This window comes from Saimiri boliviensis, chromosome 5, assembly GCF_048565385.1.
Source record: "Saimiri boliviensis isolate mSaiBol1 chromosome 5, mSaiBol1.pri, whole genome shotgun sequence".
Taxonomy (NCBI): Eukaryota; Metazoa; Chordata; class Mammalia; order Primates; family Cebidae; genus Saimiri; species Saimiri boliviensis.
Window position 1 is genome coordinate 134,343,174 of NC_133453.1, and position 491,579 is coordinate 134,834,752.

At 51.0% G+C, this 491,579-nt stretch overlaps 15 protein-coding genes, 2 non-coding genes and 7 pseudogenes across 57 annotated transcripts; 15 read left to right on the forward strand and 9 right to left on the reverse strand.

The window, feature by feature from the left end:
* Nucleotides 1–6,464: 6,464 nt before the first annotated feature.
* ZNF710 (zinc finger protein 710) lies at nt 6,465–94,565 on the forward strand. Of its 4 annotated transcripts, none has more exons than XM_039480022.2 (5): nt 6,467–7,138; nt 76,070–77,554; nt 83,850–84,041; nt 85,322–85,496; nt 91,102–94,565. In XM_039480022.2, the coding sequence occupies exons 2-5, from the start codon at nt 76,097–76,099 to the stop codon at nt 91,269–91,271; spliced, it is 1,995 nt and encodes a 664-aa protein (XP_039335956.1). In that variant the 5' UTR covers nt 6,467–7,138; nt 76,070–76,096; the 3' UTR covers nt 91,272–94,565. The 4 variants fall into 4 exon arrangements, with proteins under 4 accessions (XP_074256117.1, XP_039335956.1, XP_074256115.1 ...); XM_074400014.1 differs by lacking the exon at nt 6,467–7,138 and adding an exon at nt 7,888–28,673; XM_074400015.1 differs by lacking the exon at nt 6,467–7,138 and adding an exon at nt 7,888–10,449.
* A 772-nt stretch (nt 94,566–95,337) lies between these two features.
* Nucleotides 95,338–111,813, reverse strand: IDH2 (isocitrate dehydrogenase (NADP(+)) 2). The gene is made up of 11 exons (XM_039480086.2): nt 111,613–111,813; nt 102,074–102,165; nt 100,943–101,108; nt 99,381–99,541; nt 99,152–99,295; nt 98,196–98,332; nt 97,873–98,024; nt 96,577–96,689; nt 96,302–96,399; nt 96,117–96,209; nt 95,338–95,704 (listed from the first exon to the last, which is right to left on the reverse strand). The coding sequence occupies exons 1-11, from the start codon at nt 111,725–111,727 to the stop codon at nt 95,617–95,619; spliced, it is 1,359 nt and encodes a 452-aa protein (XP_039336020.1). The 5' UTR covers nt 111,728–111,813; the 3' UTR covers nt 95,338–95,616.
* A 5,651-nt stretch (nt 111,814–117,464) lies between these two features.
* LOC104653037 (UPF0561 protein C2orf68 pseudogene) lies at nt 117,465–118,411 on the reverse strand (annotated as a pseudogene).
* Nucleotides 118,412–143,266: 24,855 nt separating this feature from the next.
* On the forward strand, nt 143,267–236,974 carry SEMA4B (semaphorin 4B). 3 transcript variants are annotated; one of them, XM_074400013.1, is made up of 16 exons: nt 143,267–144,349; nt 166,813–166,940; nt 207,312–207,568; nt 224,212–224,375; nt 224,542–224,604; nt 226,812–226,910; nt 227,656–227,767; nt 228,040–228,153; nt 228,288–228,439; nt 230,362–230,543; nt 230,635–230,785; nt 231,718–231,928; nt 232,032–232,147; nt 232,416–232,582; nt 235,596–235,681; nt 235,920–236,974. In XM_074400013.1, exons 3-16 carry the CDS (start codon nt 207,433–207,435, stop codon nt 236,657–236,659), a joined length of 2,493 nt encoding a protein of 830 aa, XP_074256114.1. In that variant the 5' UTR covers nt 143,267–144,349; nt 166,813–166,940; nt 207,312–207,432; the 3' UTR covers nt 236,660–236,974. The 3 variants fall into 3 exon arrangements, with proteins under 3 accessions (XP_074256114.1, XP_039336019.2, XP_039336018.2); XM_039480085.2 differs by lacking the exons at nt 143,267–144,349; nt 166,813–166,940 and adding an exon at nt 178,352–183,850; XM_039480084.2 differs by lacking the exons at nt 143,267–144,349; nt 166,813–166,940 and adding an exon at nt 184,493–184,640.
* On the forward strand, nt 148,585–148,701 carry LOC120368265 (U5 spliceosomal RNA). Its single transcript, XR_005582451.1, has one exon. It is a non-coding gene; the product is annotated as a U5 spliceosomal RNA (small nuclear RNA).
* On the forward strand, nt 206,067–206,174 carry LOC120368292 (U6 spliceosomal RNA). Its single transcript, XR_005582476.1, has one exon. It is a non-coding gene; the product is annotated as a U6 spliceosomal RNA (small nuclear RNA).
* LOC120368052 (small ribosomal subunit protein eS12-like) lies at nt 207,820–217,785 on the forward strand (annotated as a pseudogene).
* A 59-nt stretch (nt 236,975–237,033) lies between the features above and the next one.
* On the forward strand, nt 237,034–237,756 carry LOC104653035 (uncharacterized; annotated as a pseudogene).
* An 825-nt stretch (nt 237,757–238,581) lies between these two features.
* Nucleotides 238,582–242,368, reverse strand: CIB1 (calcium and integrin binding 1). The gene is made up of 7 exons (XM_003921609.3): nt 242,116–242,368; nt 241,953–241,987; nt 240,521–240,629; nt 239,673–239,823; nt 239,411–239,529; nt 239,253–239,341; nt 238,582–238,825 (listed from the first exon to the last, which is right to left on the reverse strand). Exons 1-7 carry the CDS (start codon nt 242,164–242,166, stop codon nt 238,804–238,806), a joined length of 576 nt encoding a protein of 191 aa, XP_003921658.1. The 5' UTR covers nt 242,167–242,368; the 3' UTR covers nt 238,582–238,803.
* A 140-nt stretch (nt 242,369–242,508) lies between these two features.
* TTLL13 (tubulin tyrosine ligase like 13) lies at nt 242,509–273,458 on the forward strand. 9 transcript variants are annotated; one of them, XM_074400018.1, is made up of 17 exons: nt 242,509–242,850; nt 246,380–247,361; nt 256,079–256,346; nt 256,673–256,713; nt 258,829–258,947; nt 260,759–260,889; nt 261,151–261,307; nt 262,018–262,161; nt 262,867–262,952; nt 263,264–263,495; nt 263,969–264,153; nt 269,175–269,360; nt 269,656–269,833; nt 270,635–270,814; nt 271,609–271,720; nt 272,396–272,639; nt 273,244–273,458. In XM_074400018.1, exons 2-17 carry the CDS (start codon nt 246,389–246,391, stop codon nt 273,437–273,439), a joined length of 3,432 nt encoding a protein of 1,143 aa, XP_074256119.1. In that variant the 5' UTR covers nt 242,509–242,850; nt 246,380–246,388; the 3' UTR covers nt 273,440–273,458. The 9 variants fall into 9 exon arrangements, with proteins under 9 accessions (XP_074256119.1, XP_074256122.1, XP_074256120.1 ...); XM_074400021.1 differs by lacking the exon at nt 272,396–272,639; XM_074400019.1 differs by lacking the exon at nt 262,018–262,161.
* A 175-nt stretch (nt 273,459–273,633) lies between these two features.
* On the forward strand, nt 273,634–279,779 carry NGRN (neugrin, neurite outgrowth associated). The gene is made up of 3 exons (XM_003921611.4): nt 273,634–273,856; nt 274,265–274,375; nt 278,758–279,779. Exons 1-3 carry the CDS (start codon nt 273,693–273,695, stop codon nt 279,356–279,358), a joined length of 876 nt encoding a protein of 291 aa, XP_003921660.2. The 5' UTR covers nt 273,634–273,692; the 3' UTR covers nt 279,359–279,779.
* A 3,168-nt stretch (nt 279,780–282,947) lies between these two features.
* LOC120368071 (p53 apoptosis effector related to PMP-22 pseudogene) lies at nt 282,948–284,466 on the forward strand (annotated as a pseudogene).
* Nucleotides 284,467–287,240: 2,774 nt separating this feature from the next.
* On the forward strand, nt 287,241–289,924 carry LOC101050696 (putative golgin subfamily A member 8D; annotated as a pseudogene).
* A 2,217-nt stretch (nt 289,925–292,141) lies between these two features.
* VPS33B (VPS33B late endosome and lysosome associated) lies at nt 292,142–320,255 on the forward strand. Its single transcript, XM_039479847.2, has 23 exons — nt 292,142–292,643; nt 298,317–298,397; nt 299,536–299,597; nt 303,932–303,981; nt 304,174–304,241; nt 307,504–307,549; nt 310,177–310,271; nt 310,771–310,875; nt 311,276–311,372; nt 311,576–311,653; nt 311,861–311,934; nt 312,213–312,299; nt 312,487–312,577; nt 312,817–312,891; nt 313,149–313,213; nt 313,391–313,445; nt 315,224–315,270; nt 316,441–316,573; nt 317,146–317,219; nt 317,999–318,100; nt 318,601–318,676; nt 318,782–318,898; nt 319,900–320,255. The coding sequence occupies exons 1-23, from the start codon at nt 292,548–292,550 to the stop codon at nt 319,977–319,979; spliced, it is 1,854 nt and encodes a 617-aa protein (XP_039335781.1). The 5' UTR covers nt 292,142–292,547; the 3' UTR covers nt 319,980–320,255.
* Nucleotides 320,256–325,834: 5,579 nt separating this feature from the next.
* Nucleotides 325,835–350,945, forward strand: PRC1 (protein regulator of cytokinesis 1). 9 transcript variants are annotated; one of them, XM_039480014.2, is made up of 15 exons: nt 325,836–326,066; nt 333,195–333,327; nt 333,817–333,939; nt 336,316–336,549; nt 336,624–336,794; nt 337,569–337,718; nt 338,507–338,654; nt 340,221–340,357; nt 341,091–341,186; nt 342,700–342,846; nt 343,041–343,151; nt 346,236–346,346; nt 347,390–347,566; nt 347,899–347,937; nt 349,795–350,945. In XM_039480014.2, exons 1-15 carry the CDS (start codon nt 326,056–326,058, stop codon nt 349,864–349,866), a joined length of 1,860 nt encoding a protein of 619 aa, XP_039335948.1. In that variant the 5' UTR covers nt 325,836–326,055; the 3' UTR covers nt 349,867–350,945. The 9 variants fall into 9 exon arrangements, with proteins under 9 accessions (XP_074256140.1, XP_039335948.1, XP_039335945.1 ...); XM_074400039.1 differs by having other exon boundaries at nt 325,835–326,066; nt 347,899–350,945; XM_039480011.2 differs by lacking the exon at nt 347,899–347,937 and having other exon boundaries at nt 325,839–326,066.
* RCCD1 (RCC1 domain containing 1) lies at nt 327,661–363,586 on the reverse strand. 4 transcript variants are annotated; one of them, XM_074400043.1, is made up of 9 exons: nt 361,971–363,586; nt 360,979–361,244; nt 360,409–360,799; nt 360,189–360,310; nt 357,511–357,609; nt 357,022–357,192; nt 356,496–356,525; nt 355,820–355,976; nt 327,661–332,560 (listed from the first exon to the last, which is right to left on the reverse strand). In XM_074400043.1, exons 2-8 carry the CDS (start codon nt 361,142–361,144, stop codon nt 355,825–355,827), a joined length of 1,131 nt encoding a protein of 376 aa, XP_074256144.1. In that variant the 5' UTR covers nt 361,145–361,244; nt 361,971–363,586; the 3' UTR covers nt 327,661–332,560; nt 355,820–355,824. The 4 variants fall into 4 exon arrangements, with proteins under 4 accessions (XP_074256144.1, XP_074256143.1, XP_039335952.2 ...); XM_074400042.1 differs by having other exon boundaries at nt 327,661–334,047; XM_039480018.2 differs by having other exon boundaries at nt 355,814–355,976.
* Nucleotides 363,587–363,678: 92 nt separating this feature from the next.
* UNC45A (unc-45 myosin chaperone A) lies at nt 363,679–382,145 on the reverse strand. Of its 2 annotated transcripts, none has more exons than XM_039479886.2 (20): nt 382,048–382,145; nt 381,667–381,834; nt 381,343–381,379; nt 380,877–381,052; nt 377,233–377,325; nt 376,582–376,749; nt 374,699–374,867; nt 374,230–374,400; nt 371,867–372,038; nt 369,724–370,024; nt 368,742–368,836; nt 368,347–368,488; nt 367,840–367,980; nt 367,498–367,625; nt 367,255–367,321; nt 366,726–366,839; nt 366,381–366,496; nt 364,739–364,856; nt 364,475–364,630; nt 363,679–364,327 (listed from the first exon to the last, which is right to left on the reverse strand). In XM_039479886.2, the coding sequence occupies exons 1-20, from the start codon at nt 382,051–382,053 to the stop codon at nt 364,067–364,069; spliced, it is 2,799 nt and encodes a 932-aa protein (XP_039335820.1). In that variant the 5' UTR covers nt 382,054–382,145; the 3' UTR covers nt 363,679–364,066. The 2 variants fall into 2 exon arrangements, with proteins under 2 accessions (XP_039335820.1, XP_039335819.1); XM_039479885.2 differs by having other exon boundaries at nt 382,003–382,130.
* Nucleotides 382,146–382,556: 411 nt separating this feature from the next.
* On the forward strand, nt 382,557–384,881 carry LOC120368066 (protein S100-A10 pseudogene; annotated as a pseudogene).
* A 413-nt stretch (nt 384,882–385,294) lies between these two features.
* On the forward strand, nt 385,295–387,167 carry HDDC3 (HD domain containing 3). Of its 2 annotated transcripts, none has more exons than XM_074400044.1 (4): nt 385,295–385,664; nt 385,979–386,034; nt 386,144–386,218; nt 386,683–387,167. In XM_074400044.1, exons 1-4 carry the CDS (start codon nt 385,397–385,399, stop codon nt 386,734–386,736), a joined length of 453 nt encoding a protein of 150 aa, XP_074256145.1. In that variant the 5' UTR covers nt 385,295–385,396; the 3' UTR covers nt 386,737–387,167. The 2 variants fall into 2 exon arrangements, with proteins under 2 accessions (XP_074256145.1, XP_003921651.3); XM_003921602.4 differs by having other exon boundaries at nt 385,496–385,664; nt 386,144–386,384.
* A 1,286-nt stretch (nt 387,168–388,453) lies between these two features.
* Nucleotides 388,454–393,218, reverse strand: LOC141584660 (protein SET-like; annotated as a pseudogene).
* Nucleotides 388,858–389,732, forward strand: LOC101032679 (transcription factor BTF3). Its single transcript, XM_010349600.3, has one exon. The coding sequence runs from the start codon at nt 388,972–388,974 to the stop codon at nt 389,458–389,460; it is 489 nt and encodes a 162-aa protein (XP_010347902.1). The 5' UTR covers nt 388,858–388,971; the 3' UTR covers nt 389,461–389,732.
* Nucleotides 393,219–393,939: 721 nt separating the features above from the next.
* MAN2A2 (mannosidase alpha class 2A member 2) lies at nt 393,940–413,172 on the reverse strand. 3 transcript variants are annotated; one of them, XM_039479884.2, is made up of 24 exons: nt 412,803–413,172; nt 411,107–411,256; nt 409,838–410,095; nt 409,626–409,770; nt 409,334–409,505; nt 408,860–408,987; nt 408,475–408,648; nt 407,894–408,080; nt 405,900–406,077; nt 405,396–405,598; nt 405,053–405,235; nt 404,775–404,889; nt 404,501–404,568; nt 404,189–404,354; nt 403,513–403,716; nt 403,097–403,219; nt 402,748–402,862; nt 402,333–402,466; nt 401,983–402,124; nt 398,958–399,091; nt 398,565–398,639; nt 396,892–397,086; nt 396,643–396,753; nt 393,940–395,464 (listed from the first exon to the last, which is right to left on the reverse strand). In XM_039479884.2, exons 2-24 carry the CDS (start codon nt 411,236–411,238, stop codon nt 395,312–395,314), a joined length of 3,495 nt encoding a protein of 1,164 aa, XP_039335818.1. In that variant the 5' UTR covers nt 411,239–411,256; nt 412,803–413,172; the 3' UTR covers nt 393,940–395,311. The 3 variants fall into 3 exon arrangements, with proteins under 3 accessions (XP_039335818.1, XP_039335817.1, XP_010347892.1); XM_039479883.2 differs by having other exon boundaries at nt 403,480–403,716; XM_010349590.3 differs by lacking the exon at nt 398,565–398,639 and having other exon boundaries at nt 403,480–403,716.
* A 4,368-nt stretch (nt 413,173–417,540) lies between these two features.
* On the reverse strand, nt 417,541–431,645 carry FES (FES proto-oncogene, tyrosine kinase). Of its 3 annotated transcripts, none has more exons than XM_010349580.3 (19): nt 430,659–431,645; nt 429,954–430,257; nt 429,628–429,801; nt 427,829–427,925; nt 427,509–427,692; nt 424,278–424,415; nt 424,084–424,203; nt 423,759–423,881; nt 423,444–423,630; nt 423,238–423,321; nt 422,255–422,464; nt 421,776–421,898; nt 421,348–421,401; nt 420,599–420,717; nt 420,227–420,321; nt 420,008–420,131; nt 419,617–419,774; nt 419,401–419,523; nt 417,541–417,898 (listed from the first exon to the last, which is right to left on the reverse strand). In XM_010349580.3, exons 1-19 carry the CDS (start codon nt 431,264–431,266, stop codon nt 417,756–417,758), a joined length of 3,168 nt encoding a protein of 1,055 aa, XP_010347882.3. In that variant the 5' UTR covers nt 431,267–431,645; the 3' UTR covers nt 417,541–417,755. The 3 variants fall into 3 exon arrangements, with proteins under 3 accessions (XP_010347882.3, XP_074256128.1, XP_074256127.1); XM_074400027.1 differs by having other exon boundaries at nt 429,954–430,172; nt 430,659–430,737; XM_074400026.1 differs by lacking the exons at nt 417,541–417,898; nt 419,401–419,523; nt 419,617–419,774 and having other exon boundaries at nt 420,038–420,131; nt 420,227–420,358.
* Nucleotides 431,646–431,728: 83 nt separating this feature from the next.
* FURIN (furin, paired basic amino acid cleaving enzyme) lies at nt 431,729–454,046 on the reverse strand. Of its 11 annotated transcripts, XM_074400030.1 has the most exons (17): nt 453,982–454,046; nt 447,496–447,614; nt 439,195–439,530; nt 438,731–438,829; nt 438,527–438,646; nt 438,071–438,199; nt 437,884–437,960; nt 437,487–437,575; nt 436,823–436,995; nt 436,147–436,359; nt 435,583–435,683; nt 435,380–435,483; nt 435,168–435,285; nt 434,879–435,058; nt 434,357–434,481; nt 434,133–434,243; nt 431,729–433,898 (listed from the first exon to the last, which is right to left on the reverse strand). In XM_074400030.1, the coding sequence occupies exons 3-17, from the start codon at nt 439,369–439,371 to the stop codon at nt 433,306–433,308; spliced, it is 2,409 nt and encodes an 802-aa protein (XP_074256131.1). In that variant the 5' UTR covers nt 439,372–439,530; nt 447,496–447,614; nt 453,982–454,046; the 3' UTR covers nt 431,729–433,305. The 11 variants fall into 11 exon arrangements, with proteins under 11 accessions (XP_074256131.1, XP_074256134.1, XP_010347873.3 ...); XM_074400033.1 differs by lacking the exons at nt 447,496–447,614; nt 453,982–454,046 and adding an exon at nt 447,061–447,176 and having other exon boundaries at nt 438,527–438,622; XM_010349571.3 differs by lacking the exons at nt 447,496–447,614; nt 453,982–454,046 and adding an exon at nt 444,560–444,657 and having other exon boundaries at nt 438,527–438,622.
* Between the last annotated feature and the right edge of the window lie 37,533 nt (nt 454,047–491,579).

Below are 491,579 nucleotides of genomic sequence, written 5' to 3' on the forward strand. Positions count from 1 at the left end.
GTCTATTCAACCCAGAGCCCAGATCATCAGCAACCAAAACACTGGTTCCTCTTTCCTCCTAGGTTTCACACATTTCCAAGGGAGGAGGAATAATTGCATTCTGCAGCATAGCTTCTATTTGTGTGGCTTTCTCCTGCAGATGGGAAGCTCCTTGAAGGCCTGGCCTGAGTCTTTTCACCATCGACTGTGATGTGAACCAGAAGCCTAGACCTTGTTTTCTAAATACATGTTATTGTTCAAAAATAATATAATCGTTCTTACCACAGAATATTGTTCAAATATAATATATTCGTTCTTACCACAGAAATGAACAAAACATACCACAAAGGGGTTGAAGGAAACTTTCGGAGGTGATGGATATACTGCCTGTGGTGACTGGAACAGGAGTGTACACACTGTCCAAACTCACACGTTGTATATATTAATTATGTGTGTGTGTGTTTTAAATTCCTCTTTGATGTCTGGGAATGCATGTGTTTTTTATACCAATTATACCTTAATAACCCAGGAGAGGAAAAAAGAAAAATAAATACACCTTGCTTAAGGAAGGTAAAAAAATATATAACTATTATAGAAATTTGGCAAATAGAGCCAGCTGTGATGTCTCACATCTATAATCCTAGCACTTTGAGAGGCCAAGGTAGGAGGATTGCTGGAGACCAGGAGTTCAAGGCTGCAGTGAGCCACGATTGTCACAGCACTGCACTCTAGCCTGGGTGACAGAGTGAGACCCTGTCACCCAGGCTGGAGTACAATGGTGCAATCTTGGCTCACCGCAAACTCTGACTCCACATACTTTTCCGGATAAGTATACATACATATACAACATTTAAAAATATACCCAGCTAATTTTTTGTATTTTTAATAGACACAGAGTTTTGCCATGTTAGCCAGGATGGTCTCGATCTCCTGACCTTGTGATCCACCAGCCTTGGCTTACCAAAGTGCTGGGAATACAGGCATGAGCCACTGTGCCCGGCTTGTTTTTTATTTATTTATTTATTTATTTTTGAGACGGAGTTTCGCTCTTGTTACCCACGCTGGAGTGCAATGGCGCAATCTCGGCTCACCGCAACCTCCGCCTCCTGGGTTCAGGCAATTCTCCTGCCTCAGCCTCCTGAGTAGCTGGGATCACAGGCACGCGCCACCACGCCCAGCTAGTTTTTTGTATTTTTAGTAGAGACGGGGTTTCACCATGTTGACCAGGATGGTCTCGATCTCTCGACCTCGTGATCCACCCCCCTCGGCCTCCCAAAGTGCTGGGATTACAGGCTTGAGCCACCGCGCCCGGCCTTGTTTTTTATTTTTAAATTTAAATTTAAATTTAAAAAAATTATTTTTTGAGATGGTCTTGCTTTGTCGCCCAGGCTGGAGTGCAGTGGTGCCATCTCGACTCACTTCAGACTTTGCCTCCCGTGCTCAAGCAATGCTCCTGCCTCAGCCTACCGAGTAGCTGGGACTACGGGTATGCGCCACCATACCTGGCTAGTATTTTTGTTTGTTTGTTTGTTTAAGCTGAACTCTTGCTCTTATCACCCAGGCTGGGGTGCAGTGGTGCAATCTGGGCTCACTGCAACCTCTACCTTCCAGGTTCAGGTGATTCTCCTGTCTCAGCCTTGCTGGAACTACAGGTGACTGCCACCACGCCCGGCTAATTTTTTTGTATTTTTAGTAGAGACAGGGTTTCACCATGTTAGCCAGGATGGTCTCGATCTCCCAACCTCATGATCCACTCGCCTTGGCCTCCCAAAGTGCTGGGATTACAGGTATAAGCCACCGCACCCAGCCCAATTTTTGTATTTTTAGTAGAGACATGGTTTCACCATGGTGGCCAGGCTGGTCTTGAACCCACCTCAGCCTCCCAAAGTGCTGGGATTACAGGTGTGAGTCACAATGCCCAGCTCCTCTTAAGATTTTGAATTGCTGCCCAATGCATCTCCTGTGGGCACTTAGAGCTTATCTCAGTGACTCTTCCAGTTCCCAACTTCCATGCCATTTCCGCTCAGCCCAGCCTTTTAGGAGCTCTAGGTCCACCTCCGCTTTCTGCAGTGCCTGTCTAGTTGAACCCTGGGGTCCTCGCCTTTCATTGGGTGGATTCCTGTTGGGAGGCTTGATATTAAAAAATGAATATTAGATATTGCAAAGCCAATAATGTCTTCTAAAATGTTTGTTTGGTTCTACCAATGAAAGAAGAAGATATTAATAATCACCTGCTAATCTCCCAGGGAGTTACTCTAGTGAACATGTCGATTGAAACACTGAAGAGCTGCGTTTCATTCCTTTACAGTTTACAAGATTCCTGGGATTTTCGGAGATGCTAGAACATTCTGGAAAGATCTGCAGCAGGAATGCATCCTCAATCGGGGAAATCAGGATTAATAAACCTTATAAACTTACCTTTGAATTTCAGCTCCACGGGGGCAGCTTTGGGGCATCTGAAATGCCCAGGAGAGGCCATTTACTGCTTCTGTATCAAAAAAAGCTGATTTCTCTCTCTCTCTCTGGTGTGAATCCGGAGGATTTCTTGCTGGGTTTGGGTAAGTCGGGATTTGGCTAAATGGTGATGTCTGCAAGCTTAGGGCCTCGCTGGGACCTTCTAACATTCACACAGGCTTTGAAATTTATAAAATGCAGTATCATATATTACACGTCATATATTATTGGCTCCTCCCAACAACCCCAGAAGGCGGGCATTACTGAAGTTAAAAAGGTGTCAGAGATGGAAGTGGGTCACCTGTCCAGACAGGTTCTCATAGGGAGGTGATCTGTAAGAAAGGAAAACTGTGGGGAAAGTGGAGGGGACTCTTAGGAGGGGAAAACAAATGCTGAAAGGGAACTCCCAAGGGGAAACCTTAGCTACACATTCTGGCTCCAACATACCATGATTGTGACCTCGTGAAGTTTTTAAGCTTTTCTGTGCCTCAGTCTCCTCATCTGTAAAATGATAGTGATACCTACCTCAAAAAAAGTGCTCAGCCCAGCCTCACACTAAGGTGGCTGTACAGGTATGTTTATCAACGCAGGTTCATAAAAGCAAAAAACGTGCAAACTTCCCATGAGTCTAGCAATTTGTTTAAACAAATTAAGATATATACATACTAGGGAATTAGATCATTCATTGAGAAAGAGAATGTAGCCTGGGCAAGGTGGCTCATCGAAGTAATCTCAACACTTTGGGAGGCTGAGGCAGGAGGGTTGCTTGAGCCCAGGAGTTCAAGACCAGCCTGGGCAACATAGCAAGACCCAGTCTGTGCCAAAAAATAAAATAAAAAATACAGCCAAGCATGGTGGCACACAAATGTAACCCTAGCTACCCTGTCTCCAAAGAAGAATGTGGATGTTTACAGACCAGAAGATAATCTGTGACATATTACTGGGTGAAGGTAGTTGCAATTCAGTAGGTGTAGTGTTATGCCATTTTTGTTAATTTTATAAAAATAACATACATATAGTCATCATTTGTTTAATGATACTGACTTTGTACAGTTTTATTATTATGTGCATTTAAATGTAGCTACTGGGATATAAAATGTCCAAGTATATACACCGAAATATGTCTCTACATAGGGTTTGTTCTTATTTTCACTTAGTTGATATTCAAATTCTTTCACAATGAACTTGTGTTGTAAAGAAATAATAGAAGTGTAAAATGTTTACAAAGCAGGAAGTAGAGCTGTGGTATCTGCCTGGATCCTGGAGGACATTTGGCTGGTGCCAAGTTCATGTACAGGTCACTTGGAGAACCAAGAATCCAACCAAAGGACTAAGAGGTTTTGGGAACCTTGAATCGGGTTGTGGAGAAGTCAATAATCACCCCCTATCCTTCCCTTGCTCCTCCAGTGTGAACTTCTGTAATTACTTTTCTCTCCTGAGCAAACATAGCCAGGTGCCTGTTCCCAGGAGCCTTCCTGGATTTCATGAAGATTTCCAGGGGCATTTCTGGATTTCATCATCTCCTGATTCCTATGTGTCCCTCGGGCAGGCTACAACTCTGCTGATCAGGTTGGGCCTTGGTAACCACCATCATCAAGTTCTAATCGTGTTCCTGAGAAGCCACCCAGCCATCTTGATGAGATGTGGGTGTTCCCCAATCCCAGCCACCCACTGGGACACTGGTCATCTTTGAAGGAATGCTTCCCCTCAGCCAGCTCATCATGTTTCTGGTGTGGTGAGTCACTCTGGTTTCAACTCTGAACATAATCTTATTTCCAGGTCACCCGGGCACCACCCAGTCACGCCTGGATTCAGAGTAACAATAAATAAAAGCTACCAGGGATTGGTGCGTATGTACCAGACACCATTCGAGGTGTGGGCTCATTTGAGCCTCACAATAACACGGTGAAGCAGGTATTTTCATCCCTATTTTACAGAAAAGTGGGGTTAACTTGCCCAGGAATATGCAGCAGGTAAACTAAGACACCGTCTTTGCAATCCACAGGTCTTCTTACCTGAATTTTATATACCAGGAAATTAAGTCTCAGTTACTCACTGAGGTTATGTTATGTTATTCATCTACATTCATGAAGTTAGCAAGTGGGAGGGGCTAAAATCTGAACATTTCCCTGACACCCTCCCCTTTTCCCTACTCTTCCTCCACCAAGTTGTATCCTATGCTGCAGTCAACCCTTGAACTCTGGACAGTTCCAAGAACCTGTAATAATGTGCCATCTTGCCCTGGAGCCTTCGCACAGGCTGTTCTCTTCCATGCTTTAGGCTGGCACAGCCTAATCTGGACATGACCTGCTCCAAGAAGCCACACCCGGCCACCCTGGTCCAAGAGCCCTCTTGGGAGCTTCCTTGGTTCACCCTTGCCTATATCTCAGGGCATTATGGTTGTCTGCCTTCTTTTCTTGCCCCTTTGCCTGCAAAGCAAAAGGCCAAAGGCCAAAGGACTGCATCTTGCTGATGACTGGGTCCTTAGCAGCCAGCACCTTAGCGGCACAGAGCAGGTGGTCAGTAAGCATTTGTCAAATGAATGCTTGGCTCCAACAGCTGCATTTTGTCTTTTCGGAGGACACAACTTGGGTGTACTAAGTGGGAGGGAGCACGTGATGACGGAAATGTGGCTTCCTGCTGGACCTGGGTGAAGGCTCTGGGGTCACTGGGGGATCGGGGTGCTGATGTGAAAAAGCCATGGTGTCCTTCTTGCTGAACCAAACTCTCAGGCTACTGTTTCACTCCTAGTCAGAGACAAATGTGTTCTGAGTGACTGGAGTCACAGCTCAGAGCACCAGGAGCTGATTTAGGGTGGGGCGAGGGGCCGTAGCCCTGGGGCACTTGTCTCTAAAGGCCCAGGCCTCAGGGCTAGGGGGAGGGGTGAGGAGTGGCAGGCCTGTCCCCGGGAGGCTGCAGTCACTGGGGGAGAGACAATGAGGCTCAGCATCTGCTCCTCCCTGGGAGAAGGGACCCTCCAGTGAAAAGCCTGGGAGAGCAGGGAAGTGTGGGAGGAATTGATGAGGAGAAGGGGTGGAGCCAAGGAGATGCAGCCGGGAGGAAGGAAGGGAAGGAAGAGAGGAGGGAGGGAGAGAATCCAGGCTTTCCTTCCTCCGGTGACCTGGTCCTGAGCCGCGGCTTCCCCTGCATTGTTCCCTGCGTTTGCTCTCGGGGCCCACCGAGATCTCACGTTTCTGTCCCTGGCTGCAGCCCCAGTCCAAGGGCCCGGCATCGAGCAGGTGCTCAATACTTAGTTGGGAAAATAAGAAATGTGACCAACTTTCCTCTGGGAACTTTCCCCCTGTCTTTCCCCTACTCCTCCGGAGAACCCGAGGACAGAGCAGGTCTTGGGAGCACGTCCGGGGGCCCCAAGAATCATTGACCCTTGGTGGTGGCTCTGCCCGGCTCTGTCCGAGGGCTCCAGACCCGCCCATCGTCGGAGGCGAGAAGCGGCTGGGAGAGGCGGGTGCTCTGGAGGCTGGAGGCCTGGTGTCCGGCCTGCGCCGGGGCTGGGGGGAGGCGAAGCGGTGCGGAACCCAGCGGCCCCAAGGGGAGCCCAGAGGGACCTGACCTCCCCGCTGCCCGCAGCCACGCCTCGGCACCCCAGAGCACTGCGCCCCCCAGCAGGGTGTCCCGAGGCTCGGTTCCCAGCAGCTGCCCTGAGCCCCTTCCCCACCCCGGCCCGGCGCTCGGAGCCCGCGCCGCCCCCTCGAGTCCGGCCGTCCAGGGCTCGGCTCACAGCTGTTGAAAGGCTTTGGTCGTGTTCAGTGCTCTGCGGGGAGGTGTGTTCCAGGCCCATCTGCCTACTTTAAAACACAGAAGTGAGTGGGGCACACACCCGCGCCACCTCTGGCTGGGAGGGGCGGGCCTCGCTCGCACTGGGGAAGGAACCGGCACCCGGAGCCGCACCCGCGCCCCGCACCCCCCCTTCCCTCCCGAGGGCGCCCCCGGCTTCCCGGTGAGGGGGAGCAGGCCCCTGGGTCCCCTTTGTGCCGGGCAGGGCAGGGCCCCCCATCTCCAAGCGAGGTTCTGCCTCTCCCCTCTCCCCCGCTTCAGTTCATCTTTGTTCCCCTTTTCTGCTGAGGAGAAAAAAAAAGAGAAAGAAAGAAAAGAAGGAAAAAAGGCGTGACTTGATTTTCAAACGAAACTCCCACAGCAAACAAAACCCTTTTAGAGAAATAAGAAAGGAGGAAGAAGGAAGAAAAGAGGGAAGAAAAAAACAGGGGAAAGAAACCCCTCCAGGCTTTCAATTCGAGTGGGAGAGTTGAACCGAAAGAAAGAGAGAGAAAGGAGGAAAAATCCTCTGCGGTAGAAAGAGAAAAGAAAACTTGGGCTGGCGAGAGGGGGGTGCCGGGGGTGGAAGGAAGTGAGAAAACAAAAGAGAGATAAAAGGGCTGCTTTTCTGTGTCTCTTCCTCTGCGAGCTGCTTAGGAGGAGCTGTTTTGCATCCCTTCACGTCAGCCCTGCCTCATTCCCTTCTTCCAGGGAGGGAGAGCGAGCGAGAGAGCGAGCGAGCGAGCGAGCGAGAGGAGGGGGGAGCGAGAGGAGCCGGAGGGAGGGCGGCGGGAGCAGCGGGCGCGCGTGGAGGCGGGCGGCGGGCGCGCAGCAGCAGCCCGGGCGGTGGGCACAACCAGGAGCCCCCGACCCGCCCGACCCGGCCCGGGCCGCCGAGGGCCCCAGCGCAGGAGCCGCGCCCGGACCCAGGGTGAGTGTCCCGCGCGGCCCCCGGGCCCGGCCTCGCAGCTCCGGTCGGCGGCGGGGCTGGCGGGGAAGCGGGGGGCGCGGGGGTGGGTCGCTGCGGCCGCGGCCGACCCGCCCCCCGCCTCTCCCCGGGGACGGCCGCGCGCAGGCCCGCGCCGCGCTGCAAACATGTCGTCTTTTCCTTTCACTTCCACATTCCCTCATGCCGGGAAGCCGGAGGGAGCGAGGGAGAGCCGGGGAAAGAGGGAGAGATGGCGTCTGGGGTGGGGGAAGGGGGAGGGGGAGGGAGGGGGAGGGGAGGGTGCGAGCGAAAGAGGGCGAGAGGGAGGAGAGCGCGCGTATGAGAGACGGAGAGAGACGGAGAGAGACTGAGAGAGAGAGAGAGAGAGAGACCGAAGCAAAAATGAAAGGAAAGCGGCGGCGGCGCGGGAGGCCCTGAGGCGGCGGCGGCAGCGGCGGCTCCCGGGCCCGCACGTGGGTGTCCCGGTGCTGGTCGCGCTCCCCCCGCACCCGGCCCGGGACTCAAAGTTTCACCCCCTCGCCGCCCCGCCCCTACGGCTGCCCACAAACTTTATTCTCGGAGCGGGGGGGACGGTGGCCGCGCGTCCCGGCCGGCCGGGGGTGGGGGAGGCTGAGCGCGCCGCTGGGGGGACTGGGGGCGTCCCCGGGGGCCACCGGCCGGCTTCGGGGCGTCGCAGGCCGGGGACCTAGGACGGGCGCTCTCTGGCGGGTGGTGGTGGGGGTGGCGGGCGGGTCCCCACCGCCGGTGTGGAGCCTCCCGCTGCTCAGCCCCCCTTCTTCCCCGTTGCCCTGTCTCCGTCTTCTCGCGGTCATTTTCCTAATTGGATGGAGCTGTGGGGCGTGATCACCGGCGTCAGATCGGGCCCCCAGGCTACCAGGTGGGCGCGCGGGCTCGGGGACCGGCGGGGCCGCCCCAGCCTCCCCACCCGGGGCACGCAGATCCCGCAGATCCGGCCCCAGGGCCGCCGCCCCCTTAACCGCGGACTTGCTAACTAGTGCGTATCGGGTTTTTTCCAACTTGCCTTTTCAGATGACTTGTATGGGCGCTGCAACTGCTTCCTCCCGTCTGAGCTGTAGTTTGGAAAGATTTAAGAGGCCAGGGAGGTGCTTGTGTGGGTTTTAAACAACCCGAAAGGGTCATTTGTGTATCCCTAGGCTTTGCCAGACGGTTAGGACAACACGTAGCAGCATCCCGGGTGCCTTTTCTTTCTTTTTTCTTTTCTTTTCTTTCTTTTTTTTTTTTTTTTTTTTTTGTTTGTTTGAGACGGAGTCTCGCTCTGTCACCCATGCTGGAGCGCAGTGGCGCGATCTCAGCTCACTGCAACCTCCACCTCGCAGGTTCAAGTGATTCTCCTGCCTCAGCCTCTCGAGTAGCTGGGCTACTGGCACACGCCACCACGGCCGGCTAATTTTTGTATTTTTAGTAGAGATAGGGTTTCACATATTGGCCAGGCTGGTCTCGAACTCCTGACCTCGTGATCTGCCCACCTCCCAAAGTGCTGGGATTACAGGTGTGAGCCACTGCCCCTCCCCTCCTGGGTGCCTTTTCACAAGGACACTTTGAGGTGCTCTTCCTACCGGGTCTCAGGGGGGCCTTCGGGGCAATCTAGTGAGGGATCAACATCATGGCCCACCCTTGAGCTGCAAGCCAAGGGCCCACCTGCGATGGGCACCCTGAGCACCTTTCTTTCTGTGCAAAATGGAAACTCCCGGCCGATATGGACCTACAGGGTACATAACTAGTCCCTGTGGGCGGCCTGGGAAATTAACAAAACTCCCCCACAGGTGTGCAGAGGACTTTGTGCTCATGGGGGTCACTCAGCTAGCTTTGAAACTGCCCTCTCAGTCCTGCCTTTGTACCTGTGTAAGTAAAACCAAAGTTCATTACTGCCAAGTAGAGGGCTGGGGTCTGTGTCCCTGTTGCTTCTTCACCAGGGACCCTAGAGAACCAATGGGGCAGGGGGAAGAAGAAAACGGTTCTTAACTCTTTAGATAAGAGGGAATGTATTCCTAATGTGATCAAAGCGGATGGGGCTGTCTGGTTTTGACTTCTGAAACCTAGAATGGCCATTCCTTCTCATTTGTTTTAAAGAGAATGTTATTTTCTATACTTTCTCGGAGGTTTTATCAGCCACACTGGTGCTCCAGTGACCTTCTGGCGCTGGCTTTCCTGCCTGAGGGTAGTTGGGCTAGAGCCACTTTCTTCCGGGTAGGGGGAATTGGATGTTTGGGCCACATTTTCTTCCTCCAGCCTGGCCTAGTTGCTTGTGTCTCGGTGGAGGGGGCTGCAGTGAGTTGAAGTGGAGACCGAGGCTCACTTGCGTGTCTTCTCCTGAGAGCTGACACCTGGGTGAATCCTCAGCCCATGATGTGTGGTCAGCAGGCCATTTGTTCAGGGCTTGGGTCATTTCCATTCCAGCCGGGCATTTCCTACCAGGAGACTTACAGAAGACTTATTTTAGGCTCTCTGTCTGGAGACAAGGAGACGGACAAGGTCTGAAATGGTTTTTGAGTTGGAGGAAGGGCCACTAATGGGACCACCAGAGATTTTGCACTTCTATTTTAGTTTGCCTTGTGGCCCAGAGATATTTCTAGCAGAGTTGAGTTTGGAAAGAAGCACAACTTCTTTCTAGAAGGGAGTAAATAAGTAAATAAAAGGAGTGCAGCACGCCTTGGAGGAGACAGGTGAACTCTCCCTGGCCCCACCAGTGCTGCTTGGCACCGGCTCCTCATCTGCCTTGCTAACCCTTCCCATGCCCAGGGCAGGGACTCCTGGTCTTGAATTAAGGGATCTGTGAATCGGCTGGGTCTGGTGTTCTTGGTGGTTGATCTCAGCCCTTTGACTTCAAAGCTGGAAAAGGGCCTTAGAGACTCTCTGAAAGCAACTGAGGCAGGAAGAAAGCTCTGTACCCAGTAAGGGGCAGAACCAGCACTCAAACCTGATCTTTCAGTGTGTTTCCAGTGCCATTTCTACAAGGCCACTGTTCCTGCTACTGCTGGGGATCCCAAATCAAGCTCGCTTCAAAGAATGTAGCGATGAGAGCGTGAAACCCACGGGCCCACACGGCACACATGAGACCGGTTAATGGGGTGCCTTATTTTCCAGATGTGTTACACAAACTGTGCTGGAGGATGTGACTGGCCAGTGAGATAACTAGGGGGAACTGGGTGATTCAGGCGGTTTCAACATTGACTTCTTCAAAGTCCAACAGTCAGAGGGGCAGTGTAGTCATCGGGATTTTTTTCACATTGCACCATTTTTTGATCTGGAATGCTTTCTTCGCACTTCGACTGGTATGTGATTTATTTAGGATTGGTCAGGAGAGAAGTGAAGAAATGTGAGGGCCCAAGGCCTGAACTGATCTTTATCCATGGGTTAAATGTACTAGAACGTGTCTGGGCGAGGTGGCTCACACCTGTAATCCCAGTACTTTGGGAGGCCGAGGCAGGTGGATCACGAGATCAAGAGATGGAGACCATCCTGGCCAACATGGTGAAACCCCCCTCTACTAAAAATGCAAAAAATTAGCTGGGCATAGTGGCAGTCGCCTGTAGTCCCAGCTGCTTAGGAGGCTGAGTCAGGAGAATCGCTTGAACCCAAAAAGTGGAGGTTGCAGTGAGCCAAGATTGTGCCACTGTACTCTGCCCTGGCTACAGAGCGAGACTCTGTCTGAAAAAAAATTACAAAGTACTAGAACGTTTGTAAGGGTAGACGTCTTTGTTCATTGCTGAGCCTCTGTGCCTAGAGCAGGTTCTGATTCTAGTGGGCCCTCACAAGATACTTGCTGAATGAATGTACTGGGCATTAGGAAAAGGGTTTGCCTCCCAGCAGGAACCCATGAATGACACAGGCAGGGACAGGAGGTGATTGATGGGAGCTGCAGAGTTGTGCTGTGAGTCACTGCTTCAAACAAGCTCCAGACAGGTGAGGTGGGAGGGGGCTGGGAAGAGAGGATCCTGAATGGGGCGGAGCCCCTGGGTGGAGACTCGTGCACAACAATAGGTTTGAATTGGACTCAGGATATAGTGAGAATAATAATCGTGGTGTATCCTGGAGCAGAATGACGCTACGTGCTTTGTGTGTTTGTGTCTCTTAGTCTTCGCAGGTGCTGGCTCCTACATGCTTATTCTCATTTAGCAGTTAAATAACTCGTCCAAGGGCACAGAGCTGGTATCCAGACCCAGGCTGTCTGACTTCAGACTTTGCCTCCCAGGAACGACGATGTGGTCAGATATCTCTGTCAGTGCCAAAGAGCTGGGCATTCAGCACTTTGGGGTTCCTCAAAAGGATAGCAGCAAAAAAAGTGAAGAAGGCATTGTGGGTCTGCAGCAGAGGGAGGCTGGTCAGGGAGTGTGCCTGAAGAGGGCTTGTCAGTGAGGCCTATCAGGGAATGCTTATTTTCAGGACTATTCCCCACGCAGAGTGGCTGTTGTGAGATCAGAGCTATTTTGCACTTGATGAAGATGCAGGGGATCTTTTTATGGGCAAAGATTGCTTAAAGTTTAGTTGGCATGTATTTGAAACCGGTGGGAATTTTAAAGCTAAGAAATGTCATTGTCGGCCTTGATACCACCGGAGTCTGTTTCCCACATGTGTAAAGGTTACCTGCCTACTCCAGGATGCTGGCGCAGCCTGTTCCAGACCACAGCAGCCCCTCACTCATTGGCAGTCTGTGATGTGCTAGACACCGTGCAGGTCCCGTCTCCGTGAAGCTTGCAGTCTCCCTGGGAGGCAGGCATTAAACTAATAATTATACAAATACTCTTTAATTACGGTTGTTATAAATGGTTCAAAGGAAAAAGTACAGAGACATTGAAGCCAGTAATCATGGAGAGGGGGCAGGGAGGCTTTCCTGAAGAAAGGGCATTTAAATAGCCACCGGCAGTGTGGATGAAGAGGCTTTAACCAGGGTGGTACAGTTCATTAACCTTGATGTGAACCTTGCGACTCCATGTGTAGTCCATGGACCAGCATCTGTGTTACCTGGTAGTGAGTGAGAAATGCGGAACCCCGGGCTCCTCAGCAAATCTGGATCTGCTGTTTAATTCACACACATGGTCATGTCTGCAGACCACTGTGGGACTCAAAAGTACTGAGCTGGGAGGTTCTCAGCTTTGCTGGGAGCGTTTGGGTGACCCTGGGAAAGTCACTTCTCGGGCAAGTGAGGAGGGGATTAGGTAATCTCCTTATTTCTCTGGCTTCTCTGATCTTTGGCCTTTTCCAGTTTGTGCCATCGCCCCGCTGTGGAGGGTGAGGAGCTGGGCTGGTGCAGCATCCACCTCTGTGTGACCATTGGTGGAGACCCAGCAGGCACTCGTCCATGCTCTGATCTCATTTCCCTAAGCCCAGAAGATGGGCTGGACCATCAGAGCCTTTGATAAGGATCAGAATAATTCCCTAAAAGTGTGTGGAGCTGCACTCAGCGATTGTCTTAAGGTGACCCTGGGAGGATTTGGCCTGAAGCAAAAGAAAAACTGGCAAGGGTCAAAAAGGCCTTGGGGAAGAAAGGTGTAATGTTTCTTCCAAAAGCAGAACCTAAAACGAGGAGAGAGAGGCACCCGCTCAGTAGCTCCACACACGGGAACATAATACTTGAAGAACTGCCGTGGAATTTTAGCCCTGAGATCTTCATGTCACTGCAGAGAAGAACAGAGGGTTGAAATCAGGGGTCCTGGACTCTTGCAGTGTGTGGGTGGGCTTTGAGGGTCAGGGGCACTTGAAACTGTGCAGAAGGTTACAATGTGCACTTTTCTGGGAAGAGGACCCATAACTTTCACTGGCCTCAAGGGAGACTGCGCTCCAAGAATTAGTCAGATGTCTTTCTTGACTAACCTCACTCAGCTCTTTTGTTATACGGCACATGCAATATGCCAGGCGTGATTGTAAGCATTTTACACATACTATTAGCTCATTTAGGTGGAATACTTTTCTGGAGGTCACAGGTCTGGTAAGCCTCAGAGCCAGGATTAGAACCCAGGCACTGCGGCACCAGAGTCAAAGCCTACCCTAGTAACAGGACAAGCAGGACAAGGTGAAGTTCTTTTTGGTAACACAGATGGAGAGGCTCACCGCCACCCCCACCTTACAGGTAAGCGTCTCCCGATGGTTTGTGTAACACACAGAAAGGATTTTCCCAAGGAAGCACTTGAGTAGCTCTGGGTTGCCGGGCTAGCCCGTGAAAGCCTCTATCACTTTGGGCCCCAATACATGCTTGTTAGCAAAGAAAATAATGAGAAAACAAGACCGCTGCAGCACTAAAGGCTACATGGATTGGAAAGAAGGCACTTGAAGAATTGCACCCTTAAATCAGGGAGGTAAGGTGGCAACAGGAAGTTGGGGTAGATTCTGAAAAGGAGGGATTAAAGGATGTCAGAGCCAAAGCACAGCCAAATATATGTCAAATCAGTAGTTTCAAAAGATAAAATAACTGATTTTTATTACCTACTCATTAATGTGTGTAGCTCACAGACCTGACCCTTCCCCCATCCCTAGTGCCTACCCTAAGTACAGAGGCCTTTTGTCTTTACTCTCATTCATTCTCTGTGTTACTTGACTTGTTATCCAGTATGTATTATCTTTTATATCTATATATGTATATATATACACAACACACACACATATATATAGGGGTGTGTGTGTGTGTGTGTGTGTGTGTGTGTATTTGTAAGTGAAGTAAAAGAACTATTGGAAGTGGGTTGGAGGCCAGGCATGGTGGCTCACGCCTGTAGTCACAGGCATGATTACAGAGATGGGATGGGGTTGTCCTTAGGGAGGCCCAGGCAGGAGGATTGCTTGAGCCCAGGAGTTTAAGACTAGCCTAGGCAACATAGTGATACCCTGTTTCTACAAAAAAAACTTTTTAAAAATCAGCCGGTGGCATGTGTAGCTGTAGTCCCAACTATTTGGAAGACTGAGTTGGATCCCTTGAGCCCAGGAGGTTGAGGGTACAGTGAGCTGTGATCACGTCATTGTACTCCAGCCTGAAAACCCTGTCTCAAAAAAAAGAAAAGAAGTGGGTTGGCCTCTTTCACAATCACCAATGTAAAGGAGTTTCTGATATCAAATATATATGCTCTATTGTGTGTTTATTTCTGGGAGTACTAAGAGAACTGTTGGAAATGTGAGGATTTTTAGTGTGGTCAGAGGCTGAGAATAAGTGATCACATTGTGACCCAACTATCTTCCGTTTTCTTACTTCCCTGCCCCCAGCAAGTTGTATACATAGAATCAAAATGAACTACAGAAAGCAGGAATGTGCACCCTCCACATTTGAATGGGAAACTATAACTTTTGTGATGACTCTTGGTTATGTGTGGTTTTGTCTTCTGTGTGGTACCTGGAATGCCATCCCGGGCCCCATTCCATTCCAGGTGGGATGGGACAGCAAGGATACAGGTTTCCAGACTGGGAAGGCAGTCCTGCATGTGTTTGGTAAAAGACGATGGCCAAACTTGGAGCACATCGGAATGTCCTCACAAGGACCAAGTCCAAGCTGGCCCCTTGAGAAGCGTCAGGTTCCCTTTGGAAGCTGGTGGGGCTGGTCCTCCGGCCATGCGCTCACAAGCCATCACTTCCCATCATGACTCCATTCTCTAGCTGTAAAATAACAACACAGTTGTGATAGACTTGCCGTTACCCAGAAGCAGGTCACCTCTGAAATTCAGAATGCTTCCTGTCCTCCCACGACACAGCACTCATTGAAGCAGCCCCGCCCACCCCTGCCCCAGCCTGGGAAATCTGTACTCATTCCCTTGGTCCATTCCCCATGTGCCCACTGTCAACCCCACTACTTATTCCTCTGTGTCCTGCCCTGGCTCCTTCCCTGTGTCTGGGCACCCCACATCCTCCTATGTCTTAATCCTACACCTCAGCTATGGTCACACCTCTCTCCCCCTCCCCACCCCCTACCCGTGTCACTTCTCTTTATCCTAGGGTTTCACAAAGAAGAGTCCACTCTGGCCCCACTTCCTCTCTCCCCCTCTCCCCCTGGCCAGCTCAGCAACAGTGGAGAGTTTCACCCCAGCCCACTCTCACTCCAGCTGGCTCTCCTGGAGGTCCCTGGCCACCTAATCACACCTGGTGGCCCATCTTATGAGACCCTCTCTTACCTGGCTTATCTATAGCAGTTATTGTCATGAACAGTCTTCTCCACCTTGGGTCTGGCTCATCACTCTGGGTCCTTTGCCTACCTCTCATTTGCTTTTTGTGCCATTCTTTCCTTTTGCTATGCTTGGGTGCCTTGGCCACAGTTCTTTGCTACTTGCTTACCTCACATGACTGTGGTTTCAGCCTGCATAGCCCTCTTGGCCTATGATCCCTGTCCTCATGTCTCCTCTAGACAGCCTAGAGCTGGATTTCCTTTTGCTTTTAATCTCGTCTGATATCTATGCTCTTTTAACTGGAGAGTTCGGGCCATTTGCATTTGTTGTGATTTTGGAAATAGATGGATTTTTTTTTTTTTAGGCAAAGTCTCACTTCATCGCCCATGCCGGATTGCAGTGGCACGATACCAGCTCACTGCAACCTCTGCCGCCCGAGTTCAAGCAATTCTCCTGCCTCAGCCTCCCGAGTAGCTGGGATTACAGGCACCTGCCACCATACCCAGCTAATTTTTGTGTTTTTAGTAGAGATGGGTTTTCACCGTCTTGGCCAGGCTGGTCATGAACTTCAGACCTCGTGATATCCCCGACTCAGCCTCCCAAAGTGCTGGGATTATAGTCGTGAGCCACTGCATCCAGCCAGATTTCTTTTTTTTTTTTCTTCTTCTTTTTCTTTTGAGTCAGGGTCTCACTCTGTCACCCACGCTGGAGTGCAGTGGCGCGATCTCAGCTCATTGCAACCTCCACCTCCCAGGCTCAAGTGATCCTCCCACCTCAGCCTCTCAAGTAGCTGGGAACACAGGTGTGTACCACCACAGCTGGTTAATTTTTAAAAAATATTTTTCTGTAGAGATGGGCTTTTGCCATATTGCCCAGGCTGGCCCTGAACTCCTGAGCTCAGGCTATCCGTCCGCCTCAGTCTCCCAAAGTGCTGGGATTACAGTGTGAGCCACTGAGCCTCGCCAAAACAGGATGCAGGTTTCTTTCTACCATCTTATTTAGTGTTTCCTGTGTGTTCTTTTTCTGATTCTTCTGGTCATTCTTTCTTTTAAATTGATTGAAAGTTTTTTTTTTGTTTTTTTTTGTTTTTTTTTTTTTGAGACAGAGTTTCGCTCTTGTTACCCAGGCTGGAGTGCAATGGCGTGATCTCAGCTCACCGCAACCTCCGCCTCCTGGGTTCAGGCAATTCTCCTGCCTCAGCCTCCCGAGTAGCTGGGATTACAGGCACGTGCCACTATGCCCAGCTAATTTTTTGTATTTTTAGTAGAGACGGGGTTTCACTATGTTGACCGGGATGGTCTCGATCTCTCGACCTCGTGATCCACCCGCCTCGGCCTCCCAAAGTGCTGGGATTACAGGCTTGAGCCACCGCGCCCGGCGAAAGTTTTTTTTTCTTTCCTTCACTCCATTTTTTCTCTACAGCTTTGAAACTTTGTATATTTTATTTATTTATTTATTTATTTATTTATTTATTTATCGAGACGGTATCTTGCTCTGTCGCCCACACTGGAGTGCAATGGCGTGCTCTTGGCTCATCACAACCTCTGCCTTCCGGTTCAAGCAATTCTCCTGCCTTAGCCTCCCAAGTACCTGGGATTACAGGTGGGCACCACCATGCCCAGCTAATTTTTGTATTTTTAAGTAGAGACTGGGTTTCATCATGATCAGGCTGGTCTCAAACCCCTGACCTTGTAATTCACCCTCCTCAGCCTCCCAAAGTCCTGGGATTACAGGCATGATCCACCACACCTGGCTTATACATTCTATTTAAAAAAAAAATTTTTTTTTTACATTTTTTATTTTTAGAAACAGGATCTTGCTCTGTTGCCCAGGCAGGAGTGTAGTGGCAGGATCATAGCCGACTGTAACCTTGACTTGCTGGGCTCAAGTAATTCTCCCACTCAGGCTCCTGAATAGTTGGTCTTGAATTTGAACTTCTGTTCTTGAACTTCTGTGGTTTTTCTTCTTCTTTTTTTCTTTTTTTGAGACAGAGTCTTACTCTGTCACCCAGGCTGGAGTGCAGTGGTGCAACCTCTGCATCACAAGTTCAAGCAATTCTCCTGCCTCAGCCTCCCAATTAGCTGGAATTACAGGTGTGCGCCACTATGCCCGGCTAATCTTTGTATTTTTGTAGCGACAGAGTTTCGCCATGTTGTCCAAGCTGGTCTTGAACTCCTGACTTCAGATGCTTTACCCACCTTGGCCTCTCAAAGTGCTGGGATTACACCCATGAGCCACTGCGTCTGGCCTAGCCTCCTGAGTAGTTGGTACTATAGGCATGCAACCACCACTCCTGGCTTTTTTATTTTGGTAGAGATGGAGTTGGGTATGTTGCCTAGGCTGGTGTCAAACTCCTGGCCTCAAGCCATGCTCCTGCCTCGGCCTCCCACAGTGCTGGGATTATAGGTGTGAGCCACCGTGCCAGGCCTGAAATTTATAAACTCTATTTCTATTCTTTTGGTGTACACAGACTGTATAATGTTCACTTGGTGTCTATATATATTTTTTCAAACAATGTAAGGACTTCAGAATGCTTTATATAAAAGTCACCACTGTCCCTGCCCACATTCAGTTGTCATACAGTGGTTTATGTTTTTGTCTTTTTTTTTAAGATGGGGTTTCACCATAATGGCCAGGCTGGTCTTGAACTCCTGACCTCAGGTGATCCACCCACCTCGGCCTCCCAAAGTGCTAGGATTACAGGTGTGAGTCACTGCGCCTGGCCTATATTTCTCTCTTTAATCCCACAAATTGGACTCTAATTTTAATGTTGTATACACTTAATCCTTTGTTTTTATTTTCCACATATTTACCATTTACTTACACTTTTCCTTTCATCTCAGGTCTTCTTTCTGGGATCAGAACATCATGTGGTGAAAGTCTTTTAGTCATAAAGTTTCAGTTTCTGTTTGGCTGAAATCTTATTTCATCCTTATTCCTTTTTTGTCTTCTTCATCTTTTTTTTAGCCTAGAATATATATAATAATGGCCTCATTCTTACTCTTAAAAGATAGTTTTGCTAGGTGTAGAACATTAGTCTGACCATTATTGTGTTGGTGTTTATGGACATCATTCCACTGTCTTCAGGCTTTCATTGTTGATATTAAGAAGTTGGGGGCCAGCCAGGCGCGGTGGCTTAAACCTGTAATCCCAGCACTTTGGGAGGCTGAGGCGGGTGGATCACGAGGTCAAGAGATCGAGACCATCCTGGTCAACATGGTGAAACCCCGTCTCTAAAAATGCAAAACATTAGCTGGGCATGGTGGCATGTGCCTGTAATCCCAGCTACTCAGGAGGCTGAGGCAGGAGTATTGCCTGAACCCAGGAGGCGGAGGTTGCGGTGAGCCGAGATCGTGCCATTGCACTCCAGACTGGGTAACAAGAGCGAAACTCCGTCTCGGAAAAAAAAAAAAAAGAAGAAGAAGTTGGGGGCCAGGTGTGGTGGCTCATGTCTGTATTCCTAGCACTTTGGGACTCCAAGGTGGACAGATAGCAAGGTCAAGAGATTGAGACCATCCTGGCCAACATGATGGAATCCTACCTCTACTAAAAATACAAAAATTAGCTGGGTGTGGTGGCACGCACCTGTAGTCCCAGCTACTTGGGAGGCTAAGGCAGGAGAATCACTTCAACCCAGGAAGTAGAGGTTGCAGTGAGCCAAGATCACACCACTGCACTCCAGCCTAGCGACAAAGCAAGACTCCATCTCCAAAAAAAAAGTTGGTAGCCCAAATTGTTCCCTTAGGTAAATTATTCTCTCTTGTTATTTTGTATGTATATTTGTATGCTTATGTTTTGTGCTGTGCAATCCACTGTAATGTACCAAGGAGTGGATTTTATTTTAGATTCCCTGGGCTTCCTGAAGGCAAGGATTGTTGTCTATCATCTTTTTTTTTTTTTTGAGACAAAGTCTTGCTCCATCACCCAGGCTGGAGTTTAGTGGCACAATCTCGGCTTACTGCAACATCCAGCTCCCAGGTTCAAGTGATTCTCCCACCTCAGCCTCGCAAGTAGCTGAGACTCCAGGGTGCACCACCATGCCCGGCTAAATTTTTTATCTTTTTAATAGAGACTGGGTTTCACCGTGTTGGCCAGGGTGATCTTGAACTCCTGACCTCTGGTGATCACCTGCCTTGGCCTCCTAAAGTGCTGGGATTACAGGCGTGAGCCACCATGCCCTACCTGTCATCAGTTCTAAAATGCTTTTTTTTTTTTTGGTGAGACAGAGTCTTGCTCTGTCAACAGGCACCACACTGGAGTGCAGTGGCGCAATCTCAGTTCACTGCAACCTCCGCCTGCTGGGTTCAAGCAATTCTCCTGCCTCAGCCTCCCAAGTAGCCGAGACTGCGGATGCACACCACCACACCCAGCTGATTTTTGTATTTTTTTTAGTAGAGACAGGGTTTCACTATGTTGGCCAGGATGGTCTTGATCTCTTGACCTTGTGATCTGCCTGCCTCGGCCTCCCAAAGTGCTGGGATTACAGGCGTGAGCCACTGCACCCGGCCTCAGTTCTAAAACATTTTTAGCCATTATCTCTTTGAATATTGTTTCTTCATCATTATCTTGTTCTAGTTTCTCCTTTGGGAACTCCAATTAATTGTATATTAGCTTTTATTTTATATTCTTTGTATTTCTTTATTATTTCTGTTTATTAACTTTTTCCTTTTTAATCTTTTTTTTTTCATTCTGGATGTTTTCAGGGTGTTTTTTTTCCCCCACAAACAGAGCAATGAAGGAGTAACTTCTCTTTTTTTTTTTTTTTTGAGACGGAGTTTCAGTCATTACCCAGGCTGGAGTGCAATGGTGCAAACTCGGCTCACCGCTGCCTCCGCCTCCTGGGTTCAGGCAATTCTCCTGCCTCAGCCTCCTGAGTAGCTGGGATTACAGGCACATGCCACCATGCCCAGCTAATTTTTTGTATTTTTAGTAAAGACAGGGTTTCACCATGTTGACCAGGATGGTCTCGATCTCTTGACCTCGTGATCCACCCGCCTCGGCCTCCCAAAGTGCTGGGATTACAGGCTTGAGCCACCGCGCCCGGCCTAGGAGTAATTTCTTATTCAATTTTTAGTTCACTAATTCTCTCTATATTTATCTCTAATCTCTGTTTAGCTCTTCACTGAGGTATTTTTAATATCAATATTAACTCATGGGTTTAATATATCTAATGTGTTTTACTCCATTGCAGTTGTTATTTTTGATGCTCATCTATTGAGTTTTTAATGGGACTGATTATATATTTTTATTTCTGAGTTTCTCTTTTGTTCTTTTTCAAATATGCTCACCTTTTAAAAAAATCTCTTGTGTTTTTTAATTCCTCATTTTATTTCTTTAATCATATTCAATATGTTTATTTTGTATTCTATATCCAATAAATCTAATATCTGAAGTATTTGCAATTATAGTTGTATTGTTCGATGCTTCTGCTGACTTCCACTCATGAGGGCTTGTTTCCTTAAGTGTTCCATGATTTTTATTTTTTATTTATTTAATTATCTATGTATTTGAGATGGAGTTTCATTCTTATTGCCCAGACTGGAGTGCAGTGGCATAATCTCAGCTCACTGCAACTTCTGCCTCCCAGGTTCAAGTGATTCTCCTGGCTCAGCCTCCTGAGTAGCTGAGATTACAGGCACCCACCACCATGCCTGGCTAATTTTTGTATTTTTTAATAGAGATGGGGTTTTGCCATGTTGGTCAGGCTGGTTTCAAACTCCTGACCTCAGGTGATCTCCCCACCTTGCCTCCCTTGGCCTGCTGGGATTACAGGTGTGAGCCACCATGCACGGCCAGGTGTTCTGTGAATTTTGATTGCAAGCTTATGTTTGTTAGGATTTTATCTGTAAGAATTCTTTGAGGTATAGGATGAGAGTACCTTCTTCCAGGGAGGATGTGTGTTTCCTTCTGCTGGATACCTGAAGGCCCATTTCTCTATAATTCTTAGCTTGCAGTTTTAATAACCAGAACCTAAACCCACATGAGAGCCTACCAATGACCACAGATTCTCAGAGGAACCTTTTTTTTTTTTTTTTTTTTGAAACGAAGTTTCACTCTTGTTACCCAGGCTGGAGTGCAATGGCGTGATCTCGGCTCACTGCAACCTCCGCCTCCTGGGTTCAGGCAATTCTCCTGCCTCAGCCTCCTGAGTAGCTTGGATTACAGGCATATGCCACCATGCCCAGCTACTTTTTTTTGTATTTTTAGTAGAGACGGGGTTTCACCATGTTGACCAGGATGGTCTCGATCTCTTGACCTTGTGGTCCACCTGCCTCGGCCTCCCAAAGTGCTGGGATTACAGGCTTGAGCCACCGCGCCCGGCCTGGAACCTTTTTTTTAAACTCCACCCACAGCTAACACTAAGATTACTTCCTTCCTGACTATATACCACCAGGCGCTCTCCTTTGCGCCACTGTCACTTTATTGCCAAATGCCTTCTCTCAATTTTTGGTCAAAGTCCTAATCATTTCAGGCCCAATTAAAAACTCAGTATCTCCTGAGCCTTCCTCACACCATTCGTTGCAAAATTAACTGGTCTCTCCACATTCACAGGCTACTGTTGCCTTACCTATTAGTCTGTGAGCATATGCGTTTAGACCCCACACTGGACTCTGAGCTTTTTCAAAGCACAGAGCTGTATCATTTATTTCTGGAGCCCCAGTCCCTGGCTCACTGTTGGACAGAGTAGTTGTTTAATAGATATTTATTGATCAAAGAGAATTATGGCAAAACCAGTACTTCTCTTCTTTTTGAATAGCAATAAAAAAAAAATCACAGGCACTAACCTGCCCCGTGGTATTGGACAAAGCCAGTTCACCTCTTTGGATCTCATCTTAGTGTCCTTAGCTGTGAAATGAAAGGATGCTCTGAGGTCTTGACGTGTTCTAAGACACTGAGATCCAGTGCGGCCGTGTGGCTGTCAGTCACGATACCGTGGATCCACTCTTGCCTCACAAACGGAATGGAGGGATGGGAGGGCTGTGGTGAGAAAGAGCATAATTCTGAGGTAACTGGGCATGAGTTGGAAGATAGGAAGGAGACAGGACTTCAGGGCGGGTTAATATGAAATAAAGATGGAAGAGCCAGGCATGATGGTATGTGTCTGTAATCGCAGCTACTCTGGAGGCTAAGGTGGGAGGATCACTTGTACCCAGGAGTTTGAATCCAGTCTGGGAAACATAGTGAGACCCTGTCTTTAAAAAAAAAAAAAAAAAAAAAAAAAGATGACATTAAAAAAATGATGACTTGATTTAACTAGATGGCTATATCTAAAAAATGAACACATTAAAACAAAATAAATTTTAGTTGGGCTAAAGATGCTAAATATTTTTTTAAATGAGGCTGGGCACAGTGACTCATGCCTGTAATCCCAGCACTTTGGGAGGCTGAGGTGGGCAGATCACCTAAGGTCAGGAGGAATTCAAGACTAGCCTGACCAACATGGAGAAACCCCCTCTCTACTAAAAATACAAAATTAGCTAGGTGTGGTGGCGCATGCCATAATCCCAGCTGCTATTGATGCTGAAGCAGGAGAATCGCTCCAACCCGGGAGGTGGAGACGTGTACAGAGATCACGCCATTGCACTCCAGCCTAGGCAAGAAAAGGCTAACTCCTCTCAAAGAAAAAAAAAAGAACTTGGAGAAAGTTCTTTCTAAGTATAACTTAAAACCCAGGAGCCACAGGAGACAAAGTTGATATATTTGACTCTATGCAAGCGAAGAATTTCTTCATGGCAGAATCCATCATAAAATCAAAGAAGTATCCCAGTTCTTAAAACTGGGAAAACATTTTTTCGACATACATCGTAGAGCTCATTTTCTTAATATCTAAAGAGTTCCTACAAATCAATAAGAAAAAGACCATCAACCCAATTTTTATTTATTTGTTTATTTAATCAAAGGACGTTTCAGTGCTACCATCAACCCAATTTTTAAAGCAGGCTAAAAACACAAGACAGTTCACTGTTTTGAACTATATGGGAATGCATTGAGCTCATTAGCAATAAGAGAAACACAGGTTTACTGTGGAGATGTGATGGTGGGGACCAGATACTCTCATAGTTGTTGATTGAAGTATAAAGTCAGTACAACTTTTATGGAGGGAATTCTGACAATATTTATTAAAATTAAAAGTGCATGAGCAATTCCACTTTCGGAAATTTCTCTTATAGATAAATTGTACATGTGTGAAATGATGTATTTTTTTTTCCTTTCTTTTTTTTTTTGAGATGGAGTCTCACTCTGTCACCCAGGCTGGAGTACAGTGGCACAGTCTCGGCTCACTGCAACCTCCACCTCCCGGGGGTCAAGCGACTCTCCCAACTCAGTCTCTTGAGTAGCTGGGACTTTAGGCACACACCACCTCGCCCAGCTAATTTTTCTATTTTTAGTAGAGATGGGGTTTCACAATGTTGGCCAGGCTGGTCTTGAACTCCTGACCTTGTGATCTGCCTGCCTTGGCCTCCCAAAGTGCTAGGATTTACAGGCATGAGCCACCACACCTGGCCACATTTTTTCAAGATAGTTAATTGCTTCATTGATTGTAAAAGGAAAAGAAAAAGGAAACTACTAGAATATCCATCAGTAGAGAACTGGTAAATAAATTATCCTGCCACCATACAATGCAAATTTTTTTTTTTTTTTTTTTTTTGAGATGGGGTCTTGCTCTGCCATCCAGCTGGAGTGCAGTGGCACACATAGCTCGCTGCAGCCTCAGCCTCCCAGGCTTAAGCGATCCTCCCACTGCAGCCTCCTGAGTAGCTGGGAACACAGGTGCATGCCACCACACCCAGCTAATTAATTTTTTGTAAAGATGAGGTCTCACTATATTGCCCAGGCTGGTTTCAAACTGCTCAACTCAAGCAATCCTCCTGCCTCAGCCTCCTAAAGTGTTGTGATTACAGGTGTTAGCCACCGTGCCCAACGCCATAGGATGCAATTCTATGCAGCTGTAAGAAAGAATGGATGCTTCCTATGTACCAATGCACACTGTATACCAGCTAAGATATCTTAGGTGAGAAAGTGAGGGACAGAATGCCTGGTTATGCAGTAGCTCCGCAAAGATACCTAGGAGGCTGGTAACAGTGATTTCCCACAGTGGCGGCAGACTTTCCACTGTGTATCTTTCTCTGTATTTTGAATCTTGTACCTTGTGCACATACTACCTAATATACTTTTTTAAAGGTAAAAAGGATGGGTAGAAAGAAAGGAGGGTTGGGGGGAGAAAGCTCTCTCACCTTTGCTTTGAATTTTCACTTAGACTGTTTCGGTTATACTCTCCAGAAACTGGTGCGAAGTTACCATTTTTAGACTAAGAATGAAGCTCGGAAGTCTGAAATGACCTGCCCAAGTTCATGGAGCGAGTTAGCCTTGGAAGCTGGCCTCAAATCCAGCCCTGACTCCAGAGCCATTGGTCTCATCTCTGTCAGTTTTCTTTTTAAAGTTATTTTATTTTTATGGGACAGTCTCACTCTGTCACCCACGCTAGAGTGCAGTGGAACGATCATAGCTCACTGCAGCCTCAAACTCCTGTGCTCAAGTGATCCTCCTGCCTCATGCTCTCAAGCAGCTGGTACTATGAGCATGTACCACCATGCCTGCCTCATTTTAAAATTTTTGGCAGAGGTGGGATCTGTGCTGGTCTCAAACTCCTGGTCTCAAGTGATTCTTCCACCTTGGCTTCCCAAACTGCTGGGATTATAGGCATGAGCCACTGTGCCCAGCCTCCTCTTTTTTTTAACCAACATTTCACTGGACAAGGACAAATGGCCTAGACCCATCTCTGCCACGAGAGTGAGTGGAAAGAAACTTCCACTCACGCCTGTGCAGCTGGCTTGTGCCTACAGGGCAAAAGCTCGGCAGTCAGTGGTGAAGGCCAGCCCAGAGCCTGGCCAGCCACTTCAGACACAGCCAGGAGGAGTAGGGATGGGCATTGCAGCCTTGCCTTTGAAGTTCCCAGCTTTTATCAGAACGTCTGAACCTTAGTGTTATTTCAAGGGAGCTTTTATTTCTGTCTGTAAACTGGCCTTAGGTAGGTGCCAGCTGCTGCCAGGTACTCAGGGAGCATTTCCTGGCTCCTAAGCTGGTCCCTTCACTTTGTTTTATGGCAGGGAACATTTTAGGGTAAAGATAACTTGGTACTTGGAAGATTCTGGGAGGATAACTTTTAAAAAATATTTTCTATTCAGAAGTGCCATTGGATGACACCTCTTTAATTAAAGGGAGGGAGAGGTGCGTTTTTACTATTTGTGTCACAGAACTACCTGTGCTGTTTTTCAAAGTCGGGTATTGACTGCTTTCTCCTTGCTGATGAGAAATGCTGTATGGAGAACAAAGGTAGAGGCGTTGGCCATATAGAATACGAGGCTGTAATTTATGGGCTACAGCTCCACCAGGGGAAGAATTTGATGTCTTTAAGAGATACAAAATCATCCAGCCCCAGCTGTCCTTGTGTGTGGTGCCATATTTATTTTCTCACTTGGAGTCATCATTCTTTTTTTTTTTTTTTTTTTTTCTGAGACAGAGTCTCGCTCTGTCTCCCAAGATGGAATGCAGCGGTGCTATCTCGGCTCACTGCAACCTCTGCCTCCCGGGTTCAAGCAATTCTCATTCCTTAGCCTCCTGATTAGCTGGGACTACAGGCATATGCCACCATGCCCAGCTAATTTTTGTATTTTTAATAGAGACGGGGTTTCACCATGTTGACCAGGCTGGTCTTGAAATCCTGACCTCAGGTGATCCACCCGCTTCGGTCTCCTGAAGTGCTGGGATTACAGGTGTGAGTCACCACGCCCAGCTAGGAGTCACCACTCTTTAAGAAAGAGGCAGAGTCCTTTCAGGTTGAGGAATGCTCTCAGGGGTAGGAAGTTTTCGGGATCTGTGAGCCTGAGCTGGCATGTTCAGCATCCTGTCACTGTCCTTGGCATCTTACAAGGGATGCATTTGAATGACCCACCCTGTCCATTTGTGTGTGGGTGCTCGGTGAAGGTGGGAGTGCCTTGAACAGCACGGTTCTGTCCTCTTGTAAAGTTTGTACTCAGCCAGGTAAAGTGGCTCACCCTTATAATCCCACCACTTTGGGAGGCTGAGGCAGGAGGATCATGAGGTCAGGAGTTCGAGACCAGCCTGGCTAATATGGTGAAACCCTGTCTCTATGAAAAATAAAAAAAATTACCTGGGCACGGTGGCGTGCACCTGTAGTCCCAGCTACTCAGGAGGCTGAGGCAGGAGAATTGCTTGAACTTGGAGGCGGAGGTTGCAGTGAGCCAAGACTGCGACACTGCACTCCAGCCTGGGTGACAGAGGGAGATTCTGTTAAAAAAAAAAAAGTTTGTACCCATCAGTGCCCAGTTGTATGCAGAATTCGAGAATGGATGGGAGGCACTCAGGAAACGTTTCCCAGATGGATGCATTTTGATATGTGAAATAGACTCTAAATCCTTTGGCTTGTGATCATAAAGGGCCTAGCGACATTGAGACGCCTCCACACTGCTCCTCAGGTTTTCCTGGTGCTTGAATAATTAAGTCCATGCCCTGTGGAAACTCCTTCCCTGGGCTCTAGGGCATCTCTGAGCAAAGGCCGACTTCTCTCAACAGTGTGCTGGGTGCTTGAATAATTAAGTCCATGCCCTGTGGAAACTCCTTCCCTGGGCTCTAGGGCATCTCTGAGCAAAGGCCGACTTCTCTCAACAGTGTGCTGTGAGTGCTCTGGGTGTCCTCCCCAGCGTTCTGTTCCATCATATCCTTGTGTTCTGTCTCACTATCCGGAAAAACTTCTGTGTAACATCAGCTGTGTTCTTTTGCTTTCAGTTGCAGAGCTTGTCAGAATTTCTTTTCCAAATCCCTGTTTGGGGCTTTTCTTTTTTTTTTTCCTTCGATCTCGGAGTCCAGTGGTGCGATCTTGGCTCACTGCACCCTCTGCCTCCTGGTTCAAGCAATTCTCTTGCCTCAGCCTCCCGAGTAGGTGGGACTACAGGCATGCACCATCACACCTGGCTAATTTTTGTATTTTCAGTAGAGACCGGGTCACCATGTTGGCTAGGCTGGTCTCAAACTCCTCAGGTCATCCGCCCACCTCGGCCTCCCAAGGTGGTAGGATTACAGGCGTGAGCCACTGTGCCTCGCCACTTTTCTTTTGAAACATATTTTTAGTCTCTCACTCAGGCTGGAGTACAGTGGTGCAATCTCAGCTCGCTGCAGCCTCCGCCTCCCAGGTTCAAGGGATTCTCCTGCCTCAACCTCCCGAGTAGCTGGGATCACAGGCTTGTATCACCACACCCAGCTACTTTTTGTATTTTTAGTAGAGCCAGGGTTTCACCATGTTGGCCAGGCTGGTCTCGAATTCCTAACCTCAGGTGATCCACCAGCCTTGGCCTCCTAAAGTGCTGAGATTACAGGCATGGGCCACCTCACCCAGCTGGGTTTTTCTACCTTGGTTGTAAAAATTCATTTCCTGTCACCACCTAGATTGACAAATCTCAGGGTAGCAACTGGCCTTTTTTCCCCTCCTCTTTGAATTCATTGTCTAAATAAATGGCCATTGCCCTTTACCTAAAGCAGGACAGAGGTCATGTCTGCTTTATCTTTCTGCACGGTGGCCCCTGCCTGCCCCTCACCTCCCCTCTCCAGCTACAGTGACTGGAAGGGCCACAGAGGAAAGCCAGGCCCTGGGTCTTCATGGATGTTGCTGGAGAATATACTTCCTGGTTGGTGGCTCTCACTCTTCTGTGCTCAGTAGGGCCTTGTGGAGGAGTCTAATTCCTCTGTCCTGGAAACCACCTCTTAGTCCTTGAAAATATTCTTAGGTGGTTTTAAGATGTCTCTGTCTAGAATTTTTTTTTTTTTTAAATCCAGCTCAGATTTGAATGCCCAAGGAATAACAGTCTCTTGGATCTTGTATCTCTTCCTTTTGTTTTTTAGAAAATAGCTTTTATTGATTTTTTTTTCTTGCTACAAAGAGGTTGATGATTATTGCAGAAAATTTAGGCACTATAAGTAGGCAAAAAGAAGAACATAAAAACTAACTATAATTATTAATATTTTAGTATATTGTATAGCTCCCCAGCATATTTTTCAGTTTAAAAATTGAGATCATATTGTTTGTACCATCTTCTTGCTTTCTTTCTTTCTTTCTTTTTCTTCTTTCTGCTTTTACTTTACAACATGTGATTACAATTTCCATCAGGTTAAGCAGCCTCCGTCAGGTCACTCTAAAGGGTTGGATAGCCCTTTTGAACAGATGGACTATGCTTTATTTATGCAATCACCTACATTGTTTCCTCTGTTTCTGTCTTGTAAAGACTGCTGTGGTGAACATCCTTGGGTACTTTTGCCTGCCGACTTGGTGATTTCCTTGGGATGCATCTCCAGAAGAAAATCACTGGGCCAAGGACACATTCTAAAGGCTACTCATCTAGATGGTCAGTTGCCTCCTAGACACACTGCATCATATTTGGGTTCTGTTGAGCCACATACTAACTCTTGTTCTTTTAAACATGGTAGTGTGTCTTTCCGACCTCTCTTTCTTAATGTTTCACACCGGTCGCACAGGTTGCCAAGGAAGGGCCTGAGAGACTCCCAGCACCGCTGACCTGTGAAAGGAGTCTGCCATCCTGGCCCTTCGGTTTGCAATGGGAGCACAACAACTGGGCCTAGAGTCCCTAGAGTCCCTGTCTGGCCTCCTGTCACCCCAGGCAGCTGCAGGCCTGTGGCCTCCCAGGGAAACCTTCTCTGGTGCCAGCCCTTAGGGTGCCTGAGGCAGAGAGCTGGCTTTGAGGATTCCAGAGTCTGTCCGAGAACATAGGCTGGCCTTTCTTCCAAGAGAATGCTCCTAAGCAAACATCCTGCCCTAATCCAGAGACCAGGTTAGTGCTTATGGTTGGGGAGAGGCGGGAGCTGAGGATTTCCTGTGCAGGCTTCAGACTCTGGCCTGGGAGTCCCGGCCAGGAAAGCGCCTCTGCCCAGACTTTCAGCCCCAGGAAGCCCAGTTCTTCGTCATCACTTGGTGGGAACAGAAGGAAGTCTGATGGAAGGACTGAGGAAGTAGCATTTGCGTGGTCTAAATCGGACCTTCCTGTTCCAATCTTGACCGGCTCTTCCTCCTTTTCCTCTCTCTTCCTCCTGCGTGACCACGTCCTTCTGGGGCCTCTGGGGCCCTTCCTGTCTGCGGAGCTTCTTTCTTCCCTTTTCTCTCCTGCCAGCACCTAGGCTGGTGCCCACCTTCAGGACTGGGCACGCCCAGGCACCTCACTGCCCTTTCCCTCCTCCAGCTCTGCTCCCACCCGCCCTGTACCCTTCTGTCCAGGCCGGGCTGGCCCAGCTGAGGCCCGAGCTGCCTCCCCCCAGGAGACACAGCATGCCAGCTGCTGCCCGGATGGGTTACAAAAAACACAAACACAAACCCCCGCCCCTCGAGATGAGGGACGTTTCCGTTTATATGAACCTGATGGCTCGTGTGTTGGTGTGTTGGAAATGAGAGGCGCAGGTTGGGAGAGGGAGGACGATGTCCCCTGGGGTGGGCTTTGTTTAAATTTTAATATGCTCTTCCTTTTTCTCAAAGTGCCAGCAACAGCTCCCAGCTCCTTTGTCATTTTAGCCCCGTTATCTGTCTGGTGGATGAAATCTCTTATCTGCCCAGTCCTTCCTCTCCTCCTGAATGGCGGGTCCCCCACCCACCTCCCCACAACTTGTGACAGTGTTACAGATCCCATTCTGCAACCTTAGATTCAGATGAAACTGTCACTTGGCTTCTTTAGTTAATTAAGATTTGGGGAAAGCGGGGGTCTGTTTGTGATGGCGTTGGACCCACCAAGGGCAGGAGTAGTGGCCACTTTGGTGTCCTGTGAGAGAGAGGGTGGCACCCCACCCTTAGCAGCCTGGAGAGAGTCAGCCCTAGGGGTGAGGTCTCGGCTCTGGTTTCCTTACGATGGCATCAGACGTTTGCTCCAGTGTGTGTTCGAACTTCTGACCTGGCACCTCCTTAGCCTTAGGGAGCTCTCTCAACTACGTCCTTTGTCGGATAGGAACTGCATTAGATGCAGAAACACAGAGCTGCTCTTTCCCCTACAGGCAGGCACAGATTAAAAAGGCCCCCACAGAAGCAGCTCAAAGGCCAGGGGAGGACCTCACCCTCTGGTCACAGGACTCAGGATTAGAGAAGCGGGCTTTTGGTCTTGGCTCACCGTCTCCTAGCCGTGATCACCACAGCCTCCCCAAGCCTTGGTGTCACCACCTGTGAAATGGGTTCATGAGCCTACTACTCTTAGCTGTGCTGTGCGTTTGTATATAACCCATGGTTACCCCAATTACCTGCAGACCATGGGGCTGTGAAGTCAGGAGAGAGGCCTGCACCATCCTGAATCCTCTGTTTTTTGAAAAATCTGTCTCCATTCAGTTAGCAAGCATTTCCCAACTACCTACCATGTGCTAAACTCTGTCATATTAAGGTGAATGACATGGTCTGTTTCCCCAGTGAGCCCCAGTCCAAAAAGGGTACTAGTATTGAATGTAGACACAAAAGCATAGGAAGTTAGCTCTTCGAATGTGCTGGGGTCAGGGGGCTGGAGGGAAGACTGCTTGGTGGAGGTGGTGTCTAGCTGAGTCCTAGCAGACAAAGGAAGCATAGGGGGCCAGGTGCAGTGGCTCACACCTGTAATCCCAGCACTTTGGGAGGCCAAGGCAGGCGGATCACCTGAGGTCAGGAGTCCGAGACCAGCCTGGTGAACATGGCAAAACCCCGTCTCTACTAAAAATACAAAAATGAGCCAGGTATGGTGGCGCATGCCTGTAATCCCATCTACTTGGGAGGCTGAGGCAGGAGAATTGCTTGAACCTGGAAGGCAGAGGTTGCAGTGAGCCGACATCAAACTACTCCACTTCAGCCTGGGTGACAGAGCGAGACTCCATCTCAGAAAAAACCCCAAAAACAAAGGAGGCATGGGGGACTACACTGTGCAAAGGCAGCAGGGGACACATTTGAGGGGTCAGAGGGGGATTGTGGCTGAGATGGCAGAAGGTGAGGCTTCAGGTATAGGTGGGGACCAACTGAGAGTGTGTCAGAATTGGACTTCATCCCGGGGCCTAGTGGGCCACCAGTGTGTTTTGAGCAAGAAGCAATATGGTGGCTCACTTTGGCATAGACCGGGGCACTTGGGGCTTGTGTCACTAAATCCCTGTGGGGAAATCCCTTTGGAAATGTTGACCTGAGAGTTGAGAAACCCTCAGAGGAATACACGTGGCACTTCTGCTTGACTTCCTTTTCATTTCGCATAGAATTTCTGCTTTGTGCCAGCTGTTTACAGATAATTTACAAAAATACATTAATGGGCTTGATCATGTTTCTTAAAACTCACTGAGAAATAACCCCAAGTAAAATTTTTCCACTGGGGCATGTTCTGAATACATATTTATAGTTACTGAACCATTTGAGAATGTAGGAAGCTCTTTTGAAATGTTGCATGACATCTTCAGGTTGGGTTTTCCCCAGTCCTGGCAAGGGAAGGACAAGGAGAATGAATGTCTGTCAGGCAGCTGCTAGAGGCCAGACACTGATCTAGATTCTTTTAATTTAGTGACCCAGTGAGAAATAGCATTCCTCTCCACATTTTACAGACAGGGAAACTGAGGCTCATGAAGGCAGCTACTTTCCCAAGGCCTTGCACCTATAAGGGGTGGTAGTGGGTTTTGAACCCAGATACAGTGAGTCCAAAGCTCACAATCCATCCATTGAACCACTCTGCCATCCAGCTCCTAAGACCTGCCAGAAAGGTGAAGCAGGAGCTACAGAGGTGGCTGAGCCACTGGAGAGCCTGCTGACTTCTAGATAAAAATCGGAGCTAAAACACCTGCTCAGAAGCCTTCCGTTCTCCCTGTGCAAGTTCTGCTGCTGGCAGGCACACTGGAAGCAGCCCTTCTCTGGGTAGCACTCTTCCAAAGAGTGATAGCTGCAAGCTCTTGGCTACATTCTGAGTTGGGGGTTCAGCCCACTGCATGGAGCAGTAGGTAGGAAGTTGGTGCCTATAGGTTGCACCACGTTGAACATACACACTTGAAGGTGAGCCAGGCCTGGGAGCTCATGCCTGTAATCCCTGTGACTCAGGAGGCTGAGGAAGGAAGATCCCTTGAGCCCAACAGTTCAAGGCTGCACCATGATCATACCACTGCACATGAACCATGATCATACCACTGCACACCAGCTTGGGTGACAGAGTGAGACCCCAAAATATTTTGTATTAAACAAAATAAAACATAACTATGCTTGGCTGGGCACAGTGGCTCATGCCTGTAATCCCAACACTTTGGGAGGCCAAGGCAGGTCGAGGTGGATCAGCTGAGTTCAGGAGTTCGAGACCAGCCTAAACAACATGGCAAAATACTGGTGTCTACCAAAAAAACAAAAAATTAGCTGGGTGTGGTGGCACACACCTGTAGTCCCAGCTACTCGGGAGGCTGAGGTGGGTGGATCACTTGAGCCTGGGAGGTGGAGGTTGCAGTGCACTGAGATTGTGCCACTGCACCACTGCAGCCTCGGTGACCAAGTGAGACCTTAAAAAAAAAGGGGGGGCATACTTGGAGGTGACAACACAGAACACCCAGCCATGGAGTAGTGAGGGGGCAGGAGGCCAGGTTTATAGAAAAAGGATGTCTGTGGCTCTTTTCCCTGGCCACATGATGCCACCCTCCTTCATACCCCTTACCTAAGCCATGCCCGCCCAGGTGATGAACGTTCCTAGGAAACAAAACGCTTCACTGGAGCACTGGGCGCCCCAGCATCTCTGCCCATTGCTGCAGTTTTGGCACATCCATATTTTCTTGGCCATCTTAACACATTCCCCTGCAGAAAGGGCACCTCGGTCAGGATTCTCTTTTCCTGACTTTCTAGGAGTGTCTTCCTCCCTCTTACTCCTATGGACCCAGACCCCACCAGACTGTGCTGGGGGTAGGGGGGTCATTGGATGCCAGTTGAGACAGCTGATGGCCCCCCACCTGTGCTTCCTCCAGTCTGGTCCAGAGGATTCAGATACATGAGGATGGGCGGCAGAGAAACAGATGACCCCACTATAGGTCAACTCCCAGTAAATGGCAGTGGATGTGTGGGGAAAGAGCCCACGTGGCTGCTGGGCCGTGGCACGCCTGGGCAGTGCATTTGCCCATCACCTGCTTGTGAAATGATGGGTCCCTCAGGAACTACTCTGACTGTGGCTTCCTTGCCAGGCCCCCTCTTCCTCTCATACTTGATCGTCTCTGCTGCCTCTCCCTCCACCTCCATCCTTGCTTTCTTCTGAGGGCTGGCAGGTAGATCTCCCTCCTAGATCAGCCTGCCAAATCTCCCTGCAGTTTTTGGCCACTTTCTCTCCAGAGCTGCTGGTGCTGGGGTGGGTGGCAGGAGCTGATATAACAGCCAAGGTGAACATCGGCCACCCTTTCCATTAGCAAAGGCCTGCACCAGGGGTTTGGCCAGAGTTCTCTGAATTCACTTGGTCTCTGGGAATTGACCTTGGGTTGAAAATGCCTTTTTCAAGTGGGCTTTAGAGATCATGTTGAGGAAGAAAGAAAATAGCCTGCACAATGTGTTGTTATGGTTGGATTTCACTGGCTATTTTTTATACACCTGTCTTCCCTGTTAGAGAAAACTCAGCCATGGCAGTAGGTGAGGGAAGCTGATTTGAGAGTGGCGGGGGCGGGGCATTGAGGGGTGAGGGTGGTTCTTCAGGATACCCCTGAGAATGAATTTCCTCCTCCAGAGCAAGGGTGACCAGGTCCCTCACAACTATTCCTCAAGTTCTTGGTGGCTTCCTTCACTCTGGCCAGGGAGAGCTTTGCAGAAATACTGTTCCAACAGCAGAGCATGGAGCATGTCTGTGACCAAACCTTGGGCAAATACATATTTAAAGGAATCTTATTATTAAAATAGTCAACCTTATGGTTTATGTAGAAAATCTGATAAATATAGACAAGGGAGAAGACAGTACAAATTGCCCCATAATCTTACACGCTGGAAATAACACCATTTAGTACTTTTGTGTATTTCCTTGCAGCCTTTTTCATTGCACATATGTAAACACACTGTATTTTAAACATGGTTACAAGCATATTGAACTTTATATCCTTTTTCTTTTTCATTTGACATAACATTATGGCAAACAAAAACTTTAAAAAAGCACATGGGCTTTGCAAGTGAGCATATGCTTTGCAAACATTTCTGTCAGCTACCAGTAACCAACTGCAAGAACTCACATTCTACCCAAAACAGAAATTGTGCCAGTCGGGGAGTCCTTTGATCACCATGCAGTAAACCTCGCCAAAATGTTGTAAATTTAAACAAACTAAAACTAAAACCCAACCACTTGAAAAAATTTAAAGCACTTAAACTGCTATTGGTTCAAGGAAGAAATAAAGAATGTACTGACAAATATTTAGAAAGCATTGAAAACTAGAATGCCACATACCCAAACCTATGGGAGACAGCTGGCACTATTCTTGTTGCCTTAAATGCTTTTATTATTAAAAAGGAAGAGAGAAAAAGAGAATAAACCAAGCATTCAGCCTGAGTGCTTAGGAAAAAAAGAATAAAAACAGCCCTAAGGAAAACAGGAGGGGAAAAAATAGTGATGATAAAGGCAGAAATAAATGAATTAGGAAACAGAAACACAGTGAAATTAGCAAACATATCCAAGAGCGGAAACAGTAAAGTAGACTAACCCCTGGCAAATCTGTTTGAGAAATAAAAGGGAGACATGAAAAAAAGCAAGGGAGTGAGAGAGGGGACATTGCAAAAGATACAGAGGAAATTTTACAGTAATAGAAATTTATGTGCAATCATAGGTATAATTTCAAATCTCAATTAAGGTATGCTTCTCTGAAAATGTATATGTTGCTAATTGAGAAAAAAATTTCAATCCTTATGAAAGCACTGCCCCTCTGCCCACCAAAGACACTGGTCCCAAGTGTTTTTGCTAGTTAATTATTTTGAATTTGATAATACTGATAAAGCTAAGCTATTCCATAGCTTAGCAAAAGATGGAGAGCTCTTCAATTCTTTCTACAAAGCAAAATAAGCCTGATATTAAACATGGCAAAGAGACTATTTTGAAGAATGAAAATGCTGGGGAGGAAATAGAATTCAATAATATATTAAACAAGTCATCCACCATAACCCAGCAGGGCAGGAGGAAAGAATAGTCAATATTAGGAAAGCTTAATATAGTAACTACGTCATGCTAATGCATTAAAGAAGTAAAACCGTATTGTTTCCAATATGTGCCAGGAAAAATGATTAAGCTGAACAACTGTGTTTACCTAATCAATACAGTAAAAAAGGAACACAAGGGTGCATTCTTAGCATAATCAAAAATATCTATTTCAAACCAATAACCAATTCTGTAATTAACTTCAACACTAGAGGCATTCTTGTGGAAACCAGTAACAAAATAAGGAGGCCTGCCATTGCCATCACGATTTCACATTGCTTTTCACACTTTAGTCAACATATTACTGAAACAGACACATAAATATTATAAATAAGGAGTAAAAGTAATAAATAACAGTAAGTAAAATCTCTACCAAATCTTAGGCTAGAAGTTGATTTCCAAAGTTTAGAATCAATAGCAAAAGTCATCAGAAAATTCAACAGATTTGACTACATTAAAAAATTGTAATTTGTTTTTTGTTGTTTTTGGTTTTGTGGGTTTTTTTTTTTTTTTTTTTTTTGGAGACTGAGTCTTGCTCTGTCACCCAGGCTGGAGTGCAGTGGTGAAATCTCAGCTCACTGCAACCTCCACCTCCCGGTTCAAGTGATTGTCCTGCCTCAGCCTCCCAAGTAGCTGGGATCACAGGCATGTGTTACCAACCTGGCTACTTTTTGGATTTTTCACCATATTGGTCAGGCTGGTCTCAAACTCCTGACCTTAAATGATCCAGCTGCCTCTGCCTCCCAAAGTGCTGGGATTATAGATGTGAGCCACCGTACCCAGACATTGACATTTTAATTCTACCAAAATCCTATATAGATTAGTTTTTAAAAATCAAGATTTGAAGTCGGGGGATGGTCTGAAAAATTTTTTTTAAAAAATCAAGATTTAAATTTGAAGGCCTTGCTCATGCCTATAATATTAGCACTTTGGGAGGCCAAGGCAGGCTGATCATTTGAGGCCAGGAGTTCAAAACTAGCCTGGCCAACATGGCAAAACGTTGCCTCTACTAAAAATACAAAAATTAGCTGGACGTGGTGGTGTATACCTGTAGTCCCAGCTGCTTGGGAGGCTGAGGCATGAGAATCACTTGAACTCGGGAGGTGGAGGTTGCAGTGAGCTGAGATGATTGCGCCTTGGTGATGGAGTGAGGTGCTGTCTTGAAAAAATAAGATTTAAATGAAGACAGTATGCACAGACAATATAATTAGCAAACAAATGCGTGACCTAAAGAAGACGTTGAATGGTAAGCTCCATGTGGCTAGGGACCAGGTCAGTTCTGCATGGCAGGTACTATATTTAGTTAATATTTGTTGACTGTATGGAATTAATATTTGTTGAATGAATTAATGAATGCAGTCCAAGTTTTTAAAATATGCCATTTTCAACTTTTTAAGTTAGAAGAGTTTTTAAAAGAGTTTATTATGAAAGAATTTCAACTATTGAGAGAAATGGAAAGAATATTACAGTAAATACCCATACACCAACAGCTGAGATTTTAATAGATGTTAACATTTGCCTTATTTGCTTCATCTGCTGTTGGAAATAGATGCTCAGTGCCACAAAGAAAAATCAGCACTGAGACAAAGGACCTTTTAGCAATGCAATTTTTACTTCCTGGACTGCAGGAAGGGTACTCCCACTAGCCATCTTGCCGTGAGAGTACAAAGCACAAAGGAATACTCCATTGGCTGGAGTCAGACCTCACAAACTAATCTAAAACCTGATTGGCTAACAGCTTAAAACTTTTCTAAACAGGTAAAAGCAATGGAGAGCTGGGACATGCCTGTGAGCATGTCCAGCACAGATATCTTGGTTAAAGTACAAGGATGTAGAATGTACTACGTGCCTGTAAGCATGGCATGTCTAACAGCTACATAGGATAGGGCTTAGCAAAGAGTTATTAGCACACTTATGATTTATTCTTTAACAAGAAAGGAAACTTGAAAAAGGAACTTTCCTACTTCCTATGTCTGCACAGGTATATATTTTTTTCCTGAACCATTTTAAAGAAAATTACAGAGCACACATCATTTCTCCCTTCAATACTTAGGCATATAAATCTTCAGTCAACCAGAACATAGCAATCTGTATGCAGGGGACGGAAGCTGCTGCCCTGTGCTCCAAGGGTGTCTCTGCAGATCGTCCCAGTCCTTGAGAAGGTGTTTAGCAGTCACAGACATGACCTTCTGATATGTAAGAGAAGAGAAAACACACATTTATTGTGTATCATGCCCTGTGCTGGAAGTTTTACCAGTGGTCTCCTGTTTAAATCCTTTCCATTATGCCCATTTTATGGGAAATTGAGGTTCAGAGAGGTTAAGTAACTTGCCCCAGTTGACTCATTGTCATTATTCACCCAGTCCTTTCTGAGGCTGTCTAATTACACGACATTTGCCCCTTCCCTTTATCTTCTCTGTCCATGAATGCATGGAGGTGATTTATTGGGTAGTATGGACAGACTGGAAGCAGTCTGAGTGTCCTCCAGTGCAAGGATTGGCAGGCAAGTGGGGATCTGTGTCTGTGGGGTCTGACTGTGAATATGGGTGATCGATTATGAACATGCAACATGGAAAATCGCTTGTCGCATCCAGGTAACAAGTAGGACACCAGATGGTATACACCATAACCAAAACCATGTGAAAAACACGTGCATAAAGAGGACCAGGAAGAAATACACAGGAAGTGGTTGCATTAGGGTGAGAAGGAGTATTTATGTTTTTCTCTTCCATCTTTCTCAAACCTTCTGTAGTGGGTGGTTTTATTAATTTTGTAATGGAAAATGTTAATTTAAAAGCAATCTATTTGCAGTTTAGTAAGCTCACAGCAGGGAAAGGCTGTGCTCTGTTTATTACTGTTACTTTTTTTTAGCACCTGCCCCCATGCCTGGCAATTCTGGAGATAATAAATGTAGGTGTGGAACAAGTGTCCACTGGGACACCTCTCAGAGGACCTTGACCCAGGAACATATTTGCACAGAGTTTCCCTCAGCTGGGGAAGGTTTCCCCAGGAGAGCATGAGCCAGGTGTGTGTCACGGGATATATTTACAGGGTGGTGCGCTCTCCTGGTCCTACCAAAAAGTCCCCAGCAAGGCGTAGGGGCCATTCTGGCCATTTGGCATCACCAGGGCAGTTAGTGCTGATACAAACCACAGAGAATGAACAAACTCCAGCTCAGATGGAAATAGAGTTTATGTCATTCTGGGACTTTCATACTTGATAATAGACTGAGCATGGTGGTTCACACATGTAATCCTAGTACTTTGGGAGGCCGAGGTGGGAGGATCACTTGCAGCAAGGAGACTGAGACCAGCCTGGGCAAGGTAGCAAGACCCAGTCTCTCCAAAAAGTTGTTTTTTTTTTTTTTTTTTTTTGTTTTTTTTTTTTTTTTTTTTTTGAGAGGAAGTCTCCCACAGTCGCCTAGGCTGGGGTGCAGTGGCACAATCTTGGCTCAACCTCTGCTTCCTGGTTCAAGCGATTCTCCTGCCTCAGCCTCCCAAGTAGCTGGGACTACAGGCGCATGCCACCATGTCTGGCTAATTTTTGTATTTGTATTTTTATTTTTTGCCACCATCTTGGCTCACTACAACCTCCACCTCCTGAGTTCAAGTGATTCTCTTGCCTCAGCCTCTGGAATAGCTGGGACTACAGGCGCACACCACCATGCCCTGCTAATTTTTGTGTTTTTAGTAGAGACGGGGTTTCACCATCCATGTTGGCCAGCATGGTCTCGATCTCTTGACATCGTGAACCGCCTGCCTCGGCCTCCCAAAGTGCTGGGATTACACACGTGAGCCACCATGCCTGGCCTAATTTTTGTATTTTTAGTAGAAATAGGGTTTCACCAGGTTGGCCAGGTTGGTCTCGAACTCCTGACCTTAGGTCATCTGCCCACCTTGGCCTCCCAAAGTGTTGGGATTACAGGCGTGAGCCAACACACCTGGTCAAAAAAAAAATGTTTTTGTTGTTTTTTGGTTTATAATTTTTTAAAAATTAAAAAGATCAAGCTTGATAATCACAATCATATAAGCATCTATTTATTAAGTGCTTACTAAAGGCCAGCGTAAGTGCATTTACAGACATTCCTTATTTAAGTTTCACAACAACCATAAGAATTAGCTATTGGCCGGGAGCAGTGGCTCACACCTATAATCCCAACACTTTGGGAGGCTGAGGCAGGTGGATCACCTGAAGTCAGGAGTTAAAGACCAGCCTGGCTAACATTGAGAAAACTTGTCTCTACTAAAAATACAAAATTAACTGGGTGTGGTGGTGCGTGCCTCTAATCCCAGATACTTGGGAGGCTGAGGCGGGAGAATTGCTGGAACCTGGGAGTCGGAGGTTGCAGTGAGCTGTGATCACGCCATTGCACTCCAGGCTGGGCAACAAGAGTGAAACTCTGTCTTAAAAAAAAAAAAAAAAAAGAAGAAAGAAAAAGAATTAGCTATCAGCCCCATTTTATAGATGAAGAAACTGAGGCACAGAGGGAGGAAAGCGGGATGGGTTTCAGGGCAAGTATTGGTTTTGCCAAGTACTGACCTTTGGCAAATTGCAAGCCTTCTGGGCTTTTCATTTCCTCCTCTCTGAAGGAAACAGCTGGCAGGAGTTGAGTGTTTACCATGTGCCAGGCCCTGACCACACACTCTGAACACGTGCGCCGAGTGCAAGTTAACCAGTGGGGGAGGGGCACCAAGCAGGCCCAGCCGAATGTGAATGGGAGACCACCTTCCCCACAGGGCAGTCACACACACCCAGCAGGAATGGGTCGCGTTATCTGTGCTGCAGAGAGGGTCAGTTCAGATTTTTTTTTTTTAATTGCTTAAAATGGATTGTTTGGTAACAAATGGATACCAACAAACATGAAATTGCTTTTCCTTTCTTTAAGTAAACATTTGAATTGGTGGCTTAGGCTCATCTCCAGAGGTTGTGAACCCGACTATTGGTGGTGATGGGTTTTGTTCATCAATGAGAATGATGGTCGTGAGTTTAATCCAACACATTGAGGGAAGTGAATGAAAAAGAACACATAAACCGTGTGAGAATAGTGACTAATCATAGACTCTGGGGATTGAAATGTACCCTGAGGGGATCCATGATGCAGCATCACCGGGAGCTTATTATTAATAGAAACCAAGGATCTCTCACAGCACCCTAGACCTGCTGAACCAGAATCTGCATTTTAGCAAGATCCCCCGGGTGATTCCTCAGCACATTTGAGAAGCAATGCTCTCATTTGTCCTCTCCTTTGAGGAAATGGGAAGGCTAGAGAGGTTAAGTGAGGACATGCAGGAAGTTCTAAAAACTGTAACTCTGGTCTCTCAACGCCAGGCCTTTGCACAGCACTTGCCCCATGGGAGAAACCCAGTTGGTTTTGTTTTAGCATGTTTTGCATTCCCAAGACCAATTCTTGAGAGCTTTGGGTCACAGCCCATCTCTCTTGTTTTCATTGTGTGTTTGTGTGGGGGGGGTCATCAGTGGCTGCATCATCTCTTACTCCCTGCTGGGGGCTTGTGAAATGCGGTTGACTGGAGCCGGCCCCAAATCCACTGCATCTGGGTAGGTGTTAATCAAGTGCCCACATCTTAAGAAATCCTCAGGTATTCCTAGGTGCCCGTGCTGTTACGGCCAGTGTGGGCCAACTATGAACTGTTATGGTGGCCTTTTTATTCCAAAATTAAACCTGCAGATGCTTTGGCTAGTATAAACCAAAGTCCAGTTTCCTCTGAAGGAAGCCAGCCAGCTACCAACATTGTATTGTGTACTGAGTATTGACTGTGTACTATGAATTTATTTTTTATGAGACAGAGTCTCGATCTGTTACCCAGTCTGGAGTGCCGTGGTGTGATCTCGGCTCACTGCAACGTCCATCTCCTGGGTTCAAGCAATTATTTTGCCCTCAGCCTCCCGAGTAGCTGAGATTACAGGTGCCCGCCACTATGCCCAGCTAATTTTTGTATTTTTAGTAGAGACAGAGTTTTGCCACATTGGCCAGGTTGGTCTCAAACTGCCAACCTCAGGTTATCCTCCTGCCTCAGCCTCCCAAAGTGCTGGGATTATAGGCATGAAGCTCAGCAGATCACATATAGTTGAATTTAAATTCCAGAACACTCAAATGTATTATTTTCTATTTTTAGGAGAGAGGAGAAGCAGACTGGATAACCTTGGAAAATGCCCCCCAAAACATAACAATTAAGAATGTGAGGCTGGGCACAGTGGCTCATGCCTGGAATCCCAGCACTTTGGGAGGCCAAGGTGGGAGGATCACTTGAGGTCAGGAGTTTGAGACCAGCCTGGCCAACATGGTGAAACCCCATCTCTACTAAAAATATAAAAATTAGCTGGACATGGTGGTGGGCACCTGTAATCTGAAGTACTCAGGAGGCTGAGGCAGGAACTTGCTTCAACCCAGGAAGTAGAGGTTGCAGTGAGTCAAGATCATGCCACTGCACTCCAGCCTGGGCAACGGAGTAAGACTCCGTCTCAAAAAAAAAAAAAAAAAAGAATGTGTGTTTGGCCTGTATAGTCTTAGCTACTCGGGAGGCTAAAGCAAGAGGTTTCTTTGAGCCCAGGAGTTCAAGACCAGTGTAGGCCACATAACGAGAACTTGTCTCTAAAAAAAGAAAAAATAAAGGTGTGTTTGAAATTTGAGACTCTCCTACCTGTGACTAGGATTTTCATCTAAGAGGAAACATATATCTGCATATAAAATTCTTGAATTGATAAACATTCTTGTATATTCTTAGGCCAGTGCCCCATGAAAGTATGGGCCATGCAGGAGCGCTGCTCTGCACAATAGTCACCAACCAAGGGGAGCTAAATACGGAAAATGGGATCAATGTTCAGAAACTTTCATAGTTTGACGTCAGCAGGATGACATCCAAATGGGCAATCAGTGGCTTCTTCTCAAACGGGGTGTGGGCCGGGATGGGCACCGGGGACCCCACGTGGCGGGACTCAGGACTAACTGCCTGTTGATGTTGGATCTGAGAGGGATTAAGATGAATAAAACTGACCTTTCTTTAAGAGTTTGAGAAGCACTGGGGCTGTGAAGAGTGGGAAAGATTGCAGTAGGAGGTGTGCTTTTAAGCTTAGTATGTGGAAAGCGGGAGAGAGTTGGACAGGCAGAAGCCCTGTCGCCCCACCTCGCACCCCAGATCCCAGCAGGCCAGTTCAGGCAGATGGGTTGGCTCCCAGGCTAGCTGGCTGCTCCATGTTGAGCCTTCCGCCTTGCCCACAGATTTCTTTTTCCTGTTTTTTTAGAGACAGGTTCTCGCTCTGTTGCCCAGGCTGGAATACAGTGTCTGTTCACAAGCATGATCATAGCTCACTGCAGCCTTGACCTCCTGGGCCTGAGCAATCCTCCCAACTCCCAGCTCAGCCTCCCAAGTAGCTGAGATTATAGGCATGCACTACCATGCCCAGCTTGTCCCATAGACTGGGTTTGACTCTGGTCACATAGCTTGGGGAGAGAGAGATTCCTTGATTCAAGGTAGAGGGAGGTGGTTGAAGAGATGGCCTTCCCCCTCCCTTTCTTTTTTTTTTTTTTTAAGAGACTGATGGCCAGGGTGGCCCAGGTTCAAGTGATTCTCCTGCCTCAGCCTCCCGAGTAGCAGGGATTATAGGCGTGTGCCACCACGACCAGCTAATTTTTGTATTTTTAGTAGAGACAGCGTTTCACCATGTTGGCCAGGCTGATCTGAAACTCCTGACCTCAGGTGATCCATCCGCTTGGCCTCCCGAAGTGCTGGGATTGTTAGTGTGAGCCACCACGCCTGGCCTAAGAGGTGGCCTTCTGAGTCCTGCCTGGCCTGGGTCTGGAAACGTGGACACTACCAGCCTGTGACCTTGGCCTACTGACTTTCTTTCTCTGCCCCTCAGAGTTTAGGAAATAAGTATGGCCAAGCATGGTGGCTCACACCTATAATCCCAGCACTTTGGAAGGCCAAGGCAGGCAGATCACTTGAGGTTAGGACTTCAAAATCAGCCTGGAGGCCGGGCGCGGTGGCTCAAGCCTGTAATCCCAGCACTTTGGGAGGCTGAGGCGGGTGGATCACGAGGTCAAGAGATCCAGACCAACCTGGTCAACATGGTGAAACCCCGTCTCTACTAAAAATACAAAAAATTAGCTGGGCATGGTGGCGCATGCCTATAATCCCAGCTACTTAGGAGGCTGAGGCAGGAGAATTGCCTGAACCCAGGAGGTGGAGGTTGTGGTGAGCCGAGATCGCGCCATTGCACTCCAGCCTGGGTAACAAGAGCGAAACTCCGTCTCAAAAAAAAAAAAAAAAAAAAAAAAAAAAAAAAAAAAAAAATCAGCCTGGCTAACATGATGAACCCCCATCCTTACTAAAAGTACAAAAACCAGCTGGGCCTGGTGGTGCACACCTGTAGTCTCATCTACTTGGGAGGCTGAGGTGGGAGAATCTCTTGAACCTGGGAGGCACAGGTTGCAGTGAGCTGAGATCATACACTCCGGCCTGGGCGACACAGTGAGACTGCCTCAAAAAAAAAAAAAAAAGAGAAAAGAAAAAACAGAGGAATGACTCACTCCTGGAAGGGTTCTTTCTGCCAGATATAAACAAGATACCACATTTGAGAGGCTCCATACACAGTGTGCACCAGGAAAGGGAGGACTACTTCGTGTTATTTGAAAAAGTGGATTGCATTGTAGGTCCCCAGGAAGTTGCCAGCTGTCCTTCCTGTTTCCACATTCCTTCCTCTGTGTGTGTGTGTATTCTGTGTCTGTGGTGGTGGTGCCGTGTGTGTGTGTGCACATGTGTGTGTATTCTGTGCCTGTGGAGTGTCTGTGTGTATGCTGTGCCTGTGGGATGTGTGGGGTGTGTGTGTGTGTGTGTGTGTGTGTGTGTGTATTCTGTGCCTGTGGGATATGTGTGTGTGTGTGTGTGTGTGTGTGTGTGTGTATTCTGTGGCTGTGGGATGTGTGTGTGTGTGTATTCTGTGCCTGTGGGATATGTGTGTGTGTGTGTGTGTGTGTGTATTCTGTGCCTGTGGGATGTGTGTGTGTATTTTGTGCTTGTGGGATGTGTGTGTGCGGTGTGTGTGTCGTGTGTGTATTCTGTGCCTGTGGTGATGGTGGCCGTGGTGTCGGCAGCAGCAGGGTTGTCAGGAAACAGTCATGGGTTTCCTGCTGATTAACTCAGTTCCTGGAGGGCCCTCCCTAGCAGCAGGGGAAAGCTGGCAGCTTGGCTGAGCCTCCTCCGGCCTCTGGCTCCCCAGCCTGCTCTCCTCGTCCCTTCTGAGTGGCCCGCCTGCCCTGCTGCTACCCTAAGCCCAGTACACCCCTGGCAGCTCGGGCCTCCTGAGCCTCTTTGTTCTGGCCATGGGAGGGGCGCCGGCTTCACCTGGCTCAGGCTTTGCATGCAGGTGCTTTTCCTTTGCACACCTGGCACCTGTCGGAGACTTAGACCTCTTCCAAGTCGCCCCCAGTTTGGGCCTAAGAGATTTGGATCATTTGAGTTGCCAGCCCTTAGGAATGATGCTGCGAGGCCCTCTGCTCACTCAGAGAAGGAGGCCTGATGGCCGGGGCCCCAGGGCTTCCTGCTGGTAGAAGGGGTGTCTGGAGGGCCTCTGCCTTTGGTCATCAGAAGGAGTCCTGGCAAGGGAAAGAGGCCTGCGCAGTACTGGGGTTTTGGATCCCTCGAGCGAAGGACCAGGCAGAGAAGGGGGGCACTACTGGGGGATGCAGGGGCTGGGCCAGGCTGGTCACAGGCCAGTGGCCGTGGTGATTGGCCATATCTGCCTCACCACTTCATGTGGGGACTTGGCAACCACACGGCGGCCCTGGTGCGTTGTGTGGGGACTGAGACATGGTCTTGGTCTCAGACACCCCAACTTCTGACTTCAGGCTGCTGGCTGCCAGTGGCTCGCTGTGGCTTCCGGCCTGGGCTCAGCATTGGCCGTCCAGCTCCCCCATCGGTGACATCTCCACCCAAGACCCACCAGCCCATCAGCTCCCAGGTTTGGACAGATTTGCACTGTTGTTCCTGCTGCCTCTGCAGAGGGCCTGCATGGAAGGCAGGACCCCAGGGCTGGGTGGGCATTAGCAGCTGACTCTCGGGCCTTAGCACCATCGCGCTTCTCAGGTGCGGAGCGGGTCAGGACTATGTGCTTAGCATCCAGCAGACCCTCATAGCTTCTTAAATGATGACACCTTCCAACACACACACACCTCATCTGACTCAGACCGGGCTCTCTAGCTGGGGTGGGAAGCCCTGTGCTTCCTAATACCTGGTGGCTGAGTCAACAACACGGGGACGTGTATTTGGATAGCAAACAGCGATCAGCAGTGGAGTCAGCCCACTGCCTTCCTGCACCCGCCTTCTAGCAAAAATGTCCTCTGAAAAGGTCAGCCAGGACTGGCTACATAATTTTCAGAGCGAGGTGCAAAATGAAAATGCAGGCCCCATGTTTGAAAATTAGTAAGAATTTAAAGAATAGCAGAGCACGAAACAAGTGAGGGTCCTTCTACACATGGGGCCCCGGGCAGTGGCACCATGGCACGCCCCCAAGGCAGGCTGGAGTCGGCATTTCCCAGCCTTGTGATGTCCTGATGCTTCCGAGGGTGGCGGGATTGGGTCCTCTTTGGTAGAAGAGAGACTTGGCATCCTGAGACGCACTCGCCCCACCTGGCCTCATGAGCAGCTTTCTGAGGGGTTGGAGTGACCTCCGCTTCCAAGTGCAAGCTCTTCACCTTCTCCTTTTTGTTCTTCTATACCCTGTTGCCTTCTTTCTTTGTGAACTCAGAAAGCTTTGAGACCCCTCCCATTCCTCTTTCTTCCCCTCCAATCCTGTCCCTTACTCCCCACCCCGCTCCCCCTGCCTCTGTTTCTCTGTTTCTCTCTTACTCTTTTCCTTGCTTGTATCTGGGGGAGCCCTTCACAGGTTTCTGTATAACATTTCTCAGCCATTCACTTGGCGCCATTCAGTTTTAATGTTCCTTTGAATGACACCAAGCGAGTGCTCCTTGGGTTTCTGAAGCCTCTTTCTGAAGTGGCTGGAGCCAGCGTCTTCCCCACTGAGGGACGTCCCCTCAGTGGCCTCTGGCTCTGTCCAGATGGTCTCTGCCCATTGGGAGCCTGGGATGAATTCTCATTGTGAGCGTTCGTCACTCACCACCTCCTCCCTACATTCAGCTGTCAGTCCTACTGGCCTCTGTGGAAGGAAAGTCTGCTCCATTCTTTCTAGTGACGGACCTGGCCATGGTTCCCAAGGTCTGTGGCTCCATGCAGGCTTCGAGCTGGGGGTGGGGCAGGGCATGGGAACAGGTTAAATAGATAAGCCCAGGACACTGTCCTGGCCCCCCTCACGTCACTTTCTGGCTTCCTGTGGCTGAGAGTGCATCCAGACACCGACGCCTCAGTGACCCCATCTCCAGCCACCGTTCTCAGTTCCACATCAGGGAATTCTCCGCCTCCTGGAGAGGCAGCCCAGTTGCTGAAGAGGCTCTTCAAGCACCTTTGGAAGAATGCAAGGATTCTGGAGAGGTGGAGAGGAGGAGGAAAGGAGCACAAGCAAGGGTGGCTCCAGGGCCAGGCTGGAGATGGGAGGTCAGGCATGGCGGGAGGAGGGGAGTGGGGCTGGGTAAGAAGCCCAGCTCAGCGTGGAGGACCTGGCGGGGGCTCAGGTGGGGATGGAGTGTGTCAATCCTGGTGCATGCTGGAGCCATTGGAAGAGCTTTTAAAATTATCAAAGTTGTTACAGGTCATTCCCCGGGTGGGCCACACTGTTTTTGGGTTTAGCTCTCCAACCCTTCTTCCTGATCCTCCCCTTAGAAAAAAATTACCCAAGTCCCTGGGGCTAGGTCAGCCTGGGTGTTGGCTGTAGCATTTGCCCTCCCAGGGCCACCGGGGCTGGGAAACCTCGGTGGGCTTTAGCGACTGGCAGGAACCGCCTGGCAAACTGGGGCTTTTCTCCACTGATGGGAAGGCTCCCTTGCTCCGTCAGCCCAGGCCCCTGGACAGAAGGAACTCGGGGAGGAGGAAGCACAGATGTCCCTAGAGAGTCAGCCGGAAGGGACCTAGTTCAGAAGGGGAAACTGAGTCTTGGTCACCAGTGAGTACCGCCACCGGGTAGCAGAGCTTGAGCTTTCAGCCTTTGACACCACTGGCTAGGATGGAGCGAGGGCTGACCTGGAACGCCTCCGAGGAAATGATCTCCAGCCCAAGTGTGCCTCGGTTATGAGAGTGTCTTCAGCACTCATAAGCATCACAGGCTGGATCCCGTTCTCTGACCTTTGGATGTGGGGTGCCAGGATCTGAGCGTAAAGATGAGGGAGGCAGGGCTACTGGCCTCAAAGAACTCCAGATCTCCAGGGGGCAGTGGACCCAAGCATAGAGTATTCTAATATGGTTGCTAGGCTTCCAGAGCTGTAAGAGCCAGGCTTGAGCAGGGAGAGAATTCCCCGAGGGAGGCCTTGATGAGGGAAGAGGCAAGTGAGGGTTTGGTGTCTACTCCCCTTTACCCACAGGCCTGGCCTTTCAGCCAGTGTGCTGTACCAAAGTGAACGCTGGGGCCGCTATGCAGTGCCCAGACACTGATTTCCCCTCGACTCTCCGTCAGCTGGCAGGTCTGTGGTGGTTTGGAACAGCCTTGCCCAGTTACCCCAGCGTATGGTCCAAACATGATTTTCTATGTATGCCATGCAGCCAGGGGCACTGTAGCAGGCCGCTCTCTTTATCACCAGCGTGGGGCAGTTTGGGGAGCAAGCCAAAGGCTGGCCCCACAGACGCAAAGAACAAGCCACGACTCGCCCACGTGGTGTGTTTTCTCGTAACTTTTTATTTTGAAATTTTCAATCACAGAAAAGTTAAGAACTTCATCCAGATTCACTCATTGTTGCCATTTTGCCATGTTTTCTTTATCTCACTGTCTTTCACGTGGTTTTGCAGAGTCATTTGAAAGTTGCAGACAGCATACTGCTGAGTACGTCAGCAGGTGTCTTTCAGGAGTATGGGCTTCCCCCTTTGCAACCACGGTGCCGTCATCACACCTAAGAAATTACCCGCGTCCGGTAACATCCAATCTACATCCCATTCATAGTTTCCCAGCTGAACTCCAATAATGTGTTTTTTATGGCTATTTTCCTAATCCAAAAAGCTTCTGGCATTACATTTGGGTGTTGTGTTTCTTTACCTTCTTTTAATCTAGAACAGTCTCCCTGCTTTGTGTGTGTGTGTGTGTGTGTGTGTGTGTGTGTGTGTGTGTGAGACTTTGGCTTTGAAGAGTCCAGGCAGGCCAGCTGTGTTACACAATAGATTTGTGTAATCAAATATGTTCAGGTTAAGTTTGCATAGTTTTTTATTTTTCTGTTTTTTTTAAAGACGGGGTTTCACCGTGTTGGTCAGTCTGGTCTTGAATTCCGGACCTCAGATGATCCCCCCGCCTTGGCCTCCAAAGTGCTTGGATTACAGGCATGAGCCACCATGCCCGGCCAGTTTGCATAGTTTCAAAACTCGCCTGATAGTTGCTTCATTGTGTGTGTCCAAGAAAGTCCTAAGGCAGAGAGTATATAGTTGAGGCTATCTCCTTGGCAACCTGTCCCTGTGTGAGTTGTGGGTGTCCTGTCCAGCCACCCAGAAAAAGCAATGGCTTTGGTAACATGACATGTTATGTATAAAATGCTTCCTAGGCCAGGTGTAGTGGCTCACGCCTGTAATCCCAGCACTTTGGGAGGCTAAAGCAAAAGGATCACCTGAGGTCAGGAGCTCGAGACCAGGCTTACCAACATGGAGAAATACTGTCTCTACTAAAAATACAAAAAAATAGCCGGATGTGGTGGTGCATGCCTGTAATCCCAGCTACTCGGTTGGCTGAGGCAGGAGAATTACTTGAACCCGGGAGGTGGAGGTTGTAGTGGGCTGAGATCATGCCACTGCGCTCCAGCCTGGGCAGCAGAGTGAGACTCTTTCTTAAAAACAAAACAAAACAAAAAAAAACATGCTTCTGATGATTTCACTGGCAGGGCAGATGTTCTCTTCATTTTGTGGGTAGGATCCTGAGAGGTTGAGGCTGTGCCCAGATCCACTATCTTAGGGAAAAGTGGACCAGAGCCCTGCCTTGTGACCCACCATGGAGCTCTCTGCAGTGACAGCTGGGAGTCTTCCCCCAGGACTGGATGACAGGTGGCCTTACCTCATTTCAGTCCTGGATCCAACACTTGTTGGCTGAGCGCTTGACCAAATATTGAATATAATCTAATACAGGCCAATCCATCCCGATGACTTGCAAGTCATGATTAGAAGCCCTAGGTGCTAAGCTGAGGTATGGAGGCGTCCTAGCTGCTTGCCCTACCCTTAATGGCCCCAAACTGCCATTGGGTCATTTTCAGCTGCACCCTGGCCAGCTACCATCACAGCCTCCAGCAGTGAGTGGGCACCCCTCTCACCTCCTTGGTTCCCTCCACATCTGCCGTGGTTGCTGTGATCTGAGAAGCTGGATAACCACACTTGTTAGAACTGAGTCCAAAGCCTCCAAGTAAGGGGCACTGTCTCATGAAGAGGAAAGTTCCTGGGACTCCAGAAGCCCCTCTTGGAGTCACCCACATCTGTTTCATTCTGGACTCTCAGCTTTTTGGTGTGCTCTGAAATTCTCTAGTCTTTTGAGGGAAATTTGAGGTGGCCAAAGAAGAGAGCTCTGGGCAAGTGCAATCTTGCTGTCACGTGTTAGGAAGGATCATCACGTACAGCAGAGGCGCTTGGTGATGAAACAGTCAGCACGTGGTGAGAGCCAGAGCCCGAGGGCACTTGGCATGGTGGCTGTGTTGCTGAATGAGTGTGCTAGCTTGGGCTGTGCTGCGTGAGGGCACCCAGGCCTCAGTCCTGCGCGCTGTGGCCACTGCCTCCTCTGCACAGAGATTGCGCTGCCTTAGCTTGGTTGTATCCAAGGATTTGATTCCCAGCTCTAGGGAACAGCAGGAACCCCGGTCCCCAGATACCCCAGTCTCCGGGGAAGTGTCCTCAGTGCTCCGGATGGGGTTTTCCCTGAAAGATACATGCCCTCTAGTCTCTTCTACCCAAATGTGTCACCTTGGGCAGCAGCTCCCTGAATTCTGTTCTTTCTTGCAGGATTCTGTTCTTGTCAGTTCATAAGCACAGCGCCCCTCTGTTTCTGGGCTCAGTGCTCTGGGGAGTTTTCTGCAATCCAGACTTGACTTCACAGTGACTCCTTTGCCAAGCCCTTTTTGCTTGTTTGCTTGCTTTTAATTTTGTTTTTTTTATCAAGGTAATATATGCATCTTTTTTTGCATCAGACAATATAGTGCTAAAGCAGCAGGCCCCGCCCACTCACTCCCCTCCATTCCCCACCCCCACTCCAGCCCTCCAGCTAGTTAACCATTTACAACCTGCTTAGTTCCTCCGTGTTGTTATTCACCTCCAGGTTCTGAGAGAATATGGTACTCCAATTATGTCTGTCAGTTTTGGACATTATCTTTTGCCTCCATATTCTTGCACGTGAGGACTCATCTCTCCACCACTCCTACTCCTCTTACTATTATCAGTAGGTCACAATTTTGGGTTAAGCCCACAGTGTAAATACTATTCACTGCTACTGAACTATGATCACTCAAACATGGCACTGTACTATGGTTACTTCTTTAAAAAAGAGTTCGTGGCCGGGCGTGGTGGCTCAAGCCTGTAATCCCAGCACTTTGGGAGGCCAAGGTGGGTGGATCACAAGGTCAAGAGATCGAGACCATCCTGGTCAACATGGTGAAACCCCGTCTCCACTAAAAATACAAAACATTAGCTGGGCATGGTGGCGCGTGCCTGTAATCCCAGCTACTCAGGAGGTTGAGGCAGTAGAATTGCCTGAACCCAGGAGGCGGAGGTTGCGGTGAGCCGAGATTGTGCCATTGCACTCCAGCCTGGGTAATGAGTGAAACTCCGTCTCAAAAAAAAAAAAAAAAAAGAGTTCATTAGTGTTTCTGTTGTTCTCACTGCATTACTTTTCTCTGTGCCTCTGATTCCTCCTAATACACCAACAGATTAGGAAAGCATCTATTGCATGTTTATCTATTGGTTCACTGATCAATTCTGTTTTGTTTTGTTTTTTTTTTTTTTGGCACCTAGGTAGCTTTCCAGTGACGTTTTTTTCTTCTGTTTTCTTGTTTTGTTTTGTTTTGTTTGTTTTTTGAGATGAAGTCTTGCTCTGTTGCCCAGGCTGGAGTGCAATGGCGATCTTAGCTCATTATAATCGCCACCTCCCTGGTTCAAGTAATTCTCCTGCCTTGGCCTCCCGAGTAGTTGGGATTACAGGTGTGTACCACTGCACCTGGCTAATTTTTGTATTTTTAGTAGAGATGGGGTTTTACCACATTGGCCATGATGGTCTCGATCTCCTGACCTGGTGATCCACCTGCCTCAACCTCCCAAAGTGTTGGGTTTACAGGCATGAGCCACAGTGCCCGGCCTAGTTTTTAGAGATAGGGTCTCACTCTGTCACTCAGGCTAGAAGCAGCAGCATGATCATAGCTCACTGTAACCTCCAGTATCTGGGCTCAAGTGGTCTTCCCACCTCAGCCTCCAGAATAGCTAAGACTACCATCATGCACCACTATCCCTGGCTCATTTTTTAATTTTTCGTAGAGGCGGGGGTCTCACTATATTTCTTAGGCTGGTCTCAAACTCTGGGGCTCAAGTGATCCTCCTGCCTTGGGCTCTCAAAGTCCTGGGATTATAGGTCTGGCCACGAATGAAATTCTTTAAATCTTTTTCAAAACAAATGAAAATTTCATTCACTTTAATATTAAAATAACTCCATGCCACCTCCTCTGAAAGAGCTTCCCTGACCCACCCCCCCCACCCTCTCCAAGGCGGCCCCTCCTCTGTTCTCGTTCTAACACAACCTTCACACACAAAATTAAAATTGTCTGTTTTCTTGCCTGTTGCTCTCACAACACCAGAAGTTCTTAAGGGCAGGACCGGGTCTTGTTCACCGCTATCTCCCTAGGAACACACAGGAGCTGGCTGGCACGTAGTAGGTGCTCAACAAATATTTGTGGGATTTGCCTTTGTCAAATGCCAAGTGCAAGGGTGATTTTATAGGCTGCTGGTGGCTGCGTTAAATGTCTGCCCCATGCCTCTTTGTTTTTGTTTGTGAGACAGAGTTTTGCTCTGTTGCCCAGGCTTGAGTGCAATGGCATGATCTCGGCTTATTGCAACCACTGCATCCTGGGTTCAAGTGATTCTTCTCCCTCAGCCTCCCGAGTAGCTGGGATTACAGGCACCTGCTACCACGTCCAGCTAATCTTTGCATTTTTAGTAAAGACAGGGTTTCACCACGTTGGCCAGATTGACTCAAACTCCCGATCTCAGGTGATCCACCTGCCTGGGCCTCCTAAATCGTTAGGGTTATAGGCGTGAGCCACCACGCCTGGCCTCTATGCTTTTTTGTATTTTCCATGTGCCCCTTCTCTCCAGCTTTCTTGTTGGGTTCGGAGGCCCTTCTGGGGCCTGTTTCAATGGAATAGCAACCTTTTCCAGATAAAGATAGCAAAGGAAAGGTTTTCTTTCCCTGATCCATTGTGTCTCCCCCGACCCCCTCCAGGCAGCGTTCGGTTGGCCCCATGCATCTCAGGCCTCCAGACTGGTCCTTGTTGCTTTATAATCCCAGCCCACACCACTGAGCTCCGCACAGCCTGAGTGCTCCATAGATGAATAAGATTGAGACTCACTCAATCAATCAATCAATAAGCCAATCAGTCTTCCTCCACTCAGCCTCTCTGCTCACAGGCGTTTCTCATTATCTAGTGTTGGGATGATCAGAAGGAAAAAGGAGCCTCTGCGTAAAGGTGACCCCATTTCAGGTTTCGTCACGACTCGCTAGGTACTGAGAGACAGCAGAAGGGAAGACAAAGAAGGGGGACGCTCACCTGTGATCACAGAGGGACATTTGGGAGGCGCTCGGTCGCTAGATGAGGGCTGTGTGGGGGCACTTCTCTGGCACTATCTGGTGTGTTTTTGATGCCCAACCAGGAAGAACAGGAAAGCTAACTCCAGGTCAGGGCACGTATATTGCACTTAGTCTTTGGTCCTGGCTAACTCAGGAAGGTGCTGGTCTGCGATGACCCACAATGTGAGAACACACCTCAGCGTCCGCAGAGGCTTTCCCTCGTGAGCAATGTGGACCCAACAGCTGGTGGCCTGTAAAAAGAGCCAACCCACTGTCTCAGGCTCCCAGAGCGAGGGCCTAGCATGAGCAGGCAGCAGGCCTTCTTGGAGCAGTCCCTTGAGGGGACAGCCCGTCCCAGGGCTGACTCAGCATGTCCTTCACCCCACACATCCACTGGAGACCAAGCACCTCCTCTGGGTGCCAGGCAGCAGAACTGCGGGGACGCGGCCCAGGCAGGTTGAACTGCGTGGATTTGGCCCAGGCAGGGTGAGGTGGGGGTGGGGGTAGACACATGGCCCAGGGAAGATGAACCAGGGGGACGAAGCCTAGGCAGGGTGAGTCGCCAGGGCTTTCACCTCCAACAGAGGTGAAAGAGACCCTCCTTACCTGCCCTGCTACCTGGTTAAGGGCCCCAGGGCTCTCATAGAGGAGACCTGCAGGCACCCAGGGATCCAAGCTACCTTGGAGACCGAGCCTCGTGCACAGCGTCACGGTCTGGGGCTCTCCTCCCTTTGGCTCACCCAGGACCCTGGGGGAGGAGGCCACAGCTGGGCAGCCAGGGCAGGGAGCAGCCGACCCTGTCATAAAGCTGATGGCTGCCGGCTGGTGGTTCGCCCCTGGAGAGGGAGCCCTCCCCTCGGGGGCGTAACGTGTTTTGGGGGAGCCTTTACCATAGCTCTTTGATGTGTCTGCAGTGGAACTGAATTTATTTTTTGTACTTTTAGGAATTAACTTGCAGTTCTCAGCCTCTCCCTCCCCAGAAAGGAGAGAAGGAGAAAAGAAGAAAAGGTTTGCATTGTCACCGTGATTGGCACCGGCTGTGAACGAGGGGTCACTGCTTCAGGCTGCTCCTTTTCAAGCGCGCCTTTCTCCCCTGCACGCTGCATTCACGCTAGAACATTCTTTCTTTCAAAGCTTCTGTCTCTCTCTCTCCCCCGCCCTTTGTGCTCTGCTTTCCTTCCCTTCACTTTGGCCTTTCATTCCGAGCTCTCGCCACCTCCCTCGGGCGTCACTCTTTCTCCCTCTCTTTTTTCCCCTTTTCTTCTTCTTCTATTCAGTTCCTTTTTTTTCCTCTTGCCTCTCTCTCTCTTTTAAATTTCTTTTTTCTTTTTCCTTTTGAATAGTGCTTCTGTTTTCAAGGGAAGAGAGCAGTAGAGAAGTAGGTGTATTTGAGGAAGAGTGTGTTTTTTCTGCATTGCTCTAAATGTGCAAAAAAAAAAAAACCTGTTGAAGACACTGTTTTCTTTTAGGCTCCTGCTTTAAGAGGGAGGCATATTTGGGGGTCTCCACCAGGCGAGAGGGACCTGTTTGTCACACAGGAGTCCTGAGTGGCTCAGTGACCGAAGGCCTGGGGCCGGGCTGGCAAGACCTGGACTTGGCGGTTGGATGCTTCCCTTCTGCCTGGCCCAGCACGGGGCTCCAGGTGAGGGTGAAGGCAGAGGTGGATGAGGTCCCACAGCCTCCTCCCTCTGGCAGAGCCTGGGGTCGCCATTTCCAGCCAAGGGGCGAGGTGGCGTCTTTCCACACGAACATGACGCAGGGGCTGGGTGTGAGGAAGGGGCCAGCCCACACCATGAAAGCGGGACCCACACTGAGCGGGAGCCCTCACCAAGTAAGGGGCCTGCAGCCTTGGGTCTGGCAGCCTGTGTTGACACATCCTGTGTGGCAGGGACACACGTGTCCCACTCGTCTGAGGGATTTTTAAATGTCACCTGGGAGCTGCAGAGAATATTCACTCAGGTTTTCCTAAACTGTCCAGACAGAACGGTTTAGTTCTTTCCCTGTAGGCCTCTTTATTTTTCTTTAAACCTGTGGAAACCGACCTCCTCTGAGAGCCGACAGGCTTGTCAATCAGGCGTGTGCGTGTGGCTAGGTAGCACATTTACTTCACCTGTTGAGCTCAGGCTCCTGTCCTGTGCGCGTGGGTCTGAGGATAGGCCGCAGCAGGGCCACCGGCCACTGTGGTCTGAGGCCGAAAGGTGGCCCTGCCTACTCCTGAAGCCTGTTTAAAGCTGTGTAGGCCATGGTTTAAACCCCTGAGCTGTGTTACGCCTCCACATTACAATCCCGGCTCCCTCCCCGCCATTGCCTTTCTTCTTAGTCCACTGGCTGAACTCCTACACAACCTACAAAACCCTGCTCAGGTGCCACCTCCCCCTTGGAATCCTCCAATAGACTTAATCACACCTCTGTTTATCCATCTTCTGGGACTTGTATGTCACAGCTCTCACCTCACAAAGGTAATCATCTGTTTACTGTAGCTGCTGGAGGGCGAAGACTTGTCTTTATCATCTCTAACTCCCTGGAGAGTGGTGTGCTGTCTGTGTTGACCAAGCAGAAAAGCCTTGCAAAACCTCAGTCATTCCTGAATGACCTCTCAGCTTCAGTCTGGTCAACTGGAACAGCAGAAAGAAGGAAGCTGGACATGGTGGGTGGCTTCAAGGACCCGAGACAGTGATGGCTGACAGGTTTGCCATCTAGGAACCGTTGCGGGCGTGGGTAGGTGAGGGCAGATGCCATAAGAGGTAGTTACTCCGAGGGAGCCCACTCAGCCAGGCCTGAGCCCAGGGGGCTGTGGGATGCAGAAGACCAGGGAGTGGGCCCAGGCAGAGGGTGGCAGTGCGTGGCCTGCGAGCCCAGGGAGGGTGGCGTGGCTGCTGCCAGAGGAGGAGGAAGCCCAGCTCAAAGCTTCTGTTTGACGAAGGGCTGCCGTCTTCTAGAGGACAGTTGAGCTCTGGTGGAGGGGACACATGTCATAGAACAGAGCTTGAGGAGGTGATGGAGGACGCAGATCTGGCCCCAGTTCAGGGGGTGGAGAGAAAACAAGACACTGGACGTTGCCAGGGTCGCAGTGGGCCATGGTGCAGGCAGGGAAACCACGTGCATGCAGGCTTTGAGCTGGAGGCCAGAGAGGGAAGAGATGAGCGGAGCAGGGGCCGGGTCTCTGCAGGAGGACCTGCCTGTGTGTCTACGCACATTTCTGCCCTGCAGAAGGGGCACCTCGGGCTGTGGGCTAGAAGACCCTGAGTGCCTCCTCAGAGCACAGAAGAAAGGACTGCTCACACTCTGGGTCCCCCAGGGCTACAGGGGAGAAAGCCTGTGGGGCTCCCAGCTAGCCAGGGTTCCCAGGGGCCCCAGGAAAAGCCATGGTCTCTGGGGGGGACACAGGGCTCCCTGCAGGAGGAAGCTGCCTCTCGGATTGAGGCCCAAGAGGTGAGTGGCCTGGGCCATGTGAGATGAGGGCTCCAGGCCCAGGTGTGCTGGCTCAAACCATCAGGCCTGGAGGTGTGGCTGGCAGGGCCCTCCCAAGGCAGAACCCTGTGTGCCCTTTCTCCCGCACACCCGGCACGGTGCCTGGCCCATAGTAGGCACTTCGGGAAGGTTTGCTGAAGTGTGAATTGCATGAGTTGTTAGCAGATGCAGAATGTAGAATGGAAACAGTGCAGCTCACAGCCAAGTGCTGTGTAAACTACAAAGCGTCACGCAAAGGGGAGCCCCATACCTGCCTTGCAGAGCACAGGGCCTCAGGGAAGGGGCCATATCCTCCCCCAGGTAGACTAGAGCAGGGTGGAGGAGGCTGGAGGGACAAGTCAGTGCCAGGTACGGAGGGCGGCAGGAGCAGGAAGGGCTAGTGACCAAGCCAGACACCCAGGCAGGTGGGAGCAGTGAGGCCACTTGGCCACAGTGGCCAGACCCAGGTGGAGGAAGAAGTCAGTCAGGGACTGTGAGGAAGGTGGGTCTGAGCCCCACGTTATAGTTCTGAGCCCCTGCTTGGGTGGCTACCACGTCCTCCCCAGGAGGATGGTCTGGGCTCCAAAAGCCTTGGGGAAAAGGCTGTCCTCCCTCTGGGTCTGGGTGACCAAGACAAAATGAGCTGAGGGTAAAGGTAGCAGGGAGTCTGCTTCTCTAGGGGTATTTGGGATTTGTGCTCCAGGAGAGGAATGGAAATGGCTTTGGGGCAGGCTCCATAGAGATTTGAGCCTGGGGACAGGGGAGGAGGCCACCACTGCTCTGCCTGGCCCTACCTGCTGCTCAGGATACTGCTGGCAACCCAGAAGCTGCCAGGGCAGGCCTGCCTGGCCATCAGGTTTTTCCAGTTTGGGCAAGAATATCTCCTGACACCCACCCACAGCCACCCTGGCCTAGAGATGAAAAGGGGCTGGGTCCGAGTTTGTGAACAGGCTTTAGAGGCAGTGTGTTTCCGGGGCCCGTTTCCCGGGTGGCAGGGGACCTGACAATCAATTCCCCCTTAAGAACTGGCACCAAGGAGTCCAGCTCCTCCAGCAATTACTGTGTGGCCCCAGGCGAGCTGCCGAATGTTAATAATAGCAGCAAACAACATAGGCGTGCCAGGTTCTGCTTTCAGCACTTTACATACTTTAACTGGTAAGGCAGGTGCTCTTGGTACCGCCCCACTTTAGTGAAGAGAAGAGTCCTGCCGTTGGGAAGTGGCAGAGGACATCAGGCTTTCCACTCTAGAGTCTGGATCTAAACTTGTGCTTCAAAACCTGGTGTTTTTTTTTAAAAATTATTATTTCTAAGCTTCACAGACTAATACTATCAGCTTGGCTCAGATGTCACAGTGTTGCCATGTTGTCACATTGCTATACAAGTCTCTATTTTTTTGAGGCAGAGTCTTGCTCTGCCTCCAGGCTAGAGTGGAGTGGCATGATGTCGGCTCACTGCAGCCTCCACCTCCTGGGTTCAAGTGATTCCCTTGCCTCAGCCTCCGAGTAGCTGGGACTACAGGTACACACCACCACGTCCGGCTAATTTTTGTATTTCTTTTTAGTAGAGGCAGCGTTTCACCATGTTGGCCAGGCTGGTCTCAAACTCATGATCTCAAATGATCCACCCATTTCGACATCCCAAAATGTTGGGATTAAAGGCGTGAGCCACTGTACCCAGCCAAGTTTCTAAGGCTTACCCTTATCTCTTTGAAAGCAGTTACAGAGCTTGAGGACCATGCTTGGAGGAGCAGTGCTCTAAAGCTATTAACTGTTCTCTACCTCAGTTTCCTTATTTGTAAAACAGGGTGATGGCACCAGTACCAGCCACAGGTTGCGATCAGGACTAAATGACACACTGCTGAAAGTCTGCCCAGGCTGGCACTGTAACTTTCAGATCCCAGGCTGGCATTATGGCTCTCAGATCCCAGGCTGGCACTGTAGCTCTCAGATCCCAGGCTGGCACTGTAACTCTCAGATCCCAGGCTGGCACTGTAGCTCTCAGATCCCAGGCTGGCACTGTAACTCTCAGATCCCAGGTTGGTACTGTAACTCTCAGGGCCCGGGTTGGCACCTTAACTCTCAGGGCTCAGACTGGCACTGTAACTCTCAGGGCAGCCAGCCAGTCTGTGAACATTGGGTTTTGTCATCAGGAATAAGAGCCCACACAGGTGCTTCCCATCCAGATGACAGTGCAGAACCTGGCAGGGAGCATCCTATGACTCCATGCCTGGGAAGGGCTTTGTAAACTCTAGAAGGCTGTGGCTGTGTGAGCAGGCCTGCTCATCCTCCTGCCCAGTCTGTCTTTCTGAGTCCCAAAGGATCTTGTGTTTCCTTCTTTGCTCTGGCACCCAGAGCTGGGGGCATTGGGAGGAGGGAAGCCACCGAGGCTCCCAAGGGCAGGCCCTGAGTGCTTTGGAGCCAGGACATAGCCCAGCATCAGCACAGGGAGGAGGGCGCCTCTTGCCTCTGGGCTGTGCACATGTGTGTGTGGGCTTCACACAAGAAGCTTCCTGGGCGTTTTGGTTTCAGGGGTTGGGGCCAGCACAGGTTCGGAGTGGGGGGGCTCCCATTCTTGGACCCAGCCCTTCCTGCTGTGACCCAGCTGAGCTGCATTTGTTTGCTCAGGAGTAGGTCATTCCAGCTGGCAGGGATGCGCTCTAAAATTTCAGAAAGGACTGACAAGACTTCTGGAGGCCCACAGCAGATGCCTTCCTGCCTCTCCAGGGTCCTCCTCAGGTCCTGGGGCCCAAGGGACGCTCACGGCCCCGTGGGCAATAGGGTTGAAACTGACCATTTCCTGGCAAGCCAGGGGCTCCCATGTGGACCAAGAACTTGAGCTATAACCTTCTGTGGGACCGGGTCCATTCCCAGCATCTCTGTCCTTCCTTACACCTGATTTCATGACTTTTTCCAAGTGTTCATCCTCTCCCCACTCCTTAATGGGACTTAGATTTTTTTGGTGATAGTAAGGACATGCCAATTATATGGGGGCCCTGGGTGACTCACATTTTAAGGGTACATGTATTGCCACGTAAAAGCGAAAGCTGACCGTTTCTCAGAAGCCAGCCCCCAGCTCCAGGTATATCCCCTTGCATGATCTTACTGAATCTTCTCCAGCATCCTGTGGGGGAGGCAGCTGTTATCCCCATTGTACAGTTGAGAAAACAGAGGCCCTGAGAGATGAAGCAACTCGCCCAACACAATGCGAGGTGGCCAGGTCGATTCTAGAGCTTCCTGTGGCTGAGGGCCCCACCCTGCCTCCATAGCCCGCCCTGAGGGGGCGGAAGCCCTCACACCAGGAGTCACAGCCAGCCATTGGCTTGTTTTATAATTGCCCCTCTCCTAAAGCCACTAGTTTTGCCCTGGGTCACACATGCATTTGAATTCCATCATCTGGGACACGTGGCTGGGCCCACCACCCTGCACACAGGGCTTCCAAGCTCCTACGGGTCATCCTCTGTGGTCCAGGTTGGAGAGTAAACTCATTCCAGCTCTAGGCTGAGCTGACCACCTTGGGCACCCTCCCCTCCGATATCCAGGTCCTGTCCTTGAGACCCTCTTCGTCTTTCCTGCCCAGTCCCCACTGTCTTCCAGTTCTCCTCCCACCTCTACCCTGCAGCCAACAGGCCACCTTGGGCGCCTCCTCCATGAGCTCATAGTCCTGTGCAGACCCAGCAGCTCCTGGCTGGGAAAGCCATCGTGTGGCTTCTGCCTTCTCTGCACCTCTCATCTGAGGCATGGCTCTCCCCCTGCAGCTGGACTGCAGGGTCAGATGTGGGTCCCTGAGCTTCCGCTCCTCGCATAGGTCCTACCTCTTGCTGCATGAAAGTCTCATTGTCAGGGGACTGAGGAAGGCATCGCTTTGCATGCTGCCCCTGCCTGCCTCTGATGATAGCCTGTGTGGATGGCCGCATGTGTCTGATGTCTGCGTGTGTACACTATCAGCTGATATGTTGCACCAGCTGTCCCTCCCCCCGGGAGATACACGAAGGCATTACGTGAATGAGAGAGGCATTCTTTACTCCTCCTGGCATAAATCCGTACTCGAGCTGGGTGTGTGGGTGACTGCAAAATAAATGTTGATTACAGCAGTGGCTTTGGGAGGCAGCCACCGCCAGGGACTCTGCTGGCATGGAGGCCCAGGGAAGAGTCATAACACTGACGTCGGAACAAAGAGAGCTTTGGCCACACCCTTGGCCTGTCCTCAGACCTCGGCACCTTCCCTACCTGCTGCACTTCTTCCTTCTTTCCCTTCCCTTCTCCATCCGGTGCCTCCAGCCTGGGCAGGTCCTCATCTTTGGCTGGGTCTAGTGGGGGAAGGGGTCTTCCTAACCAGCTTCTCCCCCCGATAGGCATCCCCGGGCCCCTCCACTCAACCAAATGCCATAGATTATCCTCATTTGTCTAACCGGCTAGTGAAACCCCCTAACAATCCCAGGAAGTGAGAACCGTCATCCCATGCCACAGATGAGGAGACCGAGGTGTGAGTGATGGGGCCAGACTGCGGCCCATGCCCCAAGTTTATCGCCTCACAAAGGGCCTGTTTATATGGAAGAACATTCCTGATCCCTTAAGTTTGTTTTTCTTGTTTTTGTTTTTTTGAGATAGAGTCTCCCTCTCTTACCCAGGCTGGAGTGCAGTGGCACAATCTTGGCTCACGGCAATGTCCACCTCCCAGATCAAGAGATTCTCCTGCCTCAGCCTCTCAAGTACCTGGGATTACAGGCATGTACCACCACGCCCAAATAATTTTTGTATTTTTAATAGAGACGGAGTTTCAGCACGTTGATCAGGCTAGTCTCGAACTCCTGACCTCGTGATCCGCCTGCCTCAGCCTCCCAATGTGCTGAGATTACAGGCGTGAGCCACCGCACCTGGCATGTGTTTGCTTTTTAAAAAGTACATTTATTTAGTGCTTATTTCCTATCTGGTATTTTGCACTAGTATTTTGTGGTTCTTAATTATGTTTCTAACCAAATCATGAGATGCTGAGACTGGGGATCTTTGTGCCCCACCAGCACCCAGCACCAGCCTGGCCAGATGACAGGAACAATAATAATAGCAATCGCACAGCTGGGCGTAGTAGCTCGTGCCTATCATCCCAGCACTTTCGGAGTCCGAGGCAGGCAGATCACCTGAGGTCAGCAGTTCGAGACCAGTCTGGCCAACATGGTGAAAACCTGTCTCTACTAAAAATACAAAAAAGCTAGCCAGGTGTGTTGGCAGGTGTTTGTAATTCCAGCTACTTGGGAGGCCAAGGCAGAAGCATCGCTTGAACCCTGGAAGCAGAGATTGCAGTGAGCCAAGTTCATGCCACTGCACTCCAGCCTAGGTGACAGAGAGAGACTCTGCCTCAAAAAATAATTATGATGATGATGTCTCCCTGGGACAGCCTGTCTCTTACGCCTGGTCCATAATGTGAGCTCAGTAAATGATGGCTAAAAAGCAATTCAAAGGAGCTGGCGAGGTTTCATTCTGCCTTCAACTGGGGGCACAGAGACATGGGTGGGAGAGGCCATGAGTTTTGCTTCCCTTACTCAGAGGCAATTCAGGAACATGGCAGGGTGAATTTTGGTGGATTGGTGAATGCCACCGTCCTGTTTAGAGTGAGGGAGCTGGCCCCCTGAGCATTTGCTGGGTGCCTGGCCCGCTCCTGCGTCTCATTCACACGGTATAAGGTAGGGCCTGAAGAGGCAGCGTAGGGCAGTGAATGGTTGGGTTTCCCTGGACAGCAGTGAATTCCTTTTTTTTTTTTTTTTCCTTTTTTTGAGACACGATCTCACTCTGTCACCCAGGCTGAAGTGCAGTGGTGTGATCATGGCCCCCTGCAGCCTCGATCTCCCAGACCCAAGCTGTCCTTCCACTTCAGCCCCCGAGTAGCTGGTACTACAGGCGCGTGCCTTCATGCCGGTTAATATTTTGTAGAGATGGGGTTTCACAATGTTGCCCAGGCTGGTCTCGAACTTCTAGGCTCAAGTGACCCTCCCACCTTGGCCTCCCAAAGTGCCAGGATTATAGGTGTGAGCCAGTGCGCTGGTCAGCGGTGAATTCCTGCCTGGGGCCGGTCATGGGGGATTTCCGCACCTGGCTTGCCCCCTGCACTAGGTCCTGCCCATGCTTCATCCTGAGGGGAGCTCCAGCTTCTCCCCTGCCCTGACCTCGGGAGCAGGGCCAGGCTCTCTGAGATGCCCCCTCCTCCCAGGGAGCACCCTACACACACTTCTCACCCATGTGTTTCTTCCTCCCTCCCCTAGGTGAGGTCAATAGAGAAGCTTCCCTGTGGCAGGCAAGGGTCCATTCTGGGGTTTGTCTCCTCCCTCCTGGCCACTGTGGGGAGTCTGACCGTTGGAGATGACCCGAAAGAGAGAAGGCTGGGACTGAACTGGAGAAGCCCTGGCTGATGGAATGGGGTTTCTTTTTCCCTCCTTTCTTCCTTCTCTTCTTTTTTATGTTTAAGCAAGAGATAAATAAATGTGGCCCTGAGATGACAAGAGAACACTGAAGGAGATAAAAGGAGAGTAAAAGGGAGCGAGAGAGCAGAGGCAAAGGACGGAGGGGATTTGGACTGTGCACGGAGATGAGGGGAGAGATGAAAGAGGGAAGAAAGAGATGAGATGGGAGCGCAGGACGGAGTGGCAGAGCGGAGGATGGGGTTGCCACGGAAACCAAAGGAGGGGAGGAATGGAGGGAGAGGAAGACGGGATGGAGAAGGTGGAGGGCTCAGTGCAGGCGGGGTCTGGTGAGGCTTGGTGAGGAGGAAGGGAAGCCACGAGGGGCTCCCAGGTGTGAATTAGGCCCTGGTGCGGGAAAACAGGTTGGCAAGGCAGGAAGACACCTCCAGAAAGCCCATCCCTGTGGAGAGCTGAGGTGGAGAGAGCTGGGTCTCCGCCCTGGGCCAACTCGCTGGGGCCTGCTCCACCCTGCCTGCAGGAGACTGCCTCAGTTTCCACGTCTGTAAAATAGAAATGGTACGCCCCATCCCAGAGGACTACCCCGAGGACTAGAAATGGTGTGCTTTCATCACAGGGCCTGTTGATGTTCAAGCCCACTGAATGGGCCTATGGCGACTTCCTTGCCCTTGAACCTGTGAGCTGAATTTTGTCTGTTTTCCCTGTTACATGAAGCTGGTGGTCTCTGGGTCCAGGAGACTGTACTTGTTACTTGTTTGGGGGATAGACGTGCTTCTTTGCTTCTGGACTTGGAAGGAAGACGTGGAACCTTCGGGAAACATGAGGCCCCCTGTCCCTCCCCCTCGGAACAGGAACTGGTCCTGAAGCTCAGGGAAAGGAGGTGGGCAGGGTCTGTTTGGCCGCTGTCCAAAGCTGGGCTCAGCAAGGGACCTCTTTTTTTTTTTTTTTTGCACTTGAATATGGGTATTCTGAAAAGGGCAACCGTTGATTCTGTCTGTGTACCTCTGCGAGGGGTACAGTGGTGAGCCGACGGGCAGGGTCTCTGCCCTGGGAGAGTGTCATCAAACTGGGATGCCAGAATCTGACTGGGACGGTAGCTATTAGGGAAGTAATTGTACAAATAAATCATTAACAAATCATTAAAAGTTACAATCAGGTCCAGGAAGGAAAAGTGTGAACCTGGAGACAGCTCAGTCCGGGGGTCAGGGCAAGCTTCCTGAGGAAGTGATACCGGGCTGAAAGCCGAAGGGAGAGGAATGAGGAAGAACATTCCAGGTAGGGGACACCATGTGAGGAGGCCATGTGCAGGCGAGGTCTACTGAAGAATGTTTGTGAAGTCTGTGTGGCTTCCCATGGAGGGAGGGGACAGTAGCACACCGTGGACTTGTCATGGGGGCAGAGAACAATGAGGCCTGTTCTGGAGGCCCTTGGTGAGATGTTTGGGCTTGATTGCAAGAGCAGTGGGAGGTGACTGGGAGCTGGAGCAGGATGGGCTGTTGTGGCTGACTGGTTCAAGCACAAGCATTGCTTCAGTCTTCTCTCCCTTGACCAGCTGTCAGCATTCTAGGGCAAGGAGCAGCCATGTGGCAGAACTCTTGAGTGCCCAGAATGCTTCCTGCAGGTGGGTTGCATGGTGGAAATTCCTTGCCCACTACAACCCTCTGTGCCCACCTTCACAGCCCCCAGACGGTGGAAGGCGATCACCCTGGGTGGGAGACCCTGAGTTCGGGGGTGACCCCCATGTTTGACATGGATGGAAGGAAACACAAGGAGATAAGAGCTCCACAGGTGTGGTGGCTCATGCCTGTAATATCAGCTCTGTGGGAGGCCAACGTGGGAGGATCACCTGAGGTCAGGAGTTCAAGACCAGCCTGGCCAACATGGCAAAACCCCACCTCTACTAAAAGAAATACAAAAATTAGTCAGGCATGGGGGCATGCTCCTGTAGTCTTAGCTACTCGGGAGGCTGAGGGGGGAGAATTGCTTGAACCAAGGAGGCAGAGGTTGCAGTGAGCCAAGATTGCACCACTGCACTCCAGCCTGGGAGACAGGAAAAAAAAAAAACCCGAGAGCTCCAGATGAGTCCTCACCGAGGGTCAGGAGCCTTGGGGTCTTGGTTTCCATATCTGTAAAATGATGGCATTGGACAGGAGGGTTCCCAAAGTTCCTTTCCTTTCAGCCTTGCTGGTGAAGATTCCAACACCCACAGCCAAAGTGGCTGAAGCCAAGGGTCTCCAGCAAGGCTACTATCCCACCACGGGGGAGTTAGGCATCCCTCCCTTGCACTAAAGAAACACGCATGCCTTCACTGGCCATGTGAGCTGCCAGGTGGGAGGATCAGGCCCATGGTTTCTGGGAGCCTGTTGACTTCGAATCATAGGTGGCACATTACTCCTGTGCTTGGCATCAAAGAGAAGCTACATGTGCTTTTACGAAGCTGTACAGGCAGCTCAGCATTTGCCACAGTGATTTGTGCAGCCGATACCCTGTTAGCTTTGGCAGCCTCGTGTCTGTAAGAACAGAGGCCCACCCAACTCACCTCAGGGCTAAGGGGCTTGATTGCCAGTGAGGGTCCCCCAGGCTAGGGGCAGGGGCCAGGCACCATCCAGAATCCAGGTGCCTTCTGGGGCCAGTGCTCCCTCCGGCTCTCCTCGGACACCACCAGGCCACCTCCGCTCGCCCAGGCTCTCTGCGCCTTTGTGTTTTGGCCTCCCTCTACCCTGTGGCGCTCCTTCGTGTGTTCTTTGTGCATCTGCTCTTGTGGCTGATGGACTGAGGTTGATACATCGCGGTGCTTCCAAGAGAGGAAACTGTGTGGTTCAAGTTCTTTCAGGGGGTGGGGAGGGCCAGGCCGTAGGTCTGGGCTCGGCTTCTTCATGAACCGCCCTAGATGGTGGGGGTATGCTGTGCTTGGAGGTCCAGGGCTGGGAGAGGGGCAGCTGCCATTCGGGGAGGACGAGAAAGGCACCCGGTGTGTGAGGGCCCTCCCCTCCCGCTTGATTCACCAGGCAAGGCCAGGTCACTGAGCGTGTGTCAACTCCTGCTAATGAACTTGGAGAGGTCAGGCGCAGTGGCTCATGCCTGTAATCCCAGTACTTTGGGAGGCCAAAGTAGGTGGATCACTTGAGCCCAGGAGTTCAAGACCAGCCTGGCCAACACAGTGAAACCCCGTCTCTACTAAAAAATCCAAAAATTACTTTGATGTGGTGGTGCACTACTGTAGTCCCAGCTACTCAGGAAGCTGAGGCACGAGAATCACTTGAACCCAGAAGGTGGAGGTTGCAGTGAGCTGAGATTGTGCCACTGCACTGCAGCCTGGGTGACAGAGCAAAACTAAATAATAATAATAATAATTTAGAGAATCAGAATCACTTGAGAAGCCTTTAGATTTTCTATGTCCAGGCCCTGAACCCAGAGAGTCTGGTTTAACTGGTTTAGAGTGAGACCCAAGTATTGGCATCTAATCAAAAGATGGACCAGGGTTTGTGTCTTCACAAGAGTTTGTGCCTGAGACGTCACCTCCTAAGAGTTCATGCCTCGCCATGGGGGCTCCACCCCTCATTTCCTTGGGCTTTAGGGTCACTGTGACCGCTTGAAGGAGGGAGAGCCTCACACAGTGGCCACCCTGTGGCAGTCAGGCCCACCTCAGCCCTGGGCTTGTGGACGCAGAGGCGTGGCTCCCAGTCAGGCAAAGGAGCAGGGGGCCTGGGGATGGATCAAGAGCATGGGTTGTCAGAGCAGGCCCCGTGGGAGGGGCTCTCCTGCCTGGGAGGGCATCAGGTGAGAAAGTGCTCTTGGGCCTGAGCTCCTGGAAACTCTGGCATTAGGGGAAGGCGAGGAAGAAGGCACTTGGGGTGGGGAGGGCCCTCCGGCTTGATTCACCAGGCAAAGAGTGTGCGTCTGCTCTTGCTACTTAATTTGGAGAGGCCCTTCCCTGTGCTGCCTGGAGACCACCCCAAGGAGAAGGCAGGACTGTCCTGGGAGTGAGGTGCACAGAACTCTCAGGCCAGGGCTTCCCTCTCCATCTCACTTACCACATTCAGTTTTGGTCCCTGGGTGACTGTCAGCTTCCTTCTCTTCCCTTTTCTGTACCCTGGTATCTTTCCCTTGAGACACTCCCCCGCTGGCCCCCTCTGTTCCCCTGTAGTCGCTGTCCTCTAGAGGTGGTCTAGCTGTGTGCAGGGGCGGGGGGGAGGTGACTCACAAACAGTTATGAATCAGTGTGATCGTGTCAGTCAGTGTTCTAGAGAGAAACAGAGCCAGTAGGAAGTACAGTATCTATATACATACACACATATATATGGAGAGGTCTCTTTTAAGGAATTGGCTCCTGTGATTGTGGTGGCTGGCAAGTCCAAAATCTGTAGGGCAGATGGTGGTAGGGCGGGGCAGGAACTCAGGCAGGATTCTTATGTTGCAGTCTTGAGTGAAACCTCAACATTTGCCCTTAAGGCCTTCAACTGATTGGATGAGGCCCACCCACATTATGGAGGATCACCTGCTTTTCTTTCTTTTTTTTTTTTTTTGAGACGGGAGTTTCGCTCTTGTTACCCAGGCTGGAGTGCAATGGCACAATCTCGGCTCATTGCCTCCTGGGTTCAGGCAATTCTCCTGCCTCAGCCTCCTGAGTAGCTGGGATTACAGGCACGCGCCACCATGCCCAGCTAATTTTTTGTATTTCTAGTAGAGACGGGGTTTCACCATGTTGACCAGGATGGTCTCGATCTCTTGACCTCGTGATCCACCCGCCTTGGCCTCCCAAAGTGCTGGGATTACAGGCTTGAGCCACCGCGTCCGGCCACCTGCTTTTCTTAAAGTCAATCGATTGTAAATGTGAGTCATATCTACAAGATACCCTCACACCAACGTCTAGATTAGTGTTTAATCACACAGCCGGCCACCACAGCTCAGCCAAGATGACGCTTAAGATTGACCATCACGGTGATGGTCTCAGGCGTCCTGCCCTAGTGCACTTCAAGGAAGGCAGAGCCTGCACTAAATCCTCAAAGATGATGGAAATTCACCCAGTTCGCGGGAAGAACCATCCTGGCAGGGGACTCAGCCTATGCAGAGGCCCCGAGGTAGGGAACATGGGTGAGCGGGGGGCACAGGGGCAGTGGAGCCTGCCTGGAAGCCGCCTGGGCAGCAAATGAAGGCCTGAGCATTGCATCCCACCCACCAAAAGGCTGTGGGGGCTGCGGGGCTGGAGACCTGCATTCGAGTCCTTGCCTCCCCACCATCTCCCCTTGTGACCCTGGACCGCTCCCTTCCCCTCCCTGGGCCTCGTTTCTTTATCTGTTATCAGGGCCAGGCACGGTTCGCATCAGGCTGTGGTTTGTGGATCGGTGGCCCTGTGTCAGGGCCCCTCGCCACTCTGAGTCCCGGAGGCAGGGCTCAATGACTCTGTCCACAAAGAAAGGGGAAGCAAGGCAGAGAAAGGATCCCAGGAGGAAGAGACTTGCTAGCGTCCCCTGCCCCTCCCCTGTGCTGGCAGCCACTCCCGGGCCTCTGGCTACTGAGGCCTGTGGGCTGGCAGAAGTGAGACTGTGGCCAGGGGCCTCCCGAGGCGCGCACAGGCCTCCCAGCTCTCGCTTCCTCTGCTCTTCTGCGCATGTGAGCAGTTTCCCTTGAAGCCTCCTGCTGAGAGGACCACAGGGGAAACCAAGAGGCTGGTTTCCGCATGCGGTGAAATCCCAGGAGTGTTTTTCATTGCCAGGCACTTGCCTGGAACTTCCGCCTCCCCTCCCACCAGGTTATGTGTCCGCCCACTCCAGGTTCAGCCTTGCCTGGCCCGGGGCCCTGGAGTCCCAGGGGCAAAGGGCCCAGAGCCACATCCTAGAGGGCTTGAATGCCAGGCCCAGGGTGAGGGGCCCCCTCCCCACTCTTGCTCTGTTGGGTCCTGACCTGCCTCCCTGGGTCCCGGCCCTCAGTCCTGTCCTCACCCAACCCCAGTGCTGCAGCCCCCGCCGCCCAGAGACCCTGGTGCTTCAAGTGGACTGAGCTCACTTGAAGAGAACTTTAATTTGCTCCCTACCATATACCCACAATCAAGCACCTAATAGATGCTTAGTAAATGTGCATTAAGTCAGTGGCTCAGGCCTGGCACTGTAGCTCAGGCCTGTCATCCAGCACTTTGGGAGGCCAAGGTGGGAGGATTGCTTAACCTCAGAAGTTCAAGATCAGCCTGGGCAATTTAGCAAGACTCCACCTCTACAAAAACAATGCACTCCAGCCTGGGCAATGGAGAAGACCCATCTCTTTTTTCTTTTTCTTTTTCTTTTTCTTTTCTTTTTTTTTTTTTGAGACGGAGTTTCGCCCTTGTTACCCAGGCTGGAGTGCAATGTCGCGATCTCGGCTCACTGCAACCTCCGCCTCCTGGGCTCAGGCAATTCTCCTGCCTCAGCCTCCTGAGTAGCTGGGATTACAGGCACGTGCCACCATGCCCAGCTAATTTTTTGCACTTTTAGTAGAGACGGGGTTTCACCATGTTGACCAGGATGGTCTCGATCTCTCGACCTCGTGATCCACCCGCCTCAGCCTCCCAAAGTGCTGGGATTACAGGCTTGAGCCACCGCGCCCGGCGCGACCCATCTCTTAAAAAAATAAATCAGGCCAGGCGTGGGGCTCATGCCTGTAATCCAAGCACTTTGGGAGGCTTAGTCAGGTGGATCACCTGAGGTCATGAGTTTGAGACCAGCCTAGCCAACATGGCAAAACCTCGTCTCTTAAAAATATAAAAAATGAGCCTGGCATGGTGATGGGCTCCTGTAATCCCAGCTACTTGGGAGGCTGAGTCAGGAGAATTACTTGAACCCAGCGGGCAGAGGTTGTAGTGAGCCGAGATGGCACCATTGCACTCCAGCCTGGGCGACAGAACAAGACTCTGTCTCAAAAAATAAATAAATAAAAAGTCAGAGGTTCAGCTGCAGGACGGGAGACTGTAGTCTCTGAGCAACCTGGTGATTCAGGGCCAAGCGAGGGAGCCAGCAGCCAAGCCTGTCCTTCCAGCATGAGCGGGAGGCACTGCCGAGGCCACCTCAGGGAGTAGGGCTTACTGGGCCCTCAGGACACAGTCCTCAAATCACAGCCATCAGGGTGCTTGGTGATGGCCCCAGCATGAACTGGCAGAAGCCCCAGACCTCTGTCTGTTGGTTGTGTTTTTTTTTTTTTTTTCTTTATTTCTATACTTTTTTTGAGACAGGTTTTCACTCCTGTCACCCAGGCTGGAGCGCAGTGGTAAGATCTCAGCTCACTGCAACCTCCACCCCCGCTGCCCCAGGCTCAGGTGATTCCCCTGCCTCAGCCTCCCAAATAGCTGGGGCTACAGGTGCGCCGCCTCACCTAGCTAATTTTTGTATTTTTTCAGAGACGAGAGCTTGTCATGTTACCCAGGCTGGTCACGAACTCTTGAGCTCAAGTGATCCTCCTGCCTTGGCCTCCCCAAGTGCTGGGATTTCAGGTGTGGGCCACCACACCTGCCTTCAGTTGGTGTTTGAGGTCTCCCCCGGGGTGGGAGTTAGTCAAAAATGACCTAGGTGACCACAAGGTCCTGTTGGTTCTTCCTTCAAAACGGCTCCTGTTGCACCAGACCAGGCTTTGGGTGTCTTCACCCCCTCTCTGCCCTGAGATGTGTGTCCCAGGGGACACCAACCACCCTGATCCCACTAGGCCCTCCCTTGCTCCTAGAGCAGGGGTGTGATGGGGTCCCCATGAGAGGAGAGGGGTGCTGTTGTGAAAAGTGTGGGATGAGAAGGGGTGCTGTCACAGCTTGGGGAAGGGACCCTGGTCTCGGTCGGGTGGGTCAAGAGTTCACAGGCCTCCACGGTCCAGGTAGGTTATTGTGCCCATTTTACAGATGAGGAAATAGAGACACGTGGAGGAGCCAGGTGACTTGCCGCCCAGACTTCACAGGATTTGTGGGGTAAAGCCAGAGATGACAGTGAGGGATTCCAGAGCTCTGAGGAGCCTGGTCCCTCCTGGGGTGGGGAAGGTCCCCTGCCTGGCCTCAGACCATGAGTCTTTGTTCTCTCCCCAGGGGCAGGCTGGGCCCTGAGGCCTGGGAGGTGGAGGTGCCCAGCTCTGGGAAATAGGGCAGCCCTGGGCCTTGTGTCACTGCACGCCCCTCCCCCTCCCGCCTTTGTTTCTCTCCACAGCTTCATTCTCTCTCCCTCCCCTCACTCAGGCTCCTCCTCCCACCTTCCCTGTCTCTTCGTTTCTTTTCTCTCCCTCCCCCTTTCTTTCTCTCTCTCCCTGATATGGCCTCCTTTCCCCGACTCCCAGCACAAGTACAATCAGGCAGCTCCTCTGTGTCTCCATTTCCCTGCCTTTCACACTGACTTTCTCCCCACCCTGGGGACCGAGGGCACCCTGAGGAGGCCCTGCCACATCCCAGCTGGTGGGCGCCTCTCCTCTCCCCAACCTGGGGCAGTCTGAGCTCCCCTTTCTGCTGGACGTAGGGGGAGCTTTTGTTCTGAGCCCTCAGCACAAGCTGTGGGAGAGGCCCTGCTCTGAGAAGGGAGGGCCACCGTGGGGCCCCGGGCGGCTGACAGAGGGGCCTGGGGTGGGTGGGGGCAGCCCTGGCACACAGGTGACACACACCTGGCAAGCTCTCTTCCTGCCCTGGACGGCCCGTGCCAGGACATATACAGAAAGGCTTAGCCTGGGAGGTGGTAACAGAGCAGGTGAGGAGATACCAGTCAAAATGCCGGTCCAAAAGGAGGAAGAGCAGCGCGATGTCGGGCTCCCCACTCCTCATTTCCGTGTGTGATAGGCAGGCAGAACACACATGCGAAACGCAGGTGAATTACATTCCCTGCTCAGCTGAGCCCCTTCCACATACACGCAGGCGCGCACACGCACAGAGCCTGCCTGGCGGCCCCGGTGAACAACACAGCATGGACGCAGGGCCTGGCCCCGTGAGCCCCACGGAGTGAACTCTTACAGGATGGTGTGTGTTCTACCCAGCCAAGTGTCCAGGAAGAAAGCAGGGACTCCACTGCCCAGGTGGGCAGTGGCCCAATGAAGACTCCCAATAGATGGAAAGACCCTGGTTCCTCCAGCTTGGCGAGGGCTCTGCACCAGCCAGCCAGGAAGCAGTTTGCCCAGGCCCTGCCAATGTCCCCCTCCTGGCCCCTGGTGACCCAGGACAGCTCCTGAGAACTGAGGAGGCCGGGCTCAGATGTGACCTCCTCCACATGCAGGAGCACAGATGGGGTCCCCCTGTGGGACCAGACAGGCCTGGCTGCAGACCCGGCTCTCCCTCCATCAATGAGGGGCATGAGGTGGGGAGCACACTACCCGCCTCTGCCCCGGGGTGTTTCTAGTATTCAGTGGCCCACTGGGGACCTGGCGAGTCTCTGTAATGAGAAGCTCTGTCTCTTCTACGGAGTCCGTGGTCAGTCGCTGGCACCTCTCTGTACCCCTACCCTGCCCCCACTTCGGCACAAACCCTCAAGAGGACAGACTCTGTGCTAGCCGCTTTCCACAGCCAAGCCCAGGCTCCTGACACTGACGCACCTTCCAAGTCCAAACTACCTGTTCCTGTGGGAGGGGTTTGCTTCTGGTGTCCTGGTGTGACTATAAGGAGTGGCCCCTGGTAGAAGGGGGCCGGTGTGGACGGTCAGCTCCATGTTTACGCTCGCTGTGGGGACCCACACTTGAGCTCCCACGAGCGGTCGTTGGCTGACGTTTTTGCCCCCTCCTCTAAAGCAGTGTTAGCTGTTTCCTTGTGCCCACGTCCTTGAGGCTAGGCGGAGAGGCTGATGCCTGGTGTTGGGCTGTAGGGGAAAGGGGAGGGGAGGAAACTAACTACATGGACATCCTCATCTCACTGTCCCGTGAGTCAGGAGCCCCCACAGAGACGAGAAGCACCTGAGGTCACACGGCTAGTAGACGGCAGAGCCTGGATTGAACTCAGCATCCGGGCCCCAGGGGGAAGCACTGGCTTTGCCATTCACGCTCAGTTCCTCCTTTTCTCTAGTCCTGCCTTTGGGGAAGTTTGCAGAAACTGCTGAACACATCATTTACCCAAACCCCACAACGCCGCTGGGTGCTGCGTCAGACAGACGGCGGCGACAGGAGGCAGCCACGCTCCCCAGCCTGCTCCCTGAACCTGACAACGGCTGGAGGGCGCTGGGGGTGGCTGTGGTGGGCCTCGAGGGGGCAGGACCCTTGCTGTCTCCAAGCACAAGCCCTGGCCGGTAGCAGGGACTGAGCAGCTATTTGTTGTACAAATGAACGAATGAGTTCTGTCTCTCGCAGTTGTTCTCACAATCACTTAAGATTTGCTGAATTTGGGGCCCAAGAATGGAAACATCTCTTGGCTCTGTGGCTTTTTTCAGAAAAGGCTTCCCCCAGAGATCTGGGCAGATAATAGTGGTTCCTCTTTTTGTTTTTTGTTTGTTTGTTTGTTTTTTGAGACGGAGTCCCACTGCAACGCCCAGACTGGAATGCAATGGCACAGTCTCAGCTCACTGCAACCTCCGCCTCGCCTCCCGGGTTCAAGTGATTCTCCTGCCTCAGCCTCCCAAGCAGCTGGGATTACAGGCACCTGCCACCACACCCGGCTAATTTTTGTATTTTTAGTAGAGACAGGGTTTCACCATATTGGCCAGGCTGGTCTCGAACTCCTGACCTCAAGTAATCCACCCTCCTTGGCCTCCCAAAGTGTATGAGCCACCACACCCAGGCAGAAGTGATTTTTAACAGTTGGTTAGGTCCTTATAATGAACCAATCTGCTTCACCTGTGTCAGGACCCGGGGCTCTCAACCCTTCCAGGGTAAATGTTTTCATCCTGGTTTCTCAGATGGGGAAACTGAGCGCCTTGGCGTGACTTTGCTTAGTCACTTGCAGGTGACTGAGCCGGGACTCGAGGTCCTCGCTGACTGCATTTCCCAGCAGCTGGACACTGGGCTGGGGCATGGTCTGGAAACAGGTTTAGTACCCCAGCCTATTCCAGATGCACCCTGACCCCCAGGCTGAGGTTTCCTTCCATCTGATCCCTTTCACGAGAGCCTCACTCTAAGCTTAATAGTTTAATCTTTGGTGTCCATTTCAAGGAGGCTAAATTCCTGTCTGGGGTATTTTTAGCCGTCCTCAGGAAGGGGAAGCTCCACTGGGCGCTGGGGGAGGGGACTCCTAGCCTGGAGCTGGTTTCCTGAGGAAGAGCTGCTGACCGTGTGCCTGACTGTTGCCCTGGGAGAAGCTGGTAGTTGGTCAGTTGGGAGCCCTGGGAGCAGAGCAGGCGAGGCAGGCGAGAGTCACCCCAATAATGCCATCCCACCTCCTCTGATGTGCCAGGTGCTGAACCGGGGGCAAGGGGTACAAGTCCGAGAGGAGGCTGCCACCCCCCCACGGGCACACTGCCTGGTGCGCTGCAGTCCTGGGAAGGCTGGAGAGGGCTCGAGGGCAGGCTGGGAGAGCTGGCAAGGCCCCAGAGCAGGTGGACCTCAAGCGATGCCTGGGAGGCTGCTGGGCGGAGCAAGGGTCAGTGGGATTCGCAAAAGGGCACCCCTGGTAGGAAGACTCTTGGGTGCACAGACTGGGCTCCACAGAGCAGGTGCTTGCTTATGTGGCTGGAGCCCCAGAGAGGGAAGAGGCCATGGGCTGGGGGTTTGTACCTGGGCAGGTGGGCACATTAGCACTATTTAGAAGGATGTGTTCGGGATAGGCACAGAGGCTCATGTCTATAATCCTAGCACTTTGGGAGGCTGGGGCAGAATGATCACTTGAGTGCTGGAGGTTGAGGCTGCAGTGAGCCATGATTGTGTCATAGTAGCCTGGGCAACAGAGCCAGACCCAATTTCTAAACAAAAAATAAAACACCTGTTACATGAGAGATAGGGTGTGAAGCTGGGAGCCGGTTTGAGCACTGAATTCAGATAGTGGTCTTGGACATGGTGGCTGTCAAGAAGCCCTTCTCTCCAGCCACAGCTGACATGGAACTCCAACGCAGAAATCGGATACAAGTGGTATTTTTTATCAGTATAAATTTAGATATTTAAATGTATAACATTTAGCTAATCAAGGAAAACAACCACCAGTTGTGATAGACGCAGATGTTTAGCATCGGGGCTGACAAGTGATAGCCAGTGTTTGAGCTCAGCCTCAGCACCTAATTTATTTTTTTATGTGTTAGAAGGTAGCACATACGACATTTGAGTAGGTGAGCCTTTTAAAATCAGTTTTTAAATAGTAGAATCTTTATTTTTTGTATTTTTCAATCCAATTTTTAAGGAATTCTTTTTCTTTTTCTTTTTGAGACAGTCTCATTCAGTTGCCCTTGTTGGAGTACAGTGGCTTGATCTCCGCTCACTGCAACCTCTGCCTCCTGGGTTCAAGCGATTCTCCTGCCTCGGCCTCCTGTAGCTAGGACTATAGGCGTGCAGTGCACCACCACACCCGGCTAATTTTGTATTTTTAGTAGAGACGGGATTTTACCATGTTGGCCAGGCTGGTCTTGAACTCTCGAACTCAGGTGATCTGCCTGCCTCAGCCTCCCAAAGTGCCACTGCACCCAGACTTTTTAAGGAATTCTTGAAGGAGCTGTAGAACACAGTTTGAGAACCACTGAGGAAATCCCACCTCCCTGTTGTACAGATGGGAAGACTGAGGTCAGCAAGGGGGCGGAGCTTACCCAGGATCCCCCAGGGAGGGGGATGAGCTGGTCAGATACACAGTGGGACTCAGTCATGGCTCCCTGTAATTAAAAGTGTGCCCTGTTCCCAAGGCAGGAGTAGAAAAGACTTCAAGGCCAGACACACCCAAAAACCGCCGAGCCCTGGTCCCTGCTGAATGTGCCTGCTGTCTGTCCGTGTGGCACTGAGCCAGCAATATTAACACTCATTTCTCCTCCCACAGCAATGCCCTCCTAGCTAGCGCCACGGGATGGAGGGCTTCATGGACTCAGGGACACAGACGGACGCCGTGGTGGTGCTGTCCTTGGCTCAGGCTGCCGTGCTTGGCCTGGTCTCCGAAAATGAGCTCTTTGGAGCAACCATAAGCGCCGAGGCCTTCTACCCAGACTTGGGGCCTGAGCTTTCTGGGGCAGCCATGGGAGAGCCCGGGCCACCAGGCCCTGACGTCTACCAGCTGGCCTGCAACGGGCGGGCCTTGGAGGAACCGGCGGAGGAGGAGGTGCTGGAGGTGGAGGCAGCCTTCGAGAAGCACACCCGGCGGAAGACGCGGCCCCCTGTGCGGCTGGTGCCCAAGGTTAAGTTTGAGAAGGTGGAGGAGGAGGAGCAGGAGGTCTATGAGGTTTCTGTGCCTGGTGACGACAAGGACGCAGGCCCAGAGGAAGCCCCCGCTGAGGCGGCCAGTGGCGGCTGTGAGGCCCTGGTGCAGAGCAGTGCCGTCAAGATGATCGACCTCAGCGCCTTTAGCCGCAAGCCCCGGACACTCCGGCACCTGCCCCGAACCCCGAGGCCGGAGCTGGACGTGGCTCCCTACGACCCTCACTTCCCTGCCCCAGCCCGGGATGGCTTCTCCGAGCCCAGCATGGCGCTGCCTGGGACAGAGGCCTTGCCCACAGAGTGTGGGTTCGAGCCACCCCACCTGGCCCCATTGAGCGACCCCGAGGCCCCCAGCATGGAGTCCCCAGAGGCCGTCAAGTCAGAACAGGGCTTCGTGTGGCAGGAGGCCAGCGAGTTCGAGGCCGACGCAGCGGGCTCGACGGCGGAACGCCACAAGAAGGCCCAGCTGGATCGGCTGGACATCAACGTGCAGATCGACGACTCCTACCTGGTGGAGGCAGGTGACCGCCAGAAGCGCTGGCAGTGCCGCATGTGTGAGAAGTCCTACACGTCCAAGTACAACCTGGTGACGCACATTCTGGGCCACAACGGCATCAAACCCCACTCGTGCCCACACTGCAGCAAGCTCTTTAAGCAGCCCAGCCACCTGCAGACGCACCTGCTCACGCACCAGGGCACCCGGCCCCACAAGTGCCAGGTCTGCCACAAGGCCTTCACGCAGACCAGCCACCTCAAGCGCCACATGCTGCTGCACTCGGAGGTCAAGCCCTACAGCTGCCACTTCTGCGGCCGTGGCTTCGCCTACCCCAGCGAGCTCAAGGCCCATGAAGTGAAGCACGAGAGTGGCCGCTGCCACGTCTGCGTCGAGTGCGGCCTGGACTTCTCCACCCTGACCCAGCTCAAGCGCCACCTGGCCTCCCACCAGGGCCCCACCCTCTACCAGTGCCTCGAGTGCGACAAGTCCTTCCACTACCGCAGCCAGCTGCAGAACCACATGCTCAAGCACCAGAACGTGCGGCCCTTCGTGTGCACTGAGTGCGGCATGGAGTTCAGCCAGATCCACCACCTCAAGCAGCACTCTCTCACCCACAAGGTAAGGCCACCCCGGGCGGGGGATCTGCCTGCTGCCTTGCCATGTTTTCATCTGGCAATTTCCAGAGTCCCATATGGAACCATTTAGGTGGCCTCCTTGTTTTATCATCACTACTTATTTTGAAGAGTATTAGAAAGAAATGCTATCTTATGGAAATGGGCTTTTTAAGTAGTAAAACTTTATGCATTCAAAAACATGTTTTTTGGGAGCCAGGCGAGGTGGCTCATGCCTGTAATCCCAGATCACAAGGCCAGGAGTTCAAGACCATACTGGCCAACTTGGTGAAACCCCATCTCTACTAAAAATACAAAAGTCGGCCGGGCGTGGTGGCTCAAGCCTGTAATCCCAGCACTTTGGGAGGCCCAGGCGGGTGGATCACAAGGTCAAGAGATCGAGACCATCCTGGTCAACATGGTAAAACCCCATCTCTACTAAAAAATCCAAAAAAATTAGCTGGGCATGGTGGCACGTGCCTGTAATCCCAGCTACTCAGGAGGCTGAGGCAGGAGAATTGCCTGAACCCGGGAGGCAGAGGTTGCGGTGAGCCAAGATCGCGCCATTGTACTCCAGCCTGGGTAACAAGCAAAACTCCGTCTCAAAAAAAAAAAAAAAAGCCGGGCACGGTGGCTCAAGCCTGTAATCCCAGCACTTTGGGAGGCCGAGGCAGGTGGATCACGAGGTCGAGAGTTCGAGACCATCCTGGTCGACATGGTGAAACCCCGTCTCTACTAAAAATACAAAAAATCAGCTGGGCATGGTGGCGTGTGCCTGTAATCCCAGCTGCTCGGGAGGCTGAGGCAGGAGAATTGCCTGAACCCAGGAGGCGGAGGTTGCGGTGAGCCGAGATGGTGCCATTGCACTCCAGCCTGGGTAACAAGAGCAAAACTCCGTCTCAAAAAAAAAAAAAAAAAAAAAATACAAAAGTCAGCCAGGCATGGTGGCGCGTGCCTGTAATCCCAGCTACTGGGGCGACTGAGGCAAGAGAATCGCTTGAAACTGGGAGGCAGAGGTTGTAGTGAGCCGAGATTGCACCACTTTACTCCAGCCTGGGCAAAAGAGCTAAACTCCGTCTCAAAAAACAAACAAACAAAAAGTTTTTGACTGGGCACGGTGGCTCACACTTGTAATCCCAGCACTTTGGGAGGCTGAGGCAGGCAGATTGCTTGAGTTCAGGAGCTCGAGACCAACCTGGGAAAAATAATGAGGCCCATCACTACAAAAAAATTTAAACATTAGCTGGGTGTAGTGGTGCACACCTCTGATCTCAGCTACTCGGGAGGCTGAGGCGGGAGGATCACCTGAGCCTTAGAGGCCAAGGTTGCAGTGAGCTGAGATCACAACACTGCACTTCAGCCTGGGCAACCAGACTGAGACCCTGTCTCAAAAAAATGTATAAATGTTGTTATTCGAGTCACGGCACCGAAGAAAAAACAAAACAAAACAAAAAACCATTGTTTTTGAATGAAATGTTTATGGAACCCCTGCGACCGAAGGAACAGTTTGAGAATCACTAAAGTGGCCTGCTCTCCCTGTTCTCTTAATGGGAGGACAGAGGCTAGAGGGAAGCCAGGAGGCAACAGGGAGGCGTCCTGACTCAGTGGGCAGAGGTACAGAGAGTGTCCTTTGTTCCTTGTCATTACAAAAGCAAATCCAAACCTGTGACTTCCCTTTAGGAGCAGGCTAAATATATTTAATTTTCAAAGGGGAGAAGATGTAAGGGAAAATATTCGTTATGGAAAAGTACAAGTCATTCTAGAATATGGCTAAACTAGGCACAGTGACTTGGGAGGGCAGAAAATCGAGCAGCACTTTCTAATCTACTGTGTCCCTAGACCCAACCTTGCCATGTTCTCCCCTGCCCTCCATTCCCTGCCTTCAGCCAGCATCACCTCCTCTGAGAGGCCCTCATAACTGGGCAGGTGGAATAAGGCCCCTCGGGTCTTACAGTCTCACTCCGGTACTCGGCTGCTCTGTGGTTTCCACCGAAATCCCACCAACTCTCCCTTCCAAACTGAATGTGCATAGAGCTTCCTCTCCCCATAACGGTGGTCTTTGAGTGATACTCCATGTTAAACTGTGACCCTGTCTCTCCCAATGGACACTCCAGGGAGTTGGGGAGCTGTAACATCCTGCCAGGCCTAGAAGCCAGCAATTGTAGGTTTCATTGCAGAGGGGCCTCCAGTCAACTGGTAGTAGCTGCCTAAATGTAATGGCTGGGCGTGGTGGCTCACACCTGTAATCCCAGCACTTTGGGAGGCTGAGGCAGGTGGATCACAAGGTCAGGAGTTCAAGACCAGGCTGACCAACGTGGTGAAACCCCATGTGTACTAAAAATGCAAAAATTAGGTGGGCATCAGGGCAGGAGCCTGTAATCCCAGCTATTCGGGAGGCTGAAGCAGGAGAATTGCTTGAACCCAGGAGGCAGAGGTTGCAGTGAGCTAGATCACACCACTGCACTCCAACCTGGGTGATGGAGCAAGACTCCATCTCAAAAAATAACAACAAAAGCCGGGCGCGGTGGCTCAAGCCTGTAATCCCAGCACTTTGGGAGGCCGAGGCGGGTGGATCACAAGGTAAAGAGATCGAGACCATCCTGGTCAACATGGTGAAACCCCGTCTCTACTAAAAATACAAAAAATTAGCTGGGCATGGTGGCGCGTGCCTGTAATCCCAGCTACTCAGGAGGCTGAGGCAGGAGAATTGCCTGAACCCAGGAGGCGGAGGTTGCGGTGAGCCGAGATCACGCCATTGCACTCCAGCCTGGGTAACAAGAGCGAAACTCCATCTCAAAAAAAAAAAAAAAATAACAACAAAAAAAGTAATGTCAACAAGGATTCTAGCCGGGCATGGAGCTGCACACCTGGAGTTCCAGCCACTCAGGAGGCTGAGGTGGGAGCATTGCCAAAACAGGAGTTTGAGGCTATAATCGCTCCTGTGAATAGCCACTGCACTCCAGCCTGGGCAACACCGCAAGACTTTTTTTTTTTTAAAGAAGGATTCTGGGCTAGACTCAATGGCTCGCACTTGTAATCCCAATCAATCACTTGAGCCCAGGAGTTTTGAGACCAGCCTGGCCAACATGATGAAAGCTTGTCTCTATTAAAAATATTTTTTAAAAATAGCTGGGTGTGGTGGTGTGCACCTGTAGTCCCAGCTACTAGGGAGGCTGAGGCACAAGAATTGCTTGAACCCGGGAGACAGAGGTTGCATTGAGCTGAGATCACACCACTCAACTCGAGCCGGAGTGACAGAGCAAGACTCTATCTCAAAAAATAATAATAATAATTAAAAATTTAGCCAGGCTCTCCCTTATTTTAAAAGATTGTGAACTACTTTTTTTTTTTTTTTTTAATTAAAGATGAGGTGTTGCTATATTGCCCAGACTGGAGTACAGTGGTTATTCACAGATGTGATTATCACACACTACAACCTTGAACCTGCTGGGCTCAAGCAGTTCTCCTGCCTCATTCTCCAGAGTAGCTGGGATACAAGTGTGTGACGCTTTTATAGTGTCTTTAAAGTGACTTAGAAGGGTTTTTCTTTTTGTTTTAAGGTGAAATTTACCTTGTTATTTCGAAAAGCAACTATGTTCATCATGAAATTTGGAGGCTAGATGTGGAAAGAATAACATCATCTGTGGGCTTGTCACTCAGAGAATCGCTAGTAACGTTTTTGAAATTGTAATAAAATATACATTTATTATATGTATATAATAAAATATACATAACAAGACGTACCATTTTAAACATTTTTAAGTGTATGGTTCAGTGACATTAGTACACTCACATTGTTATGCATCCATCATCACTGTCCATCGCTACAAGTTTTTAATCTTCCCAGACTTAAAACTCTATACCTAATAAACAGTAATGCCTGTTTCCTCTCCCCTCAAAAAAAAAAAAAAAAAAAAGTTTAGCCAGGCATGGTGGCACACACCTGTGGTCCAGCTACACATGAGGCTGAAGCAAGAGGATCCCTTGAGCCCAGGAGGTCAAGCCTGCAATGAGCTGTAATCACGCCCCTGCACTCCAGCCTGGACAACAGAGTGAGACCCTGTCTCCAAAAAAAAAAAAAAAAAAAAAAAAAAAGTTCTGAAACTGAATCTAGGCTTGGCAGTAAAACCCTGTGATTGATTGTTAATGTCTGCAAGGAGTGATTGTGCAGGGTGACCGCACACATGCTATCTATTTACCATCTTTCTCATCTACTAGGGGACTTAAAAATCCCAAGTCCAGGGCTGGATGTGGTGGCTCACGCCTGTAACCTCAGCACTTTGGGAAGCTGAGGAGGGCAGATCACTTGAGTCAGGAGTTCAAGACCAGCCTGGCCAATATGGTGAAACCCTGTCTCTACTAAAAATACAAAAATTAGCCGTGTGTGGTGGCATGTGCCTGTAATCTCAACTACTCAGGAGATTGAGGCAGGAGAATTGCTTGAACCTGGGAGGTAGAGGTCGCAGTGAGCCAAGATCGTACCACTGCACTCCAGCCCGGGCAACAGAATAAGACTCTGTCAAAAAAAAAAAATCCCAAGTCCACAGAGTGCTAATATTGTGAAGACAAGCCGAAAGCAAAAACCAAAGGCTATTAAAACTGAAAACGTCCCTATTACCAGCCTAAATATGTATAACGTGCACATTACATGCTTATAAAATAAACTCCTGACTGGCAGGGCCCCCTGGTGGTCATACGCAGCTGCAATGTGTCAGGAGGCTGTGCAAACCAAAACAGCCCCTGCTGCTAAGAGACACAGACAAGGGAACTGGTAAATTTTAACACAAAGCTTTATACCAGACAAGCAGTTAAGACAGCAGCTGTGGCCACAGACACATGTCTGTCCCATTGGGTTCCTACTAAATTAATAACTCATCAAAAAGGAAACAACTCCCAACTTTAAAAGAAAAAATCTATTTTTACTTTTTTTTCTCTCTGAGATAGAGTCTTGCTCTGTTGCCCAGGTTGGAGTGCAGTGGTGTGATCTCACCTCACTGCAACCTCTGCCTCCTGGGTTCAAACAATTCTCCTGCCTCACCCTCCTGAGTAGCTGGGATTACAGGCACATGCCATCACACCCAACTAATTTTTGTAATTTTTTTGTAGCGATGGGGTTTCACCATGTTGGTCAGCCTGGTCTTGAACTCCTGACCTCGTAATCTGCCCGCCTTGGCCTCTCAAAGTGCTGGGATTACAGGTGTGAGCCACCGCGCCCGGGCTTTTTTAAATTTTAGAGACCGGGTCTTACTATCTTGTCCACACTGGTCTTGAATTCCTGGCCTCAGATGATCTTCTCATCTCAGCCTCCCAAAATGCTGGGATTACAGGTGTGAGCCTCCACACCTGGCCCAGCTCCTAGCTTGTATCCTAACATTGCTCCACAGATCATAAATTGGACCCCTTTGCATACAGCATCCTGTCCTGCTCTCGGAGTGACCCCAAACCGTAGAAAAGCATGTTCATAGTCCAAACCAGTGGGTTTTCCCCTGGAATCCCTGTCTCCTGGGGGTGAATAACCCAAGTCCATCAATGATAAGAATCCTCTGCGGCTCAGTTGAGAATAAAAGTTCCTGGGTCCATCCCAGGCCCCACAAATTAGACCCTTCAGGGAGTGGCCTGCAAGCCTGCATGTTGGACAAGAACTAGAAGTGACTGTTACCACCAGGGAAGTCAGGAAAACACTGTTAAGAGGTCAGTGGGACTGGCTCCAGGGGATTCAGACCCTTCAAAATTCTACACAGACCTAAGTGCCATTTTTTGAGGGGTGTGCATAGCTTTAATCAGATTATCAAAACGGTCTGTGAACCAAAAGACCACCAAGAGACAGCACTGTGGATAAAAACATACACACGGCCTTGATCTGATGCAACAGTCCGCAGACAGCAGGTGGAGGCTGTGTCTTCACCATAGGCCCCTGCCGCCTAGTGCCGTGCTGGCTTGGAGCAGGTAAGTGGTTGCTGAATCAATGAATGTGCACACATTTGCATTGGTGCACTCGTCCAGGCCTTATGCACACACCCACCCTGGGGGCAGGAGACAGCAGGGATAGGCATCATTACAGTAAGGCACAGCCTATTTCTGTCTGTTGCTGAAAGGCTTCCTGGAGTCAGTGGCTCTGCCCCAACATTCTTTGGTGGTTTTTAAACAAGCGTTACCTATTTTGGAATATCCTCAAATGCAGACATTTCCCAGAAACTGTGCCTTTGTGATGCTATGGCCATGCACCTGCCTGCCTCCCCACCGTGGGTCCCTGCCAGTGGCTGTGCCCACAGTGTGGCCCTGACCGTCACCCCACCCCACAGGGCGTGAAGGAGTTCAAGTGCGAGGTGTGTGGCCGGGAGTTCACCCTGCAGGCGAACATGAAGCGGCACATGCTGATCCATACCAGCGTCCGGCCCTACCAGTGCCACATCTGCTTCAAGACCTTCGTGCAGAAGCAAACCCTCAAGACCCACATGATTGTACATTCGCCCGTGAAGCCATTCAAATGCAAGGTACCGGGCCGTCAGGCCCCAGGGTGGGACCTCCCCAGGGGTGGCTTGGAATCAGCAGCACTGCAGCAGCTGTGACCCATCGAACACCGGCCTGGCCAGGGCGGGCCAGAGGAGCCCCAGCTGGATGAAACTTGGCCTGGGCTTTGGGGGCTGGGACGGTGGGTGGGGATTTGTGAAAGTGCTAAAGTTGGGTTTTTCTGAGAGCTGGGGAGGGAGTGGAGGTCGTGGTGCAGCCACAGAGAAAGGATCCCAGCCTGGGGGCTTAGTGCAGCTAGATATCCAAGCCCTGGGTTTCTGAGGCTCAGAGAAAGGTGGGCAGATCCACAGAAGCAGTGACCAGCAGTGGATGGCTTATGTCTCGGAAAAGCATAGAGAGCACTGTCCATAAAGAATAGGATTCTGGCCGGGCGCGGTGGCTCAAGCCTGTAATCCCAGCACTTTGGGAGGCCGAGGCAGGTGGATCACGAGGTTGAGAGATCGAGACCATCCTGGTCAACATGGTGAAACCCCGTCTCTACCAAAAATACAAAAAATGAGCTGGGCATGGTGGCGCGTGCCTGTAATCCCAGCTACTTAGGAGGCTGAGGCAGGAGAATTGCCTGAACCCAGGAGGCGGAGGTTGCGGTGAGCCGAGATCGTGCCATTGCACTCCAGCCTGGGTAACGAGAGCGAAACTCCATCTCAAAAAAAAAAAAAAAAACAATAGGATTCTGGGCTGAGCGTCGTGGCACACGCCTGTAATCCCAGCATTTTGGGAGGCTGAGTTGGGTGGACCATTTGAGGGAAGGGGTTTGAGACCAGCCTGGCCAGCATGGTGAAACCCCATCTCTACAAAAAATACAAAAATTAGCCAGGCATGGTGGTCTGCGCCTGTAATCCCAGCTAATCTGGAGGCTGAGGCAGGAGAATCATGTGAACCTGGGAGGCAGAGGTTGCAGTGAGCCGAGATCTCACCACTGCATTCCAGCCCAGGCAACAGACTCTGTCTCAAAAAAAAAAAAAAAATTAGCCGGGCATGTGGGCAGATGCCTGTAGTCTCAGCTGCTTGGGAGGCTGAGGCAAAAGAATTGCTTAAACCCAGGAGGCAGAGGTTGCAGTGAGCCAAAATCATGCCACTGCACTCCAGCCTGAGTGACAGAGTGAGAGTCTGTCTCAAAAAAGAAAAAAAACAAAAAGAAAAGTAATAGGAGTCTGGTCGGGCCCTAGAGGTGGGAAGTGGGTGGGGCTCCAGGGAAAGCGGGCTGCCCCCAGGCTCAGGATACCGGGTGGATGTGTTGCAGGTGTGCGGGAAGTCCTTCAACCGCATGTACAACCTGCTGGGCCACATGCACCTGCACGCAGGCAGCAAGCCCTTCAAGTGCCCCTACTGCTCCAGCAAGTTTAACCTCAAGGGCAACCTGAGCCGGCACATGAAGGTCAAGCATGGCGTCATGGACATTGGCCTGGACAGCCAAGGTGGGTGGGCCACGCGCCGTGGACAGAACAGGAATGATACCAGGATGGTGCACTCGGGAACCTCCTGCCCGGTTAGAGGAGTGGGGAGGCTGGCCAAGGCCGAGACCTCAGTGGGGTGGGCTGAGGTCTGGAGGCGGGGGACCCTGGAGGGCCATGATGACGGTAACAATGGGATATGTCTTCTTCAAAGGACTTAAATGAGCTCACGTAAACAATATAATAAAAGTCATAACAGACATTTATTAAGTGCTACCTGTGTGCCAGGCCTTTATTAACTCATGTGATCCTCGAAATGAGGTTGGCTCTGTTATTATCCTCATTTTACAGATGTAGCAACGGAAGAACAGAGAAGTTAGGTAGCTCATGCAAGATGACAACTCAGCAGGAGGTGATAGACTCTTTATTTGGTACCGTGAGATCATATTTCAAATCAGTGGATGGGAAAGAAAGTTAAAAGGGGGAAAAATCGCAGCTGGAAAGATAAGGGAGAACCAGGTGAGGTCTCAACTCCAAGTTCACCGTGGAAGGCCCTAGGGACATGCAGAGGGAAGATCTGAGCTTCCCAGCAACCAAGGCAAAAAGTGTACATCAATCAGTCCCACTTCACAAGTGCCTGCCACAGACTAGAACCTACGTACTCCTGAAAGGGCCAGATGGGCCTGACATTAAGATCTGGGAGACATTTTGGGAGAGAATCCTATGCCTCAGCAGTTCGTAGAAGTTTTGGAGACTGTCAGAAAACATTCCAAATGTTAGCAGTAGCCTTTCCCTCCAGCAGTGGTCAGTAGTAAAAGCATTTTTGTTGGGTGACAGTAAAGCTGTTAGCCTCTCTGGCCTCATGGTCGGCGACGGGGCGGGGACATGCTGTGGAGAGTCTACAGGAAAGAGGGGGCCAGCAGCACCACAGGAGGCTCCTTCTACAGTTTGGAGCCATTTCTGTTGCTCTGACTGGGCATGATGGCTCACGCCTGTAGTCCTGGCACTTTGGGAGGCCAAGGCAGGAGGATCACTTAAGGCTAGGACTTTGAGACCAAACCAGGTAACATGGTGAGACCCTGTCTCTACAAAAATATTTTAAAATTAGTTGGGTGTGGTGGCATGTACCCTACAGTCTCAGCTACTTGGGAGTCTAAGGCAGGAAGATCACTTGAGCCCAGGAGTTCAAGGCTGCAGTGAACTGTGATTGGACCACAGCACCCCAGGCTGGGTGACAAAGTAAGACCCTATTGCCAAAAAAAAAAAAAAAGAGAGAGAGATTCTGGTGTGCCTCTGAGTCACACCAACTGGGAAAGTGCCTTGGCGGTAACCAGGTGAGCTGACTTGCCACGTGGATTATTTACTGGAACGAAGTCAGGCACTGGGGACACCTGCAGTAGCCTTGACTCTGGTTTTAGAGCAGCTGACCAGTGAATGGGCTGGGTTTTCTGGCAGAAACAGGTATCTCAGTAGCTTTGTTTTGTTTTTCAGTTGTCTATTAAGGTTGCTTCCAGTAGGTGAGACTGAAAACCCGCCAGCTGCTCTCGGTAGCTCTTTGCTACTCAGTGTGGTAGGAGGGCAAGCAATGTCGACCCCACCTGGGATCCTGCTGGCCTCTCAGCTCCACCCACACCCGCTGAGTCAGACTCTGCACTTCAAAAAGATCTCAGGGCCATTTGTTGCACAGTGAAGTTTGAGACACATTGGACCAGACTTGTGCCTCACCAAGTGCTGGCCCCAGCCCCGGAGCTTCTGATTCACTAGGTCTGGGCTGGGGTCGGAGAAGCTGCCTTTCCAACAGGTTCCCAGGTCTTAGCCAAGGGGACGCTGGTTCAGGGACCGCACATGGAGAAGCTTTGATCCAGACTCCAGAGGGCTGACTGGCACATCAACTGCATGATGGGAGTCACCTGAGGAATGTTTTCAATGCTGAGTCTGGACCTGAGGTTCAAGTGGAAGTGATCTGCAGTGTGGTGGGGTGACTCCACGTGCAGCTCTTCTAGTGGAGCTGCCCTGTTGCTAACCAAACCCCCAAGGAAGCAGAGCAGACCATGCCCCTTTGGAAATAATTAGGACCAAGAGACTGTCAGGGTTACATCTCTTTTAGAATTTATTAGGCCAGGCATACTGGCTCATGCCCACCTGTAATCCCAACACTTTGGAAGGCCACAGTGGGCAGATCACCAAGGTTAGGAGTTTGAGATGAGCCTGGTCAATATGGTGAAACCCCATCTCTACTAAAAATACAAAAATTAGCTAGGCATAGTGGCCATATACCTGTAATCTCAGCTACTCAGGAGGCTGAGGCAGAAGAATCACTAGAACCCAGGATGTGGAGGTTGCAGTGAGCCGAGATCACGCCACTGCACTCCAGTCTGGGTGACAAGAGCAAAACTTCAACTCAAAAAAAAAAAAAAAATTATTTAGCAGGTTTTCCCATTTTTACCAGAAACTCCCCCAACAAGATTTTTAAAAAAGACTGTCCCCATATACATTGTTCCTATGGGCGGTTAAGGCACAAGCTGTTTCTAGATGAGGTCAGGGCTAGCGATGCTTAGACTTGCTCTCTTCCTGACTCTATCAGATGACAGAATGAAGCCACTGGGCCTGGAACAGCTGGGCTCCAGGTCCCTCCTCCCGCCTAGAGCCTTGTTCTGGGAAGCCCAGGCTTGATGAGAAGGAAGGCAGCATACAATCTAGATGGAATGATCTAGTAACTATGGGGCTGTAATTTGGGGAAGTAGATGAATATCCTTGTAAAAAATGTCACGGACGATTCTCTGGGGTCCACAGGACGGGGCAATACACTTGATAAAGTGGGGACAGTGGGGACAGTATACCAAGATCCAGAGGTAGAAATGTACCCAATGTGCTTTATTTAGCTTGTTTTCAAAACCAGCTGCAGCCGGGCGCGGTGGCTCAAGCTTGTAATCCCAGCACTTTGGGAGGCTGAGGCGGGTGGATCACGAGGTCAAGAGATCGAGACCATCCTGGTCAACATGGTGAAACCCCGTCTCTACTAAAAATACAAAAAATTAGCTGGGCATGGTGGCGTGTGCCTGTAATCCCAGCTACTTAGGAGGCTGAGGCAGGAGAATTGCCTGAACCCAGGAGGCGGAGGTTGCGGTGAGCCGAGATCGCGCCATTGCACTCCAGCCTGGGTAACAAGAGCGAAACTCCGTCTCAAAAAAAAAAAAAAAAAAAAAGGCCGGGCGCGGTGGCTCAAGCCTGTAATCCCAGCACTTTGGGAGGCCGAGGCGGGTGGATCACGAGGTCGAGAGATCGAGACCATCCTGATCAACATGGTGAAACCCCGTCTCTACTAAAAATACAAAACATTAGCTGGGCATGGTGGCACGTGCCTGTAATCCCAGCTACTCAGGAGGCTGAGGCAGGAGAATTGCTTGAACCCAGGAGGCGGAGGTTGCGGTGAGCCGAGATCGTGCCATTGCACTCCAGCCTGGGTAACAAGAGCGAAACTCCGTCTCAAAAAAAAAAAAAAAAAAAAAAAAAAAAAAAAAAACCAGCTGCATAACATGAGGGTGTGACACTAGGATTGCAGGAAGAAACAGCCCAAATCTATAAGATACGGGACAGGTGACCTGGTTTTATAAAATCCAGGAGACTCACAGCATGTTAGATGCTACAGGCACAAGTAACAGGTGCCCATTCAGACTGGCCTAAACAATAAGGAAATAGATCAGGAAATGGCTCAAGGCCAGGTGTGGTAGTGCACACCTATAATCCCAGTTACTCAGGAGGCTGAGGCAGGAGGATCACTTTGAGTTTGAGGCTGCAGTGAGCCGTGACTGCACCACTGCACTCCAGCCTTGGTGACAGAGCAAAACCCTGTCAAAAAAAGAAAGAAAGAAATGGCTCAAAGTCTAGGCCATCTTCAGAGCTGGCTGATTCAGCTTGCCAACAATGACATCAGGGCGAGGCTTCCTCTGTCCACAGCATTAGCTGCGAATATCCTCATGGTCACAAGATGGCTGCCAGTGGCCGTGAGGGTGTGTGCTCCTTGTTCTCACGGTGGAAGAGTGAGCAGGGAAGCCTGCTCCCCTTCACTCTCTGACACCAGTAAGAAGGTGCTAAGACTTAGTAGCAGGCCTTTCTTCATGACCCACCCACCAGGACTGGGTCACATGCCTGTTCCTGAACCACTCATTGGCAAGGGATGGGATTACCTAAGACCAGTGGCTCTCAGCTGACTGTGAGTTTGTCTCCAGGTGACATCTGGCCATGTCTGGAGACATTTTTGGTTGTCACAACTGGGGTGATCCTACTGGGATCTCAGGGGTGGAGGCCAGGGATGCTGTTCCACATCCTACAAGATACAGGACAGCCCCACAGCCAAGCATTGCCACCTTCAGTGCCAGAGTTGAGAAAACCTGCCTTAGACCAGTCAGAGCTGCCCCAGTTTGGGGGCCGTTTTATCCAAAACACATCATATCTCGGTGGAGAGGGCCAGAAAGCACCTTGGGGGTCAAGCACAGCCCCTGCCAGCCTCCCAGGTCCCCCAGATCTACCCTGGGCTTCCCCTGGGGAGTTATTTTTTTCTGGCTTTTGTTGTACCAGTAAGATCTTTATAATGAGATTTCAATTTGATAAAATTCCAAGCGGCCTCTTCAGAGTTTTTGCCGGGCATATCTTTATGAACCCTGAGTGTGTGTTTGTCCCTGGAGCGCAGGAGCCCAGGGATACCAATGAGTAGACTCGATAGAAAAGCACTGCTGTTGGGAGCCATGCCCTGCAGCAGTTTGAGACAGAGCAGCACAGTGGCTTAGAACAACAGCATGGGCCGGGCATGGTGGCTCACGCCTGTATTCCCAGCACTTTGGGAGGCTGAGGTGGGCGGATGATGAGGTCAGGAGTTCAAGACCATCCTGGCCAACACAGTGAAACACAATCTCTAATAAAAATACAAAAATTAGCTGGGCATGGTGGCACGTGCCTGTAGTCTCAGCACTGACCCTTCTGAGCTACTTGGGAGGTTGAGGCAGGAGAATTGCTTGAACCTGGGAGGCGGAGGTTGTGGTGAGCCAAGATCGCACCACTGTACTCTGGCCTGGGCAACAGAGCAAGACTCCACCTCAAAAAAAAAAGAACAACAGCATGTTCTGGGTGACCTTTGGCAAGTCGATTCACCTCTCTGAACCTCAGCCTTTTGAGCTGCTAAACGGGGTTGTTGTGATTGCTGGATGAGGCGAGGCCTGTGATTGGCTGGCATGCAGCAGGTGCTAATGAGTGGGAAAGATGATGTAGGTAGGCAGCTTCCTGTGGCCGAGAAACACTGCAGAGGAGGAGTCAGCAGGACTTAGTGACTCCGAAGGGCCAATGGCGGAATGACCCAAGGAAGGCTTTAAGGCCAGACCCACAGGTCTCCACCTCGAGGGCCCTCACCGATAGCACCCACTGCCCCACACTCAGCTTAGGGGCCTGGGTCTGGTGACCCAGCTAGAAGCCACAGGACCCTGAGGCACCTGAGGGTGGGACGGCTGAGAGGCGGCTGAGGCCTCTGGAGGCTGTGACTGGGTAGCCCTCTCTTTAGCAAGGCTGTCCACTTCCTGCGTGGGGGTGACTGGCTCCTCCCGTGAGGAGGAGGTCTGACTGTGCCCCTCTCTTGCAGACCCCATGATGGAGCTGACAGGCACTGACCCTTCTGAGCTGGATGGCCAGCAGGAGATGGAAGACTTCGAGGAGAACGCCTACAGCTACACGAGCGTGGACGGCAGCGCCGAGGCCAGCGTCCTCACTGAACAGGCCATGAAGGAGATGGCCTACTACAATGTGCTATAGCGCAAGCTGGGCCACCCCCAGTGGGGGCCGGGGGGCCGGGCGTGGGGGTAAGACCCACGGGCTGCAGGCTGCACTCCTGCAGCTGAGAAACAAGCTACTGCCCCACTGTTCTGAGTCCCCTCCCCGAGTCGTTTGCACCACTAGGGACCTTTAGACCAAATGGAGACGTACTACTGGCCCCCGCTGTGGGCCAGCACAGGCCCAGGCATCCCAGCACGGGAAGGAGAACACACGAGGCCCAGATCGGGGTCTCCCTGGCCTGCTTCCCCGGGGACGCAGTGGGAGAAGGGGGGCCACTGGGGACAGGTACAAGGGCACAGGCCCTCGGGGTCTCTCCAGGCCCAGCAGAGCTCCTCAGGGGTCCTGATACTGGAGGAAGAGACCACTCGAGCCATGTCTTTTTCTCGGCCAACTCCTGCCTCTAAGGATGTCTGAGTTCCCTGCTCTGGTCAGTACTTCCCACCCCCACCTCGTCCAGGCCCCCTTTCCCACCCTGTCGACGGGACGCCAGGCAGGGCGCTCTGCCTTCTACCTCGCGCACCTCAAGCCAGGCGTGCACTTGGCCCCGGCCCCGGCCTGCAGGACAGCAGGGGGGAGCCCAGCCCCCAGAAGACCCCTGTCCTACATCCCTGTCTGGAAGTGGGTGTCCCTAAAGTGGATTGCAACATACGTCATCCACTTCGGCCCTAGCTGGAATGTTGTACCAGAGTCCCCACCGGGGACAAAGCTGGGACAGGCCCCTCATCAGGCACACACACTATCAAAACCAGGAGCAGGGGCCAGGGCAGAGCGGGGTGAGGGCGCCACAGGGGACCAAGAAAGGCTGTCCTCGAGGAGGCCCAGGACCACCTGTGGGGGAGGGACCGCAGTCATTCTTATTCCTGGGTCCACCTTGCGACGGGGATAGCCACGTGTCAGAGGTCCCCAGAAAGAGCAACGTACTTAAGAAGGAAAGTGAAGCTCACAAAGGGAAAACAAGGGTTTTTTGAGCAAAGGGGTCTTTCGAAGGTAACTTATTCTTTTTTTCTTTCCAACTCCATGTCACCTATGACCTTTTCTGATGGAGATGCATTTTCTTTTCAAAGCGTAAGCTTCCTCGTGTGCTGTGCGTGCTTCCTACCCACCCACCCGGAGCGGCCTGGCCGGGCAGGACTGGGGCCCAGGTCGCCCCGGCCCTGGAGGAGCAGCCGTTGGCAGCAGCCTGAGCAGCTGGGATAAGGAAGGAGAAGGCAGCACGGGGGAGCCCTCCACGCCTGCCTGGCCCCTGCAGCCATTGCCTCCTCCGTCCTGTGTCCCCTCCGTGGCCGCCAGGGCTGCTGACGCTGCTCAGCCAACAGCACGCTCCCTTGCTCGCCTGCTCTCTTCCCCTCTGTTTCCACGCCAGCTCCTGCCCCTGCAACCAGAGGCAACAGGCCCAGGGCGGTGAAATAGCACATTCAGGAACTCTAGGGCACCTGGACCCCCACCCATGTGCCTCCTGAGGACTCAGTGGGGCGGGGCAGGCAGGGGCCGTCCCCAAAGGCACAGATGAAGCCACTAGCTTCTGCCCAGAAACCCGGAGCAGGGAACAGCCTGGGGTGGGCGGAACCCATCTGCAGCGCAGCCACCCGCAAGGCTGAATCCTCAAGTGAAGGACCAAGCCAGGCCTCAGGGTGGCTGTGATAAGGACTGAGGGGTGGACAGGGTGGCCCGAGTGTGGCTCCCAGACCCCGAGGCCCCACGGCCTCCCAGGTGCCCGCCATGATGACCCTCAGGTGGCAGTGACCCCGTCACTGTACGAGACATTTTCTCCTGCTGAGCAGAAGGCATCATCCCCTGCAACTACCTCTTCCCACAACGTCTTTCTCCCCTGGTACCAAAAAGAACCCTGTACCTCCTCCTCCTCCTTTCTCCCGCCAGTGCAGTGGCCTTGGGCTTGGAAACCGAAGGGAGAAGGTCTGGCCCTCGGGGTGGGGCGCTCCTTTCCCTCCCCAACCCCGCCATCCGCACTGGCCCTCTGCGAGGTTCAATACTTGAACGCCCCCTGCCCTGTGCCTTGGACCTGGGCAAAGCTGGGAGGAGGAAAACAGCACAACTCACAGTTTGAGCTGGGGGGTGGTCTCCGTAAGGCTCCTGTCCGCACCCCTCCCTGACCTTCTCAAAAGAGGTGCACAGCCTCTCGGGTGACTTGGAAACTCCTGGACAAATTCCATTCTAACTTATTTTGACATGTATACAAACCAACTGTTTAGAGATTCCACTTGTGCAAAGCCCTACTGTGTTTTTATGTTCCTGTTTAAAAGAGAAGTTTACTTAGCAATAATTATAAATAAATGAATATTCTTTAGTGAGGTGACTGCAAATGCATCTTTCCCCAGCTCTTGGGGACCTAGCCCTCAGCCCCAGCAGGAACTCCCAGCCCCACACAGCAGGGCTGCACTCCCTGGGCCCGGGGGAGGCTGAGACCATCCTCTGCCCTGGGATGGCCGCCCACAGGGCCAGGCACCTACAGCCAGCTGCTCTGGGCCTAAGAGAGTCATGTGGGCCAAGGCCCTGCATTCCCACCCCTTGCAGAGAAAAGCTGCTTCCCCTCCCCACCCACCCACGGGGCTCCAGGAAAGAAGCCAGCTCCCTATGCCAGGCCAGGCTTCAGAGGCTGCATTCTGAAGGCTGCCAGCCCTATGCTGTGACAGGCAACAAGAGGCAGGAAGCCTTGAGCTACCTCTTAGGGGCTGGGCCTGCGGGAGCCAGCAGTCCGCTTTTCTTACAGCCCTGCAGTTTCAGGGCATTACTCAGGAAGAGGAAGCAGAGGCACCAGTGTGGGTGGAGGGCAAGAGCCCTTCCAAAGCCACTGAGTCTACAGCAATAGTCAGGTTTCGGGAGCCATGGGGGGGCCATGGGGGTCCCCCCAGTACTTAGGAAAGGGACTTTGTAATATGGGGTTTTCTTTGAGAGATGGGGTTTCACTCTTGCTCAGGCTGGAGTGCAGTGGTGCCATCATAGCTCACTACAGCCTCAAACTCCTGGGCTCAAGTGATCTTCCCACCTTGGCCTAGGACTATAGACATGAGCCACTACACCTGGTCAGGACTTTATAAAGATTACACAACTCTTCTCCAGGACATTTTAACACCAACAAATAGAAGGTAATCACTATGCAGAAGACAGTTATTTGATTATATGTAGCTTTAGAGCAACTTTCTATCCTTCCTTTTGACATGGGGCTAAAGAACATGCAAAGAGGAATTTTTTTTTTTTTTTTTTTTTTTTTTTTTCGAGACAGAGTCTTGCTCTGTCACCCAGGCTCGAGTGCAATAGCATAATCTCGGCTCACTGCAACCTCCACCTCCCAGGTTCAAGCCACTTTCTTGCCACAGCCTCCCGAATAGCTGGTACTACAGGTGTGTGTCACCATGCCCAGCTAATTTTTGTATTTTAAGTAGAGACAGGGTTGCACCATGTTGGCCAGGCTGGTCTTGAACTCCTGGCCTCAAGTGATCCACCCACCTCAGCCTCCCAAAGTGCTGGGATTACAGGCTGCGCCACAGTGCCTGGCTGAGAGCAGTTTTTCCCAAGCTTCTCTAGTTTTGCCACTACGTGGTGAAAGTGAACCCAAGCCTGGAAACCGCTGGCCCGGATGCTGTGGGGCCCTCATTCACATGCACCCAAGCCCCCACACACCCAGGCAGCCTTGGGAAGGAGAAGTGTGAGGCGGGTGTGTGTACCTGTTTTTAGTACCTAGAAAACGGCTAAGAATGTGGCCTGGAGATGTTTAGATTAAAACCAGGAAGAAAAAGATCAATGACAACCTATCAGGAACTGAGTCACCCTCAGAATGGAGAACTAGACACAAACTGGATGGTGCTAGGAACTTCAGGGAACCCAGAGGCCTGTGCCTGGAGAGTCCCAAAGCTCCGTGGGGGCCCTGTGGAATGAATGCAGAACCCTAGGACTGCCTGGTCCCTCCCCGCAGCGGCAGCCCCTTCCTGCAGGGCTCTGGTCTGACCCAGGGGAACCCCCCAGGTCTAGCAGGGCCTCAGTCTCAGGGCCCCCGCTGCCTCCCCTCAGGGACAAACACAGCAGACAGTTTTGTGAAGAGCTTTTTAGTAGCTAAATATGGCACCATGTGTTCCAAGGGCAATATAAATTACAGTATGCAAAACATACCGACTGGCTGAGGTAAGACACGCTGCTCCTGCCTCACATTACATGAGGGGAAACACACATATGCTTTAAAAACATCTCGCTTATAAAAAATGTCCCCTAAAAAGGCCTCCAGAGAGGGGCTGTGAAGCTCACCCTCCGCCACGCTCAGGAGGCCCGCTGGCTGGGCCAGCCCGTCCACTGCAGCCACGGCGGCGCCTCCCTACTGCCTGCCCAGGGCTCTGTCCAGGTTGCTCTTAATGGTGTCCAGGAAGTCCGTGGTGTTCAGGAAGTGTTCGTTCAGCTTCACGCTGCGGAGAGAGCACCACTCACATCAGGGGCAGCTCCAGGCCTTGCCAACGCCATCAGCCAGGCCCTTCCAGGGAACAGCCTGAGCTTGGGCATCAGAATAGCCATCTCCTGCCATCCAGGCTGCAGGCTAGAGGCCCCGATAGCCTGCTGCCACGAGGCCACAGTGATGCCACAGGCACCCGTAGGGTCTCTTTCCAGGTGACTGCTCTCCTGGGAGAATCTGGGTGAGGGTGTGGGCAGGGTCAGAAGGAGCTCTGAGCAGCCAGCCTCGGGATGGGAAGCAGCTCACTAGGTCTGATCTGCAGCGGCTGGCCTGAGCCACCTCTCAGCGCTGCGGACTTGTGCCGTCCCCGGCCCCCTGGCTTCACCCCACCTGGCCCCAGCGTCTGGCTTCCACCCCAGGCCACGCACTTGCTGAGGCCGTGAATGCAGCCCGCCAGGTCCTTGGTCATGGCTCCGCTCTCTACGGTCTCCACACACACCTTCTCCAACGTCTGGGCAAACCTGCGGGGGATGGGGCAGAATGAGACCCCCTCTGTGCCGGGCCAGAACCTGGAGCCTTTCTCGGCAGCTGTGGCCTCTCCCTCTGTGCTCACCTGATGAGGTCCGGGTTCCCATCCAGCTTCCCCCTGTGCTCCAGGCCACGTGTCCAGGCAAAGATGCTGGCAATGGGGTTGGTGCTGGTGGGCCGGCCCTGGGGATGGGGGTTGCAGGGGGATCAAGAGCCGAGCCAGCTATCGACGAGGCTGCCCAGATGCAGCTGCCCGCCCTGGACTTGCTGGTCAGGCTTGTCCTTCCAGCCCTCAGGTCAGTGGGCTTTGGGCCCCAGCAGGGAAGAGGGTCATTGTGAGGCCCCATGTCCTGCACTCACCTTCTGGTGCTCCCGATAGTGGCGAGTGACGGTCCCATGAGCGGCCTCAGCCTCAATTGTCTTCCCGTCAGGGCAGACCAGGACGGACGTCATCAGGCCAAGGGAGCCAAAGCCTGGAGGGTGGAAAGCTTTTCTCAGGGCTTTGCCTCTCCTGGGCCCCCAGCTGAGGCATGCTGCCCTCTACTACCCACTGTTGTGGCTGCCACAGCTCGTGGCTCTACTCAGCCTCCCCCAATGGCAACTGGGAGGACAGGGACTATTCGAGGCCTCTCCACCCTGCCCTGAGTCTCCAGGGCACAGCACATCAGCATCCCTCTGCATCACCGCCTTCAGGCGCCCCACAGCCTGTAGCCCATGGGGCCCGAGATCCCACCGAGTCCTGTAGCCCTCCCAGCCTGCTGCCTGGCTCAGGACGTGGAGATGCATTCAAGCAAACAGTAAAGCTGTTGCCAGCTATTTCCCAACCATCACTGTTGCAGCTGCTCTCTTAGGCGCTCTCAAGCTTTTTGATGTATTTCCAAGTGTTCCCAAATCCACGTGTCAACTCAAACAAACTCTGCTGTTGTTAAGGACTCTAGGGCTCCAAAGGCACCCCCATGGCACCAAAATAAGGATTGAAGAAAGAAAACATCTACAGGAAAATGCTTTGTCTACGAATTCTAAGGATTGTGGCAGTGAGCAAACCCTTCTCCATTGTACCTGCACTCTCACACCCATTCCTTAGACACTTGAGGTTACATTTTGTGCCTTTCCCTCATCTGCTATGGCTTTTCAGCCTTCCATCCTAGATGGCAGTTATGCTGGTGAGAGGATCCCCACTGGACTTTTCAAAGTAAAGCCAAAGGTTTACACCAAGTAACAAGACTCTGCTTTTCCCAGGCTTCCCTTTCCCCCTTGCCAGGAGCTGCCCTGCCTGGTAAGCTTAGGTTTCTCTTTCACTTGCTGTGTCCCGCCTGATTCCCACACTGCCACCTTTCCTGCTCTTGTTCCCTACACAATTGGCCCATTTCTCGCTGTTCTTTGCTAATGGTCTCACTTATACTCAGGGCTGAAACCTGGTCCTGGAATTCCTGTGCCGTCCTCTCTAAAAGCAGCCTCAGTAATACACCAGTCCAAACCTAATTAGTGAGCCTCTCTCACTCAGATGCCAGGGAGCTCCCCCTGCTGTCCACAGAGAACCCTGCAATGAGTCCTGCTGCTCCATTCCAGTTTTCTACCCAAACGGTCTAAAAATCCCCTGCAGCTAGAGAAGAGCAGCAGCCCACCCCCACAGGGAGCAGCATGCTCCCCAAGTACCCTGGGCCAGGATGTCGGACTGCACGTCTCCATCATAGTTCTTGCAGGCCCACACAAAGCCACCGGAAGACTTGAGGACCTGAGCCACCATGTCGTCAATGAGCCGGTGCTCATACCAGATCTTATTCTTGTCGAAGTCAGTCTTATAATGCCTGGGAAAGAAGAAAGGTGTGTTATGGGGAGAGGGCAGAAGGCGCACAGGACCCCACCCCGAGCCTCGAAACTGAGCCAAACGCACTGTAGTAGCGACCTCCCCAGGGTAGGATGGGGACAACATGGGGGGAAGGGAAGAAAGGCCATGGAGTGAACGGATGAGGCTTTACTTGTCAAAGATCTCCTGGAATATGTCCTTGAAACGCCCATCGTAGGCTTTCAGAATGGTGTTCTTGGTGCTCATGTACAGCGGCCACTTCTTCTGGATGGCATACTGGAAGCAGCTGTGCGCAAAACCCGAGATGGACTGCAGGGAGAGAGAGGGCCCTGGCAGGGTGTCCTAGCCTGGTACTCGCCGGCAACCCCCCACCTCCCAGAGCCAGGCCCAGACCTCCAGGAACGGTTCCCTGCCACCCACTCGACTGTTTGGCACCAGCCTCCGTGTAGGGAGCACGATGTTTCTGCTGGCCCAGCCTCTGCCTCTCTACTACTTCACAGAGGCAAGGGGTCCCTCAACTTTGCTCTGGAAAGCCCCGCCTTTTGCCCAGTTCTTAGACTATGTGGCGGGGAAAGGCTCATTCCCTGGCTCCACGGGCCAGTGCTGGGGTTGACCGTGTGTCCCTGGCTCATCCAATCACAAGCCTTTCTCCCTGGGGCTTCTGCGATTGGCTCAGAGGTGGTCATGTGACTCCGCCTGGCTTTTAGGCTGGAATTGGGAGCAAAGCGGCATCCCCTTCTGAGAGGGTAGCCAGGCAGGCGGAGCAGTCAGCCTGGAGCTGCTGGTGGCCATTCTCTTCTGAGAGGGTAGCCAGGTGGGCAGGGTGAGCCTGGAGCTGCTGCTGGCCATTTTTTTCTTTTTTTTTCTACCCTTTTTTTTTCTTCAAGAGATGAGGTCTCGCTATGTTGCCCAGGCTGGTTTCAAGCTTCTCACCTCAAGCAATCCTCCCGCCTCAGCCTCCCAAAATGCTGGAATTACAAGTGTGAGCCACCATGCCCAGCCCGGGCGGCCATTTCTGCCTCTTTATGGTCTAAGACTGAGGCCATCACAGAAGAAAGGAAAGCCACGAGACAGAGATGAAGAGACGAGCTGGGAGAGGAGACTACGGGACGCCCGAGCCAGCCTCACCTTGTCGGTGTTGTACATGCCCATGCCCACGCCGCCCTCGGGGAAGTTGTACACCTCCCACTCCTTGACACCGCTGCCATCTTTCGGGGTAAACACCATCTTGAACGTGCCGGCCCGGTCCGCCACAAAGTCTGTGGCCTTGTACTGCAGAGACAAGAGGATGGTTAGGCCAGGAGCTCTGGTCGGGGGGGGCCCATGTCCGTGGACCCCCTCTCCCACCCTGGCCTACCTGGTCGCCGTGGGCATGCCTGCCAATGGTGATGGGCTTGGTCCAGCCGGGGACGAGGCGTGGGATGTTTTTGCAGATGATGGGCTCCCGGAAGACGGTCCCCCCCAGGATGTTCCTGATAGTTCCATTGGGACTTTTCCACATCTTCTTCAGCTTGAACTCTGTGAAGACAGAGAGAAAGTGGTCCCACTGCAGCTGCCACCTTTCAACCAAAACTTGAACTCCAAGCAACAGCACAGCCAGCCAAGGGTCCTAAAATTCTTCATGGGAGGAGTCAGTAGAGTCTAGAGGCAAACACGTCGGCTCTGGAGTCTACCAGTTTTAACTCTGAGGTTTACACAAGTGGATCAGCCGAAGCTGTAAAAGAAAATTCCTGGTAAAAATCCCAAGCCTAGGTGTTGCCGTGAGGACAAAATGAGCTTGCGTAAAGGACCTAGAATAGTGCCAGGCCCATGCTAAGTGCTCTGTGGGCCATTATGATTCCCACGTCACACGTGGAGGGAGTGCAGTCTGGGGAAGGGCTTCTTTGATGAGGCCTAATAACACATTGGCCACTCCACACGCTCCGGGGCTGGCCCCAGCACTGCCCCAGTTCCTAAGGCTGTGACCCTTTCCTGCCCTGTCTGAGGTTCAGGTGAAATGAAGAGCTCAGGACTCAGATAATCCCAGGGCTGTAGGGCTGGGCATGACCTGCAGGACAGGGGCAGGCCTGGGGACTTTGCAGATGTATCTTGAGTGCTTCCTTCCAGCTCCCTCCGACTCAGGAAGTAGGAAAAGAGAGCTGAGAAAAATCCCTCAACATCCTTTCTCAAATTCTCCAAACCAGGCCCCTCTGCCCACACACTGCTGCCATTTCATGGAACCCTCAAGAGCGACTCCCACAGCCAAGGACCAGCAGCCAGTCCAGGCCTCGTGGGGACACCTCTCAGTGACCCTGCATGACCATGGGGATGGGGGCAGACCTGCAAGGCCAGTGTTCTGGAGGGCACTAGTGAAGTCCCCAGAGGCTGCTGAGACTCTGAAGGACACAGGCCTGACACACGGCACTCCTGCAGTCTCTCTGCAAAGCTGCCTGCAAGGAAGTCCACGCCAGAACAGACTGCTGCCCAAAGAAGCCATCATTACTGTGACCACATCAGCATTATCTTCCTTCTCCTCCTCCTCAGCCCTGTCACCGGTGACACCTAGCACTGTCAGAGCCAGAGTGCAGCAGAAACACCCCTGACCTGGGAGATAGAAGACATGGACTCTGTTCTCAGCTCTGCTGCACCCTAACCATGAAACTTGAGGCCAGCCCCTCACCTACACCTGCCCCAGCCTCATCAACAGTGACCTCTGAGTGACAGCGACCTCTGAGTGACAGTGACCACGGTCCACCAGGCACACACAGGGAGACTGGCCTCAGGTACTGTTGGCCTCAGGAAAGCCCCAGCTCTGGAAGTTCCCAGCCCCCTGATCCTGAGATTACCGACATGGCCAGCTGCCCCACCCTAAGTGTGGAGAGGCTGGTGGGAGAAGCCTGTGGCCGCCCCCCTGGCTCGCCCACTTCCATATCCTCGTACCTTCCACACGGGCCTCGTCAGGGGTGATGGTGGCACACTTGACAGCCACACTGTACTTCTGGGTGGCCAAGGCAGAATCAATGGTGACCTGGTCATCGGTCTGGTCACGGTTTGGGAGCCCGAGGTCAAAATACTTTAGCTGGATGTCCACGTGGGGCAGGATGAGCTGGGGACAGAGGGCCAGAACAAGGCGTCACCCCAGCAACTCAGCAACAAGACAGCAAAGGGCAGGATAAGAAGTCTGCAGGCCATGGCAGGGGATAGTCAGTCAGAACAGGGATGAGTGAAGGCCAGAGGGGAGCATCCAGCAGAAAGCTGGAGTCAGCCATTTCTAGTGCAGCCTGGCCACAGCCGGCAGGGGCAGGGCTCTGGAGAGAGGTCGGTAGGCCAGGCTGCAGCCTTCTGCAGGGCTCTTCCCCACTGTGCCATCTGCTCCACTAACATGACACATTGACTCAGCAGAACCCCAAACCCAAGTACATCTAGATTTCTCTATACGACGGGTTTCCTCTTCTCAAGTGCTTTGAGATCTCACAGTCGGAAATGGCAGTTCTCGACCTTTGTCCCATGAATGCACACACAATGCAGGGCCTTAAAGTGGACTACGTGCTCTCCTGGGCACACACAGACCACAGCGATTTTGAAGAAGCCGAGCTACCATCCTGGGACCCCTTTGCCATAGTGGCCGCCACAGACATAGGCTGGGTCACTGCCCTGCACACCAGCCCTGCTTCTTTTTCACTCCTTTCCAGGACCCCTTTGCCTTGGTGGCCACCACAGCTGCAGGCTAGATCACTGCCCCACACACCAGCCCTGTTCCCCTGTCACTCCTTTTCTAAAAGTGAGGCAAAATGCAGGGGATCCAGATGGAAATGATACAAGATTAACCTTGAAACTGCTCGAAGCTGAAAGAACGTGTGGCGTTTGGCAAGCCCCCACCCGATGACTTCCAAACCATTCATAGGCAGATGTGAAAGAAGGGCAGACAGAGTGGGAGGAACAGGGCTGCTGCTGCCAAGCAGGACAACAAGGAGTCCGGGGGATCTGCAGGAGGGCCCAGAAGCCCTTGAGGGACAGAACACTGCCTGCCAGCCCACCTGGAGAGCCACCCACTTCGGGAGGGGGCACTACCTTCTCCTTGATGAACTGCCAGATGATACGGGTCATCTCATCACCATCCATCTCCACCACGGGCTTTGCCACCTTGATCCTCTTGTCAGCATCTAGAAGCAGGGACACATAGCATATCACGCCACTGGTGAGGCTGGAGGGGGGCCATCTCCTCCTGGCCAGATCCACTAGGAGACAGCGGCAGAAAGCCAGGGCTCCAGCTGCCCAGCGCCCACTCCCCCATCTGCAAAGCAGCTCCCTGACTGCTTAGAGCAGGGGTCCCCAACTCCCGGGCCATGGACCAGTACCAGGGGCTCTGGTGAGAGGTCAGCAGACCAGGCCACAGCCTCTAGTGCAGGTCCACGGACTGTTAGGAACTGGACTGCACAGGAGGAGGTGAGAAGCAGGCCAGCGAGCATTACCACCTGAGCTCATGCCTATGAACTATGCATGCAAGTAATCAAGGCTGCACCCTCCGTAAGAGAAGCTAATGCCTGGCCAGGCGCAGTGGCTCACGCCTGTAATCGCAGAACTTTGGGAGGCCGAGGCGGGTGGATCACGAGGTCCAGAGATCGAGACCATCCTGGTCAACATGGTGAAACCCTGTCTCTACTAAAAATACAAAAAAATCAGCTGGGCATGGTGGCGGGTGCCTGTAATCCCAGCTACTCAGGAGGCTGAGGCAGGAGAATTGCCTCAACCCAGGAGGCGGAGGTTGCAGTGAACTGAGATCGCGCCATTGCACTCCAGCCTGGGTAACAAGAGTGAAACTCTGTCTCAAAAAAAAAAGAGAGAAGCTAATGCCTGATGATCTGTCACTGTCTACCAGCACCTCCAGACAGGACTGTCTAGTTGCAGGAAAACAAGCTCAGGGCTCCCCCTGATTGAACATTATGGTAAGTTATATAATTCATTATGTATTACAATGTAATAATAATAGAAATACGGGCTTTCATTATGTATTATGTATTACAATGTAATAATAATAGAAATATTATGTATTACAATGTAATAATAATAGAAATATGGGCTGGGCACGGTGGCTTACGCCTGTAATCACAGCACTTTGGGAGGCCAAGGTGGGTGGATCATTCAAGGTAAGGAGTTCAAGACAAGCCTGGCCAACATGGTGAAACCCTGTCTCTACTAAAAATACAAAAATTAGGCCAGGTGCGGTGGCTCATCTCAGCACTTTGGGAGGCTAAGGAGAGTAGATCACTTGAGGTCAGCAGTTCGAAACCAGCCTGACTCCATCTCTACTAAAAATATAAAAAATTAGCTAGGTGCAGTGGTGTGTGCCAGTAATCCCAGGTAGTGGGGAAGCTGAGGCAGAAGAATCACTTGAACCTGGGAGGCAGAGGTTGCCGTGAGCCAAGATCACGCCATTGCACTCCAGCCTAAGCAACAAGAGCAACACTTTGTCTCAAAAAAAAAAAAAAAAAAAAAAAAAAAAAAAAAAAAAGCAGGCCTAGAAACCTAGGCACATTTAAAACAAAAGTGACTAAAGCTTAACAGACCTCAAACAATTCGCTTTCCAAAGATAGGCAAACAGGTTTTTTTTTTTTTAAATCTAAAAATAATCTTAGAGATCATTTAGGAGGAATATTGAGACCCAGAGAGTGTGGTTTGCATGAGAGGCAAGATAGAACCCAGGTCCCTGACCAAATGCAGCCTCTGGAAGTCCCAGGAGTCAGATGTAGAGAAGCAGAGTGCAAACACAGCCTTGAAGGATTTCATTTTCTAGAGAACAAAAGGTGGCTGGCTGCAGGCTCTACCACCCTTCCCAAGATGCAAGGGGGATTTGGACCCAATCACAAGATTCCTGCACTTTTCTCTGAAGCTTGAATGAGAAGAGCTGCAGAACCTGCAGAATATCTGCTGAGCTCTTGCAAGCTAGTTTAGTTTTGGGGAACAGCTCCTATGAGTTAATTTGAGGACAGCTAATCAAATCTGTAAAAAAAAAAAAAAAGAAAAAGAAAAATGAACCTGTCATAATCAGGACCCCTAAGGAGAGACTTACTAGGGTCCAGTGCTAGAGGTTTCAGCCTCAGCCTGGGTTCCACAGCTGGGCTTCAGCCAGGCATGGGTAGGAGAGTTCAAGGTCAAGATCAAAGACCTGGTGTGCATGCAGGTGTCAAACCCTCAGAGACTACAGGACCTGCATATTTACTCAGCAACAATCGCTAACTAAGCACTTACCCAGTACCCCGCTGAGATACTGAAATGCCTAACACACAACAGTGTCTGTCCTGAGGCCGGGAGTGTGGAAGGGGAACTTACAGGTAACAGAGAGAGGGCGAGCAGCGCTGTCATCAGTCAGGAGTGCCCAGCCTCCCTGGAAGCTAACATCCCAGGGGATCTGAGGATGCGACATGGGCCAGGGCCAGCAGAGATTTGTTCTGTTTGTTCCGGGTAGAGGTGTTTAAAAATTCTTAATTGGTGATCGAGTTTTAAAACTTGGTAAATCGCAACAACGATAGAACAACTCAATTTTTTTTTTTTTTTTTTTTTTTTTTTTGAGACGGAGTTTTCGCTCTTGTTACCCAGGCTGGAGTGCAATGGCGCGACCTCAGCTCACGGCTACCTCCGCCTCCTGGGCTCAGGCAATTCTCCCGCCTCAGCCTCCTGAGTAGCTGGGATTAGAGGCAGGCGCCACCACGCCCAGCTAGTTTTTTGTATTTTTAGTAGAGACGGGGTTTCACCATGTTGACCAGGATGGTCTCGATCTCTCAACCTCATGATCCACCCGCCTCAGCCTCCCAAAGTGCTGGGATTACAGGTTTGAGCCACCACGCCCGGCCTGAACAACTCAATTTTAAAATGGACAGAAGACTGGCCAGGCGCCAGGGCTCACGCCTGTAATCCCAACACTTTGGGAGGCTGAGGTGAGCAGATAACTTGAGGTCAGGTGTTCCAGATCAGCCTGGCCAACAATGGTGAAACCCTGTCTCTACTAAAAATACAAAAATAAAATAAAATAAAATTAGCCGGGTATGGTGACACACACCTGTAGTCCCAGCTACTTAAAAGGCTGAGGCAGGAGAATTGCTTGAACCTGGAGGCAGAAGTTGCAGTGAGCAGAGTTCGCACCACTGCACTCCAGCCTGGGCAACAGGAATACTCCACCTCTAAATAAATAGGACAAAAGACTTAGACATTTCAAGTCCCAAGATGATATACAAATGGCCAACAAATACATAAAAAGTTGCTCAACATCACTAATCATTAGGGAGATGCAAATCAAAACCATATTGAGATATTGCCCCACTATCCCCTCACACCCCTAAAATAACTACTATCAGGCCAAAAATAATCATCATCATCATAGCAAGTGCTGGCAAGGATGTGGAGAAATTAGAACTCTTGTGCCCTGCTGGTGGGAATGTGAAATGGTGCAGCTGCTGTGGAAAACAGTATGGGTGCTCCTCAACTAAAGAAAAAGAATCAGTATATGATCCAGCAATTCTGCTTCTGAATATATATCCAAAAAAATTGAAAGTGGGGTCTGAAAGAGATATATGTGGCCAGGTGTGGTGGCTCACACCTGTAATCCCAGCACTTTGGGAGGCCAAGGCCGGCAGATCATCTGAGGTCAGAAGTTTGAGGCCAGCCTGACCAACAAGGAGAACTCCTGTCTCTACTAAAACAAAATCAGCTGGGTGTGGTGGCAAGCACCTGTAATCCCAGCTACTCAGGAGGCTGAGGCAGGAGAATCGCTTCAACCTGGGAGGTGGAGGTTATGGTGAGCCGAGATTGTGCCACTGCACTCCAGCCTGGGTGACAAGAGTGAGACTCCATCTCAAAAAAAAAAAAAAGAGAGAGAGCTGTATGCCCACATTCATAGCCTCAATGTTCACAACAACAAAAGGTAGACGCAGCCCATATGTCCATCACAGATGAGTGGATTAAGAAAATGGGATACGGTCCCCCTTTATCCAATGTTCTATTTCTAGGATATCAGTTACCTGTGGTGTCAGTTACCCAGTCAACCATGGTCCGAAAATAGGTAAGCGCAATACAGTAAGATATTCTAAGAGAGATAAGAGAGGCCACATTCATGTAACTTTTACTACAGTATATTGTTGTAATTGTTCTATTGCTAATTATTATTGCCAATCTCCTACTGTTCCTAATTTCTAAATTAAACTTAATCATCAATCTGTGTCTATAGGAAAAAACATAATATCTTCGGCTTTGCCATTTCAGACATCCACTGGGGGTCTTGAAATGTATCCTCCACGGCGGCCTATTGTATCTACATCCAGTGGAATATGATTCAGCCTTGAAAAGGAAGGTAATTCTGACACCTGCTACAAAGTGGATGAACCTGGGGGGCATCTTAGTAAGCGAAATAAACCAGTCACCAAAGACAAATACCATATGATTCGACTTACATGAAGTAGCTAAAATAGTCAAATTCATAGAAACAAAAAGTAGAATGGTGGTTGCCAGGGGCTGGGGCAGGAAGTGGGGAGGTTGTTTAATGAGTAAAGAGTTTCAGTTTTGCTTTTTATTTTTGAGAGTTTCAGTTTTGCAAGGTGACTAAGTTCTGCACAATAGTGTGGGTGGCAATACTGTACCCTCACATATGATTAAGATGGCAAGTTTTATACGTCTTTTACTAAAATAATAAAAATCGGGCCGGGCGCAGTGGCTCAAGCCTGTAATCCCAGCACTTTGGGAGGCCGAGGTGGGTGGATCACGAGGTCGAGAGATCGAGACCAACCTGGTCAACATGGTGAAACCCCGTCTCTACTAAAAATACAAAAAATTAGCTGGGCATGGTGGCGCGTGCCTGTAATCCCAGCTACTCAGGAGGCTGAGGCAGGAGAATTGCCTGAACCCAGGAGGCGGAGGTTGCGGTGAGCCGAGATCGCGCCATTGCACTCCAGCCTGGGTAACAAGAGCGAAACTCCATCTCAAAAAAATAAAAAATAAAAATAAAATAAAATAAAATAATAAAAGTTTAAACCAGTCCAAAAAAAAAATCAGCAGTTTATATAAAAATCTAGATATGTGGCCAGGTGCAGTGACTCACGCCTTTAATCCCAGCACTTTGGGAGGCCAAGGTGGGCAAATCATGAGGTCAGGAGTTTGAGACCAGCCTGGCCAACATAGTGAAACCCTAGCTCTACAAAAAATACAAAAAATTAGCTGGGCATAGTGTCGTGCGCCTGTAATCCCAGCTACTTGGAAGGCTGAGGCAGGAGAATTGCTTGAACCTGGGAGGCAGAGTTGCAGGGAACTGAGATCATACCACGGCACTCCAGCCTGAGCAACAAAGCAAAACTCTGTCTCAAAAAACAAGACAAAACAAAAATCTAGATACGCAGCACGCACTCACTCATGGCAAGGATGGGCTGGGCTGAAGGCGGCCTCTCCCTTCATTCCATGACAGCCAAGTGCCCTCCAGTGTGCCCGGGGGCACTGAAGTTTGAGACCCCTGTATGGTAGAGACACCCTGTCTGCTGTTCAGCCTGTATGGTGAAGACACAGCCATGGTCTGCCTTTCTCTGGAAGACAAGTGGCGACAAGCTACCTGAAATACAAGGAGCAGCAGCTAGGCCTCCCTGAAAACCGCCGAAATGACAGCCACCATGAATCTTCAGCTGAAGCATTGCACAAACACTGTCTTCTTGGCGAGAGTGCAGGATGGAATTACACCAGTCACCAGAGGCCCATTAGGGCAACTCTCCTCCCTGTTTGGGGCTCCTAGCACCCAATACCAAGCAAGGATTTCAAAACCCGTCCTGGCTCCATGCTGCTCCCAACTGGAGGCTAGAGGTCCATCCACAGGCAGCCAGCCCCAGGCATAACTGCTTCTCCAGCAATCCTGCCCATGTGGCTCTCAGCAGAGAGGCTGCTCACCAGCATGTCCCCAGCAAAGGATCAGAGAGTGGGGAAAGGTTCCAATTCCCGGGGGCTCAACAAGGCAGGACAGTAATTTTGTATAATTTATTTTATTTATTTATTTGAGACAGAGTCTCACTCTGTCACCCAAGCTGGAGTGCAGTGGCATGATATCAGCTTATTGAAATCTCTGCCTCCTGGGTTCAAGCGATTCTGGTGCCTCAGCTTCCTGAGCAGTTGGGATTACAGGTGTGCACCACCACATCCAGCTAATTTTTGTATTTTTAGTAGAGACAGGGTTTCACCATGTTGGTCAGGCTGGTCTTGAACTCCCAGCCCCAAGTGATCCATCCACCTCGGCCTCCCAAAGTGCTGGGATTATAGACGTGAGCCACTGTGCCCAGCCTCGTTCCCTTCTCTCACTTCCACATCCACACCACCAAAAGAAGCCACCCTCAGACTACCCCGTCCTCGACATGGGTAAGTGCCTGCTGTGTATCTAGATTTTTATGTAAAATCTCCTGAATTGGAACCTTTCCCTACTATTGGCCCTTCCTTCAAAATTTATCCAGAATCCAATCACTTCCTCACCACCCCCAGTGCCACCATCCAAGTCCAAGCCATCATCCTCTCTTGCCAGGTCCCCGAAGCCCGAATGCTCCTGAAAAGATGGAAATCAGATCATGACAGTCCTCTCAAAACCCTGCAAAGTTCTCAGAAATGGCCTATGAGCCCTCCACAGACCCGTGCCAAACCTCATTCTGTCACTCAGCCTGGTGCCTGCTGAGCCAGCCTTTGCACCATTCTCTCTGTTTCTCCATCATGGCCTTGGCATCTGCAAGTCTCTTCCCCCAATGGCCTGCTTTCTCCCCTCCTCAGCAATTCCTTCAGTGAGGACTTTGCTGGCTCCCCTATCCAAACTTCTGTGAACACAGCGCTCTTGCCTATTTCTCCTTAGCTCTACTCTTTTCGGGGGTAGGGAGGAGGCAGGGTCTTGCTTTGTCACCCAGGCTAGAGTGCAGTGGCACAATCATAGCTCACTGCAGCCTTGACTTCCTGAGCTCAGGTGATCCTCCCGCATAGCTAAAGCTACAGACACATGCCATTGTGCCTGGCTAATTTTATTTTTTATTTTTGTAGAGATGGGGTCTCACTAGATTGCCCAGGCTGGTCTGGGGCACCCAGCCTCAAGCAATCCTTCCACCTCGGCCTTCCCAAAGTGCTGGGATTACAGGTGTGAGCCATGGCTCTTGGCCTTCCTTAACTCTTGTGCCCATATATCACCTTAGTCAATGTCTATCTTGTTACTGTCTGAGTTCCATAAGGGTTTTGAAAAGGTCTTTGCTGGTTTTATTCCCAGCTCTATCCCCGGCACCTGGCATGGTGTCTGGCACAGAATAGGAGCATACTACTTGTGTCAAAGACATAAAGGTCAAGTGGAAGTCAGCTCCATCTGGTCAGGGCTGCCCTGCCCTCACCTTCTGTTTCACTGAATATGCTTCCTCCCCTCTCACCCATCTGGGATGTATTGCCACACAGGGCCAGTGAGTTCTCACCAGCAGCCTGCACCAGATGTACATGGGCACCATCTCTGCCCAGCAACGGGCCCCATGCCCAGTAGAAGCTTACAAACTAGAGTGTACTAATATTTACAGTCTGCTGCTATTTCTAACATGGGTTTACCGATTATAAACCCCAGGGAAGGCCACAGACCCCGGCTTCCAGTAATCCAAGAAAAGTTTCCAGCGCCTCATGCATAACCTGAATGGAACCAGCCCAAGAGCCCTCAACTTCACACAGAAGATCTGGGAGCAGGCCCCAGGCATTCCAGAGAAGTTTTCTTCAGGATCTACTGGGCCTAAACACCACCACCCAAATCATCTGGCAGGGCAACAAGGGCCTTATCTGACATGGCTGAGAGATCTGCACACTTAAAGGGCAAGAATTAAGAAGTTTCTGAGTTAGAAGTAAAGGAAAGCAAGATAAGTAATTATCACACTAGCATCTGAACTGGCCCTCACTGCCCCAGGCTCTAAAGCTCTAACTCACCAGAACCATCCCCAGCAGTCACTAGAAACCTATGGAGTTGCAAAATACGAAAATGATGCGTGCAGGAATTACCAGGCAGCAAAGACACAGGGCTATGTTAGCCCAAAAATATTCTTTCCTTGTCATCAAGGGGAATGCCAAGTATTCTGCCTCCAGCTGCGTTGCCAGGTAACAAGCTGGCAGAGCCGCAACTGTATGTTCAACTGAAACACCAAGCATTTTCCCCATTAATAACCAACCCACATGGGGATTCTAGAAGGACCCGAAGCTGACTGCTTTTTCTGTGAGTATTCAAATTCAGGCCCCTTAAAGGGGGTTTTGTGTTCCTGTTTGTGTGCTTTTGGGGGTTTTTGTTTGTTTTCTTTTAACTGTCAAGGCAGAAAACAAGGGAGAACTAAAGAATGTAGCTAACTTCCACCATTTTTTTTGCTGAAGGTGGTGTGCCATATGGGAATCTTTGGGACCTGGGGCACTTGGAACCTAGGAGTTGTAGGCTGATCGCTCAGAGACAGATTCCCAGAGATACAAAAGCAGACATGCCCCTTTCTCCTTGGCGGGGGGAGGAAAGACTAGACCCAAGCCTCCCCAACACCCGGCTGTAGTCAGCTGCTCCCACAATCCAGTTAACCATTACCTTCTCTGGCCAGGCCAGGGCCGGCGGGCCCCACCCCCTCTTCCTCGGGCTCCTGCTCCTGGCTCACCACGAGGTGCTCCTGGCCAGATTTCCAAACCCCAAATAGGGGTTTCCATGGCAACAGGTATCAGACAGGGCCAAGGGACCTACATTATTCCCTGCCTTTTGTAGCCAGTTTGGGCGGCCAGGATGAGGGGCAGGCCGATGCCCACAAGCCAGGCAGAGCAGCCCGAGTGGGTAACGGAGGCTCGGGCTAAGGCTTGCTTATGACGATCTCACTCCTGTCTGCTCTCCTAAGCAGGGAGCTAAGGGGCCCCAGAGTCGTGGGAACGATTCTGTAGAGTGGCATTTTGCGCGGGCTGCCAGGTCTCTGCGAGAGGGAGCCAGGCAGGGAGGGCACAAGCCAGCCAAGGCGGGTCAAGGAGAGGCCCCAGGATGGAGCCCCAAGTGCGGCGATGAAGGAGAAAGGGTGGGGGTGGGGGTAGGGTGGAGGCGGCAGCCAAAAGGGGGAAATTAGAAAGGACGCTCCTCCAGCTGTCGCGTAAAAGGTTCCAAAAATAGCCCACGTGGGCCTGGTGCCAGCGCGCGCCTGGTGAAAGGAAGGGGAAGCTCCAGCCTCGCGCCTCCCAGCCTTTGTCTGCGCAGGGACCGCACCGCGACCCTCCCCATCGCTCGGGAGCTCCAGCCCCCACGGTGCTCTTTCCAGGAAGGCAGGGCTGGCCCGGGACACTCTCAGGACCCCGTCCCACTCGGAATACCTGGAGCACTAGGCAGCCCCAACCCCTCCCCCGCGCGCGCAGAACCGGCCGCCGCCCGGGACACCAGTTGCCACCGTCCCTCAGGTCCCCACCCGGCGTCAGGCACGGCCGGGAAGCGTCAGGCGAGGGATCGCTGGGGATCTCAAGGAATCGCGGGGGGAGCGCGGAGCAAGGTGACCCCCGGCCCTGTGTGCGCCCGACCCCGCTGCTCCAGGCCCAACTGGAAGCCGCCACGTCGCGGCCGGGGGGCCGGGACCCTCGGCACTCACAGTGGCGCCGCGGCTGCTCCCGCGAGGTGGGGGGTGTCAGGGCCGCAGGCGCCCAGGCCGGCCCGGAACCCGAGGTTCTGCAGAGTCCGCGCGCGACCCGCAGGTAGCCGGCCATTCCCGCAGAGCAGGCAGGTCCCGCGCGCCGCTCCTCCGGCTCTGACCGCGGGCGAACGCTGGGCCTGGCGTGCGCGGGCAGCGGACACTACCGGGAGGGGCTGCCGGGGCCGCCGCCCCATTGGGCCTCGCCGGGGAGGAGGAGGGGCCAGGCCCAGCCAGAGCTTCCGCGGCGCGGCTGCAAACCCAGCTCCGCGGGAACCACTGGCGAGAGAGCCACCCCGACCCGCGATCGGGGTCGGGGTCGGGGGAGGAGCGGAGCCGCGTGCGAGGCTGACCCTATCCACGATGCCCCGAGGAAACCTGGATGTCGGTGGCTGATGCTTTAGCTTAAACGCAAAGGCCAATCTGAGCGAACCCTGGCTTCCCTACCCTGTCAGGCTGACCCCCAGCGGGCATTAGCCCAGCGCGAGTGCTGCCTTCTCGAACTGAGACCATCTGCTGTCAGGTCCAGCTGGTGTAGACAGAGTTGAAATCCCACTCTGGGCCGGGTGCGGTGGCTCTTGCCTGTAATCCCAGCGCTTTGGGAGGCCGAGGCGGGCGGTTGAGGTAAGGAGTTTGAGACCAGACTGGCCAACGTAGCAAAACCCCACCTCTACTAAAAATACAAAAATTAGCCTGGCGTGGTGGTGCACGCCGGTAATCCCAGCTACTCGGGAGGCTGAGGCAGGAGAATCGCTTGAACCTGGGAGGCAGAAGTTTCAGTGAGCTGAGATTGCGCCACTGGACTCCAGCCTGAGCAACAGAGCACGATTCAGTCTCAAATAAAAAAGAAAGAAAAAAGAAATATGATTGGACAAGAAGGGTGTGATCTAATACCAACAGCCTGAGTGAGGAAACCCAGCAAGGCCTGTCCCTGTAGATTCTTCTTGGCCTCTCTCTGCAGCATTCCTTCCTTCTGAGTATGGGCAGGACTCTCTGGGATGCAGGGATCTTAGGATCTACGCGCAAACAAGGTAGGTCAGATAATTTATTTATGGCCAGTTTTTACACAGAAACGTGTGGGAGAAAGTTACAGTAATATTTTGGGGTTTGAGTCTGGCTTTGGGGAAGGAGAGCTCTGGTTTCTGTGACCTGCCTTGAGGAAGAAGGATTCTAGTTTCTATGGCTGGCCTGGGGGAGAGAGGGGGGGATCAGAGAGAGCTGCTCCTGAGGACTGCATTTTGGGGTATTGTTTTCTGAGACCCTAGAGTAGTTAAGCGGCCACAGCAGAAACAGTTCCATTATTGCCTGATTGCATACAAAAGATTTTTTTTTAAATTAAAAATAGAGATGGGGGTCTCACTATGTTGCCCAGGCTGGTCTCAAACCCTTAAGCACAACCGATCCTCCCGCCTTGGCCTTCCAGGATTACAGGTGTGAGCCACTGCACTCAGCCACAAAAGCTAGTTGTAATTGGTTTTGCCACAGACAAACAAAGTTTCTCTCTTCATTCGTTTTCTTAAACTAAGACACCAGCTAAGGGCTGGGTTTTATTTGGGAAAACCTGACCTCTTCCCCTTCCCGGCTTTCCCAGTCACACCAATTCATTCCAAATAGGAGCAACCTTTCTGCCCTGTACTCTCTGTCAACATTGCCAGGTGGAGCTGGGCCAGGAAGGTGACCTTCAGCTACTGACTTCAAAGCTCCCCTCACCGAGTCCTAGCCTGGCAGAGCCACTGCTCTGGGCCTGGAATCCGGAAGGCTGGGCCCAAGGGAGGGCTGCTTTTGGGGCTCCCAGAGTCCGAGGCCTCTGTCAAAGATCTGGTCTTGGGCCAGCTTATACCAGAAAGACCCCGTATCCCTTTGACTCTGCTTGAAATTCTCTTGCTCCAAACACAAGTGCAGACCATGGAAGCCTCTGGCATTTGGCTTTCCTGCCAACCTGGTATTATCAGGTGCCTGGATCTCAGTGTTCACACCTGTAAACTGGAATTCAGGACCCCTGAGGATTCTTCTGGTCCAAATAATCAGACTTACGTATGCCAGACACCCATACCGCCACCTCTGAAATGGTGGTAATGAAATTGCTGCCCCCCTCCCCCCACCAAGGGCTTGCCCCTTCCTCTGCATGGTGGACTTGGGATCTCAGAGGCCTGGCCAGAGGCAGCACTGTAGGTGTGTTCCAGAGTCTGGCCTTTGCCTGCTGAGGGATCAGAGAGGGAGCACTTGTGTTCCTTGTGAGCACAGCAGCAGCTGGGGGCAATTGAGGCACAATCTTTCAACTGCTCCTCACTGCCTGCCTCCAGGCCCCCGGCTCCATACCAGCTTTTCCTGTACAATACCTGTTGGGTGAGGCAGCCAATGTCAGCTCCATTGGCTCATAGGGGTTACCACACTTGCTCAATGTCACACTGCTGGCAAGCAGTAAAACTCCAGTTCAAATCGACATACCTGGCTCATATTCCATTACTGGTTTGTTTGTTTGTTTGTTTGTTTGATTTTGAGACAGGATCTCACTCTTGTTACCCAGGCTGGAGTGCAGTGGCATGATCACGGCTCCCTGTGCCTTGACCTCCCAGGCTTGAGTGATCCTCCCACCTTAGCCTCCTGAGTAGCTTGGACTACAGGAACATGCCACCATGGCCGGCTAATTTTTTTTCTATTACTTTTTTTTCCCTTTCTTTTGAGACAGAGTCTTGCTCTGTCTCCAGGCTGGAGTGCAGTGGCACGATCTCAGCTCACTGCAAACTCTGCCTCCCAGATTCAAGTGATTCTCCTGCCTCAGTCTCCCAAGTAGCTGGGATTACAGGCATGAGCCACCACACCCAGCCCCTCTAGCACTTTTTTAAGGAGAAAGATGGAGAAACCGCAGCCCCTATTTACTATGCTGGTCTGAAATTCCTGGTGCTGGTAGCTGTTAGACCTGAGAGCTGCTGCAGAGAAATATAGTGTATAAAGGGAAAAGCCTCAGATTCTCCCGTCTGGGGTCAGTGGAATTGAACATTCCCACCCCTCCACATTTTCAATCAAACTCCAATTTGTCATTGCATTTAGGTCACGTGCAAGTTCCCTGTGGAAGCACAAACATTTGTATCACTCTTTCCCCACCCTCTGAGAGCCAGACACACATGTATACAATCACCATAAACCCAGGCACAAGAGGAAAGTTACGGCCAGGTTCGGTGGCTCACACCTGTAATCCCAGCACTTTGGGAGGCCAAGGCAGGAGGATTTCTTGAGCTCAGGAATTTGAAACCAGCTTGGGCAACAGAGTGAGATCTTAATCTCTATTAAAAAAAAAAAAAAAAAAGAAAAGAAAAGAAAAAAGAGGGGCGTGCACAGTGGCTCACGCCTGTAATCCTAGCACTTTGGGAGGCTGAGGCAGGTGGATCACGAGTTCAGGAGTTCAAGACCAGCCTGGCCAAGATGGTGAAACCCTGTCTCTACTAAAAATAAAAAAATTAGCCAGACGTGGTAGCACATGCCTATAATCCCAGCTACTCAGGAGGCTGAGTCAGAGAATTGCTTGAACTCAGGAGGCAGAGGTTGCAGTGAGCAGAGATCGCACCATTGCACTTCAACCTGGGCAATAGAGCAAGACTCCATCTCAAAAAATAGAAAAGAAAAAGAAAATGTCCCAAGAGAAGTGTAGGTGACACATGAATCATCTGGCAAGGAGAAAAGCACCTCGGACGCAGAAGCCCCTGGAGAGCCTGGGAGAGGAGCATCCATCTAGCTGCCTCTTCAAAGAGCTCTGAGGTCTGGGGGGAGGCTGGATAGGACAACTGGGAGCGCTCAGGGACCCACATTTCTTGTTCCTTTTTCTTTTTTCTTTTTTCTTTTTCTTTTGAGACAGAGTCTTGCTCTGTTGCCCACGCTGGTGCGCAGTAGTGTGATCTTGACTCACTGCAACCTCTGCCTCCTGGGTTCAAGTGATTCTCCTGCCTCTGCTTCCTGAGTAGCTGGGATTACAGGCATATGCCACCACATTCGGATAATTTTTGTATTTTTAGTAGAGACGGGGTTCCCCATGTTGGCCAGGCTGGTCTCGAACTTCTCACCTCAGGCGATCCACCCACCCCGGCCTCCCAAAGTGCTGAGATTACAGGCATGAGCCACTGCGCCCAAACTCCTTTTTTTTTGAGATGGAGTCTTGCTCCATTGCCGAGGCTGGAGTGCCACAGAGTGATCTTAGCTCACTGCAACCATCGCCTCCTTGGTTCAAACGATTCTCTTGGCTCAGTCTCCCAAGTAGCTGGAATTACTGGCACAAGCAACCACGCCAGTATTTTTGTTTTTGTTTTTGTTTTTGTTTTTGTTTTTGAGACAAGGTCTCACTCTGTTGCCCAGGCTGGAGTGCAGTGGTGTAGTGGTGCAATCTCAAGTCACTGCAGCCTCGACCTCCCGGCTCAAGCAATCCTCCCACCTCAGCCTCCTGAGTAGCTGGGACTACAGGTGCATGACTGGCTAACTTTTGTATTTTTTTGTAGAGACAGGGTTTCAGCACGTTGCCCAGGCTGTTCTCAAACTCCTAGGCTCAAGTGATCCTCCCACCTTGGCCTCCCAAAGTGCTGGGATTACAGCCAGCACTTCAGGGCATTCATTTTGTGGTGTGCAATAGGCAGACAGTAACATCTAGCAAGAGTGGTGAGAGGGTGTTAGGATGGAGCCTGGGGAAGGGAGATAAGTTCCTGAGCCAGGGACAGGCCTGATACAGGGTCTTGGCAGAACCCCCAAGAGGGACAGGACTCCAGAGATGGTGTGGAGGAGATAGAATCAGCAGGAATTCTACCTGGCCGGACGTGGGGCACAGTTGGGGGAGGAGTCAGAGTGACTCAGACTTACATCTCTGGGGCTGGAAGAATGGCACAGCCGTGATTAGAAATGGGAGAATAGGAGAGAGTTGTGGGAGAGGCATTGGCAGCAGAGCTATTTATGGTCATCTCCAAACTTATTTCCCTGCCAGCTGTCTGTGCCCCCTCCCCCACCCCATCTGCCCACTTGCTGCTTCCAGCACTGTCCTCCTAAAGCCCAGCCCTGAGCAGTTCAGATACCCACAGGAGCTTCCCATGCTACCCACAATCAACTCTAACAGTCCATGGCCTTCGCTCCCTCTCCTCTCCTCTCTTCTGCTCTTTCCCTCTCCCCAGGATCCCTAAATGCAGTGTTCTCCTGAATTGTCACTACCTCTGTGTCCTTGTGTTGTCTCCTCCCTCCACCAAACAGGTTCTTTGCTGCCCACAGACGGACCCAACTCACACTTAGTGACCGCTATGGACTGAATGTTTTTTCGTTTTGTTTTCTCTTTCTTTTTTTTTGAGATGGAGTCTTGCTCTGTCGCTCAGGCTGGAGTGCAATGGTGTGATCTCAGCTCACTCCAACTCTGTCTCTCAGGTTCAAGCAATTCTCCTGCCTCAGGTTTGGTCGACTACCGCAGGAGTCTTAGGGAGCCTTGTACATATGCTAGTTACTCATTCACCAACATTAAACCCTAGGACAGAAGGTGCAACAAAGCAGGACTCCTTCCTCAATGGAATGTGCTGATTTTAGACAAGGTGGCAGCCAACGAAGAAAACGCTGGAATTTTCCCTTGAAGGGGACAGTGATGAGAGGCGCTTGCCATGAACATCAGCTACTGTTTTTTTTGTTTTGTTTTTTTTTTTTTTTGGAGGTCTCCCACTTTATTGGTATCAATTACCTGGAGAGTTTGTTAGAAGGGTAGATCCCCAGAACCTCCCCCTGCCTCCCCCGCCACCACCACCACCTCCTCCGAAGTCCTGAGCAGCTGGAGGTACACAGTCATGTTGAAGGGGGAGGAGAACTAATAGATTCTACCTGAGGCAAAAAGATGAAGGAAAGGAACAAAGAAAAAGGGCTGAAAAAAGGTCTATGAATACATGGGCAGAAATGAGCAAAAGCACAGAAGAACCATAAAATAGCAAACAGGGCTCATGCAGCTGAGTGGAACAGCAGCAGTCAGGCATATGACCTTGGTGAGAAAGCACCATGTGGGGCATGAGGCTTCATAAATCCTGGTTCTCCCTGGAGTCGCTGCTTTTAGACACCAGGTTAGCCACACAAAATTCTCAAAAAAAAATTCCAGAATATCAGGCTGGGCAAATGGGTCAACATATAAGAAAGAATGACTGCAAGGCAGCCCAGGTGTAGTCCCGTAACACCCTATGGATGCAGCAGCTGTGGGGGTCTCAAGATCAGACAAACTGGTCCTGGTACCCCAAAACTAAGTATGAGCTCACTGGCAGAATTCTTCCAAGTGCAGTGAACGTCAGTGTCGGCTCCGGCGCTTTGCAATCTCCTTCTGGATATGCAACTGGAGGGCTTCTCGCATGGGTGGATCCAGAGGCTTGCGCGCCGACATCTCATCCCGCTGCATCATAACTGATGTGACCTCTCCACTGTCTGCCTCGTACTCCAAGCAGAAGAGCTGACAGCCAGAAGGCTCCAGGTCGGAGCCTGCACTACTGCTGCTTTCACCCGACTCTTCAGCGTCTAGGCTGCTTGGGTGGGCGGAGACATCTCCTGGTCGCAGCAGGTACACCCGCAGGTCTAGCTCACGGGGCCCAGTCGGCGCGGGCATGTGCCGCGTCCTCACCTTCTCCTTGGCCGCCTGCTTCACCTTCTTGTCGCAGTCGTCCCGGGCGATCGGGTTCCGTCGGATATCGTGCACGAAGCCGTGGTTCATGTCCAGCCGCCCGCGAGGCCTGCAGCAGTGCCCAGGCCAGGGATGCGGCCCTGTCTCCATCCCGAGCCGGGGGCGCAGAGTCGCTGCCGCCTCGACGGCCCCAGCAACCGCCACCCGCCCAAAGAGATCCGCGTCGCCCCTCGTTCAGCTTCCGGCCCCGCGCCCTGACTTCCAGAAGCTACCATCTTTTCTTTTTCTTTCTTTGTTTCTTTTGTTGTTGTGTGTGTGTGTGTTTTGTGTGTTTTTTTTTTTTTTTTTTTTTTAAGACAGAGTTTCGCTCTTGTTGCCCACGCTGGAGTGCAATGGTAGGATCTTGGCTCATCGCAACCACCGCCTCCCGGATTCAAGCAATTCTCCTGCCTCCGCCTCACCCGAGTGGGTGGGATTACAGGCATGCGCCACCACACCTGGTGTATTTTTAGTAGAGCCGGCGTTTCTCCGTATTGGCCAGGCTGGTCTCGAATTCCATACCTCAGGTGATCCGCCTGCCTCGGCCTCCCAAAAGCGCTGGGATTACAGGCGTGAGCCACCACGCCTGGCCATCTACTGTCTTTTCTTTGACCCTTCATTTCCAGTTTTTGAAGATAAAAGAGGAAATAATCTTCTCTGATGATACTTGATAAAAAATTCCCCCAAAAGCAAAAACACATGCCTCCACTTCACTGATGAAAATTGACTGCAGTTTGGCACCTGGGTCTGGTTCAACTGGCAGATGAGCTGATTGTCGTGTTCAGGCCGATAGCCAGGTGTGCCCATGTCCTTGAGGAAGCCTGCTCTATTTTTGGTAACAAGACAGGCCACTGAGAGGTGGAACGGGCGCAAGAACCACGTAATCTCCTGGAAATGCTTCCCTGGGAAAGCAATTTCATGAATGAGGTCTTCCAAGGAAATGCCACCAAACTTCCCCAGGTACACCTCAATCGCTGTGTTGTCTGTCGGAGGAATGGCCTTATTCTTGACCTCGGCTTGTTCGTGTTTCAAAATGAGTTCCTGGATACACTTCAGATTTGGAAATCCCCAGGTCATGTAAGTTTCCACTATACACAGCATTTTTAGGTTCTGGGGAGTGACTTTTACATAGACTTCTCCAAAAATGTTCTTTAGGCAAAGTCTTGCCTTAAGACTTTATGGTTCTCTGCACCAGTAAACTCAGGCATCAGTCCTTTCAATGCCTACAAACAAAGGCCAGGGAATGTTGATCTGGAAATTCCAAGGCGTGAAGTTTCACTTCTTGTCATCTGAGATGCACCTTGTCACATTTCTGCTGCCAGGACTCAGGTAGGAATGACTCCAGTTGCTTAAACCTGGCCCTTTTCCTTTCCTCCGCTCCTCCTTTGCCGAAAGTGCCTGCTTTGCTTGGGTGGCTTTGAGGGCTCAATAAGCCTTCCTCTTTTTCAGGAGATTTTCTGGAACCAAAGCGGTTTTTTCTTTGCTCTTGCTCCGCCATTTTCCTAGTGCTCTAATGTAAGCGTGTTTTTAAGTTACAAACACATAGAATTTAGGAGCTGTCTTTTTGATAGTGGTTTTATATTTTATTGCACTAGGTCTCGCTAAAGAAAAAATGATTCATGGCACTTGTTAAAGATGGCAAGGCAGATTTTATCCAAGGTGAGCCATGGTGATAGGTATAGGGACCACTGTGATCGGGTCTTGTAGTGGGGCAGAGAGTGGACTCACTCCAACTCTGACAAGGACAGGTGGGGATCTGTAACCAAGGAGTGGGGGTTGGGTGTCAGTGGATGGAAAACTACTAAAAAGAAATATGGAGGATGAAAGGGCTTCTGTTCTGGCTAAACTGACGGATAGCATTATTGCTCAAGGCAGGCCAGGGTGATAAAATATCAAGGGGGCTCAGATACTAAGGTTGGGGTCTACCTGCCTGCCTGCCTGCCTGCCTGCTTTCCCTCCTTCCCTCCTTCCCTCCTTCCTTCCTGCCTTTCTTTTTCTCTTTCTTTTTTATTGAGACAGGCTCTCACTGTGCCACCCAGGCTGGAGTGCAGTGGCATGATCTCGGCTCACTGCAGCCTCAACCACCTGGACTCGGGCGATCCTTCTGCCTCAGCCTCCAAGTAGCTGGGACCACAGGCATGTGCCCCTACACCCGACTAATTTTTTTGTATTTTTTGTAGAGATGGGGTTTTGCTGTGTTGCCCAGGCTGATCCACCCACCTTGGCCTTGCACAGTGCTGGGATTACAGCCACAAGCCAGAGCCTGGCCCAAATTTTGTTAAAGTGACTTAGCAGGTCATTTGCTCAAACTGGATTCTACAAAGATAGGGAGAGAAGCCCAATGTGAGGCCTACGGAGGCAGTGGGCTCAGAGGAGGCTGACTGAACTTTTGGCCAGAGGAATCCTTTGTTAGTTTATAATGTGTTCTCTTTGGGATTTACTGACTCTTCTTTGGTGGTCCAATATGTGGTCAAATTTGTACAGTTAGGTGTTTTTGTTTTGTTATTTGACATAGGGTCTCACTCTATCACCCAGGCTGGAGTGCAGTGGCATGATCTCGGCTTACCACAACCTCCGCCTCATGGGTTCAAGTGAGAATTGAACCTCGTGGGTTCAATTCTCCTGTCTCAGCCTCCCTAGTAGCTGGGATTACAGGTGTGCACCACCATGCCTAGCTACTTTTTGTATTTTTATTAGAGACAAGGTTTGGCCATGTTGGCCAAGCTAGTCTCCACCTCCTGACCTCAGGTGATCCGTCCGCCTTAGCCTCCCAAAATGCTGGGATTACAGGCCTGAGCCTCTGCGTCTGGCCCTCGGTATTCTTTTTGTTGTTGTTTTGTTTTTAGCAGAGACAAGGGCTTGTTGTGTTGCGTTGCCCAGGCTGTTCTTGAATCAAGTGATACTCCCACTTCAGCCTCCCAAAGTGTTAGGATTACAGGTGGGAGCCGCTACACCCAATCTTTTTTTGTTGGTAGACAGGTTAGAGTGCAGTGGTATGATCACAGCTCATTGCAGCCTTGACCTCCTGGGCTCAAGCAATCCTTCCAACTCAGCCTCCCAAGTAATGCCACTGAAATCCATGTTCTTATAAGTTTGTTTTTCATTTGTTTGTTTGAGAGTCTCACACTCTCTCCCAAGCTAGAGTGCAATGGTGCAATCTTGGCTCACTGCAACCTCTGCTTCCTGGGTCCACGCGATTCTCCTGCCTCAGCCTCCTGAGTAGCTGGAATTACAGGCGCACAGCACCACATCTGTCTAATTTTTTTTTTTTTTTTTTTTTTAGTAGAGACAGGGTTTCACTATGTTGGCCAGACTGGTCTCAAACCCCTGACCTTATGATCCACTTGCCTCAGGCTCCCAAAGTGCTGGGATTACAGGCGTGAGCCACCATGCCCAGCCCTGTTCTTATAAGTTTTGATAAGCTACCTGTTTCTAAGAAAGATGTTAAGGTTGCCCAGTGTGATTGTGAATGTGTTTATTTCTCTTGGTAATTCCATCAATTTGTGCTAGTTATATTTTGAAGTTTTGTTAAGTGTTATGCTCATGCCTTTTGTATTTTTCTAGTAAATTACTCCAGTTATAATTCAATAATGATTCTCTTCAAACCTAAATTTGCTTTTTGCCTTAAGATTTATTTTGAACTGGCCGGGCACGGTGGCTCAAGCCTGTAATCCCAGCACTTTGGGAGGCCGAGGCGGGTGGATCACGAGGTCGAAAGATCGAGACCATCCTGGTCAACATGGTGAAACCCCGTCTCTACTAAAAATACAAAAAAAAAACTAGCTGGGCGTGGTGGTGCATGCCTGTAATCCCAGCTACTTAGGAGGCTGAGGCAGGAGAATTGCCTGAGCCCAGGAGGCGGAGGTTGCGGTGAGCCGAGATCGCGCCATTGCACTCCAGCCTGGGTAACAAGAGCGAAACTCCGTCTCAAAAAAAAAAAAAAAAAAAAAAAAGATTTCTTTTGAACTATTATATATTGCTACACCAGCTTTACAGTGCTTGTTATTTGCCTCATACAACTTTTTTTCATGTTTTACATGCACCCACAATGTAGCTGAGTTTTGGCTTTGTAGCATACTTTGAAAATCTGTCTTTAATAAACATATTTACACTGTTCACATTTATGGAGATTGCTGAACATTTTTTACATTTCTACCACTTTATTATTTTTTTCTTTTCTTTTCTTTCTTTTTTTTTTTTTTTTTTTTTTGAGATGCAGTCTCGCTCTGTTGCCCAGGCTGGAGTGCAGTGGCATGATCTCAGCTCACTGCAACCTCCGTCTCCTGGGTTCAAGTGATTCTCCTGCCTCAGCCTCCTGAGTAGCTGGGATTACAGGCATGCCCCACCACACCTGGCTCATTTTTGTATTTTTAGTAGAGACGGGGTTTCTCCATGTTGGTCAGGCTGGTCTCAAACTCCCGACCTTAGGTGATCCACCTGCCTCAGCCTCCCAAAGTGCTGGGATTGCAGGTGTGAGCCATCACCCCCAGCCTCATTTCTACCACTTTATTTTGCACTTTCTATTTGCCATGCTTTTCTTTTGCTTATTTATTTATTTATTTATTTTTGAGACGGAGTCTCACTCTGTTACCAGGCTGGAGTGCGGTGGCACAATCTCGGCTGACTGCAACCTCTGCCTCCTGGATTCAAGTGCTTCTCCTGCCTCAGCCTCCTGAGTAGCTGGGATTGCAGGTGCTCACCACCACGTTCAGCTAATTTTCGTATTTTTAGTAGGGATGGGGTTTCACCATGCTGGCCAGTTTGATCTCAATCTCCTGACCTCGTAATCTGCCTGCCTCAGCCTCTCAAAGTGCTGGCATTACAGGCTCGAGCCACGGCCCCTCGCCTTTTAAAATTTGTTATGGTGTTTTATTTCTTTTGAGACAAGGTTGGAGTGCAGTGAGTAGTGTGATCATAGCTCACTGCAACTTCAAACCTCTAGGTCAAGGGACCCTCCCACCTCAGGCTCCCAAGTAGCTGGGACTATACTCCCATGTTACCATGGCTGGCCACCTTTTGCTGCTTTTCACATCCTTTTAAGCCCTCTATAGGATCAGTCAAGATTTCTTTATTCTCCTCTTCCTCCCTTAATGGGTGTGTAAATTTTATGTTCTATTTCTACTTGTTTAGAAATTAAATTCAGACTTGGGGGCCCACATCTATAATCCCAGCACTTTGAGAAGCTGAGGCAGGAGGATCACTTGAGGCCAGGAGTTTGAGACCAGCCTGGGCAATGTAACAAGACCCTGTCTCTACCAAAATTGAAAAAACAATTAACCACGTGTGATGGCACACACCTGTAGTTACTCAGGAGGCTGAGGCAAGGGGATCCTTTGAGCTCAGACGGTCAAGGCAGCAGTAAGCTGTGATCACACCACTGCACTCTAGCCTGGGTGACAGAGCAAGATCCTGTATCAGAAGGAAAATAAAAGAAGAGAAATTCTCCTGATTGTATTTTTAAACTTAAAAAAAAAAAAAAAAAGAAAAAGAGACAGGCATTAAAATTTGAACTCTGAATGAAGAAACCCTCCCCCGCCCAACACCCCAAACAGGCTTTGTGTGAGCAACGTGGCTGTTTATTCACCCGGGTGCAGATGGGCTGAGTCCAAAAAGAGAGTCAGCAGAGGGTGGTGGGTTAGGAGTTGGTTTCATAGGTTGTGGGGAAGGCAGTGAAAAGTTATAGAAGTTACAGTTTAGGGTGGTTTTTTTGTAAGCATGGGGGGAGGGTCATAGGGTGTGGAGACAAAAGGTTGGCCAAGGTCAGTCACAAAGTCCAATAGCCTTGTCAGTTGAGGCAGGATTAAGGGGTGAGAGAGAATGTCTCAAAGTAAAGTAGGCACCACAGGGGTTGATCTTTTCTTCCTCTTTTCATGGTCTTCCAGTTACTTCAGATTTTCCAGGAACTCATCTGGAGTGTCCCTGCAGGTCACAGAGGTTACCGTGGCGTCCAAAGCGCCAGTGGCGTCAGTCAGTTGAAAAGATTTTACAAAAGGGAAGGGAAGGAGAAATTAAATTCTTAACTTGACTTTACAAAGTTTAAAACTCATCATTTTATTTATCCTTCTTAAAAATATGAGAAACACATTATTTCTCTCCAATTCTCTCATCTTTTGTGTTGTTAGTTCATATATTTTAGTTCTGGTGAGAATTCTAAGCCTCCTCATTTTTTTTCAAGTAGATTTATCAACATATTTGCCACTTTCTTTCTTTTTAAATAGAGACAGGGATCTTCCTTTGTTGTCCAGGCTGGTCTTGAACCCCTAGGCTCAAGGGATCCTCCCACTTCAGTTTACCAAAAGTGCTGGGATTACCGGCGTGAACCACCACACCTAGACAGGCCAGTTTCTTTACACAGCATTGTGTTTTGAATTTCATTCCTGCCTCCTAGGTTCAATTTCCTAATAATTGACAGGTGTCATTCAGCAGGTCTTTTAACAAAAGCCCGTGAGTAATTAAGCTTCTCTGTTTCAACTTGTTTTGTTTTACTCTCACTGCTCTGGTCTGAATGTCTCAAAGAATTAATCTGGTTGGCCGGGCGCGGTGGCTCAAGCCTGTAATCCCAGCACTTTGGGAGGCCAAGGCGGGTGGATCACGAGGTCAAGAGATCGAGACCATCCTGGTCAACATGGTGAAACCCCGTCTCTACTAAAATTACAAAAAATTAGCTGGGCATCGTGGCGCATGCCTGTAATCCCAGCTACTCAGGAGGCTGAGGCAGGAGAATTGCCTGAACCCAGGAGGCGGAGGTTGCGGTGAGCCGAGATCGCGCCATTGCACTCCAGCCTGGGTAACAAGAGAGAAACTCCGTCTCAAAAAAAAAAAAAAAAAGAATTAATCTGTTAAAATTTAATGGCTGGGCCAGGTGTGGTGGCTCACACCTGTAATCCCAGCACTTTGGGAGGCCAAGGTGGGAAGATAACTTGAGGTCAGGAGTTCAAGACCAACCTGGCCAACATAGCAAACCCCAGTTTCTACTAAAAATACCAGAAAAATTAGCCAGGCATCATGGCCTATACCTTGTAATCTCAGGTACTTGTGAGGTTAAGGCAGGAGAATTGCTTAAACCCAGGAAGCAGAGGTTGCAGGGTTGCAGTAAGTCAGGATCGCGCCACCGCAGTCTAGCTTGGGCGACAGAGCAAGACTCCATCTCAAAAAAAAAAAAAAAAAAAAATTAGTGGTCAATGAGATAGTATTAAGTGGTGAGGCCTTTAGGAAGTGATTAAGTCATGAGGGCTGAATTACAAACTTTATAAAAGGGATGGAAAGAGCAAGTTTGCCCCTTCTGTCCCCTCTATCTGTCCCATGTGAGGACACAGCATTCCTCCCCTCCAGAGGAGGCAGCATCAAGGTGCCATCTTGGAAGCAGAGACCAGCCCTCAGCAGACACCACAACTGCAGGCGCCTTGATCTTGAACTTCCTAGCCTCCAGAACCCTAAGAAACAAATGTTCGTTCCTTGTAAACTGCCCATTCTGTAGTATTATGGCACCACAAATGAACTAAGACACTCCTTTTTTTGACTTTTTACTGAAGTATCGTATATCCATACATTTATACAGGAAAGTACACAAATCATTAATGTATAGCTTATGGATGTTCACCCATCCAGTACCCAGATAAGAAAACATAACATTAGCCGGGCGCGGTGGCTCAAGCCTGTAATCCCAGCACTTTGGGAGGCCGAGGCGGGTGGATCACGAGGTCGAGAGATCGAGACCATCCTGGTCAACATGGTGAAACCCCGTCTCTACTAAAAATACAAAAAATTAGCTGGGCATGGTGGCACGTGCCTGTAATCCCAGCTACTCAGGAGGCTGAGGCAGGAGAATTGCCTGAAAACCCAGGAGGCAGAGGTTGCGGTGAGCCGAGATCGCGCCATTGCACTCCAGCCTGGGTAACAAGAGCGAAACTCCGTCTCAAAAAAAAAAAAAAGAAAGAAAACATAACATTACCAGTACCCTAGAAACCATCCTTAAGTGCTCTCTTGGGCATAATTTTTCCAAATTCTCCAAAGGTCACGACTACTGTCCTAAATTCTATTAAAATGATTGGGCGGGTGCAGTGGCTCACGCCTGTAATCTCAACACTCTGGGAGGCCAAGGCCAGCAGATCACCTGAGGTCAGGAGTTCAAGACCAACCTAACCAACATGGAGAAACCACGTCTCTACTAAAAATACAAAATTAGCCAGGTGTGGTGGTACATGACTGTAATCCCAGCTACTTGGGAGGCTGAGGCAGGAGAATCACTTGAACCTGGGAGGCAGAGGTTGCTGTGAGCTGAGATCATGCCAGTGCATTGTAGCCTGGGCAACAAGGGCAAAACTCCATCGCAAAAAAAAAAAGCAAAAAAAAAAAAAAAGAGGCCGGGCGCGGTGGCTCAAGCCTGTAATCCCAGCACTTTGGGAGGCCGAGGCGGGTGGATCACAAGGTCGAGAGATCGAGACCAACCTGGTCAACATGGTGAAACCCCGTCTCTACTGAAAATACAAAAAATTAGCTGGGCATGGTGGCGCGTGCCTGTAATCCCAGCTACTCAGGAGGCTGAGGCAGGAGAATTGCCTGAACCCAGGAGGCGGAGGTTGCGGTGAGCCGAGATCGCGCCATTGCACTCCAGCCTGGGTAACAAGAGAGAAACTCCGTCTCAAAAAAAAAAAAAAAAAAGAATTAATCTGTTAAAATTTAATGGCTGGGCCAGGTGTGGTGGCTCACACCTGTAATCCCAGCACTTTGGGAGGCCAAGGTGGGAAGATAACTTGAGGTCAGGAGTTCAAGACCAACCTGGCCAACATAGCAAACCCCAGTTTCTACTAAAAATACCAGAAAAATTAGCCAGGCATCATGGCCTATACCTTGTAATCTCAGGTACTTGTGAGGTTAAGGCAGGAGAATTGCTTAAACCCAGGAAGCAGAGGTTGCAGGGTTGCAGTAAGTCAGGATCGCGCCACCGCAGTCTAGCTTGGGCGACAGAGCAAGACTCCATCTCAAAAAAAAAAAAAAAAAAATTAGTGGTCAATGAGATAGTATTAAGTGGTGAGGCCTTTAGGAAGTGATTAAGTCATGAGGGCTGAATTACAAACTTTATAAAAGGGATGGAAAGAGCAAGTTTGCCCCTTCTGTCCCCCCTATCTGTCCCATGTGAGGACACAGCATTCCTCCCCTCCAGAGGAGGCAGCATCAAGGTGCCATCTTGGAAGCAGAGACCAGCCCTCAGCAGACACCACAACTGCAGGCGCCTTGATCTTGAACTTCCTAGCCTCCAGAACCCTAAGAAACAAATGTTCGTTCCTTGTAAACTGCCCATTCTGTAGTATTATGGCACCACAAATGAACTAAGATACTCCTTTTTTTGACTTTTTACTGAAGTATCGTATATCCATACATTTATACAGGAAAGTACACAAATCATTAATGTATAGCTTATGGATGTTCACCCATCCAGTACCCAGATAAGAAAACATAACATTAGCCGGGCGCGGTGGCTCAAGCCTGTAATCCCAGCACTTTGGGAGGCCGAGGCGGGTGGATCACGAGGTCGAGAGATCGAGACCATCCTGGTCAACATGGTGAAACCCCGTCTCTACTAAAAATACAAAAAATTAGCTGGGCATGGTGGCACGTGCCTGTAATCCCAGCTACTCAGGAGGCTGAGGCAGGAGAATTGCCTGAAAACCCAGGAGGCAGAGGTTGCGGTGAGCCGAGATCGCGCCATTGCACTCCAGCCTGGGTAACAAGAGCGAAACTCCGTCTCAAAAAAAAAAAAAAGAAAGAAAACATAACATTACCAGTACCCTAGAAACCATCCTTAAGTGCTCTCTTGGGCATAATTTTTCCAAATTCTCCAAAGGTCACGACTACTGTCCTAAATTCTATTAAAATGATTGGGCGGGTGCAGTGGCTCACGCCTGTAATCTCAACACTCTGGGAGGCCAAGGCCAGCAGATCACCTGAGGTCAGGAGTTCAAGACCAACCTAACCAACATGGAGAAACCACGTCTCTACTAAAAATACAAAATTAGCCAGGTGTGGTGGTACATGACTGTAATCCCAGCTACTTGGGAGGCTGAGGCAGGAGAATCACTTGAACCTGGGAGGCAGAGGTTGCTGTGAGCTGAGATCATGCCAGTGCATTGTAGCCTGGGCAACAAGGGCAAAACTCCATCGCAAAAAAAAAAAGCAAAAAAAAAAAAAAGAGGCCGGGCGCGGTGGCTCAAGCCTGTAATCCCAGCACTTTGGGAGGCCGAGGCGGGTGGATCACAAGGTCGAGAGATCGAGACCAACCTGGTCAACATGGTGAAACCCCGTCTCTACTGAAAATACAAAAAATTAGCTGGGCATGGTGGCGCGTGCCTGTAATCCCAGCTACTCAGGAGGCTGAGGCAGGAGAATTGCCTGAACCCAGGAGGCGGAGGTTGCGGTGAGCCGAGATCGCGCCATTGCACTCCAGCCTGGGTAACTAGAGTGAAACTCCGTCTCAGAAAAAAGAAAGACTGATTTTGCCCATTTTTGATTTTATGTAAATAAAACATAGTATATACTCTGTTGCATCTTTTTCTCAACATTACATTATAAAATTTATGGGGTTTTTTATTATTTTTTGTTGTATTTTTTGTTAATTTGTTTATGTTTTTGCATGTAGCTATAATTTACTAATTCCGTTGCTATCTAAAATTGCAATTTATGAATGTGCCACATTTTATTGCTACGATTTTCATTCTACTATTGATGAACAGTGGATTGTTTACAGTTTGGGGCTATTACTAATGATGCTTCCGTGACCGTCCTTACACTTACCTCCTGTACATATATACACCGCTCTGTGGGATAATACTTAGGAGTGAATTACTGGGTCACAGGACACACACATACATAAAGTGTCCAGCTTTAAAAGAAACTGCGAATTTTTCAAATGGATTGTCTAATTTATATTCTACCAGCAAAGTATAAGAGTTCCAGTTTCTCTACAGTATGGATAACAGCACTGTCATTTTTTTCAGCTTTGTTCTGGTGGGTATAGTGGTAGCTCAGTGTGATTTTAAATGGCATTTCCCTGGGGACTAATGAGATTTCGTTCCTTTTCATATGCTTATTAGCCATTTGGATAGTCTCTTGTGAAGCGCCTGTTTCAGATTTTTTGCCTGTTTTTCCATAGGTTTGTCTGCTTGTTTGTGATTTGCGGGAGTTCAATGTACACTTTTTTTTTTTTTCTTTTTTTTTTTTTTTGAGACGGAGTTTTACTCTTGTTACCCAGGCTGGAGTGCAATGGCATGATCTCGGCTCACCGCAACCTCCGCCTCCTGGGTTCAGGCAATTCTCCTGCCTCAGCCTCCTGAGTAGCTGGGATTATAGGCACGCACCACCATGCCCAGCTAATTTTTTTTGTATTTTTAGTAGAGACGGGGTTTCACCATGTTGACCAGGTTGGTCTCGATCTCTCGACCTCGTGATCCACCCGCCTCGGCCTCCCAAAGTGCTGGGATTACAGGCTTGAGCCACCGCGCCCAGCACTTTTTTTTTCTTTCTTTTAGGCAGAGTCTTGCTCCTTTGCCCAGGCTGGAGTGCAGTGGTGCAATCTTGGCTCCCTGTAGCCTCCGTCTCCTGGGTTCAAGAGATTCTCTTGCCTCAGCCTCCCGAGTACCTGGAATTACAGACATACACCACCACGCCCAGCTAATTTTTGTATTTTTAGTAGAGACAGGGTTTCACCATGTTGGTAAGGCTGGTTTTGAACTCCTGTCCTAAGGTAATCCCTTAGGTCAGGAGTTCAAGTGGCCTCCCAAAGCTCTGGAATCACAGGCATGAGCCACCGTGCCCAGCCTCAATGTACATTTTTATATGAGTCCCCTTATTCACTTATTTATTTATTTATTTATTTATTTATTTTTTGAGACGGAGTTTCGCTCTTGTTACCCAGGCTGGAGTGCAATGGCGCGATCTCGGCTCACCGCAACCTCCGCCTCCTGGGTTCAGGCAATTCTCCTGCCTCAGCCTCCTGAGTAGCTGGGATTACAGGCATGCACCACGATGCCCAGCTAATTTTTTGTAATTTTAGTAGAGACGGGGTTTCACCATGTTGACCAGGATGGTCTCGATCTCTTGACCTCGTGATCCGCCCGCCTCAGCCTCCCAAAGTGTCACTTATTTATTTATTTATTGAGATGGAGTGTTGCTCTGTCACCCAGACTGGAGTGCAGTGGCGTGATCTCAGCTCACTGCAACTTCTGCCTCCTGGGTTCAAGTGATTCTCCTGCCTCAGCCTCCCAAGCAGCTGGAATTACAGGCACATATAACCGTGCCCTGCTAATTTTTTGTTTATTTGTTTTGCTTTGCTTTATTTTGTTTTGAGTAGAGACGGGGTTTCACCATGTTGGCCAGGCTGGTTTTGAACTTCTGATCCACCCGCCTCGGCCTCCCGAAGTGCTGGGATTACTGATGTGAACCACGGTGTCCAGCGGAGTCTCCTTTTTGGATGTATGTGTTACAAATGTCCTCCCACTCAGTGGCTTGCTTTATTTTTTTAACACATCTTTTGATGCACAAAATCTCTTAAAGTAGTCCAACTTACTGACCTGAGGCGGGGGGTAAAACAGCTCGAACAGTCTCTGTGAGGTCTACAAATGTATTGGGCCCAGAGAGACTTGGGTATGGGACTTCAGTCACATCCCCCATGCCCTCCCATTTTATGCCTCGGGCAGTTGTTTAAAGGTGCTTTTTTTTCTCCCTTATCTTCATGTCCTGGAATTTCTGATAGGAAAAAATCAATGGATAGCCAATCAATAGTTTATGTTATTTTAATGTAAATTCTTGGTAGGCAATTTAGGGACTGCTTCCCCTCTTTTCCTTTAAAAGCCCAGCCGGGCGCGGTGGCTCAAGCCTGTAATCCCAGCACTTTGGGAGGCTGAGGCGGGTGGATCACGAGGTCAAGAGATCGAGACCATCCAGGTCAACATGGTGAAACCCCGTCTCTACTAAAATACAAAAAATTAGCTGGGCATGGTGGCACGTGCCTGTAATCCCAGCTACTTAGGAGGCTGAGGCAGGAGAATTGCCTGAACCCAGGAGGCGGAGGTTGCGGTGAGCCGAGATTGCGCCATTGCACTCCAGCCTGGGTAACAAGAGCGAAACTCTGTCTCAAAAAAAAAAAAAAAAAAAAGCCCATCTGTACTGCCGATTGGAGCATGGATTCAGGACAACTTGAATCTGTGTTCCCAGGTTGCATTCCTCAGCTTGGCCCAAATAAACCAAATCAACCCACTATTTGTACAAATTTTCCCTCTTTCTTTCTTTTCGGCCAACATATCTTTATTTTTCTATTTTTTATTCTTTATTTTTGAGATGGCATCTTGCTCTGTTGCCGAGGCTGGAATGGAGTACAGTGGCATGATCTCGGCTCACTGCAACCTTCACCTCCCAGGTTCAAGCAATTCTTCTGTCGCAGCCTCCCAAGTAGCTGGGATTACAGGCATTCGCCACCACGCCCGGCTAATTTTTGTATTTTTAGTAGAGATGGGTTTTCACCATGTTGGCCAGGCTGGTCTCAAACCTCTGACCTCAGGTGATCTGCCTGCCTTGGCCTCCTAAAGTGCTGGGATTACAGGTGTGAGCCACCGCGCTCAGCCAACATGTGTATGATTTCTGTGTCCTATGTAATAAATCTTTTCCTATCCCAAGATTGTGAAACTATTCCTCTATAGTATCTATTAGAAGATTTTTGCCTTTTTATTTTTATTTGTATTTATTTATTTATTTATTTTTTGAGACGAAGTTTCGCTCTTGTTACCCAGGCTGGAGTGCAATGGCGCGATCTCGGCTCACTGCAACCTCCGCCTCCCGGGTTCAGGCAATTCTCCTGCCTCAGCCTCCTGAGTAGCTGGGATTACAGGCATGCACCACCACGCCCAGCTATTTTTTTTTGTATTCTTAGTAGAGACGGGGTTTCACCATGTTGACTAGGATGGTCTCGATCTCTTGACCTCGTGATCCACCCGCCTCGGCCTCCCAAAGTGCTGGGATTACAGGCTTGAGCCACCGCGCCCGGCGATTTTTGCCTTTTTAAAAACTCCTATAGTATCTTCCTGAAGTACAGAAGCTTTATGCTTTTTTAAATCTTTCACAGTGGAGCAGGAGAGGTGGCTCACATTTGCGATCCCAGCACTTTGGAAGGCCAAGGTGGGTGCGATCCCAGCACCTTGGGAGGCCAAGGTGGAGGCCAAGGACTAGTGAGATTTGAACATATAAGGCAGCTCACTTGGATATTGGCCTGGGAGACCCAAAAACCTGCAGTGGAACTCAGGCCCTGTTTATCTGGGGCAGATGGCTAATACTGAAACTCACGAGAAATGACTAAGAACAAACTTTGAGACCACTTACGAGGTCAGGAGTTCAAGACCAGCCTGACCAACATGGTGAAACTCTGTCTTTACTAAAATACAGAACAAGTAGCCAGGCACGGTGGCACATGCCTGTAGTCCTAGCTACTCAGGAGGCTGAGGCAGGAGAATTGCTTGAACCTGAGAATCGGAGGTTGCAGTGAGCCGAGATGGCACCACTGTACTCAAGCCTGGACGACAGAGTGAGACTCTGTCTCAAAAAAAAAAAAAAAAAAAAAAAAGAATTGATAAAATAGTTATTTTTTCGCCTTCAATTGTTACTTAGTACTTTAGGGCATTTTTCTCTTCTACAAGATATTTTTACATTGTAAATTGGCAGATTACCATTGTATATGCTTACGTGTTACATGTTATGGGCCATTGCTGGTAATTACAGCACTTTGGGAGGCCAATGTAGGAGGATTGCTTGAGTTTGGAGTTTAAGACCAGCCTGGGCAATATAGTGAAACTCCCATCTCTTAAAAAAGAAACAAAGGCAGGGCATAGTTGCTCAAGCCTGTAATCCCAGCACTTTGGGAGGCCTAGGCGGGCAGATCATTTGAGGTCAGGAGTTCAAAACCAGCCTGGCCAACATGATAGAACCCCTCGTCTCAAAAGAAAGACAGAAAGGGGAGAGAAAGGGGAGAAGGGAGAGAGGGGGGAGTGGGGGGGGAGAGAGAGAGAGAGAGAGAGAGAGAAGGAAAGAAAGAAAAAGAAAGAAGAAAGAAGGAAGAAAGAAAAGAAAGGAAAAGAAAAAACGAACCACTGGGCGCAGTGGCTCATGTCTATAATCCCGGCACTTTGAGAGGCTGAGGCTTGTGGATCACTTGAGGTCAGGAGTTCTAGATCAGCCTGGCTAACAAGGTGAAACCCCGTCTCTACTAAAAATGCAAAAATTAGCTGGGTGTGGTGGCATGCACCTGTAGTCCCAGCTACTCAGTAGGCTGAAGCAGGAGAATTGCTTGAACCCGGGAGGCGGAGGTTGCAGTGAGCCGAGATTGGGCCACTGCACTCCAGCCTGGTGCCTGGTGACAGAGTGAGACTCTGTCTCAAAAAAAAAAAAAAAAAAGTCTCCTAAAGACCTAGGTTAGGCCATATTTTGTGAGTCCACAGTTTTATTGTCTGTGACTAAGAACAATAAAACCACACTGAAAGGATGCCCTGTGGTGGTTGTAAACTGAAGTCAGGGTTGGCGGCATGAAGGGGTGGCAACTGAATCACTTAATTAAATTCCCTTATCAGATGATCAGATTATTCTTTATCTGTAGGGCTTGTGGTTCCCTGAGGTCTCCAAGTTGTCCTAGCTGGTTGCCTTGGGAGAGTTTCCAGACTTCTCTGTGGTTCACTTTTTCATCTGTAAAATGGGTAGAGCAGCAGCTTTGTACCAACGTGATGGTAATGTGATGCTGGTTAAAAAATACTCAGCTAGCCAGACACGGTGGCTCATGCCTGTAATCCCAACATTTTTGGGAGGCTAAGACAGGTGGATCACTTGAGCTCAGGAGTTCAAGACTAGCTTGGCCAACATGGTGAACCCCTTCTCTACTAAAAATACAAAAATTAGCCGGGCATGGTGCCATGTACCTGTAATTCCAGCTAATAGGGAGGCTGAGGCAGGAGAATCGTTTGAACTTGGTGGTGGGAGGTTGCAGTGAGCCGAGATCACACCACTGCACTCTAGCCTGGGTGGCAGAGTATGACTGTGTCTCTCAAAAAAAAAAAAAAAAAAAGCCTGGTGGCTCACACCTGTAATCCAAGCACTTTGGAGGCCAAGGTGGGCGGATCACCTAAGGTTGGGAGTTCAAGACCAGCATGACCAACATGGTGAAACCCCGTCTTTAAAAAAAAAAAAAAACACTCAGCTGAAGGTGGACACAACATGTGATAAGTGATGAATAATGGCCAACTATCATTCTCATCTCTGGCCGGGTTAGGACTAGTGAGATTTGAACATATAAGGCAGCTCACTTGGATATTGGCCTGGGAGACCCAAAAACCTGCAGTGGAACTCAGGCCCTGTTTATCTGGGGCAGATGGCTAATACTGAAACTCACGAGAAATGACTAAGAACAAACTTCCTAGAAATCAGTTTGTCTGGTCCGGGTACAGTGGCTTATGCCTGTTATCCCAGCACTTTGGGAGGCCAAGGCTGGCAGATCACCTGAGGTCAGAAGTTCAAGACTAGCCTGGCCAGCATGGCAAAACCCCATCTCTATTAAAAATACAAAAATTAGCTAGGCATGATGGTGCGCACCTGTAATCCCAGCTACTCGGGAGGCTAAGGTGAGGTGGAGGTTGCAGTGAGCCGAGATGGCACCACTGCCCTCCAGCCTGGGTGACAGCGAGATGCTGTCTTGGGAGAAGGAAAAAAAAAAAAGAAATCAGTTTGTCCAGTGAGGCAGTGGTAAATGTTTAACAACCAGCTCCAGTGGTGTGTGTGTGTGTGTGTGTGTGTGTGTGTGTGTGTATGCTGACTTGTAACATTTACTGATTTCTGTGTAAATACTTCCACTATGACCGATTTGAAACTACCAACACGGCATCACTGAACAGAGTTGTATATTTCCACCATATAGATGCAACAGACATAAATATCCTCAAATGCATAAATACTAGTAAAATAATTAGAAAGTGATGAGTTTGAGCCTTTTAATGTAATTTCATCATAAGTTTATATAACTTAGCTTTTAATAATGACTGTGTGTAAGAAGCAGCTGGCAAAATTCCTGAAAACTTAACAAGTGGCTCTCAGGAGCCTGTGCAAGCTGGCTGTAGACACCACGCCCGCCGCCACCGGTCCAGCTTTGGAGCCTGTGGAGCGTAGCCCAGGACCTGGCAGCTGTACAGTGCTAAGGGCAGCTCCAATAGACTTCCTAAGGACTCAGACTCCTTCCTCTGACAATTGTGTTCCCTCCCCGAGGACACAGCCCCAGAGGTGACCTTTTCCTTGCCAGGCTTCAAGTTGTTTAACATTCTCATCCACTGGCACCTCCCACACTGCAGGGCGGCTATTTCAGGAATGGGCGTCCTGGCCAGCCACTTGCCGAATGTATCCCGTCAGGTGCCCACAAGGTCATCCAGATGGCTAGAAAGAGAGCAGCAGCCTTCAGACGGGGCTGCCTCTCCTAGGCTCACAGCCCCATGACATCTGCATTCTCCAGTTAGGAATGCCCTTGACAAACAGACCCCAGAAGTCCACTACCCGTGTATATTTCCAAAACCTGAATCCAAACTGCCATTTCTTAGTTTAATCTCGCATCGGCCCATTGCTTCTTTACCCCTGCAAGTGACAACAGAGACAGACATAAATCATGTGGGCAACTCCACGCGCTGGGTGCTTGCTCTGGAATTATCCTCCTTGATCCTCATAACAACCCTATGAAGTAGGTACTATTCTTAGCCCAGTTCTGTGGATGAGAAGTCCAGGCCTTGAGGAGGTAAGTTAACTTGCCCATAGTCATACAGCAGGACTGTCTGGGGAACCCAAGTGGTTTTTTGCTTTTTTTTACAGATGGAGTTTCACCATTATAGCCAGGCTGGTCTTGAACTCCTGACCTCAGGTGATCCACCCACCTCGGCCTCCCAAAGTGCTAGGATTACCGGCGTGAGCCACTGCGCCCGGCCTGTTTGTTTTTTTAAGATGGAGTTTTGCTCTTGTCGCCCAGACTGGAGTGCAGTGGCGCGATCTCCACCCACTGCAACCTCTGCCTCCCAAATTCAAACAGTTCTCCTGCCTCAGCCTCCCAAGTAGCTGGGATTACAGGCATCTGCTACCACACCCAGCTAATCTTTTTTTTTCTGTCACCCAGGGCTGGAGTGCAGTGACAAGATCTTGGCTCACTGCAACTCCGCCTCCCAAGTTCAAGCAGTTCTCCTGCCTCAGCCTCCTAAATAGCTGGGATTACAGGTGCGTGTCACCATGCCCAGCTAATTTTGTATGTTTAGTAGAAACAGGATTTCACCATGTTGGCCAGGCTAGCCTTGAACTTCCAACCTCAGATGATCCACCCACCTCAGCCTCCCAAAGTGCTGGGATTATAGGCATGAGCGACCTCGCCTGGCTTTTTGTTGTTACTCTGTAGATTTGCAGATGAGATGGATTTCTCATCCACAGATCTGGGCTAAGAATAGTACCTACTTCATAGGGTTGTTATGAGAATTAAGAAGGATAATTCCAGAACAAGCACCCAGCGCATGGAGTTGCCAACATCATCATCATCATCATCATTATTATTATTATTATTATTATTATTATTTGAGACGGAGTTTCACTCTTGTTACCCAGGCTGGAGTGCAATGGCGTGATCTTGGCTCACTGCAACCTCCACCTACTGGGTTCAGGCAATTCTCCTGCCTCAGCCTCCTGAGTAGCTGGGATTACAGGCACGTGCCACCATGCCCAGCTAATTTTTTGTATTTTTAATAGAGACGGGGTTTCACCATGTTGACCAGGATGGTCTCGATCTCTTGACCTTGTGATCCACCCGCTTCAGCCTCCCAAAGTGCTGGGATTACAGGCTTGAGCCACTGCGCCCGGCCTCATTATTTTTTTTAAGACGGAGTTTCTGTCTTGTTGCCCAGGCTGGAGTGCAGTGGCAGGATCTAAGCTCACAGCAACCTCCACCTCCTGGGTTCAAGTGTTTCTCCTGACTCAGCCTCCTAAATGGCTGGGATTACAGGCACAAGCCACCACACCCAGCTATTTTTTTGGTATTTTTAATAGAGATGGGGTTTCACCATGTTGGCCAGGCTGTTCTCAAACTCCTGACCTTGGGTGATCTGCCCGCCTTGGCCTCCAAAAGTGTTGGGATTACAGGCATGAGCCACCTCGCCTGGCCCATCAGTGCTTTTTCTTCCTCTCTCCACTGCCTCCCTTTACACGGTGTCCTTGGTTCGTATGTTATCATTTTGCATATTCCACATGTTGCTTACTACTAAACATTCTCAGTACAGAGGCAGTAATAGAAGCCATGAGTCTGACAAGTTTGCTTGAGGAGAGAGTGTGCTATGAGTGAGGCGGCCTGGTTGACAAGACCCTGGAGGACACGGGGACCTAAGAGCCTGGGAGGCAGAGGTTGCAGTGAGCCAAGATCCCACCATTGCACTCCAGCCTGGGCAACAGAGTGAGACTCCATCTCAGCAACAAACAAAAACTCCCTTTCACACGTACATCTATCCTGTTCTGTCTCTCTAGAGAACCCTCACTAATCCACTCACTTAATATCACTTAACATGCATAATAACGCCCCATGCAGAATAAGGAAGTTAATCATTTTGCCCGGAGCAGAGCAGGACTTCCAGTTCCAGCCCAGTTCCCATTCCAGTTCCATAGCCACTGCATCTAGCCTGGGCAACATAGGGAGACTCTGCCTCTAAAAAAAAATTTTTTTTAATGAAAAAAAAAAAAAAAAAAGGCTGGGCACGGTGGCTCACAACTGTCATCCCAGCACTTTGGAAGGCTGAGGTGAGAGGATTGCTTGAGCCCAGGAGTTCAAGACCACCCTGGGCAACATGGCAAAAACCCATCTGTACAAAAGATAAAAATTAGCTGAGTGTGGTGGTGTACACCTGTAATACCAGCTACTTAGGAGGCTGAGGTGGGAGAATCACGTGAGCCCAGGGAGGTCAAGGCTGCAGTGAGCAGTGATTGCACCACTGCACTCCAGCTTGGGTGACAGAGTGAGACCTGTCTCAAAAAAAAAAAAAGTGGGGGGGCGGGCATGAGGATGTCTCTGGATTTCTTTCTTACTTTTCTTGTGAATGGAGCTTTATCACCCTCACCGTGATGGTTAATATTAAGTGTCAACTTAACTGGATTGAAGGATGCAAAGTATTGTTTCCGGGTGTATCTGTGAGGATGCTGCCAGAGGAGATGAACATTTGAGTCAGTGGACCGAGAGACGAAGACTCACCCTTCATCTGGGTGGGCGCCTTCCAGTCGGCTGCCAGGGCAGTGAGAATAAAGCAGGTGGAAGATGGTGGAAGGAGATGAGGTGCTGAGTCTTCCAGCCTTCATCTTTCTCCTGTGTTCCCTACTTCCTGCCTTCAAACATCATGGGGTTCTTCAGCCTTTGGATTCCTGGACTTACATTCTTGGACAACACAGTGGTTTGTCAGGGGCTCTCTGGCCTTCGGCCACAGACTGAAGGCTATGCTGTCGGCTTCCCTACTTTTGCAGTTTTGGGGGCTGAGCCACTAATGGCTTCCTTGCTCCTCAGCTTGCAGACAGCCTATCATGGGACTTCACCCAGTGATTGTCTGAGTCAGTTCTCCTTGATAAACTCACTTTTTGCTGGGCTCGGTGGCTCACACCTGTAATCCCAGCACTTTGGGAGGTGGGTGGATCGCCTGAGGTCAGGAGTTCAAGACCAGCCTGGCCAACATGGTGAAAGCCTGTCTCTACAAAAATAGAAAACGTTTCCAGGTGTAATGGCAGGCACCTATAGTCCTAGCTACTTGGGAGGCTGAGGCAGGAATCACTTGAACCTGAGAGGCGGAGGTTGCAGTGAGCCGAGATCCTGCCATTGCATTCCATCCTGGGCAACAGAGTGAGACTCCATCTCAGAAACAGACAAAAAGCTCCCTTTCACACATACATCTATCCTGTTCTGTCCCTCTAGAGAACCCTCACTAACCCACTCACTTTCGTAAGATCACTTAACATGCATAATAATGCCCCATGCAGAATAAGGAAGTTAGTCGTTTTGCCTGGAACAGAGCAGGACTTCCAGTTCCAGCTCAGTGATTATAAAATTTTCTCACAGGATGTGCCACAAGATCTCCTGAGGCTTCCCCTCATTTGATCAAACAGAAAATACATTTTTAGAATTGGCCTCCCTGTAGTCAACATTAGATGGAATTTATTGCACGCATTGGTCCTTTTCCCTTGAACAAGATTTGCCTGTTCAGTAATTTAGATCCGAGTTTCATTAGAAAGGAAACAGGTTGGGCCGGGCGCGGTGGCTCAAGCCTGCAATCCCAGCACTTTGGGAGGCCGAGGCGAGTGGATCACGAGGTCAAGCGATCGAGACCATCCTGGTCAACATGGTGAAACCCCGTCTCTACTAAAAATACAAAAAAATTAGCTGGGCATGGTGGCGCATGCCTGTAATCCCAGCTACTCAGGAGGCTGAGGCAGGAGAATTGCCTGAACCTAGGAGGCAGAGGCTGCAGTGAGCCGAGATCGAGCCATTGCACTCCAGCCTGGGTAACAAGAGCGAAACTCAGTCTCAAAAAAAAAAAAAAAAAAAAAGGAAACAGGTTTCGGTTCTGATCAGTCGTGGTTGCCTAGAAGCCCACCTGAAAAGAGTTCCGTGATCTCTAGTCAGGCTTGCCAAGGGCCAGGCAGTGGGAGAGTTAGGGCCTGTTTGCTAAACACCGTGGAGTCAGCCCTCGGTGTCTGTCATCTACTAGTCAGGCCTGCCAAGGGCCAGGCAGTGGGAGAGTCAAGGCCTGTGTGCGAAACATCATGCAGTGCGCCCTGAGCATTTGTGATCCACTAGTAAGGCCTACCGAGGGCCAGACAGTTGGGAGAGTTAGGACCTGTGTGCGAAACATCCTGCAGTGGGCCCTCAGCATCTGTGATCTACTAGTCGGACTGCCAAAGGCCAGGCAGTTGGGAGAGTTAGGGCCTGTGTGGGAAACACTGTGCCGTGCGCCCTCAGGATCTGTGATCCACTAGTCAGGCCTGCCAAGGGCCAGGCAGTGAGTTAACGCCTGTGTGCTAAACACTCTGCTGCGGGCCCTCAGCATCTGTGATCCACTAGTCAGGCCTGCCGAGAGCCAGGCAGTTGGGAGAGTTAGGGCATGTGTGCGAAACACCCTGTGGGCCCTCAGTATCTGTGATCCACTAGTCAGGCCTGCCAAGGGCTAGGCCGTGAGAGAGTTAAGGCCTGTGCGCTAAACACCCTGCGGTGAACCCTGAGCATCTGTGATCCACTAGTCAGGCCTGCCAAGGGCCAGGCAATTGGGAGAGTTAGGGCCTGTGTACGAAACACACTGCCGCATGCCCTCAGCATCTGTGATCTACTAGTCAGGCCTGCCAAGTGCCAGGCAATTGGGAGAGTTAGGGCCTGTGTGCGAAACACCCTGCCGTGTGTACTCAGCATCTGCGATCTACTAGTCAGGCCTGCCAAGTGCCAGACAATTGGGAGAGTTAGGGCCTGTGTGCGAAACACTCTACCGTGTGTCCTCAGCATCTGTGATCCACTAGTCAGGCCTGCCAAGTGCCAGGCAGTTGGGAGAGTTAGGGCCTGTGTGCTAAACACCCTGCCGTGGGCCCTCAGTATCTGTGATCACTAGTCAGGTCTTCCGAGGGCCAGGCAGTGAGTTAACGCCTGTGGGCTAAACACCCTGCTGTGGGCCCTCAGCATCTGTGATCCACTTGTCAGGCCTGCCGAGAGCCAGGCAGTTGGGAGAGTTAGGGCCTGTGTGCGAAACACCCTGCCGAGGGCCTTCAGTATCTGTGATCCACTAGTCAGGCCTGCTAAGGGCCAGGCAGTGAGAGTTAGGGCCTGTGTGCGAAACACTCTGCCGTGGGCCCTCAGCATCTGTGATCCACTAGTCGGGCCTGCCAAGGGCCAGGCAGAGAGTTGAGGCCTGTGGGCTAAACACCCTGCCGTGTGTCCTCAGCATCTGTGATCCACTAGTCAGGCCTGCCAAGCGCCAGGCAGTTGGGAGAGTTAGGGCCTGTGTGCGAAACACCCTGCCGTGGGCCCTCAGTCTCTGTGATCCACTAGTCAGGTCTTCCGAGGGCAAGGCAGAGTTAACGCCTGCGTGCTAAACACCCTGTTGTGGGCCCTCAGCATCTGTGATCCACTTGTCAGGCCTGCCGAGAGCCATGCAGTTGAGAGAGTTAGGGCCTGTGTGCGAAACACCCTGCCGTGTGTCCTCAGCATCTGTGATCCACTAGTCAGGCCTGCCAAGTGCCAGGCAGTTGGGAGAGTTAGGGTATGTGTGCTAAACACCCTGCCGTGGGCCCTCAGTATCTGTGATCCACTAGTCAGGCCTGCCAAGGGCCAGGCAGTGAAGAGAGTTAAGGCCTGTGGGCTAAACACCCTGCTGTGGGCCCTCAGCATCTGTGGGGGTTTGGTTCCAGGATCTTCCTTGGGTGCCCAAATTTATACATGCTCAAGTCCCTGATATCAATTTCTCCCATATACTTTGAATTTCTAGACTTTACTCATAATACCTAATAAATCTAAATGCTATGTAAATAGTTGTTATGCTTTATTGTTCGGGAGGTAATGACAAGGAAAAAGTACATGTTCAGTACAGGCACAATGTTTTTTCCAGTTTTTCCAATTTTTTTTTCTGGAGACAGGGTCTCACTCTGTCACCTAGCCTGGCGTGCAGTGGCACCAGCAATAGTTCACTGCAGCCTTGAACTTTTGAGCTTCAGCACTTCTCCTACCTCAGCCTCCCAAGTTGTTGGGACTACAGGAATGCACCACTAATGCCTGGCTTTTTTTTTTTTTTTTTTTTTTTTTTTGGGTAGAGATGGGGTCTTGCTATGTTGCCCAAGTCGGTCTCCAACTCCAGCCTCAAGTTATCCTCCTGCCTTGGCTTTCCGAAGTGCTAGGATTGCAGGCATGAGCCACTGGGCTCGACCAGAAGTCCTTTTTTTTTTTTTTTTAAATGGGGTTTCACCATATTGTTCAGGCTGGTCTCAAACTCCTGACCTTAGGTGATCCGCCCACCTCAGTCTCCCAAAGTGCTGGGATCACAGGCATGGGCTACCGCGCATGGCTAGAAGTTCTTTTTAAGAAAGTAATACAGCTGGGCACGGCAGCTCACGCCTGTGATCCCAGCACTTTCGGAGACTGAGGTGGGTGCATCACAAGGTCAAGAGTTCGAGACCCGCCGGGTGCAGTGGCTCATGCCTGTAATCCCAGCACTTTGGGAGGCAGAGGCGGGTGGATCACAAGGTGAAGAGATCGAGACCAACCTGGTCAACATGGTGAAACCCCGTCTCTACTAAAAATACAAAAAAATTAGCTGGGCATGGTGGCGTGTGCCTGTAATCCCAGCTACTCAGGAGGCTGAGGCAGGAGAATTGCCTGAACCCAGGAGGTGGGGGTTGCGGTGAGCCGAGATCGCGCCATTGCACTCCAGCCTGGGTAACAAGAGCGAAACTCCGTCTAAAAAAAAAAAAAAAAATTAAAAAAATAAAACTCTTGAAGACAACATAGGGGGAACGTTCATGACACTGGAGTTAGTGATTTCTTGGATATGACACTAAAAGCACAGGCAACAAAAGCAAAAATAGGCAACTGGGATTACATCACCAAAACCGTATCAGTGCAGACACGGGACTCCATCAAAACGTGTAATTCCTGTGCATTAAAGGATACAATCAACAGAGAGAAAAAGCAACCTACACAATGGAAGAAAAATTTGCAAATTATATATCTGATTAAAAAAATTAATATCCAGGCCGGGCGTGGTGGCTCAAGCCTGTAATCCCAGCACTTTGGGAGGCCGAGGCGGGTGGATCACGAGGTCAAGAGATCGAGACCAACCTGGTCAACATGGTGAAACCCCGTCTCTACTAAAAATACAAAAAATCAGCTGGGCATGGTGGCGCGTGCCTGTAATCCCAGCTACTCAGGAGGCTGAGACAGGAGAATTGCCTGAACCCAGGAGGTGGAGGTTGCGGTGAGCCGAGATCGCGCCATTGCACTCCAGCCTGGGTAACAAGAGCGAAACTCCGTCTCAAAGAAAAAAAAAAAAAAAATTAATATCCAGAGCATAGAAGGAACTCCCCCAACTCAACAACAACAAAAATGGCCAATTTAAAAACAAAGGCAGCTGGGAGCAGTGGCTCACACCTGTAATCCCCGCACTTTGGGAGGCTGAGGCAGGTGGATTACTTGAGCTCAGGAGTTTGAGACCAGCCTGGCCAACATGGAGAAACCCCATCTTTACTAAAAATACACACACACACACACACAAATAGCCTGGTGCGGTGATGTGCACTGTAATCCCAGCTATAGGTGGCTAAGGCAGGAGAATCGCTTGCACCTGGCAGGTGGAGGTTTCACTGAGCCAAGATCGTGCCATTGCACTGCAGCCTGGGCGACAAGAGTAAAACTCCTTATCAAAAAAAAAAAAAAAAATCCCTTTGGTGTCTCTGGCACTGAATTCTCACCTCTCCCAGGCTCTGACTTTGCTATTTTGTTTTCTCCCCGCTCCTCCAGTCTCTTCTCTTTTGGGGTCCCTCGTCCCTCACCTCCCCCCCCACCGCCTCCCCCGCCTCGCCGTTGAATCCGCGTTCTCTGTAAAGCCGTTTGATTCCTGTGTTTAAGCACCGCCCTTCACCCACGCCCTTAGCACCTCCCCTTCCTCAACAAAAGTGGCTGATCAAGATAGTTTCCTAAACAAAAACCGTCTCACTCTACTAAATGCACTGAAAACTTACCATCTGGTGTCTATATTGGCCTTCTGAGCAACTGATTAGTCTGAGTCCACAGCTGAGACCCGGATCTCCTCTCCACCAACTGCCAGGCTGAGGACAGACCCAGGGCCCCAGGGGTGAATTTGTCAGGGCAGAGGCCTCTGTGGCAGCCTCTTGGCAGTCTGCCAGTAGCCCCTTCTGGCAGCTTCCCATCTCCCCAGCATCACAGATCCAGCCTCAGGAGTGTGGGGCCGAAGGAGAAAACCTGAGAGTGACCACCGCACCCAGGTGGGTGGACTCTGGGGGACACAGAGGTGCTCAGGCCCAGAGCTGGTGGGAGAGGGGAGGTGATGAGAGACGGGGCACCCAGAAAGTCCCACCTGCATTCACTGGGAAATTCACTGGGAGCTGGGCAGCCCTGGAGAGGCGCTGGGAGTTGGGAGCATAAGAGGAAATACCTGGGGCTCTCACTGCCAGTGAATAGGACAAGCTGGGAAGGAAACAGTGTTTTCCAGATTGCCAAGTCCAAGGCAAGAGACGGTACCGAGAGAAGCCTTTAAAACTGCCATTCAAGGCCAGGCACGGTGGCTCTCACCTGTAATCCCAATACTTTGGGAAGCTGAGGCGGGAGGATTGTTTGAGCTCGGGAGTTTGCGAACAGCCTGGGCAGCCTTAACAAGACCCCACCTCTAAACATATAAAACAAATTAGCAGGGCACGGTGGCGTATGCCTGTAGTCAGAGCTATTCAAAAGGCCCAGGTGAGACAAGTGCGTGAGCCCAGTACATCTAGGCTGCAGGGAGCTGACATCACACCACAGCACTCATTCAGCCTGGATGACAAAGTAAAACCGTGCCTCAAAAAAAGAAAAAGCAAACAAAACAGACCAGGTGTGGTGGCTCCTGCCCATATTCCCAGCACTTTGGGAGTTCGAGGCAGGCAGATTGCCTGAGCTCAGTAATCTGAGACCAGCCTGGACAACATGGTGAAACCCTGTCTCTACTAAAAATACAAAAGATTAGGCCGGGCGCGGTGGCTCAAGCCTGTAATCCCAGCACTTTGGGAGGCCGAGGCGGGTGGATCACGAGGTCGAGAGATCGAGACCATCCTGGTCAACATGGTGAAACCCCGTCTCTACTAAAAATACAAAAAATTAGCTGGGCACGGTGGTGCGTGCCTGTAATCCCAGCTACTCAGGAGGCTGAGGCGGGAGAATTGCCTGAAACCAGGAGGCGGAGGTTGCGGTGAGCCGAGATTGTGCCATTGCACTCCAGCCTGGGTAACAAGAGCGAAACTCCGTCTCAAAAAAAAAAAAAATGCAAAAGATTAGCCAGACATGGTGGCGCACACCTGTAATCCCAGCTACTCAGGAGGCTAAGGCACAAGAACTGCTTGAACCCAGGAGGCGGAGGCTGCAGTGAGCCAAGATGGTGCCGCTGCTCTCCAGCCTGGGCAGCAGAGTGAAACTCCATCTTGAAAAACAAATAATATATTTTATTTAACCCAATCTAATCAATAATTTGTGAGTTATTTTACTTTTTTTTTTTTTTAAGGACAGGGTCTCACTCTGTTGCCTAGGCTGGAGTACAGTACAGTGGTGTGATCACAGCGGTGTGATCACAGCTCACTACAGCCTCCAGCTCCCCTGAGCTCAGGGGATCCTTCCACCTCAGCCTTCCAGGTATCTGGGACTGCAGGCATGTGCCACCACACCTGGCTAATTTTTTTTTTTTTTTTTTTTTTTGTATTTATAGGCACATAGCACCACGCCCTGATAACATTTTGTACTTATATAAAGATGGGGTTTCATGATGTTGCCCAAGCTAGTCTCAAACTGCAGGGCTCAAGCGATCCTCCCACCTCAGCTTCTCATAGGGCTGGGATTACAGGTGTGAGCCACTGTGCCTGGCCTCCTGCCTCAGCCTCCCAAACTGTTGGGATTACAGGTGTGAGCCACTGTGCTTGGCCTCCCACCTCAGCCTCCCAAGGTGCGGGGTTTACAGGCTTGAGCACCACCACCAAGCAGGGCACATCTCATTTTAGACAAGCCACATTCTTTTTCTTTGTTTTGAGATGGAGTCTCGTACCGTTGCTGGAGTGCCGGGCACTATCACTGCAGCCTCCGCCTCCCATTCAGCCCGGAGTAGCTGGGATAGATAAGCCCCGTTTCAGACGCTCAGCAGGCACTGCGGCTGACAGCCACCCTATTGGATGTGGCAGTCTGAGCGCTTTATGTGCGTCAGTCCTCACAGTCATGCTTTTGTCATCCTCATTTGATAGATGAGAAAATTTAAACAGAAAGTGCTTCAGTGCTTTGCCCATTGCCATCCAGAAAGGAAATGGCTGAGCTGGAATCTGAGCCACCAAGGTCAGCCAACTGAGGGTCCACAGTCCGGTGTCCTAACAACTGTGCTATGCTGTCGGCTTCACAAATCTCATCTCCTGTAGGACATTCTAAAAAAGCTGCTTGCAGCCCAGAGGCTCATGCCTGTGATCCCAGCCCTGTGGGAGGCCAAGGACGGTGGATCATGAGGTCAGGAGTTCAAGACCAGCCCGGCCAAGGTTGTGAAACTCCGTCTCTACTAAAAATACAAAAATTAGCCAGGCACAGTGGAGGGCACCTGTAATCCCAACTACCTGGGACACTGAGGCATGAGAATCGCTTGAACCCAGGAGGTGGAGGCTGCAGTGAGCCAAGCCTAGGTGACAGCAAGACCCTGTCTCAATTTAAAACAAAAAAATGCTGCTTGCAGCTGGGCGCAGTGACTCACACCTGTAATCCCAGCACTTTGGGAGGCTGAGGCAGGCAGATCACTTGAGGTCAGGAGTTCAAGACCAACCTGGCCAACATTATGAAACCCCATCTCTACTAAAAATACAAAAAAAAAAAAAAAAAAAAATTAGCCAGACGTGCTGGCCCATGCCTATAATCCCAGCTACTTGGGAGGCTAAGGCAGAAGAATCACTTGAACTGGGGAGGTGGAGGTTGCGATGAGCTGAGATCCTGCCACTGCACTCCAGCCTGGGGACAGAACGAGCCTCTGTCTCAAAAAAAAAAAAAAAAAAAAAAAAAAAAAGCCGGGCGTGGTGGCTCACGCCTGTAATCCAAGCACTTTGGAGGCCAAGGCGGGTGGATCACCTGAGGTTGGGAGTTCAAGACCAGTCTGACCAACATGGTGGAACCCCGTATTTTTTAAAAAAAAAAAAAGGCCAGCCACAGTGGGTCACACCTGTAATCCCAGCACTTTGGGAGGCCAAGGTGGGTGGATCATGAAGTCAGGAGTTCGAGACCAGCCTCCAGACCAACATGGTGAAACCCCTTCTCTAAACAAACAAACAAAAACACACGGATAACCCAATGTATAAGCAAGAGCTTTTACTTCTCTGCTACTTCCAGTCTGGTGTTGAGAGAGTGTAGGAGTGACCCAGTGAACTCCCCATGCGTACTACATTGTCACTAAATACCAGAGTCCCTGAATTTGGGGACATAAAACCCTGGAGCTTCCTCATACATGATGACAATTTCATTTTCTTATCATATTGGCCAGTTTCATCTACATCGAAACATGCTTCCCCCTATCTTTTCTGTTCTCGGATAAGCTTCAGCGCAGGGGAAACGTTTCTGGGGCCGCAGGTTCTGTTGGCTGCCTCTGCAATGAGAAGATTATGCAAAACAGATGTTGTGTCCCCATTTCGTCTCTCCTGTCAGGAAAGCTGTGTTCAGAGCCACACGGCGCCTGCAGCCGTCTGCTCTGCGGGAGTGTGTGTCTGAAGGCTCCTGGCTTTCTCTTTGCTGACATCTGACTGTCTGTACCTTCCAGTCTCATCTTACCTCCCGCTCAGTAAACAGTTTCTGCACGGGCAGGAGCCAGGTCGAACAGTTCCATAAACTGCTTTTCTATAGTTCTACCTAGAGCAGAGGTTTGAGATTAGGGTGCCTGCGTGTTGGCTCTAGGAGGACACAAACCTCCTGAATTCATGTGCAAAATCTATGTGTGTGTGTGTCTTTCTGGGGAGTGGTCACTTATATTCATTGGATTTCCGAGGGGGTCTGGAAGCCATGGCAAGGTCAGACAACACCTGGCTATATGATGGGCCCCGAAAGGTGACCGAATGGAACGTCCTGCCTTCTGCTCTGTGGAATATTCTTCTGGCCAAGAGCCACCGCTTCCCTGACCCTGGCCTTTCTCTTTCCCACTGTCACTAACAGGGACACGGGCTTTCCACCCGGCACCATTCCTCACTGAGAGCTGCTCTTAGGGCTCCCTGAGCCTGTTGCTGTGACTGCGTAGTGGCAGCTTGCAGAAGAGACGCCCACTCTTTGCTTTGTGAGATCCTCTGCTTGATCCCTGACCCACAGGCTGAGGCTTAAATTCTAGTTACACAAAACCGAGTGGTGGTGGCTCACTCCTATAATCTCAGCGCTTTGGGAGGCTGAGCGAGGCATGGGGTCATGAGGTCAGGAGTTCAAGACCAGCCTGGCCAATATGGAGAAACCCTGTTTCTGCTAATAATACAAAAAAATGCTCTGGTTTCTCTTTAAAACGAATAAATATTTTGCCCTTTAATAAAGATTTCCGTGGAGAGGAACAATTATGAGTTTATAACCTGATGTTTTGAGGTTCTGCTTAGGCAGGGCTCATTATAAATAATAATAATAATAATACAAAAAAATTAGGCAGAGGGGGAGGGTGGGCAGAAAAAAAAATTAGCCGGGCATGGTGGCGCATGCCTATAATCTCAGCTACTTGGGAGGCTGAGGCAGGAGAATTGCTGGAACCCAGGAGGTGGAGGTTGCAGTGAGCTAAGATCATGATAACTGCTGACTGCACCCTCAGCCTCCTGGGTTCAAGGGATCCTCCCACTTCACCCTCCTGAGTAGCTGAGACTACAGGCACCATCATACCTGGCTAACTTTTAAATTGTCCCACTGTGTGTCCAGGCTGGTCTTGAACACCTGGACTCAATCCTCCCACGTCAGCCTCCAAAAGCACAGGGATTACAGGCATGCACCCTCATGCCTGGCTACTTTTTTTGTATTTTGGTAGAGACAGGGTCTTGCCACGTTGCCCAGGCCTCGAACTCCTAACCTCAAGCGATCCTCCTGCCTTGCCTCCCCAGAGCGCTGGGATTACAGGCGTGAACTACCCCTACCTGGCCCTAGTTGTTCTGTTCAGAAGCCAGATTATGGAATCTAAATGGGTCATCCAGTGGCTAGCCAAATCCAAACAGGTACAAGTCCAAAAACTGAGATAATCGCTGACAGCAGAATCTCTCCCGGAGAATCGGCCGTGAGCCATTTCAGAGGCCGTGGGTGGGCAACTGCCTAGGGTTGTATTCAGTCCTCATGGCCATGGGACGGGGCTGTATCCTGAGTGTTTAAAAGTCCCAATGGATGGCCGGGCACAGTGGCTCATGCCTGTAATCCCAGCACTTTGGGAGGCCGAGGCAGGCAAACCACATGAGGTCAGGAGTTTGAGACCAGCCTGACCAATATGGTGAAACCCTGCCTCTACTAAAAATAAAAAAAAAATTAACTGGGTGTGGTGGTGCATGCCTGTAATCCCAGCTATTTGCGAGGCTGAGACATTGCTAGGACCCAGGAAGTGGAAGTTGCAGTGAGCTGAGGTTATGCCACTGCACTCCAGCCTGGGTGACAGAGCGAGAGTCCGTCTGAAAAAAAAAAAAAAAAAAAAAAAACAAAAAAAAAAAACCTCCTGATGGAATCCAGACGCAGAGATGAATGATTCTAAGGAGCTAGAACCTGGCATGGTAACGTGGCTGCCTTGGGCTTTCTTGACCTGATGTCTTTGGCTATTTGCTCAATCTGATTGTCTTTAATTGCGTTTCTTAGTCATTGAACAGCTTTGTAGGTCCTTTGAGTATTTCCAAATTGTGTGGCAATTGCGCTTTTCACTATAAATGAATCAACTGGCCTTCTGTGTGTGTTTTGAAAAATTACAATCTCTCATATGCAACGTTCCTCACTAATGACCTTCCTGGCCTGAGAGGTGGTTAAAAACAGTTGCCTCCTGCCCCCAAGCTACACGGCTTCAGGTATTGCATTTCATAATCCGTGGCCTCTATACGGAACCTCGTGACTGGGACAAGCGTTAAGGGCAGTCATGGTCAGAGTGGAGCGCTGTCACCTGCAGTGGGCAGCCCCATCGCTGAGTAGGGCCTGCAGCCATGCCTCAGGTGTTCTCCGCAGAGTGAGTGGTAGCCCTGGCTTCATGAGCTGGGGACCTCGTGGCTCTGGGGACTCAAAGGACTTGGTTTCTCCCTTGGAAGACAGAGGCAGGGGTAGACCAGGGCATAAGCAGTGCTGCTAGTGAGCTGTGCTCTGATGCTCCCTGGTACAGTCTGAAGCCTGCTAGGAGCTGAAAGAGGTGTGCAGGTGGGCCAGCTATCCCGAGCAGTGGCTTCTATTTGTGGCAGCCAAACAGTGGAGTAAGGTGGAGAGGACTGTGGAATCTTCGCAAGGCAAACCAGTGAGAGTACGTGCCAGGCGGGCCAAGGTGCCTTGGGGGACGTAACGGTTGTATCTCCAGAGATGAGTAGATGCTGGCTTCCTATTTAACATCAATCCAGCCCCCCGAAAGGTCTCCATCAGTGAGCCTGGCCTTCTTCCAGACTCCCCTCTAACCACATTTCCAGTAAGCACCCTGCCATCAGCCTTCCTCCCACGCCGATTCCCGGCTCTCAGAACGAGTATTTTTCATTGACACTCTACTGCTGTTTTGTTACTGTTTGCAACTTGTGTTATATGTGTATGTTGTGTCTAAAGTGGAAACAGGCCCCTGAGATCAGAATCTAGTTTTCTTGAATCCTCCTCCCCCTCCTCCACAACCACAAATAACTGGCACTGAACACAGGGCTTTGTGTAACGCCGACAAAATGCTTGTAAATGAGTTTATGTCCCAGACACTCAGAAGTATGTTTCCACTGTAAACAAACACTGTAGAGGCGAAAGGCTTTGTTTCCAAGGCTCAGGAACATGTAGAGAGAAGCCCTCTACCTTTGCATTCATTCAGACTGCCCTCATAAGCTCTTAGAATAAGTTGGGGGAAAAGCAGAAGGCTCTTGTATTACCCCTCATACAACAAGAAAAAAGAAAAGAAAAAGCAGAAGGCATGTTCAGCAACCTCACAGAACATATTTAGCTGGGAAGATTCTTCATGGAGCTGGCAAATAATTAAAACAATTTTCCGACATCCCATCCTCCTGACTTCACAGTTTAGCGTTAAAAGAAATTAAGCCAGGTGAAGTGGCTCACACCTGTAATCCCAGCACTTTGGGAGGCTGAGGCAGGTGTATCTCCTGATGTCAGGAGTTCAAGACCAGCCTGGCCAACATGGTAAAACCTCATGGAGAGCAGTTTAACAGACTAAAAATTTAAAAAAATTCGCTGGGCATCGAGGTGGGTGCCTATAGTCCCAGATATTCAGGAGGCTGAGGCAGAAGAATTGCTTGAACCCGGGAGACAGGGGTTGCAGTGAGCCAAGACTGTGCCCACTGCACTCCAGTCTGGGTGACAGAGCAAAACTCCATCTCAAGAAAGAAAGGGAAGGAAGGAAAAGGAAAAGGAAAGGAAGAAATTAGGGGCTGGGCATGGTGGCTCATGCCTGTAATCCCAGCACTTTGGGAGGCCAAGGCGGGAGAAACACTGGAGGTCAAGAGTTTGAGACCAGCCTGGCCAACATGGTAAAACCCCGCCTCTACTGAAAATGCAATAATTAGCCGGGTGTGGTGTGCATGCCTGTAGTCCTAGCTACTCAGGAAACTGAGGCAGGAGAATTGCTTAAATTCGGGAGGTGGAGGTTGCAGTGAGCTGAGATTGTGCCACTGCACTCCAGCCTGGGCAACAAGAGCCAAACTGTCTCAAAAAATAAATTAATTAAAAGAAATTAGAGTCAGAAACGTTTGCTTTGGTTTTGGAAAATCCAAAACAGCTTTTTCAAAAATTCTTTGCTATGAGATTCTTTGAGCTGTCAACCTGTATAACCGAAATTATTGATATTCTTGGCTTTTCAGAAAGGTATTTTCTTTAAATAAGAAAGGCAAAGGTGCTGGACGGCTCCCGGCCACAAGGGGGCGTAGTCTCCCTAGTCCTGGACTAAGGAGCCCGGGCCGTGTTCAGCCTCAGCCTCGCGGAGCTGGGAGGAGTCGCCTCGTAGCCCGGGTCCAGGAGTTCCCAGGAGACTCCAGACCTCTCTGTGCCAGCAGCTCCCCGCCGCGGAGTGTATGTCTGCGGTGCAGAAAGCCACGAGGGCTCCAGGCTGAAGAGGAGGTCATGTTTAAATTACAGACTGAGCAGAAGTGCTGTGCTGGCAGCTTTGCCCAGGAGCCAGCTGGGCGGGTGGCGTCTGGGGCATGACCTTGGGTGGCTGTGATGCTGGTTAGGGTGCTGGGCGGAGCCTGGCTGGCGAGGCTGGATAGCATGGGCGTGGCAGCCACAACACACAGATGGGGCCACGCAGAGCCTGTGGGAGCCTCTCTGTCTGGCCAGCTGCTCCCAGCCCTGCCGGCATTGGGACTGTATGGGGTGGTCAAGGCAAAGACCGTGCTTTTCAGCAAGATCGTCCGCATCTGGTTTCGATCTCCCTCCCTCCCTCCCTCCGCATTACCTTTTCCAAAAGGACCTCTTCTCCAGCCCAGCTGAATGACCTGCTCTTCCCGAAAACGACTTAAGCTTTGCTTCATTAAGTCATTTTTGCACTTAATCCCGCACTTACTGAGTGTGTATGGTAGCCAGGCACTGTGGAGATACAAGACCTTGTCTGTGACTTCTTGTATCTTTTGTTGTTGTTTAAACAGTCTTGCTCTGTCTCCCGGGCTGGGGGGCAGTGGCGCGATCTCCACTCACTGCAACCTCCGAGTCTCTGGTTCTCCTGCCTCAGCCTCTCAAGTAGCTGAAACTACAGGTACAGACCACCATGCCAGGCTGATTTTTGTATTTTTCGGTAGAGACAGGGTTTCACTGTGTTGGCCACGTGGGTTTTGAACTCCTGACCTCGAGTGATCCAAGTTGGCCTTTCAAAGTGCTGGGATTACAGGTGTGAACCACCAGAGCCCGTACATCGACACCACAATTTTATGCCTTCAAATCTTTATTCATGCTTTTCTATTTGTGGAAAATCCTCCTCGTCCCTCTCTGACTGGCCAGATTTTAGTATCTTTCAGTGATCTCCTCAAGCCTCCCCAACTGTGGGACGCTCCCTCAGATTACTCCAAAGTGAAAACAGGGACCAGGTCCTTCTCATTCACTGTTATGTCCTGAGTGACTAACAGGTGCCTGGTACAAGCAGGTACTCAAAAATACTGACAATGAATGAGGCGGTCTTGTCCATCTCTGACTTCACAGCCCTCTTGCCCAAGACATTCATTTCCCGTCCTGCCCGTGACATTTCTCCTACTGAACTTTATGACTACGTTTGTTACTACTCAGTGCTGAGTGGTTGGGGTAGGCAGGGTTCTGGATTTGCCAGGAACAGGAAGGAATTTACTGGTTCATTGAATCACACCCTGCGATGGACAGCCGGAACCACAGGGACCTGGGAGTGCAGCATCAGGACACTCTGCCCCTCCACTGGCTTCTCCCATTGATGTCTTCATCCCCTACTACAGCAGAAAGCCTTCGCCACCCAGAAAATGGGCTGTCAGCCAATCAGGAATCACATCCCACCAGCTTAGCAATCCAGGAAGAATAGAATTTTCCCCTCCAATTACTTTTTTTTCTTTTTGAGACAAGTCTTCCCCTGCTGCCCAGGTTGGAGTGCAGTGGCATGATTATAGCCCACTGCAGCCTCAACCTCTGAGGCTCAAGTGATTCTTCTACCTCAGCCTCCCAAGTAGCTGGAACTATAGGTGTGTGCCACCATGCCTGGCTAATTTTTTTATTTAGGGATGGAGGTGTCACTATGTTGGTCAGGCTGGTCTCGAACTCCTGAGCTCAGGCAATCTGCCCACCTTGGCCTCCCAAAGTGTTGGGATTATAGGTGTGAGCCACCACATCTGGCCTATTTTATTTATTGTTTGTTTTTTGGGTTTGTTTGTTTGTTTGTTTTGAGTCAGAGTCTCACTCTGCCACCCAGACTGGAGTACAGTCACACAGTCTTGGCTCACTGCAATCTCCACCTTGGGTTCAAGCAATTCTCCACCTCAGACTTCTGAGTAGCTGAGATTACAGGCATGCACCATCATACCTGGCTAATTTTTATATTTTTAGTAGAGACGGGGTTTTGCCATGTTGGCCAGAGCTCTCAAACTCCAGACCTCAGGTGATCCACCCACCCCTGCCTCCCAAAGTGCTGGGATTACAGGCGTGAGCCACAACGCTGGCCCTTCCCTAGACTTTACCTGAGCCTACGACAATCTATCTTGTCCTCTTGTCACCGCTGCTTCCCGGGGTGGGGGGGTCATTTGTCCCGTCTGAGGGTGTGGAAATAGAATCCTGGTAGCCATGTTATGACCTGAGCTGTCACTTCTAGTTTTACTTCTGAGAAAATCTTCTGGGTTTAACTGTGTGAGTAATGTTGGCTTTTGTCTCAAATGGAAAGTAACTCTAAGACTGGTTTTTCTTTATCTCTTTTATTTTTTGAGACAGAGTCTCGCTCTGTCACCCAGGCTGGAGTGCAGCAGCACGGTCTCGGCTCAGTGCAACCTCCGCTGCCCGGGGTTCAAGCAATTCCCCTGCCTCAGCCTCCCGAGTAGCTGGGACTACAGGCAAGTGCCACAAGCCCAGTTAATTTTTTATATTTTTAGTGGAGTTGGGGTTTCACCATGTTGGCCAGGATGGTCTGGATCTTCTGACCTTGTGATCCGCTGGCCTCGGCCTCCCAAAGTGCTGGGATTACAGGTGTGAACCACTGTGCCCAGGCTAAGACCGGTTTTTCTATTTGTGTTTCTTTGTTTATTTTGATAGAAAGCAAAGAGGGCAATATTAACGGCATCTTCCTTCGATGGTTTCAGGAGCACGAACTGTTCCTCTCCAAAGAGCTGCAGGCTTTCAACAGTCTTATTAGGTAGTATTCTTTTTTTTTTTATTTTTTATTTTTTGAGACGGAGTTTCGCTCTTGTTACCCAGGCTGGAGTGCAATGGCGCGATCTCGGCTCACCGCAACCTCCGCCTCCTGGGTTCAGGCAATTCTCCTGCCTCAGCCTCCTGAGTAGCTGGGATTACAGGCACGCGCCACCATGCCCAGCTAATTTTTTGTATTTTTAGTAGAGACGGGGTTTCACCATGTTGACCAGGATGGTCTCGATCTCTGGACCTCGTGATCCACCCGCCTCGGCCTCCCAAAGTGCTGGGATTACAGGCTTGAGCCACCGCGCCCGGCCTGGGTAGTATTCTTATCCCTGTTTACTGGAGGAAACTGACACACAGTGGTAGTAACAAGCCCAAGGTCACAGAACTCTGGTGGGAGGGGGTTACAAAGACAAGACCTGTGGATCCAGAGGCTTTGCTTATATCCAGTCATTCAATTCCCACTGCAGTCTTCGGAGGTCATATCAGATGACAGGCTCTGCGAAGCTGACACGTCTTGCCCAAGGTCACAGAGGCAAACAGGGCTGGGGCTTGCTCATTCCAAAGCCCACAGTGTTTTCACTTCAGGTCACCTTACCTCTCTGTTTGTACTTCCTGGCCTGTTAAATGGGATAACAACAGTACACGCCCCGGGTTTGTTGTGGGAATAACACACCTGGCCATAGTGAGCTCTGTAAGTGGACGCTATTGTTATTTTATCACAAGGCCTCCTCCCTCAGATCAGGAGCTGGCCACTCCCTGTTGCAGGAGAACCAGATCCCGTGGGAGCCCCTTCCCGGCCCAGGTGCTCCTGAGGCCCAGCACAGGTGCTGGGAAAATTTGCAACGGGAGTAAAGGGAACAAAGGCTCCAGGTGCCATCAATGCTTGGTCTGGCTGGAGGCCAGCTTCCTGCTGGATCAGACTGCTCTTGGCTGTCTCGGTTCACGGAGCTGACCCCTCCTCCCTGTCCCTGCCAACTGAGGGCTGAGGGCTAAGCCTTGTGACACCAGACAGGGCCTAGCATGGACAGTGCACTTCCTTTCTGGAACCCCGTGCTGGGATCTCACTGGCTGAAACAGGAAACCTTGGGGAGCTGAGAAGGGCCCGTTCGGGGTCCTCCTGCCACCATGTGACCTCAGTGAACCCCCTCCCACCCTCTCCTGGAGGGGTACTCTTGGGTGTAGAGGCTGCACCTGGGATGTGAGACCTGGGCTTGAATGCCACCCCAGGATGGAGCCGTGAAGTGAACTTAGGCAAGCTCGCCCTCTGTCGTAACTTTCTGCCAGGAAGGTTCAGGAGGGGCTGGGCGCGGTGGCTCACGCCTGTAATCCTAACACTTTGGGAGGCTGAGGTGGTGGATCACCTGAGGTCAGGAGTTCATGACCAGCCTGGTCATCATGGTGAAACCCCATCTTTAAAAAAAAAAAAGGCCGGGCGCGGTGCCTCACGCCTGTAATCCCAGCACTTTGGGAGGCCGAGGCGGGTGGATCACGAGGTCGACAGATCGAGACCATCCTGGTCAACATGGTGAAACCCCCTCTCTACTAAAAATACAAAAAACTAGCTGGGCGTGGTGGCGCATGCCTGTAATCCCAGCTACTCAGGAGGCTGAGGCAGGAGAAGTGCCTGAGCCCAGGAGGCGGAGGTTGCGGTGAGCCAAGATCGCGCCATTGCACTCCAGCCTGGGTAACAAGAGCGAAACTCCGTCTCAAAAAAAAAAAAAAAAAGGAAGGTTCATGAGGCTGTGCTGGTTTGTGCATAAAGCCCTTGCAAGCCCTTAAAATTCACCGCTGCCCCCAACACGGTCTATAAGAGACAGAACTTTTTTTTTTTTTAAATGAAGTCTCACTGTCACCCAGGCTGGAGTGCAGTGGCATGACCTCGGCTCATTGCAACCTCCGCTTCCCGGGTTCAAGAGATTCTCCTGCCTCATCATCCCTAGTAGCAGGAATTACAGGTGCATGCCACCACACCTGGCTAATTTTTGTATTTTTAGTAGAGACAGGGTTTCACTATGTTGGTCAGGCTGATCTTGAACTCCTGACCTGGTGATCCACCTGCCTGGGCCTCCCAAAGTGCTGGGATTATAGGCGTCAGCCACTGCACCCAGCCCTGTGTCCCTTCTTATTGTCTACCTCCCTCCACCAGAAGCTAAGCTCTGTGAAGACAGGGAACCTGTCTGTCCTTTCTCCCTGTATCACTCCAGAAGTGCCAGAGCAGTGCCTGGCACCGTAGGCACTCACGGACTCTCTGTAGACTTCCCATCCCGGAAGACCCACCTTGAAGTAGGGTCTGGGCCGCCTGTGCCCATCATTTCTCTGTGCCCTGCAGCAGTGGCCTGGCACTGCCATGAGGCAGCATTGTGGGTGAGAAACACTATCTCCTTCCAAAACACTTTCACATGTGGGGCCCGTTTTCACCTCCCAGTAACTCTGTGAGACAGGTACGGCAGGGTCATAAACTCTGTTTCACAGACGAGAAAATCAGCGTGCCCAGAGGCTTCAGGAACATGCCTAAGGCCATATGCCTCACTGGGGCAGAACCAGGAAGAGAACTGTGAGTCTCAGGAAGCTCCAGGACCTCAAGCCAGACACAGAATGCCAAAGATGCACACGTTCTCAGTGAGGCCATGTTGTCCATGGACACGTGTTTACAGTTACTGCACGAGCGGGTACTACTCTGATCTGATGAGACTTACCTTTAGGTCTCTCCCAGGGAAACTAAAATTCTTGCCTTCTTCCTGGACTGAGAAATCAAAGTCTCTGACCTATTCTGCCACAGAATCCCAGCGATGCCTCTATATAGTACCTAGCACATAGTACTTCCTATTCTACACAGTACATAGTACTTCACACCCAGTTTCATATATATTCAACTGCAGATGAGGTTCAGAGAGGTGAGGGGACTGGCTGGCCCATGTAGGAAAATGGCAAAGGGAAGTTTAGAACTCAGCTGGTCTGGCGCCAAGCACATGTTCCTCCCATCAGACTCACATGCATGTGAACTCCCAGTTGCATGGAGGATGGAGTTCTTCACAGCTAAATTGTTAAAACCATAACGCCATCTTTAGACGCCTTTATTAAGCTCATTAAAAGCTTGTCTGGGCCAGGCATGGTGGCTCATGCCTGTAACCCATCACTTTGGGAGTCCAGGCAGGTGGATCACCTGAGGTTAGGAGTTCAAGACAAGCCTGGCCAACAGGCTGAAACCCCATCTCCACTAAAAATACAAAAATTAGCCAGGTGTGGTGGCACGTGCCTGTAATCCCAGCTACTCGGGAGGCTGAGGCAAGAGAATCACTTGAACCCAGGAGGTGGATGTTGCAGTGAGCTAAGATCACACCATCGCACTCCAGCCTGGGTGACAGAGTAAGAGTCCATCTCAATTAAAAAAAAAAAAAAAAAAAAAAGCCAGGCGCAGTGGCTCAAGCCTGTAATCCCAGCACTTTGGGAGGCCAAGGCGGGTGGATCACGAGGTCAAGAGATCGAGACCATCTTGGTCAACATGGTGAAACCCCGTCTCTACTAAAAATACAAAAAATTAGCTGGGCATGGTGGCGCGTGTCTGTAATCCCAGCTACTCAGGAGGCTGAGGCAGGAGAATTGCCTGAGCCCAGGAGGCGGAGGTTGTGGTGAGCCGAGATCGTGCCACTGCACTCCAGCCTGGGTAACAAGAGCGAAACTCTGTCTCAAAAAAAAAAAAAAAAAAAAGGCTTATTGGCCAGGATGCCGGGCATGTTGGCTCATGCCTGTAATCCCAGCACTTTGAGAGGTCAAAGTGGGAGGACTGCTTGAGCACAGGAGTTCTAGACCAGCCTAGGCAACATGGCAAAAACCCCTCTCTACCAAAAATACACAAATTAGCCGAGTGTGGTGGTGCACACCTGTGATCCCAGCTACTTGGGAGGCTGAGGTGGGAGGATGGTTTGAGCTTGGGAGGTCAAGGCTGTGGTGAGCCAAAATCATATCACTACACTCCAGCCTGGGCCACAGAGAGAGACCCAGTCTAAAAATATATATATATTAAGTCCTTGCCATGGCCTTCTGTTAGATCTTCAGCCGGGGAGAGAGGAGATGAGAGGATGAGAGGAACCCTTGTGATGGAATACGGGGCAGCTCCTCCAAATGAGGGCAGAAATCTGTACTTCCTGGTAAATTTACAAATATGTGTCTCTGTTGTGTGCAGACACACGGAGAAAGTCTGGAAGGATGTGCTCCAAAATGCCAGTAGCAGCATCTCTGGGAATCACCTGATGGGTGACTTTTTCACTCCCTTCTTTTTTTTTTCTTTTTTTTTGAGATGAAGTTTCACTCTTGTTGTCCAGGCTAGAGTGCAATGCTGCAAGCTTGGCTCACAGCAACCTCTGCCTCCCAGGTTCAAGCAATTCTTCTTTCCTCCCAAGTAGCTGGGCTTTCAGGCATGCACCACCACACCCAGCTAATTTTGTATTTCTCTTTTATATTTTATTTATTTATTTATCTTATTGAGATGAGGTTTCACCATGTTGGCCAGGCTGGTCTTGAACAACTGACCTTGTGGTCTGCCCATCTCTCCCTCCCAAAGTGCTGGGATTATAGGCATGAGTCACTGTGCCTGGCTAATTTTGTATTTTTAGTAGAGATGGGGTTTCTCCATGTTGGTCAGGCTGGTCTCAAACTCCCAACCACAGGTCATCTGCCCACCTCTGCCTCCCAAAGTGCTGGGATTACAGACATCAGCCACTGCACCTGGCCCACTCCCTTGATATATACTTGTCTGAAATTTTATTTTATAATGGGCAAGCATTTCCCTTATAATCAGAAAAAGATAATAAAGCCATTTTCTCTTTTTTTTTTTTTTTTTTTTTTTGAGACAGAGTTTCGCTCTTGTTACCCAGGCTGGAGTGCAATGGCACGATCTCGGCTCACCGCAACCTCTGCCTCCTGGGTTCAAGCAATTCTCCTGCCTCAGCCTCCTGAGTAGCTGGGATGACAGGCATGCGCCACCATGCCCAGCTAATTTTTTGTATTTTTAGTAGAGACGGGGTTTCACCATGTTGACCAGGATGGTCTCGATCTCTTGAGCTTGTGATCCACCCGCCTCGGCCTCCCAAAGTGCTGGGATTACAGGCGTGAGCCACCGCGCCCGGCCTTTTTTTTTTTTTTTTTTTTTTTTTGAGACAGAGTTTCACTCTTGTTACCCAGGCTGGAGTGCAATGGCGCGATCTCCGCTCACTGCAACCTCCGCCTCCTGGGTTCAGGCAATTCTCCCGCCTCAGCCTCCTGAGTAGTTGGGATTACAGGCACGTGCCACCATGCCCAGCTAAATTTTGTATTTTTAGTAGAGACGGGGTTTCACCATGTTGACCAGGATGGTCTCAATCTCTTGACCTCGTGATCCACCCACCTCGGCTGCCCAAAGTGCTGGGATTACAGGCTTGAGCCACCGCGCCCGGCCCATTTCCTCTTTTTTTAAAAAAATTTTGACATGGAGTTCCACCCTTGTTTCCCAGGCTGGAGTGCAATAATGCGATCTCAGCTCACTGCAACCTCTGCCTCCCTGGTTCAAGCGATTCTCTCACCTCAGCCTCCTGAGTAGCTGCTGAGCCACTGCACCCGGCCAAAAAAGCCATTTTCATTTTGAAAAAGAATTGAGACTGGGCACGGTGGCTCATACCTGTAATCCCAGAACTTTGGTAGGCCAAGGTGGCTGGATCACAAAGGCCAGGAGTTCGAGACCAGCCTGGCCAATATGGTGAAACCCTATCTCTACTAAAAACACAAAACTGCGCCGGGCGCGGTGGCTCAAGCCTGTAATCCCAGCACTTTGGGAGGCCGAGGCAGGCGGATCACGAGGTCGAGAGATCGAGACCTTCCTGGTCAACATGGTGAAACCCTGTCTCTACTAAAAATACAAAAAATTAGCTGGGCATGGTGGCGCATGCCTGTAATCCCAGCTACTCAGGAGGCTGAGGCAGGAGAATTGCCTGAACCCAGGAGGTGGAGGTTGCGGTGAGCCGAGATCGCGCCATTGCACTCCAGCCTGGGTAACAAGAGCGAAACTCCGTCTCAAAAAAAAAAAAAAAAACAAAAAAAACACAAAACTTGGCCAAGCATGGTGGCAGGTGCCTGTAGTCCCAGCTACTCTGGAGGCTGAGGCAGGAGAATCTCTTGAATGGGGAGACAGCGGTTGCAGTAAGCTGAGATCACATCACTGCACTCCAGCCTGGGTGACAGAGCAAGGCTCTGTCTCCAAAAAAGAAAAAGAAAAAGTATTGAAAAAAGCTACTGAATAGGCCAAGCATGGTGACATCAGCCTGTAGTCCCAGCAACACAGGAGGCTGAGGTGGGAGGATTGCTTGAGGCCAGGGACTGGAGGCTGCAGTAAGCCATGATTATGTATGTGAATAGCCACCACACTCCAGCCTGAGCAACATAATGAGACCCAATCTCATGAAACAGGAGGAAGGAAGGCCACTGAATAGAAATAAAAGAATGAGGGTAGCCGGGCATGGTGGCTCACGCCTATAATCCCAGCACTTTGGGAGGCTGAGGTGGGCGGATCACCTGAGGTCGGGAGTTCGAGACCAGCCTGACCAACATGGGGAAATTGTCTCTATTAAAAATACAAAATTAGCCAGGCATGGTGGGGTGTGCTTGTAATCTCAGCTACTCAGGAGGCTAAGGCAGGAGAATCGTGGAGGCAGAGGTTGCAGTGAGCTGAGATCGTGCCATTGCACTCCAGCCTGGGCGACAAGAGCGAGACTCCATCTCAAAAAAAGAATGGGAAGAAGTGCTCATACATGTGTCTGACACTTTCAGTCGATCATTCTGGGGATGCAGGTGGAATCTGTGTCAGCCATGAATGGACCCTCTACTTGGCGGGCACTCAAAATATTAAGGTAATGAGGGCTAAGTAGACATCTTCCAGTGAATGACACAGAAATGATACACCTCTCGGCCGTCTCTTTGTACAACTCTCATCTTTCTCAGGATTCTAGTGATTCATGTCACAGTCCCTTTTCAAAGACTGTGTGGCAGCTCTGGAGGAAAACCAACCAGCGATATGACTCGTTTCTGGATAATTGTCGTGAGTCAGACCTGGTTGAGTGCTCTGGAGTTTCCAGGCTATTAACTTCTCTGCCTGAACCCTTGAGTCAGGGTCAGTCAGCCCAGAATTGAATGTGTACGTGCTTCCCAGCCCTGTTCTTCCTGCCCGCCCCCTAGCCTTCACACAGGCATTTCTGCAGGCACTCACAAGCCTCCCCAGCCATAGATCCCGGAAAGGGTGCAAGCATGCCTGGCTTAGTCATCCATCCACAGAGGTTTGCACAGCCCTACCTGAGTGCTAAGATCAGGCTGTAAACTGCCAGAATGAACCAAAGGAGGGAAAATAAATATCAGCACTCTCCCAGAAATTTTGCAATCGTCAGCTCTAGTTTAGCTGTGATTTAGAGCATTTGTTGTGTGAATAACCGGATGTGAATAACCTATATGTGGTCTGTCAATAGTGATCCATTATGATACATTGTGGCGGTGGCCACCTTGTAATCAGCTACTCAGGAGGGTGAGGTGGGAGGATCCCTTAAGACCAGGAGTTCTGGGCTATAATGTATGATGCTTATACTGTGTCCATACTAAGTTGGGCATTAATGTGGCGAGCTCCTGGGAGCTGGGAGACCACCATGTTTTCTAAGGAGAGGTGAACCAGCCCAGGTGTGAAACAGCACAGGTCAAAACTCTGGGGCTGATTAGTAGCAGGATGGTTCTGTGAATAACCACTGTACTCCAGACTGTGCAACTTAGCAAGACTCTGTCTATAAAAAAATGTGTGTGTGTGTATAAAATACATTGTGGTATATCCAGAGAATAGATTACCATGCAGCTATTTAAAAGAATGAAGTAGGGCTATGTAAGGTGACATAGAAAGAGTCAGTTTGCCTGGCCACAGTGGCTCAAATCTGTAATCCTTACAGTTTGAGAGGCTGAAGCAGGAGGATTATTGCACCCAGAGGTTCAAGCCTGCAGTGAGCTATGATCACACCACTGCACTCCAGTCTAGGTGACAGTGTGAAATCTGGTCCCTAAAAAACCTGAAAACTGAAAACAAAAACAAAGGGTCAGTTAAGAGGAACATTGCATAGCACTGTGTGTATATTACGCTTCCATTTGCGTGCATACCTACTATTGTTATTATCATTATTGAGATTAAGTTTCACTCTTGTTGCCCAGGCTGAAGTGCAGTGGTGCCATCTTGGCTCACTGCCACCTCAGCCTCCCCAGTTCAAGCGATTCTCCTGCCACAGCCTCCCAATAACTGAGATTACAGGCATGCGCCACCACACCCAGCTAATTTTTTGTATTTTTAGAAGAGACAGGGTTTCTTCATGTTGGTCAGGCTGTTCTTGAACTCCCAACCTCAGGTAATCCACCATCCTGAGCCTCCCAAAGTGCTGGGATTACAGGCATGAGCCACCTCACCTGGCTTATTATTCTTATTTTTTAAATTATTTTGTTCACTCAGTCACCCAGGCTGGAATACAGTGGCACAATCTCGGCTCACTGCAGCCTCAACCTCCTGGGATCAGGTAATTCTCCCACCTCAGCCTCCCTAGTAGCTGGGACTACAGGCACATGCTACCACACACAGCAACTTTTTTTAGGTTTCGTCATGTTGCCTAGGCTGTTCTCAGACTGCTGGGACCAAGAGATCCTCCTGCCTCAGCTTCCCAAAGTGCTGGGATTACAGGTATTAGCCACCGTGCCTGGCATATTATACTTATTTATTTATTTATTTTTTTGAGACGGAGTTTCGCTCTCGTTACCCAGGCTGGAGTGCAATGGCGCAATCTCAGCTCACCGAAACCTCCGCCTCCTGGGTTCAGGCAATTCTCCTGCCTCAGCCTCCTGAGTAGCTAGGATTACAGGCATGTGCCACCATGCCCAGCTAATTTTTTGTATTTTTAGTAGAGACGGGGTTTCACCATGTTGACCAGGATGTTCTCAATCTCTTGACCTTGTGATCCACCCGCCTCGGCCTTCCAAAGTGCTGGGATTACAGGCTTGAGCCACCGCACCCGGCCTATTCTTATTTTTAAAAATTACAAATGGCAGGACCAGGCACAGTGGCTCATGCCTATAATCCCAGCACTTTGGGAGGCCGAGGCAGGCAGATCACAAGGTTAGGAGTTCAAGACCAGCCTGACCAACATGGTGAAACCCTGTCTCTATTAAAAAAAATAATAATTATATATATATATAAATGGCATTTTCTCATTGCAAAATGATAAAAATACAGAAAAGGTTGGCAGAAGGTGTGAAACTCTCTGTGAGATGTGAAACTCATCATCCCTTGCATCAGTCAGGACAGGCTAGACCATGCCAAGGTAACAAACATCTCTAAAAGGCTGGGCATGGTGGCTCACACCTGTAATCCCACTAAGGTGGGCAGATCATGAGGTCAGGAGATCGAGACCATCCTGACCAACATGATGAAACCCCATCTTTACTAAAAATATAAAAATTACCTAGGCGTGGTGATGCGCACCTGTAATATCAGTTACTCAGGGGGCTGAGGCAAGAGAGTTGCTTGAACCTGGGAGGCGGAGGTGGCAATGGGCCAAGATCGCGCCACTGCATTCCAGCCTGGGTAACAAGAGCGAAATTCCATCTCAAAAAAAAAAAGTTATGTTGATACTATCCTGCAGTCTATTAAGTGAGCAATCATATTATCTCTTTAACATATGTATATATCACAAAAATTAGCCAGACATAGTTGCGTGCACCTGTAATCCTAGCTACTTGGGAGGCTGAGGCAGAAGAATCGCTTGAAGCCAGGAGGCGGAGGTGGCAGTGAGCCGAGATCACACCATCACACTCCAGCCTGGGTGACAGAGCCAAACTCTGTCTCAAAAAAAAAAAAAAAAAAAAAAAAAAAAAAGGGTTGTTTTTTTTGTTTTTTTTTTGTTTTTTTTAAGATGAGGTTTCACCATGATGGCCAGGCTGGTATTGAACTCCTGACCCCAGGTGATCCACCCACCTCAGCCTCCCAAAGTGCTAGGATTACAGGCATAAGCCACCGCGCCCAGCCAAAAAGGATGCTTTTAAATTTTTTAAACTTTAACATTTTTTTTTTTTTTTGAGATGGAGTTTTGCTCTTGTTACCCAGGCTGGAGTGCAATGGCGCGATCTCGGCTCACCACAACCTCCGCCTCCTGGGTTCAGGCAATTCTCTTGCCTCAGCCTCCTGAGTAGCTGGGATTACAGGCATGTGCCACCATGTCATGCTAATTTTTTGTGTTTTTAGTAGAGACGGGGTTTCACCAAGTTGACCAGGATGGTCTGGATCTCTTGACCTCGTGATCCACCCGTCTTGGCCTCCCAAAGTGCTGGGATTACAGGCGTGAGCCACCGTGCCCGGCAAACTTTTAAATTTTTTTCAGACAGGGTTTCACTCTGCCGCCCAGGCGGGAATGCAGTGGCACAGTCATGGCTCACTGCAGCATTGACCTCCGAGGCTCAAGTGATCCTCCTGCCTTAGCCTCCCAAGTAGCTGAGACCACAGGCGTGCACCACCGTGTGGACCTTACTAACTTTTGTACTTCTGGTAGCAACAGGGTTTGACCACATTGGCCAGGCTGGTCTTGAACTCCTGGGCTTAAGCATTCTGCCCACCTGGGCACCACGAAGTGCTGGGATTCCAAGTGCAGGCCACCACACCCAGCCTGTTTTGCTTACTGCGGTAGTGCCTTTAATTTACTTCAAGGACTTTTCCTTTGTCTTCACAACTTGGCTGACTGGCTCAAGCAGCCTAGTTTTTCAGCCTGTTTTGGCTTTCAACATGCCTTCCTCACTAAGTCTGATCATTTGTAGCTTTTGATTTAAAGTGAGAGATGTGGAACTCTTGCTTTTAAGTGAACACTTAGAGACCATTATAGGGTTATTATTGGCCTGATTGCAACATCCTGTGTCTCAGGGAATAGGTAGGCTTCTGAAGGGGGAGAGAGAAGGGAGGGAGAATAACCCATTGATGGCCAGCTGATGCAGCAGTTAGAGCACAGAAAATGTTTGTCAATTGTGGCGGGGCGTGGTGGCTCACGTCTGTAATCCCAGCACTTTGGAAGGCCAAGGCCGGCAGATCACCTGAGGTCAGGAGTTCAAGACCAGCCTGGCCAACATGATGAAACCCCATCCCTACTAAAAATACAAAAAATTAGCTGGGTGTGATGGTGGGCACCTGTAATACCAGCTACTTGGGAGGCTGAGGCAGGATAATTGATTGAACCTGGGAGGTGCAGGTTGCAATAAACCGAGATGATGCCATTGCACTCCAGCCTTGGCAACAGAGTGAGACTCTGTCTCAAAAAAAAAAAATATATATATATATATGTATATATATATATATACACACAGACACACACACACGTGCACACACATACATGTTGAGTACGTGTGTGTCTAATACAAGTTTTTGAGTCAGACCTAGATTTGAATCTCAAATAGGTTAATTACCAGCCATGTCCCCTGAGATAAGTTCCTTGATCTTTCCAAAACTCAGTTTTCTTTTTATTTTATTTTTTTATTTTTTAAATAAAGATGGAGTTTCACCACGATAGCCAGGCTGGTCTTGAACTCCTGACCTCAGGTGATCCGCCCATCTTGGCCTCCCAAAGTGCTAGGATTAGAGAGGCGTGAGCCACCGCGACTGGCCCAAAACTCAGTTTTCTTATGTGTGCCTACTTCCTAGGTGCATGTGCGGATTAAATGTGATGGTGTAAATGAAGCCCTTCATGAACAGCTGCTTACAAAGTCGTAATAGTCATGTCTAACGTGGAAATGAAGTGGCCTTGACATAGTCCGTTTAGAGGGCTGGAGGTGAGTTGTACAAACACATGCCACAACAAAAAAATCTGTCCATCAAAATCTAGACCAGTTTCTCTTCTATCCCATAGTTCTTGTTATGTAGGGTGGGAACTTATTATTATTATTATTATTATTATTATTATTATTTTGGTAGAGCTTGGTGGGGGGGGTCTCCATATGTTGCTCAGGCTGGTCTCAAACTCTCAAAGTCTTGGCCTCAGGCAATCCTTCTGCCTCTCACCAACATGCTGGGATTTTGGGTATGAGCCACCATTTGCCTAGGTCTTGTCTTTTTTTTTTTTTTTTGAGATGGAGTTTCACTTTCATTGCGGTAGAGTGCGGTGGCATGATCTCTGCTCACTGCAACCTCCGCCTCCCATGTTTAGGCAATTCTCCTGCCTCAGCCTCGTGAGTAGCTGGGATTACAGGCATATGCCACCACACCTGGCTAATTTTTTTGTATTTTTAGTAGAGACAGGGTTTCTCCATGTTGGTCAGGCTGGTCTCGAACTCCCCACCTCAGATGATCTGTCCACCTCGGCCTCCCAAAGTGCTGGGATTACAGGCTTGAGCCACCGAGCCCAGTCTTGTCTTAATGGTATCTTCGTGCCTGGGGACATGGAGGAGTGAATCAGGTACCAACAAAACAAAACAAAACAAAACATCCTGCTCTCTGTTCATGGACCAGTACCCCTTCAGCCTCTCTGGGCTCTTCTTCCTACACCCTTGCGTTTCCCAAAGCGGAAGGTCATGTTGAAGAGAGCAGCTTTCCAGGTGAAGGACTGGCGTAGCACCTGGAATCCCAGCACTGTGGGAGGCCAAGGCAGGAGGATAGCTTCAGGGCAAGAATTGGAAACCAGGATTTCCAGCTCTCTGGAATCCCCTCCCACATAGTGGGAGCTCTCTTCCCCCTCCTGGGTTTCCCCACTGGGGTCCCCTTCCACCCAGTGTGGAAGCTGTCTTTCCTCTCCTGGATTCTATCTTTCTGGATTCTCTCACTCAGTGTGAGGGGAGTTTTCCTTCTCTGGTTTTCTCCCTCTGGGAGCCCTTCTCACTCAGTGTGAGAGCGGCTTTTCTTTCATTCCGTGTGAGAGCTAGCTGTTTCTCCTTCTCCTTTTTCTGTCTCTACCTAAATAAATCACTTTTCTGCAACAACAGCAACAAAAAGAATTGGAGACCAACCTGGGCCACACGGCAAGAGACTGTCTCTACAGAAAATAAAAAATTATGCTTCTGGAATCTTCAGAGAATTAATTAATTAAATTGAATTAGCCAGGCCTGGTGATGCACACCTATAGTCCCAGCTACCTCGGAGGCTGAGGTGGGAGGATCCCTTGAGCCCAGGAAGTTGAGGCTGCAGTGAGCAATCGGCCATGATCACACCACCGCACTCCAGCCTGGACAACAGAGCCAGACCCTTTCTCAAAAAAATAAAGAAGAAGAAGAAGAAGAAGAAAATAATAATAATTTAGGGGTCAGGTGCAGTAGCTCAAGCCTGTAATCCCAGCACTTTGGGAGGCTGAGGCGGGTGGATCACGAGGTCAAGAGATCGAGACCATCCTGGTCAACATGGTGAAACCCCGTCTCTACTAAGAATACTAAAAAAATTAGCTGGACATGGTGGCACGTGCCTGTAATCCCAGCTACTCAGGAGGCTGAGGCAGGAGAATTGCCTGAACCCAGGAGGCAGAGGTTGCGGTGAGCCGAAATCGCGCCATTGCACTCTAGCCTGGGTAACAAGAGCGAAACTCCGTCTCAAAAAATAATAAGGCCCGCAGGTTGCTTGAGTTCGGGGGTTCAAGACCAGCCTGACCAACATGGAGAAACCCCGTCTCCACTATAAATACAAAATTGGCAGGTCATGGTAGTGCATGCCTGTAATCCCAGCTACTCCAGAGGCTGAAGCAGGAGAATCCCTTGAACCCCGGAGGCAGAGGTTATGGTGAGCTGAGATTGTGCCATTGCACTCCAGCCTGGGCAACAAGAGCAAAACTCCGTCTCAAAAAATAATAATAATAACAATTTTCACAACGTTTCTCAAGAACAATCTGACAGTGTATCAGAAACCTTAAAAAATATAGAGATCCAAGCCAGGCACCACCTGTAGTCCCAACCATTTTGGAGACTGAGGTGGGAGGATCACTTAAGCCTAGGAGTTTGAGTGTATGTGGGCGGCATGACAAGACCTTGTCTCTTTAAAAATATATGTGCAAAAAAAAAAAAAGATTTAAATTAAAAAATATATAAATATATATATATATATTGGCTGGGTGAGTGGCTCAGGCCTGTAATCTGAGCACTATGGGAGGCCGAGGTGGGAGGATCACTAGAGACCAAAGTGGGCAACTTGATGAAATCCTCATCTTTACAAAAAATACAAAAATTAGCCTGGTAGGGTGGCGAGCAGCTGTAGTCCCAGCTACTTGGGAGGGCAAGGTGGGAGGATTGCTTGAACCCAGGTGGCGGAAGTTGCAGTGAGTAGAGATCTTGCCACTGCACTCCAGGCTGGGTGACAGAGTGAGACCAGCATATACACACACAAACACATACGCAGATCCTTTGACCGAGTAGCACACAAAGTGTAGTTTATTCTTTTTTTTTTTTTTTTTTTTTTTGAGACAGAGTCTTGCTCTGTTGCCCAGGGTGGAGTGCAGTGGTGCAATCTCGGCTTACTGCAACCTCCGCCTCCAGGGTTCAAGCGATTTTCCTGCCTCAGCCTCCCGAATAGCTGGGATTACAGGAGCCTGCCACCTAAAATTAAAAAAAAAAAAAAAAGCCCAGCTAATTTTTGTATTTTTGGTAGAGACGGTTTCACTGTGTTTGCCAGGCTGGTCTCAAACTCCTGACCTTGTGATTTGCCCGCCTCGGCCTCCCAAAGTGCTTGGATTACAGGTGTAAGCCACCTTGCCCAGCATAATTTTCTAATTTTTCTACAAAGAACATGATAAAGTAATAAAGACAAAGATTATTTAAATATGTCTTCAGACACTTGTATTTTTTTGAGGCAGGGTCTTGCTTTGTTGCCCAGGCTGGAATGCAGTGGTGCAGTCATGGCTCACTGCTACCTCAACCTTGCAGGCCCAAGCCATCCTGCCACCTCAGCCTCCCGAGTAGCTGGGACTACAGGAATGTGCCAACATGCCCAGCTAATTTTTTAATTTTCTGTAGAGATGAGCTCTCACTATGTTGCCCAGGCTGGTCTTGAACTCCTGGACTCAAGCTATCCTCCCCTTTGGCCTCTGAAAGTGTCAGGATTTGAGCCAATGCACCCAGCCCACTTCTTATTTTCTATACTATTGATGCTCAAGGTCATCTGTTGGCAGAGGTGACTGGGCATGAAGCTGGGATCAGGAAGCCTTGGTTTCTGTTGAGTGTGACCTTGGGCAAGCCACCTGCCGGGGAGGTATTTGCATCCACCTTTTTTTTTTTTTTTTAATAAAGACAGAGTTTCACCATGTTGGTCAGGCTGGTCTTGAACTCCTGACCTCAGGTGATCCGCCCGCCTTGGCCTCCAAAGTGCTTGGATTACAGGCATGAACCACCACGCCCAGCCTTGCATCGACTTTCTACAGATAGATAACCCATATGCAGAGACGGCCCATGCTGTGCTCAAGATCCCATAGTTCTTAGTGCCAGGGCTGGATTTTTTTTTTCTTTTTCTTTTCTTTGTTTGTTTGTTTTTTGAGATGGAGCTTCACTCTGTCGCCCAGGCAGAAGCGCAGTGGTGTGATCTCGGCTCACTGCAACCTCCACCTCCCGGATTCAAGCAATTCTCCTGCCTCCGCCTCCCGAGCAGCTGGGATTACAGGTGCCCACCACCATGAGCGGCTAATTTTTGTATTTTTAGTAAAGACAGAGTTTCGCCGTGTTGGCCAGGCTGGTCTAAACTGACCTCAAGTGATTGGCCCGCGTCAGCCTCCCAAAGTGCCGGGATTACAGGTGTGAGCCCCTGCCCCTGGCCTGGGTAAGGATTTTCTCCACTACACCAGAGTTACACTTTTCTGAGCCTCATCTCTAAGACGACAGTCAGGATACAGTCCCTTCCCGCTGAAAATACTCAGTATCCACAGGAAGTTTCCCCTCCCCCATCGTTCCTGGCATGTCTCCATGCCCAGTTGGTGTATGTGCCCCATTTGTCAGATGCCAGCCTTCCCCGGCTGGCGGGATTTCAGGCTGGGTTCAGAGCACTCCAGCCTGCCCCATGGCCACAAAGAGGGTGAGGGTAGGGGTGCTCTGTGGCTGGGCATCTGGACGGGTGCCTGCAGAACCAGGCAAGAACTGCCCACAGAGGCTGGCTGGCTGCCGGGAACTCGCTGTCTTTCCATTTAAACAGACACTGGCTGTCTGTTGAGTTTCTGGAAACAGCTGACCTTTTGCAGAGCATCTCAGGAGTTGTCAGGGAGGGCTGGAGGGAGGCTTCTCACTTTCTGTAAAGGGTTTAACCCTTTCTACAAAATCCTTCACAAGAAAAAGAAGAGGTCAGTTTCCAGGGAACTGGAAAGGTTGGTTTGTCCTATTTTGTTGGCTGGGGAGGTAGAACATGCCTGGGGGCAGGGAAGAGACTTTGAGCCCAGAGACCTCCTGGGTCATTTTTTCTGATCTCCTGTTTCTTGGACTGGAGGCTGTCAGGGGAGTGAGGGGCAAGGAGTGGGTGAGATAGAGGTCCTGGAGGGAGGGGGGAGCTGAAAGGAGGCAGCTCCCTTTGCCCAGAGCAGAGGCTCTACTGAAGACAAGGGTTTGGCCCAACCGACCAGGGACTGCTTCTCTGACGGAGTGAGCAGTGGACTTTAGCCTGCAAATGTTTTTGTTATATATATATATATATATATATATATTTTTTTTTTTTTTTTTTTTTTGAGAGAGAGTGGGTCCAGAGAGCAGTGTAGAGAAGTGGCCAGAGAAAGAAGGGCAGCCCGGGTGGTGCTGAGGGCCCATCTGAGGCTGATGACCTGGATTTCCAATGGAACCCTTCACCCTAAGTGACTCTCTCCAGCCACTATTGAGGAAGAGGTGCTGAGAAAGTGGGTCACAGCTCATCTAGAGCTTTCTTCCTTTCTCTCTCTTTTTTTTTTTTTTTTTTGAGACCGAGTTTCGCTCTTGTTACCCAGGCTGGAGTGCAATGGCGCGATCTCGGCTCACCGCAACCTCTGCCTCCTGGGTTCAGGCAATTCTCCTGCCTCAGCCTCCTAAGTAGCTGGGATTACAGGCGCGCGCCACCATGCCCAGCTAGTTTTTTGTATTTTTAGTAGAGACGGGGTTTCACCATGTTGACCAGGATGGTCTCGATCTCTCGACCTCGTGATCCACCCGCCTCGGACTCCCAAAGTGCTGGGATTACAGGCTTGAGCCACCGCGCCCGGCCCTCTCTTTTTTTTTTTTTTAGATGGAGTCTCACTCTATCGCCCAGACTGGAGTACAGTAGTATGATCTTGGCTCACTGCAACCTCCACCTCCTGGGTTTAATTGATTCTTCTTCCTCAGCCTCCCTAGTAGCTGGGACTACAGGCGCACGCCACCAACCCCAGCTAACATCTGGAACTTTCCCACACAGCAAAAATGACTGCAAGGAATGTTAGGGAATTGAGGCCATAGGTTGTTGGAATGGTCTCTAAGTGGGTAAGGGAGTGGGGAGGGAGAACGGCTAGTGGATTGGGAGAAGGTGGGACATCAGCGACCTAGAGAGGCTGCTGAAGTCCAAGGAAGGCCTAAGGGATTGTGTTAAACCAGAAAGTTGAAAGAAAAAGAGGTGGGACTTAGACAGCGGGATGCCTGAATTTGCTGAGGAAGCCGTTACCACTGGTAAAATGGGAATGCAGTTGAAGTGGGGTCAGGGAGGTCATCCAAGATGTAAGAAAGCTGGGTGCTGTGGCTCACGCCTATAATCCCTGCACTTTGGGCAGCTGAGGCGGGCGGATGGCCTAAGGTCAGGAGATTGACACCAGCCTGACCAACACGGTGAAACCCTGTCTCTGCTAAAAACACACAAAGTAGCTGGGCATGGTGGCAGGCGTCTGTAATCCCAGCTACTCAGGAGGCTGAGGCAGGAGAATCACTTGAACCCTGGAGGTGGAGGTTGCGGTGAGCTGAGATCACGAGGCTGCACTCCAGCCTGGGTGACAGAGCGAGACTCTCCATGTCAAAAAAAAAAAAAAAAAAAGAAAGTAGATGCAGGACTTGTCACCGAAGACAATGACTGGAGCTCTAGGTGGAGAACTGGGAGCCACATGCCCTCTAGTGACAGGGATGTGGCCAGAGGTGGGCGGACAGCCTCAGCGGTTTTTTTTTTTTTCTGTTTTCTTCTAGAAGTTTGTGATAGCCTCAGGGCTTTTACCAGAGGACAGAGGAAGATTATTCAAGAGGGGTGTGGGGACGACTCAGGTCCTGGGGAAGGAGAGGAAGACAGCGGTGAGATGCAGGATGGAGCAGAAGCAGGGAAAGACAGGCGACCTGGTAGAGAAAAAAGTCAATGAGTCAGTGAGGCCGGGCGCCATGGCTCACGCTGTAATCCCAGCACTTTGGGAGGCCGAGGTGGGTGGATTACCTGAAGGCAGAAATTCCAGACCAGCCATGGCCAACATGGTGAAACCTCGTCTCTACTAAAAACACAACAGGGCCGGGCACGGTGGCTCAAGCCTGTAATCCCAGCACTTTGGGAGGCCGAGGCGGGTGGATCACGAGGTCAAGAGATCGAGACCGTCCTGGTCAACATGGTGAAACCCCGTCTCTACTAAAAATACAAAAAATTATCTGGGCATGGTGGCGCGTGCCTGTAATCCCAGCTACTCAGGAGGCTGAGGCAGGAGAATTGCCTGAACCCGGGAGGCGGAGGTTGCGGTGAGCCGAGATCGCGCCATTGCACTCCAGCCTGGGTAACAAGAGCAAAACTCCGTCTCAAAAAAAAAAAAAAAGAAAGAAAAAAAACACAACAATTAGCTAGGTGTGGTGGCGGGTGCCTGCAATCCCAGCTACTCAGGAGGCTGAGGCAGCAGAGTCACGTGAACCTGGGAGACGGGTTGCAGTGAGCCGAGATCTCGCCATTGCACTGCAGCTTGGGTGACAGAGTGAAACTTCCTCTCAAAAATAAATAAATAAATAAAAGACCGGGCACAGTGGCTCGCGCCTGGAATCACAGTACTTTGGGATGCCAAGCCGGCAGATCACCTGAGGTCGGGAGTTCGAGACTAGCCTGACCAACATGGAGAAACCACGTCTCTACTAAAAGTACAAAATTAGCCAGGTGTGGTGGCGCATGCCTGTAATTGCAGCTACTTGGAAGGCTGAGACAGGAGAATTGCTTGAACCCAGGAGGCAGAGGTTGCGGTGAACTGAGAAGCCTGGGCAGCAAGAGGGAAACTCCATCGCAAAACAAACAAACAAATAAAAAAACAAAGTGCGCTTGCTTTACCTACTAGCAGTAGTGACAGTCACCTAGTAATGTGGGAATTGATTAGATATGCCAATTTTTAGGTCCCATTCCAGACCTACCAAGTCAGCTGGGTGGGGCCCCACAATCTGTTACTTTAACCAGCTTTCTGGTGATTTTGATACATACCCGTTTGAGAATCACTGAAACATGGCATTGGGAAAAGTGGTTCATTTGACGGAAAAAAATAACATTGAGTACCTACTTTATCATCACATGGAAAAGTGGACTTCATATGAAATACAGACTTACATACAATTCTGAAGAACGTCTGTGACCTCGGGGCAGGGATGAACTTTGTAAAACCTCCAGGGATGTTTATGGCCAGGCTGGTGGCTCATGCCTGTAATTCCAGACTTTGGGAGGTCAAGGAGGTCAGATGGCTTGTCAGGAGTTCCGAGACCAGCCTGGCCAACATGGAGAACCTCGCCTCTACTAAAAATACAAAAATTAGTGTGCCATCGTGGCACAAATCTGTAATCCACCTACTCAGGAGACTGAGGCAGGAGAATTGCTTGAACCCAGTGGGCGGAGGTTGCAGTAAGCCAAGATCACACCATTTCACTCCAGCCTGGGTGACAGAGTGAGACTCCATCTCAAAAAAAAAAAAAAAAAAAAAAAAAGCTATCCTGGGGTGTTTAAAATCTATTTTTTCCAAATATATATATATTACACATATTATATTTATATATACATATATTATTATTTTTTGAGATGGAGTCTTGCTTTGTCACCCAGGCTGGAGTGCAGTGACGTGATCTCGGTTCACTGCAACCTCTGCCTCCCGGGTTCAAGGGATTCTCCTGCTTCAGCCTCCTAAGTAGCTGGGACTACAGGCACACGCCACCACACCCGGCTAATTTTTTTTTTTTTTTTTTTTTTTGAGACAGAGTTTCACTCTTGTTACCCAGGCTGGAGTGCAATGGCGCCATCTCGGCTCACCACAACCTCCGCCTCCTGGGTTCAGGCAATTCTCCTGCCTCAGCCTCCTGAGTAGCTGGGATTACAGGCACGCGCCACCATGCCCAGCTAATTTTTTGTATTTTTAGTAGAGACGGGGTTTCACCATGTTGACCAGGATGGTCTCGATCTCTTGACCTTGTGATCCACCCGCCTCGGCCTCCCAGAGTGCTGGGATTACAGGCTCGAGCCACCGTGCCCGGCCCAATTTTTGTATTTTTAACAGAGATGGGGTTTCACTGTTTTAGCTAGGATGGTCTTGATTTCCTGACCTCGTGATCCACCTACCTCAGCCTCCCAAAGTGCTGGGGTTACAGGTGTGAGCCACCATGCCTGGACATTTTTGTTTTTGTTTTGAGAGTTTTGCTTCATCGTCCAGACTGGAGTGTAATGGCGTGATCTCAGCTCACTGCAACCTCCGTCTCCTGAGTTCAAGTGATTCCCCTGCCTCAGCCTCCCGAGTAGCTGGTATTACAGGTGCCCTCCATCATGCCTGACTAATTTTTGTTAAATACGTATTATTTAGTGGCTCATGCCTGTAATCCAAGCACTTTGGAGGCCAAGGCGGACAGATCACCTGAGGTCGTGAGTTCAAGACCACCCTGGCCAACATGGTGAAACCCCGTCTTTTAAAAAAAAAAGAAAGTATTATTTAAAGAGAAAAAGGAAGGCAGGTGCAGTGGCCTGTCCTCCCAGCTACTGGGGAGGCTGAGGCAGTAGGATTGCTTCAGCCCAGGAGTTTGAGACTACAGCGAGCTATGAGCATGCCTGTGATTAGGCACTATATTCCAGCCTGGTCAACATAGACTCTAGCTCTCAAAAAAAAAAAAAAAAAAAGAGATAAAAGGAAATGAACCTGGGCAGGTGTGGTGGCTCAGGCCTGTAATTCCAGCACTTTGGGAGGCCAAGGCAGGTGGATCACCTGAGGTCAGGAGTTTGAGACCAGCCTGGCCACCATAGGAAAGTCTGTCTCTACTAAAAATACAAAAATTAGCCAGGCGTGGTACCCTCCTGAAATCCCAGCTACTGGGGTGGCTGAGGCAGAAGAATCACTTCAACCTGGTGTTAAAATTCGTGCACTCTGAATGAAGAGACCCCTTCACACACACAACAGGCTTTATGTGAGCAACATGGCTGTTTATTCACCCGGGTATGGGTGGGCTGAGTCTGAAAAGAGAGTCAGTGGAGGATGGCAGGGTAGGAGTTGGTTTTATAGGTTTGCAGTAGGCAGTGAAAAGTTACAGAAGTTATGGTTTAGGGCGATTTTTGCAAGCCGGGAGGGGGTCATAGGGTCTGAAGTCATGAAGTTGACCAAGGTCAGTTTCAAAGTGGAATGGCCTTATCAGTTGGGTTGGGAATAAGAAACAATAGAGAATGTCTCAAAGTTAAGTAGACTCTACAGAGGTTGATCATTTCTTCCTCTTTTCATGGTCTTCCAGTTACTTCAGATTTTCCAGGAACTCATCGAGTGTCCATGCAGGTCACAGAGGTTAAGATGGCATCCATGGTGCAGTCAGCCTAAAAGACCTTACACTTTGGAGGTGGCAGTTGCAGTGAACCGAGATCATGCCATTTTGCTCCAGCCTGGCGACAGAGCAAGACTCTGTCTCAAAAAGAAAAAAATGTTTAAAAAGGGAATGAACCATCACAATTCTCAAAAGCATTAAGCATAGTAAAGCCAGACCAAAGAAGTTTGTACTGTTAGATTCCATTCACTTGGCCGGGCACGGTGGCTCACGCGTGTAATCCCAGCACTTTGGGAGGCCGAGGCGGGTGGATCACGAGGTCCAGAGATCGAGACCATCCTGGTCAACAAGGTGAAACCCCGTCTCTACTAAAAATACAAAAAATTAGCTGGGCATGGTGGCACGTGCCTGTAATCCCAGCTACTCGGGAGGCTGAGGCAGAATTGCCTGAACCCAGGAGGGGGAGGTTGCGGTGAGCCGAGATCGCACCATTACACTCCGGCCTGGGTAACAAGAGCGAAACTCCGTCTCAAAAAAAAAAAAAAAAAAAGATTCAGGCCGGGCACGGTGGCTCAAGCCTGTAATCCCAGCACTTTGGGAGGCCAAGGTGGGTGGATCACGAGGTCAAGAGATCGAGACCATCCCGGTCAACATAGTGAAACCCGTCTCTACTAAAAATAAAAATAAAAAAAATTAGCTGGGCATGGTGGCACATGCCTGTAATCCCAGCTACTCAGGAGGCCGAGGCAGCAGAATTGCCTGAACCCAGGAGGCAGAGGTTGTGGTGAGCCGAGATCGCGCCATTGCACTCCGGCCTGGGTAACAAGAGGGAAACTCTATCTCAAAAAAAAAAAAAAGGCCGGGCGCGGTGGCTCAAGCCTGTAATCCCAGCACTTTGGGAGGCCGAGGCGGGTGGATCACGAGGTCGAGAGATCGAGACCATCCTGGTCAACATGGTGAAACCCCGTCTCTACTAAAAATACAAAAAATTAGCTGGGCATGGTGGCACATGCCTGTAATCCCAGCTACTCAGGAGGCTGAGGCAGGAGAATTGCCTGAACCCAGGAGGCGGAGGTTGCGGTGAGCCGAGATCGCGCCATTGCACTCCAGCCTGGGCAACAAGAGCGAAACTCCGTCTCAAAAAAAAAAAAAAAAAAAAAAAAAAAAAGATTCCATTCACTTGAAATTCTAGAACCACACTAGGCAGAACTAATATATAGTGATAGAAGTCAGATCGATGGTTATATTGAGTAAGGAGGGGAAACTGACAGCAAAGGGCACCGGAAGTTTTAGGGATGATAGAAATGTTTCAATCTTGATACAGATTCTATTGACAGTTGCATTCCTTGATCAAAACTTATCAAAAACATTTTTTTTTTTTTTCTGGGTTCAGGCAATTCTCCTGCCTCAGCCTCCTGAGTAGCTGGGATTACAGGCACGCGCCACCATGCCCAGCTAATTTTTCGTATTTTTAGTAGAGACGGGGTTTCACCATGTTGATCAGGATGGTCTCGATCTCTTGACCTCGTGATCCACCCGCCTCGGCCTCCCAAAGTGCTGGGATTACAGGCGTGAGCCACCGCGCCCGGCCAAAAACATTTTTTTAACTCATCAAAATGTGCACATAAAATGTCTTAAAATATTATATATAAATTATAACTTGATAATTGGAAAAATTGGCTGGATAATGTTAGGAGTTGGCGGGGTGCAGGAATGTCTGGACAGGGCCTGTAACCCAGGGATTCATCTCCTGAGAAAAATCTCAAAACCATTCTTACAGGTGCCCCTAAGGTAGAGAAGTGAGAAGACATTTGCTGAATTTATTCGTGGGGATAAGAAGTAGAAGGCGGCTGGGTGCTGTGGCACATGCCTGTAATCCCAGCACTTTGGGAGACCAAGGGGGGCAGATCACCTGAGGTCAGGAGTTCAAGACCAGCCTGACCAACATGGAGAAACCCCATCTCTACTAAAAATACAAAATTAGCCGGTGTGGTGGTGCACGCCTATAAAATCCCAGCTATTTGAGGGGAGGCGGTGGTTGCAGTGAGCTGAGATCATGCCACTGTACTCTAGCCTGGGCAACAAGGGTGAAACTCTGTCTCAAAAAAAAAAAAAAGTGGAAGGCAGTTTGGGTGTCTGTTCCTGTGGGTGTAAATAGATAAAATGTGGTGAATGTATGCTTTGGAGCACCCCACAGCAGCTACAGGGAGAAGAGAAGATATACCCTGAGCAGCATGTGTGGATCCACAGAATAAAAAACTGAGAAACAAAATGAGACATAAAACAAAATGCAAATTATGTAAACTAAAAATACAAAGCAAACAGGCTGGGTGTGGTGGCTCACGCCTGTAATCCCAGCACATTGGGAGGCCGAGGCAGGGGGATCACCTGAGGCCAGGAGTTTGAGACCAACCTGGCCAACATGGTGAGACCCTGTCTCTACTAAAAATGCAAAAATCAGCCAGGTGCAGTGGTGTATGCCTGTAATCCCAGATCCTCGGGAGGCTGAGGCAGGAGAATTGCTTGAACCTGGGAGGCAGAGGTTGCAGTGAGCTGAGATCATGCCACTGTACTCAGACCTGACCGACAGAGTCTCTAAATAAATAAAAAAATAAATGCGAACAATCTAATTAGAAAATGGACCAAAGGCATGAGCAGACATCATATCAAAGAGGAAATATAGATGGCAAATAAGTATATGAAAAGATATCATTGGCTGGGCACGGTGACTCACGTCTGTAATCCCAGCACTTTGGGAGGCCAAAGCAGGCAGATCACAAGATCTGGAGTTTGAGACCATCCTGGCTAATATGGTAAAACCCCATCTCTCTTTTTTTTTTTTTTTTTTGAGATGGAGTTTCACTCTTGTTACCCAGGCTGGAGTGCAATGGCGCGATCTCGGCTCACCACAACCTCCGCCTCCTGGGTTCAGGCAATTCTCCTGCCTCAGCCTCCTGAGTAGCTGGAACTACAGGCACGCACCACCATGCCCAGCTAATTTTTGTATTTTTAGTAGAGATGGGGTTTCACCTTGTTGAACAGGATGGTCTCGATCTGTTGACCTCATGATCCATCCGCCTCAGCTTCCCAAAGTGCTGGGATTACAGGCGTGAGCCACCACGCCCGGCCACTCCATCTCTTTAAAAAAAAAAAAAAAAAAAAAAATATATATATATATATATACACACACACATATATGATATTCAACACCATAAGCCGTTAGGGGAATACAAATTAAAATTACAGTGAAAAAAATCACAATGAGATATTACTATGCACCCATGAGATCAGATAAAATAAAAAACATTGATAACAGGAAATGCTGGCAACAATGTGGAGAAAATGGATCTCTCTACCACCCTGGTGGAAATGTAAATGGTGCAGCCATTCTGCGAAACATGATGGCAATTTATAAAACTAAATATTCACTTACTATAAGACACAACAATGGCATTCTTGGGACATATGTCTCAGAGAAATGAAAACTCACATTCAAATAAAAACCTGTACACAAATGTTCAGAGTAGCTTTATTTATAATGGCCCAAAATTGTAAACAATCCAAATAGCTTTCAATTCATGGGTGAAGAAACTCGGAACCGGGTGTGGTGGCTTATGCCTGTAATCCGAGTACTTTGGGAGACTGAGGTAGGAGGATTGCTTGAGCACAGGAGTTCAAGACCAGCCTAGGCAATATAGTGGGACCCCCCCCATCTGTACAAAAAAAGAGTTAAACTCTGCTACATGCATACCATGGGATACTGCTCAGTATTATAAAAAGGAAAAAACTATTGATATACAAAGGTATCAAGGGCATTACGGTTATCAAAAAAAGCTAATCTCTACTCCAGGCTGGACAACAGAGAGAGACTCTTCTTCTTTTTTTTTTTTTTTAAATTTTTTTTTAAAGACGAGGTTTCACCATGTTGGTCAGGCTGTTCTTGAACTCCCAACCTCAGGTGATCCGCCCGCCTTGGCCTGCAAAGTGCTTGGATTTACAGGCATGAGCCACCACACCCGGCCTCTGAAACCCCATCTCTACTATCTCTACTAAAAATACAAAATTTAGCCAGGCATGGTAGCCCATGCTTGTAATCCCAGCTACTCAGGAGGCTGAAGCTGGAGAATTGTTTGAATCTGGGAGGTGGAGGTTGCAGTGAGCCAAGATGGCACCACTGCACTCCAGTCTGGGCGACAGAGCAAAACTGTGTCTCAAAGGAAAAAAAAAAGAAAAAGAAAAAAGCCAGGCTCAAAAGGTTATGCACTGTATTTACATAACATTCTTGAAGTAACAAAACTATACAGATGGAGAAGAGATTAATGGTTGTCAGGGGGCAGTGACAGGAGTGTGACTATAAAGAGTACCATGAAGTTTCCTACACGGTGATGGAATAGTTTGTATCTTGATGGTGGTGGACAATACACAAATGCATTCATGGGTTCAAATTGCATAAAACTATACACACATTTATCTGTGCATACACAAACAAGCACAAGCAGAAACTGAACGATAAGGTCTGTAGTCTATTTACGGTGTTGACCAATGTCAATTTATTTATTTTGCAATTCTACTACAATTATATAACATCATCATTGTGGAAAGCTGGTGAAGGGTTCATGGGACACTATGTACTATTTTTGCAACTTCCTGCGGATCTATAATTATTTAAAAATTAAAAAGTTAACAAAAATATGCATCCAATTCTAAAATACACATTTTGAAGAACATGTAAGAACAAAATCATGTATATTAAATATCTTAATGGTTTTCTATGTGGGGAGGGAGGGGGAGGAGAAATGAGGATACAAGGAAATAAACAGCTACATTAATCAAGGGTCCCTATGCAGAGAAATGATAACAATGTGCTGTCAACCGAGACGGTATTAACTCAAACCTCTCTGCACTTGAGATCCTGAAGAGTGGCCAGGGTATGTGTGTTGAGGGTAGGGGGAGAAGATAGAAGAAGGGGTATCAATTGCATTAAAAAGAGAGCTTTATTTCAACGACATTAAAGATTTTTCCCTTTATTCCATAGAAGACTGCAGGATGGTTGGAGGAGGAGACCGAACAGGAAAAGGCAGGAGGCTCTAGGAGCCAAATCCCTGCGGAACTCTGAGGCCCCACCGGGGACTCCTAGTTTCCAGGTGCTCCTCTGAGCAGGGCTGCTCCCAAGGTGCTCTGTGTGCTGGAAACTTGGAAGTGCTGATTTTTATTTTTATTAAATCTGTTTTTAATTATTTTAGTATTTTTTTCTAGAGGGTCTTCTGGAGAAAGAAGTGCTGATTTTTAACATAGCTCCTTGTCAGGCATAGCTTGCAGGGGCTGGGTGACCTTAGGTGAGAACTCTAATTTAGCTGTGCTCTTCGTATTCTTAGTAAGGCTTGTCCCCACTCCAGCACTGTTTGAAACGCAGAGCTAATAAGAGGATTGGGAGGATTTTAAAAGCGGTTTGTACAGGTTCATGGCCTTAGTTATAAACACAGTACATATTGCTACTAATTGGATGACTATAAGGAGGAAGGAAGAATTTAAGAGGCAGAAGGAAATAATTGAGGAAGTGTATAAAGGTTTATTGACAAGGATGCATTCAACATTACTTAAGATAATGAACAATTAGAAACAAATACCTACTTGATTAAAAATGCGTGCTACATTCATGTGATACAATACATTAAAATGAAAGTATGTGAGAATTCTTCTTCTTATTATTTTTTTAAGTTTTCTAGAGATGGGATTTCACTGTATTGCTCACTGAAACTTCTGGGCCCAAGTGATCCTCCCACCTCAGCCACCTGAGTAGTTGGGACTACAGGTGCACCTGGCAATCATTTTTTCTTTTCCTTTTTTTTTTTTTTTTTGGTAGAGGCGGGGGTCTTGCCATGTTGCCCAGGTTGGTCTTGAACTCCTGGCTTCAAGCCATCCTCCTGCTGGGATTACAGAAGTGAACCACTGTGCCCAGCCAAGATTTTTTTTTTTTTTTTGAGAGAGAGACCCGGTTTCACTGTGTTATCCAGGGTGGTCTCAATCTCCTGACCTCATGATCCACCTGCCTCAGCCTCCCAAAATGCTGGGATTACAGGTGTGAGCCACTGCACCTGGCCTTTTTTTTTTTTTTTTTTTTTAGATGGAGTCTGGCTCTGTTATCCAGGAATGGCAAGATCTCATCTTACCATAACCTCCTCCTCCCGGGTTCAAGCGATTCTCCTGCCTCAGCCTCCGGAGTAGCTGGGATTACAGGCACTAGCCACCACACCTGGCTAATGTATTTTTAGTATAGATGGGGTTCCTCCATGTTGGCCAGGCTGGTCTGGAACTCCTGACCTCAGGTGATCTGCCCGCCTAGGCCCCGCAAAGTGCTGGGATTACAGGTGTAAGCCACCATGCCCAGCCATGATAATATTTTTGTGTTTTTCTGTTGTCTAACTGTCCGGCACTAAATATGTGTTCACTTTTATTAAGAGGTAACAAAATTAACCAGTTTTTTTCTTTTTTTTTTTTTTGAGACGGAGTTTCGCTCTTGTTACCCAGGCGGGAGTGCAATGGCGCGATCTCGGCTCACCGCGACCTCCGCCTCCTGGGTTCAGGCAATTCTCCTGCCTCAGCCTCCTGAGTAGCTGGGATTACAGGCACGCACCACCATGCCCAGCTAATTTTTTTGTATTTTTAGTAGAGACGGGGTTTCACCATGTTGACCAGAATGGTCTCAATCTCTTGACCTTGTGAACCACCCGCTTCGGCCTCCCAAAGTGCTGGGATTACAGGCTTGAGCCACCGCGCCCGGCCGAGTTTTTTCTTTTACTGGAGGCTCTAGGCAGGAATTCCCGGAGAAAAGAGGCTGCAGGACAGTGTACACTTAGGCCAGGCCTGCCCGGCCCTGGAACCGGCTGCCACTTGGCCTTTGGTTTCTGCAATCCCTGGACCCAGCAGCTCAGGCCAGCTCAGCCACTTACAAGCCCAGAACTGGTTGTTTCAGTATCCGCCCTGAAAGCTGCTACTGCTGCTTTCCTGGAAGACAGGAGCACGGGAACGCAGGAGCTAGAGGGGGAGGTCCAAGGTCACTTGATAAACGCGAGGTATTTATAACCCTATCTTTCACCCGTCCTGCAGATCTCCGTTTCGTTTCACTCTCTCAGCACGCACGCCCACTACATGTAAAGGGAGCAGTGAGCAGATTTCTCTTGGGTGGAGACGTGGGTGGTTTCACGGTGTGGCTCTGCCCTCCTCTCTCTCACTTGCCTCCTTCTGTAAACAATACCGCCATTATTGAGAGCCGAGCGCGTGCCAGGTGCGTGCCTCCACCATGGCATCCCTCACCACAACCTGTGGGGTCTCTAGTGTACTGATGCCCACTTTACAGATGGAAAACGCAAGGCTCAGAGAGGTTAAGGAACTCCTCCTAGGTAACATAGGCGGTTAGGATTTCAACCCATGCTAGCCCAGACTCCAGCTATTGAGGCCGCCCGCTGTGGCCCAGGTCCAGCAAGGCCGAGTCTCCCGAGTTCAAGGACCGCACAGTCCCATGGTGGGGAGTGGGACCCGACAGGCCGGGGTGGGGGTGGCTTCGAATCCGGCATGGCTGCAAATGGCTGGGGGGCGGCGGCGGGGCTGGGAGGCACGGCAGATAGCAGGCGAGTCCCGGAGGCGTCCTCGGGACAATTCCCGTAAACACGGGCGGGGAGGGGCGGGGCAGGGCGGGGCTTGGCGGGGGCCCAGCATTTCCGGGGAAGCAGCGCCCGACGGAGGGTGTGCGCCCGAGACTCCGGGTCCCAAGGGACGGCGCCGGGCCCGCCGAGGCAGGGGACACTACGGGAAGAGCGGCCCCACGGGGGGCGATGCCGGTGCGCTGGCCCTGACCCACTCCAGGTAGGCGCGGGGAGCCCTGGGAGGTAGGAGCTCCGGCCGGAAAGGTGGCGGACCAGGCCGAAACCCGCGCAGTCGCCGCCCCCACCCTGCACCGCACCTCCTGCCCGGCCCGTCTCCCCAGAGGGCGCCACCTGAACGCTCGGATGGGCACGAGCCCCGGCGCCGGGGGAGCCTGTTGCCATGGCAGCACAGGAGGCTGGGCCCGCGTTCCCATGGCCACCGGGGGCCTCCGAGCGGCGTTCTCCACGCGCCGGAGCACCACCCCTACTCCCAAACCCGGGACCTGGCCCTGCGGGGACGTCATTTGGAATTCGGAAAAGGCCTGGGCCCCTGCGCAATGGTCGTAGGTGTGACCTCCGAGTCAGGCCCTAGGTCACGGCCTCTTTCTTCTCACTGAGCACGGAGGTTGGGGATACGGGCCTAGGAGGGGAAGGAAGGTGGGGTCCTGGGAATGAAGCTGCTGTTGAGGCTACTCCGAGCCATTCTGGTCTAGCAAAGAGGCGCAGGAACCCTGGGTCGCCTCGGAAAGGTCATCAAACCCTGCCCACGTTTCCTCACCAGTAGTGTGACTAAGTGATTTGAGTTAAACACAGGAGTCTTGTAAAGGTTGAAATGCCTTAACATTTTGTGTAGGAAGCATACAAAGTTTAAAATAATTTTTTTCACTGGGTTCTGTGGCTCACCTCTGTAATCCCAGTACTTTGGGAGGCCAAGGCCAGTGGATCACAAGGTCAGGAGTTCAAAACCAGCCACACCAACAGGGTGAAACCATGTCTCTGCTAAAATACAAAATTAGCTAGGCATGGTAGCCCGCCCGCGCCTGTAATCCCAGCGACTCGGGAAGCTGAGGCAGCAGAACCACTTCAATCTGCGAGGCGGAGGTTTCGGTTATCAGAGATCCGGCCATTGCCCTTCAGCCTAGGCGACAAAGGGAGACTCCTCTCAAAACAAAATTAAACAAAACAAAATTTCCATAATGCCTTAGAACTGGAAAAGATTTAGAAAAATCACCTCGGCCTCACCAGGCACGGTGGCTGATGCCTGTAATCCCAGCATTTTGGGAGACTGAGGTGGGTGGATCACCTGAGATCAGGAGTTCAAGATCAGCCTGGCCAACATGGTGAAACCCCGTTTCTACTAAAAATACAAAAAAAATTAGCAGGGCCTGGTGGCAGACACCTGTAATCCCAGCTACTCAGGAGGCTGAGTCAGGAGAATCGCTTGAAACTGGGAAGCCGAGGTTGCAGTGAGCAAAGGTCCCAGCACTCCAGCCTGGGCAACAAGAGCAAAAGTCCACGTCAAAAAAAAACAAAAACAAAACAACAACAACAAAAAACCTTGCCCATCCCCCTTTATTTTCATAAAGGAAACTGAAACCAGAGAGATTAAATCACTTCCCAAGCTAACAGTGAGTTTGTGGAAAGGTCAGGATTTGAACTCAGTCTCCTGACTCCCAGGCCATGGCTGTTTCTTTTGGTGATTATCCTCCCTCCCTCCCTCCCTCCTTCCCTTCCTTCCTTCTTCCTTCCTTCCTTTGGGTGATTATCCTCCCTTCCTCCCTCCCTCCCTTCTTCCTTCCTTCCTTCCTTCCTTTCTTCCTTTGGGTGATTATTCTCCCTCCTTTCCTTCCTTCCTTCCCTCCCTCCCTCCCTTTCTTTCTTTGAGACAGAGTCTTGCTGGAGTGCAGTGGCGTGATCTTAGCTTACTGCAACTTTCACCTCCCAGGCTCTAGCGATTCTCCTGCCTCAGCCTCCCTAGTAGTTGTGACTGCAGGTATATGCCACCATGCCCAGCTAATTTTTGTATTTTTAGTAGAGACAGGGATTACAGGTGTGAGCCACCATGCCCAGTTAATTTTTGTATTTTCAGTAGAGACAGGTTTGGCCAGGTTCATCCCAAACTCCTCAGCTCAGGTTGAGCTCAGAAGATCCTCCTACCTTGGCTTCCCAAAGTACTGGGTTTGTAGGCGTGAGCCACTGAGCCTGGCCTTTTGGTAGTTAAAGTTTCTGAAGTTCAGAAAAATCTGGGGTATGTCTCCTGCACCTGGGGCTCAAACTGTTGGTGACAGGCAATCTAAACATGGGGACATTGGCTGGGCATGGTGGCTCACACCTGTAATTCCAGCACCTTGGGAAGTTGAGGTGGGCGGATCACTTGAGCTCAGGAGTTTGAGACCAGCCTGGTCAACATGGTGAAACGCCGTCTCTACTAAAAATACAAAAATTAGCCAGATGTGGTGGTGGGTGCCTGTAATTTCAGCTGTTAGGGGGAGGCAGAAGAATCACTTGAACCCAGAAGGCAAATGTTGTGAGCCGAGATCCTGCCACTGCACTCCAGTCTGGGTGATAGAGCAAGACTCTGTCTCAAATAAATAAAGTAAATAAAGATGGGGACATTGGCAACAGTTGAACTAAAGATGGGAAATGGAGCCCTTGGGGAGGGCTGTGTCTCTTCCTGCTGCGTAGGTCTTGTGCCTTGAGGCTCTAGCTTTTTTTTTTTTTTTTTGAGACGGAGTTTCGCCCTTGTTACCCAGGCTGGAGTGCAATGGCGCGATCTCGGCTCACCGCAACCTCCACCTCCTGGGTTCAGGCAATTCTCCTGCCTCAGCCTCCTGAGTAGCTGGGATTACAGGCACACGCCACCATGCCCAGCTAATTTTTTTGTATTTTTAGTAGAGACGGGGTTTCACCATGTTGACCAGGATGGTCTCGATCTCTCGACCTCGTGATCCACCCGCCTCGGCCTCCCAAAGTGCTGGGATTACAGGCTTGAGCCACCGCGCCCGGCTAGGCTCTAGCTTTTATGTAGTATCCAACAACATTGGACAGGATGGTCCACAATACGTCCCTAGGAGCTGAGCATTCAGCCACTCTCCAAAACACCATCTCTTCTGAAGCCAGGAAAGCTGCTGAGCCTGGAGCTGAGCAAGAAAACCCTTTAGCTTCCCTAAAGCAGGAAAGTGGGATTATAGTCCCGCGCCATCAGTGTGGTGCTGTATCCTTTGAAAAGGATAAGAGAAAAGTGGGGGGAAGAGCCAGGCAGGAAAACTTGAATGAATCCTTTGGAAAGGATTTGAGACAATCAGCTAGAGCAGAAAACATTTGCTGGGCACCTGCTACTTGGATGTTCTGCCCTGGGGTTGAAGATGAAAAACCTAAGTCAGGCAGGCCTTGTCCCTGTATTCAAGGAGCTTGTAGAAGAGAAGGGAAGAGAGGGATGTGATGTGTAATTGAGGGTTTCACTGCAGCATATTAGGTTCTAATAGGAATCTGAGCAGGGTACAGAGGGAACTCAATAGGAGCAACTCTGGAAATTAGTTGAAAACAGCAGGATTCTAGCTTATGCAGCCTGGGAGCACTTCTAGAACTTTACCAAGTTGGCCCTGGCCACTGTCTTTGTTGGAGACAAAAGAATGAGAGAGTGAAAGTATCTTAAAAAACACTGGGAGCCAGGTGCAGTGGCTCACGCCTGTAATTCCAGCACTTTGGGAGGCTGAGGTGGGTGGATCACAAGGTCAGGAGTTCAAGACCAGACTGACCAACATGGTGAAACCTTGTCTCTACCAAAAATACAAAAATTAGCTGGGCACCTACCTGTAATCCCAGCTACTTGGGAGGCTGAGGCAGGAGAATCACTTGAACCGGGGAGGCAGAGGTTGCAGTGAGCCGAGATTGCGTGACTGTACTCCAGCCTGGGCTACAGAGCAAGACTCCATCTCAAAAAAAAAAAAAAAATGAGTCCGGGCACGGTGGCTCACGCCTGTAATCCCAGCACTTTGGGAGGCCGAGGCGGGTGGATCACGAGGTCAAGAGATCGAGACCATCCTGGTCAACATGGTGAAACCCCATCTCTACTAAAAATACAAAAAATCGGCCGGGCACGGTGGCTCAAGCCTGTAATCCCAGCACTTTGGGAGGCGAAGGCGGGTGGATCACAAGGTCAAGAGATCGAGACCACTCTGGTCAACATGGTGAAACCCCGTCTCTACTAAAAATACAAAAAATTAGCTGGGCATGGTGGCACGTGCCTGTAATCCCAGCTACTCGGGAGGCTGAGGCAGGAGAATTGCCTGAACCCAGGAGGCGGAGGTTGCGGTGAGCCGAGATCGCGCCATTGCACTCCAGCCTGGGTAACAAGAGTGAAACTCCGTCTCAGAAAAAAAAAAAAAAAAAATACAAAAAATCAGCTGGGCATGGTGGTGAGTGCCTGTAATCCCAGCTACTCAGGAGGCTGAGGCAGGAGAATTGCTTGAACCCAGGAGGTGGACGTTGCGGTGAGCCGAAATCGCGCCATTGCACTCCAGCCTGGGTAACAAGTGAAACTCCATCTCAAAATAATAATAATAATAATAATAATAATAATAATAAAGAAGTGCCGGGCGCGGTGGCTCAAGCCTGTAATCCCAGCACTTTGGGAGGCCGAGGCAGGCGGATCACGAGGTCAAGAGATCGAGACCATCCTGGTCAACATGGTGAAACCCCGTCTCTACTAAAAATACAAAAAAAAAATTAGCTGGGCATGGTGGCGCGTGCCTGTCATCCCAGCTACTCAGGAGGCTGAGGCAGGAGAATCGCCTGAACCCAGGAGGCGGAGGTTGCGGTGAGCCGAGATCGTGCCATTGCACTCCAGCCTGGGTAACAAGAGCGAAACTCCGTCTCAAAAATAAATAAAATAATAATAATAATAATAATAATAATAATAATAAAGAAGTGTGGGCCAGGTATAGTGGCTCATACTTGTAATCCTAGCACTTTGGGAGGCCAAAGTGGGTGGATTGGTTGACTCCAGGAGTTCGAGACCAGCCTGGACAACATAGTGAAACCTGGTCTTTACAAAAAATACAAAAATTAGCTGAGGGTGGTGGGCCATAGCTGTAGTGTCAGCTATCCAGGGTGCTGAGGTGGGAGGGTCACCTGAGCCCAGGGAGGTTGGGGCTTCAGTGAGCAGTGGTCCTGCATAGCAGGTGAGGATCAGGGCGTGAGACACTGTCTCAAAAAAATAAAGAAATGGACGGGCACAGTGGCTCACACCTGTAATCCCAGCACTTTTGGTGGCTGAGGCAGGTGGATCACGAGGTCAGGAGTTCGAGACCAGCCTGACCAACATGGTAAAACCCTATCTCTACTAAAAATACAAAAATTAGCTGGGCATGGTATCATGCACCTATAATCCCAGGTATTCAGAGGCTGAGGCAGGAGAATTGCTTGAACCTGGGAGGTGGAGGTTGTAGTGAGCCGAGATCACATCATTGCACTCTAGCTTGGGTGACAGAATGAGACTGTCTCAAAAAAAAAAAAAAAAAATGTAGCCAGGCGAGGTGGCTCATGCCTGTAATCGTAGCACTTTGGGAGGTCAAGGTGGGTGGATCACCTGAGGTCAGGCGTTCAAGACCAGCCTGGCCAACATGGCAAAACCCTGTCTCTACTAAAAATATAAAAATTAGTGAGATGTGGTGGCACGTGCCTATAATCCCAGCTACCCAGGAGGCCGAGGCAGGAGAATCCCTGGAACCTGGGAGACGGAGGCTGCAGTGAGCCAAGATCGTGCCACTGCACTGCAGCCTGGGCAACAGAGCGAGATGCTGTGTCAAAAAAAAAAAAAAAAAAAGTATAACAAAACACACACACACACACACACACACACACACACACACACACACGTATAAATCAGGATGTGTTTCTCTGGAAAGAAGAGTTTGAAGGATCCCGATAAGCTGTAAGCTCTGTGAGGGCAGCAACCATATCAGTTTTCTTAAACTTGAGCAATGCTTAGAAGGCAGCAAGAGCACAAGAAATATGTGTTGCATGAATGAAAGAAGGAAGGGAGTGGGGAGGAAGGAAAAGGAGGAAGTGAGCGAAGGAGGAGCGGAGTGAAGGAAGGAACAAAAGGTAGGAGGGAAGGAAAGAAGGAAGGACAGATGTTTGCTTATATTATCTCAAGAGATGGGTGGCTATAACTTGAGACAAAACCTGGTTGAAATTCTGACTATAGGTTGAATATCCATATGGGTTCTGGAGTCAGCAGATCTGGGTTGTGGTCCTAGTCCTGACTTCTCACTTGTGTGACCTTAGCAAGTCCTGGATCCTCTCTGTGCCCCAGTTTCTTACTTCTGAAATGGGAATACAATGCAATAATAGATCATCATATGTCACCTTGTTGTGAGAATTAATGAAATGATTGAATGTAAAAGCTTGGCACCGCCCTCACTTATGGTAGGTGCTCGATAAATATTAATTAGCTCTATAAATGTCAACTTTGATGTAGGTGGAAAGAATTTGCCAAATATTTCATGTCAGGGTTGTGTAACTATTCCAAACTAAGGTATAATTTCTTTTTCCCTGATAAAGGCTAATTTTGAAAGTTTCCTGTGTCTGCAGACTAACACACCTTAGAGAAATGGCTCTTGACCTTTTTGGGGGGCAGGGAGTGGAGGGCTGGTAGCAAGGAGCTTTTGAAATTAAATGAAAGCTCTGAGTCCCTCTTTCCTGAAATGGCATATTGGGGGGGATCACAGCTCCCTGAAGCCCACCCTTGGGGTGAAGAGACTCCCTGCTTTGCTGCGCTGCTCACAGGCTATAGTGAAAGTACTCAGGTAGCATTCATAGCAGAGGTGGTTGAGAGGAGCAAGGGGGTGTCATACAAGGGGTTTGTGGAAACCAGAAGGAGATGGCTGGAGATAAGCCCACATGGCCCCTTGGGTGGGTCCCCTTAGAGCCCACTCTCTTTCGAGGGCCAAGCGGGGCTCACTCAGAACCTTGTGGGCTCCACAGTCCATGTGTGGTGCCACCCGCTGGCCCCTCATTCACCGGGCGTAGTCGTGCTGCAGGGTGGCTGCTGTGTCAAGTTCCCTTCAGGGGTGGATCTTCGGTGCCGTCTTCACATCAGCTTTCTGCCAGTGCTGTGTCCTAATACCACTGCTTCAGGGTGGCAAGTGGGCACGCCGCCACAGGTGGTGCATTCCTCAGAACCTCCGCCTGGCAAAGCAGGGTGAGAGTGCAGCCTATGGAGCCTTAGGAAATCCGTGGCAACCTGTCTGTGCATCCCACCACCCTCCTAGGCACACCTGTTCCTGCCCGCTCTCTGGGATCAGCCTCAGAACCAGAGCCAGGCTCTGTCTGGCAGCAAGAGTGGCAGCCACCAGGTGACCTGAGGTGATGGGGAAATTCCAGGGCCAGAGAGCCTCTTCTCCATGGGAAGGAAGAAGCAGAGGGGAGAGCCTTGGGCCTTTGGGAAGGAAGGTTGGCTTCCTGAGGTGGAGGGAGGGCCCTGGCCTGTTCCGTCTTAGGGTAATGCCAGGGTCTGGGGCTCAGATCAGGATTTTAGAGGGAATAACTTGGTAGCAAATGGGGAGGTAGATTCCTGACTTCATGGGATCTTTGGAACCAGGTCGCATGCGTGTATGTGTGTGTGTGTGTGTGTGTGTGTGTGTGTGTGTGTCTTGCTCTGTCACCAAGCTGGACTGCAGTGATCTTTGGAAGCAGGTTGCACGCGCGCACGTGCCTGTGTGTGTGTGTTTGTGTGTATGTGCGGTTGCGTGTGTGTGTGTGTGTGTGTGTGTGTGTGTCTTGCTCTGTCGCCAAGCTGGATTGCAGTGATGCCATCATGACTCATTGCAGCTTCCACCTCTCAGACTCAGACGATCCTTGCACCTCAGCCTTCCAAGTAGCTGGGAACACAGGAGCACACACACCAACACACCTGGCTAAGTTTTCATTTATTTTTTGTAGAGACCGGGTCTTCCTACGTTGCCAATCTGGTCTTCCCTGGCCAGGCGAGCAGGTACAGAGGCAGAGGCAGACAGCACCTCCTGAACTCTACTGGGGGAGCAGAAAGTGACAGTGGCAACTTCATGTTCTGCCCTGTCAGGGCAGGGACAGGTTGAGCCCTGCTGATTGCCCCACAGCCCTGTGGGGCGGCAGGATCCCCTCCCAGGGAGTGGCCAGCTCAGGCCCCAACAGGCCCCAGTGCGGGTGGTGCTGGGTGTCAGGCTCCTCACCACAGTGGGCGCACCTGGGGTTTGGCCTGGGCGGGCTGGTTCTTTCTCCCCAGGAGAGTTGCAGCCTCAGCACCAGCTTTGCAGAAGGTAGCTGAACTTGAGAAAGTACCCGGAAGGGGGTCCTCGGAGATGGGCAGCTAAGGTACTTCAGAGTTGTTGAGGCCATAGGGCAACGTTCAGACGGGAGGTGAACTAGTAACACAGCAAGCATGGCCTTGTCCACTGAGCGCTCCCTACATGCCAGTGCCGCCCGTGGCTTTCTGTGTCCTGTCTCCAGCCACCCCAGGAAGTGCTGCTTATAGTACTCCATCTTAGATGAAGAAGCTAAGGTTCAGAGTGATTGTGTGGCTTGCTAAAAGTCCACAAAATAACAGAAGGTCGGCAAGGCAAGGTGGCTCATGCCTGTGATCCCAGCACTTTGGGAGGCCGAGGCCGGTGGATCACAAGGTCAAGAGATCGAGACCACCCTGGTCAACATGGTGAAACCCCGTCTCTACTAAAAATAGAAAAATTAGCTGGGCATGGTGGCGCGTGCCTGTAGTCCCAGCTACTCGAGAGGCTGAGGCAGGAGAATCACTTGAACCCGGGAGACGGAGGTCTCAGTGAGTCGAGATCACAGCACTGCACTCCAGCTTGGTGACACAGCGAGTCTTCGTCTCAAATAAAATAAAATAGCAAAAGGTCCTGAATTCGGACAAAAGAACCTGTGGGCTCCACCACTGGATTCTACCACTTCCAGAAGCAACAAAAACAGGAGGCCAGTAGCGGGGAAAATGGTTTGGGGAATGGAGATGAAGCCATTTATTTATATTTGTTGCCCAACCCTGGGTAAAATCTGCCAGTGAGTTTTGAAGGCAGTAAGAGTGCTGACCCGGGGTGGATGCCCTCTGCTGCAGAAGGCACTGCCCCAAGGAAGCTCCCAGCCCTGAGGACCTGGCAGCCATTGGCCGATTTGAAAGTATACACAGGGTGTGCCGGCTGGTGTCCCTTCCTCTTCCACGTTATTGATGCTGCAGCTGAGCTGCTGCCCAGCCCTTGGGGAGAAGACACCAGCAGTGTGCCCAGCCAGGGCAGGGTGGAGAGCTGCAGCTGCAGGTTGGCATAAGAGGAGGGCTTGGGGCTACGAGGGGATGGTGGCGGTGGGCCAAGGCCTGGAGAGCTGGGCTGCAGCCAGTACATGTCTGTGGGGCCTTGCTGGGCAGCCTGCCAGGCAGCACCCGGGGGTGGGGAGGAGCTTGAGTGCTGACCCGGGAGGGGCGGGTGGGACCTTTGGGTTCAAGCTTCACTGGGCTTGGCAGGAGGCCCCTCCCCAACAAGTCGGCAAACAAAGCAATGACTCCCAGAGTAGAACTGTGGGAGCTGGAGAGCCAGGTTCTCCTGGGTGGGAATTAGAGCAGGCAGGCTGGCCAGGAGCCTTCTGGCAGGGGCCATCCATGGACGTGGCCTGCATGCAGCTGGGCAAAGGCTGTACCTATGGATGATTAATGGGTATTGATTAGTTGGGAGGCCAAAGGTAGCCTGAACATGGCTGGCACTTGCCCTGTGCCCGCTCCCTGCCTTTTCCTTTTGTACTGGGCAGGGTAGAGAAGCAGCAGGGATGTGCATCATTTGCTCTATATTTTTAGCCATGCTTCCCTTTATTTTCTTTCCCTTGGAGCTTTTCTTACTAGTCTTCATTCTCTCTCCCTCTTCTGTAGCTCCTCTCATTTTTTTCTACCCGATCCTACAGATATCTTTCCCTTTTGGCTTCTTTTTTCCTTCATGATACAAGATATAAGATATAAATTTACATACAATAAAATGCACAGATCTTATTTATTTATTTATTTTGAGACAGGGTTTTGCTCTTGTCCCCCAGGCTGGAATGCAAATGACACAGTCTCAGCTCACTGAAGTCTCTGCCTCTTGGGTTCAAGCGATTCTCCTGCCTCAGCCTCCTGAGTAGCTGAGATTACAGGCTTCTGCCACCACACCCAGCTAATTTTTTTTTTTTTTTTTAGATGGAGTCTCGTTCTGTCACTGGGCTGGAGTGCAGTGGCACAATCTCAGATCACTGTAACCTCCGCCTCCTCCGGGTTCAAGAGATTCTCCTGCCTCAGCCTCCCGACTAGCTGGGACTACAGGAACGTGCCATCACACCCAGCTAATTTTTGTAATTTTTTTTTTTTTTTTTTTTTTTTTTTTGAGAAAGTTGAACATTCTTGATTTTTTTTTTTTTTTTTTTTTTTTTTCTGAGATGGAGTTTCGCTCTTGTTACCCAGGCTGGAGTGCAGTGGCGCGATCTCGGCTCACCACAACCTCCGCCTCCTGGGTTCAGGCAATTCTCCTGCCTCAGCCTCCTGAGTAGCTGGGATTACAGGCACGCGCCACCATGCCCAGCTAATTTTTTGTATTTTTAGTAGAGGCAGGATTTCACCATGTTGACCAAGATGGTCTCGATCTCTTGACCTCGTGATCCACCCGCCTCGGCCTCCCAAAGTGCTGGGATTATAGGCTTGAGCCACCGCGCCCAGCCACATTCTTGATTTTTATATTTACAATGAGTTGTTAACAAATACACAATACAGAACAATGTAAATCATGGCAAAAAAGCATAAATTTTGTGCATTGGTGTGGGATGTGGAGGGAGTATAGCATGTTCATGTGTGATCACAACTGTTTAGCAGCTTTAAATAGTCTATCATAACTATAAATTTTTAATTGTAAGCTACAGAGTAACCAAAGGGAAAAAATTATATCAGCTATGTCAATGAAAATGAAGACAGGAATCAAAGCTTCTCGGTATAGAAACTCAGCAAACCATAAAGAAAACAGTAAAAGAAGAAGGAAACAAAAGATCTACAAAACAGCCAGAAAACAATTAACACAATGACAGAAGTAACTTCTTACCTTTTAGTAATATCCTCGAATGTAGATGGTTTCAATTCTCTAATGAAAGGATGTGGAGTGGCCGAATGGATTTTCATACATGTTTCCCTAGTCCCGACATCCAAGAGTATGTTTTTCTTTTGGCCGTAAGAAAATCTAGAGTATCATAATGTGTGGTAAAGACTGGACCCAGCTGGCATGCCCACGATGATGAAATTATGTTGATCATATTTTAATACAATATATTGATCCACTAAAACTTGCAAATAAATAATGTACTTGCTTTCTAGACACATCCGGGAAGACTAGAGAAACTGGCTTTTTTCTATATGGAATAATCCACTGGTGAATTTCTTTCAGGATAGACCAAGGCTGATCTAGAACATCGTCTTTATGTACTTAGATTCTTCCCACCAGACGAGAAAGAACATCTGGGCTGAAAGGCTCTATTAGAAAAGCAGTGTGGGACGGTGCTGTGCTAACAGCTGGTGATCCCTGCCCTACATCTTTGAAGAGGACTGAAGCCCAGAGTGGGCCATGGTCAACGTATGTGTTGAAGACCTCCTTCTATGTGTGCGTGTGCTTATTACAGATATGCCACGGTGCTAAGTACCCTAGGACTATGGGAAAATTAAGAATACATGCTGTATCCACCATGAGGAGGCACACAGCAGCCAGAGTGCCACCTGTGGAATCGCACAGCCTGGGTTCAAAGCCTGGCTGAGACATCACCTAAATGACCTGAGGAAGATTCTCAGGCAAATTTGGGAAAAGAAGTGGAGACCCTGACCGCCAGGAAGGGAAGTGGTAAGGGGCGGCAGCCAGTCAAGCCGGGGCACACATTCTTTCCTGAAATCTGCCCGGCGAGGCCACGACCACAACGGAGAAGGCAGGCCTGGCTCCAGGCGGCACAGAGGCACCGAGGAGGTCCTAGGGGAGCCTGGCAGGATCTGGCTAGTCGTGAGCTCTGCTTCCAGCAGGGTCTGGCCTTGTAACCCAGGGGACAAGGCCAGCCAAGACATAGCCACTGGGTGCCAGCTAGCGCCAGGGCCAGGCACCAGGTGGGAAGGGCTCTGGCAGATCAGCCCCGCATGCCCCAAGGCCCCACAGCGGGGCCCATCCAGGGCCACACACCTGCCCCCAGGAGCAGGACATCCCTGGGGCAAGAGAGTCCAGCTAGACAGGTGGGGAGCCTTGCCCTGTGCCCTTTGACTCCACTTGTAGGTGCTCTTTCTGGGCTCCTGTGCACTGCCCCACACCCTGCTCTGTCACCAGCCCCAGTGAGATGTCATAAGAGCCCAGCTGCCCAGTGCCCACCTGGCCACAGACCAGTGGGTGACTGAGGAGTACCCTCTCCATTTCTGACCGTGATTTTCGTCCGCACACAACTTGTGCAATATGGGAAATTTCCTAAGCAGATTTCGTTCCTAGTTCCACCGCAGGTCCCAGCATCAGTGGCAACCGCAATGGTCTCCTCTTGTCTATGCGGACTTTTCAGCTGGCCGGGTTCACCGCGCAGCTCCTGCGTGTGTGCCTGCCCCAGGAGCCCTACACTCTTCTCGATTCTTCTTGAATCCTCAGCAAGGTCTTGGGCCTTGTTTTCCAGCCAACTGGAATATCACCCTGAACTCGAGCACCCTACTGCAGGACCTGCCTCCTCTGGTCTGAAGGCCCCCCGCCCAAGGGAGAAACCCGTGCTGTCTGCACGCAACACCATGATGTTTGCACACGTCAGCCCCGTGAGGATCCCTCCTCTAAGACTCAAGTTTCCCCTCCAACTGCCTTCGCTACAAGTGCCAGGGAACGGGTCTTGGAATTCCGTCCCGATCCTGAAGACAGAGGTGAGGGCAGAAGAAGAGCCAGAAGAACCAATGGAGGTGGACGATCATGTAGAGACCCAGGGGCAGGAGGAGGAGAAAGGGGACCCCTGTAGCAATGAGGGAGCAGCATCTACCTCAAAGCCCCTGGAGACTCAGGGAAACCTCGCTTTCCTCAACTGCAGTCCCAGGGCCTTAAAGGGAAATGCCCATAGCAGGAGCCTGACAGAAATGAACAGGACTGTTAAGGCCCTGGTGCCTGCAGTGAGTTTCCACTCCAAGGGCCATGGAGTGCCCAGTGCACACAGCCCTGCAGGAGACGTCCTTCTCTTTGGGAAGCCTGACCCAGCTCCAGCAGTGCTCCCTGGCCCAGTTCCCGGCTGCTTCCCTTGGCCAGAGAAGGCGGCCTCTCAGGTGCTCGGGAAAGACAACCTGCCCAGCTCCTCAGGCTTGCAGATGGGAGGGGAAGGAGACCCAGTGCAAGGATCCTGCAGCTCTTGTAGCAAGCAGCTCTTCTCCACCCAGAGCTGCCAGCCACAGTTCCCGACAACCAAAATAGTCAGGGCAACCCCAGCAATGGAGGTAGGGGAGAGATGAGGGGCCCTCACCCGCTAAACGTCCCCGCCTATCCCTGGAAGGATTCACAGACAACATGGGGGCATTCGGTAGAACATCACAATCCATAAGACTGAAAAAGCGACATGGGAGGATAAAGAAGATATGGTAAACTGCAGTGCCAGCCAACCTGACCCAACGTCTCCCCACCTGCTGAGACTCCCTGCCCCGGGCCACTTACATGTCACAGGTCACAGCTCCTCCCCCTACCTCTGACTTGGCCCACGTGGCTGCTGGGCCCCTCATCCTGCCCATCCTTTCACTTTTGACCACACCAAGAATTGAGTAAAAATTGATATCTATGGCTGGGCACAGTGGCTCACGCCTGTAATCCCAGCACTTTGGGAGGCCAAGGCGAGTGGATCACCTGAGGTTGGGGGTTCAAGACCCAAGCTGACCAACATGAAGAAACCGCATCTGTACTAAAAATACAAAATTAGCCAGGCATGGTGGCGCATGCCTGTAATCCCAGCTACTCCGGAGGCTGAGACAGGGGAATCGCTAGAACCCAGGAGGCAGAGCTTGCGGTGAGCTGAGATCATACCATTGTACACCAGCCTGGGCAACAAGAACGAACCTCTTTGTCAAAAATAATTAATAGTCGTTTCTGCCCGTGGATGCCACTGAAGAAGCATCATTAAAGTCTCTGCTCCCTATGATCATGTCTAAGTCAGAGTCTCCTAAAGAGCCGAACAGCTGAGGAAGTTCTTCATTGGAGGGTTGAGCTTTGAAACAACCAACGACAGCCTGAGGAGCCATTCTGAGCAACGGGGAACGCTCATGGACTGTGTGGTAATGAGAGATCCAAACACCAAGTGTTCGGGGGCTTTGGGTTCTTCACATATGCCACTGCAGAAGAGGCAGACACAGCCATGGGTGCAAGGCCACAGAAAGTGGATGGAAGAGTCGTGGAACCAAAGAGAGCTATCTCAAGAGAAGATTCTCAAAGACCAGGTGCTCACTTAACCTGAAACGATGTTGTAGTTGAGGGGCAGGATGGTATTTTGGGACAGGAGGGACAAGAGGTTCTGGTTGCCACTTTTCAATCAGTTCTTCCGTTTCCTTGACTGTCAGATCAGATCGTTCTTGTAATTTGTAAGTCTTAGAGAAAAGAAGTCTGATTATCCAGAGTATTAGAATCCCTTCCAAAATAAGATGATAAGCAGGAGCCTCGCAGAGAGCACCTGTGCCATCTCCACCAGCACCCACTGCTTCGTGGCAGTCGCCATAGTTAGCCGCTGGGGATTCCTTCCCTATTTTTGTATTTTTTAGTAGAGATGGGGTTTCACCATGTTGGCCAGGATGGTCTTGATCTCTTGACTCGTGATCCTCCCTCCTCGGCCTCCCAAAGTGTTGGGATTACAGGCGTGAGCCGCCGCACCCGGCCTCGCTCCCTCTTCTATAGTTCCTCTCATTTTTTTCTTCTACCTGATCCTACAGGTATTTTCTTCCCCTTTTGGCCTTTTTTTTTTTTTCTCATGATAATAGGTATAAGATAAACATTTACATATAGTAAAATGCACACTTTTTTTTTTTTTTTGAGACGGAGTTTCGCTCTTGTTACCCAGGCTGGAGTGCGATGGCGCGATCTCGGCTCACTGCAACCTCCGCCTCCTGGGTTCAGGCAATTCTCCTGCCTCAGCCTCCTGAGTAGCTGAGATTACAGGCACGTGCCACCATGCCCAGCTGATTTTTTGTATTTTTAGTAGAGACGGTTTCACCATGTTGACCAGGATGGTCTCGATCTCTCGACCTCGTGATCCACCCGCCTCGGCCTCCCAAAGTGCTGGGATTACAGGCTTGAGCCACCACGCCCGGCCCAAAATGCACACATTTTTTAAAAATTTTTTTTATTTTTTTAAAGATGGGATTTCACCATATTGGTCAGACTGGTCTCGAGCTCCTGACCTCAGGTGATCTGCCCGCCTCAGCCTCCCAAAGTGCTGGGATTACAGGCGTGAGCCACCGTGCCCCGCAGAATGCACAGATCTTAAGTATACGGCTTGATACATTTTAACTTTGGATACACTTGGAAAATCATCACCCAGATCAAGATATAGAGGATTCCTAGGCCTACCTGATTGTTCCTGCCAGTAGCATTGAAAAAAAAAAAAAAGAAATTCCTAGGCTGGGCGTGGTGGCTCATGCCTATAATCCCAGCACTTTTGTTAGGCTAAGGCAGGCAGATCATGAGATCAGGAATTCGAGACCAGCCTGACTAACATGGTGAAATCCTGTCTCTACTAAAAATACAAGAATTGCCAGGTGTGGTGGTGGGCACCTGTAATCCCAGCACTCAGGAGGCTGGGGCAGGAGAATCACTTGAACTCGGGAGGCAGAGGTTGCAGTGAGCTAAGATCGCGTCACTGCACTCCAGCCTGGGCAACAGAGCGAGACTCTGTCTCCAAAAAAAAAAAAAAAAAATTTCTGTCACCCCTAAAGTTTCCTCATCTGCCTGTGGGGCATGTGTCCACTAGTCTGACATCTCTCGCTGTATAGAACTTTCTTCTGGGCCTCTGTATAGTGGATTCCTGTACACAGTTTCTCTCTCATTCTTGTGCTTCTGTTCTTATGTGTGTATGAGAGAGAGAAAAGGGAGGAAAGTTGGTGGGGAGGAGGCACCAGGGCCTGTGAGTGTGGACGGTGTGAACAGAGAAGGGGCCAGCATTGATGATGACTTCATTTTGCCCACTTGGGCATGGACGAAGCAGTGTTTTCCTCTTCATCTCTTATTTTGGTGCTCCCTTTCCAAGCTGTCTCCTGAGCACTTTATAAACACTGGCCTTCTGTCCAAGAAAGACTCACCAACATCCAAGAGTGGCAAAGGGGAACAGGAGACAGTGCTGGCTTGGGAACCGCGCCCAAGCACAGGAAGTCTGCTCATGGGTGATTTTTCTCTTGGTGTCCTCCTGTGGTTTCCAGTCTTGGGGGAACACATCAGCACACCAACAGAAGACAGGAGCCCACGAAGACCAAGGCTGCTACACTAGGGGCGTGGATTCCGGGGCTCTTCTCCAGGCCAACAGCTGCGACATTTTGTCAGCCCCTCGAAGTTCCTACTATAGCGCCAGGCAAGGGGTGGGGGGTTGGAAAACCGAAGTGGTGTCACAGCCCTCAAGAGGCTCAGATTCTTAAGTGGAAAGATTCATACAAAAACACCTAGGCCGGGCGCGGTGGCTCAAGCCTGTAATCCCAGCACTTTGGGAGGCCGAGGCGGGTGGATCACAAGGTCGAGAGATCGAGACCAACCTGGTCAACATGGTGAAACCCCGTCTCTACTAAAAATACAAAAAATTAGCTGGGCATGGTGGCGCGTGCCTATAATCCCAGCTACTCAGGAGGCTGAGGCAGGAGAATTGCCTGAACCCAGGAGGCGGAGGTTGCGGTGAGCCGAGATCGCGCCATTGCACTCCAGCCTGGGTAACAAGAGCGAAACTCCGTCTCAAAAAAAAAGAAAAAACACCTAATGACTCTTCACCTACATGGACCCATTTCCGCCACAGTCACATTCATGTTCTTTCTCTCTAGTACACACACATACATATATACACACATTTCTTTTCACTGAATCATTTGAAAGTAACTTGTAGACATCATGACATTTCACCTGTTCTTTATCACACCTGAGAAATGCCATTATCATACGTAAGAAAACGAAGCATGCCCTGATATCATCTAATACGCAGTCCATATTCACATTTCCCCAATTGCTCCATGGCTTTTTTTTCCCCCAAGATTCAGTCAAGGTTCACATGTTGCTATTGATTTTGTTTAGACAGGCTCTCATTCTGTTGCTTAGGCCAGAGTGCAGCAGTACCATCAGGGCTCTCTCTGCAGCTTCGACCTCCTGGCTTAGGTGATCCTCCCACCTCAGCCTCCCGAGTAGTGGAGTCTACAGGTGCTCATCATGACGCCTAGAGTAATTTTGTATTTTTTGTAGAGACGAGTTTCACCATGTTCCCCAGGGTGGTCTTGAACTTCTGGACTCAAGCGATCCACCTGCCTTGGCTTCCCAAAGTGCTGGGATTACAAGTGTGAGCCACCTCGTCTGGCTGCATTTGATAATTATGTCTTTCTAGTCTTTTCACCTAAAACTGTCCCCCATCTGTTTTGCCTGTTACTGGATTGCCCTTTCTGAAGAGTCCAGGCTAGGTGTCTTGTAAAATACCCTTCATTCTGGATGTGTCTGATTATGTCTTCATTGTTAGATCTGAGTTACAACACACCTTTGACAAGAATGCTGCAAAATTGATGATGTTTTCTGCTTTTTTTTCTTTTTTTTAGACACAGTCTCTTTGTCACCCAGGCTGGAGAGCAGTGGTGTGATCTCAGCTCACTGCAGCCTTGACCTCCCAGGTTCAAGCAGTCGTCCTGCCCCAGCCCTCCAAGTAGCTGGGACTGCAGGCATGCGCCACCATACCTGACTAATTTCTGTAATTTTTTTAGAGACGTGGTTTTGCTGTGTTACCCAGCTGGTCCAGAACCATTGAGCTCAAGCAATCTGCCTGCCTTGGCGTCCCAAAGTGCTAGGATTACAGTTGTGAGCTGCCGGGCCCAGCCGATTTTTCACTACTTATTGCATTATATCAAGAGGTGAATTACCCATTACTGTGATGCTACTTTTGACTACTTGGTTTAGATGGTGGCCACCGGATCTCTCCCTTAGAGATAAATGTTCTCTTTGGTATTAGAGTGAGTCATTTCTGGGACAGACTTGGTTAACATACAGTTTCCTAACAATCTTGCACCCAGTGTTTCTCATTCACTGCTTGAATCTAGATTTTCTAATTCTATCATCATTTCTTCTACATTATTATTATTTTTATTTTTTATTTTATTTTTTTAAAAATGGGGTTTCACCATGATGGCCAGGCTGGTCTTGAACTCCTGACCTCAGGTGGTCCACCCACCTCAGCCTCCCAAAGTGCAAGGATTACAGGTGTGAGCCACCACGCCCGGCCTCTTCTACATTATTAACCAACATTTTTTGGTAAAGAAAAGCTTCCTGGCCGGGCGTGGTGGCTCAAGCCTGTAATCCTAGCACTTTGGGAGGCCGAGGCAGGTGGATCACAAGGTCGAGAGATCGAGACCATCCTGGTCAACAAGGTGAAACCCCGTATCTACTAAAAATACAAAAAATTAGCTGGGCATGGTGGCGCGTGCCTATAATCCCAGCTACTCAGGAGGCTGAGGCAGGAGAATTGCCTGAACCCAGGAGGTGGAGGTTGCAGTGAGCCGAGATTGCACCATTGCACTCCAGCCTGCGTAACAATAGCGAAACTCTGTCTCAAAAAAAAAGAAAAGCTTCCTTTTCACCTCTTAATTTTTTTTCTCTCTCTCTTTGAATTTCACTGTGGACTAGTGGATTTTTTTTTTAATTTAATGTATTAATCCACTACTTCATCATTACTTCATTATACTTTTAATGCTCAAATTGGTCATCAAGCTACCCTATGTCTTTTTTAAATTTTTTTGAGATGGAATCTCACTCTATTGCCCAGGCTGGAGTGTAATGGTATGATCTTGACAACCTCCACCCCCCACCCAGGTTCAACTGATTTTCTTGCCTAAGCCTCCGGAGTAGCTGGGATTTCAGGAATCTGCCACCACACCCGGCTAATTTGTTTTTTTTTTTTTTTGAGACGGAGTTTCGCTCTTGTTACCCAGGCTGGAGTGCAATGGCGCGATCTCGGCTCAAGGCAACCTCCGCCTCCTGGGTTCAGGCAATTCTCCTGCCTCAGCCTCCTGAGTAGCTGGGATTACAGGCATGCACCACCATGCCCAGCTAATTTTTTTTAGTAGAGATGGGGTTTCACCATGTTGACCAGGTTGGTCTCGATCTCTTGACCTCGTGATCCACCCGCCTCGGCCTCCCAAAGTGCTGGGATTACAGGCTTGAGCCACCACGCCCGGCCCTAATTTGGCATTTTTTAGTAGAGACGGGTTTCACCACGTTGGTTAGGCTGGCCTCAAACTCCTGACCTCACGTGATCTATCCACCTCGGCCTCCCAAAGTGCTGGGATTACGGGCATGAGCCACCACACCAGCTTCCTATGTCCTTTTGACATGACCTCATTCGTCTCTGATCACTGCTTTCTGGCCCAACAAAATGTCCCATGTTTACATTACACTTTCTCTTACATTCATTCAAAGAATCCTGGTTCCTCTTATCAGAGAGTAGGATTAGGCAATGAAGATTGGCTGGGTGCACTGGCTTATGCCTGTAATCAGAACTTCCGGAGGTTGAGGTGGGTGGATCGCTTGAGCCCAGGAGTTCCAGACCAGCTTGGGCAGCATGATGAAACCTCTGCTCTACAAAAAATACAAAAATTAGCTGGGTGTGGTGGTGCACGCCTGTAGTCCCAGCTACTTGGGAGGCTCAAGTGGGAGGATCAATGTAGCTTGGGAGGTGGAGGTTGCAGTGAGCCAAGATCTTGCCAGTGCACTCCAGTCTGGGTGACAGAGCGAGACCCTGTCCCAATAAAAAAGAAAAAAGGGAAACCAAGATGTAGGTGCTCGATCTGCTCACCCAATATTTTTATCAATAGCTTTAAAGACAGGGTTTCACTATGTTGGTCAGGCTGGTCTTAAACTCCCGACCTCAGGTGATCTGCCTGCCTTGGCCTCCAAAGTGCTTGGATTACAGGCGTGAGCCACCACACCCGGCCCAGGGTTGGTAAACTCTTTACTGGACCAAAGTTGATATAAAAAAAATAGTTGTGGTCATCAGCCGACATGAGTCAGCAGTATTCTGTGACTCAAGTGGCATTCATTCATTCATTCATTCAGCCAGTACTTATTGAGGTCCTGCTTACCATGTACCAGGCACTGATCTAAAGGCTTGAGGTATAATACTCAACAAACCAAATAAGCAAAAATCTCTGCCCTCCCAGTCAGCATTCTGGGGGAGGTGGAATGTCAGACAATAAAGAAAAACCTTACCTAATTAATCCTATCGTATGTTACACAGTGATGAGTGCTCTGAGAAAATATCTCAAGGTATTTTTAAGGAGATAAGGGGCATATGAGGAGGAAGTTCCGATTCTTTAAGGTGATAAATGAGCAAAGATTTGAAGGAAGCAAGGGACCCAGTCCTGTGGTTATCTGGGGCAAGAGTGTGCCAGGTGAAGGAGCAGCCAGGCCAGAGTCTGCTGTGTTCAGGCTACAGCACACGAACCTGGCGTGGGAGAGTGAGGGAAGAGGAGGAGAGGATGCAGTGGCACCGCTGGTGGGGATGACCCAGGGCTTTGCAGAACACTGCAAGTAAGGTCCTTCTCATTGGACGATTTTGAGCAGAGGAAAGCCCTAGCCTGGCTTGTGTTTTAAAGACTCACTCAGCTGCTGTGTTGAGAACAGATTGTAGGGGAAGCAAGGAGGAATCAGGGAGAACAGTTAGAGGCCCTTGCTGTAACTGGGAGAAAGAGGATGGTGCTTGGGCCCCAGGGAGCTGGGAAGTGGTCGGATTGTAGATTTGCTAATGGATTGGATTTGAGGAGTGAGAGAATGAGAGGAGCTGGGGTTTTGGCCTCGGCAACTGAAAGATGAAATTGCCATTAAATGAGATGGGGAAGGCTGTAGGTGAAGCACATTGCGGAAAAAGGGGAGAGATCTGGAGCTTAGTTTGGGACATGCGGGTTTCAGATGCTTTTCAGACAGCCAAGTAGAAATGTTAGGCCATATGGAGTGAAGGGCTGAGCAGGGCTGGACTGGGCTGCAGACAGTAGTTCGGGTATCTCAGGCTATAGGTGGATTGACCCCATTTAGAGTAAAGCATCCAAACCTGGACAGTAGTAGCACTATGGGTGCTGGGTGCTTGGTGCTGTCCACGTCTTACGTGGAATTCTGTGTCCTCCCTTTAAAAGGGAGGCTGCTAGCCTGCACCATGTCACAGGAGGGTGTCGTCAGGCTGGTGGAGGTGCAGAAATCATGGAGCATGAGGAAGCATAGCTGCAGGAAAGGAGATCTGGGACCATGTGGGTGCTGTGCCCACCCTCTTGACAGCACCCCTGTTGTGGGAGCAGATGTGGCAGAGCCTGGAAGTGGGGAGGAGAGGAAAAAGGTGCTGTGAAGAGGCTGATTCGGGCTGGGGGTGAAGAGGAGCTTTCCTGCAATTACGGCAAATTTATGGAGTACTTGCTTCAGTAGCACAGATACTAAAATTGGGCCGATATAGGTAAGATTAGCACGGCCCCTGTGCAAGGATGACAAGCAAATTTATGGAGAGGTGGTCTCTACTGCCGTGGAAATAACTAGCCGGGGCTTTCAAGTTTCTTCTGCACTCTAACTACAGGAGGAACTGCTACATCTTTCTGTAATCCTGTGCACACTTAGGAAAAGCGGAAGTCGCTTTCCCAAAGTTACTTATCCGTTGACATTATTACTCTTAGATAGTTTCTGGGTTTTCTTTGTTTCTTAATGCGGTTGGGATCCACTAAATTGATTTCAGAATCCGCTAATGGTCCAGGCTGCAGCTGGAAATCCCTGGTCTCAGCAGAGCTGGGCTCCCCACGTTGAGATGTTAGGAGCCAGGAGGATTTCGGGTGGGTGCCTCTGGGCTTCCACTCCAGTCTCAGTGGGAGCCTTTCCACTGCCTGGCCACGTGCAGGTTGTGAAGGTCTCACCTCCTCAGCAGTATATTAAATCCTATTATCCCACTTAAGCTCATCTTGTCCTTCCGCCACCCGAGGGGCTTCGCGTGGACAAGTCCGTAGGGTAGCTAGACTAAGCGCTGAGCTTGTAATGAATGCCCAGCCATGACTTGCAGTGGATTGACCTGTGCAAAAATTAGACTCTCCAGCAGCTAGCCCCGGTGTCAGCACGAGCTCTGCCGAGTTCATTTGGTTACAGGAGCAAGAGGGGTCGCCAGGAGCAAGGGGGAGGGGACGCCTAAAGGGAGGAGACCAAGGCCTGATCCTCTTCCCCCCGACTCGCCCGGCGCATAGTGGAGAGACGCGGCGTGTCCCCAAACCAACGCCGCTAGCAGAGGGTCCCAGGGGAGCCGGAAGGGGCCGGGGCCGGGGCCCGGGCAGCAGTGGGAGGGTCTGAGCGGTGAGCGCGGGGAGCTAGGGGTCGCTTCCGTCCGCTTCCCAGCGTTCCGGCGGCCGCAGCTACCGACCCCAGGCTTGGCTGCCAGCGGCCGCCCCCACCCCACGCTGCCGCCCCTCACGCGGCCAGCGCCCGGGAAAGAGGAAGGGGAAGGGGGCCGGCCGGGCTCACCGCGACTTCCTCCTTCGGCCCCGCCCCCCGCCGCTGGTGGGCGAGCTCCGTGCTAGCAGAGGCTGCGGGGCAGGCGCTGGCGGGAGGACGGCAGCGCTCAGCGGAGAGGCTGCGTTCAGGGCTCGCGTAACCCCGTCTCCCACCTCCCGCCCCCCCAGGTCCGGGGCGACTCGGGGGCAGAGTTGCGGACGCGGAGCTGCCGCTGCGATTCCAGCCGAGCCACCTGAGCCCGAGCCGCGGGACACCGGCGCTCCTGCGGTCCAAGGGCTGCGCGCCGCGATGGGCCCCGGGAGCCGGTCCGCCGCCCCGCTGGGCGCGCTGCCGCCGCTGAGTCTCCTGCTGCTGCCGCTTCTGCTGCTTCTGCTGCCGCAGCCTCCGACCTGGGCGCTCAGCCCCCGGATCAGCCTGCCGTTGGGTGAGTGCTGGGGCCGGGGGAGAAGGGCTTCGGGGACCAGCCTCGTGCGGAGGCGGCCGTGACAAAGGACGGAGGAGGGGACCTTTCGGAGGCACGGGGGCCATTAGGACCCATTCCCTTGTCGAAGCGCTGCGGGGAGGGAGGGAGAGGAGAGGAGAGCTGGGGGGCCGCGTGCCCCTTTCTTCAGTTTTCTTTCTGGGCAGGGAGGGGGTCTCGCCCGCTTTGTCGTCCCGGCTAGTTCCCCTAGGAGGATGCACTTTCGGCGGGGTCCGCTGCCCATCTGCTTGTCTTTGATGCTGAACGGAGCCGACCGCGGTGCCGCCCCCGAGGACGGCTCGGGTAGAGGAAGGCCCGTGCTTGCCGTCCTATAAACACTGGGGTTCTGGTATTCCCAGCAAGTCACTGCAGGGCCGGGAGCTGTGGTGGGGCGGGCGGGCGCCCGAACCTCCCTCTCCACCCCTCCATCCCTCGCTGACCAGTGCAGCCCCAAGCCCCAGCATGGAGAGACCTCCAGGCCCTGGGAGCGGCCAGACTGCGGATGGGGGCAGCTCTGGGCGCGACCCCTCTTCAGAGTGACCTGGAAGTAACATCCTGGCGGGCTGGGTTCCTGGCCTGGAGCTCACATCTGTGGCCACCGCCTGTTTCAGCCCTCCGCCCTTCCCTCTCCTCTTCCCTCTCCTCTTCCCTTCCATCGCGTTGCTTCTCCAGCTCTTCTTGGGGCCCTTGGGCTTTGGATTCAGAGGGTCCTGGATCCCAAGCCCATTTCTTCCACTGGGCAAGTGCGTGCCTTCTCCCAGTGCCCCGCTTTGCTCATCTGAAAATAGGCAGCGTCGCAGGTGCCTGGCAAGGTGTGTTACTGGGGATGAGGTTTACAAGTGCCCAACAGATGTTGTATCTGCAGGCCCTTTAACTCATGGGTGGCAATATTGTCAGAACTGGAGTAAAGCATGTATAAATGAGAGACCACAGACTGCAGCTTACCAGACTTCCATCTCCTCACAGTATCCCACCCCTGAAAGCATCCTATTTACAAAAGGAAATGGTAGAATCAGCACTTAAATTAAGGCAGGGTCTTAGCGACTCAAGTCACCCTAGCTGAGCCCCTCTGTGAAATATTGCAGATGACCTGAGTTTAAATGCTACCTCAGCCACTTAGTAACTATGTGACCTTGAGCAGGCTACTTAAAGTTTCTGGGTTTTGGTCGCTTCATCTGTAAAACAGAGAAAATAATAGCACCTACCTCAAGGTAGTGAGGATTAAATCAGCTCCTGTTTGAAAAGTCCTTAGGATGGGGCCTGATACAGGAACCGCTGAATGAGTGTTACCTATCATTCTTGTTACGCATTCAGCTCAGATCTGAGGCAATTCTGCCTGGGGTTAGGACAGGGTAGAGCCCCTTGGGTACTCCAGCTTGTGAAGTCAGGAGGAACAGGTGAAACTGTCCCCAGGCCTGCTGCTCTGCTGCTTCAACTCCCTTTGCCATCAGACCCTCTGGGTTTTGGGAGAAGGCAAGGTGAGATGGCGACACATGCTCCAAAGGACTCCGCTTACAGCCTTGGGAAAGCTGGGCTAGCTCAGGGGCCATGTCAAAAGGCAGTAGGTTTCGTGTCCAGCTCTGGAACTGGGTGGGACAATCACAGGATAGTTAGAAGGCAGAATTGGGGAGCAGTGAGAGGAATAGAGAGGACCTGCTTCCTGAGGAGCAGCTAGAACACTTGGTTATTAATACCCACGCAGCTGCAGACCTGGTCCACTTCTGCAGGCCTGTGACTGCTCCCAGGCTTCTCTCACAGCTGCATTCACCCATCAGGGCTGCCAGGGGCAGGCCTGCATTGTACCACGGTGCCCAGCTCAGGGTGAGAGGATCTGAAATGCAGTCCACATTCATCTCTCCAATCTGGGAATCCTGGAGCAAAAGACCCCTTCTGCTTTGTGTTCTTGGGGCTGGGTCTGCCGAGAGGGGCCTCTTTTTCTGGTCCCACCAAAGCCCTGGCATAGTGTAGCAGCACCCAGCTACCTGAACTTGTGAGCATGTATCTACACTCGACTGAGTTCCACTGTGCCCTGGAGTGCCCCCTTTTCTGGCCTTCCTCCTGGCCCTCACACCCACCTCCCTCTCTTACCTACGTGCGGGTCCTAGGCTGGCTGGGAGTCCCAGAGGGGAAAGCCCTGGTAACTGAATGGCTCTCCCTTGAGCGTGGCCTGAGGCGGTTTCCTGCCTCATCCCAGGGGGCTCATTAGATGTTCCTGGCAGTGTGCCCATCCTGGGCAGGCTTGTGGTGACCATGGGATGCCAAGCCCAGGGCCCTAGTGCCCTCCCTCACATGCCTCTTAGGAGAAAGGGTCATAGAATTGGAGATCACACAGTCCCTTTCCTCCACCACTCGCTCCTCTACTGAATTCCCCCCCTGCCCCGCAAGGACCCAGATGCCTGGCGACAGTGGGGCTGTGTCTGTGGTTTCTAACAAAATCCCTTGAAGTGGAGCATCCAGCTTGCCTTGCATCTGGGATTCTTCATGGGGAACCCTAACTCTTGTTGATGAACAGCACATTCCTGGGGTGCTTAAGATGCAGGGGGCCGATTGGTGGCCTCGCCTAGTGGCCAGTAGTGGGAGGAGAATGGGGGGACAGTCACTGGGGACTCCTCAGTCAGCTGGAAGTCTCTGGCAGGAATGCTTCAAAGAAGTGTGTGGAATTTGGGTTCTCTTGCGTTGGAACTACCACGCGGAGCTCCAGGAGCAGAGTGGAAACAGCCTGGCCATGCAGGGAGGAGCTGCTCCTGTGCCCCTCCACAGTCTTTTTGGGCCCCTTTGTTTGGACACTTAAAGGGAGTTATTATTACTATTAGTTGTTTTTTTGTTTGTTTTGTTTTGAGGCAGAGTTTTGCTCTTGTCGCCCAGGCTGGAGTGCAATGGCGTGATCTTGGCTCACCTCAACCTCTGCCTCCTGGGTTCAAGCAATTCTCCTGCCTCAGCCTCCAGAGTAGGCTGAGGAATTACAGGCATGCGCCACCACGCCTGGCTCTTTTTTTTTTTCTTTTTTTTTTGTATTTTTAGTAGAGATGGGGTTTCTCCATGTTGATCAGGCTGCTGGTCTTGAACTCCTGACCTCAGGTGATCCGCCTGCTTCTGCCTCCCAAAGTGCTGGGATTACAGGCGTGAGCCACCACACCCAGCCTATTATTTTTTTGAGATGGAGTTTCACTCTGTTGCCCAGGCTGGAGTGCAGTGGAGCCATCTCAGCTGACTATAGCCTCCACCTCCCAGGTTCAAGCGATTCTGCCTCAGCCTCTCGAGCAGTTGAGACTACAGGTGTCTGCCACCATGCCCAGCTAATTTTTGTATTTTTGTAGAGATGGGATTTTACCATGTTGGTCCTGTTGGTTTTGAACTCCTGACCTCAGGTGATCCACCCATCTTGGCCTCCCAAAGTGCTGGGGTTACAGTTGTGAGCCACTGCGCCTGGCCTTAAAGGGAGTTATTAATTTCCTCTGCCCCAGAAGTGCCAGGCAGGAAAGCTCTGTACGCAGTATTTCTGAACCAGATTGGACAGAAATCTGTAGGCCTACAAACTTTGGTTAACAAAACCCCATTGAGCAGAGAGAATGGGGCATTTGGCACAAATCAGCTGCTTGCCCTCTGACCTTGGAGCGGGCAGCCAGCATCGAGGCTGCCCTGAGAGGCTCTGATGCTGGCCGCTTGTTGAGCCCTCACCCTGGTTACTGGCTTCTCTCCTTGACGTGGCTTCAGCTGGACATGAACCTTTGTCTCCAGCTCTGTCTTGTGCGCTGGCATCTCTCTGGCTCTGCAGAGGCAAGTGGAAGGCACTGTAACTGTGGATGCCCAGAACCTGGCTTTGTAAAGTAGCCTGCCACCTTACTAACTGCACAGCCTGGGGCAAGCTCCTGGCCATCTCCAGGCCGCCTGTGTTCACATGAGCAAGATAGGAATACTGCAGGACCCATCTCCACAGTGTTCTGAGAGGATTACATGAGCTAATGGATGTTGGTGTTTGGCACAGTACCTGGCACGTGCTGCATCCCTAGGAAAAAGGTAGCAGCTTCTGCTCTGCTGCGCTAGAAATCCCTGCGAGCCTTGCTTGATGAGGTTATTTGCATCCCTTTGGTGCACCCTGTCTGAGCATGGGTGGTCTGCAGGCCCTCTGCTAGGTGCCAAGCCTGCCGGGCTTAGCCCCTGCCCCGGTAGAAAAAACAAAGCAAGGCTCCTGGGGCTGATTGGAGGTCATTATCAGGGGTTCTGCTTCATTATAGCCCTGTTATTAAGTGCTCCTGGTTCAGTCTTTTCAAAGGCCTCTTTTGCCTGAAGAACTACCTCTGTATAGGCTGGACCATGCCTCTCCCTGCCTGCCCCTCACTGGTTCTACTCTGCCTTCTGCTGGTGTTGAACCCAAGAAAGCACTAAACTTGCACAACTTTTTGGGCACGTCTGGATATACCAGCATGTTCGTCCTCTAAGCAAGAGACAGGGTGGCACAGGGCCTGGAAGAAAGGCTAGACTTGGGTCATGCCATCACTCCTTCATCTTCTTAGAGCCTGTCGCCCTCACTCCACCCCCATGAGTGCTCAGGCTGGTGCCGGACTCAAGGGGCCTCTGATGTGGCCCTCCCTGGGGATCAGGGGAGGAGGAACAACTTGAGACTGCTATGGTCGAGGCCTGCCCTCCCTCAGATGAGCTTTTTGGGAAGTCTGCTCCCTTGGACTACATTCGCCATGCTTCTCCCAGCTGGCCCACCCTGCCCCTCCTCTTTCTATTCTGCCTCCCTTTGCTGGGAGCATGACAGCTATCCTGTCTGTAAGATAAGACAGCCTGGTGGCTCTTTTCCTGCCAACGCTGTCATGCAGAGGTGGAGGCTCAGGCTTGGGTACGTTCAAGATTCGGCTTCACTGGTAACCCACCGCCATGGCCAAGGAAGGCATTGGCTGCTGGAGGTGTAATGGATGTTAATACTGCTTTACACGAGGTGCTGAAGACCACCCTCATCCACTGTGGCCTAGCACGTGGAATTCGAGGAGCTGCCAAAGACTTAGACAAGTGCCAAGCCCATCTTTGTGTGCTTGAATCAGCAGTGATGAGCCTATGTGTGTCAAGTTGGTAGAGGCCCTTTGTGCTGAACACGAAATCAACCTAATTAAGGTTGATGACAACAAGAAACAAGGGGAATGGGTCGGCCTCTGTGAAATTGACAGAGCGAGGAAACCCGTAAAGTGGTTGGTTGCAATTGTGTAGTGATTAAGGACTATTGCAAGAAGTCTCAGGCCGAAGATATCATCAAACAGTACTTCACATGTAAGAAATGAATTAAAAATGGCTCAAAAAGAGAAAAAGAAAAGAAAAAAAGCCTGGTGCCCACAGTGGCGCTATACTTGTAGCTCAGCTTTAACGCTCTTCTAGGCACTGAACGCTGGACACTAAAGGCTGGCTGCTGCGCTGTGGCAGAGATGGTCACAGAAGGGTAGTGGCTGCAGAGTGACCCGCAGAGGTGGAGGGTGTTGTCTGAATGCTAGAGTTCTGCCTCCCAGGCCTGCAATCTGACCTGTTGTGCATGGAAGCTGTGCTCTGCACTCACGGATTCATCTGGAAGCTCATCCTGGAGCCTAGCAGGCTTCAGAGAGGTGGGGGGCCTGCAGCCAGGTGGTTTCAGTGGGGATGGTAGGTAGGAGACAGAAACCATCATGTTACTGTACTCCTAAAGAGAAGCCAAATTCGCCAACTTGTGTCCTCTCTCTTTGGCCCCTTGTGGCATATCCTCCAGGAGGGGGGCCAACAGGAAGAGCAAAGCAAAGCAAAGCGGCCGCTGCGGTACCCTCCCTGCATGCCAGGCCCTACTGGTGGAAGTGGAGGTGAACTGCTTTATCTTACCCAGAGGAAGAAACTGAAGCTCGGTGAAGCTAACTCACTATTGAGGTCATGCAGCTGGAAGAGTTTGGGACCAAGCCTTGGGCCAAAGTTCTCGATTCAGCAACCACTTTCTTTCCCTTAGAACAGCTGCTTCCTTCTTCACCTGTGACTCGTACAAAAGCAGCAAAATGACCTGGCTCAGCCCTTGAATAATTGCAGGTTATACATTTCCATCTGGTAAAGAAATCTGTTGAGGTCAGCCTCTGGACAGGGCGAGGGATCCAGCCGAGGCCCCTGGTGGCATGGCTGTGGTTGGAAATAAGGCAGGCCTGGCAGACATGGCCAGGAATGTGCGTTCAGGAGACTGGAGCACACGCCTCAGACAGAAGTTTACAAACCGAGGAGTGGTGGGCCACAGCCAGCCTGGAGATATATTTTGTTTGGCCTCCAAGTTCTTTAGAAAAATTTTAATTATGCTGGGTGTAGTGGTTCACACCTGTAATCACAACACTTTGGAAGCCCAAGGCGGGTGGATCACCTGAGGTCAGGAGTTCGAGACCAGCCTGACCAACATGGTGAAACCCCATCTCTACTAAAAATTAGCTGGGCGTGTTGGTGGGCACCTGTAATCTCAGCTACTCGAGAGGCTGAGGCAGGAGAATCACTTGAACCCAGGAGGCAGGGGTTGCAGTGAGCTGAGATCGCACCACTGTACTCCAGCCTGGGCAACAAGAGTGAAACTCCATCTCAAAAAAAAAAAAAAATTGTAATTAGTTGCTGACATTTTAAAGTTAAAAAATCTTGGCCAGGTTTGGTGGCTCATGCCTGTAATCCTAGCACTTTGGGAGACTGAGGTGGGTAGATCACCTGAGGTCAGGAGTTTGAGACCAGCCTGGCCAACGTGGTGAATTGCTGTCTCTACTGAAAATACAAAAATTAGCTGGGTGTGGTGGCACGTGCCTGCAGTCCCAGATACTCTGGTGGCAGAGGCAGAAGAATGGCTTCAACCCAGGAGGTGGAGGTTATAGTGAGCCAAGATCATGCCATTGCACTCCAGCCTGGGTGACAGAGCAAAACTCTTGTCTCCAAAAAAAAGAAAAAAAAGTTGAGAAATTTTACGTAAAAATTCAGGTTTCCAGCTTTTCTGAAGATGTGGTAAGGGTGCATCCCTGTTCCATGTAGCAGCAAATATCTGGAGCTAAGTCTTCCTGTGAAAAAGGCCTAGAGTCAAAGTGGAAGGCAAGAAGCAAGGAGAAGGGGAGGGAGCATGGGGAGGAGCCACCTTGATTGTTGCTGGTCGCTAATCCGCGCAGAGCTTGGCACTGCCACGTGCTGTGTTTATCTTCCCAGCAGTCTTGCAAGGCCTCCCTCTCAGGGCTGGTGACTTGTCCAGGGTTGCACAGTCAGGATTCACACACAGTTCTTGTGCTCCTTCTCCAGTCTCCGAGGCTTGTTTCCCGTCTCCCTACCATACTTTCAGCTGTCACATTTCTTTTTTTGAGAAGGGTCTCACTCTGTCACCCAGGCTGAAGTGCAGTGGCGAGATCTTGGCTCACTGCAACCTCCGCCTCCCAGGTCTAAGTGATCTTCCCACCTCAGCCTCCGGAATAGCTGGGACCACAGGCATACGCCACCATGCCCAGCTAATTTTTATATTTTTGGTAGAGACAGGGTTTCATCATGTTGCCCAGGCTGGTCGCAAACTCCTGTCAGCTGTTAGACTTCTATGTGTTCAGTGTTTTGGGGAGGGGTCAGAGTGGAAGCAGTGCTTCTCAGACATACTTTTGTGAGTATGAAACTCAGGACCTTCACGTGGTCCCATGTTTCCCTGGGGCCCCTCCCTGGGCCAGAGCACTCTGACTGGGACTGTGTTATTCATTCATTCAATCAACACATTTATGGAACAACTACCAGGAGCCCATCTGACCGGTTGATACAAATGTAAATAAGATGCGATCTTGATGCTGAAGATGCTCTCAGCTTGGCACAAGAGAAGAGCACAGAAAGACCATCATCATCATCATCATCATCAGACCAAGACACCAGTGCATTGCAAGACATTTGGGCAGGAAGTGATGGGCATATGGAGAAGGGCCTTGCTCAGCCAGGGATTCAGGAAGGCCTCCTGGAGGAGGTGACGCTGAGCTGAGTCTCAAAGGACGAGTGTGAATTAGTCAAAAGGAAAGCCTTCTGGGTGGGTGGGGCTTCCTGAACAGCCGGGAGGTGAGAAATGGGCCCTTGCGTTGCAGTTCCATGTTCACTTACTGGAACTAAGAGGGGTGGTGCGGGGAGTCAGGAGCTTGGACGACGGGTCACTATGGAAGTTTCTATGCAGAACAGTGACGATTCCCAGAGATCCCTGTGGCTGCAGCATAGCAGCTGGCCTGGAGATGGGAGGCTGGTTGGGAGGCTGCTGTGGCGGTGGCCTAGGTAAGAGAGGAGGGTGCCCGGCTCAGGACTGTGGTAGTGGGGATGGTGAGGGGAATGATTTGGGAAATAATGAGAGAAAAGTGGCAGGATTTGATTATAGATTGGACTTCAAGGGGAGAGGGAGAAGAATGGTGAGACACCCAAGTGAGGAGTGCCACACACAGACACAAGATCCCCAGCCAGGGAGTGGGGCTAGAGGGGCCTCCTGCACGGTGGGCTCTGGCATGTTGGAGGAGGATCTGCACATGGGTAAGAGCTTTGGGGATTGCCAACATCCACATCATTGAAGTGGTGAGCGTGGATGTGGGACTTGGGCGCAAACAGAGGGAGAAGAGCAGGACCAAGAGCGACGGACCCCAGAGAGCGAGAACGGAGGTGACAAAATACAGCAGCCCTGTGAGGGTGGTGTGACTTAATCCATTTAAACGCTGAGGAGGTGCTCACATACTTCAGCTGCCTGAAGGCTGGAGGCCCAGAGGCACGTGAGGGAGACACGGGGGTGTCCTTGAGACCGGGGCACAGACCCCTAAAGGCCGGAGCAGCATGGCCCATGTCTGGAGTCTGGCAGGGGTGATCCCTGGGCTCTTGGCAGGGCCAGCCCTGCTGTGTGTGGGGCTGGCTGGGGCCCAGCTCCTGTGGAGGAGTGAGTGGAGGTGAGGGGCAGAGATGGCATGGCGTGGCTCTTCTCTCTGTGAGTTTCTCTAAGGCAGGTGGAGGGAGGCACAAAAGTTTCTAGAATGGGGCTGGGCGCGGTGGCTCAAGCCTGTAATCCCAGCACTTTGGGAGGCCGAGGCGGGTGGATCACGAGGTCAAGAGATCGGGACCATCCTGGTCAACATGGTGAAACCCCGTCTCTACTAAAAATACAAAAAATTAGCTGGACATGGTGGCGCGTGCCTGTAATCCCAGCTACTCAGGAGGCTAAGGCAGGAGAATTGCCTGAACCCAGGAGGCGGAGGTTGTGGTGAGCCAAGATCGCGCCATTGCACTCCAGCCTGGGTAACAAGAGTAAAACTCCGTCTCAAAAAAAAAAAAAAAAAAAAAGTTTCTAGAATGGACATTGGAGCAAAAGCTGCTTTCCGAGAGGTAGAGTTGGTGACAAAGGATTTGGTCTCTGAAGACATTGGGACGGGAAGTTGAGGTGCTTATGCCTGATGAACCTGATTTCCTTGGAAGAAATGGAGACATCTCTGAAGGCAGGAAGGTGGACCCAGGGCAGAGGCCCTAGGAGAGGGGTGGTTAGCGGAGAGTCAGCTCCTGAGTAGAGGGACGAGCGTGGCTTGGGTAGGCTCCTAAGGTGACAGCAGTGGCGTGCAGCTGTGGCACAGGCCCAGGTTGGGGCTGGGGGTTCCAGCAGGGGCTCTTGGCCTTCCTGCTCGGGGCTGCAGCAGGAGCACAGATGATGTGAGGCCGGGTCCCTTGCCCATACTGCCACTTTCTTGGTGACCTTAGTCCATGGGAGGACCCTTGGCACACGACACCCCTAACTCATGCCTCGAGTGCCTGGTCAGGGGCTCAACTCTGGCACTAGGCTGGTGTCACAGAACGCGGCCACCACCTCCATGCTCATGCAGCCTGAGGAAGACGTGGCCGCCCTGCCCAGCACCGGGCCATGTCGGGGGAGGAAGTGCACCCCGGTTGGCCGTGTGTCCAGCTTTCCTGCTGACTGTCAGCGCTCCTGCCCTGTAGGTGGGGCTTCCGCTGGGACAAATGGGTCCAAGGTTCTGGTGACTCGTGGTGACGTTCCTGGGTACAAAGGGCTCCAACAGCCTCTCAGAAGCTCTCTAGATTTGTCCCGCCCAGACCCCGCTCTGAGGGTGGGGTAGGCCCCTTCCCCACCGACTCCACTGGGAAGCTGGTGTTTTCCTGATCCTGCTGGGGCCTGTAGAGGGTGGGATGTAAGGGCCAGGTCAGCGTCTTGCTGTGGTGCCCCGAGCCACAGTAGAGAGAAAGGTGAGGTGGGGCTCTGAGTCACAGCACTGCTGCAGCTCGCTGGCTGGCCTGGGGTGGGGACTGCCCAGGGTGGGGATGGCACTAAGCCCTATTCCTGTCTCACCCCAGAGTGCTCCAAGCTTCCGGCTGAGTCATAGGGAAGGGGGAACCTTACATGGGGCTGGGGGCTGAGTATTCCCACATCACTGTCTACTGAGAGCCCCACTTCCTGGGGTGGGGAAGGGGGCCCTGCAGGTGGCTCTGACGTGCCCAGTCCATATGCTGTCCCTCCAGGAAGGGACAGGGCAGCCCCAGACCAGCCCCATCCTGCCTTCTTGGAGGATGGTCTGCCTAGCGGGATACATTGGCTGGAGAACCCTCGGCTGGAGCCTGCCGGGGCGGAGAAAGAGGGTTCATCCTGAGTGGGAAAAGCGGCCACAGCCTCCAGTAGGCCCTGCTTTCTTTATACTGGACTAACCCACTGCATAGATGCATTTGGAGGCCGTCCGAGTGCACAGGCAGCCCAGGAGAGCGAGGGCACAGTGGACAGCATAAGAGCTCAGACCGACCCCAGCGTGCACCAGCCCCTCGCAGGGAGTGAGGTGCAGAAACACCCTTCCAGTCACCCCTGCACAGAGAACCTAGGAGTGCACAAGCGGGGACAAGCCCTGCTGGACTGTGTACACACACACACACACACACACACACACACACACACACACGGGCAAGCTCAGGCAGGGTCCTGTGCAGACGTCTGCAGTCACCCTGGAGGTGACGCAAGCACCTGGGCCCTCAGACAGCAACACCACTCACACCACTGAGCACAGACCAGCTCATGCCCACACATCAGCCTGTGACACACACGTCTCTGTTTCTGAGCTGACGCTCTCTGGCTTTGGCCATGAGACCTCGTGCGACCAGGTGTGGGCCTAAGTTAGAATCGCCCAGGCTAAGCTGGTGAACCGCCTGGAGGAGGGAGGCCCAGCCCCCAGTGCAGCCTGCCCGCCCCGCTCCGGCAGCTCTCACCGGGCTGCATTTTCCTGCAGGGCTTTTGGATGTTGTTTTCGAGTCACTCTTTGAGTGCTGGTCGTGTGCCAGACACCATGCCACACTGCGAACCATGTGCAGTGTTGTTTTGAGCAAAGCTGTCTCAGTAAATGTGGGTCATTATGTATATTATTATTTACATACATAATCTCATTTCTTCTAATAACCCCATGAGGCAAAGTGTTATTATTTTTCCCATTTTACAGATAAGGAAAATGGGGCTTTGAGAGGTTAGGTGGCGTGTCCTGGTGGCACACAGCTAGTAACTGGCACAAGGTGGCTTTAAACCCAGGTCTCTGACTCTACTCTGCACACCATGGCTTTGAGTCTGGGTCTCAAGGCAGAGAGACGAGGGCAAGGTGTGGAAGGGAAGCCGCAGAAGGGGAAAGCCTGGTTAAGGGGTCCCTCACCCCCTCTCCAAGGCACATTCCGCTTTCTGTCCTGTCATTTCTTTCGCTGTACTCCTAGCATGGCTGGAGGGCTTGTGGCTGGCTCGTTTGGAGGCCCAGCTGACCCAGGGACTGGCTGGTCCCCAGGCTTCCCCTCCAACCCCTGCGCTCTGCCTGCAGGCTTCTGCCCCTTCTCCCAGCCCTAAATGGAGTTGAGTTGCCACCTGGGACCAAGACTTACTTCTGACTCCTGGCATTTCTGTGTCTGGACGGATTCCGAGGGCGGCCTGCTGCCCAGACTTCCAGGGCCCGCACAGGTGGAAATGCTCTTCTGCAGGCAGATAAGTGGGCAGATTTGAACCAGCCCTTGCTTCCAGAAAACTCTGTGGAAAGACGCAAAAGATAAGGAGGACTGCAGCGGCCGTCTGCCCTGGTCTCATTCATGAGACTCTTGGGAGCTTTACGCTTCGTTCTTCCCATGATATATATGAGAAACTATACCTCCGTGAAATGCTGTGTCTGCTACCCAACAGAAGGGCCTACTTGAGGGCTGGGTGTGATGGCTCACCCATCTGACCTCTGTCATCCTGTTGACTAGTGTCACCCCTACCCAAGGGCTTCCTTCCCCATTTGCTGCCAGGTGTAAAGCTGAGTTTCACCTGGGCGCAATGGCGCACGCCTGTAATCCCAGCACTTTGGAACGCCGAGGTGGGTTGATCACTTGAGTCCAGGAGTTCAAGACCAGTCTGGCCAAAATGGTGAAACCCAATCTCTATTAAATACAAAATACTAATCGAGACCATCCTGGTCAACGTGGTGAAACCCCGTCTCTACTAAAAATACAAAAAATTAGTTGGGCATGGTGGCGCGTGCCTGTAATCCCAGCTATTCAGGAGGCTGAGGCAAGAGAGTTGCCTGAACCCAGGAGGTGGAGGTTGCGGTGAGCCGAGATCGCGCCATTGCACTCCAGCCTGGGTAACAAGAGCGAAACTCCGTCTCAAAAAAAAAAAAAAAAAATGCAAAATCCTAGCCAGGCATGGTGGTGCATGCCTTGTAATCCCAGCTCCTTGGGAGGCTGAGGCAAGAGAATTGAACCTGGGAGGCAGAGGTTGCACCATTGCACTCCAGCCTGGGCGACAAAAGCGAAACTCTGTCTCAAAAAAAAAAAAAAAAAAGGCTGAGCCTCCCGAACAGCTGGTATGTGTTCCTGCTTATGGACATTGAGGATAGAGTCACTTCGTTTCCCTTTTTTCTTTGGCCACCAGGAGGCCCAGCAGTAAAGGTGCTGCCTTTCTCTACTAGTTGTGCAAAGACTTATAACCTACTTATGTGAATTTTTACTTCCTTGCTGGTTGAAATGTTTTTCTTCAGATTGGGTTTTCTCTACTCCTGATTTTAATGTTTATATTTCACTTTCTTTTCTTCATGTCTCCTCACCCTTTATGGAACCAGGCTGGGGGTATGTAAAAACACTCCACATGTAAACACACATGACGTCTTCACGGCTGCTTGGTTGGGCATGTCGCTCTTGCTTCCTCAGCTTCGGGAGACTGTTTGTGTGGTCACAGCCACTGGTCAGCTGCGATGTGCCTGAGGCTGGTCAGGCAGGCTGCTCTTTGCTTGTTTTTCTGCTCTCATCAGCTGCTTCGAATTGTAAAAATAATTTCTCTCCAAACCCATTAGCTACCCAGAGCATAAACAGTACTCTGTGGGTGAGTGTGTGTGGGTGTGTTTCTGTTTTTCTTCTCTGATATATATCTTTCACATTATATAAGGAAAATCTGCTTATGATAGAATTTAAGAATGATAACAAGTAAAAAAGAAAAGAAAGCTACCCGTAATTCTACCAGGGAGCCCACGTGTTAGTATTTTGTGATACATCCTTCTGGATGTTTTTTATCTATGCTTATATTTTTCCCACAAAAAATAGATTTTTAACATATATACTAAATATATTTTCTTCACTTAGTGGTAGATAATTCATGTGTTATTCTGTAAAAACAAAAGATACTTAAAATTTATACCAAGGGCTGGGCACGGTGGCCCACACCTGTAATCCCAGCACTTTGGGTGGCTGAGGTCGTGACTTCAAGATCAGCCTGGCCAACATGGCAAAACCTTGTCTCTACTAAAAACATAAAAATTAGCTGGGCATGGTAGCACATGCCTGTAAGCCCAGCTACTCAGGAGGCTGAGGCAGAAGAATTGCTTAAATATGGGAGGCAGAGGTTGCAGTGAGCCAAGATCATGCCAGTGCACTCTAGCCTGGGCAAGAAGAGCAAGACTCAGTCTCAAAAAATAAATAAAATGAAATAAAATTGGTATCAAGGATACATGTGTGTATAAATATAAGTATAGAAGGGCTTATTATAAAAAGCAAAAACATCTGTTCTCCCCCACCCCAGGCCTATTTAAAAGGAACTTTTTATCATTTAGAGTTCTTTTTTTTCTTCTTCTTCTTTATCTTTTATTTCATTTAGAGTTCTTGTTCTGCCGTTATTTCCTCCATTTTTTTTTTTTTTTTTTTTTTTTTTAAAACGGAGTTTCGCTCTTGTTACCCAGGCTGGAGTGCAATGGCGTGATCTCAGTTCACTGCAACCTCCGCCTCCTGGGTTCAGGCAATTCTTCTGCCTCAGCCTCCTGAGTAGCTGGGATTACAGGCACGCACCACCATGCCCAGCTAATTTTTTGTATTTTTAGTAGAGACGAGGTTTCACCATGTTGACCAGGGTGGTCTCGATCTCTTGACCTCGTGATCCACCCGCCTCGGTCTCCCAAAGTGCTGGGATTACAGGCTTGAGCCACCGCGCCCGGCCTTTCTCCATATTTTTAAGTAAAATACTTACACCACTATTTCTTGGCTTATCTGACTTCCTGACTTGCAGAGAAAAATAAAGCTTTTCCTCACTTATATCCCTCGCCCCTTCCTTCTCCCAACATATTCTTCATGGTATTCACTTCCTTGATTGGTTACCTTTGCAATATGAAAGAGTATAATTGACCTGAATTTCTTATTCCAGCAGCTTGTGACCCTGTCACTCTGCGAGAAGAGATAGAGTCTCTACTCTTAACCGTGCTACCATATTATGATGTCTATCTGTCATCCATTCTGCTTTCCAAGGTCAAGATTCTGTGTAATAACACTCCCATTCTGTGTAATAACCATCAGTCTCAAAGCTAAAGACCAGGCAGGCCAAGGTGGGTGAATCACTTGAGGTCAGGAGTTCGAGACCAGCCTGGCCAACATGGTGAAACCTCATCTCGACTAAAAACACAAAAATTAGCTGGGTGTGATGGTGCACAACTGTAATCTCCCAGCTACTTGGGAGGCTGAGGCAGGAGAATGGCTCAAACCTGGGAGGTAAAGGTTGCAGTGAGCTGAGATTATACCACTGCATTCCAGCCTGGGAGACAGAGCAAGACTCCATCTCAAAAACAAGAAAAGGGGCCAGGTGCGGTGGCTCACGCCTGTAATCCCAGCACTTTGGGAGGCCAAGGCGGGTGGATCACAAGGTCAAGAGATCGAGACCATCCTGGTCAACATGGTGAAACCCCGTCTCTACTAAAAATACAAAAATTAGCTGGGCATGGTGGCGCGTGCCTGTAACCGCAGCTACTCTGGAGGCTGAGGCAGGAGAATTGCCTGAACCCAGGAGGCGGAGGTTGCGGTGAGCCGAGATCACGCCATTGCACTCCAGCCTGGGTAACAAGAGCAAAACTCTGTCTCAAAAAAAAAAAAAAAAAAAAAGGCTGGGCACAGCAGCTCATGCCAGTAATCCCAACACTTTGGGAGACCGAGGTGGGTGGATTGCCTGAGCTCAGGAGTTAATGGCCAGCCTGGGCAACACCGTGAAACCCCATCTCTACCAAAGTACAGAAAATTAGCCAGGCATGGTGGTGTGCACCTGTAGTCCCAGCTACTTGGGAGACTAAGACAGGAGAATTGCTTGAGCCCTGGAGGCTGAGGTTGTACTGAGCCGAGATCACGCCACTGCACTCCAGCCTGGGCAACAGAGTGAGACTCCTCAAAAAAAAAAACAACAACAACCAGTGTTCAACATTTGCATTACTCTGTCAATGCAAATCATGTTCACTGCAGGGCCAGGCATGGGCCACCCCTATACTTCCTTCTCTTTAGGTATAATGTGACTCAAAGGAAAATATTAAATGTATTTTCCTTTTTTAATATTCTATTATGTGCTCAAAACCCATTACTTTCTATTTCAGTTTGCTTGACACTTTGACCATGCTTTTTTTTTTTTTTTTTAAGAGACAGAGTCTTGCTATGTTTCCCAGGCTGGAGTGCCGTGGCTATTCACAGGCGCGATCCCACTACTGATCAGCACGGGAGTTTTGACCTGCTGTTTCCAACCTGGGCCGGTTCACCCCTCCTTAGGCAACCTGGTGATCCCCCACTCCCGGGAGGTCACTAGATTGATGCCGAACTTAGTGCGGACACCCGCTCGGCATAGCGCACTACAGCCCAGAAGTCCTGGGCTCAAGAGCTCCTCCAGCCTCAGCCTCCCGAATAGCTGGGACTACAGGCACGCGCCACCACGCCCAGCAACCATGCCTTTCTTGCTTGTTTTTCTGGAGTTTCTAATACATCACTTTTCCCAGCTGCAAAGCATTCATTTGGGTTGGGGCATCTTATTTTTTTTTTGACAAGTTCCCCTTGGATTTTTTTTTTTTATTAATGTGTAGGTGCCATAGTAAGCATTCTTTTTTTTTTTTTTTTTGAAAATTCCAACAACCAGATGTAGTAAGCATTCTTGTACATACATCTCTGTATTGTTTCTTATGTAATGTTTGGGAGTCCAGGAATGCTGCTCGCCCGTCAAACCTGATCCCCCCTACCCTCTGCCAGCCCCTTGCCACCCTTTGCCTTGCTGATTACCTTCCTTGAAACTAGTCCATTCTAGAAGCTGGTGTAATATGCTCTGTGGGAGGGGTGGCCCCAGGTAATTTCCATCTTCCTCTCCCCAGGCTCTGAAGAGCGACCATTTCTCAAATTTGAAGCTGAAAACATCTCCAACTACACAGCCCTTCTGCTGAGCAGGGATGGCAGGACCCTGTACGTGGGTGCTCGAGAGGCCCTCTTTGCGCTCAGTAGCAACCTCAGCTTCCTGCCGGGCGGGGAGTACCAGGAGGTGAGAGGTGTGACCTGGAGCTGGCTATGCTGGGCAGAGGACCACAGAGGGAAGACGGACAGGAAGCCTGACCTTCTGGGTCCAGGGATGATGCTGGTGGGAGAGGAGGAAGCTCAGTGAGCCCTCCATTTCTTTTCCCACCTACCTTCCCCCTTCTCATTCCCAGCTGCTCTGGAGTGCAGACGCAGAGAGGAAACAACAGTGCAGCTTCAAGGGCAAGGACCCACAGGTGAGCTCGAGCCTGGAGGCGTGCTGAGCTGCAGGAGGGACGGAGAGTGGTGGACTTCCATCCAGGCCAGAGGCGGGAGGCGGGAGCAGGCACAGCCAGCTATGGTGGGAAGGGCATAAGCTTCTGAGATGGCCAGGCCTGGGTTTGAATCCCAAGTCTACACTTAATTGTCTACGACCTCCAACAAGTAGAGTCACCTCTCTGGGCCTTAGTGGACCTACCTGTAAAATGGGGATGAGGATCCAGTCTCGCCGGGCTTACAGTGAGGATTCAGGAAGCGAATAGGTGTGAGGCACCTGGCTCATAGGTATGAGGAATAACAACTTCCAGCTCCCAGCATGAACGGGGATTGCGCAGGTGAGGGTTGTGTCCCTCTGCAGATGGTTCCTGATGTAGCACATCTGACAGATCCTGGCTTGGTTTTGGCCAAACCACGGGATGAAATCTGGTTGAACCCAGGTTCTCCTGGAGGACTTGTCACCGTCCCCAGAAGCCTCCTGCTCCTGAGTGCAGCAGGTGCTGGGCAAGGTGAGGGCAAAAGAGCGCTGGGCTTGTGGTCAAGACACAGGTTCAAGTCCTGGCTGCCATTCTGTTATTCAGCTGACATTGATTAAGCACACACTTTGTGTCCATACTTTTAAGTAATGGAGATTTAACTGTGAAAAAGAAAGAGCAGGCTGGCACGGTGGCTCATGCCTGTAATCCCTGCACTTTGGGAGGCCAAGGTGGGCAGATCATGAGGTCAGGAGTTCAAGAGTAGCCAGGACAACATAGTGAAACCCCATCTCTACTAAAAATAAAAATAAAAATAAATTAGCCAGGCCGGGTGGTGTGCGCCTGTAATCCCAGATATTTGGGAGGCTGAGGCAGGAAAATCACTTGAACCTAGGAGGTAGAGGTTGCGGTGAGCCAGGATTGCACCACTGCACTCCAGCGTGGTGACAGTGAGACTCTGTCTAAAGAAAAAGAAAAGGCAGGCAGTCTACAAAGGTTATCGGGGAGGAGAAAAGGTGGTATTTAAACAGTGACATTTGAGCCGGCCATGGTGACTCACGCTTGTAATCCCAGCACTTTGGGAGGCTGAGGTGGGTGGATCACAAGGTCAGGAGTTCCAGACCAGCCTGGCCAATAGGGTGAAATCTCATCTCTACTAAAAATGCAAAAATTACCCAGGTGTGGTAGTGCTTGCCTGTAGTCCCAGCTACTAGGGAGGCTGAGGCAGAAGAATCACTTGAACCCGTGAGGCAGAGGTTGCCCCGCCCCTGCACTGCAGCCTGGGTGACAGAGCGATACTACATCTCAAAAAAAAAAAAAAAAGTGACATTTGAGCCAAGGTCAGGAGAGGGTGAGGAGTTGACCATAGCTGGAAGAGGGGCAGAACTTTTGATTTCACTCTGAGGGAGATACTTGGGAGGCCAGGGGAGGGCTGAGCAGACACGTGACCTGGTCTCACCTGTGTACTAAGAGGGTCACTCTGACCACTGTGGTAGAGTAGCCTCTGTGGGGAAGGACAGGACGAGGGAGAGCAGTGAGGGGTGAGGGATGGTGGTGCCTCGGACCAGTGAGAAGTGCTCAGATTCCGGACGCATTTTGCAGATGGAGTCACCGGGATGTCTGGGTGGGAAATTGTGGGGTATGACCGACACGAAGAGTCAAGGCTGACTGGGTTTAGGGCCTCAGCAGCTGAAAAGACAGAACTCATGAAAGTGGCAAGATCTCGGGCAAGCATGTGTTTTAGGGAGGACCAGAAGCTTGGTTGGAGGTGCCTGTAAGATACCCAAGTGAAGGTGCTGGGTGAATCTGGGGCTCAGGGTTCAGGGCTGAGCGTTCCTCCAGCTCTGGGCTGTGGCTTTGTCAGCCCCCAGCTTGGTTGTGAGGGGCCTGTGGTTTTCTTTGAGCTTCTGAGGACGCTCCATGGGGCCAGTACAACTCAAGGGGGAAGCATTCTGTGTCCTTGCCCCCAGACTAAAGGAGTTTGCCAGTCACAAAACTAGCTGAGCCCAAGGCTCCCTGCAGCACGCACACTCCACACACGCTCCACTGTCCCCAGAAACCCCTGTATTGTCCTTTGTTCCCAGACCTGGGTGCCCCATGCCAGGTGGTCCTGGGAGCAGAGGCTGGGCCTGGGTATGGTGAGGAGAGCTCGGCGCTGCCCCCTGGTGGCATGGTTGGCTATGGGCCTGATCTCCTCTTGCTCCTTCCCCCAGCGTGACTGTCATAACTACATCAAGATCCTCCTGCCACTCAGCAACAGTCGCCTGATCACCTGTGGCACAGGAGCCTTCAGCCCCGTGTGCACCTACATCGTGAGTGTCCCATCCTCAGCCCTGAGGCTGGCTTGGGAACTGCCCCTCTTTCTGCCCCAGGGCTCCTGTTCTTCAGCATGGACCCCTGGTGAAAGGCAGGGCCCAGAAGAAGGCTTCTGGGTACCACTGGCCTCCGAGAGCCTTGAGGTCCCACACCCTGGCACACAGACAGCCACAACTCCCTGTGCAGGGAGGAGAGACGGGGGTGCGTGCAGTCACTCACCACGAGGATCCTGTCCCACCCAGGCCTTACCGCCCACTCCCGCTTCTGGCGGTATCTCTCCCTCTCCTTTGCTTGATTCTCTTGTCTGACCTTGCACACCCACTCCTCAGCACACACCCCTAGCAGAGGCTGCTGTTTGATGCTGTGGGTTGGAGCCCAGCTTTGGGGTCAGACACACCTGAGTTTGAATCACGTTGTCGCCTCTTCCAGGCTCACGTCATTTTCTAAGCCTCACCCCCTCCACCAGGTGGGGATGGTACCATGTCCCGCATTCAGTCACTGTGGGGCAGTGCAGCACCGTGTCTGGGTGAGGCCTCTCTGGAGGCCGACTGTCCAGGCTCAAACCCTGTGGCACAGTGTCCTGGGTGAGGAGAGGATGGCCTCCCTGACACCTGTCCCCTTCTGTCCTGCACATCTCACCTGCCTGCAGAGTTGCCTTCTCTGGCATCCTTCTCTCTTTCTCGCTAAGCCTGCTCCTCATTCCCTGGTGTGCCCTGAGCCCATGTGTCTGCCCTCCCTCAGAACGTGGAGAACTTCACCCTGGCAAGGGACAGGAAGGGGAATGTCCTCCTGGAAGATGGCAAGGGCCGTTGTCCCTTTGACCCCAATTTCAAGTCCACGGCCCTGGTGGTTGGTGAGTTTTGGGGGCAAGACGAGTTGATTGAAGCTCCATCTGGAGACAGACAGGGCCAGAGGGATAGCTCTGTGTAGGGTGGGTCCATGCCATGCTCATTTCCAGGGCACGGAATGGCCATGGACTTGCCTTGGGTTTGGTTTTTCCAAGTTACTGCTTCCATCTCAGCTCACCACAGGCAAAGCAGGCAGTGCTGGGGTCACTCTGGGCCTTGGGCAGGGAGAAGAGGCCGTGCTAAGGAGCCCATTCCCATGGGAATGTTGTCTTGGCAGATGGTGAGCTCTACACTGGCACAGTCAGCAGCTTCCAAGGGAATGACCCGGCCATCTCCCGGAGCCAAAGCCTTCGCCCCACCAAGACCGAGAGCTCCCTCAACTGGCTGCAAGGTGAAGTCCTCTTGCCACCACCCAGAGGGCACGAATCCTGTTCCTGAGGTCCTACGAGTGGGGCACTCTCCCCCAGCAGGGCCTGTCTCCTGGGTTGCTGGGCTGACTCTGAGCTCCTGACCTGGCCCCTGCAGACCCAGCTTTTGTGGCCTCAGCCTACATTCCCGAGAGCCTGGGCAGCTTGCAAGGCGATGATGACAAGATCTACTTTTTCTTCCGGGAGACTGGCCAGGAATTTGAGTTCTTCGAGAACACCATCGTGTCCCGCATTGCCCGTATCTGCAAGGTGAGGGGGATGGGCCGACAGGGTGGCCACCCCGGGACCTCAAAGGTGCCACAGCTGCGAGACCACCCACATTCATGCGTGGCCTTTCCCATCCTCTAAGGGAACAGCCTGGCTAACAGCTTTTCTCTCTCCATTTCTTTTTTTTTTTTGAGACAGGATATTTGCTCTGTCACCCAGGCTGGAGTGCAATGGCACAATCACACAGTTCACTTCACTGCAGCCTCAACCTCCTGGGCTCAAGCAGTTCTCCTACCTCAGCCTCTGGAGTAGCCCCCATGCCCAGCTAATTTTTGTGGTTTTTGTAAAGATGGGTTTTCACCATTTTGCCCAGGCCTGTACAATCCACCTGCCTCAGCCTCCCAAAGTGCTAGGATTACAGGCATGAGCTACTGCACCCAGCCTCCTCAGTAGCTGGGATTATAGGTATCCACCACCACACCTGGCTAATTTTTATATTTTTAGTAGAGACGGGCTTTTACCATCTTGGCCAGGCTGGTCTTTAACTCCTGACCTCGTGATCTACCTGCCTCGGCCTCCCAAAGTGCCGGGATTATAGGTGTGAACCACTGCACCTGGCCCATTTTTTTCTTACTTAAAAAATGTAAAAATAGAGAACTGTACAGACAAAAATCACTTACAAGATAAAGAGGCACCATAGTGACAGCTGGAGAGCACAGACTCCAGAGGCCAACCATCTGGGTTCAAACCCTGCTAGGCCAGGATCCTCGGCAAGTCCCTCACCTGCTCAGTTAACTGTTTCCTCATCTGTTAAGTAGAAATACTGACACTGACCTCAGAGTTGTTACATGAATTAATTTCATTCATCCACGTGAAGCTCTTAGAAATGTGGTGGGCAGTGAGTAAACTCGAACGATTACTGTTACCACCCAGCACCCCAGCACAAGAAGAGGTCACTATTCACATTTTAGAATGTCCCCTCTTGTTTTTTTTTTTTTTTATAAGTTTGGCATGTGTGTAACTCTGTGTGTGTGTGTGTGTGTGTGTATTTTTTTTCCTTTTTGAGACAGGGTCTCACTTTGTCACCCAGGCTGGTATGCAGTGGCAAGATTTCACTGCAGCCTCCACTGCCCAATCTCAAGCAATCCTCCCACCTCAGTCCACCATGTAGCTGGGACTAGCTGCACATACTAGCACACCCAGCTAATTGTTTTATATTTTTAACAGAGACAGGGTCTCAAACTCCTGAGCTCAAGTGATCCACCCACCTTGGCCTCCCAAAGTGCTTGGATTACAGGCATTAATGACATAAGTACAGTCCCGACATTGTACTTAGTTTATGAACTCACTCGCCAACATGCCTTAGCCTGTATCAGGGTCCTTTGGCTGCCTTGTTTGCTCAGCAGTGAATTGCAGCCTCCTTTCTGTGTCTAGGCAGGCTCTGCTGGCTCATGGTAAGGAGCACATCCTCCTGGTGGACGTGAACACTGCCTCCAGGTCTTCTTGACTTTCTTTTTTTCTTTTTCTTTTTTTTTTTTTAGACAGAGTCTTGCTCTGTTGCCCAAGCTGGAGTGCAGTGGCACGATCTTGGCTCACTGCAACCTCTGCCTCCTGAGTTCGAGTGATTCTCCTGCCTCAGCCTCCCGAGCAGCTGGGACTGCAGGCACACACCACCACACCCGGCTAATTTCTGTATTTTTAGTAGAGACAGGGTTTCACCATATTGGCCAGGCTGGTCTTATACTCCTGACCTCGTGATCCACTCGCCTTGACTTCCCAAAGTGCTGGGACTGCAGGCATGAGCCACCGGGCCATCTTCTTGACTTTCAGTGGACCTTCATCCTGCCTTCTCCTCCCCTTCAGTCCTGGTGTCTGGGGTGGGTCCATTGAGGCAACCCTGTGCCATGTGTCCCCCTCATGGCTCGGTGTGCACCTAAGCCCAGCCCATCCCCGTCTCCCTCCAGGGCGATGAGGGTGGCGAGCGGGTGCTGCAGCAGCGCTGGACCTCCTTCCTTAAGGCACAGCTGCTGTGCTCACGGCCCGACGATGGCTTCCCGTTCAACGTGCTGCAGGACGTCTTCACACTGAGCCCCAGCCCCCAGGACTGGCGTGACACCCTTTTCTACGGGGTCTTCACTTCCCAGTGGTAGGACCCCCAGACCTGGCTGGAGATGGGAGAGTGAAGGGTGGCTGGGACTGGGGCCCCCAGTGGGTTAATGCAGTTATTTCCTCTGCAGGCACAGGGGAGCTACAGAAGGCTCTGCTGTCTGTGTCTTCACCATGAAGGACGTGCAGAGGGTCTTCAGTGGCCTCTACAAGGAGGTGAACCGTGAGACGCAGCAGTGGTACACCGTGACCCACCCGGTGCCCACACCCCGGCCTGGAGCGGTGGGTACTGGCTCCCTGCACCCCATGGGGGTGCTGGGAAGATGTGGGTCCCCATACCATACTGGGATCACGGCTGCCTAGCCTCGGGCAAATCACTTGGCTTCTGAATCTGTTCTCTCATCTTTAACATGGATACATAGGCCAGGCGTGCTTGTCTACAGGGTTAGATGTAACCACGAATGTCACAGTATCTTCCATTCTGTTTCAGGATCGCTGGGCAAGTGTGTCCTTATCAGGGCCCTTGCTGCAGGCTCTGCACTTGGTCCTCTCCCCTACTCAGCTTCAAGCTTCTTATTTAATTATCTAGTGACTGAATGGCCAAGCTTTGGGAAATGGTTCTTTCTTCCTCCCTTCTAGCCTAACGGGCTTCCCTGCAAGGAGACCTTGAGACAGGGATACACATGCCAAATAGTTGATTTGGGAGGTGATGCCAGGAAGGAATAGGAAGGTTGAGAAGAAGAGGGAAGGAACCGAGTGAGGGTGTCAGCGAGCCGTTGTTGCTGCGCCAGAGCTGAGTCCCGCCAGAGCCCCTGACCGATGGCGAGGAGCACCTCTCAGATTCAGGAAGCTCCAGGCAGTGCAGGAAGGAGCTGCCCACTGCACTGGGCCGCTGCCCAGCCAGGGCTTCCTGCCAGCACTGGTGAAGGGTGCTGAGGAGCAGGGAGTGTGGTCCCGCTTCTTGAGGCCATGGGTTGAGGCTGGGGTGGTAGGCGGGGAGGAGGCATAGCAAGGAAGCCCCCCAAGCGCTCCGTTTTCCCACACCCTGGGCTTTGCCATTGCTTCCTCAGTGCACGCTGGCTCTGGGCAGCACTGCCAGGGATGTGCCCTGGCTCTGGGGGGATGGACACCACTGCTTTCTACTGGCTAGGCAGGGCACCGCCCTCCTGCTGCCCTGGGGCGTGCTGGCCTCACACCGCTGCCTTCTCCTCCAGTGCATCACCAACAGTGCCCGGGAAAGGAAGATTAACTCGTCCCTGCAGCTCCCAGACCGCGTGCTGAACTTCCTCAAGGACCACTTCCTGATGGACGGGCAGGTCCGAAGCCGCCTGTTGCTGCTGCAGCCCCAGGCTCGCTACCAGCGTATGGCCGTCCACCGCGTCCCTGGCCTGCACCACACCTACGATGTTCTCTTCCTGGGCACTGGTAAGTGTCTGCAGCCCGGTGGGCTCAGGGGAAGGGGTGTGCATGGCCGTTGGGTCCTGGGCGGTGGGCTCCACCCCGGGCCTGAGTCCTGTCCACACCCCAGGTGACGGCCGGCTACACAAGGCGGTGAACGTGGGCCCCAGGGTGCACATCATTGAGGAGCTGCAGATCTTCCCCTCGGGACAGCCCGTGCAGAACCTGCTCCTGGACACCCACAGGGTGAGCAGGCCAGGGAGGAACCCTGGTAGGGTGCTTGGGGGGTGCTCTCCATTAGCGCCAAGTAGTCCCCACTCAGCTTCTCCTTCCTTGCCTCAGCAGGGCGGGAAGATACAGGATGCAGGCTCATGGCATGAGCTATTAGAAAGTAGGGTCACCAGTTCCATAACAGGCCTCTTGGGGTTGGCTCTGGGAGGCATCCAAGCTGGGTTGCCATGGGTGCTGGCCCTGGCTGCCCGTCCCGCTTCTCATCCCATGTCTGGCTGTGCAGGGGCTGCTGTATGCGGCCTCACACTCGGGCGTAGTCCAGGTGCCTGTGGCCAACTGCAGCCTGTACCGGAGCTGTGGGGACTGCCTCCTCGCCCGCGACCCCTACTGCGCTTGGAGCGGCTCCGGCTGTAAGCCTGTCAGCCTCTACCAGCCTGAGCTGGCCGCCAGGTGAGTGCTCCCAAAGGCCCCTTCCCACCTATCCATCCCTGCACAGGTGGCTTCAGAGCACCATCCTAGGCCCTCCTCGGGACCACCACACAGCCTCATGTACGTCCACTGTCTCAGCATGATTATTCATTAGCTCACTTGCTTCAAGTGAAGTTCAGACGGGAAATTATATGTTTGCCTTGGCTACCTATAAAATGAGGACGTGATTTGCTAAAGTATGACATATCACAGCTTTGAAAAACCTTGCGGGAAAATGTGGATTAGCATGTGAACGTGCTTAGTAACAGCAGGGCTACAAAACAGTCCATTAACAAACCCATTAAAAGCCGGGCATGGGATTAACCCATTAATCCCAGCACTTTGGGAGGCCAAGGCGGGTGGATCACAAGGTCAAGAGATCGAGACCATCCTGGTCAACAAGGTGAAACCCCATCTCTACTAAAAATACAAAAAATTAACTGGGCATGATGGCGCGTGCCTGTAATCCCAGCTACTTGGGAGGCTGAGGCAGGAGAATTGCTTGAACCCAGGAGGTGGAGGTTGCAGTGAGCCGAGATCGTGCCATTGCTCTCCAGCCTGGGTAACGGGAGCCAAACTCCGTCTCCAAATAAATAAATAAATAAACAAATCCATTAAAAATTGGTTTCAGGCCGGGCCCAGTGGCTCACGCTTGTAATGCCAGCACTTTGGGAGGCCGAGGCAGTGAATCTTGAGGTCATGAGTTCAAAACCAGCCTGACGAGGATGGTGAAACCCCATCTCTTTAAATTAAAAAAAAAAAAAAAATGGTTTCAGAATAACCTATTTGGATTATAAAATGCTCATTTAGAAAATAGGGATGAACACAAACAAAAACTGCCCCTTGCCCCACCATCTAGAGAGCCACAGTGAGATTTTCATATATTATCCTCCCAGATTTTACTACATGTGTATAGAAAACAAAACTACTTTTATTTTATTTAATTAATTATAATTTTTGAGACAGAGTCTCGCTCTGTCACCCAGGCTGGAGTGCAGTAGCACAATCTTGGTTCACTGCAACCTCCGCCTCCTGGGATCAAGCGATTCTCCTGCCTCAGCCTCCCGAGTAGCTGGTGTTAATAGGTGCCTGCCAGCACACCTGGCTCATTTTTTTTTTTTTTTTTTTTTTTTTTGAGACGGAGTTTCGCTCTTGTTACTCAGGCTGGAGTGCAATGGCGCGATCTCGGCTCACCGCAACCTCCGCCTCCTGGGTTCAAGCAGTTCTCCTGCCCCAGCCTCCTGAGTAGCTGGGATTACAGGCACGCACCACCATGCCCAGCTGATTTTTTGTATTTTTAGTAGAGACGGGGTTTCACCATGTTGACCAGGATGGTCTCGATCTCTCGACCTTGTGATCCACCCGCCTCGGCCTCCCAAAGTGCTGGGATTACAGGCTTGAGCCACCGCGCCCGGCCCCTAATTTTTGCATTTTTAACGGAGGCAGAGTTTCACCATGTTGGCCAGGCTAGTAAACTCCTGACTTCAAGTAATCCACCCACCTTGGCTTCCCAAAGTGCTGGGATTATAGCCATGAGCCACCACTTCTGGCCATTCATATATTTTAAATAACACTGGGAACTGTTCTGTTGGTAGTGTTCTTTCTTCACATATGGATTTACTAAGTGTCAGTTTTTAAAAAAACCGAATATGAGTTTCCAGCCTATACCTGGAGGGACACTCCAGGATGTTAACTGTCATGATCACTGGCTGGTAGACGCTGTGATTTTTGTGATGTTTTCATCCTTCACGACTGGTTGTCTGTTTTCTGAGTGCATCCAGAATTACTGTCCGTTTTTTTTTCCTTTTTTGAGACGGAGTTTCACTCCTGTTGCCCAGGCTGGAGTGCAGTGGCGCAATCTCGGCTCACTGCAACCTCCACCCCCTGGGTTCAAGCGATTCTCCTGCCTCAGCCTCGCAAGTAGCTGGGATTACAGGCATACGCCACCACGCCCAGCTAATTTTTGTTTGTTTGTTTGTTTGTTTTTTGAGATGGAGTTTCGTTCTTGTTACCCAGGCTGGAGTGCAATGGTGCGATCTCGGCTCACCACAACCTCCGCCTCCTGGGTTCAGGCAATTCTCCTGCCTCAGCCTCCTGAGCAGCTGGGATTACAGGCATGGGCCACCATGCCCAGCTAATTTTTTGTATTTTTAGTAGAGATGGGGTTTCACCATGTTGACCAGGTTGGTCTCGATTCTGTTGACCTCGTGATCCACCCGCCTCGGCCTCCCAAAGTGCTGGGATTACAGGCTTGAGCAACCGTGCCCGGCCCATTTTTTTTATATTTTTAGTAGAGACAGGGTTTCTCCATGCTGGTCAGGCTGGTCTCGAATTCCCGACCTCAGGTGATCCGCCTGACTCAGCCTCCCAAAGTGCAGGTGTGAGCTACCACACCTGGCCAAAAATAATTTTTTTAATTAAAAATAGTAAACAGAGAGATATATATACATACAGATCCAGCTGTCCTTCCAGTCTTTTTCTGAGGGTACATACTGTTTTTCACTATTATTTTTTGAGACAGGGTCTCTCTGTGTTGCCCAGGCTGGAGGATAGTGGTATGATTACAGCCTTGGCCTCCTGGGCTCAAGCGATCCTCCAACTTCACTCTCCCAAGTAGATGGAACCACAGGCATGCGCCACCATGCCTGGCTAATTTTGGTATTTTTTTGTAGAGACAGGGTCTCGCTATGTTGCCCAGGTTGTCTTGAATGCCCGGGCTCAAGCGATCTACCCGCCATGGCCTCCCAAAGTGCTGGGATTACAAACATGGACCATTGCGCCTGGCCACTGAGGGTACATACTGTTTATGTAATTAAGGGAAGTGTTATCTTAGTTTTTACTTGAAATAATGTGTAGGCAGAGGAGATGCTGACTCCTGCATGTTGGGAGTCAGCGCAGGAAAGGCCCTTGCCCAGGCCCAAGTCTGCACTGAGGGGTGAGGGAATGCGGGCGCAGGGGACTTCCTGGCCAGTCCCAGACTCTCTCTGGTCCTCAGGCCATGGATCCAGGACATCGAGGGAGCCAACACCAAGGACCTTTGCAGCATCTCTCCAGTCATGGGTTGGTCTTTTGTACCAACAGGTGAGGTGCCCCCTCTAAGGGTGGAGAGAGGTGGGGATGAGTCTGCTTGAACTCCCCCCAGGCACAGATGTTGTAAATGCCTTTCCTCACATCCTTGCCCCTAGCCCTGTCATCAGGGCCCCAGGAAGACTCAGACCCAGGAGTCTCCCTAGTTGCCCAATCATGGCACCAGGGGCATAGCCCAGAGGGAGGCAGGGGATGCTGGCGCTGCCCTACCTCATGCCTTTTCTGCCTGCAGCTGAGAAGCCATGTGAGCAAGTCCAGTTCCAGCCCAACACGGTGAACACTTTGCCCTGCCCGCTCCTCTCCAACCTGGCGACCCGACTCTGGCTGTTCAATGGGGCCCCTGTCAATGCCTCAGCCTCCTGCCACGTGCTGCCCACTGGGGACCTGCTGCTGGTGGGCAGCCAACAGCTCGGGGAGTTCCAGTGCTGGTCGCTAGAGGAAGGCTTCCAGCAGCTGGTAGCCAGCTACTGCCCAGAGGTGGCGGAGGACAGGGCGGCAGACCAAACAGATGGGGATGCCAGTGTGCCTGTCATCATCAACACGTCACGTGTGAGTGCACCAGCTGGTGGCCAGGCCAGCCTGGGTGCAAACAAGTCCTACTGGAAGGAATTCCTGGTGATGTGCACGCTCTTTGTGCTAGCCGTGCTGTTCGCACTTTTATTCCTTCTCTACCGGCACCGGGACAGCATGAAAGTCTTCCTGAAGCAAGGGGAATGTGCCAGCGTGCACCCCAAGACCTGCCCTGTGGTCCTGCCTCCCGAGACCCGCCCACTCAATGGCCTAGGCCCCCCAAGCGCCCCACTTGATCACCGAGGCTACCAGGCCCTGTCAGATAGCCCCCCAGGGGCCCGAGTCTTCTCTGAGTCAGAGAAGAGGCCGCTTAGCATCCAAGACAGCGTTGTGGAGGTGTCCCCGGTGTGCCCCCGGCCCCGGGTCCGCCTTGGCTCAGAGATCCGTGACTCTGTGGTGTGAGAGCCGACCGCGAGAGTAGGCTGCCCTGGCTTTAGGGGCTGTGAATGCTCGAAGAGGGTCAGCTGGACCTCCACTCCACCTCCTCGTGGAGCACAGCAGTGGTGCCCAGCCCTCGGGAGCCTTGGAGCCAGCTGGCCTGCGGCTCTCTGATCAAGTAGTGAGGCTCCAACCACCCAGACACCCAAACAGCCATGGCGCCACAGGTCCCGGCCAAAGATGAGCACCTGCCTAGGTGGGTGGAACGGTGCTCCTTATGTAAACTGAGCCTTTGTTAAAAAAAAAAAAACAATTCCAAATGTGAAACTAGAGAGGAAAGAGACAACATGGATTGGCACGCACTGGCTGCTCCAGTTCATGGCTTCCCAGGCCACTGGGGATGCATCCAGAGTTGTGGAGACAGAGTTGGAAACCCTCACCAACTGGCCTCTTCACCTTCCGCCTTATCCCGCTGCCACGAGCTGCCCTGTCTCACTGCAGACCCAGGACCAGCTCGGGCTCCATGCATTCTGCCTTGCCAGCCAGCCGAGGATCCAGGACCAGCTTGGGGTCTGTGCGTCCTGCCCTGCCAGCTGTCGAGGATCCAGGACCAGCTCAGACTCCGCGTGCCAGCGGAGGATGTCATTGTTGCTGCCGTCATCCCACCACCTCAGGGACCAGAGGGCTAGGTTGGCATTGCGGCCCTCACCAGGTCCTGGGCTTGGACTCAGCTCCTGGACCTTTCCGGCCTGTATCAGGCTGTGGCCACATGAGGGAGAGGACAGCGTGAGCTCATGAGAGACTCAGTGACAATGTATGCCTTTCCCTCAGAATTCAAGGAAGAGACTGTTGCCTGCCCCCAGCATTGTAGCCTGAGAATCCTGTGCCGTTCCTACCACATCCACCCTCGCTCCATGGTGGAACTCAAAACACGAGAAACTAACTGTATCCTGTCCTCTCCCCAGGCCTCAGTTCACCCCTCATCCCTCACTTGCCTCTTCTCTAAGGGATATCAACACTGCCCAGCGCAGGGGTCCTGAATTTATGTGGATTTTATATGTATTTTTAATACAATGCACTTTATGTCATTTTTTAATAAAGTCTGCAGAATTACTGTTTAATCCTGGCTCTTCCTCTTAAAGGACACTTGCTTTTTGAGGCTGGTCTAGTTTTGAGTTCTGAGGGGTTCTGAGCCACCTCTTTGCAGGCTCGGGTGAGCCAGAGTCCGCCTAGCCTGGCCAGCGACATCTCCCTGTGGAGCGGCTCTTAGTGGGGAGCTTCACCCACTGATAGGCAGAGGCAGGGGTTTCACTGTGTTGACTTCAACCCCTTTATTCTACATCCCCGATTGGGTTTTGCAGGGGTAGGGACACAGGAGGGGATGTGATGGGGGCCCTTTGTTATAATTTTTAATTTTTCAAATCATGCGGTAAAATGGACTTTATTGATGCGGTTCTTGACATTTTGGCATGCAGAGACTCATGGAACCACCACCCCAGTCAGGATACAGGAGAGCGCCCCCCTCACGCTGCCCCTTCGTCCTCAACCCTCCCATGGGACAGCTGGCACCATGCGGCTTGACTTCCCACTGGCCCCTGCTCCATACGCTGCTCATTCCTGATGAGGTATGGCTCCTAGAAGAGAAGTCCAGGCTGGGCGCAGTGGCTCATGCCTGTAATCCCAGCACTTTGGGAGGCTGAGGTGGGTGAGTCACAAGGTCAAGAGATCGAGACCATCTTGGCCAACATAGTGGCGTGTGCCTATAGTCCCAGCTACTCGGAGGCTGAGGCAGGAGAATCGCTTGAATCCGGGAGGCAGAGGTTGCAGGGAGCCGAGATCACGCTACTGCACCCCAGCCTGGACGACAGAGCAAGACTCCATCTCAAAAAAAAAGGGAAAAAGTCCAGTCTTTCCTCACACCAGTGTAACTTGGCTCACACACAGGGTCAAGCTTCTAAACCTTTATTACTGATGAGTACAGACAAACAGGGCAATGGCAGAGGAGAGGCCCTGACAAGGAGGCCACCCTTGACCGGGTGAGGCTGCACAGTGCCAGCTCCAGGCTGGGCCCGCCTGGCCTGCCCTGGCAACACAGGCTTGCCCTTAGCCACAGCTCAGCAGCAGAAAGGTTCTTGGACAGGATACCAGGACACACACCGGGGCTGCTGTCACAGGACAATCTTAAAGGAGCTGAACAAGAGACAAGTGGGGTGAGTTTTCTGCTGGAAGAGGAGGGGAGGGACGAAACCCAAACTCGCCCCTTCTCCCTTTAGCCCCTTCTTTGAAACGAGCTGTGTCTGTGTGAGTCAGTCCCCTCTGGAAGAATTCCCCTAGACTTCCAGAGGAAGCTTCTGAACCCACACACGGGGTCAGAGCTTCTAAACCTGTATTACTAAGTAGTACAAACAGAGCAATGACGATGGCAGTGGGAAGGGGAGAGGCCTTGACAAGGAGGGCCACCCCTGCCCGGGGTGAGACTGCCAGCTTAGCCGGCCATGTGTGTGGGGACCAGGGCTTTCTCTCACCCCTGGCACCACCTCCTGTAGCAATGTCCTAGGCCCAGAGGCAGCAGATGGGACCTGCAGGTACCCAGAAGGCAGGGGGACCACTGTCATACCTGGCAAAGTCTGGGGAACGGGAGATGACGTGCTGGAACTCAGAGAGGTTGATGGTTCCATCCCTGTCAATGTCAGACTCCTCCAGGATCTGGGGAAGGGAGAGTTTCAGGCCAAAGCTAGCTACCCTTCCCTCCCACTCCCAGGCCCAGCTGCTCACGTTGTCAATGAGCTGCTTCATCTCGGACGCACTGAGCCGTGTGTCCTCGCTCTCTCCTGTGAGGCAGTTTACCAGCTGGCTCAGGTCTTCTCTGTTCAAGGTTCCATCATCATCAAAGTCTAGAGAGCAGACACAGGAAGCCAAAAGACACAGTTGGGAGGGGCTCTGATGTTCCACACACGGTGCCCATTTCCCAAGTAGGGCCACCCCAAAGCCCACGTGGGAAGGGGTGGTGTCCCACAGGACTGCCCCTGGTTCTCACCGAAGATTCGGAAGGCATAATGGGACTTGATGTCCGGCGTGGCTGTGTCACTGAACACACTGAGGAGGTCCAGGAAGTCCTCAAAGCTAAGGCTGTCTCTGGTTGGGGACGTGGAGAAGACTCTGCAGATTCGCTCCTTGAAGGGGTTGGCCTAGGAGAACAAACGACACAGGACGTGGCCCAGGTCACACACTCATCACACCCTATCAGAAACGTGAGTGAGCAGGTCATAGGATCAGCACCAGGGAGCTCAGGCTCTCGAGGGTGAATGATCAGTGCTTTGGGGCCAACATGCAGGGCAGCGGGGGCACAGGAGGGCAAAGTGAGCCAGCTGGGGAAGGGACTGAGACGGCTTCCTGGGAGTCAAGTGTTTAACCCAAAGGCAGGTCATGTACAACATAAGTGTGAGCAGAGAGGGAAGAAGAAGGCATCTTAAGCAAAGGGAACGAGATGGGCTGGTTATTTTAAAACACAAATGGGTAACTGAACAGCTATTGTGTTATAGGCCCTGGCCCAGGCCCTTTGCACAGAAATCTCACAGCAGTCCTATGGATTTGCAATCAGCCTCTAGAACAGGGTTCCTCAAACCTTAATATGTTAAAGAACAAAACTTCTTTGAACTTCCAAGAATATGTCCTAGAATCCCCATTTGAAAAGCACCATTCTAGAGAATTCTGCCAGGTGATTTTGGTAAAGTCCTTGCCCCCAGAAAATTAGGACTAAGCAGAAAAATGACCAGAATGGGGACCAGTGACCCCATGATCTCAAAGCTAGCGGCAGATGGAGTTAGGGGGGTCTAGCAGGGAGGGAGTGGTGCGGGAGGAGTCAAAGGAGGGGAGCACTGGCACCTTAAGCTCTGGAAGGCTGAGGATCTGCTCGAAGGACACTTGTGCCCGAAGTGACGCCTCCATGCTCTGCTGCTCCTGGGGAAGCAGCTCACAAAACCGCCTGTGGGCTCTGGCAGAGAGAGGGGAACTGTTGGCCCCCTCAGCAATGGGCGTCCCTGTGTGTTCATTCCCACTCCTTGCCTGCTTCTCATTATCAACTAGGTGAGGAGTTGAAACCACATACATAGAACTTCCCAGTCATCAGGCAACAGTAAGCAAAAGGACATGTCACAAGGCTGTACAGCCTAGGAGTCTAGTCTTACAGTGAGTATTCACTGAGCATCTACTATGTGCTGGACACTGATTCTCGAGATCCCCGAGGGATAAAGAGGTTGGGGATGGAGCCAGAAGTTGGCCCTAAAGAACTGGCCAAGTGCTGTGGCTCACGCCTGTAACCCCAGCACTTTGGAAGGCCAAGGTGGGCAAAGCATTTGCGGTCAGGAGTTTGAGACCAGCCTGAGCAAAATGGTAAAACCCCATCTCTACTAAAATACAAAAATTTGCCAGGCGTGGTGGCAGGTGCCTGTAATCCCAGCTACTCAGGAGGCTGAGGCAGGAGAATCACTTGAACCTAGGAGGTAGAGGCTGCAGCCAGCTGAGATCGTGCCACAGCACTCCAGCCTGGGCCACAGAGACTTTGTCTTGATAAATAAATTAATTAACAAAAACAGGGAGAAAAGAGCAAAACCAAAAATCTCATCACCTCCACTCCAGGGATCTCTTGCCCTCAAAGCCTTCTTTTTAGCAGCCACCCTGGACTGTCCTCCTCCTCGGCCTCCATCTCCTTCCCATGAGATCATCTTTGCGCAGAGGCCCAGGCATCTCCTCACTCAAGTGCCCACCCTGCATGTATCTGGCAAAAGGGCTTCCAGGTCAAGTTCAAATCTACTTTAGCTCAGAGTGTTATCTTGGGCAGTTAGCAAACCTCTCTGAACCTGTTTCCTAAAGATTAAATTAGGTCATGAAGGCAACCATTTAGCACAGTCCCTGGCACATAGCGAGGGCTCAGAAAGCGTTAACGGTTACTGTATTGTTCAGGTCAAGTTGGGAGAAGGAGCCAGGCTCCCCAAGGCTTCCGTGGCTTAGCCACTGCGCAAGGCCGGCCCCTGCCGGACTGGAGCAGGAAGTTCGGCAGTGCTGAAGCTAGTTAGCTCAGGGTCAAAGAGCGCCTAACTTTTCTCGGTGCCACGCCCCGCGGTGCCACGCAGGGCCCCCGGCGAGGGCGGGGAGGGCGTGCCAGGAGGAGAGCGTAGCCCCGGCAGGGTCTCCCGGCCTCCAGCCCCAGCTCCTCAGCGGACCTCAGGCCGGCCCCCGCCCCTCCCTTGGGGCAGCGCCCCCAGAGGCCGCCTCCAGAGGAGCCCGCGGTCAGAGGCAGGTTCAAGGCAGCACTTACAGGAGGATCTCCTGCTTCGTCAGGAACGTCAAGTCCTGGAAAGCAAAGCCAGAGCGGGGGTTAGCGGGTCGCCGGGAGGCCGTGATCGCCCCGCCGCCGCTCCCGGACCCCGCCCGGGAAAAGGCCGGCACGCGAGCTCCCTAGGGCCCGGCGCCCCGCGCACCTGGTACTCGGCCAGCAGCTCCTTGGACAGGCGACTGCCAGAGCCCCCCATCGCCGCGCCGCGCGCACCGCTCCGCCAACTCGCCTCGAGACGCCGACAACTTTCTCACTTCCGCCTTTGGGCAGCGTCTCAGCCCGGTCCCCGCGGCAACCGCTCCAGGGGCCACCACCCCCGGGCCCGCCCCCTCCTAAACGCGCCCAGGCGCTACTAGCCGGGTTAGGCAGGCGAGCTCCCGGCTCCGGGCGGTCCCAGGAGAGCTGGAGGCGGGCCCAGGGGCGGGGCCTGATGCTCCGGGGCGGAGCCCAGGCCTCACGGCCCCGCCTCCGGAGTGGGCGGGGCGAGCCACTCCGCGCGCATGCGTGCTGGCTGCGCATGCGTCGCGGGCGTCGCTTCCTGGCAGTGGTCCCTGTAGCGGCTTCCTGGAGAGTCGCGCGGTGCTTTCCCCTCGGCTGCGGTAGGTGGTGGCGGCGTCAGCCCTGGGTGGAGTCCCGTAGGGGCATCTGAGAAGTCACTGGAGCTGACCAGGAAACCTGGACACTTGCTGAGTGGCCGGGGTCTTCGGCTGCCCCTCTGCCCAGCAAGGACTTTTCTAGACCTTATCAGGCAATCGCGGCACCTGTCGCAGCCCCCAAGTCGCCTCTTCCAGAAGTAACCCTAACCTTGCTTCCTTCTGAGGCTATTTACTGAGGACTCACTGGATGTCAAGCACTGTGCATAGTTTTCTTTGACTGCAAGGTAGGTACCCATTTTACACGGTGGAAATGCCTAAGTCCAGAGGGTATTAGTGATGTGTCCGGGCTCTGGCGTTTAGAAGATGACCGGTCCAGTCCAAGGCACTTTTCTTCTTCTTTTTCTTTTCTTTTTTTTTTTTTTTTGAGACAGAGTGTCGCTCTGTCGGCAGGCGCCAGGCTGGCGGGATCTCGGCTCACTGCAACCTCTGCCTTCTGGGTTCAAGCAATTCTCCTGCCTCAGCCTCCCAAGTAGCTGGGACTATAGGCGCGCGCCACCATGCCCAGCTAATTTTTGTGTTTTAGTAGAGACAGGGTTTCACCATGTTGGCCAGGGTGGTCTCCATATCTTGACCTCGTGATCTGCCTGCCTCGGCCTCACAAAGTGCTGGGATTACAGGCGTGAGCCACCACGCCCGGCTCCAAAAGGCTCTCCACTGCTGTTCTCATCATTCCAGCTGACGTGCCATCCTTTGACCCTATCTCACCCCTAGACTGTGTGCTCTAGGCTGTAGAGACCAAAGCTGACCCATTTGCTCTTGTCCCCTCTTAACCTCTAGGACAATGGTTGGCATATATTAGGTTCTCAGTAAATATTATCAAATGCATAATGAATGAATGAACGTATTCTACTGCAAAAGGTAAGGACGCCAAGCTGCTGGGACGTGGAAGTGGAGGTTGTGTTGGTCAGGCTGGGATTAACTCTTGATCCTTTCAATCCGTTATAGTTGCTCATCTTTGTAAAATCTAAATCTGAGTGTGTCATTCTCAGCTTATAACCATTAAATGGTTAAAAACCCAAATCCTGGCCCTCTGTAACAGAACTTCCTCCTATTGGCTCTCTGTGTTTCAGCCATTATGGGCTCTGAGTCCCTCTTCCATCTTATTCTCAGAGAAGCCTTTCCTGACTCTGTAGACTGGCTAGGAATCTACTTTGCACTTGAAGAATACCCAGTGCTTCTCCTTGGCAGCATGTGTCTAGTAAGACCCATTGTATTAACACATGCATTCCATCATTGTAGAAATATTCAAGGCCGGGTGCGGTGGCCCATGCCTGTAATCTTAGCACTTTGGGAGGCCGAGGCGGGTGGATCACTCGAGTCCAGGAGTTGGAGACCACCGTGACCAACGTGGCAAGACGCTGTCTCTACTAAAAATGCAAAAATTACCCAGGCGTGGTGGCACACAACTGTAATTCCAGCTACCCTGCAGGCTGAGGCACAAGGATCCCTTGAATCTAGGAGGCAGAGGTTGCAGTGAGCTGAGATTGTGCCCCTGCACTCCAGCCTGGGCAACAGAGTGACTCTGTCTCAAAAAAAAAAAAAAAAAGAAGAAGAAGATAACTAGGTTGTAGAGCCATCCCAACATGATCATTTTTCTGTTAATAGCAGGCTATTTCAGTCCAAGAAAGAGTTGGTCTTCTGTCAGTAAAAGCTTAGGCAAAAAGCAGGAAGCTGTCATGTCTCCTGTACTACACTTCCTTAGGAACAGGGACCTTGTTTGTCTCTTACAAGCCAAGGCGAATACCTGCACTACATTATAGTAAATATCTCTTTATAGTGAAGACAGGGGAATCAGCTTAGTGCCTGGTGACTATCTGTGATCTAGATACCTCAGCCACATCACTGGGCTCTTAACCCTTCAGGGAACAACCTTCTGGTTTTCATTTTGCTTCCTGATAGGTTTTGTCCACTGACCAGCCAGCAAGAACCTTTTTGCCATTTGGCACATTTCTCATTGTAAATTGTTAAAATAGGCGGTCTGAATCATCTGGCGGTCTTTGGTGAATCTGGTTAGCATATTGTCCCTCTTGTACCTGATCAACTCTTGATACAGTGATAAAACCAAGCAGAGCTGACGGAACCCAAGCTTGGACTGAAGTGACTCTCTTCACGTAACGCTCCTTTCGACATCCTGTCTGGGCCAGTAGCAGGCCCCTCTCCCTGACACTGCTGGGCCCAGGCTCCAGGAGGCCAGTGGAAGATGAAGGGAGCCACTAATTTCCCCCTTGAAGGGTTGGCCCTGGGCACTGACACACACATTGGTGCCATCCTCACCCAAATGTTTCCATGCATGACCAGTTGGAATCACTATAGAACATGGAAAAGCTTTTCCCACAAAAGTGGTTATCTTTGAAACCCTGACCACTCTCCTACACTGGAACTCAGGTATGGTTTTCTGGAGGGCAGTTTGATGATCTATTTCCAAAACCTGAACCATGGGAGTTTGAGACCACCTGAACAGCGTAGTGAGGCCCTGTCTGTACCAAAAACAAAACAAAAACCTGAGCCGTGGACCTACTCTGACCCAGTGGTTTACTAGGATTTTATTTTAAAGGAAAATGAAAACATGGTGTGTTCAAGGGTGAGTATATGAGTGTGTAGGATGTTTATTGCCATATTGCGTATAATAGAATGAAACTAGCTATAACCTATATAAACAACAGTTGAAGATTGGTTAAAAAGTCAAGATCTGGCGGGGTGCAGTAGCTCATGCCTATAATCCCAGCGCTTTGGGAGGCTGAGGTGGTCGGATTGCCTGAGCTCAGGAGTTCGAGACAGCCTGGGCAACACAGTGAAAGACCGTCTCTACTAAAATACCAAAAATTAGCCAGGCATGGTAGCACGCGCCTGTAGGCCCAGCTACTCAGGAGGCTGAGGCAGGAGAATTGCAAGAACCCGGGAGGTAGAGGTTGCAGTGAGCAAAAATTGCGCCACTGCACTCCAGCCTGGCAAGAGAACAAGACTCCATCTCAAAAAAAAAAAAAAAAAAAAAAAAAGTCAAGATCCATCTATGTATGAAAACGAAGGACGCTGGGCGGGGTGGCTTACGCCTCTAATCCCAGCTCTTTGGGAGGCGAAGGCAAGCAGATCACCTGAGGTGAGGAGCTGGAGACCAGCCTGGCCAACATGAGAAAACCGTGTCTGTACTAAAAATACAAAAAATTAGCCTGTCGTGGTGGCACATGCCTATAATCCCAACTACTCGGGAGGCTGAGGCAGGAGAACTGCTTGAACTTGGGTGATGGAGGTTGCAGTGAGTCAACATCACACCGTTATACTCCAAACTGGGCAGCAAGAGCGAAGTCTCAAAAAAAAAAAGCAAAACATAAATTACAGTCTTTCCTTAGGCATTATAACAAAGGGTTATGTTTTATCTTTTTTCTCCATTAAGAAAGTTTACTCAGCCGGGTGCAGTGGCTCACCCCTGTAATCCCAGCACTTTGGGAGGCCAAGGTGGGTGGATCATGAGGTCAACAGACCATCCTGGCCAACGTGGTGAACTCCTGTCTCTACTAAAAATTAAAAAATTAGCTGGGTGTGGTGGTGTGCACCTGTAATCCCAGCTGCCAGGGAGTCTGAGGTGGGAACTTGAACCCAGGAGGCAGAGGTTGAGCGGAAATCACTGCCACTGCACTCCAGCCTGTGCAACAGTGAAATTCCATCTCAAATAAATAAATAAATAAATAAAATAAAGTTAAAATCTCTAGAAGTGGGTTACCATCATGTATTTTTCACCTTTTATGATTATTTCAGGTCAGCTCTATGGCTCTTCCACATGATTCAAATGAAACTTCCTATTTGCTACCTCCAAGCAAGGAGGACTGGGAAAGGCAAGCCATTCCTGATTTTGTTTATGGGCAGAAGGATCTCACGGCAGAAGGGGTTCAGTGGCCAAAGAATGCACCTGGCACCCTGCATACTCTGCCTCAGTCTCCCTTCGATGCTGCACTCTGCTCCGCCTGGAGGCAGCGGGTGGAGCTGGGGCTGTTTCGCTACCGCCTGCGGGATCTACAGACCCAAATCCTCCCTGGTGCTGTGGGTTTTGTGGCTCAGCTGAATGTGGAGCGTGGTGCGCAGAGGAGGCGCCCGCAGACCATCATGAGTGTGAGGCAGGCATTTGACCCTGAGCAATTCAACTTCAATAAGATCCAGCCTGGAGAAGTCCTCTTTTGTTTGCGCCGGGAGCCTGATCTCCCAGGGATGCTCCAACAAGAAGACATCCTCGTGGTGATCAATGTCAGCCCCCTGGAGTGGGGCCACGTGCTGCTGGTGCCTGAGCCTGCCCGGGGCCTCCCCCAGCGCCTGCTGCCGGGTGCACTGAAGATGGGGGTTGAGGCTGTGCTGCTGAGCTTACACCCGGGCTTCCGTGTCGGCTTCAACAGCCTGGGAGGCTTGGCTTCGGTGAACCACCTCCACCTGCATGGCTATTATCTGGCCCACAGACTGCCCGTGGAGCATGCACCAAGTGCGCCCCTGGACCCTGGAGGCCATTTGCATCTGCTCCAGGGCCTCCCCGCTCCCGGCTTCCTCTTTTACTGTCGGGGGCCAGGGCCTGACTTGGAGGCCTTGATAAGCAGGGTATGTCGGGCCACTGATTATCTCACTAACCATGAGATTGCACATAACTTGTTTGTGACTCGGGGAGCTCCGCCAGGAAAGACCTCACCTTCCTCAGCTCTCACAGGGGTCCGAGTCATTCTGTGGGCCCGGAAGTCCAGCTTTGGGATAAAGGAAGGTGAGGCCTTCAATGTTGCCCTCTGTGAGCTAGCTGGGCACCTCCCTGTCAAAACCTCCCAAGACTTCAGTAGCCTGACAGAGGCAGTGGCTGTGGCCCTCATTCAGGACTGTCTGCTGCCCCCAGCCCAGGCAGAAGAGGTCCAGGCTGCACTGGTGGCCCTGATGGCCCAGGAAGAGCAATAATACTTCTGGATATATTTATGTTCTTTTTTTATTTTCTTTTGAGACAGAGTCTCACTCCATCACCCAGGCTGGAGTGCGGTAGCACGATCTCAGCTCACTGCAACCTGTGCCTCCTGGGTTCAAGCAATTCCCCTGCCTCAGCCTCCCAAGTAGCTGGAATTACAGGCGCATGCTACCACACCAAGCTAATTTTTGTATTTTTAGTAGAGATGCGGTTTCATGTTGGCCAGGCTGATCTTGAACACCTGACCTTGTGATCTGCACCCCACCTCAGACTCCCAGAATTTTTTTTCTTTTCTTTTTAAATGACTAGGTGATTTTGTATTTTTTCATAGAGACAAGGTTTCACCATGTTGCCCAGGCTGGTCTTGAACTCTTGGGCTCAGACAGTCCTCCCACCTTGGCCTCCCAAAGTGCTGAGATAACAGGAGTGAGCCCCTGCACCTAGCCTGGATGTTTTTCTTTTCTTTTCTTTCTTTGTTTCTTTTTCTTTCTTTTTTTTTTTTTTTTTTTTTTTGAGACAGTCTTGCTCTGTCACCTAGGCTGGAGTACAGTGGCACGATCTCAGCCTACTGCAGCCTCCGCCTCCAGAGTTCAAGTGATTCCTGCCTTAGCCTCCCAAGTAGCTGAGACTACAGGTGCCCACCACCAGGCCCAGCTAATTGTTTTGTATTTTTAGTAGAGAAAGGGTTTCACCATGTTGGCTAGGCTGGTCTCGAACTCCTGACCTCAGGTGATCCACCCGCCTTGGCCTCCCAAAGTGCTGGGATTACAGGAATAAGCCACCACACCCAGCCTGGACATGTTCATTCTCTACCTGATAAGTCCCTTTCCAGAGCACTGCCCATCATGGTCATTTAAGCATTTATTTTCATGGCTGCCTTCTCACCTATCTCAGCCTAAGAGGGATAAAGAAAGCCGACAATGGTCTCTTTAAAGGGGAGAAACCCTGGAATAATTATACTGAATAAGACTCATGGATGTATCTGCTACCTCTCCCCATTCTTGGTCATGCCCCATGGGTATTAAAAAAGGAGTGTGTGAGAGAGTTACACACTCCTGACTTTATATTTGGACTTTGTCTTCCTTTGATATCAAATGTTAGCAAGGTGATAGTGCATGTGCCTGCAGCGTTGAGCTGCCATTCTGCTCTCAGCCTCTCTGTTATTCCCCTTTGCTCACTGCTAATTTTATTTCTTCATCCCTTCTTTACATTTAACCTGGCTCCATCCAAATGCCCCACTCCTTCACTTTCCCGACCACCCCGAGCTTTCAACTATCCCCCACACCGAGTTGAATGCTCTTCACTGACATCATCTGATGGAAAAACAGTGTCCTCACAGCTTTCCAGGTGCACTTCCTGTTTTTCCTTTCTTTTTTTCTTTGTAAGGCTGGGGTGCAGTGGTGCAATCAGCTCGCTGCAGACCTGAACTCTTGGGCTCAAGACCCATCCCACCTCAGCCCCCTGAGTAGCTGGGACGTTAGGCTTGTTCTATCATATCTGGCTGATTTTTTTTTTTTTTTTTTTTTTTTGAGACGAAGTTTCGCTCTTGTTACCCAGGCTGGAGTGCAATGGCGCGATCTCAGCTCACCGCAACCTCTGCCTCCTGGGTTCAAGCAATTCTCCTGCCTCAGCCTCCCAAGTAGCTGGGACTACAGGCGTGCGCCACCATGCCCGGCTAATTTTTGTATTTTTAGTAGAGATGGGATTTCACCATGTTGACCGGAATGGTCTCCATCTCTTGACCTCATGATCCACCCACCTCGGCCTCCCAAAGTGCTGGGATTAAAGGTGTGAGCCACCGCGCCTGGCCATATCTGGCTGATTTTAAATTTTTTTGTAGCAACAGGTTCTTGCTATGTTGCTCAGATTGCTGTCAAACTCCTGGCCTCAAGCAGTCCTCCCACCTCAGCCTCCCAGAGTGTTAGGGTGCCACCATGTCTTGCTGCAGTATTTTTGTTTTGTTTTGTTTTTGACACAGGGTCACTGTCACCCAGGCTAGAGTGCAGTGATATGAACACAGTTAACTGCAGCCTGAGCCTCCTGGGCTCAAACAGTATTTCCATCTCAGCCTCCCTAGTAGCTGGACCCACAGGCATGCACCACCACACTCGGCTATTTTTTGGTAGAGACAGGGTCTTGCCATGTTGCCTAGGCTGGTCTTGAACTCCTAGCCGCCCACCTTGGCCTCCCAAAGTGCTGAGATTACAGACATGAACCACTGCACGTGGCCCAAGTCCTCTTAATACCTCCATTTAAAAAAAGAGATAGAGACTGACAGTTCGTACTTTGTTCAAGGTCAGACAGCTGGAGTCAGGACTGCAGCACAGATACCAGAAGCTGAGCTGGGACAATGCGCTTGTGACTTCCTCTCCAGTCAGTGGCTCCCATAGAGGGTAGTGCTATCCTCAACAGTTCGCCCTCCCTGAGCCTCATCTATCCCTCCTGGGGTCTTTCCCAAGCACTTTAAGCTCCTGTTGATGCAGACATAAAATCCAGAGCTAAGTCATTCCTCCATTTGCATCTGAGTCAATGTGGGCAATTTTTTAATCTCATTGCTTTGTTCTGCTCTAATACTCTAGAAATTTCCACCCTGGCTCCAGAGGAATCAGTCAGTAGACACTCTAGTATGTGTGTGTGTGAAATCCCATTTTCCTTTGAGCTCCCTTGACTGTTAGCAGAAGTAAAAAAAAGTCTTGGGTTGGCTGGGTGCAGTGGCTCACACCTGTAATCCTAGCACCTTGGGAGGCCAAGGCAGGTGGATCACTTGAGATCAGGAGTTTGAGACCAGCCTGCCAACATGGTGAAACCCTATCTCTACTAAAAATACAAATATTAGCCGGGCATTGTGGCAGGTGCTTGTAATCCCGTCTACTCAGAGGCTGAGGCACGAGAAGCTCTTGAGCCCAGGAGGCAGAGGTTGCAGTGAGCCAAGATCGTACTACTGCACTCCAGCCTGGGCAATAGTGCAAAACTCAGTCTCAAAAAAAAAAAAAAAAAAAAAAAAAATTGCCTATGCAGGCAGATCATGAAGTCAGGAGAAACCCTGTCTCTACTAAAAATACAAAAAATTAGCCAGGCGTGGTGGCACGTGCCTGTAGTCCCAGCTACTTGGGAGGCTGAGGCAGAAGAATCGCTTGAACCCAGGAGGCAGAGGTTGCAGTGAGCTCAGATTGCGCCACTACTCGCCTTGGGCGACAGAGTGAGACTCTGTCTTAAAAAAAAAAAAAAAAAAAAAAAATTCTTGGGTCTAGCTTTCAACAGAGATGATCACCACCACCACTCCTTCCTCAAAAATCCTGAAGGAATGAGATCCCTGCTCACAGCGTAAGGGTGAAAGGGGGCTCACAGAGGTGGGTGCTGGCTGCTGGCTGAATGGGCTTTCCCAGGAGGGGTTTTGTTATCTCTGTCTCCCAAAATGTGGGCGCCAACCCTGGCTTAGGCCTTCAGGTAGTTGGCTCCCTATGTCCAGGCTTGTATAAAGCCTTAGTATCAAGTTTTCGTGAGAGGTTTTACATCCCAAAGGATGTTACAGAGTCTCCCTGGGATGAAGGAGACTATGCATCCATAACCCATTGTATAAGAAGAGCAGTTTAACCTTTCAGAAAATGTTGACCACCCTCATATCTGGCAAAATGTGGTCATTTTTGCTTAATGCTTTTTACAAGCTTTTGCATGCAAAAGCTCCAGTATTGCGCTTAATTTTGCTTGCTTGCGTGCTCACTCTGAAGGGAGTTCAGATGACCATTACAGCAAAGTGGATTTTGTGTCCAAAGTGGCAAGCCAAGTATCAGAATTTTCCGAGTTTCTCTCTAGGACTGATGTTCAGAGGAAAGCCTTTCCTGACCCATATATGTTTCTCCATAAAAAAGAGGGAAAGTCGGCCGGGTGCGGTGGCTCAAGCTTGTAATCCCAGCACTTTGGGAGGCCAAGGCGGGTGGATCACGAGGTCAAGAGATCGAGACCATGCTGGTCAACATGGTGAAAACCCGTCTCTACTAAAAATACAAAAAATTAGCTGGGCATGGTGGCGCGTGCCTATAATCCCAGCTACTCAGGAGGCTGAGGCAGGAGAATCGCCTGAACCCAGGAGGCGGAGGTTGCGGTGAGCCGAGATCGCGCCATTGCGCTCCAGCCTGGGTAACGAGCGAAACTCCGTCTCAAAAAAAAAAAAAAAAAAAAAAGAGGGAAAGTCAAACGGCTTTCTTTCTGGTGATATTTCTCAGCCATGCATATACTTTGTGAAGGTTTGTAGTGCAGATTTTTCTACCGAGTACAGAACATGTCGAGGCCCTTTGCGCTCCAGGATGGTGGGAAGTGCTGACCCAGGGCCTCCTTTCCTCTTCACTTAACTCTTCTGCAGGATCTCATGTACCAAGAGGGTTTAGACTTGCTCTCATGGGAAAACTTGACAGATACTTAATGTGGAGTAACAGCTTTGCATTTTAGGAAGAATAATTATGCTGTAATGGGGAGGATGGATAGAGTGAAAAATAGAATCAGGGAATCCAACTAAGAGGTTGCTGAATGGTGGCGATTTAGGCAAGAAATGATAGTCCAGGTCTGCCAGGCGCGGTGGTTCACGCCTGTAATCCCAGCGCTTTGGGAGGCAGAGGTGGGTGGATCACCTGGGGTTGGGAGCTCAAGACCAGCCTGACCAACATGGAGAAACCCCGTCTCTACTAAAAGTACAAAATTAGCTGGGCGTGATGGTGCATGCCTATAATCACAGCTACTCTGGAGGCTGAGGCAGGAGAATTGCTTGAACCTGCGAGGCAGAGGTTGTGGTGAGCCGAGATGTGCCATTGCACTCCATCCTGGGCAACAAGAACGAAACTCCCATCAAAAAAATAAAAATTAAAAAAAGAAAGAAACGATAGTCCAGGTCCTAGAACAGTCCCTAGAACACTAAATTTTTGATAGAGTGAGTGTCCTGAAAGTCAAGAGACTCCAGAACATTTCCAGGAGGAGGGAGGAACATTTCTTTTTTCCTCCCTTTTTATTTTTTTTAAAAAGAAATGGAGTCTCACTGTATCCCAGCCTCCGCTCAAACTCCTGGCCTCCAGTGATCATCCTGCCTCAGCTTCCCAAGGTGCTGGGATTACAGATGTAGGCTACCACACCTAGCCAGGAGAGATTCATATGAGAGTGCCATATGCTGAGGAAAGGTCAAGAAGTCTGTGAATCAGACAGCCCATTTATCCATCAACCAGGAAGGACACTGGTGTTGAGGTTGGCATACCTATGAAGGACAATAACTATTATGGCTTCCATTGTTTTGATGAAACCGCAGTTGCATGATCTCTTGTTTCATATTGCTGTATCCCTGTATAGAGGGTTGTAGCCCTCCATACGTTTGCTGTGACTGAACCAAGAAAGAAGGCATACGCAGATTTCTAGAGAAATTGTGATTCCATGAAAGTTTTTTTTGTGTGTGTGTGTGTGAGACGGAGTTTCACTCTTGTTACCCAGGCTGGAGCGCAATGGCGCGATCTCGGCTCACCGCAACCTCCGCCTCCTGGGTTCAGGCAATTCTCCTGCCTCAGCCTCCTGAGTAGCTGGGATTACAGGCACACGCCACCATGCCCAGCTAATTTTTTTTTATTTTTATTTTTAGGAGAGATGGGGTTTCACCATGTTCACCAGGATGGTCTCGATCTCTTGACCTTGTGATCCACCTGCCTCGGCCTCCCAAAGTGCTGGGATTACAGGCTTGAGCCACCGCGCCCGGCATATTTTTGTTTTTTTAATGCGAGTTCTCTGTCACCCATACTGGAGTGCAGTGGCATAATCGCTGCAGCCTCTTAACTCCCATGTTCAAGAGATCCTCCCACCTCAGACTTCCTAGCAGGTGGGGCTCCAGGGCCAGCCACCTAGCCTGGCTGATTCTATGAAAGATTTTGAGGAAATGATGAAGAAGCCTGGTATCTTTCAGAGTACAAAGTGATTTTGGAATGTAAACAGTTTCTTTGGGTTGAATTCCATAGAAGTTTATCACTAACCTATGTTCCTCAACTATGAAACATGAATATATGGGCAAAGAAATAGTTTCTCTTGATAAATAAACAACAACAAAAACAAAGTCTGTGAATTAGAGAACGTCCATGCCTTTTTAGGCCAGGCACAGTGGTTCAGGCCTGTAATCCCAGTACTTTGGGAAGCCAGAGTGGGCAGGTCACTTGAGGCCAGGAATTCAAGATTAGCCTGACCAACATGGCAAAACCCTGTCTCTACAGAAAATACAAAAATGAAGCAGGCATGGTGGTGCACACCTGTAGCCTCAGCTACTTGGGAGGCTGAAGTGGGAGGATTGCTTGAGCCTGGGAGGCTAAGTAAGGTTGCAGTGAGCTGTGATCACACCACTGCACTCCAGCCTGGGCTACAAAGCAAGACCCTGTCTCACAAAAAAAGAAAATAAAAGAAAACACCCATGTCTTTTTAAAAGTATGGAAAAAGTTTAAGTGTTCTCTAGATTTAGCCACACAGTATAATCTTAGGATGACAAGTTGAGCTGAGTTGGGTGGAGGTCAGGAAGAGCAAGTGACAGGAAGGGGCACTGTGATTAGGCGGTTTTGTTATTCCTTAGTTAATGGTGCCCTCTCAGTCCACCAGAGGGAAAGCCTTTAAAGGGATGTGGCTGGCTGGGCACGGTGGCTCACGCCTGTAATCCCAACACTTTGAGAGGTTGAGGCGGGTGGATCATGAAGTCAAGAGTTCAAGACCAGCCTGGCCAAGATGGTGAAACCCTGTCTCTACTAAAAATACAAAAATTAGCTGGGTGTGGTGGCAGGTGCCTGTAATCCCAGCTACTCAGGAGTCTGAGGCAGAGAAATGCTTGAATGTGGGATGTGGAGATTGCATCCTGGCCAGCCAAGATCGCGCCACTGCATTACAACCTGGCGACCAAGCAAGACTTTGTCTCAAAAAAAAAAAAAAAAAAAAAAAAAAAAAAAAAAAAAAAGGCACGTTGCCTTTCCATGGGTGTCATTTTTGAATGCATAGGCTCTGCTAGCTAAACTTTGAACTACTAAGGAATTGAGCCCGGCGTGGTGGCGCACCCCTGTAGTCACAGCTACTGGGGAGGTTGAGGCAGGAGGATTGCTGAGCTCAGGAGGTCCAGGCTTCAGTGAGCTATGATAGCGCATTCCACTGCACTCCAGCCTGGGCGACGCAGCAAGACCCCGTCTCAGAAAAAAAAAAAAAAGAAAAGAAAAGAATTGAGGAAAGGCAAACAGCTATTTGTTCTGAACATATGCTTGACCAAATTCCATGGCCCGGGGTTTAGGAAAAGATGGGAGTGCAGTGAGAACTGGCTTAGAAGCGGGAGGCCTGGAAGCCCCTTGATGCACGGGAGGAATCTGGCCTCGAGGCCGGCCAGCCTCAAAGGGCAAACACTATTGGCCCCCTCCAAGCAGGTTTGTCTGCGGGAAGGCCCCGCCCCCAGAACGTTTCTCCAATGAGGGCCACCCTCGTGTCCATGGCAACGGCGGCGGTGGCGGCAGCCGCGGGCCGGCTTAAGTAGGTGCTGCCCCTGCCGCCGCCGAGGCCGCCTGGATCTCGGAGCTAGGAGTGAACCCCTGCTGGGGAGCAGGTTCCCACTCGCGCTCGTGGGGACAGCCAGTCCTGTGAAACGAGGAGGCGGTTCCGGACGCCCAGAAACGCCCAGGGAGAACTGGAGCCGGGAGAAGAGGAGACACGAGCGGTCAGCTGAGTCCAGCCCCAGGCAGCTAGGGGAGGACCCAGCAGCCCCTCCGCTCTCCTCCGAACCACGGGTGGGCCGTCTCCGCCGTCACAGCCCAAAGGGTCTAAGCCATCGGTGCCTGGCCCGTGTGTACACGTGCGGAAAATGAGTCCTGGCCAGCCTAGGGGGACTTTGGTCTTCATCTGTATTTTATTTGTTGAGACAGTCTCCCTCTGTCACCCAGGCTGGAGTGCAGTGGTGTGCTCTCGGCCCATTGCAACCTCTATCTCCCAGGTTCAAGTGATTCTCCTGCCTCAGCCTCCCGAATAGAGTAGCTGGGACTACAGGCAGCATTACTACCATGCCCGACTAATTTTTGTATTTTCAATAGAGACGGAGTTTCACCATGTTTGTCAGGCTGGTCTCGAACTCCTGACGTCAAGTGATTCACCCTTCTCGGACTCCCGACGTGCTGAGATTATAGGCGTGAGCTACTGCGCCCCGCCTTCAGCTGTATTTTAAAGTGAAGCTGCCCCCAGCGCTCCCAGCCATCCTCCTTCCCAATCAGGAACAAAAGAGCTATGTTCATGGCCTGTGTCCAGCTCCTGACAGTTGTATGACCCAGTGTGATCCTGGATGATTGGGGCTTATCATCAGGGAATCCACATCACTGGCATCTTCCACCCCTACGCACCTCACCTACCTGGATACATCCCATTCCACAGTGAGACTGTTTTGTCCTGAAGGAACAGCAACATTCCCTTGTAACAGCAGGCAGGTCCTTCTGGTGGAATAACCTTCCGGGGCCTGAGGGAGATCTGATATACACTTCATTCCCCACCCCCTTCAGAATCTGAGAGGATGGAGCCGAGTACCTGGAGGACCACCGAATCAGAGGAACACTATGTTGAGGAAAAGGAATGCGAGAAGTGTGTGAAAGAGGAAGCTACCATCCCCTCTAACTCTTCACAGCAAGCTCTCTTAAAAGCTGACTATAAGGCCTTCAAAAATGGGGTTCCCTCACCCATTATAGCCACAGAAATTCCAAAGAAAGTCATAGCCCCAGTTGACACAGGCAACTTAGAAGCTGGGAGGAGGAAGAGAAGGCGGAAACGCAGGTAACCATTCCCTGGATCCCCTCCCTGCCCAGCTCCAGGGAGTCACCCACTGGCCTCCCTTCAGCATTTGGGGGAGCTGGGATCTAAGGTCTTCCCTTTAGCCTATAAAAGAGGACAGGAAAGGCTGGAGCGTCATTAACCCTTTGATACAACAAAAACAAAATTCAGAACCATTGAGGCTGACTCATTTTGGAATCCCAGCCTGTTGATATCATCCTGGTCTTTACTTCAAGTGGCATCTAGAGAAAAGGAACTGGGTTGTGAATTCGTTGGGTGTCTGTCCTTCCCTCCCACCCTGCCTGATGTATGCTATTCCTGCATTCCAGATCCCTGGCCATCAACCTGACCAACTGCAAGTATGAGAGCGGTAAGCACCTGGCCCGTCGCTCACACTGTGGTGCCTAAGAGGGCACCTGCGGCTGCTGTTCTTCCTCTGGAATGGACCCCCAAACAGGCTTCTAGCCCCCGGAGCCTGGCAGCCTTGCCTAGAACCTGCACTGAACTTCTAGGTGTCCTCTGCCTCAGATGCTGGCAGCTGAGACATTGCTGTTCCAGGTAGTCTCAGTGTTAGGGAGGGTATCGCTACAGTTAGCAAACAAGAAAAGAGAATGTCAGCCGGGCGCGGTGGCTCAAGCCTGTAATCCCAGCACTTTGGGAGGCCGAGGCCGGTGGATCACGAGGTCGAGAGATCGAGACCATCCTGGTCAACATGGTGAAACCCCGTCTCTACTAAAAGTGCAAAAAATTAGCTGGGCATGGTGGCACGTGCCTGTAATCCCAGCTACTCAGGAGGCTGAGGCAGGAGAATTCCCTGAGCCCAGGAGGCGGAGGTTGCGGTGAGCCAAGATCGCGCCATTGCACTCCAGCCTGGGTAACAAGGGCGAAACTCCGTCTCAAAAAAAAAAAAAAAAAGAAAATATCCAAGAGCCACCACTGCCCCACCCTTCCCAGATTTTATTCATGTATTTCTGAGACAGCGTGTTGCTTTGTCATCCAGGCTGGAGTGCAGTATTGCGATCATAGCTTACTGCAGCCTTGAACTCCTGAGCTCAAACCATCGTCCTACCTCAGCCTCCCAGTAGCTGGGACTACAGGCCTGCACCACTATGCCCAGCTAATTCCTATTTCGTTTTCCTTGAGATGAAGTTTCACTCTGGTTGCCCAGGCTGGAGGGTAATGAGGTGATCTTGGCTCACTGCAATCTTCACCTCCCAGGTTCAAGCAATTCTCCTGCCTCAACCTCCTGAGTAGCTGGGATAACAGGCAAGTGCCACCACATCCAGCTAATTCTATATTTTTAGTAGATACGGAGTTTCACCATGTTGGCCAGGCTGGTCTTGAACTCCTGACCTCAGGTGATCCACCTGCCTCGGCCTCCCGAAGTGCTGGGATTACAGGCATGAGCTACCACGCCCAGCCTGCCCAGCTAATTCTAAGATTTTTATTGTAGAGACAGAGTCTTGCTATGTTTCCTCCACTGGTCTTGAACTCCTGGGCTCAAGTGTTCCTCCCGCTTCAGCCTCTCAATGCCGTTGGCTAACAGGCATGAGCTACCATGCCATCCCCTTTGGCAGATTAATTTACCAGAGATGAAACAAGGTTAAAACAGTTTTTTTTTCTTTCCTTTTTTTAAGATAGGGTTTCACCATGATGGCCAGGCTGGTCTTGAACTCCCGACCTCAGGTGATCCACGCACCTCGGCCTCCCAAAGTGCTAGGATTACAGGCCTGAGCCGCCACACCCAGCCAAAACAGGTTTTTCAAGGACAGTTTGAAGGGGCTTCAGCAATTAAGAAAAAAATGGCCACCTAGGTCCTTCCCCTAATATTCCCTCTGTCATCTGTGTAAGGGGCCATCTCAAATGTGGAGTGTGAAGTGCCAGTGTGATCCCCTACTATAGGCAGCTCTCCAAGCCATAAACAGCTCTGATTGAGAAAGAAGACTGACGGGAGCAGCCGGGCGCGGTGGCTCACGCCTGTCATCCTAGCACTTTGGGAGGCCAAGGCGGGTGAATCTTCTGAGGTCAGGAGTTCGAGATCCAGCCTGGCCAACACGGTGAAACCCCATCTCTACTAAAGATACAAAAATTAGCCAGTCGTGATGGTGCCCGCTTGGAATCCCAGCCACTCAGGAGGCTGAGTTACAAGAATTGCTAGAACCTGGGAGGCAGAGGTTGCACTGAGCTGAGACCACGCCATTGCACTTTTAGCCTGGGCAACAAGAGTGAGACTGTGTCTCAAAAACAAACCAAAAACAAAAGAACCAGGCTCTAGTTTTCTCTGCCAGATATTTTGGAAGGGCCCTGACAGCCCCCAAGAACTTGAAATTGCCATGTGGTCACCGAAGTCAGGGCCGAGGTGAGAACTACCTCCATCTTCAGCCTGCCCTCGGGTCAGGTGTGTGCCTTAGCTGACCCAGATCCACAGTTCCAGGGCTTGCTGCTGGTGTACTTGCTGGCACCACTGATCTCCCTGTCTCTGCAGTGCGTCGGGCAGCCCACATGTGTGGCCTGAAGGAGGCAGGGGAGGAAGAAGAGTGGACTGTGTACTGGACAGACTGCGCTGTCTCGCTGGACCGAGTCATGGAAATGAAGAGGTTTCAGGTACCAATCTCCTGGCCTAAGAGCCCACAGGACTAGCGTCCCAGAATGACTATTCCCATCTTCTTGCCCAGATACCCAAGACTGCTACTCTTTGTGGCTGCCCCCGCTGTGCAGACAGGAAAGACCCCCCCCCCCCCACCAGGGTCTTCTTTTGCAATGGAAAGATCTCTTAGGTCTCTGGAATTACCCAAAGGAAGTGTCTGGTGGGCACATCCTGTCCCATTATTTGCGCTTTGCTTGGTGGCATCTATATGTAACTAGCCCTCTCCCGGTTGGGGGAGCCCATCTTAGGGAGAATACTGGAAGGCAGCTTCAGAGCTACCAGCAGGGCCAGTTGAATGATCCAGCCTTCTCAGCAACTTAGCTTAGCATTCCACATCCATTAGGAGACCTCGGGATCCAGGTTCAAGCAATTCTCCTGCCTCAGCCTCCTAAGTAGTTGGGATTACAGACACGTGCCAGCATACCCAGCTACTTTTGTATTTTTAGTAGAGACAGGGTTTCTCCATATTGATCAGGCTGGTCTCAAACTCCTGACCTCAGGTGATACACCCGCCTCAGTCTCCCAAAGTGCTGGGATTACAGGTGTGAGCCACCACGCCCAACCTGACCATACAAAAATTAGATGGGCATACAGGGTCTGTGCAACAGACCCTGTGTTAAGTGCTTTCATATTATTACCGCATTAAATCCTCAAGAACAGCCCTGAGCAGCAAATATCCCTTAGTTAGGACGTCAAGGGTCAGAAGTACTCAGTTCATACAGTGAGTGCAGCCAGTGATTGGGAAAGCCAGTAGTCTCAGTGTTAGGGAGGGTATCTAAGAGAGCACTTAGCAGGCTGGGCATGGTGGCTCACACCTGTAATCACAACAGTTTGGGAGGCCAAGGTGGGCGGTTCACCTGAGGTCGGGAGTTCAAGACCAGCCTGACCAACATGGAGAAACCCCGTCTCTACTAAAAATACAAAATTATCCGGGCATGGTGGCACATGCCTGTAGTCTCAGCTACTCAGGATGTTGAGACAGGAGAATCGCTTGAACCCAGGAGGCAGAGGTTGCAGTGAGCTGAGATCGTGCCATTGCACTCCAGCCTGGGCAACAAGAATGAAACTCCATCTCAAAAAAATAAAAAAAAAAAAAGTGAGCACTTAGCCTGCTCTTTGTGACTGTCCCCCTGTGCAGACGGGAAGGACCGCCCCCAGGGTATTCTTTTTCAGTGGAAGGATTCTCCTCTTGGGTCTCTGGAATTACCTGAAAGAAATGTCTGGTGGGCACATCCTATCTCATTATTTGCTCTTTGCTTGGTGGCATCTCAGATGCTGCCTCCCATCCAACAGGACAGAGCAGCCAGGGGTTTCTGGCAGGCACCAGGGCAATGCCACACCCTCTCTGGGTGTCATGGCACCATGGCACCACATTCCTTGAGGCTGGTTCTTAGCTTCCTTTTCTCATTTGTGTCTTTTGGGAAGTGCTTTCGTCTCATTGTCTGCTTTGTGCTATGGAGCAGCTGCTGTTGGTTTAGAACTAGGCCTGGTGGGCTGAGGGATGTTGGAAGGTGGCTGGAAGGCCCACAGTCTTGGCTGGTACATCCCTCCTTGCTGCCCCTCATTTGCTGAGCTCACTGTGGGCGTGTGTGTCAGGTAGAGGCCACAGAGGGGTTGCTCACCTGCCTTAGGGAATCTTCCTATTTTCGCCTTGGGGTCCTTGGTGCAGTGCTTACCTCCACTGTGACTTCTCCCTTCACCTTCCCAACCCTCCTCTAGGAACTGCCACTTACTCTGGGGCTAGTATAACTAACTGGCTGTGTTTCAGAAAATCAACCACTTCCCTGGCATGACAGAAATCTGTCGCAAGGATCTGCTGGCTCGGAACCTCAACCGCATGCACAAACTCTACCCCTCTGAGTACAACATCTTCCCCCGCACCTGGTGCCTCCCCGCAGAGTGAGTGGGTGGCTTCCCATACTGAGATACCACGGGGAGGAACAGGGTCGCTCTCAGAGTTCCCTCCAGACTCTGGCCTTGTGACCTAGGAATGTCTCAGAGGGATGGAAGTGGAAAAAAGTTTCAGCGGGCCAAAGAAAAGAGGGTCTGAGACTGAGGGCTCCACGAAGAGCATGGACTAGATAGCAGGAAGAGCTCCATGGGGCCCTGGGCCAGCCATGATACACAGAAACCTTTTGACCAGGCCCTCTCTGCACATAGCTATGGGGACTTCCAGTCCTATGGTCGTCAGCGAAAAGCCCGCACATATATCTGCAAGCCAGACAGTGGCTGTCAGGGACGTGGCATCTTCATCACCCGAAATCCCCGGGAGATCAAGCCAGGAGAGCATATGATCTGCCAGCAATACATCTCCAAGGTGAAGGATGCCTCAGGACCATCAGCCTTCCCCAGCCCCCAGCACTGGGCTGCCTCTTCTCTCCCAAAGCCAGGGGTAGAGGCTGGTTTTAAGCTTCTACCCCTCCCACTAGACCCATTTTCCTGGAGGCAGTATCCAGCCAGGGTTCAGAACCAGCCTGCCTGGGGTTGAATCTCAGCTTTCCACTTCCCAGATATGTGACCTGGGGCAAGTTTCTTACCCTTTCTGTGTTTCTGTCTCCTCATTTATTTTATTTATTTATTTATTTTAATTTTTATTTATTTTTTTTGAGATGGAGTCTCACTCTGTTGCCCAGGCTGGAGTGCAGTGGTGCAATCTTGGCTCGCTGCAACCTTAGCCTTCCAGGTTCAAGTGATTCTCCTGCCTCAGTCTCCTGAGTAGCTCGGATTGCAGGTGCCCCACCACCATGCCCAGCTAATTTTTGTATTTTTAGTAGAGATGGGGTTTCACCATCTTGGCCAGGCTGGTCTTGAACTCCTGACCTCGTGATCCACTCACCTTGGCCTCCCAAAGTGCTGAGATTACAGGTGTGAGCCACTGCACCCAGCCTCTTATCATTTATTAAGTGGGAGTAATAACAATTACTATTTTACTTGGTTGTTGTGGAAATTCAACGAGCTGTGTATATGAAGCACATAGTAGGCACTTGAAAAGTGTTGTTATTCCCTCATGGATTTGCATGCTCCCAGCCCTTCCTCATTGATGGCTTCAAGTTTGATATGCGAATCTACGTCCTGATCACATCCTGTGACCCTCTCCGGATCTTCATGTATGAGGAGGGCCTGGCCCGTTTTGCCACCATGCCCTATGTGGAGCCCAGCCATAACAACCTGGTAAGGGGGCTGGGAAGCACTCTTCCCTTCCACTGCCATGAGTACTGAGGTTCTCTAGAGAAACATGGTAGAGCCAGGTGTGGTGGCACATGCCTGTAGTCCCAGCTACTCGGGAGGCTGAGGCTGGAGGATCGCTTGAGTCCAGGAGATCTGGGCTGTAGTGCACTATGCTAATCAGGTGTCTGCACTAAGTTTGACATAAATATGGTGATCTCCCGGGAGCGGGGGACCACCAGGTTGCCTAAGGAGGGGTGAACCGGCCCAGGTCGGGAACAGAGCAGGTCAAAACTCCCATGCTGGTCAGTAGTGGGATCGCGCCTGTGAGTAGCCACTGCACTCCAGCCTGGGCAACGTAGCAAGACCCCATCTGTAAAAAAAAAAAAAAAAGAGAGAGAGAAACACTCTCTCTCTCTAGGTAGAGAGGTTAGTCACTGTCACCAGAGAACAAGGAATGAAGCCAGAGAGAGCTGCAGCATCTGGCTAGGAGGTGAGCGTTTGGTGGGTGGTGACTGAGAAAAGGTCAGCACTCGGAGGAGTCCAGCTTGCCCTCTTGCCCAGGATCATCCAGAAGAGCTAACCCTCTCTCTGGTGGAGAAAGACAGATGAGAGATCCTGGGGAGGAATGGGGAGTAACGAGGCAATGAAGGGCTGGAGAGGATGGCCGCATGCAGACAGTCTGAGACCACAGGGCCGCTCTCTCCACAGGACAATGTCTGCATGCACCTGACCAACTATGCTATCAACAAACACAATGAGAATTTTGTCCGGGATGGTGCTGTGAGCAGTAAGAGGTAATCCCTCCTGTTTTCTCCTGCTTCCTCTACCCCTTGGCCCCATAGTCCCAGTAGCCCATGAAACCAAGTTGGCTCTTAGGAGGCTAATTGCCCAGGGAAACTCGGTCTTATAGACCCTGTCCTGCACCTGCACTTTGGAGCACTAAATGAGCCCCAACCCCACCCTGATAACTAGCCCCTGGTCCAGACTGCTAGCAGCCCTTCAGAGCCAGGGTATGCATTTAGGGTTAGTTTGAGGGAGCCTCCTGCCTACAGCCTGGCCCCAGTGGCCTAGACATTGGCCTTCCTCTGAGCACTGGGCCTTGCAGGAAGCTGTCAACACTCAACATCTGGCTGCAAGAGCACAGCTACAACCCTGGAGAGCTGTGGGGGGACATCGAGGACATCATCATCAAAACCATCATCTCAGCCCATCCTGTTCTTCGCCACAACTACCGAACCTGTTTTCCCCAGTATCTGAGTGGAGGTACATGTGCCTGTTTTGAGATCCTTGGTTTTGACATCTTGCTGGACCACAAGTTGAAGCCTTGGCTGCTAGAGGTGAGGATTATCTCCTAGACTTGGCAAAAACAAGGTCCAGAGGCCTCCTTGAATAGGACACCTAGGCAGGGGTATACTCAGGTGGTGAGACACAGAATGGGAGATGCAGAAGCCCTGGGGTGGGTGGGAATCTGCAGAAGCCGTAAGATCTCTACCTTTTTGATCTGCTGAGTCAAATCTTGGTGGTTTCTGGCTTCTACCATAGGAATGCAGGTTTTAGATCCCCAGTGCCCTAATGTAAACCTTTAGGGACACACTGTCCACAGAGGCAGGCAGGCTGATTTGCTCTCACAGGTCTGCAACTTGGAGGGATGGCTATGGCAGAGTTTTGTGGTCTTGGAAGCCAGAGCATCCGGCCCCTCTGGCTGAGGCCATGTGAGAGGAATATCTTAGACCTTCTAGTAATGCCTGCAGGCGGCCACCACCTGCTCAGGCGGTTGAGGAAAGGGGTATATAATGACTCCTCCTGGCAGGTAAATCACTCTCCAAGCTTTACCACGGACTCACGCCTTGATCAAGAGGTAAAGGATGCACTTCTCTGCGATGCTATGATGCTTGTCAACCTCCAGGCCTGTGACAAAAGGAAGGTGATGGAGGAAGAGAAGCGACGAGTCAAGGAGCGGCTTTTCCAGTGCCACCAACAGCCACGAGAATCTAGGTGTGCTAGGCGCCTGGCATGTGTTCAGTTCTTCATGATTACTTCCTGAGAGTAAAAGGCTTTATTTAGATGGAGAATGTGGCCTGGGCCTGACTGGCTATTAAAAACTTTTTGCATAGATAATACATTCATATTTGCATTAAAAAATCATAGGGCCAGGCTTGGTGGCTCATGCCTTGTAATCCCAGCACTTTGGGAGGCTGAGGTAGGAGGATTGCTTGAGCTCAGGAGTTCAAGGTCAGACTGGGCAATATGTAAGACCCTGTCTCTAAAAAACAAAAAAGAAAGAAAATAATAATTAAAAAATAAAAAATTAGCTGGGCATGGTGGCATGCTTGTATTCCCAGCTACTCAGCAGGCTGAGGTTTTGAGCCTGGGAGATTAAGTCTGCAGTAAGCCATGTTTGCACCACTGCACTCCAGCCTGGGCAAACGAATGAGAAACACTGCTTCCAAAAAAAATAAAAACTAGATGCAGTGGCTCAGACCTGTAATCCCAGCACTTTGGGAGGCCAAGACGGGTGGATCACTTGAGGTTAGGAGTTTGAGACCAGCCTGGCCAACATGGTGAAACCCCGTCTCTACTAAAAATACCCCAAAAAATCAGCCAGGCATGGTGGTGAACGCCTGTAGTCCCAGCTACTCAGGAGGCTGAGGCATGAGAGTCACTTTAACTCAGGAGGCGGAGGTTGCAGGGAACCGAGATCATGCCACTGCACTCCAGCCTGGGTAACAGAGCAAGACTCTCAAAACAAAAACAAACAAAATATCATATATCACAGATATGTTCAAAATCTTAAAAATACAGAGGATAGTGTTCTCCTTCCCTTCTGTAGCTACTCAGTTTTCCTCCCTGGAGCCAACAACATTCCCACTATCATGTGTAGAGGGTATGCATTTAATAGATATATGTATTTATACCAAATATTTTTCTCCCTGCCCACTGAGACAAGAGGCATAACTTTCGCACACTCTGCACCCTGCTTTGCAGTGTATTTTAGAGCCATTCTCGAATTAGCACATAAGGAGCTTTCTGTGGTTTGATTTGCTGGTTTGTTTTTCTAACAAAGCTCCTTTAGAAACCAGTTCCTGAGAAACTTTGTAATAAAGGAACACAGAAAACAGCTTAGTCATTCAATAATAGAGAATTGTTTATTTCTGTGTCGCTCACCCATTGTTGTTTTCTTTGTAAAATGAGTTACAAACATGGTGATTGGTTACTGATACTAAAATTGTAAATTGTTAAATGATACATACAAATGAGTTTGAGTAGATGGCTGCTTATCACTATGAACACAGTGCTCCTCCCTACTTGCATTCGGATACGCAGGGGCAGTGTGTGTTTGATTCCCCATGAGGAATCAAACATGCAGGGCCTGGCCCATCGTAAGCACTCAGATGTCTGCATGATGAATGGGAGTGAAGTAGGACTGTAAATACGCTGGCTATTCCCACAAGACTGGACTGTGTACCTGAGGGTCATAAAATGTGTCTTTTTTTTTTTTTTTTTTTTTTTGAGATGGAGTGTCACTCAGCTCACTGCAACCTCCGTCTCCCAGGTTCAAGTGATTCTCCAGCCTCAGTCTCCCAAGTAGCTGGGATTACAGGTATGCAGCACCATACCTGGCTAATTGTTGTATTTTATTTTTATTTTTGAGACAGAGTCTCACTCTACTGCCCAGGCTGGAGTGCAGTGGCACGATGTCAGTTCACTGCAACCTCCACCTCCCGGGTTCAAGCAATTCTTCTGCCTCAGCCTCCTGAGTAGCTGGCACTACAGGCACGGGCCACCACGCCTTGCCAATTTTTGTATTTTTAGTAAAGACGGGGTTTCACCATATTGGCCAGGTTGGTCTGGAACTCCTGACCTTGTGATCCACCTGCCTCAGGCATTTCAAAGTGCTACGATTAGAAGCCACCGTGCCCAGACAATTGTTGTAGAGATGGGATTTCGCCATGTTTGCCAGGCTGGTCTCAAACTTCTGACCTCAGGTGATCCACCTGACTTGGCCTCCCAAAGTGCTGGGATTATAGACGTGAGCCACTAGGCCAGACCAAAATGTGTCTTTCAATAAGCAAAAGTACTGGACTAAATAAACAGTGCTGGACTAAATAAACAAAATACAATCATATGCTAGAGTACTAGGCAGCCATTTAAAAATATTGTGGTGGCCAGGTGCGGTGGCTCACACCTGTAATCCCAGCACTTTGGGAGGTAGAGGGAGGTGGATCACTTGAGGTCAGGAGTTTGAGACCAACCTAGCCAACATGGCAAAACCCTGTTGCTACAAAATATACAAAAATTAGCCAGGTGTCGTGGTGCACACCTGTGTTCCCAGCTACTCGGGAGGCTGAGGTGGGAAGATGGCTTGAGCCTGGGAGGCCAAGGTTACAGTGAGCTAAGATTGCATTACTTCAGCCTAGGTGACAGAGTAAGATCTTGTTTCAAAAAAAAAAAAAAAAAAAAATTAAATTAAAAAATAAATATATTCTTGTATGATTTCATTTTCATCTTTAAAAAAGCAAGAAAGCAGCCGGGCGCGGTGGCTCAAGCCTGTAATCCCAGCACTTTGGGAGGCCGAGGCGGGTGGATCACGAGGTCAAGAGATCGAGACCATCCTGGTCAGCATGGTGAAACCCCGTCTCTACTAAAAATACAAAAAATTAGCTGGGCATGGTGGTGCGTGCCTGTAATCCCAGCTACTCAGGAGGCTGAGGCAGGAGAATTGCCTGAACCCAGGAGGCGGAGGTTGCGGTGAGCCGAGATCGCGCCATTGCACTCCAGCCTGGGTAACAAGAGCGAAACTCCGTCTCAAAAAAAAAAAAAGAAAGAAAGAAAGCAGCTGGGCGCAGTGGTTCATGCCTGTAATCCCAGCACTTTGGGAGGCTGAGGCAGGTGGATCACCTGAGGTCAGGAGTTCAAGACCAGGCACCTGGGCGACAGAGCAGGACTGTCTGTTGCCCAACCTCCAGCCTGGGCAACAGAGCAGGACTCCATAAAAAAAAAAAAAATTAGCTGTCTGTGGTGGTGCGCATCTGTAGTCCCAGCTACTCAGGAGGCTGAGGCGGGAGAATTGCTTGAACCCAGCAGGGGGAGGTTTCAGTGAGCCGAGATCGTGCCACTGCATTCCAGCCTAGGGACAGAGTGAGACAATGTCTCAAAAAAAAAAAAAAAAAAAAAAAGGCAAGCAAGCACAAGCTAGTGAGTGGCAGAGCCAGGATTCAAAGTCAGGAGGTCCTCCTGTCCTAGATCCGTGCTCATAACCAACATGCTAATTGCATAATAAGATTATAGGAAGCTTTTTTTTTTTTTTTGAGACGGAGTTTCGCTCTTGTTGCCCAGGCTGGAGTGCAATGGTGCGATCTCGGCTCACCACAACCTCCGCCTCCTGGGTTCAGGCAATTCTCCTGCCTCAGCCTCCTGAGTAGCTGGGATTACAGGCACGCGCCACCATGCCCAGCTAATTTTTTGTATTTTTAGTAGAGACGGGGTTTCACCATGTTGACCAGGATGGTCTCGATCTCTTGACCTCGTGATCTACCCGCCTCGGCCTCCCAAAGTGCTGGGATTACAGGCTTGAGCCACCGCGCCCGGCATATGGGAAGCTTTATCTTCTTTCTGCTCTTCTAAATTTTCTGTAATGAATGTATATTATTTGTTTTCTCCTTTTTTGAGACAAGTCTCACTCTGTCGTCCAGGCTGGAGTACAGTGCCACGATCTTGGCTCACTTGAACCCACCTCCTGGGTTCAATAAAATTTTCCTGCCTCAGCCTCCCAAGTAGCTGGGACTACCGGCACATGCCACCACGCCCAGATAATTTTTTTTTTGAGAGAGTTTCACTCTTGTTGCCCAGGCTGGAGTGCAGTGGCGCGACCTCGGCTCACTGCCACCTCTGGCCCCCAGATTTAAGCAATTCTCCTGCCTCAACCTCAACCTCGTGAGTAGTTGGGATTAAAGGCATGCGCCACCATGCCCAGCTAATTTTGTATTTTAGTAGAAACAGGGTTTCTCCATGTTGGTCTGGCTGGTCTCAAACTCCCGAACTCAGGTGATCCACTCGCCTCAGCCTCCCAAACTGCTGGGATTACAGGCGTAAGCCAATGCACCCAGCCAATTTTTGTATTTTTAGTAGAGACTGGGTTTCACCATGTTGGCTGGGATGGTCTCCATCTCTTGACCTCATGATCTGCCCACCTCGGCATTTCAAAGTGCTGGAATTACAGGTGCGACCCATTATGCCCGGCCAAATTTTTGTATTTTTAGTAGAGACTGGGTTTCACTATGTTGACCAGACTGGTCTCAAACTCCCAACCTCAAGTGATCCACCCACCTCAGCCTCCCAAAATGCTGAGATTACAGGCCCAGCCACATTTTTTTTTTTTTTAATGAAAAGCTTACATCAAAACATGTTACTTTTACAATCAGAAACCTGAAAGACTATAACGGAGTGCTAGCTTACAAGTAGACCCCTCTCCACTACTTGTAAAGAAAATTACGAGTAGTGATGAAAATCAGGCCAGGTGCGGTAGCTCGCGCTTGTAATCCCAGCATTTTGGGAGGCCAAGGTGGGTAGATCACTTGAGGTCAGGAGTTTGAAACCATCCTGGCCAACATGGTAAAACCCTGTCTCTGATAAAAACATAAAAATTAGTCAGGCGTGGTGGTGCATGCCTGTAAACCCAGCTACTTGGGAGGCTGAGGTAGGAGAATTACTTAAATCTGGGAGGCAGAGGTTACAGGGAGCCAAGATTGTGCCACTGCACTCCAGCCTGGGTGACAGAGCAAGACTCTGTCTCAAAAAAGAAAAGAAAATTAGATCTCTGGAAGTCAAGCCTATTTTCATGGCTGCACACATGTGGGGCCGGCCAAAGTTGGTCTGGCAGTTTTTCCTACTTAGGCAGGGGCCCAGGAGGTCAAGAAGCCAGCAGGAGGGTCTCCAAAGCTCAGCCAGTCTTCTTTTCCCTACTGAACATCCATCCCCACAGCCCTCCTCTGACTAATTGAGCTTGCTTTCCACAGGAAAGAAAAAACTGAGCCATCCCAAGTGGCAATGCTGGACCAGGAACAATATGAGGATTCCCACCTGGGAAAATACCGGCGCATCTACCCTGGGCCTGACACCGAGAAGTATGCCCGCTTCTTCAAGCACAGTGGCTCCCTCTTCCAGGAGACTGCTGCTTCCAAGGCCAGAGAGGAGTGTGCCAGGTACTATGACCGACACTCTCCTCTGCACACCTAGGTGGGGACAAGTCCTGCAGCAGCATTGCTCCCCAGCAGGGAAGCCAGACACTTGAGGAAGGAGGAATGGAGCTATAATCCTATCCGACTCTTAGTGGCTCTTTTCAGTTTAGGTTTCCTATCTTCCCCCTCATTGCTCTCCCATCAGTCCAAAAAACAGATTGTAATTTCCTATTCCTACTCTTTCCCCATCTCCATTTTCCTCACCTCTCTTCTCCCCAACACCAGTTCCCTCGTGTCTGAAGCTGCTGTGTCTTGTCAGGCAGCAACTGGAGGAGATCCGCCTGAAGCAGGAACAGCAGGAGAACTCATGCACGAAGAGGCAAAAGGCCAAGGACCAGAACCAGGGGGAATCCGCTGGGGAGAAGAGCCGGCCCAGGCCAGGGCTCCAGAGCCTTTCCACACGCTTGGTTTACAGGAACCACAATTGGGAGAAACAGGTGTCAGGGGTTTTGTGGCTCTTCTCTTTCTGCAGGAAAGTGGGGTGGGACAAGTAGAGAGGGGAATCTCTGCTGTCCTCTCCCTTTGCATGAGAGAGGGGAGTTTCTTTTTTTTTCTTTTTTTTTTTTTTTTTTTTTGAGACGGAGTTTCGCTCTCGTTACCCAGGCTGGAGTGCAATGGCGCGATCTCGGCTCACCGCAACCTCCGCCTCCTGGGTTCAGGCAATTCTCCTGCCTCAGCCTCCTGAGTAGCTGGGATTACAGGCACGCGCCACCACGCCCAGCTAGTTTTTTTGTATTTTTTTTTTTTTTTTTTTTTTTTGAGACGGAGTTTCGCTCTTGTTACCCAGGTTGGAGTGCAATGGCGCGATCTCGGCTCACCGCAACCTCCGCCTCCTGGGCTCAGGCAATTCTCCTGCCTCAGCCTCCTGAGTAGCTGGGATTACAGGCACGCACCACCCCGCCCAGCTAGTTTTTTGTATTTTTAGTAGAGACGGGGTTTCACCATGTTGACCAGGATGGTCTCGATCTCTCGACCTCGTGATCCACCCACCTCGGCCTCCCAAAGTGCTGGGATTACAGGCGTGAGCCACCGCGTCCGGTGGTAGAGAGGGGAGTTTCTAATCAGTAAATTGAATCTGGCCCTTTGGAAGAAGACGTGAGAGGCTGGAGAGCAAAAGGAACTGTACTGCGTCGGGGAAGGGATGAGGGTAGAGCAGGCAGGAGGCCTGCAGCCATCCTGGGTGATGGTTCGGGACTCATCCTTGGAGATCCTGCATTTATCTCTCATGTACCTTGTAGCTGCTGCCGGGACAGCTGGACACCATGAGGCCTCAAGAGATTGTGGAAGAGGAAGAGCTGGAGCGGTTGAAGGCCCTCCTACAAAGGGAGACGCTCATCCGAAGCCTGGGTATTGTAGAGCAGCTCACCCGCCTGCAGCACCCTGGCCCCCATGGCCAGAAAAAACTTCATGAGTGTCGGGTGAGGGTCCCCGTGAAGCCTCCCAGAGGAAAAGGGAACAAGGGCTGTTGTCCTAGCACGTGGTTGTGGCCTCACCAAAGGAGGCTTGTGTGATGGTGTCTGTCAGTGGAGACTGGGAAAGCAGAATGCGCTGGCAGAGCCTTGGGAGAGGGTCTGTTGATTCCTTTTGCGTCTATTCCCAAGCTCCTTTGTTTTAGGTATGACATCCAGAAAAGTGCAGCTCCAAACCCTCTCATTGACAAGAAACTTACTCTCTATATTCCTGTCCCAAAATAACCCCACACTCCTGACTGACAAATTTCAAGGCCACCACCCTCAGTGGCTTCTGTACTCTTTTCTCCCTAGCCAGTGCTCTGGCTCTCATGGGAGATAAGTAAACAGTCTTGGGCCAACAAAACAGCTGCCGCTTTCACTGTTCCCTGGGCTAGTAGCAAACCTGTTGGGTCTTCTGTTTTTGTTGAACACCAAAGGAGTATCTGGTTAAACAGTGGCCATGGCCTAGAAGAGATTTTTTTCAGTTACCTCCTTCTTCCAATGCTCCATCCAAACTCAGATAAACATGTGGTAAGGGACTGCTCTTCTCCTCTAGCCTAGATTTCATTAGGGCAGGCTGGGCAGTCAAGAACAGGTGTGAGAGTCTGGTCCTATTGGTGCTCCTAAGAGGGGCTGCCACAGAGCGGGGCCCTTTTCATTTCCTGCATCCAGTTCTGCCCCATGAATCAATCCCCAGGATCTTAGGGCCACTGCTAAGCATGAATGCTGCAATCCCACATGTTCCCTGGTGCCATCTGCAGCCCAAGAACTTCAACTGGACAGGAGAGCCAGCAGCCATCAACTCCTATTCATTGTCAGTGAAGAAGGCTGGGAGGTGCTATTTTTCCAGTGCCAGAATCAGGCTCACTAGCCGTAAGTATGCAAAACTAGCTTTGGTCACTTGGACCTGTGTAAATGCCACTAGTAAACATAGAGCTTGGAGGCTCCCAAAATACAATATGGCACTTCCACCAGGGTGAGAATGGGGAAATCAGGGTATCCATTTATTTACTCCTTTCTTTTTTGTTTTTTTGAGACAAGGTCTCTATCTGTTGCCCAGGCTGGAGTACAATGGCTTGACCTCACCTCACTGCAACCTCTGCCCACGGGCTCAAGCAATTCTGCCTCAGCCTCCTGAGTAGCTGGGACTACAGGCACACACCACCATGCCTGGCTAACTTTTGTATTTTTTATTTTCACCATGTAGCTCAGGCTGGTCTTGAACTCCTGAGCTCAGGTGATTTGCCCACCTCCACCTCCCAAACTGCTAGGATTACAGGTGTGAGTCACCGCAGCAGGCCTGTTTAATCCTTTCTGTACGGTAGACCCTGGTGATAGAAATGGCAAAAATACAGTCCTGGCACTCAACAAAGGTAACAGGAACATGGACAAGTAGACATACCATTCCAATGGCAATACAGTGTGGTAAAGACAGTGGAGGGATGCATGGGATGCCCTTTTTCTGTGTCATTGGGCCACAGTTGGGAAGGAGGTGAGCAGATCTCTTCCCTGAGTACCAACTGAGGGACATCCATGTTTCCACTGCAGAAGGCCAAGCCAGCAGAAGGCTAGAAGCCATAAACCGAGTCCTGGCAGGATCAGTGCCACCCACTTTAACCCCAAAGCAGAGCTATCTTCTGCAACCGGAAAGGGTGGCATCTGACTCCTGGGCTGAATGCACCTTGCCCTCCGTGGTAAACTCTGAACACAGAGCAGCCAAGGTTCCCCTCTGCCCTGCGTCTGCACCGGTGCTGCAGCGTTCCAGAACACTCTTCGACATCAGTCAGTTCAGGTAAAAGCAGGAGGGAAGCCCAGCACTCTACCTCTCCTGGAGAACCTCCCCAGGTTTCCAAAGCGGAAAAGGGCATTCGATCTGTGCTAAATGAAAGATTGCCACCAGGCCGGGCGCGGTGGCTCAAGCCTGTAATCCCAGCACTTTGGGAGGCCGCGGCGGGTGGATCACGAGGTCAAGAGATCGAGACCATCCTGGTCAACATGGTGAAACCCCGTCTCTACTAAAAATACTAAAAATTAGCTGGGCATGGTGGCGTGTGCCTGTAATCCCAGCTACTCAGGAGGCTGAGGCAGGAGAATTGCCTGAACCCAGGAGGCGGAGGTTGCCGTGAGCCGAGATCGCGCCATTGCACTCCAGCCTGGGTAACAAGAGCGAAACTCCGTCTCAAAAAAAAAAAAAAAAAGAAAGAAAGATTGCCACCAAGTTCCACTTGGAAAAGCCCTGCCCAGGAACCCCATTTGCATTAGGCAAAATACAAAGACACCAAGAATTCCTCAATACCCTAAGATTATTTGGGGATCGGGAAAGCCTAGAAGATGAAGAGGCGCCAAGGACAAGCGTTAGCCTGGGTTTGACGCTAGGTGATGGGTCTGAACCCTAGGTGCGGCCCGGGGGTGAAGGCCATCCAAGAGACAAAGAGCCCCTTTCTCAGAAGAGCCGAGTGCCCAAGTCATGGGGCTGTCGCTGTCAGAAGACCGCTGAGCGGAAGCCCTGCCCACGGCGGTAGCGGAGACAGGCAGGCCTGGGCAGCCGCTGGGGCGGAGAGACGGCGCTTGGAAGCTGAATCCGTTTTTTAATTAAAGTTTATGCCGTTTTCCAGGCGTGTCCTGTGCCTCATTTCGGCCCTCGCGTTTCAGGGAAGCCGTCCCAACGGCTACAGCCAGAAGGGTGGGCCAAAGAGCGGCGCAGGCCCAGATCTTCCCCAAACCACGTGAGGCAGGAAATACTTGCTATCACCCAGCTTCCGGCCCGCCCTTTCCACTTCCGGTTCTACCCCTCTACTTCCGCTGCCGTCTCGTAGCGGACTATTGAAGACTAGTTCGCGTCGACATGGCGGTTATCCTGAGGCTCTTGCTGGGCGGCCGCGTTCGCGCTGCCGTTGCTCGCTGTGGGTTTGCGACCCGGGGAGTGGCGGGCCCAGGCCCTATCGGCCGAGAGCCGGACCCCGATACCGACTGGGAGCCGGAGGAACGGGAGCTGCAGGAGGTGGAGAGGTACCGGCTTCTCCCCGGGCCCTCAGCTTGAAGCAGGGCCTCGCGCCCCGGAGCCCTAGGCTGCGCCCTCTTGGCGCTGGGCGTCCTGGGGCTGCTTGCGCGACCTCCCTGATTCCTTCTTAACCGTTGTCAGGGGCGCAGCGTCAGGTGTTCAGCTCCCCAGGGACCTCTGGTCCCTTCACTAGTGACATATTTCATCACCAGTATAGAAAGTTCCGGATCTCACGGGCAGTTACTGTGTTCTAGGTGTTAGCTTTTGGGTGTACAGAGCAGCTCTAAGCAGGCAACATGGCCCGGTTGCCCTTGAATCCAAGAGAAGAGGGCTGGGCGCTCCTGATTTAGCCTGAGGCTCTTCAGACATCCGTTCTGCGTCCACGCATGGCTTCTGCCCTTGGTTCTTTCCCCCAGCATCCTGAAACGACAGAAAAAAGCAATCCGATTCCAGAAAATTCGAAGGCAAATGGAGGCGCCTGGTGCTCCGCCCAGAACCCTGACGTGGGAGGCTATTGAGCAGATCCGGTAAGACTCAGTGCACCTCCTGTGTTTCTGTTGTGATGAGAAGTGAAGGATAACGGAGCCCAGAACACGGGTTTGGCTTTTTTGATACTGCTTTTATATTTTTGTTTACTTTTTGTCGTTGAAATTTATTATCAGGAAAGTAGAGTAATGTAACGAACTTCCATGAACCTGTTGTCATCTAGATTTAATAGTGTTTTGTTTTGATTTTTAAAGAGACGGGGTTTCGCCATGGTCTCAAACTCCTAACCTCAAGTGATCCTCCCGCCTGGGCCTCCCAGAGTGCTGGGTTGTGTCCAGCCTGGATTTAATAGTTTTTTTTTTTTTTTTGGGTTACGCAACTGGAAAGATTTAATAGTTCTTAACGTCATGCCATGGTTGGTTCATTTTTGCTGACATTTTAAAAAATAGTAAATTGCAGACATCACAACATTTAAGCCCTGAATGGTAGATCATAACCTTCTCAACCTAAGGTCCAGGGATGCTGGTGCTTCCATAGTTAGGTGCATTTTTCTGAATAGAGGATCCATAATTTAGGGAAGCTTAAAAGGGATTTTAAGGTTTTTTTTGTTCTGAGTAGGTAAAGCATTACATGATGGCTTACGGTCTTAACAGTATAACATGGTATAGGCATTGAGAATTATTTGTCCCACCCACTCGCCTGTGGGTATTTTTTCACCCCCACAGATCACTGCAGCCTCTACCTCCTGAATAGGTGGGACTACAGGTGCATGCCACCATGCCTGGTTAATTTTATTTTTTGTAGAGATGGTCTCATCATGTCGACAAGGCTTGTCTCCAATTCCCCAGCTCAAGCAATCATCCCATCTTGGCCTCCTAAAGTGTTGGGATTACAGGCATGAGCCATTGTGCACAGCTGTACTATTTTTAATAGTTTTTCTCTGCAAAAAAAGCCAGGCTCCGTGCCCTGAGTGAGCCACTGTGCCTGGCCCTCAATTCTTTTTTATAGATGGCATTATTATAGTTTTTTGAGGCAGTATAAGATAGTGGTTTTTAATTGAATTTTTATTTAAACATTGTTTTCCTCCTTTCTGTTTAACAGAGATGGGGGTTTCACTATGATGACCAGGCTGGTCTCAAACTTCTGGCCTAAAGTGATCTTCCCATCTCAGCCTCCCGAAGTGCTAGGATTAGAGGTGGGAACCACCACGCCTGGCCAGGATGCATTATTTAACATGTCTTTTGTTATGGGCATTTAGTTAGGCTATTTCCATTTCTGTTGCTCACTAATAGTGCTCCAGTGAATAATTTTGTTTATGTATCATTCTACATACTTGTCAGGAATATTTGTTAAATACGTTCCCAGAAGTAAGGTTGCCAGGTCAAAAGACAAATGTATTTGCATTTTGATAAATATTGCTAAGTAGCCCTACATAGGTTATGTCCTATTTTTCATTTCCATCAGAATGACTCTGTAATTGAAATTTAAAAGGGGATTCTGTAGAGCTGTTCAAGATTTTGTGAGCCTGTAGCACCTTCTGGGTCCTCGGTCAGGTCTATCTTCTTTTTTCTTTTTTATTTGTTTTTGTTTGAGATAGTCTCACTCTGTCTTCCAGGCCAGAGTGCAGTGCTGAAATCTCAGTTCACTGCACCCTCTGCCTCCAGGGTTCAAGAGATTCTTGGGTCTCAGCCTCTCGAGTAGCTGGGATTTCAGGTGTGCACCCCCACAACTGACTAAGTTTTGTGTTTTTAGTAGAGATGGGGTTTCACCATGTTGACCAGGCTGGTCTCAAAACTCCTGACCTCACATGATCCACCTGCCTCAGCCTCTCAAAGTGCTGGGATTACAGGCATGAGCCACCGGTGCCCAGCCTCTCCTGTCTTCAACAACAGCTTTTTCACTCCTTTCACCTTCCTACTTATCTTCCTTTTTTGTGGTCAATAAATGTCTTTCTAAGAGAAAAAAAACAGTCCCTTGCCGGGCACGGTGGCTTAAGCCTGTAATCCCAGCACTTTGGGAAGCCGAGGTGGGTGGATCACGAGGTCAAGAGATCGAGACCATCCTGGTCAACATGGTGAAACCCCGGCTCTACTAAAAATACAAAAAATTAGCTGGGCATGGTGGTGCATGCATGTAATCCCAGCTACTCAGAAGGTTGATGCAGGAGAATTGCCTGAACCCAGGAGGCGGAGGTTGCAGTGAGCCGAGATCGCGCCATTGCACTCCAGCCTGGGTAACAAGAGCGAAACTCAGTCTCAAAAAAAAAAAACACAAATTTTACTTTAAGATCTGGGGTACATGTGCAGAACGTGCAGGTTTGTTACTTAGGTATACATATGCCTTGGTGAACTGCCTTTTTTTTTTTTTTTTTTTTTGAGATGGTGTTTTGCTCTTGTTACCCAGGCTGGAGTGCAATGGTGTGATCTCAGCTCACCGCAACCTCCGCCTCCTGGGTTCAGGCGATTCTCCTGCCTCAGCCTCCTGAGTAGCTGGGGTTACAGGCACGCACCACCATGGCCAGCTAATTTTTGTATTTTTAGTAGAGACGGGGTTTCAGCATGTTGACCAGGGTGGTCTCGATCTCTTGACCTTGTGATCCACCCACCTCGGCCTCCCAAAGTGCTGGGATTACAGGCTTGAGCCACCGCACCCGGCCGGTGAACTGCTTTTTTAACATTCTCTTCTCCCTTGACTCCTTCTGTTTTTTTATTTTTATTTTTTCTGTTTCTAGGGCTGCTTTTCTCAGTTTCCTTCCTGGGCTTCTCTTCTACCTCCTGTATCTTAACTACTGTTATTTATTAGAGTTGTGTCCTTGGCATTTTAGCTCACTCTGCATATTTCCCTGCCTGATGCTAGCTACTCATTTACCCCTGCTGTTGGCTTATGACTTCCAAACGTGTCATCTCCAGTTCATTTTTCTTTCTGAACTCTAAAGGCATATATTCAACTGTACCAGATATCTCTGTTTTGGAAATCACAGTTTCCTCAAACTCAACGTGTGCAAAATAGAATTCATCATTGTTCCCTGAAAACTTCATTCTGTTCCTTTTTTTTTTTTTTTAAATAACCTACTAATTACCCATGTTAAAATCCTGAATGTTGGCCTTGATGCTTCCTCCACCAGTATTTGTCCCTTAGTACCAAGGTGTACTATTTGACTTTCCTAAAATATTTCTCAGCTTACTTTCCTCCTGTGTTCCATTGCCACTGTCTCTCTTGAGGTTGCCTGGATGACTGTAACAGCCTCTTGACTAATCTTTCTGCCTATACTTTTATCAGTGAAAACCTACCACTAGGTTGAATTCCTTTTTTTCTTTTTTCTTTTTTTTTAATAGAGATGGGATCGCACTACGTTTCCCAGGCTGGTCTCTTAACTCCTTGGCTCAAGCAGTCCTACCCCAGCCTCTCCAAGTGTTGGGAGTGAACCACTGTGCTGGGCCGAAGGTTGAACTTCAAAATGAAAATTCATCCATGGCATTCCACTGCTTAAAATTTTTCCTTGGCTTGCTGTTGCCTTGGGATAAACTCTAGACCCCTAAGTGTGATCTGCCTCTTAGCCTTGCTGTCAGTTAAGCTATTCCCAGCAAAGGTGATGTGCTGTTTTGCGTTTCAGAAGCCGTTCTGTCGTCAGTACCTTTGTATCTCTCCTTCTCTCCTCCCTTCTGCCAGCTTATTACTCCTTTCATCCTTACAGACCAGCTCTTAACTTGGACATCATGAAACAGTTCTTGGGTCTGGCTGTAAGTGTTCTTATTCCCCATATCTGGGTCTCCCTCCGGAGTGCTGTCTTTGTACCCTGTGCTATAACCTTTACCATAATATCACTCATTGTGTCTGTCCCCACTCCTGAACTGTGTAAAGGACAGGTCAGTCCTCCTGTATCCCCAGCATCTGATGTGGGTATTAGATGTCAGTGAGAGGAGCTGAGTTGATGTAAAATGAAGTGACCAACAGTGGTCAGGTGTTGCTCTTGACACACAGGAACAGAACACAGCCATTTAGCTAGCACAAGATAGGGACTACACTTGTGGCTTTTCAAGACCTTTTTTTGCTTTTTTTGAGACAGAGTCTTACTCTGTTGCCTAGGCTGGAATGTGGTGGCGCAATCTTAGCTCACTGCAGCCTCCACCTCCCAGGTTCAAGTGATTATTTTGCCTCAGCCTCCAAATAGCTGGGATTACAGTTGTGAGCCACCACGCCCAGCTAACTTTTAGTAAAGATGGGCTTTCACCTTGTTGGCCAGGCTGGTCTCGAACTCCTGGCCTCAAGCGATCTGCCTATCTCGGCCTCCAAAGTGCTGGGATTGCAGGCATGAGCTACCACGCCGGGCCTCAAGTCCTCTTCTTTATTATAGATATTGTGAGTTAGATGTTCTGTTAGGAGACTTCCTTACAACTTGCAAATCTGCTCCTTCTTTCCTTAGGTATTTACATAAGGAATTTGCAGAGTCCTGGTCAGTTCCCAAGTTGGCTGAAGGCTTTGATGTCAGCACTGATGTGATCCGAAGAGTTTTAAAAAGCCGGTTTGTACCGACATTGAAGCAGAAGCTGAAGCAGGATCAAAAAGTCCTTAAGAAAGCTGGTCTTACCCACTCACTCCAGCAGCTCCAGGACTTTGGAAATACCTCGAAGCCGCTCCCTGCAGGCCACTCTGCATCAGGCTCTTTGCTTACACCAGAGTATGAAGCCTCATCCAGAGACCCAGATCACAGCACAGCTTTGGAAGTGTTAGAGTCAAACACTCATAGGACAGATAAACCAAGGAGATGGAAGGGCAGGAATAAAGGAATCCAGGACCTGGAGGAGAGCTTTGTGCCTGTTGCTGCACCCCTAGGTCATCAGAGAGAGCTGCAGAAGTACTCCAGTGATTCTAAGAGCACCGGAAGAGCTGGCTATGGTGTGTTGCCAAGTGATCAGAAGCTGGCGGAGTTGAAGGCAGAGGAGCCAGGTAACTTCAGCAGCAAAGTAGTGCAGAGAGGGCGAGACTTTTTCGACAGCAACGGGAACTTCCTGTACAGAGTTTGAGGCGAGGCTTGGCTTCTGGAGATGCCTTGTGAAGCATAGCAAGGCAAGTATTAAAGTATATGGAACAGACTGGATTTCTATGTCTGGATAAGCCAGCTTGGAATAGGAAGAAGTGATGCGCCTGGACTGTGGGTAGAAAGAGCTGCGTGGGAGGGAAGCTTCCTGTAGTAGTTCTTCAGTTAGACTGCTGTAGATCTTCATTACTCAGTCTTCTTGCTTGGGCTCTCTATGTTGAAAACCAGCCCGTGTGCATGTGTTGTTAACATTTTCTGTGATACTTGCAATATATGTTTGAGAGGAAGTAAAAAAGTTTTACCTTCTAACCTCATTTTCTTCTTGGTCAGTGAACACTAACGGTTTTGGGACAACTTAGTCACTTGGTTTTCCTTATGAGCAAAATAAAGTAAAATGTAGCAGTCTGCTTTCTTGGTGCTATCTGGGGTGGGATAGTTTACCTGTGAACCTTGGAGAGTGAGGGAAGGACAAAGGCAGAAAGGAAGGATCCCTGGTCTGTAAACTGGGAGAGAGATGGAACCAGAGGAATTTCCCAGCAAAGGGCTTGGTCCAGAGCATCCCGCTTAGTGATGGATTCCAATACCCGAAACCTGGATACCTTTCTCTTAGTTGCTGGGGTTCTGGCAGAGATTGGAAAATCAGGGGTTGGCAGAAAATACAAAACAGGCAAAGGCTTTAGGGCCCGCATCATAATCTCCAACCACATTTTAAAGTTTTTATTAAGAGCTGGCCATGGTGGAATGTGCCTACAGTCCCAGTTACTTGGGAGGCTGGGGTGGGAAGATCGCTTGAGCCTGGGAGGTTGAGGCTGCAGTGAGCACCACTGCACTCTAGCCTGGGTGGCAGAGTGAGATCCCCATCTCTAAATAAAATCAGTCAGTCTTAAATTATGTCTCATTTTACCGTTACTTAACCAAATTTCTACAATGGTGCCATGAGGTAGGCAATCACAGATTAATAAGAGACCCTTTTACAAATAAGGAAATAGACTCTAAGATGGCTGGTAATAAGTGGCAGTGCTTGGACTTAACTTGGGTCTCATCAGTAATCCAGGGCTTCTGGAATTCCAGGAATAGGGCACCGTCTGCCATAATTTCTGTTAATTTACTGATTGTTTTAGAAATACGTCTATTGTAACCAGAAATTCTGTAAAAACTTAGTCAATTGGTTTTCCTTACAAGCAAAACAAACTAAAATGTAGCAGTCTTTCTTGGTGTTTTCTGGTGGGATGGTTAACCTGTGAACCTTGGAGAACCGTGTCCTGCTTTCACAGTTAATGGCTACTTAAAATTTAAATACATGTAGGACATTAATGAAAACACCTACATTCCAGGCCAGGCGTGGTGGCTCACGCCTGTAATCCAAGCACTTTGGAGGCCAAGGCAGGCAGATCACCTGAGGTCGAGAGTTCAAGACCAGCCTGACCAACATGGTAAAACCCCATCTTAAAAAAAAAAAAAATTAATTAAAAAAAACCCCTACATTCTAAGTCGGTCATTGCCAGTCTGTGGAATCTTACTGCTATTTCAAGTGTCCATTTACAGCCATTAAAATACTGATTACTGTTGCTTTTAATTATTGATAACTTGAGCATCTGTTCTCAGTATGAATGACAAAGCCCTATCACATGCCAAGCAAAATTCTACAATCCAGATGTAGTAATATAACAGTGTTCTCTGTCACTATCATGTAGTTCATAGTAAAAGCTTACAAAATTTTAATGGTTTGTTTGATTATTAAAATTTGCATTTCTAGCTCTTGCAAATCACCTAACCATATGCCATACCCTTTTCCCAATGGGCTATAGAAACCTAAAAGCTGTTCTTATAACTTTGTTTCTTTTTGAGATGGAGTCTCTCTCTCTCTCATCCAGGCTGGAGTACAATGGCGCAGTCTTGGCTCACTGCAACCTCTGCCTCCTGAGTTCAAGCAATTCTGCCTCCGTCTCCTGAGTAGCTGGGAGTACAGGCACACACTGCAACACCCAGCTAATTTTTTCTTTTTAGTAGAGTTAGGGTTTCACTATGTTGGCCAGGCTGGTCTCGAACTCCTGTGCTCAGGTGATCCGCCCACCTCGGCTTCCCAAAATGCTGAAATTACAGGCATAAGCCACCACACTGGAGTCATTGTAACTTTTTGATACATGTATTAATATTTGCCCTTTTCCAGCTACGCTAATACTCAGATGTTAAGTGGCCGAGGTCAGAGTCCAACCCAAGTCTTGGTGTGGAAAAGGAAGGTATTTTTGTCTGTCACTTAAACACCTTCAGTTAGTCAAGGTGACTCAGGCAACAATCATATAGGTCTGGAGCTCTAAGACACCAACATACCAGAGACCACTCAGACTTGGGTCCTCTCAAAATACATGTCTCAAAGGAGAGTAACAGCCAGGCATGGTGGCTCACCGAGGCAGATGGATCACCTCAGGTCAGGAGTTTGAGACCAGCCTGGCCAACATGACAAATCCCCACCTCTACTAAAAATACAAAAATAATCGGTGTGGTGGCAGGTGACTGTAATCCCAGCTACTGAGAAGGCTGAGGCAGGAGAATGGTTTGAACCCGGGAGGCAGAGGTTGTAGTGAGCCGAGATAGCACCACTGCACTCCACCTGAGTAACAGTGAGACTGTCTTAAACACCTCCAGTGCTCTTTCTTGAATACCATGGCCATCCCTCTTTCAGCTTTACTTCACTTGTCATACAAAGTAATATATGCTTATTAAAAAGACAAAAGGAAATCAAAAGTCATCCCTAATCCCACCACTGAAGAGTTGTTAACTATCCTACCAACATTTTTCTAAGCATATATACAACATTTATTTTGAGACAGAGTTTTTCTGTTGCCAGGTTGGAGTGCAGTGGCTCCATCTTGGCTCACTGCAACCTCCACCTCCCGGGTTCAAGCGATTCTCCTGGAGTATCTGGGACTATAGGCACACACCACCAAACCGGGCTAATTTTTTTGTATTTTTAGTAGAGAAAGGGGTTTGACCATATTGGCCAGGATGGTCTTGATATCTTTTTTTTTTTTTTTTTTGAGATGGAGTTTCGCTCTTGTTACCCAGGCTGGAGTGCAATGGCGCGATCTTGGCTCACCGCAACCTCCGCCTCCTGGGCTCAGGCAATTCTCCTGCCTCAGCCTCCTGAGTAGCTGGGATTACAGGCATGCGCCACCACGCCCAGCTAGTTTTTTGTATTTTTAGTAGATACGGGGTTTCACCATGTTGACCAGGATGGTCTCGATCTCTCGACCTCATAATCCACCCGCCTCGGCCTCCCAAAGTGCTGGGATTACAGGCTTGAGCCACCGCGCCCGGCGGTCTTGATATCTTAACCTTGTGATCCACATGCCTCAGCCTCCCAAAGTGCTGGGATTACAAGCGTGAGCCACCATGCCTGGCCGCATATATACAACTTTGAAACAAGTGCAAAAGAATAATATTGGGCCAGGCGCGGTGGCTCACGCCTGTGAACCCAGCACATTGGGAGGCCAAGGCAGGTGGATCACCTGAGGTCAGGAGTTGGAGACCAGCCTGGCGAACATGGTGAAATCTTGTCTCTACTGAAAATATAAGAATTAGTGACTCTCCACCGCCACCTGGGGGGCCCACGCGCTCCTCTGCCCAGCTCTGCCGATCGATCGACAACCTGCTGCAGCCTGGCCTGGAAGCGAGTGCTGCTGCTGGGTCCTGCCCGATTCCTCCTCAGCGCCATCACCTTTGACATCTTCGCTCTGGCGGCTTCACCTGGCTGCAGTCAGCCGAGCGACCATGTACAGCTGTCCTCGCTGTGGTGGACGTGCTTCCACCAGGGCGGCCGCTAGACCCTCATGGACATGGGGTAGAGCAGCAGCTGCCATGCTCTTCTGTGGTTTCGTCATCCTGGGGAACTGTTTCATCCTCTCCTTCCCCACCCTCTGTGGACCCCAGATGCTTGTCTTCCTAAGAGTGATTGGAGGTCTCCTTGTATTGGCTGCTGTGTTCTAGATCATCTCCCTGGTAATTTACCCAGACCTTCAACCTTCATGCCAACCGGTCACTTCTATTTATAACTGGGCTTAAGGCTTTGGGTGGGCAGCCATGATGATCCCGACCTGCTGTGCCTTCTTTTGCCACTGCCTCCCCAACTAGGAAGATGACCTCCTGGGCAGTGCCAAGCCCAGGTACTCCACACATCCGCCTCACTTGGGAATGAGTGTGGGAGAAAATCGTCACTGCCGAGATGGACTCCAGAAGAAGAAACTTGACCACTTGGAACCATTTTTTTTTGGCAGTGTTCATATTCTTAAAGTAGTTTAAAATGCTAAGATGATTTGGTAGAAAATATTTTTAAAGTAGTGTATAGTTTCATGTTCATCTTTTACTATGTTTTGTGAAGTTGTGTCTTTTGACTATACTATGTCAATATTATATCTATCTAAAACACACTACATCTATAAGACAATGGGAACATGAAACTTAACACTTTATAAGGTAGAAATGAGGAGGTTAATAATCTGATCAAGTTCTTGTTACTTCCAAATAGAACGGACTGGGTCTGTTACAGGTGTGAGCTACCACGCCCGGCCCAATGTTACCAAATATATCTAAGGAGAAGAAGATAATGGCAAAAATTGTCAATGCCCGCTGGGCACGGTGGCTCTCACCTGTAATCCTAGCCCTTTGGGAGGCTGAGGCGGGCGGATCACGAGGTCAGGAGTTCGAGACCAGCCTAGCCAACATGGTGAAACCCCGTCTCAACTAAAAATACAAAAAATTACCTGGGTGTGGTGATGTGTGCCTTTTTTAAATTAAAAAAAAAAAAAAAAAAAAAAAGCCAGGCGCGGTGGCTCAAGCCTGTAATCCCAGCACTTTGGGAGGCCGAGGCGGGTGGATCACGAGGTTGAGAGATCGATACCATCCTGGTCAACATGGTGAAACCCCGTCTCTACTAAAAGTGCAAAAAATTAGCTGGTCGTGGTGGCACGTGCCTGTAATCCCAGCTACTCAGGAGGCTGAGGCAGGAGAATTGCCTGACCCCAGGAGGCGGAGGTTGCGGTGAGCCGAGATCGCGCCATTGCACTCCAGCCTGGATAACAAGGGCGAAACTCCGTCTCAAAAAAAAAAAAAAAAAAAGTATTGTTTTGTGGTCCAAACCCGTTTCCATAGTTAGTAAGGCTTCCTCGAGTGTGAAATAGATGAAAATTTCTCCTTTTAAAATTCTTTTTTTTTTTTTTTTTTTTTGAGACAGAGTTTCGCTCTTGTTACCCAGGCTGGAGTGCAATGGCGCGATCTCGGCTCACTGCAACCTCCACCTCCTGGGTTCAGGCAATTCTCCTGCCTCAGCCTCCTGAGTAGCTCGGATTACAGGCATGTGCCACCATGCCCAGCTAATTTTTTGTATTTTTAGTAGAGACGGGGTTTCACCATGTTGACCAGGATGGTCTCGATCTCTCGACCTCGTGATCCACCCGCCTCGGCCTCCCAAAGTGCTGGGATTACAGGCTTGAGCCACCGCGCCCGGCTTTAAAGTTCTTTATCGGGTTAGGGGGTGGGAAAATTATATATTAATGCTATATTAATAAATGCTATAATAACACATCTGTAGTGTTTTGTGTTTATATGTTCAGAACATATAAACATATAAAATAGACTGGATTTGGAGTGGGGGAGAAAAGAAACCCAAAAATAATTAAATAAATAAAATAATAGGCCGGGCGCGGTGGCTCAAGCCTGTAATCCCAGCACTTTGGGAGGCTGAGGCGGGTGGATCACGAGGTCAAGAGATCGAGACCATCCTGGTCAACATGGTGAAACCCCTTCTCTACTAAAGATACAAAAAAACTAGCTGGGCATGGTGGCGCGTGCCTGTAATCCCAGCTACTCAGGAGGCTGAGGCAGGAGAATTGCTTGAACCCAGGAGGCGGATGTTGCGGTGAGCCGAGATCACGCCATTGCACTCCAGCCTGGGTAACAAGAGCGAAACTCCGTCTCAAAAAAATAAAAAATAAAAATAAAATAAAATAAAATAATAAAGTAGACTTGAATTAAAGATGAACTGGTACATTAGCTCTATCAGTCGAATTTATCATGACTGACAGATCTGGTACATTGGGTAGTAAAGGATTAGGAGTGCCATTCTTGGCCGGGCGCGGTGGCTCAAGCCTGTAATCCCAGCACTTTGGGAGGCCGAGGCGGGTGGATCACAAGGTCGAGAGATCGAGACCATCCTGGTCAACATGGTGAAACCCCGTCTCTACTAAAAATACAAAAAATCAGCTGGGCATGGTGGCACGTGCCTGTAATCCCAGCTACTCAGGAGGCTGAGGCAGGAGAATTGCCTGAACCCAGGAGACGGAGGTTGCGGTGAGCCGAGATCGCGCCATTGCACTCCAGCCTGGGTACCAAGAGCGAAACTCCGTCTCAAAAAAAAAAAAAAAAAAAAAAAGGAGTGCCATTCTTGCCACAAAAGTGCCACTAAAATAGCCTAAGGAGAATAAATGGCTTTTTTTTTTTTTTTTTTTTTTTTTTTTGAGACAGTTTCGCTCTTGGTACCCAGGCTGGAGTGCAATGGTGCGATCTTGGCTCACTGCAACCTCCGCCTCCTGGGTTCAGGCAATTCTCCTGCCTCAGCCTCCTGAGGAGCTGGGATTACAGGCACGCGCTGCCATGCCCAGCTAATTTTTTGTATTTTTAGTAGAGACGGGGTTTCACCATGTTGACCAGGATGGTCTCGATCTCTTGACCTCGTGATCCACCCGCCTCGGCCTCCCAAAGTGCTGGGATTACAGGCTTGAGCCACCGTGCCCAGCTGAGAAACACTTTTGATTCAAGCATTTACTTTTATGAGCACACTGCACCATGGTCTCCTCTCTCATTTTTGAGAGGGCGATAGACCAAGAACCAGGAGAAACGTCCTCTCAGGGGAACTGAAGGCACCCCTGAACCCCGATATAACATTAGCATGGCGCCTTATGAAGCACTCAATAAAGATTCAAATGGCCGCGTGTGGTGGCTCAAGCCTATAATCCCAGCACTCTGGGAGGCCGAGGCCGGAGGATCACCTGAGGTTGGGAGTTAAGAGACCGGCCTGACCAACATGAAGAAACCCCATCTCTATAAAAAATAAAAATAAGGCCGGGCGAGGTGGCTCAAGCCTGTAATCCCAGCACTTTGTGAGGCCGAGGCGGGTGGATCACGAGGTCAAGAGATCAAGACCATCCTGGTCAACATGGTGAAACCCCGTCTCTACTAAAAATACAAAAAATTAGCTGGGCATGGTGGTGCGTGCCTGTAATCCCAGCTACTCAGGAGGCTGAGGCAGGAGAAATGCTTGAACCCAGGAGGCGGAGGTTGCGGTGAGCCGAGATCGCGCCATTGCACTCCAGCCTGGGTAACAAGAGCTAAACTCAGTCTCAAAAAAAACAAACAAAACAGAACAAAAAATAATAATAATAAATAATAAAAAAATTTAAAAAAGATTCAAACAGTGGTAGTTACAACGGTATTAATACAATATTCTCAGCTCTTCTCTGGACCACTGTTAGCCAGCTATATATTTGATCTCTTTCCCTGTTCCATCTACCCTGAGTTCTTTTGAAAACAAATGAAACCATGGGCTTGGAAATGCCTTGATCTTTATTTTTAATTTTTAAAAAATTTTTATGGAAATGCCTTGAACTTTATTGACCGAGCTGTGCACTGAGCCCAGGCCTAGCCCTTTTAAGGGGTCCTGTGTGGAACGGCGCAGGCTTCCCAGATCTAGAACTTCTCACTCTTCACTATTCAGTCCTTGAGCCGGTGTGAAGCTTCCGATGCTAACCAGCAGTGACAGCAGGCCATCAAGGAGCAGGCCCATGTCACTCAGGTGAGGCTTTGCAGAGGGAGCCATGTGGAAGGAAGATGACCCAGGTGGCCAGGAGCAGGTGAGGACCAGTGACAGCCCTTCCCACCCTCTGTGCATTCTTGAAGGTGATGGAGTCAGTTAACTGAGTCCAGTTAGAGAGGGATGAATATGCGGAACATCTAAAAGGAGAGAGGGCCATGTGGCGGCAGAGGACACGGGAGATGTCAGAGCAGGTGACACCAGACCCTTCAGCCCCCACCTTAGAGAGGTTACTTAATCGTTCAGGGCATCTGTGAAATAGAAGGAGCACAGTCAGAGGTGGTCAGGGGTCTGGGCTTTGTGGAGGTAGGGGCGGAGAGGGAGACGGTAGCCTGACCAGCCATCAGCCCCTCTCCAGGGCCCTTTCTCCCTCTGTTTTGAGCAGGTTCGCACATTGAAGGAGAAGCAGCATGACGTGCGTTAAAATACAGGAGCTAGAGAGAAGCTTGGCCAAACTGAAGAGCCGGATGGGTAAGCTGGGGCTGGGGTGACCTGGGAGCAGGACTGGCAGAGGGCTGTGGACCAAGCAGAGGGCTTTTTTGAGAATCCAGAGGCCCTTATTGTCCGCTCCCTTTCTCAGCTGAGCCGCCGCCCCCGGATCTCCCAGCAGGGCCCTTGGAGGTGGAGGCCGAGCACCTGCGGAAGGAGCTGGAGTCTGGTGGGGCCGCTCTAAGCTCAGGTGCAAGCCAGTAAGGGATTAGTCGCCTGAACCCGGAGCAGGAGGAGAGGCTGCCGGAGCCGGAGGAGAGGCTGCCGGAGCAGGAGCAGAAGGCTGAGCTCTGGGAGGAGCAGGCAGAGGCGCGCAGGCAAACCGTTCACAACGACCGCACTACAGCCGCGTGCTCTCCCAGAACCCCGAGCTCCAGGAGCAGCTGGCTGAGCCGGAGGAGCCGGTAACCCCCGCCCCCACCAAGAAGGGCTGGAAGGCAGGCGCCAGCCTCTGGGGAGGGGAGGTGCCGGGCCAGAAGCAGCTCCATCCAGCCTGGGGGACAGGGAACCCCAGCACCCTCCAGGGCAGTGCTGTGACTGTTTCTTGCTTCCTGCCCCCTAATCACGGGGGATGAGACAGTGGTAAAGGAGGCTCCTTAAGGCAGGGCATGCTGGCACGTGCCTGTAGTCCCAGCTACTTGGAAGGCTGAGGCAGGAGAATTGCTTGAACCCGGGAGGCGGAGGTTGCAGTGAGCTGAAATTGTGCCACTGCAGTCCAGCCTTGGGGGGAAGAAGTGAGACTCTGTCAAGAAAAAAAAAAAAAGAGGCACCTTAAGCTGGGTGTGGTGACTCAGGCCTGTAATCACCAGCACTTTGGGAGGCTGAGGGGAGAATCGCTCGAGGTCAGGAGTTTGAGACCAGCCTGGCCAACATGGGGAAACCACTTCTCTACTAAACATACGCGTGCGCGCGCGCACACACACACACACACACACACTAGCTGGACCTGGCGGTACACGCCTGTAGTCCCAGCTACTTGGGAGGCTGAGGCAAGAGAATTGCTTGAACCCGGGAAGCGGGGGTTGCAGTGAGCTGAGATTGCACCACTGCACTCTAGCCTGGGTGACAGAGCAAAGACTCCATCTCAAAAGGAAAAAAGAAAAAAGTTATGGAAAAAACTTATGAAAAAAAGTTATGGGATAAAAAAAGTCATGGGATAAAAATTAAAATAAGGCTGGGCACAGTGGCTCACGCCTGTAATCTCAGCACTTTGGGAGGCTGAGGTTGAGGGATCACTTGAGGTCAGGAATTCCAGACCAGCCCGGCCAACATGGTAAAACCCTGTCTGTACTAAAAATACAAAAATTAGCTGGGCATAGTGGTGCTTGCCTGTAATCCCAGCTACTGGGGAGGGTGACACAGGAGAATCCCTTGAACCCGGGAGGCAGAGGTTAAAGTGAGCAGAGATTGTGACACTGTACTCCAGCCTGGGCAACAGCAACAAAACTGTCTCAAAACAACAACAACAATAAAGGCAGGGCATTGTGGCTCACACTTGTAATCCCAGCAGTTTGGGAAGCTGAGGCAAATGGATCACGGAGTCAGGAGTTTGAAACCAACCTGGCCAATGTGGTGAAACTCCATCTCTACTAAAAATACAAAAAAAAAAAAAAAAGCTGGGCATGGTGGTGCATGCCTGTATTCCCACCTATTTGTGAGGCTGAGGCAGGAGAATCACTTGAACCCAGGGGACAGAGGTCGCAGTGAGCAGAGATCATGCCACTGACTCCAGCCTGGGCATCAGAGCGAGACTCCATCTCAAAAAATAAAATAAAAATAAAAGTAGGTCACCATCAGCAAAGCCTGGAGAAATGGGGTGGGAGCCCACCATGTCCCTACCACCCCTTTGCAGTCACCCCTTCACCCTGACAGTAGCAAGACAAGACCCCTGACTAATGGGGGGAGACAAACAGACCTTTTGCCACCTTGGCCAGGGCTGAGTTGTTTTTTTTTTGAGACGGAGTTTCACTCTTATTACCCAGGCTGGAGTGCAGTGTCGCGATCTTGGCTCACCACAACCTCCGCCTCCTGAGTTCAAATAATTCTCCTGTCTCAGCCTCCCGAGTAGCTGGGATTACAGGCGCGCGCCACCATGCCCAGCTAATTTTTGTATTTTTAGTAGAGACGGGGTTTCACCTTGTTGACCAGGATGGTCTCGATCTCTTGACCTTGTGATCCACCCGCCTTGGCCTCCCAAAGTGCTGGGATTATAGGCGTGAGCCACTGCGCCCGGCCAGGGCTTAGTTTTTAATTTCTGGATGATGATGATTGTTATTTATGAGCCAGAGGCTGATGGAGTTGGTTTGTTTGGGGGAGGCCTAATGGCCTCCTTACTCTCACCAAAGCAATTTTTCCCTCAGGGGGCTCCCATCTTCTTACTCAGAGTGGCAGCTGAGGCAGGACAGGGGCTAACTGTGGACCAGGTGAGGGCACGGGCTGCTGGGGGTGGCTCCCCTTCCTCCGTGCACATATTGTATCTGTGTAACATTTTGTATATTCCAGGGCTAGGGCCGCCCCCTGTATCATACCTAGCAGAGGTTGGAGCTGGCACATGGGGATCCTCTTAATTTTTTGCAGCTGGAAAACTAGCATTTGAATCAGTACACTGAGCAAGGAAGATCTGCCTCACCCAGGGCAAATGGTACCATCCCATCAGCTGAGTGCCCAGATAGAGCAAAAGGGCAGACGAAAGGCTCACCGCAACCTCGGCCTCCCGGATTCAAGTGATTTTCCTGCCTCAGTCTCCCGAGTAGCTCAGATTATAGGCGCCAGCCACCACACCCAGCTAATTTTTTTTTTTTTTTTTTAGATGGAGTTTTGCTCTTGTTACCCAGGCTGGAGTGCAATGGCGCGATCTCGGCTCACTGCAACCTCCGCCTCCTGGGTTCAGGCAATTCTCCTGCCTCAGCCTCCTGAGTAGCTGGGATTACAGGCACGCACCACCATGCCCAGCTAATGTTTTGTATTTTTAGTAGAGACGGGGTTTCACCATGTTGACCAGGATGGTCTCGATCTCTCGACCTCGTGATCCACCTGCCTCGGCCTCCCAAAGTGCTGGGATTACAGTCTTGAGCCACCGCGCCCGGCTCAGCTAATTTTTGTATTTTTAGTAGCGACAGGGTTTCAGTATATTGGTCAGACTGGTCTCAAACCTCATGATCCAGCCATCTTGGCCTCCCAAAGCACTGGGATTACAGGCATGAGCCACCTCGCCCAGCCAAATGTTTGGCTTTCTAATTCAGTAAATTTGGGGGTAATTTGTTACACAGCAATAGATAATGACAGACTCTCTCATTCAAAAAAATTGAGTTCTAGCACCTGCTGGAGTCTTTATTTTCGTGCTCCTTGAAGTCCTTTCACAGTTTCTCCTCGTTCCTCTAATCATCCTCTCGGCCACGCCCTTCAGCACCCAACCCCCAGTAGGTCATGGTCCCCACTTACATGGCGATTGGAGATGCATGGTCAGGAGTTAGAGATCAGCCTGGCCAACATAGTGAAATTCCGTCTCTACTAAAAATACAAAAAACAGCTGGGTGTGGGGGCACACGCCTGTAATCCCAGCTACTCAGTAGGCTGAGGCAGGAGAATCGCTTGAACCTGGGCAAAAGGGTGAGACTCTGTCTGGGAAAAAAAAAAAAAAAAAAAGAAATACAGAGGTTGGGCGCGGTGGCTTACGTTTGTAATCCTAGCACTTTGGGAGGCTGAGGTGGGTGGATCACCTGAGGTCAGGAGTTCAAGACCAGCCTGGCCTACATGGAGAAACCCCATCTTTAAAATAAATAAACAAAAATTTAAAAAAAGAAAGAAATACAATACCTGAAAAGTTTTAGTAATTCCTTAAATCAGTTATCTTTGAATTATTATCCAAAAAAGATCCACACATTGTAACATTACATTTTGTTTATATATCCCTTAAATCTCTTTTATTCTGAAGTGTTTTCCCCTCCCACATTTCCCCCTTTGCCATTTTTTTGAAGAAGACAGATCATTTGTCCCATGTAATTGCCTACATTTTGGATATGGTTGACTTCATCCCTACGATATAGTAACGTATTTCTGCTAATCTCTATGTAGCCTAAAAACTAGTAGTTAGATCTTGAGGCTTGATCAGGCTGAATTTTTGCTCTGTATTTCCTATACATCTCATCAGGAAATAATACGATGGTATGATTGATCAGAGTTCAGGTATCGTTAGCCTGATGCATCCATTATGTTTTGTTTTGTTTGTTTGTTTAGGCAAGGTCTAGCTTTGTTTCCCTGGCTGGGGTGCAGTAGCGCGATCGCAGTTCATTGCAACCTCCACCTCCCCGACTCAAGCGATTCTCCCACCTCCGCCTCGTGAGTGCTGGGACCCCAGGTGCCGCCACCTAATGAATGGACGCGTAGCCTCCATTTTAAAAATGTCCCTTTCAGGACGCCGTCCCCTTCCTGGTACGCGCAGCGCCGGGAGCGAAAGGGACTTCCGGGAGATCTAGGCAGTCGCTTCTTTTTCTGGCAGGAGGCGGGGTTCTCCTCGCACGCTGTGGAGTTTCTGCGGGTGCAGACCGGAATCCTGCTGACGGGCAGAGTGGATCAGGGAGGGAGGGTCGGGACACGGTGGCTGCAGGTCTGAGGCGAGGCTGCTCCGATGTAGTAGCTCTCTTGCCTGGAGGTGGCCATTCATTCCTGGAGTGCTGCTGAGGAGCGAGGACCCCTCTGGGGGCTCTGGAAGTCGGTGCTCGGGCCTCGAGGATAGCCCCCTTGTGCTAACCCCGGGCTGCGGCCGGCGTTCTCAGAGAGGAGGGCGTCCTTCCACCCCGCGGCGCAGGTGACCGCTGCTGCCATGGCTTTTCCCCATCGGCCAGATGCTCCTGAGCTTCCTGACTTCTCCATGCTCAAGAGGCTGGCTCGAGACCAGCTCATCTATCTTCTGGAGCAGGTCAGTGCTCGCCTGGCACCTTTACCGCATCCACAGTTTAGCACTCATTGGATGTATATTTCTTCCTTGCTGTGCCCCCTTGATCTTGTTCTTGGCCCCTAGTATTGTCCTTGGAGTTTCCCCAGCAGGTCCAGAATGAATCCATGGAGTAGTTAGAGCTGTTTGGAACGTGGCAAGAAAGAATGGAAATCACTCCCCATACAGGCAAGGGAGACACCCTTAATGCCAGGCATCCCTAGGGATGGAAAGATGGATAAGACATCTTTTCCATTAGGGGTCTTCCCACTCCAGTAGGACCTGTATGAAGCGCAAATTACCAGACACAGGTGGTAAATGAGTGCTAGAGCTAGTGTACCCGAAGAGTTCAGAATAAGTGATCATTTCTAGCTAGAGTGATGATCTAGGAGCTTCAAGGAGGTGAGTGTAAATAATAAGCGTATTTTCTTTGGAGAATAAGCCTGCTTCAGGCAGATAGATTGGTAGGAGCAAAGTTGATAAAAACCATGGAAAGACAAGGCATGACCAGGGAAGACAGCCTTCAGAAGTTACACAGTAGCCACTGAAGGTTTTTTTTTTTCCACTTGTGACCTGAGACAATACTAGATGATGATTCTAATAGTGATGTGTGGGATGGAGTAAATGGGGAAAGAGGCCAGTTAGGAGACCATAGCAATAAAGGCCCACCCAAAATTGATAGCAGTGGGAATCAAGGGAAATGAGGGATTTTTAAGTTACGGTGAAAGAAAACTCAAAGACTTACTGATTGGTTATAAAGGTTGAAGGAGAAGCAAAAATGAGTGAGATTTTTAACCTGGGCTGTTAGGAAAATAATACTGCTACTGTGATTTTAATGGATTGCTTGTGTAATCATTTAGTTACTGTATTCATTTAATGTCCATATTTCTCATTAGATTGGAAGGTCCTTGAGGGCAGGCATCATGTTTGTTTTGTTCAACATTATCCAGTGAGTACCTAGATTAGAGTCAAGCACACACCATGTGCTTAACAAATATTTGTTGTGGCCGGGCGCGGTGGCTCACGCCTGTAATCCCAGCACTTTGGGAGGCCCAGGCGGGTGGATCACGAGGTCAAGAGATCGAGACCATCCTGGTCAACATGGTGAAACCCCATCTCTACTAAAAATACAAAAAATTAGCTGGACATGGTGGCGCGTGCCTGTAATCCCAGCTACTCAGGAGGCTGAGGCAGGAGAATTGCCTGAACCCAGGAGGCGGAGGTTGCATTGAGCCGAGATCGTGCCATTGCACTCCAGCCTGGGTAACAAGAGCGAAACTCCGTCTCAAAAAAAAAAAAAAAAAAAATATTTCTTGTATGAACATTGAATAGAAATTAAAAAAAATAATTAGGAAAAGGAACAGGATTGGTGGGGGAAGTTGATTTGTTTGGGTTTGAATGGGGGATATTAAGATGCCAGTAACAAATGCAGCTTGTAACATCCAGTAGATAGAAATGTAGAACTGGCCGGGCACAGTGGCCCATGCCTATAATCCCAGCACTTTAGGAGGCCGAGGAGGGTGTGGATCACCTGAGGTCAGGAGTTCGAAACCAGCCTGGCCAACACGATGAAAACCTGTCTCAACTAAAGAATACAAAAATTAGCCGGGTGTGGTGGCACATGCCTGTAATCCCAGCTACTCGGGAGGCTGAGGAAGGAGATATCGCTTGAACCCGGTAGGCAGAGGTTGCAGTGAGCCAACATGGTGCCATTGCATTCCAGCCTGGCAGCAAGACAGAAACTTTGTATCAAAAAAAAGAAAAGAAAGAAATGTAGAACTGCAGCTCCATTGTGAGGACTGGAAGGAAGGAAGATGGATGAAGAGGAGAAATGCAAGGCATCCTAGACCAGAATTTCCAGAATTTCTTTCTTTTTCTTTTTCTTTTCTCTCTCTTTTTTTTTTTTTTTTTTTTTTGAGACGGAGTCTTACTCTGTTGCCCAGGCTGGAGTGCAGTGGTGTAATCTCAGCTCACTGCAACCTCCACCTCCTGGGTTCAGGGTATTCTCCTGCCTTAGCCTCCCTAGTAGCTGGGACTACAGGTGCCTGCCATCACACCGGGCTAATTTTTTTGTATTTTTAATAGTGGTGGCATTTCACCATCTTGGCCAGGCTGGTCTCAAACTCCTGACCTCAGGTGAACTGCCTGCCTTGGCCTCCCAAAGTGCTGGAAATGTAGGCGTGAGCCACCATGCCCAGGCTAGTTTTCTTTTATACAACTGGCAACTGGACTGAAGAAAGGAGAAACCAGAGGCAGGGAGTCCCCTTAGGGAGTAAGGCAGCCCAAGTGTGTGGCTTGCCAACACCTGTCTGAAGAATTGAAAAGAGGTGCTATTTCAAGCCACTAGTTCAGGTGAGATCAATAAGAAAGAGAGTAGAGGAGACCAAGGAGAGAAACATGAGCCAACTGGGTGATTCAGCATAGCCAGAGTGGATTTCCAGGCAATAACGTCCTCTCCTAACTTCTGACTTAATTTTTGTTAATGTGCATTGCTATTCAGGCTTGAAATGTCAGAATCATCATTGCCTCTCCTTCACCCTGATACTTACTGAGTTCCATGGATACTTTTTTTTTTTTTTTTTTTTGAGACGGAGTTTCGCTCTTGTTACCCAGGCTGGAGTGCAATGGCGCGATCTCGGCTCACCGCAACCTCTGCCTCCTGGGTTCAGGCAATTCTCCTGCCTCAGCCTCCTGAGTAGCTGGGATTACAGGCACGCACCACCATGCCCAGCTATTTTTTTTGTATTTTTAGTAGAGACGGGGTTTCACCATGTTGACCAGGATGGTCTCGATCTCTTGACCTTGTGATCCACCCGCCTCGGCCTCCCAAAGTGCTGGGATTACAGGCTTGAGCCACCGCGCCCGGCCTTTTTTTTCTTTTGAGACAGAGTCATGCTGTGTTGCCCAGGCTGGAGTGCAATGGCATGATCTCGGCTCACTGTAACCTCCGTCCCCCTGGTTCAAGCGATTTTCCTGCCTCAGTCTTCCGAGTAGCTGGGATTATAGGCGTCTGCCACCATGCCTGGCTAATTTTTGTATTTTTAGTAGACGCGGGGTTTTACCATCTTGGTTGGGCTGATCTTGAAGTCCTGACCTTGTGATACTGCCTGCCTCAGTCTCCCAAAGTGCTGGGATTAGATTTGAGCCACCGTGCCCAGCCCCATGGATATTTCTTTACATATAACTTTTTTATAGTGATTATAAAATAACACTTGCACATTGTAGAAAATGTAAGAAGATCAAGGAAAGTAAAAAGAAAAAAATTACTTACAGCCCTACCATAAGTTATAAACACTGTTAACACTGTTAATTTCCTTCAAGTATTAACAAAATTATATTACGCATTCCATGTATCTCTTTTTTTTTTTTTTTGAGATGGAGTTTCGCTCTTGTTACCCAGGCTGGAGTGCAATGGCGCGATCTCGGCTCACCGCAACCTCCGCCTCCTGGGCTCAGGCAATTCTCCTGCCTCAGCCTCCTAAGTAGCTGGGATTACAGGCACGTGCCACCATGCCCAGCTAGTTTTTTGTATTTTTAGTAGAGACGGGGTTTCACCATGTTGACCAGGATGGTCTCGATCTCTTGACCTTGTGATCCACCCGCCTCGGCCTCCCAAAGTGCTGGGATTACAGGCTTGAGCCACCGTGCCCGGCCCCATGTATCTCTTAACCTATTTTTGTTCACACCTCCACAGACTAAATCAGGCTCTCTTTATTATTATTGTTTTTTTTTTTTTTTTTTTTTTTTTTTTTTTGAGATGGATTCTTGCTCTGTCAACAGGCTGGAGTGCAGTGGGGCAATCTTGGCACACTGCCAACTCTGACTCTGGTTCAAGCAATTCTCCTGCTTCAGCCTTCTGAATAGCTGGGTTTACAGGCGTAGGTCACTGCGCCCGGCCGTCAGGCCCTCTTTCATTGCCACACGCTTGGGCTGCCAGGACTGTTTCATTCACTCCCTAAGCAGACTCCCTGCCTCCAGTTTCTCCTTTCTTCAGTCCAGTTGCCAGATTCATCTAACATTTCCAGCTGATTGTAATGTTCCATTGTACAAAGGTTTGTTTTTCCCCGTTACATTAGAGGATCAAGGCCACACTCATAAGCTGGCATTTGGAGCCCTTCCTGCACAATTCTAGAACTATTTTGTTCTGTTTTTCGCCATTCACCTACATCAAGATTTCCTACCCTCTGCTGATCATTTTTGGTTTGGGAAATTTAAAAATAAATAAAAATAAGAATAGAAATTTTTAAAGGCCAAACGTGGTGGTTCACACCTGTAATCCCAGCTACTTGGGAGGCTGAGGCAGGAGAATTGCTTGACCCTCAGAGGCAGAGGTTGCAGTGAGCTGAGATTGCACCAGTTCGTGACAGAGTGAGACTCTATCTTAAACAAACAAACAAACAAACAAAAAACAACAAAAAAACCCAGGCCAGGCATGGTGGCCCACATCTGTAATCCCAACACTTTGGGAGGCTGAGGCAGGTGGATTACAAGGTGAAGAGTTCAAGACCAGCCTGGCCAACATGGTGAAACCCCATCTCTACTAAAAATACAAAAATTAGCTGGGTGTGGTGGCGCACACCTGTAATCCCAGCTACTCAGGAGGCTGAGGCAGGAGAATCGCTTAAATCCTGGAGGCAGAGGTTGCAGTGAGCTGAGATTGCACCAATGTACTTCAGCCTGGGCGATGGAGCGAGACTCTATCTGTAAAACAAAAGAAAACAAAAACAACAAATAAGATAAAACAATAAAAGATTGCCTGCTGTCTGTATCATTGATCTTTTGGGCTGGATCACTGTCTGTACGTTATTGGATGTCTAGCAGCATCCCTGGCCTCTACCTACCTCTCTAACAGAAACAAAGATGCCAGTAAAATCTCTACCCTAAGTCAGACAACCAAAAACGTTTCTGGACATTGCCAAATGTCTCTCGGAGGGCAACATTGTCCCCTTACCACGCAGCCTATGCTCTTTCCCTGATCTTTGCTGGGCTGCCCTCTTTATACGTCCATGTCAACACCCTACTCATTTGTGAAGGCCTGGTTGAGAGGAAATTTCGAATGACTTTCCCCTCCCTGTCACTAACTGTGACCACGCCTTCCTCTGAACAGGCATTGATGGTCTGTGTCAGGAGTGGTGGCACAGGAATCAGATGATAGGGATTGTGGGGTGAGGGAGTGGAAGGGTAATGGGGTGAGGACTGTCCTGGCTTTGCTAAGTTTTCTGCAGTGAATGTGTACTATTTTATTTTGTACTGGGGGGAAAAATGCAAGGTGGCATTCTGTTACATTTGGCTTTCTTCAGCAGGAGATCAGGGGTGGTTGGGAGCCAGGGTGGAGGAGGGAGCAAAGACGGAGTAAGGTGCAGATCAGGGTCACAGGTGACAAAGGAATTAACCTGAGAAAGTGAGTGACAAGGAATTAACCTGAGAAAGAAGATGGAATGTCTACTCACTGGTACAGAAAATGAGAAGGCAAAATAGGTAAATACACAGAGAAACGTCAGCTGTGAATCCACATAATTAATAAGGTGCTGGGGTAGACCATGCTTAGGGCCCTCCCACCTCAGAGACTGTGTTTCTGATAGATGGGTGGCTGGGCCAGTTCTCAGCTGAGGAAGCTCGTGGGACTGTGAGTGACCCAGCATCCTGTGTCTCCTTCAGCTTCCTGGAAAAAAGGATTTATTCATTGAGGCAGATCTCATGAGCCCTTTGGATCGAATTGCCAATGTCTCCATTTTGAAGGTACGGTCCCTTTCCCTGCGGTCATGCCCCTCTTTCCTCTTTGAGCAGTTTTTCTTTTGATGAACAATACAAATTACTGAAGCGTGACTACCCTTATAGGGCAAATAGAGGGTAGCTGAATTGTGTGAAAAAGCGGGATTGATGCTATTGTTCATATTTTTTGTTTGTTTGTTTTTTGTTTTATGGGGGGAGACAGAGTCTCTCTGTTGCCCAGGCTGGAGTACAGTGCAATGGCACAATCACAGCTCCCTGCAGCCTTGACCTCCTGGACTCAGGCCATCCTCCTGCCTCAGCTTCCCAAGTAGCTGGGACCACAGGCATGTGACACTATACCTGGTCAATTTTAAAATTTAGTTTTATTATGTACTTATTTTTCTGAATCTGTTTGCTACAGAACATACATACATATATATATATATATATATATATATATATATATATGCACACACATATATATGCACACACACATATATTAAAAATATATATAGATAAATTTTTCTTTTTCTTTTTTTTTTTATTTGTAGTGACAGAATCTTGTTATGTTGCCCAGGCTGATCTCGAACTCCTGGGTTCAAGCCTCCCAAAGTGCTGGGATTACAGGCATGAGCCACTGCACCTGGCCCATACTGTTTTTTGTTTGTTTGTTTGTTTGTTTTAAAACAAAGCCTTGCTCTTGTCCCCTAGGCTGGAGTCCAATGGCATCATCTCAGTTCACTGCAACCTCCGCCTCCCAGGTTCAAGCGATTCTCCTGCCTTGGCCTCCCGAGTAGCTGGGATTGCAGGTGCCTGCCAGCAAGGCCGGCTAATTTTTGTATTTTTAGTAGAGACAGGGTTTCACCATGTTGGCCAGGCAGGTCTCAAACTTCTGACCTCAGGTGATCCACCCCCCTCGGCCTCCCAAAGTGCTGGGATTACAGGCATGAGCCACCCTGCCTGGCCTTACTATTTTTACATTGTTTTATTTTTGAGTTTCCTGTTGACAGTTTCAGGAAGGTTCAGTGGGATGGTTGTCAGGGGAGCAGTTTGATTCCTAGAATTAACAGAATGAGGAAGCCCTCCAGAAGTCCCTATCTTTGTATCACGCTTTGTGCTTTTCAGGCACTCTTATGTCCATTGTCTTATTGGATTCTCTCTGTAGCAACACGAAGTAGACAAGCTATACAAGGTGGAGAACAAGCCAGCCCTCAGCTCCAATGAACAGTGAGTGTCTGGGAGTCTGTCCCTGCTCCAAGCTGGAGGAAGTCCCTACATCTGCCTTTTGTCTGTCCTTGGCTGAGATACATGGTTCACCTTCCTGAACTTTACAATTTCATATCTAGGTTATTGCTTTAACCTCTTCTGTAGTTTTGTTTTATTTTCTGTAGTTTCCTTTCTGTAGTTTCTTGTCCTCTTCCCTCTCTAATTTATATTACCATCTATAACCAGATTGACTAATCTTTCAAAATTATTTTCATTGTGCTCTTAATAAGCTGCAAGGCAGCCTGGGACGGCGGCTCATGCCTGTAATCCCAGCACTTTGGGAAGCCAAGGCGGGTGGATCTTCTGAGGTCAGGTGTTCGAGACCAGCCTGACCAACATGAGAAACACTGTTTCTACTAAAAATACAAAAATTAGCCGGGCATGGTGGTGGGCATCTGTAATTCCAGCTACTCAGGAGGCTGAGGCAGGAGAATTGCTTGAACCGAGGAAGTAGAGGTTGCAGTGAGCCGAGATTGCTCCACTGCACTCGAGCCTGAGCGACAGTAAGACTCTGTTTCAAAAAAAAAAAAAAAAAAAAGAATCTGCATGATTTCTCAATACTTGGTAAAGATTGTCCAATTGTTTTTGTTTTTGTTTTTGTTTTTGTTTTTTTTTGAGATGGAGTTTCGCTCTTGTTACCCATGCTGGAGTGCAATGGTGCAATCTCGGCTCACCGCAACCTCCGCCTCCTGGGTTCAGGCAATTCTCCTGCCTCAGCCTCCTGAGTAGCTGGGATTACAGGCACGTGCCACCACGCCCAGCTAATTTTTTGTATTTTTAGTAGAGACGGCGTTTCACCATGTTCACCAGGATGGTCTCGATCTGTTGACCTCGTGATTCACCCGCCTCGGCCTCCCACAGTGCTGGGATTACAGGCTTGAGCCACCGCACCCGGCCCAATTATTTATCATAGACTCTGAGCCTGTCTGCAGCGTGGCCTCCCACGTTACCTTTCTGGCCTTGTCCCTTGTGTGTCCCCTTAAAGCCTCTGTTGACACGTGCTTCCACACCTCTCCCAGCTCTCTGCCTGTGCCTTCACCCTTTTCATCATTTCATTCACTCTGCCTGAAACTGTCTCTGTCCTCACTGCTCCTATAAAGAATGCCCATCCTGGCCGGGCGCGGTGGCTCACGCCTGTAATCCCAGCACTTTGGGAGGCTGAGGTGGGTGGCTCATGAGGTCAAGATATCAAGACCATCCTGGCCACCACAGTGAAACCCTGTCTCTACTAAAAATACAAAAAAAAACTAGCCAGGCGTGGTGGCAAGCACCTGTGGTCCCAGCTATTTGGGAGGCTGAGGCAGAAGAATCTCTTGAACCCAGGAGGCAGAGGTTTCAGTCAGCCGAGATTGCGCCACTGCACTCCAGCCTGGTGACAGAGCAAGACTCCGTCTCAAAAAAAAAAAAAAAGGCCGGGCGCGGTGGCTCAGGCCTGTAATCCCAGCACTTTGGGAGGCCGAGGCGGGTGGATCACGAGGTCAAGAGATCGAGACCATCCTGGTCAACATGGTGAAACCCCGTCTCTACTAAAGGTACAAAAAATTAGCTGGGCATGGTGGCACGTGCCTGTAATCCCAGCTACTCAGGAGGCGGAGGTTGCGGTGAGCCGAGATCGCGCCATTGCACTCCAGCCTGGGTAACAAGAGCGAAACTCCGTCTCAAAAAAAAAAAAAAAAGAAAAAAAGAAAAAGAAAAAGAATGCCCATCCTTCAGAGCTCAGCCACCTCCTCTATGAAGCTCTCTGTTGCCCTTCCAGTCCAGGGTGATTTTCTCCTCTGGATTTGTATGGCATTTTGTATTTGTCTTGTTCGCTCAGCATGTAGTCATATACAGCTGTTGTCTTGTTTTTAAATATTTCTTGAACTTAATTAATGTACACACTTTCTTAGAAGAAAAAATCTCTTGGATACATGGAGACTATATCCATAGACCCCATTATTTTCTATTACATTCTTGTATTAAAAAAAAAAAATTTTTTTTTTTGAGACAGAGTTTCTTTCTTGTTGCCCAGGCTGGAGTGCAGTGGCGCTATCTTGGCTCGGCTCACCACAACCTCTGCCTCCTGGGTTCAAGCGATTCTCCTGCCTCAGCATCCCGAGTAGCTGGGACTATAGGCATGCACCACCATACCCGGCTAATTTTGTATTTTTGTTAGAGACAGGGTTTCACCATATTGGTCAGGCTGGTCTTGAACTCCTGACCACAGGTGATCCACCTGCCTTGGCCTCCTAAAGTGCTGGGATTGTAGGCATAAGCCACTGCACCTGCACAGTATTTTTTAATTTTTAAGATTAAACTTATTTATTTTCAGAGACAGGGTCTCAACCCTGTTGTGCAGGCTGGAGTGAGCTCCTGAGCTCAAAGGATCCTCCTACTTCAGCCTCCTGAGGAACTGGATTACAGGTGTGCACCGCTGTGTACGCCTACAGTTTTGTTTTATTTTTTTTTGAGTCGGACCCTCTGTCACCCAGGCTAGACTACAGTGGTGGGATCTCAGCTCACTGCAACCTTTGCTTCCTGGGTTCAAGCAATTCTCCTGCCTCAGCCTCCTGAGTAGCTGTGATTACAGGCGCCTGCCACTACGCCTGGCTAATTTTTGTATACAGAAGGGGTTTTGCCATATTGGCCAGGCTGGTCTCGAACTTTTGACCTCAGGTAATCCACCCGCCTTGGCTTACCAGAATGCTGGGATTATAGGCATGAGCCACCTCGCTGGGCCCTATAGTATATTTTATTTTATTTTACCATTATTGTTGTTATTATTTTTGAGATGAAGTCTTGCTCTTGTTGCCCAGGCTGAAGTATAATGGCACAGTCTTGGCTCACTGCAGCCTTCACCTCCTGGGTTCAAGTGATTCTCCTGCCTCAGCCTCCTGAGTAGCTGGAATGACAGGCACCTGCCACTATGCCTGGCTAATATTTGTATTTTTTTTTTTTTTTTTTTTTTTTGAGACGGAGTTTCGCTCTTGTTACCCAGGCTGGAGTGCAATGGCGCGATCTCGGCTCACCGCAACCTCCGCCCCCTGGGTTCAGGCAATTCTCCTGCCTCAGCCTCCTAAGTAGCTGGGATTACAGGCACGCGCCACCATGCCCAGCTAGTTTTTTGTATTTTTAGTAGAGACGGGGTTTCACCGTGTTAACCAGGATGGTCTCGATCTCTTGACCTCGTGATCCACCCGCCTCAGCCTCCCAAAGTGCTGGGATTACAGGCTTGAGCCACCGCGCCCGGCAATATTTGTATTTTTAATAGAGACAGGGTTTCACCATGTCGGTCAGGCTTGTCTTGAACTCCTGACCTCAGGTGATTGACCCATCTCGGACCCCCAAAGTGCTGGGAACAACCACGCCCAGCCTACTGTTATTATTATTATTTTATTTTTTACAAAGACGGAGTTTCACCATGTTGGTCAGGCTGGTCTTGAACTCCCGACCTCAGGTGATCCACCCGCCTTGGCCTCCGAAGTGCTTGGATTACAGGTGTGAGCCATCATGCCCAGCCCTGTTATTATTTTTAATAGAGATGAGGTCTCAGTGTATTGCCCAAGCTGGTTTCAGACTCCTGAGCTCAAGCAATCTTCCCACCTTGGCCTCCCAGAGTGGTAGGATTACAGGTGTGAGCCTGTATTTTATTTATTTTTTTTAGACAGAGTTTTTCTCTTTGCCCAGGCTGGAGTGCAATGGCATGATCTTGGCTCATCACAACCTCCACCTCCCGGGTTCAAGTGATTCTCCTGCCTCAGCCTCCCAAATAGCAGGGATTATAGGCATGCGCCACCACGCCCAGCTGATTTTGTATTTTCAGTAGAGACAGGGTTTCTGTTGGTCAGGCTGGTCTTGAACTCTTGATCTCAGGTGATCCGCCTGCCTCAGCCTCCCAAAGTGCTGGGATTATAGGCATGAGCCACCTCACCTGGTCTTATTTTATTTTTAACTGATGAATAATAATTGTGTATTTTTATGGTCTATCCTTGTATTGGTTTTTGACACTTGGTTGTTAATATACTGCATATATATGCATCTTTCTTTGCCCACTGGATTGTAAGTTACTTGAGAACAGGAACTCCTGGGTCCACCATAAGGTCAGTAGTGTACACAGCTCATCACATTATATCTGTTATGTTGAGAGGTGTCTTCTGTGGTTGGCATCTGGTGGACCAAGAGAACGGCATAGCTTTGGCTGGGGTGAGACTTGTAGGCAAATGGCAAAAGAGCTGGTATTGTTTTCGCTGCTTCTAAGTTGCTATCCAACTTGCTGATTTTTCTTCACTGTTTTTTTTTTTCTTTCTCTCTCATAGATTGTGCTTCTTGGTCAGACCCCGTATCAAGAATATGCGATACATTGCCAGTGAGTGTGTCATGGTACTATGGGTAATTGTGGGAAAGGGTGGGCAAGATCTAAGGGCCTTGGCCGTAAGGACCCTCTAATAAGGAAAGAATCTTCTGGGTTGGCGGGAGCACTAGTGGAGGATACCTGTTTCCCTGCTGCTGTGTAACAGATGGCTCACGGCTTGCTTGGCTGCATTCCTTCCCTCTGTAGGTCTTGTCAATGCTGACAAAGTGGCTGGCCGAACTCGCAAATACAAAGTGATCTTCAGCCCCCAGAAGGTGGGTTTGGGTCCTGGAGGAAGTGGGATAAGGTAGAACAGGACTGAGGACTAGGCAGGGGTAAGGGGCCAACAGCACTACCTCCCTGTCTCTGTTTGCTTTGTTGCTGTAACAGAATACCTGAGACTGGGTGGTTTATAATGAACAGAAATTTCTTCAGCTCATGGTCTGGGGAGGTAGTGAAGTCTGAGAGCATGGGGCTGCGTCTGGCAAGCGTCATCCTGGGGTGGAAGGGTGGGAGGTGGAAGCCAGCACATGACACTGAGTGGCACCCAGGGCCGGCCCTGCCTTATAGCCACCCACTCCTGCCATAAGGACCTGAATCCATTCATGAGAACGCCTCCCTCATGACCCAGCTCTGCTGCACTGGGGATTAAGTTTCCAACACATGAACTTTTGGGGGCCACATTCAAACCATAGCACTCCCTTAAAGCAAATGATGTATGACTGAGCCAAATACCTGTCACTGTCTTTTCATTAACGTATCCTCAATTGTTTGGCAGAGGGTCTGTCATCATACTGTCCCAAATAAAGCATTGAGGAATTGTTAGAGGAGGCCTCTACATAGGTTTCTCTAAATGAAAAGCTTCACACTTGCAAAGCAGAACCTGCCCTGTGTCCCTAACACAGATCTAGGATGGTAATGGTGCAGTGCTACAGCTTTTCCATGATTTTCTCCCTGTATCCCTTTATTAGTCAACATGACAAATCATCACCCTCCATCCCCCTACTCTCCATGCTTATAGGGATGTGGCTGGGCTGCTCCAGGTTACTAGAACCATGCCACCTTATGTTGGAAAAGCTTTTTCTTGCACAGGAAGGGAACCTTAGAGACTGTTTTACTCCACCCCAACTTTGAGCAGCTGAAGGAACTGACGCCCATGCTCACACAGTGAGTTAGCATGGCTGGCTAGAGCGCTGACTTCTTTTTTTTCTTTTTCTTTTTTTTTTTTAAAGACGGGTTTTCACCATGTTGGTCAGGCTGGTTTTGAACTCCTGACCTCAGGTGATCCGCCCGCCTTGGCCTCCAAAGTGCTTGGATTACAGGCGTGAGCCACCGTGCCCAGCCTGAGCGCTGACTTCTTTACCTTGATAACTGCAGTACATATGTGGAGGTCCATCATAGTCTCTCCCTTTCTTGATTGTATTGAGCTCCTCTCTCTCTTCCACATCAGCTAGGTGCATCCTCAATCCCAGCAATGGGAGGAATGACGCTCCAGGCCTTTACCTTACCAGCCATAGGCCTGTAAAGCTGTAGCAAGTAGTGGATGCACACTTAGAGAAGGTAGAAACTAGAGTAAGAAGAACAGGGATTTATTCCTTTTCTTTTCTTTTTTTTTTCTTTTTTTATTTTTTTTATTTTTGAGATGGAGTTTCACTCTTGTTACCCAGGCTGGAGTGCAATGGCACGATCTCGGCTCACTGCAACCTCTGCCTCCTGGGTTCAAGCAATTCTCCTGCCTCAGCCTCCCGACCTTTTCAATTTTCTAAGAAAATTCTAGAGAAAATAGAAGCAGTAACTAAGGATGGAAGCCTCTGAAGCCAGGCTGTCTGGATAGAATCTGCCCTTGAGGGCTTTTACATGTGTGGTCTTGGAGTCAGGGACTCAGCTGTTCTGTGTCCCAGTTTTCTCACCTGGAAGATAGAATTGATGATAGTACTTATCTCTTTTTTTTTTTGAGACGGAGTTTCGCTCTATCTCTTTTTTTTTTTTTTTTTTGAGACGGAGTTTCGCTCTATCTCTTTTTTTTTTTTTTTTTTTTGAGACGGAGTTTCGCTCTTGGTACCCAGGCTGGAGTGCAATGGCGCGATCTCGGCTCACCGCAACCTCCGCCTCCTGGGCTCAGGCAATTCTCCTGCCTCAGCCTCCTGAGTAGCTGGGATTACAGGCACACGCCACCATGCCCAGCTAATTTTTTGCACCTTTAGTAGAGACGGGGTTTCACCATGTTGACCAGGATGGTCTCGATCTCTTGACCTCGTGATCCACCCGCCTCGGCCTCCCAAAGTGCTGGGATTACAGGCTTGAGCCACCGCGCCCGGCTTTTTTTTTTTTTTTTTTTTGAGACGGAGTTTCGCTCTTGTTACCCAGGCTGGAGTGCAATGGCGCGATCTCGGCTCACCGCAACCTCCGTCTCCTGGGCTCAGGCAATTCTCCTGCCTCAGCCTCCTAAGTAGCTGGGATTACAGGCACGCACCGCCATGCCCAGCTAGTTTTTTGTATTTTTAGTAGAGACGGGGTTTCACCATGTTGACCAGGATGGTCTCGATCTCTTGACCTCGTGATCCACCCGCCTCGGCCTCCCAAAGTGCTGGGATTACAGGCTTGAGCCACCGTGCCCGGTGATAGTACTTATCTCTTAATTTAAGTGAGTTGACTTTGAGTCTCTGTTGAAATAAGAAATCAAGTGGTACCCTAGGCATGTATTGTTTTCTTTTTCCATAAAAGGAGTAAGTGGAAAGAGCCAGTGACCTTCCTTTGAATGTCACTTGAGAATTAATAGCACCATCTTAGAAATATTTATCCTGCTTAGGAATACAAGCATGTGAAGTATTATTACCAGGGCAAGAAATTATTGAGTAGGACAACCACTCGGAGTTATAGATACTTCTGAATGTTATTAAAGGAGCCATGGCAATAATTTCTAGTTTATGCACTTTTACGAAACCTTTTTATTTTTCAAATTATACTTTCAAGGACAGATTTTTTTTGGGGGGTGGAGTGGGACAGTCTTGCTCTGTCACCCAGGCTGCACTACAGTGTCACGATCTTGGCTCACTGCAACCTCTACCTCCCAGGTTCAAGCAATTCTCCTGCCTCAGCCTCCCGAGTAGCTGGAACTACAGGTGTGCGCCATCATGACTGGCTAATTTTTGTTTGTTTGAGACGGAGTGTCGCTCTTTTGCCCAGGCTAGAGTGCAGTGGCACAGTCTTAGCTCACTGCAACCTCCGCCTCCTGGGTTCAAGTGATTCTTCTGCCTCAGCCTCCTGAGGAGCTGGGACTACAGGCGCGTGCCTGTAGTCCATTCTCTCAGGGAGATGAGAAGCAATTTACGTAAACATAAATTAAATGGATGAGAAAGAAATGAAGTGCTGGGCTGAATCATTCTGATGGTCCTTTCTAGGTCTAAGAGTCTGGGTTCTCTTGTCTTTCACTGGTTTCAGTAATTATTGTCCTCATCAGTGACCATGGAGGAATCCCAAGAAGTGGAGAGAACAGGGAAGAAGGTAGTTACTAATCAATTTCCTTTTCTCTTTCAGTTTTATGCATGTGAGATGGTGCTTGAGGAAGAGGGAATCTATGGAGGTGAGAGGAGATGAATGTGAGTGGAAAGAGAGAGAACATACAGAAGAAAAAATAATTGTTGTTCTCCACCCTCAGCTCCTTCTTTTCCTAGTCTTACTCCTGTTAGTCTAGCAGGAGGAGAGGTTCCTAAGAATGGGAATGGGAACAGGACTACAAATTAGAAGACTACTGGGGGCTGGGCACAGTGGCTCACACCTGTAATCCCAGCACTTTGGGAGGCCGAGGGGGCAGATCACCTGAGGTCAGGAGTTTGAGACCAGCCTGAGCAACATGGTGAAACCCCATCTCTACTAAAAATACAATAATTAGCTGGGTGTGGTGGCATATGCCTGTAATTCTAATTCCATCTACACAGAAGGCTCAGGCAGGAGAATCACTTGAACCCGGGAGGTGGAGGTTACAGTGAGCTGAGATCAAACCATTGTATTACTGCCTGGTCAACAAGAGCGAGACTCAGTCTCAAAAAAAAAAAAAAAAAAAAGGCCAGGCATGGTGGTTCATGCCTGTAATCCCAGCACTTTGGGAGGCCAAGGGGGTGGATCACCTGAGATCAAGAGTTCGAGACCAGCCTGGGATTAGAGGAGTGAGCCACTGTACCCAGCCACATGAATGTAACTGATGAATGTAGAGATGAAACCCCATCTTTACTAAAAATACGATACTTAGCTGGGCATGGTGGTGCACACCTGTAATTCAAGCTACTTGGGAGGCTGAGTGAGGCAGGAGAATTGCTCGAACCTAGGAGGCGGAGGTTGCAGTTGCCATTGCACTCCAGCCTGGGTGACAAGAGCGAGACTCATTTTCAAAAAAAAAAAAGGAAAAAAAAGACACTCTTGAGGTCATGTGAAAGGAACACCAGGGCTTAGAGTTGGAAATGGCCAACCACTCTTTTCCAACCTTCCAAGGCTCTCACAGGAAAAACTGGGCCTCTGTATACTCCTCACACTCTTCCTCACATAGCCCAAACCTCATCACAGCACTCCCTGCTGGAAATCTGGCAGCGGCTCAGCAGAAAGCCCAGCATTCCCAGCATGCCTCCTGTCCCTTGCACAGTCTGGCCCCTCCTGTCCCACTAGCCTCATCCTGTGCTGATTCCTTCTCCTGACTCACCACCCTGCAGCCAGAGGGACATTACCCATGCTTTTCCAGCTGCCGAGAATGTTCTTCACCCTACATCTTGCTCTGTCACCCAGGCTGGAGTGCAGTGGCTTGATCTCGGCTCACTGCAACCTCCACCTCCCAAGCATTTCTCCTGTCTCAGCTTCCTGAGTAGCTGGGATTACAGGTGTGCACCACCACACCCTGCTAATTTTTGTATTTTTAGTAGAGATGGGGTTTCACCATGTTGGCCAGGCTGGTCTCGAACTCCTGACCTCAGGTGATCCGCCTGCCTCCGCCTCCCAAAGTGCTGGTATTACAGACATGAGCCACTGTGCCCAGCCTCTTACCCAAATTCTAAGCTTAATTTTCTCATCTTGAGAGGAATCTTTCCTACATCCCCAGTTGTGGTTACATCCTTTTAATATTTGTGCTCACAGTTTGCTGTTTTTTTTTTTTTTGAGACGGTGTTTTGCTCTTACTACCCAGGCTGGAGTGCAATGGCGCAATCTCGGCTCACCGCAACCTCCGCCTCCTGGGTTCAGGCAATTCTCCTGCCTCAGCCTCCCGAGTAGCTGGGATTACAGGCACGTGCCACCATGCCCAGCTAATTTTTTGTATTTTTAGTAGAGACGGGGTTTCACCATGTTGACCAGGATGGTCTCGATCTCTTGACCTCGTGATCCACTCGCCTCAGCCTCCCAGAGTGCTGGGATTACAGGCTTGAGCCACCGTGCCTGGCCACAGTTTGCTGTTTGACCTCTTTGGAGCACAACCGTGATTTCACAGTTGTGTTGCACTTTGTCTGGTGTGTCTCCCCCACTAGACTGCAAGCTCCAGAAGGTTGGGAGTCTGTCCATTTTGCTCACTGCTGTCATCTCTGGTGTTCAACGTTGTCCTACATGTAGGCAGCTTTGAGTAAATACTTGGTAAAGAATGAATGAGTGAGCAGGTATGGTGGCTCACACCTGTAATCCCAGCACTTAGGGAGGCTGAGGCGGGCAGATCACCAGAGGTCAGGAGTTTGAGACCAGTCTGGCTGACATGGCAAAACCCCCATCTCTGATAAAAATACAATAATTAGCTGGGTGTGGTGGCACACACCTATAATTCCACCTACTCAGGAGGCTGAGGCAGGAATCACCTGAAACCGGGAGGCAGAGGTTGCAGTGAGCTAAGATCCCGCCATTGCACTCTGGCCTGGGTGACAAGAGCTAAACTCCATCTCAATAAATAAGTAAATAGAGAGTGAATGCATGTTTTCTCGGCGCTTATGGTCAGCCCTCTAGTAAAAACCCACCACTTTTACCACATTGTATTATGGGCTGCTATAGACGTGTCTCCTTTCCTTATCAGACCTTGAGCTCCTTAAGGGCAGGGGCTGTATCTTCTTTGAGGCTCTATTGCTTAGTGCAGTACTGGCGTGTGGCAGGCGCTCAAATACTTGTTGCATGATTGTGGCGAGCCTTCCCTCTTAACGTGGAGCTAAGTACCTTCTGCAGGGAGGCTGATGGTTTCTATCCCCACAGATGTGAGCTGTGATGAATGGGCCTTCTCTCTACTGCCTCTTGATGTGGATCTGCTGAGCATGGAACTACCAGAATTTTTCAGGGATTACTTTCTGGTAAATGCAGGGCCTTTGGGTCTTGGCATCAGGGGATGGGGACAAATGTGGGATCCAGAGGACTAGAAATACCAGTGTAACCTTTGTCCAACTGAAATAATTTATCACAAGTGACCGTGATGTAGTGATTGAGTGCTACTGATTGGTCTTTGTGGGACTTACTGTGGAGCCAATGAAAATGAACCTTTCAGGCCTCCCGCAGACCCTGCCATCCTGCTTCAGGGGCCAATGAAAATGAATCTTTCAAGCCTTCCTCAGACCCTGCCTGCTCCAGGGGTCAATGAAAATGAACCTTTTAAGCATCATCCTGCTCCAGGGGCCAATGAAAATAAACATTTCAAGCCTTCCCCAGACCCTGCCTGTCCAGGGGCCAATGAAAATGAGCCTTTCAAGCCTCTCCCAGACCCTGCCATCCTGCCCCAGGCTTCCAGGGCTAGCCACTTTCCAGATGGTCCTGTGGGAATGATTCATATGTTTGTGGCTTGTGTGGTCCCTGCAGGAAGGAGATCAGCGTTGGATCAACACTGTGGCTCAGGCCCTGCACCTTCTCAGCACTCTCTATGGACCCTTTCCAAACTGCTATGGAATTGGCAGATGTGCCAAGGTGAGAGCCCTTGTGGTACTGGTGTCCCAGCATACCCTATTTCCTCTGTTCTGGACCCACCTGGAGTTATCAAAGGGCGTCTGTGATACGAGGTGTATGCTTTGCTTTGCTTTCGTTGTTCTGGAATAGGTGTTCAGAGAGGAGAACTTGTGTGGCTAACAGAGGCAAGAGCCAGGGTCTCCTGGGTAGCATTCCTAAATCTCTATTTTTGGGACAGAGTAACACTCCTAACACTCCTTCTCATTGGCATGAAGGGGTGGGCAGGGATAGACACAGGTGGGAGTAGAACAGGGGCACATGGTGAATAAGAGGAAGTATCATGTGGAAGGGGTTGGCTTCTGTAGGTATGGGGCTGCAGTAGAGACCTGGACACAAGACAGAATGTTCTGGGCCCTGGCAGATGGCGTATGAATTGTGGAGGAAACTGGAGGAGGAGGAGGATGGTGAAACCAAGGGCCGAAGGCCAGAGATTGGACATATCTTTCTCTTGGACAGAGGTAAGTGATGCCCAGCACTTCTGTCACCTTTCAGCCCTAGAAGACGCAGGAATATGGCAAGTGTGGTGGCAAAGCTGAAATCCCAGCATTGAGGCGCATGGGCCCTTGGCCCTATGGAAAGTGTGAGAGCTACCCTTGGGCACGGCGTGTCGGGGGCTGGGTCAGGGACAACCTTCATATGAGCTCAGGGATATCTGTTTCAGATGTGGACTTTGTGACGGCACTTTGCTCCCAAGTGGTTTACGAGGGCCTAGTGGATGACACCTTCCGCATCAAGTGTGGTGAGTGCCACTGTCCTCTGCATCTTGGCAAGATGGATGTGGTCATCAGCCTTGGCACCCCCAACATGGGACAGGGCTTGTGGGAGAGACCCAGACCCTGAATGAACTGCTGGTTTCCAGACAGTTTCAGGACCTTTATGGCAGTTCAGGGAAGGGTAGGGGAAGTCCTCACTGGAGATCCTAATAGCTGTCGCTCTGTTCTCAAAGGGAGTGTCGACTTTGGCCCAGAAGTCACATCCTCTGACAAGAGCCTGAAGGTGCTCCTCAATGCCGAGGACAAGGTGAGGGTGTGGGTGCCAGCAGTGGACCCCCCGAGGGCTGCTGCTTACATGAGGCTGCAGGCCCAGCTCTGCGAGGGGAGGCTGAGGCTGTGGGAGAGAGGGTCTCCCCACCAGTTAAGAGCACATTCCAGAGCAGAGTGGACTCGACGTGGATTTACGGGTCCCAGCTCGGCCTTCTTTGTATTCCCGGAACACCACGGCACGCTTCCTGTACTGTCATTCTGCTGCGAAGTTCTGTTCTGACAGAGTGGGTCGCTCCCGTCTGATTCCCCTCACAGGTGTTCCATGAGATTCGAAACGAGCACTTCTCCAACGTCTTTGGCTTCTTGAGCCAGAAGGCCCGGAACTTGCAGGCCCAGTATGATGTGAGGCTCGGAGCCTGGATCCTCTGTTTTCTTGCCTCAGTGGCTTCCCGAGGCTGCTGTCCATGGACTCCCTTTCTAATACTATGACAAGCTCCCCGTCCTTTCCCATGGGTGGATGGCAGCTGAGGGAGGGGGGTGCCTTCTTGTGTCTGAGGTTGAGGGTTCACCTTTGGGAATCTACCCACAGCGCCGGAGAGGCATGGACATCAAGCAGATGAAGAACTTCGTGTCCCAGGAGCTCAAGGGCCTGAAACAAGAGCACCGCCTGCTGAGTCTCCGTAGGTTTCAGCTTGAGGGGCAGAGGGGAGGTGACTGTGTCCCTCCGGGGAAAGTTCCAGAGGACCACGGCCTCCGGGGAGGAGACCTCTGTTCATCTGACACATATGGTCTTATTTGCTGTAAAGTGGGAAGAAGTGCTTTTGGATTTTACCCAAAGAGGTTTTTATTCTTCTGGACAATAAAGGGACATCTTTCTAGAACCAGGAATAGATCAGCTCCCTTTTTGTCCAACCTGCAGATATTGGGGCCTGTGAATCCATCATGAAGAAGAAAACCAAGCAGGATTTCCAGGAGCTCATCAAGACTGAGCACGGTAACTGCAGCCGCCTTGCTGCGCTACTGCCTACGCTTCTCCTGCCCCACTCCCAGCCCCTTCCCACCCTGAAAAGATGTTCTCTGGCTCTTTGCAGCTGACACAGGGAAGTTATGTGGAATACTGCTAGAAGTCCTGGGGGTCCCTTAATCCACCCCAAGGATGGAGAAAGAGATGGGGAGCCAGACACCTGTTAGCATAGATGGCAGCAGCTGAGCTTGTCCCCCAGTAACAGGCTCTCCTCTGATTACTCACAGCACTGCTAGAGGGATTCAGCATCCGGGAGAGCACCAGCTACATCGAGGAGCACATAGATCGGCAGGTGTGCAGGTGGAGGGCCCGGGGAGCCAAGAATGGCGTTTAGAGGTGGGGACATAGAACCCAGCAGGTGCGCAGGTGGAGGGCTGGGTGGAACCGAGAATGGTGAGGTCGGCCTCCAGCAGAGGGGAAGGACACGTCGTGAAGCTTCGGTTCTCCTCGATTCTTTCTTCCTGTGCAGGTGTCGCCTATCGAAAGCCTGCGCCTCCTGTGCCTCTTGTCTATCACTGAGAACGGTGAGCCCAAGAGACTACAGATGAGAATGTCAGATTGAGAAACCATGCCTTAGGGACAGAAGAAGTGATTTTGCAAGGCTAAGGCACACGTCTTAGCAAACAGAATGTTTCCCTGTAATTTGGTGGATTCTTTTTTGTTTTGGGTGAATCATCACCAGGCCACAGGGGAATGTATTGTTTTTGCCCTAAGCGAGACCACATCCAGGCCGCCCTAGAACCCAGCCACATCTTAGGACTGCAGGGGTACAGAGCTGAGTGGGATTTCTCTCATCACTCCGTCTGCCTTAATTTTCAATAAGATAAAGATACATTCCAGGAAAAAGGGATAGCAAGTTAATTTCATGAGCATTTATTTTATTTATTTATTTTTTTGAGATGGCGTCTCACTCCGTCACCCAAGTTGGAGTGCAGTGGCACGATCTCGGCTCAGCACAACCTCCACCTTCCTGGTTCAAGCGATTCTCTTGCCTCAGCCTCCTAAGTAGCTGGGACTACAGGCGTGAGCCACTGTGCCCAGCTGGTTTTCATGAACATTTCTAAAATCTCAGATTCTGCAACCTTCGTGGCAACTTCATTTTACTGTTGAAGTCTTCCACTTGGTGAATATTCTTGAAGGTTGCCCCTTCTTTTTTTTTTACTTTTTTTTTTACTTTTTTTTTTGGCAGGGGGACAGAGTCTCACTCTGTTGCTCAGGCTGGAGTGCAATGATGTCATCTCAGCTCACTGCAACCTCTGCCTCCCGGTTCAAGCGATTCTCCCGTCAGCCGCCAAGTAGCTGGGATTGCAGGTGCAGGCCATTACACCCAGCTAATTTTTGTATTTTTAGGAGCAATGAGGTTTTGTTATGTTGGCCAGGCTGGTCTAGAACTCCTGACCTCAGGTGATCCACCTGCCTCAGCCTCCCTAAATTCTGGGATTACAGGCATCAGCCACTGTGCCCAGTCGAAGGTTGCTTCCTACCCAGAGAAGTATTCTGCTCATTCTAAATCTCATTTACTATAGTTAGAATCCCAGTTATTCTCCCTTTTTTTTTAAATGTAGTTCCGCTTTGGTTGCCCAGGCTGGAGTACAATGGCATGATCTCAGCTCACTGCAGCCTCCACTTCCCAGGTTCAAGTGATTCTCCTGCCTCAGCCTCCCAAATAGCTGGGACTACAGGCATGCGCCACCACCGCCACCACGCTTGGCTAATTTTGTATTTGTAGAGACGGGGTTTCACCATGTTGACCAGGCTGGTCTTGAACCCCTGACCTCAGGTGATTCACCCAACTTGGCCTCCCAAAATGCTGAGATTACAGGCATGAGCCACCGTACCCGGCCTAGAATCCCAGTTATTCTTACCTCTATGGAGAAAAACATTTAAGACCAGGCTTTTGGGAGTCATTTGAACACTTTTCCTGTTTCTCAGTAGTTGTGAAGCAGTTCCTAGTAGAACTGCCCCTTAGCCAGAAAGAAATGCATGAGTCATCACTTCTCCTTGCCCCGTTGAATCCGCGCCACGCTCCCCCCCCCCCCCCGCCCTGCTATGATCACCTTTAGTTCCGGTGTCCCCTCCTTAGCACACTCATGTTTCACAACTCTTCTTGGGAACTCCCAGACCCAGGCTTTATCTTTCAATAAGCAAGCTTAAATTTAGAACCAACTGTATACTCCACAGGGTTAACATTGACTGAGTCCCTCCTGAAGAAGGCATTGGTTGCTGGTTTATTTGTACATTTTAGGGTTCCTCTGCTGCTGGCCTCTTTCTCATGTACCCGTCTTATTTTCTTCACTCTTAGGTTTGATCCCCAAGGATTACCGGTCTCTGAAAACACAGTATCTGCAGGTAAGGCTTGGAGAATGTATTGTTGAGGGAACTTGGTGGAGGGTGGTTATCGGGCATTTTTGAAAGAGGCAAAAGAAGTGGCCCCTTTCCTGCCTCTATTACCTTCCTGTTTCCATTCCGGCCTCCCTCCTAGAGCCACTAGGGAGAGTCACCTTTGAGCACGCCTCTCTGTCCTTTAGTCTTGTTTCACCTCATACACTCATGGCACATGGCCAGTGCTGAGAATTTCAACATTTCAGCGCCGGCCCCAGTGGTGAGTTCCTACCGATGGTTGTCTCCCTCATTTTAGCACTGTGTGAGGCATTGATTCTGCTTTCCTTCCTGGTTCAAGTCTTACTTCATCTGGGAAGCCTTCCCATTACATCCATAGGTTTTTTTTTGTTTGTTTGTTTTTTGAGACAGTCTTGCTCTGTCGCCCAGGCTGGAGTGCAGTGGTGTGATCTTGGCTCACTGCAACTTCTGCCTCTCCGGTTCAGGTGATTCTCCTGTCTCAGCCTCTAGAGTAGCTGGGATTACAGGTGCACACTACCATTCCCAGCTAATTTGTGTATTTTTAGTAGAGACAGAGTTTCATCATATTTGTCAGGCTGGTCTCAAACTCCTGACCTCATGATCCACCCGCCTCAGCCTCCCAAAGTGTTGGGATTACAGGTGTGAGCCACCACACACGGCTCATGCTGCTTTTTATACTTTTTTTGGGTGGTGTAATTTTTTTTTTTTTTTTTTTTTTTTTTGAGATGATGTCTCACTCTGTCACCCAGGCTGGAGTGCAATGGCACAATTGCAGTTCACTGCAGCCTTTGCCTCCCAGGTTCAAGCAATTCTCTGCCTGAGCCTCCTGAGGAGCTGAGTCTACAGGCCCGAGCCACCACCTCAGGCTAATTTTTATATTTTTAGTAGAGATGGGGTTTCACCATGTTCACCAGACTGGTCTCAAACTCCTGACCTCAAGTGATCTGCCTGCCTTGGCCTCCTAAAGCCCTGGGATTAGAGGCGTGAGCCACTGAGCCCAGCCCCTGTTTGGTTATTTCTGATGTGAAAATTTATCTCAACAAAATGTGAGGACCCTAACGGCAGGGGCTTCATAGTCCTCTCGCTCACCTCTTTAGAGGCTGACAGTGCTTAGATGCCTTTTGGAAATAGTGAATAGTCTAATTGCATCTTCTTCAGAGCTATGGCCCTGAGCACCTGCTAACCTTCTCCAATCTGCGACGAGCTGGGCTCCTAACAGAGCAGGGCCCCGGGGATACCCTCACAGCCGTGGAGAGTAAAGTGAGCAAGCTCGTGACTGACAAGGCTGCAGGTAAGCAGGGAGCACAGGTGGCCCCTGCTCCAGCTGTGGTCCTGACTTCTGTCAACAGGCAGCTCACGGGGAGGGACGGAATGAACTGGAGAAGCCCAACAGATTCCTTCCTGTTAATATCATGGCAATTACTACCACTGCTGCTAGTAGGAGCTATTTCCACATAGTGAACACTTGCCATGCTCTCAGCCCTTTAGTTTCTGATTTAATCCTCACAAAGACTCTGCGAGGTAGATTTTCTCATCCTCATTTTATGGATGATGAAACTGAGGCTTAGAGAATTAAGTGATTTGTCCCAGGTCCCTTAATAAGTTAAGGTGGTTTAACTCCAAAGCACATAGCAATAAACTCGGGTCACCCTGTGGATTGCATTTTGTAAAGAGCTGGTACCCTGTAGGAGGGGGACGGCTGTGGGTGGGGAGTATCTTGATTAGTTTCAGGGAATGGTAGATGAACAGGTTCCGAGAGTTTTTGGATGTGACTGGTGCTGTCATGTCCTGAACGGTGTTGCCTGTGGCAGTGTCAGGAATGCACAGACCTTAGGTGAAACCTGACACAGATTTCTTCCCCAGGAAAAATTACTGATGCCTTCAGTTCTCTGGCCAAGAGGAGCAATTTTCGTGCCATCAGCAAAAAGCTGAATTTGGTATGTGCAACAGGGATGGTTAGGGGAGACAGTGGGTTCATTCCATTGTGGAGTACTTTTTTGGGGGACAGTGCAGTCTTGCTCTGTTGTCCAAGCTGGAGTGCAGTGGCATAATGTCAGTTCACTGCAACCTCTGCCTCCTGGGTTCAAGCGCTTCTCCTGCCTCAGCCTCCTGAGTAGCTACAGGCATGTACCACCATGCCTGCCTAAGTTTTGTATTTTTAGTAGAGATGGGGTTTCGCCATGTTGGCCAGGCTGTTCTTGAACTTATGACCTCAGGTGATTCGCCCACCTCAGCCTCCCAAAGTGCTGGGATTACAAGTGTGAGCCACCGAGCCTGGCCCACTGTGGAGTACTTTGAATCCACAAAAGCCTTTTTGTCATTTCATGTGTATAAGGATTCTTTTGCTTGCTAGTCTTACAGCACTGTAGATTCATTCATTTAATCCACATGTAACAAGCACCTGCCAGTGCCAGAGAATAAGTGCTGCTTCAGTGACAGCCATATCCCATGTCACTTGAGGGCAGGGAAAGGAAAAGCCTTCCCTCCAGCCCTTCATATTATTCAGTAATGGCACATGGGAACTAATTCCAGAGAACTGACAGTTGCTGAACAGAGACTGCCATCTTTGGCTATGGATCCTCTTTTCAGGGCTATTGCTACTTCTCCCTTTAGTTGAAATAAGAACTATTCTTTGGGCTTTGCCACTTTATCTGACCCTTTAAACGGTTAGGGAGCTGAGCTGTCATTTGCCTGATGATGTCCCTTTGTCTTACAGATCCCACGCGTGGACGGCGAGTATGATCTGAAAGTGCCCCGAGACATGGCTTACGTCTTCAGTGGTGCGTACGTGCCCCTGAGCTGCCGGATCATCGAGCAGGTGAGAGCATTTTACTCTTGCTTCCATTCATATTTCACTCTCTTTGGTTTTTCTTGGCCCCTGGCCTGTCTCAACTTTGTTTTTTCTTTGAGAGATGGAGTCTTGCTCTGTTGCCCAGGCTGGAGTGCAGTGGCACAGTCTCAGCTCACTGCAACCTCCGCCTCCCCGAGTCAAGTGATTCTCCTACCTCAGCTTCCCAAGTAGCTGGGACTACAGTGCACTCAGCTAATTTTTGTATTTTTAGTAGAGATGGGGTTTCATATAGATTGGGCCAACTATATGTTGGCCAGGCTGGTCTCAAACTCCTGACCTCAGGTGATCCCCCTACTTTGATCACCTAAAATGTTGGGATCACAGGCGTGAGCCACTGCACCCAGCCCTGTCTCAACTTTTTGCTACTTGAGTAATGAGCAAGAAACGTGACGGTCTGGCTGCTGTACCCTTCCTTTCCTAAGCCTGACACTGTCTGTAGCCTTGAAACAGTGCTTACGCCTTCCCAGGTGCTAGAGCGGCGAAGCTGGCAGGGCCTTGATGAGGTGGTACGGTTGCTCAACTGTGGTGACTTTGCATTCACAGGTATGTGGCATTGATAGTGGGGTAGGCTGGCAGTGAGGGGTGGCTGGAGGCATCACTCAGGACTAGCATGTCAGGGAAGAGCTGAATCTGGTCTGATCCTCACAGACATGACCAAGGAAGACAAGGCTTCCAGTGAGTCCCTGCGCCTCATTTTGGTGGTGTTCTTGGGCGGTTGCACATTCTCTGAGATCTCAGCCCTCCGGTTCCTGGGCAGAGAGAAAGGTAAGAGAGAGCACAGAGGTGAGAATTGGCCTGCATTGTATCTGGCCAAAAAAACGTCGGCTGGGTGCAGTGGCTCATGCCTGTAATTTCAGCACTTTGGGAGGCCGAGGCGGGTGGATCACCTGAGGTCCAGATTTTGAGACCAGCTTGATCAACATGATGAAACCCCATCTCTACTAAAAATAAAAAAATTGGCCAGGCACAGTGGCTTATGCCTGTAATCCCAGCACTTTGGGAGGCCGAGGCGGGTGGATCACGAGGTCAAGAGATGAGACCATCCTGGTCAACATGGTGAAACCCCATCTCTACTTAAAAAAAATACAAAAAATTAGCTGGGCTTGGTGGTGCGTGCCTGTAATCCCAGCTACTCAGGAGGCTGAGGCAGGAGAATTGCCTGAACCCAGGAGGCAGAGGTTGCGGTGAGCCGAGATCATGCCATTGCCCTCCAGCCTGGGTAACAAGAGCGAAACTCCCGTCTCAAAAAAAAATTAAAAAAAATAAAAAATAAAAAAATTTGCCAGGTTTGGTGGTGGGCACCTGTAATCCCAGCTACTCAGGAGGCTGAGGCAGAATTGCTTGAACCTGGGAGGCAGAGGTTGTAGTGAGCTGAGATCGTGCCACTGCACTCCGGCATGGGCAACAGAGCAAGACTCCATCTCAACACACAGACAGAGCGAAGATCGTGCCACTGCACTCCAGCATGGGCAACAGAGCGAGACTCCATCTCAACACACACACACACACACACACACACACACACACACACACGCCCTCCTGGCCTTGGGGTACAGTTTTCCATAGCCTTACTGTGGCCTGCTGTAGCAGCAAGCCAGTTATCCTAGGCATAGAAAGTAATGGTGCCCAGGAGTATGGCACTCATGTCTCTGTCTATAAACTGGTGCTCTGATCCCATGGGGACTGCGGAACTGGATGGGCTGCATGATTACCTCGGGGGCCTAAGATCTGCGCTGTCTCTTCTGCTGCTGCATTTGCCTCCTTAGGCTACAGGTTCATTTTCCTGACGACAGCAGTCACAAACAGTGCTCGCCTGATGGAGGCCATGAGTGAGGTGAAAGCCTGATGTTTTTCCTGGCCAGTGTTGACATCTTCTCTGGACACATTCCTCAGTGGGATGGAGGCTATAACCAAGCGTCCACCAACTACCTGGCCGGGGGAGCATGGAACATATTGGGATTTAGAGAACATATCTAAGAAGAGAGTTCACTTCCTGCTCTCAGGACAGTTCTCTTTTCTGTTCATGAAGTACAACCCATGCTGCTAAGATAACGAGCAGGAAGAGGTAGCCTTTGCTAAATCCTGTTTGAATATCCTTGTAAATAAAGCCTCTGCTCTCCGATGTAATGTGTTCAGCATTCTAGACACACACCTCCATCTTTATTAGTGAAAGCTCCGTGGGGCTTTCTACAGGGGCACCGTATATTTCTTGGCTTGGACTCCATAGCGGCTGCAGGCTGGTCTGGTTCTTCCCTGTAAAAATCACTCAAATGCTCTATTCCTGAGTTTCCTCAACCATAAAATGAGGAGGATGGGTGAGGTGACCAGCAAGCACCTTTCCAGTTCTAAAATGTTGTGACTCATTACATTTTTGAGAAAATAACTTTGTTGTTTTAAGAAGGCACTTTAGGCGTTTTGTTTCTTATTGCAGAATGAAAGATTGTGTCCCATTAGAGCCATTTCAGGCAGCAGCAAACTGCTCCTATAAATGTACCAGCACCCTCCTCATTGCTGATGCTAGTAGCCTTTCTCTCTCTCTCTTTACCTTTTGAAAGTTATAAAATACAGGCCCGGGTGCTGTGGCTCATGTCTGTAACCACTGCGCTTTTGGAGGCCGAGGCAAGAGGAATGCTTGAACCCTGGAGTTTGAGACCAGCCTGGATAACATGGCAAGACTGCATCTCTATAGTAAATTAAAAAAATAGCTGGCCAGGCGCAGTGGCTCACACCTGTAATCCCAGCACTTTGGGAGGCTACCGAGGGTGGATCGCCTGAGGTCAGGAGCTTGAGACCAGCCTGGCCAACGTGGTGAAACCTCATCTCTACTAAAAATATAAAAATTAGCTGGGCATGGTGGCTTATGTTTGTGATCCCAGTTACTTGGGAGGCTGAGGAGAATCAGGATTCAGGAGAATCACTTGAACCCGGGAGTTGGAAGTTGTAGTCAGCTGAGGTTGTGCCACTGCACTCCAGCATGGGTGACAGAGCAAGGCTCCGTCTCAAACACAAACCAAAAAAAAAAAAAATTTAGCTGAGTGTGGTGGTACACGTTTGTATTCCCAAGTATTGGAGAGGCTGAGGTGGGAGGATCCCTTGAGCCCAGGAGGTCAAGGCTGCAGTAAGCTGTGACCCTGTCTCCAAAAAAAAAAAAAAAAAAAGAAGAAGGAATTATAACCACTTATATTAGTGGCCTCTTTTCAGGCCTCTTCCAACTTGATCTCACTGATTGCTACCTTTTCCTTGAAATGGTCTTACTCAGCTTCCGTAATACTCTTCATTTGTCCTCCCACAGTCTCCTAGCTTGTCGCTCATCCCATTTGCTCTCTCTGCCCTTTACTGTAATCCACTTCCAGATCTTAAGCTTTCATCTCACTCCTGAGCTCCTTGCAAGTATTTCCTACCTGGTCATTCCACAGGTACTTCAGACTCAGCATGTACAAAATAACTGAGGAGTAGAAGCTCTTGTGTCTACTTGAATCCTTTAATCTGCTCTTCTTCCCTTATTCCCAAACTTTGTTCAAACGAGCAAAAAGTTGTATCCTTGACTTCAGATTTTTTCTTTCTGTGCCCCACCTTAAGCTGGTTCCCTTGTCCTACTGGTTCTCATTTCTAAATGCCTCTAGTTCATCTCCTCATCATCCCTATGAGAGAGATCTTTATTGTCTCTTGCCTGGGTTTTTGCAGGAGTGTCCCTCCCAGCTGCTTATCCTTCCATCTGTTCCCCATTCCACAGTGCTGCCACTTACTAAGAGGAAGAAAGAAAATCAAAACCTGAGTTACTGGATCATCAAAAGTATTCTTCCTATAGAATAATGATAATTCTGACCCTGGCATAGTGGGTCATCCCTGTAATCCTAGCACTTTGGGAAGCCGAGTTAGCTGAATCACTTGAGTTCAAGACCAGCCAGGCCAACATGGTGAAACCCCGTCTCTACTAAAAATACAAAAATTAGCCAGACGTGGTGGCACGCACGTGTAGTCCCAGTTACTCAGGAGGCTCAGGCCGGAGAATTGCTTGAACCCAGGAAGTGGAGGTTGCAGTGAGCTGAGATCGCATCACTAGACTCTAGCCTGGGCAACAAAGCAAGACTCTGTCTCCAAAAAAAAAATTAATAAATATAATGATAATTCGGTATAAGAATATATTCCGGCCGGGCGCGGTGGCTCAAGCCTGTAATCCCAGCACTTTGGGAGGCCGAGACGGGTGGATCACGAGGTCAAGAGATCGAGACCATCCTGGTCAACATGGTGAAACCCTGTCTCTACTAAAAATACAAAAAACTAGCTGGGCATGGTGGTGCGTGCCTGTAATCCCAGCTACTCAGGAGGCTGAGGCAGGAGAATTGCCTGAACCCAGGAGGCGGAGGTTGCGGTGAGCCGAGATTGCGCCATTGCACTCCATCCTGGGTAACAAGAGCGAAACTCCGTCTCAAAAAAAAAAAAAAAAAAAAAAAAAGAATATATTCCAAGGAAATGGCATTCCTCAAGCATCTAGCTAGAATTTTGAGTGTTATGTCAAGCTAGTGTGCAAGACCAAAGGCACTGCCAACGGCAGGGCAGTTGGTCCTCAGAAAGAGTAAGTGGTATCAGAAACATTTAAGTAAACAGTGGCAAAGCATTGCACTTCCCTCCAGTAGAAATCTATGACCCTGTCATAGGATTTTTTTTTTTTTTTTTTTTTTGAGACAGGGTCTTGCTCTGTCATCCTGGCTGGAGTGCAGTGGTATGATCATGCCTCACTGCACATTGACCTCCTGGATTCACGTGATCCTCCCGCTTCAGCCTTCCAAGTATCTGGGACTACAGGCTCATACCACCACACCTGGCTAATTTTTATATTTTTTATAGAGACAGGGTTTTGCCACATTGCCCACGCTAAGGTCATACATTATAAACACGTATTGCCAGTGGCTCACGCCTGTAATCCCAGCACTTTGGGAGGCCGAGGCAGGTGGATCACGAGGTCAAGAGATCGAGACCATCCTGGTCAACATGGTGAAACCCCGGCTCTACTAAAAATACAAAAAATTAGCTGGGCATGGTGGCGCGTGCCTGTAATCCCAGCTACTCAGGAGGCCGAGGCAGGAGAATTGCCTGAACCCAGGAGGCGGAGGTTGCGGTGAGCCGAGATCGCGCCATTGCACTCCAGCCTGGGTAACAAGAGCGAAACTCCGTCTCAAAAATAAATAAATAAATAAAAATAAACACGTATTGCACAGTGTTTTACATGCTGAGTTTATGCTCTGAATGGGTATCTTTGCATCAGTTTTATGACTTTGTTAGTTTCAGCACCTCAGTGTGAAAGACAAGATAGAAAAATTGGCTTATCTAAGGATACTTAATAATGCTGGCTAGAAGAACAAGTATGACGATCACAAATCCGCGAAAGTTTTTGAAAAACTCTCCTGTTAATCAACAAAGGGTGAAAGTAAATTTTATCATCCACTCTATTAGTGGTGTCAATGTTAATCAACAGAACGCAAGTACTTGTAGAAAGTGGCTGGCTGCTGGCCGGGTGCGGTGGCCCACGCCTGTAATCCCAGAACTTTGGGAGGTCGAGGCGGGCAGATCATGAGGTCAGGAGATCAAGGCTGTCCTGGCCAACGTGTTGAAGCCCCATCTCTACTAAAAACAAAAATACAAAAAAATTAGCTGGGCATGTTGGCGCACGCCTGTAGTCCCAGCTACTCGGGAGGCTGAGGCAGGACAATTGCTGGAACCCATGAGGCGGAGATTGCAGTGAGCCAGGATCGCAACACTACACTGCAGCCTGGGTGACTCACTGCAAGACTCCATCTCAAAAAAAAAAAACAAAACACGTGGCTGGCCGGGTGCAGTGGCTCACACCTCTTAATTCCAGCACTTTGGGAAGCTGAGGTGGGCAGATCATGAGGTCAAGAGTTCAAGACCAGCCTGACCAACACAGTGAAACCCTATCTCTACTAAAAATGCAAAAAAAAAAAAAAAATAGCCAGGCATGGTGGCACGTTCCTGTAATCCCAGCTACTCAGGAGGCTGAGGCAGGAGAATTGCTTGAACCAGGGAGGTGGAGCATGCAGTGAGCTGAGATCATGCCAATACACTCTAGCCTGGGTGGCAGAGCAAGATTCCGTCTCAAAAGAAAAAGGGGTGGGGGGTAAAAGAAAAGGAGAAAAAGTGGTGCCTGCTGTCCACTATACTGGTTTGGGAATGTTTGGCATGCTGCTGACAAGTTAAAAACAATATTGAGGCTGAGCATGGTGGCTCATGACTATAATCCCAGCACTTTGGGAGGCTGAGGAGAGCAGATCACCTGAGGACAGGAGTTCGAATCCAGCCTGGCCAACATGGCAAAACCCCGTCTCTACTAAAAATACAAAAAAATTACCTGGACGTGGTGGTGGGATCCTGTAGTCCCTGCTACTTGGTAAGCTAAGGCACAAGAATGGCTTGAAGCCAAAGTGGTAGAGGTTGCAGTGAGCCGAGATTAGGCCATGCACTTCATCCTGGGTGACAGAGCAAGACTCCATCTCAATTTAAAAAAATGAAAAAAAGCGCATAGAAAGCACCAATGAAATTTTTCTGACAGTAAGAAAAACATGGTTCTGAAGGTGAAACAAACAAGCATCCCTTACCTTTAGGGAAAAGGCATGGGAAGAGGATTCACCTAAGTACAGTTGGCCAATAAACATGAAAACTGTGCAATTTGAATTATAATCAAGTGCCAAACAAGGAAATGCCATCATTATTTTTCCTACACACTGAGCAAAGATGTTTAAAAGTGCAATAGGATTCAGCCCCGCTGAGGTTAACAAAAGAAGGGTGCTTTTCCAGTGAGGCTTGGTGTGGAAGGCGAATGATAAAGGGAGCATTCAGTAATTACACCTCTAGGAATTAGCCATACGAAAATGCAGGATGAAAAGATTTATGTATGAAGATATTCAGCCCAGCCTTATCTTTTAGATGATGATGTAACTATCAATAGCCGAATGGGCGAGGTATCTACACACCAGGATATTATGCCACCATGAATCGCTGGGGGGAAAATGTGATATGTAAGTATTTAGGGATGTAACGTGTTCAACGAGGAAAGGAGGCAACAAAAGTACCTTAATGAGCTTTAAATTTTTCATGTAACAATTTAGAAACTCGTCTAATTTGAAAGAAAATCACACCTAGGTGATCGGCATTTATTCACCAATCACGTGACTTGGGCAAGTCATTCAAATCTTTGTTAGTCTCCTCCTCTGCAATGGCGACAATACTTGCCATACAGGATTATGGAGCTTAAACGGGAGAACTAAAGGTTCCAGGCCCGTGATCAGGACTCAATGTTCCTTCCCTTCCCCTTTAGTATATGGCTTTCTACATCTGGAGAAGATTCGCACCAAAGATCAGTTCCAAGGTTCGCTTCCTGGAGGAGCGAGGGAAATTAGAAGCTAACTTTCCTATTCACCCCCGCGCCGGTTCCGGGCAGCCGGGACTCAGGGAATCCAGGCGGCCGCTGCGCTCTGAACTCCCTCCACTCCCGCGCCCAACGAATCCAAACGGCGCGGGGCGGGGCGGCGCTCGGACGACGTAGCTGGCTCGGGAGGGGAGTCCCTTGAGGCTGCGGCTGCGGCCACGCCCCGCCACGCACAGACAGTGACGTCATCCCCCGCCGCCGCTCCGACGCTTTCCAGGCCGGACTCGCGAGGCCCCGCCCCGACTGCACCCTAGTGAGCTGCAGCCCGAGGGGCGGGGCTTTTCGAGGAGCGACAGGATGCGAAACCAATCGCGGTGAGGTTTTGCTCCCGTGGCGCTATTTGAAATTTTGCGGGGCTCAACGGCTCTCGAAGCGCCTACCCGGAGTGTGGTCGCCGGTGTTGGCGGGTGGTTGTTGGGCTCGGGGCCGTGTGGAGTAGGTCTGGACCTGGACTCAACGGCTGCTTGGAGCGTCCGCCATGAGGAGAAGGTGCGGGTTGCCGGGAAGTCATGGAGACGCGGGAGGGAGCGACGCCCGTTTCGGGTTCGGGGCCCGTGCGGGATCCCGGGCCTAGAGCATCACGGCAGCCGGCTGAGGCCGGGGGCGCAGAGGGGCTGGGTCCGGAGGCGGCGAGCCGGTGCCAGGGCCGCGGCGGAGGCGAGAGCTGATGCGCTGTGCCTCGGCGGCCGCGGGTACCTCCAGACTCGGATGCCTGGGTGGGAGCCGAGCGCCACTGCCGGGACGCGGAGGGGCGGGCGAGGCCAGGGGCCTGGCGCAGCCTCCACCCGGGCGGTCAGCGCTGGCGCCCAGACCCCACCCTCCCCGCCCGCAGAGTCTCAGGTGCGGCTTCTTGGCGCAGATGACTCGTTGTAAACCTGTGGTCGTGACTTCTCTTTAAATGAAGCTGTAAAGTTTATTTACTGTTGTTTTTTTTTGTTTTATTATTTTGTTTTTGTGGAAACGCGGTCTCCTCATGTTGGCCAGGCTGGTCTCGAACTCCTGTCTTTTTTTGTTTTTTGTTTTTGTTGTTGTTTTTTTGAGACAGAGTTCCGCTCTTGTTACCCAGGCTGGAGTGCAATGGCGCGATCTCGGCTCACCGCAACCTCCGTCTCCTGGGTTCAGGCAATTCTCCTGCCTCAGCCTCCTGAGTAGCTGGGATTACAGGCACGCGCCACCATGCCCAGCTAATTTTTTGTATTTTTAGTAGAGACGGGGTTTCACCATGTTGACCAGGATGGTCTCGATCTCTTGACCTCGTGATCCACCTGCCTCGGCCTCCCAAAGTGCTGGGATTACAGGCTTGCGCCACCGCGCCCGGCCTCGAACTGCTGTCTTTAAGCGATCTTCCCTCTGAGATTACAGGCGGGAGCCACCGCGCCCTGCCGACTGTTTTTCTTTATATCTGACCAGCGGTGACGTTTTGTTTGAATTGGGAAGACAGCTTTGTTTCCTTCGAAGTTAAGACATTCTGATTATGGAATTCTTTTCCGGTTGTTTTAACAACATTCTAGGCAGTGTTGGGGAGGTACTGTCCAACTTGAAATCGGGACCAGTCGGTGACACCGCCACTTAACAGCCTTGTGACTTACAAATATTAACTTTATTTTCTGAAAGTTGTGGATGAAGTTTGGTGATGATACAGCGTCAACTAATTTGTAGTTTTTGGTCGAACCAATTGTGCTAAGGCTTTGTAAGAGTCTTCATTTCATGATCACTAATTCTGATCAGTCGTTTTCAAATGCCTGCCCACAAAATGATGGGAGTTTAGTGCCAACCTAGTGAAATCCGGTCTCAACTAAAAATACAAAAATCAGCTGGGCGTAATGGCACACACCTGTACTCCCAGCTTCTCAGGAGGCTGAGGCAGGTGAATCCCTTGAGCTTGGCGGGCAGAGGTTTCGGTGAGCTGAGATAGCGCCACTGCAGCCTAGCGCAGAGCTAGACTCCATCTCAAAAAAAAAAAAAAAAAAAAGCTATTAACAGTTTATGAATTATTTAGGCATCTCCTCTTCCAAGCGATTGAATGAAGTGGGAGGAAGTTACCCTTTAATGTTGGTTCCAGGCTAATGGATTTAATTAGACGTTTTTTGTTTTTTTTTTTTTTTTTTTTTTATTTGAGACAGCCTCTCACTGCCACCCAGGCTGGAGTGCAGTGGTGAGATTGCTTACTGCAGCTTTGACCTCTGGGGCTCAAGCAAAACCCTGGCTTGAATTAACATTGTTAACGATGCCAGGTTGTACAGAAGATGAACAAAGCTCCTTCTCTGGGGTGCTAAGAAAAAAATAGGGCAGTCGATCAGTGAAGGCTGCCTGGAGGTAGGAAGTCATTTAGAGGAGGACCATTTTGAGATTTCTTCCGGTCCAGTGATATATGTTCAAGGCTGGAAAAACTGCCTCATTTTACAGCTTTTGTGTCCTTGAGTGGTAGTCTTTGTGTGCACTCCACCTCCTGGGTTCAAGCAATTCTCCTGCCTCAGCCTCCTGAGTAGCTGGGATTACAGGCATGCGCCACCATGCCCAGCTCATTTTTTGTATTTTTAGTAGAGACGGGGTTTCACCATGTTGACCAGGATGGTCTCAATCTCTTGACCTCCTGATCCACCCGCCTCGGCCTCCCAAAGTGCTGGGATTACAGGCTTGAGCCACCGCGCCCGGCATTGTTTTTTCCCACTTTTTGGCTATCACAAATAATGCTGCTATAAACATTTGTGTTGTTTTAATATAAATGTTTTCTTTTTTTTTTTTTTGAGACGGAGTTTCACTCTTGTTAACAAGGCTGGAGTGCAATGACGCGTTCTCGGCTCACCGCAACCTCCGCCTCCTGGATTCAGGCAATTCTCCTGTCTCAGCCTCCTGAGTAGCTGGGATCACAGGCACACGCCACCATGCCCAGCTAATTTTTTGCATTTTTCGTAGAGACGGGGTTTCACCATGTTGACCAGGATGGTCTTGATCTCTTGACCTCGTGATCCACCCGCCTCGGCCTCCCAAAGTGCTGGGATTACAGGCTTGAGCCACCGCGCCCGGCAAATGTTTTCATTTTTTTTGGGTAAAAACCCAGTAATAAAATTGCTGAGTTGCATGAACTCTGTTAAACTGAGGGGCTGGGTGCAGTGGCTCATGTTTGTAATCCCAACACTTTGGGAGGCCAAGGTGGGAGGATCGCTTGGGCCCAGGAGTTCAAGACCAGCCTGAGTAACATGGCAAACCTTTAACAAAAAACAAAAACTAGCCAAGTGTGATGGTCCATGTCTGTGGCCACAGCTACTTGGGAGGCTAAGCAGGGAGAATTGCCTTGAGCCCGGGAGGTTGAGGCTGCAGTGAGCTGTGATCATACCACTGCACTCCAACCCAGGTGACAGTGAGACCTTGTCTCAAAAAAGAAAAAAAAAAAAAACTGAGTAGCAATCAGACTGTTTTCTTTTTGAGACAGAGTCTTGCTCTGTCACCAGGCTGGAGTACAATGGCACGATCCCTGCTCACTGCAACCTCTGCCTCCTGGGTTCAAGTAATTCTGCCTCAGCCTCTTGAGTAGCTCAGATTACAGGTGCCTACCACTGCGCCCAGCTAATTTTTGTATTTTTAGTAGAGATGGGGTTTTGCCATTTTGGCCAAGCTGTTTTTGAACTCCTGACCTCAGGTGATGTGCCCTCCTTGGCCTCCCAAAGTGCTGGGATTACAGGTGTGAGCCACGCCCTGCCTAGACTGTTTTTTCAGAGGCTGCACCATCTTGCATTCTCACAAGCAGTGTCTGAGGATTCTAGATTCTCTAGATTCTCACCAGCACTTATTGCTATATACATGTTTTTGTTATAATCGTCCTGTTGGCTATGAAGTGGTTTTGATTTGCATTTCCCTAATGACTAATATTGAGCCTCTTTCTTGGGCTTATTGGCCATTTTTACATCTTCCTTGGAGAAATGTCTATTCAGATTCTTTGCCCATTGTGCTAGATTTTTTTATTCAGAAAAATGGTCACTTTGCCTTTTAGATGTGTTACAGAGAGAGGCAGCCCTGCTTGTAAACCTTTGTCAGGATTTGCCATTCATTTTACATCCGTTGAACAACTACTATGCATTAGGGTGTGGTAAAATGAAGATGTGGAGGTCCTTGCCCTGGAATGTATGGTCTACTGGGGGGCTGGGGGAAAATGGGAAGTGAGTGACAAGTCCACAGCTCTCCAGAGGTGGTAGTGGCAGATAGAAGAAACTGAAGGTACAAAGCACGGTGGCATGAAGAAATGAGGGCTGCATGAACCCCAAATGAGGGCTGCATGTGGTTTATTGAGGGGAATTGTTCTCGGAATGGCCGAAGACTTGGGAGTGACAAGTGGGAAAGATAAGCAGACAGGCTTGGAGAGAGGTTTTAGAAGGCCTTTCCGTGGAAGGTGGTTGAACTATTTCCTGAGGACAGTGGGGTCTTTGAAGGGGATCCCTTAGCCAGAGATCTGATGGGATTTGTTGTCATGACAAACTAGCTGTCATGTGGAGATGGGCTAGGCAGGGGTAGGTGTGTCAGACGGAGGAGACTCTGGGACACTTACTGAAGTAATGATCTCCAGCGCAGTGTCCCTAGCTGGCCTGTCTCAAAGCCAGGGGTTTGCATCCAGGTTGAATAATGGCCACAGATTGGATCTTAAGAGTTATTTTTAATAAAATGTTAATACTAGGATTTTAACTTGTGCATTCTTTTGTCTTCAAAATGAAGTGCAAAAGGAGTGTTTGCCTGAGGAAGCTCTTTAGTTGGACTTTAGTTGAGATTGTATTAAATACATGGCTTACTTACTAACATTTCTTTTTTTCTTCTGTTGGACTTGAACTGTCAACATTTTTAAAGTGAAGGGAGTAGAGTCAATTCTTTTAAACATTTGTCAATATTTGGGTATTGGTGGTATGGCCATCTGGCATAGGCAACAGGTATTTGTGTAGAAACGTTTCTCAAGGACAGGCAACCTCTAAACTGGGATTTCATGGCTAGAGATATTTTGGATATGAATGTATTAACAGCTTTGGAGAGAGACATTGTTAGAGATTTAGGCTGGTGACTTGTAGAAACACTGAACTCTCTGAGACAGAAAGGCCCTAATGAAAGTTTCTAGCTCTGAGGTGGCCTGCCCTCGGCCTTTAAAAGTGCTGAGATTACTGGCATGAGCTACCACACCCGGTGGGTTTGTTCATTTTTATTGCTGTGTTACTGCATTGTGGGAATGTACTATTCATTCTGTTGATAGACATCTAGCCTGTTTCTGTTTCTATGCTTTATGAGTAACGCTTCTCTGACCATTCTCATATGTGTCTTTGGTGAACATAGTGTTCATTTATGCTAGTTTTTTTTTTTTTTCTGAGACGGAGTTTCACTCGTTACCCAGGCTGGAGTGCAATGGCGCGATCTCGGCTCACCGCAACCTCCGCCTCCTGGGTTCAAGCAATTCTCCTGCCTCAGCCTCCTGAGTAGCTGGGATTACAGGCACGTGCCACCATGCCCAGCTCATTTTTCGTATTTTCAGTAGAGACGGGGTTTCAGCATGTTGACCAGGATGGTCTCGGTCTCTCGACCTCATGATCCACCCGCCTCGGCCTCCCAAGGTGCTGGGATTACAGGCTTGAGCCACCGCGCCCGGCCATTTCTGCTAGTTCTATATGTAGAGGTAGAACTACTGGGTTCAGCTTTAGGAGATGGACTGCCAACAGTTTTAAAAATAGTTGTATCAATTTACACCATGCCAGCAGTATATGAAAGTTCTCACTTTTCTCCATACTCACCAACACTTAATGTTGTCTTTTTAACTTTAGCCATTCTTTGAGCTGCTAGTTGTATTATTATTATTATTTTTTTTTTTTTTTTTTGAGACGGAGTTTTGCTCTTGTTACCCAGGCTGGAGTGCAATGGCACGATCTCGGCTCACCGCAACCTCTGCCTCCTGGGTTCAGGCAATTCTCCTGCCTCAGCCTCCTGAGTAGCTGGGATTACAGGCACGCGTCACCATGCCTAGCTAATTTTTTGTATTTCTAGTAGAGATGGGGTTTTACCATGTTGACCAGGATAGTCTCGATCTCTTGACCTCGTGATCCACCCACCTAGGCCTCCCAAAGTGCTGGGATTACAGACTTGAGCCACCACGCCCGGCCGCTAGTTGTATTTTAAGAATAATGGGCCAGGTATGGTGGTTCACTCCTGTAATTCCAGCACTTTGGGAGGCCAAAACGAGTGGATCACTTGAGGTCATGAGTTTGAGACCAGCCTGGACAACATGGTGAAACCCCATCTCTACTGAAAATACAAAAATTAGCCAGCATGGTGGTGCACGCCTGTAATCTGAGCTACTTGGGAGGCTGAGGCAGGAGAATCACTTGAACCCGGGAGGCAGGGGTTGCAGTGAGCCGAGATCACACCATTGTACTCCAGCCAGGGCAATGGAGTAAGATTCTGTCTCCAAAATAATAGTAATAATAATAATAAATAAGTGAATAAAATAAAAACGCCAAGCACGGTGGCTCATGTCTGTAATCCCAGCACTTTGGGGAGGCCAAGGCAGGTGGATCGCCTAAGGTCAGGAGCTCGAGAGCAGTCTGGCCAGCATGGCGAAACTTCGTCTCTACTAAAAATACAAAAATTAGCCGGGCATGGTAGCACAGGCCTGTAGTCCCACCTACTCAGGAGGCTGAGTCAGGAGAACCCAGGAGGCCAAGGCTGCACTGAGCCAAGATCATGCCACTGCACACCAGCCTGGGTAATAGAGCAACACACTGTCTCAGAGAAAAAAACAACCCAAAACTAGTAATAAATTGCCAGTTATTTTGTAGGAGCTTCTCACCAGCAAGTTCTTGTGTTAGTTTATTTTACCAACATTTTTGTCTGGTTTTCTTTAGTAAAAGTATTTATAATTCTGTATTCAACTTCCATAGGTAGATGACTGATGAAAGTCCCGAAGGTTGAGTTTCCATGATGTAATATGATAGGAAATCTTGCATTGCTGGTGACATCTGGCAGGAAAAGGGATGGAGAGTGGTTAAAGGTGAATTAAGCTGGATGCCTGTTTTCAATGTGCTTTTGCCGAGGCTGCTGAGAAGCTAGTCTTTTGTTTTTTTTTTTGTTTGTTTTTTTTTTGAGACGGAGTTTTGCTCTTGTTACCCAGGCTGGAGTGCAATGGCGCGATCTCGGCTCACCGCAACCTCCGCCTCCTGGGCTCAGGCAATTCTCCTGCCTCAGCCTCCTAAGTAGCTGGGATTACAGGCACGCGCCACCACGCCCAGCTAGTTTTTTTTGTATTTTTAGTAGAGACGGGGTTTCACATGTTGACCAGGATGGTCTCGATCTCTCGACCACATGATCCACCCGCCTCGGCCTCCCAAAGTGCTGGGATTACAGGCTTGAGCCACCGCGCCCGGCAAGCTAGTCTTTTTAGTAGAGACGAGGTTTCACCATGTTGGCCAGGCTGGTCTCGAACTCCTGACCTTAGGTGATCTGGCCGACTCGGCTTCCAAAAGTGCTGGGATTACAGGCATGAGCCACCATGCCCGGCCATGAGAAGCTAGTCTTTTTAGTTCTTGAAAATAGTGCTTTTAATCTAGAGGCTGTGACTGATGTAACTAACAGGCCTTATTTTTTGGTGTTCAGTGAGGTGCTGGCGGAGGAGTCCATAGTATGTCTGCAGAAAGCCCTAAATCACCTTCGGGAGATATGGGAGCTAATTGGAATTCCAGAGGACCAGCGGTTACAAAGAACTGAGGTGGTGAAGAAGCATATCAAGGTGGGTTGAATAGTGCTGGGCTGTGCATTGGACCTCAGATGGCATACAGAAGGGATATGTGATCACAGTGTTAGGATAGCACAGGCTCTTCCTGTTTGGTTTTGAAGTCTCTTCTTGAAATTTGATGAGGCTGGGCGCAGTGGCTCATGCCTGTAATGCTTGCACATTGGGAGGCCGAGGCGTGTGGATTGCTTGAGGTCAGCCTGACCAACATGGTAAAACCCTGTCTCTACTAAAAATAAAAAAATTAGCCAGGTGCAGTGGTGGGCACCTATAATCCCAGCTACTCGGGAGGCTGAGGCAGGAGAATCACTTGACCTTGGGAGGTGAAGGTTGCAGTGAGCCGAGATCTCACCATTGCATTCTGGCCTGGATGACAGAGTGAGACTCTGTCTCAAGAAAAAAAAAAAAAAAAAAGTTGAGGAGTTCGGTGTTGGGAGTTTTTTTCCTCCATGACCTCAGTATTATGGATTGTTTTCTCTCTTGTAGGAACTCCTGGATATGATGATTGCTGAAGAGGAAAGCCTGAAGGAAAGACTCATCAAAAGCATATCCGTCTGTCAAAAAGAGCTTAACACTCTGTGCACCGAGTTATGCGTCGAGCCATTTCAGGTCCGTGGCAGCCCACAGGGTCTCTAGGGAAACTGTAGGGCCTGAGATTTAGGAAGCAGCATTGACTTGGGCCTGCAGATGATGAGAGGCTTCCTGGTAGGGGTGGAGCTAGACATGAGAAATGGGGAAACATGGTGCATTGTTAATTAGGCCCTGCAGAGGAATTCTCGCCTCTGGGGAGAGCTGCCCTGGTGAGAGGTGAAGCAGCTAAGCGATGATCAGAAAGAAGCTGTCGCTTACCGTAGTTTTCCTTTGTAGAGAACATTAATTTTTTTTTTTTTATAAACTCTGAAAGAAAGGTAGGTATAGATAGTACTGCACTGTTTTTTCTCCGAAAGAAAATGAAAACAGGAAGCAAAAGTAACTGATGATAAGAAAGAATACTACCCAATAAAACAACCTTTGTGGGTTTTATCATACCCAGAAGTTGCATACACTGAACCAACCAAAATAGCTACTTTAGAAGAAATGTCTCAAAAGCTGGAATATCAGGAGTGCAAAGTGCAGTTCAGAACATGCCCTGACATCTGTCGGTGGATGGAGCTGAGAGGTGGCTATATTGTGGGTCACTGCAAGTCGGACTTGAGTGAGGACACCAGCAAGGATGAAATGAAACATGGGGTACTGAAACATCTCTGCTTAGAACCAGTGGCAGCAGTGCCAGGATCATAAAAATTAGGACAGATGTGGAGATTGGAAGGATATAATGAGTACAACCAAAAGGTTCTCGGGTCCCTCCTCCTGTTAGAGGAAGACCTGCCTAGGTATCTGTTTGGAGTTAGCCTAGGAGGGAGACCACCTTTAAAGAGCAAAGGATAATCCACACCTGGTAGCCAAGAATAATCAGGCAGAGGAGAACATGAAGTGGAGCTTCCTGGAGTCAACATAAATGTCTTAAATATAATAGATTAGTTCACAATGTTAAGTGAAATTGTGTAAATTTGTAGAACATATAAGAAAAATTTATATGTCCTATAAAAAAAAAGCCACTTTTTTTTTCCTGATTACCAGTTAGGAGTATGGCAGGGACGACTAGACGGGTTTTTGTTGGTAAGGTGAGATGACGTCCATAGAAGGATGAGTATTTAGATATGAGCTAGTCATACCACCCTCAAGCTAACCCAAAGCAAGCTTTCCAGCCAATTTACACTTTTTATAAAAGTGCCCGGTGTCTGGAGAAATCTAATGATAGAGACAAAAAGTAAAATGGTGGTTGCCAGGCTTGGGGCAGGGAAAAACTGGAGACTTACTGTTTGAGTTTGAAATTTCACTTTTGCGAGTGGAAATGCATTTGGAGGTAATGGTCATGGTTGCATAACAATACAGCTGTACCTAATACCACTGAACGGTATACTTAACACCACTGAACCGTACACTTAATACTACTGAATGGTACACCTAATACCACTGAACTCTACACTTAATACCACTGAATGGTACACTTAATACCACTGAATGGTACACCTAATACCACCAAACTCTACATTTAATACCACTGAACAGTACACTTAATACCACCGAACGGTACACTTAATACCACTGAACTCTACACTTAATACCAACAAACGCTATGCTTAATACCACCAAATGATACACTTAATACTACTGAACTCTACACTTAATACCACTGACTTAATACCACTGAACTCTACACTTAATACCACCAAACGGTATACTTAATACCGCTGAATGGTATACTTAATACCACTGAACTCTACACTTAATACCACTGAACTCTGCACTTAATACCAATGAATGGTACACTAATACCACTGAACAGTACACTTAATACCACTGAACTGCACACTTAATGGTTAAGAAAGTAAATTTTATATGTATTCTACCACAATTTTTTTTTTTTTTTTTTTTGGAGACAGAGTTTCGCTCTTGTTACCCAGGCTGGAGTGCAATGGCACAATCTCAGCCCACCGCAGCCTCCACCTCCTGGGTTCAGGCAATTGTCCTGCCTCAGCCTCCTGAGTAGCTGGGACTACAGGCATGTGCCACCATGCCCAGCTAATTTTTTATATTTTTAGTAGAGACGGGGTTTCACCATGTTGACCAGGATGGTCTCGATCTCTTGACCTCGTGATCCACCCGCCTTGGCCTCCCAAAGTGCTGGGATTACAGGCTTGAGCCACCGTGCCCGGCCCACAATTTTTTTAATTGGGGGAAGAAAGTACCCTGGTACCTGTTCACTTTTCTTCACTGGGACCTTCCTTAGGAAAACCTTTGTGCTATTTTCTGTTGACCATGAGTTGACTGACTTGAAAGTTTAACTGAAAGTCTGTCATCCTAGCCGCCTTCTCTTGTCTTCTCTTCTCTTTGAAGGAATTCACTTGGAATCTTATAACAGTGGTACATTGTCTTATTCAGGACGAAGGGGAGACTACCATCTTGCAACTAGAAAAAGATTTGCGCACACAAGTGGAACTGATGCGAAAACAGAAAAAGGAGAGAAAACAGGAACTGAAGCTACTTCAAGAGCAAGATCAAGAACTGTGTGAAATTCTTTGTATGCCCCGCTATGATATTGATAGTGCCTCAGTGCCCAGCTTAGAAGAGCTGAACCAGTTCAGGCAGCATGTGGCGACTTTGAGGGAAACAAAGGTACACTGCCTACATACTTCCTAAAAGTTACTTTGGTTTTCCTCTAGGTATCTTGTAATTGCTTTGTTTTAAAGGCTTCTAGGCGTGAGGAGTTTGTCAGTATAAAGAGACAGATCATACTGTGTATGGAGGAATTAGACCACACCCCAGACACAAGCTTTGAAAGAGATGTGGCGTGTGAAGATGAAGATGCCTTTTGCTTGTCTTTGGAGAATATTGCAACACTACAGAAGTTGCTGCGGCAGGTACTGTCTTCTCAAATTATCCCTGGGATCTCCCTGGCATAGAGCAGTTTGAAAAAACTGACAGTTGCTGGGTGTGGTGGCTCACACCTGTAATCCCAGCTCTTTGAGAGGAGGAGGCGGGCGGATCACAAGGTCAGGAGTTCGAGACCAGCCTGGCCAATATGGTGAAACCCCCGTCTCTACTAAAAATACAAAATTAGCTGGGCGTGGTGGCACATGCCTGTAATCCCAACTACTTGGGAGGCTGAGGCAGGAGAATTGCCTGAACCTGGGAGGCGGAGGTTGCGGTGAGCCAAGATTGTGCCACCACACTGCAGCCTGGGCAACAGAGCGAGACTGTCTCAAAGAGAAAAAAACGACAAAAATAAGAGTTTTTCTTTAGTCTTAAATAAGGAGCCAACGCAGGTAAGAGAATGAGAGACGATAATGATGGTAACATATCCAATCTTGATTTTTGTTTTGTAACAGTTAAAAAAACTTTATATGTAGCTCCAAGAAAATGAAGTTGAAATTATAGATGAAATAATATTAGTCATTTGAATTAGCCTAGTGTTTTAAACGTTCTTTTCAGTTCTAAATTTGAATGCTAATTCTTGGAGTCTGAGATCCTGACAGCCTTACAGCTTGTGTTTAGAAGGCATGAAAACGCTGCTTTGAACTCTCATGAAAGGGCCTCCTCTCCCTGTGCGTCCAGACGTTTCTTTGTAGGAAGCCAGAGGGCTAGTCTCTGTGGTGCTGCTTTGCTGTGAATGACACTGGCTTTTTGTACTGTAGCTGGAAATGCAGAAATCACAAAATGAAGCAGTGTGTGAGGGTCTGCGCACTCAAATCCGAGAGCTCTGGGACAGGCTGCAAATACCTGAAGAAGAGAGAGAAGCTGTGACCACCATTATGTCTGGGTCAAAGGCCAAGGTTCGGAAAGCGGTAAGAAACACAATGGGAGGCCGGGCACAGTGGCTCAAGCCTGTAATCCCAGCACTCTGGGAGGCCGAGGTGGTTGGATCACGAGGTCAAGAGATCAAGACCATCCTGATCAACATGGTGAAACCCCATCTCTACTAAAAATACAAAAATTAGCTGGGCATGGTGGCGCGTGCCTGTAATCCCAGCTACTCAGGAGGCTGAGGCAGGAGAACTGCCTGAACCCAGGAGGCGGAGGTTGCGGTGAGCCGAGATCGCGCCATTGCACTCCAGCCTGGGTAACAAGAGCGAAACTCCGTCTCAAAAAAAAAAGAAACCCAATGGGTGCTGAGTCAGCAGTCTTCTCTCAGCACTTCTGTGTTAGTTATAAAGAGTGTTGATTTGGTTGGGCACAGTGGCTTACGCCTGTAAGCCCTACACATTGGGATACTGAGGTGGGCAGATCATTTGGGGTCAGGAGTTCAAGACCAGCCTGGCCAACACAGCGAAACACCATCTCTACTAAAAATAAAATGAGCCGGGTGGTAGTGGTGTGCGCCTGTAACTCCAGTTACTTGGGAGGCTGAGGCAGGAGAATTGCTTGAACCTGGGAGGCAGAGGTAACAGCCAAGATTACGCCACTGCACTCCAGTCTGGATGAGAAAGAGACCCTGTCTTAAAAAAAAAAACAAGTGATTTATAATACCTCTATGGCTTTGCATTATAATTTTACTTAAAAGGGGGGAAACTTTTGCAAACCTAAATGCATATAGAAGTATGGCAGCCACCTTTAGTAAGTCTCTTTCTTTCAGCTGCAATTAGAAGTGGATCGGTTGGAAGAACTAAAAATGCAAAACCTGAAAAAAGTGATCGAGGCAATTCGAGTGGAGCTGGCTCAATACTGGGACCAGTGCTTTTATAGCCAGGAGCAGAGACAAGCCTTTGCCCCTTTCCATTCTGGTGAGTACAGGAGTGAGGTCTTTGGTTGGTTTGTGTGGAGGCAGGTCTTACTCTGTTGTCTGGTCTCAAATTCCTAGGCTCAAACAATCCCCCCTTACCTCCCAAAGTGTTGGGCCACCACACTGAGCCAGAAATGGGGTCTTCATGTGGCCTGCTCACTAGTTTTTAGCAAGTCCAGACATTCCCCAGAAGTGTTTCCTCTTCTGAACAGATAATGCCAGCTTTTCAAGACATTGAGTATAACTGCCATTCCTGTATGGAAAAGCATTTGCAACTATTATTGGGAAATATTGGCCTCTGGCTTTCTGAAGCAGTGTGTCACTGTAGCCTCTAGCTGTGAAGCTTCAGTTTCTGTCAGGTGCTTACCTTCTGCCAGGTGCAGTGTCAAACCCTTCATAATATTATTCCACTGACTCCTCGTGTCAAGAGGTAAGGACAATGCCGGGCGCGGTGGCTCAAGCCTGTAATCCCAGCACTTTGGGAGGCCGAGGTGGGTGGATCACGAGGTCAAGAGATCAAGACCATCCTGGTCAACATGGTGAAACCCTGTCTCTACTAAAAATACAAAACATTAGCTGGGCATGGTGGCGTGTGCCTGTAATCCCAGCTACTCAGGAGGCTGAGGCAGGAGAATTGCCTGAACCCAGGAGGCAGAGGTTGCGATGAGCCGAGATCGCACCATTGCATTCCAGCCTGGGTAACGAGCGAAAACTCCGTCTCAAAAAAAAAAAGAGGTAAGGACACTAAAGCACACACATGCTGAGTAACTTAATCCAGAGACATACAGTGGGAAATGCCAGAGCCTCCGTGAGAACCAAAAGGAGCTTGACTCCTGGAGCCCAGTGGAATTGTATCTGAGCTGAACTAAGTGTAAAGATGAAGCTTTCCAACTAAATTCAACAGATGGTTTTGCACATTTTCTGTGATCCCCCATTTACTGGCTGGGCAGGACAGAAAGGAAGATATGAGCCACTGGCCGCGGTGGCATGTGCCTGTAGTCCCAGCTACTCGTGAGGCTGAGGCTGGAGGATCACTTGAGTCCAGGAGTTCTGGGCTGTAGTGTGCTATGCCGATCGGGTGTTCACACTAAGTTTCTCATCAATATGGGGACCTCCCGGGAGCGGGGGATCACCAGGTTGCCTAAGGAGGGGTGAACCAGCCCAGGTTGGAAACGGAGCAGGTCAAAACTCCCATGCTGAGCAGTAGTGGGGTCGCACCTGTGAATAGCCACTGCACTCCAGCCTGGGCAACATAGCGAGACCCCGTCTCTTGAAGAAAGAAAAAAGGAAGAAAATGAAAGAAACCTGAGACGAGGCAAGAGATGATGCAGATGTTTGACATTATTTTTGTCTCTGTCCTAGTCTCTTAGGCTCCAGTCTCCCAGGCCGATTGTGACAAAGCTGGTTTTTATTAACCACTGTCATCTATTGCACACGCACACACACGCCTGTTCCTGTGTCACTTTACTATAAGAAGAAAAAATCTATTTCCATTTTAGGGAATGGGAAAAATTGGATACTAAATACTAGAGGAATTGTTTTAAAATATTGGGTCTATATTTTGCAGAGGACTACACAGAAAATCTACTCCAGCTCCATGATGCTGAGATTGTGCAGTTAAGAAACTACTATGAAGCTCACAGGGCTCTCTTTGAAGGAGTCCGGAAGTGGGAAGAAAGCTGGAGGCTTTTCTTAGAGTTTGAGGTATTGCCCTAGTTGATGTGTTTTTGTTTCAGCAGGTTTTTTTTTTTTTGGAGACGGAATCTTGCTCTGTCACTCAGGCTGGAGTGCAATGGCACGATCTCGGCTCACTGCAACCTCCACCTCCTGGGTTGAAGCCTCCCAAGTAGCTGGTCTTGAACTCCTAACCTCAGATGATCTGCCGGTTCAGACTCCCAAAGCGCTGGGATGATACCCGTGAGCCACCGTGCCTGGCAACATTTTACATTTTTAACATCCATTTTAAGGGTAAATGTAGCAAAAACCAGATTATCTATCAGTCTCCTCACTGTGCACATTTAAGCTGCATTGTTTCAGAATGCCGGCAGTGAGTGAGCAACTAAAGGTGCCACCATCAGATTTCTGAGTGTAGACCCTCCTCCTCGTCCCTTCACACACCTGTCTCCTGGAGAGACGCCGTCATCTGACATCCAAACCAACGAAGGAAGCCAGTAATGTTAAACATTAGAGCCTGTCTTTTTAGATTAAAAAGAAATAGTAGTTTTCCTGCACCCCGGTGAATGATCTTGCCCATGTGTGAGAGTGTCCACAGCTCCCTGGCTTTAGAACGTCACCGTCCTCACTGCCAAGAGCAGGCAGGAATGCAGACCTCTTTGAGTCGCTTTAATCATATATACCATGTTTTGAGAACAAAGCGTCTTAGCAGAAGTTACTGGTCTTACAGTACCAGGTTTTCCACGAACTGTATTTTTCACAGAGAAAAGCTTCAGATCCGAATCGATTTATAAATCGTGGAGGAAATCTTCTAAAAGAAGAAAAACAACGAGCCAAGCTTCAGAAAACGCTGCCTAAGGTAATAGTGTTGCTAAGGGTTTTTGGTGCTTGGCTACAAAGATACCTCACTATTTGTCTTCTTTCTGTTGTTTTGCCTCAGAAGTATTTTCTTCAAAGCTTTAGTAGATAATAAGTTAAATATTCCATATAAGCAACTGAGTATCAAGGCACACTCCTTTGCTAGGACTGCCATCATAAAGCACTGAGGACTGGGCAGCTTTGACAACAGCAATTCATTCTCTCACAACTGTAGAAGCTGCAAATCTGAGATCCACATGCCATTGGCAGAGCTGGTTTCTTCTGAGCCTTCTCTCTGGCTTTTTAGATGGTCATCTTCTCCCTGTGTCTGCACATGGTTTTCCTGTGATGTGTGTGGCCTAATCACTCCTGGTCATATGAGATTAGGGCCCACCTAATGACTTCATTTGAGCTTAATTCTCTTTTTTTTCCCCAAGAGATGGGGGTCTCACTATGTTGACGAGGCTGGTCTTGGACTCCTGGCCTCAAGCAGTCCTCCCATCTGGGCTTCAGGAATGCTAGGATTACAGGAAATGAGCCACCACACCTGGCCTTAATTCTCTTTGTAAAGATACTGTCTCCAAATACAGTCACATTCTGAGGTACTGGGGGTTAAGGCTTCAACATTTGAATTTGGGGGGAACACAATTCAGCCAGTTACATAAGGAAAGCTTTTGAGAGCGAGTCCTGTCGGCTTCATTACCATATTCCACTTTGATGATAATAACCCTTTTTTGAGTGTCAGGAATATCATTTCAAAACACTCTCATTTAGTAATTCATCTAATCCTTAACAACACCCCTGTGAGGTTGGTATTATTTCCATTTTTACAGACAAGGAAACTGAGGTACTAAGAAGTTAGGTAAATCTGGCCGGATATGGTGGCTCACTCCTGTAATCCCAGCACTTTGGAAGCTGGGGCAGTTCGAGACCAGCCTTGGCCAACATGACGAAACTCCGTGTCTACTAAAAATACAAAAACTAACCAGGTGTGGTAGTACATGCCTGTAATCCCAGCTACTCGGGAGGCTGAGGCACAAGCCCGGGAGGTGGAGGTTGCAATGAGCCGAGGTCATGCCACTGCACTCTAGTCTGGTGACAAAGTGAGACTCTATAAAAAAAAATTTAAAAAGTGATGTAAATTTGCTGACTGCTTCACAGCCTGTAAGAGGGCGATTCCAGATTGAACCCCATTAAGTCTGATTCCAGAGTCCTGCTCTTCATGTTCACTGCCTGCCTCAGAGCGCTGATCTTCCCTATGCTGCCTCCAGCTTCAGGCACCAAAACCTTAGCGGTCAAACTTTGGGTTCTTGCCATTTTCCACTCTGGTATGTCGTGTGAATGAAATGTCCCAGGCTTTGATTTCTGGTCACTCTGACCTGTAGCCTGTGTGCCCAGCTACCTGAAGCTAATGATGCTCTGGGGTGGAGGAGTCACTCTCTAGGGAAATCATTTCATTAGGGCTTTACAAAAAAGATTTGAAGTTATGAACACGTCCTTCTTTTTGATCTCAGCTGGAAGAGGAGGTGAAGGCACACATTGAAATATGGGAACAGGAACATTCAAAGGCATTTCTGGTAAATGGGCAGAAATTTATGGAGTATGTTGCAGAACAGTGGGAGATGCATCAACTCGAGAGAGAGCGAGCCAGACAGGAAAGAGTAAGTAAGATGGTCATCTGAGCAGCCCAGAGTCTCTGCCAGGGACCAGGGTTTGTTGAATTGGGAGCCCATGGCAGCTCTTTTCAGCTCTGTCTGCAGAGACATGAGCCTAGATTCTGGGCCCTGCTTCTGTTACCCTCCCAGGCCTGCTCTCTTCCTAAGATTTATCACTGGTGTTTCTGACTTTCACACAGCAACTCAAGAACAAAAAGCAGACAGAGACAGAGATGCTGTATGGCAGTGCTCCCCGAACACCCAGCAAGCGGCGGGGACTGACTCCCAACACACCCGGCAAAGCACGTAAGGTAAACACAAGGCCTAGGGAAGCACTGATTTCAAGGGAGTGGTGAGGGTAGTCCCAGCCACCGCCTGCACCCTGTCCTGCGGAGATGGGGAAAGGGTTTTTCTGTCCCTTCATGTTGAGTGCACTTGCGAGTGGATGGAAGGCTGAATAGTGGCCTCTAGTGCTAGTCACCAGTGGCCAGCTTTGGTGTGTGCACTTGAGTCCTTGCATTAAACTCAGAGGGGCAATGATGGCCAACATTCTGGTAATGATAAGAAAAAGCTTCAGCGGTTTTCCTGAAAACCTGTAATGTTATTTTCCCCCTGTAAGGCTAACAGGTGGCCATGTGGTAGCACGTGAAAACATTCATGCTTACTCTGTGGAACATGTAATGCTTCTTCATCTCTAGAGCACAAAGTCAGACAGGACTTTATTATTTTTTTTACTTTTTGCTTTTAAGACAGAGTTTTCACTCTTGTTGCCTAGGCTGGAGCGTAATGGTGCGATCTCAGCTCACTGCAACCTCCGCCACCCAGGTTTAAGCAATTCTCCTGCCTCAGCCTCCCAAGTGGGTGGGCCTACAGGCACCTGCGATCACGCCTGGCTGATTATTTTTTTGTATTATTAGTAGAGACGGGGTTTCACCATATTGGCCAGGCTGGTCTTCAATTCCTGACTTCCAGTGAGCCACAGCGCCTGGCCAGGAATTCTTTATATGCTCTGGATGCAACTCCCTTGCGTTACACTAACATTTCCCAGGGGTCAGGCATGGTGGCTCACACCTGTAATCCTAGCACTTTGGGAGGACAAAGTCAACGAATCACCTGAGGTAAGGAGCTCAAGACCAGCCTGGCCAACATGGAAAAACCCGTCTCTACTAAAAATACAGAAATTAGCTGGGCATGGTCATACACACCTGTAATCCCAGCTACTCGGGAGGCTGAGGCACAAGAACCGCTTGAACCCAAGAGGTGGAGGTTGCAGTGAGCCAAGATCGCACCACTGCAGTCCAGCCTGTGCGACACAGGAAGACTCTGTCTCCAAAAAAAAACCCATTGCCCAGGATTTGTGTTTGTCTCTTTTGGGTGGTCTTTTTACTTTTTACTTTTTGGGTTTGTTGGTGACACGGTCTTGTTCTGTCACACAGGCTGGAGTGCAGTGGCATGATCATGGCTCACTGCAGCTTTGACCTCCTAGGCTAAAGCCATTCTCCCATCTCATCCTCCTGAGTAACTGGGACTACAGGCATACAGGCATATGCCACCACACCCAGCTAATTTTTGTATTTTTTTGTAGACATGAGGTTTTGCCACGTTACCCAGGCTGGTCTTGAATTCCTGGACTCAAGTGATCCTCCTGCCTTGGCCTCCCAAAGTGCTGAGATTGCAGGAATATACTACTATGCCCGGCTGTCTTTTTACTTTTTGTGGCATTTTGCTGATGAACAGAAAGTTCTTAATATACTAAAATTTTTTTCAGTCTTTTTTCTTGTGGCTTTTATGAACTCCATCCATGACCTCAAGTCAGATATTTTCCTGTATTTCCTAGTTTGCCTTCTGCATTGAATGGTTGTTGCTTTCCTAAGATTTTCATCCACCTAGAATTTTTTTTTTTTTTTTGAGACGGAATTTTGCTTATTGCCCAGGCTGGAGTGCAGTGGCAGCATCTCTGCTCACCACCACTTCTGCCTCCCGGGTTCAAGTGATTCTCCTGCCTCTGCCACCCAAGTAGCTGGGATTACAGGCATGTGCCACCACCATGCCCAGCTAATACTCTATTTTTAGTAGAGACGAGATTTCTCCATGTTGGTCAGGCAGATCTTGACCTCCCGACCTCAGGTGATCTACCTGCCTCAGCCTCCCAAAGTGCTGGAATTACAGGCATGAGCCTCCGTGCCTGGCCCCCTACTAAAAATACAGAATTAGCAAGGTGTGGTGGTGCAAGCCTGTAATCTTGGCTACTTGGGAAGCTGAGACGGGAGAATCGCTTGAACCCGGGTGGCAGAAGTTGCAGTGAGCTGAGATCACACCATCGCACTCCAGCTTGGGTAACTTAAGAGCAAAACTCCATCTCAAAAACAAACAAGGGTTGGCTGGGTGCAGTGGCTGAAGCCTGTAATCCCAATATTTGGGAAGCTGAGGTAGGAGTTGGAGACCAGCCTGGGTAACATGTTGAAGCCCCATCTCTACTAAAAATACAAAATTAGCTGGTTGTAGTGGTGTACACCTGTGGTCCCAGCGACTCAGGAGGCCGGGGTGAGAGGATTGCTTGAACCCAGGAGGTCGAGGCTGCAGTGAACCAAGATTATACCACTCCAGCCTCGGTGAGACTCCATCTCAAAAATGTTTACAGCTCTTATCATTAGCATGTAATATTCTTTTGACATGTATGTTCACACAATGAAACTGTCACCTTTATCTAGATACTGAACATTTCCATGGTCCCCAAAGTTTCCTAGTGCCTCTTTGTATGGCCTTTCCCCTTCCCTGGCTCCTGGTTTGCCCCCATCCTCCTAGCTGTGGCCAGCAAGGATTTACTCTTTCACTATAGTTTGCACTTTGAAATTTTTTACTTGGAATCCCATGGTATATTTTCTGTCTGGCTTCTTTCATTTAGTAGATTCACCTCTCTCGTTGCATGTATCAAAAGGTCACTCCTTTTTATTGCTGATCAATATTAATTCTACTGTATGAATTTACCAGTTTGCCTGTCCTTTCACCTGCTGATGGGTGATTGGCTGTTTCTAGCTTTTGGCTGTTGGAGGTAGCTGCTGTGAACATTTACGTCTAAGTCTTTGTATGGATCTATGCTTCGTTTCTCTTAGGTAGAGACACCTAAGAGTGGAATAGCTTTGTCGTGAGAGATGTCTTATGCCACAGTATTTGTACCATTTTACAGTTCCATTTGGTGGCTATAAATAGGCTTTGAAAACTTTTCACAGGTTTCTTCAAAGTTGTACAGTATTAGACACAGCAGGCCCTTCACCATGTAAACCCATCTTCCCTGAACTGCCTCCCATACTCATTTCTCTGTAGGGTGGAGACGGGTTGCTGGAAATGCTGAGGATGTTCTTGCACATCAGTAACCCATGTGTTTTTCTCCCTAGCTGAACACCACCACCATGTCCAATGCTACGGTCAATAGTAGCATTCGGCCTGTCTTTGGAGGGACCATCTACCGCTCTCCCGTGTCTCGACTTCCTCCTTCTGGCAGCAAGGTTAGTATGCCATGTATAAGCACATTCTCAGTGTGTCCTAGGCTGTTCACCCAGAGGCCCCACCTACTTGTTCTAGATTTAAAGATCCCTGCATTTGGTTCTTATTGATATGCTGGGAGTTGACAGAAGCTAGTTCACCATTAAATAATGATCCAAAACTAATGTGCAAAAAAATAGAACAGTCACTCTGAGCCCCACTGGTACCATGGAAAGCCCTGGGATGTGTCTGGGAAAATGAAGATCATGTGGGGGTCTCTGTAGACTCGATTCCAAGCTGGTATGGAGCTAGGGCCCCTACATGTGGGTTCCAGCCCAGTGACACGATGTCACTAAACATGCCAGGTACTCAGTAGAGACGTGAAAAGTATGTGGTAAAACACATCCTTTTTCAAGTCTTTCAAATATTTTATTAGGCTATGCTCAAAGATAGGTGTCCTGTAAATCAAGAATTCATATTTTTAAAGAAATCTTTTCCTGCCGGGTGCGGTGGCTCAAGCCTGTAATCCCAGCACTTTGGGAGGCTGAGGCAGGCGGATCACAAGGTCAAGAGATCGAGACCATCCTGGTCAACATGGTGAAACCCCGTCTCTACTAAACGTGCAAAAAATTAGCTGGGCATGGTGGCGCGTGCCTGTAATCCCAGCTACTCCGGAGGCTGAGGCGGGAGAATTGCCTGAACCCAGGAGGCGGAGGTTGCGGTGAGCTGAGATCACGCCATTGCACTCCAGCCTGGGTAACAAGAGAGAAACTCCGTCTCAAAAAAAAAAAAAAAAAAAAAATCTTTTCCTAGAGACAGGGTTTTGCCATGTTGCCTAGGCTGTTCTTGAACATGTGGCCTCAAGCAGTCCTCCTGCCTTGGCCTCCCAAAGTGTTGGGATTATAGGCATGAGCCACTCGCACCTGGCCCCATATTTTCAACTAAAAAGTATAGGATTACAGACATGAACATAAAGGTAGTCAGCCTTTAACCAGTGCAGGTATTTGTGTGTGTGTGCTCGCACGTTCGCTAGGATGATACATGGATCTCTTTCCTTTCACTGCAGCCAGTCGCTACTTCCACCTGTTCAGGGAAGAAAACGCCCCGTGCCGGCAGGCAGGGAGCCAACAAGGAGAACCTGGACCTCAACGGCAGCATCCTGAGTGGTGGGTACCCCAGCTCGGCCCCCGTCCAGCGCAACTTCAGCATTAACTCTGTTGCCAGCACCTATTCTGAGTTTGCGGTAATTCACCTTTTCTAATATCTACCAGTCTCTGGGGAGCACACAGTTGGGGCAGAGTGGGTATCTTCCCAGGGACACCCAGGCTGTTGGCTAGGGCAGCTACTTTGGAGGCTGAGAATCCCTTTCCTGATTTGACCATGGCAGGGTGGGTGTGATTTAAAGGGGGCGGTATATAGGAAGGAAGTTGGCAGCAGCAACTAGACATTTAACCTGGATCCTTCTGCTTTATATATATATATACCGTTTCCTGGCTGCAGGAGGTGACCCCTCTGTCACTGCCCTGGTGCTCTCTTGGTGGAGTTCTTGGTAACTGTCTTCTTTGTTCTTTGAAGGATCCGTCCCCCTCTGACAGTTCCACTGTTGGGCTTCAGGTCTGTATGGCAACCCCTGCATGTCCCATGTCCCTTTCCAAACTCATCTGTCATCTGCTGGCTTCATTCTTCTGGGCATAGGGCTACACTAACCAGTCATCTCGGCTGTGTTTCAAAGGAAGCAGGAATTCCTCTCATGGACTCAAAAAACACATCTGACTTACATTCATTACAGATTAGCCTAATGATTAATAAGAAAACTTGTCAGACTTGAATTGGATTCTCAGCCTCTAAGGTCAGGCAGTTTTTAAAAATCATACTTAACAGAAAGCCTTGACCCTCCCCAGTTGTGACCTCAAAGGTCTGCAATAGCTGGAAGGAATGGAGGCCCCATCACGCGGGGAGGGGAGCCCCAGCTGTGTGCTGCCAACAGTGAGGCTCTTGGCCTGTGTGCTGATTATTTCCTAGAGTATTTGTCTTCTTAACCCCTCAGGGCTCAATCACCAGCTCTGTCTCCTCTCAGCTAGCTAATGCTGATTTCCTCACCTTTGCCTCTTTCCATACATTGAACTATTGACCCATAGATGAAGCACTGGAAAAAAGGCTTTCCAGAATGCTTTTCACTTTCTAGTATCCTACTCTACATTTGCTAACACCTAACAACAATGCCTTTTACTGAATCTGTGTTCTCTTCTCTCAGTACTTTACCAGGGAGTGGTGAGGCTGTCCCTTACCCTTGAGGGGATATTGAGTGAAACCCTAGCCTGCCTCCTCTCCTGATGGCCGCAGAGATGGAGAATAGAACCAGCGGGCCAAGGCTGTGGCTGGTTTTGATCACTGAAACTGGCTTCCTACTCTGGCATGTTTTCAAATTATGTGGCTGGTGGTGCTTCCACCTATAAAAGTGGGTGTGTGTCACTCTGGCCAACTGATTGCTGGACAGAGGTCCAGGTTTCTCTTTCTGCTTGTTCACCCAAGGCCCATTTGATCTATTTGAGGCTGAAATGTACCTGCCTATCTCTGTGGCTAGTCCTAGGCAGATTCATCTGGTTTGGTTGCTATAGCCGATAGACTCCACCAGGCAGCACCAAAGCCACTAAACTAACCTCCGTGCTAATGTCTTTCTCAATGGCCGTTCATGTTTTACCTTTTGCTGCTATACCATGTGCTCCAGCATGAGATCAAATCACCAGCAGGTTACAAGGCCCTCAGCCCCAGGGATTGGTAGATAAATGTTCTGGCCTATTGTTTTATAAAGGGCTCAAGAGATTAAAGCTTGTTGCCTACTTACCTTGACAACCCTAACGTAGCTTTGTGAAGCACAGTCATGTGTCCATGACAGGGATATATTCTGAGAATGAAATTGCCCCACCCATGGTACACATTTCATAGAGTGTACTTAACAGTCCTAGACAGTACAGCCTATACACCTAGACTATGGGATGGTGTTTTCCTACCAGGATACAAACCTGTGTAGCATGTTACAGAATACTGTAGGCAATTGTGGGTTTTGATTCAGGCTATTCCTGGGATATTGTAGGCAGTTATAACACAGTGGTAAGTATCTGTGTATCCAAACATAGAAAAGGTACAGTAAAAATATGGCATAATCTTAGGGGACTACCGTGGTGTATGTGGCCAGTCATTAACTGTCATTATGCCGTGCATGACTGTATGAAGGATTTCTCTTCTGTGAGGTGTAACAGAATGGACTGGCTGAGGAAAGAGGTCACGGGCATGGGTGCACGTGTGCTCTATGATTAACAGAATGGTGCTCCTAACGCAACCCATGCCGCGCCAGGGATCTGAGAGAAACTGCCTTCAGGGGACCTTTTGCTGGCACTTACCCATACTTAGAAGGGCGGGGCATGTGTGATAGAGGCAGTATTGCCACTGATGTTATTTATTTTTCAACAGCGAGAACTTTCAAAGGCTTCCAAATCTGATGCTACTCCTGGAATCCTCAATTCAACCAACATCCAGTCCTGAGAAGCCCTGAGCCGTCAACCAGCTGTGGCTTCCTGTGCCTAGACTGGACCTCATTTTATCAGGGAGGCTTTAGTTTTTCTTGAGCCTAGGTGTGCTCAAAACCCTAGCCTTGGACAGGCTCCGTGACCATGGGCCTATTTAGAGATGTAATGAGTGTTACAGATGAAAATCCACCACAGGTTTAGTGGTCCTATGAGACTTAGTTTTAAAAGTTTATGGCAGAAAGTGCAAATTTTAGCATATGGGGCCTGACTTCTTCTCTACCATATATTCTACTTCCTGAAGTGTGATCAAAAGCTTGTTTTATTTCAACACTGTGTAGGAAAATTATTAACTGTGCCCATCCCTAAGGTAATTTTGGCTTGAGTACTTGTAATCAGTAATTAACATCTTTTTTGTTTAGGGATGTTCAATTAATGCTTTAGCTGTCAGCTTTGCTCTCACCTGAAGGCTTGTCCCCACCACACACGACAGCCTTCCTCCTGATGAGAATGGCTGTGTGTGTCCCAAGTTGAGATGACCTGCCCTACTACTGCCAAAGAGGTGACAGGAAGGTGAGCGCTGCTTTGTTAGATTGTGTTCAGTTCTGTTGCGGAGTGCAATGCCCTTTGTTGGCGGTATGTATGTATGAACACACATGCTCGTTGGAACTCTTTGGCATTTGTCCCTGGCTCCAGTCTCCCCATTTCCAGGCCTGCTATGCCTGAGTTGTTCTACCCCTGCAGTTGCCAGCCACGTCGGGAGGCTGTTTGTTCTGATGGGTTGGGTTATCTTTGTCATGGAGATCTGGAACTATGCACATGTCACTACAAGGGAGTTGTTTTTACTCTAGCATCTGCAGTGAGGTGCCCTCATTACCGACCCTCTCGATCACTACTCTTCCTCAAGCACTATTATTTATTCTTCCTCTGTCTGCCTGAACCAGTACTACATAGTGTAAATGGTTCTCAAAAGCTTACCGGTGTAGACTTGGTCTGTCACAGCCATGTTGGTTACTCATATATGTATGTGTCCTGTTTTTAAAATATAAAATTATTCTTAAAAATAAATTGTAACTGTAGAGATTTTAATTTCAAAAAGATAGTATGGTGTTTCCTTTTTTTTCCCAGTCACTTTTTGGTCTGTATGTGAAAACCAGAAACAGAAAAGACTAAAAAGGGCTGGGCGTGGTGGCTCAACCTGTAATCCCAGCACTTTGGGAGGCCGAGGCGGGTGGATCACGAGGTTAAGATATCGAGACCATCCTGGTCAACATGGTGAAACCCCCGTCTCTACTAAAAATACAAAAAATTAGCTGGGCATGGTGGCACATGCCTGTAATCCCAGCTACTCAGGAGGCTGAGGCAGGAGAATTGCCTGAGCCCAGAAGGCGGAGGCTGCGGTGAGCCGAGATTGCGCCATTGCACTCCAGCCTGGGTAACAAGAGTGAAACTCCGTCTCAAAAAAAAGGACTAAAAGGATCTCCTAGAAATTTTTAGTCACGAGTGTCAATTTTTTTGAATCTCACTGTCGCCCAGACTGGAGGTGCAGTGACACTATCTATCTTGGCTCACTGCAACCTCCACTTCCCAGGTTCAAGTGATTCTCCTGCCTCAGCTTGTGGAGTTGCTGGGATTACAGGTGCCCACCACCATGACTCCTGGCTAATTTTTGTGTTTTTAGTAGAGATGGGGTTTCCCATGTTGGCCGGGCTGGTCTTGAATTCCTGACATCAGGCGATCTGCTCGCCTTGGCCTCCCAAACTGCTGGGATGACACAAGTAAGCCACTGCACCCAGCCAAGTGTGACTTTTTAAAATCTTTTCTGGTACGTTCCTAAATTAAAAATAGCTTATTCACAGAAGTTTCTGTGGGAAATAAAAAAATCTAACCCCTAATGTGTAAAGAGCAGAGGGATTCCTAGGAAGCTTCTGGCTTCAATGCCTGTTGTCTCAATGGGAGAGTCAACAGTGGTACTGAGGGAAGATGGACAGAAACTGTACGCCTGTGAAGGTTAAAACAGAAAAACCACCACCACCGTCAAGTCACCAAGCATCTCCATCCCAGAAGTTTCCTCCCGGTCGTTTCTTATTCCTCCTGCCCAGCCGTGCCCTGCCCAGCAATCACTGACTTCTTGCTGTTACTACAGATGAGTTTGCATTTCCTACAGTTTTATGTAAGTGGAATCACACAGCATATTCTGTTTTTGGTCTCGGTCTTTCACTACTTTGAGGTTGACCCATACTGTTTCTTACATCCACAGTTGTTTTTTTTTTTTTTTTTTTTTTTTTTTCTTAATATTCCATGGTGTAGATACACCATTTTTTTCATCTGTGAGATTTTTCACATTTGGCTTTCCTCCAGTTTTTGGCTATTAAAAACAAGGCTGCTAGACATATTCATATACAAGTCTTTGTATGTATATATATTTTTCTTCTGGATAAATACCTCTGAGTTAAACTGCTGGATCACATCTATGGTAGGTATAGAGTTAACTTTTTAAAAAACGCCAAGCTGGGCCAGGTCCGGTGGCTCACACCTGTCATCTGAGCACTTTGAGAGGCTGAGGTGGGAAGACCACCAGGTCAGGAGTACGAGACCAGCCTGGCCAACATGGTGAAACCCTGTCTCTCCTAAAAATACAAAAGTTAGCTGGGCATAGTGGCATGTGCCTGTAATCCCAGCTATTCAGGAGGCTGAAACAGAACTGCCTGAACTCAGGAGGAGGTTGCAGTGAGCCGAGATTATGCTATTGCACTCCAGCCTGAGTGACAGAGTGAGACTCCATCTCAAAAAAAAAGCCAAACTGTTTTCCAAAGCAGTACCATTTCACACTCCTAGCAGTAATGTATGAAGGTTTTGGTTTCTCCACATCTTCACCAACAGCTGGTACGTTCAGCCTTCATATAATTCTAGTTACTCTGTGTATGAAGTGGTGTCTCACTGGTTTTCATTTACAACTCCCTAACGCCCAATGACATAGGCTATCTTTTCATATGCTTAGTTGCCATCCTTCTGTCGTCTTTGTTAACTTTTGCCCATTTTAAAAAGTGGCGGGCCGGGTGCAGTGGCTCAAGCCTGTAATCTCAGCACTTTGGGAGGCCGAGGCGGGTGGATCATGAGGTCAAGAGATCGAGACCATCCTGGTCAACATGGTGAAACCCCGTCTCTACTAAAAATACAAAAAATTAGCTGGGCGTGGTGGCACGTGCCTGTAATCCCAGCTACTCAGGAGGCTGAGGCAGGAGAATTGCCTGAACCCAGGAGGCGGAGTTTGCGGTGAGCCAGGACCACGCCATTGCACTCCAGCCTGGGTAACAAGAGCAAAACTCCATCTCAAAAAAAAAAAAAAAAAAAAAAAAAAAACGTGGTTTGGCCGGGCATGATGGCTCATGCCTATACTCCTGGTACTTTGGGAGACTAAGTCAAGTGGATCGCTTGAGCCCAGGAGTTCAAGACTAGCCTGGGCAACATGACACAACCCCATCTCTACTAAAAATACAAAAATTAGCCAGCAGTGGTGACATGTGCCTGTAGTCCCAGCTACTCGGGACGATCACTTGAACCCAGGAGGCAGAGGGTGCAGTGAGCCAGGATCACACGTGTACTCCAGCCTGGGCAACAGAGAGACCCTGTCCAAAAAAAAAATCCTACAATGAAATAGCACTTCACATCCATTAGGATGGCTATTAACCAAAAAACAAAACAAGTGTTGACATGGATGTGGAGAAATTAGGATCTGTGTGCACTTCTAGTGGGAATGTAAAATCAGGCAGCCTCTGCGGAAAACAGTAGGGCAGTTCCTCAAAAAATTAAACGGAATTACCACACAACCAAGCAGTTCTGGGTATATATCCAAAAGAACGGAAGCAGAGAATCAGTTGTACACCCATGTTCACAGCAGCACTATTCACAGTAGCGCTACTCACCTATCCACCAATGCGCAGGTAGATGAATACAACGGGGTGCATACATTTCATAGAATTGTAGCCTTTAAAAGGCAGGAAGTCCAGATACATAAGGTACATTATGGAGGAACTTGGAGGACATGCTGCTAGGTGAAATAAGCCAGTCATGAAAATACAAATACTCTGGGATTCCACTTACATAAAGCATGTAGGGTAGTCAGAGTCACAGAAACAGAAGGTAGGATGGTGGCTGCCAGGGGCTGGGAAGGGGAGTGGGGAGTTCAGTGTTTAATGTGCAGTTTCACCATGGGATGAAAAAGTTATTCAAACGCATAGGGGTGACGGCTACACAACCGGAATGGATACGTCACTCAACCCTATCCTTAAAAATGGTTAAAATAATTTTTGTTTTTATTGAACATAAATTTTATGTTCAGTATATTTTACAATAAAAAAAAAAGCTTAAAGACCCCATGGGTGGGAAATATTTCCTAAACCACACACAGATGCACAAATGTAAATTAAGCATAAAGAATTAACATTTTAGAGCCGGGCGCGGTGGCTCAAGCCTGTAATCCCAGCACTTTGGGAGGCTGAGGCGGGTGGATCACGAGGTCGAGAGATCGAGACCATCCTGGTCAACATGGTGAAACCCCGTCTCTACTAAAGATACAAAAAAAAAATTAGCTGGGCATGGTGGCGTGTGCCTGTAATCCCAGCTACTCAGGAGGCTGAGGCAGGAGAATTGCCTGAACCCAGGAGGCGGAGGTTGCGGTGAGCCGAGATCGCGCCATTGCACTCCAGCCTGGGTAACAAGAGCGAAACTCCGTCTCAAAAAAAAAAAAAAAAAAAAAAAAGAATTAACATTTTATCAAAATAAGCTGACATTTGTAAAGCACTTTGAGCCTTACCTGGCATGGAGCAAAAACCATCTAAGTATTAAATCAAAATTGGTAATACCCAGAGAGACCGAAACAACAAACTACATGGTAGCAGAAGATATTCTGAATACTAACCATCAAAAGACTGTATCTGAAATGTACAAAAGAAAAGTCACCAAGAAAAGGCCAGCAAACCTGAACAGGCGCTTCATAACGGAAAACTCCAGTGGCCGACCAACAGATGACCTCAGCCTCAAGCAATCCACGCTAGCCTCCCAAACTGCTGGGACTACAGGTGTCAACCACCAGGACCCGCCACCCAATACACAAATGAAAAGCTACTCAACCTCATCAGTATTCAGGGAAATGCAAATTAAAATCAACGCGCATCTACCTGACACAGTCAACCCCACACTGCTGGTGGGAAACAGTTACCTAGTGAAATTAAAGGCATCTCTTGGCTTAGCAATTTAACTCAATGTTCTGCAGAGGAACGTGCGCACATGTGTGCAACACTGCTCCAAGTATCACGTGGAATGACCAAAATCAGAAACGATAAAGATGACATCGGCAAGACTGTATCACTTGAGGTATATTGATACAACGGAACACCATACAGCATTAAAAATGAATGAACTCCAGGACCCAACAAGGATCGGTCACGCAATGCTGAGTGACAAAAATGACACAAAAGCACATATACAGGACGATTCCATTTACCTAACACTCAAAGGCAAACACCTATGTTGAATAAAAATGCATACAAGGATGGCAAAATTCAAACGAAAACCGGGAAGGGACTGAAAAGGAAGATGACCTGGAACGTGCATACAAGGATGGCAAAATTCAAACGAAAACCGGGAAGGGACTGAAAAGGAAGATGACCTGGAACGTGCTCCGATCTCAGCTACACATCAAATTTCCCTGGGTGAGGTGGGCGGAGCTTGGATTCTATCACTATCTAGGCCACACCCCAGAGGCTCTGCTTTCACTGTCCCAATGCTGACTTGGGCAGCAGAGTTTTCAATGCTCTCCAGCTGTTTCTAAAGCAGACAAGTTTAGGACCCTGCTTGAAGGTGAAAGGGAAGACTGTGATGGAGAGAGGCAAACACAGGGCCCTTGGGGTGCAGACAATAGCTTTCCTTGACAAAGATAGGCGTTTCACAGGTGTTTTACATACACATACGCAGGTCAGCTCTTCCCTTTCTCCGCAGCATACACGTAGGTGTTCCAGGGCCCACAGGTGATGGCCTTTACTTGGAGTTGCTTATCTACGAAGTACTCCACTCGGCGGGGCCGATCCCAGCTGCTGGTGTCCTCGTGGCCCAGCTGTCCATATTTACCTAAAGCGAAACCAGACCCTTTGCATCCTCTCCACTGGGTCTTGCTGCTTTCCCTCCAGGAAGGAGCCCAGACTATCCAATGAGACACTGGGATTGTGCCCCATTGCTCTGTGAATCCAGGAGACCCAGAGCCAGGTAACCCTGGGGATCCCCAGGAGGCCAGTGGTGACCAGCCACTCCAAACTTCCCTGCTACCCAAGTTAAGATGTTCAGAGCACACATTTCCATTGTATCTTTTTCTCTATCCAGTGTCGGATCCGCAAAACGATGGTTTGTAAATGCTGGCTGGACACTTCCTTCAGTGTTTCAGAGAGCTAGGTGGGTGGCACCGACATCCCCTCCATGTCCCCCTGTCTGGTCTTGGAGTATGCCTACATCTGTTCCAACCCCAGGGACGGGGCGGCCCTGGTCTTCCCAGTGACCGGGCCAAGGCCCCTGCTTCCTCTAGTCTTGGTGGCTTTGTCACCTGCCCTTTCCTCCCCTTGGTTTCAGGGTCACAAAAACAATCCTTTTACTTACCCCAGCCCCAGGTGTACAGGTCCCCTGTTCCTGAAAGCAAAAGGACAGTCAGTGGCTGGCATTTGTCCAGCCTGGCTTGGCACAGCCCACAGCTAGCACGTTGCAATCCTCATGAGATGCACCTGGTGCGAATAACATTCTCTTAACAACGGCTGATCACATGCAGCATGGTAGAGGATCCCAAGGGAAACTCCTGTGCCAAGCTACCGAGCGCAGGCCAGACTGGGCAGGCCGTGCTGTCAGAGGCGGCGGTGGGCGGGGAATGTGTCTGTGGCGGTGCACGGAGGAAAGAGAGCATCAGCCTCGCTCCGGAAGGAAGAATCCTCCGGGCCTGACAGGCTGGGGAGCTATTGTGAAACCACACAGGGGATGGGGCTTATCCAGTGAGCGAGGTAGCTGCTCTGTAGGAGCCACAGAAGTCTTAAGACAGAAGTTTCTCCGCCGCCCACCCCTTTCTGCAGACACCAGCTCGAGTGAGTAGAGTGCCTTCCTGCTCCATCCTGAACCACCCTCCAGTCCCACTCACGTGTCACCACGGCCGTGTGCCTGGATCCACAGCTGGCCTTGATTGCATCTGAGCCCAGGGGGAGATCCAGTAGAGCTGGGAAGGGCTGGACAGCTATGAACGGGGCAGGGGCTCCATCCTCAGCCCCCGCCATTCTCTTCACCTGGGAGCCATCTGCATTCAGTCCTTCGGCTTTAAAATGATAATGATGTGAACAGCGATCCCTGAGCTAAGCCTTATTCACGCAGTCACTCATTACCACAACAGCTCTGAGGCACACGACTGTCTAGCTCCAAAGCCGGTGCTCCCAACCCCAGCGTTCTGCAGGCAGGTCTCGCACTCCTGCACAAGTGTGGTGCCAAGGCTGGCATCAGCCTTACCGATGCTCCCTCCCGTAAGGGCTCGCATGCTCCATCTGAGAATGTAGCTCTCAGGCCAGCGTTCAGCCAGGAGTCAGGAATGACAGCCACATCCTGGGGCAGCAGCTGTGGGAGTCAAGTTGACCCTCACCTTCCCTTGCAATGGTCTCCTCATCCTCTGCCAGGCTCCTGGTGGGCAGGGCCAGCTGCCCTGATTCATTCCAGCCCCAGATATAGATATCCCCAGACTCTGAAAGAGATCAAGGGGACACATTAACAGACTGGGAACCCCCTGCATCCATCCAAACTCCCCTCCCCATCCCATCCCATCCGCTCCTGGGGACAACCAAAGCCAGCCTACCCAGAGTAGCGCTCCAGGCCAACTGCTTCCCCTCTGGCCCCAGGGGCTTGTCTTAGGTTCCTGTGCCCTCAGTACCTTCAGGTCACCCCTTAAGTCCCTCACTGAACCTTCCACTTTCATTCTTATGCTGCCAAATTGTCCCTCATTTCAGAGATGTGTCCCTGGAAGTGCCCCCATGGTCTCCCTTTCAAAACCACTGGGCTGGGGCCAGGTGCGGTGGCTTATGCCTGTAATCCTAGCACTTTGGGAGACTGAGGTGGGTGAATCACTTGAGCTCAGGAGTTCGAGGCTAGCTTCAGCAACACGGTGAAATCCCTGTCTCTAAATAAATAAACAAAACCACCCCTAGGCCGGCTTATGCTCTTTTCCTCTCACCCACAGGGGGTTCTGTAGAAAGCCACGTGCAGCTCTCGCCTTCCCAGCCGCACGCACTGTAGCTTTTTGGTTGGAACAGCCGCTTAACACTAAACATCTCTAACAACAACAGCTGATTTTATGAAGTGCTTAATCCATGCTGCTGTTTTATGTGCTATTCAAATATAATCACTTAATTTGCACAAGAGTATCGCCACTTACGCAACATCCCTATTTTATTCACAAGACAACTGAGGCACAGAGTGGTCATGTACCAGGCCCAAGGTCGCAGGGCCTGAGCAAAGATCTGAAACTAAGAAGCCTGGCTGGATGTGCCCATGCTTCAACCTCTACACCAGGCGTCCCCAAACTCTTTTTTTTTTTTTTTTGAGACGGAGTTTCGCACTCGTTACCCAGGCTGGAGTGCAATGGCGTGATCTCGGCTCACCGCAACCTCCGCCTCCTGGGTTCAGGCAATTCTCCTGCCTCAGCCTCCTGAGTAGCTGGGATTACAGGCACGCGCCACCATGCCCAGCTAATTTTTTGCATTTTTAGTAGAGACGGGGTTTCACCATGTTGACCAGGATGGTCTCGATCTCTTGACCTCGTGATCCACCCGCCTCGGCCTCCCGAAGTGCTGGGATTACAGGCTTGAGCCACTGCGCCTGGCCCCAAACTTTTTACACAGGGGGCCAGTTCACTGTTCCTCAGACCGTTGGAGGGCCGCCACATACTGTGCTCCTCTCACTGACCACCAATGAAAGAGGTGCCCCTTCCTGAAGTGCGGCGGGGGGCCGGATAAATGGCCTCAGGGGGCCGCATGCGGCTCGTGGGCCGTAGTTTGGGGACACTTGCTCTACACCCACCTTAAGGCCTCAAATTCCTTCTAGACCTTGAGTGGGAGGCAGCCCACTGGGCTATTTCCAGCCCTCTGGTCTCCTCTCTCCAGCCCAGTTTTTGTTTCTTTTTTTGAGACAGAGTCTCACTCTGTCACCTAGGCTGGAGTGCAGTGGCATGACCTTGGCTCACTGCAACCTCCGCTTCCCGGCTCAAGTGATCCTCCAACCTCAGCCACCCAAATAGCTGGGACCACAGGCATGAGCCACCATGCCCAGCTCATTTTTTTATTTGTTGTCGAGGCAAGATTTCACCATGTTGGCTCAGCTCAGGGTTGGCAACGAGCCCAGACCCACTCCATGAGAATATGTTGGAAGGGAAGGCATTGCTAAGTTTGGTTTGTTTTGCTTGGGACGGAGTCTCACTCTGTCACCCAGGCTGAAGTGCAGTGGCGGGACCTCGGCTCACCGCAACCTCCGCTTCTCAGGTTCAAGCAATTCTCCCGCCTCAGCCTCCTGAGTAGCTGGTATTACAGGCACCTGCCACCACGATTGGCTAATTTTTTTAATTTTTAGTAGAGACAGGGTTACACCACGTTGGCCAGGATGGTCTCAATCTCCCGACCTCGTGGATCCACCCGCCTCAGCCTCCCAAAGTGCTGGGATTCCAGGCGTGAGGCGCCGTGCCCAGCCAGCACTGGTAGTGTCTTAAGCCTCCCGGTGATCTAAGTAGCAGCCAAAAGGAGAGCCCTAGACACAGACAAAGCTCACCTGCTCTCAGCCTCGCCCTCGCTGCATGCATTCTAACAGCCTGCGGGCAGCTGCACCTGGATCACCAAGCAGCCCTCCTCACTCTGGCCAGCGTGGCACCATCACAGGGTCACACCCAGCAGCATCCTGAGGCCTGGTGGGCACCCAGCGTCTACTCTGTGCCACACATCATGGGCCCCAAGGCAACTGCAGCCTTTCTCTGCTCTCCCTGGCTCGGCTGCCCCCTCGACCCCATACTCTCTTGGCAACACCGTAGAAAGAGTCCTGGCTGGGCGCAGCTAGGGATGGGAGGGGCAGTGAGACCCGTGTCAGAGAAGCTAGAGCACAGGTGTGAGTGAGCGATGGTGGAGGCGGAGGAGGCTGAGGGTGAGGGATATTAAGGATTCATAACTGACTGGGCGATGGATGGATGAGTGTGGGAGGAGGCCTGCCACCCACCCAAACTGGAAAACAGGAGGAAGGTTTGCACAAAATCACAAGCTCGTCTGGAGAAGCATCGTCACTCACCACTCACACACACAGAATGCCAGCCCCCCGCGGCCACCTCAGCCATGGCTAGGCCCTGCAACGCCTCCAAGGGCCTTGGCTCCAGCTCTGCCTCCAGGGTCCCATGGCCCAGCTGTCCATGCCTGAGCAAGGGAGACCCGCGTCAGCTACAGTCACATTACGGTGTCCCGCTGCGCTTGCTTCTCCAGTCACCAACCCTCACCTGCCCCGCCTCACTCACCTGCCCCCGCCCCAGGAGAACACCTGGCCCGCCATGTCCAGCAGCAATGCGTGCTCCGCGCCCAGCTCCAGCCGGCGCACCCGCAGCTCCGGAGCCAGAGGCCGGTAGAAGGGCGGCCGGGGGCTCAGATAGGCACGGGCGCAGGGCAGCAGGGGCAGCCTCCCAGCCTGGGCCTCACCGCCGGGATCGTCTTCCCCTTCGGCCTCCAGCACCACATTCTGGGCCCACAAGGGATCCCCCCTCAGGGCCGAGCCGGGCGCCCAGGCCTGCAGTAACGCCCCCGACCCGGGCCGGGCGCGCAGCACCACGAGGAGCCCCTCTGAGGCCCACGCGTCCCTGCAGCCTCCCGCTGCGCCGCTGGCTGAGCCCGATAGCTCGAGGCGGCCTCCACCTGCGGACCGAAAAGCGGGCTGGGGAGGAGAAGGGATATGGCGCCGGGGACCTAAACTGGGGGCGGCGCTGGGGGCTGGCGGCCTGAATGGGAGCAGCACCCTGGACTGGCCGCAGTGGCGCCGGGAGGGGTCGGGGAGCTTGGCTGGAGTAAGCGGGAACGGGGCGGGGAGTGCTCACGGGTCACGAAGGCGGAGTAGCTCCAGCTGGCGCTCACGCGGCGGATGTCGACGCCCGCCTGCAGCGGCTCGGGGCTGTGCACCTGGCGCCCGCGTCCGGAGCCCGGCGCCTGCCCGAAGCCGCAGAAACCGAAGCCGAACCAGGCCCCCCCCGGCTCCTCCGCCATGTCCCGGCAGCGCCTTCCGCCGGCCGCCACCTGGTTGCGGCGGGCCCCCTAGTGGCACGCTGGCTAGTCTCTGGCCTTCCAGGGGCTGGAGCTGCCTTATCTGTAAAATGGGGAAACTATCATTCTTCTGACTACAAAAGCAGACGATGTCCGTGCCTCGAAGTTTCGCTGAGCAGGCGCCTTGGCTAATGCCCTACAGGATTTACAAAGATTCTCAAATATCCAGTGGGGCACTTCCCTGTCCTCCCTTTTGGCTCAAGCTCAGCGTGCCACAAAGTGGGTAAAAAGTGGGCTGCCCTTTAGGCACTAGACTAGGATCCGGGCGCCCCCGACACTCCCACCCCGTACCGCAGCTTCCCAGCATCTGGCACTTTATCCCATGTCATCTTGGGAACCAAAATTGTCGTGTTTTACAGAGGAGATTCCCAGAGAAAGTAATTCTTACACAATCATACAGCTAGACAGAGAGGGGCAGAGGGCTGAAAGCAGGTCCCCCCAACTCTGCACACAGTGCTCTGCCACCCACACCACAGTGGAACGCAGAAGAGCGAGTGGGAGGCAGTGCCCTGCACAGGTTACCAACACCTCGCGGCCATCCGAGTCCAACCGCATTTTTTCAGTTTACAAAGGGAGGTGGGGGCGGTGCTGTTTGAACCTACCTCATAGAATTGCTTGTAATAAATGCAAAGAAAAGGTTTGGTGCGAGTACATACACCATGATAAACAGTATTAGCTTACTGAATCCAGTATTTAACGTTGACAAAAAATTATCCCCGGATATCTTATTGGTTTTGAGAAACTTACACAGTCACAATTTCAACTGTACCTTATCTAGTCACTTATTCGTCCAGCAAGCATTTACTGAGCCATCCTCCTCTGGGTCAGTGAGGACAGCTGTCTGCTCCCAAGGAGCTAACCCTTAAATGGGGAGAGAAACGCAATCTGGTGGTTCCAATAGCGACGCCACTTCAAGCAGGTTCGGCTGGCGCAGACGTTCTCCTATTATTATTATTTATATAATAAGAGACAGGGGTCTCGGTATCTTGTCCAGGCTGGTCTCGAACTCCTGGGCTAGAGCGATCCACCCGCCTCGGCTTCCCAGTGTTGAGATTATAGGCGTGAGCCGCATCGCCCCGGCTGAAGCGCCATTGCACAGGCATTTTCAGGCCTCTGAAGTCAGATCTTGGGTCTCTCCTGCGACCCCAGCTCCTGGGCTCCTAAACCCCCCTTCCCCAACCCAAGGGGGCCTCTGACCTTGATCTTGACCCTATGCCCTCTACCCTCTCCGGCAGGTCCTTCGGTGGGCAGCCTTGGAGGAAACGCCGAGGCGCAGAGCGGCCGCCTCGGAATAGCCGGCCGCCCAGCCAACGCCGACAGCCACGCGGAGAAAAGGTTTGAAGAGCGCGCGCGGTGAGGCGGCCAATCCGCGGCAAGGGCACTGACGCCGTCCGGGGCGCGGCGGCCGCAGCCCCGTTCACCTTCCCACGGGGGCCTCTCCGGGCCCCAGGTCCCTAGGTCTAGGCCGGGGCGCCGCCGCCAGGTCTGTGAAACGGGCTGAAACCTCCGGCAGGCGTTGCCAAGGCAGAAGTTGGACCAGATGGTCCCGCCCCTGCAGGCACCCGCGGGGCATGGGGCTCAGATTAGAATCACCGAGAGGAAGCGCATTAAGACCCGAGCTAAAGGGCTGGCGAGGAGTGACCCCCCAAGGCGGACGGACCCCGCCACCAAACGCAGTCCTGGAACCTCGGCACCTCAGAACCGGACACGCGCCGGAGCCAGGCCCAAACTGGAAGCAGCTTTGACTTTCCACTGATTGGCTCGGGGCCCGTCACGTGCATCTGTCGAGCCAATGAGCTGGGTTTAGCCCTCCCGGAAACAGGCTGGGGTGGTGGGAAGCCGGCCCGGCCCACGTAGCCCTTTAACCAACCTCTCCTGGCCTCCAACCCTAACCCCCTCGAGCGCTCTCTCAGCAGAGGCCACAAAGGACTCCCAATATAAAGGCAAACGTATTGAAGGCCCGGCATATGGGGGTCTGGACCCAAACGATTTGCTTCTTCGGATAGTTTATTTTTTGAGACAGGGTCTCGCTCTGTCACCCAGGCGACACTTTGGGAGGCAGGAATATCGGCTCACTGTACTACTCTCTACCTTCCGAGTAGCTGGGATTACAGGTGCAGGCCACCACACTCCCTTTTTTTTTTTTTTTTTTGGCATTTTTAATAGAGAAAGGATTTCACCATGTTGCCCAGGCTGGTCTCAAACTCCTGACCTCTAGTGATCCACCTGCCTCAGCCTCCCAAAGTGCTGGGATTACAGGCTTGAGGCACCGCACCTGGCGGGTTTCTTATTGATTAGCTTCCTGTGCCCCTTCGTCCGGCCAGTAGGATTAAGAAGCAACTGTGGGCCCTGGTTGGAGAATCCATTGAATTCCTTCCATGGAGGTGGCTCTTCCACTGTGAAGCTCCATTTCACACTCACCCACACCCAGAGACCCACCCGCAGCAGCCCCAGCTGCACAAGGACAGGGCACACACTGGAGTTCTACACACTTTTACTGGACGGGCAGGGGCAGGGCTGACAGTGTGCCACGCTCACAGCTGGTGAGGCTGCTGTTGTGTGCGCCCTTCCCGATGCCCCACGATCCACAGGCCGAGCTGGGATGCGCCTTTCCCAATCCCACCTGACTACAGTAGTACAAAAAAAGGGCCCCTCTGAGTGAGGCTGCAGGCAGTGCTGGCCAAGCAGGGCTATGTGACTAAGCGTGGCCACTGACTCAGAACAGAGGACATTACAGGGTGGCAAGGGAGGAGGGGCAAGAGTGTTGGGCATGCTGGCCCCCACCACCCAAAGCTGCTTCTGTCCTTGCTCTCCATGCCACAGTAGGTAGCGTGTGCATGTGCCTTGGGCCCAGAGGCAGCCCCCTCACTCTCCATCTTGGTTGGTGGGCTGGATAAGCCCATATTCCATGGCTTTGTCCAGGCAGGCTGCAGCAGCCCTTGAGACAGGGCTCTGGTCACCCTTGGCCAGCACTGACAGGATCTCCATCATCTCGCTCTCCATCAGGGTGCTGGCAATCTCCCTGGAGGCCTCCACCATGTTCAACACCACCACGGCACCCCGGTGCTGCAGCTCCTGGTTAGGGCTCAGAAGCAGGGCCTGCAGGATCTCCAGCCAGTGTGTGGTCTGTGAGAAACAGGCAGATGTGAACCCAAGCAACAGGCTCAGCCTGGGCAAGGAATACACCCACACCCTCAGGACCTCCCCTTTCAGCTGCCACCATGTTGCGAGTTCCTGGTCCGCCCCTCCTCCCTGCCAAGCAGAGGCACTGACCACTTGGGGAATGCGGTTGCAGAGCGCGGGCCGCATGGAGGTAAGCATGGCCAAGCCCCCGGCGGCCGCCCGCTGCAGCAGCTCGTCCTCCTCTCCGCTGTACAGCACCAGCAGCTTCAGCCGGTCATTGCCCTGGGCTTCAAAGAGGTCCTGCACCTGTGGCCAGATGTGGGGAGTGGACCACATCAGTGGCGTGCAAAGCCCAGCCAGGGCACAGGTATCTCAGCATCCCCGCCTGTCATAAGCACTGGGACCAACCCTCACCTCCTTGCTCATGGCCAAGTTACACATGCACTCTGTGGCTGCCCGGCGGATCATCTCATGCTCCTCAAACATGTAGCCTTCGACCATGGGCACAGCCTTCTCCTTCAGGATCTTCTGTCTGCAGGCCCACAGGAGGAAGCGGCGGGGTACAGCTTAGATATTGTCCCTCCTTTTTTTTTTTTTTTTTTTTTTAAAAGAAATGGGGTTTCACCATCACGTTGGCCAGGTTGGTCTCGAACTCCTGACCTCAGGTGATCTGCCCACTTCAGCCTCCCTCAGGGATTATAGGCGTGAGCCACTGCGCCCAGCCCAGATATTGTCCCTTCTAACTCTCATGTTGAACTGTAAACCCTATGCCCTCTACCTTGACCCTAAGCCTTGTGGGAGGTGACTGGGTCATGGGGTGGGTCCCTCGTTGCTTGGTACTGTCCTCGAGATAGAGAGTTCTTGAGATCCGGTTGTTTCAAAGTGTGTGGCATCTCCCCCCACTCTCTCTTGCTCTTACTTTCACCAGGTCACGTGCCTGCTCCTGCTTCGCCTTCTACTACGAGTAAAAACTGAGGCCTCCCCAGAAGCTGAGCAAATGCTGACGCCATGCTTATATAGCCTGTAGAACTATGAACCAATTAAACCTCTTTTCTTTATAAATTACCCAGTCTCAGGTATTCCTTTACAGCAATGCAAGAGCAGATGAACACAGGCAGCAGCATCAAGACTTCCTATATCTGCTCCACCTCTCCACCCACACCCTCATGCAGTCAAGTCCTCGGCTGAGGATTGTCCTTGGCAACATCCAAGGACCCTCTTGCTGTGAACTACAGTGCTTGTTACCCTTTTTTTTGAGACAGAGTTTTGCTCTTGTTGCCCAGGCTGGAGTACAATGGTGCAATCTTGGCTCACAGCAACCTCCACCTCCCAGGTTCAAGCGATCCTCCTGCCTCAGCCTCCCAATTAGTTGGGATTATAGGCATGCACCACCATACCCAGCTAACTTTGTATTTTTTAGTAGAGATGAGGGTTCTCCATGTTGGTCAGGCTGGTCTTGAACTCCCGACCTCAAGTGATCTGCCCACCTCGGCCTCCCAAAGTGCTGAGATTACAGGTGTGAGCCACTGTGCCTGGCCTCATTTGAATACTGACCTGACCAGGCACCTGCATCATCTTAGTTAATCCTCACCATGGCCCTGTGATAAAGGTGCAGGTGTGATCATCATCACTGCTGCTTTGCAGAAGAGAAAACAGGGGCTGAGTAATGAGTCCCATGTTCAAAGTCACAGTAATAAATCTAAAACATGCTGATATGGCACAATGCTAGGGGCCAGGTACCCATGTAGTAAGTACTTTTACGTGTATTTTCTCATTTCATTCTCCTCACCACTATGCCATGAGGTAGGTACTATAATCATCCCATTTCACAGAGCGAGACACTGAGGCAGAGCAGTGAAGGAACTTGCTTGCGGTGACACATCTGCATCAGGGAAGCAAGGCAGTGTGCCTCCAGAGCCTGCCGTGCCATGGTGCCTCTCAGCCTGGCTCCTCCTCTCTAACAATGCCAAGGAGCCACTGAGGCGACAAAAGCCAGTGACTGGGATATTCCAAATCCTGATGCCTGGCCCAGGCCCCGCATCCCAAGGAGGCTTACCGGAGCCTCTCGCTGATCCCCGCCAAGTTTGTTAGGGCCATGAGCGCCTCGAAGTTCTGCAGGCCTGAGCAGTTCAGGTGCAACAGGGACACAAGGGGCCGGACCACCTCATAGATCTGCAATGTGCACCCTACCTGTCAGGGCTACTTGCCGCTGTCCCCACAGCCTCACCAACCCGGCGGGGAGGAGCCCACCCACAGAGAGTGCTCCACTCTCAGGCTGTCCTTCCTACCCAGGGCTCAGCAAAGCTGAAACCTCCTGCTGGTCCCAAAGGGCAGCTATAGCCCAGCCCACAGGCCACCAGGGACAGAGGGAGTGGAACGGCCGGAGCAGGAAGACACATACCCGCTCGCCAGGGAAGGTCATCTCGGGGTTGGAGGTGATGGTGAGCTTGGCAAGGGCCTGGGCTGCCTTTGTCTGCCCCACGTCCGTGCCTTCCAGGGCCAGCGGGATCAGCGCCTGTAGTAACAAGCCCGTCACTGCTCAAGATGTGCCTGGGAGTGTAAGACCCAAACCATCAGGCCCCAAGGCCCTGACAGTGTCACCCTCACCCTCCTCCCTCTCCCATGCTGGACTCCCTGTGCAGACCCTCTCACCCAAACATTTCCTGAAACCCCCACTAAGGGCTGGACATGGATGGTGCTGGGCACCAGAGCCATGGAGGTAATCGAGACAAAGGAACAGGAGGAGAGCCCAGGCCATTCACAGGCCTGCCCGCTTCTGTGTCCCTCTCTCAGCGGGACAACGTCCCTCTGGCCATTACTCATGTTTTCCTGTCCTGCATCTAACACGCAGCTCTGGCGTGGCAGCCGCTGAGTCACGTTTTATAAGCTGATTGCTCAGCCGGCAGGAAGGGGTGTGGAAACCGGCTTACCCTGCCGCCTCCCTGGGCAACCACGGTGCCTCGGTCCTCCACCTCTTCCACCAAAGCCAGGAAGACCCTGTGGGGAGAAGGCAGTGGTGGGCAGGCAGGCGCTCCACTCCTGTGCCCAGCCAGGCAGGCAGCCCTGTCATCCTAAGAGGCCCACAGCACTGGAACCTGCCGCCTCTGGAGCCACATCCGCAGCCCTGAGGCCCAGGAGTTGGGCAAGGCTGGCTCCCACCAAGGCTGGCTCACCTGGAGAGCAGCTCTCGGCAGGAACTGGTCAGCACAGGGCTCTCCGTCTTCACCATGCATACCATGGCCGACACCACACCCGCTGCCAGCAGCTTCTTCACCCGAGCCCGCACAAAGCTCGGCTTGTCCTGGGGGAGGAGGCAGCTTAGGAGGGGGCCCTGGGCTGACTCACAGAGAAATCGGGAGCAACCTTCTCACAGCAACAACTGAGGAACTGAGCAATGAAACAGCCAGACAAAGGGAAAGAAGCTGGCTTAAATGGGAAGCTGCTCTGCCGCGGATGCCCTGGGTCAGCTGGTCCCCGTGACGGGGCAACTTCTGGCCCCTCTGGTGGCTCCTCACCTTGGGGTGCTGCTCGGGCACGTGCTGCTTGGCATACTTGGCCAGCTCCACCATCTTGGGGTCAGGCTCCTCAAAGTCGTAGCTGTTGGTGCAGTTAACCAGCGCGGAAGCCACCGCAAAGAGCACCGACCTCTCCTCAGACTGCCAGAATGGAGAGGCATTCATGTGGCCACCCCGGGCCAGAGCAGCACTCGGGTAAATGCTGCCCAGGCCCAGGCCCCCAATTCCACCCTCAGCTGGGGCCCTAGGGTACAGGATGAATTCAGGAAGCTCCCCAGGCCCCAGACTTTGGGAGCTTACAAACTGGACCCCCCCAGCTCCTCCAAGGAGAACGTCCTTGCTACCTGCACAAGGCCAACGTGCCCACACCACACAGAGCAGCCACTCAGCCACCAGCCCTCCTCCCTGGGAGCAAAAGACCCCATTGGCCAAGCCCTGCCGAGAAAGCCTGGTAAGCTCTAGTCCTAGACCATGTCCCCAGGCAGACAACGGCAACCACAGAGCTACCCTGCTGAGCTGGAACAGAGCCTTCAGGGCAGCCGCATCCTCCACAAACTCTTCCTTCACGTCGGCGTCAAAGGTCAGGTAAGCCAGGCCCTCCACTGCCCAGCGCCGAGTGCCCGCATCAATCTGGTCATTGCACAGCCACCTGGGGACATGCAGGACAGTGGATGACCCTCAGGACTGGGGGTAGGGAGGGGTATACCAAGGCCAAGGAGGAAGAACCAAGGGTTTGGGCATCCGCTCAATGTACAGAAGCAGTTCACCTGCCAGGATCCAGACGGCAGCGCCTGCCGGAGCCAGAGAGGACGACAGGGAGGAGGCCCCCACGCCCACCCAGACCCTCCTGTCTTGAGATCTATCCGACAGGTGGGGAGCCACAGCAAGGCCAGACGACTCACTTTCGACACTGCTTGGCCAGTTTGAGAGTGGAGCCTTCAGCAAATTGCTTCATGCTAAAGTCAGTCCCTCCAGCCGAACCGAGCTTACAGAGGCCCTGGAAGAAGAGGGCAAGACCAGCTGGCCTCTGGCGCAGGACACAGGAGCTGGGCTTCTGCACAGCTGGCTTGGACTCCCTCCCTGGCACTCTCCCATTGCACCTGGATGCTAAATCAGCACCCTCTCCCTCCACACCACCACCTAGAGCAGGTGGCAGCAAAATCAGCTACTGCAGTGGCAGTGTGACACAGCATCTGCAGACACGGACACACTGGCCACTGGACAGTCGTGGGCCCCACCCCTTCCCAGGCCACACTGAGAATAGCTGTTTCCTTCCGTGTCACACAAGGAAGCCCTCTGCCAGTGGAGCTGAGAGGTGTGTGGGGAGAAGACAGGTGCTTCGGCCACAGCCAGCATCCTTACGGGATGGAGAAACCCAGAACTGAGTGCCCAAGGAGGAAGACCAGCTTCCACAGGTGCACAGCCACAACAGGCTCATGGAGGGCTAGGCTAGCCCCAAACCCTAAACCACCAGCTCCTGGGATCGCTGCGTGACCCCTGTTGGCCCAGCCTTAAGACCCATGATGGGAGAAGCCGTGCCCATGTCTCTGGCTACAACAAGGCCCAGAATCTCATACATTCATTCATTTATTTTAGAGAGGGTCTTGCTGTGTTGCCCAGGCAGGAGTGCAGTGACCTGCATGGCTCACTACATCCTCAACCTCCTGAGCTCAAGTGATCCTCCTGCCTCAGCCTCCTGAGTAGCTGGGATTACAGGCATGTGCCACCTGTACAGGCATGTGCCACCAAGCCTGGCCAATTTTTTTAGAATTACAGTATCATTTATTTTCACCTGGAGTGTGTGCGGGCCACACCCTGCAACACCAGCTGGACCAGGACCCCTGCGTGGCTGCCTGCCCACACACCCCACGCCCATCGTCTCACCACCAGCGCCCGGATGCGGATGCTGTCCTTCTCGCTGCGCTTATATAGGTCCTTCAGCAGCGAGACACCATTGGCAGTGATGAATGAGGCCCGTTTGGCCTTGCCAGCTGCGTGGATCAGAGCCTCCACGGCCACCAGCTGCTCCTCCTCTTGCTCAGAGGCACACAGAGCGATCACACTCTCCATGACACCACTCAGCTCCAAGGCCCGGTTGCCGGCGTCACATGGGCCCTGCAGGAGGCAGGACACCGTCTGGATGGCCCGTAGCTTCCCGGCCAGCCCATGGCCCTCAAACCAGCTCCTGAGGGGCACAGGGTGACAGCTGTCACACCAAGGCCAACATAAAGGAACTCTTCTTCCCTCCCTTCCCCTTCAGTGGCCAGGCACCTGCACTACTTGCAAAGAAACAGCAAGAAAAGCTGCCCATGGGAGGATGAGGACAATTCCCCCTGGACAACAGTGGCCGATTTTTTAATCGATGCTTTCACTCAAGCCTTCTCTGACACAGTATCTAACACAGGTTACTTCCACACCACCATTGCTGGACTTAAGATCTGAAATAACTCTGCTTATTTCATAATTAATCATCAGTCTTCTTCCCGTCAACTGCAAGCTCCTTTTTTTTTTTTTTTTTTTGAGACAGAGTCTTGCTTTGTCCCCAAGGCTGGAGTGCAATGGTGTGAGCTCAACTCACTAAAATCTCCATTTGCCAGGTTCAAATGATTCTGCTGTCTCAGTCTCCCAAGAAGCTGGGATTACAGGCACCCACCACCAGTCCTGGCTAATCTTTTGTTTTTTTTGTTTTTGTTTTTTTTTTGTATTTTTAGTAGAGACAGGGTTTCAACATGTTGGCCAGGCTGTTCTCTAACTTCTGACCCCAGGTGATCCACCTGCCTCTGCCTCCCAAAGTGCTGAGATTACAGGTGTAAGCCACTGCGCATGGCCAATAATCTCCTTTAAGAATAAGGACTATCAGCCGGACACAGTGGCTCACACCTGTAATCCCATGACTTTGGGAGGCCAAGGTAGGTGGATCATAGGTCAGGAGTTCAAGACCAACCTGGCCAACATGGTGAAACTGCATCTCTACGAAAAAAAAAATACAAAAATTAGCTGAGCATGGTGGCGGGTGCCTGTAGTCACACAACTGCTCGGGAGGCTGAGGCAGGAGAATTACTTGAACCCGGGAGATGGAGGTTGCAGTGAGCCAAGATCGCGCCAGTGCACTCCAGCCTGGGAAATAGAGCAAGACTCTGTCTCATTAAAAAAAAAATAATAATAAGGACTGTGAGCCGAGTGCAGTGGCTCACTCCTGTAATCCCAGCACTTTGGGAGGCCAAGGTGGGTGGATCACGAGGTCAGGAGATCGAGACCATCCTCGCCAACATGGTGAAACCTGGTCTCTACTAAAAATACAAAAATTAGACAGGCATGGTGGCATATGCCTGTAATCTCAGCTACTCGGGAGGCTGAGGCAGGAGAAATACTTGAACCAGGGAGTCGGAAGTTGCAGTGAGCTGAGAATGCGCCACTGCACTCCAGCCTGGTGACACAGCGAGATGCCGTCTCAAAAAAAAAAAAGGCCGGGCGCAGTGGCTCAAGCCTGTAATCCCAGCACTTTGGGAGGCCGAGGCGGGTGGATCACAAGGTCAAGAGATCGAGATCATCCTGGTCAACATGGTGAAACCCTGTCTCTACTAAAAATACAAAAAATTGGCTGGACTTGGTGGCATGTGCCTGTAATCCCAGCTACTCAGGAGGCTGAGGCAGGAGAATTGCCTGAACCCAGGAGGCGGAGGTTGCGGTGAGCCGAGATCGTGCCATTGCACTCCAGCCTGGGTAACAAGAGTGAAACTCCATCTCGAAAAAAAAAAAAAAAAAAAAAACAGAATAAGGACTGTCATGTTTCACCTGCATGGCAACAGATGCCTAGGGAAGTGCTTGGTAAACCCAGTACATGCTTGATGGCGTTTGTTGTGTTACTAGAACGTTGATTTGAGAAAGAACCTCTCTGGGAAGGCTGCTTTGGAGCAGGAAGGGGGCCTTGGGGTCACTTTTCCTTCATCCAGCCCCCACTAGTCCTCCCCAAGACTACTCTTCCTGCTGGAATCCCTGGCAACAGGCGGTGAAACAGACTCCTTACTTGATGTAGTTTTCACAGAGTCGGTGGAAATTCTCCCTCTCGGCATCACACTTGAGATCATCGAAGAGCTTGCTGAGGAGAATGGAGGCGCTCATGCGGCTGTTTGCGGTCACTGTGAGCTCCCCAGGAGGGTCCTGTAGAGAGCCTCCCACTTCCAAAATCTTTTTCAGACCTAAAAAGACACCCCATTTAGACAGTAGAACACCAGTTCCCACCCCTACAAGTAAAGGGAAGAGGCTTCCCAGGAGACGCAGAGAGAAGCAAGACAAGAAGTCTCGAGTTCAGGTAACTGCGAACAGGGCAGCCCAGAGAAGCTACTCAGCTGACCTGCTACCTGGAGAGGCAGCGGTGGGGTTGGCAAGGACCTGAGAAGTGAGGCCTGCATGCCAGCCCTGTCCCTGGGGCCACGTGCTCTGGGGCTTTGAGATTTCTCATCGGTAAAAATAAGGGGAAAAAAAAAATCCACACCTCTTAGGATCACTGTGAACACAAAAGGTGAGGTGCATGAAAGACGAGCTCATGTGGGATCTTTGCAAAGCTTTTCTTATTTATCTTAGGGGAAAGGAGAGATGAATTGATATATTCACCTTTAATTATTTTTTCCTGAGTATAGAAGTAATACATGCTCATTCAAAAAAAAAAAACAGGCCGGGCGCGGTGGCTCAAGCCTGTAATCCCAGCACTTTGGGAGGCCAAGGCAGGTGGATCACGAGGTCCAGAGATCGAGACCATCCTGGTCAACATGGTGAAACCCCGTCTCTACTAAAAATACAAAAAATTAGCTGGGTATGGTGGCGCGTGCCTGTAATCCCAGCTACTCAGGAGGCTGAGGCAGGAGAATTGCCTGAACCCAGGAGGCGGAGGTTGCGGGGAGCCGAGATCGCGCCATTGCACTCCAGCCTGGGTAACAAGAGCGAAACTCCGTCTCAAAAAAAAAAAAAACAAGGATGACAAGGATGGACGCAGTTATTCACAGCTGTAATCCCAGCACTTTAGGAGGCCAAGGTGGGCAGATCGCCTGAGGTTCGGAGTTCAAGACCAGCCTGACCACCATGGGGAAACCCCATTTCTACTAAAAATACAAAAATTAGCTGGGCGTGGTGGCACATGGCTGTAATCCCAGCTACTCAGGAGAATCACTTGAACCCAGGAGGTGGAGGCTGCAGTGAGCCGATATCATGCCATTGCACTCCAGCCTGGGCAATGAGCAAAACTTTGTCTCAAAAAAAAAAAAAAAAAAAGGGTGGGGCTCAGTGGCTCAGGCCTGCAATCCCAGCACTTTGAGAGACCAAGGTGGGTGGATCATTTGAAGTCTGAAGTTTGAGACCAGCCAAGCCAACGTAATGAGACCCTGTCTCTATTAAAAATACAAAAATTAGCTGGGTGTACTGGCGTGTGCCTGTAATCCCAGCTACTCGGGAGGCTAGGGCAGGAGAATTGCTTGAACCCAGGAGACAGAGGCTGTAGTGAGCCAAGATTGCACCACTGCACTCCAACTCCACCTCAAAAAAAAAAGATACAGAAAACTAATCCAGCCTCTCTGCTAACCTGCTTGCAGGCCCGCTCAATGTGCACGTATCTGCACACACATGATAGAAGGATCTAACTCTGAGCCCCCTAAGGGTAGCTTCTTTGTCTGGTAGGTGTTAACAAGAGCCAAATCTCAATGGTCTGGAACAGGCATCCCCAAACTACGGCCCTCGGGCCGCATGCAGCCCCCTGAGGCCATTTATCCGGCCCCCCGCCGCACTTCAGGAAGGGGCACCTCTTTCATTGGTGGTCAGTGAGAGGAGCACAGTATGTGGCAGCCCTCCAACGGTCTGAGGGACAGTGAACTGGCCCCCTGTGTAAAAAGTCTGGGGACGCCTGGTCTGGAAGATCTCAGCTCCAGCATCCTCCTGGGCCACAGGATGCATTTCAGTGCAGATACATGGCTGGAGATAATTACAAATTTTCTTTCTTTCCTTCTTAATCACTTTTCTTTCTTTTTTTTTTTTTTTTTTTTGAGACAGGGTCTCTCTTTGTTGCCCAGGCTGTAGTGCAGTGGCACAATCATAGCTCACTGAAGCATTTATCTCCTGGGGTTAAACAATTCTCCCACCTTCAGCTTCTGGAGTAGATAGGACTACTGTGCAGACGCACACCACCATGCCCAGCTAATTTTTTTTTATTTTTCATAGAGACAGGGTCTTGCTACATTGCCCAGGCTCATCTCAAACTCCCAGCCTCAAGTGACCCCCTGCCTCAGCCTCTCAAAGTGTGTGATCCACCATGCCTGGCCCCACTCAAACCTTTTCTTATTACTCCTAAGGATAAACAAACTTCGGCTGCCCAGGCAAGCTTTTGTGAACTCTATCACCTACCTTGGTCAATGACCCAGAGGGTGAGGCTGTTGTTGGGGTCCTTGGGAGACTTCCGGGGCACCGCTTTAATTAGAAGAGTCAGGGCATTGTCTCGGCCTTGGCCAGAGACCCCCACCTCTGTCAGCAGATCTAAGAGGTTACTGATGAGGACCTTCAGTTCCCGGGCAGGATCTGGCAACAAGAAGACATCCGTGGGCTCCACAGCAGCCCAGCCCTGTTTGACTCTTGATCTTCCCCACCAAGCCTGGGAGACACAGGGAAGGGGGGACCCGCATCCTGGCTCCAGACTGAGCTCCAGCCTTGCCCTGAGGCAGCTTGGCTGCTGAGAATCTAAAGTAAATAATGTCACAAGCCCATTCCCGACGACCTGCAGCTGCCAGTCTGCTACCCAAAGCACTGGCCTGGCTGGCTCACCCTATCCCTTCCATGACAGTAACTTCCAAAACACCCGAGCCCCGCTCCCACTCACCCACGATGATGGCGCCTTCTTTGCCTCGGAAGCCTTTTTTGACGCCTTCCTTGAGGGCATCAAACATAACCTGCAGCAGGTGGCAGGCAGCCAGCGACACAGCCTGGTTTTCCACACCCAGGATGGAGACCACTCGCCGAGTGCCCAGTATGCTCAGGGTTGCCACGGTCTGAGATGGGACAGGGGGACAGAAGCTTCCAGTTAGTGAAGGGCAGCCGCAGAGATCCCTGTGAGTTAGACAACACAGCCAGAAGGAGAGAAAACATTTCGGGGGCAGGCCCAGCTCCAGGTGAAAACAAGACAGAACAGATGGCATGACGCAAGGCAATGGCAGGATAATTTTGTTAGAAAGACTTCCTAAAGGAAACACTCCAGAGCAATACCCTGGAGTGTTGCAATTACCTCTCCTTGGCGCCAGAGAAGACACAATATACCGCGGCCCTGGGAGCAGCTGCTTTAGCTCATGTCTCCCCAAGAAGGAGACCTAACCCTAGACAAAGCTACCTAACCACCAGGCTGAATGGTCTAGTTCTTCCCCAGTCTAACCCTCGAGGTTCCGTCCACACCCTGGGGATGTGGACATGCACAGAATGGGCCTATGAGACCTCTCTACTCCATTTCTAAGCTGGAGAACCCTAGAAGGCCTGCTTGGTCCACTGAGCCCTGATCCTGACTGCTTCCACTTAGCAGCTGAGTGTCCTTGGCCAAGAGTGTGAACTGAGATGGATGGAGAGGCAGGAGGGAACAGAATGCATTGCTTTTACCATTCATAGCCTTGGGAGACCCAGAATGTAGCCCAAGCTCAGCCTAAAGAGATTTTACTGACTAATTCACAGTTCCACACCTATCTAGGAACTGTGGGCTCCTCTAAAAGCAACCCAGGGTCTCGCCTTTGGTCTCCTTTCCCCTGGAGCAAGCCAGCTCAGGTGAGTGCTGGGGGCGTGGGCTTCACCACACTGCCCAGGAGCAGAACTGTTCTTGCTGAACTGTCCATGCTGGACCACCACCATCCATGCTGAGAATCACGCCAGAGTCAACCTCTATGTGTCCCGTCACTGTCTCGATGGTAAAGAAACGCTGTGGTGACATCACTGATCACATCCCTCACTATGAGGACTCTCTGCTCCACAGGAAACGACAACTGGATCTTTAGAGCAAGGACAGGTGTGCTTTTCTGGGCAATGAGCCTGTTCGCACCATATGGACATTAAGGATCAGTGACCAATGTGTCTTTGTGAGGTGGCTGCAGGAAAACTTGGGCTTACACTTGTAACACCCCCAAAAGTAAGTGTTTGGAGTTCCCCAGGGCTGTTTCCACTCTTTCTAGCCCCACTTCATCCTAATTCATGTTGGTCTTTTTCACATTTTTATTTTTTCTCTCTTGTTACATATAGCTCCCTGATGTCCTTGTATTCTGCCTTAAGTTCTTTGTTTGTTTGTTTTTGAGACAGTCTGGCTCTGTCACCCAGGCTGGAGTATAGTGGTGTGATCTCAGCTCACTGCCACGTCCGCCTTCTGAGTTCAAGTAATTCTTGTGCCTCAGCCTCCAGAGTAGCTGGGATTACAGGCGCGTACCACCATGCCTGGCTCGTTTTTGTATTTTTACTAGAGATGGTGTTTCTCCATGTTGCCCAGGCTGGTCTCAAACTCCTGACAAGTGATCCACCAGCCTCAGCCTCCCAAAGTGCTGGGATTACAGGTGTGAGGCACCATGACAAGCCTAAGTTCCTTTCAGAATAAGATAAAGGGTAGAAGGGTGGATGGAAGAGTGGATGGATGGATGGATGGATGGACAGGCAGATGGGTAGTAGGGTGGACAGAGGGATGGATGGACAGACAGACAAAGGGACTGAAGCAGTAACCAGGCTTTCCACTTCACCTACCCGTGACTGATGCTCAGAGCAAATGCCAACCAGTGTACGCAGAGCAGCCAGCATGAGGTCAGTCTCTCCCGTGTCCAGTAGGCGTTGCAGGAGCTGAACCCCATTGCTCCGGAAGATCTTCTCAGCTCCAGCATCCTCCCTGGCCAGCACCACCAGGTTCTGAGATGCCTATGTTAAAGGAAACACACGAAAATGTTGACGCTGCACATGGCATAGGGCACAGCACTGGTAGCAGGGCCCCGAGTCCTGGACCTCACTGCTTCCACTTCGTAGTTGAGTGACATTGGCCAAAAAATAACCTCTTCGAATCTTCCTCTGTAAGTAGAGGGAAGAGCCTTCTCCCAGGATTGATGATTAGAGTAAATGAGTCCCCAGCAGAGCCTGAGGGGCTGGAACAGTGCCTCAGTCACCTCTGTGCACCCAGCTCCTGCCACAGAGCCTGGCCCACAAGGCACTCTGTGAACACCGGTTCTCCTTCTTTGGTTCATGCTAAAGCCCCAGGGCTGCCCTCTAGGCCCCATAAGCCAGCTGCATGGTGGGAGAAGCAGCAGAGCAGGGCAGCAGAGGCTTCTGGGGCCTGCGTGGGTGAAGGGTGCATGGCTGGGTGCCTCTAGAAGGAGCTTACTCACTGACTCAGCCCAGGGCCTATACCTTTTGCTTTTTCTCAGTGCCCTTCTCTTCTGGGTCCAATAGTATCTGAAACATCTGTTCCACTTTGGCATCCGTCGAGGACATGTATCGCACCTACAAACCAACAAAGCATGGAAGAAATCCCGGCTCTGGGCCAGAGACATCACATTCCCTGTTCATTTGTCTCCAGCTCCTCACTCCGGGAGCCCTAGCGAAGATATCGAAACTCAGGGCTAGCACCTGGCTACCCCGGGCAGGAAGAGACTCGCCTGGCAGCACCTCCTACATTCCCTGCAGCTGTTTTGCTTCCTGAGCCATTTCCTGCTTGGGCAGCAGGAGCCACGCCGATGCTGGAGGTAGAGTCTTTCGGGAGGGGAGGTATCCTGTCAGCCACAAGGCAACCCACTCCCAGTGGTGCCATCTACGTTGTGGCAGCGTGAATGGGCTGCCCATGGCACTGAACTCAGCATTTACACCTCCTGCCAGGGAGCTGCAGATTGTGAGGTAGTTGTTAACACTTCCTTTAGCTCCAGAATTTTCTTTATGACTGTTTTTTTTTTTTTTTTTGAGACGGAGTTTCGCTCTTGTTACCCAGGCTGGAGTGCAATGGCGCGATCTCGGCTCACTGCAACCTCCGCCTCCTGGGTTCAGGCAATTCTCCTGCCTCAGCCTCCTGAGTAGCTGGGATTACAGGCACGCGCCACCATGCCCAGCTAATTTTTTGTATTTTTAGTAAAGACGGGGTTTCACCATGTTGACCAGGATGGTCTCGATCTCTTGACCTCGTGATCCACCCGCCTCGGCCTCCCAAAGTGCTGGGATTACAGGCATGAGCCACTGCGCCCGGCTTGACTGTTTTAAAAATAATCTGAAACCAGGTGTGGTGGCTCACACCTATAATCCCAGCACTTTGGGAGGCCAACGTGGGCAGATCAGCTGAGGTCAGGAGTTTGTGACCAGCCTGGCCAACATGGCAAAACCCTGTCTCTAAGAAAAATATAAAAATTATTCAGGAGGCAGGAGGCTGAAGCAGAAGAATCACTTGAACCCGGGAGGCAGAGGTTGCAGTGAGCAGAAATCCTGCCACCGCACTCCAGCCTGGGTGACAAGATGAGACTCTGTCTCAAAAATAATAATAATAGGCCGGGTGCGGTGGCTCACGCCTGTAATCCCAGCACTTTGGGAGGCCGAGGCAGATGGATCACTTGAGGCCAGGAGTTCAAGACTAGCCTGGCCAACATGGTAAAACCCTGTCTTTTTTTAATAAAAATAATAGTAATAATAATAATCTGAATGGGCAAGATCATCCTAGGTCTACTCCCCCAACCACAGGGTCCTGGGCATAGATGGTGGCAAAAGCCTGGCATGTGGACCACCCCCTTCCCCTCCTGTATCCATGGCAGCCATGACTAATCAGACACAGCATATTTTCCTGCTCAGCTCAGGCAATCTGCTTCCTAATTCTTCTCAACATAGGAGACTCTGGGCAGCCACTGCTAATCAGAGTTGGCACTGAGAGAGGAAACCTCTTTGCTTTTTTGGGTTTCACTGTTTCAGTGAGGTCTCTGCCATCATGTTGCCTGCTTCCACTGTGTCAGCATTTTAACATCAAATTATCGGGTGAATATGAGCTTGATTATAGCTCATAATGGTCTTTAGATTCTTTTCTCCTAATTTAAAAATATATGTATTACACAATTTCTCTTTACTAAAAAAATATGAACAGATGACGGAGTCTCCTTTTGAAAGCCCTCTCAATCCCATTCCTTTCCCCAGGGGTCACAATGGTATCATTTTGACATATATCTTTTAAAATATTTTCCTGAAAACAAACAAAAAGAAACAAAGATACATATTTGGCCTGGTGCCATGGCTCACACCTGTAATCCCAATACATTGGGAGGCTGAGGTGGGTAGATCCCTTGAGCCCAGGAATTCGAGACCAGCCTGGACAACACAGTGAAACCCTGTCTCTACAAAAAATATAAAAATTAGATGAGCATGGTGACATGCATTCGTCCCAACTACTTGGGAGGCTGAGGTAGGAGGATCCCTTCAGCCTGGGAGGAGGAGGTTGCACTCCTGTCTGGGTGACAGAGGGAGAGCCTGCCTCAAAATACGTAAATAAACAAAAATAAATATAAAAAAATAAAGTATTCTTTTGTATTTACATACCCCAGGTACCCACAGAAAAAATATAGCATTGTTTTGCTATGTAAGGGATCATTAACATAGATGATATTATACTATGTGTGCTATTATATATTTTTCTTCTTCTTTTCTTCTTTGAAAGACATAGGGCCTCACTCTTTCAGCCAGGCTAGAGTGCAGTGACACCATCATAGCTCACTGACCTGCAAAATCCAGGGCTCAAGGGATTCTCCTGCCTCAGCCTCACAAGTAGCTGGGACTATAAGGGTATGTCACCACACCCACCTAACTTTTTTAAACTTTTTATAGCAACAGGGTCTCACTATGTTGCCCAGACTGGTCTCAAACTCCTGACCTCAAGTGATCATCCCACCTTGGCCTCCCAAAGCACTGGGATTATATGCATGAGCCACCATGCCCTGCCTATTTCGCTTTGTTCATTCAACAACTGTCTCAGAGCTTTCCACTTCAATAGGTGTGTATCTACCTCTTCTCAGTAACTACATAAGACTCTGTAGTAAGGACATTACTCAACATATTCAGCCATTTCTCTATGGCTGGGTTTTCAGGCAAGTTCCAAGCTTTTCTTACTACAAAAAAGGCTGAAATAAACAAATACATGTCTCCTTGTACCCATGGCAAGGTTTCTCTGAGAGAAACAGCAAGAAGTAGGCTGGGCCTGGTGGCTCACGCCTGTAATCCAAGCACTTTGGAGGCCAAGGCGGGCGGATCACCTGAGGTCGGGAGTTCAAGACCAGCCTGACCAACATGGTGAAACCTCGTCTTTAAAAAAAATAAAAATAATTTTCTTTTTTTTTTTTGAGACGGAGTTTCACTCTTGTTACCCAGGCTGGAGTGCAATGGCGCGATCTCGGCTCACCGCAACCTCCGCCTCCTGGGTTCAGACAATTCTCCTGCCTCAACCTCCCGAGTAGCTGGGATTACAGGCATGCGCCACCATGCCCAGCTAATGTTTTTTATTTTTAGTAGAGACGGGGTTTCACCATGTTGACCAGGATGGTCTTGATCTCTTGACCTTGTGATCCACCCACCTCGGCCTCCCAGAGTGCTGGGATTACAGGCTTGAGCCACTGCACCCGGCAAAAATAAATTTTTTTAAAAAAGAGAAATAGCAAAAAGTAAACATATGGGATCACAAGATACACTCGTTTCAAATTTAATAGATATGCTAACGTACTCTCCAAAAGAGCTGTACCAATTTATACCCCTCCAGCAGTCATCAGAAAGCCCTTGGCCCCCAGCCTCACCACTGACATGTCTGCCTCTCTCCTCGAAAAGTGTACTTTCTTTTAAATATCTGCCAAACAGACCGCCAAATCAGCAGTAACGTGCTGTCATCTGAATTTGCTTTTCCCTGGCCACAGGCAAGGTTGAGCAGAACTCTGTATGTTCACCTGCCATCAGTATCTCTTGTCTGGAGAACTGTCTGTACCTCTGGCCCGGATCCCTTCACCACTGGTCAGTGCTCCCACCTGTCTGGGTCACTCACATACCTTCTCCTGAATCTGGCCCCCGATGTTCCGCAAGGCCTCCTGGAAAACTTTGTTCTTGGGTTCCAAGCTCACACATCTCTTCAGGTCAAGGACAGCCTGGTCTAGGCGGCCCAGCTTCTCTAGGGCTTGGCTCCGCCGGTAGAGTGCCTTGACATCCCCACCATCCTTTTCAATGGCTGAGCACAAACAGGAGCTCTGTCAGCACCCATGAGGCCACCGTCGTCAGGCAAGAGCAGTAGGGAAAGATCTCGAGGAAAAGCCAGAGGAAGGTGGGGGACGAATGTGGGGCTCGGTGCTTCAGCCTCAGAAAAGGTAAGGGTAGCTGCAGAAAAGGAAAGGCCCGAGGCAGTGGGAAAGAAAGAAGGCAGATGTGTCTCCGGGGCCAAACGAGGGGAATGTGATGGTCCCACAGTCCTTGCCCTACAGAAGCCCTACAGTGCTACTCGAGGGCCCACCATTCCCCTACCTTTGGATGCCTCTGTTTCTGCTTTGTCGTAATCTTCCTGTAAGAGAAAGACAGAAGCCGAGTTGGGAGGGGCGGGGGGGGGGATGTGGAATAGGAGCCGAAGGAATAGTCACCTCCATCTAAGGGTACTAACCGGACAGTGGGGTACTCTCGTTCTCCAAGGTCACCCAATCCCCCACGACCCTGATGTGCATTCGACATCTAGCAAGCGGGGTGGCCTGGAAGCGTGAATGTCCAGCTGGGGCCCAAGCAACAGCTAAGATGCGCAAACCGGGTCCCGGGAGGGTGGGGAAGTTGGAGGGGAAGGGAGCGCGGCTCCCTCACCAGCTTCAGGTGGCAGGCGGCCCGGTTCCGGTGCAGAATGGCCTGGTCCTGGGGCGTCGCGTCCAGACCCAAGGCCTGAGTGTAGGCCGCCAGGGCGCCCTGGTAGTCTCCACATTTGAACAGCTCGTTGCCCTCTTTCCGCAGCTGCTCCACTGCCACTGAGTTGGCCTGTGGGGAGAAAGGGGCGGCCACGTCGGAGAGGGCTCGGGGCAGGCCCGGGAGCTAAGAGGAGAGGAGAGGAGGGATGCGGGGGCGCCTCACGGATGAGGAGGAGGAGGAGGCCAGGACGGTCAGCGCGGGTGCGAAGGGGTGATGGCGCGGGGGTTGGGTACGCACCCCGGGGATAGCCGGCCGGGGCTCGGGGGTCCCTGCACCACTCACAGTCATCGCAGAGAGGTTGTCCCGTGCCCGCGCAGGCGCAGTCTCTGGGGAGAGTCTGGGCTCTGGACGCGGCCGGAAGCTACCCCGCCCACTCCTGCGTCGGAGGCGGGGTCAGAGAGGGGCGGAGCTAAGGGTGCGCGCGCCCGGGCAGGGGCGGAGCGCTCGGCCCCGGATGGCAGGTGCAAGCAGGCTCCGCGCGCCCCTAAGCTGTCCCCGCGGAGACCTGCAGGGAGCTCGGGGCGGAAAACCCAGAGGGAGGCCTGCGGCAGTTCCAGCCCCGATCCCGGCCCCGACCTCAACAGAAGTGCACGAGGTCTGCGGTCATCAGGGTCACAAGCAGCAGGGTATAGACGCCCAGCTCTAGGAGCGGGCCCGGGCCCCTGCGGGAGAGAGAAAAGTCTCAGAATCCCAGCCCTGGCCTCGCTCTCGCTGCTGCTTTCTGTGGGGGTACAGAACCCCTGGGAGTCCGGAGAACGCTCGGAACCCCCTCCTCAAGTAAGTGTAGTCTGACATGCACACATTTGCATAAGAATTTAGAGACTCACACTGAAGCCACCCATGGGCAGATTCAGGATGGCTCCCCATTACCCGCTTGCACAGCCCCCTGAACTTCGCCTTTGTCATTGTAACCATGATCTACATGATTTTCTGCTGCGGTCTGTCCCTTCGGTAGTCTGTAATTTACAAGCCTCCCACCCCATAGTTTAAAAACAGAACCCCAGACCCGCCGCACGTACTAAGGAAGGTTCACAGCCCGCTGCGCTCGCTTCGCCGCCCCGCGTCTAGCTAGCCCAGCGTCCGCCGCGCCTTGGCCAAGGCTTCAACAGACCACACCAAAATGCCATCTCAAATGGAACATGCCATGGAAACCATGACGTTTACATTTCACAAATTTGCTGGGGATAAAGGCTACTTTACAAAGGAGGACCTGAGAGTACTCATGGAAAAGGAGTTCCCCGGATTTTTGGAAAATCAAAAAGACCCTCTGGCCGTGGACAAAATAATGAAGGACCTGGACCAGTGCAGAGACGGCAAAGTGGGCTTCCAGAGCTTCTTTTCCCTAACTGCGGGCCTCACCATTGCATGTAATGACTATTTTGTAGTACACATGAAGCAGAAGGGAAAGAAGTAGGCAGAAACAAGCAATTCCCCCGGCCCTGGTAAGAGTTGTCCCAAAGGGTCATTTAAGGAATCTGCCCCACAGCTTCCTCCATATAAGGATTTCATGAGCAGATCAGGACCCTTAGCAAGTGTACAAATAAAATCTAACTTCCATTTGACGAGCAGAGAAAGAAAAGTTAAATGCCAGACAAGCTTTTGATTTTTGTATTGTTTGCATCCCCTTGCCCTCAATAAATAAATTGTTTTTTAGTTCTGGGAAAAAAAGAAAGAAAGAAAAGAAGAAAAAAAAAAGAACAGAACCCCAGATATTGAAACACCTTGTCGATGTTCCAATGTCTCCGGGGCTGGAGATCCCACCTGAGGATGGGGGGGGGGGCGGAAGAGCCGACAAGTTGACTTGGTACAGGGCTTCAAATTCAGCCAGGGTGTAGCAGGAGCCCCCTGCAGGCTTCAGGTGGCAGCAGTAGGCTTCCGCTGGAGAATCAGAAACAAGGGCAAAGTAAACCAGGGTAGTGGTGGCCATCGGCATCGCGGATGGTCTGGCACAATTGAGGGTGGTGGAGCACAGCTGAAGAGAAAGGTGGGGGGCTGGAGACAAGCAGGAGGAGTCTTTCCACAGCCCACTTCACGCCCTCTGGACAGTGAAAGAGATCAGCCCCTACCAGAAGATGAGGCGCCCTTCCACCCATCCGCATCAGTTTCAGTTCCCAGGAGTCCTCCATAGCACAAGAAGCAAGTGGGCCACAGGAGGAAGTGCTGTACCTGAGAGAGAGGTTGGCTGGCAAGGTTGGCCCAGCCAAGGAGCAACAGTAGCCCCACAGACAGGCCTGTCAGCAAGGGGCCGGGCCTTCCCTGGACGCCCATGAGAGTTCACCACCACCTCTGTCCAGGTCCGGGGAACTCTAACATCTCTCTTTCTAGGCCATGAGTGCAGACAACAAGGAAATAAAAATCAAAGCCCCAAGGCCCTTGGGCACCATGAATACAAGCCTGAAGCTTCTCTATCACAGGCTTCTGGAGAGAGGTGGCAGGGACTGGGTTTCTATCTCCTGCTGGAAAACGTGGGACCTGCATTGCCAAACTGCTGAAGGAGAAAAGGCTCGAAGAACTAGAAGACAAAATGAGGGATGAGCAAGCAGCTGAGCCGTTAGCGTGAAGAACAAACAGGCGTTTAGAGCCAAATGTGTTTCTACCCGTTCTCCAACTTCCAGACTGCCATGGAAGCTCTGGGAATTCTGACTCTTCTATTTCAGGTTCCAGAGACCTCAGTTCCAGCATGTGGTGCTCCCCTCCCCAACCTCTGCTACATGGCAACCAGCAAGACTAGCTGAAAACTGAGGGTGAGTGCTTTCATTAGCTTTTCCCCTGAGCCGCATCTGCCCCGGCTACCAGCCAGAACACAAAAGCTCTCTGTCTGATTAGAGTATACTTAGCTAATAGCAAACCCCTTCTCAAAGAGAAGTTCTATGGGGATCATCAGGCCTCTCTTACCCCTCATACCTCATAGCTGCCCGAGGCAGGGAATTTTTCCAGAAGGCCCAAGGCCACCAGCCAGCAGAATTAAGTGTTATTCCAGTGTCTACCCAGGCCTGACAACATCGTGCTCCCAGAACAGCACTGACAACACTCATAACCACAGGGGCCCACAGAAGGTGCCTCGAGACTGAAATAGAAGCACTCATGGCCTAAAAAGGAAATGCAAATTTCATCTGCAACACCGAGGACAAAGGCAGTTCCTGCAGAAATGTCACTGCTACCTGGGAGCCCAAGTCTGAAGGAATTAGGCAGGGATCCCAGTGAAGGCTCTGATTTTTCAGGTCAGGCCCTAGGATCTCCCAGGTCCAAAGGTGAGGCTCCCCCGCCGAGAGAACCTGGCCCGTCACTGCAGGGAGAACTATTTTTAGAACACTTGGAGAGTTTTCAGAGCTTTGACAGGTTGAAGATTGTCTGTTCATGGAGGGAGCTTCTGGGAGAAGCTGCCTCTGACTCTGAGGCTAGCTGGATTGACCTTTCTTCCCACTCCCATAGTCCCCTGAGCCTTCCCACCCTGGATTCAGTGCACCGTGAGACCACTGCCTGGTTTCTCGTCTGTCTTCCTCTTTTCCACAGACTGTAGGCTCCCAGAGAGCCAGGCTTATGTTCTTCTTGCACCCCCAACAGAGCACACTGAACTGGGGGCCGCGATGCTGAAGGCAGCTTCGCACATCGCTTGCTCTCTGCACTGGGCATGTCAGCTCCAGAGGAATCCATCTGGGCCAGGCCCAACTCAACCCGCGGAATTCGCCTCCGTGATCCCCCGCCCCGGGCCTCCTCGGCGCCAGAGGGCGCTGTAAATGCTCCGTGGGGGCCCCCCGCGGCCGCAGTCGCCAGCCGCTTCCGCGCGATGGGCTCCGAGGCGGCGCAGCTGCTGGAGGCTGTCGACTTCGCGGCTCGCAAGCACCGGCAGCAGCGGCGGAAGGACCCCGAGGGGACCCCCTACATCAACCACCCCATCGGTGGGCGCGTCGGCCGCGGAGCACCGGCTGTGGCGCCTGGGGGGTGGGGAGTGGGAAAGAGCCGTGGGGGGGCGTCCACCTCGTTGAGCATCTATTTTGTCCCAAGCTTAGTGCAATATTTAAACCTCATAACAATTGGAGCGGTAGTCATGATCGTTCCCTTTGTCGGTCTACGCTGAGAGGGTAAGGGACTTAACCAAGATCACCCAGCTAGTAAGAGGCCACGAGGGGCCACATCTGGCTCTCCGAAACCCACAACACACCGCCCTGGGGCTCCCCCGGAGCTGACTTCCTGCTTTGCCCCTCCCCGTCAGGTGTGGCTCGGATCCTGACCCACGAGGCGGGAATCACTGACATTGCGGTGTTACAGGTAACTTCCCCACTTCTCTGCCCGGAGTGTGGATAGGGATCAGGGGCCCCATTCAGCAGTGGGCCTCCCTTGGCTGGCATCTCAGGGCTGAATGGGAAGTTGTCCCCAGGCAGCCCTGCTCCATGACACGGTGGAGGACACAGACACCACCCTGGATGAGGTGGAGCTACACTTTGGGGCACAGGTAAGGTGCCTGGTGGAGGAGGTAACAGATGACAAGACTCTGCCCAAGCTGGAGAGAAAGCGGCTGCAGGTGGAGCAGGCGCCCCACAGCAGCCCCGGGGCCAAACTGGTGAAGCTGGCAGACAAGCTGCACAATCTGAGGGACCTGAATCGCTGCACCCCAGAGGGTACGCTTTCCTATGGGCTCTAAGGGAAAGGGGAGGGGGATGCCACCTTCTGAAGGCACATGTTGGTCAGTTCCCCCTGAAAAACCCTGGGCATTCTTAATTCCCAAATTAATCCTACTAGACTGCTCTTGATCTGCTTTCATAAGGTCAAAATACAATAGCTGAGCCACTGGCAAGTTTATGGCACAGCTCATCCCATCAGGAACTCGCGGCCTTGAACCAAGCTTGCCAGGAAGCAGGCAAAAGGCAGTGCCGTCTTTGACATCAGGCTAGCAGGTTTCTGTCGATTCTTACATAGGATGGTCAGAACATCGAGTCCAGGAATACTTCGAATGGGCAGCGCAGGTGGTGAAGGGGCTTCAGGGAACAAACCAGCAACTGGAAGAGGCTCTAAAACGTCTGTTCCAGGAGCGGGGACTGACACTCTGAGCAGTGCTTGGAGCTGTCCAGCAGAACAACTCCAGCCTCGTCCAGGCCGGACAGGATTCACACACCTTTTCTGTGCCTCCCGTGCTCCCTCCATCCTTCCCAGATATCAGAGGCCAAAAAAGACTTGCATTTTTTCTCAATCTGAAGGTCTCCTGCTAACTAAGCTGAGCCCCCTGAGTGTGGGAATCAGATGTATCCATCCATTTCTGATGCACTCACTGCCTCTCCCGAAGTCTTGGGTCTGTTTGCTGTTTTGCATGGTGGGATTTCTGGCCCCTCAGGGACTTGAGATGATATAAGTACTAGTTCCTAAGTCATTATGGACAATAAAAAGAACTCTGGGTAAAGGTGTAAGCTGCTGCTGTTCTTTCTCCAGCCTCCTGGGTCGGGGACTGGTAGGCTGCATACCTGTCCTTCAGCAAAGCAGGGTTCTAATTGTGTGTCCCTGCCTCACCTCCCTCAGGTTGGGGGTTTAGCCCCTCCGAGCCTGGCTTCCTTATCAATGAGATGGGTTGTGTAATTATCAGGGTAGATTGTGATGTGCCTGATGGAGCCTGACACATGGGTGCTTGTAGGGCTATTGGCACCACGGGGTGGTGGGGTGTCCCTTATGCTGTGCTGAAGAACTGGTGAAGGGCAGCTGGACTTCGGGGGCCATGCCACCTATGAGCGGAGACATGCAGAAGCACCTATTTATTAGGTACAAGCAGGGGGAAGGATAGTAAGTGAAGTTATCATCTATAGGCTTAGTGATAGGGCATACATAATCACGTGAGTCACAAGTGAGGGGGCCACCCCATTATGTCACCTGGGCAGAGAGGTGGGCTGTGTGCAGTAGGGGGCCATGCCGTGCACAGTAGTAGAGGGTCGTGTACAGAAAAGAGGTCCACACCCATTAGGTCACCGAGACAAGGAGGTGGGCTGTGTGCAACAGGTATCGTGCACAACACCTGTTTTTATCTGGAGGCTGGAGACTTCAAAGGATTTCTTTTTTTTCTTTTTTTTTTTTTTGAGATGGAGTTTCACTGTTGTTACCCAGGCTGGAGTGCAATGGCACGATCTCAGCTCACCGCAACCTCCGCCTCCTGGGTTCAGGCAGTTCTCCTGCCTCAGCCTCCTGAGTAGCTGGGATTACAGGCACGCATCACCATGCCCAGCTAATTTTTTGTGTTTTTAGTAGAGACGGGGTTTCACCATGTTGACCAGGATGGTCTCGATCTCTTAACCTCGTGATCCACCCGCCTCGGCCTCCCAAAGTGCTGGGATTACAGGCATGAGCCACTGCGCCCGGCCAGGATTTCTATTAGAAGGATGTTGTAAGCCAATGCAGTGGGAGCTGACAGACTTGTGTTAAGATATTTGTGGATGATTTGAGCTAGCACAGAATTGAGAAAAGACTGACGGTGTACAGCCGCCATGAGCGGTCACACCAGAGGGGTTCTTCTCCCTTGGTTATTTGCAGGATCTCAGGCCTTCTGTTCTGTGACTGCTCTAGGCATTCCTCCTACTACAAACTACTATATGGTTATATAGAAGGATTATATAAATCAGCACTAAATGTGTCGGTATAGCTCCGACTACAGTACCTGTATGATTATATAGAAAGATTATATGGAGCTAAGTATGATTATATTTGTGTGTGTGTGTGTGTGTACATTTAGTTTTATTGTAACAAAGCAGCTTGTACACTTTTAACATTTAAAACTGAGCATCATCCTTCCTTTCCAGTGAAACAAAAAGAAAATTTAAAAATAAACAGGAACAAAATTACAATAGAGAATGTCAATTCCAATTACGAGACTACAGGTTCTGCTGATTCTCCCACTGAGTGACAGGGCTCAAGTCATCATTAGGAGAGAATTTATTTTAAAAGTGTAATCTTAAACTGCAAGACTGTCAAATGTCACAATTAAACACGCCAAAGGAGAAGCCATGTTGTCAAAATGCCCACTTACCCCACCCAAACATCTCAAACGCACCCTTTGCTGAGCTTCTATAACCCCATTTTTTCAAGTTTTTTTTTCTTTTTTTAAAAAAGAGAAAGTAGAGCTGCCATCTTGCGTCCCCGCGTGTGTGCGCCTAATCTCAGCTGGTCCACCCGAGACCCCTTGAGCACCAACCCTAGTCCCCCGCGCGACCCCTTATCCGCTCCGACAAGATGAAAGAAACAATCATGAACCAGGAAAAACTCGCCAAACTGCAGGCACAAGTGCGCATTGGTGGGAAAGGAACTGCTCGCAGAAAGAAGAAGGTGGTTCATAGAACAGCCACAGCAGATGATAAAAAACTTCAGTTCTCCTTAAAGAAGTTAGGGGTAAACAATATCTCTGGTATTGAAGAGGTGAATATGTTTACAAACCAAGGAACAGTGATCCACTTTAACAACCCTAAAGTTCAGGCATCTCTGGCAGCAAACACTTTCACCATTACAGGCCATGCTGAGACAAAGCAGCTGACAGAAATGCTACCCAGCATCCTAAACCAGCTTGGGGCAGACAGTCGGACTAGTTTAAGGAGACTGGCTGAAGCTCTGCCCAAACAATCTGTGGATGGAAAAGCACCACTTGCTACTGGAGAGGAGGATGATGATGAAGTTCCAGATCTTGTGGAGAATTTTGATGAGGCTTCCAAGAATAAGGCAAACTGAATTGAGTCAACTTCTGAAGATAAAACTTGAAGAAGTTACTGGGAGCTGCTATTTTATATTATGACTGCTTTTTAAGAAATTTTTGTTTATGGATCTGATAAAATCTAGATCTCTAATATTTTTAAGCCCAAGCCCCTTGGACACTGCAGCTCTTTTCAGTTTTTTGCTTATACACAATTCATTCTTTGCAGCTAATTAAGCCGAAGAAGCCTGGGAATCAAGTTTGAAACCAAGGTTAATAAAGTTCTTTGCCTAGTAAAAAAAAAAAAAAAAAAAAAGAGAGAGAAAGTAGACAGATACATGTTGGTAAATGCTAGCTGTCCATATTCACATGGAGACATCGTGTACTCTCTGAGCCCAGTATACAGAGAAAGGAGGAAAACAGCTGGAATTCTCTGCACGACTACACAGGGGCCCAGCACCCTCCAGCTTCCAGCACAGCGAAGGGAGCAGGTTTTTCTTTTTTCCCACAGAGCTCGGTGGTGTTGATTCCATACAGTTTTTGTTCAGACAGGAAGGGATAAAAATGAATTTCAAACAGAAAGGGTAGAGACTCTTTTCCCATTGTATCCTGCTCAACACATTTCCCCCCAAATAAGTTGAGAACCATGGTGTAAAGAGACCTCAAAAACAGGGTGACTGAGCACAAGAGGGAAAAAGAAAAAACAACAACAACAACAACAACAAAAACTGCAACTTGCTCCCAGGGACTGGAGAAAATTTTAAAAAAGGAAGGTTGGAATCCATCAGTGTTCTATTAGTCATCTTCTCATTCATCCTCCTCTCCTTCTTCCCCTTCATCATCTTCATTTTCTTCACCTTCATCCTCCTCCCCTTCTTCATCAATATCTTCTAATCCTTCCTCCTCTTCATCATCATCATCATCAAGAATTCTTCTTCTCCTCCTTCTTCATCATCCATATCAGGAACCAAGTAGTATTGTAATGGGTTTGGCCAAATATCACCTTTGACGACCTCTCCTAATTCATCAGCACATGCATCAGAATGGTCAGTAAACCAGGTAAATAAGCTCTCTGGTTCTTCATGCTGCCTCTTCCTGCTAGCTTTATTCTTCGTTTGACTTGAACGTTTCATCAAATCCTTTCCAGATTTCCATTTGATTTCGGTGGACTTTGAAGAGGGATCACCACTTTCATTCAGATGAAATTCTTTGGAGAGAAATTTATTTTTTTATCTTTATTATTATTATTATTATTATTTAGAAGGAGTTTCGCTTGTTACCCAGGCTGGAGTGCAATGGCGCGATCTCGGCTCACTGCAACCTCCGCCTCCTGGGTTCAGGCAATTCTCCTGCCTCAGCCTCCTGAGTAGCTGGGATTACAGGCACGCGCCACCATGCCCAGCTAATTTTTTGTATTTTTAGTGGAGACGGGGTTTCACCATGTTGACCAGGATGGTCTCGATCTCTTGACCTCGTGATCCACCCGCCTCGGCCTCTCAAAGTGCTGGGATTACAGGCTTGAGCCACCGCGCCCGGCCGAGAAATTTATTTTTAAAGTAAGGATTTTCATCGAAATAAATATCTATTCTGTAACCTGATTTAATATCTTCAAATTCTGTCACTGCAACCCTGGTCAAATAATGCAGTGCCTCTTCGTCCTCCCACCCTCCTCCCCTCAAGCAGTGCAGACACTTGTGGATGATTGACAAATGTTGTTACTCAAAAATTTGAGATTTTGGCGATCAATTCTGACCTCTTCTGAAAAAATGGTTGGCGGAGTTTGTTATATTTCTGTTCTACTTTCAAAATCTCCTCACTGGCTTGTTCATTAAGTCTGTCTATTTCATTTTTTTTTTTTTTTTTTGAGACGGAATTTCGCTCTTGTTGCCCAGGCTGGAGTGCAATGGCGCGATCTCGGCTCACCGCAACCTCTGCCTCCCGGGTTCAGGCAATTCTCCTGCCTCAGCCTCCTGAGTAGCTGGGATTACAGGCACGCGCCACCATGCCCAGCTAATGTTTTGTATTTTTAGTAGAGACGGGGTTTCACCATGTTGACCAGGATGGTCTCGATCTGTCGACCTCGTGATCCACCCACCTCGGCCTCCCAAAGTGCTGGGATTACAGACTTGAGCCACCGCGCCCGGCCTGTCTATTTCATTTTTTACTTCAATGTGTTCAGTTGCTTCTTGCTGTTCTTTTTCTCCCTTCTTCCGCAAGCCTGCAGAGGCCGATGTCTCCTCCAGTCCCTGAGCAGGAGGTGGTCTTGGTTTCTTCTTCTGAGGCGGGAGTGGAGACTGGCGTTTGGGGGCCATGCCGCTGGGGAAGTCTGACAACCAGAGCACAAGTCTTCTTGCTCGTCCGGAAGCAGGCAGAACACTCGTATGATTACATATATAAGCTAGAAATAAGTAGCCAGTGAGTTATATACTTCAGACACTAACTGTGCCTGGGGTCTGCACAGTTCTTCCTCGGTGCCTCTGGGGGGGTGTTACTCATAGGTGCTCAAGAAAGGTAGCAGCTTTCCCCATTAAGAAAGTTGGAAGGGGGCTGGGCATGATGGCTAGCGCCTATCATCCCAGCACTTTGGGAGGCTGAAGCGGGCGAAACACCTGAGGTCATGAGTTCAAGACCAGCCTGGCCAACATGGCAAAACCCTGTCTCTACTACAAATACAAAAAAAGCCTGGCGCAGTGGCATGCACCTGTAGTCCCAGCTGTTCAGGAGGCTGAAGCGGAAGAATCGCTTGAACCCGGCGTGAGGCTCCGTCTCAAAAAAGAAAAGATGTTTTGGAAAGGAGTACCCCCTGCTTACTGACAACCATTGCTGGGCACGGTAGAGATCCCAGCAGCAACGTAATTGGGCCGGTGGGGGACTGCAGCTTCCTGGTTCCCCAAGCCGCTGGGAAGGTCGGTGATACACAACCCCCTTGCCCTTCGGCCTTGCACGTTACTTCGGTTGCTAAGCAACAGGGACTTCCGGGAAGAGCCGGAACTGGCCAGAGGCAGTCCTGCACCGGAAGCTGAGCAGTGGGCAGGACGTAGGGGTGGAGGTGGGCGGGGCCTGCCTTAAATCATTTTAAATGCTAGTAAATAGAATTAAGCATTTGTTTCTGTCAGACAAATAATTTCATTGCACATTTAAGGCCTCCAAAGATAGTATCCTTTATTCTGCTAATTTTCTAGGCGCTCACAGATTCCCCCATTGTTTGATTACGAATTCTACCAGCAAATAACACCTGCCGCAGTGGAACTGCTTAGCATCCTTTACTAATAGGATTATAGCTCACATTGGTGGAGCTGTCATACAGACCAGGCACCACGCCAAGCACTTCACATTGATAATCCTATTTCTTCTGCTGTGATATAGACAGGGTTCCACTGTGTGGCCTAATGCGGGCAGCAACAACTCTGCCGACCTGGAAGAACTCGGCCCTGACACTTTCGTCTTTAGGTGGCTGCTTAGCAGTCTCCAGTGACATTCTCTAAGGACCCCAAAGCAAGCTTTTCTCCTAAAGTAATTGAACTCCTATTTTTTTAAATGTGTTGCAAGTATTTCCTTCCATATGTCATTTGTGTTTTAACCTTGATGTTTTCCATCACACAGAAACTTTCAACATTTTTTGGTTGCAAAATCTGCTTATCCTTTCCCCTTCTATCTTTTAAGTCTCATGTTAAAGTTTAGAAAAGACCATCCCACACCAGAGGTGTAAGGTTTTTTTTGAGTAATTTTGTAGTGTACTTTCCCTTTGGAACTAATTTGTATGGATGCTGTGAGGTAGAGATTTAACATATTTTGTTTGTTTTATGAGATGGAGTCTTGCTCTGTCACCCAGGCTCGAGTGCAGTGGTGCGATCTAAGCTCACTGCAACCTCTGCCTTCCAGGTTCATGTGATTCTCCTGCCTCAGCCTCCAGAGTAGCTGGGACTGCAAGCATACACCACCATGCCCAGCTAATTTTTGTATTTTTCATTGACACGGGGCTTCACCATGTTGGCCAGGCTGCTCTCAAACTCCTGACCTCAGGTGATCCACCTGCCTCGGCCTCCCAAAGTGCTGGGATTACAGGCGTGAGCCACTATGCCCAGCCGAGAACTAACGTTGATAGCTAGTGCTCTCAAAGTACTGTTAATTAAATAATCCATCTTTTTCCCCACTTAAAACATCCCTCTTACCATATACTAAATCCCTGTAGTCCTGGGTCTGTTTCTGGACTCTCCTGTCTGTCTGACCCCCTTCAGGTCACACTGCGTGAGGTAATGGTGGCGCGAGAGTCCTCTGGGAATCTGGCAGGAGTGCCTTTTCCCCCTCAGCAGTCCACCCCCCAACTTATCATCATTCAGAGTGGTCTTAGTGTTCTCACACATTCACTCTCCCAAATGCACTTTACAACTGTCCAGTTCCAAAGTATCAATCTGACTGGAATTACACTGAATTTATCAGCTGATTTGGGGAAAACCAGTATGTTGACAGGAACACGATGTCAACTTACAGAATGCTCTGAACAGGTCTTCAGTTGATTCTCTTAGATTTTACAGTAGTCAGTTTTATTGTCTACAAATAACGATATTAGAATTATTCCTTATCTTCCTCATCTGCCTTGTTGCAGGAGTAGTGCCGGGACATTGCTGACAAATAGCATGCCCTTGGCTAGTTTCTGACTTTAATGGGAATGCCTGCGGCATTTGACCCTTTAGAATGCCAGTAACTGTTGGTTTCTGACACAAACCTTTATCTAGGTTAGGATGTTTCTTTCCAGAGTTAATTTACTAAGAGTTTTAATAAGGGATGGATTTAAAATCTTACCAAGTATCTTTTCAGCATCTATAGATGAACTGAAGCTGAAACGAAGGCTCCTGCACAGCCATACTGCCTCCTCACTTACTCTACATGCCCTAGTCCCTACATGCCAGGAACTGAATCCCTCTGCAGAGGGATAGACCAAAGGTGAAGTGTCAAGGCCTGCCTGCCAGGCATGGTGCTGAACGCCTTCTTAAGCTGCCCAAGCACATGGGCTCTTGGAAACTTTCCCTTCCAGAGAAAGTAGGACCAATCCCCACTGCCTGCCATAACAAGAGCTCTTGGGGACGGCGGCGTACACAGCATGGAAGCCAAAGAGGATTCAGGCAAGGCGGAGGACCCCATGCCCCTGCCACCATCCCACAAATCAATACACAGGCCACGTGCCCAGTTTGCCAGGGGTCTTGCTACCTGAAGTGACCTATGACCTCTAGCGAATCCTTCCTGCCACTCTGCAGCCTCTTAGCCAGGGCGTGCAGGACAGGCGGCACTTAAAGCAAAGCCATCACAGAAAGCAGCGAGGCCTTTGGACTCTTAGGAGAAACTGTGATTCCTTCTACTGCTCCACCCCACTGCTAACTCTGGGTCCCCATCCCTCTCCTTCCAGAGTCACTCAGACCCTGCTTATCACACCAGGACATGGAGTCTCTACATAACCATAGGATTCCCCTAGAGCCGGCTGTTGTCCACAGTGACCCTGATGCTGGGCTGTTACCCACATAGCCTCCCTTACCTCTTCTGTCTGCTTCCACTTCTCCTATATCCCCTTTTGGAAAAAAGATGGGTGTCTGAGCCTGTGCCCAGCTGGGTGTCCACTCACAACCCAAAGCAGAGCCTGGCACTGCCCACTCTGACCAAGGGCTTTCTCTCCCTAATCTCACTGGCATCTGCCCTATTTACCCATCACTGGGTTTGTGGGTTGCCCCCAAAACACAGCAGCAGCAATAAACAGAAAATGAGGGCAGAGCCCAGTCTGTCACAGTTGTGGGAGGCAGATCAGGACAGGATGCCCATGTGGCTTGTCCAACCATCTTCATGTTAAGAGGCAGTCAGTCCCTGTGAATGAACTTTCTCTTCAGGCCACAGGCAGCCCTAACCCAAGCGGAGGCGAAAGGTAGCGATCTCCATGGGCTCCAAATAGACGTCAGTGCTGTTAGATGGGGAGGCCAGAGGGTACAGTAATGTCAAGGAGGTTGGCTGCAGGAATACCACGTCCAGGCCATGGAAAAGGCTCCCCAGGGCTACCTGTGGAGAGTAGAGAAGGTGCAGGATTGTGCTGGCTGTTCCTACAGTTTGTTACCTCGTTACCTCTTTTTTTTTTTTTTTTTTGAGACGGAGTTTCGCTCTTGTTACCCAGGCTGGAGTGCAATGGCGCAATCTTGGCTCACCGCAACCTCCGCCTCCTGGGTTCAGGCAATTCTCCTGCCTCAGCCTCCTGAGTAGCTGGGATTACAGGCATGCGCCACCATACCCAGCTAATGTTTTTTTTTTGTATTTTTAGTAGAGACGGGGTTTCACCATGTTGACCAGGATGGTCTCGATATCTCGACCTCGTGATCCACCCGCCTCGGCCTCCCAAAGTGCTGGGATTACAGGCTTGAGCCACCGCGCCCGGCCCCTACCTCGTTACCTCTTTAAGAATCTCAGCTAGGTGTGGTGGCTCACACCTGTAATCCCAGCACTTTGGGAGGCCAAGGCCGGCTGATCACCGAAGATCAGGCATTTGAGAGTAGCCTGGCCAACATGGAGAAACCCCGTCTCTACTAAAAATACAAAAATTAGCTGGGCATGCTGGCAGGTGCCTGCAACCCCAGCTACTCGGGAGGCTGAAGCAGGAGGATTGCTTGAACCAGGAGGCGGGGGTTGCAGTGAGCTGAGATCGCGCCACTGCACTCCAGCTCTGGCCCCTCTCAGCAACACCATGCCTTCTTACATATGAGTGTATGTAAGAAGTTTATGTATCCAGTCTCACAGGCTTGCTAAGATCTGCTCACCCCTAAAGCCTGCCTACAGATCTCAGGGTAGGAACCGTTCCACTGAGCTGTGAGCTCTGTGAGAACAGTGACCATGTCTTGGTTCACTTCTGAAACCCTGGAGCCTAGCAGAGGACCTGGCACCAGGGGGGCATTTACCTGTGCCAGCTGATATGAGCTTAAAAAGTAACAACAGAATCGGTTCTGGTTTTCTATTTCTGGTGTTTTCCACTTTGCTTGCTAGAGGTCCCTGCTCAGGAAACAAAGCTTCTCAAGCCATCTGCCTTGTCTGGAACTTCACCAGACCTCGGGACCTCTGAAAAAGTCTCCACAGCTCCCCCTTCTCTTCAGAAAGCCCTGGAGTGACTCCCAGCCTGTCACTGAATCTCAGCCCAGTCTTACCAGGCTCCCGACTGTCATTCCCAGGTGCCATTTCCCCGCCCTGCTCACCTTGCCTTGGCTTGTGGTGCAGTTGAAGCCCAAGTTCTTGGCCTCCAGGCCGCAGTCAAAACCTTTGCGGTGTAAGATGAGTGCGGTCTCCGCCGAGGGCAGGGTGTCCTCCTAGATGACAGACAGTGCATGGGGAAGTGGGCACAGGCCTTTCAGAGCTGAGTGAGACAGTTCTGGCACAGGGAGGTGTGTGGGCAAGGAAAGGGCAGAACCTGGTACTAGAGGTTTGGTGCTGAGTGGGACACTCACCTCAGCCTGGAGTGTACGGAGGTTGAGCAGGTGGAAGTCACAGGGCAGTGAGGAAGACAGAGGATGAAATGAGCGCAGACCAGGGCCTGGGAGCTGCGTCCTGGCTACGGGCAAGGCGAGCGCTGGGGTGTTCAGGTACATGGAGGTCAGGTGGCTGAGGAGGGATGGGTAGCTGGTGGAGTGGCTATCGTGCACCTGCAAAATTCACCGAAGACGTTGGTGAAGCCAGGCTGAGGGGAGAGGATGAGGTAGGATAAAAACACACCCAGGTCAGTTCCTTTGAAAAGAGCTTTCCTGGCGTGCCTGGACTCAAGGGCGAGCCTGCCTCCAGGAGAGGGTCCTCTAACCCTTCGAGTGTGGACACTTCCCATCTCACCCAACTCACAGGGTATTTCACTACACTATTTCTTCTCTACTTTTTAGTTCCTTGCTAGCATAACACTATCATGAGCAACCCAGTCTCATCAGCCACGTCTCCCCTCACACACAGATCCACAGTGCAGGGAGGACGGCAGATAGGCAGACACAAGCCTCACCACGGAGCACGGGGCTCCAATCCACAGTGCTCTAGGGAATCCTGTGGCTTCAAGTGTGACACCACAACCACCATGCTAGCCGGGCTCCCAGGCCCAGCGCTGCCAGGGTTATGCCGGCAGGGCTACTCCTTAGCAGCTCACCTAGACATGAGACTCACAGGCCTGGGCTGAATATTCTGGACTTCTGATCCTGGCATTCCCCTCCTTCCAAGTGCCCAGCATCTCTCACTTCCCTCTGCACTCCCAGGTAATGCTAAAGCCTCTTCTGCCTCACCACAGCAGTGTCCTCAGAGCCACCCCCAACTTACTCAGCATGTCCTGCCTGAACAGCTGTCACTGGGAGACCTCCAGTCTGCCTCCCCACAGGCCCAACCTGCTCCCTACTACCATTTTGACATGCTGACAGCAGAGTGTTGAGAGTGTCCCTCCATGCTCAGCTCCTTCCTTAGCCTCCAGGATAAGGTCCAGACCCCTTAGCAGGCACTCAAGGGCTCTGCCGCCTGCCCTCATCTCCCCCAATGCTCTAGACCAGCACCGGCCAAGAGAACATTCTGCAAGAATGGAAATAGCTGACACTGCATGCTCTAATATGGCACTTGCCCACTTGTGGTCACTGAGTACTTGAAGTGTGGCCAGTAGGAATAAGAAAGCAATTTTTTACTTGATTTTGTTATCATTAAATAGCCACACAGGGCTACTGGCCACCATACTGACAGCATAGCTCCAGTCTGTCTAAGGAACTCACTGCTGTTCCCCGACTCGTCTCTTCTGCCTCCTACCCTACGCCTGGTTCACATGTTCAAATCACACCCCTATTCATCAACGCCACGCCTGGGTGACACCTCCTTGTCCTCCTTGGCCCACAATATTACCTTGCTCCTCAGGATCAGTGAGACAAGAGCCCTTTTCTACCTTGCATTTCTACATACACGGCTTCTCTGCCACCCCTACTCACGAATAAACACCTGGGAGAGTCAGCACTGTCTGCACTTCTAAGTCCCTCTGGGTCCTCACAGTAAAGCAGGTGCTCAGTATCTATCTGATGTGTGAGTGACTGAGCGGTGGCTCTGTCGCCTGGGCTCCGGCGCAGCTACGCCTGGCTCGCACTAGTTCCCCGCTCCCAGCGCTGACCCTTACCTCTAGGTTACCGCTCCTGCTGCTGTGAAAGATCAAGCCCCTAAACATGGCTGCCAGTTTGGAGAAAAAGTCAGGCTGGTGGGGCAAAGAAAGCCATGAGATGAGCAGGGTTGGAGCACAGGCTTAGAGAATGCTGGGGCAGGGCAGAGAAGGGTAGCACAGAGGAAAGTGGGAGACAAACATGAGGGGCACAGATGACAGGGCACGGCTAGGAGAGGAAGGTGCCAGGCAGCGTGAAATGGGACACAAAATGCCAGACTGCCTCCCCCACCCCAGGAATTCAGCCCTACTTTCTCTAGCCCTCGCCCTCCTCTAGCCCCAGGCTGGACACCCCCAGGCGACCCCCAGGGGCTAGCTAGACCTGGCCCCCTGGGCATCAGGCCCAGGTGTTACCTCGCTGCCCGCAGTGCGCCGCTCTAGTAGAAGGCGGAAACGGTTGCAGGTTCTCTTGTTGTCCTTGAGCCCTTGGCCTAGGCCCCTGTTGTCATCCTGCATCAGCCGCCGGTCCAAGATCACCTCCAGCTGGCCTGGGGAAGCAAACTGTTGAGTGTTGCCTGCCCCTACCCCCAAGCAGACACTGACCTTCGGAAGGAGAATCCCAGCCACAGGCCCAGAGGGAAAGGACAGAAGGTGACAGAAGGTGAGTCACTCAGGAGAGGTCATGGGTTCCCAGAGCTGGGAGGGAACCTGGCGAGGGGCTGATCCTGTGCCCTTATTTTGCAGATGAGGAAACACAGGCCCAGAAAGGGGCAGGCTGGCCCTGGCAGTTAACCCCCCATACTCTGGGACTCAGGAGTAGGGACCGGGCCCAGGGGCACAGGCAGGAAACCAAATCAGGATGGTTTACATACAATAAAATAAACCAGAAATGAAAAACTGAGATCAACAGCCATGGCTAGTGTTGCTGCATACTTCTGTAATCTGGGGCAGGTTTGCTCAGGTTGGGCAGGTTTTCTCATGACTAAAACACATGCTCTACTGCCCTTGTTCTACACTAGACAGCCAGACAGCTGCAGCAGGCCAGTCTTGGGCTTTGCCTGCTGACTGTCCATGTGTTAAAAGCAGGGCATGGAAAGGACACCCAGATGGCAAGTCAGGCAGAGGCTCATATTAAGTGTCATCTGGGGTTGCCCTGGGAAAAAGAGATGGCAGGTGACCACCACTGCTTTCTTTTCTAGAATATGCTTGGCGAATGGCTGTGTTGGGGACAGAGGCCCCAGTGTGTGCAGATGTTGGAGGTAGGTGCAGCTTTTCTTGTTTAAGATCTCAAAGGAGGGCCAGGCGCGGTGGCTCAAGCCTGTAATCCCAGCACTTTGGGAGGCCGAGGCGGGTGGATCACGAGGTCAAGAGATCGAGACCATCCTGGTCAACATGGTGAAACCCCGTCTCTACTAAAAATACAAAAAAGTAGCTGGGCATGGTGGCGCGTGCCTATAATCCCAGCTACTCAGGAGGCTGAGGCAGGAGAATTGCCTGAACCCAGGAGGCAGAGGTTGCGGTGAGCCAAGATCTTGCCATTGCACTCCAGCCTGGGTAACAAGAGCGAAACTCCGTCTCAAAAAAAAAAAAAAAAAAAAGATCTCAAAGGAACCCACATTCCACAGGGACAAACGGCCCTTATTCTCTCTTTCTTCTCTCCAGTCCTTACTAATGTGTGTAGTCACCCAGTCTTTTTACCCAGAACAATCAAAGAAAGATGTCTGAAAACCCTAAAACAGATCCCTTGTATAGAAGACAGGCATTTCTTCACACACATATCCCAGAGGGGTAGAGGAGAAAATCAGTCAGGGATGTTGAGCTGCAGTGAGGAGTCATGACATAGATGGACCTGGGGATCCTAGCAGAGAAGGGCACACTCCTCCCACGATCACCAGCCATCGGGTGACACACAGCCTTGACCCAGAGACAGATCTCAAGCATCTTGGATGCCACCAAGTGCAAACTGTTCATTTTGCCCTGAGGATATGGAGGCCATGCAGAGCCTGTCAGTGTGACTAGCCACCCGGGTGTGACTCCAGGCCAGTGCTCCCCATGCCTCTGTTTTGATTCTTAAGAACGCCATTCTTGGCCGGGTACAGTGGATCATGCCTGTAATCCCAGCACTTTGGGAGGCCAAGGTATGCAGATCACGAGGTCAAGAGATGGAGACCATCCTGGCCGACAAGGTGAAACCATGTCTCTATTAAAAATACAAAAATTAGCTGAATGTGGTGGTGTGCGCCTGTAGTCCCACCTAGAGGTTGGGAGGCTGAGGCAAGACAATCACTTGAACCAGGGAGGCAGAGGTTGCAGTGAGAGCCAAGATTGCGCCGCTGCATTCTAGCCTGGCAACAGATGGAGACTCCATCTCAAAAAAAAAAAAAAAAAAAAAAAGGCCGGGCGTGGTGGTTCATGCCTGTAATCCCAGCATTTTGGGAGGCCAAGGTGGGCAAATTATGAGGTCAGGAGTTCAAGACCAGCCTGCCTAACATGGCGAAACCCCGGCTCTACTAAAAATACAAAAATTAGCCAGGCATGGTGGAGGGTGCCTATAATCCCAGCTACTCAGGAGGCTGGGGCAGGGAGAATCGCTTGAATCCAGGAGGAGGAGGTTGCAGTGAGTCAAGATCATGCCATTGCTCTCCTGCCTGGGTGACAGAGTGAGACTCTGTCTCAAAAAAAAGAATGTCATTCTCTCTTTTAATGATCACTATTAGGAAAACCATAAGTATTTTTCTCATTTCCTTAATATTTCATCATAACACTGAGGGTACTTTACAAGCTGTCCCTACTCTCATCCCCACCCAGAAGAGGGTTGCAAACCTCAGCTGAGAACCACTATTTAATATCCTGATGCTTCTTGCCTTTTTTTTTTAGACTTTGTCTCGCTCTGTCACCAGGCTCTAGTGCAATGGTACAATTTTGGCTCACTGCAGCCTCCAACTCCTGGGCTTAAGCAATCCTCTCATCTCAGCCCCTTGAGTAGCTGAGGCACATGCCATCACATCTGGCTGATTTTTAAATTTTTTTTTAGGGCCTGGGTCTTGCTTTGTTGCCCAGGCTGCTCTCAAACTCCTGGCCTTCTGCCTTGGCCTCTCAAAGCGCTGGGATTACAGTAGTGAACCACTGTGCCTAGTCTTGCTTTTTGATAGTTTTTTTCTTTTTTTTGGCTCCAAGAGTCGTAACCCTGACAGTTCTTCAGGGGATCCAATAGGACACTCCACCCAGTTGCCTACACTGCTGCCTCCACCAGGAGACAGGGGGACAGCAGGTGCCTGCCTCCTGCGCAAGAGCTCTGAATGGCCTGCCCCCTCTCCAAGCCTGGAGGTGATACAGACCAGAAAGAGGCAAGGGAGGCCAACAGAGCAGGAAGACCTGGAGGGTGGGACAGGCTTCTTTTTGTCTGATACCTTCTGTAGAGCTCCTGGGCCCTACTCACCATCTTTGAGGCTAGCGACACCCAGGGCCTGGGCAGTGTGCAGAGTGAGGCGCTTCTGTGCATCCTGGATATAGGCCATGACTGGCATGGGGTAGAAGTTGGCCTGGAGGGGGAGCTTCTTCAGATACCGCCGGGGCTGCACCTGTAGGGGCAAGGCCAGCAGAGATCAAGGGAACCTGGGTACCATGTGGGCCCCAAGCGGTTCCAGCCTGGAGGAGTCCCTGATCATTCTCGCCTCTCATTCCTCTTTCTCCATCAGGACAGATCATCCCCCAAGGCCTGTGATATGGGCAAAAACACAGTCCAAGTTCTACTCTGTGGGGTCTCTAAGACCCAGACCCAGGAATCACCTGAAAGCCATTGAGGTCTGTGAAGAAGGTGCCCTGGCTGTTGATGTCTGTGTGGATGCGCAGGGCCAGCTCCTTGTTGATGTAGTCCCGGATGTCCACGAGGGATGACATGTCCAGAGACAGCCCCTCCACCCCTGGGCACAGGAACAAAGTGGGGGCATGGAGAGGTGTGAGGCTGAACTACAGCTGAGAGGCTGGGCTGGGGGGTTAGAGCTGAGCTGGGGAGAGGCTCTGTCCACCCTCCTGAGAAAGTCCCAGGGCACTTCTGGATGACTTTTTCTCCAAGAGAATGGAGCACCCCTGTCTCAAATGATACAGAACAGAGGTATGAACAGAGATGCAGCAGAAGGAAGAATGCACCACAGCTGTGGAGCCCATGCCTCCTACCAGACCTGTCCTTGTGTGCGGGGCTCACCTGGCAGATTGTAAAGCCGGACCACCTGGTGAACATGCTCATAGTATGCAACCACCTCTGAGAAGAAAGGGCCTTCAGTGACACGCAGCACGGGGGGCTCCTTGGGGATGTAGGGCTGCGGAAAGAGCAGATTGCTGTTGAATCTGCGGCACAGAGGGCAAAGGGGGACGGTGCCAGCCCAGACTTGGGCAAGAGAGCACCTATTCCCAGATATCCGTAGGCTGAACAGCAAAGACAAGGCCCCCGGCAGGCAGTAATAAACCTGTGGGAAGGCCTGTGCCCCTCCTGCCCTCCCTGCTACTGAGATCTCCTGGGGCCTACCAGGTTTCTCAAGGCATCTTTAGGGTACCTTGGCCTCGCCATCAGGTAGGAAGAGGTAGGCTCCACTCTTGTCTTTGGACGTACGGGTGCCATAGACAAGGAACTCCATGTCCACCTGCTGCTCCTGCTCCTCATCCACCCTTCGGATGCTCTGCCGAAAAACATAGCCCTGACCCCTGGCCCCACACCAGCATGTCAGGCCTGCCTCCTGGAAGGACGTGACTAGCTTCCCCAAGGAGCCACGCCCAACTTCCCCATGCTGTCAACCTGGAGCTGAGATGGCCCAGGCTCAGGTCCACTGTGGGTCGGGTGGCAGCGTGCTCACGGGGCTGGGAGGCAGCTCTGCACAATGCCACCACCACACATGCCCTACTCTGGCCCTAGCCCTTCTCCGCCACCCTGGCCCTTTACCTTGAGGAGCCCAGTAAGGCCTGAGAACCAGACCTGCATGTAGCGGTTGCTGAGGGCGAAGTCACTGGCGCCAGAGTCAATGATGCGGAGAGGGAACACTTCGTGCCTGCTGACGGACAGCTGCCGGCCGTGCAGGTAGAGGCGCACAGAGGAGGGCAGCGTACGGTGACCGTCCAGGCCCAGCTGCAGCTGCAGCACGCCCAGACCCAGGGCTGGCAGGCAGACAGGCACAGACACCTGTGGGCATAGGAGGGGTGAGAAAGCGGGGGCACAGCATTCACCACAGGGGTGCTGGAGCATTCACTTACTAACAGAGGCCTGAGCAAGTCCCTGTACCTGCTGGGGCCTCCGCCCCTCCTCCAACGTGGAGGTGACATGATTTGCACTTTCCTTCTCATCAGACTTTATAATTCTCAAGTGATATTTGAAAAAGCATGAAGTGGTAACCCCACATTAAGCTTTCAATAAATACTGAATGACTGAGTGATAGGGCATTGTAACTGCTACTTTAACCATTACTATTACCATATCAACCTTCCCCTTCCTTTCAAGGACAGACTCAAATCCCAAGAGTGCCTGTCTGCGGGGCAACCCCTCCTCCCTAGGACACCTGTCCCCAGCCTGGGGAGGAGGCAGGGCCCCAAACAGGAGGTTCAGAGGCTGGTACCACTGGGCAGGGAGGGGCCCACCTGCCGAGCCCTTGCCTCACCTGGTAGACGTCAGGGACCACCTCGGTGGCAGAGCTCCAGTGTGCGCTGATCTGCACGGCCAGGGGCTGGCCCTCCTCTGAAAGAACGCGCACACGGGGCGAGTTGACCAGCAGGGACACCACACTGAACCGCTCCTGTTCCAGCGGGTTGAATAGCACCACAAACCTGTGCGTAGAAGATAGGATGACGCAGGAGGCTGTGGCTCCAAGCCAGGGCAAGTGCCCTGCAGTGGCTCAGAAAGTGTGGGCCCAGAGGGGCCTCAGAGCCAGGAATTGGCTCTGCCTCTCTGCACCTGGTGTGGTCCAGCTTACCTGGGTGAGGAATCCAGCTGGATTACTGTGCGCTCTGGTAGGGCATCGTGACTTAAGCGAGTGTCATCCTGGAATTCAGTGGGCCGGAAGGGAAGAACCATCATGGGCTCGGCCTCCTCCCACCCCGCCTCTCCTGAGTATGGACCAGCAGCTGCACTGGACACAGAACTCATCGGATGGGGAGGAAGAAAGAGGAGCAGCACCCTCGTCCAGCAGCTCTTGGGAGGAACTGCATAAACTGGAGGGTTCCCATGCAGACCCAGGAAGGGCTCACCACTTGAAGGAAGGGCGCCTCCGGGTCAAAGTGGTAGGTCTCCTTGTCCCTCAGCACCAGATAGTGAGCTGCATGAATGATGACCTGCTTCAGGTTGACAAGGGAGCGCAGAAGCCTGTGGGTGGCACAGGAGAGGAAAGGAGAAAAGATGAGCTCGGTGAAGCTGTCTGCCTTGTCAGCAAGACAAGCCCCAGGCCGGCCTACCCCCTCAACACCCAACGTCCTTTCTCTGGGACAGTGGGTGGGGTAACTGACGAGGGAGAAGAGAAGGCTCCCACCTGACCCCATAGTCCACCACCACAGCCTCCTTCGCAGTGCCAGTGATGGCGTCGTGATGCTGGAAGAGCCCCAGTGTGCGCCGAGCTTCTGTCAGGAGGGTGAAGTCAGAGAGCGGGTACCGGCCAGCCAAGCCAGAGTGGCGTGTGTGAGCTGCAGCCAGGCTGTAGAGAACCTCTGCCCCCCTGCCCAGAGAGAGAAGTTAGCTGCCAGCCTGCACCACTCCCCAGGGCCCACCCATGTTCTGCAAATCCATCCATTCCCTTCTGAGCTGATCGAGCCCCTCCTTAAACCCCAAAGACTGACTCTACCCTCTCTAGCCTGGAAGCGGGGACAGGGTCTCACCGCAGGTGGGCTTCCAGGACTCGGTCTAAGCTCTTGTAGAAGGGCCGGGAAGTGTAATAGCCTGTCCAGTAATGATCCTCCCGGTCCGCATAGGAGAAGAAATCCCCGCTCAGCACAGGAAACCCTGGAGGCCGGGCCCCTGGCTCCACCCCTGTCCTCTTGTACAGGGCGTCAAAATAGTCTGAAAGCGTGCCGAACTGGGCCTGTGGGAACCCCAAAAACCCACTCCCATCAGTTCTAGAGCCTCCTGGAAATTGGCCACAGTGCTGCAGTCGGGGGTGAGGCAGGGGCTCTGGGCTCGAAGCAGGAACTGTACATCCTGCCATTCTGGATCTGACAGAAGTGAGGGAGCCTGGGATTGAATTCTGACATAAAAGGGTACCTTGCCCAAGAACTGGGAGGGAACCCCTGCTTTGGAGTTGGGAACCCAGAACACGGATTCTCATAGGAAAGGGTGGGCTGCAGCACTGCGAAGCCCCCTCCCCAGCCAAGTGCCCCTCACACCTGCACATGGAGGTCAGGCCTGCTGTTGAAGAAGTCAAAGAGCCGCTGGTAATTGAAGAACTGGGCATCCCACTCCTGGGGCTTGTCATATCGGAAGTCATCTCCCAGAGGCACCAGGAGGACGTTGCTTCGGAACAGCCGAGACTTCTTCCGGTATTGGTCCAGGAGCAGGGCTGCCCTGAGGCAGGAAAAAAACACGGGCCCAACGTGAAGTCTCAGCAGGAAAAGAGTGCCACGCACAGCCATCCCTACAGCAAGCTGCTCAAAGACATCCCGTCTGTTAAGGAGTGATTCAGCACAGACGGACACCTCCTGGGACAGGAACCCGAGTCCCAGGGGAATCCAGTGTTCTCTGGACAGTTCTGACAGTCAGCATGTTCTATTTTATGTTAGGCTGTTGAGATCTTTTGGGATCCTGGTTCTGACACTCCCGCCTCATTCTGACCACCAGTTAGCGATGCAGCACCAGCGTTAAGAGTCTGGATCCCGGAGCCACATCACTCTAGCTGAGCGACTGTGGGCAAAAACTTCTCTGAGCCTCCATTTCTGGCAAAGTAAGGATAACATCAGTAGGTACCCATATGTTATAAGAATGAAAATAGATTGAATGGGCTGAGCATGGTGGCTCAAGCCTGTAATCCCAGCACTTTGGGAGGCCAATGCAGGCAGATCATCTGAGGTTAGTAGCTTAAGACCAATCTGGCCAACAGTGAAACTAAAAATACAAAATACACCTGTCTCTACTAAAAATACAAAAATTAACCAGGTGTGGTGGCACACACCTGTAATTCCAAGTACTCAGGAGGCTGAGGCAGGGGAATCACTTGAACCCAGGAGGTGGAGGTTGTGGTGAGCCGAGATCGCACCACTGCACTCCAGCCTGGGTGACAGAGACTTTGTCTCAAAAAAAAAAAAAAAAATTAAATTAAATGAATTGAATGAATGCTTATTACACACTTAGAATAGTGCCTCGTACATAATAGGAACTATATATAAACACTTATTTTCTTTTCATCGAAATTATTGACAAAATCACTTAGAAAAAGAGCCCTGTGGCACACCAGCAGAAGCTCCTCCTGCTTTAATTGGCATGTTATAAATATCACAGTCCAAAGAGTCAACTAATCTACTTAGTGGCGCTGGCCCAGCGTGTACTTTTCTACTTTGTTCTCATGAGAGGATTCCTCAAATACCACTTTCCCCTACCTTAGCAGTTTAGTAAGCCTTTCAAAGGAGAACCTGGTTACCTTTCATGGCCTGTTCTTGTAAACCTAGGCCAGCCTCACTGATCGCAACTGCTGTTTAAGAAACATCATGCCTTCATAGCCCTAGATTCTTGCCTGGAATCAGCATTCAGACTTCTGGAAACAAAAGACCACTTTCTTTCCTTTTGGTCACGTTTCAACTGCTGGACATTATGGAGAAATCAGAGCATTGCAACACAGAAACCAGTCCAACTTGTTATATTCTTAAGGTTTTGTCTAAATTGCTGTTTGTGTCAACTCTTAACTAATACTTTCCCCCGAGGCCTGAATTCAGCAAGAGTGACATCCTTAGGGGTCCCTACATCCTCTCAAAGGGGACAGGTCTGTTTTCTCAGACACTGGAGGCTGTCTCGTGGGACTGAATGTGGATCTGAATGGATTCTCGTAGTTGACTTAAAGCCCAGTCAGAACACTGGCACTAAGTGAATGTGCGTGAGCCCAAAGTCTGTAAGATCCAACAGCTCACCTGGGAATCATTCACCTCGAAGTTGTCAGCTGGCCCTGGCAGTTTGTTAGGGCACCAGAAAGTACTCATGTGAGAAAATGAAAGCATTCTGTGAAAGGTGGTTGCTGGAGCCATTCCAGTTTCAGGAGACTTGGTAAGGAGCTGCTGATGCAGATGAGGCAGGCCTCAACTCGCCACCTGAGCCCACCCTCCATGCCGCACAGCCCACACCAGAGCTAGGCCTCCTGACTCCTCTGTGAAGCCAAAGGGCTGGAAGCAGATACCTCTCTGCCACGTTGGCCTCTGTGATGGCCCGCGGTGGCACCTTCCAAGGGCAGTTGATGCGCCCACCGGGCAGGCGTTTAAAATCAAATTGGCAGCAGATCTTGGGATCCGGGCCACAGGTGTGGGGTACGTCATAGCTGTAGAAGGGCATCATGTGACAGAAGATGTCTGTGCTGGAGTCCGAGTCTGCAGAAGACATACCATGTAGTCACCGCCAACAGCCAGCCTCTGGACGTCAGGAGGGCAAGGATCTGCTAGGGCTAAAGGCAGCCCTCATAGAACATGAGGCTGTAACTGGACCTAGGGCCAGAGGGAGTATGTAGTCCAGAGGAAAGACACGGAGGGTTCCTTGATGGGACGGGCACACAGGGCAAGCTGAAGCCCTTGGGACAGAAGGCCCTGCAGAGGCCAGAGGTCAGTGTGACCCTCCCCTAACCAGAGGGTGGGACCATTTCTGGCAGTTCACACCAGTGACTGCTGGTCTGCTCTGAAGGACAGTGGGGGTCTTAGTTCTGATAGCCCTGCTCTTCCCCAGTAAAGACTATGTTGCGGTGACCCCCTCTACCCTACCTGGCCTTACCCCATGTCTGCCTCCACATGAACTCTAGGCTGTGGGTGGCAGCAAAGTGCTTCTTGATGGCATAGTGCACTCTCTGAATCAGCATGCTGGTGAGGTTGGCACGGCGCAACAGGTAAGGCATGGTGGAGCTGTATCCAAAGGGGTCCACTGCCCAGCCAGAGCGGGGGGTTGCACCTGGGTAGGGCATGGAAGCCAGAGAGGACCTCAGGGCCTTGCCCTCTTGGCCTCCCAGGTGCTGGACTCCAGCTCATGTCTTGGTTGTCAGTGGACAGATGACATCATACCAGGCCCACAGGGTGGAATCTGCCCAGAAAGGAACCACCCCTGCTATAGCACTGTGGGCCCAGCCCGGGGGTCAGACCCCCATGCCTACGCCTGGACTTACCGAGATTTCTCTCCAGCCACTGGTGTCCTTCGATGAGCTGGTCAATCAATGCAAAGTAGTGGGAGTTGGCCTCATCCGGCATCACCCAGCCTCCTGTCGCAATCTCCAGCTGCCCATTTCCCACCAGCCTATAGTTGAAGACTCACACTCAGGATAGAGTAGAACACTCTGCCTAGTCCTGCCAACCAGATGTCAGGGCCTGTGTGCACGGGCCTCACGGAACCAGTTCTCCCAAGTTCACAACCAAGAGAACACACACTCGCCCTCCTTTCCCTGCAGCCAATCTCACGCTGTCCTGGCCCTGCTTATCTCGGGACCTCTATCTGTTCTTGCCTTCTTCCCACCATCACTCATCTCTGCCACAGCTCCCTGGGCTTCTCCCTGCCACCTTGGCACCCACAACTTAATGTAAGACCTGTCCACCCAGCCTAGGGCTTGAAGAAGGCCCTTCCAGCCTCCCTGCCTGGTACTGGCCTTCGGACTGCAGCCCTCTTCTGGGCATTGATGTTGTCCCACCACTTGGCGAAGAAGGAGACCTCTGCCCAGAGGAAGCGCCGCCGAGGGTCTTCCTGAAGCTTAGACACCATGCTGTTGAGGATGTGCTGGGTCTGCTCTGTGTAGTACTTGTCAAAGGTCTTGATCCAGCCTGGGGAGCCAATGTACGGTCCCCTGAGGATGCTACCATCTTCTTTGACGTCCCTCCCTTGCACTGGCCATCAGAAATCCTACTCCAACTCCAGCTCCCAGGAGTCTGCAGGGTCCTCACCTGGGTCATTGTGAGAGTGGGGCACCACGAACACCTGCAGGTCTTCAGCATCCCAGTCGTGTGGGTCATAGGAGATGTCGAAGCCTTGCTTCCACACGCCACCATCCACGTTGTCAAATGGCAACTCCTCCGACACAGTGAGCATCTGCCAGAGGGGAGGCAGCTCAGTGTCCCATTTATTGCTGCAGGTCCCCACCGGCTCTGAACCTTACCTGCAACTCTGGCTTCTGGCCCCGGCCCCGCAAAGCAAACTGGCAGTCCTGAGGGGAGATGGAGAAGAAGCTGGGCCGGGGCTCTGGCGGCACCACCCAGGAGCCATTGACTGTGTAGTAGGGCAGCAGGGCGGGCGGGCCCTCTGCATTGGCTGTGAGCTCCAGCACGGAGTCCTTGATGTGGCTAATAATCTCATGGTTCTCCTCCAAAAGCTGTTCCAGCTGCTCAATTCGGTTCTGCAGCACAGAAATTTGGCTCTGCCAAAAAACCAGAAAGCAATCACCCACAGCTCCCTATGCCACAGGGAGGGTCTCTGCTTGGGGTCCGCCACCTGAGGCCCGACTACAATTCTTCCCTTATCTGTTGAGGCCAGACCATGGACCTACAGGGACAGATGATGCCGTTCAGATCAAGGGAGGTATGCACAGCACCACTGAGAACTACACTCCACCTGGGCTGGGAGAACCATCACTCTAGCTCAGGGATGGCAAAGATTTCATTTCACATACCTAGTCTCAGCAATTGGTGTTGCCTGTGCTGAGAAGGATTTCATCAGGGCTTAATGGCAAAGAATGCTATAATCAATTAGCAATGTGTGCCAAGAACTCAGGAGGGGCCGGGCACAGTGGCTCACGCCTACAATCCCAGCACTTTAGGAGGCCAAGGTGAGTGGATCACCTGAGGTCAGGAGTTCAAGACTGCCCTGACCAACACAGTGAAACCTCGTCTCTACTGAAAATACAAAAAAGAGCTGGGCATGGTGGCAGGTGCCTATAGTCCCAGCTAAGCTACTCAGGAGGCTGAGGCAGGAGAATCGCTTGAACCCAGGAGGCGGAGGTTGCAGTGAGCCAAGATCGCACCACTGCACTCCAGCCTGGGAGAAAGAGAGAAATGGAAAGAAAGAAAAGAAAAAGAATTCAGGAGAACAGAGCAACAATATTCATTGCCTTTTTTGTTTTCTTCCTTCATTCTTCTATTTTTAAGAGATGGGGTTTCACCATATTGGCCAGGCTGGTCTCGAACTCCTGACCTCGTGATCTGCCCACCTCAGCCTCCCAAAGTGCTGGGATTACAGGTGTGAGCCACCGTGCCCGGCCTTCTTCCTTCCTTCTTTTTGCCATCACTGTTTTTAGCTGAGAGTTTCTACCAAACCTGACTGTTAGGAAGGAAGGTTCCTGTCCTGTACTGACATTATCCTCCAGCCAGGGACCATACCCCGAGCCCAGGTGACTTGTATACAAAGAAATCAGCAACCAGGCATGACTCACCCGGGGGAAATTCCCACCATTCTGGTGTCGGGTGGGATCGTGCTGCACTCGGTCCAGCATGAGGTAGAGCGAGAAGACTGCCACACAGAAGATGGCAGCCCCACACACTGTCACCTGCTTCTTCAGCTTCATACTGGCCTCCACACACACCTGGAAGGAAGGACACCATCTGTAGCTCCAGTATGCAAAATCCCCTTGGCAGTCTTTCCACCAAATGCCCCAGTGAGTTCCTGAGGGCTGTTCCCAAGGAACACCCATTCACCTGGCTCCAATAAAAAAGCCAGCTTTGGGCTGGGTGCAGTGGCTCATGCCCATAATCCCAGCACTTTGGGAGGCCAAGGCAGGTGGATCATGAGGCCAGGAGCTCAAGACCAGCCTGACTGACATGGTGAAACCCCATCTCTACTAATAAAAAAAAAAAATTAACCAGGCATGGTAGTGGATGCCTGTGATCACAGCTACTCAGGAGGATGAGGAAGGAGAATCGTTTGAACCAGGGAGGTAAAGGTTGTAGTGAGCCAAGATTGGGCCATTGCACTCCAGCCTGGGCGACAGGGGGAGACTCTGTCCCTCCCCCCAAAAAAGCCATCTTTGAAGTGCCAAAACCCAACGCTAGTTGGGGATCCTGACTCCGCCTTGATTTTACCGTCTTTGATGAAACTCAGAGCACAGGTAGTACTGAGCTGGCCCCACCTGGTCCTGGTAGCAGCTCTGCCCCTAGGGTGGAGAGGATGCTCGCCCTTGGCTGGTGCTATGAAAAATGGGCCCAGGATGAGAGTCCCAGCTCTGACTGGCGTTCACCACACAAGCTCCAGGTGACAAGAGCTTCCCTGCCTAGATAGGAGGGGCCTGCTCAGGTTCCTCGGTCATGGGCTCCTAGTTTCAGGTGAATAAGCTGGTCTCTATTTTGTTTGATTTAAAGGTTTAGCCAGAACCCAGAGACTGATAGGTTAAGTCTTTCTCAGTGCCCTTCTGGGTCAGAATGGCACTCACCAGAAACAGTGCCTGGCACAGATCCTCCCTGAGTCAGAAACACAGAATGAATTTATTTCTAATAAAGATGAAAGATGCTTGTGTTTCTAGCATAAAGCGAGCCCTACGTGTTCTCCCTCTTCCTGTGCCGATTCCTGCAGCGGGAAACTTCCAGCCGCGGTTTGCAGAGCACTTAGGGGACTTTGGAAAGCCTGCAGTGATGCTAAAGGTCCCCTGGGTAGGGAAGGGCCGGCCCGGCTGCGAGGCAACTTAAGCCCCGTGCCCCGCGCCGCCGCCGCCCTGGGGCCCCGCTTGCCTGCTCCAGAGGGAGGGAGGGCGCTAACAGCTGAGCCCAGCGTGGGCTGGACCGCGCTCCGGAGTCCGCTCCGCGGGCCCTGAGGCCGAGGAGCTCTGTCGCCTCTGCGTTGTGCCCTACTTAGCGCGATCTGATTCTACTCAGGAGCCTCCGGGCAATATTTTTAGCCTTTGGAGACTTGGGTCCAGGCCAAGGTGGGTGGAGCTGGGGAGAGAGCTGGATCACTGAGGGCAGGCACCTGCCGCCAGCTCTCCCTACCCACCCGTCCCGACTCCGTCGGTCCCGGGGACCGCAGAGATAGGCGCCCGGTCCGGGCCTCAGGCAGCCCGGCGCCCCCTCTCGGCCCCTCTGACGCCGCAGCGCCGCTCACCCTCCCGCCGCCCTCCCCCGGCGCACACGGCCCGTTACCGTCAACGCCCGGCCTCCGAGCAGCTCAAGGCCCCGTCTGCCGACCTGCCGGCCCTCACTTGCCAGGGGGCAGCGGCCCGCGCGCAGGCAGCGACGCAAGCGGAGGCAGGTGCCCGCCCACCCGTCGCCCCCGGTTCCGAGCGCCGCAGCCGCTCTCCGGCTGGGCTCAGGGCCGCCGGCGCGCTGCGCTGCGCCCGCCCCGCGCGGGTCCGCCAGACCCTGAGGCCGCCGGACCCACCAGCACGCGGGGCGGGGACAGCCGCGCCGCCCACCCCGGTCTGCGTACGCCCTGCGGAGCCGACAGAAGATCCGGCCGCCGCGGTCCCCCGCCCGGCGCCTCCCGGGCCCGCTCCGCGGAACCGCAGTGCGCAGGCGCAGCAGGCCGGGTCCCGGAGCGCGACGGAACCTCAGGAGGGCGCGCAACTGGATGTTTTCGGAATCCTGCTTGAGGAGGCACCTCGTCCCGCAGCGACCAAAGCGCCAGCCTCCGCCTCGGCGGCCAACAGCGGGGTGCGTTTACCGCGGCCTCGCCTTGCCTAGCCCCGACAGCCGTAGGTTTCTGTCGTGGCGCCTCTCGGGCAACGGGGGTGCTGCCTTCTGCTGATACAGCGCGGCCCTTTCCTCTCTGTGCCTGCTCCCTGCTCTGTTTCCTGCCCGCGAGGGAAGGAGACGCAGACTCTTGATTGTTCTCTTTTGACTGGGCATCTAGGTTGTTAACAGTTCTAAAATATAATCCATACTGCAGTGGACATCTCCATTAAGTCCACATTCTTCTTTTCTCTTTTTTTTTTGAGACAGTCTCGGTCTTCTGCCCAGGCATGATCCTCGGCTCACTGCAACCTCTGCCACCCAGGTTCAAGTGATTATTCTGCCTCAGCCTCCAGAGTTGCTGGCATTACAGGCGCCCGCCACCACGCCTGGCTCTTGTTTTGTATTTATAGTAGAGACAAGGTTTCACTATGTTGGCCAGACTGGTCTCGAACTCCTGACCTCAGGTGATCCGCCCACCTCGGCCTCCCAAAGTGTTGCGATTACAGGCGTGAGCCACCTTGCTCAGCCTCATTTTGGTGTTAATCTTAATTTTCAAGGACTCTTGTTTGTTCTCTGGTGTTTTTTTTTTTTTTTAATTGAGGCACAAATCTTAAGTTTACATTATGTGGTATAAATCTTAAGTGTACAGCTTGATGAGTTTTGCTAAATACATACACAAGTATAATCACCACCCAGATCAAAACGTAGGACATTCTCATCTACCCAAAAGGTTCCCCTCTGTCAAGTGGTCAAGCAGTCCCTAAGCACAGCATAGTGGCTGTCAGCCTGTGGTCCAGCCTTGCCTGTGTGGCCCATGCAATGGTTGTGAGGGCACCATGGTGAACCTTTTTCCCTACATCTTCACACCCCTTTCCATCAGCACACTCCAGACATAAGCACTGCTTTGACTTCTCTGTAACTTAGTCTTCCCTGTTCTTGAACTTCTTAAAATAGAATCTTAAGTATGTATTCTTTCATGTTGGGCTTCTTGACTATGGTGTTTTTTTTTTTGTTGTTTTGTTTTTTTTGAGACGGAGTTTCGCTCTTGTTACCCAGGCTGGAGTGCAATGGCGCGATCTCGGCTCACCGCAACCTCCGCCTCCTGGGTTCAGGCAATTCTCCTGCCTCAGCCTCCTGCGTAGCTGGGATTACAGGCACGTGCCACCATGCCCAGCTAATTTTTTTGTATTTTTAGTAGAGACGGGGTTTCACCACGTTGACCAGGATGGTCTCGATCTCTTGACCTCGTGATCCACCCGCCTCGGCCTCCCAAAGTGCTGGGATTACAAGCTTGAGCCACCGCGCCCGGCCTTTTTTTCGTTTTTTGGAGACAGTCTTGCTCTGTCACCGAAGCTGGAGTGCAGTGGCATGATCTCAGCTTATTCTAACCTCTGCCTCTTGGTCAGTCTCTGTCTGTCTCAAATCTTTAAGTTCTGCTTTTCAGAGATTAAAGGGAGCTCTTTAGCTTCCCAACCCACACAGGTACAAAACCAAAACCTGTCAAATACCTTATGTCAGGGAGACCAGCTATTTGTTCATTCCAGGCCTTCTCTCTGAACACTGCATGACTGTGGGACTTGCCTTCCCAGTCTCCTGTACTGCCTCGGAACTCAGCAAATGTCCCATGGGGAAAACGCTCTACATTTTGTGCTCCTCTAGGTCCTAATCTACAGCAAGTCCTTGTAACTACCAAATGCTGTTCCTTTCTCTTTTCCCCAGTAGAGTCTCTGCTTGGGCCAAGTCTGATCCTCAGCAATGTCCCAAATGGGTAAATGTTTCAGGGAGGAAAATAGTTGCCTATCACTAGTTTAACTCGGAAGGGCTCTTTCCTCCTTGAAGTTTTACTCCATTCAGTCTTTATTTCTGTGACTACTCTTCATTCTCTTTAAAAATAAGACATTTTCAGCTGGGCACATTGGCTCACCCCTGTAATCCCAGCACTCTGGGAGGCTGAGGCGGGTAGATCGTGAGGTCAGAAGTTTGAGACCAGCCTGACCAACATGGTGAAACTGTGTCTCTACAAAAAAGATAAAAATTGGCGCCGGGCGCGGTGGCTCAAGCCTGTAATCCCAGCACTTTGGGAGGCCGAGGCGGGTGGATCACAAGGTCGAGAGATCGAGACCATCCTGGTCAACGTGGTGAAACCCCATCTCTACTAAAAATACAAAAAATTAGATGGGCATGGTGGTGCGTGCCTGTAATCCCAGCTACTCAGGAGGCTGAGGCAGGAGAATTGCCTGAACCCAGGAGGCGGAGGTTGCGGTGAGCCGAGATCGTGCCATTGCACTCCAGCCTGGGTAACAAGAGTGAAACTCCGTCTCAAAAAAAAAAAAAAAAGATAAAAATTGGCCACGCGTGGTGGCACGTGCCTGTAATCCCAGCTACTCAGGAGGCTTAGGCAGGAGAATTGCTTGAACCTAGTAGGCAGAGGTTGTAGTGAACCGAGATTGCACCACTGCACTCCAGCCTGGGTGACAGAGCGAGAGACTCTGCCTCAAAAAAAAAAAAAGACATTTTTACCTTAGCTGTTTTTTCCTAGCGGTTGCAATGCAAGTGGTGGCATGCAGAGACCTACCACATCCTCCCAGCTGAAGTTTTTCAGTTCTGCTTTCTACCACTTCCATTGGATTATTTCACTTCCTCATATTTTCATTTAATCACACTACAACTCTCAACTTCCTCGTTTAAACAAGTGATAGGGCTCGCTATCTTCTCTTTCAAAATAGATGTTATTATTACTATTATTATATTGAGACAGTATTGCTCTTGTTGCCCAGGCTGGAGCGCAATGGCACGGTCTTGGCTCACAGCAATCTCCATCTCCCGGATTCAAGCAATTCTCCTGCCTCAGCCTTCAGAGTAGCTAGAATTACAGGCACCCACCACCATGCCAGGCTAATTATTTTGTATTTTTATTTCACCAGCTTGGCCAGGCTGGTATCAAACTCCTGACCTCAGGTGATCCACCTGCCTCAGCCTCCCAAAGTGCTGGGATTACAGGCGATGTTAACTATTTCCTGAACTTTCCTGAGGGATGGCCATTTCACTCCAAGGTTCTCACTGCTTTGTTCTTCTATTTACAAATGTTTCCCACTTCCTGTTTTTTAGTATGTTCACACTTCTTACCTTCTCAAACTTCGCCTTTAGTGATGTATTTCAGATGACTTTATAGGTTTCACTGGGATTTAGGGGAGGAGGCGAAGGCTCCCCAGTCTGCCATCCTTTTCCTCAATAAATTTGTTTTAAGAAACAACTCCCTCGAAAGCATTTTCTTCCTCATCGGCCACATCAAGTCTCCTTTGAGTGGAACTCTCTTCTCGTCTCCTCTTGAATTTTATGAGTGTCGTACACATCCACCCACAGCGTCAGCTATTCTCTAACATTTGTAAGCCAATGATTCAAACATCTGTTGCCAGCCTTTACCTCCATCTGGGCTTTCCAGACTTACCTACATTTTAAATTAATTTATTATTTTTATTTATTTAGTTTTGAGACAGAGCCTCACTTTCTTGCCCAGGCTGGAATGCAGTGGTATGATCACAGCTCACTGCAGCCTCAACCTCCCAGGCTCAATCAATCCTCCTACCTCAGCCTCTTTAGTAGCTGGGACTATAGGTGTGTGTGCCACCATGCCTGGCTAATTTGCTTTTTTTTTTTTTTTTTTTTCTGTAGAGATGGAGTTTTGCCATGTTGCTCAGGCTGGTCTCAAACTAGGATCAAGCAATCCACATGCCTTGGCCTCCTGAAGTCCTGGGATTACAGGCGTGAGCCACCACACCCAACCTATTTACTATTTTTAGAGATGAGGTCTCACTATGTTGCCCAGGCTGGACTTGAACCTCCTTGCACAAGTGGGTCTCCCACCTCAGCCTCCCAAGTAGCTGGGACGACAGGTGTGTACCACCACACCTGGCTTCACCCACACTTTTATCTCCAATAAAATGCCGCGTCTCTAAACCCAGCACCTTCCTTGAAGCTCTCATCCTCTTCTGTAATCCTATTTCAAGGAATGACACCGCCATCTGGCCACAGCCTGAATATCGTCCTGATCTCTCTGCCTCCTTCCCCATGTCTCACATGCAGCCGCTACCAAGTCAAGTCAGCTCTGCCCCGTGCATACTGCTGTCCTTCTCTTCCCCACAGCCACCATACCAGCCCTCATGCCTTCTGAGACCTGCCCTCCAGAGGAGTGCGCATGCCAGGAGCGTTCAGTGGGCACAAGTGGTTTTATTGCTTCTGCCCAGGAGAGGAAGCCCTGGCGGGAGCAGGGACACAAGAAAACACAGAGCTGCACCCTGCCGGCAGTGTGGATGCTGGGGGCAGGAGTCCAGGACTGAAGAGCTGTCCACGTGGGAGCTGGAACCACTGAGGAGGTGCACCTTGGCCTGCAGAGGCCACGGGCTGGAGAAGGGGGTCCCAACCTCACCGATGCCGCTTTCGGATGCTCTGCAGCTCCTGGTAGATGGTGCTGAAGCTGGGCCGCTGCCCAGGCTCATAGGCCCAGCACTGCTCCATGAGCCTAAACACGGCATCAGGACACAGCTCTGGGCAGGGCAGTCGGCCCCCTGTGAGGAGAGGCACCGCACACCAGGCATGAGGAAGGACTCAGGCCCTCAGCAGACTCTCGGGCATATCATGAGCCATAGGAGCTGCTTAAGATGCACTGTTCTGAAGCACGCACTGTTCTCCACCAAGAGCACAAAGGACACAGGCCTGGCTTCTGACCACCGTCCCACCACATGCTAGTGTGGGACCTCTGCCAGCCTGTTTTTCCATCTGAGAAAGGCACTATTAATCCCCACCACACATGTTGTGATAAGCAAATTAAATAACATACTGCCTAGCACAGAACAGGTGCTCACTTGGTAGTAGCTACAGGGTTCCTCTTTTTTTTTTTTTTTTTTTGAGATGGAGTCTCGCACTCTCATCCAGGCTGGAGTGCAGTGGTGCCATCGCCCAGGTTCAAGCGATTCTTGTGCCTCAGCCTCCCAAGTAGCTGGGATTACAGATGCCCACCACCACACCTGGCTAATTTTTGGTATTTTTAGTAGAGATAGAGTTTTGAAGGGCCGGGCGCGGTGGCTCAAGCCTATAATCCCAGCACTTTGGGAGGCCGAGGTGGGTGGATCACGAGGTCAAGAGATCGAGACCATCCTGGTCAACATGGTGAAACCCTGTCTCTACTAAAAATACAGAAAATTAGCTGGGCATGGTGGCGCATGCCTGTAATCCCAGCTACTCAGGAGGCTGAGGCAGGAGAATTGCCTGAACCCAGGAGGCGGAGGTTGCGGTGAGCCGAGATCGCGCCATTGCACTCCAGCCTGGGTAACAAGGGCGAAACTCCGTCTCAAAAAACAAACAAACAAACAAACAAAAAAAAAACGGTGAGATAGAGTTTTGCCATGTTGGCCAGGCTGGTCTCAAACTCCTAGACTCAAGTGTTCCACCCTCCTCAGCCTCCCAAAGTGTTGAAATTACAGGTGTGAGCCACCACACCGGGTTTTTTTCTTTTGAGTCCAGGTCTCTCTGTCACCCAGGCTAGAGTGCAGTGGCATGATCTCTGCTCACTGTGTGATCCTCTCACCTCAGCCTCCTGTGTAGCAGGGAAGACAGGCACATATCACTACACCCAGCTAATTTTTGTATTTTTTGTTTTGTTTTTTGGTCTTTTGAGACAGTTTCACTCTTGTCACCCAGGCTGGAGGGCAGTGGCACAATCTCGGCTCACTGCAGCCTCTGCCTCCTGGGTTCAAGCAATTCTCCCACCTCAGCCTCCTGAGTAGCTGGGACTACAGGTATGCGCCATCACACCTGGCTAATTTTTGTATTTTCAGTAGAGACAGGGTTTCACCATGTTGGTCAGGCCAGTATCAAACTCCTCACCTCAGGTGATCCACCCACCTTGGCCTCCCAACGTGCTGGGATTTCAGGCATAAGCCACCATACCCAGCTGGGTTTTTCTTATTATGCCCGGTGGGAAGGTTGGCATTAAGGGAGTTGGAAGAATGCAGCTGGAGCAGCAGGAAGAGGGCACAGACTGAGACTGTTATCATCACAGGGTGCTTACCCTTCTCCACGAACTCCCGCGTCTGCTGATTGCTGAGGTTGGGATAGGGGGAGGCCCCCAGGCTGAAGGTCTCCCAGAGCAAGATGCCGAAGCTCCACACATCGCTCTCGGAGGAGTAGCGGCCTGCAGAGGAGCAAGGCAGCGTGAGTGGATCCTCCCTGGGGCCAGGGCGAGGCAGGCGGCAGTACCCAGGCCTGCTGGACAGGGACCAGCTACCATAGTTAAGGGCCTCAGGTGCAGTCCATTTCACGGGGACTTGTCTGAGGCCCCCTGAGGATGCGTAGACCCCATCAGCTTCCTCTCGGGACATCCCAAAGTCACTGATCTTCAGGACATTCTTCTCTGTCACCAGGCAGTTCCTAGCAGCCAGGTCCCTGGGTGAGACAGGACAGGGGCTCGTTTGGCCAATGTCCCCTTCCCAGCCCTGGCTGAACACTCTAGAAAATCCATGGACAAAAGCTGCTCCCGGCCCTGTGCACCCCTATCTACTGGAGAGGCCAGCTCCCTCCTGGAGCTGCTGCCTGATGCTGGGGGACGGGGGGTTAGGAGTATAGGCCCTGTGACTCTGGTCGGGTGTTGGCAGGGCACGTGGCCACCACCCACTCACCGGTGGATGCAGCACTTGCTCTCCAGGTACTCCATGCCAGCAGCGGCGTCCCCCACCATCTGCAGCAGAGTCTTCACCCGCAGGCGGGCCCCCTCCGTGCGGAGGAACGTCAGGAAATCACCCCCTGCAGGTGGGGAGGACGCCTGCTGAGCCTCCTGTGGCTCGGGTGCCACCTGGCCAGGCTCTGCCCCCACGTGGAGCTTCGCGCCCCGTACTCACCCTGCACAAGCTCCATGACAATGTAGATGGGCTGTTTCTGGGTGCAGACGCCAATGAGACGCACGATGTTGGGGTGGCTGTACTGCTTCAGGATCCTGGAGGGCACTGCTGCTCAGGCGCCACGTGGCCAGGCTGCCTCCCCAGGGACCCCCAGGGATGATGGAAGAAGAGCTTGGCCTCTGAGGCCAGCAGACCCGGACAAGTGACCTGGGGCAGCCTCTACCCCTTGGCACTATGAGGGGGTGCTACCCACAATGGGAGGGTCTTGAGGAGGGATTAAACACCACCACAGAGGTCAAGCACTTTACACTGTGCCAGGCACAGAGGAACTTCTTTGTGTGCCAGACCCGGGGTGATCAGTTTACCACCCACCTTGCTTCCTGTAGAAACTTGGCCTTGAGGTCAGGTGGGAGAGTCTCTCGACAAGACTTCACTGCCACCAGGGTGTTGTCGGCTCGCAGGCGTCCGCTGAACACTTCGCCAAAGTTCCCCTGAAATGGTCTTGGGCTCCCACCAAGTCCTGCCCAGTCCCGCAGTGCTCTTCTCTGCTCCAGTCAGGCAGCCCGTGCTCCAACGCCTCCCCCAGGCTCTCTGGGAGTTTGCCCCTCGCTGGGGAACTGAGAGCACACGGAGTAGGCAGGGAAAGCCGCCTCCGACATGCCGCCCTCCATCTTCCAGGCTGCAAATGTCCCTAAACCCTGCCACCCCGTTCCCCTTCCTCTCCACCACCCCTGTGAGAGAAGTGACATGGAAATCCAAAACTCACTCTCCCCAGGGTTTCAAAAGCATTCTGATTTTTAGGAAAGCAACTTCTTCCCTAAACGGGTATCTCATTGCTCACAGCAACAGGGTGTCTCCCTACACGCACAAGACAGCTTGAAGGGGTGGTCTGGGTCGGGGTGATGAGGTCAGGGGGCCAGCAGAGCTGTCTGCGGGGACTTTTCAGGGTAGGTTCTGTCCCCTTTCCTGGAGGACAGTATGTGGCGGGGGCTGGGCAGGGAGTCGGGGTACAAGTGGGGAATGAGATGGGGCAGGGAGGTCTCTGGGCGGTGCAGTGGGGGACCCAGGTGTGACTCGGGAGAAGCAGCCAGAGACAAGGAGGCCAGTAGAGGCACACTCACCCGTCCAATCTGCTCGCCCAACACCAGGTCCTCATGGTTCAGCGCCCACTTGTCCTGGGGAAGAGAGGGGTTAGGGGATCAGAAATCTGAAGAAAAGGGGTACTGGGCCCTTAGAAGGGCTGGACATCTCTGTCCCTGAGGCTATGTCCTCCATTTCTTGGCACCTGTGTGTGTGACCCGGGGTGGGACCACATCTAGATGACTACGGGGTCTAGGCAGGTGCACCCGCCTGGTGTGTGCAGCCCGTGGAGTAGGAGTGGCCTTGACCTTCCAAACCTAGGGGGAGGCAGGCCCCGAACTTCACTCACTCTGCACCCTGTATGTAGACGGAGGGCCTGGAAAGCTCTTTCTGCTCAGACCCTGGGTGGTCCTGACCCACACTCCCCAACCCTGTCACAGAGCATGGGCTGGGCTGCTTGTAGGCTCACCTTGGGCACGGGCCTATGCAGGATGACACCACTCTTCTTGGTGAGGGGCTGCTGCGTGCTCAGCAGGTGGTCGATGAGCAAGGGAATGCTGGGAAAGCCTTCACCTTCCAGTCGGTACAGGTTCTGCAGGGCAGGGGACCCAGGGTCAACGGCCTCCATTCTGGGGGCCCCTGAGCCCTGGGAGGGTAGAAGGAGGGCAGGAGGGGAAGAAAGGGCCTGCCCGGGATCAGGGGCAGAGAGACTTCCTGAAAAGACACCATCTGATGGTGCATGATGTCCTGCTGCCCCTCTGGGGAAGACACACAAGTCTCTACTTTGTTGCAGGGACTGGGTGGTCTCTGTGGCCGCTTTCAGCCAGTCCTACTAGGGAGGCATCCCAGACCTGGAAGCTACCCACTACCCAGCAAGTTCATTCCCTTTGGGGAAGGGAAGGGAGGGGAGACTGAGGCCTGGAAGGCTGGGGTCCCAGCCCCACTTACGTCCAAGGACTGGATGATGAAGTGCCGTGGCAGGCCGTCCCACAGCACCGACAGCACGTACTCCTGCTTGCCCTGGCTCTCCCGCACCAAGAAGTCCCCAGAGTGCGTCAGCAGCTCAGCCACCTCCGCCCGCGGGATGGCCCCGTGGTACCACAGCTGCTCATGCAGGGGCTTCTGCACCTCTGGAACAAGCTGCAGCGGTGGGGGGAGCTGGGCAGGGGAGGATGGAGGAGGAGTCACTCAGCCAGCTTGTTGCAGGGGCTGTGGGGGCAGGCAGGGGTCTCTCTTCCCCCTATAAGCCCCCAGTCCTCACAACCATGGAGTGGCATGCAGAGCCATCCGCAGGCCCTTGGAATGGGCAGTGGATTGGCCCAGGATCACACTGGGCAGAGCTGGGAAGGGAAGCCTAGGCAGGATAACCCCAAACCAAGCTGGTGCCTCCTCCACCAGGCCACAGGTCCCCCACCATTCCTGGAACAGGGAGAGCCATGGAATAGTCAGGGCTGCTGGTCCTTCCAGCACACAGGGGCAATGGAGAGGAAGGGGTACAGGGGAGGCAGGGTCTAGGGCCATCTGCGGCCTAGAATTGCAGGGAAGAGAGGAACTTCCCAATAAAAGCAGCCTGGGCAGTCTCCTCTCTAGGGCCTCCCAGTGATTAAACATGAAACACGGCCAGGTGTGGTGGCTCATGCCTGTAATCCCAGCACTTTAGGAGGCTGAGGCCGGGAGAGCACAAGGTCAGGAGTTCAAGACCAGCCTGGCCGATATGGTGAAACCCCATCTCTGCTAAAAATAGAAAAAAAAAAATTAGCCAGGCATGGTGACAGGCACCTGTAGTTCCAGCTACTCCAGAGCCTGAGGCAGGAGAATTGCTTGAACCCAGGGGGCGGAGGCTGCAGTGAGCTGAGATCGTGCCACTGCACTCCAGCCTGGCAACAGAGTGAGACTCCAACAGTAGGGGGCCCAGGCTGCGTGCCACTCACCGAGAACTTGGGGCGGAAGATTCCTGAGATGTGGCTCTTAAGGATCTCCAGCGTGGGTGTCCTTCCCCCTTCTCGCTCCTGCTCCTGAGGCCAGGGACAGACGTCAGCGGGTGGCCAGGCTTAGGGAGGGGGAGGGCGAAAATGAGGAGCGCAGCCCCAGGTGGGCAGGCCGGTGGCAGGCAGTGGCCGCGGATGGGGCAGCTCACCGAGGATGACGTGGAGTGGCGGTCATCCTGCAGGAGCAGCACAGGCGGGGGCTCGCCGGGGCCCAGCTGCTCCAGCTTGGTCTGCAGCAGCTCCTGCTGGGCCTGCAGCTTGGCCTGGCTGCACATCGCTACCTGCAGCCCCTGCAGCGCCTCCTGCAGTGCCTGCCTCTTGCCCAGCAGCTGCACCCTGCAGGCAGGGCCGGTGGGAGGGTGGGTGAGAGAGAGCGCTCAGTCTGCAGCAGGCAGCCAGCAGCAAGGAGGGAAGGCAGAAGGGAGGGAGGTCCAGGAGGCTGCTGCAGGCAGGGGCCCACTCACCGTCCGCGGGGGTGGGTGTTCTGCTCTTCATTCTGGAGCTCCTGCTGCAGCTGCGTAACCACCTCCTGCCGGCTGAACACCGTCTCGGTGGCCACAACCAGCTCATCTGTCACTGAGGTCAGCCTGTACCCAAGAGAAGGGCAGCATTAAAGTCAAGCCCTCCTGCCCCCTCACCCATGCCCAGTGCATCCTTGCAGAGCCAAGCAAGCCTAGTCCCCTGGTGACAGCTCTGTGTGGACAGTGTTCACAACCCAGCCCTGCCTACATAAACACCGGTGGTCTGCTGGGAGCCCCGCCATGGCCCAGATGAAAAGCCACCACCCACGTGTGCTGCACACTCTCCACGGTCAGCTCGTTCAGCTGGAGCTCTCCAGGCTCCAGCGGTTCACCCTCCTCAAGCAGTGACTCATCGAATGTGACGCAGGGTGGGACGTCAGGTGCGGACCTGTGGGGGACAGCGCTCTATCAGTGGACAGGCCGGCAGCCCCTGAGCCCAGCAGGAGCAAGGACCGGGCTTACCCATACTGTCGCAGGAAGCCTTGGTACTCAGCCTCAGGCTGGATGCGGGCAGCAGCTGCAGCCATCTCCTGGTGAATGGACACCACCTCATCCTGCACCAGGCTGCTAATCTCCAGGTATTCCTGCAGGATCTCCTTCCTGTCCCCACATGGGATCCCCAGTCAGAGGGGCCTCAGGTTGGGCAAGGCTGTGCAGTTCAGACCCAGGACTCTGGGTTTGGAGTCAGGGCTGGGGTTGATCCCTGCCTCACTTCGTGCTACCCATGCAACTCTAGGCAAGTTATTTAATCTCTCCTTGATCTTCTATTTCCTCATATGTATAAGGGGGACGCTGGCAGTTGTAATAAGGATCCAGTGGGCCAGGTGCAGTGGCTCACACCTGTAATCACAACACTTCGGGAGGTCAAGGCAGGTGGATTGCCTGAGGTCAGGAGTTCGAGACCAGCCTGGCTAACGTAGTGAAACCCTGCCTCACCAAAAAAAAAAAAAAAAAAAAAAAAACCAAGGCTAGGAGTGGTGGCTCATGCCTGTAATCCCAGCATGTTGAGAGGCTGAGGTGGGCGGATCACACGGTCAACAGATCTAGCACATCCTGGCCAACATAGTGAAATCCCGTTTCTACTAAAAATACAAAAATTAGCTGGGCATGGTGGTGTGCACCTGTAGTCTCACCTACTTGAGAGACTGAGGCAAGAGAATTGCTTGAACTCAAGAGACAGAGGTTGCAGTGAGCCGAGATCGCACCACTACACTCCAGCCTGGTGAAAGAGCGAGATTGCATCTCAGAAAAGAAAAAACCAGCCAGGCATTGTGGTACATGCCTATAGTCCCAGCTACTCTGCTACTTGGAAGGCTGAGGCAGGAGAATTGTTTGAACTCAGGAGATGGGGAGGTTGCAGTGAGCCAAGATTGCGCCACTGCACCCCAGCCTGGGCGACAGAGGGAGACTCTGTCTCAAAAAAAAAAAAAAAAAAAAAAGGATCCAGATGAGATCCTGTGTGCAGAGTGTCTGCTGTACAGGGAGCGCTCAGTAAACATGAGCTATAATTATCCCTGCCCTGGGTGGCCAGCTCTGCAACTCAATACCATGTAAGCCATCAACAAGCTGCCCACCCCTGTCCACATGTCCCAGCCCAGGCACATCCCTGGGCCCCAGCCTCATATACTCACTTACCTACTCAAAATATCCCATTGGCTATCTCTTAGACACCCCAACCCCTCTAGTTGAAAAATGAGGCTGGGCGCGGTGGCTCACACCTGTAATCCCAACACTTTGGGAGGCCGAGGTGGGCGGATCACAAGGTCAAGAGATCAAGACCATCCTTGCCAACATGGTGAAACCCCATGCTACTAAAAACACAAAAATTAGCTGGGCGTGGTGGCACGAGCCTGTAGTATAGTCCCAGTTACTCAGGAGTCTGAGGCAGGAGAATTGCTTGAACACGATTGTGTACAAGTTGCAGTGAGCTGAGACCCTGCCACTGCACTCCAGCCTGGTAACAGAGCGAGACTCTGTCTCAAAAAAAAAAAAAAAAGAAAGAAGAAAAGAGAAATGAACTCCTACCCTTGTCTCCTAAACCTCTTCCTCCCACAGCCTTCTCCACATAAGTTAATAACCACTCCATCTTCCAGCTGCTCCAGGCCAAAGCTCCAGAGTCACCCCTGACTCCTCTGTTTCAGGCTCCACTTCCAATCCACAGGGAAATTTCACTGGCTCCACCTTCAAAACATCCCCAGAACCTGACCGCTTCTCACCTCCATTGCTACCTCCCTGTCTTTCTGTGGCCAAAAGCTTAGGTCTGGATTACTGCAACAGCCTGCTTTCTGGCCTCCCAGATTCTGTCCTTGCCCCCTCCAGTCTATTCTCAGCACAGCAGCCAGAGTGGTCATATTAAAACAAAGGTCAGAGCCGGGCGTGGCACACACCTGTAATCCCAGAACTTTGGGAGGCAGAGGCGGGCGGATCACTTTGCACCCAGGAGTTACAGACCAGCCTGGGCAACACAGTGAAACGACATCTCTATTAAAAACACAAAAATTGGCCGGGTGTGGTGGCTCAAGCCTGTAATCCCAGCACTTTGGGAGGCCCAGGCGGGTGGATCACAGGGTCAAGAGATCGAGACCATCCTGGTCAACATGGTGAAACCCCATCCTTACTAAAAATACAAAAAAGTAGCTGGGCATGGTGGCACATGCCTGTAATCTGAGCTACTCAGGAGGCTGAGGCAGGAGAATTGCCTGAACCCAGGAGGCGGAGGTTGTGGTGAGCCGAGATCGTGCCATTGCACTCCAGCCTGGGTAACAAGAGCGAAACTCCGTCTCAAAAAACAAACAAAAACACACACACACACACACACAAAAATTAGCTGGGTGTGGTGGCACACGCCTGTAGTTCCAGCTACTCCAGAGGCTGAGGCAGGGGAATTGCTTGAACCTGGGAAGTGGAGGTTGCAGTGAGCCAGGATCACGCCACTGTACTCCAGCCTGGGTGACAGAGCAAGACTCCGACTCAAAAAAAATTAAAACAAAACCAAAAAACAGAGGTCAGATCATGCCATTCGTGCTCACCCAGAGCCAAAGGCCTCGATGGCCCTGCTGGACCCTCGATCACCCAGGAGCCCTCGATGCCTGACTCCTCCAGCCTTGCGTCTGACTATCCCCTCCCTCACTCTGCGGCGGCACTGCTGCTTCCGACTATCGTTCCCCGGTACTATTATCCTTCCTTGGGGCCTGTGTACTTGCTGTCCTCCTTTCTGGAATGGTCATTCTCCAGATAGCCCCACGATTCACTCTTGTACCCCGCTCAGGGGCCTCTTTGAAGTCACCTCTCAAGAGCTTTCCCAGACCACTCTATTTACAACTGTCACCTCCCAGGTCCCCATCCACCTCCCTTGCTTTTCTCCATGGCTCTTAGCCCTCCTCACAGCCTCCCTCCACTAACACGAAAGATCCCTGAGGACACATGCTTTTGTCCCCTCTGCTCTCTGCTGTAATCCAGCACCCAGAACACTGCTCCATGCATGTAATAAAACCCTGGAATAGTGGGATCCTGGCCTGGTGTCATTTGGAGGTAAGTTGCCTGTCCCGTTCTCATGTGGTTACATGGCCAGCACTTTCCTAACAATGGATTTTCTGGGTCCTGCCTCTGGGCCTGATGGCTGGGCTTAGGGCTGCGTGAGGGTGGGGGGTGGGGGCTGGGACTGGGGGCTGGGGCCCAGGGCTACGGGCTTACAGGATTCGAGCCATCTCCTCGTGCAGGTCCTGCAGTGAGCGCAGCAGGCCAGGCAACAGGCGCTGGTGGTGGTGCTGGTGATGCAGCTGTGCCGCCCGCACACCCAGCACGTAGCGGTTGTGGTGGGCAAAGAGCTTCCACAGGCTGCGTACATACTTGTCCTTGGCCTTGTCACGGTCCTTGTCTGCCAGATGGGGGTCAAGGGGTATAGATGACAGCATGGAGGCCCAGGCAGCCCCCACTATCTGTTGACCTGACCCCTGAAGATAGGTCAGCACTGGCCTCGGATTCCCTCACTGCCAGCAAGGGAAGCCACAAACCTTTGCTGGCCTCCTGGTACTTGCGCTTGGCATTAGCACTGTCCCGTGCCAGGGCCCGGTACTGGCTCTTCAGCTTCTCAATGTCCTGGCTGTGGGTCTAGGGAGAGAGAAGAGGCCAGTGTGGGGCAGCAGGTCCCCAAATGAGGAATGTTCTTGCCTGGGATGAAGCCCTGGAAAGGTCCTGTCACCAGCAAGGAGCACCTGGAGACTTCTGGGAAAGCTGGCTGCTGAGCTGAGGGTCAAAGGTCAGAGGGCCTGTTAAAGACAAGCCCCTTAGGGAGGCAAAGAGGTGGACTACAGACTACAGCCGTCCCTCCTTGGTCTGGGAGCAGTAGCCTGGTGGTAGGCAGGGCCAGCTGCAGGTGTGTGCGGCCTGTGCAGTCACACACCTGCAGGACGTCCACATGTAAACAGGCCCTGTGCTGGGTCTCATGCCCCGTTACTGCCACCTTGAAATTCTTAACAATCTTTTAACAAAGGGCCCCACAATCTCATTTTGTGCTGGGTCCTGCAAATTGTATTCTTGACAGTAGGAACAGATGAGAGCTGAGACCAGAGTTCTCGCCCCAGTTCTCCTGTTTATGTGCTGGGATACATTGGGCGAGTCCCCAACCTCAGTTTCCCCATCTGTAACTGAGCTAAAGACCTCGACTAAATTAGTCTTTTTCTTTTTTCTCTCTCTCTCTCTTTTTTTTTTTTGAGACAGAGTCTCGCTCTGTCCCCCAGGCTGGAGTACAGTGGCACAATCTCAATCTCGGCTCACTGCAACCTCCGCCTCCTAGGTTTAAGTGATTCTCCTGCCTCAGCCTCCCCAGAATAGATGGGACTACAGGCGCACACTACCACACCTGGCTAATTTTTGTATTTTTAGTAGAGATGGGGTTTCACTATATTGGTCAGGCTTGTCTCAAACTCCTGACTTCATGATCCCCCTACTTGGGCATCCCAAAGTGTTGGGATTACAGACGTGAGCCACCACCCCCAGCGGATCACTCTTTTTCCTAAATGGCCAGATAGTAAATAAATACTCTAGGCTTGTAGGCCATAGGGTCTCTATCCTAATTACTCAACTCCGCCATTGTAGCCACCATCTGTGTTCCAGCAAAATTTGATACAAATAGGCCAACTCTCAAATTCGAGATATCTCTTGGGGAGAGGAGTAGGGCCAGGGCTGCCACCAGGGGCCGCTGTGGGTCCATGGCAAGGCTGGGCTCTGCACTTGAGGAAGGGGTGTGGCGCAGGGAGGCTGATCCGCACACTGAATGGGGGGGGGGTAACTCGGCTCCCAGATAAAGAGCCAGCTCCAAATCACAGCCTCTACACCAAGGAGCTGGTGGGAGTCAAATCTGACATCACAGCCCGAGTCCTCGGTCTTCAGGGGGCCATGCTGCTGCCCAGTCTCTGGGGCCATGTGAGGAGCCTGCCTAGGTTGAAGGCAAAGAGACTGACCCTCTCATTCCTCTCCATGACTCTCAGAACCCAGGGCCAGGTGGCGCAGTGCGAAGGCAAGCACCGATTCGGAGCTTCTCATAGGCAAATGACTAGCCAGTCATCCTTCCATTCCCAGCACTTTGCCCAGGCACAGAAAGAGCACAGAGACCTTGCTGCAAGCAAGCCCAACGTGGGCGGGGGCGGGGTGGTAGGGTGGGGAGAGGAAGCTGCATCAAGGTTGGAGCAGGCCAGGCCTGTGGTCAGGGATTTCCACTTCCCCAGTGAGTCCACCGCCTCTTGTGCAAAACCACCCCTTGGAGGCTCAAAATTTAGACAGAAGCGACCGAAGCCCCGTGCTGCCCACCCACCTTGGTGAGCTCCTGCTGCAGCTGCTGCCACTGCTCGCTGTAGGTCTTGCGAAGCTGCTGCCGCTCCCGGATGAGCAGGCTCAGCTTGCTCAGGGGTCCTGAGTTCAGGTCCTCTGCGTGCTGCCGCAGCAACCGGCTCAGGCCCTCTGTCTGGCTGGTGATCTCCGCCCAGGACTAAAGCACAGGAAAGGGGAGGCAGGGAGGAGGGGACCATGGCTCCCAAGCCTGGGCCTGCCAAATCTCCAACCGCTCCTCCAGAGGGCCCCCAGGAGAGGAAGGGGAAGGCAGAGCCAGCCAGCACCCACAAGAGTCCCACAGAGGCCCACCTGGCTGATGGGACTGTCCGGGATACCCCGGTTCTGGCCCCCGCTGTCCTGCAGGGACATGTGGTGGAGCAGCCCCGCATATTCCCTGTCACTCTTGACCCGCTGGGCCATCCACTTCCTCATGCCCTCCAGGAGCCGGAGCTCAGCCTCCTGCATCTGCTGCAGGACCCCATGGCCCTGGGGGCTGCACAGCTCCGAAGAGAAGCCCATAGTGCCGGCCTTGGGACAGAAAAGGGGCCAGCCCGGGGGCGAGGCAGCAGCTGGAGACGCAGGCGTGGGACTGGAGGGTTGGGATGGCCTGCGGCTGGGGGAAGATGGGGTCCTGCCTCGGTCACACGCAGCCAGGGGTACACAGCAGCAGCCTGGCCTCGGCACTGGCCCTCATTGCTTCTCGAGCACCAGGGGTCCCCTCCCCCGTCCAGGAGCAGAAGCCAACCTGGATTCTCCCTCCCCAGGCCCTTCCACCCAGGGCCTCTTACAGGGACACCCTCTCCCAGGTCCTCGACAGGCCAAGCCTGTGCCAGCTGAAGCCTCAGGCGGCTGTGAGCCCTGCCCCTGCGGCCATCCCGGCCTTCCGCGGCCTCTACCCGCACCCAGTCGGTCTCCGGCTCTCGGAACGCCCGCCTGGCTCCTGCCCGCCGCACCCCCCGCTCCCCGCGCTCCCCGCGCTCCCCCAGCTCTTCTGGGCCCCGGGGCTGGCGTTACCCGCGCGGGCAGCTGCTCCTGGGGCGGCCTCGGACAGACTCAGGCCCGGTGCCGACCCCGGCCAGTTCCTGATTCCGCGCTTCCTCCTCCGCGGTTTCAGTTGGCCCCGGCCCCGGGGCGGGCCTGGAGGGGAAGGGGCGGGCGGGAGCTGCTCGACGGCCTCGACGCCTGCCGGCCCCCCTGCTCCGCGCTGGGCCGCAGCCTCCAGCCGGCCGCGCGGCCACGGAAACGGAAGGGAGGAGGGGGCCGGGAAAGAATGGCCCAGCTGAGCGCCGCCTGCGCCCTGCAGCCCCCCTGGGCCCCGCAGCGCCCCGGGAACACCAGGAAGGGGCACGAGGTGGGGGGCGACATCGCAGGGCAAGGCCCCAGGCAGATGCTGGACCCAGGGAAGCCCGGGGTGTCGGGGGCTGAGGGGAGGCCCGCAGTCCTGGCACCAGGCCTGGGCCACCGCAGGAGAGGACGAGGGCACCCTGGGCCAGCCCTCCCCACTTCACGGTATTCCCTGAGGAGAGGCTCAGGCGCCAGCTTCCATTTGAATAAAATCTCCAAGTAAATATCCCCAACAGAGGCCGCTTCTCAGGGACAGGTCCTGGTGGCTCTGTCCCCATCCTCCTACCCCCAGGCAGGGGCTTCCTGTCCTAAGGGAGGCCTGGGGCAGTCAGAGGGCAGGGGCTGGGGCGTGGAGAGGTGCGGAGTTTTCCATGTGGGGCTCTGGCTCCCCCCAGCAAGTCAGCCCCCACGTTAGGCCTCAACCCCACAGCCCTGGCAGCCAGGTCACTTCAGCCCAGGAAGACACAATATGCCCAGCTGCTCTCCACACTGCTGGAAACAAGCACTTTGGAAGTGCTCTGCTCAGTTCCTGAGGTTCAGGGGTCACCGGCCCCACCCCAGGGGGCTGGCCTCCAGCCACTGCCTCCTTCCACTAAGGCTGGTGCAACCTCCCACCCCTTGGAGGACTTTGGCCTTCTGACTCAGGCCCACATCCAGGAAGGCAGGCCACTGCGAGGGCCTAACTGGCCCCCATCCCCAGCTGCCATGCAGGGGCAATGGTACCACACTGGAGACTGGGCCTGGTTTGCATAGTCTGCACGTTTAATCACTTTAAAACCTCTAACATTATCTCGTGTCCATTAAATAGAACCAACAATGCTGGGCCTGTTTAAATTACAAGAAAAAAAATCACTGTGCACCAACCCAGTATCTTACAAAACCAGCCGGGCTGGCCACAAGGGTGAGGGGAATTGGAGAAGGGGGCACCCCTGGGCAGGTGGCTGGGTACCAGGAATGGCTAGGGGAAAGAAAAGGGGACTCCCAGGTGGGAGGGGACTGATTGTCCTAATGGGAGGGGTGCAAAAGGCACGTCAGAAGAGGGATTTTGGGGGGCTTGACAGGTCAGTGCTTTCTCCACCAGGGCACAGTGTTGAGGGGGCTGAGTGCCACCACCTGCCCACCCCTGGCACTTGGAGAGCCAGTGACCTGTGGGCCCTTGGCATGGCGAGCCCCACTTGAAACAGATGTCAGCCTGCCCTCCCACCAGGGGACCCCCTTTCCTCCAGCCCACCTGGCTGGCCTGCCTCTTCAGGACTTGGGGCTCAACTTTTCCTCACTCCTCAGCAACATGCTGCAGCCCCCACAGCTCAGGGCCAGGGCAGCCAGGGAGGAGCAGGGCGGACGGTGGGTGTGAGAAGGTGGGTAGTCCAGCTGCTACCCCCATTAAAAATACAAAACAAATCATCAGCATCTAAAGTGAAATCATCACAAAGTGAAAATATATCCTCAAACAGCCCCTGAGATCCCCACAGGGGAAAGCAGCATCGGGTGGGAGGCCAGAGAGGCTGGCTGGGCCACCGCCCCTCCCCACCACCCACCCAGGGGCTCCAGGTCTGTGAGTGCCAACAGCCCAGGCAGCCCGGGCTCAGAAAACAGGGATTTGGGCCCCGACGGGAGAGGCGGGTGCAAGAGAGGGGAAGGTGGCGAGGACACCAGCACAGGGTTCTGACAGCTTCCGCCTTGGCTGTGCCAACCTGGCAGCCAGTGGTGGTGGAGGCATGGAGCCTAAGGCGGGCCAGGGGACACTGGCCTCGAGATACTGGCCACGCGCACGCCTGGAGGCACCTGCCTTGCCTTGGTCCCTTCCTATGGTGGCTGCTGCCGCCAAGACTCACCAGAGCTAGGGGACAGGGCGGAGGGTGCAAAAGCCCTTGGAGAGGTGGCCTCCTCCCACAAATGCCTCCCAGGCCAGCCTCCCAACTGCCTGGATGGGGACCATTATTGCTTTAGAGGGACAGGGAAGGGAAAGGGCGGCGGCCTGGGTCAGGAATCCCAACAAGCAAGGGCTGCCCGTCTTCACTCCGCAGGAACTCTGGCTGTGGCTGTGGCTGTGGCCGAGGCCAGCTGCCCTGAAGGTTTCACTCCTTTCTCCACATGGAGGGGGCGCTGAGGGTGGGGTGCAGCCCTCCCCGCACCCCAGCTGGTCCTGGGCCCACCTCAGGTGGCCAGGTGGGCCTGAGGGTAGGATGGGAAGTAGTCTCCACCCCTTTTGCCTCCCAGCTGGGGTCCAAACCCAGTCCCAAGATAAAAAAATACTTTGGTGAATTAAAAAGTGCCCAAGGAGGGGATTGGCTTGAGGGGGTGGGCAGTGGGCTCATCAAAGGGCGCTCTGGTCTTTGATAAAGGCGGTCCTCTCGCCCCGGCCCTCGTCCTCTTCTGAGTCGGACGGGCACTCCTCCTGCCAGGCTTCAGGGGGCAGCCCCTTATAGGAGATGAGGCCACGGTCCATGGTGTACACCTTCACCCCCCGGAAGCTAAAGCCAGAGCGCAGCTGCAGGACCAGGAAGACAGTGACGAAGACCAACACGATGAAGGCGCAGCTGAGGCCGGCCACCACCTCAGGCAGGTGAGAGGGCAGCAGGCCTGCCCGCAGCCGCGGCTCCTCCTCCACCTCTGGGGGCAGCCGGGGTGGCTGCTGCTCTGGCGGGGACTCTCGGCTGCTCTGGCTTTGCCGGGAACAAGTCTGCTCCACAGGGTCCAAAGAGGCATGGCTGGGGCAGCTGAGGCAGTCTGTGGGGGCCGGTCCCTGACAAGTGGCACATGAGGCATGGCACGGGGCGCAGACGCTGGCCCGGATGGTCTCCACGTCATTCTCGGTGCTATAGTGTGTATCCAGGACTTGGGGGGCAAAGCCTGGAGGGCAGTGCTGCACGCAGCTCTTCTGGTGCAGGGAGAAGCCTTCCTCACATACTGTCGGCGTGGGAGAGAGATGAGTGTGTGTTAGCTACAGAGACTGCAGCTGTAGGGCCACAGCTGCCCAAGGCAACTCACCACACCCCCAGGCTTCCCCAGCCCCGGGACTGTGGTCATCCCAAGCAACCCAGGTCTCTTGAGACCTTTTTCTCTTAAAGCTGGGATTCAGGACAGGCACCCGCCTTCCCCCTAGACTCAGGCCCCCAAAGCCCAACAGCACCCACTACTGACCCACACAGGCCTGGCTGGATGTGAGGGTCTTGCAGCCGCTGCTTTCGGGAGGTACAGGCAGTCCCTCAGGGGCTGTGCCATAGAGCACGAGGGTGAACTTGGTCAGTGTCCCTATTCCAGAGAGGGAAGAAGGCAAGAGTGGGATGGTGCTGGCACCATGCCCAGTGCCCCAGGTCCTGCCAGCCCTCCTCCTCGTACCCCTGCCCCTCAAGTGCCCCCAGTACCATAGTTGTTGGCTTCACTGGTGTTTTCAATCTCTAGGATCCACTCGCCAGAGGGATCCTCATCCCAGGCATGAGTTGTCATGAAGGCCCAGTCATTAAACCCATCTGCAGAGTAGTCGTGTGGCCTGAGAAGTGGGGGGTGCACACAGCTGTCTGAGGCCTCTGGGGGACCCCAGGCCAGGGACAACTAACTCACAACACACAGGGCACACACCCTTTCCCCACACAGACCAACCCCACGGGGCCGGAAGCGCCTGCTGGCTTGGCTGTTTCTCAGTGAGCCAGACGTGGTCAATGGGGGATTCTAGAAAGGTACACAGGCACCGTACAAGGTGGGGCACACTACAGATGTTAAATGGGAGCAAGCCAGGGATTCCTGCAGCAAAGAACGGTCCCCCGGGACAAAGCTGTCCCTCCTGAAATGTCATGAGTGCCCCCTGGGCCATGCGAGTGAGCGAAGACAAGTCTGCGGGCTGTGAGGGAGGTGGCGCTGGGCAGGGCAGGCAGGGACAGAGCAAGCACCTGGCTGCCAGCAGGGTGGAGCGGGTGCCCATGGGGCTGACCAGGTGGATGGCCAGGTCGCCACGGCGATTATAGGACAGTGTGAGCCGCGCCTGAGCGTGCTCCAGCCGGGTGATGTGGTTGGGCTCGCCCAGGCACGCGGTCACGGTCTTCCGCACCTCGAGCCGCTTCCCGATGTCTCTGTGTGGGAGAGCACGATGAGGGTCAGCCAGGCCTGGAGGGACCAGCGGGCACCCCCTGCGACTCTCAGGTCCCACTGGCCCCCTCCCAGCCAGGGGCCAGCCCTCACTTGGGCTCGGTGAGGATGTCAATGATGCACTTCCGCTGGGGGGCCACTGTGGTCCAATTCTGGGCCAAGGCAACCATGGCGCCTGCATCCAAAAGCCCGTAGCCATATGAGTGGCTCACTGTGGGGACAGGGAAGGTGAGGTCAGCAGGGGGCACAGAGGGCCTTCCACCAAACTCCACATCCCGCTTCCAGGCACTGCAGCCTGCCCTCACCTTTCCGGCCCACACCATTGGTGGCCCAGTCGTTGGCGTTGAGGTGGGCTGGCTTCGAGGTCTGGACCACCAGGTGCTGCATGTCCCGCCATGTGAGGTTCTTACTACAAAGAAGGAAGGCAGAGGCCAGGGGTCAGTCTGTTTGGGAGCGGCACAGAGAGTGCCAGGAGGGACGGGGTTGCCCCCAGCCCCCACTCACTTACTTGGCCTCCAGGGTGAGGGCAATGATGCCGGCTGCTAAAGGGGCAGAGGCTGAGGTGCCTGTGTGAGACTCCGTGCACTTCTGCCGCAAGTCAGTCGTCACCTGCCCAGAGGAGAATCATACTGGGGCCTGCGATGGGTGGAGGGGGCTAGAGGAGCCGCCTGCCTGCCCTCCCTCTGCCTACAGGCCCTGGGCCCCACAGATGGTATGCTGATCCAGGACCAAGACCCCTGGGTCCCAGCTACTGCCTCGCTAACTTGCTGTGGACAGGCTAATGCCGAGCCTCTCCTGGGCCTCAGTTTCCCAAGGAATAAGGGGGTTCAACTAGAGGCTAGAGATGAATAAGAACAATTTATGTTTTTAGGGAGAGTCTAGGCTCTCCAAAGGCTTCAGAGATGGCTCCACAGTCTCCAAGAACCTTGAGAGCCCCAGAGTTCACGTTCCATGATGCCTGAGCCACTATCACCCAGCCACATGGGTGGAGGCAGATGGTGTCCAAGAGGGTGCTGGGCAGAGCCAGGCAGCAGCCCCATTTTCCCAGCCCCCAGCCCCAGGCAAGACTCACGATCTGCTTCTCATTCTGGTTGCCACTGCTGTAGGTCGTAGCCAGTGTAGACGAGCAGGCCTCGCTGTACCAGGGCACGTTGCCGAGCTGCGTGGCGCTGCTGATGGACAGCGTGTAGATGCTGTTGGTGTAGCCGTCGCAGTTGCAGCTGTCATGTTCCCGGCCCCCGTTCCCCGAGGCCCAGACAAAGATGGAGCCCAGCCCCCCTCGGCCCTGTGGACAGAGTGGCTGAGGTCATTGAAGATTGGGACTTGAGGGATGGCTGGCAGGAGGAAGCTGCTGGAGGTCTGGGAAGGCTGGAGCCTCTTTCTCTGGGAACCTCCTGTCCCCTGTGAGATCCCTGTTGCATCAAGTAGGTATGCAAATATGTCTGTCTATGCGCACAAAAAAATCAGACCAGGAGGCCAAGGCAGGAGGATCACTTGAGGCCAGGAGTTCGAGACCAGCCTGGGTGACATAGCAAGACCTCATCTCTAAAAACAAATTCGTTTTTTAATTAGCCAAGCGAGTGGGAGAGACACTTTACTCTTCTTCTGTCTCTTAATGTTTCAATAAATGTGCTTTGTGTAAAGTTAAACTTAAACACGAGAATAAACAAACCAAAAAACACAAGGAAGACAGCTCCGGAAGACGGCACCCAGCCTGCCCCCAGGGGCCAGACAGATCCCCACCTCACCTGGCTAACCCCCCGGAAGAAGGCCTCCTCGGCCAGGCGGGCTGGCCCATCCACTGTCTTGCCGTCATCCTCGGGGCCCCAGCTGGCACTGTAGATGTGGATGTGGTTGGGGTTCAGGCCCAGCGAGCGTGCCTCCACTGCATCTGTCACCTCGCCATCCAGCATGCGCACCCCTGGCCATGAATGGGACATGAAGGGGGATGTTGCGTGGGTCTAGCTGTCGGGGCCCCCACTCCAAGGAGCACTCCCAGCCCTGCACCCTAGTGGATAAGCAGGGGAGGGTGGAGGCTGATGCTGGGAAACCCCGAACGCCTAACTACCTGTTTGCCCCTGCCTTTCAAAGAAAAGACCCAGAGAAGAGAAGAGAATGACTTCTGCCCCCAGCCACACATTCTGGACTAGAAGGAGTCTCTGATTCCCAAAGGAGCCTGTGATCAAGGCCCTGCCACGTGAGGACTTGGATGGGTTCTAAGGATTTCAGGAGACTCCTGCTGGGTAGGAAACACCCACTCCACAGGAGTCCAGCTCTTTGAGTCACTGGAACAGCCACATGGTCAAAGGATCCACTTGGGAAAGTAGGAGGCATTGGCCAGATGAGAATTGGGCAGGGAATAATCCCACTGAAGGGCCCTCCTGCAGATGGGTGGCCCAGGCCCACACTCACCTCCAATGCGGGCGTTGTAGGCCACACCTACACCACAGACACCATTATTGGCCACCGCAGCCACTTCACCCGCACACCGTGTGCCATGCCTGCCAGGGCCAAGCATATACATGAGCAGGACAAATGGGGTGAACAGGGCCTGGCAGTGAGGCCACAGGAGCAGGAGGGATCCACACCTCCAACACCCATCACCCTGAGTGCACAGCCCGTCTCCAACGTTCCCCTGGGCCATGGCTATTCCCACTCTGACCAAGCCCTGCCTCAGAGGCCTGGGTTGGCCAGGACTGTGGGAAGAGCCTCAGCCTCTTGGGCAGGGTACATCGCACTCAGGCTCAGCCCTGTTCCTTAGTGGAAGGAAGGAGAAGGGAGGCAGAGACCAGGGGCCTGCCCCTTTTACCTGTTATCATTCATCTGTGTGTAGCGAGGCTGGGGGTCAGGGTCCTGGTCATTGACATCAAAACTGGCCCCAGGATCCTAAGAAGGATTTGGCCACCATCAGAAGCAGGCTGACATCATTGATAAAACAGGAGAGCCCCTCAACACCCCTCACCAGAGATCACGGCCTCCCTCCCCCATCTCCTCACATAATTGCCTGCCAAGTCCGGGTGGTTCTTCTCGATGCCGTCGTCCAGAATGGAGACCACAATGCCGTGCCCTGTGTAGCCCTGCGCCCAGGCCTCCTTTACGTTCAAGTCTCGCTGAGTGACACCAGACTGTGGAGACACACACCCTATCACTTATGAGACGAAGTTGGTTGTGTGAGGCTCAGGGTATCTTGAAGAATCCCCCTTGCCACTCTAAAACCTCCTCCTGTACCCATCCCTGCTCCTGAAAGGCCACCACCGCCTGTCTGGGCTCCATAGGAATGTTGAGAACTCTGGGAGGGCCACCCCCAGGCTTGCTTATTGGGATGGGCCAGGGAGAGATTGCCCAGCAGGAGGAAAGGAAAAGAATCCAAAGTCAGCCTCCTCCATCCAGGAGCTCATGGTGGGTGGATGGTGCATCTAGGAAGGGTCCCAGCAGCCAAGAAGGCCGCATACCAGGTACCACTGCTGTGGAAACTTGGGGTCCGTGGGTTCCTGGTACACGTCCCGTTTGGTCCGTCGCTTTGCCACCTGCTGCTCCAGCCACTGCACCTGCAGCGGAGTGAGGGAGAGATGCTGTGGGTGGAGGAGCTGGCAAGAAGGGCTCCTGAGAGCAGGAGGGGGAGGGTGGCAGCAGGAGGGGACTGGGGCCACACTCACTTGAGGCTCCCTCTGCAGCCGGCTGTGCCGCGGGCGGTGAGGCGACAGAGACCGCTTCGTCACTCCTCGATGCCAGAAGTGGTAATAGTCGCCGAAGATCTGCAACAGAGCAGGGAGACTGAGCTGGGCTTTCCATCTGTCAGTCCCCAGGGAGGCGGGGGACGGGGGTGGACAACGGCTGCACGGGAGGCTCGCCATGGTGCGGGGTGCGGGGCATCTGTTCCCGATCCAGGACCCAGCAACACACAGGGCCCGTGAGGACTCACTCTCACTGGGATATGCTGCTTGCCTGAGCCACCTGTGCTAAAAGCTCATGGCCACCCAGAACATGCCGGCTACCCAGATGCCCGGAGCAAACAAGGCCAACAGTTCCTGCTCCCCGGTGCCAGAATCCCTATCTTCCCTGGCCCTACCCCCTGGCAGTGTCCTGTGCCTAGGCCAGCAGCCCAGGTAAGAGTATCTACCTGGCCCAGGTTGACGAACCCATGCTTTCGTGCCACGCTGTTGGCAACTGCGGGGCCTCCAGGGATGCGCACAGCCCACGTGTTGGTGAAGACCTTCTGGCCCTGAGCGTCAGCTGCCAGCAGGACCAAGGTTCCTGCTGCTGCTACCACCCATAGCGACCAGGGCCTCAGCTCCATGGGGGGGACAGGTGGCTGGGACCCTGGAGCGCCCGTCTCCTTGGCCTGGTCACAGGGCCTCAGCTCCCACGTGCCTGCTCACTGCCTGCAGCCCGGGGCTGACTGGTGGGGGCATGGGGCCAAGACGGGCAGGGCTGCGGAGGGTGAGGAGTGCCAACTCTGTGGGGAACAAGAGGGGAAAAGGGGGGAGAGGGTCAGTTCCTCCTCTGCCATGCACTATAGCTGCCCTGCCTACTCCAAGTTTCCATTATCAGGGCCTGAAATGAGATCTGGGAGAGAAGGGTAAAAAAATTAGTCCTCCCCAGAAGAAATCTAGTCCCTGAGGCCAGCCAGATGGACAGAAGGACACCCTCACAACCCCACCTAATCCTTTCTCCATGCAAGAATATAAGCATAACTGGCCGGGCGCGGTGGCTCAAGCCTGTAATCCCAGCACTTTGGGAGGCCGAGGCGGGTGGATCACGAGGTCAAGAGATCGAGACCATGCTGGTCAACATGGTGAAACCCCATCTCTACTAAAAATACAAAAAATTAGCTGGGCATGGTGGCGCGTGCCTGTGAATCCCAGCTACTCAGGAGGCTGAGGCAGGAGAATTGCCTGAACCCAGGAGGCAGAGGTTGTGGTGAGCCGAGACTGCGCCATTGCACTCCAGCCTGGGCAACAAGAGCGAAACTACGCCTCAAAAAAAAAAAAAAAAAAAGAATATAAGTGTAACTTAAGGGCCTGGCGCCGTGGCTCACGCCTGTCATCCACCACTTTGGGAGGCTGAGGTGGGTGGATCACCTGAGGTCATGAGTCCGAGACCAGCCCGGCCGACGTGGTACAACCCCATCTCTACTAAAAATATAAACATTAGCCAGGTGTGGTAGCAGGTGCTTGTAGTCCCAGCTACCAGGGAGGCTGAGGCACGAGAATTGCTTGAGCCCAGGAGGTGGAGGTTGCAGTGAGCTGAGATCATGCCACTGCACTCCAGTCTGGGTGACAGAGCAAGACTCCCTCTCAAAACAAACAAACAAACAAACAAACAAACAAAAGTATAAGAGATGAAGCAGGATGAAGACTAGGAAGGCCTGAGTCAGTCAAAATCAGAAATAACAGATGAATAAATATTCCCCCCACGATTAAAGTAGAAAAGATGCATTATAAAGCAGCATGTACACATAATCCCATTTTGTTATTTAACATGTATATTTATACAAACTCAAAACAAAATCTGGAAAGACACACGCTAAAAAATGTTAAGAGTGGTTCTTTCAAGATGGTGAGAATTATGAGTTATTGTTATTTTCTTCTTTGTGTCACTGTATTCTGCAAATCGCCTAGGTACATTTTACATAGGAATAAGATGTTGGCTTTTAAAGTTTTTTAAATGAATGCCATCTATACAACTCACTAGGGCTTCCTAGTTCAGCAAAGCAGATTCAGCCACAGGGAGTTATTTGAAAGCCCCAGAGCTCCTGGGAAGAAAGAATGGGTGCCCGTAGGTGGGATGATGCTTTTAGGGGCCATGTTCTGAGGGGGTGCGGGGGTGGAGATTACAGAGGCTTCACCTCCCTCTATGGCTGAGATGGCCGCTATCAGCAAAGTCAGGGGCCCAGGCTCCTTTTTACCGTTTCCTGGGGAATGCTGGAGCCGCCAAACCCTGCCCTGCCAGGGCCTGGAGGCCCCCAGCTGCCCCCTTGCTTGCTCCACGCCCACCAGTCTTACGTAATCCGAGCCCAGTCAGCCAGGGCAAACACTGGCTGCTGAGCCAGGAGCGCCAAGGTGAGGCTGAATCAATAGTCCGAGTGTTGTTTTTCCCCCTTCGGCAAACAGACAGTGGGACCTCTCTGCCCGGGGCCACATAACTGTCCCCACATAGGGCTCCTAACTAGCCAGAAGCCAAGCCCCTGAAGGAAGCAGGGAAGCTGGGGGAGGTCCCAACAGTGCCAATTGGTGGTATCCCGTCTCAGTACCAAGCTCCCTGAGCAGCGGCAGGACCCTGGATGCCCCTACCACTTCCATGGCCAAGGCCACTCTTTTCCAGATAGCAAGAGGAAGGCACCCCAGCTCATGCAAACCCCGGGGAGCTAGAGAGGCAGGCTCACCACAGAGAACTCCTTGCTTCCCCAGAGGCTGGCCTTAGACACAACCGGCCTCCCTGACTGCTGCAGTCCCACCCTGCAGGCTGGGGGGACTCCACACACAATTCCTGGAGTATTTTCAGTTTGGACCAAAATAACCTGGCAGCTGATGGCAGGAGACATCTACAATATAGCTCCTGCACATCCCTGTGGGCAGAGTCCACAGGGCTCCAGGCTAGGCCTGGGAACCACAGCCCCATGGCGCCTTGGGTGGCTGGTTCCAGAAAGCAGGCCTGGGCAATAGCTGGGCAGCTAGGTGCCCCAGCCCTAGGGGATGGAGAAACCCCCCAAGTCCCTCATTTACAGAGGATGTGGGACCCTGGGGACAGAGCCATATAGGAACAGGGCTTCATCTCTCTTGCCACCACAACAGCTGCCCCTTGGGTCCAGATGTCATGCAACCACCCCCCTATCCCCCTGTCACCAACCACAGTGCTGTGGGTCCTGCTGGAGACCCCCCTAATCGAGGCTGGGTTCATCTGGGTCCAGCCCAGATTCCATCACACTGTACATGAAGCCACAGCTGCTTGGCGTTAAAAGTGATTAACCAACTATTTAATTACCTTGCAGCACCCGGAAAGAAAGGCTTCAGACGCCACTGAACAGTCCCCCCAAAGAAAGAGGGCCAGCCTCCCTCTATCCAACATCCCCAGCCATGGTGAAGGGTGGGGATGACTTCCAGAAACTGGGACCCCCCCAGAGGGCTCTGCCTCAGCATCTGGGACAAGGGAGGATCCCCGAAAAGAGTAAGAACTGAAAACAATGAATGAATGGGTTTCTCCCCACCCCCATCCCAGACTCTGACTCACCCTCTTGAGTCCCAGTTTGTCTCAAACCTGGAAGCTTGCTGGATTTCTCATGATCCTGTCTCACATGGGACTCAGCTCCAGGCTGTGGCCAGAGAACGCTGTGGGTGCTCTTCCTGGCTGTGTTCTTGGCAAAGCCCTTTTCTCCAGCTCCAGAACCTCCCGACACAGAGAGTCACTCTGGGCCACTCAAACTGCGCCCACCCCCAGGACCAACTGCTATTTTGCAGACAGGAGTCTGGGGGTCTGGCTCTGACAGAGCCACAGAGCAGGCCACGGGAGGGCCACTCAACACCCAACCAGTCTCTCTCCCTCCAGCAGAGACACCACGCGGGGTCCTGTTACCAGCACTGAGAGGCTCGCGGGAAAGTATCGCTCCCAGTCCCTGCCCAATTATTTGCTGTGTGATCTTAAGTCATTTCCTCTCCATGGGCCTCAGTTTCCTTGGTGGTAAGAACTGCTAGACCAGCGGTTTTTCAAACTTTTTTTTTTAAAGCCACAGAATCCCTTTTTAAAAATCAAACGACCAATATAGGAAATAGTAAAACGAGGGCTGCTCTGCTTGAGAAGGGGCCAGGCTTGGCCGCTGTCCTGTGCCGCGTCCACACCTGCTCAGCAGCCGCCCTCACCAGGCCACATCACCTGGGTTCCATTCGCACTTCCCAGGTCAGAAAGGGAATCCCAAAACTCCTCAGTAGAAGACGGCCTGCACCCCAGGGGCCTGGCGGGGGGCGGTGGTAGAGGATGACGGGAAAGCCGGTTCTGACCAGCCAAGTGACCGCCGTCAGACCTGTCTGGCAAGCAGGCCGCCCCTCGGTGCAGCCTCCCCGCGGGGCACAGGGGCCTCGGCCAGGCCGCGGCAGAAGGCAGCCCCGGGACCTACCTGTGCCGGCCGCCGGCGCCCACACGGATCCCCCACCTGAGTCCTCGCCGCACAGGTGTGCGGGCGGGGGCGAGGCCCGGGCGAAGGATCCCCCGCCTCGCCCCCGGCCGCTCCTTCCCTCCCGGGCCGAACGCAGACCCTCCTCGGCCGCGGAGTGGGCGAGCCGGTGGCGGCCCCGGAGGCGGCGGGGAGGCGGGAGCAGCCGGCGCCTCCGGAATTTTCTCCCCATCCCGCCCACAGCGGGGGCCCCCAGGCGCTTCCTGAGGTCAGAGGGCTCGCCCCGGCCCCACGCGGAAAAGTACCGGCCAGGCCCGGCGCGCTCAGGTGGGCTGCGGGGCGCCCTCCCCGCTCCGGGCGGCTCCACCTTGGGGCCCGGCCCTGGAGCCAGTTCCCGAAAGCGGGCGGGCAGCCGGGCCTCGGGGGACGCGGGTCGGGGGTGCCCCGGCGCCAGTGCCTCGACCCTCGCGGGCCACGGAGCCCGCTCCCAGGACAGAACGGCCCGGCCCGGCCGGCTCCCCTCGGCCCGGCTCCCAGGCGCGCTGCCTCCCCCGGGCCCCGGGCCCCTCGCCCTCGCCGCTTACCCTGGGGAGCCCGGGCGGGGAAACTTTTTCCAGGCGAGCGCCGCGGCGGCTCGGGCGCCCCTCGGCCGAGCCGAGAGCCCGGCGAAGGGGGCCTGGGCTCGGCGGGGTCCCCGCGCCCGGCGGCAGCGTCACGGCGCGGAGGCGGGGGAGGCGCTGCAGCGCGGCCTCGGCCCGGCCGGCGACCAGGGCAGGGCTCGGCCTGGGCTCCGGCTCCAGCGCGGGCGGGGGGCAGCGGCCGGGCCGCGGCGGCGCGGCTTGTTTACTAGGGCCGCTGTCAGCGGCGGCGGCGGCGGCGGCGGCGGCGGCGGCCCGGGCTCCTCCTCCTCCGCCGCCGCGCCCCTCCCCCTCGCGGCGCCACCTCCGCGCTTCCCCGGCCGCCGCCGCCGCCACCGGCCCCGGCGCGCCCGTCGCCCATGCCGCCCGACCGAGGGCCGGCGTTCTCGGCACCAGCGCCGCGCGCTCCCAGCGCATCCGGCCCCTGCGGCCTCTGGGGCGCCGCTGCCTCCGGCTCCCGGTAGGGGCAGGTAGGAAGTGGGGCCGGCGATCCCAAAGCCCTGGCGACCGCCCCGCGCGTCCCCCAGGCCCCGCTGCCGCGCCCCCGCCCCCGGGCTCGGCTCTTCGCGCCGCAAGCGCCCGGAGCAGACGGCCGCGGAGACCTGAACTCGGAGCCGAGGGGAAGGGCTTGGGGGAGGCATGCCGATCCCATCCTCGGCTGCACTCTTGGGGGGGCTGGCCCTCTCCGCCCCCCTCACCCCCCCGCTTCCCCACTCCTGGGCCGCGAGTTTGAACCTGACCGGGTTCAGTGCCCAGGGCCAGCGGACCTCGGGTCTTGGATTCCAAGGTCGAGGGAAGACCGCACGGCGGCAGGGCCAGCCTCCTCCTGGCCTGCTGGTAGAGGAGTCACGACTCCGTCTGCATTTGTATAGACAGGTGGATATATGAGCAGAAGTAGCCCACCTCCTTTTAATATTTTTAGCTTTTTTTTTTTTTTTTTTAACATCAACCGCTTGCCAGGCACCAGGCCAGCCACTTCACATTATCTCCTCCTTATGTACATTATTTAATCCACATAATCCTTTCAGGCTGACATTATTAATCCCATTTTACAGATAAGGAAACTGAGGCGCGCAACGATTAAATAATTTGCCCAAAGTCCCACAACCAGCAGGCCTGAGATCCTGCAAGAGACTGGGTGTTTCGAAGAGCCGGAATCCAAGCTACTTGTAATATACCAGCCGGAGCCTCTCCCTCCCTGGGCCCTAGAAAACGTTTGTGCTACTTGGCCGATGCTGACGCTGCTTGAGCTGAGAAAGAAAAGAAGGAAAATGTGGCCAAGAGCTTCCTAGGCTGGGTTATTCCAAGGTCGCATAGCAGCCTGTACCCATCCCTTCTCGCTCCCTGTGAGACAACCTGGCTGCGCAGGATTAGCCTGTGGCCTCTCCTTAACACGGGTTCCCGAGAAATGAAAAAAAAAAAAAAAAAAAAAAAAAAATCCACTGAGTATTTCCTATAAGCCAGGCACCACTGAGAGCTCTTTTCCTGTGTCAGCCCATTCTATACTCACCACAAGCCCCATGAGGTGGGTACAGTACATTTTCCTTTAAGTACCTCTGACGTATCACTGTCTTCGTTTTATAGAGCAGGAAACTGAGGCCCAGAGAGGTTAAATCATGATAATTCCTAAGGCAACTGGTGAAAATCAATCAGCAAACCAGTTCACATTCCTGGGGCAGTATTTTGTGCTGTGACACCTTAGACAAGTTAATTTCTCAGAGACTTCCTCAATTTACCCCCTATAAAATGGAGATAATATTTAATGAGTGGGATCGGGTATTTGGGGCACTTTTACAAACTCCGAAAAAGGAAACACGAGGAACAATGCCAGGTCCTCTATGTTGAGCTGGAAGATAAGTCCAGTTGGCTTTGTCCCAAAGTGGGGACTTGCCCTCTGCCAAGGAACTAAGACTTGTAGGGGCCACACTGGGTAGTGCCAGCCACAGTCTGGAGAACAATAATACTCCAGCAGTCAGACTGAGGCAGGAAGTGAGTCAGGCTTCTTCCTCAGGCTGAGGAAGAGAGCACCATTGAGGGGAAAGAGGGACAGGGCTGGCCCCACCTAGCCTCGGAGTCCCCCTTTCCCTTCCCACTTGTCCTCAGGCCTGGAAGAAAGGTCAGACCAGAAAAAAGGCAATACTTTGTCTGGAGCTCTTGCCCTTAAGAAGAAGAAAAAAGCAATACATTCAGCCCCAGGTGCCCCACCCATCCTGGAGGCTGGCCTCAGGGGAGCCTGCAGTGGGGTCTTTGGAGTGGGAGGGGCTGGCCTGGGCTCAGATGGCTGCCACCCAGGCAGAGGCAGTGGGAAGTGGTGCTACCCAGTCTCTCCAATCCTGCCTTTGGCATAAGGCAAAATCCCTTAAACTGTGTTCTCAGTGGTGCATCCCTGAGAAGGAGGAATGAGGACAGAATTGGGTAGGTGAGCACCTCTCTCTGCGTCACTCAGTGTGGCTTATATTTTAGGGTTTCACATGAAATTGTATTTTACAACCATTCTGCTGCTAAAAAGAATTTGAATGCCACTCTCCGTGAGACCCCTCTGGGAAAAATCCCATTTTACCACAACTGGTGACTTCTGCCTTCATCTCACTGCAGCATGTCCTATGGGCAGGGATTGTTCACTTTATCGCTCCCACCTGGCCCTGGAGCCCAGGTCTCCTGACTTGGGGCCCTAGGGGACAAGGTCCTCTGGATTCCACCTTAGCGGTTTTACACAAGAGTTAGCAAGACTTGGGCATGTGACAGAAGGCTAGAGATGAGTGGGAGGAGCAGGGCCTGAAGGGTAGGTGGGGGTGTGAAGGGGCTCCCACTTTCCCAGCAGGGCTCTGGGAGGAAGAGTCCAGCCAGGCCTCTCTTTATCCTTAGATTTGGGGCTAATCCAGGGAGGCTCCTGAGAATAACAGTCTTTAATCCACCCAGTCATTCCGACTCCCAGCCCCTCTATTGTCTCCTTGGGGCTCTCTGGGAGTCTTCTCTGAAATCTCTGGCCCCCCTCAGCAAATGAAGCTTTCAGCAGCAGCACCCACACCTGGTTTTAATCAGAATGTCTACACAACATTCAGACGTTCGTAGAAGGGAGCACGACAAAATTTCATTGGTGTTATCTCCAAATGAAACGGTCACATTTGCCATCTTTGTCTTCTTCTTTTTGCTTACCTGCATTTTTCAGGAATGCCTACAAGACCTCCTAAAATAATTAAACCTCTAAGTCAACGCAAAATCGAATCAAGTGTGTCCATACTTCACCATCCAGCTCCAGAACACCTGGGATCCTTCCTGGCCGCTGGGGCTTCCCCGCCACCGGCTGCAGTCAGGCTCCTATCCCGTCCTAGGGCGGGGCCCTTCCAGGTCTGGCTAAACCACTTTGGGAAAACCTTCTTTATATGACAGGCAAACAGGGTGTCTGTGGGTGGGGGGAGGAGCTAGAAGGGATGCGGTGGTGACATAACTGGTAGCGCTGGGACTGGATCCAAGCATGGCCAACTCTTCTCATTTCCCTCACTTATTGGAGTGGGTCTGCGCTTACCTTCTGCCTGGCTTTGCCGCATCCCAGCCACTGGCTGACTTAATGGCTTCCTTTCGCCAGCTCCAGCTCCTTGTCTTCTGCCTTGCCTTCCGTGGCCAGCCAGTGCTGCCACAATTACGTACCTAATAAATGCTTTGGGAGCAGTCTCACCTGGCCGATATTCAATGAGCAGCTGCTGAATGCTGGGCTCTGGTGCCCCAGAGCTGGGTCCCTTAGAGCTTGTCCTTCGGAAGCCGGAGACCACCTCTAGTAGGGTTGCACGGAGGTACCTGGGACACACCAGGATCTTCCTGAGTCTGTGCCCTCCCTGGCCTTCCAGCTTCAGTAAGCCTGCTGCCCTTCCTTCTCTCTTGATTCAGAAATGTGAATCACTCAATCCTCATAGCTTCTTTTTGTTTGTTTTTTGGTTGTTTTTTTTTTTTTTTTTTATGAGTCAGACTCTCACTGTGTCGCCCCGGCTGGAGTGCAATGGCCTGATCACAGCTCACTGCAACCTCTGCCTCCCCGGTTCAAGTGATTCTCATGCCTCAGCCTCCTGAGTAGCTGGGATTACAGGTGCACACCACTGTTTTGTTTTGTTTTTCACTAGAGATGGGATTTTGTTTTGGTTTTGGTTTTTGGGTTTTTTTTTTTTTCTTTCTTGGAGTATAGAGATGGGATTTTGTTATGTTGGCCAAGCTGGTCTCGAACTCTTGACCTCAAGTGATCCACCCACCTCAGCCTCCTAAAGTGCTGGGATTATTAGGCGTGAGCCACTGTGCCCGGCCACCCTCATAGCTTCTTGTTGAGTTTTTCAGTCAGTTTGTCATCCTGAACAGGGTTTCTCAACCTCAGCATTATTGACCTCCTGGGTCGGATAATTCTCTGTAGGGGAGGCTGCACTGTACATTGCAGGATGTTCAGTCACATCCCTGGCCGCGAAACATTAGCAGCCTGTAGCACTCCTGCTCCCTTGATGACAACCAAAAAGACCTCCAGGCATTGCCAAAGGTCCCTTGGGAGACAAAATCACTCCCAGTGGAGACCTACTGTCACAGAGTGAGGAGTGTGAACGTCATGGGATTGTGGTTAATCTGCCAGGGTTCGAGGCAGCAAGAGTTGTCTGCTGGGAACTAAGCACCAAGACAGCTGCCAGTGAGAGAGAAAATTCCCGAACTTAAAACCGCCCAGTATAGAAGCACAACAAAGGGCCATTTAGTGATCAGGGCAAACAATCTTAGGCATCCTCATGACCTCTGAGGACATCGCTTTCCGTCATGATGGCGATAATGCTGAATCAAGGAAAGGATAGATCATGTTGATTATACTCCGTTTTCTAAGAGGGGGAGGTGTGCGGGCCATTGCAGCATTAAAGATGTATTCGGAAACAGACTAGTGTGGTTGCTTGGGGAAGCGGGCAGGGAGGGGCAGGAGGAAACTCTTGGGAATGATGGACGTGTTCATTATCTTGATTGTGGTGATGGCTTCCTGGGTGTGTCCATATGTCAAAACATATCAGGTTGTCCACTCTAAATCCACGAAGTTTAGAGTGTGTCAGTTACATCTCAGCAAAGCTGTTTTGAAGATGTGGTGTTTAAAGTTTTAGTGCTTGAATGGCTTTATTTTGAAAATTCGGTAGTGTGGAGTAGTCCACTGCCTGACTATGCTGAATAAATACGGGGTCACTGTAGTACTTAAAAAGAAAAGAGGAAAAAAAAGAAGAAAAGGGATCATGGGCTGTAAGGTTGTCCTAAGCAGGGAAGGATAGGAATGGCACAAAGACTTGGCTCCAGCATCCCTCCATGTTGCCCAAGAGCCTGTCCTCCGACCTAGGACAGACCCCAGAGAGTCTTTCCATTGGTGGATGCCACCAAACCAACATGTCTGGAACGGTATTATCAGGGGCTTGGGAAAATAGAATAACAAATGTGCTGGCTGCCAGGAAAGAAACAGATGATTCTGGAAATTATAGGCTCCTCCACAAACTTTAATCCCTAAAACAAACACTGCTGGGGAAAAAGTCAATTAATACCTGGAGGAGGGTGAGTGCTGTGCCTCAATGGGGCATGGCACACCTGGGAGCAGAGAGCATTTACAGGAGCCAGACACCGGGTGCCAACCTGTGTGTTACAGGCTCGTGCCCGAGGGGCTGCACTTGGCAGGAGGGAGCGCTGCGAGCGGCAGCGAGGGGCCCTCCCTGACTGTGCAGATGCATTTTGGCTGATGGAGACCCCCACAGAGGTTCTCAGGAGCGCCTCAGCGAGGCGGGGGAGCAAGAGAGGGGCTGTGATAGGGAGGAATTCTATGTGAAAAGAAAACTGCTTTCGTGGAGGTTGATGGTGCACCAGGCCTTTCATTCATTCATTCCTCAGATACTGACTGAGTGCCTGCTGGGTGCAGGACCTCTTCCGGTGCTTCAGTTACAGTGAGGGAAGCTGCAGTTCACGGGTGAATAAGCCAGTTTAGGAGAGAAGTTCTGAGCTCCTCTGACTACCGTGGGGAGTAGAGGTATAGGGGTTTCATGTGGGAACCCACCACAGCCCGACACAGGAGACACCATAGGTGACCCTCCTGATGTGAAATGTAGGGGACTGGGTAAGATCTCTGGAAGGAAATAGTAAAGAAGATAATGTGGGGATGCCTGAGGAAGGGGAAGGGGACGGTGCTATCCCTGGGGTGGTCAGGGAAGACCTCTGGGAGGAGGTGATTGAGCTGAGGCTGAAGAAAGAGGCAAAAATAAAACGATCTTGAGGAAGGGTGCCCCAGGCAGATGGAAGGGCAAGGACGTGGGCCCAGGAGCATGAGCTTATGCACTTGCAGAGCAGACACTTCTTGGAGCACGGAGGAGAGGGGAGGAGCAGGAGAGATGAGATAAGAGGTGGGTAAGGGGCTGGATCACAGAGCACTTGCCAGGCTGGGTATGGATGTTGAATTTAATTATCAGAGCAATGGGCTCTGCATTCTCAGAATTCTTTTTTTTTTTTTTTTTTGAGACGGAGTTTCACTCTTGTTACCCAGGCTGGAGTGCAATGGCGGGATCTCGGCTCACCGAAACCTCCGCCTCCTGGGTTCAGGCAATTCTCCTGCCTCAGCCTCTTGAGTAGCTGGGATTACAGGCACGGGCCACCATGCCCAGCTAATTTTTTGTTTTTTTAGTAGAGACGGGGTTTCACCATGTTGACCAGGATGGTCTCGATCTCTCGACCTCGTGATCCACCTGCCTCGGCCTCCCAAAGTGTTAGGATTATAGGCGTGAGCCACTGCGCCCGGCCCGATTCTCAAAATTCTTTTGGAAATTTGATTGATTTACCCTTTAAAAATGTCTTTTGGCTGGCTGGGCACAGTGGCTCACGCCTGTAATCCCAGCACTTTGGGAGGCCAAGGCGGGTGGATCACAAGGTCAGGAGTTCAAGACCAACCTGACCAACAGGTTTTAGTGACACCCTGTCTCTACTAAAGATACAAAAAATTAGCCAGGCATGGTGGCACAAACCTGTAATCCCAAATGCTTGGGAGGCTGAGGCAGGAGAATCACTTGAGCCCTGGAAGTGGAGGTTGCAGTGAGCTGAGATTGCCCTGTTGCACTCCGGCCTGGGCGACAGGGTGAGACTCCGTCTCAAAAAAAAATTTTTTTGTTTTATGTTTAAATTTTTAAATTTAATTTAAGAGATGGGCTCTCAGGTCAGGCGCGGTGGCTCAAGCCTGTAATCCCAGCACTTTGGGAGGCCGAGGCGGGTGGATCACGAGGTCGAGAGATCGAGACCATCCTGGTCAACATGCTGAAACCCCGTCTCTACTAAAAATACAAAAAATTAGCTGGGCATGGTGGCACATGCCTGTAATCCCAGCTACTCAGGAGGCTGAGGCAGGAGAATTGCCTGAACCCAGGAGGCGGAGGTTGCAGTGAGCCGAGATGGCGCCATTGCACTCCAGCCTGGGTAACAAGAGCGAAACTCCGTCTCAAAAAAAAAAAAAAAAAAGAGATGGGCTCTCTCTCCATTGTCCATGCTGGCCTCAAGCAATCCTCCCCCCTTGGCCTCCAAAAGTGCTGGGATTACAGGCATGAGTCACCACGACAGCCAATTTACCCTTTTTTTTTTTTTTTTGAGACGGAGTTTCGCTCTTGTTACCCAGGCTGGAGTGCAATGGCGCGATCTCGGCTCACGGCAACCTCAGCCTCCTGGGTTCAGGCAATTCTCCTGCCTCAGCCTCCTGAGTAGCTGGGATTACAGGCATGCGCCACCATGCCCAGCTACTTTTTTGTATTTTTAGTAGAGACGGGGTTTCACCATGTTGACCAGGATGGTCTCGATATCTTGACCTCGTGATCTACCCACCTTGGCCTCCCAAAGTGCTGGGATTACAGGCTTGAGCCACCGTGCCTGGCCTCCAAATTTACCCTTTTTATAGGCTCCTCTGACTACCATGGGGAGTAGAGATATGGGGGGTTTGTGTGGGAACCCAGCACAGCCTGACACAGGAGGCACCATAGGTGACCTTTCCGACGTGAAATGTAGGGGACTGGCGTGGGGGAGTCAAGTGACTTTTTTTTCTTTTTCTTTTTTTTAATTTTTTTTGAGACGGAGTTTCGCTCTTGTTACCCAGGCTGGAGTGCAATGGCGCGATCTCGGCTCACTGCAACCTCCAGCTCCCGAGTTCAAGCAATTCTCCTGCCTCAGCCTCCCGAGTAGCTGGGATTACAGGCGTGCACCACCATGCCCAGCTAATTTTTGTATTTTTAGTAGAGACGGGGTTTCACCATGTTGACCAGGATGGTCTCGATCTCTTGACCTCGTGATCCACCCGCCTCAGCCTCCCAAAGTGCTGGGATTACAAGCGTGAGCCACTGCACCCGGCCTTCTTTTTGTTTTTTTGAGACAGAGTCTCACTTTGTCACCCAGGCTGGAGAGCAGTGGCACACTCTCAGCTCACTGCAGTCTCCACCTCCCAGGTTCAAGCGATTCTTGTGCCTCAGCCTCCCGAGTGGCTGGAATTACAGGCATGCGCCACCATACCCAGCTAATTATTTGTATTTTTGGTAGAACTGGGGTTTGTTTCACTATGTTGGCCAGGCTGCTCTCAAACTCTTAACCTCCAGTGAACCACCTACCTTGGCCTCCCAAAGTTCTGGGATTACAGGCATGAGTCACCACCTTGAGTGACTCTTATAAAGTGACTCAAGTGCCCGGCCCTTGAGTGACTTTTATAAACCAGTAAGCAGGTGGTAGGCTTCTGCACAGACCTGGCAAGGCTGGACAGGAGGGGCACCACACAACTGGCCTTCGAAGTAAAGGCATCTGCAGGACAAGAGCTGGCAGGGCAGCCAGGGCTGGGATCCCCCAACCCAACTGCTTAGGTGGGTTCAGGTGCTTCTCCGTAAACCATAGCCCTTGGGCATCTTTAGCCAGAGTCTTGGCAACAAAAAGCTGCTTTGAGTTAACAGCTGAAACTCACAGGGCATTTACGCTGTGAGGCCCTGAGCTCAATGCCTTATGATGATTGCTTCATCTGTTGCTCATGACATCCCTTGAGGCAGGTGATCCCCGTTTCACAGATCAGGAAACTGAGACCTGGAGGGCCTGCTCGGAGTCACTAAGGAAGATAAAGAGCCAGGATTTGAACCTGGGATGTAAGAACAGAAAGCCTACACACTTCAACCACTCTGCTTTCTGCCTCTGCAAGAGGGCTGAACTGTGGCTAAATCAGACACAGATTCACTCAGCCTTCGTGATGTGGGTGGCTCAGCTGTGATTCACATTTGACTTTTTCTTGGACAGGAATTGTTCACCTATGTTCTCACAGTAGTACATGCTGATTTTTCTGGTTCTTTGGTTTTTGTCTGAAACAGTGGTGCTCTGTTGTCCGGTCTGGGGTGCAGTGGCTCTTCACAGGTGCCCTCAGAGCATATGACAGCCTTGAACTCCTGGGCTCAAGGAATCCTGCCATCTCAGCTTCCTGAGTAGCTGGGACTACAAGCACGTGCCACCATGCCTCCTGAATTTTTTTTTCCTTTTTTTTTTTTTTTCCATTATCAAATCAGTGGTATTGTAGCCCCCGGAATTTTTTTATTCTTTCAAAAAGACAAGGTCTCACCATGTTGTCCAGGCTGGTCTAGAACTCCTGGTGTCAAGCGATTCCTCCCTCCTCAGCCTCCGAAAGTGCTGGGATTACAGGAATGAGCCACCGCGCCCGGCCTGATTTTTTTAAAATAATATTTGTGCCACTGAGCCGGGCACGGTGGCTCACGTCTGTAATCTAAGCACCTTGGGAGGCCGAGGCGGGCGGATCACGAGGTCAGGAGTTCGAAACCAGCCTGACCGACATGGTGAAACCGGTTCTACTAAATCAACAAAACAATTGCTGGACGTGGTGGCTCACTCCTATAATCCCAGCTACCTGGGAGGCTGAGGCAGGAGAACTACTTGAACCCGGGAGGTGGAGGTTGCAGTGAGCCGAGATCGTGCCACTGTACTCCAGCCTGGCAACGGGGCAAGACTCTATCAAAAAACATATATATATCTGTGCCACTGAAGTGCTGGTCCGCCCTTCCCCTCCACAAGCTTGTTAGGAGGCTGCAATGTTGGGAGGCTCCAGCCCCGCCCTCGATTCAAATTCAGCTCTGAAATGCTCTTGAATGTCCCTGGGCAAATTACTCACCCTCTCGGGGCCTCAGTTTCCTCCTCTGTAAAATGGGTAAGAGCAGTACCCTGTCGTCAGTGACAGCTGTGACACGCGCAGCACTCTGCCAGCCAGCAGCAAGGGCTGCTGGGGTTGTGCTCCACCTCCCCGCCCCTGAAGGGGCGTGTTCTCCCAGCTGGTTGGCCCGAAGGCTTCTCCGACCCTTCTCTGTTGGCTTTGTTTCATGGCTGAGCCTCTGCTCTGACTGCAGCTCCGTGCTGGCAGGTGATTTTTCTCTCAGGAGAGGGCTGCCAGTCTCCTTGCACGGCTGTGTACTTTCAGTGCAGGCTTTGGTGTGGCCTGGTTCCAGGGTGGCCGGTGAGGTGCCCTTGTACCCATTTTGTAAGATTCCTGCTCCTAGGCCGGGCGCGGTGGCTCAAACCTGTAATCCCAGCACTTTGGGAGGTCGAGGCGGGTGGATCACGAGGTCGAGAGATCGAGACCATCCTGGTCAACATGGTGAAACCCCGTCTCTACTAAAAATACAAAAAATTAGCTGGGCATGGTGGCTCGTGCCTGTAATCCCAGCTACTCAGGAGGCTGAGGCAGGAGAATTGCCTGAACCCAGGAGGTGGAGGTTGCAGTGAGCCGAGATGGCGCCATTGCACTCCAGCCTGGGTAACAAAAGCGAAACTCCGTCTAAAAAAAAAAAAAAAAAAAAAAAAAAAGATTCCTGCTCCTTTGATCTCTTGCCCTGAGGTCAGAGGTCAGCAAACAGTCCTCTGAGGCCAGTGCCTCCCAACTTGTTCACGTGACACCACACATGATGCCATGCAAAATATGTGGGCAGCTACCTGGGGCACACGGACCAGGCTGACTGAGGCTGGCATCGGCTGCCATGGTGTCTGCTTGTGGGAGGAGGGGACCTAAAACCCATTTGAGGTACACTCGTGGGCAGTGCTCTCTAACGGGCCCTGGTGGCCCGGCCACCGGGGGACAGGTGGCCACACTGCTTCTGACAGCTACCTCATTAGGCTTGCTAAGTGCTCTCAGGACATCCCAGCAGGGCCCATCTCCCTGGCCTTGTCCGTTTTAGAGAGAAGGAATCATTTCTTTTTTTCATTTTTTTTTTCTTTTGAGACAAGAGTCTCACTCTGTCGCCCAGCCTGGAGTGCAGTGGCACAGTCTCAGCTCACTGCAGCCTCCGTCTCCCAGGTTCAAGCCATTCTCATGCCTCAGCCTCCTGAGTCTTGCTCTTGTTGCCCAGGCTAGAGTGCAATGGCATAATCTCGGCTCACTGCAACCTCTGCCTCCTGAGTTCAAGCAATTCTCTTGCCTCAGCCTCTGAGTAGCTGGAATGACAGGCACGTGCCACCATGCCTGGCTAATTTTTGTGTGTGTTTTTTTTTTTTTTTTTTGAGACAGAGTTTTGCTCTTGTTACCCAGGCTGCAGTGCAATGGCCCGATCTCGGCTCACCGCAACCTCCATCTCCTGGGTTCAGGCAATTCTCCTGCCTCAGCCTCCTGAGTAGCTGGGATTACAGGCACGTGCCACCATGCCCAGCTAATTTTTTTGTATTTTTAGTAGAGACGGGGTTTCACCATGTTGACCAGGATGGTTTCGATCTCTTAACCTTGTGATCCACCCACCTCGGCCTCCCAAAGTGCTGGGATTACAGGCTTGAGCCACCGTGCCCGGCCTAATTTTTGTATTTTTAATACAGAAGGGGTTTCACCATGTTGGCCAGGATGGTCTCGATCTCCTGACTTCGCGATCTGCCTGCCTCGGCCTCCCAAAATGCTGGGATTACAGGCGTGAGCCACCAAGCCTAGCCGAGAATGAATCATTTCTAAGTAGTGTTCTAGGAAGATTATTTTCCTGGGAAGCAACAGGGCTCTGGCTGGCTGTGGCAGTCGGTCTCCAATTCGAGCTACATACATTCTTTACAGGAAAGAGACTCCTGCAGCGCCCCGTCCCTACTCCTGCCCAATACTGATGTCAGTTATTTTTGTGATGTCAGGAATCATCCTCCTTACAGCTCCTATGCAAACATCAATCCAAGGTGAATAGGCAATACATGACTTGAAGGTGAAAACTACATGGAAAAATACAAATAAAACAATCTTGCTTTGACCTCCGTTCTTTCTGTGGGGTCCCTCTCCACACCCAAGTACAAATTTTTATTGGATCTGATTTATCCTTCTAGTGTTTCCTTTTGCCAAAAGAAAAAAAAATATGTAGATATATACATATACAAGCATATATGTTTATCTGTATTTTTATACTCCCTATTTTATTTTATTTATTTTATTTTTGAGATGGAGTCTCACTTCTGTCACCCAGGCTGGAGTGCAGTGGCGTGATCTCAGCTCACTGCAACCCCCACCTCCTAGGCTCAAGCAATCCTCCAGCCTCGGCCTCTGGAGTAGCTGGGATTACAAGTGTATGCCATCAGGCCCAACTAATTTTGGTATTTTTAGTAGAGTCGGAGTTTTGCCATGTTGGCCAGACTGGTCTCAAACTCCTGACCTCAGGTGATCCACCTGCCTTGGCCTCCCAAAGTGCTGGGGTTACAGACATGGCTGCACCTGGCCTATATTTCCCTTTTTTTTTTTTTTTTTTTTTTTGTCTTTTTGGTTTTTTTTTCCTTTTTGTGGAGAACGGGGTCTTGCTATATTGCCCAGGCAGGTCTCGAACTCCAGGGCTAAAGCTATCCTCCCGCCTCTGCCTCCCTAAGAGCTGGGATTACAGGCGTGAGCCACAGCGCCCGGCATATTTCCTTTTTTTTTTTTTTTTTTGAGACAGAGTCTTGCTCTGTCACCCAGGCTGAAATGCAGTGGTGCAATCTCAGCTCACTGCAACCTTCACCTCCCATGTTCAAGCGATTCTTCTGCCTCAGCCTCCCTAGTAGTTGGGACTACAGGCGTGTGCCACCACACTCAGCTATTTTTTTTATATTTTTAGTAGAGGCTGCGTTTCACCATGTTGACCAGGATGGTCTCGATCTCTTGACCTCGTGATCCACCTGCCTCAGCCTCCTAAAGTGCTGGGATAGGCTTGAGCCACTGCGCCCAAAATCCTCTTTTTAATCAAAAGGCATATTACAGGCCGGGCGCGGTGGCTCACGCCTGTAATCCCAGCACTTTGGGAGGCCGAGGCGGGTGGATCACGAGGTCAAGAGATCGAGACCAGCCTGGTCAACATGGTGAAATCCCGTCTCTACTAAAAATACTAAAAATTAGCTGGGCATGGTGGCACGTGCCTGTAATCCCAGCTACTCAGGAGGCTGAGGCAGGAGAATTGCCTGAACCCAGGAGGCGGAGGTTGCGGTGAGCCGAGATCGCGCCATTGCACTCCAGCCTGGGTAACAAGAGTGAAACTCTGCCTCAAAAAAAAAGAAAAAAAAAAAAAAGGCATATTACAAGTTTTTTTTCACTTAGCAATACATCTACATCGGAGAAATGTACATAGTAAATATAAACAAAACCGCAAACCCAGTGAAATTTGAAGTAACAATATCTGTTTAATGAGAAGGATTACATTGTTTGGCTGAAGCCACATTGCTAGTTTTAGTGACATGGGACTGACCACTCAGGGCGGATCTGCTTTTGAGCTTGACATGCATACGGATGCTCCCCTGCACTGGGGAATGACAGTTCTCCCCACTTTTCTCTGTTTGAATTACTGCAATACTGTTGTTTGCACAGTGGGCTGTTACATCATTTGGCCTTCACTTGGCTTCAACGCATCATTTACGCATTAAATCCGCCTCTGTTCTTTTCTTGTTAGCCAGCAGCAATTGAAAAGGACTGCTCGATGCCAACACAATCATAAACACAAATGCAAACTTGGGCAGTGAAATCCTGTGTCAACAATAAATTGTAAGGTGGTCAAGCCGACAGTGATGCTAACTAAAAGAACCGTAATGGCCAACTTGCTGTGCGCTGGCACGATGCTAAAGGTTTTACATGCAAGGTTTCATGTAATTCTCCCAGCAACTCCATAATAAAGTAAGCGCTACCCATTTCACAGATAAGAAGATTTAGTCTTTGCCGGGCACGGTGGCTCAAGCCTGTAATCCCAGCACTTTGGGAGGCCGAGGCGGGTGGATCACGAGGTCGAGAGTTCGAGACCATCCTGGTCGACATGGTGAAACCCCGTCTCTACTAAAAATACAAAAAATTAGCTGGGCATGGTGGCGTGTGCCTGTAATCCCAGCTACTCAGGAGGCTGAGGCAGGAGAATTGCCGAGATCGCGCCATTGCACTCCAGCCTGGGGTAACAAGAGCGAAACTCCGTCTCAAAAAAAAAAAAAAAAAAACATTTAGTCTTTGCCGGATTAAGTAACTTGCTCAAGGTCACATGTACAGGAAGTGGTGGAGGTAGCATTCCATCCCATGTCTGGCTGACCCCAGGGACCAGTAAGGGTTTGCGTTGGGAGCATGGACCTTACTAAGCTCTTTGGCATCAGTTCCTGGCCGTAATTGCTAACCTTGGTCAGGTCTGTTGGGCTGGGCAAGGAAGGCATACGGAGCCTGGGGCAGAGAGTAGAAAGGGAATGTGGTAGTCACAATCCCTGTTGAGACCTGGACCCCCCAAGGGCCTCTCTCTTTGAAGTTCTGGGAGAAAGTACACTAAAACCTGGCCTTGTGACTCTGATTCCTCTCACCCAGGATCAAAGTGAATAAATACATACACGTCAAAAGTACATTTGGAAGATAATGAACTATGTCCGTGACTGTAACAATGGTGCTCTGTCAGGTCCTGGCGAAGGACTAAGAGTTCTGTGTGTCCCTGGCTGGCCACCCTAGGCTAGGGCTGGGCAGTGTTCAAGATGAAAGCACAGGGCCAGGCGTGGTGGTTTCTGCCTATAATCCCAGTGCTTTGGGAGGCCGAAGCAGGAGGATCACTTGAGGTCAGGAGTTCAAAACCAACCTGGACAACAAAGCACGACCATTCTCTAAAAAAAAAAATTTATTTTTATTATTTTTTTATTTTTTACTTTTTTTTACTTTTTTTGTTTTGTTTTGTTTTTAAAAAGATGGGGTTTCACCATGATGGCCAGGCTGGTCTTGAACTCCTGACCTCAGGTGATCCACCCACTTTGGCCTCCCAAAGTGCTAGGATTACAGGCATGAGCCACCACGCCTGGCAAAAATTTTAAAAAGATGAGTGCACATGCCAGGCATGGTGGCTCACACCTGTAATCCCAGCACTTTGGGAGGCCCGAGGCAGGCGGATCACTTGAGGTCAGGAATTCGAGACCAGCCTGGCCAGCGTGGCGAAACCCCATCTCTACTAAAAATACTAAAATTAGCTGGGCATGATGATGTGCGCCTGTAGTTCCAGCTACTCAGGAGGCTGAGGCAGGTGAATCACTTTTTGAACCCAGGAGGTGGAGGTTGCAGTGAGCCAAGATCGAGCCACTGCATTCCAGTCTGGGCAACAGAGTGAGACTCCATCTTAAAAAAAAAAAAAGATGAAACCACAAACTTGTGGCCAGTATCTCCCTGTGGTCTTTCACCCTCCTCCTGTCCCGCCCTGTCTCACTTCAACTCCCACTTCCTTTCCTGTCACTGCTGTTTGTTCTTTAATCCCTGTTGGAGCTGGAATCTGTAGCTCTAATTTTGTTTGATGAGAAGGGTGAGATAGGGTGGCCAGGCAGACCTGAAGTAAGAGGCCTCAGCCTAAGCTTAGTTACCAAGTCGCAGAGCAGGTCTGAGCTTCCCATACTACTGGGACTACAGACGTGTTAAGAATGCCAGTTCCGCCAGGCGCGGTGGCTCAAGCCTGTAATCCCAGCACTTTGGGAGGCCAAGGCGGGTGGATCACGAGGTCAAGAGATCGAGACCATCCTGGTCAACATGGTGAAACCCCGTCTCTACTAAAAATACAAAAATTAGCTGGGCACGGTGGCGCGTGCCTATAATCCCAGCTACTCAGGAGGCTGAGGCAGGAGAATTGCCTGAACCCGGGAGGCGGAGGTTGCGGTGAGCCGAGATCGCGCCATTGCACTCCAGCCTGGGTAACAAGAGCGAAACTCCGTCTCAAAAAAAAAAAAAAAAAAAAAAAAAAGAATGCCAGTCCCTAAACGATGACGGGGTGGACGTCCTGTGGGGACCTAGCTGCCACCCTCCTTAACAACAGCTCCAGGGTTGGTGTTTGACCCTCAAGGATCAGGGCAGCTAAGGCCAACCAGGCTCCTAGGACTGACTCACACTAAGGCATTTACAAAACAAATGCCGAGCCCTCCCCCCTCCCCAGGTACTCCCTGGCCTGCTAAAGCCCCTGTCTTGGTAAGTGTCCCCAGAGAAGGTGTGCACAGACCCTAGCCAGCAGCCAGGGATGGCATCATTTCATCTCTGCACCCTCTTCCTCAGATCCAGGCCGGAGAACACAAGCACCCTTCCCATCCCCCTCCAGGTCTCGGCAGCCCAGCACTTTCCCATAAGCCTCTTGCTCCATGTAATTTGGTTTCAGTTTTCCTAGATCAATACAACTGATTGTGATAACCCAGTTCCCCTGTCCCTTTGGTTCCAGGTGCTTAGCACTGTCAGAGTCCAGCTGTGTGCTCCTGCCATGCGTGTGCTGTGATCCAGCTGTGTGTTCCGTCATGTGTGTGCCGTGAGCTCCAGCTGTGTGCTCCTGTCATGCGGCTCCCAGGATGGCCCTCACTTGGCTCCCTCCCCATGGCTGGATTTGGGTATTCGCTCTCTTTTTATCTGGGTTTCAGCTTCTACTAAAACCCAACCCTTTCCTATTAAAAAAAAAAAAAAAATCCAGTTTCTTCCATTATGAAAGACATTTCTTTTTCGCTCTGTTGCCCAGGCTGGAGTGCAATGGCACAATCTCAGCCGACTGCAACTTCTGCCTCCTGCCTCAGCCTCCTTAGTAGCTGGGACCACGCCAGCTAGCGAGCACACATCAGCATGTCCAGATATATATATAGATATATATATTTTTGTATTTTTAGTAGAGATGGGTTTTCACCATGTTGAGCAGGCTGGTCTCAAACTCCTGACCTCAAGTGATCCACCTGCCTCAGCCTCCCAAAGTGTTGGGATTACAGGAATGAGCCACCGCGCCTGGCCGAAATCCAGTTTCTTGTGTTAGTAAGTTTCGCCGGCCTGCCTCATACATTCCCACAGTCCACCACCCGGCACATCCAGCTCAGCCACACTGGCCTTCCTGCTGTTCCTCCCTCCCTCCCACCACACACCTGCCACGTGGCCTGGGCACTGGCCATCCCTCTGCCTAGACCTCTCTTCCATGACACCCACTTGTCCTAGCCCCCTCATCTCTTTTGGGACTTTTCTCAACGGTCACCTTTACTGACTGTAGGATGTAGAAATGCAAACACAGCACTCCCCATCCTCGCTTCATTTCTGTCCCTTCACCGCGGGACACCCTCGGTACTCTCACTTGTTTATTGCCTTTCTTCCCAACGGGAACGTCAGGCCTGTGTGGGGGGAGATTTCTGTGTTTGTCTCATGGCTGTATCTCTGATGCCTAGAAAGTGACTGGCACCTAGTAGGTGCCCCATCAACAGTTGTGGAATGAATGATTTCACTTTGGAAAACTTGAATGTACATGATAACACAAAGAAGAAATACACACTATCTAAAACCTCCATCCTTCCCAATTGAGCCCCCCGTCTCTGGAGGCATTCAAGCGGAAGCCGGCCAGCCATTTGCTGAGGGGCTGTGGAATTCGTGTGTGTACTGGGCAGAGGCGGGATTATGGGACCACCGCTTTTCCTGCTTTCAGGAAAATTCTGGGATCCTGAGAAATACTCTTTGCCTTCCCCTGCAGTCATTCTCTGGGAATTTTGGATCCACTGACTGACTCTCGGAGCACCAGGCTTTTCCCTTGGCCTCAGCACTGGGTGGGGAGCCCTACATCCCAGAAGGCTTGGGAAACAGGGTGGAGTGGAATCGCCTATCACAGCCAAACAAGACTCTCCAGGAGGAAATACAGCAGAGACCTGCTCAGGGCGTAGCAAACAGTGACAAAGGTGGGGTGAAGCCAGTCTGGACACACACCGGCCCAGGCTGATCTGAGGAATGTCAGGCAGTCCCCAGACGCTCAGATGTGTCCCCTTCCACCTGGCACATGTCTAGAATGTCACCATTACAGAGACTGCAGTATCTGCTTTTTTAAAAAAATTTTTTAATTAAATAATTATTTTAAAAATAGAGATGGGGGCCAGACACAGTGGCTCATACCTGTAATCCCAGCACTTTGGGAGGACAAGGTAGGAGGATCACGAGGTCAAGAGATTGAGACCATCCTGACCAACATGATGAAACCCCATTTCTACTAAAAATACAAAAATTAGCCGGGCATGGTGGTGCGCACCTGTAATTCCAGCTACTCAGGAGGCTGAGGCAGGAGAATTACTTGAACCTGGGAGGCAGAGATTGCAGTGAGCCGAGATTCAGGCCACTGCACTCCAGCCTGACGACAAAGTAAGACTCTGTCTCAAAAAAAAAAAAAAAAATAGAGATGGGGGTCTTGATAAGTTGCTCAGGCTGGTCTTGAACTCCTGGGCTCAAGCAATTCACCCACCTCAGCCTCCCAAAGTACTGAGATTACAGGCATGAGCCACCCCACCCGGCGCAGTGTCTCCTTTTAAGACGCACTCTTTGGAAAGTCAGGTGATTCAACATTGCAGCCAGGTCTGAATTTGCATGTCACCCCTGACTGGGTCAGGAGTGGGTGTGAGTTTTGGTAATGGGGGCATCTAGAAGCAGGGGCGCTGCCAGGAAAGGAAGCAGCTGGAGACCGCTGTTCTATGTGACAGGAGTCCTCAGGATCAGAGGCTTCAAGACGACAGTTGTGACCTCACGGATAAACCTCAGAGTAGGGACTGGGGCCAGGTATCTGGGACAGGAAGTGGCTATGAGATGCAGGAACTAATGCAAAATCCCCTCAACAGCCACAGCATTTCTCCAAGGGCCGTCTTCATAGAAATGGGTTACTAGGACATATCACCTACGGGTAGCATTTGGGGAGCTCCTTCAGGGTCCATGTGGACAGGATATTTGAGGGTTCACAGTTATGGCAAACACACAGCACAGAAGCCACCACTGCTGCCTCCTAGCCCATGGCAGACATTGCCATTGCCAATCTGTCACCACACAGCTGCACAGCCCTCCTCCCCACAGTGATCCAAACAGTCACTGCCAATCTATCAGAATAAGCAAAACAGGCCAGGCACGGTGGCTCATGCCTGTAATCCCAGCACTTTGGGAAGCCAAGACAGGCAGATCACTTGAGGTCAGGTGTTGAAGACCAGCCTGGCCAACATGGAAACCTCGTCTCTACTAAAAATGCAAAAGGTAGCTGGGTGTGGTGTCACACGTCTGTGTTCCTAGCTACTTGGGAGGCTGAGGCAGGAAAATCCCTTGAACCCGGGAGGTAGACTTTGTAGTAAGCTGAGATCCTGCCACTGCACTCCCCTCCCACCTGGGCAACAGAGCAAGACTCCATCTCAAAAAAAAAAAAAAAAAAAAAAGAATTAGCACAAGAGGTGAAATGGCATGTACACCTGCAGTCCCAGCTACTCAGGGGGCTGAGGCAGGAGAATGGCTCGAGCCCAGGGGTTCTGGGCTGTAATGCACTATGCTGGTCCACACTAAGTTTAGCATTAATAATGTGATCTTCTGAGAACAGGGACTACCAGATTGCCTAAGGCAGGGTAAACTGGCTCAGGTAGGAAACAAGCAGGTCAGGACTCCTGTACTGCTCAGTAGTGGGACGGTGCTGTGAATAGCTACTGCTCTCCAGCCTGTGCAGCATAGCCAGATTTTTTTTTTTTTTTTTTTTTTTGAGACAGAGTCTCGCTCTGTCACCCAGGCTGGAGCGCAGTGGCGTGATCTCGTTTCACTGCAACCTTTACCTCCCAGGTTCAAGTGATTCTCCTGTCTCAACCTCTCAAGTAGCTGGGATTATAGGCTCATGCCACCACACCTGGCTGATTTTTGTATTTTTAGTAGAGACAGAGTTTCACCATGTTGGCCAGGCTGGTCTTGAACTCCTGACCTCAAGTGATCTACCTGCCTTGCACTTCCAAAATGCTGCAATTACAGGCATGAGCCACAGACCCAGGCCACCACATCTTATCTCTAAAAAAGAAAAACAAAAGAAAGAAATGTGTCTTAGGCCGGGCGCGGTGGCTCAAGCCTGTAATCCCAGCACTTTGGGAGGCCGAGGCGGGTGGATCACGAGGTCGAGAGATCGAGACCATCCTGGTCAACATGCTGAAACCCCGTCTCTACTAAAAATACAAAAAATTAGCTGGGCATGGTGGCGCACGCCTGTAATCCCAGCTACTCAGGAGGCTGGGGCAGGAGAATTGCCTGAACCCAGGAGGCGGAGGTTGCGGTGAGCCGAGATCGCGCCATTGCACTCCAGCCTGGGTAACAAGAGCGAAACTCCGTCTCAAAAAAAAAAAAAAAAAGAAAGAAAGAGATGTGTCTTTACCATCCCTCCCCTTCAGGAATCACAGGGTAGGATTCCGTAGAGGAGCAGAGCAACGGGGACTCAGGGAGGGAGTGAGACCAGGCCCAGGTCACACAGGGCATCGGTGAGGAAGGCAGGTCTGAGCGCTGGACTTCCCACAGGTCCAGGTGCTGTTGCTGTGACTGGACAGCTGGTCCAGGAGACAGAGCATGTATGTCCGTTCCCACGCCTGCATGCCCAGCGGAAGAAACCATTCCAGCCCCACATGTCAGCAAGCACAGAGTGTGAAGTCCCAGGGTACCTGGGGTGACCCTCTACAGTTGGGACTTTCTGGAATCCAGGCGTCAGCTGAGTGCAGTGGGAAGACGTTGGAGAGGCCTAGAGTCCAGGACCTGGATGCTGACCTGACCTGTCCATGTGAGCCTTTGCCCCTCGCCTGTGTCCAGGGCAAACTCCCAGGGCCCTCTGAGAGAGGCAGCCGGGCCTGGCCCAGCAGGACAAGCCTTGCCTTGGGCTGGTCCCCAGTCTGGACAGGCCATCTCCACTCTCTGGGCCTCAGATGCTTGATCCATCAGTGAGGAAGTTGGCTTAACTGCAGGACCTCAGTTTCTTCATCCATTAAATGGGGATCATCATACCTCCCCTGCTGAGGTGTCACAAGAATGGGATGAACTAATTCATCAAATGCTTGGCAGGGTGCCCTGCACACAGCAGGTGCTCAAGGAGGACAGCTGGGATTCTGACCTGGTCTAGGGACTTCCCCAGCTCTAAGGGCCCAGCCTGTGACCCACACCTTCCCATGGGAACCATCCACCCCACACCAGCTCTTTCTCACTGGAATTGAAAGACCTTCGCTGGGCTTGGAAGGTGAGAAACTTTGTTTCTGCTGATTTTGAAGGGCAAGGAAGATGAGAATGCTTTTTCCGAGAAGCAGCTCAGAGATTTCCAAACAGTTGCCCACAGGTGCCTACGTGCTCTGTGGCCTCCCTGTGTGTGTGTGTGTGTGTGTGTGTGTGTGTGTGTGTGTGTGTGTGTGGTATGTATGTGTGTGAGTGTCAGGGGTTTCCCAGTGTGGTCGCAAACTTGGGGTGGCTAGATCAGTGAACCTCCTGCTTCGAATTGTATAACCGTGCCCGATGCTGGCTTCCCAAGTGTCATTCCGTGAGTCCTCAGCCCAGCTGTGTGCCCCCCATCCACCATCACACAGGTGATATGGGGAAACGGGCAGGGGGAGCACTGAAGGGATGAGGGAGAACTGAGTTTGCTACAGTGGTGTGTTTTTTTCTTTTCTTTTCTTTTTTTTGAGACAGAGTCTTGCTTTGTTGCCAGGGCAGAGTGCAGTGGTTCGATTGGCTCACTGCAACCTCCACCTCCCGGGTTCAAGCGATTCTCCTGCCTCAGACTCCTGAGTAGTCGGGGTTACAGGCAGGTGCCACCACGGCCAGCTAATTTTTGTATTTTCAGTAGAGACAGGCTTTTGCCATGTTGGCCAGGCTGGTCTTGAACTCCTGACCTCAGATGCTCTGCCTTCCTTGACCTGCCAAAGTGTTGGGATTACAGGCGTGAGCCACTGTGCCCAGCTTGTTTTTTCTTTGAGACAGGTTCTCACTTTGTCACCCAGGCTGGAGTGCGATGGCACGATCATGGCTCACTGCAGCCTCAACCTCTCTGGGCTCAGGGGATCCTCCCACTTCAGGCTCCTGAGTAGCAGACACTACAGGCACATGGCACAATGCCTGGCTAAGTTTTTGTATTTTTGGTAGAGACATGGTTTTGCCATGTTGCCCAGGCTAGTCTTGAACTCCTGGGCTCAAGCGATCTGCCTGCCTCGGCCTCCCAAAGTGCTGGGATGACCGATTTGAGCCACCGCACCCGACTGGTCTACAGTGTTTTAAAACAACAAAAGGCCCATCATGTAGAATTAAACGAAAAACAGCTGGCTATAAAATAATATATATATAGTTTACATACATAACACGGAAAAAAAGACTGGTGGGAAATACAGCAGCCAACTGGAGTGACTGTTGCTGGGCAACAGGCTGGAGGCTGGATTCTTACTTTCCTTGTGCCTTTCAAACTTTTTTTTTTTTTTTAAGTCGGGGGTTTCACCATGTTGGTCAGGCTGGTCTTGAACTCCCGACCTCAGGTGATCCACCCGCCTTGGCCTCCAAAGTGCTTGGATTACAGGTGTGAGCCAGCACGCCTGGCCGCCTTTCAAACTTTTTGATACTGAATACGACTTGCTTTTATCATCAGATGCAACAATGGCAAACATTGTCTAGGGGAAATGAAGCCTGAGCTTTGGGCTCCAGCGGAAAGCGGGGCAACTTCCTTTACTTGCCCCGTCATGGGTGGTGACCCGAAGGCTGGGGTGGGGCCAGGGTCCACCTTTCCTGTTCCCCCGTCTTGAAGGTGGCAGAGGCCCTTCCAGCCACCTTGCTGGCCCACTGAAAGCTGTGGCCGAGGCACACGCCCATCAGGGCTGACTCCTTGCTGTGAAACGGGTCAAGCGGACGGACGTGGTGACGAACGGCAGTGAGGTTTCCCCCACATCCTTTCGCCTGCCCTGCTGCGTCTGCTGCTGAGTCAGGATCCATCTGGGGAGCCACCGTGGGATGTACTATGATTCACTGCGCAGCCGCCGAGGGCCAGGCAAGTGTAGAAGAGAGGCAAGCAGCTCAGAGGAAAATCAGGCCCTGTTTCCACCTGCGGCCACCGTTCAGTCCCATGGGTCGTTCTTGGCAAGTTTCAGACCTTGCCCCAGTACTCTGGCCAAAGGGCCTTTTAGGGCACTCCTTGGGGACCCCAACATATGCTCGTGCCAGGCACTGGCCCGGGCACATCGCTGTGCTCTCTGGCGCGGGCCTGTGAGGTGGGTGTGGTGGGAGTGAGGGCTGGTAGCCCGACCTGCATCTCAGCCCTTCCCCAGTCACTGCCTCCACTTACAGAGGCTGCATTTTTTTCAGTGGGACACGCACAGTTTGGCATTTGGGCGGGACAATTTTTTCTTTTCTTTTTTTTTTTTTTTTTTGAGGAGTTTTGCTCTCTCACCCAGGCTGGAGTGCTGTGGCGCAATCACAGCTCACTGCAACCTCCACCTTCTGGGTTCAAGCAATTCTCCTGCCTCAGCCTCCTGAGTAGCTGGAACTATAGCTACATGCCACCATTCCTGGCTAATTTTTGGCTTTTTTTTGAGACAGAGTCTCACTTTGTCACCCAGGCTGGAGTGCAATGGCACGATCTCCACTCACTGCAACCTCTGCCTCCTGGGTTCAAGCAATTCTCTTGCCTCAGCCTCCTGAGTAGCTGGGATTACAGGCGCACACCACCATGCCCAGCTAATTTTTGTATTTTTAGTAGAGACTGGGTTTCTCCATGTTGGTCAGGCTGGTCTCAAACTCCTGACCTCATGATCTGCCCACCTCGGCCTCCCAAGTGCTGGGGTTACAAGTGTGAGCCACCGTGTCCAGCCAATTTTTTTTATTTCTAGTAGAGACAGGGTTTTACCACGCTGGCCAGGGTGGTCTCCACCTCCTGACTTCATGAACCACCCGCCTTGGCCTCCCAAGATGCTGGGATTATAGGCGTGAGCCACCACACCCAGCAATTTTTTTTTTCCCTAAGGCAGGACAATTCTTCATTTAAGACTATTCCATGAATTGCAGCTAAATCATTGTGACAACCCAAAATGACTCCACACATTTCCAAACATCTTACTTAGAGGTGTGAGTTCACCCCGGGTTGAGACCCACTGAGAAAATGTTGGGTCTGTGCAACCAGCAGACTGGCTGCAAGGCTTCCCTTTGGCAGTGACGTTGATGGGACGTCTTTAGGTAAATAGATTTTTCTAAGAAAAAAGATAAAGATGATGAGTCGTCTCTCTGAGCTCTTGAACCAAAACCAGTAACCATATATGGCTGGGCTTTTTTTTTTTTTTTTTTTTTTTGAGACGGAGTTTCGCTCTTGTTACCCAGGCTGGAGTGCAATGGCGTGATCTTGGCTCACAGCAACCTCTGCCTCCTGGGTTCAAGCAATTCTCCTGCCTCAGCCTCCTGAGTAGCTGGGCTTACAAGCACATGCCACCTTGCCCAGCTAATTTTTTTTTTTTTTTTTTTTTTTGAGACGGAGTTTTTCTCTTGTTACCCAGGCTGGAGTGTAATGGCGCGATCTTGGCTCACCGCAACCTCCGCCTCCTGGGTTCAGGCAATTCTCCTGCCTCAGCCTCCTGAGTAGCTGGGATTACAGGCACGCACCACCATGCCCAGCTAATTTTTTGTATTTTTAGTAGAGATGGGGTTTCACCATGTTGACCAGGATGGTCTAGATCTCTCGACCTCGTGATCCGCCCGCCTCAGCCTCCCAAAGTGCTGGGATTACAAGCTTGAGCCACCGCGCCCAGCCGAATTTTTTGTATTTTTAGTAGAGACAGGGTTTCACCATGTTGACCGGGATGGTCTAGATCTCTTGATCTCGTGATCCACCCGCCTCAGCCTCCCAAAGGGCTGGGATTACAGGCTTGAGCCACCGCGCCGGCCTGGCTGGGCTTTTTGAGACAAAGCTGTTTTGCTGGAGGTGGGAGCTCTGCAGTTACTTGCAGCTAAATGCATTCCTAACTGCTCCAGGTGAGGAGATGGTCACAGAGAGGTCAGGTCACTCACCCAAGGTTGCTTCCTTGGAAAGAAGAGAAGCCAGGATTCACACCCAGACATTCTGTGATTCTGCCCTGCTCATTCCCTTTTTTTTTTTTTAAGATAGAGTCTTTGTCATCCTGCTCTGTAATTTCAGCACTTTGGGAGGCTGAGACAGGTGGATCACCTGAGGGCAGGAGTTCAAGACCAGCCTGGCCAACATGGTGAAACTCCATCTCTACTAAAATTACAAAAATTAACTGGGTGTGGTGGCAGGCATCTGTATCCCAGTGACTAGGGAGGCTGAGGCAGAGGTTGAACCTGGGAGGCAGAGGTTGCGGTGAGCTGAGATCATACCACTGCACTCCAGCTTGGGTGACAGAGCAAGACTCCAGCATGAAGGGGCTTTGGAAGACACTGGCCACATCCTGCTTGTTGGTCTGGATGCTGGGTACACAGCTGGGGTCACTGTGACATGTCATCAAGCAGCACCCTTATGACTTCTATACTTTTCTTATGCATCTTGTAATCAAACAAAAAGTTTAATTAAAAAAGAAATTGTTCCTTACCCTGAGGTCATAAAAATATTCTATATTTTCTTCTAAATGTGTTAAAATTTTGTTATTCACATGTAAGCCCCGAATCCACCTGGAGCTTTGTGTGTGGTGTTAGGTGGGAATCTAATTTTACTTTTCCCATATGGATCACCACTTGTCCCAACGCCATTTATAAAAAAGTCTATCTTTTCCCCAGTGGTTGGTGATGGCTCTCTATCATATGGCAAATTCTCATTTATGCAAGATTCTGTCTCCGGAACTCCTGTTTTGTCCTTTTTTTTTTTTTTTTTTTTTTTTTTTTTTTGAGACAGAGTTTTGCTCCTGTTGCCCAGACTGGAGTGCAATAATGCGATCTCAGCGATCTCAGCTCACCGCATCCTCCACCTCCCAGGTTCAAGCAATTCTGGTGCCTCAGCCTCCCGAGTAGTTGAGATTACAGGCATGCACCACCATGCCTGGCTAACATTTTGTATTTTTAGTAGAGACGGGGTTTCTTTTTCTTTTCTTTTTTTTTTCACCAAAATCAGATACTTGAAGAGGTTGAGACGAGGTTTCTCCATGTTGGTCAGGCTGGTCTTGAACTCCCAATCTCAGGTGATCCGCCTGCCTCAGCCTCCCCAGGTGCTGGGATTACAGGCGTGAGCCACCACACCTGGCTTGTTTTGTCCTTTTTTTCCTTTTGTTTTTTATTTTTTTGAGATGGGGTTGGCCGGGCACAGTGGCTCACATCTGTAATCCCAGCACTTTGGGAGGCTGAGGTGGGCGAATCACCTGAGGTCAGGCGTTCAAGACCAGTCTGACCAACATGGAGAAACCCTGCCTCTACTAAAAATTCAAAATTAGCTGTGTGTGGTGGCAGGAACCTGTAATCCCAGCTACTTGGGAAGCTGAAGCAGGAGAATCACTTGAACCCAGGAGACGGAGGTTGCAGTGAGTCAAGATCAAGCCACTGTACTCTAGCCTGGTGACAAGAGTGAGAATTCATCTCAACCAAAGAAAAAAAAAAAAGAGGGCCGGGCACGGTGGCTCAAGCCTGTAATCCCAGCACTTTGGGAGGCCGAGGCGGGTGGATCACAAGGTCAAGAGATCGAGACCAGCCTGGTCAACATGGTGAAACCCCGTCTCTACTAAAAATACAAAAAATTAGCTGGGCATCGTGGCGCGTGCCTGTAATCCCAGCTACTCAGGAGGCTGAGGCAGGAGAATTGCCTGAACCCAGGAGGCGGAGGTTGCGGTGAGCCGAGATCGCGCCATTGCACTCCAGCCTGGGTAACAAGAGTGAAACTCAGTCTCAAAAAAAAAAAAAAAAAAAAGAAAAAAGAAAAAAGTGCTCAATTCAGCAGGCCCAGTGGCCCACACCTGTAATTGCAACACTTTGAGAGGCTGAGGTAGGTGGATCGCTTGAGCCCAGGAGGTTGAGGCTGCAGTGAGCTGAGATCATGCCACTGCACTTCAGCCTGAGCTATCGGGCTAAACCCTGTCTTTTTTTTTTTTTTTTTTTTTGCCTCCCACCCCTAAACCCTGTCTTAAAAAAAAGATACTCAGTGCATGCTTGTCTGAATGAGCAAATGGGTGGGTGGGCGTGAGTGGGTGGCCCGCAGCCCACCAGTCTGAGTCCTTAGGGAGGATTAAGTACAACGCCCTTGCTCAGCCACATCCTCCCAGCACAACTGTCATTGCTGGGGGCATCTTCCCCAGTGTGGCAACACTCTGCCCTCCCCGCTGGGCACATCTCAAGGTCCCCAGACTCTTGGTCCCAGGCTTCAGGTTCATGGAAGCCTTCTAGGCCCAGGAGAGCTAGGGAGGGCACAGCCAGGCCCTTGAGGCTGCATGGCTGGCTGTCACTCATCTGCCTCCTCAGTTAAGAAGGTGGCGTGGGTGAGCCTCCAGGTCATTTTGGGGGCCTGTGCTATTTGCCAGCACAAAGCAGCACCAGTGTGGAGCAGCCACAGCCTCAGAGGCCCTGCTTGTGGGTGTGGGCTGAGACCTGGGTGTTCAGGACCAGATCGCTGCTCTGTTTACAACCCGCCTCTGGCTCATCGTCACCAGCCGTTATGAAAGCACCTTTAGTCCATAAAACGTGGAAGTTACATCTAAGCGCTCAGACTGAGTCATTTCTCTGAGCAAGCCTTCAGCTGGAGCAGCGTTTTTTTTTTTTAATCAGACCTGGAGTGGGGCTCTGTGTGGGTCTGTATTTACCCTGCGGGCATCCCCAGGGGGCCTGGCAGGCACTGGGCACAGGCTTCATTTACTCACTCATTGAATCAAGGACCATTTTTAGGCCAGGCACAACGGCTCACGCCTGTAATCCCAGCATTTTGGGAGGCCAAGGTGGGTGGATGGCTTGAGCCCAGGAGTTTGAGACCAGCCTGGCCAACATAATGAGACTCCATCCCTGAAAAAAAAAAAAATATTGGCCACGTATGGTGGCACATGCCTGTGGTGCCAGCTACTCCGGAGGCTGAGGGGGAAGATTGCTTGAGCCCAGGAGGTCAAGGCTGTAGTGGACGGTGTTTGCACCATTGCACTCCGGCCTGGGAGACACAAGACGCTGTCTCAAAAAAAAAAAAAAAAAAGGAATCATTTTTAGCCAAGCATGGTGATATGTGCCTGTGGTCCCAGCTTCTCAGGAGTCTGAGGCAGGAGAACTGCTTGAGCCCAGGAGTTCAAGGTTACAGTGAACTGTGATCACATCCAGCCTGGGTGATGGAGTGAAACCCCGTCTCTAAAAGAGAGTTTTAAAAAATTATTTTTGCCATTAGTGGTGTCTCACACCTGTAATCCAAGCACTTTGGCGGCCAAGGCGGGCAGATCACGTGAGGTCGGGAGTTCAAGACCAGCCTGATCAACATGGTGAAATCCCATCTTTTTACAAAAAATAAAAATAAAAATAAAATAACATTATTTTTGGCCAGGCGCAGTGGCTCATTCCCCTAATCCCAGCACTTTGGGAGGCCAAAGCAGATGGATCACGGGGTCAAGAGATCAAGATTATCCTGGCCAACATGGTGAAACCCTGTCTCTACTAAAAATACAAAAAAATTAGCTAGGTGTGGTGGTGCAGGCCTGCAGTCCCAGCTACTCAGGAGGCCGAGCATGAGAATCCCTTGAACCCAGGAGGCTGAGGCTGCAGTGAGCCGAGATCGCTCCTCCACGCTCCAGCCTGGTAGCAGAGTGAGAATCTGTCTCAAAATAAATAAATAATTAAAAAAACATTTTTTCAAAGGACCTTTTTTTTTTTTTTTTTTTGAGTTGGGGTTTCACTTTTGTTACCTGGGCTGGAGTAAAATGGTGCAATCTCAGCTCGCTGCAACCTCTGCCTCCCGGGTTTAAGGGATTCTCCTACCTCGGCCTCCCCAGCTGGAATCACAGGCATGTGCCACCACACGCAGCTAATATTTTTGGTATTTTTAGTAGAGACCGGGTTTCACCATGTTGGCCAGGCTGGTCTTGAACTCCTGACCTCAGCCTCGGCCTCCCAAAGTGCTGGGATTACAGGCGTGAGCACAAAGAACCATTTTAAAGCCCCTTTTGTGTGTTGACAGCCAAGCCCTATCACCAGGACGGCCAAGGAGAAGTAATAATCGGGGGAACCCTGGAGTGCGGCTCCATGTGGGTCTGTGTTTACCCTGTGGGCAGCCCCAGGAGGCCTGACAGGTCCTGGGTACAGGCTTCATTTACTCACTCACTGAATCAAGAACCATTTGTAGGCCAAGCACAATGGCTCACACCTGTAATCCCAGCACTTTGGGAAGCCAAGGAAGGAGAACGGCTTAAGCCCAGGAGTTTGGGACCAGCCTGGCCAACATAGGGAGGCTTATCCCTCACATTACATCATGCACTGGTGTAAACACGGCCCACTAAATCCCCAAATAGCCCAGGGGTGTGCAGAGAGGCCAGGTGCAGGTTCAGGAAGGTCGGGAAGAGAAAGGGAAGGGAGGGGCTGAACTGCAGGTGGCAAGACTGGGCTCAGCCTGGGTCTGCCCTGCACATCCAGCTGGGGGTCCTTGGCCTGGAGCTCTGGCCGTCCTGCCATAACCTCTGGGCTGGATGGGAGGGAGGGAGGGAGGAGGAAGACGTGGTATAAACCAGTCTTTCTTTTCTTTTTTTTTTTTTTTTTGAGACTGAGTCTCACTCTGTTGCCCCAGCTGGAGGGCAGTGGAGAGATCTCGGCTCACTGCAATGTCTATCTCTCAGGTTCAAAGGATTCTCCTGCCTCAGCCTCCTGAGTAGCTGGGATTACAGGTACATGCCACCACACCCAGCTAATCTTTTTGTGTTTTTTTGTTTGTTTGTTTTTGACACAGAGTCTTGCTCTGTCACCCAGGCTGGAGTGTAATGGCACAATCTCAGTTCACTGCAACCTCCACCGCCCAGGTTCATATGATTCTCCTGCCTCAGCCTCGAAAGTAGCTGGGATTACAGACACATGCCACCAAGCCCAGCTAATTTTTGTATTTTTAGTAGAGACCGGGTTTCACCATATTGGCCAGGCTGGTCTCATCTGCCCTTCTTGAACTCCTAATGGGCTGGGATTACAGGCGTAAGCCACTGTGACCGACCATCTTTCATATTTTTAGTAGAAACGGGGTTTCACCATGTTGCCCATGCTGGTTTGAAACTCCTGGGCTCAAGAAATCCTCCCGCCTGAGCCTCCCAAAGTGCTGTGATTACAGGCATAAGCCACTGTGCCCAGCCAAAAACCAGTCTTTTTTTTTTTTTTTTTGAGATGGAGTCTCACTCTGTTGCCCCGGGTGGAGTGCAGTAGCTCGATCTTGGCTCATTGCAACCTCCACCTCCTGGGTTCAAGTGATTCTCCTGCCTCAGCCTCCTGAGTAACTGGGACTGCAGGTGTGTGCCACCACCCCCAGCTAATTTATTTATTCTTTTTGTATGTTTAGTAGAGACCGGTTTCACCATGTTGGCCAGGATGGTCTTGATCTCCTGACCTCATGATCCAACCTCCTTGGCCTCCCAAAGTGCTGGGATTACAGGTGTGAGCCACTGTGCCCAATGCAAGATTCCTTACCATATATTAGAGGGACTCAGCAGTCCTCTGGTTAAAAGGAAATAAAAGCAAAACCTTCCTGTTTGTGTTTAGCCAGTATTTCCATCTGTTTGCTCCCTGGGCTTTATTTCTGAGGAGCCCTTATTAAGATTGAGATTGAAGCCTGTCCGTGTTCATAGGCACACGTGTAGACTTTCAGCAGCTGCCTCGCCAGTCTTTCACTGGCTTATGGGGCCATATGAAACACTTGGGTTTTAGGACCCTGTGTTCTTCATGTTTTCTCTAATTCATTCCTTCCTTCCTTCCTTCCTTCCTTCATTCATTCTTTGTTTCTTTCTTTCAAACACATGTCCTGATTCTTACAGGCACAGTGAGAGGTAGGTAAGACACTGTCTTGTAAAAAATTTAAAAATTAGCTGGGCTTGGTGGCATACACTTGTAGTCCCAGCTATTGGAGAGGCTAAAGTGGGAGGATCCCTCAAGCCCAGGTGTTTGAGGTTGTAGTGAGCTATGACTGTGCCTCTGCTCTCCAGCCTGGGTGACAGAGTGAGACTCTATCTCAAAAAAAAAAAAAAAAAAAAAAAAAAAATCATAGATCTGATGGGGGAGACAGAACAGTATGATCAGAAATTCAAGGCATTGAGGGATCCCAGCATCTGGCACTAAACCCAGTCTGGGCATCACGGATGGCTTCCTGGAGGAGGTGTGGGTTAAGCTGGCCAGGTGAAGGATGTCAGTGGCCAGAGTTGTGGGAAAATATTTGTACATCTTTGGAAAACTGCTCATTATCTAGACTCTCCAGGACCTCCCTTGGATTATCTGATTCCAATCTATGAAGACTACTTACAGCTCGGTAACTCGTAGGTTACTGACAGCAATGCAACATTATTCTTGTCTGTAGACCTGCAGATTCCAAACTCCCACAGACCAATTGACTCTCCCCTCCCCAGCTTGTACCCCATTTGTGTGTTTTTTGTTTTTTTGAGACGGAGTCTCGCTCTGTCGCCAGGCTGGAGTGCAGTGACGCAATCTGGGCTCACTGGGCTCACTGCAACCTCCACCTTCCAGGTTTAAGCCATTCTCCCATCTAAGCCTACCAGGTAGCTGGGATTACAGGCATGTGCCTCCATGCCCAGCTAATTTTTGTATTTTTAGTAGAGACAGGGTTTTTCCATGTTGGCCAGGCTGGTCTCAAACGCCTGACCTCAGGTGATCCACCCACTTTGGCCTCCTAAGGTGCTGGGATTACAGGCATGAGCCACTGTGCCCGGCCCCCATTTACTTGTTTTTTTTCCATATTCCTTATTATTAAATGTGTCTGTTCTTTATATTTCATTTGAACCCTTGTAACATCTGCCTGGTTTCCTTAAATCGGTTTAGGAGTAGAATAAAATCTCTAACACGTGTTCTTTTTTTTATCTATGTATGGAAGTCATGATTTGCCTTTCTGAAATGTCTAGAAGGATGATAGTGTGAGGCTCGCTGGGTGGAAGGCATGCGTGCAAAGGCCTGAAGCCTCGCTCTTTTCGCCTCTTGAGCAACCGGTAGCCTGAGGCAAATCCTTACTGGCGCTGACGGCTGGAGCTGCTGCAATAGACGAATTTTTCAGCCCCACTCATCAAGGGTGGAGGGAGCAGGAGGAAAACGAAAATGTGCTAGAGACCAGTGGCTAGGCGTCACTAGCCAGGGATTTCAGGACTCAGTTATGTTTGCATTTAAGTTAAATGCACTTCTGCGGTGGAATCCTTTGCATCTGGGGCAGTGCGATTGATTATTTTAGGGAGCCTGCGCTGGGAAGCAGCCACTGTGTCTGATAAATTCACCTTGTTCACAAACACAAGCAAAATTCACCAAGAACAGAAGCAAGTTGGGACATTCACAGCCTTGGTCTGAAACCAGGGAGATTCCATGAATGCTTATTAGGATTGCTAGTCCTAGGCATGAGAGCCCTTCTATCAATTAAACAATTCCTGAAGTGCACAACCAAAAAGGAAAAGAAACTGGACTTTCCAGCTGAGGACGTTGTGTAATATATGCAGCCCTGGAAGGAAACTGGCTTTGGGCTCCTCCAGCCTTGCCTGGAGCTCCAGGGCCAGCAGGGCCTGCGTTAGCCTCAGGCTCTGGCGAGAATGATCTCACTTCTCTTCCCCTTCTTTCTTGTCCATTTGTTGGCTGGGCTAACAGCAAAACTCCCATTCTTGTCATCCTCAAGAGTGAGCCTGGGCCAGGCATGGTGGCTCACGCCTGCAATCTCAGCACTTTGAGAGGCTGAGGTGGGCAGATCACCTGAGGTCAGGAGTTCGAGACCAGCCTAAACAACACGTGAAAATGGCTCTACTAAAAATACAAACATTAGCTGGGTGTGGTGGCGCATGCCTGCGAGGCAGGAGAATTGCTTGAACCCAGGAGGCAGAAGTTGCAGTGAGCCGAGATTGCGCCACTGCACTTCAGCCTGGGTGACAGAGCCAGACTGTCTCAAAAACAAACAACAACAACAACAACCAAAAAAAAAAAAAACAGGGCGGGGCATGGTGGCTCTTGTCTGTAATCCCAGCACTTCAGGAGGCAGATCACGAGGTTGGTAGTTCGAGACCAACCAGACCAACACGGTGAAACCCCATCTCTACTAAAATTACAAAAATTAGCTGGGCATGGTGGCGCGTGCCTGCAATCCCAGCTACTCAGTAGGCTGAGGCAGGAGAATCGCTTGAACCCGGGAGGCGGAGATTGCGGTGAGCCAAGATTGCACCACTGCACTCCAGCCTCATGACAGAGCAAGACTCTGTTTCAAACAATAATAATAATAAATATAAATAAACAAATAAAATAAAAAACCAGGGCCTGCTTGGGTGCCTCAGCCAGGCACCACTTTGTCTGCTGAGGTTCAGCTCCTGCCGATGTGGGACCATCAGGGAAGTCTGGTGGTGTGGGAGCACTGGGCATCTGTGATGTGCCAGGCACTGTACTGGGCACAGGGCAGACAACAGTGACCTGAACACACTCTGCTGTCATGCAGCTCACAGTTAAGGAGACAATACAGTGTGAAGGCTGGGCTGAGAGGAGGTGCCCAACGGGGCATGGGTACAGAGACATCCCAGGGGACGTCCCTGCCGTGGAGGGGCCCCAAGTGGTAAAGGGAAGGAAGATGGCCATCCCGCCACAGTACCTGTAGGGGCCAGTCTGAACCTCTGGAGGACTCCCAGGAATGCAGGAGGCGGAGCTGAGGGGCAGAGGCCAGAGCTGGTCAGCTTTCCCTGCACCCGATGATCAGGGGGCCCTTTCCCGAGCCCCCGGCCTCCTGCAGGGCCTGGGTAGGGGCTCCTCCTCAGCTTCTTCCCTGGCAGGAGCCTCTCTGCTCCCCCAGCTCGGCTTCCTCTTTTGATTTGCATAACAATCTGCCCAGACTAGCTCTGTACCTCTGCACCAGGGCTGGAGCCCAGCGCTGTGCTCTGCCAGAGGGAAAAAAAAGCTCTCAAAATAAGAAAGCCTGATGGTGGTTCCTGGGCAGGCTTCCCAGGGAATCGGCTCTGGAGGACCTCCTGGCTCTGGTGTGGTTTGGGTCAGACCCAGGTGAGGGGCCGTCTTTGAATCTTCCTCCTCCTGGCATAAGGCCCAGAGCCCTGTTCATGAGGCCTGTTGGGGCCTGGTGCCCAGAATGTTTGTCCCCCACACACCCACATGCCAAGGGATGTAGGATGGTGTAGTCATCACAGCACTGCTCGTCTTAGCAGAAGACTAGACATAACCTGCATGTTCAACAGCAGGGGAATGGCGATTCTGGACATCCATACAATGGAGTGCTGGGACCCTGTACAAAGAATGAGGTTTGGGGCCGGGCATGGTGGCTCACGCCTGTAATCTCAGTACTTTGGAAGGCTGAGGAGGGCGATTACCTGAGGTCAGGACTTCGAGACCAGCCTGACCAACATGGCGAAACCCCGTCTCTACTAAAAATACAAAAATTAGCTGAGGGTGGTGGTGCATGCCTGTAATCCCAGCTACTTGGGAGGCTGAGGCACAAGAATGGCTTGAATCCAGGAAGCGGAGGTTGCAGTGAGCCGAGATCATGCCACTGTACTCCAGCCTGGGCGACAAAGTGAGACTATCTCAAAAAAAAAGAATGAGGTTCCATGGGGTGTGCTCACAAAGTAAGGGGTGGGGGCGTCAGTTCTTGCGCCCCCATGTGGGCACTTGCCTATTCCATGCCCCTAGAGGCTACAACAAATGCATCAGCTGGGGGTGCCAATGTGTCCCAGAGACTCGGCATCCCTGCTGTCCATGGCTGCAGTCCTTGCCTGGCGCGGGGGCTGAGGAGGCGGCTGGACCCGGTGGGCTCGCCAGTCCCCGCACTGTGTGGCCTCGAGCAGCGCCTACTGCACTCCCTGCCTCCGCTCCCTCATCTGGAAAATGGGGACAATCCATGGACCTTGCCTGTGTGGTGAGCGCCTGCTATGCAGAGTGTCTGTGTAATCACGGTGACTGTGACTGAAGTTTTGCCGTGGGAACTGTAGGGTCGGGGAGTGCGCAGACCAGGGAGAGCAGGAACCAAGTCCCGGAGATGCCTTGATTTGTCTTCAGGCAGGAGTGAGGGCTCCAGCACTTGGGCCCTACCTGTCACCTGCTGTGTGTGTGTTGGGGGCGCTGAGCTGCCTTCACGGCAGACAGTACTCTGGAGGGAAAGAGTTCACTCAACAATTTCCTGAGCTGGGGAGGAGGGTGCGTCAGGCAACACCGTGGTGACAGCCCCCGCCCTCGCCCCCGCCTGCCCCGAGATTCACCCTGGGCCTGCTGGCAGTGGCGGGTGACCTCAGCTCACCCACCAGTCTCAGGAAGGGGTGAGGTTGTGCTGGAGGCTTGCCCTGGAGCTGTGTTTGCTGCAGTGCCTAGAGGGTACGATTTGGGGGCGCTTTTGTAGGAGCTGGTAGAGTTGGCTGTGGGGTGACATTTCCCAAGGCTCTGGAGGGGAAAGGGGGCCTGAGCTGAAAGAGAAGGGGGCTGAGTTTGGGAGACTGAGGCAGGCAGATGACCTGAGATCAGGAGCTTGAGACCAGCCTGGCCAACATAGCGAAACTTGTCTCTACTAAAAATACAAAAATCAGGCTGGATGTGGTGGCTTATGCCTGTAATCTCAGCACTTTGGGAGGTCGAGGCAGGCCGATCACCTGAGGTCACGAGTTCGAGACTATCCTGGCCAACATAATGAAACCTGGCTTCTACTAAAAATTCAAAATTAGCCCGGCCTGGTGGCAGGCACCTGTAATCCCAGCTACTCTGGAGGCTGAGGCAGGAGAATTGCTTGAGCCTGGGAGGGGGCTGAGAAGGGAGGTCCCACTGAGCCTGGAGGCACCCACCTGATCCCCCCGGGCCCTCACCTGGCTCCACAGGGAGTCTCTGTCCTCCCAAGAAAGCTAGTTTTTTAACATTTCCATTTAAACTTTTTTTTTTGAGACGGAGTTTCGCTCTTGTTGCCCAGGCTGGAGTGCAATGGCGCGATCTCGGCTCACCACAACCTCCGCCTCCTGGGTTCAGGCAATTCTCCTGCCTCAGCCTCCTGAGTAGCTGGGATTACAGGCACGCACCACCATGCCCAGCTAATTTTTTGTATTTTTTTTTTAGTAGAGACGGGGTTTCACCATGTTGACCAGGATGGTCTCGATCTCTTGACTTTGTGATCCACCCGCCTCGGCCTCCCAAAGTGCTGGGATTACAGGCTTGAGCCACCGCGCCATTTAAACTTTTTATCACATTCTTCCCTTACTGACTTGATTTCCCCCTTCCTGTAAGTTCAGGTCTCATTATCATTCTTTCTAAGAAACCTTAAACTAAAAATACCTAACATTTCACACATTGTCTTCTTGATTCCTATCAAGCAGCTCATGATGCCCCTGTTTTTCCGATGAGGAAACAGAGTCATCCAGGGCAAAGGACTTGGCCAAGGTCACCCAGTGGGTGGGGCCCGAGTGCCTCCCTGCTTCCCGGGTGCCAGGCCCCAAAACTTCACTGGTTCTGAGCCTCTGAGTCACTGGACCAAGGCAGAGTCAGGCCTCCCGGCTTGTCAGAGAAGCCTTCCAGACCTCGGAGCCTGGGGGCGAGGGAAGGAGGGAGAGAGGAGATTCTGGTGGAGGAAAAAGTACCTGCAAAAACCAGGCAGTGCTTGGCCAGGTGCAGTGGCTCATCCCTGTAATCCAGCACTTTGAGAGGCCGAGGTGGGTGGATCACTTGAGGTTGGAAGTTCGAGACCAAAGTGGCCAACATGGTGAAGCCCCATCTGTACTAAAAATACAAAAATTAGCTGGGCGTGGTGGCACACACCTGGAGTCTCAGTGACTCGGGAGGCTAAGGCAGGAGAATCACTTGAACATGGGAGGTGGAGTTTGCAGTGAGCCGAGATCGTACCTCTGTACTCAAGCCTGGGCGACAGAGCAAGACTCTGTCTCAAACAAAAACAAAAACGAAAAAAAAACCCAGCCAGGTGGTGGGCAGGCCAGTGTGGCCAGAGTGAGGGCACAGTGGACGGGGCAGGAATCAGGGCCCCGCTCAAGAGGTAGGTGGGTGTTGAGGGGGATGGAAGCGGATGGGGCTCGGGGGGCTCACCAGTGCCAGCGAGGAAGGGACTTCGGATCAGGACTGCGGCAGGCATCTCTGGCGAGAGGGAGGGCCTCAGAGGACAGGCGCGGTGGTTCTTTCTTCCAAGAGGGGCTGAATACCCAGGGGAACCAGCTTCTTTTTCAGCGCTTCCCAGGGTCAGCTGCTGTGCAGGGAATCTTATCTTTAGCCGGGACCTCCAGAGGCTCTGGGTCCCCATGCTGTCTTCCTGAAAACCCTGTTTACACTAGAGTGCCAGTGACTCATCCAGCTTCTAATGAAGTGGTTCTCAACTCCAGCTGTTCAGAAGAATCATCCTCTGCGGATGTGTGTGTATATGTGTGTGTGTCTGAAGGTAAATTTTTTTTTTTTTTTTTTTTTTTTTTCGGAAAAAGAGTCTCACTCTGTCGTCCAGGCTGGAGTGCAATGGCGCAATCTTGGCTCACTGCAACCTCTGCCTCCCAGGTTCAAGCAATTCTCCTGCCTCAACCTCCCTAATAGCTGGGATTACAGGCGTGAGCCACTGCGCCCTGCCTTTGTTTTTATAAAAATGATATATGGCCAGGTGTGGTGGCTCACGCCTGTATTCTCAGAAATTTGGGAGGCCAAGGCAGGGATATCTTGAGGTCAGGAGTTTGAAATCAGCTTGGCTAACAGGGTTGAACATGGTAAAATCCCGTCTCTATTAAAAATACAAACAAGTTAGCGGCAGGTGGTGGCAGGTGCCTGTAATCCTAGCTACTCGTGAGGCTGAGGCAGGAGAATTGCTTGAACCTGGGAGACGGAGGTTACAGTGAGCCAAGATTGCTTCACCATATTCCAGCCTGGGTGATAGAGTGAAACTCTGTCTCAAAAAATAATAATAAATTTTAAAAAATGATACAAGCTAACTCTCAAACAAAATAAGCAATGCAGAAAAGTACCAAGAAGGAAGTAACAGATTCTTCCCTTTAGAATGACATCTTCATGAAGGCAGGGGTTTCATCTGCTTTGTTCTCTGCTGCACCTAGAACTTCCTGGTGCACAGTCCATGCTTACTAAAGCCCATTATTCGTGTTAACCTCAGGGAATGCCGTCTACACAGACACGTTTGGAGAGATGAGGTGGGATAGGAAGGTTGGGGCTCTGACATGCTGAGGGGCCCTCCAAACTGCCTCCGAATCCAGATCCCTCTGACCTCGTCTTGCACCTTCCCTACCCTCACGTGGAGGGAGAGACTCTACCTGGAATTCCTAATCTGACTGAGAAAGCTTCTATCAACAGCCTTTCGTTTTAGCTGGTGGATAATCAACTTCAGGGAGTCCAGTCACTCTGACGCTGGAAGGTCTGGGACTGGGAATGATCATCACCTCTCTCATTGTTTTAATTTATTTGTTCTTTGTCTGTGAATTCATTGCGGTTATTTCGAGTTTCTCTCCCACGCTATTCACTTGCTTTTCAGATGCATGTGCTGCGTTGTAACGTTTTTACATGTGTCACGGTCAGTGTGTTTCCTCCCCTCTGCAGTTTCTTTGCATTTCCTGATAATGTTTTCTTTTCTTTTTCTTTTTCTTCTTTTTTTTTTTTGAGACGGAGTCTCGCTCTGTCATGCAGAGTGTGGTAGCGAAATCTTGGCTCACTGCAACCTCCGCCTCCCAGGTGCAAGCGATTCTCCAGCCTCAGCCTCCCAAGTAGCTGGATAACAGGTGCTGCCACCACCCCCAGCTAATTTTTGTATTTTTAGTAGAGGCGGGGTTTCACCCTATTAGCCAGGCTGGTCTCAAACTTCTGATCTCAGGTGATCTGCCGGCCTTGGCCTCCCCCAGTGCTGGGACTACAGGCGTGAGCCACCGTGCCCGGCTTGTCATCTCTTCTTTGTGCTCTCTTCATTCAACAACTTTGAGGGGCTGAGGCAGGTGGATCAGGAGGTCAGAAGTTTAAGACCATCCTGGCCAACATGGTGAAACCCCATCTCTACTAAAAGTACAAAAATGGACTGGGAGTGGTGGTTCGTGGCTACTCAGGAGGCCAAGGTAGGAAAATCACTTGAGCCAGGGAGTCAGAAGTTGCAGCAGGGAGCCGAGATCATACCACTGCACTCCAGTCTGGGCAAGAGAGGAAGACTCTGTCAAAAAAAAAAAAAAAAAAAAAAAACGAAAAGAAAAGGAGGGCTGGGCGTGGGGCTCACACCTGTAATCTCAGCACTTTGGGAGGCTGAGGCGGGTGGATCACCTGAGATCGGGAGTTTGAGATCACTCTCGACAGCATGGCGAAACCCCGTCTCTACTAAAAACACAAAATTAGCTGGACGTGGTGGCACACGCCTATAATCCCAGCTTCTCAGGAGGCTGAGGCAGGAGAATTTCTTGAACCTGGGAGGTGGAGGTTGCAGTGAGTCGAGATCATGCCATTGCACTCCAGCCTGGGCAATAAGAGTGAAACTTCATCTCAAAAAAAAAAAAAGAAAGAAAGAAAGAAAGAAAGAAATGGGGTCTCACAAGGTTTCCCAGGCTGGTGTCAAACCCCTGGGCTCACGTGATCCTCCTACCCAGGTCCCTAGCATCTGGGGCTGACAATCACATACCACGGCGCCTGGCTCATGCTTTTTATACGTGGTTCATATTCTCATTCACTTTCCTCCAGCATGAAGCTACTAGTTTGCAGAAAGCAGCTCGGGTCCTTGGCTCTGCTGGCTCTCAGCTGTGCCCCCATGTGATTTCCTTCCCTTTCCTGGCACTTGCGTGTAGGGCGGGCTTGCAAGTTCTTTTCATCTTGCATGGTTAGCTAACTCCTGACATTCTATGAGTTCTGCTACGGGAACCCACCTGCCTTGCCCACAGAAGGGCAGTTTTGAGGCTGCGTTGTGGGTAGTCTGAGTATGCAGAGGTGGGTGGGGAAGTCCCCTGGCTGAGGCCACCCTGCTGCAGCCACAGGTCTTCCCTGTCCTGCTAACGTCCCCGGAACACCCTGCACCCAGCCCCTCTGCCCTACTCCTCCCCATTGGCTGAACACGACAGCCCTGGATGCCGCTTATCTGGAAGTTGTCTATCTGCTTGGTTTGTTGGCTGTTTTTTTTTTTTTTTTTTCTTGAGACAGTCTCACTTTTTCACCAAGCACCAGGCTGGAGTGCAGTGGCAAGAGCTTGGCTCACTGCAACCTCTACCTCCTGGCTTCAAGCAATTCTTCTGCCTCAACCTCCCGAGCAGCTGGGACTGCAGGCACACACCACCTTTTCCAACTAATTTTTTTGTATTTTACTGGAGACGGGGTTTCACTATGTTGGCCAGGATGATCTCGATCTCTTGATCTCATGATCCACCCACCTTGGGCTCCCAAAGTGCTGGGATTACAGGCGTGAGCCACCGTGCCCAGCCCTTTTTTTTTTTTTGAGACGGAGTCTCACTCTGTCACCCAGGCTGGAGTGCAGTGGCAAGATCTCGGCTCACTGCAGCCTCTGCCTCCTGGGTGCAAGCAGTTCTCCTGCCTCAGCCTCCTGCGTAGTTGGGACTGCAGCGCACTACCACACCCAGCTCATTTTTGTATTTTTAGTAGAGATGGGGTTTCACCATGTTGCCCAGGATGGTCTCAGACTCCTGATCTTGTGATCCACCTGCCTCGGCCTGTTGGCTGATTCTTTTGCCAACAATTTGTCACTACCGCGCATGTGGTCAGGTATTGGGGTGGGGAGTGTGCGTTCTGCCCTCGTCCTGCCTTCTACAGTCGGAACTCCCCTCCTCAGCAGGCTCTTCAAAATGCAAATCTCCAGGGCCCATCCACCCCAAGAGCAGAGATCTGTGGGTCTGGCTGGGACCTCCTTCTCCCACCCAAGTGATGCGCATGAGCAGGCTTGGGGTTGAGAAGTGCTGACTCATCCACCAGGAGCATTTGCATTTTAGTCAAATTAAAGGAATGCAGCCCTGCTTATGTAAGTCCACATGGCCCTGAAACTGAACAGTCCTGGAATGTCCCAGTGGGTGAGCAGATTTGATCATTAGCTTCCGATGAGGATCATTCTATTGGTGAGTCCTCTGGGGCACAGAGAGGTGAAGTGACTTACCCAAGGTCACCCGGCACTTCAGCAACAGACAGTTTTGAAGAATTGGAAATGCTGACTCCACATCTGGGGCCTGGGGTCAGGGTGGCCCACTTCAGGGAGCAGGAAGATCTTTGGAAAATTTTATTTATTTATTTATTTTTTGAGACAGAGTTTCGCTCTTGTTACCCAGGCTGGAGTGCAATGGCGCGATCTCGGCTCACCACAACCTCCGCCTCCTGGGTTCAGGCAATTCTCCTGCCTCAGCCTCCTGAGTAGCTGGGATCACAGGCACGCGCCACCACGCCCAGCTAATTTTTTTTTGTATTTTTAGTAGAGACGGGGTTTCACCATGTTGACCAGGATGGTCTCGATCTCTTGACCTCGTGATCCACCCGCCTTGGCCTCCCAAAGTGCTGGGATTACAGGCTTGAGCCACCGCGCCCGGCCTTCATTTATTTTTGAGACAGAGTTTCACTCTGTCACCCAGGCTGAAGTGCAGTGGTGCCGTCTTGGCTCACTGTAACATCTGCCTCCTAGGTTCAAGCAATTCTCCTGCCTCAGCTTCCCGAGTAGTTGGGACTACAGGTGCACGCCACCACGCCTGGCTAATTTTGTAGTCTTAGTAGAGACAGGGTTTCACCATGTTGGCCAGGCTGGTCTCAAACTCCTGACCTCAAGTGATCCGCCTGCCTTGACCTTCCACAGTGCTGGGATTATAGGTGTGAGCCACTGTGCTTGGCCAGGAAGGTCTTCAGAAACAGCAGGTGGCCACAGTAACAGACTGTATCTTCAAGTGGCATTTGCCTGGTCCGGCAGGGAATCAGGACTCTGTTCTCAGGCAGATTTGGGTCATCACTTGACCCCATTTGACCCCCAGGCTGGCAGGGCCTGGGAAATGTCAGTTGACACTTGTTTCCAGAGGTTTTTTTTTTTTTTTTTTTTTTGAGACGGAGTTTCACTCTTGTTACCCAGGCTGGAGTGCAATGGCGCGACCTCGGCTCACCGCAACCTCCGCCTCCTGGGTTCAGGCAATTCTCCTGCCTCAGCCTCCTGAGTAGCTGGGATTACAGGCACACACCACCATGCCCAGCTAATTTTTTGTATTTTTAGTAGAGACGGGGTTTCACCATGTTGACCAGGAAGGTCTCGATCTCTCGACCTCGTGATCCACCCGCCTCGGCCTCCCAAAGTGCTGGGATTACAGGCTTGAGCCACCGCGCCCGGCCTTGTTTCCAGAGTTTTAAAGGAGGTTTCCCTGGCCTCTTGAACACTGCAAAATGCCTGCTGGGAGTGTATTTCTGCTCTTGCTTCCTGGCTGCCGAGTCTCCCTTTAAGTTCCGAGTCTCTCTCTAAGAGGTCCTTTGGGGTTGGAAGGGGCTGAGAACCTGGCTTTGCCTTGAGCCCCTTTCCTGAAAATGGCTCCCGTGCGAGGCTGTTATACTTCCACATTCTCAAACGCTCTCCCTTGGATCCCCAGCCCATCCCCACAGGCCTGTCCAACTTGAGGACGGAGGTGTCAGCTCTACAGAGTCTAATGACCACCTCGCCCCCTTTTTTTGAGACGGGATCTCACTCTGTTGTGCAGGCTGGAGTCCAATGGTATAGTCACGACTCACAGCATCTCAACTTCCCGGGCTCAAGAGATCCTCCTGCCTCAGCCTCCTGAGTAGCTGGAACTACAAGAGCACAACACCAGCCTGGCTCATTTTGTAAATTTTTTGGTAGAGACGGGGGTCCTGCTATGTTGCCCAGGCTGGTCTCGAACTCCTAGGCTCAAGGGATCCTCCCACTTTGGCCTCCCAAAGTGCTGGGATTCCAGGTGTGAGCCACTGCACCCTACTCCTCACTTTTGCAGATGGGAAACCAAGGATGAAAGAGAGAACGCCTTGTCCAAAACCTCAAAGCGAAAATTCCCAGCAGCTGTGATTTGTATTCACCTGGGCCTGGCAGCATTGGGACCACCAGGAGGCTGGGTGGAAAAGCATATTCTTGGGGCACACCCCAGACTTGCTGCACTGAAGCCGGGTCACAGCCAGCCCTTCAGGTGACTGAGGCGAACACACGTTTGAGAACCACTGGCCTGGCCCTGGCCTTTCAGCTGGGACTGAGGTTCTGCACAGGTAGGACCCAGTGACAAACTTTCACCCCTCAACTGCTCCATGTGCCTTGGTCCCCACAAAAGCCTTCCTCGCACACAAGTCAACTCTGGAAGCACAGGATAGCAAAGAGAGCTAGAAGCAGACACTGGTGGTTATGAAGGCTATCACGTGATAATGCAGTTCCGAAGTGGGGAAACGGGCTTGCTGTTTCAGCACAGATAAGACACCAACTGGCCCAAAACATCAGTACATGCATGAAAGAAAACCTAGGCTGGACACACTGGCTCATACCTGTAGTCCCAGCTACTCAGGAGGCTGAAGCAGGAGAATCACTTGAACCCAGGAGGTGGAGGTTGCAGTGAGCCGAGATCGCACCACTGCACTCCAGCCTGGGTGACAGAGTGAGACTCTATCTCAAAAAAAAAAAAAAAAAAAAAAAAAAAGCAAGCCAGCCTAAGTGAAAACCAAAGCCAGCTGGAAAATTGCTTCCTCTTGTCCAGATGAAGCCAGCAGAAGTCACAAGGGAGCCTTTGGTAACCTGTGCCACCGTCCCCATCAGCCTGGTGCTGGCTGTTGGGCTGCAGGATTTTAAGGCCCTGCCAGCCTGAGGCCCGGTCTCCTCCTAGCTTATCCTTCCCTGGGAGGCTGTGAGGCAGATGTCTTCACAGCGCCCCTTCACCCACTCACCCACACATCCGCTCATGTATCCATCCAACAGGCTATTATTAGGCACCTGCTGTGTGCCAAGGCCCTGGGGCTAGAACCCAGATCTGGCACAAAGGTGCAGCCCTAAGCTGAGCCTGTGGGGAAGGGATCCCGGCAGGTGGGCTGGAGTCACCCCCATTGTGCCCGCTCCCTGAGCTGGAGCTCATACTGGCAGGTGGCTCAGCCTGGAGTATGCATGTCCTAACAGTGAGGTGGTGGCCGGGCTGGCACGGGGCCTTTCCGCTCAGGAAGAGGGTCCTGCGGTGGGCGCCATGTCCTTTCTGCTCTTCCTAGGTGAGGAGGAGACCAGCAAGGCGAGCACAGGGTGGCTTCAGCTGGGGTGGCTGGACCCTGGATGGTCCACTTGGCCACTTCAGCCCCCTGGGCACCCTACCCCACGCCCACTGGCCCCGGGCCGGCCCTGGGGTATTCACCCCCATCCCCACATACCCCAACACTGCTCTCTCCTCCTCCCATGGCGTTTCCCTCCCTGCCTGTGCCCTGGCTGAAGCCCGAACCATGCTGGAGCTCTGCTCTGGCCAAGAAATGTTTGTGGAATATCTGACCAAAAGGCTGCCGCAGCCACTCTGGAAGCCAGACCAGGTGGTGTGTTTATGGTGCAGATGAGACAAAACCGGGGCCCAGAGAGGCCACAGAGCTTGCCAAGGGCACTCAGTGGCTGAGGAAGGGGCCAGGTCCCGCCCACTCCAGACCTGGCGGTGACAATGGCTCGAGGGTGGATCCCTGTCCTAGTGCGCACATCCACCGTGCAGGCAGGTGTCTGCAGTGGGGCTGGCATGGGCTGACCTCGGTCTCCCTGGTGCTGACTGCTGAGCTTGCCTTTGGGGTTAGCAGGGCTAACTGCCTCCCCGTCACAGCAGCTCAAGGCTCCCACAGTGGAGGGGGCCACCCCTGCCTGAGCCAAAGCAGGGCTCTGGGCAGAAGTCCTGGTGTCTCTTGGGTCTCTGATGTCCTTCCTTCCAGGTTGGGGTTTCAGGTCTGTTAATAGTGGCTCTCTCTTCAGACCCTTACTCTGCGTTAGCAGTTCTGGGGGCACCACTGCCACCTCCCACCCCAAGGGTCTCTGAGACTCCAGGTTTCACCTCACTGAGGAGGGTGTTCCCTGTGGGAAGTAGGGACCTGAGCTCTCTGCTCCACTCCTGGCCCAGGCATAGTGCCAGGGCCTGACCTTCATGGGGCCTTGTGGCTCCTGGCAGGGACTGAGTAGATGGGGCCGGGACAGGCAGACGCCTGTGGCCTGTGTGTGGGACCCATGGGGACAAACAGGCTCTCTGGGTGAACTCCCGCATCCTGAATAGACCCGAGCCGAGAGCCAGAGATGCCTCGCCGTCCCTGGGGATTTCTGGACTCCAGTTCTGGCTTCCATCGCTCTTCTTGTCCCATCCTTCTTCCCAGTGGTGACTCTGTGGGGCAGGGTCCACAGCCTACTCCAACCAGGGAGGGTTTTCTCCCTTCCTCTCCTGCCAACAGAGAGCTCAGTCCAGCCTGGGAGAGCCTTTCTGGGTGGGGGGACAACAGAGTGAGTGCATTTTGAGAAGCAGGAGCCTTCTGCAGGCCGAGGCTTGTGCCAAAGTCCTGGGTCTGCCCTGCTCAGCTGCAGAGCTGAGCCCCTGCCTCCCAGCGGAGGCTGTACTCAAGAGCTGGAGCACACCGCAGGGTCTGGGCCCGGCTTGGGTCCCCTGGGTGTGCCCTGCCAGCTGGCTTCTCTGAGCCCTGGCTTTGAGGCTGCACGGGGCTGTGGCAGCTGCACTGAGGGAGAAGTGGCTACTGGAGCCCCTGGGGATTCCACCCGAGCCACCATGGAAGACCCTTCAGCCACTGTCTCTGCCCAAAGGCCTCTGCCAGCTCAGGGTCCCAGACTAGGGGGTCCCCACTAGGCAGCAGCTCTGAGCCAGAGAAAGAGCCGAGTGGGGACTCTGGGAGGGTGGGCCTCAGGGACTCACGACAGCTCCAGACTGCTGCAGGAGTGGGAGAAGCAGCAGTTTCTCAAGAAGAGCGAAAGGGCTTGGACCGCAGCCTCCGCTTCCTCTTCTCGAGAAAAGCCGCAGCTCAGCGGTGCCGCCTGCTCATTCTGCAGCCTCTGTCCCTGGAGTCTGCAGCAGAGGCCTGGAGTTTTGAGCAGGTGACAGCAGGTGGCCCCTGAGGCTCTGGGTGGAAAGTGGGGTTGGGGGAGGAGGGTGGACGGTTCAGGGAAAGGGCTCAGGTTCTTGATGCCACCGAACTTCTAGTCTGAGCTGGAGCACTTTTGAGAATGAAAGTGAGCTGTGTTAATTATCACACCAGGGCAACAGATGTAAACCGGGACTCTCAGGGCAAGTCGAGATGTGTGTTACCCTACTTACCACCGCTTCCTAGCTGCGTGGATTTGGGCAAGTTACATAACCTCTCTGAATTCTGGTTTCTGCATAAAAAAGGCCAACATCCTGTGCCTGCCTCCCAGGGCTGCGGGAGGGATGGAAGAAGTCAATTTCCTGGGTTCCCGGAACAGCCCTTAGCACAGGGGGGCTCTCTGCGCTGGTTCTCTTCCTCTGAGAGAGGTGGGTTCCCTGTTCCTGGAGGTGAGCAAGGGGCTGCCTGCTGGCGTTCTGCAACGTGAAGGCCTCAGCAGGGTGTGTGTGCAGCTGCAGAGTCAGAGTCCAATCAGGCCTGTGCCCTTCCAACGGGTGACAAGAGAGTGTGGGAGAGTCAGGCCTTCCTGTACCTTGGGGAGGACAAGTCCGTGATGAGTCCCAGGCTGGTCTTCCCTGGTGATCTCCTGCCCTCTCCTGCCCCAGGTGGTGGCGATTTGTGCCCATGGAGGGCTGCCAGCAGGGCCCAGGCCAGAGGAGCTTTGCTGTCACCATGGATCTCTTTGGCTTCAATGCCTTGGCATTGGTTCGGGGCAAGTTTGCCTGCTTCGTACCTCCTGGGGTCGTGCTTGGCAAATGCAAGAGCCTTCCCTGGGGGGTCCGGGAGGGCTGGAGGATGAGTGGAGGAAGGAGGCTGCTTGCATTTTCTGTGTCTGCTCTCGGGTCCTGAGAAACTGAGCAGAGCCTATTCCAACCTAGAATGTTTTCATGAGCTGGGTGTGGGCCTGGCTTTGCTGCTTGTGGTCATTTCAGCTTAGGCAAGTCAGAGCTCTCCAGGCCTCAGGTTCCTTGTTGGGAGGCAGGGGTAAGCCACCATCAGCTCTTCCCAGGACACAGGGAAGGGCTGTGGGTAGGGTGGGCCCCACATGACCTCTGTACTCCATCTTCAGGCTCCACGCACTTTACCTTCCTCTGTTCCCCCACAGCCCTGGGAGCCCCTGGAGGCAGAGCTTACAAACTTGAGGGCTAAGCTCCATCTCCAGAAGGAAGAAGGGGACGTGGCCAGAACCCAGCAGTGACGCGTCTGCACCGGAATCCACCCCCACCACCAAGGCCAGAGCTGCTGCAGCAGGTGGAATGATGCCTCCCTCCAGATGCCCTGGCTGGACGAGCCACTCTCCAAGGTGGCCTCACGCTGGGGACATGACCCCAGGGGTCTCAACTTCTGGCTACTTGGTCTCCTTTCCACTCCTCACTGCCAGAGAA

What these genes read in the sequence shown, in the direction of transcription:
- PRC1 (XM_074400035.1), top strand. Translation starts at nt 333,091, where the DNA reads ATGCCCGGCCATGAGAAGCTAGTCTTTTTAGTTCTTGAAAATAGTGCT. An exon ending in GGCTTTTCTTAGAGTTTGAG is followed by an intron (nt 340,358 to 341,090) that starts GTATTGCCCTAG and finishes TATTTTTCACAG; the next exon opens with AGAAAAGCTTCAGATCCGAA. An exon ending in CACCCGGCAAAGCACGTAAG is followed by an intron (nt 343,152 to 346,235) that starts GTAAACACAAGG and finishes TTTTCTCCCTAG; the next exon opens with CTGAACACCACCACCATGTC.
- UNC45A (XM_039479885.2), bottom strand. Translation starts at nt 382,053, where the DNA reads ATGACTGTGAGTGGTGCAGGGACCCCCGAGCCCCGGCCGGCTATCCCC. An exon ending in TTGCCCAGGGAGGCGGCAGG is followed by an intron (nt 366,840 to 367,254) that starts GTAAGCCGGTTT and finishes TTGTTACTACAG; the next exon opens with GCGCTGATCCCGCTGGCCCT. An exon ending in GCAACCGCATTCCCCAAGTG is followed by an intron (nt 364,328 to 364,474) that starts GTCAGTGCCTCT and finishes TGTTTCTCACAG; the next exon opens with ACCACACACTGGCTGGAGAT.
- FES (XM_010349580.3), bottom strand. Translation starts at nt 431,266, where the DNA reads ATGGGGACAGAGCCACCAGGACCTGTCCCTGAGAAGCGGCCTCTGTTG. An exon ending in GGCTTCCTGCGACAGTATGG is followed by an intron (nt 424,204 to 424,277) that starts GTAAGCCCGGTC and finishes TGTCCCCCACAG; the next exon opens with GTCCGCACCTGACGTCCCAC. An exon ending in AAGTTTCTACAGGAAGCAAG is followed by an intron (nt 420,322 to 420,598) that starts GTGGGTGGTAAA and finishes AGTGCCCTCCAG; the next exon opens with GATCCTGAAGCAGTACAGCC.
- HDDC3 (XM_003921602.4), top strand. Translation starts at nt 385,553, where the DNA reads ATGGGCTCCGAGGCGGCGCAGCTGCTGGAGGCTGTCGACTTCGCGGCT. An exon ending in CTACATCAACCACCCCATCG is followed by an intron (nt 385,665 to 385,978) that starts GTGGGCGCGTCG and finishes CCTCCCCGTCAG; the next exon opens with GTGTGGCTCGGATCCTGACC. An exon ending in GAATCGCTGCACCCCAGAGG is followed by an intron (nt 386,385 to 386,682) that starts GTACGCTTTCCT and finishes ATTCTTACATAG; the next exon opens with GATGGTCAGAACATCGAGTC.
- TTLL13 (XM_074400018.1), top strand. Translation starts at nt 246,389, where the DNA reads ATGGCTCTTCCACATGATTCAAATGAAACTTCCTATTTGCTACCTCCA. An exon ending in TGAAGCCTTGGCTGCTAGAG is followed by an intron (nt 263,496 to 263,968) that starts GTGAGGATTATC and finishes TCCTCCTGGCAG; the next exon opens with GTAAATCACTCTCCAAGCTT. An exon ending in CAACAGCCACGAGAATCTAG is followed by an intron (nt 264,154 to 269,174) that starts GTGTGCTAGGCG and finishes TGCTTTCCACAG; the next exon opens with GAAAGAAAAAACTGAGCCAT.
- FURIN (XM_074400030.1), bottom strand. Translation starts at nt 439,371, where the DNA reads ATGGAGCTGAGGCCCTGGTCGCTATGGGTGGTAGCAGCAGCAGGAACC. An exon ending in CGGACTTGGCAGGCAATTAT is followed by an intron (nt 437,961 to 438,070) that starts GTGAGGAGATGG and finishes AATCCTTCTTAG; the next exon opens with GATCCTGGGGCCAGTTTTGA. An exon ending in TCTTCCGGGGGGTTAGCCAG is followed by an intron (nt 436,360 to 436,822) that starts GTGAGGTGGGGA and finishes CTCTGTCCACAG; the next exon opens with GGCCGAGGGGGGCTGGGCTC.
- CIB1 (XM_003921609.3), bottom strand. Translation starts at nt 242,166, where the DNA reads ATGGGGGGCTCTGGCAGTCGCCTGTCCAAGGAGCTGCTGGCCGAGTAC. An exon ending in TTATGCCTTCCGAATCTTCG is followed by an intron (nt 239,530 to 239,672) that starts GTGAGAACCAGG and finishes TCTGCTCTCTAG; the next exon opens with ACTTTGATGATGATGGAACC. An exon ending in TGAAGCAGCTCATTGACAAC is followed by an intron (nt 239,342 to 239,410) that starts GTGAGCAGCTGG and finishes TCCCTTCCCCAG; the next exon opens with ATCCTGGAGGAGTCTGACAT.
- VPS33B (XM_039479847.2), top strand. Translation starts at nt 292,548, where the DNA reads ATGGCTTTTCCCCATCGGCCAGATGCTCCTGAGCTTCCTGACTTCTCC. An exon ending in GAATTGGCAGATGTGCCAAG is followed by an intron (nt 310,876 to 311,275) that starts GTGAGAGCCCTT and finishes GGGCCCTGGCAG; the next exon opens with ATGGCGTATGAATTGTGGAG. An exon ending in TGGTGACTTTGCATTCACAG is followed by an intron (nt 318,677 to 318,781) that starts GTATGTGGCATT and finishes TGATCCTCACAG; the next exon opens with ACATGACCAAGGAAGACAAG.
- SEMA4B (XM_074400013.1), top strand. Translation starts at nt 207,433, where the DNA reads ATGGGCCCCGGGAGCCGGTCCGCCGCCCCGCTGGGCGCGCTGCCGCCG. An exon ending in TGCTCCTGGACACCCACAGG is followed by an intron (nt 232,148 to 232,415) that starts GTGAGCAGGCCA and finishes CTGGCTGTGCAG; the next exon opens with GGGCTGCTGTATGCGGCCTC. An exon ending in TTGGTCTTTTGTACCAACAG is followed by an intron (nt 235,682 to 235,919) that starts GTGAGGTGCCCC and finishes TTCTGCCTGCAG; the next exon opens with CTGAGAAGCCATGTGAGCAA.
- RCCD1 (XM_074400043.1), bottom strand. Translation starts at nt 361,144, where the DNA reads ATGGCGGAGGAGCCGGGGGGGGCCTGGTTCGGCTTCGGTTTCTGCGGC. An exon ending in CTACTCCGCCTTCGTGACCC is followed by an intron (nt 360,800 to 360,978) that starts GTGAGCACTCCC and finishes TTCGGTCCGCAG; the next exon opens with GTGGAGGCCGCCTCGAGCTA. An exon ending in TTCTCCTGGGGCGGGGGCAG is followed by an intron (nt 360,311 to 360,408) that starts GTGAGTGAGGCG and finishes TCCCTTGCTCAG; the next exon opens with GCATGGACAGCTGGGCCATG.
- MAN2A2 (XM_039479883.2), bottom strand. Translation starts at nt 411,238, where the DNA reads ATGAAGCTGAAGAAGCAGGTGACAGTGTGTGGGGCTGCCATCTTCTGT. An exon ending in GCCAGAAGCCAGAGTTGCAG is followed by an intron (nt 409,771 to 409,837) that starts GTAAGGTTCAGA and finishes CCCCTCTGGCAG; the next exon opens with ATGCTCACTGTGTCGGAGGA. An exon ending in GTGGTGGACTATGGGGTCAG is followed by an intron (nt 404,890 to 405,052) that starts GTGGGAGCCTTC and finishes TGCCACCCACAG; the next exon opens with GCTTCTGCGCTCCCTTGTCA.
- NGRN (XM_003921611.4), top strand. Translation starts at nt 273,693, where the DNA reads ATGGCGGTTATCCTGAGGCTCTTGCTGGGCGGCCGCGTTCGCGCTGCC. An exon ending in GAGCTGCAGGAGGTGGAGAG is followed by an intron (nt 273,857 to 274,264) that starts GTACCGGCTTCT and finishes TCTTTCCCCCAG; the next exon opens with CATCCTGAAACGACAGAAAA. An exon ending in GAGGCTATTGAGCAGATCCG is followed by an intron (nt 274,376 to 278,757) that starts GTAAGACTCAGT and finishes TTCTTTCCTTAG; the next exon opens with GTATTTACATAAGGAATTTG.
- LOC101032679 (XM_010349600.3), top strand. Translation starts at nt 388,972, where the DNA reads ATGAAAGAAACAATCATGAACCAGGAAAAACTCGCCAAACTGCAGGCA.
- IDH2 (XM_039480086.2), bottom strand. Translation starts at nt 111,727, where the DNA reads ATGGCCGGCTACCTGCGGGTCGCGCGCGGACTCTGCAGAACCTCGGGT. An exon ending in TGACGAGGCCCGTGTGGAAG is followed by an intron (nt 99,542 to 100,942) that starts GTACGAGGATAT and finishes CTGTCTTCACAG; the next exon opens with AGTTCAAGCTGAAGAAGATG. An exon ending in GGGAACCCGGACCTCATCAG is followed by an intron (nt 96,210 to 96,301) that starts GTGAGCACAGAG and finishes CATCCCCCGCAG; the next exon opens with GTTTGCCCAGACGTTGGAGA.
- ZNF710 (XM_039480022.2), top strand. Translation starts at nt 76,097, where the DNA reads ATGGAGGGCTTCATGGACTCAGGGACACAGACGGACGCCGTGGTGGTG. An exon ending in AGCACTCTCTCACCCACAAG is followed by an intron (nt 77,555 to 83,849) that starts GTAAGGCCACCC and finishes CCCACCCCACAG; the next exon opens with GGCGTGAAGGAGTTCAAGTG. An exon ending in CATTGGCCTGGACAGCCAAG is followed by an intron (nt 85,497 to 91,101) that starts GTGGGTGGGCCA and finishes CCTCTCTTGCAG; the next exon opens with ACCCCATGATGGAGCTGACA.